The sequence below is a fragment of the Amblyomma maculatum genome, chromosome 7 (assembly GCF_055883805.1).
Source record: "Amblyomma maculatum isolate TAMU_Amacu chromosome 7, ASM5588380v1, whole genome shotgun sequence".
Lineage (NCBI taxonomy): Eukaryota > Metazoa > Arthropoda > Arachnida > Ixodida > Ixodidae > Amblyomma > Amblyomma maculatum.
In genome coordinates this window covers 128,849,007-129,425,722 of record NC_139350.1, presented here as the reverse complement: position 1 = coordinate 129,425,722, position 576,716 = coordinate 128,849,007, and the positions used below count along the sequence as shown (strand labels likewise).

General features: G+C 47.7%; 2 protein-coding genes and 1 pseudogene across 18 annotated transcripts; 2 read left to right on the top strand and 1 right to left on the bottom strand.

The window, feature by feature from the left end:
* Positions 1-17,238: 17,238 nt before the first annotated feature.
* Positions 17,239-30,124, bottom strand: LOC146184721 (uncharacterized; annotated as a pseudogene).
* A 34,221-nt stretch (positions 30,125-64,345) lies between these two features.
* On the top strand, positions 64,346-229,910 carry mask (multiple ankyrin repeats single KH domain). Of its 17 annotated transcripts, XM_084609478.1 has the most exons (31): positions 64,421-64,563; positions 64,652-64,686; positions 90,729-90,897; positions 93,093-93,496; positions 119,736-119,880; positions 120,150-120,383; positions 125,088-125,230; positions 127,788-128,012; positions 131,119-131,275; positions 132,249-132,358; positions 135,067-135,468; positions 139,164-139,251; positions 140,023-140,366; positions 146,474-146,725; positions 149,219-149,447; positions 153,798-154,015; positions 174,904-175,179; positions 176,721-177,077; positions 186,506-186,743; positions 188,220-188,620; positions 192,731-193,016; positions 196,064-196,643; positions 198,957-199,343; positions 206,010-206,199; positions 210,498-212,022; positions 216,478-216,630; positions 216,893-217,080; positions 220,379-220,498; positions 222,282-222,434; positions 227,546-227,680; positions 229,542-229,910. In XM_084609478.1, the coding sequence occupies exons 4-31, from the start codon at positions 93,206-93,208 to the stop codon at positions 229,572-229,574; spliced, it is 7,860 nt and encodes a 2,619-aa protein (XP_084465604.1). In that variant the 5' UTR covers positions 64,421-64,563; positions 64,652-64,686; positions 90,729-90,897; positions 93,093-93,205; the 3' UTR covers positions 229,575-229,910. The 17 variants fall into 17 exon arrangements, with proteins under 17 accessions (XP_084465596.1, XP_084465589.1, XP_084465600.1 ...); XM_084609470.1 differs by lacking the exon at positions 64,652-64,686 and having other exon boundaries at positions 64,346-64,563; XM_084609463.1 differs by having other exon boundaries at positions 64,346-64,686; positions 140,026-140,366.
* A 41,619-nt stretch (positions 229,911-271,529) lies between these two features.
* MCU (mitochondrial calcium uniporter) lies at positions 271,530-541,512 on the top strand. The gene is made up of 7 exons (XM_084609461.1): positions 271,530-271,666; positions 448,348-448,401; positions 529,762-529,840; positions 532,952-533,122; positions 535,645-535,749; positions 537,881-538,245; positions 540,722-541,512. Exons 1-7 carry the CDS (start codon positions 271,574-271,576, stop codon positions 540,938-540,940), a joined length of 1,086 nt encoding a protein of 361 aa, XP_084465587.1. The 5' UTR covers positions 271,530-271,573; the 3' UTR covers positions 540,941-541,512.
* The last annotated feature ends 35,204 nt before the right edge of the window (positions 541,513-576,716 follow it).

The window sequence follows — 576,716 nt, the reverse complement described above, 5'->3', positions numbered from 1 at the left end:
GTGTGCAAAAAAAACTTTGCTTGTGAAGAAACGTAAAATTGACTGCCAGTGACTGACTGCTGAAATCCTGGCTGCTATCAAAGAAAAGGACGCTATCTGGTATCGATGCCGCAGGGCGCCAAAAAATGACAAACTTCGAGCAGAATATCGTTTGTGTCAGAAACAAGGTAACTGCGCTTATTCGCTTATCAAAGAGGAAGTTCTTTGCACAGCAGTTTCACAACACTCGTCGTGACCAACCGCAACCGCACTACAGTTTAAATTGCATGAGTTACAGTGCCTTGCGTTTTAATAATTTCAGAGGCACTGCATTGTTACAGTCACACGCTACAATTTAATGGCATCCGCGATCGAGTGAGTACGAAGAATTTACTCGCGTTCACATGGCAACGTATCTCGACGGCAAAGCCTCAATCGCCTCAACACCGTGCGGAAAGATGCAGTTGCAGAGAAAAATATAAGCTGAGCAAGCGGCGTGAATCAATTCTTTTCAAATAAACACATTTTGATATGCTGAAAAGATGGTGCGGTTTTAAGCATGGCTTGAACCTAGTTATAGGAGCGAAAGCTCTGCAAAGACTGGTGCGAAAAGCGGCGCGTGGAGAGGTATAGCAAGGTTGTACATGGTTTGACGGTTTGAGTTATGGGGTCACTCAAGCTTCACCTTTTTACCTTAGCAGCAGGCACGATAGCGCCTTTAATTAACACCACCTTTCCATTTCACGAGCTTTTTATATTCTTTGTTAGAGTTAATTTATGAGGAGAGGAAGGCGCAGTATCTGTCTTGCTTTTCGGTGGACACCCACACTCAGGTCAAGGTCACGCCTCCTTTTCCTTCCGCAGTTTTTGAACTATTTTTGTTTATCGTGTTTTTTTTTTATCGTGGGTGGAGGGCACAATATTTGTCTTCAGTCAAGTTCATTCGGACTAAATAAGGCGAAACCTGAAGTTACACCCCGAATAATAGAGCTAGCTAGCCCCGTCGCGGTGGCGCAGTGGTGAAGACGCCGGACCCCGTACCGGAGTATTCGGATTCGAACCTGACCGCCGGCGGCAGCGTTTCGATGGAGACAAGAGAGAGAGGCGTCCGCGTTCGGTACGATGTCAGTGTGTCAGTGCACGTTGAAGATCCCCATGTGGTCGAAATTATTCCACAGCCCTCCAATACGGCGCCTCTTTCTCTCTTTCTGCTTTCACTCCCACCTTCCCCCCTTTTTTACGGCGCACTCAAAAAGTGGCCTTTCCTTTCCTGCAAACATATTACTGTTAGTGCTTAAGCTGTAATATAAACGCCTTACGACATTACTCCCTTCCACCTACCTTCCTTCAACCTGCCTCCATGTCCATTACCGATACCACAAAGCCGAGGCCACTATGCATGCCGCGGGCTGCCACTACAGCTTCGAGAGTTGATAGCTGCTTCAGCACGAAGAGCGCAGTATATGGATCTAAATGCATCACCTTTTTCTCAGAAAAGCCCTGACAACAGAGTAGCACGGAAATTTCAAGAGTGCATTAACGATTGATCTCGAGTAGAAAACACACACTAGTTTCTCGACAACGAAAGTCGAAGATCAGCACTGAGCAAACAGGATTGCACCCCAACCCCACTTGCTCCCTCCACGGCTTCATTAAATCTTCCAATTGTCAAAGCGAAACCGAGCCTTCCATCATCACGTAGATAACGTGATGCGCAGCACATCGGGTCACTCGGGTCTCCTCGGATTGCGTCATGTTGTTTATAGAGTGAAAGCAGCGGTTGTAAGTCCCCCTCTCGCATGCTAATCGTTGCTAGGTCGATAGCCGCGTTAGCAGCCGTTTTGCCAACAACTACGCCTGCGCTGTGCTGTGGCTGTAGGAAGAAGAAAAATAAAATGCACGGGCCTGCTACTGCCTCTGTAGCTGAGCCACCTCCGCTGCCTCGTGCGGACAGAAGAAAAAATAGGGAAGAAAGGAAAAAGAAGAGGGAGAGAGAGACGCGCGCCGCAACAACAGCCGTCGTCCACCACCGAAGCAGTGGCGGGGGCAATGACGGCCTACAACAGATAAAATTCAATGGCTGGGTAGCCCCCACCGCAAGCTGCGTTGACCTGCCATGCCAGCCCCGTAGGGCCAGGAACTGCCACCCTTCACCACCGCCTACGCCTGCGCTGGAGAGGCCCTTGTCATTCCCAATGCATTGGAAAAAGTGCGGCGGAAGTGGCGTCGAAATTAAGGGTTAGCCAAGTCGGGCCATTAGCAACGGCATCGCTTTTGCAAGAAAGCTCGGGCACTAGCAACAGTGTTGCTAAGGTCCCGAGGTACGTGAGCGTAGAGCAGAAAGGAAATGCGGGGGGTAAAGGAGGAGGAGAGACATTGCAGCGTCCAGTCGCGGCGCAGCCACGCCGGCTTCAAAAAAGTGACGTCAGGGATGAGTCAGAAAAGCCATCAAACTGGCCGGGCCAAGCCCGTTGGTGATCGTGGGGGACTTTAATGCGGCACACCAGACATGGGGGTACGCAAGGCAAGATCCGAAGGGTAGATTTCTCTTTGAGGAGTCCCAAAACCTCAGACTAACCTTGCAAACCGACCCGTGTGCGCCTAGAGTAGGTGGCAGTGTAAGCAGAGACACCACGCCGCACCTCTCCTCTAGTAAAAATACTGGCAGAATAAAATGGGTAAACACCATGGAAAATCTGGGCAGTGACCACTTCATTGTAGCCACGAAGCTTGGAGAAGGAGTCAAGCTGAGGAAACTCAAACAGGCGAGAATTGTGGAGTGGGACAAATTCCGGGCGATTCGCAGAAGCCACAAAGCTAAGGAAACTGAAGACATAGGAGACTGGGCAAAACAGCTGAGGGAAGATGCCAGGGACGCAGAAGCGGTAGCCGAAGGAGAAGATGCACCAGTGGACAGCAAGCTAATGAGCATGTGGAAGGAGAAGGAAAGGCTCGAGAAGAGACTGAAATCGCAAAAATGGAACAGAAACTTAAGGCGCTTGTTAGCCAGACACATGAAAGAAATGGAAAGGTATGCGATCAAACTGAACGAGCAAAATTGGTACGGCAGGTGCGACGAGAAGGAAAGGAGCATGAGTCTAGCAAAGACGTGGAATGTACTGAGGCATCTCCTCGATCCGAGCAAATCCAAACAGGTAGCGAGCGTCAACCAGATGTAAGCGAGACACGCATTCCAGGGGGCGGACAAACAGCTGATGGGTAAGCTCAGGGACATATACAAAGGGGACGCGATGGCAGAGCGACAGGAAGAATATGGTGGAGCGGAAAATGAAGAGCTGGACGAGGACATTACGATAGCGGAGATCAGAGCAGCTATTGAACTCGCTCGGCCCCTGGCCCGGATAAAATATCCAATGTCATGCTCAGGAACCTAGACGATGACTCGATAGAGGCGATTGCACAATACATGAACAAAGTATGGAAGAAAGGTAAATTGGCGGAGGAATGGAAACAGGCAGAAGTGGTTCTCATCCCCAAGCCGGGGAGGAACCAAAATTGGAAAACCTAAGACCGATCTCGCTGACGCCGTGTGTGGGGAAACTCATGGAGCACGTAGTGCAGACGAGGTTAACGAGATACATGGAAGATGGAAACATGTGGCCGCACGAGATGGTGGGATTTAGACCTAAGCTCAGCAAGCAGGATGTAATGCTCAGACTAAAACATGACATTATAGACAAGAAAGGATTAGATGCCAAGGTGATCCTAGGTCTTGAACTCACGAAGGCCTTCGACAACGTCCGACGCGAGGCGGTGCTCAGAGGTCTGGAGGAAGTAAACATGAGCAAGAGAACATATGAGTATATCAACGACTTCTTCCGAGATAGGAAGGCGGTGATCAAATTCCAGGACGCAGAGTCCCCAGCATAAGGCTGGGCAGCAAAGGTACCCCGCGAGGAGCCATACTGTTTAACATAGCGATGAGAGGTCTCCCGGCTATGCTAAACAAGATCCCTGATATAAAATTCAGCATGTACGCCGACGACATAAACATTTGGATGAATAGCGGAAGCGACGCGGAAATTGAGTGGAATTTGCAAAGGGCAGCAGACGTAGTGGTGAAGTATGCGGCCGAAAGAGGCCTGGTGTGTTCACCGCAAAAGTCAGAGCTTTTTGTATATAATAGCGACGGCAGGAACAAGAGAGAAGTGGAAATTAAAGTAGTGGTGGAAGGCCTGGAAGTGCCCAGGGTCGAGGAAATGAGGATCCTAGGCATGTTTATCAACAAGAAGGGCAACAACACCAACACCATAAAGAAATTAGCCACATATGCAGCCCAAGTAGTAGGCATATTAAGGAGGGTAGAAATTAGCCACATATGCAGACCAAGTAGTAGGCATATTCAGGAGGGTAGCAGTAAAGGAGACCGGACTAAAAGAAAGGAATCTCCTGAAAATGTCACAGGCGTACGTAATACGTCGGATCTGCTACGCGACGCCGTACCTAAACATGAACAAGACAGGAATAGAGAAGATTGAATATTGAGGAAATGCGTCAAGCTAGCTCTGGAACTCCTCATATCCACGTCGACGGAGCGGTTTGAGAAAATGGGAGTTCACAACAGATGGGTTGAGCTGGCAAAGGGGGTGATAATATCCCAATTGGAACACTGCTCAGCCAGTCTGAAACAGGCAGAACAATACTCGAATGGGTAGGAATCCGGCCAGAAAGTAGCACGCACAAGATGGTAAACATCCCGGCAGGAATCAGGGCCAAGATACGCGTCCCACCTATGCCGCGAAACATGCACCCCGAGTACAACAAAGAGAGGCGAGAGCATAGGGCGAAGGCCTGCGAGAGAAAGATGAGGAAGCGACTGACAGACCAGGTGACTTATGTAGAAGCGGGTGCGGACAACACGGAGCGCCTGTATCCACGGTTGTCGACGGGGCAGGAGCATTAATGGTAGCGGCTTCGAGCCGCACGAGAGATGCCAGCGCGGCGGAAGAGCTGGCGATAGCGCTCGCTTGCGTCGGTACCAAGGCCAGGGCAATTTTATGTGACAGCAAAAATGCAGTGAGGAACTTTGGAAAAGGAAGAATCTCGGAAGAGGCCAAACGCGTCCTCGAGGCGAGGTCGATAGAACGTAATATAGAAATAATATGGATTCCAGCGCACGAGTCTATGACAGGAAATGACGGTGCACACGAGCTTGCCCGAGCTCTCTATCACCGGGCGGCCGTAGAGCACCCCATGAAAGATAGCTTGATTTCATACAAGATCACGGAACATTATAAGCAAGCAGGAGGGGCTATCCGCCGCCCGACCGTTCCCTCGGAAACGAGGAGGCAATTGCGTGGAGAAGATTGCAAGGGGGAAATCATATAAGCCCCTTCTGGGTATACGTGACAATTTCTAAAGAGGACAAAGACCAGTATTGCATACCATGCGGGGAGAGGGGCACTCTAGACCACATAATTTGGGAATGTGCTGGCAGCCCGGGCGCCGAGCAAAATATAGACCTTTTTAGTTTCGATGCCTGGGAGCAGCCATCTTAGTTTGATGGTGGCGCCCCGTATGAGCCAAACTGGGAAAGTCCGCTCCGGCTCCTCCTGATGCCATCTTGGCTGTGCTGTTCGGGTGTTGATGCTGCGGTGCGGTAGTGTAAAAGTGCTGTTTCGCGGTGCTCGTGAAAGCTATTCGACACTTTGGTGCTATTTGTGCTTTGTTTGAGCGCACGAGAAAACCGTATACCATCCGTTTGGCATGGCGGCAGCTGTTGGAAACAGCACTAGCAGCCGGGGTGACTGCGAAGGACTGCGCTCCACTTCTGCAGTGAGGTTGTATATGTTGTATCTTTTACGATACATGTATTTTCAATTATATTTTATAATCGAAATGTAACTGTATACACAAACACACAGCAAATGAACCCTACGGGCAGCTACCGAACACGGAATGCAGATATTACGAAAGACGCTTTCCAGTTATCGCCGCATTGATTTAACGTGAAGTGCGACCCATTTCAATATACGATCGAGCTGTCCTGCTTCAACAATATATACTTTCAAGTTAAACCGCGGTTCAATACCCGCAAATAAAAGAAGTAGTCTCTAAAGTACCATACGTCGACGTTTTTATGCAGCCTTGGTATTCGTCCTGCGACGCAACAGCATCGTATACCCCCGTCCCGTACGTCGTAGCAGCATCGTTTGCAGGGCCTATTGTTGAGCAAAACGTCGAAAAACGTGCACTCTCAGCGGCACCATGAACGAAGACGACAAACCCGCAGCACATACAGCAGCGCTAGGAAAGCGGCGCCACCCGCTGGCGCGGCGGACTACCGCACTCTCGTCAAGCGCTACTCTCTAGTCGTCGCTAGGCCTAAATTGTTTCGCATCGAAGGCACATCCGAAGGCGCTTTGTAATTGTTTAGCGCGAGAGTAAATGGTCTCTCAGGGAACTCCTGACTGCCGATCCCAAAGTACCAGTAAAAGAAAGATGTAAATTTCGGTGACGCCTTAGCAGCAGAGCCAGCGTGCAGACGACACGCGCGCCGCACCAGCGGCAATGTGTGGCGTAAATTATTTGTATTGCAATTATCTATAACACGGTATGGGTCAGAAATCCGCAAGAATTTTTTTCTTTTTTGCTGTTGGCTGATTGTTTAAGTGAAGAATAGATTTTAGCACGCTCTTCTTGCGCTGGCGGGAGAGATCCACCGTATCGTTGGCGCGGAGGGCTTGGGGGAGGCACGGCCTGCCCGGCGTGCGTGGTTACTACGGCGGAGGAAGTGAAATGGGCATTATATTCGTGAGTCCGTCATTGGTACTAAGTCTATCTGGCTTACATAAAACGTTCATAGGCGAATTAAATAAGGTTAGACAGGAAAGCGGTGAAGCAGAAACATCACAGCCGAACTCGGACTGTCAATGCATGCTTCCCGCATACGCTCTCGGCAATCATTTTGCGATTTTTTTTATTGTTCGTGCAGTCCGGGATCACGCATTGCTGTCCCGATGACATTATCACTAAAATAGGCGCTAATAAAGGTATTTAAGTCTCTTAAACTACTGTATACCGAGGTGCAAGGCCGCTCTGCTATGCATGAAGCCTGCACAGCCCACTCGGTACTGGAAACAATGGGTCGGCGCAAGGAATCTGGTTAGAGAGTATTTTCCTCCTCTCCTGCTTGCTCTCGGTAAAACGGTCTATAGACCAACACCGTGTTTACAAAACAAAGGGGCCGCTCACGGCGCAGCAGCCGACTGGGGGTGAAAAATAGGGTTAGCGTTAGGAATACATGGAACCGAAATATTCCAAAGCAGTTTTCTCATTTCATGGGGCACCTGTGATGTCGTTATACGGTACGAAGCAAGTATGAACATCCTAGAACAGATAGTCAAAATATGAAATCTCATTATACCGAGGCGAAGTATCTTTAAAATACCGCGAAACATGTGGGGGTGCGAGTTGGGAGGGCGACCCGTAGAAATACATGTAAACACAACTTACCGGAACATTTTTCTCATTTTATAGAGCATCAGAAGTGGGGGCCGGTCGTTAAACGTTGACCAGCGCTTTGAAGAAGTGTGTGATAAATTATGGTGGGTCATTACGGAGGCAGTCTACTTTTAAAACTCCCCGAATAACCGGTGTTATGAATCTGCAGACACCGCTAAAAGGCAAGCTGGGTGTAGCGAATCATGCAGTGTTGCTTACAGTCTGATATACTGCCGCATAGGGTAAATAAGCTTAATAATACTGTCGCTCCAGTGATACGTCCTAGACAGAATTACATTTAAAAAGCAGTTGTCAAACGCCATACGACGATATGGACCGAACGAGATTCGCGCATTGCAGCAGACGACAGCGTAGCTGGCGATACCCACCGCGGCCGCCTCCAGCTCCGAAGCGTCTGCTAGCGACAGCGGGTGGTGCATGGTCGTCTGCAACTGTGCGCGGTTTATAGTGCTGTGAGCGGTCCCGCAAGTCGTTAGACTTGCATTACTTGCAAGAGAATGCAGTGTGTCATGCAACATGACGTCGGGGCGTCATACAAGATGTTCACCAAAAATGAGAAGGGTTCAACGCTGCTGAACCGAGCAAAATGTTGCGGTAAGTTGTGTTTACATGTATTTCTATGGATTGCCCTAAACTCGCACCCCGATCCGTTTCGCAGTGTTTTAAAAATACTTCGCCTCGGTAATGAGTTTTCACACTTCCCCGGTCTATTCGAGGACGTTCATGGTTGCTCTCTACCGAATAACGACATCACAGATGACCCGTGAAATTAGAAAACTGCTTTGGAATATTTCGCTTCCATGTATTTCTATGGGCACTAAGCCTATTTTTCACCCACAGTCGGACCACGCTGGCGATAGAAGCGCCACCGCATCGTGCTTACGTCACAGATCGGTGTTGCACCGACCTGTGACGTATGCACGATGCGGTGGCGCTTCTATCGCCAGCGTGGTCCGACTGTGGGTGAAAAATAGGCTTAGTGCCCATAGAATTTTGCTCGGTTCAGCAGCTTTGAACCCTTCTCATTTTTTGGTGAACGTCTTGTACGACTCCCCGACGTCATGTTGCATGACATTCTCTTGCAAGTAATGCAAGTCTGACGACCTGTGGGACCGCTCACAGCACGATAAACTGACCGCGCACAGTTGCAGACGACCATGCACCACCCGCTGCCGCTAGCAGACGCTCTGGAGCTGGTGGTGAAAACATTTATTATAATACATAGAGGTATATACACTAGGTGGGATGCCTAGACAGGCACTCCATTGGCGTTTGCCGCTGCCCGGGCGCGCTGCGTTAAGACCTTTTGGGCCTCTAGGGTGCAGCAGCCGGACAGGGTCGCCTCCCAGTTCTCTCGGGTAGGGTTGGGGATAGGGGGCAAAGATGGATTTTTCTGGCAGGCCCACACCATGTGGTAGGTGTCAGACACCTCCCCACAGTTCGAGCACAGCCCGTCGAATTGCGGATCAAAATGTTTTAGAGTAGCCGGGCACAACATTGTATTGGTGAGCAGGAGCAGGATCACCTGCGCCTGCTCACCAATACAATGTTGTGCCCGGCTACTCACCGCGCCTGCTCTAAAACGGCCGTGGTGGGTATCGCCAGCTACGCTGTCGTCTGCTGCAATGCGCGAATCTCGTTCGGTTCATATTGTCGTATGGCGTTTGACACCTGCCTTTTAAATGCAATTCTGTCTTGCACGTATCACTGGAGCGATAGTATTATCAAGCTTATTTACCCTATATGCGGCAGCATATCAGACTGTAAGCAAAACTGCGCGATTCGCTACATCCAGCTTGCCTTTTGGTAGTATCTGGATTCATAACACAGGTTATTCGGGGAGTTTTTAAAGTAGACTGCCTCCTTAATGACACAGCATACTTTACCACACTCTTCTTCAAAGCGCTGGTCAACGTTTAATGACCGGCCACCACTTCTGATGCTCTGCGAAATGAGAAAAATGTTCCGGTAAGTTGTGTTTACATGTATTTCTACGGGTCGCTTCCCAAGTCGCACCCCAACATGTTTCGCGGTGTTTTAAAAATACTTCGCCTCGGTAATGAGATTTCATATTTTGACCATCTGTTCTAGGATGTTCATGGTTGCTTTGTACCGAATAACTACATCACAGGTGCCCGTGAAATGAGAAAACGGCTTAGAAATATTTCGGTTCCATGTATTGCTATGGGCGCTAACCCTATTTTTCACCCCCAGTCGGCTGCGACGCCGCAAGCGCCCCCTTTGTAAACACTGTGTTGGTCTATAGACCTCCTTCACTCCGGCTACGTCACGAAAATGCGGTGGCGCTGTTGTCGTTAGTGACTTTCGCGTGGTAGGCAAAACAACGCTTCAGTCGCCTTGCCTCCCGTGATTCTGCGATGGCTTGCTGTTGCCGGGAAATGCAGAGTACCATGCCGACTAATCGCTTCACTATGACATGTGCTGAAAGGCACACAAGAGGAAGTTAAGTAAGCTTGCAAAGGCTTCTTGCCGACAATGGTCGCCGTAAACAGTTGTGGGCCGCCGCGGTGATGCGCCAAGGCTGAATACCGACGCCTCACTCGAGTTTGGCCTTTTTACGACGCGTGATGGGATCTTGGTGTGCGGGCGCGGGTGCGCTGGTAACATACATAGACGAGGCAGTCATATATATGTTGTATTGCGTAGGCCTGTTTCTTTGTTGGAGCATGCATAGATGTTTACCTATGTGAACTGTTCCTCAAGACCGTTTTTTCACTTTGGTAATTGTATGTATGCGCAGTGAGCTGCTACTCGAAAGATCTGTGTTGCACTCCTCGATCCGTGATATATATGTTGCATGGCTAACCTTCGCCACGTTCACGTCAAATTATTTTTATTACTTCCAGATGAAGACTCCCACTTCACGTTAATAGCTAGTGATTTGGATCGGAGCTGCATTTTTTTATTTATGCCGAGCGCTTTTATTTGTATTCACAGCGGCTGATTGTGAATGAGAGTTGTGGGGTTTATCCTACATTACCGCGGCCACAGTGGCGAGACCGAACTGGGCCACCCTAACTACGGAACCACGGGTGAAGGTAAAAACGGCCCCTGAAAAGAGGTCCCCGGAAGATACAGCCACGAAACAAAGGCCCCTGGACTATATGGCCCCGGAAAAAACGTCCAGAAAGGTCCCCTCAGGAAGCGGCCCCTAGGAAAAAATGTCACCGAAGAAATTGACTGAAATCTGTCCGGAACTCATTTCGCAAAAAATTAAACATCTTATGATGCCTTTTTTTTTTTTTAGAATAGATGTAACCATTGTTTGGGTACTGGGTCCTCTGAGTGCTTTACGCGTTTACAGAAACTGGAGAAGACTTAGCATGAAAGCATATCGAAAAAAAAAAAAAGCCCCACCACTACATAATATCAGCGAGTATTATGCGGTGCATAGTTTCCAGTTTCCAAGCTGGGAAATATCGCTCTTTAATATAGGCCTAATCACCCGGGTAATATTACACATTCGAGAGACGTGCTTGTCCTCCACCGCAAAAATTTCGGGGCCATAATGGTTTTACTCTTTTTTTTTTTGAGAACGCACAGCATCAGTACCATGTTTTGCAAATTTCAAGCGGACAGGTAGAAAGAAGCACTGTAGCCTACATTACTGCGGCTAGACTCGAGGAAACTCAGTATAGGCCTTTAGTAAAAGAACTACAGGACGTGAAAAAAAAAACAAAAAAGAACGGCGGGGTTCAAAATATGAATACTGTTCAAGCTAAAACCATAAACACAAATGGCAGATAAAAACAGTTAAAGTTGATTACAATGAGCGAAATTTATCGCTGATAAATCAAGCACCGGGCAAGGCGAAAGCTCGACTTTGTAGTACGTTTAATTGCATCTATTTGGGGACATTTTATCCGAGGCCATTTTTTCGGGGACCACTTTTTCCTGGGACGTTTTTACCGGAACCCACGTAACCACATTGGCCGCTGCAGCTCGTAATTGTAATGCAAGCTAACAGCGTGACTACCCGTGATAAAATTGCTACCATTAACGACGACAGCCGCCCACGAACAGAGCAGATATAACAGACGCGCAGCGTTGTGATTTCAATGAATAACGATATGATACGCAAGTCCGTGCAGTGTTAAGGCTACTGTTGCCATGCTGACCTAAATCACCTTACCCATACAGCCGCTCGACGCTAGCGAGGTGCTTCGTGCTTACCAAGAACACTCATTTGCCGCTCGATGTGAAGAATCATCCGATAACGCAATGATGCTTTGAGCGGACTACATCGTACGCGGTTTGCGGCGCTATAATGAGCGAAAAAAATCTCTGTCAGCGTACTCGACTCAAAGTAGTTGTAAGCATCTGAAGCTTTGTAATTCTCTATGCGTTCCGCGCTTAATTTTCTCGGAGAAAACAGCAAATAGATGTCAACGTCGCTCATTTTTCCTGGCGGCAGCAACGCTTCTCTTGTGCGCCTTGAACCGAATCTCCATCGGTACGGCGTGCGGGTTCGTACGCTGCACGCCGTGTAGGTAGAGTTTTTCAATGTATCGCTTCTGTCCTCACCGCTGAGGGTCACGAATACTAGCACATGGTCATTTCGTCTGCCAAGAAGGCGCCTACAAATCACAATAACACGGCCTTAACAAGCTTGGCCACAGTGCCGCGGCCGCGGTCGTGCTTTTTGCCTACCGTGGGATCGCTGACGATAGCAGCGCCACCTCGATCATCTTGTTTGTTTGCAAACATGAAGGAGGTCTATAAACAGAGAAGCCTGGGAGACCTTGCTGCGGAGCGAGAACCGCGTTCAGCAGCAACAAGCCATCCGCCTGGCGGCTGAGGCCGTGAAGCAACAATATGTCTTCACCAGACCTTAGTCTGCAAGGGTCCTGAGTATGGTTCCCTTAGGCCTGCGTGCGGGGGGTCGAAAAAGGAGTCTCATTTCGGCGGAAATAAAACGTTTTGATGATGATGATGATGATTTTTTTCCTTCCTCTATGCCTGTAGCAGTGGTGGTGCGCGACCATCTCGAAATAACAAAGCGAGTATAACCAGCGGACAAAGGGGGAACAAGACGTCTTATAATGATCGTTATTTTTCGGTTGTTATCCAGACTCGTCGTGGTCACTCGCTATAAATTTACTCACAACTACACCTGACCATGCGTAACAAAATACTAGTCCGGCAACATTCATCTCCTCTGAACGATCTTGAGGGTGAATTGGAAAGGTGTGGCGAGGGTTTTGACTTGTCATACATGGACAGTGGCCGGGTAGTGCAACAGGTCCTACCGGGCCTGCTGTACGCAGATGACATTGTGCTTATGGCGGGCTCAGAGGCAGGACTGCAAAAGTTGCTAGATATCTGCACAGCGCACGCGGAGCAGTTGGGTCTACAGTTCAGCACGAGGAAGAGTGCAGTACTGTGCTGGTCTCTTGTCAGGATGGCTGTGGAACCGAGACTACTGCTACAAGGGCGCGAAATTCCGTACGTGGGCTTCAACCTACAGGTACCTCGGGATAGACCTCATGACACAGCATGCCTACCTGGTAGACTACGAGAGCAGCCTTCGTGCGAAGGCGGTGCGCAGCCAGAATGTCCCCGGAGCCAAGGCGTTGTGGTCGTTCAACATAATGGAGGTCCTACGCACCATATGGAAGGCGGTGATGTTGGCAGCTCTGACATATGCATATGCAGTGTTGTGTACCACGTCCTCGATGCGGGAATTTATGGAACGAAGACAGAGAGAGGTGGGAAGACGGGCACTGCAGGAGCCCATCGTTCATCCCCCAACGAGGCTGTGCAGGGATGTTGGCTGGTCCTCCTTCGAGGCCCAGGAGACAGTAGCCAAGATTAGTTTTGAAATGCGTTCGTGGACTCTGGGTGCGGACCGCTGGGTTCATCAAGTACAACGCTGCGTTTTGTACTGCGGAGTATGCACATGCTGGAAGAGGAGGGTACGTGAACTGAGTACAAAGTATGAGGTACACTGCCAATTGTGACAAACACTAAAGACACCTGCTGGACTACTTCGAAGGTGCGTGAACACGTGGTAGTGGCGGAGACTAGACGGTGGCGAACTGGTGCAGCGACCAAGCCGGCTCTTGGTATGTACTCCACGCACAAGAGGGACGTGACTCAGGAGCTGTTATATAACAACTCCCTGGGGAGCGCCCTGCTTTTTGAGGCCCGTGCGGGAGTGCTGCACACGAAGAAATGGCACGCGCGGATCGAGGGCAAGGACAACGCGGATGTCTTGTGTGTGGGCGGGAGACAGAGACGATCGAACATGTTGTGTTGACTTGACAAGTGCTCATGCCATGCCAGCCTAGCGGGTCAACTTTGCCGCAGGTGCTGGGGTTCACGTCTGGACAGCCGCAAGGAGACGCTGCGGTGGACAGTGATGCGACACAGCGGGATGAGAGAGCTGTGGCTGTGGAGACAACCAAACATGGAGGAAGAACTTCCTCCATGCAACCAAACGACGCCTTGAGAACTGGATAAGGCATACTAGATAAATAGTGTTGGTGGCGTTGCGCCAGCGCGGGACAGACCACTTCCTCCATGGGACAGAGTCCGTCACCGTAGGGAATTGACTTGGCTAGGACCTGTCTGGTCCACCTGATAAAAAAGGGAAGCCTAAGTACCATTCCAACACAATCCAATCCAATGAACACGCGATTATGAATTTCAAAGCGGCATAGCGGCACGGTGGAACAAAGAGTGCTTCAAAGCTTGAAGACATTGGGACGTTGGCTTTTCGAGTAGCGCACGTGTGGTTGGATTGACCGTTTAAATAACGTTTCGTGAGACCGTCCAACTGACGAAGATAAAGGCAAGACCCTGCCTCAGCTGGGAGACCGAGGGACATAGGTTCGATATGGGCGCCATGGCCGCGTTTCGATGGACACAAAACGTAAGCAGTGCAACGTCAGTGTGCGTGAAAGAGCCTGGTGATCGAGGTTATTTGCTGGAGCCTTCCACTGCGGTTCCCTCGATTAGCCTCGGTTACTTTAAGGACAGTCTGTTGTAGGAAATTTGATTTGCCGAGGAAAAAGAAACGAAACTATGTACAATACTTTCTGCCGCTTGCTTATCTTTCGTACTGCAGTTGCTTGGTTGATGCTCCGCGTATTTTTTCTTGTGTTGTCTTTGTTACTGCCGCAAAGCTCTTCCTGCTGGAACACTGCTGCTTGTGCGACCTTCAGGTGAAATGCTTTACTGCAACGTGCTGTGTGGTGCTCTTTATACTATTGCGCGCGCCGATTTCTTTACGCCCTTTTGCTGTTTTATTGCTTCGTACGGGTTTTTTTTTTTTTTTTTTTGGTAAGGTTTGCTCCAGTAGTTAGGCACGCTAAGTGAATGCCGGTTGTTTGGCATTACTACTGTATTATTGCCATCTATTGAAATTTAAGATGCTGGTCAGTATATATACAGATTTATTTAGTTAGCTCTAAATTCTGGCATCTGGTAGTCGCTGTTGCCGCTGTCCCGTGAAGAATAACGACGGGTATCTATCAGAGCAGAGACTCACCGGCCTTGGCCGTCGTGTCGCGCTGTTAAAGAAAATTGCGAATCTCCAAATAGTCCTATGCTTGCTACGCACAAGGTCATTACTTGATTTTTTTTTTTTTTTAGAGGAAGAGCAGCCGTTCGATCACTTCATTCTCCCAACGAATAAATTGAGCGAAATGTTTTTTCCACTCCTAGGCCAATTTTTCTGTAGCACTGGGTCAACTTGAAGCATGCCGCTACGTTCCCAGTACATGTACTTACACGGACGTTTTTTCACTCCATCTGCAGGCTTTTCATCGCTGGCACCTGATCAGCACAACTCTCATTAGTCGCGTGGGCGTTAGGTCGGTCTGTCGTATGGCGGTTTTTGCGCGCAAGATTTTCCGAATTGCCGGCGCCAGCTGTATTTTCATGATATTAGATTTATCTGAATAAGATATTTATTTTTACAAAATGACAGCGAATTTTCTGAGCTCCAGTTCACCTCGATGAGTCCAGTAGTACAGCTAGAAACAATATGAAAGGAACACGAGAGTGCGTGGTCTCCGCGCTTTACAAAGCGCTGCCGCCTGTTCTCGTCTTCTGTTGGTGGAAACGCGTTGCGAAATGCGAAGGCCACGCGCTCCCGTGTTTCCTTTCATATTGCTTCTAGCTGTACCTCTGCGTATCTGTCACAAAGCGAGCGCGAGAATATTGAACCGGTATTTTAGCTTTACGGCGTAGTGCTTTGTGTCGCAAAGGTTTTAACCCAGTGGCGACGTCAGAATTGGCTTGCCGTAGTGGTGCAGTCCGATCAGCCCGACCGCAAGGTGTACTTGCAGTGGCGCAGCCAGAATTATTTTTCGGGGGGTGTTATGCGTCACTAGTAGAAAAAAAAAAAGATGGGCGATATAAAGGCCTTATAAAATGGGAGCGGATGGGTGGGGGGTGTTGATGTAGCACTTGCGTTCGGAAAATTTTAGTGTACGTGGGTTAATCGCAGATCACCCCCGAAAATTTAATCCCTTTTTCCCTGTTTAGGAAATGGACCTTCTGCGGCGGAGGGCGCAGACAACACCAGGAGGTGCTAAGCTGCTTGTGTGGCTGCGCACCGAAGGGCGGCGGTGCTTCGGAACTCTCCGGCCAGTTGTGAGTGCTAGTCGTTGAGTTGAAGTGACATATTGTCCAATTCGATGCCTGACTCGACGGACTGCTGCGATGCTCAATGCCGCTGTAGGCGGATACATAAGCTACTAATACTACTACTACGACTAAAGATTACTTATTATATAAATTATGGCGAGAAATTTCAAATATGGAAAACAGTTCAAAGCACTAGAGCAGTGGAAAAAAAAGGCCTGTCATAAATAAAAAAAAAAAATGAAGTTCACAAAATTTCAACACGTTTGAAGAGCAGCAGTGTTGTTTCCCACAATAAATGGATTAAGAAATAGGCTGTCAATTTTAAGCAGTGTGTGCCTCTTGCAAAAATAATTATTGAGTGTACACTAGAATCTATAGTAACATATATTAGTGTTTGCAAAAAACAAGTTAGCACTACTGCAGTCACAAACCGGACAACTATTTTGCTTAAATTAAGAGACCAAATTGCATCTTACTGTGCTGTCTCAAGGGCTGGAGACATGACTTCATTGTGACTGGCATGCAATGAATATTCTGTGAGAAAACATGTTTATGTCAACCTTGTGCTAAGCAAATTAAAATTTGGTATACGTAGAGTATGATAACCAGGTAGTTAAAAAATGGTCTAGCTGCGGTAAAATCACTTCTATAGGTGAGGGTGACTTTATCTAGCTGTGGTCAAATAGCACACTCAATTTCAAATGGATTGATCTAGAATTGACAGATAGGGTACTAGTTCACTGTGCTTGCCAGGTCACATGTAATTTTGAAATTTGTGTGGTTATTAGGCATTTGCCGAAACTTATGCTTGTCTCACTATCATTGTGACATGTGGAGTTCTGTGGCACTTCAGAGCAAGGACCTGAAATGTTGATTTGCATTCTGTCTTACAAATAATCTTGAAGCAAAAGAGTAATAAAAAGTAATTGTTTTTGTTACTTCAGGTTGAGTTAAAATATGGAGATTACTTTACCAGATTTGAAAACACAGATGTCATAATTACCTATGTTAATGGCGATTTTTAGTTGGCTTGCAACGGTGGCAAAAGTGAATTTGTTGGAATAACTTATCTGAAGGTCAAGTTGAAATGGTGGAGGAGTAATAAATTTTCCGAGTTACTTAGCTGTTCACATTTGAATATTTCATTTACTTTATTCAAGAACAGTGCTGCATAAATTGATCTGCAGCTTGACAGTAAAAGTGTGCACCTTTCTTTAAATCTGGTGCAACTCAGCATCTCTTTAGTTCCTAGTGAGATTCTTCAAACATGAAAATAACAATTTGACCAAGTGTTGCTCATTCTATGCAAGATGTAAATTACTCGACTTTGATGGATGCCACTAACGCTAGTTGTCATTAGTACTTTTGAGTTTATTGTGGTGGTAACTGTTTTAGGAGATGAAGTTTGAACCAAAAGGAATAGGTGTGATAGGTGGTTGTATCCCAAGCCGAATTTATTTCAATAGTTAAAAAAAATTGAAGATATTAGCTGTTCGTTGAGAGCCGCTTTGCAAGGTACATTCACAAATGATTTTGGCTGTTAATCATTTGTTTGTTTCCAGTGTATTCACAGCATTAAACTTTTCCAATGTATTTGCTTCATTTTAAAAGTGGCTTTTTCAGTAGCTTATCTTTGTTTTAATTTGACAGAAAGAATGGCATGACAAGCATTTGTGTAGTTTATAACTTTTCAGGCAAATTTGTAATTGTAATAATCAATACTATGCTAACAGCTGTTATGAATATAGCTATCACAACTTTCAATGTATTCAATGTTAATCCTTGAAGAGCATTGGCAACGAAAGGTTTTGACGCTGCACACGTCTTTATTTAGGCTATAAGAAGCATAGTATCCTATGGCTCTAAGTAGCACTTCTTCCTTTGTTTGAAGAGGACCTTTGAGCATGCTTCCCAGTCAGCTGCAAAGCCAACTGAATGCTAGTGATTGGCTTTGAACACGACTTTTCAGAGCAGCGTGCAAAATATTTAATGGACAGTACAATTTGACAGTATAGGAGTGCATCCATACAAGATATGTCACATAAATCCATAGTACATCTAGTGTTTCTTGCATTTCTTCATTACAGCCAGTAATGAAGGCAAATAACTGGCCACCTCTATGAAAGAAACAGGTTCCATGTGCTTACATAGTCTACAAATAGTGCTTTGTTAACGTGGTTTCAAAACAAATGATAGCCGCTACAAAAATACCAGCTACGCAATAAACAGATCTCTGCCAACACATGTAGGGAGTCCTTGATTGGCATGTAATCCAGTGAATGGGATGTTGACATGAGGTTCCCTGGCCATTAGGACAGGCTGGGTCAAGCCACCATGAGGAGATCAGAACTAGGGGTGCCCATAAGTTTCAGCTGCCTCCTCTACCCAACCGATGAACCTGAGTTGCGAGTCAGGGTCAGGATCGAGCAGCACAGTCTCCCACTGCCCTTTGTTACTAATGATTTGACGCTTGGGGACACGCACTTAGGAAAGGCTCATATGCAATTTACACTTGCTATATGGGAAAAAGCTTGCATTTGTTGCTCTATACTGCAGGGTGGAGGTGTGTCATGCATGTGGGATTGCTGTACATTATTTTGGACTAACTATCAGGTTACCACTTTAACTTTTTGCGGTGCATTTTGTGCCTGAAGGAAGTTGTTTTGTAGAGCCTGAAAGTGTGTAGTGACTGTGCGGTATATAACCGTGTGTTACATAACAAAAATAGGACGTGTCACTAAGGAGGAAGGGAAGAGGGCTGTGCAGATTACGGGCTACTGTCTCACTTCCCAGCAGAAAGACATGAGCTGGCATCCTGACAATGTGGGAGCCTCATGGTTTGGGATTCAACAGAATAGTTAAGCGGGCGAGTTGGTGATACATCATCCAAAAAACAGTGCAAACAAACGGGGACGAAAAGAAGAAACCACAGGAACAAGCGCTCAGAATTTCGGGCCCATCCGAAGAAGGTCTTCACGCGATTTTGGTAGTGGCGTATCACCAAGTACAATCACTTTTCCTGGTTGCGGTGAGGCCCTCTTCCTTGACGGGAGAATCGGTCGAACCCTACTCCACAAGAACTCCGTGCACACGTCAACCGTTTTGCACCAATCACGGTACATACGATGATGGTGATGTAGGCTTCCGCTGTGCTCACAGGCAACTCTCAGGCGGTCCTTGAAAAACCGGCCTTGGTGCCGCCATTTCGAAGACAGGATTTTACACTCGGCGTGCATGTCCTTTGGACGGTTGCAGGAACCCGCAAATCGCTTGACGTTCTGGTGGACACAAACCTTTCTTTGCATACCAGGAAGACACACGAGCTTTGTACACACACACACAGCAACCAACGAGGCCAGGAAAGCCGGGTCATCAGGAAGAGGGTCCCCGTTTGTTCGCGCTGTTTTTTGGATCGTGGTTTGGGGCCAGATGTAAACATTCATTGCGTGAGTACAGAGATGCGACGTATCAGGAAGTTATGTATTGCTGACTTGCGAGTATTTGACTAGGACATATTTGGTGCTGGTGTGAGGGGACGATGCTATGGCCAACACGATAGCTGCCTTCTCTGCCATTTCCGCTAATGACACATGAATTAACGCCCCAGTTTTTATGATGCAGAAGTGATAGACTGCTGCCTGGGTAAAAGGAAGAACCAAATGGGTGGAGTGGCGAAGAGTTTTTTGCTGTTCCCATTTTATCCTAAAAGGTGCTTAATGCACTCACAAGATAAATTTCTCTTAATTGTGCATACATCGAATGTACATGGTAGACGTGTTTCACATGTGCTTCAAAGAGGCCCAAACTAAAAAGCATCTCGATACTCTGTACACAGACACCTCTACCAGTGCGTACAGTGGCACTTGGTCCAGACGGAGAGAGTGCAATTCTGGAAATGCATTTGTCCATTCTTCTTGCCTCGCTGCGGTGGGCACTCCTTACTCCTTGCTTACTCTCCGATGGCAAGGCGATTTACAGCGCCTTGGAAGTGCTGCGTGAGATGCAGTGGTGTAAAACCATGATTAAAGATTTTGCAATGCAAGAACATCAATGGTTCCTGCTGCTACACATTTTTATTTACTGTGCCCCATATGCTTCGGCAACATGTTGCCCAAAGCAGGCAGTCTTAATGCTGGTAATAACATGAGTGCTACCAGTAAACATGAAGAGACATTTCTTCTTTATAAAAGGAGTGCGTGAAAAGCATGAAAATATGAAGAGACATATACTCTTTATAAAAGGAGCGCCACAACTGATGAGGAATGCAGTAGTAATTTTTTGAACTCATGAATTCAGTCATGAGTCCATGACTGCACTAGCTCGATCAAAACCTGATCACCAGTTACAGTATGGCTTAGAAGGTGAAAAATGGCAAATGTAGCATGATGAAAGTGGAGAGCGGATGTTGCACGCTGAGCCATCAATTTTCATTCTCTAATAAGGGAGTAATTACTCATTGACATCTACCCAAGCGCAGCCATGCGGCTGCAAAGGAAAGCTGTACAGCTTTCTCGTAAACTTCGCAGTTAAAGAACAATTCGTTCTGGTCCGAGGATCGAACCCGGGACCACCACATTTCCGGGGCAGTCACTCTACCAACTGAGCTAACCAGGATGGTCAGCAGATCAGATGGTAAGGCGAGAGCGAAATAATAACTTGAAGTAGGAACAGTGTTCGTCAAATTGGTAGGTGTCAATGAGTAACTACTCCCTTATTACAAATCTACGTTGGGGGATTCTCCTTAAATATTTGACCAGATTTTATTTTATGTTTATTATGCGAGCTCATAGCGGCTCCTCCTGTTACGAGACAGCCTGCTCACATGAGTCGACAGTGGTGGAGAGCAGTGTGCAGTGGCCCGGAGCAATCTATATACCTACATTGTGCTTGTATTTGTGACAAATATTACCAGCACCACAAGGTCACAGTGCATGCAGCAATTCGTTGCAATAAAAAGTTCGTAGTTTGCGTGCGCTCAAGCTCTCGATAAATGTGCAAAACCTTTCGAGTGAGCGTCCCAGTCATTAACTTTTTGCGATAAGCGACTCTGTCCATAACAGCAGCGACGTTTGATTTGAGGGGCTTTATGAATTACTTTGCCGCTGCTAAGGATGTGACCGAGGCATAGTCTTCTTTTGTCTCAAATAAAAAGAGGACAACTCTCTAGATGTGACAGAATCGGTGCTGTTAACTTCTTGCACACATTTCTGCGGTACTATGACATTGATGGCCGTCTTTACTTTTACCAGAACGGCCAACTTGCACTTCGGGGAACACCAAACCCCCTCTAGTTTGGTGGTTAATTAGTCCCACCACTGATGAGGCTAGTGGTCTTGATCCGTCCAATCTTGGGCAGGCACTGCACGTTCTCTGTTTTTCTATCACTTTCGCTGCAAAACCGGCGTCGTATGCTACTGCAGCATTTTCTACTGTTGGTCGCTGCACTGAAAAAAAAACAAAAAAGGAAGAACAATATGTTCATATCAGATTACGAATTGAAACATGGAGCTCAAATCTGGACCTGAAAAAGAAATATGCTCAAAATGCTAGTTTAACTGCATGCACAATACATTAACTCCCCCTATTTACAAGTCTGGCACCAGCAAACAGTTGACATCAAATATGAAATTAGCTGGTTCACGAGTTTTAGAAAAGAAAACAGTACAGGAACTATATGATAATAGAAGACCGGCATGACAAATGTGCAAAAGAAGAGAGAAGCAGCACTGGTATAAAAAACTAATTCTTTAAATGAAGCTGGGACTTTTGCATACTTCGGTAGAGCATAACTAGTTGCAGCTGACACACTGCTTCGATCATTCATAATATTAGGTGGTTCAGACAGGCTGAAAACAGAGCAATCCAAAAACTATAAATTGGTTACCACTATATGTGATGTACACAGAGGTCAAAGAGCGAAAGGAAATGTCACTGCTTTTTGAAAAACTGACATTTAACAAAGTGATGCTACAGCAGATGTAGTGCACTACTGGCTGTAGCTAAGCTGTTCTGTTCTGAAGACGCACCGCTGGGCATAGCTGCATTAATTCTTCTCAACAGGATTGGTGTAGAGGCACTGTAATTGCTAGCGAAAAAAAAAAAAATGAATGCAACAGAAATGAGAAGAGAGGGTGAAAATGCCAAGAAAATGTGCTTGCAGGGTCAGCACAGATTAGCATTACCAAACAAGTGAAATTAAGCCACAAGAACTTAACTTACACCCGAAACACTCTTAATTTTGCAGCAAAACTTGTATACTTAACTCATAACACTGACCATTTCTCACATTCACCCCGCTGTTGTAGTGCAGTGGTTAGGCCTAAGGATGCGGGATCGAATTTTGGCCATGGCGGCCGCTTTTCACTGCCAGTGAAAAGCAAGGCACCCATGTGCTGTGCGATGTCAGCGCACATTAAGAACCCCAGGTGATCGAAATTGCCGGAGTCCTCTGCTGCGGCATCTCTCATAGCCTGAGTTGCTTTGGGACGTTAAATCTCACAAAGCAACCTTTTCCCACATTTTATACTTGCAAAGCACTTAGTACACCAGTCTGCAGTAATTTTTCAAAGCAGATGGTTAGAATGCTAGCATCTAGGCAGTCATTGCATACGGCCATTTGATATATCGCTCTGAAGAGGACTTCAACCAGATCACTTGACAGGTTTCTGGTGATGACATAAAAGAATCGAAGTGTCTAAAGGTACGTCCGACGTATCCATTCGATTCTCGTAAAGATACGGCGGACGTCGATATACAGGCTCATGGCTATATGCACGTCGAACGCGGCCACATTCCGCTTGCTACGCGTGAATGATCTTATCCTCTATGATATCAGCTAGCCGGACTCTCGATGAGGTGCTACGAAGAGTGCATCCGTTCTAACATAGAATACGGTCTTCACTTAGGGTCGTGTACGGCAAGCATCGCTGTCACGCACATAGCTGCAGGCGATGCTACGTACTGCACCAGCTCCATCAGCTGGCATCGAGATACGCACATTCACGAGCAGCTTTCGCTTCGCACTAAACTATCACCTCGATCTGCCCGTAATGCGAGCGAGCTATTCCTAGCATTTACGCTGTCTTAGGTCCTGCATCGACCTCCGAAGATCTAGCGCCGGCACAACACACACACTTCGCCGTGAAGAACATTCGGCAGTCCAAAGTATGTATGTGAAATGGCATTATGCTCGTTCCTCACATGCAGACCGAGGAAACAGGATGTTTCTAGCTAAATTCTTCGTTTAAATTCTACCTCAGAGTCGTGGCAGAAGACATGCCGAATCTACTAGAGGCCTGCGCTGCTACTGCGGCGAGCTGCACACATCGACTCGTCGAGGCGAAGACCTACTGCACCGCACCGCAAGAGTGCACAACCGGAAAGACGGAAGCGCGAATGATCCGATTTCCATGTGAACAGCAATGTTCTTTGTGCTTAGCCTGCATCTTTTTCTTGTCGTTGAATTTTGCGTACATGTAGTTTAAACCTCCGCATGCTCGAGGTTAGCGTGACCCGACTGAACGGCCACGCAGCTTTGAAACGATCGGGATCAATATGCATGCATCGCCGGACTTAGGTACGCGGTAGAAAATGTGCGCTGCACATTTTGTTGCAGAAGCTGACTCTTGGAATTTTGCAGAGTGTGCCATGCAAGTGATCGTTGCTACAACCACGCATCCATGTTCCAACGGCTGGCCTACCCCGAGGCGCATAAATGTTCAACCGTGGACGTATCAATGATCGAAGAGAGGACAGATTTTCGCAATATTGGGCGCGAAATCGATAGCTACCAGTGCTCAGTGTTAGAGAAATTCTGCCTTGATCATGCGCAATTCAGTGTTTCAGGTGTGGTCTGTAGCTATAAGTTTGAACAGTTCGCCTGTCAAGTCAGCGGCGCCAGCGATGGACCGGCGGAGCGATTTTCCACGTTACACCGCTGTCTAGCTAGAAAGCCTACCTAGGCGGCGTTTGACATTCAGCTGCTTTTTGTGGGCCCTGTAATTGAAAGCAACGCCTTCAGAAACGCGTTAAATGTTAAAAAATGTATTCTCTTCAACAGTTTCACTCCAGGCTGTCAAAGCAGGCGGACGTTGATAAAACAGTTGAGCACTCCAGTCTTTAGAAATCTGTAGAATCGCCTTCAGTTTGTAGAATTATTGGAATAGGTCACTTTCCGATCGCTGGGACATAGACCCTCATGACAGCGCTGTCACGTGAATAAGGACCACACCAGACCGAAAGCTTGTCTCATATAACATAGCTAACCAAGGTATACCTTACAGCATTGTATTGATTTTTATGGTGCATAAGCAACTAATGCTGCCATGCACCAAGAACAAGGTGTAATGTATTTATTTTGTGTGTAATGACTAAAATGTTCTTTAGGATGTAGCTTGTTTAGGAACATTTTAGGAAACCAAAAATGCAGGAAATTTGCACGTCTTTCCTAGAACCATGCTGGTATGGAAAAGGATCTGTTGCAAAATTGTACAAAATGTTTCCTCTTATTTTCTCGACTCTGGCGCACGTGTAAGATATGGTTTATTGTTAGTTCATCTCCACACTCCTTGCATATTGGTTTGTCCTCTTTCATAAGTATGAAGCTGTGTGTGAGGTGTGGATATGTGTTTTGTGAAGATGACCTAAAATGGCCTCCATGTTGTGTTTTTGATTACTACATGATTTCCATTCCTTAATGACAGGTTTGACAAGTATAGTTTGTAGTTTATTTCATTGTTTCAAAAATCCTGCCATTTCACTCTCACTTTTCTTTGTACAAGCTTCTTGGTATCTTCATGCAGCATATTCACCCTCTGTAATTTAGCATTGCGTCAAGGTAACCTAGTTATTTCTTTTCATCACCTTTCAAGACAACTGTCCCGATTTCATAAAGTGTAGGGTTTCTGACGACAGGAACTCCTTGGAAGTCGTAGAAATAAATGAGATCCACAATCATGAGCTATCTAGGGTGTGCATATACATGTCCATCGCTCAGTGGAATGGTGTCAGTACGCTGTTAGAACAGGTCTTGTGGTAACAACAACCATTGTCTGAGGTGGTCCTTTAATGGGCATTGAAATGCTATGTAACTACAGGTACTGATAGAACTCTTGATCATGTTATGTGATGGTGCGATCCTTGCATGCATATTAGGTATATATTTCAGAATCTGCAGTGCACTTCTTGACCATTTGCCACCAGTTTGTGTGAAAATGTATTTGTCATGCATGTTAACCAGTATTTAACAGATGACCCCTGTGCACAAGCCAAAAGTGCCACGAGCCAAATGTCACGAGGCCACACGACATGGCAGGAGCTGTTAAGTCAAGCTTACAAAGTTATATTTGAAATATGTTCTGCGACGTTTCAGCTCCAATTAAGAAAGGTTGAGGCTTACAGAGGTCTATGCCAGGTTGTCTATCACCTAACAGGGCAGCCTACGACCGTATGCTAATGAGTATATCTGAGATAACAGAGACATGAATTAAGGAATTAGTAATTATGTTTGTAGCAAAGGGCATGTAAATTAACGGGAATCCACAGTGGGATCTGCAGACAAGAACCATTAATGCCGGCACACCATACCCTTAAAGGTGGAGATTACGAGTCTCCCTAATTTTTTTTCTGCTCAACGCTTGTCATTTCCTTCGTTCTTCCAGATGAGGAAGATGTGAAAATGATAGCATCGAAAATTCCAGAGACCATCGTTAACAAGGATGCTGATCCCAACAGCGTAAAAAAGGAATTTCAGAAAAGATGGGTGACTAGTAATGCTGGCAACAGTTGAAACTAAGTGGAAAGGCATGAAATTGAAATGTAACATATGCAGAGATATGTTGCGAGATGACCAGTCTGTGGTGTGCGACATCTGTCTCCGTTAGTTTCATCAAGTGATTGGCCAAAGCAGATGGGGCTTGTGGTTTTGTGATAAGTGCAGTGTAGTAGCATAAATGCAACCTTGCCCATTAATAATTGGAGTGGAGTAAGTGCATTGTTTTGTTTTTGTAAGATGTTCATGGTTTCCATGCAAACATTATGAGAAATTTTTTCCTAGAGAATGTTTGCTGAAATGTGAATATAATTTACTTTTTCTTGTATACATTAGTTCTGTGAAGAAAACCACAGGCTAGAAGGAAATGTAATGGCATGCATTTTGATACTTGGCCCCGTTGTGCTGGCTCAGTAGTTAGAGTGCTTGGCTGCTGAACCCAAAGATGCAGATTTGGTTCCAGCCACAGCAGAGGCATTTCAATAGAGGCGAAACAATAGGCTGTCATGCACCGTGCGGTGTCAGTGCATGTAAAAGAACCCCAGGTGGTCGAAATTATACCGGAGCCCTCAACTATTGTGTTCCTCATAGCCGTAGTTATTTTGGGATGCTAAACCAGATATATATCACATCATACTCTGAGTAAGATGCTATTCATGGTCAGTTAATCATACACTAAATGATCAATTTTTTTCTGCATGGTACAGCAGCTGTTGTACAATTTTACTTTAGCCTTCATGAAGAATATCACACTGGCTCCACATGGCTTTCTGTTGGCCCTTGATATGCGTCACAATCACACACCCGAGCATGTATTTGTCTAAAGGCACCTATGCATGCAAGGAGGGGACCATTACTTTCCACTTGTCAGAACTGAAATGCATGATCCACATCATTTCTGTAATTCAACTGCTTGCTATTTGAACTGTCCAGCATTGATGCAAGTTTCAAAGAACTGCAATTAGAAAATTAATCTAAGCAGCAAACCACGCCAAGAACTACTTCGGTTTCATCTTTAGCAACTGTTTGGGAACTAAAATTAGCCAAATGTTGCAAAACATAGATGAGAGGTTACAAAATCTAAAAAACAATGCAGCCTACCTGTGGCATGTAGGGTTTCACATCCTAAAGTGACATATGTAGCTATGAAGAATACCGTAGTGGAGAGCTCCAGACTAATTTGACTGCCCAGGCTTTGTACTTTGCATTGACATCTTGCAGAAAACAGAAGCATTTGCATTTCACCTGCACCAAAGTGTGACTGCCATCACTGGTATTAAACATCATGACCTTAGGGCAAGTAGCCGAACGTGCCACTAAGATGTCGCAGCGTGTACGTACATGCTATACATGTCAACCTTTCTAGCATTAAAGCTGTCACATGCATGGCAGATATTCATGTTCAGCTTTGGACTGACAAGTTTAAAAGTGTACTATTTGTGTTTTTCTAGCATGAAAAACAAAGGAAATTAAGGAAAAGCGAAAAAAAAAAATGAACATAATATGTTGAAAAAACACTAGTCATTAACACATAAAGCATATTCGTTCCTTTATTAATGATAAAGTGGCCTTCAACAATAGTACAAAGCCTGAAAATTTCGAAAGGTGCTGTGCCAGGCAGCTACTTTATAGAAACCTGAACCATTTCACCTGTAGGAATGCGCATCCCGGCGGTGTGGGCTGGGCACTTATTTTTCGGTCCACTCCAACATGCGACGACTGCATCATGTGCATTCCCACTTTCCGAGTTTTGAGCTCTGTAGTACAGGCTAACAAATTGTCGATGACTTATTTTCGTCTGATTGTTGCACAGCGCGTGTAAATAAATTACTACTGCACCTAATAAACACTGACATGCACGTGCAACATCGCCGATCATAAACGGACACACTGATGTCCGTCCGGGCATCGGCGCACTCATCACAGCACTCTTCGTAGTCTCACACAGCACTCTAGTAGGACGTAATCCGTAATTACAGCATCTCACGGTAAGCACAAACCACACCTCCAGTTGTACAACAAACACGAATGACGCGATGCTTGGGCTAGAGACACGCCGGCGGTGCCCAGCTTTTTCAGCGCCGCTTGTACTACGTAGAACTTGCAGCACCAAACCTCAATGCAAGCAGAAAGCGATGCGTTACGTGACGCATCTCATCACATATGGAAGTGAGGAAACTTTGAAGAATCAAAACTACATAATTACATAACGACCGTCGTAGACGTTAATCCACATGATAACGAGGACCAAATGAGCGGGCGTGCGGGCCGCGGGCTGGCCGTCAACACCGCGATTACATGCGCTTGCGCTCTGGTCGTGCTTGCCACCCTGCCGCGGTCCAACTCACGTAAACCTATCATCATGCCATCACGCAGTATATCACCCATTCTAGGCACTATTCTGGCCACTGTACTATTCTTTGTAATTTCACATTTCACGCATGCAGTATGTATACATACATCTTGCACCTCGTACGTATGTACACCATGCGTACACCTCATACCAACTTCGATTTGGCTACATATGGCTACCATGTTGTTGCTACAACCACATCTGGGGATCTCGGATCCGTCCGGCTTTCCCGACGGATCCCAAGGCCCATATCGGAGAAAAATGCGTTGGGTCCGTCGGAAGAACCCTACCGATCGGGTCCGTCCGCCGTACCTCTGAAAAATATTTCCCGGATCCGTCGGAAGAACCCTACCGATCGGGTCCATCCGCCGTACCTCTGAAAAATATTTCCCGGATCCGTCCGACGGATCCCGAAGAAAAACGCACCGGGTCCGTCGGACGTACCTTTAAGACCACTGATCGGGTCCGTCGGACGTACCTTTAGCCACAGCCTAAAAGAATTCACCCTCCAGCAAGTACTTAATACAAAGAAGGGACTTGCTTGTCATCAGCAGAGCCTCGTGAGTTTAGGTGCTCAGGAATTTTTTTCCACTTGATCTGCAAGCATTGTGGAGACTCGAGGTACTGCTGCAGGAATTCCTCCTCAACCAGTTCAGGCATCTATCTGTTGCGGAGAAGAGATGCATTTGGTCAGACTTGTGCAAGTGCACGAGGGCTCTTTTGTTAGCCACATTACGAATAGCAAACCATTTTTGAATTGCCTTCTTGACTTGCACAGTTGCACCAGCATTTTTGTAGGGTTCAGCTTTCAGGCGATAAGTGAGGAACTTCATAAGATAGGAAACTGCAGCAAACACTTCATCCAAGAAAGGTTGTACTGCCCTCCTAACATTCATTTTTTTTTAAACTGCTCAGCACCACATACTTTTAGGTTGAAAAGCGAACAGCCTTCACAATCCCATTCTTCTGTAGGCCACTGACAATCATTATGAATAGTCCTGTTTTTAGAAGGCTTCCATCAGTCATTTCACCTTTAATAAAAATGTTTTGCTATATTTTATGATGTGACATTGGTCGAAGGACAAAACTAGTAGCCTGCTTTGGTCACTTGGCTAACTGACAGCTGGCTTCAGCAATCCATTTCCAAAATGACGCACCTAGTCACATTAATTTTGTGGCTCTCCGTAACAATTCGTACTACACGAAGACCACACTTTTAGACTTTTTAGTTACATGATTTGTCAATTGGTGCAGTACTTTACCACTTCACTGGTTTGAGAAGAAGAAACTGCAGAAAATTTTGCAAGATGTCAACAGCCCTGAAGCAAGACACCTTATTAACAAGTACAATATTGCTTACACTTTTTTGGCTGATGGTATTAGGATCTGTCGTTTCTTGACCAAAGAAACAGTACATTTTGTGGTCATATATGCATTTTGAGCTTATGGTCATTTTGTCAATAACTAATGAACACATTATTGCTTGCTTCTTTAGCTTCTTAACTTCTTGTATGTGTAAAGAAGAAGACGGTCTAACGCTTGAGCCACCTGGCCATCGTCTTGTGCTCGCGGCTGGCTGCTCTCGCAGATCTCGTCTGCTTGTATGACTGCTTCAGTTCCCAAGCCCTACCACCCTGACACATCTGAGTGCACCACTGTTTCAGAAGCTGCCAAGCATGCCAAAGATTGCTGCCAGATTGCTAATTCCCTCACTACAGATACCCAATGCCTCCAAAAAGCCCGCGACGATGATCCTTCTGCCCCACATTTTTTGCCTGGCTCTCTTGTTTGGCTATGGATAACACCCAGCACACCGGGCCTCTCAAAGAAACTTATCGCCAGATATTAGGGTCCCTATCGTGTCTTGCAGTGGACATCTCCTGTCAGTTACCTTGTTGAGCCAACAACATCTCTGTTGCCATGGCCGCGAGGCTGTAATGTAATCAAGAGTTCGACGAAACATCACCCGGTCAGATGGTGGTATAAAGAAAAATATAGGGTCACTGACCAAGTCAAAGTTTAATGAAAACGTTATGACGTTTCAAAAGCTCTACGGCTTCCTTGTTCACAAAGGGGAAAACAAGCAGAAAGCATGCATTTATCGGACACAAGGGAATCTGCCATCTGATTATGCAAGGTCATTACTATGTGTTTTGAAGAAGCTATAAACATATGCTTTCTGTCTGGTTTCCCCATTGTGAACAAGGAAGCCGTAGGGCTTCCGAAACGTCATTACGTTTTCATTAAACTCTGACTTGGTCAGTGACCCTATATTTTTCTTTTGAGACTGTGAATGTTCAACGCCTCAAGCCCTCCTATGACCTCACAGTCTTGTCCACCCCTTACGTCGCCAGTATGGCTAATCGGCCTGGGGGCCACTGTAAAGAAGAGGACGGGCTAGTGCTTGTGCCACATGACCACCACCTTGTACTCGTGGCTGGCTGCTCTCGCAGGTCTCGCCTGCTTGTCCGCCTGCTTCAGTTCCCAAGCATTTTCAAATAAACCTCCACCTTCCACATTATATGCTGTTCCATCAGTGATGTGGCTCCTCATTGAAGGGAAAGCTTGGAATAAGTAATTAACTGTTTGTTATAAGGGCAGTGTTTAGGCATAGTGACACCTTGCTCACAAGAATGGATACTTCAAGGCATGTGCAGTGTGCCACATCGTGTTATGCATCACGATAGCCTGAGCTGTGTCTCAATCATGTCTCAATCATAACAGAAAACAACATGCATCGTGTAAATCTGGTTTGAAGAAAAACAGCGGCATACCTTGGTTTCCTTGTGCTTTCGTCTAGCTTAGTGCAAAGCAGTCACCAGAGTTATACACATGAACTGTATCGAAATGTGTGCCTCTCAGAGCACGTGCCAGGTTGTGACAATGTTAGCAAGACTTATAGGGTGCCTTGATGCGCTCACCTCATCTTTCAGGGTTGGTCACCTTTTGTATTGCCCTGCGTCGCCATTTTCCCCTCCCGGGGGCATTTTGAGTCTCACGGGACAGTTGTGTGCAGTGGTCAATGCTTGAGGTACGGTCTCTCTCAGGCGTCCAGGAAATTGCAACAGTACAGAACTTGAAAAAGATGGCAGGTATTCTGTTTTCCTCATGGCAGTAATGATCTGGCAGTTTGCAGTCCAGTTTACCTGTAATGAAGACGGTGCAACTGGGATTTAATCAACAAGATATCGGGAGCTGATGTGCTCCTCAGCGCGCTGGCTGCACTGAAAATTGATCACGGCATTTTTTTTTCCATTCATAATGTAGAGCATAATGTTCATTGAATTATGCTACATTCTTTGTATGAACAGTAGTCCTTGTAGTTATAGAGAGTTTTGCGGGCATATATCACTAGCAGGAAAGATGACCTGCAAACAATAACAATTTTTATGCACTTATTATTTTTTTTTCCAATTTCTTTGACAAAGAAATAATAAATACAGTTAACTAGAGGTAGCTTGATAATATGATGCAATGGCATCTGGCTGCTTTGTAAAAGAAGTTATGATACCTGAAGATAAATTTATTCTAAAGGTTATTTTTTGTTTACTACAACCCCCTCTCCAAAGAAGAAAAAATAGGATCAAATCATTAAAGACAATTAAGGGACTAAGGAACCCGTTGAAATTATGCAACCTTCATCATAACCAGCAACTATTGGACCTTCTTGATATCATGCATTTTATGACCAAGAGTTGGAATTTTCAGCTGATGCTATCAAGAGACGATAAAGCAAAGCCAAGCTCGGCTTTTAATATTTGGCTTTAACTTAAAAAGCTCAGTATTCTAGGCATGCAAAGCGTAGCTAGCTGACTTTTAAGTGAGAGTTAACTCGCTGAAACTTGACAATTAACAAACGAAGCCAGAGCTGTTAATCGGTCAAGTAAATTTATCAAATGCATTTAGGACACAGGCACAAAATCACAAATGTGCGCTGCAGAAAATATCAAATTTCTTCTAGAAGCAAGCCCCAAGATCTGTCATGTGCACCTTGTCACTGGTAAATAAGCAGCATACATAAAAAAAAACTAAGTTGAGATAACCTTCGCACCACAGAGGACTGTCACATTAATTTGCAGAAAAAAAAAGCCAGTAATTCATTTCAGCGAGAAAAAGTATTGGAAGTTTTGTTCTACAATAAATACCAAAAAAAGTCAGCCCAATTTCCAACAATAAGATCCGTTAAATCCAGCCCTCCAGTGGAACTGAAAGCATTTCCTCCAAGCTGGTTAGGTAGTACCTCTACTTTATCTCACATGTTCTGGAATTTTACTATTTCCGTGAAGACATACCCTTGGTTTCTGTAAAATAACCCGCTTTCCCAACTAGAATGACTCACACAGAAAGCAAAGTACAAAAAAAGAAAAACGGAAAAGGACGAGGTGACGACAGGACAAGCGCTACGGCAATGTTACTGACTTTATTAGAGTGCTTCATAGTTTTTTTTTGCGCTTTGCTTTCTGGGTGGTGATGAACCAACACACCCAAACATTTTGCCTTCCAGAGTGACTCAGAGGAAAGCTACTCTGAAGCCAAACCCATTTTTGACAGCGAAGAAAATGCGAACACCGATTAACAGTAATTTGTCCCAACGAATCAGGAAAACCCGCGAAGAGAAATGCTTCCTGAGAGCCTGGTGTTCGGGGCATTCGCAAACATACTATCAAAGGAAAAACCTGAAGAAGAAAGGCCACCTTCCTAGCTTCCACTGAGAAACTTGCTTCGGTCGTAAGATTCATCTCTCAAGGAAGTATAGCGCACCTGCGCTGCTGTCAGCAAAAAACAAAAAACAAAAACCCATTTAGTTGTGGTTTAGCTCTGGTTAACCCTAGTTGAATTGAAAAAGCAACGGAGGAAACTTCCTTTGACTGCTACATTATTCTCCTAACACGCCCTATCAGTGTAAGGTGCTACATTATTGGGGACACTTAAGCTCATCCTGTAAAGGTATGACGCGAGAGCGTAAGCTACCGCATATAAATTCGCACTTCCACCAAGCCTTATGGACATGCCTGCGTGTCATAGTTGTAACGAGATTCTGATATCACCCTCCCATGTGAAAGGAGTGACCCAAGTTGGCAGCTTCTGCCTGTGGCATAGAGGTAACGTGAATAGACCTTTCCAGTAATTCTGCCGCGCCACTAAGCAGGTGCTCAAAGCACTCTTTCCGGCGTTCAGGGTCTTTCTTCTCGTGTGCGTTTTTGCTTTTTCCAAGCAAATGTTGCAGTGGATTGCTGTTATGGTCAGCTGCTACTCTTTAATTGTGCAATATATGGTGACGATTTTGTCACTCAACATGTCGGCAAAGAGAGCTCAGGGTGGTGGTCAACTTGTGTGGAGGTCTTTCAGTTGTTTTGTCCACGGGCCTTTTGGAAGGCTTGAAGAAAACGATGGAATATTTTATACAGGTTTCAGTAGTGTCTGGAACATACAGATCAAACTGTGATTCCTATTAGGTATAAGCATTTGATTTATATGAAAGGAATGTATTAAGGTTTTTAGACTCTGAGATTTCTGCTGTGCCAACAGTCAAAACTCTACAAGCGTGTACAAAGGAGGGGGTGGGGGGGTCATCTAAAGGGGGTACCGAGTTGGCCTCATGCATTTATTCTGTTGAACCTGTCCTGCCGTTGTTTCAAATGCAGGGTTTCGGTCATGCAGGTTTTGTGACAGTATTATGGGAAAGTATGCCGCTCAATAACATATTTATTTTCTGCAATTAAATTACATTTAAATATATGCTTTAGTACCCCACTGTGGGGTATGTGGGGGGGGGGGGGGGGGTCATTAGTGAAATGCTGTCACTCCCCCTCCATACATTCAATAGAGAACCCTGCGCACGGCTACTAATGTGCACCAGACAATGACTGAATAGATCCTATGTGCTGTCAAAAAATTTCTAGGCGAATAGAAAATTTTGTCAGGACTTAACTGGCTTTCAGTGCTTATTTTTTTTCTTCGTGATTTCTATCAAACATTATGGAGGAGGCAAGGCAAAAAGCTGTGGACACAGCTTGACTAAGGCCTTACCCCCTCAATGACAAACAGCAGTAACAGAGCAATGACTAGGAGTAAGTAATACCCCTGTCACACGGGCACTTGTAAGGACTTGAGAATTAAGGTTCTTTGCTCCAAAGGCGGTTGACACGCAGCTACACGGCAAAGTCGTGAGCCCTTTGCGATGCCTTACTCACACTGGTTGATGTTACAGGCCGCTGTCACCTGGATGGCCTGCTCTGGGCTTCTAGGAACCGACCTGCTGCCGCCTACCTACCTGCATCCTACTTTGCCGACCACGACTCGCCAGACACCAACTTTGGAAGAAACTTGTTTTTTGGTCTGGAAACCCGGAACTGCATCACTGCATCAGAATTTGAAGCGGTTGGAGCGCAGCTTAAAGGCCACCCACCACCGGGCCACTTCGGGCACGACGCCATGCAAAAGATGCCTTACTCACGCTGGTTGATGTTACAGGTTAGTCATCTGAATAACGCGACTTGTGATAAGAGCAGTAATTACTGTCTTTTTGCGGTGTCATGCCCACTACAGATTAATGATGTGTTGAAGCAAGTGTTAGCGCCTTTGTCTGGTTTTTACTTTGCTTTGTGTGAAATTTTGCTCATGCTCGTGGGTGACGTGGAAGCAAACCCTGGTCCAGTGAATAAAGCTGAAGCTGAAGCACTTGCTGAGGTTCTTGAAACTATTAGTAAACTTGAGGAAGGATATGGTTCACTATTGGATGAATTCAAAATCGTCAAAGAAAAACAAGTAGCTGCAGAAAATGAAGGGCAACTACTGAGTACTAAAGTGGTGGCTTTGGAAGCAACCCTTGCCTCACACACTACTACGGACGATGGGACAAATCTGCGGATGCGGTTGTTGTCTCAGACCAGTTGACAGCCATTTCGTCACGATGTAACGATACTGAAAATAGGATGCGACATTGCAATCTGCTTTTCTTTGGGGTGGAAGACGACCCAAAAGAGGACTGGGCAATGTCTGAACAAAAAGTAATTAACCTCTGCTGGGACAAACTAGGTATCGCCATAACTGGGCAACAATTCGAAAGAGTTCACAGGCTAGGAAAATATCAGTCTGAAAAGCAGCGCCCTATTCAGTCTGAAAAGCAGCGCCCTATAATAGCAAAGTTTACGTATTTTAAAAACAAAGACCGCATTCTGTCTTGTGGTTATAAATTGAAAGGAACAATGTTTGCCATTCGTGAGGATTTTTCACTTGCAACACGGAAGGTCAGGTCAAAGCTGATTGAATTAGCAAAAATGCATGATAAGAAATTCAAGCCATCGGTAGACAAGCTATGCATGGATTCACAAACATACATCTACGACATCACTTCTAACGCTGTCATCCCTTTAGAACAGTATCCACTATCCTGATCTGATTTTCCCAACCATCACAAGCCTAAACCAGCTGTTGTCTCCTCATTTTTGTCTATTTCATTTGCTAACATACTAAGTATTCTATCGAAGTGCACTCTTGTCACATCTTTTCTTGAAGATAACGATTCTGACATTATCGTATTCACCAAAACATGGCTCCACTTCATTCAATATATATAGACGTGATCGACCTCAAAGGCGCGGGGGAGGCATCCTCCTAGGAATAAGAAAAACTTTTACATCATTCTTCATTGACACTGGATCCGATTTAGAAATAATCTGGACAGCTTGCATGATTTCGTCTTCCAAACTTTTAATAGGTAACTGCTACCGCGCACCAGATTCCAACAGCTGTTTTCAAATAAACTTCGTGAAAGCATGACAAAGGCGCTTGAACTCTTCCAGGCCAATATCACTTACTTAGGCCGATATCACTTAACTTTCCGCAGATTGACTGGATAAAGCTATCATCCCCTTGTAATGCCTCAACAAATTTCATAAACGTGACTTTAGATTTTAACCTACTTCAAATAGTTACCAAGCCCACCCATGGTTTCAATATATTGGACCTCATCTTTACAACCGCACCTGAAACAATTAGTAACATAAATTTTTTAGATGGATTCAGTGACCATAATTTGCTTCAGGTGACTGTTAACATTCCGCTACCATTTTGTGGCACTGCACGAAAGCAAATTCATGATTACAATAGAGCTGATTACAATGCTTTCAACACAGAACTTGAGGAGTTTTCAGACAAGTTCCTGCTCCCTGGTTTCTCTGACCAGTCTGTCAATGACAACTTGGTGCTATTTAGAGAGAAGCTGGCAAGCTTGGTGCAAAACCATGTTCCCCTAGTCACTATAACAAATGATAAACCAATCCTTTGGTTTACAAAAAAATCATCATCGAATGAGGAATAAGAAAAAACGGCTGTACAAAAATGCAAACCGCATGAATTCTCCGACTGCTTGGAGTAAGTATAAAAACTACCTGAAAACATACTGCTCTGTTCTTTGTGACATTAAAGATAGATATTTTTCACAAGGCCTTCCTTCTCTGCTAAAAAATAATCAGAGAAAATTATGGAAAAGATAATAGTCAGCGTAGCATGAATAACAACATTTCAATACACGACATCAATAACATTCCCTACTCTGATGTTGACTGTCCAAAAGCATTTAAATCTTTTTTTACATCAGTATTCACTACAGAAGACAGTTCTAATGTTCCCCACGTATCTGGTTCTGACTACCCGTATATGGCTCCGGGTGACATTACATTAGATGGCATAGTTTGATCACTAGCCTTAAAGATCCCCTGAAATGGGTCACTAAGAAAGGTAAACAACGCCATAACACTGATAGATATTGAACCACCCATCATTCTCCCGCAAAAATTTTCGATCTTGCTTCTGCAACACCAGAGATATCGGCGAGTAAAAATGACTCTTCTAATTTTCCCTCGCAACTCGTACGCTGAAGGGAGCCATAAAAAAATAAAGAATACAAGCAAGTTCAAAGCTCCGCCCAGAAATACGTCACTTCGACGAACTGCCGGTTGCCGCGCGCTCGCTCGCTTTATGGCGTACTCGTGTCAACCCGTCCTCGCTCGCTCACGCCTGAGGAGTTCGCCAGTTCGCGCAGCGACGGTTAGTGTAACCGCGAACCCGTGGTTAGCCCATGTTACACGGCGGACCAAAATATGGTTACATCACTAACCGCGGTTATCGCAAACCGAGCTTGACGACCTCGGTTTTCTGTTGACGGAGGCTACTCGCCGGCGCCCGAATGCGCGAAACGTATGAGCGGGTCTGCTTCACAAAGTTATTCATTTGCCCACTGTATCACGTTTAAAGATCGATGTATAGAATATGGTGCCGCCCGACGTCTTCGATTACGGCCGACAGCGCAGCGACTGCGTACTGAATCCGTCTTGCCTGCAGTATCGTTTGAACGGCTTGTTGTTGAGCAGAACGTCAAAAAATGCGCGGCCTTAGCTATGAAAGTACACGAGTTCGCAACGCTTGCAGCACGGGATGCCGCGAGGAGGCTGATGTAAGTACCTTACACAATTAACGCGGGTGTGGGGCGCGCGAGCGCGGCGAACGACGGCGCCGTGCGTGACCGTCCCTAGTCGTCGCTAGGCCTGAATTGTTTCTCTTCGAAGCCGCGGCGGTCGGCGCTTTGGACCTGATCAACGCTGTCGTAAATCGCCTACTTATGAAACTGCCTTATGTGAAGTAAAATAATTATAGGATTAACTCTGGCGACGCATTAATCGCAGAACTAGTACGAGCAGATCGGATGAGCCGAAATGCACCAGCGGCAGCTGGCTTGAGCAGAAACTTGCTCGTATCACGGCTATCGCTCTTACCAGCAATTTGGTGCTGGTCAGCGATCCTCACGAGGGCTTCATACTTGATATTTGGCTCAGTATTCCAAAAGCCAACAAACTTTAGCACGCTTTATTTCGGACATCGGTGCTAACGATCCGCCGTGTCGTTCGCGAACGGTATGCCGGAGGAGGGGCCACAGCGGCGAGGTGCTGCCATCGTGCGGTGCTGACCGTGCTGTTGACGCCTCGTCGGACGACACTCCAGCAGTCCTGAAATCACGTTATATAAATAAGATATTTGTAAATGCAGCTTCGTTCCGCCGATCACTGCGTCGCTTCGGTTGTTGTACTTGATGGGCAATGGCCGCCTAACCGATAAGGGCGGCGAGCTGTGTAACAACAGCCCGCACATAGTTCGAGCAGCGCACGAGCAGACGACTTTCGCAACACCAAACCTCTCGTGGGCGAATCACATAATTAACATTTCAGCTAATGCTTCCCGGTCATTAGGCTTCCTGCGCCGCAACTTACATAGCGCTCCTTCTAATGTGCGTAAACAAGCCTATTTAACATTTGTTAGATCTCAACTAGAATACGCCTCTTCCATTTGGTCTCCCCATCAGAAATACTTAGTCGATATAATAGAACCAATCCAAAACATGGCCAGTCATTTCATTACACGAAATTATAGTTATCATTCAAGCGTAACACTAAAGCAAGGCGCCCGTGTGCTGTGCGATGTCAGTGCACGTTAAAGAACCCCAGGTAGTCGAAATTCCCGGAGTCCTCCACTACGGCGTCTCTCATAGCCTGAGTTGCTTTGAAGACGTTAAACCTCACAAACCAAACCAAAGCTGGAACTTTCGCTCCCTCCGTTAAGACTGCGTCCAGATATTGCCCTTCTATCTCTATTTCACAAATTAATTAATGCCACTCATTCACCGTTATCGCACCTGCAACAATCCTCTTATTGCGTCAACCAGATTTGACACTAACTAGTTTAGCATGCATTTATGGCAGTACTCAGGCTTTTAACTTTTCGGCGCTCCCACGTGTTATACGCCTGTGGAATGACCTTCCAAACCACATCGCCTCTCAGCACAATCATGAAAATTTCCATGATCATCTATTCAAACGTTTTATCGACAATTGTACTTAGGACGTTCCCATCTGTATCAGGAAGTCATGACTTTGCTTCACTTTATTTTTCCCTGCCTTATCACATGGTTGCCATGTTGTTACTATTTTCTATTTCCCCATGTAAAAGATATGCATGTGTTTTTCTACCACACTACTTTTTATGTATGTTTTCTTGTTTAATTATTTTGTTCCTGTTATTTTTTTATTTTGCGTAGTTGTTATATTTGCAATGATTGCTTAATATATTTTTGTATTTAACACTGTTCATTGCTGCGGGTTTTGCTGCTTTTTTAGACACTATTATATGTATGTATATTTCTTCTGTACCCCCTTACACAATGCTTCCCTGGAGGCCTGTAAGGTATTGTAAATAAATAAAAGCCCGTAGCGGGAAAGGCGGTCGTCAGCGGCCTTCAACGCTTCAACTTCGTAAAGGAGCAGCCAGAGCCCGCATCGCGAGCGGCGGAGGTGGGCATCGAGGCACCCTAGAGCAGCCCGAACCTGAACGCCACGGAGCGGACTAAAAAAATGAAAAGAGAGAGAAAAAAAAAAGTTGACACAAATATAATTTTTAACATTATATTTAAGCCTAATTGACGCTACTTAAGGCTGGCCCACATGAGCGATTTTCCCGCGGTAAACCTTGCGAACAGCCGCCCGACGGCCGTTCGCCGCTGATCAAGCCGGCTGCTGCTTGAAGTCGTGTGCGCCAGCGGGGGAAAAAAAAAATAAATAAATAATAAAGTCCCTCAGAAAAAGTGTGCTAAATTTTATGGTTCCCGTAAATAATGAGCCGAATGTCAAAACTGAGTCGTTCTTGACGATCGCTGCATTACAAGCAAGTTTCTGCTCACAGCCGGCTGGAGTAGACCATTTACTGTAGCACGAAGGAATTTCATAGCGCTGTTTCATGTGCCATCGGTGCGAAACAAAACAAGCCTAGCGACGACTAGGGAGCAGCGCACGGCCAGAGCACTTTTAGCACTGTTGTCCGCCGCGCTAGCGGGCGGCACTGCTTTGGTAAGGTCGCGTAATAAGGTGCTGTAAGCATTGCGATTTTGCCTATTTTGATGATGCAGCCGAAGTGGGACCTTTTTCGACGTTTCGCTCAACAACACTCGCTCAAACCCTGCTGCAGAGCGATCGCGCCTGCGGCACGCTGTTGCTGGCGGCGTCGGGCGTACTCGGAGGCTGTATACAAGTGGCTTAGGCACAGTGGCTTAGTACACCGCAAAACTATTGCCAATTCCAACAACAGTCACAAAGATGGCAAGAATTAAAGTTATTTTGCGACATGACAAAGTAAAGTGTATTTACAACAAACCGTATCGAATGTGTGTGAACTTGCACTGTAGTCGGCCCTAATAGTCACGTGACCCCTTGTTTCTTTTTGTTTCAGTTGCGATTAGACGTTCTTTGCATCCTTGGCTATTCACCATTGTTCGTACAAAGCGAAATATTTACGTGGTAATGCACAATCACAATGCAACACAGCAAAATAAAGAAAGCATGCGAAATGAGCGGCAGTGACGTACGGTTACTTCCGGGCGAACGAGCGAAATTTTATATTTCGGCAGATCCGAGCGACGAGCCAAGCGACACATGCATTTCTGTTCGCGCGAAGGCTTAGCGCGACGCGTGCCGCCGTCGCGTTCGCGTGAGTTTTCGCGTGCATGCGATTCAGCCATTACGCTTCAAACCTTCAGAATCTTTCTATATTAATAAGTCAGTTACTTTTCCTCACATAAACAAAACCGGTCTTGTTCACTTATCATTCAAGCTGAAAGATATCGTCTACTTCAATTTTGGTAGCTTTTACTAGCTCCATTTCTAGCGCAGCGGTTGACAGTCGTACGACAGATGGTGCTCACACTGTGTGAGTGATAGAGTCACTGGAAAACTCTAGTGAGTGACACTGCCGGGCTCTCAAAGCGGACGTTGAGGTCTACACGGCAGCATGGCAGCAATACCTCGCCCTCAAACATGAGGTACAGAGGCTAGTACAGGCCAAACTTGCTGCACACCAACCTCCGTCTCATGCAGTCCATACGAGCTGAAGGGCAGACTGCCGCACAGAAATTCTGGAGGTATGTTGGCTCGCTGGACAGACGCCAACCACCACACGTGCAGCTCACGGATAGGCAAACAGGGCAGCCGGTCACCGAGGTCAAGGCATATCTCACACGGTTCCTTGCCCAGATGTACGCCTCGGCGGACACAAATGCCTCCATAAGCCTCTCACCCACGAGTAGCCCCGCAAAAGAGCACACCCATGGCGAGACAAGACCACACTGGGCCGTCTCCTCGCGCACTGTCGATCGGGCCATGGCTCGCATCAGCAATAGAACAGCTAGAGGACCGGACGGCGTGCCAGCTCGTTTACGTAGTCAAATCTCTTGGCGTGGGCTCGAGGGATCAGCTTGCCGAGTTGTTGACCGACATCATCAACGGGGGCCCCCATTCCAGAAGATTGGCACCGCGGATGAGTTGTGCTTATCCTAAAGAGGGGAGGTGCAGCAGATAACCTGCAAGACTACCGCCCGATCACTGTCACGAGCTTGCTCTACCGCCTGTGTGCACGGATAGTGAAAGAGCGGCTAAGTGGATGTGCAGAAGCAAACAGTCTCCTAACAGAGCTCCAGGGAGGGTTTCGCCCCGGGCGCCGGCTCGACGACAACCTCTTCGTCCTGACGCAGTGCGCGGAAATCGCAAGGAGAGAGGGGCGGTCCCTGCTACGTTGCTTCTTGGACGTTGAAAAAGCTTATGATAATGTGCCACATACAGCCCTCTTTGAGCGCCTTGAATATACCTGGCGTGTTGCTGAATACTCTTCGGAGATTGTATGCTAGCAGCACGGTTTGGATCCGTGGAATCGGAGTGCATTAGTATCACCAAAGGCCTTCGACAGGGGTGTCCGCTATCACCGCTTCTGTACATACTCTATGTGGCGGGTCTCGAGCGGGCGCTCATCAGGTCCGGCATTGGCTTCAGCCTGAAGTTCACCACCGAGGGCGTAGATGAAAGCCGCCGCCTGCCAGGTCTAGCATTCGCAGGTGATCTCGTGCTGATGGCGGAGTGTCGGAGGGACCTGCAGGCTTTGCTGGACATTTGCTACGATGAGATCGCCAGCCCTGGTCTCAGGTTCAGCGCCAAAATGTCGTCCGTGGTGCAACTTGCGGGTGAAAGTGCGGGTAACGTGGATTTGACCCTTGAAGGGGAGGGTGTCTGAGCGTGTGTACAGAATACCAATACCTCGGCGGGCTGCTCTGCACACAGCTAGAGATGTATACAGCCTGCACGAACGCAAGCTCCGACAGGCTGCGGTCCGCGCCCAGTGCATCCTCCGGCGCAGGAGCTTGTAGGGTTGTAATCGGTACCACATGGTGCGGGAGTTGTGGAAGCTGGTTCATGTGCCCTCGTTGACGTTCGCAAACGCGGTGATCTGCATCTCGGCTGGCACATGGGACTACTTGGAGCGTCGACAGCGTGAAGTGGGATGTGTCGCGCTCGGATGCCATGGCCGAGTCGCCAACGAGGCTGTGCAAGGAGATATGGGCTGGTCTTGCTTCGATGCCCGAGAGGCCTCTAGCAAACTAACGTATACCACGCCCGTCTCCGCTTCTTGCATCGCGACAGATGGGCACGCCGCGTCGACTACATGGCCGCAGTGTGCATCCGCACCTCCTGGACTCGCCGGATTTACAACCTAGAGCGGAAGTACGGATTCTTCAAAGAGCCTGTTGTAGCAGACACCGCCTCGCGATGGAGAGCTGAGGTGCGGAGTCGAGTAGCGCCAGCTGAGGAAGCCATGTGGTTCTCAGATGCCAAGGAGAAATCCTGCCTCACACAATACGTGCAGCACAAGAAGTCTATTAGCTCCATCGGGTGGCACGATAACACTGTCGGCAGTAGCCTCCTCTTTGAGGTACGAGCAGGTGCTCTCCGGACCCTGGAGTACCGCAGGAAGTACGACCCGTCAGTGCATCGTGTGTTGTGTAGGGTGTGCGGCAAGGAACGCGAAACAATGGCGCACATTGTGCAACAGTGCACGAGCCTCCCGACGGCGCCGCTGGAGACCGCCACGTTACCGCAGTCGCTGGGTTTTTGCCCGCGCTCGGCGCCCAACTTCGCCACTGCAGGAGGTGGTTCAAGTCCAGTGGCAGTGACAAAGAGGCGACTAACTGAGTGGATGACTGTGGCAACGTTAATAGAACTAAGATCAGTTGCCAAACTGAGAGCTGTTTCGCGGCGCCGCCACCGCTGGCTGCTGTGAGTGGCGCTGCAGTTCTACCAGGCTCTCGTCGGCCCGAACGTGGGTTGAACACGTGCAGTGCGGGCAGCATGAGTACAGTGCGTTCCCGACTCGGCTGCTGCAGTGATCGTTTTTTGTGCTACCTGTGCTAGCATGCAAAGTTGAAGGGGCTACAGTAACCATGCCGACGTGCTGCGTGCCGGGCTGTGCGAGCGGTTACAAGAGCGACAACACTGACAACACAGCGAGGTGTTTTTTCTCGGCTCCGCGTGACGCGGATCTCCGTGCGGCATGGGACCGCGCGATTCCGCGTGTTGACAGGAAACTTTCTGACAAATCACGTGTGTGCGATCTTCATTTCTACGATGAAGACATACTGAAGACGTACAGTCATATCATTAATGGCAAGGAAGTAAAAATCGATAGGGACAAATGGAACCTCGCTGATGTGTACCGAAGGTTTTCCCTAACTGAAAAGCGCTCATTTTTCCCTGGAGTGCTCAAGCACCCTTCAAGCTCCCTGACTGAACTGGTGACTGGCATCAAGTCAGTGGTCGAGCGACAAACAAAGACAGAAAAAGTTTTTGGAAATCTGTTCTGGTTGATGGTTGACCTGCTTTTGAGCAGGAAGCTACCCCGAATAGGTTGTAGCCTGCACAGTTCACTGTGCAAGTGGTGAAGTGTTATTTGGTAATGCGGATGCATTTTTTACACACGGTTCCTATCCGAGAGGAGCAATGTGAGTAGTCAGGTTAAAAATGCAAGGAAGAAGTCTCGCCTGCTGTAATTTGTGCATTCTGTAAAGAGTAAAGTGTGAAAACGTGCTGTGAATAAAATGTAAAATTACATTTACTCGTGTGTCTACCTGTAGCCAACTGAGTGAAAGGTCGCAAAAAAAAAAAAAAAAAAGTACTTGCGACGCGGGCGCAGGCCAGTAACGATAAACCCACAGTTGGGAATTCCAAAAAGACTAAATTTTATTGTCTCGAGTTGTTGGCGTCTAACCTCCTATGTAAGCTCTCTTCTCTTGCTGGAAGAAAGAAACCGACAACTCAAGAAGCAGAAGTTCGCTCTTTTCGCGGCACAGATTGCGCGCGGCGCTTGGCTAAAAGTCACATGCATGCTTATTGACGAAATGAATGCAATGCGCAAAATTCGCTTATTCCGTTAAACTGCACCGCAGACAATGCGGCTCTTTGCTAAAAAAGCGCTGGAATTTTTTTTTTTTTTTTTTTGTTAAACATATGCACATGCATGCGGTTGAGCAGAAACTGCAGAAACATACTTCGAACTGACGATGAACCTTGCAATGATCATATCTCTTACATTATTGCATGTTTCTCATATGCCACTTCGGGGAAGGAACTAGCAAAACAACTTTCCTAAAAAAAAAAAAAAAAAAAAAAACGGTAGCGTTGCCTGAGCAGCGCTCACCTGTATCGCTCGAGTTGCTGCAGTGAAGTTTTGCAGCATGCTCGCCACACACGGTTCAGACTTGATTGGTGACTGTAATTAACGATAAGTACGGCATTTAGGACACCAAGTAATTTAACATTCCCGAATGCTACATGCTACGCCGAACGGCCGGGCCCGCAGCGTTTGATTGTGCTTCGACAGCGGCCAAGCAGCGGCTGGATAGAGCCTGTTTCGACGGCAGCGCCACCTCGCGTTAAAACTGACGCGCCGCTTCAGCAGCATGGAGAACCCGGAGAGTTTGGCAACTGACTGTGGTGCGGCGTGGTGTAGGAGTGTAGTGTGGAGCCAGCTACCCCACCCCAAACTCCACCTGGGAGGGTGCGGCATCATCTTGTTCGTGCTTCTCTTCTCCCAGTCCTCTGTCTTTTGTATGTTTGTTCTCTTTCTTCCTTTTACTTTTGGCCTGCGCACCAGTTTTGGTGCCGACCCGTTTCAAAGGGTATGGCCCTGAGCATCATCATCATCATGTCCACTCGATTCAAAGGGCACGGCCACCAGTTCATCATATCATCCTCATTTATCTCCTTTGCACTTTCCGCGTAGCTGCGCCGCTTCTTTTTAGTTTTGCTCCTTTAATGCAATAAAACTCATTTGCAGTAAACACCTTGTAGAAGTGCCGAATGACGAGGAGTAAAAAAAAATAAATCCAGTTTTTAAGTGTACATTACTCAAGCATGTAAAGAAAAAATAAAAAAAAAATGTAAGAAACATTTTTCTCCACTATTCTGCAGACACCAAGCGTGAAGGATAATATCCACATATAACAGAAATATTTTAACTGTTTAATGTCCTTCGTGAAGAAAAAGTAACTTTTATTAGTTATCGCAAAACTACGCAGCATAAAAATTTCTACTGAAAATTGATTTCTGCGCTAGTTCTCAGTTTGAAAGTCCAGGACGTATTACTTGGCTTACGGTAGCATTTTGATCGAGTCATCCTCTCGACAAACGTGTTTGAAGAAAGCGTACGCGCGCATACTATCGCAGCGCTGTGTCGCGCACATCACACGTTCGAGCAGTGGTTGAAGCGTTGGCGGAGACGCAACTCGCACTCTACAAACAGCTACTACTACATTCTGAATGAACGGCAGCAACGTTGCGCGCATATTTTGTTGCTGCTGAAGTGAAAAAAACACTACTGCGAACGACGCGAACGTGCTACCTGACGTCTTGCAAACAGCAGCAACCGCGGCCACGAAATGGAAGTGGTCTTTGGAAATGGAAATAGAACGGAACACCCAACTGTGTCATGCGATGTGAAGAAACACTGACCACAATAGTATCACCAGAAAGCAGCGTGAAACAGCGCGGCGATGACGTCGATAGAAAGGTTTTTAATTCCAAGGACATATCCTGGGCGTCGGCGCTCAGCGTCGGCGCTGTTGGCGTATGCAGAAACCGGTTTGAGCATGTTCACGGTACCAGACGCCAGCAAACTCGAGCGGAGCGCCGAGATCTGTCCGTGCTAGATTTCGGCGTCAGCGTTCACTCAGGCGCCGAGCTGCTCACCCTCTGACTCACGTCTAGGCGCCGTACACCAATGAGAGGACAGGGTGGCCGCGACCTCCGGATTGGGAATTTTCGCTCACGCGGAGTCTTGTCGAACTTTTTTTTTTTTCTTCACTTTTATGTCATCGCTTCCCATCGTCGCACGTGGCCGTGATGGCAAAACCCTTCGCCGCCCATCGGTTGATCTCAGCCGTGGAGGAACAAAACTCAAAGGAATTGTCTCAGCTACGGTCGCGGAAAATGGGACAAATTGATGTTGCGTCGATGGCGTTGCAGATTGTATTGAAAAGCAGAGAAAAATGTGGAAGATGCACGTTTATTTGTGCAGAAGTAGAATGTGTAAACTGTAATTAAGTTCTGTGTCTAAATTACGTCTCTTAACGCTTTAGAAAGCAGAAATCATGCAGTGAATGTTAAAACTGTTTTGGGCAATGTCTGCTTGTTAGGTCTAGCAACAACGCACTAGCGCGAGTACAAGTACAAGCGCCAGCAGTGAGCGCCAACGGCGCCAGCGCCGAGACCCATGGAGATGCGCACCTCTCAGCGTCGGCGCTGGCAGCGCGGACGCTGAGCGCCGACGCCCAGGATATGTCGTGTCGGAGAAACAACGGAGAGACAGACATGAGCGCGCTGTTGCGTTGCGTCTGCTCCAGTAGCGGACCAACGGGTAGCGAAAATCCGAGTCAGACGTCGGGCTGCATGCACTTGAACATTGGGCGGTGGTCACCCAAGCAGAGACTGGCCAGACTGGCCGAGAGTTACAGAGAACTTAACGAAGGTTTATTTACATGGTGAATCTGAGAAAGTACACACCAGAGAGCACTCGGGCTCTCGTTTTTAACAACTTTCTTGTCCCCAAGTACCTAGTTAGGGAATTTTTCTATTTGGTGAAATTCCAAACACATTCGAGTTCCTACATTCGGGAACCGCCCACTAGAAACGTCCTCCCATCGCACGATGGCGACTCCGCCGGGGGAAAACAGGCATGGGGGTCCCAAGGAGGCTTGCTGGCTGTCCAAGGTCGGAACCGCGCGCCACCCACGCGGACCCCTCGCGCGGGAGCACTCCGCGGGAAAGGAATGCGGTGACCACCCTTCTCCACGGGGGGGGGGGAGATGACCCTCTCTCTCTCTCCTCGGTGCTGGCGCCGCGGCGCTGTTTGCAAACACGGGCGCGCCCGCTCTTCCGCGAATTCGTTACCGCCTCTGTGCACAGTCCTCCGGACACAAACTGGGGCAACTGCTGCCGTCGCTGCCGATATGCGACACCGCGTTGCTGCGTCCTGGGTGGTTCTGGTCCGCGAACTCCGAGGTGGTCGCGTGCAGTCTTCTTAGAAAAACGGACGCCCATTTCGACACGTGCACCGTCTCGTTACTCGGGAAGTTCGAAACGTAACAGCGCTGAAGACGGGAGGGAGGACGCGGGAGGCGATCGCTCCGTTCTCCCATCATGCTTTGCGCGGATCCGCCAGGGGATGGCAACATCGAGGCACCTTATGGAAAGGTCTATTTAAATGTGATGGCAGGCTGATTCCACCGAGGCGAAGCGCGCTCTGTCCGCGGACCGAGCCAGCGCTCTGACCGAGTGCAAGGCGAGAGAGGAGAGAGCGAGCGAACATCATCGCGTTGCTGCGGCAACGGCGTTTCCATGGCGACGGCGCGCCATCTGTCAAGCGCGGCGGTGAGGTCAAGCGGCGCGACGGCCCACAGGCAACCGTGAAGAACGGTTCTACCTAGCGTAGTATTGCTTGCGCATAATAATATATATATATATATAAAGAGCACCGGACGCGATATTCGGAGGTCGTGGGTTCGGTCCCCACCATCGGCACGTTGTTTTTTCTTTTACTTTTTTTTTCTTCTACTTTGTGTTTAATTATCTTTCCCCTAAGCAGATTACATTACTCATTTCTGTGATTATCCAGGTAAAAATTTAAAAAAAGACATAAAACATAATCCCCAATGCTTTCCTTGGCCTCACCGACTATTGGCTTCTTTTCTATATATATATATATATATATATATATATATATATATATATATATATATATATATATATATATATATATATATATGTAAAACGTGCCGGCACAAAATTCAAAACATTTCCGACGATGTTTTTGCGAAAGCAACACTATGACAGCCAGCGCGAGACCTCGTAGCTACGCCGTGAAGAGGCGTAGCTACGGTCTCCTCATAAAAAAAACCAGCCTGCCATGACATTTGAATTCACATTACCCCTATGCCACAGGCAGGAGCTGCCAACTCGAGTCGCTCCTTTTATATGGGAGGGTGATATCAGAATCAGCCTGCCAGAACCGTTTGCATTCTCTTACCCCTACGACACGCAGGCACGTCCATGCGGCTTGGTTGAAGCGTGACTTTATATGTGGGCAGTAGCTTACGCTCTCGCGTCGTACCCTTGAAGGATGAGCTTAAGTGTCCCCAATAATGTAGCTGGCAAAAGAAGCTTCCGCCGTTGCTTTCGCAATTCAGCTAGGGTTAACCAGAGCTAAACCACAACTAATTTTTTATTCATTCTGTGGGCACGGCGTCAATACTCCTTTCAAACTCCCACACCCTTTTTCGTCTTTCCTGGTAAATCAGGGAAAGAGTGTCTTTCTTGAGCTGCGAAATAAGTCATCCTGAGTGTCGAAAAAGCATTCGTAATTCCGAGTGCCGAGATTAACAAGTCGCGAAAGGCTCTGCTGTTCTCGTTGCCTGACTGCGCACAGGGGGCCAAGTTTCTTGACACAGGATTCACTTCTGCAGTATTCTCTGGTATTGTTCTGACATTGTAGAGGGCCAAATTTTAGAATTTTGCGCGACAATGGCATTTTTTTCTTCTTCAAAACCGCCCGCCGCCACATTGCGCTCAATGCAGCCGAAAGGAGGAGTGAGACGCGCCGCCGGAAAGAGTAGTGTCGTACGAGTTGATGCTTGCTTTTCTGTCAACCTTAAGCATGCATTTCAGCTGCTGCCGGCGCCTAAAGTTGGACTGGGCTCAGGCGACGAGCCGCGTTCGCGGTAATTAAGGTGATTAGTGCATGGTCTCTACCCTAAAAGCGGCGCTGACCGTGGGAGAATCTCTTGGGAGTCATGCGCGCCGCCACGTGACCCGTCGTATTTCTCGTTTTTGTTTGCTTTTGTTTTGAACTCGCAGCGTCACCTTTTGAAATGGTAGTGCACTATATAAAAAAAAAATTCTTGCGAAGTTTTTTTTTTTTTATTCTATGAAATCCGATCGAACTGGCCTTGACGGCGCGTCGCATTTCCGTCATTTATAACTTAAGCATGCATTTTATAGCTGTTACCGACGGCTGAACTGAGCGCAGGACGAACCATGTTAGCTGTAAGTAGGGAGATTAGGGCATGGGTAGCATGAACATTGGAGTTGCAATGTGCATTTGGAAATGAACATTCGTATGCGGTCTCACCTCTTCCTCATTGCGAGTTTCACTGCCTTCATTCATCCCCTGCAGAATCCAGTGAAAGGGCGAGTGAGCGACTAATCGGGTTTCCTTTTCTTTTGATACTGACCCTCAGCTTGTCCACATGTGCAGTAATGTGAAAAAGTTTTGTGTACACACGACGTTGTGTTCACCAGACGGGCGATTGTGCGCACGACGTTCACGCCAGCCAGCGTAGCGCAAACGATCGCCAATGCGCTCGACGTTCGCGGCACCTATACGTAAGCCTTGAAGCCTCGGCTTGTTTTCGCTAGCACTTTGTTTAGGTTTCGGTATAGGCGCGCAGTTAATACTCGGCAGCGCGCCCATATTCGTAACGCGCCCTACAAGGTAGACGAACGTTTGCTTCAATTCAAGCAGCAGCACTAATCCTGCGTGGGTAATTAAAATTTTCGAACTTAAATTTAGCACGAAGCCTCACTCATTCACCGCTACTCACCACTGCTCGTTCCGACATGAAATATCCGAGCGTGCGCCCAAATACGACGAAGCTGCCAAACCTAGCTCGTGAGGCAACCACCACCGTCTAGCCTTCTGGGCGCGAAGAGGTGCTCGTTGCGCGTATACAGTCCTAAACCAAAAAGAGGTCCTATTCATGTGGCTGCTCCGTCGCTGCTTGTTTTTTCGTCGCGGCCAAGATGCCATAACGATCCTCCCGCCAGCACGTCGTGCTCTTTGCAGTACGTTGCACGCTGTGAATCAACAAGCGATACCGCGTGCCAATTCGTCGCACGCATATCGATGAATGAGAGTTAGGTACCCCGAATGCTCTCTTCGTCCGCTCTGCACGGAAAATGCATCTCTGAAATATTGGAGTATTTACAAGCATATCACTTCAAAAACAAGCCAGATTGGCTCACGCGGACCTTAGACTGCACATTGTCATTTTATTATAAATTCATTAAATACTGCTATACACTTGTCAAAAGGTAAGATACAGTAAGCAGAAGCTTTCATTAATGGCGGTTCAGTAGCCCATGGACATTGCTGTGACAGAGCTATTCGTCTGGAAACGTTTCATTTGACAATTTCGTAGACGAGAGCGGGAATGCAACTCAGTGTCAGTTAGCAGTAAGCTCAAAAGTAACAACACACTGTGCAGGTGTAAGGCTAAAGAAATTAACATGTCGTGGTAGGTGCAACGAGACATGGGAAGCATGCACAGTAGGTCAGGTGGTGGTGGTGAAAAATGTTTAATGTTTCAAAAAGGGTGCAGGTATGCATGAGCCCAAATACTAGGTGGGGTCCCTAGTACGGGACCCCAGTGGCGTCGGCCGCTGCCCGGGCACGCTCGATCAAGGCATTTTGGACCTGCAGATCAGAGCAGCCGAGCAGGGTCGCCTCCCAGTACTCCCGAGTGGGGTTGAGGTGAAGAGGAACAGCTGGGTTGAAGGGGCTTTAGGTTGGATGGGCAAGCCCACACCATGTGGTAGATGTCCGCACAGTGCGGACAACTGCCAGTGAAAGATTAAAATGTTTGGCAATAACTCAATGACATCATAGCCGCAATCACGGTGATCCCAATCAAGAGGAAATCGGCGTAGGCAAGACATGCAATGCGGAGAAGATAACTGATGGTCGCTAAGGGTAGCAAATTGAATTCCGAGGGAAGGAAAGCGTAGCAGGTGGCGGCAGAAAGTTAGGTGGGCGGATGAGGTTAAAAAGATTTCAGGGGTCAAGTGGATGCAGCTGCAGAGGACTGAGTTAATTGGATAAATATGGGAGAGGCCTTCGCCACGCAATGGGTGTAGTCTGGTTGTTGATGATGATGATGATAATATGTTTAGGGAGGGAACGGCGTGATGTTTATAAAAAAAAAACATAGGTGCGGTAACTTTAGCAAAAGCTTGCTGCAAAAGACGCTGGTAAGTTGTAAGTTTTGTTGCATCATATCAATTTTAGGAGTTTTCAATCGTTTTGTCAGTGCACGTTGAAGAACCCCAGTTGGTCGAAATTTCCCGAGTCCTCCACTACGGCGTCTCTCATAGCCTGAGTCGCTTTTGGACGTTAAACCCGACAAACCAGCCAACCAGTTTTCAAACGTTTGACCCATATGCGCGTGTGGCATACGCAACTTCAGCTGCCGAAAGAACACTAGGTTCCCAAAGTTCCACATCATCTTTCACTATGCCACTGCAACTTGGGCACAATTTTATCACAAATCCATCCATTATACAGCAAACCATAAGTCATACCTAATACAGATACTAAGTAGCCAGTTTAACCCTGAACGCCACAGCAGGTGAGGAGGTCCTCAAGGCGCGACACCGTATCCGATTGCACAACAGACCACCACAAGTGATATAACAGACTGGACACTGACCAGTAGTAAAGTCGTCAACATGTCTCTCTAGAGCGCTCGAACGGGCTGTTTTTGGCTGCAAGCGCGACGTCTACCAATAACGCGTGGCTTGACATAAATACTACGGTGAGGCAGACGAAAAGCAAAGAAAAATAAAGTGCCTCTGCCAGTCGGCATTTGAGCATGCGCCGATTTATCGTCGTGCTGGTTTCACTGAGGAGATTGCGAATGACCGCCAGCGAAAGCCCTGCAGGCCGCGAAAACAAAGCCGAGATAACAAGTCTCGGAAAATCTTTGCGTGCTGAAATTTTCGGGACGCGCAGCATTTTCAAACCCACACATGGCCTATAAAGACATTGCTGGCTATCCTAAGCGCGTAGTAATACTACGGCCGCTCGATGGAAGCGCACTAGGTGCGGCCTGCTACGTCGCCCGAAACCGGCGGGAGGCGCCTACTTCCAGTCGCCACCGCCGCGGCGCCACCGTTCGGGGACAGCCGCGCGCGGAGAGCAGCGCCTGGCTGCGCTTTGAGGGAGGCGTCGGCGTGGTAGAAGCCTTTTATTTTAAGGATATAAGAGCTCCGCTTCACACAATTTGGCAACAAGAATTAGTATATACTGTCATGTCTAGTGTGACCATGTCAGCACTTAGCACTTGCTCGGCAAGGATGTATACTGGAGTGTACCCCGAAAAACTTATAGTGACGGTAGTTCAATCGATTGGAGAGCTCGCATTACCATGATGTTGCATTCGGATCCAGTTGTTCGTCACATTAAAATGTGACCCGGTTGTGAACAATTCGAAGCTGTTCAGCTGCCATGGTAGTCTAATGAATAACCACTTAATTAAATATGTCGCTAACTCCGTGTGTCATTTTCATACCATTTACTCATTCCTGCATACAGCTTTTATACACAAATTGACGTCAACCTGTTCTAAGCTGCCAGCGCTATCCAATAAAAAAATGTCCTACTATGAGCAACCTCTGTGAAAATGCGACCTTTATATCTCATTGTGACAAATTTTAGTGGAAATATGAAGATGTTTATTAGATTAAATCTAGATGATAACCTGGGATCTTCGACTCAGTTAGAGACCTTAAACTTTGTACGCCAGAACGCTATCCGTCATGGCTTCCCGTATTTTGCATGACCGGAAAGAAAGCGCGCTTGATAGAGCCGGTCTGCCTCAAGGTGCTACGTATGTGCGCCGAACGTTTTTATTACTATTTTTATTGGCTGCTCGTAAACCCATACAATTTCGCTGGTTCGTAATTTTCAATGGAAGAACGCGCATCGAGTGTCGCTGTTGTGAAACTCTTAGCTGTGATCACAAGAATGTTCACGCGTCAAAGCGCAACTGCAGCCGAAATTCAGTGAGCAGCCGAGTACGCTTATTTAATGGCCACACAAAAAAAGGAAGAAAATTACCAATCGCAGACGGAAAACCTTTCTTGAGAGAGGTTTATGCCATAGCCATAAACATCGCTCCACTGTTGAGTTGACATTTCCAGCCCAGCTCGCTATCAGTGGGGGCAGCAACTTAACGATATCTTGCATAGCGCCTTAGCTTGAGCACGATCATTGGTTTTATGGATTAGCTGCAGGTACTGTGTACAGTGAGAACACAATGATGAAACCAAAAGTTTACACAGCTTGCTACTTCACCGGACCTCTTCAGACTTCATCATCCTGTTAATGAAGGTGCTTGTAAGCTGACAAAGCTTGATTACTTCCTTTGCGGGGTACATCAAGCCTCCATTGTCCTTGGTTTTCATTAACCTGTAACTGGTCCAGTTGACTATATTTCCTGCAACAGGCTCTTGCTCGACTGGCATGTCGCCTCAAAACCATTACCAAATATCGCATAAATTAAGCAACAACCTGGTAGTGATAAACAAAACTTGGGGTTCTTAAGTCTCCTTGAGGAGCCTCGTTAGAGTGCCCGCACTTTGCTACCTGCTTATTCACCGTATCCCGTAATTGCTGCCTCTGTCGCATATCATTAGAATGAAACCTTAAGCCACCGCATTATATGAAATAGCACCCTACACATAGCTATATAAAGCTCCTCTTTACCGAAGCCGTACGAACGTGCCCTATAGTAGTATAGTGTGCCTGACTTGGGATCTAAGGGTCACGCTTTCAATAATTCCCCCTTCACCCTTACATCTTATTGACTCTCTCTGGTTTGGCAGCTCCTGCCACATTCAACATGTCATGTGTTCTCATAGCGCCAAAGGTGTCTGGCTATATCACCAACTAAAGTGCCTCTTACCAGAGAGGTTTTTTTCCGACTTTCCACCGACAGAGTGGGCGCCGGATTTTCTGTGGAACGTGGCTTTTCATTTTATCGCATCGGCTCGAACAGTCTCAACAGTATAAACAAATGTTGTATGCACAGGCTCCTTTACTTGCAAGGCCACTCAGACTAGCGCGGCAAAATTTAGAACAAATTGCATGCTTATATAAAAAAAAACCTTCGTAGCTTTTTCTGATATGTCCTCGCAACATAACCTGCGAGAAAAGCTTCTGGTGCTACCTAATCGTGTTCATCTGCTTCACAACACATCGTTAAACATTCTAGTTCACTGGCCAGCTCCCTGGTAACTAAATAGGTTAAACAACGTGTCGGGAGCACAGGAAAAGAGGACGACACAACTAGCGCAGTTGTGCCGTCTTCTCCTGTGTTCCCGTCACGTTGTTTGCACGGTTAACCGATAATTAATCACCAACAAGTTCAATCTGCTTTCCCTTGTAGCAAATTCAATGGCAGCTGACAGGGCATTATGCTTCAGCATCTGGACTTTTTAACCTCAGCGCCGCTTTCATTTCAGAGGAAGAGTGCTTTCCACTCCTCGCTGCTGTCTTTGCCTGAAGCGAGCTCAGCGGATAAAATTAGAGGGTCTCTTAGATGTCTCTTAAGCGCAGGACGGCGAAAGCCTACCCTTCTCCTATCATTTGCCTCTCATCGTTTGCCACAGTACGTCATTTCAAGACGTCGTTTGATATATTGGTCGTTTCTCAGTCATGATGAGTCTGCCTGCGTAGTCATTGTAGCCCTTATCACTCATAACTAAGCAAGTTACTCATTTAGAATCAGCAGTTGTCATTACATGTCGTCCTTTCACATATTGGTCATTTCGTAGTCATTAACAGTAATGATGAGTCATGCCTAGCTATTATAGTCATTTCCATACATCGCTAAGCACTTTTACTAACTTCAATCAATTGCGGTCATTGTCATTTATAACCATTATTAGTCATTAGCATTAGTCATTACCTCTATCAATGTCTATTTATAACTTTTATTGATTGCCTATCACCATCAATCATATTCATTTTTAATCTCCCTCCCTGCACGTCCGCTTTTGCGACGGGCACACCATTGCACAGATGCGACGCACAGATAACCGGCAAAGCTTCTGCGCATAGATTTTTGCTCCATGAGCCTAGAACGGCTTCCGCCTTAAAAAACAAACGCATCCAGTCTCAACGTTGACGTGCTTGCACACGCGCACACAAAAAAGTTTGCGTTTACCACGCAGACGCGAGGCGAACGCGCCCAGAAAGGAAGCAAACCGCGCGCTCAGATTCGGTGACCCCGGCGGCGACGTGTCCCCGAACAGTGGTGCTCTCAGCAGAAATAGCGGGCGCAACTGTGAACTCCCCAAGGACGCGCTTGCCCATTGACGGCGGCGCGACGCAGCAGGCCGCACCCAGTGCGCTTCCATCGAGCGGCCGTGGTAATACACTGCTCGTCGCTTTAAGCCAGGATGTTATCATGCCTGGTCTTATCACTTGCGCTCACGGAGACGTATTATCTTGACTTTGTTTTCGCGACTTGCAGCGCCTTCACCGTTCGTTGGCGGTTTCGTCTGAAAACAGGAACGGTGATAAGAGTATCAGGCACTGCAATCAGTGTGGCGGCGCTATCTCAAACCAGGCGTTATCGGTAGGCGTCGCGTGCGTAGCCGAAACCAGCCCGTTCGATCGCTCGAGGCAGTCGTGCTGACGGCTGTACAATCAAGCTGATATAACTTATTTGCATGAAAATGACGCGTTTAAAGCCAGGTCAAACATAATTACTCAATATCACGCTGCGAACTTGAACGCACCAAGCTGCACCATGGCAGCACTCGAGCGGCGACGCGGCCGCTCAGTCTGGCGGTGGCAGTACATACATTTGCAGATTTCGAAAAGTATATGAACTGGCGTGCAAGCACTTTTGCGCAGTTTTTCAGTTCATTAAAGGATGGGGTTGTGGGACATGACTGTGTATAATGTCACAACCAGGAAGCACTTGCCTTTGCTTGTGACCACCACATCTCAGCAGTGCTCGATGCGTTGCCACTGGTTAAAGTCCACTAGTTGCTAGTCAGGGGGATCCCCCAGTAAAGCTGCGGTGACCAGGCAGAAAAAAATAATAATAATTGGCCACGTTTAGGTCACATCTGGGCAAAAAGAACCCTGGAAGACACATGGAGGGGTTGGGGAAATTTGGACGCACTGTGATAAGTAGAGCATTGCAACAGCTGCAAATTGGAACTGCAAAGCAGCACAAGAATGGCTCAGTTCTTCCCCCCCCCCCCCCCCCCCCTTGAAAATACGCTATTTCATTTCTTTTTGTACCTTGAATATCCCCACTGGTGGTATTACAGGATTATATGAAGTGAAAAGTAAAGCCTAAGATTAGCAGCAGCAAAGGTAGAATGAAAGGCGATGACTGTGATGCAATGGACTGTCGTTCTAGTTAGCTGTCGTCCTAGGAAAGAATAACACAGAAAACGTGGCGGTATGCGTGTGTCAGCATGGAAATTGGACCGTGTGTCCAGGTGTGCATTTGGAAGTGTGCAGATTAAGCTAGAGTTGTAGGTGAATTAGCAATGAACTTGTGCCCAGCCTGCTGTGGCAGAAAAAGATTACGTGGCACTTTGGAAACTATATCTAGTGAAGCAGCACAACGGTATAAGGCCAGAGGAAGAAAGGGACAAACACAGCGCTGAACTGACAACAAATGTTTATTCCGGATGCTATTAGCATATATATATATATACTTTAGCACAATACAAGAAACAAAAGAAACGGAGAGGAGCAGAAAGATTCAACCCAGTCACTATGCGCATGCAACCGCTTCGCGTGTACAACAATTATACGATATCAAATAGTTATGCTATTTCAACGAGATGGCTATGGAAGGGGTGCTAATACAATTATCACTCAGCTTCATGATTTCAGATGCTTCGATAATCTCTCGTGTAAGTTTATCCTTGTGCTTGGTAACTACTTGGCTGTTTTTGAAAACTGGAAAACACGAACAATCACGACAGTGAATACCTATGTGGCGGGCCGCGTTCTTAACGTTGTTTCCATGCTCCCTAGGTCTGTCATTTACACAACGGCCAGTTTGGCCAATGTATGAACCACCACACGTCAACGGGACTGAAATACACCACGTTTTCTTGGCATGACACATACTTCGTCTTGTGGTTTTTCTTGCATTCATGACCAGATTCTGATCTTTAATCGGGGCCATTAACCTTCGCACACAAGCCACTCAGTCTCACAGGTGCCGAAAAAACATCAACTCCAGCCTTTTTACTTATTCTCTTCAAAATGTGGGATACAGCATGGACATAGGGTATTACTGCCAGATTTCTTTGTTTGGAATGAGGGACAGCGTTGCCCCCTTTAGCTTTTTCAAAATCCCTTCTGCTACTGACGCAAGACGCCTGTGAGACTGAGTGGCTTGTGTGCGAGGCTAAATGGCCAAGATAAAAGATCAGAATCTGGTTATGAATGCAAGAAGAACCACAAGATGAAGTATGTGTCATGCCAAGAAAACGTGGTGTATTCAGTCCCGTTGACGTGTGGTGGTTCATACATTGGCCAAACTGACCGTTGTGTAAATGATAGACTTAGGGAGCATGGAAACAACGTTAAGAACGCGGCCCGCCACATAGGTATTGACTGTCGTGATTGTTCATGTTTTCCAGTTTTCAAAAACAGCCAAGTAGTTACCAAGCACAAGGATAAACTTACACGAGAGATTATCGAAGCATCTGAAATCATGAAGCTGGGTGATAATTGTATCAGCACCCCTTCCATAGCCATCTCGTTGAAAGAAGCATAACTATTTGATATCGTATAATCGTTGTACACGCGAAGCGGTTGCATGCGCATAGTGACTGGGTTGAATCTTTCCGCTCCTCTCTGTTTCTTTTGTTTTTTTCTATTGTGCTAAAGTATATATATGCTAATAGCATCCGGAATAAACATTTGTTGTCAGTTCAGCGCTGTGTTTGTCTCTTTCTTCCTCTGGCCTTGTGCCGTTGCGCTGCTTCACTAGATATGTCAGACCAATTCGCCCACCAGTTCTTATACTTTGGGAACATAGTGTTCGTTTCACAGATGAAGTTGAGTGCTCCACATGCACATGCCGGGTCAAACAAGATTGAAAACACCGAAACATTGATACAATGCAATGAAACTTACACCTTATCAGCATCCTTTGCAGCAAATTTTGCTAAAATTACTGCACTTTTGTTCTTATAAGCATGCAATGCTGTAATGGCGGCTAGTTGGTTTTCTATCATAGGTAGGCGCGCTAAACTTTGACCCAAGACGATTCACTAAAACAAGAAAAGACTTGTCTTGTACCAGTCTTGTCTTGTTTTAGTGAATCGTCTTGGGTCAAGCTTAGCGCGCCTACTTATAAGCATGATTAACATTATGCAGTTCCCTCCCTAAGCAGACATTTAATGCCTAAAAATTTGGCAATTAGCATGACATTACGATTACCATGACATGTTAATCTTATATCAGCAAAATGTCTCGTTTTTTTTAACTTGCTTATAACTGACACTGATTTCCATTCCTGCTCGGACCAGAAAAATCTGAACTGACAAATGCACAGACTAACAACTCTGCTACGGCATTCCAGCATGCTGCATTCTGTGGTGTCTACACTGTCTTCTGCTTACTGTATCTTATATACATTTTGACAAGTATATGCATAGTTGTATTAGTAGCAGTATAAAATATTTACAAGACAATGACGAGATTCAGTGTTAAAATCTGTGTAAACTCAATCTGACCCACTCTGAAGTGATACACTTTTGACCATTGATACGTGGGCTGTCGATAATAAATACAACATTTAAGAGATGCGTTTGCCGTGCAACGCGGAAGAGAACATTCGGATCACCCATGCGTGCAGCCAATCAGCACGCGATATCGCATATTGATTCAGAGCGTGCAGCGTACTGCAAAGCCGATCGAATGAGGTGTTCACAGCACGACATGCTGGCAGGAGCATCGCTGTGGCATCTTGACCACGACGAAAAAATAAGCAGCACAATAGCTCTAACGCTTATGGAATTTCACTTTTTGATTTGGTTTAGTTTTTAGTTTCTGGGGTTTAACGTCCCAAAAGCGACTGAGGCTGTAAGAAACGCCGTAGTGGAGGACTCCGGAAACTTGGACCATCGCGGAATGTTTAACGCGCTCCGACATCGCACGGCACACGTGCCTGATTTGGATTTTCACATCGCTGCACATGTGGCCAAGTTGCTGCGAGGCAAGGAACATCATAACGTCGGTTTCAGATGGAAAGAAAACGCGATTAGTCACACACTCACCGTTTTTCTAGATTCCTGGGGATGAATGAAAACAGCGAGACTGCCCAAATCACCGTAATTGCCGCGAAACATACCTCGTTAATATTGACAGAAAAGCAAGCCCCACCTCATACGACGCACCGTCCGCGTTCATAAAATGAGAAACGAAATAATTCACGGCAAGCTAATTCTTGTCATAGTGCAATGCCATTCTAAGGGATCGCACTGCGCTTTCAAAAGCAAATGAAAAACAAAGTACAGCACCGGCGAAAGGGGTCACGTGGCCAAGCTCCTATCGCCGGCTGGCAGCAAAGTCAGCACAGGGTGCCTCGATGCGCGCTTCCCGCCCGCCGCCGTTGCAGGGTGGAGACAACCGCGTCGTCTGCTCCGCTCCGTTGGCAGCCACGGTGGCGAAAAACATTTAATTAGAAAATGACAGTGTGCAGGCCCAAAAAGGGCCCTTTACATGAGCCAGTCGAGGGGAGTACGCGCATCGAGGTACCCTACCAACGGACTTAGGGCAGCGACATGTAGAGATCGTTGTGATAAACCGTGTGCTGCTTTAACAATATGGCGAGAACACAAAAGTTTCTGATCGGCAGTGCGGAGGCCTCAAATTAATATTCTGTAATCGATGTTCTTAAAGCGCAATTTTCGACTGGACTTCCTGCAGCAGAAAACTACCGAGAAAGTCAGCCGCGTAAAGACCTTAGCAGAACGTTTTGTTGGTGCGAAATACATACACGAGTACTGTCCTCGTTCGTTGTGTCTGTTTCCTGCATTTAACCAAAACGTGCAAAGACAGATTTCCTTCCGGCTGAAAAACAATTTCATTCAACCCCGTGCAGTCGTGAGACGAAAAAAAAAAAAAAAAACTGTCATACCACACCTTACCTTCAAATATTGTTTTCGAATCGGTCATCAGCTAGCCCATTTACTGACTGCTGCAACTCTGACCAGAAAGCAATGACCGTGATAGTAAAATAACTCCTCGATGGGGTATAGTGCGCCGTGTCTGAGTGCTATTCTGGGAGTATTGAATGGTTGTTCCCTGGGTCATGGAAACTGCAATTCATATGGCAGCTTTTTCGCTCGAGGCTGCGTTACTTGCATTGTATGCAGATTTTTAAGCGTTAAAGCTGGTTTCGGATAGCTTATTGGTGGTCTTCAGGTATGAGGCAGGTCGGGCAGGGTTTTATATACTTATGAACTACTTCTGGCATAAAGTAACAGCGCAAAACCGAGACAGAAGCAGGACAAGCGCGGTGAATGCAGCCAGACCAGACCAGTTAGCGCTGGTCCTGGTCTGTCTCATGTGTTTTGTCTCGATTTTGTGCTGTTACTTTGTCCCTCAAATGGCATGTACCATCTAGCCCAAATGAGCGTTTTTTAAGACCATACTTCTGGCATACTTTTGTTTACCTTGAGCATATTGCATGTTTCATTTTATCTTGCATATTACTGTATTTTATGGACGTTTTCTGCTCAGCAAACTATTTCCAGAGCTATTCTGAATTTCATTTTGCTTTCTTGAACTTAGTGCAAAAATGCAGATGGGGTGAACAAATGATTAGTTCTTAACACCTTTCTTTTTCGTTCAACCATGTCACCACCATTAATAATTTTCTGTTGTTAAGCGGCGACGTAGCCATGAAACCCTCGTCACACATCTCTTGTCAGATGTTCAGATAATTCACTGATCATCGAGTTAGGAAAGAAAAGCGAACGCCTAGACAATGCGTGATCACATGGCTCACACCCAATACCCAGCTATGGCTTTTGCACAGTAACAGTGACTACCAATTTACAGCCGCAATATCAGTCATGATCAGTCCTGACATTACATGCGTCATGCTTGGTCATGCGCCTCATCTCATACGTACACAAACACGCACATCGTCCGAGCTGAACAATGGCAAAGAATAAAACGCCGGGAAACTGTTTGAACGCGCTCCGTATGTTAGCGCACGAAAGACAAGCTAAGAACTTAATTTACACTCTACTGCGCCGTGCACGTACTCAGCGCACAAAAACAAATTGCACAAGGTGCCGGTAGCAGAGCGCGCATATCTTTTTAAGAACTAAAAGGATGAAAGACGAGCAAACACGACACGCATGAATGACTAACTTTACGAATGCAGAAATCGCATACGCTGCACACACCAACTGTTCGTGGGTTGCTACTTGTCGCGCTTGATTTTTCCAGCCTCAGAAGTCGTTTTCGTAGTTCTTTCGGAAATCGAAACATATTCCAGTCATATCGTGACTGGTTCGTGTACCGAGGCACGCAATACCCAGGCATTTTGTCCCAGAAAACGCCGTGCCCGCGTCTCTCTCAACAACTCGCGACTTCGCCTTTCAATATATCAGTTTCAAGCGACGGCAGCGTGTTTGACGTTGTCAACGGCGTAAACACATTTTTAACGCCTATCTTTAGAGAAGACGGCCAACAACTCGGTTCAGAGTATGCACACTACACCATGTAACGCTTCGCTCGGTCTATAATGCATGTGTTTCTTCACGCGCCGTGCTTGCATAGTATTTTTTTTTTTGGGGGGGGGGGGGGCTTATTTTACTTATCTAGTTTGCTTCTCGCTATTTTCTTTTTCCCCGTAAATGAGCTTGGTACTAACCAAGTTCGTAGTTGGATAGCTTGGCATGTTTGCTATTCAACGTTTTTATATACGTTCGCCGTGTGTGCGTCGCCTTTTCTTCTTCGACAGGTTTTATTCAAAGCTATGACCCAGATTTTAACTATCCTGTTTTATTTAGCGGTGACTCCTTAAACATCAATATCTCGCATAGACGGCACAATCGTATCGGCGGAGTTGAGCGACAACAGCAGTCACCTGGCTATAGTGCTCTACCCTGGCTAACCAACGATCGCCGAACGTCTACGCCGCCGCAGAGCAACGCGCCCCGAAGCTCCATACCTGTTTTTTATGAGCGTTGGCAGCAGATCCCGGTCCATGTTCTTTTCCTTCGCAGAGAACACGCTCACAGAGCAAACAACGACAGGCGTGACAAGTGCGCGCGCGTCGCAAACGTAGCAGAAGGCTTGCACGACTTCTTGCACTTTAGCATTCGTTTCTATTGGCGCTAGGGTCGCGCTACGCCTGCAAGTCTGAAGTGGCGCTGCACGAGTGTATTATTTGCACGGCACTTGCTCTGCACTGCATGAACTAGTGTAGATCGTGCAGGGTGAATCAAACGGACCCGACTCTGCCCGCCTCCACCCTGCGAGAGAGACCACCGATGCGCTAGCACATGGAGGAAGGAACCCATGCGCTAGCACAACGCTAGCTAGCAAGCACGTCAGCGCCGCTCAGCGGCGCGCAAAGGAACTTCGATGACACCCCTCAATGGGGGTGCGCTCCGAATGGGACGGCCGGAGCAAGCCCGGCCCCCACCGCCGCGCTGATCGAGGCGGCTGAGCTCAGTAGCAGCAGTCATTTGACTATTCCATATTATTTGAATGTACATTTTTCAAAGCACGGTATTCAACTTACGATGGAGAAGTGAGCAGCGGATGTTCCGATTTTCGAAAATACACGGGCAGAAAACAATCCGCTCAAAACATCAGCATCAGGCAGCGCTCGCCTTTGCCCTGTCAAACTTCGTATTCTGCTGCGCCTGCGACCGGTCCTCGGCGCACAGCCGATTTTCTTGGTGCTCGATGGCAACGAAAGCAAGTTGCGCCCCGTTCATCGGATCAGTCAGCGAGTTATCGAGGATATGACTGCTTTGCTCCTCGATCTTCAGGATAGCCTTCTCGCGTTTACACTCGATCGTCGCCAAAAACCGCACAGGGAAAAAACAAAAAACCGACACGTTTGCTCAGCTCTTACCACTTGAAGTCACGCACCTTGGAAGTTCATTGTACCTCCGTGCGCAGTTCTCAGCGCCATTGTCACATGCGCTTGACAGCTGCTGAGAACATCAGCAACAGGCAGCATCGCCTTTGCGACCACACCACTTGTCATGCCAGCCTCCGTCGTCTGCTGCGCGACCGGTTCTCGGCGCACAGCGGATTTTCTCGGCGCTCGATCGGCTCGATGGCGACGACGGCAAAAAAAAGCGCCGCAGCAAGTTGCGCCCCATTCATCGCGGATGATCAGCCAGTGCGAGTTATCGAGGGTGTCACTGCTTTGCGCCTTGACTTGAGGACAGTCTTTTCGCGTTTACACTCGTCACCAAAAACCGCACAGAAAAAGGCAGACACGTTCGCTCGGCTTCACGATTTGAAGCGTTAGGTTCACACACCATGGAAGTTCTTTTTTACCCGGCAGTACAAACCTTCAGTTATCTGCAGCACAGGAAACGGTGAATTTGAACTGTGGCAGTGCACAAAACAAGGCGCGTGAGAAGATTGCAAACTGACGCCCATTGGCAGTACAAATGCGCTGCAATGCTTAGGGAAGGAAACTCGCCGTGCAACTCAAGTTTAAGCGGTTAAAGCAAAGCTACAAGAAAGTGCTACAAGTTAGCTCAGTTTCGTATCACAGTTTACGTAAAAGCCAGTACAAGTACAGTTACAAATAAACGATAAATTGATCAGCTACAAGGCTGTTTCAAAATTAAGCGCTCACGAAAACAGGTGATGTTAAAAATTAAAGTACGAAACTGTTTACATCCGGGATTTGGCGTGGAAATCCTTCAATGCTTTAATGGCGGCCTTTGCTGGCATGTAAATTGTTTGAATTATTGTCTGTAAATTGCGTGGACACCTAGACTGTATTATAAAGTCGCGTATCTCTGGAAGGTTGTAGGACTTGATGTGGCCCAGTCGGATGTAAAAAAAAATGCAGAATGTAGTTCATGGAAATGCGTGCGATGCCGTGAGAGAGGAACCACAGGAGGTTAGTAAAGGACGTACAGGAACTAGCGATAATTTCGAGACGGGCCAGAGGCAAAGCTTGAATTCCCTGCATTCCAATTTTATGGCAGATTTAACCGAGAGTGACGACGACGAGGCATCCGAGGTAACCCTGCATTTTTTTTTTCTGTAGATCCTTGCTCTTTTGATCACTGTGCGTGTGCTTCTCCTGTGTGCCATACGAAACGAGAAAAAAATGCTGCTGCGATCGTTAGGCTTAAGGAGGGCTTTTTCTGTCCCCATCGCGTCGGCCAGCCGCTCGCCCCAGCATTTTTTACCGCGGCGCGGTGAGTAGGGACAGGGTCCCGCCCAGCCGTGCGGCGGTCACTGGATGAGCTCCGTGTGCGAGCCGGCGCGGCTTCGCGAGCACTGGGCTTCCATGTCGGAAACAGAGCCAGTGGTGAGAGCTTGCGGGACAGCACGAGGGTTGCGGTCCTGGCGGCGCCAGCGCGGTGCAGACCCCGCGCTGTTGCTGGCCGTGATCGTGACTCGACGGCGCAGTGCCGCCTATTTGTCAGCATGAATTGCAAAGTTGCCCTGCGTGTGCCGCGCGTGCCCGTCCCGTCGCGAGAGAAAAGCCGCCTCTAGCGGAGGGTCTAGGCCTATCGTCCCCAGACCCCCTCCTTCACGATTTCACCTCGGGATATTGCACCCTTCGGTCGTTTGTCTCGCTTGTGCCGGTAGCCCCGCTCCGGGGCATCTTGGCGTGTTTTTGGACTTCGTGACGTCGCTAGTGCACAAGCAATCGTGTGTGTAGTGAGGACGTGGAGACATTTTAGGACAGAGGAAATGGGCCCATGTCCTTTCACGGGGCCGAATTTTTGGGAGCTCTGACGAATGAGAACCTGGGCCGAGTGCCGGGCGATGGTCCATCGTACGGATAGGACCCCTTGGCAGCCTCCAAAGCCCGGGGGCGCGTCCCAGCGCCCTTTTTATTTTCTGCCGGGTGTGTGCCTTTTCTCCGCGTCACGTTGTGAGTCGTCGAGCCGTGCCCCCGTCGAGTGAATGCCCCGCTGCCAACGGGCGCAGACAGTAGCCCGTGCTCAAGAAGTTTTGACTGCGAGATTTTGCCGTGGTCTCGCTGCGCCGCGCCCGTGAGAAACACGAGGCTTGCACTGTTCTAGGTGAGTCCAGCAGAATATTTACTGGTTTTATTTTTTTGCCAGAACTCCGTCGTTCGCAGCTAGACTGAAAAAAAAAAAAGTGAGGAAGGGGAAAGGCGGTGGGGGAGGGCACTCTGCTGCGCTAGGCCTAAACCTCTGGGCAACGTGTATTGTGCGCTGTTATGTAGCAGCAGGATGGCTGTGAGCAAAGGAAAGACTTCGGTGAGCTGGTCAGGCGAAAAATAAGGGAAGAGAAGACCGTTTACACTTCTTCCTGCGTGGCCGTCGTCTCTAAAAGGTGTGCGATCTGATGCAGTCGCCTCGTGTGTCGTGTTGGACGAGGATCGCTTTTGAATTCGTCCTCTGCCGCCTAGTTACACTGAGTCGGGCTGTCTGTTTGCGAGTGTCTTTGGTGTGATGCCACAAGCGAAATGCTTGATGTGCATGGTGACTAGCCAGTTGTGCGCTGCCTGTTTTGTCCGTCAAAGCTTTCGAGCAGTGCTCGTGCTCGGATCTCGGCAACCGTGCCCTAGCCCTCCGTTGACAATCGCCTCAGGGTGAGTGCGCTATGTCGGGAAGCCATCTGCAGGCTTGACGCTTTCGCATATGCTTCCGTCACTGACCGTCGTCTGCTGACGCGAGCACTCGTCCGAGAGTGCTGCCATGTTGTCTGCCAAGCCAGTCTACTACTGCTGCCATAAGTGGTGTCTAGCTGTAGCGATTGAATTGGCGTTCTCATAGTTAGTGGCGAGAGTTGGAGTTTCGCTTGCCCCGCCTCCTCGTGGGACAAAACTCTGTCCGCTTTGTTTTCTCGTGCACTCGGCTTGACAGGTGGGGCCCCTCAAGTACAAGTTTTACGACGTAACGCGTTAAGTGAGCTCGCGATCCGCACGAGTAGTTGGCGGTGAACAGCTGTGCACGGCCTTGATTCAGTGAGCTCTTGCCACTGTGCTTCTCATTTAACTGCTCAGCTGTGGTCTCTTGTCGTTTGCATGGTAGCTGATAGTATGCTTATTTGAGACGTCATGCGGGTGAGTGCCCTGTATTGCACCATTTTCAAGCCTGCCATTTTTTCTTTTAAATCCTTGTATTCTGGGTGTGCCAGTGTGACATGGTGTTCCTTGCATGTGTCTAACATTGATTTATTCTAACATGAATTTATATTTGCATTTAATGCTGATCTCTCTTTTCATGGTGTTCATTGGTTACTGTCACATTGTAATGCTTGGCCAGCGTTCACTGATCAAACTACCTCTCTCAGAATTTTTCGAACTGAAATCTGAAATGCATAACCTTCTGGATGGTGATGGTGGCTATGCCCTTTGTAGCGGGTCGCCGCTGCCTTGTCGCTCGGCGGAGCCAAAAAAAAAAAAAAAGTAACAGAAGTAAAAAAAAAATGCACAAAAATAAAAGGTGCCACTACTGAGGTTGCTTGTTATGTCAGTCAAACTGTATTTACACGAAAGTGTGTTCACACTGCATAAAACACTCAGTAGGGACCACCTTATTTTTCAGTCTTTGTGTGTACTGCCAACATGACACCCATTTAATTAACTTGCAGTTATTACAAGCAATTTAAAATTTCAATGAGTCTAGAGGGTTGTTATCTTTGAAAGCTAGTAATCGCTGTAGCTGCTCACTGGGTAGAATATATGCACTCTATTGAAGGTCAGGGCATCATTAAATGCCTTGTGCTTCATATAAACAGGCAGTTTTGTGCAGTGTTCATTGGTGTTAGCCAAGCATTTTTCCCATGATGGCCTGGGACATTTTTGTTGTGCCTTCTTTTGTTATAATTGCATTGGTGCATATTAGCACTGCATTCATTGTTTGGGCTATCTGCTGGGTCTGGCAGATCACTGAAAGAAAAGAACCTACCCTGCAGGGGAAAGTGAGCTTTCACTATCTTATCTGTTGCATTGAAGCAGTATGTGCAGTGCTGATGTCAGTGTGCTTCATACTCAGCCTGGTGCATCTGACAGTAGCACAGTCCTTCATGTTGCACAATGACCAGCTACCTCTGTTGACTTACATAGCATGTGCGCCATGGTAGTGCACCATGCATTGCCATTGCCCACAGTAGTGATGGCAGTAAGCCAGCCATATCAATGAGCGACCAGGATAATGACAATGCAAGCTTGGCAACTGTTAGTGGTGAATGGGACCTTGCTTGTGTAGTTGGCAGTTATTATAAAGATTGTATTTTTGACTGAATGACTTAAAGTATGAGTCGAGTTTCAACACCTGTAATGAAGCAATCTCTCTATACATTTTAATCCAGCCACCTTGAGAAGTGTCATTAATTGCCCATCTATTGATGTGCTTGGTAATGCTGTACTGGTGTTGTTGACTGGGCATATTGTTGAAGTGTTACTGATGGAGAAACGCATACATGTATGTATGCTTTTCTTCACAATGTCTTTTACATGATATTTCTTGCTTTTTGACTGTTTGGTTCTGGGGAAGGGTGTGAGAAAAATGGTAGATGCACAGTGTTGAACACTCTGCCTTCTCTGACTGCCTATTAAAGCTGACAAGGTGCCTTGGTGTCAGAGGAAGGTGGTTGAATTTTACGGTGTTGAGTTGCTGTTGATGTATTCTCATGGGATTAAAATGCCTGCCAGGCAAAATGTCTACATTCTTATTGAAAGCACAGAAAGCAAGCAAGTAATGAATGTGTGAATGATGAAATTATGATGGTGAAATTATTAGTGGCATTCAAGCAATGATATGGACCAGACTTTTCAAGTCCATATGAAATTCTGCTTTGTAAATTCCCCAGACCCAAGAGCAAGGTATGCAAAGGTTGATTTAACAAACGCCTCAATATACAAAAATTATCTATGGTGTTCCTCTTTATTGAGTCAAGGTTCAACTTTAGTTGGTGGCAATGATTAACAGCAAGAACAAATGTTCCTGTAAATACCTGGTGCACCAGAAACAGCTGCTAAAATGGTCTTCTTAAAACTACTACTTTCTTTTCTTGCATTTTGTCACTGTGGAAAGGCAGGTGAATGGATCGAGATAGTAATTGGGTGTGAAGACAAGTTTTTGGGTTGGAGTTACTCTGTCCCATGCTGTTATTAGAATTGAATTCTTAGATGTTCATTTCAAGGATAAAGCTGAAGCAGAGCTTTTTGTAGAGTAACTTGTTTTTGGAGCAATGTGGAAGTGCTTGAAGCACCTTGTTCTTTTGAAACTGTGTCAGCATCCCTTTCTGAGTTACACGTTGAGAGGTTATTTTGAAATGTTTTATTCCTGGACTTAGTTTTCTGCTAGGTGCACAATTCTGTGAGTCAGTAATGATCTGTGGAGCAAAAATGGGAGATGTACTAGATAAGTTGAGTATTAATGTTTTTACTGTCCCTTATAACTTTTAGAGAAAATGTTTGTTGCAGTAACTGCACAAATAAAATTTTTCATCTGAAATACATATGGGCAAGAAAAGGGTTGGTTTTTTTTTTTTTCCTTAAAAAAAAAACTATTTTCTTACTGAACTGCTACACTGTACAGTCCGTTTAAAACAAAAGGGTGTTTGAGTATTGCAGGGTATCGGGTAGGCGGAAAAGAATGCCTTCTGCAGAGATTCAAAATTTTATTGCACTGGGCCTTGTTTAATTTTATTAGTTAACAATGCTGTGCCCACATGTAATAAGGTGAAGGATGTGTAGAATTGTAAGCAGCTGTTTTCATGCAAATTGGTTGCCATTTTCATATAGCAGAGGCTGCTTTAATGTGAGAATCTCCTAAATAAGCTTTTGCAATGTGAAAATATGCATTATATTTCGTTTGGTTGGTTTAGATCATTTTTGCACTCTGGTATCTGTTGTGCAACAGTTTGGGTTAGTATTCTGTGTCTATACTCATATTATTTGGAGACTTGCCACATGGCATAGGATGAGATATTTGCAGGGATGAATTTGCAGTGACATGTGCTGATTGGCAGAGTTCCAGTGTATTAAGCAGTGTTGAGTGTTATGCTGAGATGGATTTGATTAGGTGGCTGGCTGGCCCCGCAAGCACATTGTCTATGGTTAATGTCTATGGTTAAGATATGATGCCCCATTGCCCTGTTTTTTACAAAGGATGGGTCAAGAGTTTTGCTGTAAAAATATAACCTTCACCAAGAGTTTGCCCATACATCCACCCCTGCAGTGACCTTAGCTTTGTGCTGTTTGTTGATCATGGCGGTGATGGGCACATTCATGGCGAGGGTGCTAGCTAGCAAACAGGCTCATGTATCAACATAGGCAGTCAATAGTGTCCATTCATGACAGCCTGCACATTGCTTGGAAATTTACATACTGAAGAATTGTGCGTATGTTTCACAAATGTGCGACCTTGATTGTTACTATGGGTAACAGGTCATGAAGCTGCATGTCTGTAGTCATTGCTAGAAGCTTGTTTGGGAATTAATGTGGAGTTGTGTGGTTTAGAAGAGCTCAATACTCTGAGGATGAGTATTATTCAAAGCAGGTGATGTGGTAGTTAGCATGGCAAGGTGTCCAGTGAGGTCACTGTTAAAGTGCCACATGGAAAGGCTCTGCAGAGCGACAGCATGTGTCACTTGTGTCGAGTGAGCATGGGTTGCGTTCACTTGATTTACGTCTGCATTATGCTTGTGTTTTAAAAGAGGTTTGTTGCAGAATTAGTGAATTGAGGAACAAACAAGGCAATCAAATGGTGCCCTAGTGTTCGAGAATCTTTTAAGTGCGACTTGGCAGGATGTGAAACTATTCAAGACTGCTTTTGAAATATGAGGTGTGACACAAAAAAAACAAGACTGGTCCAATATATTATTGTATTTACATAATCTGTTCTCTGTGACATTATCACCTTCAGCATTCATTCATACACTTCTGCATTCGGTGCTGCCACTGCTGGTAAGTTCTGGAACAAGGTTTTTGGAAGGCCCTTCGGGAGATTCTCAGTTTTTGCCTGAACCTTTTCAACTGAGGTAAAATGGGTTCATTTAAAGCAAGATATAACTTTAGGAAATAAAAAATTCGCATGGAGCCAAATCAGGGGAATAAGGAGGATTGCTCCATCACAGTAATGTTCTTGCTGGTCAAAAACTGCTTGACATAGCTAATGTTTTTTTAGGAAGTCTTTTTAGTACTTCAATGTAGTAGTGTTGTTTAACAGTCTGACCACTGAGAGCCCACTCAATTATTACAATTCCTGTTTTTTTGAAGCTACACACTTAGTCTCGTTTCTTTTGTGTCACACCTCATATATTTTGAAACTGAAAGTAGCCCTTGAAAAATTTGGCTGTTAAACTACAAGTGTGCAATGAAGAGGTGTGCAGAGAACAAAATGAATATGACAGTCTATGATGGTTGCTTAAGAACTATAATCATTGGTGTTATGTCATTCAAGCTGTGCATGTTGATTTGTATACTGGGGTAGTTTTTGAACTTGTTTATTTTAAAAACTGAGATACATTAGTGCAGTCTGTAAGGGTGAAATGTACTGCAAGGCAGACATTACGTACTGGATAAAGCCCAATGGTTAGATTATTAGTGAACTAAAAGTTTGAAACTTTTTAGGAATATTGAATGTTAAAAATATGCATTTAAAAGGTTTTTCAGTTGTCTATCCTATGTTGCACATCTTTAAAATGGACTCTCATTTCTGATACCGCAAACAGGATGCCCTTTGTGCATTTTAAGATGTGTGAACAGTTAATAGGATTTTGGCAACAATATTATGCCATCTTTGCACATGAAGGAAAGTGAACTCTGCAACCTTTCAAATGCCCATTTTTGATGTTCGATATTTCAAACCACACTGCTTATTAAGAAAATTTATAAACTGAGCTTGGCTTCAATATCTAGTTATAATCTTGCCCCCAAAATAAAATGAAAAATGGCGAATTCTGTTTAGTTAATCATCTAATTATTAAACTCTGTCACACACATTGTCTACTTTGTTATGTGTAATCCACCTGCACAGACCACACTGATGATTTCACTCAGTTTTCAAAATAATGTGTAAACATTAAAAGGAATCATTCTTTTACAATAAATAATAAAATTATGTTTCTAATGATTGGAATGGTACTTTAATATAATTGTGCAGCCATTTCATGATGCTGTTTGGAATTTTAAGGACTTTGTTATCAGGAAAAAACTGATGGGGAGTAAAAGAAAGGTAGCAGGAGAAACTATACACTGTGGGGCTCATGGTTAGGGTGCTTAAGGGACAGTCTACTGTTGTTTTTAACATTTTTCTTTTGCCTTTTGAAAGCTCAATGCAAAAATTAATGAATACTTGGCTGAGGAGCTGAGAATTTAAAACCTTTTTCGATATGGTACTCTCATTCCTCAAAGCTGTAGGCCCCACCGGGGTGGCGTAGTGGTTAGGGCGCTCAACTACTGTGCCCAAGGATGCGGGATCGAATTCTGGCCTTGGCGGCCGCTTTTCAGTGGAGGCAAAAAGCAAAGTACCGGTGTGCTGTGTGATGTTAGTATACGTTCAAGAACCCCAGGTGGTCAAAATATCTGGAGTCCTCCACTACGGCGTCTCTCATAGCCCGAGTCACTTTGGGACGTTATAAAGCCCCCAACCAACCAGAGCGTCAGCAAACCCTGAAATTGTGGATAAGATGTATGGTTGGTATGGTAACTGTATGCAACTCCACGGACACGACTTCAGCGCTGTCTAGGTCACGCGCTGAGCATGACATTAAATAAGATGCACGGATCTTGTTAAAACAACAAATGAGTATTCAAATTTAATGAAGTAAACTAAATATGCCCAGTGATATCTGCCACAGATACCAACAATTTCCTTCGTAATGCAGGGGATTCAATCTCTTATTGCTATGCAGGCCATATTGAGAAAATTTCATCCCTCGTGGCTAGGAGCCTGAAAATAGCAAAAAGTAACGAGAACAAGTAAATCAATATGAATAGTAGACAAAAATAGCAGTAGAATGCAGAAGCAACCAATATGCCTCGTTCCCAGACCAAACTCCCATTGTTTGTGGAAAAGCAGCATTTTAGTTCGAAAATGAGTTTGGTAGTAAAGCTGAGTCCTGAAGCTGGCAAGTGCCCTCGCCTAAACCGCACTGCCCTCGTTACTGCCACCAAGTGGTGAGCACTACTGAAATGTGCCAATGATTTTTATACTCATCTCGGGCAGTAGACTGTCTCTTTAGGTGCATATCTCAAGGATGTGGGTTTTATCCCAGCAGCGGTGGCTGCTATGGAGACTAAACAAAAGGTGCAAATTGAAGGAGTAGAGACACTAAAATTTGTAAGCCCTTTTGACAGACATTACTCAACGATGCACCTTACTGCATATTTAATGGCTGCATCCTATCTCCCCGTACTTTTATTTATTATTTTATTCTCTGTATCTCTCATTCAGTCTTTCTCTCCCAGGCCCTTTTCCTACGCAGAGTAGCATGTCAGTGAATTCTAAACACCGGCTAAATCATCTTTTTTTTTTTTTTTTCATTAATAGCTTTCTCTCTCTGTCTCTCTCTGCATGCATGTTTTCGTGCTTTCAATTAAATTATGTTAAGTGAGTCACAATGTAAAAGTCACCTATGCCAACTTAATCATTTATAACTGAATTTAACTGATTTTTTTTTTTTTTATGCAGTGCTGGTTTCAACTTCCGAATGTGGCTATGGCATTGCAGAGGGGTTGAGGTCGCGTGAGTTCTGAAAGAAGAGAGAAATTATTGTTGCTTGTTCAGTCTTGCAGTGTGAAGCTGCATTTCATTGTTTAGGGGGTTCTCCTGGGACAAGTCAGGTTGGAGCCTGTCCCAGACTTGCTAGAGTAGGAGTGCACCACCACTCAAGGCACATGTAGACTCTTGTATCTTTTTGACGGGTGGCACGGGAGCAGTTTAAAACAAACTGTGCGGCCTGGCTAAGGTGAGCTGGAGGCTGCGCTATGGGCATTTACTGCTTTTCACTCCACATTGGAAGAGCCAGGGCACCTGTCTCCCTCCAAGATGCCTCAGGGCAGAGCGTTACTGAAGAGTCCTCTTTGAAGCAGGCCGCCAGCACTATGACTACAGGTCTCTCCCCACTGCCTGGAAAGGCAGCAGGGCAGTTAGTGGGGGCTCTCTTGTCAGCTCACACTGAATGATGCGCCAAGCCACTAAACTTAGCTGTACCAATTTTTTTGTGACTTCAGCCTTTTGGTAGGCTTGCATAAGAGTGTATTCTAAGTAAAATGAACATAGCAGTGATCATACTACAGTTTTTGAGTGCCTCACGCAATCTCAGCTCGTCTCTGATGTCACTGGCATTATCCCACGGTTGAAGCCTGAACCGCATGAAAGGAAAAATAGATATGTCCTGCTTTTGCGTGCAATTCGTGCTGTAGTATGATGTGCATCATTCTAACAGAACACACAAATGAGCTTTGCGCCTACTCCTTCAATGAACCCCTGGTCATCAAAATTTCTAGAGCCACTCATATAAACCCTCTTTGGAACATCAAATTTTATAAACTGTAAACCACAAGGAAAACTAATACTGGTTTAGCAGCGTTAACATCGAGGGTTGCTCGAGTAATTCCAAAAGAATGGAAAACTATGATGTAGGATGATACAGCTTACAATAAAAATAAAAAACAGCAGCAGTTTATTATGTGCAGATGTTGTTTACATGGTGTTGGGGACAAACAGTAACAAAAAAACATTTGGTATTTGACTGCTGCAAACAAGTCAGAGGCATCAATGTTCTTGAGCTTATAATTTGGTCTGATGGTTAGCATTGATTAGAGGAGTTGGATCAGACTAGAGAGACTAGATTGTTGTACTTTTATGGCCACAGCTTCTTGAACCAGAGAAATTTGTGACAACTTTGAATGTGTGTGCTGCACACTCCAAGATGCCTTCTATTACCCATCATTGATGAGGGTTAAACATAATGTGAAACAATTAACTTTGGTATGTGTGCCTTAGATATGAATTTCACAAGCAGCACATTTTTTGTTCTGGTGTTGTTGGTTTGAAAAGTAATTTTTATGGTTTACAGGAACAGTAAAAGTAAAGTTGAATTTTTAGCACAGTAGACTACTATTTGGGACCTTTACCAATTTTTTTTTCTACACTAGTGAGACTTTTCATGGCAATATTTATCAGCATCTGGTGCCACCATACCATTTATTGTGAAGTCCAGTTTGACACCAAGGAGCCACCTCATCAGCTACTGTTGCCTCACCGCTTGGAAAGAGATGGAACCCTGAGAGCTTGCACTGGGGTATCGGTTCTCATGTTGCTTTGCACAGTTATTCATGCAAGCTGACTCAGTGACATGCAAAGTGAGCAACACTTTGTGTTTTCAGAAGCACTTGATGCACTATCCTGCTTTAGGTGGCGCTTCAGATCGTAGTGGTGTTTCACATGAAAGCAATCGACCAGTTGTTGGTGGCCGGGAATTCACTTCACTCAGTCTCTTTTATAAAGTGAGAATTGCATGTAGATTGTACCTAACTGCTCAGTCTTGTGTTATGCAAAGTCCTGCTTGTGTCAGGTGGTGGCAATCCAGGTGCTCGCTCACCCTAGTTCTTCGGGTCAGTTTTTGACTCTTGCTGCTTAAGGAAGTGGAGCTAACATATTGAACCAGCGAAAGACACAAGAAAAGAAGTACACGGGACAGTGCGTTTTCTTCTTTTTCTTGTGTTTTTGTCTTTTGCTGGTTCAATATGTTAAGATTTGCACCAACTAACCCAAATGGTCACCATGTTGAATTGGAGCTGTTGAGCAGGAAGCTATGTTTGTCTGGCAGTTTTTGCTTTGTTATGTTTGATTTGCATCCTTTATTCCACTGTGTATGACAGCATTGCAGGGTGGAATAGTTGAGAATTGCCCTATTATTAGAGGCTTAGCTTAACGAACTGGTCCAAGGCTCATTTTCTCTATGGGTTGGGCACTAAATTACATCCCTTCTAAATGACATAGCTGAGAATGTGATTGTGAGAGAAGAAAAAACGAAGTGCTGCACAGAGTGTAGTTGGTTGCAGATTTATGCAAGACCACAGAAGCATTACATAGGTGGCTGAGAAGTGGTCTGAACACGTAGCATTATATGCCGGTGTACGAAATCTTCACCAAAAGGGCAATTTTCAGACCCTTATTATCCAGCGCATAAAGTATACAGGGTGACTTAGATAAGATAGACAGTGACCTTAAAAAAAGCTAAGCATTCTTCCGAATTGAAATCAATCGAATGCTGATAGCTTTTTGAGGTGTAGATGAGTATTTTCCTTGGCAAAGAAACTGCACTGACAAAAAAAACGATGAAATGATGTTTCGTCTTCTGCACAGGAGCCCTTTCATGTGGAAGCCAAAAGTGTCAATGCATCATTTTTTTGGTTGGTGCCATTTATATTTCCTCTTATTCCATCCCAACAAGACATGTTTTCATCAAACTCTTGACTTGAGGCATTTTTTCTTTTTATCCACTTGTATATTTAGTCTACAATCGCTAATTACCTTCATAAATTTGACTTTAAAATAGGTGTAAATAGGACAGTTGTTGAGCACCATGAAAATGATTGCACTGAGGTGGTCGTGACAGGGCAGCCTTCACATGTTTTATTTGACAAAATAAAAAGCGGTGTTTAAAAATACCTAGTGACAGTGTTCCCCACATGTTCAAATGCATTGGATTACAGAGCTGTTGTACGCGACTTCCAGCACTACCAGGTTCACGCCTTCTGTGCTTCCAGCAGAGCTTTGCTTTGCTGCTGGTTCTGAGATAGCAGCTGCAGCTGACGTGCCTGAAAACCGTACCGTCAGCAGTCGCTGATGCCAGCTGCAACGCAAAGCTCCAAAAAGAGTGCAGTGGAGAAGGTGGAAATCTAGCAGTGCCACATACAACAGCTCTGTAGTCCAGTGAATTTGGCCACATAGAGCACGCTGCCATGTGGTTTTTAAACTTCGCGGGCTTTCATTTGTTCAATAAAAGTACTGCACTCGAAACCACTCGGATCGAACCGTTTTCGTGACACTCCGGAACTTTCCTCTTCAAACCTGAATGTTAAATTTAAAGCCATATTTAAAACGTTTGGTCACGATCATATCTTATGCCTGACTACACATGCTCCAGGACAAAGGCCTCTCGTATATCCCTCCAGTAATCCGCGTAATCCCCACAAACTTCCTGCCACCCCATGAAACGCTTGCCTCCATTGGAATGCAGTCAGTTACTCTTAGTGGCCATTGGTTATCTTGGCTTCACATTACATGCCCATGCCCTTATTTCGACTGGAATAGCACTAACTCATTTGTTCTCTGACCCATTCTGCACTCTTCCTGTCTCTCGGAGCTCTCTGCATTGTCCTGAATTTAAGTGGAACCCTTTTCTTCATTTTGTCAGCCTCTAACTTTGTGCCCCATAGGTGAGAGGAAAGATACTTTCTACTTCCCTCTTGAGGGATACTGGTAAGCTGCTAGACGTGATCTGCGAGCACTTGCCAAATGCGCTCCATTCCAGTCTTGTTGCCCTAGTTATTTTCCTTCCAGATCTGTGGTCACTATAGAGACATACCTATCATAAACTGCTGTTCCTTGCTTAACATTACCTTAGTCTTCTGCATATCGATTTTAGGACCACCGTTCTGCTTAGCCTGCCTAGACCATCAACCATTCTTTGTAATTCATTTTCTCATTTATTTAAATTAACCAAGTCATTGTCGTTAGCGAACTGCAGGTCCATCAACCCTAATTTATTTCTCTGAATACTTCCTCTATACTCTATCTCATTAGTTCCTTGCAGTACTACCAAAGCTACGGCGAGTGCACAGGCTGCGGTCTGTCGCTGCGGGGTCTAAGAATAAATTGGCCGTAAAACATATGGGATGACATGCGTTAAATATCGCATTCGTGAAACTCTGTTTCAAGTCGAAGCTTAACGTAAGCTAGAATTCCATACGCTATTTCCAGAGTTCGCGACACTTGCGCTTGCTGAAATTACGTGTTCAGCATGGCGGCGCGTTTCAGAGCGGGCCACCTCGCTTCACATAGCATCCTCAATCACCGCGCTCTGGGTGCGCCAATGGCACCCCGAGAAGGGTCGAGGACAATATGCACCCCGCGGGGGCATGTACGAAGCAGTACCTTTCTTCTGTAGCGCGAATTTGATAGTCTGCTGCAATCTCGCCCAACTCTGTGCTGCACACACACCGTCGTAATAAGCAACAATATCAACGGAGCGAGGCATCATTGAATGGCAGTCTGCGGGAAAACTGAATGAAGTCATGGGGTCTAAGTAATACCCCTGTCGCACGAACAAATTTAATCATTCGAATGTCATTATTCACCTGCTACACGAGAAAATTTCATGTCACTAGGTTCGTACGATATTCTTCATTCGCATTCGATCGTGGACCGAATGTGTACTCTCGACGCCAGATACGCAGCTGAAACAAGCAACGCAACAGAATATTATGCACACAGTGAAAGTTAAACATATTTCTAGAGTTTTGTTTTCAAAACTGTTAATTTAGGTGCAAAATTATTTGCGCTGCAGGCTCTCGTGGAATGCAATTACTCTCGGTCACAGCAATGGTGCAATCATGCCAGCGACTCACGATCATTTTACGTTCTGTGTTCCTTGGTGGCCGCTTCTCCCCGTGCAATTATCTCGGGAATGTTTAAAGTTGTGACTGAGTGCTTAACAGCTTGGAGGTCAATTGCATCTTCTGCATGTCTCCGTACTTCTCTGCACTGTCTATACGCGCTCCGCTGTGTTCAGCCGTATTGTTTGTTTACATTTATCGAATATGTGGGTGACTCGATACTTGGCTTGGATTTTTATGGCTAAAGTGCTACAGCACTGCCAGAAGTAACGTTTTTCGCTTGTGTTATCTAACAGAAATGTTTTAATCAGCCTTAAAATGCTACATAGTGATTTCAAACGCCTTTTATGCGCACTGATGTTCCTTAAGTGCAGTAATTCTTTTATAGCTGTTCGTAATTGTCACCGTTTGCGAATGACATATATTAAGGTCTATTCACACTTGCGACTCACGAAGCAGTCGCATGCGACCAGAGAGCAACCGATGTTCACACATGCGAATGCGACTTGCTTTCCACATCGTGTCTACCTTGACTGTTCACCACATAGAGTAAAGTCGCGCAGCAGTCGCGCGACTGGAAATCGAGCAGTGCCCGAACGGCCCGCGGCAATCGCTTTTCGACCGATGCGACCATTTGCGACTGTCGCTTTTCGACCAAAACGGTTGCGCGACCGCTGCGAGTCGCAAGTGTGAACGGGCCTTTTCTGTGTAGCACCGAAAGAAACCGAATTATATTCAATTCGAATGACATTAAATCTGCTAGTGTGATAGAGATGATATGCTGCTACACGGTCGATTGACATGGGAGTGTACTTTCTGCTATGACACATATGACGGCTTGTTCTCTGCTTTTGTTTGCCGCGTACCATACGTGCGTTAAATGCACGCAATCGTGATTGCTCAAAAACAAGAAATTAAAGGGCGTGTCCTTAAGCCACCTTCTGTAGGTAAGGGCCCCGCTGAGCAAAAAGCACGACTACTCATATAGCCGTGCCGATCACATTGTAGCAGACGTTCCTGCTCGCCCAGAAACGCTTTCGGAAATGCATACAAGTCTCACAATTCACGTACGTTGCAAGCTTGAGGTGTCAAAGGCACTGCCATGCCAAGCAGTTCAGTTCAGTCGTGTCCGACTCTTCGTGACCCTATGGACCATGTCACGCCACGCTTTCCGGTCTCTCACTATCTTCCTAACATCACATAACTTCATCTGCAGCGCCTCGAGGATGCCATCTAACCATCGCGTTCGCTGCCTACCCCTTCTCCGGCGACCCTCAACCTTTCTCAACATCATATCTTTCTCCAGCGACTCCTCTCTTCTCATCAGATGACCAAAGTAGCTGAGCTTTAACTTTAGAATTTGACCCTCCAATGAGCAGTCAGGGTTTATGGTCGACAATATCGACTGATTTCATCTTCTGGCCGTCCAAGGAACTCTCAAGAGTCTTCGCCAGCACCACAATTCAAACGCGTCAATTCTTCGGCGGTCAGCCTTCTTCACAGTCCAACTCTCGCATCCATACATCGCAACTGGAAAGACCATAGCACGAGTTATACGGATCTTGGTTGGCAGTGTAATGTTTCTGCTCTTTACTAGGCGTTTATCAGCCCTTATATCATTTAAATTTTACAATAGTAAGAAAATAAAATGTCTACTTTTTAGAGTTGTTTCCGCGATTAAACCAAAAATATTTGGACCACAATTATGGCGCTACGCGAGTGTAGTTCCTCCTCGCCGCGCTTTACCTCCCTGATCGTTGTTACTGGGTTTTTTTGTTTGTTCATTGGTCATAAATTGTGCATCCGGCGATCATTTGGCCTCATCTCATCTACAGTAAATTCATGAGCCTTAAATTGCTTTTATTTTTTATTTCGAACTGTGATTTTGCTTCTCCCAGGCCTGAAGAAAAAAATCGGTTCGGTGATAAAATGTTTTCTGTTCGGAAAACCGGATTGCCAGGCCGCGCCTTTATTTGCCTACAACTAAAACCAAGGAGTGATGAACAGTATAACGTTACTCTAAAGCCTGTTCTAAAACTTTAGAACGCTTTTTTTTTTTTCTTGGGGGGGGGGGGGGGGGGGGGTTGTACATAGACGGGATCTGTTAACTCTTTCATAAAAACTACATCTGCGTAAGCCGCGGCGCGGAGGAGTTTGCGTAATGATTCCTCGTGATTGGCTGAATACGGCTCCTAACTTCCCCAGTGCTGCAAGCAAGTGATGGGATAAAGTAAGCTGTGAACAGTGCTAGAGAGACTGGGTCTCCTTTCCTTTACGTTCTTACTTTGTGGATTTTAGTATTTTATTGATTACTATTCGATGCTTCTGACACCACTGGTAATGGATTGGTCAGTTTATGTAGATTTTCAGCGTACTGAAGGAGTATAGGTTTTAAAAATCAGTTATCCGCCCCGTTAGAAGCATATCACCAATTCCACCAATCTTTTTACTGCTTTGCACGTAAGGAGAACATTCACAGACGCTGCTAACAAAGATTTGCTGCTACATTTCTGTAGTCTTCAGACATATTCTAACAGGCTGTCCCACCTCAGGTGGAGCATGAAAAAAAAAAAAAATATTCGAGTATGTTGTCAGGATTCATTTAAAGAGCCAGCTAGTTTCTGCCTACTGGAATAGTCTTTTTTTTTTTAAACACGAAGTCAGCCTCTGTACGAGCAAATCCGTTCACCGCGGCTCCCAAACTTGTTTTGGGGGCGAAAATTGCTAGTGCGGGAGGCCTCTATTATGATAATGCTACACCCGTTCCCTACCTCTGCCTCATGCTGCTGTCTGGATTAAAAGCAGCTCTGCCAAGCCACTGCTTCCCAGCAACCATTCACCCTCCCCAGGCTCCAAAGGAATACTCGGCAGCATTGTGCCCGCGCTGGACACATCTGCCCCTACGACGAACCGGGCCGGGCCGCCATAAGTGTCCTTGCTCAGCAGGAAAGCTGACTGTAGGAGTCTTGCAAACGTTCTAAAAGGAAGAAAAAATGTTTTAGCACCATCTAACTGTTGTAAGAGTAATGACTGGTAGTTTAGGTAAATCCTAACATATTCTTACCTTGTCTGGGTCAGCTTGCATAAATTGAGTAGAACAGTGTATGAAGCCTGCACAAATTCAACAATATATCGTGGTTAGCAGTGTGTCTGAGCAGTGATAAATGGGCTCGCGATGCGCAGGTAAAACCCACACTTCTTCACTGCAGTGGAAGGCATAACCTCTAGAGACCCATGCTCCACCTGTGATGTCAGATGAGTTGAATAATGCGAGAATTTTTAAATCGGTGCACAGACTCCCATTTCCCTGTATCCTCCATTGACAGCTGGGTGCAGTACGGAGTGTAAGCAGTCAAATAACTGTCGTTTCAGCTGCACGAATGTAATTTTTAAATCGGTAATGTCATGTGCCTTTGTTGCATTGCATGTAATGCTATTGCGCGTCATATTTGCTAAGACGCAAATACGGATCGCCATGACACAAGGGCTGCAATGTTGTACCACTTGATGCAAAGGTAGCACTACTACTGTCTAACAACGACTTCAGGCGTACTGGACTGAAGGATAATAAACTGTATCGGAGAGCTTTGAAAAAGGATAGCCCTTTAACTAGAGATGAGCTGTTTTGCACTCGGGTAGGAGTGCAGCAGCTGCGCCAACTTGATGCAGTTGCATATTTCTGTGCAAAACTGCGCCGTAAGCACGAAATTTGTTAAAAACGCCGAGCCGAAATTCCCCGAATAGCCGGAAAAAGTTTCCACCGAATTGGGCGAAAAATATCCGCGTCGACTATCTGCAGTCTCGCCGGTGGCCAATCCAATCTAGTCGGGGAGACGCAGCAAAGGAAAAGCCATGTTGACTGCTTGTCTGCGACACTACCGTGGTCCGATCTGTGTCGTCCGTGCCACTCGTGAGTTCGATGGAGACATATTAATGCCATATCTACTGCTAAAGTCGTCGCTCTAATCTTTTGCAAGGCTTCATTTAAAGCGGGAGAGCAGCCAGGCATTGCGCCCTATTTTCCCACTCCAGCGGTGTTTTGAGCGCCGCATGCTTTTAATGCATGTGCTGGTGTATTTTGTGCGGCTCTTCCAAGTCGCCACTATTCTGTTAGGCCATTCAAGATGCGCGAGGTTGTTAATGCTGCCTCGTCGATGGACTCGCGCTCCCGTCGTCAAATAATGTAGCAGGTGCATCCGTTACGGCTTCTGAGGGCGCACGTGTGAATTTTGTTTCAGGCATCGGGAAATGCGCAGCAGTTTTCGATTTTGAACCGGAATTTAAAGTCCGCTTAGTGCGCGAAGTATACAACCTAATGTCCAAGTCATCGCCCACCTCCTCTTGGGCAAAGTATCGACCAAGCCAAAACCACCGCTTTCCCCCATAGATTGCGTAAATCGCTGGCCGAAGACGCGATCGCCATTTTTGATCGCTTACAACTTGGCTCCTTATCTGCTTATGGGCATATGTACCGTCGCCTTTTGGTCGGTGTTTTACGTTCGTTTTTTTTTTTTTTTCTGCGATCGCTTTTTAATCGACATTTTCAAGGGTGGAAGTGCTGCTCCATTTGCTCCGTTCTGCTTTCCCTGCTTCATCATGCTCCAAAGCACAAAATTGCCCCAAAGCTGCTCCTAACCAGCTGGATCGATGTTTTGCCATGAAATTCATCAGAACGCGTGCATTTTCCGCTTAGTGGGATATTGTATTGGCTACTAAAACATACCGTGAGAAGCGCCGCAGGGTTGTTGCATGCTGTGAGTTGCATGTAATCGGTATATGGTCCGCCATAGCTGAAACAGTGGCAGAGGTATAATGCATCTCACACTGGGCTTAACACAAATAACTTTTTATAAACTAGACAAGCATCGAGCATAATAAATTGTTGGCAAGAAAATTTAAGACGAGCCGCAAGCGATCGTGGAGAATAATGAAAAAAATGGCATACTTTAAGGGTATGGAGGGGGGGTAGGGGGGGGGGGGGGACAATGCCACGAAGGTGTCAATTACTAAAAAGGCTCTCAAAAGTGTTGCAAAGTCATACAGGGCCTATTGCCAACGTATTGAAGCAAAAACATGAGGCATCAGTGGCTGAAGTCCGTGAAGTAAAGAATCTGAAGGAGAAAAAGAAAGGTGACCCTTCGGTGCAGTCTATTCTTGAAGGCACTACCGGCCAATGCCCAGCACAGAGGCGTAGGTTAAACAAGGACATGTACAAGATAGAGATACGAATTCCAGTGGTGGTGCTTGATTGCATCAAAGTGGTGCACTCCACATTTGAATCTATCGAGTCAAATTAGTCTGCTGTTTTTTAGCAAAAGTTTACGTTCAGTAATTGCGAAGTTTTGAAGCAAGTATTCTGTTTGCTGGTAGCCTGTTCAAAATAGTTGCTTAAGTCGTCTGTGGTACTTCAAGCATCTGTACACGTTTTGGCCGTTTGTCTTGTCGGGGATGCGTGCGTAGTCATCAAATCATTGAATGCTAAACAAAAAGGAATCAATTCTTTTTTCTTTTTTCGTGTGCCTGTGTGTCGGGAAGAGAAAAATTCAATTAAAATCATTTTATGCCCCAAAATATGATTCGAATGCTCCAAGCTCGCGTTTCATTGCTCCAAAGCTGCTACAAACTCGGCTCTCCGAGCTGCTCCAAAACATTGAACCTGCTTTCATTTCTGCTTTTTGCTTTTCGTATTGTTTTTGTTCGCAGGCTGATCGCAGTCACGGCTGCCTGCAAGCTGACTTACAGGCACATGTTTTCCAACCCGATCATATTTAGAACAGAAAAGGAGGAGATGCCCCTGACCTGCATGCAACCGCACACTAAGTAGTCACTGAATAAGCTTTCCAGCAAATGCAAACTTTGCACTCATCTCACTCACTTGTAGTAGTATTAGTAAGTGGTTTTATTATTATAGAATAAAATAAAAATAATAAAGGAAGGAAACGATTTTTTTGCCTGCCCCGGTATCTGCTATCAGCGGGAATAAAGGGATAGCAAGGAGACAGGTAGGAGAAATCAGAGGTGGGCGACAGGGAGAAAGGACAGTTTAGGTTAAAAGGTAAAGGAGTATAATACAATATTGTACATTCACTCACTTGCCTATAATACTTGCTATAATAAAAATCTTGTAGGGCGGCTGAGGCTTCCCAACTAATGGTCTGCCTTGTGTTCAGGGCAGGGGTGGGACACTGTGAACGGGAAGAGGAAATGAAAGGAAGTATTGTGCCCTTCCAACAATGCCCTTCTGTGTATGTCTTGCATGTCTGGAGTTCAGGTTTACACAGGTTGTGAGAATCCCTCTCTTCTTTTCAAGGAAGAGTAGGACCTGTGAATTGGGACAATAAACCTTGTTTACGATTCTTGCGAGCTAAATAAGACCTTGTTGTCCAACGATGCAAAAAAAAGAAAAAAAAAAGCATATTCTCTAGCCCTCTCCAATTTTTAATTTGACCCCGCATTTCGAAAAGTAACTTCCTTGCCTTTGTGGTTCGTTTTCCATTCATTTTAAGGTTGCATAGGACGGTAAACTAATACACTTGCCACTGCCTTGCATCCTAACATGATAGGCCTCAACAAGCTCCCTTTCCTGCAGAAACGGGAGCTTGTGGCGGCCTATCACATTAGAATGCAAGACAGTGACAGGTTCATTAGTGCACCGTCACTATGCAACCTTAAAATGAACCACCAAGCCTAGGAAGTTAACTTACCGATAAAGAGGTTAGATTGTTAATCAACTGTGTGCGCATGTAGGTAGTAAGCGACATAAGTTTTGCGTGCCTGTGATTGTCCTCGCAATACTATGTTGACTTCGCACTTGTGCTCTTGAAAGCGTTTGACACGCATGTGTCATTTGGGTCCTTGGGCCAGCCGTTTCGTCGGTTCTTCCGATCCAAGGCTGAGCTACATGTACGCGAAAACTAACGCGAACAGAAATTCATGTGTCGCTCGGATCTGCCGAAATAGAAAATTTCGCTTGTTCGCCCGGAAGTGCATGCGCGATCAGCCAATCACGAAGCGTACGCCACTGCCGCTCATTTCGTACGTTGTCGTTTTTGGTTTGGTTTGGTAAAACTATTCCCCACAGTAGGGGTCCTGGAGGACACTCGGCTAGGCGACAGGTGTAGAAGGCAGCTCCCACGTCGTTGTTTTGCAGTGTTGCATTGTGATTGTGCACTGCTGTGTAAATTTTTCGCTTTACGAACGATGGCGAATGACCAAGGATTCGAAGAACGTCTGATCGCAACAAAAAAAAAAAAAAAAAAAAAAGGTCGCATGACTATACTCGTGCAAGTTAACACATGTTAGACGCTTCAAATCGATTTTATTTTGCATGTTATCGCAAAATACTTCAATTTTTGCAATTATTATGACTGTTGTTGCATTTTCCAATATTTTTTGTACTATGCCAACAACGCGGAGCGTCGTCGCCGTTTCGCGTTGCCGTCGGTTCGCGCTGTCGCGTGCATGCATCTTGCACAGTAGGCGACGGAGCGAACCATGATCGCTTTTGCCGCGCCGCCTTGTCGCGTCGCTCACTTTTTCGCTCACATGTAGCTCAGTCTCAAACCTCAGTTTTTAGTCCAGGGCTCTCGTGTACTTCTTTTCTTGTTTCTGTGTCTCGCTGGTTCAATATGTTAGATTCGCTTTAACTAACCCAAATGGTCACCATGTTAAAGTTCTATCTCAGCTGTTGCACCCCCGACTACCGTTTTATGATCGTGGACACACTATAGCAAAATTGATAACTGGATGAATGGACTTCGCACATTCGGCATGCGCAAAGCTCCTCGGCTGCCATTTTCGTTCCGAAAATGGCTGGAGGAGTTTGCGAGTTTGCAGGTTGGATTTTTTTCCTGGAAACGATGTCCCTTGCTTCATTCAAGCAATGGACTGCTGCACAATAATGGACCACTTGCAAAACCTATAAGCAGAAATTCCTGCACAATGGTGGCATAAGAGAGTTTTAAAATAGGGGGACCCTGTCAGGGGAATGGGGTAATAGCCAAGCATGTCCAGAGTGATTATCCCACCCCTCACCTATTCATCCTTTGCACATTCCCCCTCCTCCTCGTACACACTATTACCCTATCCCGTTAAATCCCCTTGGGTCCTCCTATTCTAAAACTCCTTAGTTATGGACATACTTTCCTCACCTCCTAGAGTGTCCATGCACTCCCCTTTATTCCCACATTAAGAATGCCCCAAGACCAACAGCAAAAACTGAGTGGACTGTAGTAGTTGCATGCACAGCACCTAAATTGTCCCCCAGTCTGCCCCCATTGTGCATGAATTTCTACCACACAGGGAAGCTGGCCTGTAGCCTTTGCAACTAGGGTGCAGTGCTAGCATCTTCTAGGCCTTCGGAATGCAGGCATTGCATTGTCTACAGGTGACTCCCCCTGGCTCTTCTCTGCCCAGTCTAGGGGACCCTTAGATCAGCCCTGCACTTTTCTACTGCTTGAAAAATAAGCCCATCCCACTATTGTGAAGAAATTTCTGCCTAGCCATTAAACAGTGCAAAAGAGAGGCACAGCAAGAAACTGCAGGTCAAGGTTATGCCCTGTTCTTTCTTACTGTGGCTTTGTCTTGATTTTTTTTTTTAACGTGAGGGCATCAGGAATGTTTCTTTAGTTTATGTGCTGGTTTAAAACTTTTTTTTTTTTTCATTTAACATTGCACTCATGTTACCAATACAAGTAAATGGTTATTGCTGCTGCAGTTTTGTAACCACACATTTTAATTTGTCCTTAGGGGAGGACATGTGCCAGCCCAGTAGTGGTTCTTTCTTCTTCATTGCAGACAGTGACATGAAGATGTTAGCATAGGCTAAAATGCCAACATTCAACAGTTGACATTTTAACCAAAGAAGTGTCTAGTTGTGCCACTATTACTGGCTGTCCTGGTGCTACTTGTTGCATGTGCAATTGGTTCAGTTTGGTTGCCTGTGAAAATGGCTCCACGGGATATGGTTTCCACAAATGTCCACAGCACAATGTCAGCATGCCATCTGCTACCATATGGATCCTTACTTGAGGTGCTGAGAGGAAACCTTTGTCTGGCACACGTCTTCAGAATAGCAACTTAGTGTTACTAAAGCTCTTCTTCCAGGGCTCAAGATTGCATATTGTAGGAAGGGCTGGTGAATGGTAGTGACCAGCACTTTTCTGTGCCTTGTTTTTTACCTCGTTCTCAATGGAAGCTAATATCCAGAAAGAGCTTGAACTGTTGCTCCAAGTAACCACACTAATGCCCAGGAGGCAGTTTGCTGCAAACAAAACTGGTCAATAAGCATAACGAAAATAAACTTCTCCCTGAGTTCCATTGCAGCATTTCATTATAGACAAATGTTCTTGCTCTGAGATTCTTGATTGGAAGGCACCAGAGGAAGGAATTTGTCATACTGCTTGTCATTACACTAACTCTGCCACCCATTTGCCACTAGTGGTCAGGTTTGATCACTGTGAAAACCACTGTGGCTTTCTGTAGCTCACCCTATGAACAAGGAATGGCAAGCCTTGTCTTGAAGGATGTATACTTGATTCATTGTAAGTAACTGTTGAGGTTTTTGTAGCAACAAATTTTTCCACTGGTGTCAGCAGGCCGGCCAGGTCAGCACATTGAGTTGTAGAATCGCGCATCGCCGACAAGGCTGCATGATCACTTTGCAGAAATTTAATTCAGTGATGTGCTTGTGTCTGGCGGCTTCTAGTCGGAAATCTGAGCAAAACAACCTTCATATAATATCGAGCACAGAAATGCAGTGGTGGAGCTCGGAGGCTAACTACTTGGATTTATTTCTGCTGTTTTTTTGCAACATTTTTGTTTGCAATAAATATATTACTGTTCCTCTTTGTGGGTACCTGGAGCAATGGTTAGATTTTTTTTTTTGTTCTTGGTTGCTCTTGACAGAGAGGCGAGGAAGTGGCCATGAAATTAGCTCGTAGCTGCCGTTTATCAGCCATTTTTCGCTTTTACTTCATGCAGTTGGAGACACCGGACTGTCTTGGTACATGCCAGAAGAGGTTTAGCAGTGTTGAGCTACCGCTCTGAGGCAGCATGTGGCACTAACAGAAATGTTTGATCATTGTGAAATAGATGACTGTTTTCCATCAGTGCTTCAAGCACCGAGTTGAGGCTCCACAAGCTAGCAGACGACGCGCTAGCGGCCCTGCCCATTGCATTCTCTGTGCCGGCACAGATTCCATCCAGCTGCTATGTGCATCGGGCGGAGCAAAGTGCCATGTGGAGCTGTGTTCATGCTGTGCGTTATTGGCCCTGCACTGAATGTTGTGCAGTGGCCTCTTGACAAAGTGGTGAAAGAGGTGATCATATGTGCCTCTCCACAAAGCGCTTGCCATTTGCAACCTGATTCACCATTCTGCTTTGACATTTGACCGTTCCATGCATTTGTGAGATCGCTAAAATATTGGCTAGGTGTGCGCTGGCTATTTGGTTAGGAAAAATGAGCAGCTGTCCTTTGCTATGGCATACCTGAGCTTGAAACATCTTTCATGGAATGGTATCATCTACTTCGTCATAATATATGGCCATTGCTGTGGCAGAGCCATGCACATGTAGCATCCTGCAACAGACAAATACCATGCACTGTACACTGCTGCTTAAGCAAGCGGGGGGAGAGGGGTTGAAAGCACTCACAATGATTTCCACAGTACGCGAAAAACAAGACCATGCACTCCAGTTTAGTTGGCTTGGCTGCACAGCACCACCGGCACGCAGCAGTGGCTGTGCCAGCTAAAGTGCTTCCCCACATTGTAACTGTGTCTTGTGGAAAATGCACCAAGCTGAATGCTGCCGCCGGTTTTTCACCACGGCCATGTCGGCTCACTCGAGCTGGACAGAATTGTTAATGCATAGCTGCAACAGCTCCCACTGCTATGTTTCTCATTGCACATTTGGTGCGTGCTAAGTGAAGACTTGCTATACCGCTACAGTGCTTTGTTTAGAGCACTACAGCACAGCCAACCTCTTGTGCAAGTGCATCAAAGCCCACCACCAGAGCAGGCATTCCTTGCTGCTCAACAGTATATCCATCTTACATCTAAGTGTATTTGGTAAATAAAGTAAAAAGTGCATGTATGTGGAAGGCATTTTTTTTTTTTTTTTTTTCATGAAGAGCAAAAAGTGTTTTGGCACAGCCACATATTTCTTATATCTGTGTGCAATATACAGCCATGCCTCTTTAATATTCCACAAAGTGAGTTGTCCATAATAAGAGATCCCAAAGAAAAATGTAAATAAAAAGTGTGCTATGGCACTATGATGGAGGTCTGCTTATACGTGTAGTGGTGGCCATTAAATCTGAAATTAGACAGTTTTGGGAATTACAAGCTAGTTATCTCGGTCACTGTTATGCTTGAAATAATGCAGTGCAACTTGACATGTCTGCCACTCTATGGTATGCTTGGTGGCTTAACTTCTGCAACTGTTCACATCACCACGTGTCGGCACTTAGTCACCTGAAAACTACTGGCTACAGTTTTCTACATGGTACCAGCTGCAAAGATTTTTCTTTTTTTTTTTTTCACAGCAATTCATGCAGTGTAACAAATGGTAAAGTGCATTGACTGTACCTCTGGCGATGATGATTACTAATGTTTATTGGCACAAAGGAATCTGAGGCCGAAGAGCGGCGGACACTGACATTGGATGGTTACTATGTGAAATGGCAAAAAATCATGAAATGCTGTGAATGTAAAAAAAAAAGAGAAATCCTCTGTAAATAGCTGGAAATGTAATCAGAAATGTAACTATAATAATATATATAACTATATAATAACTATATAATAACATAAATCAATGTGCTTGATACTGCGAGGCCTCAAACCGCAGAAGAAAATGGCCATTCGTACTTTTTACAAGCTACATTTGTCTAATGTTCTGCACTCAAGATGTAGGAAATGAAATGTCTGGTTGGAGCATTACAGACTAATTCTGACCGCTGTCCATTTTAACCAGGAAAAATGTGTGAGGATCAATGATGGGCCTTGTGTATTTTGTTCTGGTTGATCGTCTGCAGAGCGAATTGTCACATTTATGAGATGCGAGTACATTGAAAAAGTTTGTTCCCAGAAAAACTGTCCATGCTTGAAATCCATTTAACAGGGGTTGTGTTAAGCATCACGACTGTATCGAACGCCTTGGCTTCAAATGGAGGCCGTGCTTACCTTTGCTGCTGGTGTACAGTCCATTTTCACTCTAATTCAAAGTGCATCACTTTGCAGCTGCAAAGGAAAATAGTTTCAAAATCAGGCAGGTTATATAGCAATCATTTTAAAGGTGCATATAGCTTGCATACAGTGCTTGACACTAGGCGCTTGTTTGAGTGCGAAGGCAACATAGAGCACCAGATGCTTGATTGAGTGTGAATACATCGAGCGGTGTTTGGTTGCACAGGTGAGCTGCAGTGATGCAAAGGTTGTGCCAGCTCAAGCATTGTTGTGTGTGGTTGGAGAAAACTGTTGTGGCCCCACACAATGCAGGCCGAGTCATTCATCTTGGACCCAGAAGAGCTGGAGGAAGGGCGCGTGCTGGACACGAAGTTCCTGCTAAGCTCATCAGAAGGTGGTGGAGGGGAGAGCCCTGAGCTGCAGGTGGGCACTGTTGACCCTGACACCCAGGCACGCCTTGAGGCCCTGCTTGAAGCCACAGGTGAGTGGCTAAATGATTGAGGTATTAAAGCTTTGCATCATTAGAGGATATGTGGTCGCAGTCCACTGTACTGATGTGAAGCACTCAAGTACTATTGTGGTGAATAAAGAACTGATAGGCATTATATGATGTGATGTCCGACGGTCTTCAGTCTTCAAGTGTCTTGTGTAATTTGTGATATCGGGTAAGCGTGGTGTGCACATAGTGCAGTGGACTGTTTTGAAGTTCTAGTAGCGGTGTGACCTGGGGTGTCCTTTGGAAAGGGACAACTGGATTAAAATTCTGCTTTTTATGAATGGCAGAGACTGCTTATGCTCAGCTTAGATATGTCAAGCGAGTGCCACCCAGATGTTGACAGAATTCATTTACAGATCCTGTGTAAAAGTGCAGAAACATGCAATTATGTGCCATTTTTTTTTGGTTGGAACACTTCATTCTTTGCAAAAATAACAAAATGCCCTCTCTGCGTGTTTGGTCACTGTGTGATGTTCATGTGCATGAGGGCAAGGTTGGGTTGTAACAATATGGAATTGCAAAGGTTGTGCTTAATTTAGTTTGCCCTGTGCTTGGTGCTTTCCAGTGCTGTTATCCCTGTGGCCTAGCCAGGGGCAGGAATCTTTCCTGGAAGCCCACTGTCTCCCGTTTAAGATGCTAGCGCAAATTCATTTCATGGAGGCTGGAGGAAAGCCTAGCGAAGTGTTGTAAAACAAGCTTCTTCTTTGTGCGCTATTCGAACCACCACTGGCAAAAAAGGAGCATACTCCCTGATACTGGTGCCTTGGACAACCCTGCTATCGCTGCATCTTATCCCACCACATGCGTGCACAGGGAGTCATTCCTTTATAAAAATCAATTTCATTCAGTCGCCAGGTGCGTTGCAGTAGTTGAAACTCGCAAGTTTACTGCCCCTGACCTAGCTCTTCTAAGGAAAATTGTCAGTGCACTAGACCTGCTCTATATCTTTACCAGTTGCATGCATCACGTTTGGCTTTCGCATCGCCCTCTGCCAGAGGTCACCTTTTTTCTTGGGCAGTGTCTGGCTGCATGGTCTAGGGGTTTTGCAGCTGTCGAACACCAAGCGGAGTTTTTTGAAAGCTGCAGCTTCACCCTTTGTAGTGCTTCTCAAAGTTGCAGTTACAGTAAATGTGATGAAAAGCCTTGTCACAGTAGCCTTTTTGAGGCACCTGGTTGAAATTGATATTTGCCAGAAGCACCTAGTCTGTCTCACCTACTGCCCATTTTAGAGGTACGTGGCAAATTTTATTGCGCATTCTTTCTGGTGATATGCAAGGATTTACTAAGTGTGATGTGAAGTTTGCCAGCACCAAGTAAATAAATTTCATCCCTCATGTTGTTCAGGTTTCAGCAGTGGAATGCTTTTGAGGCCGTGAGGCATAAAAAAAAAAAACACACACCTATCCTATAGTTGCGTGCTCCACTGCTGTAATTCCAGCTCTTGGAGCTGGCCGGCATAACGGTTTAAGGGAAATAAAATGACACGTGTATAAAATACAAATATGTAAGGTGGCAGTGTACATTGCAGCTATTTTTTGCCCCCCGTTTCCTGGAGTCATCTTTGACATTGCAAATTCCACTAATGCCATGTTCATCACTGCAAGAAAAAGACTGCCCAGCGGTAATTTTTCTATGCTTCTTTACGCCCCATGCTGGCTGAAGATGATCAAGCCCGTCTGTCATCGTAAATAACAACAAAGGTGGCTACGACGTAATCTGTAGATTTAGTTGTGGCTTGTGCGACGTCTCTGATTTAACTGTGAATGCATCCTTGAGCCAGAAGTCAGTTACCCTCGAGCCTGTGGGCTTTCTTTAGGGCCTTGATTAATTGTTATGGTAGAATGCACATCATATGCTTGGTTCACCAAGAATGGGTGCTATCGTATGAATAATAACACTTTTTGTCTGAAATGAAGACCTAGAAATAGCTTTTCACTTTACCTGGGAGATGACAGTAGCCGCTGTCTTACTTGTATTTTGAAGCCACAGGGCATGTACTGATTTTTGAAGTTAACATTGGTAGATTTTGTGCTTCAGTATTTAGTTGGAGTAGTTGGAGTCTCTTGAAACTTTGAAATGTCGTGGTTTATATTTGTAGCTCATTTGCTGGAGTGGAAGATTAATTGGGTAATGGGAATTGGCTATGATGCGAGCACATTGGATGACCTTTGTGGATGCAGGGCTAAGCAAGCTGTCCCTAGAGGGAAAGCAGTTTGCAGACCCAGAGGTTCTTCGGCGGCTGACAACGTCTGTAAGCTGTGCTCTGGATGAGGCGGCGGCTGCGCTTACGCGCATGCGGGCCGAGCACGGCGGGGGTGTCCCCCATCAGCAGCAGCAAGTACAACAGCAGCAGCAACCACAGCAGCAACAGCAGCAGCAACAACAGCAACAGCAACAACAACAAGCATCATCCGGTGTTGTGGCAGCTAGCAGCAGCCGGACCCTGGCGGAGGCGTGCAGTGAGGGGGACGTGCGTGCCGTGCGTCAGCTACTCGACGAGGGCCGCAACGTCAACGAGGTCACTGAGGAGGGCGAGAGCCTGCTCTCCCTTGCCTGTGCCTCGGGATACTGCGAGTTGGCACAGGTGCACTTCTCTCTCGCACTCCCCCCTGAGCTTGACTTAAGGGTGGCTGATGCTTCCTGTGCACCATGCTGCATCTTGCCTTGTGGGGAGACTAAAGCACTGTAAACTATCTGCTTTCCTCCAACGCTTTGTGGTCTCTTGTCACTCTGGCATGTAATAGCTGTTGTGCTATTGCATCCTGTAGGTCAATATGGCTCGCATGTGCACACTTTGGTGGTTTGGTCTAGCTGTCACATATTTCAGGGGCAAAAGAGAACCCTACATGTGCATGCTAAAACTCTCCATGCTAATTTACACACGGCTTGCATATTGCAAACCTCCCCCAGTGTTCAGGTAGTGCACGCAATTCTTTTTAAATAGGGGTTGGTCTTTTCAGTTCAAACCAAAAGGCGCCAATACAAAGTATGCCGAATTCACTTCTTACAATTGTGTCATGGCTAAGCGATTATTCAGTACCGACTGAGCAAGTCGCAGCAAAATTCAGAATGTTGTGGTAACAGTATGATGGCAGACAAAAGTTAGTACTGCGATTGTGGGCTGTGAGGAATTGACATGTAAACTTGCACACAACGTTGTCAGTGCTTAGGTGAGAGTCATCTGCAAGGGTGACCGTCACTTAAGTACTTGTTTTCACTGCTTGTAAGAATGCGGCAACTTTTGAAACCATAACAAGCAGCCATTGGTGTGAAGCCATACATAAATGGCACAAAATTGTGTTGTGGCTTTCCCTACGGTCAAGCAGCAGTTCTCTCACTACCTCGCCATGTGGTGCGCTGTGCTCTTGTCTAACGCAGAGTGCAACCAAAATATGACAACCAAATTTTTAGATAAACTGAACTTTTACTTCCCTTCCCCAGTCATTTACCTTCAGTTCCTTTTATAAAGTAGATAAGTCTTAATGACTATTTAGTGATGTGATAATATTGCGTACACTGCTTGATAAGAAAAAAAAAAACTAAACTATACTGCTTCCAACTCCAAAGAGACATTATATATTTTACCGATAAAAGCTGAAAATTTGTTTGTGAAAAATAATGTGCGTCGAAAAGAAATGGCATTCTGATATAAACACTGACAATAAATAGTCCGCCATGGAATAAAAAACGAAAAATGGAACCTTTAATCATGTACTTATATTAGCACTGTCCTGGGTCGGCTCATTTTTGTTGGTTGGTCAGTCCACGCAGCTGCACCTCTGCTACGCTCTGTCCATGTCTGCCCTGCACACGTGCTGACATTGTGCACTGTTGCATCTGTCCATGAATGTCGAACATTGTGGCCAAGCTAGCACTGTTGCGGGCTTCACTGGGAGCCCACTTTGCCAGTACAGGTCGCAAAGTATGCCTGGATGAAAGGACGATATCCTCAAAAGATAAATGGGCCTCTGCGGAGACAAGTGTGAGACAGTATCTACTGCAGAAAGGAATGCCATACTGCATTTTGTGCAGTAATCCAGGCCAAGCATTTTTTTTTTTTTTTTTTTTGCATGACATTAGGTGAAGGAAATGTTTCCCCAAACCTGTTTTCTGTCATTTCAAGCCATATTCATTTAAAAAATAGGTAAAATATGCCTCAAATGAACTTGGATAACTTGTTTGCAAAGGCAGTCGCCCATTATTTATCTTCTCCTGTGAAGTGCAGTCTTGCCAAAATCAGTTAAGTACACCATAATTGAACTATGTCGTGTTGGAGCCGCGTGATAGGCACCTTGATTATGGAAGTTGGATTTAGAGCTATAGGAGACTAGTTCCAGCTGCTTCAATATTGGAAGTAACTTCTCCCTGTGTGACCCTGAGTCGAGTGCTAGATGTGCTTTGATAGCCTCCCAATGGGAGTGATTCAGTTCCATTCATACCGCCATCTCAGCTTCGGCATGTGCTACTGTGGTCTTGAGGCTAGCTTTTGCAGCTCTAGCTGGTTCCTAGAGGTAAATGAATGCAGCTGCAAGTGAATGGCATATAAAGGGGATCAGAGGTGCAGGCGGTGTTGATATTTAAGTGAGGCATGCATGAAATATATGTGCTTAATTACAACACTTGCAGTTTTAAAGGAAATGACATGGACAGTCAGCTCAGAGCAAATGCTTGAGCTCTCAAAGACCGAGTGAGGTTGTAGGTTCTGGAGTTGGGTGACGCTCACCGACTCAGTGAAACTATGTGAGTAGAATTTCCTAAATTGATGTCAGAAACTGTACTACAATTTTGCGCATTGAACAAGTGACGCCATAGTTGCCCGCTTATAACCTGACAGGTCTTCTGATGGTGCAAAAAATTAAATGGCACATTTGTAATGCAAAGTAATATAGTGCTTAATGCAGCAGTTGTTGAAGGCCCATAATGAAAGTGCACAAGCGTGCAATAGCTTGGCAAAATCGCAAGTGCTCACTCTTCAGAAATTTGGTCAACCTGCAGCAGGCTCAGTCCCCCAACTTGTGTACACTCGTGCTCACCAAACTTATCAACTCACTCCCTTCGACTCTCGACTCATCTGGGCTCACTCACCCATTTCGACTCACGATTCACCTGGGCTGACATACTCAACTAATGACTCAGCTGGACTAATTCATTTGGGCTATCGACTCTTGAGTTACTCGGACTTGTTTACTCAATGAGCTGAGCAACTTCTTTAGTCGTAGTGGCCCTGACCAAGGCAATTATTTTTAGGTAGGAGGCTTGTTTTTGTTTTTTTTGTGCTTTGGTTTAGTTGGTCGTTTCCCTTAATGTGTGTGAAGGGCTATGTGCGAGTTTTACTTCGTTATCAGATGCAATTAATTTAATTGTATAGGTTGTCAGCAGGCATAAACAAAATGTCCTGAAGGACTTGACAAGGCCTCTGTGCACCTTACGTTGCATATCAGTGGCAATATTCCTTGTGTGAAAACTGTGCAAAATAGATCAGGGAACGCACACAAGAAGACATTTCACAGATGTCCCTCTTCTGGTAACCGAGAGACGGTGGCCAAGGTACTGCGCTTCTAAGTGTTCTTTGTCACAGCAGTAAATCTTTCCTTCACTGTCAGTAAACGAGAAAAAAAAAGGTGCACACTGTCGTTATGAAATGATCATGATCTGAACTTAGGTTTGCGGCTCGGATCATAACCTGAATTCGATTTAAGCTCACGGCTCTGATTGTGATCTGTACACGAGTCCTCACTCGCTCATGACTCTGATCATGATTTGGATCTGAGCATGCGTTAGCCCGGGTAAGATACTACCAACCTGGGATACATACAGGTGGTATTTCCATGTGTAGAAGTCTGGAGACAATGAAGTGCATGTTGGTGCTCTGCTGTCTGGTGCTGAGCTGTGTGCCCCTGCAGTGGCATTTTAAAGAAATTTTTCCACTTCCCTACTTGCTTAAACTCAATTTGCTTGATAAATGGACACAAAGGTTCGTCTTAGCAGTAATTGTCATTTATTATTTCAAGTGTATGCTAACATGCCAACTGTGCCAATGGATGCAGGCTGTTTTCTTTAGGTATTTTGGTGGAACTTTTTCACAGGTCTTTGTCCCATGTTCAGTGTTGATTCAACCGTTGGAAGTCTGCACGCTCAAGTTTTTTGTCCTCCTCTCCATCCTCCCCCCCTTCCTCACCGCTTCCATCCCAACCCCAGTAAGTTGAGCAAGCAGGCTGTGCCTCTCCTAGACAGAAATCTAAATACTGCTGGATATTTCTCCCCATGCATGTTTGCATTTTTCTCTGTACATTAATAGGTTGGCTTTCTGACAAAGTTCAGTTGCTTCGTGATCGAGGGGGCCACGGTCTAAAGCCTAACAGTGAAACAACAACAACAAACTCTTGCATTACATTCAAAGCATGGTTCTGAATGTAGTGCGAGGTTTTTGCTAATTTTCAACGACACACGTGCGTACGCAAAGGCATAGGAATGTACTGTGCAAAAATGGTATTCTAGTTACATTCAATAATTTCCTTTATTTGATCTTCATAGCCACTAAAAGCTCGGGACATGACGTTACCATACTATTTCTGAGACTTCCAAGCTACATGAAGGTAGGTGTGGACACGTCTCTCCCCATGTCTGCATCCGTTTTCACAGTTTGGTAGGTCTGACGACGCTACAGCCACAAACCAGCTAAATCCAAGAGGCGTCTTTCCTGAAGCATTACCATGTCTCATGCCCCTTGCAAGTGTCTGGCACACTGTCCTGGCTACTTCTGCTCTCCACAGAGAACAAAACCTGTGAGTTTTCTTTTCTTTTTGCACCCTTGTGCTGTTTCAACGAATGTTACCTCAGCTGCCAACTATTTTGGCAAGCTGCCCTATGGCCGAAGTCCAGCTGCCACCATACAAAGTCATAAGCACATCAACGGTGCCAAGGCTGTCTCATTAACCTCCCCTCCACTCACGCGGCAATAACGGCGCCACACTGGCTTTTTGGTTGCTGCAGTCGAGCCCTGTAAAGAACCATTAGTTGTTAAAGCCCAGAGTAATTATATTAGTGGTGCAGTGCATTCTGTGAGACAGCGTTTGCATGGCGATCTTATGGCATGCGCAGGAGCCGCTTGTCTTGGTACCGTGCAATGTTTAAAACGAGAGTTTCTTTTCCCTTTTGTAGCTTGTTTGGCGTGTGTTTCATAACCGCGTGATGCACGTTGTCTTCACACATGCGGCGCCCGGCAGCGTTCGTCCACCTTCCCTTTCCTTATGTCGAGGTTCAGGTGTCCACAGCAAGAGTGTGACAAATGCTGCATCTTTGCTTTCCCATAAACCAATTTATAATAGGGAACATTCAAAATTATAAGTGCTCTGGCAACACTGGTAGCGGCAGCATGTTTGGGCATAGTCAAATTTTCATTGTTGATTGCTGTGTCTAATGGGGTTGAACATGTGCCGCCTCAGTATTGTGTTAGCTATCATGTAGCAGCCGCGCTCAGTCAATTCTGAAATTGGCAGCGGACCTTATTGGGCTTCCTAAGCTGACTGATGCAAAACTGGTGGCGTTTTGCATGCACAATTATCCATCCAGCAGGCAACAGCGGAATGTCTACCGCTCCCGTTGAGGCTCCTTCTGTGTCAACGTGCACGCCAGAGCAACTGATCTGGGTGGATATATTTCATCAGTGCAACAAAGTGCTCCTAATTTTGGAACCCTGTGTAAACATGAGCCTCATTTGATGCTTCAAAACGGTCCAAAAGGTGGCAGTCCTCGATCTTTCTGCTTAAGCTGCCACTGCAAAATGTGGTTATCATCTTAAAACTTGTAAACTCCAGCTTCTGGCTCTGCTTGCTACAGTTTGTTCCTTGGAATACTGTAGTACAACTTGAGTTGCTCAATTTTTTAGGCGTGTTTCTCTCAGTGCTGACATGTTTGAGGGGGAACTCGGTTCTGTTCGAGATGACAGCTGCTTGTCTAATTTGACATAGGTTTCATTTAGCATTTCTGCTTCATTCTGGTCATTTGCTTCAATTGTAGATACCTGTGGTTGTGCTGAATTTTATGCCTCTTGCGGCTATGTATATTTGTACTCTTGCGGAGCCTTCCTTTTCTTTAATGTTTTACGCATATTCATGTAAACACTGAGGCTACCACTTCACTTGGTACTGAGGAATCGACTTACAATGCAACTGAACGAGCACAGGTATGGCGATATGCATATTACACACGTAGACTGCACAACTCGCTCGGAATTGGAGCGCCCTGTGGAACTGTTTCTCGTTAGAGCACACCATATTTACTCGCAATATACATGAATGCAATTCACTTGTAAATAGAAAGTTACCGATTTTCATCTTGCAAGTTCAAGTCACAGGAGTACTTGCTATGACAGAAATGAGCAGCGCACAAACAAGGCAAAGCGCGACGCATGCATTGTGTCATCTTTCTTTGATTAGTCTGCAGTAATATTGCTTACATTTACTAGAAGGCGACTATGCGAAGTGGGCTCAAACAAGCTGCTTATTGGCACTTGTTATGTGCAACCAGCAGTGGCATGCAAGCGTGCGTATGTGTGAATGAAATGTCTTTCATCAAAGGCAGCGTGAGTCAAACGTAAAATGAGTAGACGTAAACTACGAAGGAATAGCATATGACAGTGACGCACGACAGAAGCAGTAGTGAGCAATGTTGGCACGATCCCAAACAGGCAAGCAGCGCTGTGCGGACTGTTTTCTATCTATCGCATTTACTTTTTAAAGCGTGTCATGTGAAATCGCCTATAACAACTTATTTCTATCTCATTCCCCTACTCGTCTTCATAGCTTCGCTATATACAAAAAAAGCACACTGCATTGTTTGCGGGAGGGAGAGCTTCAAACATTTCACTGAACGGCATGCAGCTGCCACGAATATCGTTTTCGAAGCCCCTGACTAGGTGGTGTGTAGTATGAATTTTTCCTCCTAGATGGCCCGTTTTTGAGTATCTCCTATTTGCTGCGAGATCGACAGAGGTGGTGCCACTGTCGCTCAGAAACGCACGTGGCGTAGGTTTGCTTGCAAATTTACGGCAGGTTTCTTGGCGAATAAAACGTGTATTCTGCAATGCATTAGCGATTTACTATTGAGACTGTTCCAGCATTGCAGGAAAAATCCGATTTCGCCAGTGCAGCAGCAAAAGCACGGATTTAGAAAACACAAGGCAGGCAACCACCCGTCTAAGATTTACTGGCGTCGTTTTGCATGCTTTTTGCTGATATATATATATATATATATATATATGTATGTTGTGCGCGCATCGCTTGCCTCATGACAGCTTTGTTTTTCTTATCACCTTTTCAACAGTGTGTGCGTGTCTTACGAGAGTGTCAGACAGGCAAATTTAGTATCAAGCCCACGCAGATGCATGGTCTTCAGTGCTTTACAATGAATACACACCCCGATTCATTGTATCGTACTTGACTCCAGAATTAAGCTTGATAAATGTAGAACTGATAGTGTATTGCTCGGCGGGTCACCGTAGACTGAGTTCACATCAACTGTGGATAGACAGCCACCGCAGGCACAAATATATTCCCCAAAAACCTCACCGCACAGGAAAGCTGACTATTCAAGTGTAGAGCGCTGAGTGGATTGAGTTTGCCGAGCTCACGAGGTGAATGCTTCTTGCGGCCAATGTCAGAGAATCTGATATTGTAGCACGGAGCCAGTTATATGCATTTCTGATGTGTGTGATGCTGATGAATGGTAAATTAGTTTTGTAAATAGTTTTTACAGCGTCAATAAACTTCCACATAAATTTTACACACTTGACAAAATTTAGAACTATCGGCGATAAATTTTCAATAATGTTAACGTGCAAGCTACGTATCAGCCGCGGCGAAGACATCGTAAAAAACTGCTTCATGGGCGCTTCATGTTCTGGCAAGGAATTTTGAGAAGCTAAAGATCTCTCTGTCACTGTAATTATGGAGCAGTGACCCAATCTTATGCGAAACAAAATATTAGTGTTCCTTGCAAAACAAGTGCCGAATATAAAACTATCCCGAAAGAAATGAAGTTCATCTTATCATGCGACTATAAAAATGTATTTCCGATTTAAGCACAATAGATAAGCCTGTATACGAGGCTATTTTACTCCCCTTGTCAGAAACGAGTTTGCTCGGGAGACAGCACTTAAAAGGGAATGGGCTACCAGCAAAGCAAATTGGTCTAGGTGCATTGTGTTGTGTTTAGTGCAAGAATTAGGTGCTGGGAAGATATGTTTTTCAAACGTTCAAGCACTTCTCTGAAGCAAAATTTGCTCACTGCCACGAATGTGCAGAAGCCTTCAACAGCAAAAACAAAAAAAAATGCATATGGGGTTTAACGCACCAAAGCGACGTTTGTTACGACGAATGATGTAGTGGCGGGCTGTGCTGCTGACCACCAAGGGTTGTTTAACATGCAAATTCCACGGCAAAGGAGCGCCTTGCCTGTGATTGAACCCCATTGTCGAACTCGGCAGTCGAGTGCCTTACCACTGAGACACCGCGATTGAGGCTTTGCAAAAAAAAATAATTGAGCACTGCAAATCGGCATTGCAGTTATGCGAAAGCATGGATGCTGCTGTTGGTTGCTTGTAGTTGCTTAATTTGTTTCTTGTTTACCCCTTTTAGCCTTTGGTACTTTCAAATTGCGTGCCAATCACTTCCTATGCCCTTTTTCGGCTCTACTTCCGGTTGCGTGACTTCACGTTAATTCACTTGTTTACCCATTTTAGTCTGGTATTTTCAAATTGTGCACCAATCCCTTCCTATGCCCTTCTTCGGCTCTACTTCCGGTTGCGTGATGTCACATCCTCGGGAAGGAACAGCAGTTTACATTAGGTAGCGAAATACTGGAAGTAGTAGGCGAATATGTCTACATAGGACAGGTAGTAACCGCAGATCCGGACCACGAAAAGGAAATAACAAGAAGAATACGATTGGGATGTAGCGCATTTGGCAAGCACTCGCAGATTATGACTAGCAGCTTACCGGTATCGCTCAAGAGGAAAGTATACAACAGTTGCATCTTGCCTGTACTCACCTATGGGGCTGAAACGTGGAGGCTAACCAAGAGAGTTCTACTTGAGTTGAGGACAACACAGAGGGCTATGGAACGAAAAATGGTAGGGGTAACATTAAGAGATAGAAAGCGTGCAGAGTGGGTCAGAGAAATAACTCCAGTTACCGACATTCTAGTAGAAATTAAGAAGAAGAAATGGACATGGGCAGGACATGTAGTGCGCAGAGAGGATAACCGATGGTCGCTGAGGGTAACAAACTGGATTCCAAGGGAAGGAAAGCGTAGCAGGGGGCGGCAGAAAGTTAGGTGGGCGGATGAGATTAAGAAGGTCGCAGGGGTCAAGTGGATGCAGCTAGCACAGAACCAGGTTAAGTGGAGAAATATGGGAGAGGTGCAGTGGGTATAATCAGGCTGATGATGATGATGATGACATCCTTGACATCACCCTAATTGACTGAATTAACTATTTTCTATTTTAGTCTTTGGTGCTTTCCAATTGTGTGCCAATCCCTTCCTATACCCTTCCTTGGCTCGACTTCAGGTTGCGTGACATCACCTTGACTGATTTAACTATTTAGTGTGATGCATCTTGACGTCACTCTATTTTAGTATTTGATACATTCAAATGTGGCGTCAAGCCGTTAATGGTGCCTTTCCTTTTACATTGTTTGCCTCTAATTAATTACCTAAAAACTTATTGGCCTAATTATTTTTTTGGACACAACATTACGTCCCCTATCGATTGACACCACTCATTAACCTCTACAACTTCTCAATTACTCACAATTGCTGCGGACACGATTTTGCTGCAGTGGCCTGCGGACGCTGTCTCTAGACAGAAATCTGCGAACATAGCGAAGTAATGCTTTCAGATTAAAAAAAAAAAAAAAAAGTACTCACTACTCGATTGTGCATACAGAAGGCACAGAGTGGCCTGTTCAAAGTGCATTCTGTCATGTGGCAGTCTGTGGTCGAATGCTTCAGTAGCTGCGGTATTCCAACCGCGTTTGCATTAAGTTGTATTGACGAGAGCGACCTGTTTTGCTTTGACGCGGCGCCTAACGACGGCACCGCTTTGTTTGAGACTCCACGCATCAAAGAATCTCAAGAGCCAAAGACAGACTGATGATGTCCTTATATCCATTCTGACATACTCGATATGGACAAGTATTTTTTTTTTAATCGAGCGTGGGATGATAGCCTGTTCACATTTCTTTTGCAAGAGGCAGACAGACAAGCAAAAACGCGCAAGAACCGCGGAAAAAGACAAAACGCTTACACGCTTCGTGCCCGCGCGTAAATCACTGGGTACTTTCGATCATCAGTCTCGGACTGTCCGGGACTACTTGCTAACAGCTGTACGGCGACAGCCCAGAAGCCCCTCCCACAAGTAAAGCTTCTGAGCCGGCGGTACCTCTGTCACACGAACACTTCCGATCCTCATTGAACTCCATCTGTACTGAGGCCTTCAAGAAGAATTGAAGCATCCGGTGCTACATGGGTGTTTTCAATGAGCATTGAGAAATTTCCTTCGTGTGTGCTAAATAACGCCAAATGTTCCGACGACAGCTAAAGCACGGTGGCTTGTCTGCTGTCGTCTACCGCCAGTCGCAAAGTCTCAAAAAGAAACGCGAGATTGGGTAATGATTGCGCGATTTCAGCGTACACATCAGCATTTCGCTTTTGGCGTCTCGGGTCACCTAATCTACCCAGTAGTCGATGAGTGCTGCAGTTTCTCTTTCGCTCCACAGTTTCCGCGCCGACGCAGTCGAGGGGGACGCCATCTTACAAGCAGTGGACCGTGGTATCGAGAATATAAAATTAGCTCAATATAAACAAGCTTAATGCTCTACGAATGTTCTAACAATGTTTTAAACAAGACTGACTGAAGTAGACTTGCACAGTAAACAGGGTCCTATGGGACCGCGTGCGCCAACTTTTGTTACCTTTCTCGCCGTTAAGGGCGCTCGGTTAACATGTTCGTCTGCCATTATCATCATCATTAAATTATAAAACTTTTAAGCAAATTGTAATTAAATTCTAAAAAAAAACTGTCCGAACTATACTTAAAAAAAGTATTTTAGCGGAGAGTGTTTATTTTTGCTTTTCTCTCGCCAGAGGACATACCGCGGTTCCGCTTTGTGCGGTTGTACATTGACCTTGGTTATAATTTCTTACTCTTGCCTAGAGGGAAAGCTGTGCTGCCGTCTATGGGAGTTTACATGGAGTTTCCAGACGGCCAGTTCAGCCCCCATGGGCGCTCAAAGCATCATGGGCCGGAGAGCTACCGAGTGCAGAACTACAACTTTTGGCCAAAACAAATGCAAAGATAAACGTTGTTCTACCGTAAATAATGTCCTAAGATTGAATAGTGTGACTATAAATTGCAAAAAGAGAGAGAAACAGCATGTCAGTGTGAAATTTAACCAATATAAGCAATGGCTCTTTATCCTATTGGCTTAGTTTTGAGCAGCACAAATACCAATATTTCGCACTTAATAGGCAAACTTTGAAATAAAAAAAACGTTATGAAAATATTTATGGTTGTGCAATCACTGAAGGAAGTTTTTAGTGGCATTTCGGGAAACAAACCATTTATTGGCGACGTCTGCTTTTGCGCCTTCGCTACTATGTCTTTCGCGGTCTATGTACGCACCTTCAGATGATGATGAGGAAAAAGAAACATCGCAGTAACGCCACTCCATGTACCTGAAAAAAACAGACTGTCCCGCAACAAGTAGCACACCGGCCCATGATTCTTAGCGCGCCCATGGTGGCTGAAGTGCAGCGCCCTCAGCTTTCCCTCTAGTTAGTGTAAGGAACTCTATGACTGCAGTTACCCGCTGCGCATGCGCTGGACAGGTGGTTGTGCATTACAGCGTGGACAGATAATTAAACTATAAAGGCGAATAAAAATGACAGAACTAATAGACCTTTCTTATCAACAGGTTTACAGTAGCGCCAGGCTGCCCGTAGTTTCTTTCCCTAGCGGCGAAGGCTATGAACTAGAAGGTGCGCGCTGGAGGTCTATATTTCAGTCGGTCTTGGTTTTAAAAATGTTCTATTATGCATTAATATATTTGTATGTTATTATTTCATTTATTTGTTTTCAAATTTTAGAGCTCGCTGATGACGAGAATGTTGACGACCACTTTTGAGTGTTCTTGAAATCTCAAGAGCGGTTGAGGAAGCAGCTTGAGGTCAAGCAGGCTCGAGCTCGACTGCACTTGAAAGTTGCCGTGTGACAATCTCGATCTGCATTGAGTCGAATGCAGATCGAGTTCAATGAGGATCGAAAGTGTTCGTGTGACAGGGTATTAGACTGCGAGCGCATTCTGAGTACTTTTCGTGTTCCTGCAGACAATATCGTGCGCTAAATAATGCCACAGCTCCAGCGTTGCATCTTCGCTTTCATGTCTTATTTTATCTACAGCTGGAAGCGTCTTGAGCCCCGAACACTGATTTTGTTCGTGCTGTCATGTTCTTCACCTGTTTCGTAGGTCTGAAAGCGTCGCGAGTGAACCTCTGTGTACTAAAGCAGCTAACGCTTATTGTAAATGTCTTTTCAAACGCTTTCGTTAGCTTTCAAATGCAGTGAAACAGGGTCCTTAGAGGAACGTCACTAGTGGCAACGGCAAACCAACCTTGCTGCCGGTGAAACGCTTCGCATTCAGGCATGTCACGCTCCGTTTGCAAAAATCACCTATTGACTGGCGCAGCTGTTGTCTATTTTTAGTGTTACACACACGCCAAAAGATAAACGTGCGTGCTGCATTACTGCGAAAGAACTGAGTGGTGGTGACATGAAGATTGGAACCGTCGGCTGAAAGTAGACGATGGAAAGAGGTTGCAAGGTTATGTGACCATCACGGTGCTCCCTGTCAGAGCGGAAGCCGAGACCTGTCAGCAAGTAGTCCGAGACTGGAAAATCGAATGTACCCACTGCTGGCTGGCAGGCGAAGCGAACACATATCCACACTCAGTAGGGTTCGCCGCGATGTGGCGACTCCTGCTCGATCTCGATAGGGTGCCTCGATGCCCGCGCCTCCGCGGGGGCGCGCGCATCGAGGCACCCTAGATCTCGAGGCCAGTTTACCTTCGAAAATGTGGTGCGACCATGTGTAGGTGTCTACCATTCTAACAAGCGTCAGCCCGTGACGTCAGCGGAGATGCGGCGGCGCTGGCGACAGTAGTGACTTCGTGGTGTAGGCAATAGCGCGGGCCGTCTGCATTGGACGCACGGCGATTGCTGTGTTTTCGGGCATAATTCCCAGTATTTCTGCGAGCTGTGGTGCGGTTGATTGCGCCTTGAGGCACGAAAAGCAAAATGGCACTTGTTTTAACATGTTTCTTGCGGTAGGAAAAAGAGAAGTGCGAAGGGCAGCAGCGTTGAGCGCGACAAGTAGACTCCTCGGTGACGGATTGCCTTCGCGGCTAACGTGCGTTGCAGTTCTTCACCGAAACTAGATCAGTTCGTTTGCAACCCTTAATTGTCATGATTGCTTTTCGGCGGCACGACGAATAGCGCAAGAACGCCTGCAGCTCGTGCCCGTTTTGGTATGCTATCAAGTCATAGGAAGTTCAGACGCGATATAGGGGGTATTCACGTAACGTCACAGCTTGACGTCAGCACGCAGCCGACGCCATCTTTGCGTCCTGTTCTGACTAGTACTAGTACGGGGCGGCGGTTAGCTTAGCTGTTCGCGCCCGTTTGCTCTGTCACTCTGCCTCATGCCAGCACCGTTGTGAAAACTCAATCGGTATCATGAGTGACATTTCGATTTATCGGCAAAGTGTGCGCGATGCGGACAGATACCTGTTCGAAACAAAACTTTAGTACCGACCCGTGTGCAGTCGATATACGCAATTGTACGGTAAGCGTCGGCCTGTGCCCACGCATAAATATATGCGACATTCATGAATTTTTTGTCTTAAGGACGAGCTCCGTCACAATTAGAAACCAATCGCAAGCCTACTGACCACTCGAAGAAAGCAACTGCGTTACAAGCGGCTGTGTTAAGAGCCGCGGTTGAAGCAGACGAACTCGCTCTTTGTGCAATTACGTGCGTGTCGTCCAACGTTTATACCAACTAACCCGCTGAGTTTTTGTAGCTGATATTCTGCATAGAAATGGCGTTTGGTAGTCAGTATCTTTTATACAAAACTTATTTGGTGTACTTGCCTCAGTCGATCAGAAGAAGTCGGATGTTTGCATCGTCTGTGGCGGTAAGGAAGCAAAAGAAACCGCTGCCACAGAGCACAGCGATGAAACCGGTGGCGCCACCTCGTTGTCTTTTGGGCTCGAAATAACTTTTTGAAATACTCTTGAAATACAGCGCAGTTTTGGCCAAGCTAAACTTGATTTGTTATTAGAGATAAATAAATTTATAAAGGTCTTCAAACCTTCTGCAAAACAACTCTGCCCGCCAACGTTCCTTCGCCGAATCTGCATGCGGTCTGCTTTGATTAGCAGCCGACACAGACGATGCGAACATCCGACTTCTTCTGATCGAATGAGGCAAGTACGGCAAACACAGTTTAGCGAGCCCTCTTTGAAGGATTTTATTGCAGCAAAACACGACGAGGAGGTGTTGGCGGTGCGCTGCATGCATGCGCATGACTGGAAGCGATACATTGCCACGCTGCTCTTTTACCGGGAATGTGTCTTCCGAGCGCGTGAAGAACAGTCGTGCACGGATAGTGACAAGAGCTGGCTGCTAGGGCACATCTGGAAGATTCCAGTCCAGCCCATTTTGACATACATTTCTCATATTCCATGATACTTGTGCGGTTGAGCCGTGCCAGCCATACGTGACGTCGCATCTCGGTGAGGTGTCTCGTTCGAGTGGAGTTGTTCGTGTGTACTTCTGGAACCTTAAAATGCCGAGGTCGCTCGCGCAGCTCTTCAGCTTCCGTTGTCTATACTGTGCACGCGTCTATTACAGTCTACGATAGCTCAATAAACAACATATAGCTGCGGATGCCACTGCTTGTAGAACCGCACGACAGCACTTGATACGTACGTTCGCCCTGTTCGTTCCGTGGACACAAAAATGGCCGACTGCGCCTCAATTACCCACAATGCACCACGCGTCAGTGAATACCCCCTATATTCCGTGTGCGTATGATCCCGCAGGGAAGCTGCACTGCGAGTTCCATTCACTTGCAGTACTGCCCTTGCATATGTTCACACAGAAAGGACACAAAAGCTGTTGCGATGGTAATTGCAATTACTTTAGGCGGTTACTCCAGTGCGACATTGCCGGCAATAACAGGCCCGGACTTATAAAGTAGCTTTTCTCTGTTTATACTTTTGCGAGTTTCAACGAGTGACTCTTCATCACTGGTTCTATAGCAAACATCGTTATGATCCGGGCAGTCTCACAGCGTTATTTCTCATATTTTGTAATTTTATTTTTGGAGGTCATAAGATCCTTACGAACGAATTAAATATCCGCGTACAACCTAGCTCTGATCGAGCAGGATATTTAAGTATATATGGTACATGGAGTTTAATGTCCTGAAGTGTAATCGACTATGGGGGGGGGGGGGGGGGGGGCAAAATAAGCAGAATAAGAGGACGAATAAAAAATATCGAAGTATATTAAAAAAGCTCAGCAGATCGCGCAAATTTCGCTGCAAGCGATCGTGCGATCTGCACTCATGCGTCTCTCTTATAGAGCAAAGAGAATAAAATGAGAAATTTCTTACTGGCCTTTATGTACATATTAACCTGTCTATGACCTTGCTACATCTGTAAGATGAGACGGACGTCGAGCGTCTTTTTTATCGAGCAGGCGAAAACAAGTTGGCAGCGCACTTTGCGAACATGTTACAATGAACTAAAGGATTGATTTCTTATTAGATACGAAATTTTATTGCTTAAGTTGCCGGTAAAGTGGACTAGAAATGTGATTTCTAGTTTACTATATATAGTAGCATAATATTGTTCTTTAGAGTGAGTGCTTGAAGCAGCAGAAAGCCAGTCAATAGAGTTGTCATATGAAAAATACTTCCAGCCATTCATGTTGTCGTCCTACTTGCATGCGCTAGGAATATGCCCGAGAGTTGAACAAAGTTGACTATTAGTCTTTCTTATAAATTGCTCTTTTTCGTTTTTATTTCACTTAATCACTCCTGCAGTCGCCTACGTACCGTATAGCCGCGCGCTGTTGAGGCCACGGAGAAGGAAGCCAATTCAGCGCTCTTCGCCAAGTAATTACAGCTTTAATCGGCTGATAACGTGCGGAAATACTCTCCAGGCATAAACCAAGCTATTTCTACGCATAAGCGAAGCTTACGTTTCATAATATTCGCACGCGCGAACTGGTTTCGAATTCAGCGTCGCTTTGCGCAGTGTAGGCACGCTGCGCTTTTGCCTACACCCCACGTCGCTGCCGATCGCAGCGCCACCATTGTTTACAAACATGACGGTTATCAACGAAGTATCAAAAAGTCACCTTTTACTGCTTCAGTGATTGTTTTTGTATGAAAAAAAAAAATTTGCCGTCAGAGCATAAACTGCATGGGGGAATGCTAAAGCATTAACGCTGTCGCGATGTTTAATTCTTACTTTCGTTCATTTTTATTTCACATTAATTCATTTTTATTATTTTTATTGGAGCGTGATTTTATTATTTCTATGTACCACTATCATAATTTTATCAGTATTATGAATTACCATGCTGAGTGGTTGATTGAATCGCCCCATCCCCTATTGACCTTCGAAAATGTGGTGCGACCATGACCTGATTAAGTGTGACCACCATTCTGTGATGTCCACCCAAATGTATACTGCGTCTTGCTTTCTCCAAAGCCTAACAAAATATCAAAACGTCACTTTTTCCTTCTTCAGTGATATTGCTTCTGCTAAAAAAAAATAGGGGTCAGCGCAGAAACTGCACTAGATTGCTAAAGTATATTAGCGCTGCCGCGATGTTTTCGTAATTTTTTGCTTTTGTTCATTTTTATTTTATCCCACTTTATTGATTTGTTTTGTTATTTTATTTATTGCGCTTGATTTGATTTTATTTTTTATGTATCACTATCATTACATCATTTCATTACTATCGTGAATTACCATCATGACTAATCATCAATGTTGGTGCTTTCGCTTAAAAAAAAAAAAAAAAAAAACTAACCGAGTTGCATCAGCTAGTCGTTGACCCGAGACGAGTCCTGGATTTTCCGTTAGCATAGCGCCGAATGGTTAATTTACGCCGGCAATGCTATTAAATCATCAAATTCTTACGGCACTGAACTTTTGTCGATAACGAGCGGTAGCCTTAGCAACGGGCACGCTAACGGTGCCAACCGTGGTAGTGCGTGCAGGGTCCGTTTTCCGAGTTTGCGTCGTTTTCAATATATCGTCCGTCTTCAGTCTTGATGGGTGAAAACGCCGTAACTGCAAGTGGTGGCAACTGAACTGACGTCCAGTGTTTTTCCACCTATCAGATGACTTGAGGTCAGGGAGAAAGCGCTTCTGAAAACGACGCAAACTCGGAAAACGAACCCGACCACGGCGGCTGCGATTCGATGGAGGCGAAACTAAGTGGCGTCCGTGTGCTGTGCAATGTCAGCGCACGCTGAAGATCCCCAGGTGGTCGAAATTACTCCGTAGCCCTCCACTACGACTCTCCTCTCTCTCTTTCCACTTTCACGCCCACCTTCCTCCCTTCCCTTACGGCGCGGTTCAGGTGTCCACAAAGCAAGTGTGACAGATACTGCGCCTTTCCCTTCCCATGAACCAATTATTATTATTATTATTATTATTGCTAACCAAGTGCACAACGGAACGCCGTAGTGGAGGGCCCCGGGCAATTTCAAGTTGCTTGTGTTCACTTTTGTCCGTTTCTTCGACAGCCTCTAAATAAAGTGAAGAGTATAAATCTCTTAGATGCCTTCTGCTACCATTTGCCTCTCATCGGCTTTCGTTGCAGTGCTGCATGTAATTGGTTTACAGGAAAGGAAAGGCGCAGTATCTTCACACTTTCTCCGAAAAGTGCGAGTTTGGACACCATCGCTTCTGTCGCGTGGCGTTCCTTGGCGCGCGTTCAAGTGTGGCATTGCAGACGGCACGAACGCTAGATAAGAATTAATATCGTGAAATCTCGCGGAATATGACAGACCTCGCGCACGGGATTTCGTTCCATGAGCCGAGAAAGACCTTCGCCTTAATAAATAAAATCACATGCGGTACGCGGACGCCCTGTTTCCTCTCCATCGAAACACGATGGCTTTGAACCCGGTTCTACCGTGCATGGGTCCGCCGGTTCATTGTCGAACGCGAAACCACTGAGTGGCGCGGCGGCGGGGCTTACATGCGGAGGGGCCTACGTCCTCGCGATCGTCAGTTGATCCCAACGGCAAAGGGACGCGTAATATCCAGTCTCGGCTTATTAGCTATTACGGCTAGAGAAATATTTTGCCCGCGGAACAGCACAAATGGAGATCAAAGCACTTGCCAGTTCCTGGTTCGGTGTCGACGCAGTCGGTGTTCGACGCTTTCGAATCGTGAGGTGGCAGCTATCGCGGAACGACGCCAATGGCTTCCAGAGGTTCTTCTTCTTCTGCCTTGATATTTGGCACATATCCTCGAAGGGGGATTGGCCAGGGTTCAGTGTGGACTGCCAAATGTCCTACACAAACTGAATTAGTGTATTAAAGTAATTGTCAACTAATTTCGGCGGTGGAGCACAGACACGAGGAGGGATCCTGATTGCTTCTTCTTCTCCCTCGTTACAATGGCATCCTAATTACGATTAGCTCTCTACGTGTCTTCTTCCTTCAAGATCGCTTCTCAAGGCCACGATGCGCGCGGGGCGAGCTAGTCGTGACCCCGTGCCTGGTGCGAGGTCGCGTGCTTTCGTGCGCCCGGCGGTTCAGCGCGTGGGGAACGACAGCCGTCGGGGTTCCAGCTCATCGCGTCCACGGTAAGGGCCAAGACCGCGCAGCTTTTTTGTTGTTGCAGCTGGGTCCGTGGTCGATACGTGCTCAGGTATCTTGCCATAGCCTTGACGTGCTGTCCTCCGTATTCGTTCGTGCCAGGCGGCCTAGGTCCAGCTGCAGCCCTAACCAACGTTCTTAGGCAACCATAGGACCAACAAAGCCACATAACGTCGGCGTCAGTGTTAATTTATTTACTGTTATCGTCGCTAGGTTGCGCCTGCGGCTCCTCACGCTTAAGGCTCCTCTGCTCACGCGTAACGTGAAGTCATACCACCAGGTTTCTCGAGTTGGCGGTTGTACGTGGCATGCATGGAGTAAAAAAAAAAAAAAACGAAAAAAGAAAACCGTTATTTTTTTTTTTTTCTCCATGGTTGCATGGCTGTTAGTTCAGTGTAGTCGCCTTCTCATTTTGACGAGCGACGTTAGCGGAGCATTAATGCTGGGCGGAGATGGCAGCTGCATGCAGCCCTGTAAAATGTAGAACAGCGATCGTCGGAACGCCGACGTCAGAACTAGATTCCAATCGTCCTCGGGTTGCGCGTGCGGGCGCTCACGTGCGATCAAACCACCGAAGTATTCGATTCCGCGCTCGTGGCTCAGTGCTATGACAAAAAGAGAGTTCTATCATCGCTTCGCCTTTGTTCACTTTGTGCAATTCACTGAGCGACGTTTAGAGAACATACAGACTAGGCGGAGATCGCCGTGAATTTTGCTATGCGTCCCCGAGGTTCGTTCTCCAATTCTTCGGTGAAATACTTGGCCGCGAAGACGGGCGCGCCGCTACTTACCCGTGCCTCAAAATTTCACCGCTGCCTTGCCGAAATCTCGCTTCACTCGGGGCATCAGACTCCACGCTTAAAAGTACAAATTGTTCACAGGCCTGCTCATCGCAGACACCCACTGGAGCCATAATTAAGTCACACTGACACCTCTTCTGCACTAGAAAGGCTATTGATTTCCCAGTGAAATTGAATTGGGTTTTAGCTACTTGGTCCTTTGCTGGCTAATGGCCAGGCTAAAGGGGAGAGAGTCCTCTTTAGCCCGGCCATGGCTGGCTCTACCATTGTTTGCATTAAGCTGGTTCGAATTCTGAAAAATGTGGAAGGTGCTCATAAGCTGCTTCAAAAATTTTTTTTTTGTATGTAGCTAATTTTCCCGCAGCTAAGTTATTCCAAATTACAATTTTTTTTTTTCTAAACTAAAAGATTGCATACATTTGCTATGATGCGTCTCGTGCCCCCCCCCCCCCCCTTTTTTTTTTCTTTTTTCAACATTCAAGTGTGCTTCCTACGTTTAAGTCTAGACAGACCTTTTGTGGCGTAGAGCGGCCACTGATGTTTCTTGTAAAAAGATTGACTGCTGCACCTTTCCTGTTTGTCTGTGGTCTTGCTGGCTGTAAAATTGAACGTGATTGAAAAAATCCACTGTGCTAAAAAAGACGACGACGAAACATTTACAGAACTGGACAAGCACATGTCTAATTACCAGCTCGCCCAACTTTTTACCTTACTGTAAAATTGAAACTACAGGCACATGGCAATAGTTTGTTTAATCATGATCATGCGAGTATTTTTTTCTCCTCTGAGACTGTGCTCTTATGCGGTATGAGCATTATTGTTTCCAGCAAGCTACATCTGCAGTTGTTTATTCACGCTGACCCACAGATCAAGTCCTTTGCACAATACCCACACTATATCAGAAGTAACCCTTCACATTTCAACATTGTAAAAAACCTTTTCTCCTTTAGTTTGTGCTGGTGGAGATCTGAATGGTCAGTTCACTGTTAGTTTCTCAGCTACCCTTGCACAGCACCTCGACAACAAAATTCGACTGCATCTAGGTTTTAAAGACTCTGAAATGATCAAGATGGTGGTCATATTATAGTGCAATACATCTGTGGAGGTGGTCTTTGTGAGTATTAGTAAAATTTAAAAGGTGTGGATCATACCATTTTACTTGAGAACTCCTTGCAAATGATTAGAGCAACACCTTAGTGTGTTTTTCGCTGCTCCTGTTTCAACGTAAAGCGGGGGATCTGGGCGAGCCTTCTCACTGGATGTACCTTAGTGATGCTGGGGGGGGGAGGGATGGTGCAACATGATGAACAGTCGAGACTCGTTTTTTTTGCATCAATGTGTGATGGGTTCAGGGGCGAGTGAAGGAGTATCATTTTTTATCGCTGATACATTTGGTGGCACAGGACCAGGTTAATAAGAAGGATAAGGGGGGATCCTTTGCCCTGCAGTGAGCATGGTCAGGGTAGTGATGATGACGATTGGCTTCGGCATTAATGGAGCTAACTTCAAAGTTTCTTCCGAGGTCCAATGGAGTGGAGGAGCAGAGGCAAGAAGGGAGGTACCTTGACTACAGTTGGCTCACTCCTCTTCCCTACTTAAGTAGGAAGGCTATGTTAGAAGCAGAATGCGATACCAGTTACGCATTCCATTCATATCGCATTCTAAACACTAGCACGGCAAGCAGCTTCTCTTCTGTTCTACGCTGCCCCCTAGCAGCCTTCACAAGCAACCTCGCCGCAGTGGTGCAGTGGTTTGGTTTGGTTTTCAAGGTTTAACGTAACACAGCTCCCCCCTTAAAGCAACTCAGGCCATAAGAGTTGCTGTAGTGGAGGGCTTTGGAATTTTCGACCACCTAGGGTTTTTAATGTGCACTGACATCGCACAGCACATGGGCGTTTTGCTTTTTGCCTCCATCAAAAAGTGGCTGCCACGGCCGAGATTTGATCTCGCATCCTTGGGCACAGCAATCGAGCAGCCCAACCACTGCTTACAGAATGGAAGTGCGCAGAAAAAAGGCCTGGACAAAAGAGCACAAGGTCCTTGCACTCTTCTTGTCTGGGTTATTTTTTTTTTGCACATTTCCGTTCTTTAAGCATGTGTGACCGACTTGCCCAACAACGTGCACACATAAACCCTGACCACTGCACCATTATGGTGGGTGCAGGGTTAGGGCGAAAAGCATGGCGCCCGTGTGCTCTGATTTCAGTGCACGTTAACGAACTGCAGGTAGGCAAAATTACCAGAGCCCTTCACTACGGCGTCTCTCATAGCTTGAGCTGCTTTGGGACGTTACACCTCATAAACAAAACCGAACTTTCACCAGCAGTTTCACTGATAAGCACCCAGGCGTTTGGATTGCCCGTGGAGTATTGAAGTGCTACTACTCTTTTCATTTTCTCAAAGAAGATATGTACGGGTGGCCGTGCAGCAAGCTCTGCTGTTCTCAAAGGTGTAGCAAATCATAGTGTTCATTTCGCTGTGATCAATGTTTGTATTTTTAGCATAATGATAGTTCCTTGTTTGCATGCTCGTAATTACTTATGAACAAATAAGTATGCATCTCTAAGACAATTCACCAGGTTACAGGCCACTGTGCATTTGCTAGATCTGCCTTTATTTAGCTCCAAATCAGCATGTCCATCTCTCAGGTCCTGGGTTTTGAATCCCACCACAGTCCACCTTAAGCCAATTTTTTCAGCTCAGTTCAATTATTTTCCTCTTTTCTTGCAAGAACATCGCTTGGAATTTTGGCGCCAATGGGAAGATTGTTTGACATGCTCATGAATTTTATTATATTCTCTGCTTTTTTTGAGATTCTACGCTCTCGGCCATCAGTGCCAACACTGGTGGCAACAAAGCCAGCTTTTCTGCGACAGAATCTTTAGCATTATGATGTTCAAAAACTTCTGTGGTGCAGAGAGGAGTGGTATAACATCGATGGTGTACTCTTTTTTTAGCTCTAGTAAATGTAATTTCACGATCTCTTTAACATGTACTGAAAACTTCCTGCTTCACATGCATGACACTATAGTGTTTAAACAGCATGACGACTGCCCCGATTCCAGAACTTAGCTGCAGCAGCAAACCGAGAATGCAGGTTCAGTCCCGGCTGGGGTGCCCACTTTTCTATGGAGGGGAAAAGGTACCTCGTACTGTGCGATAATATTGCACGTTAAAGGAACCCCAGGTGATTTAAATTTCCGGTGCCCCCCACTGTGGCATCCCTTGTAGTCTGAGTTGCTTTGGGATGTCAAACTTAAAAACCAAACCAAGAAGAAAAGTGTAGTGGCTTAACTGCTTTATTTGGGTCGCCAAACAGTAGAGAAAATATATCATGTGCCTGCAAGATGTACAAAATACCATCAGATGCGTTTTGTCATTGTGGTACTTGTAATGGGTGCTACTTTAAATGCACCCAGCATGGGATTGATATTCAGCACAAGTGATGTTTAGCAGTTTCACCAGCTTTAGTTGTAGCTTGTGACTTAAGGATTATGTAGTGCATTTTATTCACCTGTCTGACAAAGGTGTGGTGGCTGTGCGCACCCTCGCGCATGGCTCTGCACTCCGCTGCTTGTTAAAAAATTTACGCTTTCTTAGATTTGAATGCTTTAATTTCTTTTTTTGTCGGAACCTTTTTCTCTTGATGCATGTGCTTCATTAACATGATAAACTAAGCCCAGCAATTTAACTTTCACAAGATGGTCTAGTGCTTGACTTCAACCCATTCAGGCAGTCTCTCACAATGCACATCCCTTTGGCCTCTCCACAGCCATTCCCTAGGATTGCAGCTAATTATTCGAACGTTTCTAAGGTATTTGCTCTTTTGTGCTTCGCTCAGGCTGCCAGCACGTCCACTGTGTTGCATGCTTCTGAAGCGTTGGCAAAGATTAAGGCAAGATGCAAAACACATATTAGGTTGCTCATCATAAGGCATTAACAGGTACTGTTGGTTGTGGCATCTGCAGAAGCAACAGTGAACATGTCATGTGCCCTGCCAGTTGCATAGTAATCTTTGCAGATGGTCTTATTCATGGATGGTTCTGGCCACCAGCATGTGTGAGCATGGAGCTAGTGCAGTTTTTCCTGACGAGGTTAATGGGCGGCATGCACCAGTGTTGCAGTGGTCACAATGTTTAAGGCTGACATTTTTACAGAAGTCTGCACGTTATTCTCATTCACTTGCCATCTGCTTTGACTCTTCACTGTGGACGCTGTACACAGTCATTGTGTTGGTTGGTGATAACATGTGCAATCTGCCCACCTTGTAATCTTGTTAGTTTGCTGTATTGCTGTTGCCTTTATGCTTGGCAGTGGGTAGAATAATTTGAGCTTTTTCTTTGATATTTATTTAGTTTTAGTGTGGTGCTCACCTTGCAGCGCTAGCATTTCAACGGCTGTGTTAGCGTCATAGCTGACTTCGTGCAGCATTCTTCAATTCAAATTAATGCAATTCAGGGGAAAGTTATGCCTTAGATTGGCCTTAAATGGGTACTGGGGGGTGTTCTGAAAAATTTAGTTTTCGATTTTAATTTGTTGATTGGGTTTTCATGAATATTGTGTGCGACGACATACCGTGACGCCACCTCTCAGAAGCGCCTGCATGACGAAGTATGTGGGACAACACACGTTAAATGGCTGCTGCAGGATGCTTTCCTAGGTAGTTCAGCTGCGCGCTAGCATTGCATTTCATTCATTTATTTATTTAATATACACCTCGGTCTGGGCCTATATAAGTTTAGTTTGAGGTATGAGACCCAGTCATTCGGCAAAAAAAAACACTTCACTGAATCGGAGTTATCGAAGTTGGCGAGCTTTACTGCTACGACGACGCGCACCAGTTGCAGCATTTCTGCTGTTAAGAAAAAATAAAAAATAAAACTGAAGCTACCACACAACCAGTCAGATGTAAGTAGTCAGTGCACAGGGATTCCCGTGCAAGAGTAGAGGACTGGCAGGAGCCCGACAGATGTTGAGCGCCTTCGCATAGAAGCAGCACCATTCGCCTGCTCCCTTGAACATAGTAAAGCAAGCAAGTTTCACTGCGAGGATGACATGGAATGAATTTTTTAAAAAGTGGTAAGACGTGTGTTCCACGCAGCGAATTCTTGCGCACTGACTACAGTCATTGGCACTCTTGGTTAGAGCGGATATTTGTTTTTCCCGCGCACAGCATGTGCTTTTTTTTACGCATATCTCGACCAGCACATCACAGCATGCATGCAATGCTCTATATTTCGTTTATTCACGGACTCTGTCATTTGAAATTACTACAGTATTGGAGACGCTGCCTGAGACAACTCACCATGCATACCGCTGCACAAAGTGGCAGAATCTTCTAATGTGTTCATTTAGGATAATTTGAGACCTTCTGGCCTTTGCACGATCTCTCCTTTCTTTGGGAGGGTACTGCTCCACGAAGACGCCCGCATCTTTTCCATCCTCCCAGCAATAGTATCGTTAGAATTCACAAGTGATAAGTGCAAATTATAACATGCGTGCCGTTTCCTCTGTTGCTCACCAAACCTTTAGCGCCAACTTTAGGACAAAATCTTGCTTGCTGAAATGTCTGCAGCGCACATCATGAAAATGATCACTCACTGATTTGCCCATTCAAATTTTAATTAAGGAAGGATAATTCTGGGAGCTTATGTTTCGGGTAGCGATGGCAGCTCGTGCTGGGTTCCCTCGTTTACGTCCGGGTGCAGAGCAGTAACGGGCCGTAGCAACAGCTTAAAAAACTTCAGCAGCCTCAGTTACAATGCAAAATGAAAAAGTGCAAGGCTGGCCACTATAGTAACCCAAACTTCAGGAATAAATGTGACTATTATCTTTTAAAATGCACAAATTCAATCGAGCGTCTGCTTCAGCAGCAGTAAGAGGAGTCACTTTCTTGCTTAGGTCGACACTAGCGCTATTCGCTCCAATGGGGGCGCTCGTGCCCAATAGGCAGACATCATAGCCACAATAATTAGGTCCACAGAAATAAAAATACACGTGCACTGTTTGCTTTTGTGAGACTACACCTCGTCAGACTGTGGTGGTCAATGAAAAATACTATAAACCATGAAGACACCCAAAGTAATCTTTATAAATGTTTTTCGAAGTGTTGAAAAAATATTTTGATAAAACCAACACTTATCTGTGGTTCGGAGAATATGTCACTGAAACAACTAGCCTAAAGCAAGCGAACTACGTTTTCAAAGATTACTCTGCATATTGCTCCGCCGACTTGCCGCCACGCAGTTTCCTGAAAGCTACTCCGTACATTGGAAAAAAAAAGGGGCGGATTGCTGGCTAGCACATTTAATCTGATTTTAAAAGGGAAATTGACCATATAGGACATCGGACAATAATTCAAAGCTTATACATATGCTCAGGACGTGTAGATTATGTGTCCGTGATAGAGACAAGCTTCAATTCTCTTTAGTGCACCTTAAGGTTATCAATTGAATGCACGGTCCAGAGGTTTCCAAAGAATTTTGCTTTTCTGTTGAAACTTCCTCCTCCTTGCGTCTCCAAAGGTGGCAAAAAAGTGTCAAACTAGCATAGGCAGTAGTGGTCTTAGTCATGTACATTTGAAATGTTCCCTGCATTCTGGAAATGGCCACTATATGGACATTAAATGTGTGTGGCTAAGGCTCATTCTTTGTTCCAAAAGTGACAGTCTGATCATATAAGTTGTTCAGCTTTTTGTAATCTGTAGCCACCTGCAGTATATGTTTTTGTAATATTCACTTTCGCCTTATGCTTACTGATGCCACGGCAAGTGCATTTTGGTCAAGATAACTGCAAAAACATTGGGTCTCATTGCACAGCAGTCTACATTTGGGGCTCATTATACACTTCCAGATTATGTGCCCTGATCTTTTGCAATATCTTGCTCTCTAACGATTGAGGCTACAATTAGGGATTGCATTTGTTGACTTGTTTGAACAGCATTGAAACCACCAAAGTGATGTACCTGCAGCGTCTCACACCGTAGTATCAACCCACTGCAAATACAATAGTGCTTCAAGAGGCTTAAGCAGTGTTGTGCTCAACTTGCAGTTGCTGCTGGCAATGCGTGCCAACGTGGAGGACCGAGGCCTCAAGGATATGACCCCGCTGATGGAGGCGGCCACTGCGGGCCATGTTGACATCGTTCGGCTACTCATAGAGCACGGAGCTGATGTCAATGCGCAGACAGCACAAGGTGTGAATTTTCTTTGTCTGGTGTGGGTGCCTTGTGAGTGTCAAGAGCTGTCAATCTGCAGCTTCAAGGTAGTGGAGGGTGGCACAGGAGGTATCGCTCATGTTGTGCAGACCACACTGTGGGCACTTGAACCCAGGTCCTTTAAGTGTTCACCGCTTGCTGCAAGACTCTTGGTCAGCGATAACTGTTTTGAGCTGCATTTGTACAAGCCATGCTAGGGTCGAAATTTTGTTCTTGGAAGTTGAGGTGTTGTGTGTGTGTTGGTGCAGGGCACACGCCACTGATGTTTGCCTGCCTGGGGGGCCACGAGGCTGCGGCTCGAGCCCTGGTGGAGGCAGGGGCCAACCTCGAGGAGCACAATGAGAATGGCCACACACCCCTCATGGAGGCTGCTTCTGCTGGCCACGTGTCCACAGCCCGTGTTCTTGTAGCTGCTGGCGCCTCCATCAACACCCACTCCAATGAGTTTAAGGAGTCTGCGCTCACTCTCGCCTGCTACAAGGGTACGCCCATCAGCTCTCTGGTCTCACTTTTGCAGTGTAGTGAATGCCAGGGACCTAGCTAGCGGCAGTGAGAGCCAACCTGTGAAGGGTCTGCTAGCTCCATGATCTGGAAAGAACAGCTGCGTTGGTAATAGATAACTTAGGCTGTAGTTGAACTTAACATGGCATTAATATTTTTAATGTGAGATTGAATACTGCTATAATGGTTGCTATGCGCTGTCAAATAATGCTTCTTCTCTGTTTAAAGCAACACGTACACCTGTTTTGAAGCCACGCATATTTAAGCATGGCCACTTAGTAGATTAGAAAGTGACCTTGGGTATGTTCTGGAGTTTGTCTTGCAGATTACAGCTGTGCCACACAACTAGCTTGTTGAGACTTGGAATGGCTGTGGAAATGTGTTTGCTAAGGAAAGACGCTGGATTGGAAGGAAACCCAATGGTGCTTTCTTGTGAGCACTTATGCTTAGATAATAATTTCTGTGGGTCCATGCAGTGAAGGTCGCGCAGCCAAAAGCGCCCTGGTTTACTCTGCATGTTCCATATTTACTCGCATATAGCCCGCACTCCAAACTTCATACCTTTTGAAATGAAAAGAAGAAATTACCCTTTTGTATAATCTATGCACTTGCTTAATAGAAGTATGACTAGGTGGTTGCTACTATGCAAACTGGCCATTTTGTTTTCAAAACATTTATTGCAAAAGGATCGTCTGAGCACTGCCACTGCTGTCCAATTCTGGTAACCAATCTGTTGTCATCCAGGGGCTTCACTACTGCTCTCAAAGGTGTGCATAAAACCTCATTAATTTGGCTACTGTTAATTTGGACTGCCGCCAGACTCCCACCAAATGCCCATGCAAGTCAGTGGCATCAAAGCTTGCACATTGACAAGGTGTGGCCATGGTGTGTGACCATGGCATCTGACAAGGTGTGATCTGCTTGACAAATGATTACCCAAATATTCATCCTTGTGCTTGAGTGCCCCCCATCTCATGTACACACAACAGCAAGCATGTCGACAATCTACAGGCTGGCAGTGTCTCCGGTCACAGATGAGCTTTTTGGCCTTTGCTGCCAGCCTGTTGCGATGATGGCTGCACTTTTTAGCCCGCCTAATGTGTCCTTAGCCACATGCCATTTCGACCAATAATTGCCTAGTCTTTTATCTTGCTCTTAAAAGCATCATGCCGCAACGACACCAAAACACACTTCCCCTACTTACATCAGTCTGCACAGCATCTGTTTTTCCACCTCGCTGAAACTGCCTGTCACATGCTGTTCACAGTTTGTGTGGTGAAGCCCACCTCACAAAAATGTGGGGGTGAACATGGCCAATGTGTGTTCTTTTAAAATAAAGACTATGGATGGGGATTTGGCTATTGTTGGCCTCTTATCGGCTTGACAAGCATAGATGACGGGGGTAGCAGACTGTGCGGGAGGCCGCACATTGCTGTGAAGCCAACATCCTCCCCATCTGCCATAAAAAAAATTTGATGCTTCAGATTCATTTACTTCTGCCTTGCAAAGTTACCAACAGCAGAGGCGTAGAAAATGTTTGCTGTCAGATACACATTGACAAGGCTGCAGTTCCCTTTTGCTTGGCAGTGGCTTGCATATAGGGTTCCAAAACAAAGGCAATCGCAACACGTAATAAATAGTTCTAGAATAGTGAACAGGTGCAAAAGAAAATGAAGCATACAAAATGCAGTATCATGAGCGAATGCAGGCGCTGGCAGCAAAACAAAAAGAAAAAATCACTAGAGACAGGAAGAAATTCTACATATCAATGTACATAGCACGCAAATACTTGTTCGCAGCTAATCTGCACCTTCACTTTTTAAATGCGCTTTATCCTTTTTTGTGTGGGTTATGTGCGAGAAAATATGGTAGCCCCTTCGAAAATTTTGTGGATCTTGCTTCGTGAACACTATATCACACCAAGGTAATATTACAATAATAGTCAGTACTGCTTAAACATAATAGGCCGTGCTGGTACTGCTGATGATGATGAGTCTGTGGTTATTCCCTTCGCATTGGGAGATGAACGGGGTCCTCCGGATCAGACCAAGAAGTGGTGAAAAAAAGAAAAAAAAAATGTTCGCATTTTAAACACACACACACACATTGTGGCACAAACATGGCACAAACACAAACTTGCTTTGGCTTGGTTTGGTTTGTGCAGGGTGTCTAGTAACCGGGAAAACCGGTAATTGTCAGGGAAATTTTATGCACCGGGAAAAATCTGGGAAATGTCACAGAAACCATCAAACATTTCTCCAAGTCGGGGAAAATGGCACGATATATTCCGCAGTGCTTTTTTATTATAAGCTGGTGCACAGCAAGTATGTTATTCATGCAATTTTTATTGTTTTTTGTTGTTTCTTTTTTTTTTTTTTTCTTTCGCTGACCCACTGCGGCTGCGCCGCAAGGCGAGGCGCAATATATTACTTTGACGCCAGCGCATGGCTGAGCTGCCACAATAGAAGAACCAATACGCACGTGAGTTGGGCACTCAATAAAATACGTGCAAGCTCCGCGTGAGATTAGTATGCGACAAAAAGCAGGAATAATGCCAGCGCGAAAGCGATCGGCGAGCTGAGCTACATCTGAGGTCTGTTCTGACACTACAGCGGGTGACCGCTCACGTCTTCGCGATCTCGCCGCAGGTTCCGCGCTTCGCGTGCCCGATAAAATTGCTTAACACTTTCATGTCCATAATCACGAACTCTGTACCTGCATCACATTCTGCGCTAACACCGAGGTGAAACCTGCGTTTGGTCGCGGACTTTCCTGAGAGAACGGCAGTGCACCGGCTGCGCCGTAGTAGTAAGCGGCGGCGGCGTCAACGCAGTGTACTGTGATCCAGGATGCAATTCGCGCTGTTATTTCAACCCGCGGTGTCGTCATCGGCTAGCGTGGTTGATGTTCCCTACACCTCTAACAAGTTGCACTGGCTCTAACTCTACTGTCCCGACGGCATGCTTGTGGCCGATGTCTTCTGGCTTTTGATCCTTGCCTGTTTCTTACGGCTTCCAAGTGCTCAAAGCGTGCATGGTTACAATCTACTGTTTTCCGGCATCTCGACTGCAAGGAAACAATCTGCACAAAGCGGTGCATCGAGAAACACGAGCGCAAACAGAGACTCACACGGCCACAGCCACGAACGGAGCGAAACGAAGGCCACAGCAGCGAACGTAAAACAGCAAGAAAAAAAAAATGACGCGCTGATTACGCCAGCCTATGGGAGACTCGGAATGGCGCGCTTTTCAAACGTGCCACGTGAAACCTAATCAGAGACCATAAACGGCCTTCGGAAAACCGGCACGTGCAGTCAGTTTGAGATAGTGCAAATTGCGCACAAAAAAACAGCCCAAGATGGCAGCGATCGGCCAGCTGCAACGCACGCGGGAATTTCGAACAAAATTTCTCTTTTTCGGAGGGCATTTCGTGAATGCTGTAACGTTTTGAAAGCCGATTTTGTCGAATTTCCTGGCCGAATTCAGCGTTAATAATTTCAGTGCAGATGCTCTAAAGGATAAACGTTCCAAAAATGAGTTTGTCTCAGAATCGATTTTTTAACATTTTTCGACCGTTCTAAGACACGTGTCTCCCCTTAACTCTATGGCTGTTAACTTTAAGAGTTTTCGCTAGCGCGCTCTCCCTCGAGATCGACCGTGACCTAAGGTGCCTCGCATCGAAGCACCCTTATATACACCCGAATTTTGACCAACTAGAACTGCTGTTTTTGATACATGGCGCCTATAGGAAATTTCGCAACTGGTAGTATTAAAGAGCTCTGCTGGGGCTGGTATCAGTGCGCTTTTAATTTTCAGTAAACTTGCTATGTTTTTCCCGCCATTAACACTAATAACAGCCTTTTGCCATTGTAAATTGGAGAATATGATTAATAAATAGCTTTTTATTGGGAATTATTCGTCCATGCTCATCATCAGCAGCTACATTCTTGAGCCTCTTCACTCGTCAGGGAATTTGTCCTGAAATAATCAGGGAAAACTTGGAAAAGTCAGGGATTGTGAAAATAGTGGCTTGCTAGAGACCCTCTTGTGGGTTTTAACGTCCCAAAGCGACTCGGGCTATGAGAGATGCCGAAGTGGAGGGCTCCGGAAAATTCGACCACCTGGGGTGCTTTAACATGCACCGACATAGTACAGCACACGGGTGCCTTGCTTTTCGCCTCCATCGAAAAGTGGCTGCCGAGGCCGGGATTCGATCCCGCATCCTTGGGAACAGTAGTCCAGCGCCGTAACCACTGCGCCACCCCGGCGGGGTGCAAACACAAACTTGCAAAAGTGGAAACACATCCACTGCCATAAACCACAGTACAAACACACACCCACTGTGGCAGACACCGAGTGCGACGCTAGATTGTTTGGCAGTCATCGCAGAGTTCTCCCACCACTGCTGTAGCTGAGCCTGCATGATAGTGGCTATGCCCCGTCAGCAATTCCGCAAAGTGTAGGCGAGATAGCACATCTTCTCACTGGCTCCTTTGTGTTTTTGCCCTAGATCTGGCTCTCTGGCTATGCGGTGCACTTGCAGACATAAGTCTCTGTCCTAGCTCTCCTTGTTTGGACGAGCCTCGTTAGTGGGTATGGAGTGAACTTTGACGCCTTTGAAGCTGAACTTAGTTTGCTTTGGTGGCATGAATGAGTGCTAATGGTTGCTCTGTTTTCTCTGTGCAGGGCACCTAGAAATGGTGCGGTTCCTACTTGAAGCTGGCGCCGACCAGGAGCATAAGACTGACGAGATGCATACGGCTCTCATGGAGGCTTCCATGGACGGCCATGTGGAGGTGGCCCGGCTGCTGCTTGATTCAGGTGCTCAGGTGAGGACAGGTGGCGCTGGGGCTGGACTGGGTGCTGCTACGGCTGGTGCCCACAAAGGCATTCATTTTATATATGCAGTGGTGGCCTGCATGGCATGCTACCTGGTATGATATTAAGTGCAAGTTTTGTCTGTTACTTATAGTAGGATTGAGTGTGTGAATTTTTTAGCCCCGCTTAAAGGAGGGGCGTGGCTCTTTGCGGCCAAACATCGGGACAAAAAAAAAAATCTGTATTTAATCTCATTTTTCGCGACCCTGATATGCTTCTGCAGCTATCCGCGTTAATGTGTTCTGAAGTCGCAAGTCTCTGCACTTGGCTCTTTCAATTGAGGTCAAATCGTGCTTAGCTTTGATTGCACGTAGTTGGAGGAATAGTTCTTACTGTAGGCATACATCTCTAAGTGACCTGCTAAAAAGGCAGTCTTTGGATACCCGAAAAGCTATGCAGTCTTTATGGCACATCCATACCTGATTTTTCACAGTAACCTTGGAATTAACGGTGAAACCTATATACAGGCCATTACTAGGAGGCAAACACTTTCTTACCATTCCAAAAAGTTGACAAGCAGTTATCCTTCCTCTGTACAGTTAATGAAAAGAACAGACTTAGACAGTGGAATCCAGCATGCAGCAACACGGACGATTGCTTACACGGCTCACCAAACGCAGGTACCCATGTAAGGTTGAGTCTGTCCAATGCCTCCATTGATGCTAAATGATGATAAGCTTCCACGTGAAGAAATGCAACGCGCACACCTACCATTCTACTGAAGAGCAGCTTTGTGAATGCCACATAGTTTGTGAGCTAGTTTGCCACAGCCATTGGGCAGTTTGCTTCTATAGTCAAAAGCAGCGTCTGAACTGTTCATCTGCATGTCGATCCCGTCCCGTCAGTCGTGGCCATTGCCGTCCTGCAGGAGCCACCATGAACAACAACGCCATCTTTTATTCCACACAGACGAGGCTACAGTGACTAACAGAGCTCTTTGAAGAGATTCCGACAAAAAAGCACGACAAAAGGCACATCTCATGATCATAATTAGAGCGTGAACATAATTCTGAAGCAGCCCCCCTCCCGTTCTTTTTCCTTTCTTGTGATGCCCTGCAACACACCTCATTATGTACATCTTGAAATTTTTGGCCGGTTAATTGAAGAGGGTAATGGCATGGAATCGTTCACCGATAAAATAGAATAGAAATTATTCCACCCCTGCAGTCCGCAAAGAAGTGGTGGCGCTCCCCGATGGCCCGATAAATTGTATTTCCGGTGGTGCTTAAGCACATCAGTGAGAGCGTGCACATTTTCAGGGCGATTTCTGCTGCGTACAGGCTACATTATCATGTTGGGCAGATAAGAAAGGGGTACCAAAGCAGCTTGCACGGACACGACTGATTGAGCCTTCCAGCAAATGTCGAAGTCTGTACCCTTACAAGACCGCACCTGGCGCTTGCTTCCTTCCATATGACAATGCAAGGAGCGGTGCAAGCGGTAGCGGTGGTCTCGAAACCGCGACATTTGGATTCGGAAGTCTTGAATAAATAAGTGTCTGAATGTTATGCGGTGCCACTAATCACTTTTGGGGGGGTGAAGTGGTTAGGGGATGCAGGACTGAATGTCGGCTTGGCAGCCGCTTTTCGATAGAGGTAAAGAGCAAGGTGCCCGTGTGCTGTGCACGTTAAAGAATCCCAGGTGTTCGAAATTTCCGGACTCCTCCACTGCGACGGCTCTCATAGCCTGAGTCACTTCGGGACATTAAACCCCATAAACCAAAGTTGTACTGACTGTCGCATGCCGCAACTTTGGTGCCAACTTAATGGCGGTCGCGATGCGAAGACGTTAGTCTCTGGTAGCAGCCTCCAGACCATGCAGTCCGTTTGCCAGCAATGTCCTTATTTTAAGGACATTTATGTCTGTGTGAGATGGTGCGTCCACACTGGAAACCGTTAGTGTCGGTATTTCAGACAATAAGCCAAACATTTTTTTCCCGATTTTTCAGGCCTGCATTTTTTATATTTAGTATTTTGGAGGAGGGATGTCTCCTGATCATCAGCTCGTGCTATTATTACTATCTTTTTTTTTTTTTTTTTTTTTGCAGGAAAAAGAAAACGCAGGAGCTCCGGAGTGATGCCTATGTCAAGCTAGTGCATCTTAGATAATTATGAAAATAAACTGTTGTCACCAAAATGAGCCTTTTCTTTGTGAAATTTGACAAGCTGTTAACTTTTGCCCAAGTCATTGGAGAATGAGCATTTATGCCTTGCTGCAGGCCTTCCGTGACCATGGGTCATCTAAAAAAATAGAATGTTCACTAACCAAGCATCCTGCAAACAAAAGACCTGCTTTTCTCGACAAATTTAAAACTCCCTGCTGCATATAAAAAATATTGGCAGGTTTGGAATCTGCACCAACAGAATGCACAAACAGTGAAAGATGTAGTGCAACTCTGTCCATAAATAAAAAATTGGTCGGTTAGTGTTGCAGTAATAGCACAGATGGGTTGCTTTGCAGCACATTTGAAATATGTGGCATTTCACGTGATGCAACCATTTGCTGCAGGTGAACATGCCAACGGACAGCTTTGAGTCTCCACTTACGTTGGCAGCGTGTGGGGGCCATGTTGAGCTGGCTATGCTGCTGTTGGAGCGGGGTGCAAACATCGAGGAAGTGAATGACGAGGGCTACACACCACTTATGGAGGCTGCCCGTGAGGGCCACGAAGAAATGGTGGCCCTGCTGCTTTCGCAAGGGGCCGACATCAATGCCCAGACCGAAGAAACACAGGTGAAACTCTGTTTGCATTTTGCATGAGAGATTGGGAGGTGTGCAGTGCAGCCTTGGCTGTGTCAAATACTTTTGCACTTTGCCTGGTCCATGGTGTGCTGTGTAGGGTTACAAGGGGACGGCATTACACCCCGCTCCCACTCCGCGGATGCAGAGTTCTCGCTAGCAACCTGCAGGGTGAACAAAGGGGACATGGTCGGGAATGACACATCATTAATACTCGAAAGCTGTTCATTGCACTCGCAAATAATACAGAGCATGCCGGCCAGCTATACATCAATAAGGATTTTCTTTGGAAGGGCAAGGCTACGTAAGAAGGACTTAATTCTGACTCACTGGCTGGGGAATGGGGGTGCGACTTCAGCGGCGGACATTTGCATGCGCTGTGAATATGGTTGCTGTGATCTTCTGTGCGCACCGCATACTTTGGGCGTCTGCTGCGGGAGGCGGCGAGAGCGTACGGTATTTATCGGTCGCTTCGCTGTTGGGAACCAGAAGACAGGCGGTCGTGCACGACGAGTCCTCCCGTGTGCACCGCATTCTCCGTGCTCACTATTCCTTGGTATTTTCCGGAAAAGGCAGCAAGAGACGACCGCTCGCGTTGCCGGCTGGATCCAGAAACTGTCTTCTCGCAGGAGGGTTCAAAAGGGTGGCTTTTTGGGCTTGTTGGTGCGTGAACATAGCGAGACTGTAGCGCAAAGCAGACAGGACACACGAGAAGAACGAACAACACGAGCGCTAACAGCGCTCGTGTTGTTCGTTCTTCTCGTGTGTCCTGTCTGCTTTGCGCTACAGTCTCGCTATGTTCTCGCAGGAATCCGCGTAGACGTCTTGGTAGCATACTCATCGCTGGTTCTTCCCTCAAGGGGAGGTATTTACCTCCCCTCTCAGCTGGCACTGCCATGACGCTCGCTGAGGTGGTGATCGGTCGCTGCGAAGTGGGAGGCAACCGATTTTCCATATCCCTCCCTCCTTAAATGTTCACCATGTGGTTGTCGAGAACTGCTTCTTGAATGCCATCCGTGAGGCACACATGAGGCTTGCAATGACGACTGCAGGCCAACTCGCACAGGCAAGATGCCCTTGTGATCCAAACGTTGGTGCCTTTTGACGAACAGCAAAGTGAACGGGCCTCCGCTGTCCATCGGCAGGTCCCAGAAGCCAGCATGACGGGAGGGTGTTGTTCCCACTGGCGCGCCTTTGTTGGCAGGCAGGGGTTGGCCTCCTCTCCCATTGAGCTGGACTGGTTCCATGAGACTCTGCAACATGGTGACTCACGGCCGCAGGGCAGCCGGCAGGAACGTAGACAATGGCAGTAGGCCCAGGCGGCTTCACTGATCTCTGCATAACCCTCCGGATCTCCAAAAGGTTGAATAAATTGCTCAAAATGGCCATTTGGTCAAATGCAGGCCAATGCGAGCGCGCAACAAGTTTATTTGGTACCGCGCTGAGTTCCGTCAATCCGAACGAAGCACGGTCATCCGTGGTTCATTTGCCGGCATAAAAATCTGGTTCCGCGAAATTTCCGATTCGCCTTCTCCGCCCCAAAAATAATACCAAGTTCATTTGAATGAAGTTAACTTTCTCTAGTTAGATGTTTTGGCCACAGCGATGTCAATATCAAACAAGCAAAACTCATTTGAGCATCCTGTATACCACGGTTAGACTGTCCTCCGATGTGCGACAGGCAGCTCCCAAGAGCCTTCATCAGCCTCATCGCTTTAGGACTAAGGACAATGTCTAGAACACAATGCCGCGGCGAGGATGTGCGTCTCTGCCAAGGAACCCAGGGTGGCCCTACTCGCTCGCTGCCATCCAAAGGCAACCTCTGAGCAAACTGCACCCACCGCGTCCAACGGTGTTTGAGCGCCCCGGTGCTTCCCAGCAATCATGGCTGCAATACCAGTCAGCAGATTGCGGCATCCGGCTCCCAAAGCCAAAGAGACGGAAGAGAAAGTATTTACAACTATATACAAGTAAAGTAGGGCCACAGTCCTGGCTGAGGTACTCACTCTCTTCCGGCTTGCTGTTCTCCGTGGACGGCTCGGTCTTGCTCTCTATGTGCGGACCTCGTGGCTGCACCTCTCAAAGGTCTTGGCACACACACACAAAAAAAATAAAAATGCTCCACATACACAAAAAGAATACTTGCTCGTCCATTTGTTCTCGCTGCTACTCCTCTCACCTCGTTGTCAAGAAAGCACATTAGCCTTGCTAGCACTCCGATGTCAGGTCCAGCCTAATGTGAAAGTCCGGGCACGTACTCTACACCACGAATAGTCCTTTGTCCCTAGGGTTTGCCATGCGTTGGGCTGCCATTGTGGCGGTATGAGTGAGTAGCTCAAGTGCTTCTGCATGAGAGAACCACGTTGGAGCACCAATTGTGGGGTTACGAGGGGGCCGCATTATACCCCGCTCCCACTCCACACCGCGGACGCAGCGTTCTTGCTAGCGACCCGAGAGGTGAACAAAAGGGACATGGATGGGAACGACACTTCATTAATACTCTAATGCTATTTATTGCACTTGCAATACAATACAGAGCGTGCCGGCCAGCTAGACATCAAAAAGGGTTTCCTTGGACGGGCAAGGCTATGTAAGAAGGACTTATAGGGAGTGCGACTTCGGCGGCGGACATTTGCACGCGCCATGAATATGGCGGCCGGGATCTCCCGTGCGCGCCTCATTCTTTGGACAAAGCCATTCCACGGTGTCTGCCGCAGGGGCGGCGGGTGGGTATGGTATTTATTGGTCGCTTTGCTGTTGGGAACCAGTAGCCGGGCAGTCGTTCACGACTGGTCCTCCCGTGTGTGCCGTGTACTCCGTGCCTGCTATCCCCCTGCATTTGCTGGGAGAGGCGGCGAGAGACGACCGCTCGCGTTGCCGGCTGGATCCAGAAACTGTCTTTCGTCTTCTCGCAAGAATCCACGTAGACGTCTTGGTGGCGCACCCATCGCTGGTTCTCCTTCCCCCTGGAGGTATTTACCTCTTCTCCCATCCGGCGCTGCCACGACGCTCGCTGGGGTGGTGGTGATCGGTCTTGGCAAAGGGGGAGGCAACTGGTTTTCCACAGCTGAACGTGCATTTATTTGGGATTGACTTGCAGGAGACGGCCTTGACGCTTGCTTGCTGTGGGGGCTTCCTGGAGGTTGCCGATTTTTTGCTAAAGGCCGGTGCCCAGCTGGAGCTGGGTGCCAGCACACCACTCATGGAGGCTGCCCAGGAAGGCCACCTGGAACTTCTTCGATACCTCATCAATGCTGGTAAGTATACAGTGAGGCCAGCCTGTGAAACCGTGAGCAAGCGTCCATATTTTGTGAGTGCCTCCAGTTTGGTGTCATCTGGAATAGTATTACCTCACTACAGCGAAGATAACTTTCAGAAAATGTTTCAACAAAGCTAGATTTTTTTCCCTTAATATTTTAGATGCCACACAAAACGCAGAGTTGACGATAGGTAACCTCCTTATAGCCATGGGCTTTGGCTTCTCTAGAAGCAAGTCCCAATTTAAAGCCAGACACTGCTCTGAGCTGAAGGTGCGAAAAAGAAGCCAGGCTGTTAGATGAGCTCGGCATTGGGTGTGTGGGCTGGCTTCAAGCCTGGTGCTTGTATGCTTTTTTCTTGTCCTCTATAGCATAAGGTATGCTGCACTTGGTTTTCAAATGGCAATAATTCAGAGCAAACGCCGCCATGAAACAAGTTAGCCTTCTTGCGCACACTCTTATCAGAGTGATAGCGAATATGTTGCTTAATAAACCTTGCCCTCAAAACTGATCTGTTTTTCTTGAATAAAAAAGTGGGTTCGTTGCACGCGTAAATACGGTATTTGCATACCACTAGCGCACTTTTAGGCTGTTGGATGTTCTGTTTTTGGCACTCCTGTGTTTGTTACACCACCATGCAATGTAGGAAGATGGCTTTTTATTGTAGAGTTTTTGCATGCGGCGGTGCATAAGAGCAAACTTTAATTGGTAATAGTTTTTGCCCGTCCATATTCGTGTAACTTTGACGTGATAGTAGCATCAATTCAAAGTGGGCATTTTCCAGTAAATGCATTTGGTTTGGTTACGTGTAGCAAGTGTGCCATTTGTGTAGGTGGGTTCATATCTTTTTGCTCTAACGATTTATTTGGATGGTGTGCAGTTTCTGTCATACCTTGAAATTGGCTGTGTTGCTTGTATGAGCCTTGTGGTCTGGGCATCATCCACCAGCCTCATAGAAGATGTGTGCGCACAGGGGCGAGTGTGAATGCCAAGACTGCCACGGGGGATACGGCTCTGACGTACGCTTGTGAAAATGGCCACACTGATGTTGCTGACCTACTGCTTCAAGCCAGCGCTGACCTGGTGAGTGTGGCTGTGCTCCTGGTTGTGGGTGCGTTCAAACCTAGTAGTAATAAAACGAAAAAGCTGCTAATTTTTCGTTGCATCTAGGTTTTCATTATATGCAGATTTTGTGTAAAAGCTTGAAAGGGCAATGCAGAACGGAAACCAAAATAAGGAATGCGTGCAGGTGAAACTGTCATGAAAGTACAATAAACTCCATTACTTAAGTTCATAAATGCAGAGAAATGTGTCATGATTGCACGGATAGATAGACTGTGGCAGCAACTGTCACCACCTCTACTGTATCTCGCACAGCACAGATACCATTGGACATTTGGAAGAATCACGCCGCTGTTGGAGCTTTCCAGCCACGGAGGTGCCGAGTCTTCATGAATATTTACGCTTTCTATGTGTCTGCTAACATTGCCCTAGGAAACAATCTCGCTATCTCACATCGTCAGCACTATCCACTGTCCCCGTTCTTGACGCCAGGCAGCTATTGGTGCCGGAATCGGGCGAGTAACTATGTGGTGGCGATCGTCATGCACTTCTTTCAGTTTCTGGTCTTGCCGAATTTCCGGTAACTCTACATTAGCCAACAGTATAGGTATAGTTCATTACTATCAATGTCAACTGCCGAGCACATTCATCGCATGGAGCTTTCATATACACATTTTTTTATTGGCGAAGGCATTGGGGAATTAAGAAACTTAGTAATATTGAAGAATTCACTGTACAGGGGTTCGTTACATCCAGGTTTACCTGCATTGACTTGGTACATTGCAGCGGCTTGTTGTGCTGTCTGCAAAACGGAATAGTTTTGAATATACAGTAGAACCCCGCTATATTAAGCTCGGACATAATAAAAACTCTGGTATAGTAAAGTAAAACTGAAGTCCTAGTTCATCTTCCATAGACAACCGCACATGTTTCCCCCTTTATAGTAAAGACGTTTTTGGTAAAAATCGGTTATAGTAAAGTAGTGCGCCTGGCTGCGGTGAAGATTCCCACGCTATGACATCGCCGCCCGCATACTACTTAGAATAGCGAGGCAAAGATTTTTGTATTCGAAAACAGAATAACACCGAGTGTTTAGGTGGCTTTACCACCAGGCCTAGCAGCATTCAGGAGAAGCCTACTTTACGGAGGCCTTGAAACCGTGAGGGCAAGCATGCAGCACGTAGGAAAAAAAAAGTAAAGCTGTCTACAAACATGAAAGGGGGCGGCTTGGTCCGTTCAGAAAGTAAAGGATAGTAAAAGTGCAGCAAGAAATGGGTGAACATTGACTGCACTGTGCAGCTAGAAGCATGAGGCAGCGGAGGCAAAAAGTGGAGGTGTGGCGAGTGCGGTCTTACAGCACTTACGCGCATTTATCATTTATTAATGCAAAAGCATTACTTTGCTATGTTCTGTCTGCAAAATCATGTCCACAGCAGTTTAATTAAGAAGTGGTAGAGGTTCATGAGTGGTGTCAATCGATAGTGGGCGACATAATGTTGTGTCCAAAAAATTAATTAGGCCAATAAGTTAATTAGGTAATTATATGGAAAAAATGTAAAAGTAAAGCCGAAAATGGTCTCATTAGCCAATGCTTTGGCGCCACATTTGAAGGTATCAAATACTAAAATAGTTAAGTCAGTCAATTAAGGTGACATCAAGGACGTGATGTCACGCAACCGGAAGTAGAGTCAAAAAAAGGGCATAGGAAGGGATTGGCACGCAATTTGAAAGTACCAGAGACTAAAGCGGGTAAACAAGTGAATTTAAAAACTAGAAGCAACCAACAGCAGCATCCATGCTTTCGCATTACTCTTAATGCAGACTTTGCAGTGCTCTTTAATTTTTGCCTTTCAAAAGACAGAAACTGCAAAAAGTGATACCATGCTCATGCAAGGCTTTGGTTTTCACCTAGGTTTTGTAAAGCCTTCAAGTCTGCGTATGCAGGACATCAAGCATGGCTCTAAGTGTAGAAATAAATTGAGGTTGAGCTGGTTGCATTTGTAGCCACGTTGTCCTCATGCTTAAGAGCTACTGCTACAAGATGTAAAAAATTTCTATAGCAAAAAAATTGCACGAAGAGCTGATAAAAGTGAAATGGAAGATATTCAGTTTTTTTTTTTTTTTTTTTTTTTTTTTTTTCATTAAGCAGCAAGGCATGTTCAGCAAGGGCCTATTTAACTACCAGACAGCATCTTCGGGACCTCGTCATCACCAACAACTGATATAGTAAAGATCCTGGTATTGTAAATATTTTTGCTGGTCCCAGTGACTTTACTATAAAGGGGTTCTATTGTAGAAGTAGCACACCTAGGTTTTGTAAAGCCTTCAAGTCTGCGTATGCAGGACATCAAGCATGGCTCTAAGTGTAGAAATAAATTGAGGTTGAGCTGTTGGAGGCTGTGTATAACGGCGTGTTGGGAGATACACACCTTGAATGCATTATCACTGGGCTTCACTAATTGAATGTGATATGCTGGCCACAGAGTTAAGTGGAGGGTGCCTCCCCGTGTACTTTGGGCTGTATAGTAAATGATATGGTATTGTGAGTTCCTCAGAGAATTCAGTGTGCCTTAGTTGCTTAGAATGGAATGAGGGTAGTAATACACGTGGGAACTTTGGTTCTAAGTTCTCCCCAAGCAGCCCATGACTTGGTCTTGCTGTGCATTGCATATGGAAGAAGGTTGGTTGTGTGGAGGTTTCCCAGCATGAATTTCTCTATGCCTCGGCAGGAGCACGAGTCCGAAGGTGGACGGACGCCGCTGATGAAGGCCTGCCGGGCCGGTCACCTGTGCACGGTTCAGTTCCTGCTGGGTCGGGGTGCTGACCCCAACCGGCCAACTAGCACCAATGACCACACCCCCCTCTCGCTGGCCTGTGCGGGCGGCCACCTGTCGGTGGTCGAGCTGCTGCTGGCCCACGGGGCGGACCCCAGCCACCGGCTCAAGGACAACTCCACCATGCTCATCGAGGCCTCCAAGGGGGGCCACACGGCGGTAGTGCAGCTCCTGCTTGACTACCCCAACCTGGGGACGGCTGCCGCGGCGGCAGCAGCAGCAGCAGCAGCTGCGGCCGCAGCTGTGACCTCAACAGCATCGGCAACCACTGCAGCAGCTCCTTCTCCCGCGGTCGAGGTGAGTGCCATCTGTGGGCAAAGTGTAGAAAAGGCTCCTTGGATTACAAGTGGTGCTGGCTGCCTCTCCTTGGAAATGGCAAAAGTCTTGCCTTTGGGGCAACTTTTAAATTGCCATGAGGGGGCTTCAGGGTGTCAGTAAACTGCCTTGCTGCAAACCTTTGTTTTAAATACTTTGTTACAGTGGCCTTCACAATGCAGCACACTGTTGTGCGTATTGCACATGGGCATCATGCAAGATCATAATAAATATTCTTGGTGACCTACTCAAAGTTGGTATTGCCGGTAGCTGCAAATGCTAACCAAAGGCACATGTGGCCTCTCCGCAATGGCTCAGCAGTCAGGCCCTCTAGCGCTTTTCTCAAAGACATGGATTTGATCCAAGTCCCATTTTAATGGAGGCAGAAAGCAAAGAGCCTGTTTACTATGCAGAGTAAAGAACCCTTGGAAGACCTCCATCATGGTGTCCCTCGCAGCCTAATCGGAGCTTGAGTTGCTTAGGAACATTTGTTGTAACAGTTTTCATTGACTGTTTTACGAGGACAGCTCTTGCGGAAACATTGGCACAGACAAAACGTGTACATATTTTTGCTGCAAAATAAAAAATTCTGCTAGAAAGGAGATGCTGGCCCATTTCTTTTCTAGAAAAAATAGGATTAATCACCAATATTGTCAGTAATGTAAAACTAAACTCATTAACAGTTCCAAAGACAAAAGGCAGCATGAGAGAGAAAACTAACATTTTGCTTTCTTGCAGTCCTTGTGCAGATGCTTTTATGAAAGATTTCCTATGCCCTTGTTCTCTGCATGTGAAACAGACTGTATTTGATGTGCACTGTGTTAAGGTTTTGCAGAGCTGAGCCGTTAGAAACATACCTTAAGAGGAGACGTGGGTAAAAAAAACGGTGACCTTCATTTTAAAAACTCATCACTGTTTGAGCAACATTAATCCTTTCTCCATCACAAAGCCAGAAATGACGGGGAAGTAATTGAAAAACTCTGTCAAAGTATGCGAGGTGGCACATGCTACATCACATACTACATATTTGACCGTACTCTCCCAAAACAAGCCTATAATACAAGAAAAATGCATTTGACCAGTAACTTGTGCCATGTTGCGGCCGTGATGATATGAATTGCATCGAGCACAGCTTTGACCTTCCGTTCTTCCACATATACTACTTATTTGACCATACCCTCCTAAAACAGTCAAACCTCATTGCCTCACAGAAGTAAAAAGACTGTAAAATAGTTCATTACAGCCAAAATTTGTAATTAAAATTTTCGAAGGAACGCATGCAAAAGCAGCACAGTTTAGTCAGTGTGAAGGGATGGAAACTTGTGCAATCATTACTAGAGAAATGGGAAGACCATTTCCCCAGGTTACGTAAGGACATGTGCGATGTCTACCACATTGGCAACGTTGGCAGGGAAGGTAATTCCTGCTTCAGCATGCCTTCTCTTGCCTTGTCACAAAAAAAAGCTTGCCATGCGAGGAATCATTTTAAAATTTTTTTGATGGTTAATCGAATGTGCGCATGTGGCACCGAACTTCATTTATGTACCTTCTGTTGTAGTAAAATTTAAAATGGTGTTTAGAGTTTGTCCTTTCTTCTATTTCTTCGTCCCTGTCCTATGTGCTAGTCTTCTTCAATAATCTTTTCACAAGTTAATGTCATGATGTTCAAAGATGCTCATAGCAGTTCCAGAGACCACAAAAAACAGTGCAAGATAGTTTGGCCTCTACACAACCCTGCTAGCTCGCAACTTCTGGCATGTTGCAGCCAATCAGCAGCCTGGAAACGGCTTTTGGAAAACCTACGAGGGCAGTCGTTCTGCTTGAGTGATGCTATTTTGAGATGCCGCAAAATGTGCACAAAGAAGCTCATTCTGCCAACTGCTTTGCCAGTTCATGGCTCCTATCGTGCTTTGGAAGCCAACATTTTACAAATTTAGAGTTAATATTTGGAGGGAAGGTGCTGAGCATACGAACAATATACAAATTGCGTTTTTCTCAAAATGATTTTTCCTGTTTAGTTTTGCCATTCTAATACCTCAGTCACGCGGCACTTCTCCAAGGTCTTTACTGCAAAGGAGGTTCACTGCATTAAAGGAGCAAAATCAAAAGGAGAAGCGGCGCAGCTACATGGCAAGTGCAAAGGAGAAAAATGATGATGATAATTCAGACATTCTTCTTGAGCGCCATCTGTCGAGCGGCAGTCAACGGCTGTCAACCGCTGCGCTTGAATTGGCGCTAGTAACAGGTACCAAAATTAAAGTAGGCAATATCTTTCAGCTTAAGTGATAAGTCAACAAGACTGTCCTTGTTTATGCTAGTAAAAGTAACCAACTCATTAATAAAAAGAATTCTGGAGGTTTGAAGTGGGTGTTTAGCAACAAAATTTTTTTTTCCTTTTCATTCTGGCCAGTCTTCTATAAACACTCGAGATTTTTAAACCTCATTTAAATGTAGTTACCGCCTAGTAGAATCAACTAGGCTTAAATATTTTATTAAGAAATTGTATTTGTGTCAACTTTTTTTTAGCCTGCTCGATGGCGCTCAGTTTTGGGCTGCTCCTTTACGCAGTTGAATAATGCCGCTAACAATCGCCTTTCCCACAACGGGACTTTGCCGTGTAGCTGCGCGTCAACTACCTTTGGAGCAAAGAACCTTAATTCTCAAAGCCTTACAAGTGCCCGTGTGACAGGGGTATAAGACCTGCGTTGCGGAGATACTAGTCTCAAAGCAAATTTTTATTAGAGATATTGTAACAAAATTCGGCCTGTATATCTTCCTTCCTGCTCTTTTCAAAAATATAATTTGTTTCACTATATCTCTATTACTTCTCATACATAGAAAAATAACTGATATCTAATTAGGTAATTTCTTACGGGTCATTAAGACACTTTCCCTCAATAGTATTTGGTTCCGATTAAAATGTAGCCATAGCCAAGGACCTGCAATGTGGGGCTATTTATATTTTCATTGAAATGCATTGTCATATGAAATGTTCAATTATGCTGATGCACCATAATATTAAAATATAATTAGCTAACATTACTTTCCCTAAAATTTGATATGTTCAACCTAGCAACATAAAATTTGTGGCTGCCGTGATATTTTGAAAGCAAATTTTATTGCATTTCTAATTTGAGTGCAGGTGCTTGCAAAGATAAACATTCTGAAAATGAGTTTTTCTAAAATAGATTTTTTGACCATTTTCGATCGTTCTAAAACCCACGTCTCCCTTTACATAAAACAAAATTTGTCAATAATGTTTACTAGGGAAGAATAAAACAAACTGTTTGCATTGTGAGTGTTTGAAAAGAGTGGTCAACCATCTTGTTTTCATCATGTGATGTGGTTTTCTTTTTTCTTTATACTTTAAACTGTATTATTGAATAATTTGCCTAGATACTATATATAGTTTTGCCATGGTCGGATTAATAAACGTGGGCACAGGTTTTGACCACCTCTTCAGTATTAATTTCTCTAATCAAAGATGAAGTAAACAATTGCTTGTTACTGGTTTGATGGTGTCTGCATATTGGCTTACAGCAAGTACCAGTGCCAAAGCAAATGATTCATTTGCTTTGGCACTGGTTTTCAGGGGTGCTTCCTTACTGAACAAATGCATTTATCTTGGAATGAGTGCACTAGCATTGCGCAGTCTGAGAGCTGGGTTGGCCCCGCAGGTTGTTCCCATGACTGAAGAGCAACGGGTGGCAGCGCTGGCAGCGGCAGTTGCAGCTGGACATCCTTACCTGCCTCAGGTGGCCGGAGGTGAGTGTACATAGGCCATTGAAAGCTTTGAACACCTGCGATTAAAAAAAAAAAGTGTTTTAAGTGCACCTGAAACTCCTTAGATGTTAAAAAGCCTAAAAAGCCTACAAGGCAGCATGGAGCGCCCGTCGAAAGGAACAGTATGGACGACAAGAGAAGGGACAGGTGAAACTCTAAGTTCCAGCCTGGCTGGCTTGAACAAGTGGATTACAGCGGGTGGGTTAGAGTGGGCTTAAGCCCTCTGCAGAAAACTGCGTTCATGTTCTGCCAGAAAACAGATGATGGGGTGACAATGGGTGAAATCACTTGAAATACTTGGAGTACATCGCTATTTGAGCATGTCTATGGCATTGGAAATTTCACGTGTACTGGCCAAGAGTCACCTGGAATAACTGCCCACGGATAGATCAGTGAATGATAAAGCAGTAAATTCAGAATGCTAGAGGTGCAGGTCGAGGAGTATTAAAAAAAAAAAGAAAGGTGCGAGAAAAAGTGTTTAAATTTTTTTGCTGAGTTTGCAGATGTAGTAGTTTCATTGACGATGCTCACATTAGTTAGGACTGACCTAACATTCCTTATCAAATAACTTCCGCCGAAAGGCAGAGAAGGAAAAGAATAAAAAATGATGGTCATGGAGAGAAATCAGAGCTAAGCGAGAGCCGAAGAATTGTTAATCTTGGGGATCCAAAAAGATTCCCCTTGTAGTCTTGGAAATAGTGGAATCCTTTTTGAAATTCGTACCGTAACTCGATTGCCCTCCTCTTTGGCCAGCAGTGACGCCTCGTGTCTCCGTGGCAGCAGCGTCTTCCTCCTCTGCGGCTGCTGTCCCTTCGGCGGAGGTCACCTGGACACCCAGTGGCCCTTCGACCAGTGGCAAGCGCAAGGCCAGCGGGGATTCCTCGTCCCTTGTGTCGTCGTGCGGAGCAGCGCGGGGTGGGACGACGGACCAGGTGGGCAAGCCGGGGCAGCCGGGTCTGCGGCCCAGTGAGCGGCTCGAGGCCTGCATCAGCAGTATGATGCGGTCAGCTGAGCTGAACCACCCAAGCCGTGAGGAGCAGATCATGCAGAAGCAGCAGATCCTTGAGGAACTGCAGAGGGTCGAGCGGGAGTTGCAGGTGGGTCGGGATGGCGAACCAGTGGCATGCACCACAGTCTTGCATGTCCCTGGACGCTCTGCTGCTTGGATGCCCGCTTGTGGACTGCACCGTGTGACGCATGGCAGCTCCAAGGTGGTGCAAAGAAGGTGGTGGGTTTGCAGCCTCTGCACAGCTTCATTGGCTTGGGCACTGCACACTGCTCTTGCAGCTTCTGTCATCAAAGCCTACGTAGGCATGCACTGCATTGCTTTGTATTACCCTCAGGTATATGAAACGCCGCTCTCACTGCTTGGGTGGCTCGTTGGGCTACGTTGCAGGCTGTGCTTCGCAGCACTTGCAAATTTGGAGTAATCTTTCTAATATGAAAGGATGTCTCATGTGCCTTTGGATGACAAAGGAACAGCACTATAGTAGCAGCAGCAGGACTAGTATCAGTTCTCTTACGAAATGTATTGCATTGCAAGTCTTGGGTCCTTTGAAGGGTGTTGTTCTCTTCCCTGGGCTTAGTAGCTTTAGGGCGAATGCAGTGCATTAGCTAGTGGGTTAACTTTTGCGCTTGAAGCACTTCTGGATGCTGATCAGCAGGGACCTGGAGTAGTCGGTGGTAAGGATGCTTTCAATGCTTTGACCATGAGGCACAAGACACTCGGTGTCAGACAGGTCAACGTTGTGTGACAAAAGGCCAGAAGAAAGTTGCTGGCTTATTCTGCCAATATGACAGGGGATCTATGTAAGGCCCAAAAAATTAGTTTTAGGAAGATAATTCAGCCAAACAATAAATTTCCATTGCAAAAGCAGTTTGGCAATGTGGGTCCGACGACCTCTGGCACTGCATAGTATACACAAAAATACACTACACACACAAGAGAATTAAACCAACACGTTAACACAGATGATGTGCTCGCAACCAACTGCCTGTTTTTGTGGTACGAAGAAGAAAGCTTCACAAAAAACATGGGGTTCTTCTTCTTCGTACCACAAAAACAGGCAGTTGATAGTGAGCGCATCATCTGTGTTAACGTCTTAATTTAATTCTCTTGTGTGTGTAGTGTTTTTGTGTGTATACCATGCAGCGCCGAACGTTGTCGGAGCCGTGTAGCCAACTAGCCCGCTCGCAAGTACTACTGAGGCAATGTGGGGCCTGGAATTTATAGTGGCTCCTTTTAGTTTGGACTACCCTTCGTCTAAATAGCCGCTGACCTGTGTGAAAATTTGATCACCAAGAACCAAGATTCCTCTGTATAGTGAAATTTGCTTGGTTGTTGGTGACAGTGCTGCCAGAAGTGGGAATGAAGTCTGGGAAAATTGAGCACTTTGTTGCAATGCCTCCAAATTTTTATTTGTGAGTACCATGGTAAATGCAGAAATATGCCTGTAAAATTTAGGCATGGAAAAAAATGGTTGGTTACTTAAGTGCAACTAAGTGCAGGTTAACACCACCTTTGTGCCACAGTTATTGTTGAGGTTTTGAACTTGAATGTTGATGTCAGAGGCCATGTTGAACGCCCGTGCTAGTTGTGGAAAATTTGCCCAGTTTTTATATCGTATTTTCCTGAGCTATTCGTTTCATTGGTTCTTGACTGCTGTTAATGCAAAACAAAAGCTCTTTTTAGAGAGGGGCTTTCTCTCTGTGCACCTCATCGTTGGAGGTATAGTATTCAGTGTGTTCATCATTGCTACTGCACCGGATTTTCTGCGGCCTCGTCTGGAGTTGAAGCATTGAAAAATAAAACAAATAGATATGGTGCCTGCCTTGTCCTTAACAGCATCAAGGTTAATGAATGGTACCTGTAATTGGGGACATTGTTATAAAGTTCATCTATATGAGTACAGTACTTATGACAATATTGATAAAATGAGGAAGTCTTATCATTATAACCGATTATCGTGGTATCTGGACCGGCAAAAGAAAAAGGCGATTGTCATCCATGTAGGCTTACCTACTACCATCGATGAGCAAATCTGGTTGAACAATCCAATGCATCGTAAAGAACACCGAGCATTTTGTCAGTGAACACATAGTTACAAATTTAACTTTAGCATGCCTAAAGAAGTTGGAAATTCACACTTGCTTCAGCGGCAGGTGGGATTGACAGTCGCTGTGTGCATCACTTCCAGTTTTTACATGTGCACTGGTGGAAGTCCTTTCGCGTGCATGAAAGCGGTCAACGACTGAATGGACTGCAGGACATCTTCAGCCATGATGAGCATCGAAATTGACGTCTGCGAGCGCTCGTATGTTTTCTTGAAACCCTGACGAAATTCCCGATGAATCTGCTGTTTAACCTCCAGAAATTGTGCTTGATTATCACCATCGCATGATTGGGCGATGGCAACACTGGCGCACCCTTAGCGTGGTGGGGGCCAAGCAAGCGCTCCCCCTTCTCCCACTAGCAATTATAGCAGTCACTTCCTAAGGCCATACACAAACCCCACTTTCAGATTTCTCCACGCCGGTCTGGTTTTGGCACCTATGCAGAGTTTTCGCTTCATTCTCATCATAGTATTTTAATTTTTATCAAACATTGACAAATTTTTGTGGTAAACATATTCAGGCGTCTATAAAGCTATTGTTGTGTCCGATATGTTGCTGATAGTTGTATCGTTGGATATGGTTTATTTTTACGCAGGGACAACGAGAAAACTGACAAATCTCAAGAATTTTATTGTTATAAGCAATATATCATTACAACTAGCAATTATTTTTTTTTTGTTGTTGTTGTTGTTGTTAAATATTAAGGTTGGCATGAGCTGTTGGTGAGCTTTATTCATTCGCTTAGTGGCCATTTCGTGTTACGTACAGTCTTTGTCGAAGTATACAGTTCGAGGGTTTTGTTTCTAAGGTGGCGAGAAATCTCCTCACCCTTCACACACTCAGGTATTGTTATACGAAATGAGAATCGCAATGGTAGTAAATAACATTATACAGAACAATTACCCGTTTTCAATTAATATTTTTGTGTTACTTAACAGGAGCACCATAAATGCATGCAATATTAATTTTAATTACCCTGTGACCCTAAACACCTATGGTCAGCGCCTAATTCGATATTGCGGGGCGAAAGTATGGAATAGTGTACCACTTGAAATTAAAATGGCTAACAATTTCCTGTTTTCAGTTAAGCGCTTCTACTTTTCGAAGATTGAGGGTTATGTTTGTTAATCTTTTTATGTCTGCTTTTGAGTGTTGCTCGCTATTACTTCGTTCACGGATCATTTATAATTGAGTTTCATGTTGGTATCTTCTGTTGCTGTTCTAGCAAATGTGTACATTGGGCCTATACTAGCTTCGGCTATTGACCTAGCAGTTTTTGCAAACGTTTTGTAACTCTGATGTGAAAATAAAGAAAAGAAAAAAAAGAAAAGAAAAGAAAGGTGTCCCAGGAGCCCCGTCAGACCATTTAGAAGCAAAACCCTCTGGCTGTATAACTTTGACAGAGAGTGTGCAAACAATACTAACTAGATGTACAGTACCTGTAATGTTTTGCGGGAGTGGTCTACTGTGGATATAGAGGGTCACGTGCCTGATTTTACTCTGCCTCTTCATGACGTGATTGCTTTTTGAGTGGTGCACAGTGGAGTCTGATCTACTCAACAGGTTGCACATGGGCAAAGGAATAATGTGCTGCTCTCCCTGTACCACAGTTGTTTGGGTGGCGACTTGTGCATGCATGTGTGGCATGCTTTTGAGGGGTCCGGAATAGACAGGATAGTGGGGCATTTCTAACTGCATTTCACTTGCATTCTGTAATTGTCATTTGGGAGCCAGCTAGTCTTCAATGGCTGTCTGTCTGCGAGTGCAAAAAGCACTGGTCTGGTATTGATTTCGCTCTGATCTGTGTCTCACTGCAATGCTCCTTGGGTTTGACACCCGGTGCCTCTTGCATGTGCATGCTAATGGCATACAGCATTCGACTGGTGTGTGCCCACAAGTGTCTGTGGGCACACAAGTGTCTGTGCGCCATTTCATTCCTTTGTTTAGCTCACGGTGAGGGTAGGCTGCTGTCCTTTTTGTAGCTGCAGTCCTGGTGGGTGCCCGACAGTCTGTGACAGTTTTTTCAGTCTGGCAGAGAAAATTGTGCTTTTGTGTAATTTTGTCTGTGGTAGACAGTAATCTGTGCTTCCGCAAACTCTATGCTGGGTGGCTATGTTCTCTTCCAATCTTGTTTTCACTATCCCAAGTGTCCAGTTCTACTTGCACCTGTGCAGAAGATTCATTGATGGAGAACCTTTTTTTTATTTTTTTTTAATGTTTCATCATCAGGAATTGCTATGGCTTGCCGATTTAAAGTGACCTGGTGACCTGAAGACTGACCTGATTTAGTTCACCAGCTCACCACTTGGCTTTTGAATCATGCATGCTGGTGATAGCCACTGTCCAGAAAACTCTTTGCAACAAGCAGGCATGTAGAGAACTCTGTTAGCTGATACTGGAACCTTGTTGGGGGACATGGAGATAGGCTCATTTTTCTTTCCAGTGCATTGGTCTCTAATAACTTTTCTGTTTTGGCTGTACGCCCAGCTTGCACATTCACTTCTTAAAAAGGTGCTGAGCAATCCAACCTTTTGTTGATTTTGGGCTCGTAAGGGAAACACTGTCATATTGGAATATTCAAGTTTTTAGACTTGGTTCTCAACTCTAAGCTTTCCTATGCGAGAAGTGGAGCAGTAAGAAGTCTTCCGTGCTTGCCATCATGTCAAGGGGTCACTGGAAGAGGCAGGCATTTTCCAGCGGTCTCGATAAGTGAAGACTAACTTCTCTCCTAAAATACTGTTTGTGGCTAGGAAGGCTTTTATTTCATCTTGTTAAATTAATTTAGGTTACTTTTAAGCCATGAAACCTGCTGTAGTGCACTGCTGGTCTAAATTCCTCGTTATTTACTTAACAGTGTTAGCATCTCATCTTGTTCAAAAGGGCACAAGACAGTGGGGCCAGCTTGGTCTCGATAAGTGAAGACTAACTTCTCTCCTAAAATACTGTTTGTGGCTAGGAAAGCTTTTATTTCATCTTGTTAAATTAATTTAGGTTACTTTTAAGCCATGAAACCTGCTGTAGTGCACTGCTGGTCTAAATTCCTCGTTATTTACTTAACAGTGTTAGCGTCTCATCTTGTTCAAAAGGGCACAAGACAGTGGGGCCAGCTTGGCTATTGTAGCAGTCGGACGTGCTTGGAAGGACTCTTGTAAATATTTTGTTGGTATCCTGTGGATGTTCTGGCACTGTAGAAAGTATTGTTCGCAGCTCTTCAGGAGTATTTGTTTGGCAGTGGGAAATTTACTTGATATATTGCCTTGGGACCAGTGACCATGTTAATTTCAATTGTGGTTTCTTATTATTACTGCATGGCATATTGGATGTTTGCTTTAACTTCTGGAAGTATGAATGAGGTGAAACTACCGGTGTCGGCTATAACTGAAGATTATATAGCAGTGCAGTTTGCCAAGCGCTCTGCTGAATAAAAGTAATATTTGAAATCCTTCAGTATGTCAGAACTGAGGAGAGGACAAGGAAGCGTGATTAGTGGCAATTGCTGTTACTTTGAAAGAAACTTGGAGGCTTCAGGAAAAACAAGAGCAGCAAAGTTTTTTTGTTGGATCTAGTAGCAGCGGGAGAAGTCCCTATAAATCAGACTTAACTACCTTGGTTACCTCACGCACTGACTGTTTATTGGTACTGGCCATGAAAAAATCTGAATTGTCAAATCTAAAATATTGGTCAACGGTCTTATTGTTTGGCTGAAGTAGAATTGCACTGTTTTGTCGTCTGTTGGGAAAATTTGTGTACTGTTGAGACCATTGTCATGCCTTGTGTGTGGAGCATGACGAGTGCTGAGTCGGGCTGGTTGGTTGGTTCATAATGACTGAAACGACTGAACAGCACTGTCAGGTGAATGGGAGACACATTTGCGGTGCTGCCAACCAGGTTGCTGGTCAGCGCAAATGTCCCTTCCCATTCGATAAATGGGTTCAGTCGTTTCCGACGGGACGTACAGCATGCATGCCTTTGCCTGCACAGCTAGCTGCTAGGCTCGTATTGGGTTGGTGTTCTGCTAAAATATATTAATGGGGGGTAAGAGGCAGACGGCAGGCTGCATGTCTGTTGTCTACGTGGGCTGTGCGTGCAGGAAAAGGCTCATGCCCAGATCGTGCTGTCTGCTCAACACCACCAGCACCTGGCCGCGGCTGCCTCGACCGAGGACGTGGTGGAAGAGCTGAATCTGCGAAATGCTGCCCTCTCCTCCTCTTCCGTGGTTGCCCCTCCCTCCACCGGAGCAGCTGCCGAGATCACTGCCCTGTCTCCATCACCCCTACCTTCTTCCTCCACTGCCACACCCTCAACGCTCCTGCCTGCTGCTGCCAAGAGGCATCTGGACAAGGCAAGTTGAAAGTGATTGGTCACTGTACCAACACCAGGGTGCATGTTTGTCAAACACGCTCGATTTGGTTACTTTGACTCTTGCTGTGTGGGTTCAGACAACTGATTGACGATTGGGAATTTAAGCAGCCTGAAAATTGCACAGTTTAGCAGCTGGCTTAAAAGCATCTCTGCAAGGTTCCTTCTTTTGCTAAGTAGCAAAAATATTTTTCTCAACATTTTTTGATTAGACATATTGGTTTTGTGTTTGAATGTGTTGAGTCTTTTAGTTCGAAAGCAGGTTCATGCAGCTGGGACAAAGATGCGGCTACAAGTTGGAAGGTGCAGATAGTTAAGTAGGGTGTGCCAATATTCGAAAAATTAGAAGAGCAACTCACATATCCTCTTATTCAATTATTGGAACGAAGCAAGTAATGCTTCTTCAAAATTTTTTGAAATGAGTCAAATTTGTTCTGAACTTTCCCAATACCCTTTGAATAAGGCATTGTTTCGAAAACGGAGCTGACACGAAGACACTGCGTAATGTCCTGCTATTGGTAGCATAAAGTGAAAAATCCAGTGCTGTGATGCAGTCGATTGGTGGGGCGGTATTATATTATTATGATCATATGCAGACGATTCAGAGGGGCTTAGGCAAATTCAGCAATCCCTTCCTTCATGCCCAGTCGGAGACGTAGCGGCCACCAGTCTTATATCCTGAGCTGTAGCTCTAGTACTAAATTCTCTTCCATCATAACAAGCAAAAGGTAACTTTCCTACACATGTAACTAGATGGTGATCAGGGTGTCTGCAACCTGGGAAACCTGGTATTATCGGGGGAAAGTACCTGGAACACTTAAAGAGCTATCGGGTTATACTATCAGATATTTGACCAAGTCAAGGAAAAGGACGAATGTGATTTGTCCCAGCCCATGCCACTGAGCATAACAGGCTAGGGAAAAGAACAGACTGACATTAACACAATGGTCTGCCATGAATTTTGACATTACCATGAGTTCCCAGCATTGCTAGCACATGGTTGATTGTTGACGCTAGCATGACATCTTTTCTCTTTGGTTGTGTGTAATACATTGCATTCTGTCAGTTTGAGCTGTCTCTCTTGTTGTTGCTGTCCATCAAGTAAGTACGGTATCGGTACTGGTTGCCACAAATAGCTGTGTAAAAGTACTTTTTGTGAAATAAGCTGTAATCAGTGACGTATAGAACTTGTGGAGTTTCATGCAGGGTACCAGGTTGCCCTGGCATGGTACCAGAATCCATCTTAAAAGCCTGCTGTCGAGTCACCCAGGTCTAATTTTATTGCAGCATTTGCAGTTTCAATAGATAGATTTGTTTTCTTTTGACAGGGTCATGTAAACACTGTTCATTATCGTCGGGCACTGCTTTCCCTCTTCTTCAGTGGGAGTTTTGACTGATGTAGTCGAGGAAAATGTGAAGTCGGGGTCTTTGAAAAGAATAGCTTACCAGACAATCTGGTAATAGAGTTGATATATACTTCCTTCATGTTTCGACCCTTTTATTGTAGCTGATATTGTCATTGAACAGCTGCAGCTCTACATTAGAGCTTCACACCCACTGGTGCTTCTGTCATTTGTACAGCTGCTTGTTTTGTTCCAATATTCATATAGGCATTGAGTATTAGTAGAAATATCACTTAGTTTTAAGCTACACCATTCATGTTTGATTCAGTGTGGAAAAAGTACTTAACTAAGATATGTGTTCCGTTGCGTAACAGGCAACTGGCCCAGTGGTTTATGGCTCTGCCCGACTGTGATGAGAGGCCACTTGGCTGCAGTTGTCTCATCTTTAGACTTCATAATTCTTGTAGGCTTGTTTGGAAGGATGCACAGCTTGGCTCAAGCTGCAGTCACTGTTACAGCAGCAATGAAAAGTGCAGTTTCACCGTACGCACTCGTTTTCACTTGCTACAGAAAGCCATATGAATTGTTGAGGTTATGCGAATTACATTTTTTAAAATGAAAGTTAACACACTCAAAGCATTTACTGATGTGAAACAAGCTTCTTGGTCACAGTTTCTGACTGCAGCTTCACAAAAGTATGGGCGAAAGGCAAAAACGTAGGACAGTCACGCTCACGACTGTCCTTCTTTTTAATTTTTAGCTGACTTCTTCGCATTGTGAATCACCAACTAGACCGGCAACTTGCTTCCCTGAGCTTGTAGGCAACTGGAGCATTTTCTTGGTGCCCAAGTGCCTTGTGCATTTCCAAAACTGGCATGTCTCTGAGGTTGCTAGTTGCTGTGCCCAGTGTTGAATGCCATCACAGTAATAGTTAATCCTGTGATATTGCTTGTTGTATCACAACTGTTATGCTGCTTCAGCCTATCATGGCGTGTTTTCAGGAATTAGCACCACCTCTTGGGGGGGCATTGGCACTTGGGCACTGGTGCAGGTAGTGAGCTCATCATTGGACATTATTCAGTACATCCTCGAAAATGCAGCCTGACATCTGCTTTGTACGGTGTGGTTCCCAGGTGAAGGCTAGCAGTGGCAAGCAACAGAGCCCAGCTGCTGGCGCAGCTGTTACCGTCCCAACTACCAAGGATGCCAGCACTAGCATGGCGTGTCCGCCCGGAGTGGCTGGCAGCTGCAGCGGAGCCTCTTTGCTGGGCTCATTCGGAGCAGCACCCTCACAAGCGGAGGGGCTTATGGTGGCCGCACCTGCACGCACACTTCACGAGGCCCTGGGCGAAATCGTCACCGGTAAGTGCTTTGCTTTGGCAGCATCTTTCCCGAAAACTTTCTTGGACCGTTGAGGCTGTTCATGTCAGTTTTTCAAAACTGCATTTTTCCCACCTGTTGGCACTGGCCACGTGTGCAGTATACGCAAAGGGGTGCATGCCAGTGTTGGTCCTCCTCATGGAGCAGCAGGTACTGGCTGGTTTCTCTGCGTCTGGTGGTCAGGTCTTTTCTGACTTGGATGCTGGCATATTTTTCAGCTGCTCGCTACATCAGCTGCTCTGCTTGGATGACAAGGTTGTTTGTGCCAGCTGTTGAGATGAATGCGTAACATGTCAGGCTGCAGCAGTGGCCATTTGTCAGCCACATATGTGAAGGAAAAGATATTCCCTGCAGTACTAAGTTTGGATGGAGTGCTGTGTGCCAAGTCATAGATGCTGCTAAATGGGACAGCACTGGACAGTTTGCATTGCTCATTTGCTGCTGAGGGATGGACGTTAACGGACTACTATCAATTTGCCATTCACCCTAAGGTGCAGTTCATTCCGACCACGTATATGCACTCTCCTTTTGTCCTCCCGACCAAAAGTTGGTCATTTTCAATTGCTGCTGTGGCAACCATGCAGCGACAACCGTGTTCTGAAAATGAGCGAAACTGGGGGCATGTTTGTTTATGAGGCCCATCTTCTCGGTGAACACCCTCATAATGGCTAATGCCTGAGCAGCTTCTGGCACGTCGTTCATATACAGTCGAGCCTCGCTATAACGAACACGGATACAGTCGAAACCCGCAATAACGAAATCGCCGGGGACAGAAAAAATTCGCTTTCAGGAGAGTTTTGTTGCCGCGAAAACAAGGCGGGAAACAAAACAGAACAACTGCGCGAAGGAAATGGGACAAGAAGGCACGAATACACACACACAAAGCGCCTTTGTGTATGTGTATTCGTGCCTTGTTGTCCCGTTTCCTTCGCGCAGTTCTGTTTTGTTATAACCATGAACCGACTAGCCCAACATCACGTCTTACTGCAAGACGGGAAAGATAGAAAACAGCCCGCAAGAAGAAAATTTATTGCCAAATGTCAGTTAGCTTGGTTTGCCGAGCCTTGCCTTGCAACTACTTCACAGTTCTACTTTCACATTGCAAGCCACAATATCGTGACTGGATTTAAAGCGGCTCAGCCAGCCAGCGCTTGCTCTGAATTGTTCATGCCCGAGCATGCAGGCAAAGCCCAGAGACTTCTGTTGCAGCACTTTGCCAGATAAGAGGCACTTTGTTCGCACGCTGTTCACAAAGCCAGGCAAACACGCCTTGTCGACGTCCGGGAACGCCACAGCCATCACTGTTTTGTGTTGTGCTCGAGCACCATTTTCAAGCGCACCGAGAATAGCTGCCTTACATTTCAAAATTGTGGATAGGGAGCTGCATGCAATCCCGTACTTGGCGGCGGTATCCATTTGTTTCTTGCCATTTTCTACTTAGCAATGATGGCAGCCTTCTCTTGCAGCGACAAAAGTTTTTTTGGCTGGTGGACATCTTTCAAAACGCAAACATGCCGACTGCTGCTCATACACACACCCACACATACCACCACCACCGTACACAACGAACGCACGTGCACCACTACGGCAGGCCTAAAAGTGTAGCGCCGATGATAATTCTAGTGGCACCCCCCGATGATGGCTATGGATGATGGTATGATGGCTAGTGCCGGCTAACGGTGGCTAAAGTCGCACTGGCTGCAAGGTTGCCAGGCGCCAACACCGTCGCTGCAGCCACGCAAGCGCGCTGTGGCAGTTTACTCAATTTGAGCGTTTTTGGCGCTGTTATTGATAATATGGGAGACACAGACTGGCGTTGCAGCAAATTTTGTTACCGTGAAATCGCGGTACGAAAATGTTTCGTTATCGAGAGATACGAAATACATCGGGGGCCTCTATGGGCATTTGCCGGGGATCCGGAAATTTTTCGTCGCGGCGAGAATTTCGTATTCTCGAGATTTCGTTATCGCGGGTTTCGACTGTATAGCGAATTATCAGTTGAAAGGAACTAAAATAAAAGTTTGGTTAGTCTACACTTTATTCCTATGGAAGTCTATCGGTATAACGAAATGAAAAATTCGAAATTTGATGCTAGATCAGTTATAACAAAGCAGTTTGTTTTTCATTAAAGTGGCAAAAAGTGCTTAAAGAAGCCAGGAAAACATCAAACGCAATTTTCAATCGATTGTAGCACCCGTCCCAGGAGTGTGTAAAATCGCCTGTGCTTTCGCGTGCCACGTCGTCTAGCGGTCGGAGATCACAATTCTGTGTGTGGGGATCTCGGAGGTCATGAACGGCCATGGCTGGACTCGAGTGACGCCACCGAAGAGTGTTTAAATTGCTCACGCATTCACGTGCCGCATCATCTAGCGGCAGTGACAAAAACTAGCGCTAATGGCCCATAACCTCAGAGATCACACCTCCGCGCAAAATTACCTCGGAGGTCATGAACGGCCGTGGCCGGGCTCTAGCATCGCCACTGCCGCTGCTCGAGTCCGGCCATGCAATGGTTGACAGGCATGTGATTGACATGTCATCACCATTGCCTCGTCATGCTGTGAGCCCCTGCCGTGCCTCTGCCACTGTGACCGATCCGTGCGCGCGCGCTGCACTCCCAAAGTCTGTTGGCTCCATTGCGAAAATTGTGTGCGGAACCAACATCCATTCTTGATATTCATTTTTGCTCTGCAACACCAAACGAAAGGCGAGATTTCATGTTTATACCAAGCTTTTAATGAGAAAACTGAGCATTTTCACACTTTTGTGTTGTCTACATTATTGAACATTTTGTTTTGTTTGTTTTATTAGCAGACTTGTTTACAAAAATTTGGGCGTGCACCTTTATAACAAATATTGGATATAACGAACAAATTTTCGCGCCTCGTACTACTTCGTTATAACGAGGTTCGACTGTATTTCATACTAACTGTAACCATATGTAGTGCGTATTAACCAGTAGGAATTGTTTTAACCGCAACTACTTGATAAGCAGGTGCAGGGTTGTCCACTTCTAACTATAACAAGGTCACTGCTTTGAAAGCGCCATTGTATCCAACCCGGTCATGCAAAGCACGGCCTCCGTGCCCCTCGGTGCTTGTATCACTTTGCCTCTATATACGCCTGCGTTAAAGGCAATGTTGCTTTGACAGCAGTAACCATGTTAAAGCTAGAAGTGGATGGCCCTGTACATACTAATGGGGCTTTACTGTACCCACTACGAATGGCAAACATCTGAAAATAAGCAAATCATGTTAAATAGTGAGCTTGTTAATTTTTAAGTTATTCTTTAGCTGTTGCACACAGGCAGCTTATTTCAGTTAGATATTTGTACCTGGACATTAGTAATAATGATATTGAGTCATATTTTATTTTTGAAAATTGTAACGGTGCCCACCGCGTCACACTGTTTCATGGTACAAATGGCCATCTGACCTTCCCTCTCTCGCCAGCTCTGAAGAAGTGAGCAGCAGTGGGCACCATGCGTGGGTGGGAGAAAGAAGGTCACGAGCCATGTGACCTTCACTTGAATGCCGCTGAACAGGTTTTTAATTTGAGACTTTCCAGACCGTGTAAATAATCGAATGAAGTCTGGCGAAGAAATGTGAAGAATCAAATTCTGCGAGCATTTGTGTCGGGACTGCCCATTCAGGAGTCATTCCTGGTGTTGGCAAGGCACACTGGTGCTTAATAATGCTGTAGGTGGTGTTTGTCACCCAACTCCAAACTCTCTTGAGGAGATTGCTGTGGGAGCTGCGTGTAGTTATTAGGAAGACAACTGGGAAAACTACCCTAGTAGCTAACCTCTTGCAGTGCAGTGAAGAATTTCAAGGAAAAGAAGAGGGATTGAGGAAGAGAAGCTATTTTTGCATACCTAATGCTCTAAGGCATTATAACTACGGATCACTGAGTTCCACATCTTCCCAGCTATTCTGCTAGGAAGACTGTGGAACTCATTGGGCCCTAGTTTTAATGATGACATGATAGGCTTGAGTAATAAAAGTCAATCTTGTGCTTCAGCAAGGCAGCCATTGGATACAAGTTTTCACGGCATTTATGGAATGCAGTGGCAGATATTATGGGTAAAATGACTGCCACATCAATCTGCTGATCTTTCATAACTGTAATTGGTGCTGGTTTTGGAAATGTTTGAGAACTCATTGGATCGCAACACTCGGTCGCAGAAGCTGCTTAGCAGGACCCCTTTGATGATACTGCCTAAAACTTGGACAGGGCTTCAAGAAGCTGTTGTTGTTAGGCCCGCAATGGAGCTCGTGGCTCATCTTTGTTATGTGTCTAAATGAATGCTCTTTAAAATGGCAATGGGGTCTGCAGGGCCCACGGCAACTGGAACACAGTGTGGTGGTGGGAGTGGTGCCCAGGTGTCTATAACGGCGCAGCAGGCAGTGACAGTGTGCCCGGATCACCACCACCACCAACATCACCACCACCATCACCACCATGGTGGTAGCACACTACCGGCTTCCTCCAACATAGCCCAGCAGCCACCTACCCTTGCCTTCCACCCTGCTGCCTTCCCAATTCACGCCCAGGTGAGCTGTAGAATGATTCAGTTAATCTGTGTTCAAGACAAAAAAAAAGGGGAGGGGTTACTACAATTTACACCTTCACAGGCACTGAGCATGACATAGAATACTAGCGAGACAGATGGGTGTCAGCAAGAAGGATAGAAAATAACACTAGTACAATCAGCAATGGCTGGACAAACTTCACAATGCAGTGAAAATCTTGTACATTATAGGAACCTCTAAGACAGGCAGTCTGATATCAGCAGCTAGAAGGAACTGCTTTAGAGAACCCCAGGTGCTTGAAATTACAGGAGCCTTTCACTGCAGCATCCCATATTCTCCATTATGGGCGATTCCCCTGAACGTTGCACTGTTACTTTGTATTTGTTGTGCCCCGCATTAGAAACACCCTACACTAGTTAACTCTTTCGCTACCACGGGAAAAAGGGCAGTTTTTACTAGGTGGAAGGAAATATTTTTTGGCGACCAGACACTAATGCCTTATTTACATTGTTTGGTATCAAAATGTAGCTAAAAGAGTGTTCTGTTCAATAATATAAATGTTACATATATATTTATTAGACGAATTAGTAAAAAAAGAAATTATATAATTTAAAAATTTGTACAGTGAGGACATAATTCTTATTGAAAAAAGAGCAAAACTTTAAAAATACCAAGCGTGGAAAAATTTCAAGACATACATTCTGTAGCTAATTTTATCATAAAGAGATGACACAATTTTCAGAGGGTATTGCCAAAACTGTTCTTTCAGCAAAAAGAAAAAGTGCCACCAACTTCGACTCCCTGGTTTCATTTAGGAAAATACTGCATGTGCTTCACAGCTGCTGGCAAGGAATGATGTCCGTATGACGTTGTGACATTGAAAACAAATAATATAGCTGTGAGCACATGCTCCACAGCTCATAACTATTTATTAGTAATCGAAATATGCACCGCACATAGAGCGACACACCCGCTGGATGTTCCGGCTCGACTTTGACGCATCCTCCTCATGGGTGCCTAAATCTGACATTTCCACGGCTCGCCACTGCTGTCAGCATCGCAAAATCAGCTCCTGAAGCGCTCGATTGATGAGAAACTGATCTCTTCTAGAAGCGTCTGCTCGCGACACCATGCTCGATGCGCTCGCTCGGCAATCTGAAACGGCGCCGGGAGAAGCGCCGAAAAGCAAAGAACCAATAAAACATGTCGAATCACGCGATGTTTTTCACTTTCTAACCTAGATGGCGCTAGGGGCCCGCAAACTGCTTGCGCGCGAGAGAATTTGAATCGTCGATCAGATTGATCGATTTGAATAGGCACGGTAGCAAAAGAGTTAATACACGTAAAAGGCACTGTACCAGGGGCATGGTTGTACAAATATGGCCAGTGTCGTAAGATGTTATGCACACTGTGATCCAGAACTAGCTTACATTGACTCAGTTAAAAAAAGAAACTACCACACAAACACATCCTGCAGGAATTTAAGAAAAAAATCAAGTTACACTGATTTTTGCAGCAGCTCGAGCAGCAAGGCATGTCAGGAATGCAACGAAAATAGAGGGAAATAGTAACACTTCACTGTGCATCTGTTTCCACTGCCAAGTGTTGCACACTTCGTGTGGCTATAGGAAAAATGAGAACATTGAGAACAGCATCTTTTGCACAAGTCTTGGCATACTCACAGCACTTATCCCTAGAAATGCACCAGGGTGATTAATCAGTAACATCATGCATAACAAAAGAGCGCAAGTGGTACGAGCACGAAACAAAATATTGCAGAGTCCAGAGGCATGTCGGAGGAATTAGTGGAAATAAGGGAGGGAGCTTCTTATACAAGAGATTTAGAAAACAATGCCAAAATAAATGAAAAACTGAAGTAGATAAGTTGCACTAAGTATACAGTCGACTACCGATTTTTCGGAATCTCAACGGTACGATACATGCAGTGCTATAGTTTGTCGGACGCTTCTGCGTCTGCGTCTCTATTGCCGCGCGTATGTGCACCTGGGCTGATATCGTCAGCACATGAATGATGTGATATTAGGGATAGAGTACAGAAACTTCTTTAAGGTGGCTATGGGGAAACGACTGCGAAAATGTCCGAAAAAACAAATGTGCACCAAAAAAGCTCTCAATCTATTACCTATTACAGTCGAGCCCTGATATATCGAACTCGAAGGGGATCGCGAAATAGTTCGATGTATCGATAATTCGATATACAGAAATCGGCTTGAGACGCCACTTGCAATCGTGAAAAATGATACGGTATTTGTCGCGTAGTCAACCCACTCGCATGATGGACTCACTCTCCATTTTCGCCCCCAAGAATTCGAAAAAAAAAAAAAAAAAGCGTTCGGTTGCACCTTTCTCTGTTTCGACGGTCACACCACAGCTCATTTATTGGCAGCGCGCCAAGATGCTGCGCAGCGATAACGTCATAGATCCTGCGGTTGCAGGGAGCGAACTTGGCAGAGTGCCCACGTGACGGCTTGATTGCACAAGCCTGGTTCGATTTATCGCGCCGCACATGGAGTGGGGTGGGCATAGTCCACTGCTACAAAATCCTTGGTAAGCGTGATAGCTGCAAATGCCATTTGAAGCGAACAATGCTAAAAGCCGGTGTCATGATTGCAGCCGACCGCGTGCTTTCGTTGATTCATAGATGCAAGAATAAACGACTCTCGCAGAAAACAAAAAATCTGCCGCTTCTTAACGTCCGCAGCTGCCATAGCTTACGCTGCGCCACACGTTCAGCCCGACAAGAACAACTCTCGCAAAAGAAAAGAAGAATTGCTGCTTCTTAACCTCCACAGCCTCCATAGCATATGCTCAGCACGATGGCAAGAATAAACGACTCTAGCAAAAAAATTTTTGAAAATGAAAATCTGTCGCTTCTTGGCGTCCGCGGCCGCCGTAGCTAACGCGCATTCAGCACGACACGAGACGCATGAATCGCACGCAGCTGCCGCGCGCAGAGCGTTCACAACACACACTGGAGAAGTGTCTGCTACGGGCTGAGCTGGCTTGTCTACGCATGCGTAGTGTGTGCTGCTGCAAACGAAGACCGGGGAAGAGAGAGGTAAAGCTCAGGAGAAGAGTGGGCACACTCTTGCGCTTCGCTCTATCGCGTTTTTCCCCTCTCCCGAACACCACGGACGGCTGCATTGGTTCCCTCTTGTTCCTTCACGCACATGACTTGCAAACGTCACGTGCCATCGCCAAACTGTGCCCTCTCATTCCTTCCGCGCGTGGCTTGAAAACCTCACGCGGCAAACGACCGAGGTGATGTGATGGGGAAGGCGCACCGTCCAATGCGTGTTGCGGAGTTCGATATATTGAACGACCAGTAAAATTGAGTTCAATATATGACGCAGCTTTCCTATACTTTTACATGGGATTTTCAAAAGGATACTCTGTAAGTTCGATATAACCAAAATTCAAATTATCCGGGTTCGATATACCCTGTTTCTACTGTATTAACCTTGAGGCCACTCTCCGCTTCCGAGCTAGCAGGTCCACCTGAATTTCGGCGAGAGTCGTAGTGTCGCCGTAAGCCGACGAAAGGGTTGCGACCGCTGGAAACAGCTTCTTGAAACAGCTTCTGAAGCACTGAAGCCGATTCAATTAAATGCGAGCCACAGTAGCGACAGAACGTAGTGAAGAACAGGCAGCCGATCAAGTTAAAAAAAAAAAACTCCGGCAACGAGCAGCAATGTTCCGAAAACAGAAGCTGCCAGGCAAATAATATAGCCTCGACGCCAGCGTCAGTTTAGCTGAGGAGCGGCACGCAAGGCCGGCACTGGTTTCGAGGCTATCGAAGGAAAAAGTAAACAAACAAGATGACTGTGACACCGCTCAAAATGTGTGGCAGTGGGCCTGGCTGATGCCTGGAATGTCCAAAAAACGAATAGCCCTCCCTAGAGTGTTCGAAATATTGAGCCGCGTAATACACTGACTTTATAAGGTATGTCCTGGGGCCGGGAAAAAGTCTGAATAATCAAGCATGTCCAAAAAATTAGTTGACTGTAAAGCCTGTTGTAGGAGAACAGAAGTCATGCACCAAAAACGGCATATTGAAGTCATTTTATGGTTCCTCGGCTTTGAACACACATTCACCTTGCGCACTATTTGTGTGGAGAATTGGTCACCGTAAACACCATGTCTTATGTCCATGCAAAAAGCTTTAAAACATTCCATTCCACCCTAGCTTACTCGCAGGAGAAAATTCATTCATTGAGGTGACATCTGTTGTTTCACTCTTCTAAACGAGTGATAGAGTTTTAAAAAAACCTTTTATCTGCCTCCCCACATACTGAACACTATGTTTAGTGCATGATGTCCAACTAAGCCTATGTGGCATAAAACCCAGCACAACCAAGGTGTCTAGCAAACCACTATTTTCAAAATCCCTGACTTTTCCAGGTTTTCTCTGATTATTTCAGGTCAAATTCCCTAACGAGTGAAGAGGCTCAAGAATGTAGCTGCTGATGATTATGAGCATAGACAAATAATTCCCAACAAAATCATATTCTGCAGTTTATAATAGTGAAAGGCTGTTATTAGTGTTAATGGCGGGTAGAAACGTCACAAGTTTACTGAAAATAAAAGCGCACTGATGCCAGCCTCAGCAGAGCTCTTTGATGCTACCAGTTGCAAAATTTCCTATAGGCGCCATGTATCAAAAACGGCGGTTTTGATTGGTCAAAATTCGGGTGTATATAGAGTGCCTCGATGCGAGGCACCCTAGGTCACGGCCGGTCTCGAGGAAGAGCACACTTCTCTCAGCGCGCTGTTAGCGAAAATTCTTAAGATAACAGCCGTAGAGTTAATTACGGGGAGACACGAGTCTTAGAATGGTCGAAAATGGTCAAAAATCGATTTTGAGAAAAACTCATTTTTCGGAAGGCTTATCATTTCGAGTACCTGCATTCAAATTATTAACTCTGAATTCGGTCAGGAAATGTGAAATCTGCTTTCAAAACATCACGGCAGCCACGAAATGCTTCCCGAAAAGAGGAATTGTGTTCAAAATTCTCGCAAAATTGCAGCCCGCCGATCACCGCCATCTTGGCTTAGATTAAAGCTGCTTTCTGTGTGCACAATTTGCACTATCTTAAAGGGCCACTGTCCAGGGAAGGCCCTTTTAAGCAAAGGAGTCCAGTGTTTCGATCAGGTACCGGGGATAGTCTGTGCAAAATGCTACAGTGACACGCGCGCCGAAAAGCATCGAAAATACAATTCAAAGCTATCTCATGCTCTCCTCCGGGAAGCCAGATTCCCCGTTTCCTGCGCTGGCTCGACGGGCCACGATAATGACGTACGTACCGGGAACGAAGTCAATTGGTCCGTCTCGCTGACTGACGGGAGAAGGATGGGTGTCTACCGCTCGCAGCGCGCTTTTCCCTCGCCACGGCCAGGCTGAATCCAGCGGCGCGCGCTCCCTCGACCGTTTCTTTTTTTTTTTTTTTCGCGCTCACGGAGAGCCACACCCCACCTCCCGCCAAACGCGGAGGAGGAAGGGGAATTTGTATTGCGGAGGCTAGACGACCTCGGGCAGGAGAGTGAAAAACCTTTGCGAGGGAATGGAAGGAGAGAGGCATGACAGAATCGGGTGATTGCGGTGGCTGTAACTGCGTTATTAGTTACTCTTTTCAAAAACATTTTGCGGCCTTGCGTTCTAGGGGCGAAGTCTCACAGTCACCGGGGAAGAAAATATTTTCGACCGGAGGGTGGACAGTGGGCCCTTAAAATGGCTTCACTCAAGTGGACTGCCTGCGTGCGCCGGTTTTCCGAACGCCGTTTATGGTCTCGGATTAGCTCTCAAGCAGCGCACTTCAAAAGCACGCCATTCCGCGTCTCCCATTGGCTGGCATGATCGGCGCATCATTTGTTTTTCTTGCTGTTTTTGATGGTTGCCCTGATTTTTCCGGGTGCATGAAATTTCCCTGACAATTCCCAGTTGCTACACTGTGACAACATGCTAGCTTACTCACTAGTTTGTGCTGTTTCATCAAATAGTATACACCTGCTCTGTGATAAGTTCTTTCAGTGTCCTCCAAAGGTACGCTTTGTTGCACTACGACTGCAAGCAAAAGACAAGCATGCAAAGCAGTGTGGCCTTTCAGAAGCTTTTCTCAGGCAGAAACTTTTTCAGTACTGCTTGTGCATCATGCTTGTTTGCCCTATAACGCCCACTACCTCATGTAATGTCTCACAGCAGACCTTTGAGGAATAAATAAATAAAATATATATTAGAGGACCATGTGAACGTCCACACATGTAATGCACTAGCTAGCAAAAGGATGCATTAAGTGGCACGCAAGAAAGTTGTCTAGTGCTTCTGATGCAAACTCTAATCATCAAAAGCAATACATCCTGGGAAGTCTGACCGTGTTTGTGTACTGTATCTACAACAGTCAGCGACCGATTTTTCGAACCTCTAGGGAACGTAAAAACGTCCGAAAAGTCAGGTAGTCCGAAAAAATGAATGCATGCAAAAAACACACCATTTTACTGATATTTCTGCAATCGAGAGGGTCAAGGGTGAAGTATCAGGCTTCCAAAACTGTGCCAAAGCATCAGTGAGGTGGTTCTGAAAAAAGCCGTTCGAAAACTCTGTATGCAACCGGCAACCAGTTTATTATGTGTGTGTTGTCAGGGCAGCCGGTGTTATTGTTACAGTGTCTTGAAGAACTTGTCGATTGTTGTTTGAACGGTGTTCTGCTTGCACGCGATCATATCCGCCTCTATCTGAGCACGAGTCATGTCAGCACTGTACACAGATGAAAGCGTGACCAATGCTCGCCGAACTCCTTGCCCATGTCAGCCTGCAATCAGCCACTCATGACTAGCTTAATAATGGCAGCTTTCTTCTCCATCGGTAACTGACTGTACTGTTTTCCATGCTTCGATGCCATCGGCGAGGACGACGAAGACTAGTGGGGGCAAGTGAAAGCCTCACATTGCAAACAGTGGAGTTTGCTGACGACCGTCGAAGCACCTAGGCCTAGCATCTCAGAGCACACTTGACATAATACGTAGCACAACCACGCCAGACACCATGTGGTCTGCACAAATGAAATGGCGCCGTGATGCGAACGGTGCCTCCTGAAACTCTGGACGAGGCCCTGGTGAACATAGCCGCACGGCCAGAGCAAATCTGTGTGTGACGGCTACATTCGGCTAGTTGTGGTTCAGAGCGATGATACACTCCTGCTGCAAGTCACTTTCCTTTGCAGACTGGGAGATAGCCAAAATGGAGGCTTTGTATGACTCAGTTCTGTTTTTTCAACAAGTCCGGAAAATTAGACGATGGGGAATTTGAGCGTCCGAAATTTCAGATGTCCTCAAAACATTGATTCTGCTCGTGGCGAGTGCCACGCAGATGTCCGAAATACTGGGCATGTCTGAAAATTCGGTCGTTGACTGTATTCCCTTTATTATGGTTGTGTGATTATTGGCAAAGTTTGTCAATGGCAGTTGCTGTGCAATTTGATTCGCACCGTGCCTTTCCTACTTTAAGGGGAGACACTGGTCTTAAAACATAATTTTTTATTATTAGAGGTATCGTAACAAAATTCTGCATTTACAGTCGTGCCTCGTTAATATGGACACTTTGGTTCCCGACCAAAACTGTCCATAAAGCGAGTCATCCATAATAACGAGTCGTGAATAAAAACAAAAAGGATTTTATTGAGAAAAGAGAATTGTAATTAATGACTGCTTTTGTACATAACAGTGTGCACTGGACTCAAAATTTCACAGAACACCGGCACATTTGAGTGCATTATCCTTGTCGTTGTTATCATCGAAAAATTGTAGTGCAGCCTGAAGCGACTCGCTTACCATGACACCCGTGATGTTGGGCTTTGTGTTGGTCGAACTTTCGGGCACGAACTCCCCACTGGGCGATAAATCAGCGTCTGATTCTCTACTCACTGCCACTTCCAAAATGTGCTCTTCACTGAGCTAAGTAGCCGCTAAGTAGCTGCTTGAGATTCTCCCGAGGCGAGGAAACAGCTGAGCTGTCGATACTAGTCCCTCGCAGCTTGGATTGACTGAGATGGCTTTTGCCGCTTGTATTCACAGATTTCTTCGCGCCTACGTTCAGCTCTGTTCTTTTGCGTTTAATTCCCACCATGCCAAAAGCCAGACTCAAGTTCAGGGCTACAGACTCCTGATGCTGTGCACTTTTTTGCCTAGTTAACCTTTCTGCCTTTTCGTTTTTCTGATTCTTTCTTTTTTTGCCTTGTACTGTTTCTGTAAGAAAGCGAAGGAGTCAAGCTGGCAAGCTGCTATGCAGAGGGCTATCGAACATCACATCTTCTTGGCGCCGTTTTTATGTGTTCCCATAAAACAAACACTGCAAGCTGAAGTACAGTTTAGAGCGACGGCTAGCCGACTACTAAGAGCTCAGACCTTGTCAAGGCCACATCGTTGACTCAAAGCGGAGCCGGCATACGGACCGCCTAGTGTGCAAAGTTTGGCCGTTCGACAGCGCAACAAGGACGAAAACCAGGAGCATGAGAGGGAAGCGCGTCCAGGACGGGACGCCCGGTCCGAGTTGCGTGTTCGTACGTCGCCTCTTTTGTCGCTGTACTTTGTGAGTGTGTCTTAACTCTCACCGAAAAGCGCTAACGGCTTCATGGAACACACATTGCGCTTTGGGAAAGAAAACTTCAGTTCCCACCGCCACTGTAGGCACTTGTCTTTCTTCCCGTCATTTCTTTTTTACGCTTTTACCGGCCTCTCTGTTCACATTCAGCAGAATTTATTGCAACCACATGTTGCTGTTTTCCCGACTGCGGCGGCACTTCCGCTGCACCCAGAAGCCTCCTGGTTCCCCCTTTCGGGGTCTTTCTTACGCTGGCCCTCGGTTTGCTGTGTACACTCCTCTCCGCTCTTGCGCTCCCCTCCTACCCCCCCCCCCCCCCCCCCCCCCCTTCTTTAAAACGGCGACACGGCGGCTTTGGTTCTTTCCAACCCCACAGGACTCGTTCAGGCATCCCGCCGTATCGGCTGTCGCATAGGTTCGCGGGCGGCGCGCCCTTTAACTTGCGTTCGGACTACTCTGCTTTTTTTCAAGCACTGTCCATATTAACGAGACAAAAATACATGGGCCCAAGTGGGGCGCGTGCATTCTTCCCCTGTCCATTGTCCGGACAGCGAGTTTCCATATTAACGAGGCATAAATACATTGAAAAGGTTTCGTCCCCAGTAAAACTGTCCATTTATTCGGGTCGTCCATATTAACGGGGGTCATATTAACGGGGCACGACTATATGTATTTCTTCCTGCTGTTTTCAAAGATATTTGTTTCACTATACCTCGATTAGTCCTCATACTATGGAAGACACATAACTGATGCTTAATTAGGTCATTTCTTATGGGTCATTAAGACACTTTCTCTCAATATTGTTTGGTTTCCATTAAAATGTTGCTGTAGCCAGAGAGGTGCCATTTGGAGCTTGGTATCTATATTGTCATTAAGATGCATCATCATATAAAAATGTCCAATTATTCCAATGCCCAGTAATTTTGAAATACAGTCGAACTCGGATATATTGAACTTGAAAGGGATCTCGAAATAGTTCGATATACAGAAATCAGCTTGAGATGCCGCTTGTGATTGTGAAAAATGATACCGTATTTGTTGCGTAATCAACCCACTCGCATAATGAACCCACCCTCCATTTTTGCTTCCGAGAATCTTTAAAAAAAAGAAAGAAAAGCGTTAAGGCCCGTTCACATGCAAGCGATTGAGTGAACTCGGCGATGAGCGGCAGCGACCGAAAAATTTCCAACTTCAACTGCGTCGCTCAAGAACGGGTTTTTGGTTCGCCGTGGCAGAAATCGTGAGAGTTTTCGCCTGCATGTTAAACAGCTTATGAGGCACGTCCCTCTGTTTTTGGCTGTCATCGCATCCACAGCTCATTTATTGGCAGCGCGCCAAGATGCTGCTCAGCGATAATTTTAGCGACTCTCCGCTAAAATACAAAAAGGCAAAATTTTTTAAGTATAACTAGGACAAAGATTTTTTTTTTTAGAATTTGGTTACAGTTTGTTTAAATTAGATTATGGTTTGATGATGATGGTAATGGCAGATGAGCAGGTCAACCGAGCGTCAACGGCGAGAGAGGTAACGAAAGTTGGCACACGCGGTCCCATAGGACCCCACTATCTGTGCAGGTTTTTATTTCAGTCTGTCTTGCTTCTGTCTACCACGGGCTGAGGTGGCTTGTCAGCGCATGCATAGTGCGTGCTGCTGCGAATGAAGACCGGGAAAGAGAGAGGAAGGAAAGAGAAAGCTCGGCAGAAGAATGGGCACACCCTTGCGCTTCGCTCTATCGCGTTTATCGCCTCTTCCAAACACCACGGCTGCATTGGCTGCGTCTACTCCGTACCGGCAGTCAAGCACATAGCTTGCAAATGTCACATGCTTGCGCGTGGCAAGCTGACGAGAACCGGCATGTTCACCATGGTATGGCCGATATCACCGCAGATGCGCGCACCTTTGGAGAAAGAGCACAGCACTGCCCTAGACCAGCCGTCGCCAACCTGTTCCCGCTCATTCTTTCCGCGCGTGGCTTGAAAACGTCGCGTGGCAAACAGCCGAGGGGGATGAGATCGTTTTGGGGAAGGCGTACCTTCTATAGACAAGCGTCAGCCTGTGACGTCAGTGGAGATGCGGCGGCGCTGGCGAGAGCAGTGACTTTCATGGCGTAGGCAAAAGCATGGGCCGTCTACATTAGATGTGCGGCGCTTGCTACGTTTTCAAGCATAATTGCCGATATTCACGCACGCTGTGGTGCGATTGGTTGTGCCACAAGGCACAGGAAAGAAAATGCTACCTGTTTTCACTTGTTTCTTGTGGTCAGATAAAGATGAGAGCGAATGACAGAGGCGTTGAGCGCGACAATTGTAGACACTTCGTCGACGGAATGATAACGTGTGTTGCACTTCTGCACTGAAACGTGATCAGTTCGTTTGCAACTCTTAATTGTCGTGATTGCTTTTTGACCACACGACGAATAGTGCAATAACAAACGCCTGCAGTTCGTGCACGTTTTGGTGTATATACTACCAGGCCATAAGAAGTTTGGAGGTGATATTCCGTGTGCGTATGATCTCAATCGAACGCTACTAGGAAACTGCGCTGTGAGTTCCATTCATCTGCAGTACTGCCCCTGCATATTTTCTTACAGAAAAGGACGCAAAAGCTGCTGCGAAGGTAACTACTGTTACCTTGAGTGGTCACTCCCGCGCGATATTGCCGAAATAGGCCCAGAATTGTGAAGTAGCTTTTCTGTTTTCACTTTCTCGAATTTCACCGAGTGACCCTTCATCAACGGTCCTAGAAATCGAGTTAACGTCAGTAGGATCCGGACAAAGTTAAGCAGCGCTATTTCTTGGAGTAAAAAATTTTCTTTTTGAAGGTTAAGATCATAATGAATGAATTAACCACATACACCCAGCTATGATCGAGCAAGATATTTAATTATAGTATGTACAGTACATTGAGTTTAATGTAACGAAGTGGAATTGGCTATGTGGGCACACAGGTGTCCACAGAAACAAGTGTGACAGATACTGCACCTTTCCCTTCCTGTGAACCAACCAACCAACCAACAGGAGGGATGAAAAAAGCAGAATAAGATAACATGCATTTGAATAAAAATTTTCTCAATATATTAAATAATGCTCAGCAGATCGCGCAAATTTGCTGCAAGCGATTGTGGACGTAGTGGAGAACATTTCATTTGCGCTAATAGTAAAAAAAACAAACAGAACAACAACAAAATTAGACCATTCTTACGGGCCTTTATGTATATATTAACCTGTGAATAACCCTGGCTACGTCTGTGCAATTAAACAGACGTCAAACGCCTTTTTATCGAGCAGGATAAAATAAGTTGGCAGCGCACACTAGGCGAATGTTAGAAAGAATTAGAAGATTGTGTTGTTCTTATTCAGTGAAATTCTATGACTTAAGTTGCAGGTACAGTGAGCTAAAAATATAATTTCTAGTTCAGTATAGTTGCTGGTAATATTGTTCTTTAGAGTGAAGGTGCTTGGAGCAGCAGAAAACGTACCTATCAAAATAGTTATCATACGAAAAGCACACTTCCGATAATTCATATCATCGTCCTTGCATGCGCTAACAATAGGCCCGGAAGTTGGACAGTGTTGACTATATATTAGTTTTTCTACAGTCGCTACAGTCGGCAACCGTAGCCGCGCGCCGTTGAGGCCACAGAGAAGGAAGCCAATGCAGCGCTTTTCGCCAGGTAATACCAGCAGTAATCGGCTAGTAAAGTGCTGAACTACTCTCCAGACATAGACCAAACTGTTTCTACGCACAAGCAAAGCTTACGGTTCAGAATATTTTCGAAAGCGGCGTCGCTTTTGCCTACACCCCATGTCGCTGCCGACCGCAGCGCCACCTTTGTTTACAAACATGACACAAGCGTGGTGTGGAGTTCGATATATCGAACTCCTCACTATATTGAAATTGGAGTGGTTGGAAATTGGAACTATATTGAAATTGGAGTTCGATATACGACGCAGCTTTCCTATACTTTCACATGGGATTTTCTAGGGGATATTCCATGACTTCGATATGACAAATTCGAATTATTCGGGTTCGACTGTATAATTAGCTGACATTAGCTCTCCCCAAAATTTGACGTGTTCAATTTAGCAACATAAAAATAGCATACCTCCAAAGTTCAAATCTTCCTGAATTCAATTGTATAATGCTTATTAAAATTGTGCCACAAGAACATAAATGAAAAGTTCCGTAAGTTGAGAAAATCTCATTTGAAGTTGTGACACCGACTGCAAAAAATTTTCGGAGGAATATTGAACTACAGATTTTATTTGAATGTTCCCTATCTGTCTGCGTGAAAAACAAAACAAAAAGTGTCTTATTCCGCCGAAGGAAACATTTTCTAAAAATGTTGAAAATGTGTGCATGTTGAAATTGTAGAAGATATTTTCGTGGAGTTATGGATTGACTGTTTTTTAGCCAACAAGAGCACGAGTCTAGGGTGTCCAGCTCCAAGGACAGTATTTTGAGCCCTGAAAATGGTTCCTTGGGGGAACTTAAGGCTGATTCTCACGTCACTGCTGTGTGAGGCACGCTATCAGCCCGGTCCTGCCCCCTTCAGGATAATGCCATACCTGCCAAGTTTTATGATTTTATCGTAAAGTGCCCGATTTTCAATGCTTTCTTATGAGTATCGTAGTACCCACTCTCATTTTACGATTTTTATGGATTTGTGTGCTGACTAAACAAAAGGTAGCAGGGTTAGACCGAGTAGACGTACGAAAACGTGAACCTAGCTGGTTTTGTGCCGCGTGTGCAGTCTCATGGTGGGCTGTGTACTCCGCGGCGTATCTTATTTGTTTGCCACATCTCTTGTCGCCACCTCTACTCCAATCAGATCATGCCCATTCAATAAAGTATGGCTACATCATCATCGCAATCGACTTTTCGGCTAGCCGAGACTGTCCAGCTGTTAGTTAGGCTTACTGTGTTGGCAGCGTAGCTGCTGCGGGTGCGATTGTGGGGTGTCTACAAGAAGTACTTTCAAGTGCTCGTGCCCAAATATTCAACAGAAAAATATAGCAAAGGTGAAAGGTACGCTTTCTGCACCTACTGCCGCTTGATGTGAATATTGCACCTGCCGGTCGTCGGGAAATTCTGCTCCATCTCGGTACAAAGAATAAGGATTTAGCAAGTATTGTTGACACCAACAAGAAGATTAGTGGGTATTTTAATTCTGATGTGGACCAAGCCACTATTCAAGCAGAGTGTCTCTTCACGGCTTTTCTGATCGAGTGGAAGTAACCATTCAGGAGTGCACAGACGAGCAGGGCACTCTGTTGCCAGTCTCAAATGTTATGTTAAGCATTCTCACTCTCTCATGCAGTAATGCAGAGTGTGAAAGTGTTTAGCAAAGTAAAGAAGATGTGCACCAGGTTTTGCTCCTCCATGTCAAAAAGGGGCCTAGAACAACTGTTAATTGTCAAATAAAAGGAGTCTGGAGTTTGTCACAATCAGGTGTTAACAAAGACTTCCTTCGGAAGGCAAAAGCAGTAACCTCTTTAGTACTGTCCCAGTCTTTCACTTCAAATACGTCTTTCTGAAGTTATGTTTATGTCCCAACTCTAGTTTAAACTGCTATGTTTTTCATCATTCAAGAGACTTTGAGTAATAAAACGTATTTTTTGCATTCTCTATAGGAAGTAGATTGAGTACTGTGCGGTTGGCAGGTCTGTAATGCTCTGTGCTCTTGTGTGCCGATTGCCCCCGCGCACTACAATAGGTAATTGTGCTCCTACTGTCGCCCCCACCAATTCGGGGAGCGTATAATAGCACGATTACGATCTTCCTTATGGGGCCCAGGCGTCCCAGCCTTCTCTGCCTTTAGCAGTACTGCAAGCAGCGCCTCGGCCCCGTCAGAATGATGCGCACTGTAATAGGTAATCAATAGGTAATCGTGCCTCCCGCGCCTCTCACGCCCCGAACTGGTAGGGCGACAGTGGGTGCACAATTACCTATTGTAGTGCGCCGGGACGATCGACACGCAAGGGCACAATTATAGTGCGCATTACCCTGAGGGGGGCAGGACCCGGGCCGACAGCGAACACGTAATACGCAGTCCGCGGGCCGACGGTATGTCGTGTGAATCGGCGGTCCGGAGCAGAGGAGGCCGGAGCCCCACCGGCCCTGAAAGTACGTTGCGACGCTCGAGCAGCTGACCGCTCACGTATTCGCCATCTCGCCGCGATGTACCGCGCTTCGTGTGCGCGATAATGTTGTTTAACCCTTTCATGTCCACAATCACGAACTCAATACCGGCATCGCATTCCGCGCTGAAGCCGATGTGAAACTCGCGTTGGGTTGTTGACTTTCCCAACAGAACGGACTTGGCGCTGGCCGCTCAACACAGTGAGCCGGCTCCGCCGTGGAGTAGTACGCGGCGGCGGCATCAACACAAAGTGTACCGTGATCCGGAATGCAGTTCGCGCTGCAAACGACTGACTTTTACAGCCGCGAAGCGAGCACGCACGGTCGTCATACTTTCTGTATCCTGATCATCTTAGTCCGATGCTTGTATTGCGCGCAGCGATTTCTGTTACCCACAATCACGTAAAAAGATAGCAGGAGCTCATTATTACCGCGAAGTAGTCTTTTCTGTTTTGGAGTCGAACTGGTCTATAATTTAAAGCCATGTTTTTGCCTTCATTCGCAGTACATGGTTTTCACAGAAATTACAGTGACAGACTCTTGCAGCTGCGCGACACCAAATGCGTGAGTTTTGTGGCTGCACAGAGCAGTCGCTTGAATCTATCGCTTTCCTCAAGCGTTTTAGCACGCTTACAGTTACGCGCTTGAATCTATTTATCGCTTTCCTCAAGCGTTTTAGCACGCTTACAGTTACGCTATATAAGCTTCGGCATTTGACACGTACCGGGCGCATAGGGGCAGCAGTCCGAATGGTCGTCTTCCAAGGGTTGAAAGCAGCATGTTCATGCAGCTCTCATAGAGTAAGCACGATCGCTTGCACTGCAGTATATCACATCGAGCGGAACAGTCACCACAACAATACTTTGGCAAAACGGCGCAGCAGCAGCAGTTGCAGGCCGCCACAACCGCTCGTTCACCCCCCACTGTCCATAATGTAGGCATGTAGGCTACCCTCGAATGTCAACAGCGCGCCCGCACGAGGCGATGAGGCCGACGTCACGTGGCCAACCTTCGCAAGCTGTCAGTGCCGATGAAGCCGTTCCCTTCCCCGTTTTTTTGCTCTCCTAGTCAGACCAAATTAAGTGAACTAGAAAAAATGTTTTGATGTCGGTGTGTTTTAGTGCGCGCGTCTGCCATAGCGCGGGTACAGTGAACTAGAAGTATTCACTGTAGCGCGGGCGCGCGGCTGTGGGGGGTAACATCCATGGGGCTGTGGGGGTTGCGAGCGCGGCGCCTATTCGCGCATGCGCGCGCAGCCGCAGTAGATATCACCGCACACTATCACGTGGTTTAACCACCGTCTAACACGTAGGGGCCGACTCGCTCCCTTTTATTTTTTATGACTAGGGGCTAGGCTTCACGGATATTGCCGCGCGCTCCCTCCTAGTTTTTTCTTCCTCTATGCCCTGCGGCCCACTTTTGGGTTTTAGCACACAGCGGAGTCGGCGAAGCATGTCGGAGCGGGCGCTTTGAAATACCAAATATCGGAGGCCGCAATGTTACTTTCGGTTTCGGTTTTTCGTATGCGTCTCGTAGTTTGGTACATAGGAACTTGCGCGAAGCAATACCTGAAGCAATACAGAACGATGTTGCTCGTCATCAACCCACTCTCGCGCCCGTTTTTTATAGGGAACGACAGGTACGCAAAAGTTGTTCGTTCGGGGGCTCGGGCATATGGGGCTACGGATAAAGCAGAACCAGAACCCTTTGAATCTGGAGGTTGCGGTGCATGCCACCTAGCCGTGACAGTTAATACTATTTGCACTTAATCTTGCCTTAACTTTTAGTAACCAAATAATCTATATTCCGTTACTTCGACCTGTTTTAATTAATATTTAATTACATACAGTCCTGAAGCTATAACTTTTTTTTGTTGGTAGGTGCAACGCTGTCTGGCGGAGTAATGGAGCCTTGAGCCATATCTCTACGTGCTATAAACGTTACCTTGAGCTGGGCATTAAATGGCGTCGAGTGTCCGCTCTATTTACATTTGCTTTTTTTTTTTTTTGTTTTGTTTTTTCTTGGTACTTTCCTGATGGGGCTGGGACAGGTGGCGCTTGCGGCGGGGGCTAGCTAAAACCCCTCAATAAACTAAAAGTAGCGCCAACATGTGAAGTTTGCCGCCCGCCTCCTCTCCTGCGCTCTCCTTCGTCTTTCGACCCTCTCATTGTCCGAGCGCCGTCACGTGCGCGCGCGCGCTTTTTTTTTTTTTTTTGCTGGGCGTGCAGCTTCCTCCTTTCCAGCGGGGCGGGCGGCGCGCGCGCGGCACATATCGCCGTGTGTTTTGCTGCCACGCGGACTGCTACTAAATCGTTCCCGCTGGCTATTTAATTTTTTTTTTTCAAGCATGTTGCGCTCTTTGGCCGGCGGTTGATAGAAGCACGGTGGTGAAGGCGAGTTCAACCAACGCAGACATCGCGTACAAATGGTGTCACGCACTGACAGTTGAAAACGGAACCGTTTCAGCGCAAAGTATAAAACAAACTGCTACCACGCTTCTCAAGTTTCACGTAGCTTACAATTCAGTCCAACCTGCAAAGAAACCACACAGACTGCAGCTTCCGCAGCCTAGTTAATTTTTTTTCAAGCATGTTGCGCGCTTTTGTCAACGGCTGACGGACTCAAGGAGGTGAAGGCAGCTGGCAGCTGAACACGGCACTGTCTCAACGCCAAATATAAAAAAATAACTGCTACCTCCCTCCCCAAGTTTACCGGTAGCTCACAATTGTCAATCAAAGCTGCAAAGACTCCACACAGACTGCAGCTTCCGCCGCCTATAGTTAATTTGATCTGCAGCTGAAGTTGAAAATACATGGAAGACAGCTGCTGCCACACTTCTTAAGTTTACCGGCAGCTCGCAATGCAGTCAACGCTGCGAAGAAACCTTACACAGACTGTTCCAAAATTGTTCCTGTCCGCCGCCTAGTTACAAATTTTATAAAGCATGCCGCTGAGTGGCCAAATGTGACGAACTACAGACACACGGAGATGACGGCGAGTTGAACCAACGCCGAAATCGCGTATATGTGGTGATGACACTCACAGCTGAAACTATTCTGGCGGGAAATCCCTGTCAACATTCGGTAATTATGTTTCAGCAGTGAGTAATATTTTAACCTGAACACATTGCGGCAAAATGCAAGGCTCTGGTGAGACCCGGCGCACGGCCGCCTCGATCGGCTCGCGCGCGGCGCTGATCGAGACGGCCGTGACCAGCGCCTGCTCCGGAGAGCGCGCGCTAGTCGCGCACCCCGTAGGTGGAGCCACGGTCGAAATGCGAGAGGAGGAGCGGCGCCGCCGGAGGAGGAGAGAGGAGATGGCGCTACTTTTAGTTTATTGAGGGGCTTTAGGGCTAGCTGGGCTAGCCTGCCACCGAATTTTTATCTGTTGTAGGCCGTCATTGCTCGACGGCTGTTGTTGAGGCGCGCGTCTTTTTCTCCCTCTTCCTTTTCTTTCTTCTGCAGAGGCAGCGGAGGTAGCTCAGCTACAGAGCTAGTAGCAGGCCCGTGCATTTTCTTTTCCTTCTTCCGAAACGGCAGCCACGGCGGCGGATGCAAAAAAAAAAAAATAATAAAATGCCGTGTGCCGCTCATGCTAGCCAATGAGAGACGCGGAACAGCGCGCTTGTGCGCCATTCAGAGACCGCAAACGGCCTTCGGAAAGCCGGCGCTCGCAGGCGCTCTAAAGTACACTAGAATATGGGTGGTGGGCTGACTGAGCGCCGTCCAGAGTCGCAGTTTGTCTCACCCGTGAGGTGGCGCCACTACCATCTTCAGTGTAAGCGGCCGCTTCAGATTTGTTTTTGGCTGCGCGAAAAGTAGGCAGTCGCCGTTTAATTTGTGCAATGCTCGTTTCTCAGTCTATTTTTTTTTTCTCGTTATGTGGGAAGACTTTCTTTCTTTGCCACTCTGGTAATGCAGGTTAGGTTTCGCTCATCTTGCGCCCGTTATCGGTGGAAATTAGCCAGCTTGGCATTTAAGGAAAAAACTCTCCTTAAGCGTAAATTAAAGCTCTCGTAATGTTTCTGCATTCAGCGGGTATATTTACACGGGTGTAATTCAAAAATAGCCCAACGTGTTTATAATAGATCGCCTAATTACCTCATTACCTCATTTTATTCAACAGACTCTGTGCGCAGCCCTGCCTAAGCACATACATTACGGCATTTAGGCACGTTTACTAATACATTTGCCTTAAAGCTACAAATTTCATACTCTGGCTGTGCATCGCATGGAAGAAAAAAGAGAAGGGGAATGTGAAGGGAAGTTTAAGGTGCATACATTAAGTTGGGCAGAAATCTCGAAAATAAAGGTTTGGTTCAGTTTATGGGGTTCAACCCAAAGCGGCTCGGGCTACGAGCGAGAGACGCCGTAGTGGAGGGCTCCGGAAATTTAGACCACCTGGAGTTCTTTTACGTTCGCTGACATTGCACAGCACATAGGCGCCTTGCTTTTCGCCTCCATCGAAAAGCTGCCGTCGCGGCCGCGGGATTCGATTCCGCAACCTTGGGTTAAGCAATCGAGGGCAATAACCGTGCTGAGCCACAGCGGCGGGACGTTGGAGGTAAACTAAGCAGTTTAAGGACACCAACTTACCACATCTGTGCCAGAAATCATGTGCCTGCATAAATGGTTGCTCAGTCTGATAGATAATACTCCAATGTAAAATGCTGTTAATTCTCTGGCACTACGACGTTTTTTTTTTTTTTGTTTTTTTTGAGCAGTACAATGGAACAAAGAGACTTCACAAACAGCAAGACTCTCTTCCACTGCTGTCTGTCAGATATGCTGGTAGGTTTGGGAGAAGTCTGAACATCGGCACTTCTAACTAGTACTTCAGGTGTGGGATTCGCACTTTTTTACCATCAACAATGTATGCAGAGCTGCGAATTATGTAGCGCAGCTCATAGTGTAGCTCGCAAACGACACTTGTGTCTTCGAGGGGCTTAACTGCTCGATCTAAGTTCTTCTCCCAGAGTCTTAGAAGTGCTTCATCCTTTGGCATGCTGAACAAGATTGCTTAATTTGGCATACCTTTCATATGAACGCCGCCCGTTTTGCATCCGGGCCCAAAACAGGGATACAAGCAGTGCGGTGCCATTTCACACACAGCAGCAAAAAGCGTGATTTACTTCCTACAAAACTATTACTTTTTCTATAATTGTAAAATGTGAATCGTATAGAAACCACAGCTGAGCGCAAAGCCTGCACACCATCGGCAGAGGCTTCCATAGACGACGATGGCAGCGCCTCAGCGCGGGCGCTTTTGAAAACTAAAAAATTTTTGCCGTTTTTGGAGACACAGCAACGCACGTCGTTGGTGGAGAGTGAACTCACTACCCAGTATTTTAGTTCACTTTAGCCACTCCGCTCAAGTGACGCTATTTTGAGATAGCGCAAAGAAAACCCAAGATGGAGGCGATCAGCCGGCTGCTCCTTGGCCGACTGCGATTCCCGTGCCACCCACAGGAATTTCGAAATTTCCTCTGTTCGGTGAGCATTTCATGGCTTCCGTGATGTTTTAAAAGCAAATTTTATCGCATTTTCTATAATTTGCATGCAGATGCTCGGAAGGATAAACGTTCCGGAAGTGAGGTTTTCTCAAAATCGATTTTCTGACCATTTTCAACCCTTCTAAGACCCTCATCTTTCCCTAATCTTATTTCAGGCATTCCATGGTTGCTTTAAGGGAGGGGCAGTTATGCAGTAGCAGTGGTAGTAACAATTTTGTTCAGTGAAGAGCGTTTAATGTAACAATTTGACTCAGTGGTTACATAGCAGAGGAGGTTGGTGATTGCTACTGTAATGCACTTCATATGGCCATATACTTCGAATGCATGATTGTAAAGTGCTGAATGTGCAACATTGTTCGAAATGGCGGCATTCACGGTGGCTTGTCGCCCACTTGGCACTTGCGTGTTGGTTTCGCCATACCACAAGCTCCACAGTGGGCGCAAGCAAGTGTCACAAACCGAAAATGTGGAAACAAGGCCCCACAGTGCGGTTTCCGTTGTTTCATTTGCCCTGTGTGTAAAAGGCGTAAGCTGTGCCCCTAACCCCTCCCCATCTGTAGCGGTGTTCATCATCAATTGGCGGGCATTCATTGGCGGGAGGTGTAAATTAGTTGTGGTAGCTGACTGCTTACTGATGCTCAGGTTGACCTCAACTGGCAGACGGAGAGCAACCATGACACCGCCCTGACCCTGGCGTGTGCGGGGGGCCATGAGGATTTGGTGAGCCTCCTCCTGAACCGGGGAGCCCACCTGGAGCACCGCGACAAGAAGGGCTTCACACCACTTATGCTGGCTGCCACAGCAGGCCATGCGGGTGTCGTCGACATTCTCCTTTCTCATGGTGCCGACCTTGAGGCACAGTCAGAGCGCACAAAGGACACTGCGCTTTCGCTCGCTTGTTCTGGGGGACGTTATGAGGTAAGCCTCTGGTGTGCTTGGGGAAAACTGTTGTTGGGGACTGCTGAGTGGCTTGCTTTGCATGCTCGTCTCTGGGCTTTTCAAGCTGTCTATCACAGTCGACACTAGTCTGTGGTCTGCGCATCATATGCTCGGGGAGCATTTAGCGGTGCAACCTGCCTATCGTTAGCTCCACAGTTGCATGTCAGCTGAGGTCAATGTTACTAGATATAGACAGCTGGAAAACTGTGCTGGCATGCCGCACTGCGGAGTGCGCTCAATCGCCGGTGCGGCGTGAGCTGATCACAAAGCGACCGCAGCGCCCCTCTCCCCCTCTGCGGTAAATGGTTGAGGCCATCCAGTTAATACAAGGCGGAAATTTTAAAATACTACTAACCCTCTTCTTGCAGCAATCCAACAGAAAATAAAATTGATTTTGCATTTTCAAACACACTTTTGTATGCATATGACAGCCAACACTCCTACTGACTAGCCTGAAGCAAGGAGGTTGCAGATGCGGCCCAAGCGTGTCATCTGCCTGCTTGCTTGAGATACGTTTGCAAATGAGGTGGCATTTCATGCGTACAAAGATGTGTTTAACAAACACAAATACAATTTTTTTTTTTGTTGCATTGCTGAAAGAAGAGGGTTAGCAGTATTTTTAAATTTCTGCCTGTGTATTAGCTAAATGGCCTCGCCCATCTACCGCATCAGGAAAAATGGGTGCTGTGGTCGCTTTGCGATCAGCTCATGCCAGACCAGCGATCGTTTTGGCCCACTTAGCATCGCGCAGTTTTCCAACTGTCTCTATCGGCGAACGCTGGCTGAGGTGTTTGTGAAATTGCCCACAATTCGAACCAGGCATTTCGCCACCTTAGGCACTGCAGCAACAGAATGACATCAGACATTTATCACTCTGCTGCACAGCTGTAGCTTGCAATGATGAATAAAGAAAGGGTTCTTAAAGCTGCGTTTATACCTACACAGTACCGGGAATCCTGACGTAGCGATGTACAGAGGTGGTCAACATCATGAGGTTGCCCACCTCTGCTTGTCATGTTGTATATAGAGAAAGCAGCTTGGAGCGGCGCACAGCTTCTACGTACGAATGTTGTTGTTTTGTTTTGTTTTTGCGGGTTTTTTTTTTTCTTTTTTTCGTGAAGCAAGCCTGGTGAGAGCCGCTAATCGCTCTCTGCCAGCCAGATTAGCTTCACCACATAACCAGCGTTGTACTAAACGGTGGCTTCCCCACTTGGCAGAAATGCTGTGGTGGAAATGGTACTGCCAATTTCGTGCTGCATTTCTCGTTTTATGGCATCTTTTGCATGGCTAGCACAGCCACTATTATGCATCTTGGGCTGCTTTTTTTTTTCCTCCGGTGTATTGCTGCATTCAATATATCAGTGGAATACTTCCTGCATTTCCTTTGTGCATGTGCGCATTGTTTCAGCTTTCGAACAGTAGGCAACTTAGCTAAGAGCAACCTGAGGCAGTGTGTTTTGCTTGAAAGGGGGATATTTTCCTGCTCGTCACTGACAAAGCCACTGCTCTGTGTCACTCAGGTGGTGGAGATCCTGCTGGCTCGTGGCGCCAACAAAGAGCATCGCAATGTATCAGACTACACGCCCCTAAGTCTCGCTGCCTCAGGGGGCTATGTGAATATCATCAAGCTGCTACTGCAGCACGGTGCTGAAATCAATTCTCGCACTGGCAGCAAGCTGGGCATCTCCCCCTTGATGCTGGCTGCCATGAACGGCCATGTGGCAGCTGTGCGCCTTCTCCTAGACAATGGCAGTGACATCAACGCACAAATAGAGACCAACAAGAACACCGCTCTTACCCTGGCCTGCTTCCAAGGTCGTCAGGAGGTGGTTGCATTGCTGGTAGACCGCAAGGCCAACGTGGAGCACCGGGCCAAGGTATGTCCTCCGTTACAAAGGTCAAGATCATTGGCAGTTGTGCGCCAGAAATGGTCACACCTACTCACACAATAAAATATAGCAGGCTGCCGGTGTAGGTGCATGGATTCTGCATTCACAAAATGACTGAATGCGCTGTCAATGCACCTGCAGCATATATGCGCTGACACTATGAAGGGACACTACACGAATCTAATATATATATATATATATATATATATATATATATATATATATATAGGCAAGTTTACATCAAGTTTTTACCTGTCATGTACTTTCATATGCTGATTCCAATAATTTTCCCCCTGTATCAGGTAGTCTTAAATATATAGAGGAAAGTTGTTTGGAGGAAACGTGGCTCTGCTCATTCCCGTTGAGCAAGCCTGGTTTTCACTATGTTCGCTTTATCACGCAGCGATTGGGGTGGCTGCCGTCCGCTGCCACAAAATCATTGGAACGTGTGATAGCAGCAAGCGCCTTTTGAAGCCAACGATGCTAAAAACTGGCGTCATGATTACGGCTGACCGCGTGCTTTCTTTTACGACTGATGGTTGGGACGGACGACCTGTGAAAAAAAAAAAAAAAAAAAAAGCGATCTCAACTTTTCCCGAAGTGAGCAGCCTGGCGGCAGATAGCACGAGGTACTGGTGCGGCCGATGGATCTGAAAGAAAGCTGATAAGACGAGCTATCCAAGGATCCCGTTGTTGCTCGCCGGCCATGTTGCTCAAGGGATGTGTCAACGAAGAGCATTCGACGCAGAAGCAGCAGGCGCTGGGAGGTGGTAGGGGAGAGCGGGACAAGGTGTCGGCGGCATTGTGTTTTCGACCAAAGCGATAGATGACACGAATATAGTACTCTTGGAGACTGAGGGCTTATAGGGCTAGCCGACCTGTAGGGTCTTTCAAGGAGGACAACCAACACAAGCAATGGTGGACCGTGACAATGTCGAAAGGGCAGCTGTATATGTAAGGGTGAAACTTGGAGATCGCCCAAACGAGGGCTAAGCACGCCTTTTCTGTGATGGGGTAATTAGATTCTGGTTTGGTCAACGAACGGCTCGTGTAGGCAGTGACGTATTCTTCAAAACTGAGTTTGCATTGTGTAAGAACAGTGCTGAGGCCAATGCCACTGGCATCGGTATGAATTTCAGTGGGAGCAGTTGGATCAAAGTGCCGTAAAATAGGAGGTGAGACTAAAAGACGGCCCAAGGTTTGAACGCAGTGTCGCAGGCATTTGACCCAGGGATGTGAAACTTCTTATGCCTCCCAGCTGCCATGAATTACAGACGCTAGCGCCAATCTCGCCCTTATAGCGGGAGGGGGCGCGTAAAAAATGGACTTAACGGGGGAGGCCGTATAGCGGAGTGGTCCAAGAAAATGGCGCGCTCAAGAGGGTGTCGGTAGGTTGTTAAGCAGCGTGAGTCGCGTGCTCGCGTGCGCCCGCACCTGTGGATTTTCTACCGCATCATCGTTCTGCCGCGGCGCGACCTGCTCGCGACAGGAACAGTGTGATGGAAAGAAAAACCACAAGCATAGCGTTCTCGAGGGCGCAGGCGCTCGTGAGCAAGCGTACCCAACCGCAGCAAGAAATAGCACAGAGAACAGCAGATATCGTTTCCTTTCTTTATTAACTGCACGTGAAATAGAAAATGAAAAGATGCGATGAGGTATCCCTCACACACGCACGCACGCACGCATGCATGCACACTTTACATAACCAAAAGTTTACAGTAGTGTTCTGTGTTCTGTGCTAACGTTGTAATATTGCATGCTTGCTTTATCACTACAAAAAAACCCAGTTTGCCGGCACTGCTTCTGTCAGCATGTGTACAGTTGATATGAAACTAAATAAATGATGCACATATTCATTCTACGCATTCCATACCATCAAAGCAATGTAGAAACATGGAGCAAATACATGCGTTCTAGTTACCTAGTGGTTGGTATTTGATGCAAGTAATCGCATGTCACTGTGCTATACATAACGAAAATGCATGATTAAAATTTTACACTACCGTTCCTGGAAGAACCGTCATTTTCGAAACGCACTTACGTCTCTCCACAGCACATGAAGGTAACAAGTTCAACAACACGAACCACAGCGGATATCGCCGACTGTAATGGCCATCACAATCAGCAGAAGAGATGGGTCCATGGAACTGGAGCTGCACGCAGACAAGTCTCTCGTCTCACGAAGGGGCGGAGAGCCAGCAGAAATGAGACGCACAAAGTAAAAAAACCGTGACGAAAAATCGCGACTTTGGCTGATAAGTTAACATGCAGAGAATTCCCAGTGCTAGGCTGCGCAGATGACGGTTCTAATTCAAAACGAGCGGAGTCGTAACTGTTGCAGCGGTTCACGCTAGGACGAAGCAAGCCACGCAGTGGAGTCGGCGGCGCCGTCAGTGCAAGGGAGAAGTCCTCCTCCCAGATTTTTCTTTCCTTTTTTCGCCCCCGCGTGTAAGAAGGTTGGGCGAATTAGGCGGGACGGAAGTGCCGCTGACTTTCCGCGGCCTGTTTGACCAACTGCTGAGGTGGTCGCCGCGCAGGAGGTTCGTCAGAGGTGCAGTAATAGTGGTGAAATTTTGGATAAAACGTCAGAAATAGGAGCATAGGTAGTGAAAGATGTGCAGTTCCTTGATAGTTGACGGCTTCGGGAACTCTGCGACGGTGTGAAGTTTGGCAGGATCAGAAAGTACACCGTTCTTGGAGATGACGTGGCCTAAAATCATGAATTCGCTAGCCCCCAAAGCGACACTTCTTCAGGTTAAGCTGAAGCCCGGCTTGGATTAAACAGTTCAATACACACTCCAAGCGGAGAAGGTGGCTCTCAAAATCAGAAGATAAGAAGACAATGCCATCTAAATAGCAGAGTCAAGTTTTCCACTTTAGGCCATGGAGAATCGAATACATCATGCGCTCAAAAGTGGCCGGTACATTACAAAGTAGTTCGAAGGGCATGACATTAAATTCGTATTGGCCGTCAGGTGTTACAAAAGCGGTCTTGGCGCATGCGGCATCCGCCAGAAGGACTTGCCAATATCCTGATCGCAAGTCTAAAGATGAAAACAATTGTGCTTCTTGTAAGCTGTCAATGGCATCAATTCGAGGCAGCGGATAGACGTCTTTGCGGGTGATGTTGTTAAGGCACCGATAATCGACGCAAAACCGTATGGTGCTATCCTTTTCTTTTACAAGGACGACAGGCGAAGCCCACAGACTACTGGAAGGTTGAATGACACTCCGCTGAAGCATGTTGTCCACTTGGCCTTCAATAATTTGCTGTCAGCCACCGAGACCCGGTATGGGCGTTGACGCAGCAGCTTGTGGGTACCAGTATCAATCACATGGGTGACGGTAGACGTGCAGCCGAGTTGGCTTTTGGAAATATCAAATGAAGACCGATACTTGTCCAAAAGCTGGGCACGCTGTGGTGGGGCGAGGCTGGTGTCAACAGAATCTGGAAAGACTTCAGCTGCAACGGATGCAGTAGACTCGGGTAAAGTAAGAGAGTGGGCTGAAGGGGGGAGGAGTCGGTGCAACGATCCGGGATGATCAAGGCATCGATGAGCTGGATATGACCAAGGCACTCACCAAGGAAAGAAGAACAGGGTCTCAGTAAAGGGTTAGAGACCTGAATTAGGCTGCAGCCATCTTGGACAGTGAGCACAGTGGAGGGTAGAAGCAGGGCGTGACTAGATGTGAAGCTGTCAGACGGGGTGAAAAACGACAGTGCCGTCAGGTGCAGAGAAACAGAAAACGGGAAGGGTGACAGATGAGTGTGAAGGGACCTCGATGTCGGCAGCCACAGTCAGCTTGCTGAGAGCATGAAACAAATTGGTATCCGAAGGGGCGCTGCACGGGACAAGTTCGAGTTCGGTGCAGATAAAGTCCCAGCCTAAAATGAGGTCATGTGAGCACGACGACTGAACAACGAATTCTGTGGTACATAATGAGCCGTGAATGATAACCCTGGCTGTGCAGGCCGCCAAAGGCAAGACAAGCTGTGCATTAGCGGTGAGAAGCGAAAGGTCAGATAAAGGCGTCATCACTTCTCATAGGTTGGGGTACAGTTTTTTACTGACGCAGCAGTGCCAGTATCCACAAGGGCCAAGACAGTCACACCCTCCACAACTTCAAGCACATTCGCAGGGATACGACGAGGTTTTATATTGGTTGATATACTCGCAGTTCTTGCCTCAGGAACTGTGCTAACTATTTTTTTTGAGGTGCATTGTATCGACGTAGCGGTGAAACAGAGCACCTCAGTGATGGAGAACGGCGGCTAGCAGGCAGTAGGTCTGCAGAGAAATCGGTGTCGGTGGAAGAGGAGGGACGTGGCGTGGGTTCAGGAGGCACATAGGGTCGTGAGTAACCTGCAGGCGGCACGATGCGGCGACGGTAGTAACGTATGCGTCCGGGGACACCACACTCGTAACAGATCGGTTGATTGTCTCGTGTGCGCCAAGGGTTTGCACGAAGGGTCGGCCGCAGGGGATTGAAAGTGGCTGGCGGCGGTGGAGGGCGATGCAGGATATTCGAGTCGGCGCGAGGGAGGATGTCGGCATATGTGGGAGGCACTGCGGCAGGAGCCTGCTGAGGAACAGTTGGTAGCACCTTAGCCACTTGCTCATGAATCACAGCCTGAATCATTGGGGCCGGGTTAGATAGAGTGCCCTGGATGCTATGAAGAAGGGACAGTTGTCATGGTGACCTCCTTGTGCATAGTTCTTAATCTGGTCAAGCAGCGAGCTACTGGTCGTTGACATAGCCAGGCTGGAGAGCGAATCAGGCTGCATAGATGGTGCTTGTGCTAGGATGCGCTGTTTGCGAAGCTCATCATAGGCCTGGCAAAGCGTGAAGATCTCGGCAACGGTGATGGGGTTTCGAGCGACAAGCATCTGGAATGTGTCTGCCTCAATACCTTTTAATATTTTTGATGTGATCCGCTTCCGGCATAGATGCATCTACACGGGTGCACAGGCTCGCAACATCTTTGTAACTTGTAAAGGATTCACTGTGCAGCTGGGTTCGAGATCGGGAGGGGGGGCATGGGTCTTAAGGATATTTTTTTTTTAACCAGCTGTAATAAAATTATGGAGCCTTGTGCAATTTTTGTAGTGATTTGAAATATATGCCATTTTTTTTTCCTTGTAGCCCATATATGTAATAGTCATCTTCCATTGTTTGAGGCCTAAATTCAGAAGCAATAGGTTGTTAAAAACTTGAAATTTAAGTCATAGTTAGGTAGCCAGGAGAGTGAAGAGTGGAATTTTGATAGTGGTTTTTGATGTGTTCATTAGTAGTCGTTTTATAGCCTTGTGAATTTCAGTATACAGACTATGTACCAAGTGGCAGTGAACTCAAGTGAATGTTAACTTTCAAAAACAAAAAATCTGCTCCTAACACTTCACACAGCATGCATTCAGCTTCCCATAGCAAAAAAATGTTTGTTCTTTGCTTCGAGTGCAGATATTGAGGCTGCAAAGCTGCAAGTAGTCTACATGTTGTAATAAAAAAGTAAAAAACAAACTGGACAATTTAACGGGTATTTGCTGGTGCAATGCATATACAATCGTGCCTCGTTAATATGGTCACTTCAGTTTTCCACCGAAACTTTCTATAAAGCGAGTCATCCATAATAACGAGTCATCAATAAAAACAAAGTATTTTATAAAGAAAGAAATTTGTAATTAACGACTGCTTTTGTAAGTAAATTTGTAATTAAAAACAGCCAAGCTATCGATGCTACCTCCTTCTCCGTGAATCCGTCGATTCGAAATGCCATGTCTTCAGCTACTCAAGAGGATGACTGACAAGGTTTAAGAACTAAACCTTTTCAGCCATCCTCTTGAGTAGCTGAAGTCAGTAATGGCTGAAATCAGTAATGCTTAGACAGAGCGTAGAATAATTTTTCTCAATAAACATCACCCTATTTTACTGAACAAAACAATACGTAAGTCATCACAGCTAAAACCTATCAAGACGGAGGAGAAGGAACGGTACGTACCCATAATGTTGCCGAGGCAGGGAGCTTCGTTGAGCCATTTACCTTAGTCCTGTAGTATCGATGTTACCATCGGCCTGGCGATGCTGAGGCCTAGTTTAACTGGAGCCCATGGGCCCAGTCCCTCACGGCTTGGATTGACTGAGATGGCTTTTGCTGCTTGTATTCAAAGATTTCCCGCTTCGCGCCTATGTTCAGCTTCATTCTTTTGCGTTTAATTCCCGCCATGCCAAAAGTCAGACTAAAGTTGAGAGTTGCAGGCTCCTGATTCTTTGCACTTTTTTTTTGGCCTAGTTAACCTTTCTGCCTTCCCATTCTTCTGATTCTCTCTTTTTTGCCTTGTACTGTTTCCGTAAGGAAGTGAGGGAGCCGAGTTGACAGAGGCTATCGAACAGCCCCTTCCTGGTGCCGTTTGTATGTGTTCCTGTGAAACAAACACTGCAAGCTGAAGTACAGTTTAGAACGACGGGTAGCAGACTGTGAAGAGCTCAGACCTTGTCAAGGCCCCATCGTTGACTCAAAGCTAACCTGACATGCGGACCGCCTGGGGTGCAAAATGGGGCAGTTCGGCAGCGCAACAGTGACGAAAACCAAGAGCATGAGAAGGAATGGCATCCAGGACGGGACGTACAATCCCAGTTGCATGCTCGTTGCCTTTTTGTTGCTGTAGTACTTTGTGAGTGTGTCTTTACTCTGACCGAAAAGGATTAATGGCTTCATGGAACATAAGAGAAAAAAAAAACTTCAGTTCCCGCCGCCACTTGAGGTGCTTGTCTTTCTTCCTGTTATTTTCTTACGCTTTTACCGGCCTCCCTGTTCACGTCCAGCAGAATTTATTGCAACCACATGTTGCTGTTCCCCCCCTCCTAAATCAACGACACGCTCACTTTGTTTCTTTCAAACCCCACAGGCATCCGGCCGTATCGGCTATCATGTAGGTTCATGGCCGCTGCGCGCCCTTCTTTACCTTACGTTCGGACTCCTCTGCTTTTTTCAAACGCTGTTCATATTAAAGAGACAAAAATACATGGGCCCAAGTGGGCCATGTGCATTCTTCCCCTGTGTATTGTCCAGACAGCGAGGTTCCATATTAACAAGGCATAAATACATTGAAAATGTTTCATCCCCAGAAAAACTGTCCATAATTATGGTCGTCCATATTAACGGGGGTCATATTAATGGGGCAAGACTGTATTTACAATTCTCCTTCACGACCGGGCCACTGGGCTTAAGTGTCACGGATTTGTTTGTCCGCTCTGCAGCACCCGATGCCTAGAAATGCCCAGGGATGTAGTCCCTTTGCTTACCAACATCCTAGTCTGTCCTCTTGAGTGCACTTTGAACAATGGCATCATTCACAGTCCATTTCAATTGGGACTTCTTAGGCTGCACTGCACGAGTCATATGGAGACCATGGTAAGAAATGTTCATTGTGGAAAAACATGTCATTTGGAGCCGTTTGCTGGTTGCCATGTTCTGCATTTCACGGGCAGCAAGCACTTCCACTATGAGTGGATTTATCCTCCAGTCAGCTCACATGCTCGACAATTTAGCAGTTTAACAGTTATTCCTAGTTCACACTTGTGTTTTAACGCAAATATCTCCGCCGCATGTTACACACTCTGAGTTGACAGTAAATTCGCTTCAAGTGGAATGTCTGCTGTGGCATCACGAAAACTGTCAGACTTTTGCTCAGTTACTTTTCTCTGGTCTGTGTCTCGCTGCATATCTGAGGGCTGCAGCATCACAGCTGCCGCTGTCAGCAGTGCTGGGGAAAGCACTAAGCCTACTTTGGCATCTGCTGGTTCGGTAGTTCTGTGCAAAACTTTCATTGCTCGTAGCACACGCAGCTGGGGCAGGGCATCTCTTGAGATTGGCGATCAACAATTTTTTCTCTTTTTGCTACTTTTGAATGCCTAATTTGTCATGATTGCACCTTGCGCACTGAACCAGGCATCGTGAGTCTCTCACTGTTCGGAACAAAGCGTTGCCACCGACTCGCTGGCTGCACGTCTCTCGCAACTCAGGTGTGCCGAACAGACGCTGCTGGCCAGCTCCACCAATACGATGATGCCCCGCTGTTGCCCCGATGATGCCCCCCCCCTCTTATGAAACAGATTTATTTAAAAATGTGCAGTCTTGGCCAATGTCGATGGCCTGTACACTGTTTAGAGATTACTCTTCTCTTTCCGGTTTGCTGTCTCATCTTCTGCTGTCACTTCTTCTGGTTTGCTGTCACTACTTGCATCATCTGCTGGATCAGCTGATCGAAATTTTCTTGGTCGATTAGTTCAGGCAGCACGGCTGCACCGTCAAGTTGTCATCAGCCGTGATGAAGTCCTCGAACCTAACATTCGGAAGTGCCAGCTGACGTGATGACAAGGTCCACTTAAGATCATTCTTCATGGCGCCTATGAGTTGGTTGTCTTCAATCTTCTGCCTTGCATACAAGAATATCGATACAGTGCTAGGTGCAGCACCGAAGTCCGTGGCAACATCCTTTTTCTGCGCTTGCTCGACCATCCTCAAGGTCTATACTTTTTTTTTTCTCAAGCAAAACTGCTTTGTGCTCCTGCATTGCCATTTTGCGCGCCTGAGGACTCTGAGTGCACTGCGCTTGCGTGGATTATTTGTATGGTGGCAAGAGTGCATGGCAGTATAAGGTGAGGCATTGGCCAATGGTATGATGACTGCAGTCACTTCTTGCGATTGTATCGTTCCCCTCATGTCAGTTTGTGTGTTATTGTCATCAGAGTTCTAGTAATTCAGCACCAGCTAAGAGGTAGTTGGTGTAGAGAATTCGTTGTTTGAAAAGCAACTGCCGCAACAGGTTGATTAAATGGAGGAGTTTTCAAATGCACGTGCTTCCAATGGAGGCTGCATTCAGGAATTGCAAAACGTAATATTGAGGCGCTTGCTACATGGAGGTTCATTACATCGACATTTAATTGTACAGGTTACAAGGAACCTCCCTTTGCACACACTGTGGCAGCCCCTTGACCGATCCCTGCCACTGCACGTAACGCAGCGGGTATTCAGTATTCGATAAAGAGGTATATGTCCGTGCTAGTTCATTGGCTCTGCGCTAAAAGCCTTTATTGCTAAAGTCCCGGGGTGGTATGTCGGATGCTGTTGACCTTGCATTCACCACCATAGTAAATGTTTCAGGTGGTAGCTAGGGTGTTTATCAGTTAGTTTATGTATTGTTTTACTTGCAAATCTACTATAATAAATTATTGCCAAATTTTACTGTAGCTCACACTGACTGCTTGTACATCAAAGGGCACAGAGCTGGAGAAGGGAAGCGGTGAGGCAGGTGCCTCAGTTAGTGTACAGGCTCTGTTAGTTCATGCTGGCATGTGGGCAAGGAAGTTGAGCTTTGGTGGACCCTCTCACCATGCGTGAATGTGTCCCATTTCAGACTGGGCTTACTCCCCTCATGGAGGCGGCATCTGGTGGCTACGTGGAGGTGGGCCGCGTGCTGCTGGACAAGGGGGCTGACGTGAACGCACCCCCCGTACCCTCCTCACGTGACACAGCGCTCACCATTGCTGCTGACAAGGGCCACTACGCCTTTGTTGAGCTGCTCATCAAGCGGGGTGCTGCCATTGACGTCAAGAACAAGAAGGGCAGCTCCCCCCTGTGGCTCGCATGCAATGGCAAGTGTTTTTTTTTTTTTTCATTCTCTGCTGTGGCACAGTTGCAAAAACCGCTAGTGGTGCGCCCATTGCAGGTCACAGCCTTCATATACGTTTTATGCACGGTTTGGTGCATTAGAAGGCAGTCGCTCTTGCACTCTCTTCTTGGCCTACTATTGGCTGCAGGTCAAGCTCTGCAAACATTACAGCTGGCAGACATTTCCTGCAGTTACCATATTATTTCCTCCGCCACTACACTGTCCTCGTAACACTCTTCTGGAAAGAGCGAGCGACCATGTCGTGAGGCAGGCTATACCAAGCAGCGGACCCAGTCGACGACCTGCGATACGCACGATTGCTTCAAGATGTCAGGGCCAGATCCTCATGAATCCAATTGCTATAAAGCTTGTGCGCCCTGTCCTCGAACAGTTTATTTAGACAGACATCTAGTGGCTGCAGTACAGATGTCATCCTACCGGGATAACAAGGTGGGTTTCCTTGCCCTCAAGCTCGTTCACCTCAGGAGTAAGGTGTCCACGAAAAGGATCCAACACCAGGATCGACGCAGGATGAACAAGCACACCTGGTCGACAGTACCACAAGGTTTTGATCTAGTTAACTGTGATACTTCCATTTACTCATTCTTCCTGGCAGTAGACGATCACAATTTTGGGGACATTTCCTTTGGTACCGTCCTGCGCAAAATTAATACATGAGCACCGTGCTGCGCACAATGTGTTGCCATCATGTGAACTGTGCTAACAACTGAAGCAGCTGCACTGACCCACTGCTAACGATGCAACTTGTGAACTAGCGGAGATAACTTTAATAATGAGGTTGCAAGCCAATGAGCACAAAAGTGCAACATTTTGATGTTTGGTGGACTTGGCTGATTTGGCTTGCCTGGTACCTATGTTGCTAACATAGCATCGTAAAACTGGAAATCAAAACAGGGTGACAGTGGTTTGAAAATGACTCCACCATGGCATGATTTTATGACTCAAGGCTAGACATTGAAAGACAAAAAACAAAGTCTCGATACATTCAAGTAGATAGGGTAACTTTTTGATAGGTTATGTAAACACTAGTAAAGGTCACCTGAGCTCCCTTCGCTGTATAAATTGGGCTGCTCTTCAGTATGTTTTTACAAAACATCATACTTAGACTTCTATTAATTTGACATTTTGGATTATTTGAACTGGTTCAGTTTGTGGGGTTTAACGTCCCAAAGCGACTCAGGCGGCTGGGGCTATCCTGGCCAGCTCAGGCGCAAGTCTGGTAGGGGTCGCCAAAAAAACTGACTCTCGAGCCGCATACAGCTCTTTGCAGGCCGAAGTATGGCTTATATGCGTCTGACTTACCTGTTGGCAGTGAGAGCGGTTATTGCATGAATATGGTGTAAACAACAGCTATTTAAATTTTGGGGAAGTTGGTGTGTGAGTGACTCTCATTGGTTGCTGTGGCTTATCATTGACCATGGGGCACTTCCTCCTGCAGGTGGGTATCTGGATGTGGTGCAGCTTCTGGTGGCAGCGCAGGCAGACATTGACAGCATGGACAACAGGCGGGTGTCGTGCCTGATGGCCGCTTTCCGGCGGGGCCACGTCAAGGCCGCCAAGTGGCTTGTTAAGCAAGTGGCCCAATTTCCATCGGACCAGGAGATGGCTCGCTTCATGGCCACTCTGGGGCCGGACTCTAGAGACCTGCTGCGCAAGTGCCACCAATGCACGGAGGTTATTCATGCGGCCAAGGAGCGCCAGGCGGCCGAGGCCAACAAGTGTGCCTCTTCTCTCCTCGAGGAGCTTGACCTGGAGCGCACGCGGGAGGAGAGCCGGCGAGCGGCTGCAGCTCGACGGCGAGAACGCAAGCGCCGCAAGAAGAAAGAGAAGCAGGAGCAGGTGGGTATTTATTGTTTGCCTGTTCTTGGCTGATATACAGTAAACTCCATTCGAGAGACCAGGAGAAAAAAATGTTAGAATTAACCGAGATTTGAAATTCCCAAATGGGCCTGAAAAAAGCTGCCAGAAACCGTTTACATCACTGTAATATTATCCACTGAACATCTGTATGATGCCTGTGTGCATTTGAGATGAAACCAAAGTGAGAATGAGTTTTTTCAGTTGCGTCAAGTGCTTTTCTTTGTTTCTCTGTTTCGAACGCTGAAAAAGAGCACCAGTCATAAAGGTCTCCACTATCCTTTTCGCAGTGCGGCGCAGTAGCAGTGATGCCTCTTTACAACACATCCCCATCGCGCGCTGGTCATGTGCAGTTTCAGCGTGTGAATGCACGCGAAGGATGGGGGCACAGATGTTAGGAAAGTGTGTGACGCCATCCCTAAATAAAAAATACAAGAGGGGCGCACCAAGCAGCATACAAAATGAAAAAAACTGACCGATACAGACGCCTGGTTCCAGCCACGCCACGGGATGGCGTCAAGTTACGGAAAGTGTAACTGAAACTATGCAACTGAGCTTTATCTCAAATGGGAAACTTCCAATCATCGTCGTGCCTGCCATAACGCACACTAATCCGGCTTTTTCACAATATGTGTGGTGCCTTCTGGGGAGTGGTTGAAAATTTCCTTGGGAGGCACTTGCGAAATGACAATGTGTGCACTTGACAGCTACCACCATGTTGCATACGGCTGTCACGAATATGAATTGTGCATGACCCCCGAGATCAGCTCTGAATGCCAAAAGTGCGCATGCGCAGCTGGGACTGGCGGTACATTTTCAACCAGAGGAGGGCCACGCATGCTCAGAAGCGGCCTTGTGAAAAAGGTGGATTGCACCACTGTTCTGCGCAGCTCAGGCTTGGCGAGGCCTATTTCTGTACATAGCCAAGCCCACTCATAGCAGTATTGAAGTGCCATGAAATGTCATTGTTATAAATGGTAATTGTTATAACTGGGTTTGACCGAAAAAACAAAACAAAACAAAAAGAACATTGTAAACTACACATTTAATGAGGACAAGGTAGTTTGGGGTTTTACTTCATAGCAAGAAGAAACCCGTAATCTGTAAGCCTTGTCTGTTTCACGGCAATCAGGCCGGCATCTTTCTGCAGGGCATCCAACTGCTGAGCATAATACAATGGAAGATTTTTAGCAAACACAAAGTCCCGCATGGAGTCGATCATTCTCAAAGCCTCCTGTTGAGACACAACCTGCATAGGTTCCGATTCTTCATCGTTGCTACTGTCACTGTCCTCCGTGCCAGTGACTACTGTGACGGTGGCCTCGTCTGTCAGCTCTTTATCCGTCGTGACTATCATTGGCATGTAAAAATTTCGCAAGTCCCGACGCATCGTCGTCACCACCCCTCACTGCGGACTAAAGTTCGGTCATCGATGTGACGGCAGGAGCCTTGCGACCTTCCGCGTTGCCAGCATCCCCAGCGAAGCCCGTTTTCCGGAAGCAGTTTATGATGGTAGAGGAGCTTACTTCTTGCTCCAAAAACGAGTCTAGCGCTGGTTGGTGTTCGCTGACATAAATGTTGAGGTTCAGCGCAAGCTTGCTCAAAACATGTCAGCAGTACAGTGCCTTGAAGCAAGCAATCACACCTGTACCCGTAGGCTGCAAGCCTTTAGTGGTGTTAGGTGGGAGGAAAAAAACTTCCACATGCGAGAGCTTCAGAGCTGTTTGGTGCGCAGTCAAACTGCTGAGCACTAATGCCACCTTCTTGCCCTGGCACTGCATCTGCTGATCAAACACGACTAGCCACTCGCGGAAAAGTTTGCGCATCATACATGCTTTCCCATTATGATGATAGCGAACTGGGATCCTCAAGACATCACGAAAACAGTGGGGACTAAAGCAGGGCACTTGTCGCTGCTGCTGTTGCTTTGCTTTCCGTCCTTACAGGGATCGCCTTTAACAGCGTGTGTCTTTGATGGTAGCATCTGGAAAAACAGCCCAGTCTCGTTCCCACTGTACAAGTCCCGGTCCGCGTATTCTTCACAGATGCAGGGCAATGTTTCCTCAAGCCACTTCTGCCTAGCATCAACATCGAGCAATCCTGCCTCGCCCATGACTGCCTTGTAGACGATTCCATGTCTCTCCTTGAACCGTTGAATCCAACCACCACCAGGCTGGAAATCTGTGTTGCGCAGGAGGTGTGCGAAGTGCTTCTCCTTCTCCACTAAAATCGAGCCACTAATCAGCAGGTTTGCTGCACTGGTGTTCAAGAACCACCGGTACTACGTCTTTGTAGGCCCTGTGTCGAACCCTTTTTGGGCCATCGTCCATTGCATGGGCAGCACTGGCATCACCTTTGTTCTCAACCTTAAGCGTGTTGCGAATGAGAACGATTGTCGATACTGTCGGTTGTGTCAGGCCATGCTTGCACACCAAGTTGCACACTTACACCGTCCTTGTGCTCACATACAATGTTCCGCTTAACTTCTAGCGGTATTGCCGTTTGCTTCCTCTTCTGCACCGGTTGTGTCACACTTCCTGAAAGAGGATCCTCGATTGCTGTTCACAGATAATCCAGGGCCAGCAAAATCGTGGCAATGATAATGGCACGCTAGGAGAACCACGCTAGAAAGACACGTGCACGAACACTGCTGCATGCCTGCTACAAAGCATGCAACTGCGAAGCAGGGGCCTGGACAGAGCAGATAGGAGAGGTTAGTGCAGCGCACCCCGGTCAGCGCGCCCTCAGAATGGACTGCTCCACAGTACAGAGGCAGAAAGGATGCGAGTTGAGCACTCAAAGCTCTCCCTCAGAATGGTTGTGCATAGCAGCGCCTTACGCCCTCTCTCCTCCTCCGCGTGAAGAAGCACCCCGTCCTCCCCCGCGTCTCCACGGCGTGCAAGCTTCCCCAGTGCACTCAATCTGTCCAGATTTGTTTTGTTTTTTTATTGTCGCTGCATCAGTGTTGTTGGCATCTCCGCGTATGCTCACGCTTTTGTGGTTGTTCTGTTTCCACATTTTTGTTGAATTTCAGTGACCATATTTGATTTTTAGAACCGATAATATATGACATCATGACGTGATAGACTTACACGAACGTTAACAGGGCCAGGTTTTGAGGTTTAATTATCTGAATTTCTAAATTCACAGATCAAGGGAACGAGACTTTACAGTATATTACGCCTGCGAAAGGAAAAATGACTTTAGTGGGTTCTTTCGCCAGTTATGCAGATTCTTTGTAGTTGGTGCTTTAGTCACAAACTACCATTTATTCAGGGTTCGTAAATTCAATCGAATTTCTAATTTCCTATGAGTTCAAGTGGTGTTTTGCCTTTGTATGATGCAAGCTTGTTGGCTTTCAGTAGAGTGGGGGGTTCTGATTAAGCCGTTCAGAACAATGAAGTTTGCACTGATGTTCAGTGTTCAAAATATGGCCATATTCACAGCTCGGTTAGCTGGTGTTGTTGACTGCTAGCAGCTTCCTGCTGTTTTTGAGGTTCTCTTTGAGGCCATGCCACATTTGAGAACTTTCACCAAGTTCGATGTACAAAAAAATTTTCATCTGTGCATTGTTAAAAACGCAGGTACAGTGCATTCTTTTTAGGAGGAAAACTGAAAGGAATAAGGCATAGCAGTGGGCTGAATTGTGCATATCACATTTTTTGCCAGGGCAGAGCAAGAGTTAGAACTGAGTCACAGGTAAGAGCATTGGAACATGGCTGTAAAGTCAGCGGTGCATTGCAGGTGGCCAAAATTTACATATTGAAGTTTTGTGGTGCAGGCTTTTTATTCCTTCACATTCCTAGTATTGCCCCGCCGGGGCAGAGCAGTGGTTACGCCACTAGACTACTGTTCTCAAGGATGCGGGATCGAATCTGGGCCTTGGCGGCTGCTTTTCGATGGAGGTGAAAAGAAAGGCGCCCGTGTGCTGTGCGATGTCAGTGCACATTAAAGAACCCCAAATGGTCGAAATTTCCGGAGTCCTCCACTACGGCGTCTCTCATAGCCTGAGTAGCTTTGGGACGTTAAACCCCACAAACCAAACCAAACCATTCCTAGTATTCGTTAATTTTATATTGTGCACTTTTGCAGATGAGGTTGGCAAAACTTGAGGCAGAAGGTGGGGACAAGGCAGTTTCATCGGGTGCAAATAATGGCAAGGACTCTGACAAGGACTCCAAGGGCGAGGGTGACAAGCATGCAACTAGCTCCCAGTCTGAGGAAGATGATGACGATGACGACGAGGAAGAAGAAGAAGACAACCGAACCATAGTTGCCTGTGCCGGCAGCAACAGAAACAGTCGTCTGGCAGAACTGGATGAGCGGCTACCCAATCCTGGCGGGGGTGGTGGGAACCATGTGGCTACCATTACTACAGGTGAGCTTGTTAAGAGGTGCTTTCTTGCTATAGAAACTGCTTTGTTGCTTTTGTGCTCAAGTTAGCACAGCTTTCTTTTGAATGTGTCTGCATAATGTCTCTACTGCAGATTTCATGATGCAACAAACTTTTTTTTTTTTTTTTTTCCAGTTTCTTGCTTCCATTGAAATGCATCTTTTCCCTCGATTTAACTGTGTAGTTTTGCGCTGCAGTTTCGATACAAAGTTTTTGCAAGTGCAGAAAGCAAATTTGGGCAAATTCGGCTATACCTATAAAGCAAAGAAACTTTAGTTGTTGTAAAAATGTGAACGGTGTTCTTGCAGGCATTGAAGTGAAAAAAAGAATTTCCCTCATGGTGCTTTGGGCAGTACAGATGTTCACATATTAAAGCTGTGTTGTCTAGAGCATTGATTTCATTCTTTATGACAAAAAAACACACTGAGGCAGTCATTAGTCAGTTTTAGAATAAGGTGATCCTGTCAATTGGGGCTGTAGGTGTGGGATTCAAATGGGCACACGCTGAATGCTATGCAGAAGAGCAAGAGATGTGGCTTGGTGTGAGTGTTTAATGTTCCCCTATTTACTGCGACCGTTATTCTAAATCAGCCCATGAAACCATGCGACAAGCCACAGGCCGGTTGACACCATTGTTGGTCTTCCACAGCGCTGTTTGGTTTCATATTCAGTGAAAGCACCTGCTTTGTGGCAGTTGTTGCCAGGTCACTGCATGAAAACATGAAAAGCTCATAATTTTTGCTGATGGCATTACAGTCGAACCTGGATATATTGAACTCGAAGGGAATCACGAAATAGTTCAATATATCAATAATTCGATATGCACAAATCGGCTTGAGACGCTGCTTGCGATCGTGAAAAATGATACTACCATATTTGTCGCGTAATCAACCCACTCTCATAAGAAATACAGTATTGCTGCTGACGAATTGAAAAAAAATAAAGAAAGAAATAGCGTTAGTCAGTGGCGCGTCCCTCCGTTTTGGCCGTCTCATCCACAGTTCATTTATTGGCAGCGCGCCAAGATGTTTTGACTATGTTAGCTCCTGCAGTGACTGGGAGCGAACTTGGCAGAGTGCCTAGGATGGCTTGATTGCACAATCAAGCCATCCCAGATATAAGGTGCACCTTCCAGTGCGCGGTGCGGAGTTCAGTATATCGAACGACCGGTGAAATTGGAGTTCGATATACGATGCAGCTTTCTTGTACTTGTACATGGGATATTTTGTGAGTTCAATATAGCTAAAATCCAAATTGTTTGAGTTCAATATATCCGGGTCAGACTGTATACCTCCAGCCATATATCAAGATGGCTGGAGGATGGGCGATGTTTACAGTTTGGCTCCGCAAAAAATTTGACTGAAATGATATTTTGAAATCTGCAGTTTTTGTTAATGGAGATTTACTGTAATACTCTTATTGCTCGTTTTGCTTGTAACTTCTAAAATTGCTTGATAGCAATTCAGCACGCAGGAAAATTTAACTGAACGGATATTTTGAAATATGCTATTTTAAGTTAATGGACCTTTACTGCAATATTCTTCGTTTTGTTTTTTTGTAATCTCTAAAATTGCTTGAACGCAGTAGGAAAGAAGCCAACAGTCGGCGAGGCCAAGGAAAGCATTGGGGATTGTATTTTGTCTCTTTTTTTATTTTTACTTCGATAATCGCATAAATTAGCAATGCAATCTGTTTAGAGGAAAGATGATTAAACACAAAGTAGAAGAAAAAACAATGTGCCGATTGTGGGAACCGAACCCACGACCTCCGAATATCGCGTCCGGTGCTCTTCCAACTGAGCTACATCGGCCGCTGTCCCTCCTGCTACTTTCTTGGGTATTAATGTTGTCTGTATACGAACCTTGATTGTGTTCACCAGCGCCACCCTCAACCTTAGCGGCGGACGTGGAACGTCCTGTGTTACCGCCAGCGTCACGTAGAATGTGATCAAGAGCGAGGGCAAAAGCTGTGCTAGAACCCTCTTACGCTACCTATGGCTTCAAGACTGCCAGAACCAAGACCGATGGTGGCGCTGGTGAACACACTCAAGGTTCGTATACAGACAACATTAATACCCAAGAAAGTAGCAGGAGGGACAGCGGCCGATGTAGCTCAGTTGAAAGAGCACCGGACGCGATATTCGGGTTCCCACTATTGGCACATTGTTTTTTCTTCTATTCTGTGTTTAATCATCTTTCCCCTAAACAGAATGCATTGCTAAGTTATGCGATTATCGAAGTAAAAATTAAAAAAAAAGACAAAAGTACAATCCCCAATGCTTTCCTTGGCCTCGCCGACTGTTGACTTCTTTCCTTCATGAATTATAACGAGCACCCTCATTTCCCCTTCATTTATCTGCTTGAACGCAGTAGATAAAATAAAGTGGAACTGGAAGGTTTTAGGAATGCTTTGTGCCACTGAAAGGCAAAAACCTCAACGCAATAAAATTTGCAGTACAGTAAAACCTCAATAATTCGAAATGTTTCTACTGTCCCGTAATTTCTAATGTAAATTTGACAGTATAGTTTGAAGCGGCCGCCTGCGGTAGCCCTTTTAACTCTGAAGGTTTTCAGTGGTTTGCTGGAATGCTGCAACTTTGGAAACTTTGCTGCAAACCAATCAACTGATGGCACCTTCGAGCCCCGAATTGGTGCCGCAAAGTGATGCTTATGCTTGATATGCCATAGCACTCCAACCCTGGAGTTCCCAGCACAAAAAACCACTCTGTAGTAGAGCTTGTCGACCGCCAAAGCGCGCCGCTGTAGAAGTGGAGATGTGCTTCACTGCAACTTGCCCTGACAGCGCGCAACATCCACCTATGCTATTTATTTTAATGGTACACCATGGCTAGAGGGTTAACGGGCACCTTGATTACTGTATCTACTTATGTAATGGACCCACTCTCAAAGTGAGCCTACCCTGCACTTATGGTACTGAGAATTTGAAATAAAAAGAAAGTTTGTTGTTAGTGCGTTTCTCCGTTTAGTCGCCATCGTTGCGGTCCACAGCACATTTCTTGTGGGTTTGTGCAGGCTCCTCTGACCGCGTTAGCGGCCAACCCAATGCGCCTGGCCGACCCAAGGCCAATGGTGCCTCTTCCTCTTCCACGCCCAGCAAAGTACGCTTAAAAGAAGAAGATCCACCTCCCAGCCATGAGTCATCGAGCAGCCCTTCCTCCTCTCCCCCCAAGGTCCCCTTGTCTGCGCCCACTGAAAGCAAGAACACACGCAAGAAAAAGCAGCAAGCTGCAGCTTGCTCCACTGCTGCAGAGCGTGCTGCCGACCCAGCCGCACCCCGGTTAAACCACACAGTGTCCCCTTTGCCCGTTGCCAAAGGTGGCAACAGTGGGAGCAAGCAGGGAAAGGCACCGCTAGCAAACCAGGCTGCCCAGCAGCAGCCAGTGTCAGCGGCCACTCGGTCACCTCTGACTGTTACACAGGCTTCGACGACAGTGCACCGTCAAGTAGCTCAGGTGGCCAAACGCACCACTGAGGTTATGGTCAATGGGCTCGCCGACAGTGAAGACTTCTCGACTGTGGTGAAGGGGACCAAGCACCGGGGGCAGGGGCAGGCTCACCATGTGGCCACTGATGCCTCCTCCAAGACCAGCACGTGAGTTTGCACAATTTTTGTACTGTAAAACTTTGTTCATGTATTTTCATTTTTAAATGCTAGAAAAAGGTATCCAGGAAAAAAAGTATGGTCTTGTCTCGTATGATTTTGATTGTATTGAAAGAAGTATGAAGGCATTTGCTGAAACTTTCACTTACAGGATGTCGGTCAGCATTTCTTGGCGTGAGGTACAGAGGTCATTTTCTCATTGTTCGAAGAATTCCGTCTACATCCGCTTTGTCCTTAGTGTGGAAGAGGTTCTCAAACATGCGATTTGTTGGCAGCAGTAATAGACCGGGACTTCTAGATGCGTGACAGAGCGCCAAGACACGATGTAGGACTGCCCGGCTGCACCAGTTGGCTTCTTCGATTATGCACTTCTGGCTGCTTGCAGGTTGTCAGAATACAGATGGGTCCATAAGTCTGCATGTTTCCGTCGCCTAATTTACAGTGTAGATATTATTTAGCATCCTTTACAAAAGCCAGCCTGACCCCTTGCTTGTCCTGATTATATTGACAATTACCTAAATATAGTAAAATTTTTATAGTAAATATACTAATTTACTATGCTATTTACTATTTAGAAAATTTACTATAGTAAATTTACTATAGTAAATATAGTAAAATCTAATTCTGTCGCGTTGGTCGCTAATTAATTCGGACATAGATGTGTGAGCCTGGCTCTGGTTAATTAGGACGAGTGAGCGCAACGAGGTACAATGCGTGCAGCCAGTAATCACCGAAATAGACCTCCCCGAATGTCAGTTGCATGGAACAGCTGTCGTTTCATTATTTCAGTTGACGAGTCGGTTGTTCTGTATTTGTTAAATATGAACCTAACCGCCTTCCTTTGTACTGCTTCAATTTTATTTGTCTTGATTGGTGAAAGGAAACCAGACAGCATTAGCATATTCTAGGACAGAGCGAATCAGTGCATTATAAGCTAGTAATTTAGTTTTATAAGGAATATTTTGAGGCGCCGCCTGATAAAAGATAGTCATTTTAGTGTAGTTGAGGTCATTGTGGGCGTTCCATCTGAGGTCACAGGTTATTAAGAGGCCTAAGTATTTATGTTCACAAACTGCAGCGATAGGGGTGCCGTTTGTAGCTTTGGTAGCTCTGCCAATTCTGTCCTGTCTGTTTTGTTGAAGGCTTTCATGCTTTGGCATTATATGATCCAATTGTTTGTCTCCTCGGATAGTTTACTAGTATCCTGTCTATCATTGCGCCTACTTCTGCTGCACATTCAGTGCGATATCTCTGAAATTATTTTTAATTGCTTCTACACTAAGGTTGTCTTGTTTGGCTAAAGCTAAATGCCTGTTCTGCAGCAAGGATTTGCACTACTCTTCTTCTTGTCACTAATTCATTGGTGGGCTCCTTGCTTACTAGTTTCTTCCATGCCCTCTTCCTTACCATTGTATAGTCACTCCACTGTGCTTTTCAAACTAACTCTACATTCTGCAGAATGCAAGGGTTAGAGCACAATATGAAATTCATTTAGGTTTTAATCTCCCCATTCTGGTGTTCTGCTGTTTGCTGAAGAAGGTATTCATGATTTGTAGGTTACTTCCTGCTATTTGGGGAGCCTATGCCATAGTCGCCAACTTCCTGATCTCCCGCCTGCTGCTTGCCTCCCTTGCATTGAACAGCACAGAAACCACCAAAGACCACACACTTGCGCAACCTGCTATTTGCTAGCAGTCTGCAAGAACACTCGATTAATACTTGGTGTAGTTTCTTTTGCACTCAAGTAGCATATGTGTACAAGTGTACAACAACAGTTCTCAAATTGGGTTTCTTTTATTTTAGAGCATTATAGCTCTTCGCATTCTAGCTGATTCATCAGTTTCGCAGTGTCCGTTTGGACGCTGTCTGCAGCCGCAGACCTTGGCAGCGTGCCAAGACATTGGTCAAATTTAATCCCATCCACACACAGATTTTGCAGAACGGATTTACAACTAACAGACCCAAACTAACCCATGGTTTGACTCTGAACACACTAAGCATTTCTAAAGTTTGAAGCACCACCCTTTTTTGTTATACGAGAGCAAAGAGCTCTACAAGCCCAAGCTCCAAGTCAACCTTTTTTCTATTCACCTCTTTGTGGGTCCACAGCGTACCAAGACATTGGTAAAAATAATTTGACTTCATATGCAGTTGAAGTAAATCACATTGCCTGTCACTAGCATGCAGTAAGTGATGTTTGAGCAATTAGTGGTGGGTGTTTGCTTGTTCATGTTTTGTCAGCTGGTTGGTGGAGCGCACATAGTAGCTGCCATGGTGGCATCATTGTGTTGGCATCGTCTGCAGGCTAGGCGAGCTTGCCCTGGACGTGATGGACTCCTGTGGTGGGCCCCGTAGCCCGGGCAGTGGGGCGAGTCGTCCCTCCCCCGGCGTGGCCTCCTCTCCCAAGAAGAGCAGCACAACCATCCTGAGCACTTCGTCTTCCACCAGCATGACTATGTCTTCGACTGCTGCTGCTGGTGCAGCCACAGGCACCGCCAAGAGTCACCATCGAGGCGAGGAGGGCTGGAAAGAAGTGGTGCGGCGCTCTAAGAAGGTGACAGTGCCTTCGACAGCCATCAGCCGGGTGATTGGGCGCTGCGGCTGCAACATCAACGCCATCCGTGAAGCCTCGGGTGCCCACATTGAGGTGGAGAAGCACAAGGGCCAGGGAGAGCGCACCATTCTCATCCGGTGGGTTGTTGGTTATTCATGCCACCGCATGAAGAACACTTCTTTATATACAGTTTTCAGAAGTGACTGCAAGATTACCATTTGGAGCATAGTGAGCGCTGCAAAATGCTGTGTGGTGCATTTGCTTTGACTGTTGGTTTATAGTTGTGGTACATTCTAGGGGGAATAATATAACAATGCCTCATTAATTCAGCCTTCTAAGAGCCTCAAAAAATGTCCAAATTAAGCAAAAAAATCAAATGATCAAATGTCCCTAATGAACTTCTGAATATCATTTTCATAACTGTAATTTTATCTAATGAACACCTGGAATATGGTGGTTGCCTGTACATCAGAGATGAAAACAATGCTAGAATGACAAGAACTGTTCCAAATTCGTAAGTGCTGAATCCGCGTACTTTTTCACAGTGTGGCACAGTAGCAGAAGTGTATTTTCACAAACAGCCCTATTGTATTTTGAGGATGCTTCACCACAGACTCACTGCTGAGACTCTGCTGTGAAGCATCTTCAAACGTCATGGCTCACCATACTTAAAGAGCAAAGGAAGCGTGTGGATGCAGTGCAGAGAGGGATGTGTAGGCATTAGAATGGCATGTGATCGTAAAATGAGATTAAAATACTAGTGGTGTGCAGATCAATGTCCAGAACGACTTGATTGGCCAATGCACGCGCTCGTTAGCAGCAGCGGGGTTGTGAAACCGAAACCTTGATGTTGAGCTGCATGTCGGCAGTCGAAGAGCACTGCTGGTTTATGCAATTCAGGTTTGGGAATTCTGTTTGGAAAATCATTCTCTTTGCGGATCGTACCTTCATGCGACCCCTTGTCCGAATTAACCACTGTGAGCTTGCCCATGTCGAATTTACTAGCACCCAAGGCCACAGACTTAAATGGGCTGACTAGGACTGCATTCCTAGATCAAATTGTCCAAATTTCTGAAATACAGTCAAACCCACTTATAACAATATTGAAGTGCCTTGAAAATACCATTGTTATGACTAGGTTAAGCCAAAAAAACTAAACATCACAAACTAGGGAAAGTTTAATGAGGGAAAAGTAGCTCACACTTTCTACTTATTCCCAGGCGAAACCTGTAATCATTGATCTTTAACTGCCTCACGGCAATCTTGTTGACATCTCTCTGCAAGGCGTCCAACTGTTGCAAGTATTCGAGTGAAAGATTTTGGCACAAATGAAGTCTCAGTATGAACTTCATCATTCTTGGTGCTTCCTGATGTAGTTTGGCCAGCGCGGTCACAGTATAGTAAAACTTTCGTCAATTCGAAATTATTGGAACCCAAAAAAATGTTCGAATTAGCCGAATTTTCAGATTAACCGAACACCGCAAAAACATCTGGCCCAGGCAAAAAATTTCATTGCGAGAACACAAGCACTCAGCTGCAATCATGACACCGCCTTTTTAGTGTCGTTCGCTCAAAAAGGCATTTGCTACTTTCACGCGTTTAAATGATTTTTGACAGTGGACGCACCCGCCCCTGTCACGGCGGGATAAATGAACCTACTGAAAACCAACAGGCTTGTGTAACCGGGCGAGCAGAGCAAGGCGCTGGCGGCCCTCCTCTCAGGGACGCTGGCACTCGGCCAAGTCTGGCCTCACCGGAGCGGCGCAGTGGTTACAGCACTTGACTAGTGTTTTCAAGGATGCAGGATTGAATCCTGGCCTCGGCGGCAGTTTTTTGGTGCAGGCGAAAAGCAAGGCGCCTCTGTGCTGTGCAATGTCAGTGCACGTTAAAGTACCCCAGGTGGTCGAAATTTCAGAGTTCTCACGGCGACTCTCATAGTCTGAGTTGCTGTGGAATGTTAAATCCACAAACCAAACCATCATCCAAGTCCGCACCCTCCTCCCCCGCCTTCCACTAACACATTGTATCCACCGCAGGGGCTAACACCAAAAAGGTAAACACACTTTGATGTCATCACTGGGCAGCATCTTGGCACCCTACCAAGAAATAAGCTGCAACCAAGGTTATGGCAGCGTGAAACGGAGAAATGTGCTGCACCAACAATTTTTTCCCAAAATTTTTAGCAGCATAGGTGTGGCTGAATTTACGTTAAAAATTACAGGACTGCAGAAATTATTTTAATTATCTGGGATTTCGAATTATCAAGGTTTTACTGTATTTCCCAGACAACCATATCAGATCCAGGAGATGTCCATAAAATTCACCCCTCAAAATATTTAATATTCAGAGGATCTCCATAAATACCCACAATTGGTCCAGTGGATATTCCAGAGATGTCTCTATTGCCTCACAGTGGACGTCCACATGGACATTCATTATGATGTCTAGAGGACATTGCCAAATCAGTCTCTGGACATTGCATGGACATTGCCAAGATGTACAAGCATGCACTTTTAGCAGAGCTAGGGATAGCTGTTGGGCAAAACACATAGCGTGAATTATAGTTTTATTCACAAAAAGACTGCCAGCTTTCAAACACCTTGGCCCTCCTCTGGGTTTCAGTTTGCATCCGTGCTTGTGCCTCCTGGAAAATATGAAAGATGAAGTGAACAATAAAGTGAGGCATTAAGAAATTGACAGGTAACAGAAAATAAATAGTCACAAAAAAAGCCCGCATGCACAAAACAATCTTGTCTGAAAGTTGGCAACAGAACTTACAGCTATATAACATTGAAAAAAAAAAAAAAAATGGATGTAAAACCTTTACGTGCTAAGGAAGGCCGCTAACGACCGCCTTTCCCGCTACGGGCCTTTATCGCAAAGGGCCCACAACTTTGCCGTGTAGCTGCGTGTCAACCGCCTTTGGAGCAAAGAACCTTAATTCTCAAGGCCTTACAAGTGCCCATGTGACAGGGGTATAAGCCTATTAACATGCCCGTAGTTAAAGGAATGTAAAAATTTCACAACCTGTTGTCTCTGTAACAAGGATAGTTAACAATTTGTGTGTGCACTTCTTTTTCAGTTAAGGTTGGAAGTTGTTTTAAAGTGTAAGCTGCACTATTAGGCTGCAACTTCAGATTTCACCTCGCTGGGCCTGAATGACTTCAACCTAATTAAGCATAGGTGTCCACTAAAAAGTGAGACATACTGTGCCTTTCCCCAAAAACCAACTAAAAAAAATTTAAAAAATAGCGGAATGAAAAGGTGGTGTTAAGGCACTCTCGCATCTACTTTTAATGAGAAGCTTGAGCACCCCCCTAATTCAAACCGTGTGCAGCCTTGGTAAACTATGCAAAATCACGCTTGAGCTTTCGCTCATTTAAATTTGTTCAAGCCATGCTTAGACAGGCATCTAACTGGTATGTACACACACAGTTGTGTACAAAATAGTGGCTAAACTTTCATACCTTGTTTTGCAGGCCTTTCCTGTTGCTGTTTATGACGGCATGGAGCATGTTGGAGCCATTTCTTTATAACTGCTTGCACATCATCCACTGTTGCAACATACTGCATGTTTGACCTTGCAGCCACTGAAACAAACACAGCACAAATACAGCAGTATAGTAGCTGTGGTTCATTATTAAAATACCAAAAAGAAGGAAAAATTGTTGCCAGCCGCTGCAATTGCTATTTAATAACTTAAGCACTTGAGTACTGAGCTTCAGCCAGTGGAAATAAAGGAACAGGGAGAGGAAAACAAGGACAAGTAGAGCGTAATGACAGCAAGAAAGGAAAAGAGAGTTTCATAAATTCTTCATAATATCCAGAAAAATATACAGTGCGAACAAGCTAGCACCGCACGCATGGCAAGACAACAATCTTATTCTCTGAAGTGAGCTAATAAGAGCCAGCCTAGCTTTCCTCAAAAAAAAACTTGAACAAAAAATGACAAAGCAGCAACCCATTTTGCGATGAAGGCATGCAAAAAGTGTTGTTAAAAAAAAATTTATTTAGCTTCAAAGAACCAATTGCTTCACTGCAGTAGCGTGCTGCCCATGTCCGAAGCTGCTGCCCGAAGACATAAGCAGCATGCTGCGCGTGTTGCCCATCATGTCTTCGCTCTTGCTTTAGGCATAGCAGAAAAAGTCATGCTCTTAGGTGATGCTGAAACGTATGTACCTTTGAAGAAACGTACTTCACGAACAAGGCAATGCACAGGGCGATTAACAACTTGAAATGATTGCTGCTGTCAACTTCGTCAGCGAAGATGTGGCCATATGTGACGCGCGTGCGACGATATGCGGCTGCCAGCAACTCGGGGAGCGGTTGAGGCGATGTGAGCTTGTGTCAGCTATGCAACATATGCATGCCAGGCACAATGACACTTCCGGCTTCCGGGGATCGCTTCCGGTTGTACAGGAAACAGGAATGTACTGGTAGGGTAAAGAACTATTACACCAAGCGCGAGCTGCAATACTCGGAAGCGCCAAGATTAGCAGACGTTCCCAAAATACGACGACGCCACTCGACCGCTGAGTGTATTGAAATAGGCATGTACTACGGCATGAGTCATCAGTGGACACACGTCCGCGTTGCACTTAAATTGACCGCGTCTTCTCGCTTGCAGGGACAACACGTGCATTGTTATTTGGTGGCTGCGCAGCGGAGGCAGGGAAGGGAACGAGACGAACGCCGCGGACGCCATGAAAGAAAAAAATAAAGGCGTGTTACTCCGCGCTAATTTTGTGGTAGAGTTGCGAAGATCTCATGAAAGTGACAGCGCGTCGCCCAATAAATGCATTATTTATGTTCATAACAAATTTGTCATACAACAAGCCTGCAGGCAAAGCATTTAATATGTTTCGCTCGCCACAAAGAATGCACTATTTCTTGATCGCGAATGTAGGCAGCGAGTCTCTCCAACGTCCTCCTCAACCTCTCCGGCACGAGCAACGAGCTGCCCACATTTTTATCATGCACTACGGCATGAGTCATCTGCGGACCGCATCTTCTCGCTCGCGGGGGGGGGGGCTATGCTGAGGAGGCAGAGAAGGGACAACAGGGTCTTGAAGATGAAATTGAGGGGCTTTACTTGAAGACACTGTCTGCCTTTCCACTTACCTCTATCCGGCCCCCGCACAACGAGCTACCCCCACGTTTTTCTCCCATAGCCTGGAGACAATGAACCACGTCAAATCGGTCAAATTTCCAGGAAGCTCGACTCACGGGCACGTGCTCACGCGCAGTACGCTACGCAAACACGATCCAACACCACGCCGCGAAAAATAAACTGCATTAAACGCAATTAAATTACTGGATATTTCGATTACCTATTTAATTTCTTACGGCAATTTAAATTTAGCACCTTGTGACATTTTTGCAATAGCATATATTCATGTATTCGACAATTTGAATATGCCAATCAAATCTACATGGTATTTACCAGCGGAATTCGGTAGCTAAAGAAAAAAAAAAGTTTAGTAGGCCGGCGTGGTAACATTCACGTTTGGCTAGAGCACGCTGCCTAAAATTGCGGCGAACCGCTAGAAACACAATCTAGATGTGCCAGCAAAACAGATGTTTCATTAATCCGAATCAAAATTTAAAGTAAAAATCTGCTACATGTCCACTGAAAGTCACATTATGACATCGAAGTTGTGTACACTGTGTGATATCTTCACGACCAAACAAAGGTAAGGTCATGAGGATATCCACTAAAAGATGATCTTTTAATAATGGACGCATGGACATCTCATGGGTGTACAAAAATGACGTTTGATATTGAGACCTTTGTGAAGATCCTATGGATATTGCTGGTTGTGTGGGTTATGAGTCCTTTTTTCTATTAGGGTTGGTGCTCAGTGACCTGGTTTAATTGTTATAACCAATAATCTACCATGAGAGCATCGCTGTATGTGGTTATTTTACCATACATTACACAATAAAGTTGATGGTGCCGTGGTTGTTCATTGTTATATGCAATACATTGTTCAAAGCAGTATTGTTATAAGTGGGTTTGACTGCAACAACATTTAATTGTACCTTGTTTGCATAGTCCCTTGGAAAGGCACAACTATAATGTGTTGATAAACGAGCCGTTTCCTTCCTAAAGATTTTTGTGCTTGATGTGAACTGTACCCACTACTACACACGTGCCCGTGTTCACAAACGCGCTTAGAGTTGACCGTCCACCTCCACTCTGTGGAGTGGAGAAAACGGCCTCTCCTTAACTCAAGGCCGATTTGGCCGCACCCGTAAAATGATAACATGCCAGAAGTTCCAGGTTGCTGTCACTCAGCCAATGCTTAAGAAAATGTTCTATGCATCCTCATTGTATTTGTTTTCGTGACAAGCTTTGTATACCAGTAGAACGAATTCCACACAGCAAGCAAACAATGAGACGTCCGCCATTTTTAGAAGTAAAGTGGCTGTTGAGGAGGTGCCCAAGGTAGCGTCGTAGGTTGCTTTTCTGAAACGAAAAACAGGCCTCAGGGGCCGCTTTGAGTGGAAGTTCGAGTTAAGGCATGTTTGTGAATATGGGGGACAGACCGAGAATCTTGAGTCATCAATTTTTGAGAGTATAGAGTTAAGAGGCTACCACTCCACCCAAAGGTTCATGTAGTACCCCCACCTTTAGGAATGCTTTTAGAAAACCTATTGCAGGAAATTTTTAGAGTGCGTCTTGTATGGCATGGCAAAGTACAATCCCTGAACAAACCACTTGACGTTGCCCGGAGGCTTCCCAAGTAGTGCTGGCACTGATTGGGGAAAAAAAGAAAAAAACTGCCCGTCTCTTTGTGCAGGGGCTCTGCGGAGGCGACCAAGCAGGCGCAGCTCCTGATCCAGGGCCTGGTCCAGGAGCCCGACCGGGACCTCTCGGACATCATGGCCCAGCATGGTGTTGTTGCCCCGTCCTCTGCCAAGGCACCGGCATCTTCCTTGGACCATCGGACCACAACCGTCTCGTCCTCCTCTACGACGACCAACCACACGGTGAGGCACCATGCTCATGCTAGATGGGGATGGTTGAGAGCACGTGAACGCATTGAACTATGCTTTCTCTACCTCCTTTGCAAAGAGTGGCGTAGGTGAGGCTTAATTCAGAGGGGGGGACAGTCATTCCTGGAACATCACTGATCTGTGCACACCTGTTTCTGTCACAGTTAGCCATTGTGCTGTGCTTGGTCATCTGGTAGAAATGGCAGCAGCTGTGTGGTTGCAGTCATACCTGCCGATAACAATCAGTTTTTAAAAAAGTATAGCCTCATTACAAGGAAGTCGAGTTTTGAGTGAAAATTAGTTTGTTTTAAATCTGATGGGTCTCGAAATTATGCAGGCTAATTCCTGCAAAGAAATACAGTCGACGACCGATTTTTCGGACTCTCAACCGACCACGAAAATGTTCGAAAAAACAAATGTGCACCAAAAAAGCTCTATTTATTGCCTATTCTTCATTTTGAGGCCTGAAAAAGTCATGAATGCTTTTCTGCAGCACACTCCGCTTCCGTGCTAACAGGTCCGCCTGAATTACACTTGCATCAGCTCAGCTTGTGTCGGCAGCGCACAGTTCCAACTCGTGGCCCAAGTCTGTGAACTCTCAAAACGAGACGGCCGATGGAATTTTGACACCAGCAGTGCGAAGGTCGTGAATGAGCTGCTCACTGCCTGACAGCTGCTCGACGACGCTGTCCTCGTCCAAGGCAGCCGACTTTGCCATTCAGCACAAATCCCGCGTGGCGGAAGCAGTTGTGCAGCGTTGTGGGTGCCATCGACTTCCACGCATCAGCGAGCATACTAAGTGCTCCAAGCAAATCGACAGAGGTTTTCCCACTGTCGAGGCACACCACCACCACTACCAACCACTCTGTTGAGTGCCTTCTTGCTGCTGCGTTGCACGCAAAGGAAAAAAACTCCTTATAAAATCCGGGAACAGCTTCTTGAAGAACTGAAGCCGATTCAATTAAATGCAAGCCACAGTAGCGACGGAACGTAGTTCTCGCATCAGCACGACCACGGCTTGGCTTACTCGCTACGCTTGGCAAACACGCAGAGGAACAGGATTAACTCTATGGGAACAGGCAGTCCAAAGCGATCACGCTAAAAGAAAAAAAAAAGCACTGCGGTGGTGTGGTGGCATGGAGGAAGAAAAACCATGTATGGTGGCGAGCAGCGACGTCCCGGAAACGGAAGCTGCTAGGCAAATAATATAGCCTCGATCCAGCGTCAGTTTAGCTGAGGAGCGGCATGCAAAGCCGACACTGGTTTCGAGGCTATCGAAGAAAAAAGTAAACAAACAAGATGGCGGCGACACCGCTCAAAATGTGTGGCGGTTGGCCCGGCTGACACTTGGAATGTCCAAAAAATCGAATAGCCCTCCTTAGAGTGTGCGAAATTTTGAGCAGCATAATACATTGACTTCTGCTTGAAGTCGAAACTCTATGTAAACATGTGAAATGACTCCTTTCACACACAAATTGGGATGCTGGCCCCACACTCAGATCTGTTATCGAAGGCCCTCGAACTGACTGCCTATCGACTCGAAGGCCTTCGAAAGCTGCCAGATGGGCATTTTCAATGACCATTGAGTCGATAGTCTATCGAGTCAGCGGAGCAGCTCAGAACTCTCGAGATCTCGAAGGCCCTCGAACGTCCGCAAGGTTGCTAGCGCTAACCCAAGGAGCGTCACGCACACACGTGCACAGCGCGTTTACGATACAAAAACGTGAACAAGTGTTTTTTTATATCTTTAATTTACGCGGTAAAATATTAATATCCGTAATAATTTTAAAAAGCAATAATTTATGCACTCTCTACCCCTATAACTTGCACCACCGAGAAATGCAAACACAGTGAAAAGCACAGACGTGTAAACGCTAGCGAGCTAAAAAAAAAAAAATCAAAGTTGTCTGCATAACAACTAAACACCTGCAGTTACTAAAAAAAAGGTAAGTTACATTTTATTTTGCATTTATAGAGAAATTTTAGTTCTTTAAGTTTGGCGCCAAACACCATAACTATTTCAACAGCCTTCGTGTTTTGCCGTGTAGCAGCGGCTCAACTCCATCGAGTTCGATCAGGATTGAAAATCTCGAAGGCTATTAGTGGCACTTGATTCGAGGTAGCCCTTCTCGACACTTCTAGCGGCACTTCTCTAGGTAGCCTGTCTGTCTCCTGGCGATGCCAGTGGGTGGCCTCTGCACTATTTAGACTATTTCATCTTCCGGTTCACATTCTGTCGTCACCATGTACGTCATCTGCAGAAATCAGCTGATCGGTGATTTTTCAGTCTGTGCTCTTCAATCTTGTGATCAAGATCTGTGTAGCACCCAACTCTGCAGCAGCATCTTTTCGTTGGTGTACACTTCTGCATTTCCGTTTTGCACGGCAATTCACGAGCGCAGTAGCAGATCAGCGAGAAATGTTGACAGGATCGCGCAGTATGTCGAGGCAATATTTGAATCACATGCCACCCTCATGCCTGTCTGCCGTTGATGCTGGTTTCTGCCACTGAGTGCTCTAAAACGTGGAAATGCTGTGACCATGCCAGCCAAACCACACTTCATAAGAAAAAACATGCGCATATAGTATGTGGTACAGTGAAACCGAAAAGAGCACATGACCATGCGCACGGTCGCATTGGTAAAACATACATACTGCAGGAGGAGACAGAAAGGCAGACGCATTCCTTTTTGTGAAAAAGAGAAAGGAGAGGAGGGAGTCACTTCCTTCGGTGCTGTGCACAACACGGCAGTCCACCCATAGCTAACTCGGAAGGGCTTGAGTGTATGTTCTGCCCTATTCTCTGCTATTTTCACTAATTTGGTCGTGTCACCATCTTTACAGGTTGCATGTGTTCTGTGGGCAGGCATGTTAATTACTGCATTACTGCACATACTTTGCCAGCGCGATTGTTCTCGTCTGCTGTCGCCACGTTGCCTCAGTATTGTTGTTCTGCAGCCCCACTGGATTTTTTCTTTTGTTTTTTGACGAACAGTGATGGAAGACCTTCCCCCAGGAGGAGGGGAATGGCAGTTCCTTTGGAAGTTTAATGTAGCACTGTGAAAAGTGTGTGCAAGTTGGTTTGCTAGTATGGCCTGTCACAGTTAATGGTCATCCACAATGCACTCAAGCTGGCAGAAAACTAGGTTCCTGAAGTGAGCCTGCCAATTAGTGGCTGGAAATGCTTCTGTCAAACATGCGCTGCCAAGGGCAATCCCTGTGAAGTCTGCAGTCATGGCAAATTGCAGGTGACTCTCTGTGCCAGTATGGATGGCAGTAAGAAGTGCCTCGCCTTCGTTACTGCCCTACCCTTTCAGTGGTGCTGGGATACTGGTTTGCTCCCGACACAGCAGCAAAATATGGATGACACGTTAACTTATGCTGGTTGAGTTCGATCAGTGGCTGCACTTCACACCAAACAGCCTCTTGCATGTGTTTTCCTGCCTCCAAACACGGCTGCAGCCAATGAATGCAGGCTTGATTGCATCAGCAGCGTGTCTCGAGCAAGCGTGCAGTAAATCTGCTGTGCAAGAATGCCACCCTGCACCAGGCTGTAGTAGGGTTCAGCTGAACAGTACATTTTGTGGGGCATGGGCAGAAGTCTGCTCCTCCACCATCGAAAGCTGATTCCAGAGAATTACGATATACTCCTGCCAAAGTGAGCGGTAGTGGCAGGGTGTCATTGGGACTTCTTGCATGCTGATGAGGCAATAGTCACTGAGGTCACCGGCACGGAAGACAATTATAGCAGCGACAATAAACTGGAACCTGTGCAAGTTGTGTCATACCAGCAGGCCATAAGAATGATTGAATCCCTGAAGGACTTTTTTTGTGCCAAAAGTCTCTCAGCTGTGTGCAGCAGTGACACTGCATGCAGAAAGATGTCAAGAGTGCCATGAAGCAGTCTAAGCTGACATGATTTGGGTTTCTTCCTCCAAAAGTAGTGATAAATTCAAGCTGCTTTCCCGGCATTAAATGTGCTCTAGTTTGTAATGTTTTTATTCCCATGTTTTCATTTTCCCTGGCACTTCAATGTTGTCGTAGGTCATTTTGACCGTAATGTTGCAGCTGGGGCTGGTTGCAGTGACGTGGTTGCTGCGTCAATTGGGCCAAACTGTCCTAAAAGGCCAACCCTAATATAGCTGAAGCTACATTCATACTTGTCTCCTAGTATGCTAAGAATCCTTCAGAGCATGTTGCGAATCACTACTATTGGGAAACACTTGTATTTACAGTGAAAGTGGTCCTTTGCTGCTGCATGGAGCAGGCATGATTTTTTTGTTCTGCTGCAGGGCCCTTCTTCTGTGCTAGTCTCCGGCAGTAGCAGCACCACCAAGCTCAGTCGGCAGGGCAGCTCGACCAAGGTGGTAGGTGTCAAGGCTACATCAGCCCCTGCACCCTCCCTGCCACCTTTTGGCCAAACCCGCCCAGCCCCACGACCAGGCATCCCTACACACTCTGGCGGAAGCAGTGGAAGCTCTGCATCTGTGACATCGTCTTCAGCACCCCCCTTTGCCTCTGGTCCTGCTGGCTGGGGCAATCTGGCTTCTTCCTCTTTGGCTTCAACCAAGCCTGCTGCCACTTCAGCTACTCCTGTGACGTCTGCATGTGCAGTTGTCACTACAGCGCCACTGGTGTCCACCAGCTCGGCAGCCGTAAATGGAACGACAACGACATCAGCATCTTACACTCAGGCTGTCATCTCACCTGCCAAGAGCTCAAGCCGTGCAGCCTCTGCAGACCCACGTCCCAGTTCAACGCCCAGCTCTGGTGGAGGCAGTCCTTCACCGACACTGAGTAACACTGGCAGCATGGCAATGTCATCGACTGCAGCAACCATCAGCAACACCAGTGCAGCATCTTTGGTGTCCACATCTTTGACCAGCACTGCTCCAGCCATCAGCATTCCGCAGACCTTCTCGCCATTCAACAACGTATTCAGCAAGGAAACACAGCCGAGTGTCTGGGGCCAGCGGGAAGCTTCCAAGCCTAACTTTGCCTCTGTGGCCGCCTCGGGTGTGTGCGGCGTGCCTAGCTCCAGTGGCGGTAGCGTTGGAAGTGTGTCGGCTTCCTCAGAGCCTCTAGTGGACGCAGCCAAGGCTCCAGGTTATCGTGGCAACCTTCATGTGTCACCACCCAATTTTGGCCCCATTGGCAGTGGACCTCGCAGTGCTCCCTGCACGCCTCCCATTGGGGGTGGGGCACCACCTTCTCCACCTTCCCAGCCACAGCCGGCACCCCAGCCGCAGGAGTTCTACGAGAATGCCTCCGCACCAGCCGCAGCAGTGGCCCAGTCAGTCCAGGCCACCCCACAGCCCTCGTCATCGCGCCTGGTGTTTGGTCCACCCCACTATGCAGCGACGGCACCTGAACTGGCACCACCACCCCAGCAGCAGCAGCAGCAGCAGCCACCACCGCAGCAACAACAGACAATTCAGAGCACTCTGAACCCCAATGCACCGGATTTCTCCAGCCGATCGGCCCCGCCAGTGATGCTGACTGCCCCATTCCCTCAAGTGGGCACGGGTCATCACCACCAACATCACCATCCCGCTACTACACCGGGTCACCATGGGATGCGGGTGCCATTTGCCCCACAGGAATTTCTGCACCCTGTGCAGAGTGGGAGCCATCTGGGACACCACCACCACCACCACCACCACCACCATCAGGGAGCAGCGGGAGCGCTGGGACACCCTGGTGTGTTCCCAATGCAGATGATGTCTCATCTCCAGCAGCAGTACTCGGGTCTGGTGGCCCCTGTGGGACAGATGCCCAAGGGTGCCGACCGCGCACCGCTTGGGGTGCGGCTTACGGGTGAGTATCTGGCATCACACTCGTGACCCCAACCTCTCATCTGTTCCATGTTATAATTGGAAGCCTTCTCTGGTTAGGGCCTTAGGAGGGTGAAGAGGCTCCTAAATATTTTTGATTGATGATGGCACACCTATGCAGTCTTCGTTGGGTGTGCATTTTTGCGTACTGGTCCCAGATCCATGAAACTGCAAACACACAGTGCTGCAGCGCTGCTAACTCGTCTTTTGGGCTCTGCATTTGCACCTCCAAAAAGGACAAAATGTTCTGCTGCTGTGTCCAGTGTCATTAGGCCTAATGTGCTTCACATTGTAGCCACAGGGAAAGTGCTTTAAATCCACTCACAGTTAGTCATACAATGTCTAACCTTATAACTAGTTCACCAGGAGACAATAACCATGCATTAAAATGAACATATATGTGTATATATAAGGAACATATATAATGCCTTCAGCAGCAAATATCCCCAGCAAAGGCCATCTCTCACTGTTGACCACAGATCACGTGTGTGGAGCATCGCTCCAAATTGGCCAAGCAGTCACGAAAGCGGAACCTGAGGAGGGTCTTAACTTGAGATCACATGCTGTTTGTCAGTAAAATAATACAGTGATCAAGCAATCGCCAGCAACCCGTTCCAGCTTGCGGTTGAAGCTCTCCAACCATCGGGTGCACATTGTATCATATATTTTCACTTCATTTTGTATTTGAAGGAATTGTAGGGGCTACATAAATTCGTCATAACAATGTGTGTCACTGCATATAAGAATGCATAATCAAAACTTCATTGTGGTGTGAAAATTTTAACAGAAGAATTCTGTCCTGTAAAATTGCCATACCTCCATCATAACCACAAAGAAAAAAAGCAGCTGTTACATGAGTACAGCGTGCCCCGCCGGGGTGACGCAGTGGTTACTGTGCTCGACTGCTGTTCCCAAGGACGCGGGATCGAATTCCGGCCTCGGCGGCCGCTTTTCGATGGAGGCGAAAAGCAAGGCGCCCGTGTGCTGTGCGTTGTCAGTGCACGTTAAAGAACCCCGGGTGGTCGAAATTTCCAGAGTCCTCCACTACGGCGTCTCTCATAGCTTGAGTCACTTTGGGACGTTAAACCCCACAAACTAACATGAATACAGCAAAAGCTGTACTAATGTTTTTACTGTACTCTTGTAACGGTAATGTAATACTACTCATGTATCAGTAATTCAAATTTTCAGACAACCTGAACTGTATGCCGACCTTCATGGAAGCTTCATTTGAACACGAGTCTGTTCCACTATAGATGATTCAAACTATGCACACTCGCACCTGAGCAGCCTGGCGCATGTCACGCCCATGTGGTAGGGAGGCATAGCTGCGAGGCAGATGAAAATGGGGAGTGAAGGTTAAACCAGGTGAGGACTTGCAGCTACGCAATAAAAGCTTATTATTTTGGCCCCCTTTAACTGTTGACATCCAAAGAATTTGAACTGTCAGCATGAGCCTGTGGTTTTTTACATGCATATAGATGGCTATAGCCCATAGTCACTTAATTCGAATACTACAGGTCTGTAAAAAATATGGGATTGGAAAAATTAACAAAAATATGCGAATTATCCAAATTCGTAAATTTTTGTATATTTTCCCAATCTCTTGAAATTAATTCTTTAAGCTTTAAATTCTTTAAAATTTAGCTTTTACTGTATATTCAGCATGGCAATAAATTTTGCGTAATAAGTCTTTGTGCACTTATGTTATGAAACTTATTGACTAGAAGTTAAAGAAATTTTGCAGCAGGAAACTTGCTGAAATGTGTGCCTTTATTCTTTCCTGAGATCAGAGTATGCAATAAGGACGAAAAAGAAAAGGTTGTAGGGCACTTGCGGGCATGACACTACAGCTCTAATGGCTGCTGTCTCTGGCTCCTCTTGTGGATCCTCGTCCACTGATAGTTTCATTTGTGTCTCAACTATCTTGCACATATTCATTAGCATAAATGCCCTTTGACCTATCAATGCCCAGCCATGCCTCAGTGCCCAGCCTACTGCATCCCTGGGCATTGCATGCTTGTGATATTTTGCTCAACACCGATGTCTGGTTTTCTGCGCAATGGGACCCTTAACACTCTTGTGTTAATTACCAATTAGCCTATCACGGATGTTGATTTATGGGCTTTTGTAGATGCTTTAGGGACATAAATGCAAATCTTTCTTTTCATTTTTAAAATGGCAACTTCTATAACTCAACTTCTGTAGTGGGCAGGATAATATTTTCGCCCTTATTGCCTACTTTGATGTCAAGAAAAATGAATGGCATGCATTCTTGGTTGCAATATTGGTCTAGCCAAATAAGTCACGGTCGAAAGTTACTTAGCACATTACTAAGTGCACAGGGACTTGGTTTGTGTAAAATTAAATGACATGTTTGGAATCTGCATGCAAAATATATGTGTTTCTACGGTTTCGTTAATGACTTTTTTTTTTTCAAGGTCGTCTCTCTTAAAGCTTTGCTGTCTACTTGCAAGGTATTGACCTCCTGCATTCAAAGTTTGAGCATTATGAGGTTGCTGGTGATGTCAGTGCAAAACGCTTTAAGGTTTGCTTTGAACATAGTTTTCAGCTTGTGTTACTATAGAACATAGTTTTCAGCTTGTGTTACTATAAATCTTGGGCAGCTTTTGTTCTTTGCAAGTTAGAGGGGCACAGGGAACGGCAACTCCATTTAATTGTTCCCAGTAAAATTTGATTCTTTGGCTCTTTCTAGGTGTGGAAACATTTTTCTGACAGCAAGAGATGCCTTTATTACCAGGAAAAATGTAACAAGCTTACTGCCAGCCACTTCAGACGAGTGATGTCCCTACACAAGTGGACAGAGGTTGCCATGGATTGAAATGAATGCTGGTGTAGTGTAGTCAGTTACTGGCAGCACTTATTTTTTTCCTGTTATCTGATAAGACTGCAATCTTCAATAGAATGCAATACCCTATCAATACAGGCCAACTTCTGTTTGTCCTCGGTATCAGTTCAAGTGCTCATGGACTTTATTTACTAGCTTCAGGTGTAAATTTGGTACGGTATGTTCAGAAGTCCCATGTCTAAGGCCATTACAGTTGAGTTACCCTGCAGTATGGGAAATTTGGTACTCGTTGATATATGTGTTCATTTAATCAGTTTGCTAAACTCTGCAAGTGGTGCACAGGTGTGTGTGCATGTATGTGTGTGAGAGAGAGAGAGAGAGAGAGAGGGAGGGAGGGAGTGAGTGAGTGAACAGCAAGCGTCCTGCAGCTCGGGCGCTCTCATAGCAGCTGTGCTGATGAGCCTGCACTCCCTTGCTGTCCCAGTGATAATACTGCAGCACTTGGACGAGTGGCCATGAAAAGTATGACACTCACTGTCAGCCAAGAAACGTAGTAGTTGCAGTCTTTTTTTTTTTCTTCTTTTTTTTTTTTTTTTGTAGCTGCAGTGAAGTGATTGCTGCGCCATTTGGGACAAACTGCTGAAAGACAAAGCTTGCTACATGCTGCTGTATTACGACAATAGTACAAGTAATCTGCACCAAGCCTGGGCCACAACTCCATACTATTTCATCAAGAACAAAGTTGTCGAGTGCAGTGTGTGACCTACTGCTGCATTTAGTGTCGCTTTTCCAAAAATAGTGCTATCAGTCCTCAGTTATATACTTGTACAGGCGGGCATCATTCTGACCTTTTGTCAGCCCGCATGATGAAAGCAAACTAAACAGGCGTGCAGCATTCAGGGATTTACTCTGGTGTTCGTTGGGGTAGATATAGGACACGCTGAAAATGCGCATGGCATAACAAAAGGTGGCCATGTGAAACATATGGAAACTTGGTTCCAAAGATTGGTGACCTGTCGATGGCCTATTAGAATCTGTTATGCATGCCTGAAATATGTCATTGTTTCTTGCATCTGTCAGCTTTTGTGCATTAGGAACTGCGGAAGTTGGGAACTAATAATTTTTTTTTCTGACGAGTGCTATGCTGAAGGGCTCAATCTCATTGGTGGTGTTCTGTCGGCTCCTTGCTTGGGATCTGGCACGTTGGTACCCAGCTCTGTTGCTTTTCCAACCGCTGCACTCACACTGCATGCGCAGGCTCTTAATGTGGGCTACTGTTGGATAGGTCTTACTTTGGTGGTGAGCCCATCTTGACTTGTTGGACTTGGTTTCATTGTGGCCAAGCCTTGGGATGGCTGCATTGGTCGAAGCTAATTTATCTTGCTTTATATGCTATGTCATGCATTTACTTGCTTCAAGATCAGTCAACTGGCTGATGTGTGCTGCTAACTGCAGCTCTGCTGCTTGGTCATTAACATCTTTCTGAGAACAGTAACCGCATGCTCAGACCTGTGTCTAGTGAGATCTGGTGGACATGGGTGTGTGACGTGGCCAGCTCAAGATTGGTCATTGGGTCCAGACACTTGGCGAGGCCCTGAACAACCCATATCCCCCTGCTTGCATGCGCAGACGAGGGTTCCCCGTCGGCGGTGTCCCCCCAGGGGGGCCTGTCTCCCGGTGGGGGCCTGGACGACCGCAAGCTGCCACGCCCCATCGGGACGGAGCGGGCCCAGAAAAAAGGGGCGCATGCCACCTTCCCGGGCATCTGGTCCTACTCCAACAGTGAGCTTCATCGCTATCCTCTTTTTCCTGGCAGTTTGTTGTCTCGGGCCCCTCAAAGTATCCTGGAGGGTTTGTCCTTGAGCAGCAGCTTTTCATGCTATATGTACTTCTTCCCAGCCTGGTGTTTGCACAATAATTTTGGCACCTTTTCCACATGCTATTTCATTCTAAGAAAGGAGCCCACATATTTAGTTGCCTGAGGACTATGTCCAAGTGGGAGAGCACATGTGCTTATAGGTAGCACCTTCTACACTTGTCACAGGCAGCAGCGGAGGTGGGAGTAGCCTCGCTCCTGACCTGAGTTCCATGCAGACCTGGGTTCAGTACCAACATGGTACAGGGCCCCAGGGTGACAACCTGGCTCCTCTGCTGCAGCACAATCGCTTTGCAGCTGCTGCTGAGGCTTCTGCCGCAGAACAGCAGGTCCTTGAGCAGCACACCTACCACCATGTGAGTGCCTCTCTCCTTTCTTGGCTCATGGGTGGCATCCTCACACATTGTCATCACAAAGTGTGTGTTAGAGATAGCGATGTAGGTACAATAATATGTATATATAGAGGCTGATAATGATGATAGTAGTGGTAATGACAATGTAGCCTTTTGACTCATTTTGTGCAGTGCATTACAGTAGAACATTAACTCTTTCACTACCACACGAAAAAGGGCAGTCTTTTTTTTTTTTTTTTGGCTAGCCACAAAAAAAATGGCCTTATTTACATTGTTTGGTATCAAAATGTAGCTAAATGAATTTTCTGTTCAATAACATAAATGTTGGATATATATATTTACTACACAAATTAATAAAAAAAATGATTGTATTGTGAAAATTTGTACAGTTAGGATATCATTTTGCTTGAAAAAGAGCACAACTTTAAAAATATCAAGAGAAAAAATTTGAAGATATACATTCTGTAGCTTATTACGTCATTAAAAAAATGACACAATCAGCTCTGCGGTGAAGAGTTAAAAGACATCAACAGCCCGCACTAAGTCCCATGCATTACTTCGGACTGCGCCACCAACTTCGACTCCCATTTTTCGTTGAGGAAAAAACTATGCGCTTCACATCTGCTGGCAAGGAATCAAGTCTGTAGGACATTGAGACTCTAAAAATAAATAATATAGCTGTGAGTACTATGGGTGTTACTCTTGAGGATAATGCGTCAAAGGGGGCTTGACGTTACAGTGGCTTTCTAGGCTCGGCGTGCAAGAAGTCGCCACTGCGGCAGGTTCGGGCCAGAAGAGACATACACAGAGTTATGCACTCGTAAAGGCTTTAATTTGTCCGCCATGGCAAACAAATCAACAGCACTCAGCTACAACTGCCGTAGCGAGCGAACGTCCCGCTCGCGTACGGGGGTGAAATAACCCGCCAAAAGGGAAAGCACACAGAAGGAGGCCAGCGCAGCATTCTGCTCACCTGGCGCGGCTTCGTGCTCACGGACCGTTGCAGTAGGTGCATATGGTGACCGGGCGACTTGGTGACAGCGGCGGTCTCCCCGGCAAAAATTACGAGCCACGTGCGTGCGCATTCAACCGCCGAAAAGCCCAAGAAACTCGCGAGAGACGCGCTTGGCTCGGGCTGTAGAGAGAATGTCTTAGTGTTAGTTGGGAGGAAAGCCCGTGGCAGTGTCGCCACGGGAGACTAGGAGGCGGTGGGGGTGTGGCCAGTGTACCCTCTCCTCCTCCAACCTCCCTAACAACGCACGCAACTCGCGTTATAATTACGTGCTGCCGTTATAATGGGGCAGGGGATTGTGAATCCTCACAGTACATGCTTTTCCGCCCATTCGGGGCACGCGGGGAGAAGTGCCGCGAAGCAAAAGAACCTACAAAATATGACTGATCACGTTGTATGTTTTCCACTTTCTAACATAGAATAGAAGGCGCTAGGCGCCCATGAAGTGCGTGAGAATTTGAACTGGAAATGCGTCGATCAAGTTGATCAATTTGAATAGGCACGATAGTGAAAGAGTTAAACAGTACCGTAAATTTTTATTAGTTGTTGGTCATGGCACATGACTCTTATTATGCCATATGGTAACTAATTTCCTACCTACTTAACACAAGCAAGCAAGCATCGGCTTGTTAAAAAAAAACTCTCAGGAATACCTTCTGTTCTTCGCTTAGCATCCCTTCATGTGGTGACTATCCTTGGTTGTTGCATTCTGCTGTCACGCTTGTAATATTGTTTACGTTTTGTGGGAGTACCACATTTATACAATGGCAATTAGAGTTTATTTCATGTAGAAACAAAAGCTTTGCCAGATTGCAGTATCATCTTTCAAGGTTTCAGTGCCATCTAGGAGGCAGTAGTAAAGAAAGGCATGACGAAATTGAGTGCAGCAGAATTGCCCATGCAATGCTGTCTGCAGCTCCACTTCTTGCCACCACTTTTTCCCTTCCCTACTTTTCTCTGCACATTTACTGTCTGTTTTTTTCAGTGGTCTGTACAGCCTTCTTAGTACATCTATAGCCAGCTTCAATCTTTTTTTTTTTTCCTCGTGGCCCCGAGGCATTGAAAAAGTTGGCTTCTCACTGCTCACAAAAGCCTGGTGGCGCTAAGCCTTCTTAAAGTGCCATCTTATCGTCGTTGAAATCCATTTGTCTTTGAACATCGGCTTCGCTATCGGTGTGTGTATGTGTGTGTGCGTGCGTGCGTGCGCGCACCCGCAGTGTCACTATTTTGCGGCAGGCCTGTCACCATGGCTAGACACTTCTCACTGTAGCTGTTTTTCGTTGATTTTTCATTGAGGATATCTTTATATATGTTCTCTCTGTTAAGACCTTGATTTGTACAATAAGCAATCTAAATTATTTTTATTGGGAGGGCCTTGTTTGAGATGATATTGCCTTTATAGTGTACTAGTAACAGATTCGGCCTCTGACAATTGGCTGTGGATCCTCGCAAAGCACCGTCCGCTGCAGTTTCCAAGAGAAGGGAATTGGGCCTAGCAGACACACTGCAAACGGAGGGCTGCCATCAAGTTACAGTGTTTCATATTACGGAACTAGTTCGCTACCCTCTTCGAGTTTGATAAATTTGGAATAGACTTCATAGGGGTACGTGAACTTGTGCAACACTGTCTAGAACTGAAGGACACCCACATTTTAAGTTAGGAGAAATTATAGCTTAAGAAATTAGTTTGGTCCAGCATGGCTCTACGTGCTTTTAAAGGTGATTGGGCGGAAGTTCATTCAGGCGAGTTCACGTGCACGGATCAAGCGATAAAAATTTTCGCTGTGTTGGCCGTGTGAAAAAAAAAGTACATCTGCCCGAACGTGTTATGAACTGGCAGCTTCAAGGCACCTTCCAAGGAGTGTGCGCTTGTTTTGAAGTAATAGCTCAGAGCTGTGGACAAGCACTGCCACAGCTAGCTTGTGCAAGAAGCTCACGATACGGCCTTGTCTTTGTTCTTCACTGCATGGTAATTATCCACGCTAGAATAAGTCTTTTCTACTGACAATGCAGCACACACTACAACTGCAGTGCCATGCAGGCTCCTTAAATTTTTTTTTAGTAACTGAGATCGGTGCTCCTGCAGGAAAGCATGTGCATTGTTTCATTCCAACTTGTAGGCTCTGTGGGATATTTTAGGCAAAAGCGCTTGGCCAGAACAACCCCATGTCCCTTTGGAACGAAAGATGAATCCAAATATTGGGTCATCTCATTTTGGCATTCCTAAAAGTATGCTTTCATCACACAGCTAGCATATTTATTGGAATATTGGTCGGCCTTTTTTTACAGAAATATTGTCCCAAACAAGGGGGGTCGGCCTATAATCGTGACCAAAGAAGGTATGCCTGCAGCAGTGACCAAACACTACCTGGCTTACCAACTCGCCTCGCCATCCCAAATTTCAACACGGTCAGTGTCAGGCCGTTATCAAGTTCTTTGCATCTTCTTTCACAAAAGTCAGAGGATTTAAGTGCAATGCACTGCCTAAACTAATCTTCAAAATTTTTTAATACTTTAAATAGCGTGCTTTTAATGTGATTTGGAGAGGTCGATGTGCATTCGTCTGTGGTATTTTCACACACGCATTTGCAAGTGTGAAATTCAATATTATGTTAGCCTTGAAAACAAAGCCACAGCCCTCTAAATTTTGGGCATTCTGGGCAAATTGTAGAATTTCTGTTAATTGTGTTAGCTACTATATACTGTACTGGTGCCATTTTGACCACATCTAAATGCTAGTGTTTATGGCTCCCCCCCCCTCCCTCTTTTTTTTTTTTTCTTGGGAGGAAATGGCAATTGGCAAGGAAAACTATAAAAATTATGCAACAGAACAGCAGCTTTTGGTTGGCATATGGTGCTTTTGTCGCATCACCGGGTTCCAAGTGCCAACGAGCTTCAGCTTGGTCCTAAAAGGGCTTCCAGCATGCCTGTTAGCAGCTTTACATTGCTGCAGCCTTTCATTAACTGGCAGCCAGTGATCGTATAATTACTTATAATTAATGGTTGATGGTGCTTTGGGGGATAGCGAAGGAAGTTGACCCTGGCTGCAGGCTCATGTGGAAACTGTGAAAGCATGCACAGGAAAGGGATGAGAGCTCAGTGGAATTTCTGTGGAAATGCCTATGCTGCAACGGTCACATCTGTCTGAAAACTTCTTGTTCTTTGTATTATTTTGCAGCTGGGCATAAATGGTTTTTCAGCATTTTTGGGTTGGAATACGTGTCATTTGACTAGAAACACTAATGCTGGAAAGCTTTGTTTTGATTGAGACAGTATGCTAGAGGCCCCTGTGTACTGTGCAATGTCAGTCTATATTAAAGAACCCCAGGGTGGCCTTAATTAATCCGGAGCCCTCCACTACACTGTTTTTCGTAGCTTCTGTGTCACTTCAGAACGTTAAACCCTACAATGTACCATTTTTCCTCTGCCTTTGGTGCGGCAGAAGGTGCTCCCCTTTTGTCCAGTTTGAAATTATGGGGCTGGGTTTTGTGCTGCTATTGCAAGGTCAGCCAGCATTTTTTTTTTTTTTAATCAAAAGAAGGAAACCGGGCAGCATGATTACCACTCCTTGATGTGGATTTCAGCAACAGCTGTTGGGCTGGCAATTTGCCCGTCACATAATTTAGACATATTTTCTGGTCCTTTCAAGTCTATTTCGTGATACACCAGTGGTCTGTCCACTCTCTCCCTTCAACAAATTTAAATTAATGAGGTTTTACTGATATGCTGTTTCGTGAATTTCATTTTTTCACTCATTTTGACTATTTTAATGCCTGCAAAACACATTTTTAGAGAATACGTAGCTTTTAATTTTACGTGGAAGTTCACTGCCTTTGATCCCATTGATGAGTGGTGATTGTTTCTTTGCGAAGAACTACAAATGGCCCTTGCTTGCCTCGTGCAGGGAGCTTGTATTATGTAAATAATCGAGTACATTGCAGATATCCATCAGTCAGCTGATAATGTTCGTGTTTGCCACATGAGCACCAGATGGCCATTGCCAGTTGCAAAATGGTATCTAAAAGGCTGCTTGAGTGCGTGTTGCATGTAGTGCTTGCATTAAATGGTTGAGGGGAAATTGAGAACTAGAGAAATGTGGTTGAGGTCTGTAGAGCTGTAGAAAAGTATGCAGTGAACCTGCTGTGCCCCATTGAGTTGAGAACTGATGTGTGCTTCTTCTCTGGCACCACAGCAGCCCCAGCAACCTACGCTGAATGCGGGGGGCCTGGGCAACTGCCCTCCTTTCCTCAACGGCTTCCCAGGCGGAGCAGCTGGTGCCATGCTGGGAGGAGCTGGGCAGCTTTTCTCTACCAGGGTGGCCGCCGAGGCACCCCACCAGCCACAGGTGATCATTGTTGCTTTTAAGCATAGTAAAGGGGCTTTGGCCACTGAAAGCACTTTGGTTTTGCAAAACACAATTGGTTCATCACCGCAAGTCCTGCGGTGGGTGCTATGGAATGCTGTCGTAAGCCAGAAACAAAAATGAAGCCATGCTGCAGGAAAAGGCACAGGTCATACAATATGTAGTTATGCAGACTAAATTTCAAGACGTTTCTTCTCTTTTTTTTTTCTTGCAGCATGCTTTTTTGGCAGATGCCTGGCTGGTGCAACTTTACCGTTGTAATAGCTAAAAATTCTGTGGGATGAAGCGAAGTACAGGATTGGTAGCATTCTGCAATTTCACTGTTTTTTTTTTTTAGACAATTTGTACAGTAAAGCAGTGTCACATGTCACTTTTTTATGTCTTAAAACAGCTCGTTATGAAGAGCAAAATGCAGTTGTTGTCTCTTCTACTTTTAATGGGGCACATTAGTCAAAAATCACAAATCTGAGCCACAAATAGCTAGGGGAGTCACAGAATGTTTACACATTTAAAGCATTTGCAATGGCTGTGAGAGATGCGTGTGTGAAACATCAAATCATGCATTGCCCACAATCAGGCTTGTACAAGCAAGTATGCTTTTTTCTCTTCATAGCTGCCTTTGCCACTTCATTCTCCTAGGAATTACCTTATAAACGCGTGTAAGGGCCGCACTTTTTGTCCAGATTCAAGGGCCAGTTTTCAGGGTGCTGCCTGTACACGCAATGTGCAAGAAAAAAATTTATTCTCCAAGTAAAAATAGACCGTTCAATAAATGTGCACTGTTTATTTACCATTCAATAGTCACTCACGGAGTCTTCCAACTCCGAGCACCCCACAAGTCGTCATCTTCAGTCCCATCTAAACTGTTTTAAATCCCGGTTACCTCCACGCGAACAAAATCGAGCCAAGCAGAGTCACGAGCAGTGCCCTCTTGAGCCACTGGTCGGCATCTTGTCGTGATTGCCGCTTGCCATCCATTCTGAGTACTGCCTTCGGAATTCAACCATAAAAGGCCAATTGATGCTGACGTTCAGTGGTTGCAGATGCCGGAATTAACGGCCTTGTCTGTACACTACCACTACTCTCGTGCCTTTGACAGTCAAAAAACGGCCGGGCTGGCCGCGGCTGGCAATACCGATGCCAATATGCATTGCGGAAGCTCGCCGCAGAAGAAAAATAGGATAATGGTGATGACCCGCGACTTTGGGTGCCATCCGTGGGCGGCGTTTGGAAGCTCCTGTGCATGTGCATTTTGAAGGCTATTGCCGCGTGGATCGCAGAAAGTTTGGGGTCGGCCCTTACACACACTTATACGGTATTAACAAATCCTATTTTTTGCCAAATCCAAGCCCTTTCACTAGACATAACTTTCAATTCTCTCTCTAAGCTTCTTACTTCGGGTACATTATATATTCATTGTACTCTTGTCAGTACCAAAAAGTAGTGGTGTGTGATGTTCAATATTTTGAATAGGTAATCGAATATCTTTTTGGTATTTCAAATGAGTGAAATAGCTTGTGTTGAAAATTATTTGAAAGGAATCACATATGTTATGAACTTCTCAAATTTTTGAAGTTCAAATTCTTGAGGCTTGAATTAATCGGGTCCGGCATAGTTTTATATATATATATATATATATATAATATGTGTGTAGTTTAAAAAAAAAGGCCCAAACAGATTCCATCCTGCAGCGATTAGCATGAATAAAATAAAGGATTCAGAGCAGCATTCATAATGCCCATCGTTGGCTCCTAAGGCTGTGTGATGCAGCAAGGCTAAGGCAAGTTCTACAAACCTTGCCTAAATGTCCATTCTCGAAGTCCATGGCTCATACGTGCTCTCACTCGTCTCATGTCCTGGGTTTATGCTTTTCATCATCAGTAACGAAAAAACATTTTTATTCATGTGGAGCTTGACTGTGAGTCTTATATTAGCTATAGCCTTAACTCCAAAAGTTATACAGTAAAAGGTTGTAAATTCAAACTTCATGAAACCGACATATAAGTTTGAATCGTGCAAAATTTCCAAATGGCTTCGAAATAATTTATAACGACTTGCATTATGGTGAACTTATTTCTCGAAAGATAGGGTTGTGGTTGCCTGCTTTGTAGACAAGGACTATACAATGAGTACTTTTCATATTTCCATCAGTGCTTTTGTTCACACTGTCAGGAGCATCAAAGCAGAGATGCTTAAAACTTGCTGAACAGCCTTTGACGAGTGTACGCAGTGAAAGAAGATAGAAAGGTGCAGTATCTCCAGTGAGCGTCCGAAATGCTACACTCTGTTGGCTGGCTGATACACGGCTGAAAGCTGCCGTCACTGCAGTCTGGCCACACGAATCTGAAACCAGCTAATAAAATTATCCGTGCATTAACAGGCCTTTTTTATACATAGGCATATATTTCTATGGAACTTGGTTGTACAGAATAGCAGAGTTTGAATTGTCCAGAAGTTCAAATTCTTGAGGCTTGAATTAATGAGCTTTCAGTGTCTTGCACTCTTGCTCGTTGTTTTATATCAGTGTTTGCAGAAATACTGAATATTAGCACAAATATATTGTTTTCGATTTGGTGCTACCACTATAGGTTCATATCTGATTCAGTTTCGACAAACTACTATTTGCGCACCTCTACCAAAAAATGTTTGCAGAATCGCCTATCAAGGTGTAAAATCAGCCACTGGAACACCGGGTACAAAATTTTCTCGGAATGGTGCATGCAAAGAGAATTACATCAATTTGCTCAATTGCTCCAAGTGTGGAGTGTGAAAATAAATGAGGAAAACTTGCGCTCTGCTGTCACGCTTGTTGCATGTCCAAAAGCTGCACAAGCATGCAAACAGAATTGGTAAAAGGAGACCAAACTATGATTGTCAGTCACCTAGCATATTACCGAGAAAGAAGGCTTTCGAGGAGCATTTCCCCTTAAAGAATCAAAGCTCCTAAGCATGTCATAATGGTTTTAAAATATTTTTATTCTGTTGAACAAAATACAGTTGTCCTTGCATTTGGCACATGATTGTGGTTAATTTCAGTCAGGTTTCTGCACAGCAAGTTTTGATTTGGCAACAGGAGCCACTTTTTCCATCACATCATTTAGCACTTCTCCTTGTACAGCTGGATCAGCATACATGAAATGAGACAGCAAGTTTATCAGTTTAATGCATTTGAGCAAAAACTGAATCTAGAGGTGAGGTGTACGGTAGACTCTTGCTAAGACAGATGTCTGATAAGACAATTTTTCTGGCTCTTTGAAGTTTGTATTAGAAGTGAGCCAAATATATGTTACATGAAAACAATAATTAAAATAGCCTTCCAGAAAGAAAATAATTGCAGAGAGCATTTACTGCACTGTGCATAAAGTAAGCTGAAGACTGAGCATGAAACCAGTTGATGTCATCCTACTTGAAAATGGACTGGTTTAGTTTTCTTTTTTCACTGTCTCACCTCTCTGACTACATCCCACAGTAGCTGTTGTTTTCATGTTTTCTAAATTTTGTTTTAAAGATCCTGCTATCCAAAGATAGCTGGCAGTTTAGCAGTGTGTGTGTCTCTCTCTGTTGTCTCGCTCCTTCTGCAGCATAGCTGTTTTTCATTTTGTAAGTAGGTACCCCGTGCACCTGTGCATATACTGCAGGCAATCAGCGTAGCACCGATATCTTGTCACCTCTGCACCACGATAATTGTATGTTACGATGGTGCATCAGTTGAAAATGCAGGTCTGATTAGAGTTGATAAGCCTCAAGCAAGTGAGTGGGTGTACTTTCAGTCGAAACCAGGTCATATCATCCTACTTGAAAACGGACTGGTCTAGTTTTCTTTTTTCACTATCCCACAGCAGCTGTTGTTTTCGTGTTTTCTAAATTTTGTTTTGAGTCCTGTCCAAGCACTTCAAAGATAGCTGGCAGTTTAGCTGTGTGTGTGTCTCTCTCTGTTGTCTCGCTCCTTCTGCAGCATAGCTGTTTTTCATTCCGTAAGTAGGTACTTCGTGCACCTGTGCATATACTGCAGGCAATCAGCGTAGCACCGATATCTTATCACCTCTGCACCATGATAATTGTATGTTATGATGGTGCATCAGTTGAAAATGCAGACCTGATTAGAGTTGATAAGCCTCAAGCCAGTGAGTGGGTGTACTTTCAGTCGAAACCAGGTCATATCATCCTACTTGAAAACGGACTGGCCTAGTTTTCTTTTTTCACTGTCTCACCTCTCTGACTGTATCCCACAGCGGCTGTTGTTTTCGTGTTCTCTAAATTTTGTTTTGAGACCTGCTCCAAGCACTTCAAAGATAGTTGGCAGTTTAGCTGTGTCTGTGTCTCTCTGTTGTCTCGCTCCATCTGCAGCATAGCTGTTTTTCATTTCGTAAGCAGGTACTTAGTGCACCTGTGCATATACTGCAGGCAATCAGTGTAGCACCGATATCATGTCACCTCTGCACCATGATAATTGTATGTTAGGATGGTGCATCAGTTTAAAATGCAGGCCTGATTAGAGTTGATAAGCCTGAAGCCAGTGAGTGGGTGTACTTTGTACGTGCACACTTTTTAGTCACATGATGCCGAGATCACCACCAGCACAGATGCGATGGGGGCCCTACGTTCTCCATGATGGTGCTCACAAGTCATCTCGAGAGGGTGCACTTCATAAGCATGCATTACACATCTTTGCTTTTGTTTTGAGTCCTGTCCAAGCACTTCAAAGATAGCTGGCAGTTTAGCTGTGTGTGTGTCTCTCTCTGTTGTCTCACTCCTTCTGCAGCATAGCTGTTTTTCATTCCGTAAGTAGGTACTTCGTGCACCTGTGCATATACTGCAAGCAATCCTTTGCTTTCCTTTACAATGCTCTTCAGGCGTCCCGTAGATGCTGCTGTGCAGGATTGCCGTGGTTCACTGACACTGTGGAAGTTCATGTGAACTGAAGGATACATGAGACAAGTAGTTTTAATTAAGCATTTCTCTTTCTACATTGAATCTTGTGGGAAACCATCCATATCTGAGGATTCATGCAAGCAACCGTTGTGCGTGTTACATTGCGATAAGCAGCAGTGAGGCCTTCAGGTGCAGTAATTGCTGCCTTTTATGCGCTGCAGGAGGCCACGCCTTGGTCCCCGCACAAGCTAATGGGCAATGCGCCTGGTGATTCCTTGCACCATCATGCTGGCCACCACCCCCACCACCCACAGCAGCAGCCACCGCACCACGCCCATGTGGCCACCGCCAAGCTGGTGAGTCCTGTTGCTCCTCTGTCATTTTATGAAGCGTCGAATTCCCCTATGTGAGCATCGGTTATATTGGCTTTGCACTTCATGCCCTACTTGTGCCCATTTCTTCTTGATCTAAAATGTCAGTAACTCATGTTTATTTCCTGGCCCAGTCTGCCACACTCTTAATTAAGGATAGCAAACGGTGTGGTGGGGTGCATTTTATACCGTCAGAGGCATGGCAGACGTTCACTGTGATTATTGTAGGTTGCCAGAACCCTGGTTGTGGTGGTTTTGGTGTTCACATGTGTTGTTCATGCACCTCCTCTATTAGCCTAATGAATTAACCAGAATAAAGCCATAGCTGTACACATCCAGCAGCTCACCAGCCTGAACTACCTTGTAGCTTCTCATAGCCATTCTTCTCACCGGTGTGGCGGCGACGGTGAGAAAAACCGCTCAACGGTCAGAGCATCGCGATGGTCAAACAGAAAGAGACGTGGGACACTGACAAACCAGCTCGGGCGGAGCCTCGCTGCTCAAAGACGAAAAAAGTAGCGGTGGTGGGGACTGTATCCGTGGCAACAATGGAAGTCACATGCTGCGCCTTTTTTTTTTTTTCGTTCTTTTTTTTTTTAATTGACACTGTCTCGCGAGCTCTAGCAAGCATCTGGAGTTGGAATGCGTTTTGCTCAAATCTTTGCGTATTTGACGCAAAGCTCTCTCAGAGATTATGTTTAGTCCGGACACCAGGTGTATCGAAAAATGAATTAAAATCAGCATTTGTTGTCAGTTGGCAATGGGTGGTTTTTGAGGCACTAGACAGGCGCGTAGTATATTTTTTTTGTCCTTCATGCTCTCACATTGCCGTATGCAAGCAGACTCGTGCTGTCATAACTCCGCTTGCAGCTGCCACAATGACGCGTCCCACTGGCTATCTCGCTCGCAGCTACACTCAAGCCGTGATATATGGGCACGTGATAGAAGCACGCTCACACTTACTGGCCTGTCCTCCGTGTGGCAGAGCTCCGTCGGCGCCTGTCAACGGAATCGTAGAGGAGGGGTCACACAGCGCAGGCCACTCGGTTTCAAGCAGTAACAGGTCCTAACTCCCCGCGGCTAGCGGTGCCTGCTGTGAAGAGTGTAGCGGTTATGCAGGATGCATGTAATGTGGGTTCGGGGTTGCAGAATGGCAGCAATGTTGTGGCAATGTTTCATAGCTTTGACCTGCAATCGAAAGAAAGAGGCTGTAAAGTCAAATGAGTGAAGTTTAAAATGTTCGAAATTTTGGTTGGTGTTGTACATTAACTCCACGGAGCGCGTGACAGGGCCATGGCAGAGTCCAAATAATCGGGCGTCGGAAAAATCTGTGTTATTATTTTTTTTTTAAGCTCTTGCTTTTGGTTCATAAAACGGGGCATCTTGTGACCTCTCCTCTCTATATGGTGATATCGAAATGGTTGTGCTCTCTCATCGAAAATATTTGGAATTTGCTGTGTGACACGACCATCAGAAGCATGATTCACTGGTAAATTTTGCCAGCCACACAAAAAAAATGGCATTTTCTAAATTTTTACTACATGTTTCAATAATTTGTCATTGTGGCACATGTTCGAGGATTGTGAAAAGAGAAATAATTTAAAAAATTAAAATTCGCCAAATTGGTCATATTGTGAATGGCATGTTGAGTGTGCTACTGTAGAGGACGCTGGTGGAAATGTACCTCAAATGATTGTATGCATCCCTTCGATGCTGTGGAGTGTGGCCATCATTGTTTGTCTTCTGTTTTACTTTACTGTGTGGCAGATTTGGTTTTTGTTCGGTTCAAAGTGTGCACACCTGTGGTGTGAGTGACAGTAACAATGTGTGTTGCCCTGCTTTGCAGCCTTGGCAGAGCTGGACGCACCACCAGACGTGATTCGGTCCCCCGATCCCTTCCATTGAGTAGCCGTCACCATCCCGACGACATGAGGCGGGCATGTCCAGTCTGTCCCCTGGACAGGGGAAGGGAAACAGAAGGCGGAAACCGTTTATATATATTATAAATATATATATACACACACAGATACACAGACGCCAGACACACACAATTTTGACAGACAAACAAACGCACACACATGGAGAAAACACTAGCGAGAGATTAGAAAAAAAAAAAACTGCCGGACAACCCACCGGTGCGGGAGGAGCTAAACTTTGGGCGGGCAGGCTGCAGCGCTGTTAATAAAAGAAAAAAATAAAAGCAGGTTCAAAAAAACGTTTGTGTCATGCTGTGCTTGCCAAGTGTGGTGGCAGGTTTGGGGATGAGTGCCCACACTGTCCTTTGACCTGTGAAGAGGAGTCTGGTGCTACAGTATGCATAGCTGTCTCTCGGTTTATTTGCTGATAAACTGTATGACTTGCATTCACAGTGTGCTTAAAGAACTGTTGCCATAAGTAGTGCAATGTATGTATGTAGTAATGTGCACATCAGCGAAACATGTAGTGCTATGCTTAAATGTGGTGTAACAAATAGTTAATAGATATGCCTAGTCCGTTGCACCCTTCTCTCTCGTATCACTCTTCTGGCTCGGTGGTCAGCGCTGCTTGGCCTTGCCTACGTCCATGTCGAAGTCTCGCGAGCGCGACGAGTTCCCTCCGCATCAACAGTAGCACTATGGCACAGCAGTGGTTTTGCCATCCGCGAGCGCTGGTTTTAGTGCTAATGCACTATTTCACGAGATCTAACCGGGCCTTCAGGATGTGCGCCACAGATACTGAGCCTTACCTTTCCTGTAAGTCAATTACTAATGAAAGCATTAGTAGGGTATGTAAAAATGATAGTGATGATAGTAGATCATAACAAAACAAGAATAAAAAACTAAATATAACAAAAAAAAATATCTTGCTGCCCGCCATGGTTGCCTGCAGCAAGAGGCAAAAAGGATAATGGAGAAAGCATGGGAGAAAACCGTTAAATAGTGGCTCATACGACTGCAGTAGCCATAACTGCAGGGGCCCTATTCTCGACACACACACGGCCACCGTTAGGCGCCATTTTGTTTCTCCATTTCGGTGTGTCAAAATGGCTTTTTGCAGTGACTTAAAAATGACGTGAGTGAAAATGGATTTTTAGCAGCGGTATTCGTGATGTATTTGTAAGTAATTATGGAGGGAAAACGGAGGTATATATGGTAGAAAGGGAAGCACTTATGCTTGCATTATGGATGGGCTGAAATGAACTGCCCACCTGACTCCTGAAATCTGATTGGCTGACGTTTGGCGCCGCATTTTGAACCACTTGAGGCGGCCGCAAAAAACACATGGCGAATTCGACATGCAGTGCAGGCGACTGTTAGCTCACCACAGTTTGGTAGACAGTTTGGTGGGTGGTAAAGTAAGCTGACACATCTTGTTTTAATTCCATAAAGCACTGAAACGACATAAGGGAACTTTTCAGCTGCATCATCTTTTAGAGGATTAATATTGAAGACTCAGATTTACAGCCGCACGAGGACCGTACCTACCCTCCCGTAGCAAATGCTTTGCTCTCATAGAGAAACCATCGATCCGCGCCGTCATTGCCAAGCGCAGCAATGCGGCCCGCTAACTCAAGCGGTTGATCTGCTTGAGTTAGCGAGACAGCTTGAGACAGCAATAGAAGGGGAAGTTGGGCGAGTTTTAGGTTGTTCATGATGGTTTTGTGGGCGCTCTTTCACAGAGACAAAGAAGAAATAAAAGTGCCAGTCCCATGTTTTCTTCTCATCGTATTTGTGTTAAACCGCACCCACCAAACCATCATGAATTTCAGAGAGCACCGCGATGCTTTCTAATTATCTGTCTGGTCGGTTCATGAGTACAACCCGAGGAATTTCGCGCGACAGGCAGCGAAGGATCACCAATGACTGCCTTAAACGTCAGCCCTAAACACTGCCTTTTTTGCCTTGCACTATGCACTCACTGCAATGTTAATGAATTGAGCAGCCTTTCTACAATGGGAAAAGAAAGCAAGGATGCTCACAGCTTCTATTTTAAAACAGGAATGTATGTTCCATGTACATGGCACATGTTTGCATGCCACATGTGATGTGTTTCATATACTTAAGTTTTGGTTAATATGCATGCAGGCTCACTATTTCCTTATTCTTAAGAAAAAAAGTGCTCCGGGGCACATTATGACGGTGTGCTCTAATCATATGATGTATTTGAGTGACATTTTATGTTGTTTGCTTTTTTTTTAATACAGCCAAAAAATATCCCTTTTTAATTTGCATTTTATCATTTCGACAGTAAGGAGTACGCACGGGCGCCGCCGTCGCTGCCCTAGCTTCATACCACAATTTCTTGTCATCTTTCGTTTTCTTTCCTTATTTTCCGTTTATCCCCCTCTGCACGTGTACAGCAGCCTGAGCATCGCCTAATTAACCTTCCTGCTATTCCGTTGTTCTGTTTCTTTCTCTTTCTCAGATGTCTTTTGCGTTTCGCAAGAGCCTTTCGCATGCCAGCACATGAAAATTTAACCGACTAGTTGTAAGGCCCAGCGTATGCCTTCCACTTCGTGTCTGTGTGGAAGACTCTCTCTCTCTCTGTCTCCCTCCCGCTCTCTCTCTCTCTGCTCTGCTTTCTGCGCTCTAAAAACTTATGCCGACACAATATGTTAGAAACTTAAGCAGACTTGGTAGCCTGACGGTAGCTGGTCATAACGCAGCTTTTCAAAAAAGGTGGGTAGCACAGCCAGTGCCTAACAGTATTTGATACTTTGAGACTGCGAGCGTTGTCCTCAGACATGGACAATGCCGGCTGCGCCGGCGCCTCTTCGTCAGTGCTGGAGCTACGTTGGAAATCTGTCAATTCCTTCTGTTTACGACTCAGTTCTTAAACGTTTTAGTTCCTGCATTTAAAAGCCGCTGATAAGTGAACGTGAGAGATAATCGATGCTTATGAAAAGCAATGCTACTTTCCGCTCCCATTCTGCACCACTACGAATATTCCGTTGCCATTCTTGCTCTTCAGCAGAAACTCACGCAGACTTTTTGTGCGTAGCTGATGACGAATGTTCAACCGCGAGTATGTCATGACACACTGATACCGCAATGCCACAACATACTTCACTCGCCTCACTGCAATCCGAGGCTTCCGAATCGCGGAATGCACCGCGATGTATCGGTTCCTGCAGGAGCATCGTTGTTTTTCATACTTGGCGCCAATATATAGTAGCGGACGACAGCGCACTTTTTCTGTAAGTTTGTCTTTTTCTTAAAAATGCATAACCCGATTGTGTGCTTACGTAACCTGGCACCGTCCTACAGCACACGTCACGCGTACGTCACGATTTGAACAAAATGGCAAATTGTCGAGAATAGGGTCGTGCTGGTTTTTTTCACTCAAAGACCGCGTGGTGGTGCTAGCATTATGCGTGCGCTAAAGTCCATCAAGGGGCTTTAGCGCGCGCTAGGGAGCCTACATGGGGAAAAATTTGTCCATGCGCTCTGACGTATACACTCCGTGCCAGTTTAATTTTCTTTTGAGCAGGTGTTTCAGTTATCATATTGTACATGTAAACGGCTGAAAACATGAACGCTTTTCTTTATCGGCATGTGTGTGTGCGTGTGTGTGTGTAAACCACGCTTGAACTCCTAAAGGGCGGCCGCACAAGCATAGTCTTACCTCCGGGCTCGACACGCTGCTGCGAGTTGCCTTCAACGAAGAAAAAATAAAATGCATTCATATTAATTGCTCTCCGAGGTGGTTGTTCCCGTCTCAGTGCGTGGGTGTGATAGCCAGGTGATGTCCGTGTCAGCGTTGTTCACATCACATGAGTAATGTATCGAAGGAAACGGCATAATGATGCTCAAAAGCATAGCACGTATACATATCAGCACTGTCATCATGTGCATACATATATATATATACTTTAAGCATTATTATTGGCTAATAATATTGCTTAAATTTGTTTTATTACCATTGCAGTAGGTCTAGCAGTTTTACATGCACGTCTGTTAGCAAACGTTAGAAAACGCGCAGAAGTTGCCTGCAATTCGGCTGTTTCCCTAGCACGAAAAGCATCTGCTAGAGTATAAATTCGCGGGGTGGCCGCGAGGCTGCGCAACGCTTATGCCCTATTGGGAAAGGGAAATAGAGCAAAACCCCCAACGCTACAGGCACGAGAAGTCTCATACTTTGCAAGACTCCGCGGGATACCGCGAGATTGTGACGTCATCGGCCAGTCTACCATGAGGAAGATTGTTAAAAATAAATCAAACCTACCTCCACCGTGAATCGAACCTCATTCCTTGGATCCCCAGCCGAGTGCTTTAACCAACTGCACCACGCCCGGGATCGTGAAATGCGTATAATTTTCCTTATCTACCATGAGGATGATAGTAGCGATGGCAATGACACTGCAATTAGTGATAATGACAATGGTGACATTGGCAATGATAATTAGAGTGCATTACTTGATAATGATAGCAAACGTAATGCACTGTGTACACCAGCAACACTTAGGCTTTCGCATTTCTGCAGTGTAGATCCCACAGTGGTCTCAGAATTTTTATTTCGTGTCTTCCCTTCTCCTTTTCTTGACAGAGTCCCACCATTTCCTCCCCTGCTTATAGCATCAGTCTTTCTTCTCTTAATATTTCGTTTCTGGCTGCTTTGATCCCTGGCCTTGGATGGACCTCATCCACACGACGGCTGGGGGTGTGCTCCATGTAACAGCACATGCCATATTAAATTAATGCAAACTGCAGCACACACCGAGAAAAAATGCTAGTCTTCAATGTACGCAATTGCATATGAAGCGTCGTAAAGGGTTAATGTTTGCCAACACTTCCATTCGCATTCTCTTATCATATAAGCACAAATTTATTGAAAGCACTGATAGTACAAACGTTCTATCAGCAATGAAATGGAGCTTAATAAACCGAATATGGGTGTGCGAATAGTACAATTTTCTTCGAATCGAATACGAATAGTTTAATATAGGGGATAAGTCCCTGGAGCACGCGAACGGCAACTAGAGGATGGCCATACTTGTGGATCGGCAGCATCAAAGCGAAGCCGCATCCTCTAGCTCTTGAGACCGTCGCTTGAAGGTGAGAGTGGAATGGGTACAGGGACACAGGGATGATGTCGGCAACGAGGCTGCGCATGTCACTCCAAATGATCCCGATCCGATCGCGCGTGTCAGCGCGGCCCGACAAGACGGCTTGCCCTCGAGGTGCTGACTCCTGCTAATCCTAACCCCATATCACTGGGGATTCGGCGCGGTACCCAAGTTCTCGTACATAGGACTCGCACAGGCTACGCACTCACCGCAGATGTTATTGCCAAATGGTTGTGCAATAAGAAGCCCAGGCACCATGGCCCCGCAGCTCAGCCAGACGATTAACAAGAATACGACGACGAGCATGTGGTCAGGGTTAGATACAGAAAATGCAACATGGACGCCCGCCCAACGGTGCAACACATTGTGAGACTGCCCTCGTTACCACGACATCCGAAGAAGATACCTTCCAGGCCATATCGCCACATTCAGGGCTTGGACCATCGAGCAACGACGACGCTCAGGCCCGATCCATGCTGCTATACCCTCTAGGAGTTTGCACGTGAAGCAGGCATTGACATTAACATGTGATCTTGTCCGGACTCTCTCCTGAGAAGAGGTCTTCGTGCCAGCTTCATTTAATAAAATTACTCACTCGCTTGTTGATGCGAAAGTTACGAAGTTCTGACACACACAGTCTTTGTTAAATGTAACGAGGCTGCAGGGTCTGCTTCTCAGTAATAGAGAATTCATGCCACTTCTGAAAACGTTAATCTCTGCAGAGTAAATGCGAGCCCCTGTCCCCATTTCTTGAGACGTTACGGTGTTCTGGAAATCCTTATTATTTTTACAATACGAGTAAAGACCAAATCATGCAGCCTGGTTACTTTTGGAAAAGACAGTAAGTATGCTAGAGGCGAATATTCCTTTACATATGGTGCTTCTAGCTTGTATTCGCCAGATGAGATTTTGTCCCTGACCTTTGCTACCGGATCGAATACGAATAGTGCAGCTTTCCCTACCTGACCGGATATAGTCATATAGTGATAGCATCGAATCATAAAAAATGAGTGGCAGCGGTCTGATGCTGACTTGTGTATTTAAAGTTATCAAATATGCAACGTATGTTATCTCCACTGGCGGCTTCAATACGAATTCAGTATATAAACTTTATAAGAGTCAAGCTATACATGCAAAAAAAAAAAAAATCCTTTTTTTATTGATGACGAAACCCTTGGGATATAAAACAGGCGATAGAAGTTATGAGCCATGACTATAGCCATGACCTTCGAGACGAAGCATCAAACCGAAGCTGCTAGACTCGCCCTTTGCCGCTCCAGATGTCCAGTTTTGCATCATTTACATGTCATGTGCGAGCATTATGAATGCTGCCGCATGAAATGACCGCGTAGAAGCATTGAACCATTCATCTAACGCATGCCGATGGCTGCAGGATGGTGCGCAGCATCGAAGCGGGCCCTGTGTTTTGCACAGTTGGAGAACACTGCGCGCCTAATTCGAACTTCGTGCCAAATATCCGAAAAGTGTTCGAAATTTTTATAGTATATCCAGTTCGGTTCAAATAATTTTCGAAATGAACCTATTCTTTCTTCCTGTCACTCACCTCTTTGAATTCCTCTACCGCTTCCTTACTATCCCTTTATTTCCACCACCCCAGTTCAGGTGCTTCAGATATTAGCAGATGCCAGGGCTGGCAAATGTCTTTTCTGCCTGTCTTTTTTTTATATTTCGTTAATAAATAACCATTAACTACTATTCTGCTGCTGCTGCCGCTACTACTATTACTACTACTACTACTATTATTTGATTGGTTTGAACAATCGAACTCAGGAATATCCCATTCGACATTTTCGATGATTTTAGGTTTTATATTTATGCAATGGGATATCATCTATAGGGCTCAGTGAGGTGAGGAGGCCAAATGAGGCATATACTGTACTGAAGGGCGAGCATGTACTGTGTCATCGGGGTTTACCGGAGAGACAAGAACTATAGTAGCAGGTTTCCTTATCAATAAGGATATAGCCGGTAATATAGATGAATTCTATATCAGTAATGAGAGGGTATAGCTGGCATCGTAATTAAGCTAAATAAGCGACATAAGCTGAAGGTTGTACAAGCATACGCATCTACATTAGTCATGATGACCAGGCAGTACAAATTCTTCTATGAAGATCTAGAATCGGCTATGGGGAAAGTGAAAACACATTACACTGTACAAATACAAATGGGCGATGTCAATGAGGTAGGTAGAGAGCAAGCTGGAGACCGTGCATTGGGCAACTATGGCATTGGGTTAAGAAATAGCGAGGGGGGGGGGGAGTTACTAGCTAGTTGAGTTTGCAACGCAGAAACTCCTTCAGCAAACGGAAGAACCTGAAGTGGATATGGAAAAGCATTAACGGGGAGACGGAAAGATGCGATGCAGTGACCGCAGGATGGGTCTCGAATTAATGTGTATTTGAGGAGCGAGCGGAACAGATTACTGAGGAAGAAGTCTATCAAGGAATCAGCGGTAGGGGGAAAGTAGAAGAATTCAGGCTCTCGCTGCAAAATAGATACTCGGTGCTAACCGAGGAAGCCGACCTTAGTCTAGAAGCAGTGAACAATAATTTCAGATATCATTACTGAGTGCGCGGTAGATACAGGCGGTAGAATTGTTAGTGAGGATACCGGTAAATTGAGAATGCTCTAAAGAACGGTCCGGTCGTAGCCTGAAAGTGGTAAAGAGGAAATTATGCATAGGCAAAAATAAGATGTATGCACTGAGGGACAAGGCGGGCAATGTCATTGCTAACATGGATAAGATAATCAAGGTAGCCGAGGAGTTCTATGCGGACCTCTACAGTAACCATAGTAATCTGGACAAGAATGAAATTTGCTGTAATGAAGAGCAATCAGACGTTGCGCCAGTAAGGAAGGACTAAGTTAAGAATTAGCCTTAGAAGCTATGAAAAGGGCGAAAACAGCTGGGAAGGATCAGGCGCAGGACGTGCGCGCCCGCGCAGAAGCGACGGCGGAATGCCCAATCCCCCAGAGTGTGTGGGGAGGGGTCGAATAGAGGCCCATATGTGAATCTCAGTGATGCAAGCCGAGAAAAATAAGTGTATGTGGGTACCTACACTGAGAAGTGAAAAGCTGCCATGATCGCCGGGCATTCTCCACTCCCTCCCCCTCACAAGTCCTTATCTAAAATCGAACAGTATACGTGGCGCCATTTACAGGCCCACACTTTCCTCTCCCCTGCACGCCTTGCCCTTATTCACCCCGGTGCCTTCTCGCCCCATGGCACGCTTTGCAGCTCTCCCCGAGCAGACTATGCTCGCATTCTTTACTCTTGTCTGGCGCACTTTCCCGGCCGTCTCCTGGCAAATAAACAGCCCGCAGCTGTGGGAGGCTGCTTTGGCCAGCTCGGAACCGCATATTCAACAGTGGCTTACGACCTGGGCAGCGGAAGTCGCCGCCAGGCGTGACCTGGAGGCCACGACCAGCAGCGCGGAAACTAGGCCACCCACGGAACGGCGGCATCATAATTTTATTTATTTTTTTTTTGCCTTCACTGAATAAAGGTACCACCACCACCACGACCAAAGGTCTTGGGATAAGCCAGAACCAAGACAGCTTTAGTACGAGTGGGGGTGTGCATCAATTGAAGCCTGTAATCGGGTGGAGAGACGTGGATGAACCCGTCGGATTGTTCAGTGGTTAATTATGCTCGTCTGCTGAACCGGAGTTCCCAGGTTCGAACCCGACCGCGGCGGCCGCGTTTCGATGGAAGCGAAACACAAATGCATCCGTATATGCTGTGCGATGTGTGCATCTTAAAGATCCCTAGGGGGTCGAAGTTACTCCGGAGTCCTCCCTACGGCATCTCTTCTCTTTGCCCCGCCTTCCTCCCTTGTCTTGTGGTGCTGTTCAGGTGTCCATCGAGAACTGCGACATTCCTTTCCTATAAACCAATTTACAATTTAGAGACGTGGTGTGCATGCTGTGCGGTACTGGTTGGGTTCGTTCCTGCATATGTGGAGGAAGTTTCCCTGGGAACGATGCAAGTGATGTGGGGCGAAGGTTCGATATAGTGAAGGGTTTGGCTTGGGGATGAAGATAATTTTGGCATGGCGCTGCAGTAATGTCGGAGGTTGTTATAATCGGGCTTCCAGTCGAGGTTCGCGCGGTTCCTGCAGCGGTCGACGACTGGAGCCGAGCGGATGCCGGTGAGCGCCTGACGCCCCCTGACAAGCCCTGGTGCTGTGCCGCATGACAGTAGCGCACTGAGGGGAAGCCTCGACTTGAGACAAGCCAAAACATGCCCTAGACTGACAAGCGCCTCTATCCGGCGACAGCGCTCCCTCCTCTCCTTTTTGCTCTGCGGCAGATTCGAAGTGGGAAATCAGCGCGCTCGATATTGGACCTCTTTGGCCGCTGCCAGCTGCTACCTCCGGATGGGACGGTTAGCAGGGGCGCTGCAGCTCGGAAGAGAGATCGTCCAGAGCGTCCGTCGAGTGCAGTGCTTCTCGCCTGGAGGGGACGCGGCGGAATCTCCCTGGCCGTCGCTGTGCACGCGCGTAGCCTCTAGTTTTGGCCCCCATGCCGTTCTGTTATTTGTACCATCCCAGGTGAAAATGTCCTTATGGGATTCTTTATGGTCCCAGTTCTTATGGTTTATTGGCCCATTCCCTGTAGCTGCTGGCACCATAAAGCTTGTGGGACCATAAAGCTTATGGGACCATAAGGCGTCAGGGACCAGTAGCTTCCGGTCCCAGAGAGCAGGATGCGGGACTGAAAGGGCAATGAAACATGTTTTGTTTACATTTTCCGATGTTTATTCACATTTCAACTTCTGTTTTGCCTTAAGGGCACCAAGCATCTTTTCGCTCAGCACTCTGTTGATGTTCTTGAATGTGGGGGTGACATCCTCGGTTTTCATTTTGCCCCAGTGTTTCAAGGTCTCTGCAAGAGAAAATGCGGGTGATAGCACAAATTAAAAAGAACACAATTTGCCATGGCTACCCTGACTTGACATACCTGCAACATATGTCCTCACTTTAAATTTCTCATGAGACATAAGTAAATATAGCACTTGTTGGGGTGGTGCGGTATAGGACCCTCGACTACTGTGCCCAAGGATGTGGGATCGAATATCCCGGCCTCGGCAGCCCCTTTTCGATGGCGCCGAAAAGCTAGGCGCCCATGTGCTGTGTGATGTCAGTGCACATTAAACCCCAGGTGGTCTAAATTTTTAGAGCCTTCCTCTCAGTGTCTCTCATAGCCTGAGTCGCTTTGAGATGTTAAATCCTAAAACGAAACCATAATTAAGCTTCTTATATACTTAAGTTAAAACTGTGGCAACTGCGGTTTAAAAAGGTGCCTTAATATAGCCTTGGCAAAAAAATCTGGTCAAGGATAGCAGTGCATAACATCCCTAGATGTGCCAACCTGCAAAATGGAATGGTTGCAAGGGTGTGGGCCAGGCCACCTGTCACATTGCTCATTAGGTGATTGCTTGACTTTATCCACTGTATAGCTATTGGCATGAATAGAAGCTCCTTGAAAGATCAAAGCATAGCAAAAATTTAAGTAATGAAAAGGGCTTCATTGTGACTCTAGCACTGAAAAATGTTCTAGGAATATGTCGTATCTGGAAATGCTACCCTTTTTTTTGCAAAATATACTGAAAGTGGCCATGTACTATATTATGCAGGAAAGGAAGAGATAGCACATTCAGACTTTGTAGCTTCAACTTCATTACAAAAAAAGTCAACATTTCAATGATGTAAGCTGTACAGGCCAGAATAACAAACGTGCACCACTGAAAAAAAAGGCCCATGAAACAGTGACGGACATAGCTCTAGCACTGTGGAATATCTAATACTTAGAATCTAATCCAAATTGAATGTGTGAACGGGTGGCTCACCAGAGCTTTTGTGTTTTGGGGTTAGCACATCACAAATGCTCCTTGTGGCAAGGATTTCATCCCCCCATATGGCCCATGCAGTGACCTTCACAAGTGTGGGCTTCTTGTTCTGCAGTATTTTAGCTGCCTGCATACCTTTTGCCTTTACACCATTCACAAGGTGAAATTGCAGAAAACAGTACATAAGAGATCTCTTATTAATATGCATAAATTTCTTTCAAATGACTAACTAGGTCAAGATAAATATAGAAGTAATCAGTGTGCGTGCATGATGTGCGACATTTGCTATAAGCACTAACTACACGGGGCGGTGGGCTGAGGGCTGCCAAAGCATTGCCGCTAGTATCCGCTAGTCGCAGTCTCTCAGGTTCTGGGTTTGTAGAAAATTTTGCATGTCGCCCGGAAGCAGCTCCCGAGGCAGCCAATCGCAGAAGGCTTTGGGGTACACAAATTTCATTGTATTTTGTTGCTTTTTTTTTTTTTTTTTTGCGAGAGAAGTTTCAAGGTCAATGTACAACTGGTCGCGCAACTTGGAAGAAAATGCGTGCAGCTGCCTACTGCCAGCGGCATCAACTCGATGATGAGGGCTCCTGCGAACTGTGAGGCAAATTACTAGCGCACAGAAAATATGATCTGCCAGAACTCCAAAGAACTAGAAAGTAAACACAATATTCGCGCCCAGGAATGAATGCAGTTTTTGTTTCTTGCGTAAGAAAAGCGTGTCACATTTTTAATAATTTTTTAACTTGTTTCTAACGGCCTCTCTCGGACACTTATTATCCGCTGCGTAGTTGCCCAAAGCGCAGAAGCTCAGAGGCTCAAGCTCAAGCTCAAATATGGCTCAGACCAAAGCTTTTTTCATCCGCGGGATGGGTGCGTCATCGGCCCCGGTTCAACGTTCATCGTTGCGTGCTGCGTACAGAGTGGGTTATCTGTAACAAACAGTCGGTATTTCATTCTGCTGGTTGTGGTAGAGCTTTACAGCAAGGCGAAGACTGTCTGTGCTCGATGAGAAACTGATTGCCGCTGCATGTGCGCATTTCCGGACGATGGGACAATGCTGCGTCACAGCTCGGCGGCTCGGCTCGGCCTCCCAGGCACGTCGCAAAAGTGGTGGCTTGTTTTACGGATACACGTCTGCATGAGCGGCGTATCGCTGCATGTTTTAATTGAGCGGTGAAGGTGAGATTTTATTGCCCCCAAGACGCGTGTCGCATTGCTCAAAGCCTTCCGTTCCGCTCCCTTTGCTGCGTGTTTCGCTTACTGCGTCGTATTACCGCACCAACGTTCGCTGAACGTGCTTTAGCTGTTATTACAGTGATGTTCCTATTGTCAATGGGATACATTTGTAACCTCACATTGACTCCTTTCAGTGGCAAATGAAGTGTGAGTAAAATATGGGAATCATGAACAGGGCGAGATTTATTGGAGCGAAACTATATCGTAGATATTTTCACTTTTCAGACGCATTAACTTCTAAATACTAGCAATCCCAATTTGAATTGCTTACCTAAGCTCTTACAGGTTGGCGTTCTAGCGCCAGCGTTAGTTATTCCGTTCGTTTGTTTTTGTTGTTCTTTGACACTGATATGTACTTTGTTAGCAAGATATTTTACCCTTTTATAATCTCACCGCGTCTCGTTTGGAGACCTACGCTGAGGTCATTTTGTTATCACGAGGATTTCATGAAGACCGTGACGAATGAGCGGTGGTCGCTTTCCTACACTTAAAGATTTCATTGTCGTGAAGCGTCTATGTAAGTAATCGTGAATTAATAAAGCCTGGCTTTATATGCAGCACAGCTTCACTCATTTATGGCCTTAGTGAAATGCCTCAAGCCATGGTGATTCTATCCATGTGCTTGCCGAATTCACTTGAAGGCCCTTGTTCACAAACGTGCCCGAAGAAATAGCCCCAGAATGCGTTTACATGACGCGCGACGAAAGACTAGGCTAACGACGACGGAGGCAGAACGATGCTATGATAAGGTGGTTAAAGATGCCGTAACATTTCAGTTACCGTAGAACTTGACAGTAGAAATCCATGTCAAGTAAAGTTGGCTGAACAGTTACGGTGTCCATTTTTCTGCCTTATCCGAGCATCGTTCTGTCTCCGTCGTCGTTGGCCTTGTTTTTCGTTCATAAGTAAAAAGACAATCAAATTCCCCGCCTAAAGTACGTCACTGTGACGTCACAAGCAACGTCACGTGTTTGTTGTGCCTCACAGTTCGCAGGGGGCGCCGGGAAACTAAAGCCTCGCTCAGAGTCGACACGCAGGCTTCTATGGGAGTTACACCACCATTTGTTCGAAGTTTTTCCTAGTTCGGTTTCAGCAAGGAGGGTTTGAGTGAAGAACCTGCAGACGCTAGTTCGTTTGATCCGTGCATATATAAGCGCATCGAGACAATTAAGTAAAAGCTTGGTAGGGTAGTAAACGAAAAAAAAAAAAAAAAAAGGCTAGTATGGCTAGCTATTTCTAATTTTCGAAAGGAGCGGGGGCCCGATCCTCGACATTCGCCTTTTCGGCCATGTTGTGACGTACCCGTGACGTGAAAATTGGGGCGGTGCTAAAACGCGTGTACACAGAAATTGATGACGAAATTTAAAAAACCGGGAAAAAAGTTACAAAAAATTAACGCCGTCGTCTGCTACTTGGCGCCGATTACAAAAATGCCAACGCTGCGATGCCGAGAAGCTGAAGGGTCGGTGCGAACCGTGTTTACGCTGCAGGGTAAGGCTGAGGAGATAGTGAGATACTTACGTATACATTGCGGCTGTACTGTACTCTTAGTTACGGTCGTTGCGACCGCAGTGAATCATAGTACACACGCTGTCGGACGTCCAGCAGCAGCTAGGCTGAGCGAACGGCGGTACTCGACGCAAACCCCACAAACAGCCGGTCGTCAAGTGTGAGCGATGCCTTACTTGAGATGCGTAGTGCATGTGGTTAGCTGTGCGTAAGTTTCATTTATGGACTTAGTCGCGCAGAGAAATCGGCGAGTATCAGGATTAAAGAATTTGTTCGCGATCTACTGAGAATTGGAAGCGCCCAACAGATTTTCGGGCTGCAGTTGCCACTAGAGAAGAGACACACCTGTCCGACAACAACGCTGGCCTTCTCAGGGTATCACTGCCGTTGGAAACTGCCTGCGGCAGCCAACCGTTTCCATGATGTTAGCAAGTCTGCTACGGCCGGGTATACGTGTCGGCTTCTGTGGCGTAGCGTGCGGATATCGGCCCGGTGGAGCGGCGTAGTGAAAACACGCATAGTGGACAGCTCGATTAGGCCGTATATCTGGCGATCTTAGCATGCGCTGACATCGGACCACCTTTAGCGTGTTAATTCCATCGAAATGCGATCATCGTAGCTGGGCTCCGCACATATTGAGGGTCAGAGAGCCGAGCGTCTATAATCATTACTGAGCCATCGCGGTGGGGACGTTTTCACGCAGCCGCAAAAATAAGCAGATAAGATTTTCTGGCAGCAATTAAAATGCAATAAAAAGTGTATCCAGATGCCCACTGGCAGCAGCAGGTTAGCTTTAACGCTAATGGCATTTAATGTGCCCTGAATTAGACATAGCACGCTGTATGCACATTTCAGAGTGTCACTGTGTTGTGGCAGATGTATTTACCTCGTTAAAATTAAAAAAAAAAAAAAAAAAACTGTCGGTATTATTCTGCTTGGTTTCTGAGCATGTTGCATAAAAACATTTTATAAAAGTAGCAACACTGCTCGTCTGATGCAGGTGCACATCACACCACAATGTCACAAGAGAAACAAAATTTGTCAGGTACAGCCTAGTTCCTTTGCTACTGTTAACCAGTTTTGCACTTCCAATATCATCCGGCACTTTCTTTCAGTGCAGCAAGATTCCTCAGAGGAGAGAAGGGTAATGAGGTCGGCTAGAGAAATGCCTTCACATATACTATTTGACGCTCAGGAAGTGAAGGAACAGACATGAAGAGTGAATATGATATATATGATGCCTAATTACAATGAGCTAGATGCAGTATGGAAACCATTTTCTTGAAGCAATTGTCATTGAATGTAGCATTCATGCACATATTAACCAATACACATGCTACACAAAGCCCGACCTGTCTCTGAGTGAAGCAAGGGAGCCAAAGGGGAAAACAAGCGTGACTTTAAGGACACCGTAAGTAAAAAGTAACAGCAACAAAAAAGGAAAACAGAAGTATGCACAGGGACAATATTAGACAAAAAGGGGCATGAATTGCAAGGCTGATGTGGCCTGCAGTACATTATTTTTAGGAGACAGCAATGCAATCGGGTGGTGTTCTGGATTTTTTGGCAAAGGGTCATTAATGCCAGGAGATAATACTGTATTATTTGTATTGGCTTTGCCATCCCCCGTGTGCTCTTCCAGCAATGCATAATGTCCAACGTGCAACTGTCTAACATCCACTCTCTACACTCTGACTCAAAAACATGCTCAAATGAACCTCACCTGAATACGGGCATAAATATGGGAATAAAGCATGGAATTTACTTTTTCGATATTCTCATTGCATATCATTGGAAAATTAAACGTGATGGCTTGTTTAAATGAGCGTATGATTTGCAGCTAATGTGTCTTGTATGCATGGTTTTTCCAACAGGTTGCAGTATAGCTTCTGTCCTTTATTTTGGCAAAACATGCACACTTTAAGAGACCTGCTACTCACGCAACACATTCCCTGTAGCTTTAAACAGCTCGTCGTTGACTAACAATTGGTGTATCATTTGCTTTCGGTACTTTTTGGCATTTTTTTTACATGCACCTGACATGAAGCCTTGCTTATAAGAAAACTGAAAATTGCAATATACAAAACAATACAAAATTTATTTACAGCACTCCACACTCTACAATACACAGCCTAAAAAATGAAAGGCTGTCACACATTCAAGTAATTACAATATTGTACTTGTACAGCTCATCGCCATATCTGAAAGGTGGCACGACCTTGGAGACCAAAGAAGAGAAATTAGTTATACAAAGCAAGGGAACACAAGATAGGGTCAAAAACCCATTCTCCAAGTGTTTGGCCCAAGATAACCCCAGCACCAGCAAAGCAAGCGCCCACTGTATTACCAAAGAGTACCCAACACCACTGAGGATTGATCCCCAAATGCTCAAACCACTAGGCTGCAACTACAGTCAAGGGATGCTATGCGTTCCGCAGTATTACCAGTATCAAAGATTATGGAACTTGTCATTTAAATGGTAGTCGGCAGCTGCGACAGAGAAAGTATTCCCTGATTCTGATATGGACAGGGCAAAGGTAGTTATAGTGTGTGTAAGAATGATTTTACCTGTGCATAAATACCTGCCACACCTAGAATGCTCCCTTTATGCATTCTACCAAAAAGCAGAAATGTTTGTCTCAGGAAGACAAGCCTTAAGCATTATTTCAGCAAGTCACTCAATGTGACGGCTATCAGGCAAACCAGCACAGCACTTGAAAACTTCATGCTCTAAAAACAATTGTGGGGACACGCAAGCCCGGCATTTACCGCTATGACACAACTGCTTTTATGGCTCCTGTCTGCAGACTCTCATTCGTGTGAATCGACTTTGCTACTGCTAACACCTAGTATTTATTCTATGATACATATCAGTAGCGTATACCTGTAAGTTATCCAATTATGTGGAAGACCACTTGTCTAGATACCTATAAAGCCCACTGTAACCAAGCTGTACGGATGCGTTTCCATGGCCTAAGGGTTGCCTGTCTTATTACCCAAAGATCCTGCAAGGTTTATCACCTCACACATTCATCTCAAAGGTGAAGCCAGAGACATCACATTGAGTACTCGGCCATGTCACCTGTCTGAAATGTGCCCAAGATTTTCCCCTCACAAGTCACATTTTGTGCAGAAAAGAGGCTTTAACGTTGCTGCATCAAAAAAAAAAGCAAGAAGCCAATAGCTGAACATCTACGCTACATTAGGCTCTGCTGGCTCGCAAGACATTTGACCACGGTGCCAACAGCCAAGTTATAGATGAAGCTGTGGCAGAGGCTGTACCACAGAAACAACAGACGAATGTGGTCAAGATAAAATGAAATCGCTTTGTTCACAAATTCTTCAATACATCATGAAAAAGAATGGCTCACTTATGGATAGTATGACGTCTACTGTGTTCAATAGGATTGTACCTTCAGGAAGTTATCTTTTGAATGCAATCTTAAGAATATATTGTGGTGTTCAATTTAGGCTGTACACATAGCAGACGTGCAAAATATGGAAACCATTCTGAGGGTTAAATGCAGAGAGGATTGCTGAAGCTGATATAATAGGAAAGCATAGGGATACTAGATAACGCAGAAAACAAATGTGACAATAGGATAGGTGTAAGTGAAACTAGTGCAGCTGTCACTTATGAGAGCAAAAAGTTATACAACTCAGTACTAGCACAATGGTACAAAATGTTGAAAAGTGATGATGAAACAAAAGTGTCCTTGAAAGTGCTTCCACACAAATGAGATGAAAGTGATTGGCATAAAATGTATGCCCCTTCCTTAAAATTCTCAATTTAAAGCTCACAAAGAACAATGAAGATAAGGCTACAAAAGCAACTAACAGAAAAAAAATAATGAAGCAGTTATACACAGCTGCAATCATTCGATAAACATCTCGAGTGATGAAGCCATGCTCCAGTGGCTTAGAGCACGAATATGTGAGCTTTACCAACCCTCTTTTAACATATGTGAGTGCCGGAGGGCATGTGGCAGCAGCAAGAATGTGTCAAGAAGCAACTGGCCCAGATAGCAGCCTCATAATAGGGGTATGGAAGGTCTACACACAACGCTATCATGGAGGGAGATATTTTATGGAACAAGATATGTAGCAATGTACAAAAGGAGCAAAGCATTTTGTAGAGCTGCAGTAAAAAATTTATGAAGGACAATCTTATCAAAAAGTTTTTATTTCATTCCTGCGCTTGTGCATCATTATTGTGACCATGGGTTATATAGTGTAACATGAAATGTCAAGCAATTTATCTCGTACACAAATGAATGCATTCTTTCCCCTGCGAAGCCACCTTCAAGAACTTTTGCCAGTGGGTGCACATGCACATCAATATCACCTAGTTACACAACAGAGAAGTCAATAGTTGCCTTTGTAAAAAAAATGAATACAAAAATGTTCATTGATAGCCGAGCCACACAAATGATGCAGAGGTTAAACAGGTTATCTGGGATCTTGATTAACATGACTAAAAAGCATCTGTAATTGCAGTGCAAAGTGAAAATGGCAAATTTTGCAAAAGTGGAATCTAAAATTGCCAAAATGGGTTGACAAGTTGGCGGGGCCCTCATTTTTCGTGCATACAACAATGAAAGACAATGACCACCAAATAGATGCACAAATTATCCTTGGGAAAACTAGTTGATTGCTGTTCATCTACATTCAGCATATGAAGGAAGCAATAGAAAACAAGCATAAAGGCAACCAAATACAAAGAAGCACAGCTCGCTTCACTCTGCAGTTTGTGGAAAAACACAGTGGGCACCTCACGTTTCACCCTAGTAGCACACAAGATAGGTGTAACGAAATGGACTCTGCTATGGAAAACGACTGCAGACACATCCACCAGGGTACACGTATGTCAAATATTCTCACTGAAGTAGTATGTCGCAGACTGCTTGCTTGCCACAAACACCAAAGTGAATTGTGAACTATATGTGCACGCACGTCCTACTCAGAATGGCACTTCTGGAGGTAGAAGGAGAACGTTTTTGTACCTTCCTGCGTTTCATTGACATGAAGCACTTAATAAAATGCACACTGAGTTTAAGCAGAACACAAAAAAAGCAAAGTATACAACAAAGAATGACAGCTCTCAGCGAGGGCCACAGCACTTGTAGAATACACTCAGTATGTCTACAGATGGTAGACAAAAAATTATAGCACCAAAGAAAGGTTTGGTTTGGTTTGTGGGGTTTAACGTCCCAAAGCGACTCAGGCTATGAGAGACGCCGTAGTGGAGGGCTCCGGAAATTTCGACCACCTGGGGTTCTTTAACGTGCATTAACATCGCACAGCACACGGGCGCTTTGCTTCTCGCCTCCATCAAAAAGCAGCCGCCGAGGCCGGGATTCGATCCCGCGTTTTTGGGAACAGTAGTCGAGGCGGTAACCACTGCGCCAACCCAAAGCTGAACTTGGTTCTTGCACATCCTATCAACAAAATGTACACCAAAGAGATGGTTATCTCCCAAAACCACAGCAAAAATTAAGACTTGGACGGCTTTTCAGCAGTATGCTATCGAACATGAAGCAGTAAGAATGTGCACATTGATCACTTGTGGCATATGTCAAAATCATGACAGCGAGTGAAAATCTCAAATGCAGGTGATCAAGTTGTTCCTGTCCGAGTTAATATAAATGTTGCATGTCCTCTTCTTTGTACTTGTTGATGTTCCTGCTGCGATTACCATTTGCAGGTGGCGTCAATGTCATGTGATCTGCACACCCTACAAGCTGTAACGATCTTCAAAAAGAGCTGTCCATCTGCATAGCACTTCACATCTGATGTGGCCGTCCAGGGACAAGGCGTGGCCTCCCAGATTATACAAGCCTAGCAAAGAGGTTAACGATGTTGAATATGGCCCCAGGACTTCTCGCCCACATGATGACTCGGATCGGAAGTGCTGCAACGGCTGCACAAGGTCCACACGATCACCTGCAAATGTTTAGTGCCTAAATTATATGCAAATAAAATATCAAACACGCATGGCACAGGAACATTCAAAATCATCAATGCTGCAAGCTAAGCTGCGGTAAAGTGTAATCTATGAATGCAAGAAATGGTCAGTGCAATACCTGAGTGAACCATTTCCGTTCACTTAGTGCGAAGGCTAACTTTTTCTATTTTGCAACTAAAGGAACGACTTATATCAGGCGATTTCACATGTCTTTCCTTTCTCGGTCGTCGAAACCATTAGCCAAGAAATCTTGACAACTACGAGCACACTCAGGTTTTTTTTTTTTTTTTTTTTTTTTTTTTTTTTTTTTTTTTTAGTTCGTGCAGTGTAGAGAAGTTGAAGAAAATTATAATGCGTCGTAGAAATAGGCAGCTAAAAGCAACGCAAAGTGCTGATTAAAAATATCGGATTCGCCGCATGCGTCCTGTAAGTATTCCTTTAATCTTCAGTCATTTCCCGCCTGTGTACAACTTGAATGCGAATGACGCTGTATGAACAGTCACCTTTGCAGGTTTTCCTATTGCGCTTACCTCTGTGATGCTCGACGTGCTGCAGCATTTCCAGCAGATTGACTGCGTTGCCTTGCTGGTCGACACCCATCGAGAAGCCCGACACATTCCAGGAGCTCGTTGCTCGGCCGAACGAATACATTTCGTGCCATCCTACATCAGAGGCGTTCACCACTGCCGATTCCACCCGAAACACCAGTAGCTCAACAGTTCAACACTCCGAGCGCAGGGCAATTCTCGCCTCGGAGCTTGCAAAGCCGCCACACTACACTCCTCAGATCTGACTGTACTGACGAGCTATCTTTCAAGACAATTTGACAGCATTGCTGTGCTGCAGCAAATCCTCGATCACTACTTGCAGACGACGAACGGCACAAAGACCACTCGTAAGCGTACCTCCCTCCATGGCCGCCGCCATTGCTGGGTTATTATAACCGCGCAGACCAATAATTTCTTACCATGGGAAGAAAGGGTTTGAAATAAGAAAGCAGTTAGCGCCGTCACACGGCCGCACGCTTCTGCCCCCATTAGAGATTGTCTTAAACGTCCTTTATTTCATACGCGCTCATAATTTGCCTTCCTATTCCGTTTAAAAAGCCATACAAGGTGTATATAAAGTTATCCTTTTACTTTTAATAACAAGCTAAGAAACTACGGTAGGCTAACGGCTGCATAAATCAGCTTGCCTGTCGCCATAGCCTCATTAGCATAATTCGGGCACCTCGCCACTCGGCGAAATTATGGCGGCCAAACGTCAGCATTTTCGGTAATGGCGGCACGTCAGTTACGTCATGACGCGTCAATTTGACGTAATCTAAATATGCTTGCGTATCACGTGTTTCACGTGACATAGCTCCAGCCAATCAAATTTGAGCATCCGCTCCTTCCCAGTATGCCATTATTTTCATCACATTGGTTAATCGAGCGTAAGTTTTCTCCAAACCACCATCAGTAACTTTGCTTCCACTCCAAAATCATTCGTATTTGTCATCCAGGCAACAAGGATAGCTCCGGTTGAAATCAATTTTCACGGCTACGTCATTTTGACGTAACCGCTAAAAGTGCTTGCCTCAACTGATGGTTTCGCGCCACAAGTTTGAAGCACGTGACTCTTTTCTGATCCAATCAGAAAGACAATATGGCGCCGCCAGGGGAAGGCGAATATCGAGGATCGGGCCCCAGGAGAAAGTCACTGCTTGCAATGCAGATCTGCATTGCAGTGTAGTTAGTGTAGTAGCGCACCGCTGTGCAGTGACAATTTTTTTTTTTTTAAACACGATGCGTTACAACAACTTTCATTAGTGTTTTATCGTATTTAATGCTGTTTACTGTTAGAAACAGGATATAGCGTAACTGTACTCCCTCTGACCGAACGGCGAGGCGGCGGTAACAAAGCAACGCTGAAAACGCACCTCTCTGTCGCCAAATCTCGTCTCCGTGATCACCGGCATGCGGTGACAAATCCGAGGCAGCAACAATCAGGCAACGGAGATAAGCTTTTACGGGCAGCATAGAAAGCCAAACATGCCTAACAATAATAAGGCCCATTTCAAACTTCGGGACAACAAACGTGACCTCATTTAGATATTTCGCTAATTTTGATTAGCGGCGGTCATCACTGCCGATTTCCACAGGCAGCCGTAGTGCCCGCTTGCTTAACGGTTCGTCTTTGTATGTGGTGCTGGATTTCAGCCCAATCTTACCACACCTTCCACAACTGAAGGAGCATAAAAGAAACGAAAAACATTTTTTTACTTACCCAACAATTTCACCGGTCCTAGGCCTTGTAGAAATCTCTTCACATTTTTGAGTCTTGCCAGAAGTTGTCAAACCGCCAGGTCCGTTCAGATTTCCCTAGACGCTTCGGAAGTAATGCCTTGAAATCATTCATACTAACGACGATGCTTAAATCGTGTTAAATCCGCAAGATATGAGCCGCGTACCGCGTTCACAAAAACATATCGCCGCCATGAACCGAACCGCCGCCAAGTCTCGGGTCCATGCTCGGGTCTAGACCTCTAGACTTCGAAACGGTTCGTAGAGGCTCGAGCCGAGAGGAAGAAAACAGCGGAAACGATGAGGTCGTAGGGTCGTAGCGCTAAAAACCTGCATCTGTCAAATTTCAGAGTAAGGCACATGCGAAGTAATCCAAATTACTGATAATCTTCTTACACACAACTGTATTCGTCTCGCTTCGAGCGTTGTAGCCGATCGAATGAAGACGCGTCATTGGCGTCGTCTGCCCCATGCTAGCAGACAGCAGATGAAGGAAAGTCTTGGACCCTATGCTGCCTATGCGCCTATGCTGTGACAAAAAAAAAAAAAAGTTTCTACGCGTCCGTGACGCTTCCAATATCTCATAACAGCAGTTAGCTCACTGTGGCCACTACTTGAAAAATACTTAGCTTGTTTAAAACTATTTTGATGAAATGACTAGAATCAAATTGGAGTAAAAATTGATCATCTAAATGCAAAACAAAATTACAAGAAACTTTAGCGACAGAGTAGTGAAAGGCGAGAGCCGGAGTGCCGCATTCTGCTACGCAACTGGCACTAATAAGTTTTAATGAAGTGATTAGGTAGATAACGATTTATTGGATTACTTAATTAGTCATTGATTAGTGATTCATTATTTCATGATTAGTCATTTATTAGTAATTGACCGTTGATTAACATATGGCCATAAAAGCACGCATTCCGCATACTGTGGTGGTGCTCTGTGATTGGACGAGACCTCTATGACGCCTCTTTATGCACAATACCATAGGTTACCCAACCGGGACTAGTAGCGCGACTGGTCCCTGTAAACAACATGCTGAAAACATGTAGTTACTACTGGTTTTCTCCTGGAAACTATATCACCAGCAGAAAACCATTAGGATGTCTGCTGGGACCAGCGCCCTAGTTATTGGTCCCAGTAGTACGCGATGGTTAGATGGCATCCTCGAGGCACTGCAGATGAAGTTATGTGATGTTAGGAAGATAGTGAGAGACCGGAAAGCGTGGCGTGACATGGTCTATAGGGTCACGAAGGGTCGGACACGACTGAACGACTGAACTGAACTGAGCTACTGGTGACTTGCCTGTAAATAACGTATAAAGTCTGCACCCGGACCCGAACCGCGATAGCTGGTTGCCAGCGCTGGGATGGTCTGCGTGGTGTTCTCGCTCCGGTTTAGTGAGTGTATCGCCTTCTCTTCTTGAGTTTTGTCAGGCTTAACGTAAGGTATTGCGATAAGGAAAGTTGGTTGCAGAAGTCTGTTCGAATTTGAAACTTGCTTTTCACTAACGTACTTTTGAGAGACTTGCGGTCACAAATAGGGCAGTCATGGACTGGCGAAAGCTGCGAATAACGGACCCTATCTCGATACGGGAAGAATTAGGGCTTGATTGTGGGGAACTTGGGGAAAAAGCAGCAGGTTGTCAAAGCGATCGAAAGCGACAGCTTTTAAGATGAGGATATTTTGGAATGCTAGGAAGAGATAAAGTGGGAAACTGGGGAGGAGGAGCGGAAAAAGAAGAAATGGAGGAACGACTAGAAAGCAAGGGATTGGAAGCTAGCGGAAGCGCAGGCAGAATTGGCCAAAACGAACGGGGCTGCGGTGACGAGCCCTCAGACATCCAAGCCGCCTAAAATGAAATACCCACTGTCACCTTTCGCGATAGGGGAGGATATCGGGCTCTGGTCAGTTTTGAGCGTGTAGGTGAGAAAAATGAAATTACAGATGAAAGAAATAAAAATGAAACATCCCCAAATGGTCGAAATTTCTCGTAGCCCTCCGCTACGGCTCTTTCTGCTTTCACTGCCACCTTCATCCCTTCCCTTAATTCAAGCGTGGTTCAGATGTCCACAGATAGAGTGTGACAGATACAGAGCAGTTCCTTTCCTGTCAACCAATTATTAAGAGCTCTACTGTCCGTTCGGTCACACTATAGCTTTCAGTCATCCTGACAGCTACGTCGGGTACGGTAGAAACGTATCTTATGAGTTCTCCTTGTCTAGCGTCATGCCAGCGTGGTTGCCATGAAGACTGTCACCGCTAGTTAGTGGTAGATAGGGACCGATAATTATAGTTAATGGTAGTTAGTGACAGTGACAGTGATGAAGAGAATGACAGAGATGACTGACTATGACTTCATCACTTGTGACGTCATGACAAGTCAATCGACCTCATCATGACGCAACATCCGACCATGCATAATTAACGGAACTGGCGTCATGATGACGCTACATCCGGTCCTGACGTCACCAAGCGATTCACACGCATACGATGCTGACCCCGCTTCCGATCCAGGCGTTCGTCCGGCGCCTTTCATTTGGTGCTTCCTCGAATGCCGCCCACCATGCCGAGCCACCCTGACACTAATATCTGACGCGCTTCTCTACTCACCACTTACATACTCCAGCACATACCGACTCCAAAGGTGCACATATCCTCCCGCACACCGCGATCTAACAAGACGCGAGGCCGTCCAATGGCGCAAACTACAAACTGGCAGCTTCCCACACCCCCTCTTATACAGCAGGATCTTTCCGGATCAGATAGCCCCCATGTGTAAACACTGCTCAACTCCGGCCACACTCATACACATGGTGCGGACTTGTACACATTACAACATAGACAACACAAACACCCCAGAGACGTGGGAGTCTCTCCTGTGTACTTCCGAGCCAGCAGACCAACGCTGGCTTATCCAGCGCGTGGTGGAGGCCGCGGCATCCCAAAGGATCCCCGCCGACCTCCTCTAAGTCAGCGCAACCAGTCCTTTGACTGGTCCCCTGTTTTTGGGCGCAATAAAAGAGTTCACCACCACCACCCACCATGCACAGCATTTAGAAGAAGACGCAGTACAGCAGGCATCAGAGGCATCAGCGGCGTTTCAAATTAGTTTACAGGAATGAAAAGGCGCAGTATCTGTCACAATTCTCCGCGGACACCTTAACAGAGCCGTAAGGAAACGGAGGAAGTTGGGATTGAAAAAAGAGAGAAAGCGGTAGTGAAGGACTTCGGACCATCGCACATAGAGGCTTTCGCCTGATCGCACTTCAGGGGCCCAAAGTGCCCCCTAGAATTATTATTATTATTATTATTATTATTATTATTATTATTATTATTATTATTATTATTATTATTATTATTATTATTATTATTATTATTATTATTATTATTATTCCATCTGGCCCCAGCTCCTCATGACAGTTTCATCTTGCGAAGAGGCCGACCTGCTTGCTCGGCTTACTATAATCAGGAGGCGGACGATCGCCTCTCGGCGTCGATGGTTCAGGAAAGTACGAAAACGGCCTGCTGAGTTTTTTCCGGAGTTTGCTTACGACCTGAAAGCAAATTTTATCGAATGCCTCAAGGCTGCCGAGGTGTGTGGACCGGGACAAAGTTCTAGACGAAATCTGTTTACAGCAGTTTTACAACAGTCTGAATGAGGAAATGCGGTTGTGGGTGCAAGACACGCCTGAGAAGAAAAGCTTGGAGCGCGCCGCCAAGCCCGCAGAAGAGTTTCAAGTCCGACGCGACGCAGGAAAATAGAGCACGCGGGCACGTACAGCACCACAGCGATTACATGAAGCGCCCATCGCGGAGTGAGAACCGAGTGCCCGCCACGTGTGCAGAGAAAGTAACGCTAGGGGGATCGCGAAAACGGCACAACCATAAAAAACGATCTTGATTAAAAGAGAGAGAAGGATCGTGCTGAAGCCTTTGAGAAGAGGAAAATGGCAGTCTGTGTTAACGAACCCGGGCACATCGCGAACGGCTGTCAAAGGGAGAATGTATAGTTTTTCGCTCACCACCTTCGACGTGGAAGACGTGAGCTGCTGGAGCCGTACATTCGGGAAATGAAAAACAGTGTCATGTTTTGCGCGACTCTGCCGCCACGGTGGATGTGGTGCACCCTACACCTGTTTCACTTCAGGATTTCACTAGCTAGTGTTTGTGGATCAGACGGCTGGCGCAGGAGGACAGCGTTTGTCTCTCGGCCACTCGCGTCACAATTGAGGGTTCGCTTGGCGTACTGCATACAAAGGCGGCTGTGTTGGTCACCTGGACCTCTTCTCTTTTCTAACCGTTCAGAGGGTCAGCTGGACAAAAGGGGACTGAGCTACAGGAACTGTTCCGTGCACGCACTTACGCGTTCTGAAGCCCACGAAGTCGCCGACCAGTTGAAATATTCAGTTGAAGCTGAAGAGCATGCTTCCTGCGAATAAATGCTCGCGTAGACCCAGCGACAACTTCTTTCGACAACGAGACGCCTTCTGTAGCGCCTATAGTGAACTGAGCGAAGTATTTGAAACCTCTCTATCGCCTTCCCAATCAGACGGCTTCCCCGATGTGCCGAGTGTAGACAAAGATACGATAGCAACTGAACAAGCGAGCGAGGGCTCTCCAAGCCTTTGAGGTGTCATGTCAGTCAAGGATTGGCAAGAGACTGATTTTTTTTTTTTTTTTTTTTTTTGCTATGTTGCGGAATAATGCAGGAGGAAGCTATATACTTTGTCATAATTTGCAGCCTAGTTTAAGGGTGGCCCGGCATAGCTCAGGAGGAGGCGTTGTTCTTGCCTTGCCCGAGGGGGGGGGGGGGGGTTATACAGACCTCATCACTGATGTCCTACATTGAACCTTCGGCCTGCAGACATCTCGCTTCTGGACAGCACCGGGGAACGGAGACCAGCCCACCTGGTACGGCCTCAATTCAGAGGACGCCGAGGAAGTGTGACCCCTTTCGAGACCTCTTCGGGTCGCGGACAAGCTGTTATGATCGGGCTTCCAGCCGAGGTTTGCGCGTCTCCTGCAGCGGTCGACAACTGGAACCAAGCGGGTGCCGGCGAGCGAGCGACGCCCCTTGACAAGCCACGATGCTGCTGCGTATGACAACGGTGCGGTGCCTGGAGGGGACGCCACGGCGGAACCTCCCTGCCCGTCGCTTTGCGAAGACAGTCGCGTATAGCCAGTATATTTCGATGCCCGTGCCGATGTTGTTCTGGTTTGCGCCATGATTGCAAACAATGTATAAAGTCACATTTCGTTCAGCTTATATTGTGGACACGTGACCGGACCCGAATCACAACATTGTCTTCTCTCTCCAGATTTTGCTTTTTAAGTGCTCTGTAATCTTTGCAACTGACTGATCTCCAGATCGCCTGTCTTTTCTTGGTGCAGAACTTGTGCATTTTTGTTTTTCTGGGGAGCATGGGAACTTCTTGCTCCGTGATGTCACAGGGCGCCGTGTAGGGCGGGAAATGGGATGAGGCGCCGGGCGCCTTGCGTGCGCTCCGAAGTTGGTCCATGTGGGTGTCCGGTGGAAGCTTGGAGTTATGGATGACGTGTGTACTATGGTGTTTGATGCTGTGCGTGAGTGTGTGGTGTAGATGAGGTGCGGTGGGATAAAGAGAGGGCGCTGGCAGTGCGGATGCACCAAAGCCCCTCCCCTGACCTCAGGTAGAGCGGCTTATCTATGCGGCGTGTGCAGAACGCAGCTGTCCGACGTTTTAGCGTTGTGTTGGGTTTCTGGCGTTTTCATCGGTCCGTGATGCTCCCAGAGGTGGTCTACACGAGTGTCTCTGTGAGGTGATGTCGGCTGACGTGGTGATGTGCTGCTTGTGTGCTTCTGCCTTTCAGCCCTAATCAATGTCCTTTACCCAAGCGTCTGGGAATTCTCGGCGTGCGGACCGGATTGGGTCCCGTTTAGTAAGTCTATGGAAAGGGTCGGAGGCTGTGTTGTGTGTGGGGCATCTGGATGGCATGGCGATAAGTGAAACACATGAAACGACAACCGCGACCGCCCAAACGCCTGTTCACGCAAACTGTATAACTTGGCTATTGCCTAGTTTAGTCTTTTTTCGTTTTCCTCAGTATCCTTCACATTGCGAACAGTGTGCTTTTCTACGTCAACCAGCGAACGCAGCAAATAATATTTCTCAGCGCCGTTAGTTCCAGCGACGCCCACGGTGACCACCCTTGTGGGCGCAGGAAGCTGGGAAGCTGTATAGGAGGTATGCGCGTGACGTCATCCGCTAGGGGCGCTAGCGGCCAGCGCAGAATTCGCCATACGCGTGGTCGTGTGTGTGGGCGTCGCACCCAGCCGCAGTATGCAACTCGTTCTGATCCGTGGGGTAAGCCTTTCGCGCCTTTGCAGAATTTCTGCGTGCGCCAGCGAGAAGCCCTTAGCGATCATAAATTAGTTATTCTCCGCTTGGCTCACGGTTCGGTAGTTCCTCGCGGCAAGGGACCATGGCGTCTCAACCCGCGATTATTACTAGATCAGGAGGTAGCGGATGACATTAAGTCTATTTTAAGCTCCGATTTGAATAATTATCTCGATGGTGCGGGTTGGGATAGAGTGAAGGCTAGTGTGCGTGATTGCTGCCGGTTCTGGGGAATGCGGAGGGCACGTGAGGAGCGCGAGGAGATAAAAATAGTCTCTGATGCGATCCTCCTGGCTTCCTCGCCTCTCTCCGGGGGACCGGGGTGACCCCTGCACTGCAGTCACTTCGAAAAGAATATCGCGCTCTCCTCCAGCGCAGATGGAATCGCTTGAGGGCCACACTGCGCGCTGAAGAGTGGGAAAGGGAGTCGTGGTGCAGTAGGCATCTGCTCCGACGCCACTTAGCACGCACAGAGTCCACCCTTTCTGCTGTAATTGACCCCAATACAGGTTTCATTGAAAAAGCCCCTGAGGGCATTTTGAAATTGGCAAGGCAGTTCTACGTTAATTTGTATACAGCTCCTCCTCCACCAACGACCTCTTTTCCTTTTAAGAGGCCGTCTAAAATGGTAGATGTCCCAGGTGGTTCTTTAGAGGCAGAGGAAATCCTAGCAGTCATTAATGCTTCCAATCGGAATCGTAGTCCAGGGACAGACGGCCTCCCCGTTGAGTTTTACGTCAAATTTTGGGGGAAACTGGGGGGTCCTTTCACCTCATTAGTGAATAGGCTCCTTAGTGAGGGGGCTTTGTCAAACACTCAAAGGGAGGGGCTGATCACTTTCCTGTGTAAGGACAAGTCGAGACGCACTGACCTGAGAGCCTGGCGTCCCATCACGCTCCTGAACTGCGACTACAAGCTCATCTCGAGATGCCTGTCCAGACGGTTAACTTCGCTCCTTAGCGGTCTATTAAGTCCTTATCAGGCTTGTCTTCCAGGCCGCTCCACCCAGCTCCACGGTTTCGCCCTTAGAGATCTCTTTCTTTGGGCGCAGGCGCGTAAAGTATCAGGCATTCTTTGTTCTTTCGACCAGGAAAAGGCATTTGACATTATTAGTCATGCCTACTTGTTCAGACCCCTGCGAACTTCTTAATCTCATCCGCCCACCTAACTTTCTGCCGCCCCCTGCTACGCTTTCCTTCCCTTGGAATCCAGTTTGTTACCCTCAGCGACCATCGGTTATCCTCTCTTCGCACTACATGTCCTGCCCATGTCCATTTCTTCTTCTTAATTTCTACTAGAATGTCGGTAACTTGAGTTATTTCTCTGACCCACTCTGCACGCTTTCTATCTCTTAATGTTACCCCTACCATTTTTCGTTCCATAGCCCTCTGGGTTGTCCTCAACTTAAGTAGAACTCTCTTGGTTAGCCTCCACGTTTCAGCCCCATAGGTGAGTACAGGCAAGATGCAACTGTTGTATACTTTCCTCTTGAGCGATACCGGTAAGCTGCTAGTCATAATCTGTCTGCTAGTCATAATTGCGCGCTATTACAGTATAAATAGCCTCCGGACAAGGGAGGCATTGGCCTCCCCGACCTGGGCATAGTAACCGCAGTGCTCAGCTGGACCCAGACAGCCCTGAATTCAGACATATCCCTGACTCGAAGCTTGACCTCGTTCTTCCTAAGCACCGCCTTCGTCTTTTTTCGCAAAGTACGTTTTCCCACTGTGTTCCCCGTACTGGCTCTCCCTCGGCCTTCTATGCACAAGCAGCTAACTGCTCGGAGCGACTGAGAGGCCTCCAGGCCGAGATAGATATTCTGGCAGTGCCGTTAAAAGATCTAGCCAATATTTTGACGTCGAAGCTCTCCCCTAGGTATATTCAAACATATCTGTCTTATACGCGTGCAAGCTGGAATCTGATACTGGCAAACTTTTTGGATGCAAGCAGAGCAACGTTCATGTATCGCTTTGCGCACGGACGTCTCCCCATCCGCAACAGAGCGTTCACACGAGCGAGCTTGCATCCAGTTTGCCCGTTCTGTGGTGGTCGTGAAGACATATGGCGCACATCTTTTCACAATGTCTTCTCCCAGCAGCCCTCCTTCGACGAGTGGCTTACTTGTTCAGTATTCCAGGAGGGCCGTATCAAACTGTCAGGTATCTCAAACCGTTACCCAGGCATGCTGTGAAACAGTTTGTGCTCTTGCTCGTTGAGTGCATGTACCAAGTCTGGTCTGCCAGGTGCGCCGCTGCATTTGGACGCAGTGTTCCGGGCCTTCACGAGGTGCTCGCACGAGTCCGCAGGGAGGTCTGGTTTCACCTAAGCCGTGAGCAGCGTCACCTCAGCGAGCAAGAGTTCATAGACATGTGAAGCAGGCCACAGATTATTTGCACGGTTTCTAGGCGTACCGTAACCGTGTCAATATGAAGCACTTTAGGGTTACAGTTGTCCTTCAGGACATCCGAGGTCCAAAGAAGGTCCGCGGTCTCCCTGTGTTCGGCCTGCTGTCACAGCGAGGACCCTAAACACAGTTGGCATAGTGTTCAGTGACTGCTGTGTGCGTGTCACCACACGACTGCCCCCTTGGCCGTCATCCCGAAACAAAATCCTCCGCCCCCCGGACATCCGGGAGGAGGGGGAGGTACCGTGGATGATGTATGAATGATGACAGGCAGGTAGGTTATGTGATACCTTGAGGTGCGGCGCCTTCTGGAGCCAAACCTCCTCCCATCTGACAACGGTACCATACGAGCGAGTGGATACACCCGTGGATTTCGTGGAACAAGAAAAACAACTGTCTGGACAAAATGTTTGACTGTGAAAACACCGGCTCTTACGACCGCGGTAACTTCATCGAGGTGTGTCGTGCACTACAAGACCACTGCTTCGCGTTGAATTCCCTGACATCGGTGTCTGCCATGTGAAGTGCGGTCTTAAGTTTTGTGACAGGTGAAGAAATTAAAACGTACTAAGCCACGAATGTGTTTTAATTTTTAGCATGAAAGCGAGGCCAAGAGCCACATGTGCGTGAGGGTGCATATCGATGACCGGCGTGCCGTTTTTAGAGGTGAGCACATTGTGACGTGTCTGTTCGCTTAGCTAACGCTGTCACCTCCTCCAACTTGCAAGTGACATGTTACAACTTTATCCAGCGTTATCGCTGCACATCGCGTTGTTGCGAACCTAGGTTCCATGGGTTATGTGCATTTCAAGCAGAGCTACGTAGCCGATACTAAATTTGTAAAATATGCTTTTTGGGTGTGCCATGCCAGCTTTGGAATTGGGGAATTTAATGCGCTCGCTGTCTTTTCAAAATGTGTTCTGCCTCAGTGGCAGCTAACAACGGGTTTAACGAGCTGCAAGTCGTTTTTCGCGAAATGGGTAACCGGCCACTTTTGCTGTCGAGCTGTTGCACGGGTGATGCCTAGGTGCAACACTGAATAGCGTGTTATGTCCCGGAGCATGAAAATATCGCTGCAGACTCCATGCGCATAAAGGGCTCAACAAAGAAAAGTGGATGTGGACGTATTTACCAGCTTGATAAAACTTTACGGATCACTTCCAATATACGGCGGGCACCTGACAGCGAACCTGAAACTGCGCGAGCCGATCGACGCGCGCGCCGATGCCAGACATGACGGACGAGGCGGGACGATGCTCGCGCCATCTGGTAGTACGACCTCAGTGAATACCTCTTCGCGCATATAGAACACGCGCTCGCTCCCCACCCCGCGCGAATCAGTTGCAACAAGCAGGTCGCGATATCTCACCTCTGTGATTTGTTTTTCTTTTTTTTTTTTTAACGAAGACAGCGTGATCAGCGTTGAAGGTTCGCCACCTAAGACTTTCAAAACAGCAGGTCCTAATCCACGCGCTCAACTTCAGTCTTACAAGAGCTTTCAGGCGTGGTTGTAGTTGTCCCTTCCTTGTGTCGCCTGTATGAGTCCGCCGTGGCGTCTTAGCTGTTACAGCACTCGGCTGCTGAGGCCGACGGCGCTAGTTCGAGTCTGGCAGCGGAGCCCGCCTTTCGGTGGGGGCGAAACGCAAAAGACGCTGTTGTGCTGGTGCAGTGTCAGTACATTTTAAAATTACACAGGTGGTCGGAGTCATCCCCGAAGCTCTCCAATACGGCGCATTTTCTTTAAACTCCCTCCATCATCCCTCCCCTCACGGTGCGGTTGAGAAGTCTATAGAGAGCGCATCTTTACTCAAAACCGACCGAATATTTTTTTCGCCTAGGATGCGACTTCGTTTCTGCATATAAACACACTACCACTGCAGAGACATGCACTGCCAAAAGCACCGAGCGGGAGGTATACGAGCACTCGTCGCCTGCCAGGAATCTAATAACGATTCCCAAGGGGCCGAATTTTATCCAGTCGCGAACGCATCAACTATACGCTCTATACCGTAAACAGTTCGCCGGCAGCGAGCGTCTCGGCATGGAACTCATGACCACGCTGCATCGCGTTTTCTGTTCCCTCTTTTAAGTAGAAATATCGTTCTTATCTCAAAATAACTTAATTCGCTGAATTCTCATTCGTCATTTCTTCGGGTTATTCGCTAGAGAAATGTTTCTTGAGAGTTATGTCATTCGCGAAGGAAACGTCAACATTTGCTGTCCCCGAAAATTAGGCTAATTCTGACATTTTGATAAGACTTGCCAAAACGCTTATTATAGACTGGAAAATTTAGTTAGGAACGTCATTCCGTGTCAAGAAAACCGAAATTTTCTTGCAATAAACACTCTGAGTGGTGAAGGCAGCCAGTGCAGTATAATTATTTCTCCAGTATTTCTACAGCCTCCTGCGCCAAACAAAATATTCCTTCCCAAAATCTAACGGAGTTTTATTAGGCTCACAGAAATGAAGTGCCACGTGACTTAGCTAGCGATTAAAAAGAAAGAAAATAAGATTAGTATATGGCCCTCTCAGCTACCTGCTTCATGATAATCTGAGCACTTACTGTACAAAAATACAGAAAATAATGCCTTATAATTAGTTTGAGGACGTGCTCAGGTTAAATATAAGTTATATTTAACCTGAGCACGTCCTCGAACTAATGATGTTAATTATATTATATTATATTATATTATATTATATTATATTATATTATATTATATTATATTATATTATATTATATTATATTATATTATATTATATTATATTATATTATATTATGTAAGTAATTATATTATAGAACCAAAGATTAAAAAAGCTGCTATTAATGGTCGCTTAAATTACTTACTGGGTTCCATTTCTGAAGTTGTAGCATTTCTACGTGTCAGCCTCTTTCAGTGCCCGCACGCGAAACATGCATTGCTTGCTTCTGAATACATTTGTCTGAGATAAGCATTCCGCTTGAGGAAGTTTACGTAGGTACGTTTGCGGGGCGATAACTAATAGGGACCGAAACCTGAAACCAATGAATTTTCCTATTCTATTCCCTCGTACTAGCCAAATTTACTCAGTAATTGTTAGCGTGATATGGGCTATGTATCTATGCAAGGAGTAGGTCAAAATACCACCCTTCTGCTTTAAGGACCGCAACAAATGCTGTATCGTTCATTCATTAGGCGAATGAAAGTGATTCGTCGTTCTGGTGGTTCCAACGGAATGCGTGTTACAAAGACTTTGTACACGTGTGGGCTACTTTGACGACACGCAGATAAGGTACCTTTTTTTTTTTTTCCTTTAATTTCGGCGTACCTATTTTTTTTTTCTTTAATTTCGGCGATGCATTCACCACGAAATCAGTGGGCGAAAGGGTGAAACCAGGCGAATACCCCCTGCCGCCGCAAAAGCAAGCGCGTAGAGTGAATGGGTGGAAGGATGGATGGAATATAGGAGCGTCCCCTTTGAAACGAGGTGGTAGCAGTAGCTATCATACTCATTTTTCTCCCTATATTTTAATTATTGATTTAGATTGGTTAACTAAACCATTATTCTATTTATTAAATTTTTGTTTCTACATAACTAACATTTTGTCACTCTGCTTTTAAGCCACCAATCTTCCAGTCGTTTTTTGCTAGTTTCCACCGCCGGTTTATTCACCCGGCCATTGGTATCTTTAAACCCCAGAGCTTCAGGAACAATGACTGCGCCTGCATCAACTTCCGGATGGATACCATTACATTCGAGTATAATATGGTAGCGTAGGAAAGCGTAGCAGGGGGCGGCAGAAAGTTAGGTGGGCGGATGAGATTAAGAAGTTCGCAGGGGTCAAGTCGATGCAGCTAGCGCAGAACCGGGCTAAGTGGAGAAATATGGGAGAGGCCTTCGCCCTGCAGTGGGTATAATCAGGCTGATGATGATGATGATGATGATGACGACGACGATGATGATGATGATGATGATGATGATGATGATATGGTCAATTGTTTCACTGGAGTTACCACATACAGCACATACGTCATCTTCATTGTTAAATTTCTTTTTGTAGCTGCGTGTTCTAAGGCACCCTGATCTAGCTTCAAAAAGTAGGGCACTGCCTCTTGAGTTATCAAAGAAAGCTTCCTTCCTGGTCTGCATTTTCCACTTTTGGTATAATTCCACACTTTGTTTCTTTTCCATCGAATTTATCAAATTTTTACCTTCTGTGTTTTTCACCTGTTGCTTAATGTTCTTTATTTCTCTGTCCTTGTGACTAGCATACTTACTAGTTAGTTTCCTAGTTCTTTTCCTACATTGTGAGTCAACGCTTTTTAATACAGATATTTAAATACTTTAGCTGCCCATCTGTTACTGTCCAATTTCCTCAGGCGTTCCTCATATAATATTTCACTCTGAGCTTCCCGTACTTCGAAATATACCCAGCCCATATCTCCCTGTACCGCTTCATACGTGTTCTTGCCGTGGGCACCTAGTGCTAATCGTCCGACGGCTCTCTGATGTATTTCTAATGTCGACTGTACCTCTGATTTTAGGCACAAAACCGCATTTCCGAAAGTACGTCCGGGCACCATAATTCCCTTCCAAATACCCCTCAAAACCTCATGCATATTGTATCCCCACAATGCCTTATGCTTCATTATCCCGGCATTTTTTCGCCCTTTGGCCTTAAGTGATTGCTCATGCTTTCCAATGTATGCCAATCCTTCGTTTACCCATACCCCCAGATATTTATATTCTCCTACTCTGGGTATTTCATGGCCTTGTATTTTAAGACCCTGATCAGTTGAGCAGTTGAAAATCATCAGACCCGACTTAACTGCGCTAAAACTGAAGCCTAGAGCGTCCCCTTCGTCTCCGCAATATAGAGTTTGCAATTCTTCCAGACTCAGCTAGCAGCGCATGCAATATCATCTGCATACATCAAACCGGGGAGGCGCTGCTCTACCGCCTTTCCACCTAATCTATATGACAGGTTAAAACCTAGGTTACTGTCTTGTATCCTCCGTTCCAGGTTTATCATATAAAGCATGAACAGCAACGGTGATAGAGGATAGCCTTTTCTTAATCCTTTGCATACTTTGACATCTTCCGTACATCTTATTCCTTCCCATGTAATTTCTACTTTGTTATCCTGGTATATTTCCTGTAGGAACTCTATTATCTCGTAACCGATACCTTCTTCTTTTAATATGTTCCACAGGACTTCCTTGTTTACGTTGTCGTACGCCCCGTTTATGTCCAAGAAGGCCAAATATAAAGGTCTATTTTCCACTCTAGATATTTCGATGCATTGGAATTTGGGTAAGCACGAACAGGCTATCATCTAAGCTAAAGCCGTTCGGAAGTTCTCAGAGTATCTTGTTACTTTCTACCCATGCTTGCACCTTTAATTTCACCGCCTGCATGGCCAACCTGTACACAACAGATGTTATGGTAATCGGCCTGTAGGATTTTATGTGCATCCTTTTTCCTATCCCTTTATAAATCAAATTAATTTTACTCTGCCGCCAGATGTCCTGAATTTGCTTAGTCGTTATGACTGTTTCCAGAGCTTTTAACAACGTTTCCTTACTTTTTTGGACCAAGTTCATTAATCAGCTTGATCGGAATTCCATCTATTTCTGTAGATGTGTTTTTAGGCGTATTATTTTCTGCCTTTTTCCAGTTTAGATTGGTCAGTTACAAGCTGCTTTATATTCTGCTATCTTGTGTTGCTTCCTGATTTGTAGAGATTACCCTATCATCGCTCTTAAATGACTCGGCTACAAATGATGTAATGTAGTTCACTGCGTTGTCTCCCTTTAAACAATATCCCTTGTTATCTTGAATCTGTTCCTGCTTTCTTTGATTCTTTTTAGCTAGCCAGCTTATATGGTTCCAGAATTTTCTTGCTCCGCCTCTAGAGGCATCGTGTATGTCAGCCACCCGCAGTGATCGGTGAACTGCCTTATTTTACTTTAGACGAGGGCCTGTACCTCAAGTTTCTTTTGTCGATATGATTCCCAATTTTGGTCGATTTCTTCCTAAGATACCTGTGCTTTCTTTGCCACTCGGTGTTCCCTTGAAGCAGACCGTCGTTGTTCAATAGCTTCCATGATTTCCTTATTCCACCAGCTCCGTGGCTTCCTCTTTCCATTCCAGCGGTTTGCTACTTTAACCTCCTTAATTTTCCTCCTTAGGAGCAGTTCTACCTGTTCTCATAATCCCAGTCTTCCATGGGGCTTTTCTATATTGCTTCCTCTATGTCTGCTGCTATCTTCGCTATTTGATCGTCGTTTAATTTGGCGTTAACTTTTTGTCTAAGTTCCATTTCTCTTTTCATCAAGGGCCCCATCTGCAGACTAATACGTTTATGATCACTTCCCAGACTACACTCCCCTTCTTCGTCTGTTTCCATTTTTGTGACCTTGCTATAAATTTCCTGCGACATTGGACAGTAGTCAATGGTCGTCTGCCTGTTGCGGAATTCCCACGTGATTTGGCCTTCACATTTTGTTTCTCTATTTACTATAACTAGATCGTGTCGCTCATAGAAATCTAGCATTAGCTTCCCGTTACAATCCGTGTATCCATCCAGATCGTGATGTGGCCATTCATGTCCCCCAGCAGAATAATATTGGCCCCGTCTCCAAACTGGCTTATATCGTCACTGAAACATTCAACAAGATCTTTGTTTTCTTGCCTGCATTGGTGTCCTGTTTCTAAATAAACTGCCCCTAGCCATGTCCTTATGCCGGCAATTGTTCCTGATACCCAGATATGTTCTTTACAAGATGATTTAACTCTTTGCCAATTTGTTCCCTGGTGTATCAACATACCTACCCCTCCACCTTTTTTTTTTTTTTTTTTCGTTCTCGTTCTGTTGCACCCTTCCCAGATGTAGCCTTCTATAAACGGCGGATCTTCTAGATCCCTGAGATGAGTCTCGCAAAGAGCGTACACACCTATTTTGTCATCTTTCAACTGCTGTTCTATCTCTAGCCATTTCGCTCTTTTTCTACCTCCTTGCATGTTTATGTAGCTGATCCTTGTTAAATTTCCTTTTTGTACTTTTCTTTCTCGACCTCCGCCTTGCCATTTTTTGGGGCTCAGCCTCCGTTATTACACTTTCTTCTGCTTCACTTCTAACTACCTCTGTGCACGGAGTCCTCGCGGACCCCCTAATAAAGCTACAGCCCTGCCTGCTAGTCGCCAGCCAATCTCTGCTGCCACCCTTCTGTTAAAATGAATGCCATCTCGCTGAAAAGTCTTACCAAAACCTGCTTTATGCACCTCCCTGTTTACCTCAACCACTTCGAAACGCTTCTCCAGGCTTAACTTTCTTATGTCCTGATTAACTGTCACCACGTTCTTTTCCAGCTTTCCGTTCAATCCTAGCACCTCCGGTACTGTGCATACAACTATCTGCGCTTGCTATGCTATCTCCTTTATATCCTCAACTCCCTAAGCTAAACTTTCCACCACTCCTGCAGCGTCACCATTTAGGACATCGTTTAGCCCCGTGGCTACTATCACCATACTGCACTCTGCGGAATTTTTCAACAGCCTATTTTTACTCTCTTCCAGCACTGCCCTCATTGTCCTCCCTGGGAAGGCTCCAACTAACACTCGCTTATCACCCTTTACACGTTCCAAGATATATCGCTTGCACCTGCTCATGTTAGAATCTCCGGCGATAAGCACCTGGGCCTTCTCTCTCCCTCTCCCAACGTGGGCTCCTGCTTTCGGTTATATGTGTCCTTCTCTTTGGGATTTTCATTCTTCCTTACTTCTTCCTTTTTTTCCGGCTTCTTAGTAGCTGCTTCTAAATAACTCTGTCGATTCGGATCCGCCTGACCTACTTTGTTATGCCTTCCATGCCAGTGCTGGTCCCAGCCATGTTGCCCGCGCTGGAATGTTCGTCCTCCTTGTTTCTAAGGGCGAAATCCTCCTGACCTACTTTACTTACGCCCTCCATGCCAGTGCTGGTCGCAGCCACGTGGCCCGCACTGGAATGTTCGTCCTCGTTGGTTCCAAGGATAAAGTCGGCCATTTTTTTTTTTCCATTTGAGGAAGCTGTCCAAGCAGTTTCTGATTTTCTGCCCTTAACAAACGTACTTCATTTTCTAAATCATCCACACGAGCCACTAAACTGCCCCTTTCTTGATCAAATCTATCTAGGCGCGCGCTCAGCACGCAACACCGACACAAAACGTCGATTCCTTCCGCTTCATCTACAGTCAAAACGCGTTTCCTTGAGATTAACCTGCGCCTCACACTGAGTATACTTTACCTTCTTTTGATTGCACATCTTAAGCATGTATCGACTGAACTATATCTATTACGAATTCTCAGAATATACAAACTGCCAAAAGAAAACACAAGAAACGACTAGCAAACACGCCTTAAAATCAATTTTGAGAACGCCAATAGCCTAGAAAAGAAGTATTTATCTAAACAAAATAGTTAAAGGATGAACGCCAAGAAAACCTAGCTGCCGGCACGAAAAACCAGGCCGCTAGGACAAAGAGCTAAAATCTATTCTTTAGGCTGCACCTAACCTAACTAGCTGAAAACAAAATAAAGTTAATAAAAGAAAGAACTAATCTATTTGACGCTTCGGAAGCTCCCGCTGTCGCCGGTCCGTCCGTTTCCGGTAGCCACGTGCAATCGGAGGAGCGATGGAACACGCGTCCGCACCACACGGTTGTAGCAGGCAGTAGGGTGCCTCGACGCTGGTATCGAGGCACCCTAGTAGGTAGCGGGCTCATCGCGCCCCCAGCGGCGGCACAGGGCGTAACTCCAGGAGAAAAACTCCCGTTGCTTCCGCGGCTATTGTGAATGCCCTAGTGAACAGCCCGCACTCCTCTCAAGACCAGCCGTGCACAGGTTCAGCATAGTAATGTATGATATTCGTGCGCTATAAAACTAAAACGACTTATCTCTCCTCCACTCGTTGTGATGCTGTTGTGGGAAGCGTAAAAATGAAAATGCGAACTTGGAAAGTGTTTTGCTGCGTTCAATTTTATTCGCATTCTAGCTGGAAATACTCGAAAATTCATAGTTTAATTTTGTATTTTACCGAGGGAGGCAGACGATGCACCCAGGAAAATATTATCCATAAAAGAAAAAACCTGCAAAAAGAAACGTGACTGTGACCGCAGTCGTTAGTTCAAAAAATGCGTGCACTGTCATTGACAAAGCGACTTGAATAAATGCTGCGCACAGGGGTGCACCTCTCAGAAAAGCCAGTGCACAGGTGTCCCAAAGTAGTCTGGTGTGTCTCGCGCTGCGATGCGGTCGTCGCTCTCTCTGCGCCCATGAGCTGCACAAGGTGGCCATTTTGGCGGTGTCATCAGTGTGGTTATTCAGTCCGATCAGACACAAATGGCTGGCTAATATGTAATCCGCTCGCGTTCGAGAAAGCACCGTGATTTTACACTGTACATCCTATAAATCCAAGCACAGCACCGAGCGAAAGCCCCGCTGCTAACTCGGATGGGTTCAGTATTGCCAGACACGTAACTTTTTCCGAAGTTGTGACTAGAAGCGCAGCAAATGCGGTCGTAGTCGGCTGCCAATATCGTGACAAACTGAGCATGCCGGTTCTTGAAATGAATGCCGTCGCGCAGCAGAGTCCACTTTCTACACTTTCCTTTATATTTCTTTTTTATGTGATGCACAGCCACAGCATGCGTTTTTCAATTACGAAAAATGAAACTCCCCGCCGGCAGAAGGATGCGGCCGGAAGAAATTAACCGCAGCTGCGAAGGATAAACAATGACTGACAGACTGAGGACAACTCGTCGCATATCCGCATTTTACGCATAGCGTGAGGCGAAACGTTGCGCCTCCCAGATGTAAGAATCTGCTCACTGTGTTCCCGAATACACATAGGTCTGATTTTTTTGCGACTCCTGGGGTTTTCGGGGTTTAAAAGAGCTCCGAAGAGCGAGAAAACGCACAGAAAGAAAGGTGCCACACGAAGAAAGAGAGAGAGAAAACAAAAAGCTCTTGAGAATAACGGCACACCTCGAGAAAATGTTGTGCAGTTCCAAGAGGTTGTGCTCTTTAGGCGCAGACGAAGAATGCTCTTTCTTTAACATTTGCTTTCCGTAAAACGGCTGCACAGGTCGATTAAACCGTAAGATTCTGCCTGGATGCCAGGAGCACTCCCAGAAGCAGAGGAAAAGCCCTACATCACAGGAGCAGGAAAAAAAAAAGCAAGCATGACAAAATATATTCGGGTCGCAGCGGTCCAGCAGATAAATCAAGGTAACGGTGAGAGAATTATCTCTCACTAAAGAACACGTCATGCGTACGTCCGAACCTGCCAAACTCCCGCGCCACACACACACACACACACACACACACACACACACACACACACACACACACACACACACACACACACACACACACACACACACACACACACACACGCACACACACGCACACACACGCACACACACGCACACACACACACGCACACACACGCACACACACACACACACACGCACACACGCACACACGCACACACGCACACACGCACACACACACACACACACACACGCACACACGCACACACGCACACACACACACACACACACACACACACACACACACACACACACACACACACACACACACACACACACACACACACACACACACACACGCACACACACACACACACACATATATATATATATAGGAAAACGTTCCCCCTATGACTTCCTCGTCTTCGTTCGGTGTAGTTGGCTTCTTCATGTTTAATGAGCCCCTCATTTCCATACATTTGACTATTTAATGGCCACAGTAAGGTGATCTGAATAACACGTTTTTAATCGAACTAGTGAAACGTAACGGTGAGCAGAAACCAATCGTTCGAGGCTCTGAAATTTTCCTTGTTGAAAGCGTTGCCGCCTCTTCGATGTTCAAACCGTTGTAGCTCAAATTTCGCGGGCAGCAGTGCTCTCTTGTCGTGACTTTTAGCTTCAGATAGAACATATTGTTTTTATGAATGTAATTTTTATAACAATTATTTTAACTTTATAATAATAAATATTGGATTACAACAATATTATGCTAATGTTTATGAAAAGAAAGAAAGATGCACAAAGTTGGCTTCCGGTTTTTGCTTGGTGTCGAGAGTTTGCTGCTCACGTCGCGCCATCTAGGGAATGAGAGTGCCATTCATAACATGGCGTTTTGGAGGGTGACGGTTTCGAACTGTGGACTATTGCTATCGCATTTGCCCCGCCGGAACAGGACAAAGTCGAGGAAATACCTCCAGGTAAGTAAGAACAAACAGTTTTCTTTTTGCATCTCGCGAAAACCGGGGCGGCCGCGAAAGCTGGGTGCTTCCGCGGCCGCAATCGGAATCGCGCTTCAACCGAGAAGCCGCTGCAGACGACGTTCGCCGTTAGCGTCGAAGCAGCCGTTTGTTTGTGTGTGGCGCGTATGTAGTACTTTCTACGCTACCGCACACGCCGGCGGTAGCTGTCACTGCTTGCTGACGCGGGGCTGCCAAGGTGTGATGCATGTCGTCGCGTGTCACTGTGCCGGTCGCCGCCCCGGCCTTTGGCGCAGCGATCATGCGAAATTGCGCGCCCAGACTCGGAACCGCTCAGCACAAAGGGCGCGGTTCACGATGGTCAGTTCGCCTTCGTGCGAGCTGCGCGATTCCGCTTCTCCGAGATCAGAAAAATGCCGTGCGCGCCGTCGGCTTCGGCTCAACACGGCGCTAGCTCGCCGTGCTGTGCTAGTTAGCCAGGGCTGCTGCATGTTTACGTTTTCGGCGGAGGCGTCGTTTCGAGCGTGCTGTGTTTCGTAACGGCTGGGAGCGGCGGCTGGCTCGTGCGTCGCTTTGGCAAGCCGCACGCGTCCGCGATGTTGTCCGCTTTCGTGCTGGAAAAGGGAGGGTCGTCGCGTGCCGATGCGCTCTATGCTGCCGGTCCGGGATCGGCGTGCATGCTTTTGCACACAGTGATGTTATCTTTACGCGGCCTCGAAGCTTCTCTGATATGTGTGCACCTCCGGCTCATTCACATCCCATTTAACGGCAGGATGTTGCGCTGTGTATGCAGGTTTCAGCCGGTGCTGTGTCAGTTTCGTCTTTTTTCTTCGTACAGCCGCGTACAGCTCTCTCTCTCTCTCTCTGACACTCACACAAACACACCGGCCGTCGGGGCCGGCGTCGTAAAAAACGCACACATTCCTTGTTTCGGATGGCGCGTCGCTCGGTACTGGCAGAACTGCAGGGTGCAGGTGCATGATGCGGGCAGGTCAAGCAGAGAGAAAACTGACAGGATGAAATTAAACTTTAATTGAAAAGCAAAAAAACTTGCGAAGCAGCCGATACAGCTTTGCTGCATTAAGAGGAAACTCAAAGCAATCATTTTGCTACTTGTACTTGCTGCGCTATGTGCGATGCTTGTCGTTGGAGCATTGCCACATATATGGCTTTCAGGCTGCGAGAACTATGTCACATGGTGGAAACTCAGCAGAGTGACCAACTAATTACCTATGTCAAATTGCCTGCATGTGTTGGCCTGCTAATGATGTTTTATTTGACGGGTAGACCATTCCGTAATTAAGTGCATGAGTTTTGGCAGTGTTGAGCGCCAGTCCACCGCTCAACTATCAACTCCACGTCAGAATCATTAGTGGTTGTGTAAAGTTAATTGGGTCATGCAATACCAAGAGAACGAAAAGAAACCCTTAGTCTAAAATAAAAGACTTTACCTTTCAAGAATATTTGTTGACACCGGAAGTATATATATATATATATATATATATATATATATATATATATATATAGGACAGTGTGCATCGGGACATATTTCTGAATCCTAACTATAGGTGGTGTATGTGAAGAGAAGGCGTCACATCGTGTGCCGTCAGTTGTCATTACATGCTGAACTCGGGATCTGCGCACGCCATGCTAGCTGGGTGTGGCAGGCACGCTTTCAAACAAGACTTTTATGAGCTTCGCTGGTTCCTCCTTTCCCATTGTTCCCGGGCCGCGTGGTAATCTGCAAGAAAAGCGTAGCGGATGTGTAGCACGCTTCAAAACTCTTAAAGAGGGAGGAGGAAAATGACCCTCCCACTTGAGATGATGCTGCAAGGACGCCGTCCTACATGGGCAGCCTAAAGTCGAACCCAGTGGCATTGCAACTTTCGGAGAGGATATTTCGCCGGCAGATGAGCGCGCGTTGTTTACGCATACCCTTGCCCTTGGCTGGTCGTGGAAGGAAGGCGTGGGGCGAAGAGCGTCAGAGTCTGGCCTAGGCGCGCTCCGACTCCCACGCTGTTCTCCCGCGGCCAAAGGGAGCGATGATGAACGGGTGAATCAGCTCCGCGGGGTTGACAACGCGCGCTCCTTGCGTCGCGTGTGGAAATCTTTTCTGCTCGTGATGGACGAACCGTTTTCAGGACCTCTGGCTGAATATTGTTTTCGTCTTTAATTATTGCTAACCGAGCATCGTTAGTGACGGCCGCATCGAGGATATTGAAAGTGACGTCGCTTGCTTAATTGGCTTTGGTAATTCGAGTTGAGTTGTTAACGCAAAGCGGCGCAGGAGATGGAGGCAGAGCAGAAATAGCGCGCTCCCTACTGCACGTGCATAGCATAGGCTTCGGAAGCCTCTCGAAACGGAACGCTTGGCCTCAGATTGCATTTCATTGCGAGTTCTAGATCCGTAGCCCTTTTGAAAGAAAACGAGGACTAAATAATCATCACGGTGGCCTTTCGTTATGGTGCCCGCGTGCTCACCCGGCCTGGCGCAGAGTGTTAACCGCCGTGTTCGCATTGAGGCTGCCGACTTTCCTTGTCTTGACAATCTTTCCGCTTAGCAGTGATGCTCCTCAGGATTACTCATGGCAGCGTGCTTCGGCTACCGCAGATAGCCAAGAACGGGAACTCGAAGGCTTCTTACGCTCATGGCTACGGCGATGCACTTTGCACCATTACCGGTATCCATCATCCAACTCCTGGCTTCTGCCCGTATAAGAAGTTTACTTTCTGCATTTTTAACAGCCTGGTTATGTGTGTCGCAGTGGTGGTGCCCTGCGCTAGAGAGAAATGCCACAAGGAGGAATAATCATTAAAAAACCACTAGTTTCGCTGATTGAGGAACGCAGTAACTTCTGCAATACACCGAGCACCTTAGCACATATAACAATATCTATTCTTGAATTACTAAAGGTGATGTGCTTAATAGCAGTGTGTGTTTGCCTTTCATTGATGATCACCGCCCTTGACTTTTTAGTATTTTTTATGTCGACAACCAGAGCCTTATAACGGGCAGTCAGAACCAAGAGTATTATAATGCCATCACTGGATAACAGCTGCAGCGCAACGGCTGGATGATTGTTGTGGCGTTTTGGCTCGTGAGCACGACATCGTGGATTCCATCCGTAGTGTGTTGCAATGAAATGCCCCTTGTGCAAGATATTTCGGCGCTTTTGGAGCGCCGTCGAAATTTGCCAAAAGCGGTCTATTACAACGCGTCTCATCGCCGCTGCTTCTGCATTTTTTTTTCTCGTAAGAATCGATCAGTTATATTAGCTACATGAGAATATAAACGCCATTACGCATACGACTGGTAGCCTCCGCTATCCATCGGGAGAGAACGTTTGTCCGGTCAGCTCACGGTGAGGTGGGTGTACGAAACGGGGACCACTTTGGACGTGACACATGTATGCGGCGCGAACCATTTCACTGCCTCAGAAATCGTGCGTAGATGTGCGCGCGACAGCAGGCCTTCTGTGCTAGCATGTCCTTCACTTGCCAACCGAAACGGCGCTATGGGGCAGCTCGGTGCAACCTTGTCAAGGTTGCGAAGCGGCTGCTCTGCGCGCCTGATTGCGCCGGCAAACTCGCATTTCGCTGGAAAGTGGGAATGGTGAATTGTTATAAATGGCGCGGGGGAAAAAAATGTTCTGCCCAAACCACTCAGCTCGCCTTCTTAAGGTTTTTTTTTTTTTCTTTTTTTTTTACGATTTCTTTCCATCTTAGAATCCTTTGTCAGAAGCCACACTGCAGCATTGTCATCCTATGCTTCTCAGGAGGCCGCGCGCGGCCCGCATATTCGACAGGCGTATCGTGTACGATATCGTGCATAGTCAGCGTTCGCTGCTAGCGCGATCGAGGTGGGAGGTGTTCCGCGGCCGTGCAGTCATCGCGCAGCGGCAGCAGCAGATCGGGCTTTCGGGGAAGCGGTTCTTGCGCATGCATGCTGCGGCGGCGAGTTGCGTTTGATACGAGCATCCGTCTTTTAATGGACCCGGAAATCGATCTGTACCCTCCCAGCTTGGTCTGGGATGCGTGTGGTCTGACAGCACAGTGGATTGGCGTCACAGCGAGCGGAGCCAGGCCATGCAGTGCCGACGGAAGTGTAGCGCATGCATGTACTTACACTCGCCCTCGGAATGAGCGCGATGTCTGCTTGGGCTTCGGGCGGCACTCGCTGAGCGTGCCCCAGCCGTCATTTCGAGCGTCGTGTGCGCCGTATTCTGTCTGCTCGCGATATTTGCTCAGCTGGGGTGGACATATCTGCCGTCTTTTCTCGGGGAAAAAAAAAAAAATGGGAGGAGGGCCGAGATAGATTCTGAAATTTGCTGCCCTTATAGACACGCGTTTCTTGACCAACCTATCACCGATGATGCAGAGGGGCTTACGGTAGATGGGTAAAAGAGGGGGCGGAGGAGGGCTGGGCTTGATTGTTCACGATCGGTATTTTCAATCTCAGAATGCCATTTCGCGTATGCCTGGAAGGCATGCTGGCTCGTGGGAGTTGTGGTATTGACTGGCAATTCCAGCTTCCACGCGCACGCACGATTGTACCCAGACGCTGCTAGCTGCCGCGCGAGAGGGAGAGAGAGATAGCGATAGTAGCATGCGTGCAGACAAACATTTGCACGGCGCCGAGTGGAAGAGTATTATTGTGCTAACATTTGCATGGTTATCACCGCCATCTTTTAATGCATGGAAGCACCAACGTGGGCGTGAGGCACGTTTTCAGGGGGACATCCGGGGGAGGAAGATGACGGGCAGACTGGCGTTTGTACAACGCGACCGAATGGGAGGGGAGTCGTTTTCATCGTGTTTAATTTGCGCCCCGTCCACTTTGCTGCGTGGCAAGTGTAGCACTTGCGCATACACCGTGCCAGTTTGTGTATACGATGCTCATAAAATGAACGCTGTCGATTTTCTTCGATGCTAGGGAGGGTGGTAAATGCGCCCGTCAGCTTACATAAAGCCAGCGAACGCTTGCTAGGCGTAACGCTTTGCGGACCTCGCGCTGGAGGTCAGCGAGTCGCTCATTATGGGCCGCAGCGTGATGGTCCCGAGACAGCTATGACAACACGAAGGCATATATTTACCAGCGCCACGTTGCAAGCGCTTTGGGTGCTCGCTTTATATCCAGAGTCGGGCATCGAAACTGAGAACGGCAAGGAATTGCGGAACATATCTAAAAAAAAAAAAAAAAAAAAAACGCTCTTTTTAAAACGCTGTACGTAAGTCACCATCAGCCGGCCAGAACAGAATATTTCTGCACCGGCATCATAGCGTAAGCTTTGAAAGCAGTAAATGGAAAATTAATTTCCCGTTTTGTTTTGTATACCGCAGTTTGGACTTTTCGATTTAAATGAGAGAATAAAACGGTATAAGTACACCGGGCTCAGTTTTAGACATTCGGTTTTAACAGAAAAGGGCAGCATGCGTCGTATATAGCTTAGCTGTAGGGTTCGACTTGGACACTCAGAGTGCAAGAAAAATCAGTATTGAAGCCAGGAAAGGGATGAAACATGGGGGTGTATTATACTGGGCAGTCTGCAAACATGTTAGATTTGAGATGGCGAATCGCTTGTACGTTTTTTTTTTTTTTTTTTTTTTCCAGTGATTTGTTTTTCTGTGAGCTACCAATTCATATCGCCTGTGTCGTCTTTGTCCCTGCTTCGTTGCGCTGGAACATGCATCACGAACTAAACCGACTCGCCCACTAGAGCGTATACTGTTGCTTCGTTGGCTTACACTCCTTTGCAGACTGCCGAAAAGCACCTCCTCGCCGCCTGCTGTAGCTGAGCGTTTGTTCAGTCATTACCTGCTTGGCGCACTTATTTGCTCAAGTATGTTTATCACCTGCATATAGGACAATGGTATGAAACGGTACAGGTATACCACGGAAAAGTGTCATTCGATCCTTGGCTCGCACGCCGGTTGATTGGCTGTTCCATTCGCTGCCGTCAACACACGCACGACGCGATGCGCTGCCCTCTCGCGCAACATAACGTAACAACTCAGCTGTAACATGTCAACTTAGTCCTTAGAATTATATTTCAGTTCGAGTTTTGTATATTGTCCATATTATTTAACTTGCGTTACCTTTTAGAGAACGATTACGACTCGTACAAGCACAGCTCCCAGTACGAACGCTTGTACTTCAGTGGCTTGTGAATAAACACTTCATGCCGTCAAAAACGCAGATATACACTAGTGAGTTTTTAACCACATCGGGTCACTACCTTAAATCACGGCAAAATAATGCTTTCGTTTAAAATAATGACCACCGTAAAAAAATAATGTAGAAAATTGCTCTCTGGAATAGATGCCGAAAGATAATGTCCGCCGCATTTTCTAAAATGCGAAACAAAAAATTGGCCGGCGTTATATACGTTGAACCAATTGTATAGTGTGAAAATACGGGCAACTGCAGTTTCAGCTGTACATGTGGCTATCTCGGAGCCGCCGCGTCCAATGGCGGAGATTTAACCCTATTTAAACCTGGTCATAACAGTTATCCGCCGCGGTGGCCCAGTGGCTATAGGACGCTCGGCTGTTGAGCCCGAATACCCGCCTTCGAGCCCGGCCGGTTCGAATCCACGCATATGCTTTTGTGTGTGTGTGTGTGAAGGGGGGGGGGGGGGGGGAAGCAGTGGCACTAACAAGCAAAAAAAAGATTGCGCAATATTCTTGGTCGGTGGTGCTTAGCGTGTTAGTGCTTTCGCACAAAAAATTCCAACTGCCTTTTTATAGCTTAACTCACAGACGGTTTCTTGCTGCTCTAATATTCGCCCACCTGAATACACGCACTGTGAAGGTGAAAATATCCCACTCCTCCTCGTTTTTTTTTTTCTTTTTTTTTTTCCCCCAATTCTTAATCCTATTCTCGTTCGAGGATACCACGCTGTGCTCCCGCTTCTTGAAGTAATTTACATGCAACGCGCGCCTTGTTGGTCTGATGGCTCGCTTGCCGCTCCCCTTGAGCTTTTGCTTTCCGCGAGCCTTCGCGTGTCCGACGCTTTCTTGAGCTGCGCTGTTGAGCCACCGCACCGAAGCTTTCTTCCTAAACGGCAAAGTTCAAACCGTGTGAACCGAGGGCGTAGTTTACATGACGAAAAAAGGTAGCATGAATTCGGCTCCCGCGCCTGCGCTTTCGTTTGTCGCCTGCACACGCACGCACGGAGGTTTATGCCAGCACTGCTGCGCTTATCGGCGCGCTGCCCGATCTGGTTAGCGGCCGACACAGCGTTGTAGTCATAAAGGCTGCACCTCCCTTGCGTTAAAGCTTCTGCGGAGGGAGAGCGCGCCTGGTTCGTGCCTGCTCCACGCTCAATAAAGAACTTGCCGGCGCAGAGGACAATTAAACGAACGAAAATATCAACCGTCCTTTCTCAGGGTGGCTGATCGCGCGCGGCCCATGGTCCAGTGCGCCTGGCATGCCGCCAATTTCAGAGGCCCTTTTCGGCGTAGTATGCCTCGCTGGCTCGAAATGCAGCTCGACTGGTAGCGATTTTTCGTGTCAGGTGCTTTAACGCTTTCTACCAGATTACGCCATTTTTTTTTTTCTGCCCGTTTACCTGTCAACTGTCTGTATCGATTTTCCTTTCAGCTCCGCCAAAGTATGCCCAACGGCGGAAACTCGTCTGTGCCTTCATGCCCGCTTAAAATCGTCGCTTCAATTTCCGATGCGCGAGGGGCCGCATCACGTTTGACATCCATTTCAGTCGCAAAATAATGTTGAACCGGTAGACAGTTCATCACGCGAGTAGATCACGTGCGTTAGGCAGCCATTTGATACTCTCACGCCGGGCTTATGAAATGACCTCTCTTGTCCGCGTAGGCGAACGTAGAAGCGCAAAATAGTGCATGTTCTGGTTCATACGCAGATCTGAAGGGGGGATTTAGTTTGTGGTAATAGCGCGCACGCTTGTGAACAGGTTGAGGGTACTTACTGCATGTGAGGAGGTGTCCCTTGACTCTAAGGCTGCAGACGCGCGAATTACAGCCGAGTCCTGCCAAAACCGCGGGAACGCTGTGATGAACGGCGCCACGGACTGTGTCATAACCGATATAGCTTCCGCGTTCAGCTGCTCTCTAGTCATAGAGGTTGACTTCCGGCGTGTTCGTTTGGGTCTGCTCAAAGCCAGGGGCTTTAAAAGGGTGGCTCCTTGCAATGCACACCGCGCAATTTTATGGGCTTGCGAGGTGCTTCAAGTGGTGATCAGTTGGAGAAATGTTTCTCGTCATCGTCGTTAACGTGGAAATGAACTTTATGACAAGGGGAGCGTCAGCGTCGTCATTCATTCCAAGCGCATTGCGTAATGGTAACGATATAAAGTGTTCACCCACTGCTACTGTGCATTTCCTGCTTCTCTGCGGCTTCGACAGAGCGAGGATGCTCGTGAGCTGTTGGTGACACAGACTTCTAGACGTCTGCCGGCCCTCACCGCCCGCCAGGGGCTGGTCCCGGCAGTCAGTGTGAGCGAACGTATATGCGTCGTCACCGGGGACGTTGCGCATACAGTTCTCTTTCCCCCCCCCCCCCCCCCCCCCCCCCCCCCAAAAAAAAAAAAAAAAAAAAAGCTTTGTTGAAGGCGTTTTAGTGCTTTGTCAGGCCCCGGATTGAAAGAAAACTCCTGGGCTGCCATTTTTAAGGTCTTCGTGAGAGCCAGACTTCACGGTTTCGCTTCCCATACGTATACCACGTGCTCTGAACCTTGTGAACAGTTGTCTGGGACCTCAAAATTCAATTTCTGTAGAATCGTTGCTTTTGACTGGTTCGCAGGTCGCGCTCTGTTTTTGAGCAGACTCTTCGTTTCAGTGTTTTGCGCCCGTCTCCGCTGAGCATTCGTTCCGTTTCGGTGATGTTTCGGCAAGATGGCCCCGAGCGGGGCATCAAAAGGAGCGCGGGCACGCGCTCGCCGAGGATATCGCGCGGCGGGCACACGCATCGCCAGTCATGCGTTGTTTTGTTCTCTTCGAGGCCGCGGTTGATTCCCAGCGGGCGCATCTGTGGAGGATGCTGGCCCGTCTCGGCCGCCTGCGGTTGTTGGCGAGCGCTTTGATCTATGGCGATCGCGACTCACTTTCTTCCCAATGTCCCTGCTTGCTGGCATGGGCCACAGCTCTCGGAGAATACCTGGGTCTGATGACGCCTTATTTCGGCATCATCACGATAGTTTTCTGTTTGAAACACTATCGACGCCAACATTTGTACGCCTACAACTGTGGCGGGCTTTTCAAGAGGGCAAGCTTCTTGCGCAGGAGCCGCTTTCTGCATCGGGGCGGTACTTCTGACTGACGAGGTAGAATGAAGTGCCAGTTGATCGGGTATACCTTCGGGCATCGTTCTATAGGCAACCTGCAGTGGCCAGGCGGCGCTAGTGGAGCGCAGCGTTCAGCGCCGCCAACGGCGGCGCCGAGTAATCTGAGTAGGCTGGCGCGGTCGGGTTGCGTTCGCGTTGTACGGCTAGAAGCATCTCGGCTCTCATTTTCTGCAGTTTTAAGGCAATCGAATGTCTTGAGAGCTACTTCCGAAAACCAATACTGACGAAAGGACACCGCCTGTTCGAGAATGCTCATGTTTAAAACGTGAACGGTGTCGACGTCACCGCGAAGTGCGCGCAGCTCGCGACGGAACACCCGCGCGCACAGCTTTGAATGTCGCGTGAGTAGACGGAATTTTTTTTAACGAAATTTATTCTCTCAGGGCATTAGTCGGATATGTGATGATGAATTAAGAAATAATTAAATGAATGAAAAATGTTGTAAACGTAGCTTTTCATTCACCTATTGCGTTCACACCTCATACCCAAACATTGAAAGTGCAGAGAGAACCTGAGAAGAGATTGATCGCCGTTTCTTCTTTTTTTTTTTTTTGTTCTTGCTGTTTGATTACAGCAGCATAATAATTTCCTCGCGGTTTTGCTTTAAAGTTTAATACCATGACGAACACTTTTGTTCGTGGTGCACCTTTCGACAGTGCCGCGGAAGTTACAGGAGGCATGGTGCGGTACCCGCTACGGATGTCGTGGCGATTGCAAGCACTGTGCGGTTGTAGCGTGCGTCATCAACGAAAACTGTGCGTGCCGGGGGCGGGGAGTAGGGGGCCTCCTACACCGTTGGAAAAATAAAGCCCTTAACAACAACAATAACTGGCATGCATTTTGTATCTCCGTACCTCAAGCTTGGGGAAAGCCGGCGGGAAATGCTGGCACTCAACGGCAAAGCTTTCGTAACGGAGGTCGTTAAGAGTTAGAATTTTTTACTGTTGTTACTAATGATGAAATATTCTATCGTCTGAGACAAGAGACTCTTGAGTAGCTTGAGCAGTCGGTGAAAGAAATATTTGGCGCGGAACAATAGAACGAAGTTCCATTCTCAGCGTACACTGTATCACGGGCCTCTATACACTCCGCCACTTCAACTTTTTCAGCACCTTAAGAACTAATTTACAGATAAATATGCTTACTGAAATCTGTAATTGGAAGTTTTGAAGATATTTTGGCTTCGTGGTTCCGAATAGACACCGCATTAGAAATCCGGTTCACAGATCCACGAACATTTTTTTTTTTTATTTCGCCTCCGTTGTAATGCGGCTGGAATACGATGCTGCGGCTGCACGGCTTTGTTGATTTTCGGGACGTATGCCACTCGATCTTGCACAGCATATACCAGTACACGCCAAATTTTACAGCGCGTACTGAGTAGTGTGCCCCAACCAGCGTGCGACTCCCCGAGTCAGAAGTTTATACCGTTTCCTCCGCTCACGGGCAATCGTCTTATTTTAGCTTCTTGGCGTCTGTACGCCAATGGCCCCATAACAAAACAAATTTCAGTTACATTACTCTCTCGCAGCCAATATTTCCTTCTCTCATCATTCTCCCAGCAAGCGGTACGCTTAGGTCTCCTTCGTGATTGTGGTAGTCTTTCTCGCCGCCCTTGCTCTTATTTTTATTCTTGTTCACATCCGTAGTAGTCGAAGCATCGCACGAGACCACTGAAGTCACTAAATGAGTAAATCACACTCACTGGGATAACAAAACGCGAACGCAGAAGGAACACAGCGGCCGCAACATATACGGCGTCAGCTTCTGCGCCGACTCAGTATTAGCTCCCGTCGGCCGCCAGGTGGCGCCACATGTCTCAGCAAACTCCATTGCAGGTTGCCTATAGGACACTTTTGAAAACAGCGCTCGTCCCATTGCACTGTGCTGACCACTAAGCCCGTCAGTATGAAACCACGTAAGGTTCCTCTCTTCCAGAAGTTGTCAATGATAACAGAGTTGTTGTTCTTGTTGTTGTTGTTGTTGCGACTGTAGAAAGAAAAGAAAATGCACGGCCCTGCTACTGGCTCGCTGAGCCACCTCCGCTGCCTCGTACGGACAGAAGAGAAAATAGAGAAGAAAGAAAAAGAAGAGGGAGAGAAAGACGCGCGTCGGCAACGGCCGTCGTCGTCCACCGAAGCGATGGCGGGACCAATGACTGCCTACAACAGATCCGGTGGCAGGCTAGCCCACGCCGCAAGCGGCTAGGGCCAGGAACAGCCACCCCGTCCCCAACAGAGTTGCCTTTCCTGTGTCCGTTTGGTCTGCGGGATAAATGCGATGAGGTGGTGGAATCTTGTTCGCGTGAAAGTCGCTTAATTGCTTTTTTTTTTCTTTAACGAGTGTACTCCAGTGTTCGTTGTTTTTAAAACTGGACGTTTTGTTTCTCAGACTGATAGTGCACTTGGCTAGAGCCGTACACACGCGGAGCTTGGTGCGCACTTAGGTGCGTAGCCTCATTCACACCACCGGACAGTCGAGGACTTCGCGTGACCGATTTCTAACGATTCGCGGTGGTCATTCGATAGCTCGGTGCGTGACTGGTGCCTAGTTTTTGGCCTCTTGATGACTTAGCAAAGAGTGCCTCGGCAGCGGAACTCGGCGCGGAGAAACAAATCGTCGAAAAAGGTGTTGCTGCCGCTGGCCGATCAGTGTCTTGAAAAGTTTTGCAGAAAGAGGTATACGCGAAATACCTCCCCCAATGTAACTGTGAGCAGCGTCATTTCCTTGTTCAACTTTCTTTGGCATTCTTTCTCCACACAGCGAACTGGTTTACCTTGGGCGACCACTGCCTTCAAGAGCGCAACTTCTAGCGGTGAAAAGAACATGGCTGCCTATTTTAGCTTAGCTGGCTAAATATGCGCTAGCACATCACGCCATTCCTTCGGTGGCCGCCGCTGCATGCCGGCGCCACGGTAATACTAGAAACTGCAGGCCACGCAAACTGGCGGACAATGGCTTTTCGGTGGAGTGGTGCTAGCCCTTGACATTCAAATGTAAGCTCGCAACAATACGAGGACGAAGGACAGGAGGCAGACGAGTGCTGACGTCCACTCGTGTGTCACCGATCTGTAATGAGTGTCAGTTCAGTTCAGTCGTGTCCGACTCTTCGTGACCCTACGGAGCATATCACGCCACGCTTTCCGGTCTCTCACTATCTTCCTAACATCACATAACTTCATCTACAGCGCCTCGAGGACGCCATCTAACCATCGCGTTCGCTGCCTACCCCTTCTCCGGTGACCCTCAACCTTTCTCAACATCATATCTTTCTCCAGCGACTCCTCTCTTCTCATCAGATGACCAAAGTAGCTGAGCTTTAACTTTAGAATTTGACCCTCCAATGAGCAGTCAGGGTTTATGGTCGACAATATCGACTGATTTCATCTTCTGGCCGTCCAAGGAACTCTCAAGAGTCTCCACCAGCACCACAATTCAAACGCGTCAATTCTTCGGCGGTCAGCCTTCTTCACAGTCCAACTCTCGCATCCATACATCACAACTGGAAAGACCATAGCACGAGTTATACGGATCTTGGTTGGCAGTGTATTGTCTCTGCTTTTTACTAGGCGGTCAAGGCTAACCATGGCTCTCTTTCCCAAAAGCAAGCGTCTCTTAATTTCATGGCTGCAGTCACCATGAGTGTACCAGGTAATAATAATAATAATAATAATAATAATAATAATAATAATAATAATAATAATAATAATAATAAAAAACAGGTGGCAACTGACGCGCGAAATGATCGATGCAGAAATGGATTAGATCATTCCCATGTGTCGAAGCCGTTTATCGCACTTTCTAGAAAAGAACTGGAATATTTACGATTTGATTGAACCATTTGCCCGCCGCGCTTGCCTGATTTCAGGCCGCAACTTGCCTTTATATTCTGCTTTGGGCTTCAAAATGAATTGTTGCGAGTATATATGGCGCTCACGTGTCTCTCGTCACCCTTCCCTCTGTATCGGCCGTATGCTTATCTCCCCGAACGGCGCAGCTGGCGGTGACCACGCACGCAAAGCCATGCTTAGAGGCTCGCTGAATGCTAGCGCATTAAACGAGTGGTTTAGTCGTTCCCAGGGGTGCCGTCGAGGCGCTGGATCGTGAGGTCATTCACCACTCTGTACGCCCAGACGTGCTTTCGCCGCTGTGTGGGACGTTCGCGCGATTGCTTTTATAATGGGCTCGAGTTAGCACCGTGTATTGTGTGGAGTACGAACAACTTCTCGGTCTGCGTCGGCTTTTCGCAGGCCGGTGCAGAGGTTCAAGAAGATAAGATTATGTAATTCCCACCCCCTCTGTATAATGCCCGCGGGTACTGAGGGTAAATAAATAAATAAATTATGAGTCGCGGTGGGTGCTACATTCGGGCTTTCTTCAGGAGCGATTCCGGAAAATGCGTTACGCCGTGAGCGCTTGACCTGACGCAGAAACACTGTTCTGCGAGTCGAGCTCAAGCTGAGCTCCTCCGAGGCGCCCTTGGGCCAGCTGTCTCTGCTGAGCAAAGGAACGAACGAGGATGGCTGATGATTACTGCCGGAGGAGGCACTGCGCGCAGTCGGGGTCTTCCCTCCCCATCTCGTCCATCTGCTTGATGGACGCCGCTCTCGCTGCGTTATAAATAAACGCTGCGCCAGCGGAAGCCGGAGCTGTGCGCGGAGTAGGAGAGACGTCCCGTGTGTCTGCCATTTCCTGTTTTTCTCTCTCTTTCTGCGGGTTCCGCGAACGCCGCTTGCCATTGTTCTTGCGAGGAATGTAGGACAGACACATCGTTGGCTTGATGCGTTTCTACCGTCTCGGCGAAGCACCTGGCTGCGATTAATTCGGCGTTTGCCAGAACAACGGCGACCTCGTTTAGCGGAGTTACAGCCCTGCACTGTACGCCTGTATTAGTTATGCCACTGACGGTATGGCGAGTGACCTGAACGGAGCACTGGCCCATGAATTGAAGGGAACGTCCCGTGCCGTTCATCATTCATCTAACCGGAATTAATGGTTGTTGTGGATGGCAGTGCATTCTGTGCGCTCCGTCAAAGCTGGTTCAGTTCATTACGAATGCTTTCCTTATAGTTTTGTTCTGCGTGGCCTTACTATTAGCAGATGTCGGAATGTGATCATTATCCAGTCACTTCATCAGTTCCGGTCGCATTGTCGCTTATCCTTTCGTCGCGGCCAGTGCGCCAGTTCGAATAGACGTGTATCGCAAGGATGGACGGACGTCACATTGTGCCAAGCTGCTTGGAAGGCTTTTTTTTTTTTTTTTTGCCCTCTTTCGTACTTCTGCAGGCGGGTAGGGTCTCTTTCTTCGTTGTCACATGCGCTGTTTTTGTTTCCACCTCATTTCTGCCTGCAGAGCACGTGCTGAGACTAGTCGCCGTCCAGCAGCCTATACTTCTCCGAATTTTTTAGCCTTTTACCTGCTTCTTTGTCCTTCTCCCCCGGCAGGGACTCTGGCTGAACACATGTGTGTGACGGCGTATTCTACGTGCATTATTAGTGTTCCAAATAAAGCTTGCGCTTTCGATAGAGAACTTGCTGTTGGCCTGTCTTCATCGCCAGCCCGAATTTTATCGCGGCAAGTGACGTGCAGGCTTTGCAACAGAATATGCAGCTGATAATCTTTCTTCTCAGTCACGGGGTGGAGCTTTCAGACGAGCCTGTAATATGCAGCCATGCACGGAGGGAGTCAACAAGGCAGGAGTTGCGTCTTTGCCCCGCTTTTTTTTTTTTTCGTTATTTCGGAATGCAGCAGTGCCCTTGTGCACGAGCGTTCTTTTTTTTTTACCTTCGCTGTATTTCAAACGCTGACGGTGCCGAATAAGTTACACTCAATGTATTGCGGAGATGCCAACAGGCTGGGCCCCTCCTTTTTGCTCATTCGCATTATAAGCTATTTTCTGCTTTTTGACCTGCTCGCATGCATTCGGCGCGTGCAGCCACCGACGCGATCCAAATAAAGATCTCATGCCGAGCTCCGGACGTGGAGCGAAATGATGGCACTGCATCTCGAGGATTAGGGCGATAGGCCGACGCGTGACTCCTCCGGCGGAGGCGTTCCCATTCAGCATGGCTGCCGGTGTTGAAGTCACTTCATCCGACCGGCGTCTGATGAGGATTTAAACGCTCTGGAAGTTCGGGATCGTTTGTCAAACGTGCAGGAGCAGCGTTCGATGACTTAGTGCTGCGCTGTTCGATGCTGTGCGCGGAATGGATCGTTCCGTACATAAACGCACTCAGTGTGCTGTAGTCAACTGTATACCGATGCAGACCTTCTGTGGCCAAGTTGGAGGCTAGTTTCCGATTCGAACCGAATCGGGAACTACCAAATCGAACGAATCGGTTCGAAATCGAACAGACGCCACGGTGGCCACCGAGATGCGAGACAGATACTGCGCCTTTTATTTTCCCTAAACCCGAATCATCGACAGATGTTTAACACTTTGCCAAATTCTGTGGCAGTTTCTCAATGCTAAACCGGCAAGAAAAACCATGCCAAACAGTGCTTTCGCAAGTCTTAATCGGTTTAAGCGAAATTAACCCTCTGCTAATTTTATTTTGACTGCGCGTGTGCAGTACCTCTGGATCGCTCCAGGGTGTGTTTCTAATTCAGCGAATGCCTGCAGCACGTGCCGTGTCGCAGTCTCACACGAGCGTGCACGCAGCTTCGCTTCCGTCGGTAACCGCGTTCAGGGAGCCCCGCGAAGTGGAACTTGTGTGGCGTGCCTATTTCCAGCCGTGAAATCCATATCGTATCCGCCCAAAGAAAAATAAAACGAAAAGCATTTTTTTTTTTCTTTCTCATTCGGGTTCGAAAGAGCACTGACAGCCGCTGCGCTTGTCCGCCCAGACGCCAGCTTCGAGGCGCGGCAGTCGTTTCTCCTCCGCCAGACGGGTTGCGCAATCCAGGCAGCGGTGGGACGGTGGCCGATCATCGTTCGAGCCATCTGTCTGTCTCCTGTTCGAGCTGTCGCGACAAACGGGCGTCGTCTGTCCATGAAATGCAGTGCTGTCTCCCCTTATCCCCTTCGCCGAATGTGAAGAGGCGTGCGACGAAAGGCAGGGCTGTCCAAACGGAGCCGAAACCCAGCTCTGCAGGAATGCGGCGGCAACTTGTCGCCCGTTTCGCTGACAGAAGGGGACACCGCTCTGCGACTAGACAGATGCCTGCGAAGGGCACTTCATTCGTGGGATGCCCGGTGCGCTCTTTTGGCCGGTCTGTGCCGCCAACATGTTCTATGCGCTTCTCCTCCTGCCGCGCCCCCCTTGTGTGTCCTCCTCCCGCCCTTGAAAGCCGGAGACGTGGGCGGAACGTCTCGCGAAGCGAAAGCGCAGGAGATCTGGAGGCCGTTGCCCTGCTTGTGGAGCTTATGGGAAGGCGTGACAGGGAAATTCAGCGTCTCCGTTGTCCTCTTCTCAAAGAGACTACTTGCACGAAAAGAATCCAAATGATTTTGGTCCAGGGTCACTATTTGCTGCGGCAAACGTCGATAGGCACAGTTGTTTTTTTTTTTTTTTTTTTCCACTCCGCTTTCTCCGCAGCACCTTTTTTTTTTTTCCTTTTTTTTTTTTTCACCTCAATTTTTCGCAGTAAGCTTGATCGTTCTAGGGTGTTATGGACGCCAGCTACAGGAGCCGAGCCGTACTTGTGGTCTCCCGGCGCCGTCTTGTAAATCCGTTTGATCAGTGTGTTTATCTTTGTCCTCTCAGGGACCTGCCAGTTGAGGTAGGCCGCAACGTAGGCGACGTGACTGATCACGAACTACTGGATATTTTATTATATATCCAAAAGGAAGGAAAAGGTGTTTGCCAGCCCCCGTATCTTCTATCTGATATCTGAAGTACCCGAACTGGGGCGGCGAAAATAAAGGGACAGTGAGAAAGCGGTAGACGAAATCAAAGAGGTGAGCGATAGGGAGAAAGGGCAGGGTAGGTAAAGATAAAAATAGAGATAAATGTATACACTGTGGCACACTGTATAGTAGTTTGCTAGAGGCCCGCCCGCAGATGTCTTAGGTCACTGAGCACTCGCCACATCGGGCGGGCCTCCGCAATAGCTCCAAATTCAGAGGCACAAGGGTCCATGTACAGAGGCACGATCCGCGCGCATGCTGTGTCTATCGCGGCACACTGTACAAAACTGACTGCCGGCGTGGGGCGATCGGCCGTTATCGTCCGAGATAGCATACGCGGAGCGTTCGGGTCACAGCGCGCACTATCTGGCGAGGTGAAACAGGCGGTGCACCAAGCTCGCCTGTTCGATGTGTCCACACAGGCTCACATGTGTTCGCTCGCGGACGCGCACACTGTCCGGCGGCCATACGAGCACAGCTACGCTGTCCGGGAGTACCGCCTGCACTCTGTAAGCTGCCAGCAACTCGCGGCTTGGTTCGGCTAGCGCGGCGCAGTGCAGTAGAAAATGTTCGAGAGTTTCTACCGCGCCACAGCCGTCACGCACGTCACTGGTGGAGAGTCCGTGCACATCCGTCGGTCCCCAGGCCACACACATCCAATGCGCGCACGGAGGATCATTGCGCGCTGCAGCCTGGTCAGCGATCGGCCGCTGACACTGTGAATGCGCTCACCTCTTGCGATGCGTGGGTCAGGGTGCTGCGTCCGGAGGTGGTCGTCGATTACCGCACGCACGTCCTCCAAAGCGAGGGGCTCGTCGCTCGAAGGGAGTATGTAGTACATGTGCTGCGGTCGCGAGGTCGTCGGCGCGTTCCACTGAGCAGAGCTTTTTCTCTGCCGAGCTACGGCAGCTAGGAGAAATGTTTGACTGCGTAGGCAATATTTAGCATTGCATATAAACATTGGGCTATAGTCCAAAATAAGGTAAAAAAAAAAAAGGCGTCGTTGCCCCGGTATGAATGGAAGGATGATTACTGCCTCTTTGGAAACAGGCGATTCCAGATTCTTGCATGTTACTAGACAACGAACAACTCTGACATTATCGGCGTCATCCAGTCTTGCCGTTGTGTTGTGATAGAACTGTTAATGTTAGTCGCTAGTTGCACTCATTGAAAATAGCTAAGGATCTTGTCGCTTCGTAAAATAACATGTATTTTTGGTCAGTGGTGAACAGCTATGACAGCGGAGCGTGTAATACTGACGGCGGAGTGGAGAACACGGTGCTGCATCCTTACCGCTGTCCCGTTAGCAGCCGCGCTGTTAATTATATGGGTGGTCATGTCTAGCGACTCCGGCGCGAAGAAGTTGACTCGCATAAGCCGTTTCTCCGCTGTTGTTTTTAATCATGTGATAGATGTTTGGCATTGGAGTGACGATACGTTATTTCTGGCCAATGGAACAGCCGCAACTCCTCTGTCACAGCAATCAACTGATTCTTCGGCTGGATGAACTTGAACGGACAGGTAGCGAGGCAAAACGCCCTGTGGTTTGGCGTGTGTTTCAGAGCCCTCCCTTTCCGACCAGCCGAGGTTTGGTCGGATTAACGGATGTCTATGCGTTGAACCGAAGGGACTGGCTGTGCGCCCTCTCCGGCCGGCTCCTTCCCCATTCGCTTTCCCCCGTGCATGCCGCCGCTCGTTGGGGAAAGCTGGGGTCCCAGATGCGGGATCGGCCAACGCTGAGGCGGGTAAGGAGTAGCGTCGATCGAGCAGCCCGTATGTCCTCCATCGTTGCACTTGCCTCCGCACGGACGCGTGGGCCGCCCAGCGTCGATAGTCGTCTAGCGCGCCAAAATGAGCTCCATCGTTGGAGGTTAGAGATGTATATATAGCTAAGCAACTACTGCTAGGAACGCAGGCTTGTGTCAGGGACGGGGGCACCGCGCTTTCGCCATCGGTATAGGTAGCAAACAGTTGCGCGTGGAACCTTCCGCCAAGCGCCAGCGCGGCCGGTCGATTTTGTTGCCTTGGAGAGAGAGAGAAAAAAAGCTGCCTCCTCAACGTGCCGCCGCACTCGGGCGCTTTCGTTCGCTTTGCGAGCCAGCTGCTGTCATTTTCGTGTGCGTACACTCTCTAGTTGCCGCTGCCTTGCGTGGCCCGCGGGCTTCCCTAATTACTCGGTTCATTTCCTGAAGCTCCCTTTTATGGACCGGTTTGCTCGCTCCCTTCCGCCACGGGGTTCCTCCCTCCTTGGCAATTCGATGTATCGGAAGGGAGAGGGAGAGAGTACGCAACCCGTACGGCATAAAGCGATATAACGCGGTCGATGCCGGGTGTGTTGGACAGGCGGGTGTGCACTTGAACGCATCAGGTGGCAGTGCTACGCGCAGTGATGATGCAATATTTGCTGAGGCGGGTAGGCACGCAAAGATCTTTAAGCAGGTACGCGATAATAGGTATTTGCTGCTACGGCGGGCATCATCAGGGATGCTGTCCGAAGTGGTACCGTTGCAGCCGAATCTTGAGGGCGACGGTACACTAGGCCTGTCACGCTTCCACGTGATTCCCAGTAATGCGCGCCTGGTCCTGTGAGCGCCAGTGCAACCGAGATGTGCTTGAGGAGGACAGAACAACAAATGCGAAGAAAGGCACCTTAGCCTTCTTTCTGTCTTTCTCCTTTTCATCGAGTCCTTCACGAGCAATCCTTGAACACTATTACCCTGACTGCGAATGGAGGGCGCTCGTGGAAAGCGAGAAGAGAACCGCCCTGCAGGATAAGCCAGCCTGTTGGAAGTGAGCTAGTTGTGCAGTGCGCATCAGGGTCATAGCAAGGGAAAACATTGACACGGAAGGGAGGAGGTTTAAGAGGTACGTAGGAATGGCGGGACGCTTGTCCAGCTGCGTCCACAGCTTCTTGTTCTCCCTCTCTTTGAAGGGAAAATAAACTTTAAAATCGTGTTGAGATGAGTGCGGTTAATGAACTGGGAGTATTGCGACGTATAATACGAATAGTGTGCGTAATTTTCAGAGACGTCACATGCAGTGGCTCCAGGGATACATGCGCTGCCATCTTCAGATGTTAAAAGCGGGCCAGCGGAAGCTGAGTAGAAGGGTGGTGGTTGGACGTATAGACGCATGTATGGGACCGTTCGTAGCTGTTTCCGCGTGGCGTGCTCGTGCCTATGTGTGGCTGCGCACACAGGACAAATCTGCAGCACAAAATACGAACACCGAGCCGCCGTGCATTGCTTTCCTAGACAACGCCCATGTATGCGGCCGGTACTTTAAATCAGGTCAGGAAAAGTAAACCGTATTGGTTGACATCACCATACAGTCGTTCTCTGAAATGTTTACCTCCGTTTGCAGCTGATACGTGCCTCACAGTCACACACAGTGTTTTCGTAGCGAAAAGTCCAGCTGTGCAACGTTGCATATATTGCAGGATCACGCCTTTAAATTTGCCACGAAACCTCCTATATGTAGTCGGATACAGGTCAAGAAAAAAGCGGCAAACAGCCCTCAAAGGACCCCCTCCAGCCAGTGGCATCGCTCCAAATGTGTGACATCGTGGCATTCACGGGAAAAAAGAAAGAAAAAAAAAAACACACGAAAAGCACACGCACATGTCTCGCGGACTTTACCAAAATGGCCGCCTCCGGTTATCGCGTCCGTCCGTCGGTGTCGCCAGCGGTATCACCTCGTAGGGCTCCATGCGGATGCCATATGAGGGCACCGCTGATGCTGTGAATCGCAGAACAACAAAGCGGTTTCGTGAAAACTCGACAGTGTTGAAATTCACCATCAGAATTCATCGTTTTACCTGTTGCACTCTGATGAGCAAACGACTATCGATCGAATTGAGTGAATGCATCCAACCAGGCAAAAGGCACAAGCGCTAAGAGGAGCCCAGAAGGCACGCCAGTATTGGCGGGCAGCTTGAAAGTGTATTTGAAAGCAACTTACAACAGAAGGACGCATAAACGTTCCCCTATGGCATGACGTGCGGAATTTTTCCCGAGTATACGAACTTCTCTTCAGACATGCCTTCGTGGCCTGAAGGCGTTAATTGTCACATCGTGTTAACTGATTTGGTGGGACGAAGTCGTTCTCGCGGGCCGCGGCTTCTTTGAATACCACCCCATGAGCCGTTTGCTTGCTCCCCGTTTTCGCTTAATTTTTATCGTTTCTTGCGAAGCGTTTGCCTTCGTATTGGTAGTATTACACCTACGCCAGATAAGCACAGATACGCTCATCACCTTATTTTCTCAGTGAGCTCCCCGCCTTACCCTACACGCGACAGCGTGCCTTATAAAGAAATGTGGCGTGTGCGGCTTTAACGGTCTAAAGTAGTGTTTCTCAAATTGTCCGTAAACACACACACACACACACACACACACACACACACACACACACACACACACACACACACACACACACACACACACACACACACACACACACACACACACACACACACACACACACACACACACACACACACACACACACACACACACACACACACACACACACACACACACACACACACACACACACACACACACACACACACACACACACACACACACACACACACACACACACACACACACACACACACACACACACACACACACACACACACACACACACACACACACACACACACACACACACACACACACACACACACACACACACACACACACACACACACACACACACACACACACACACACACACACACACACACACACACACACACACACACACACACACAGAGATAGAGAGAGAAAGGTCGCATGATAGCTCTGTCCTGGCTAGACACAATTTTACAGGATTAAAAGCACGAAGGTTCAAAGCCAACTTTAATTTATCAAAGCGAAAAAGAAAAATAAAAACGCAAGGAGTGCGGAAATGGAGAGCGCGCGAGAGAGAGACGGAGATAGAGCGTCTACGGAGTTTCTTGATGCTGGCGTCGGCGAAACTCGAGGTCCGGCTACACTGCTGGACGAGGCTGCAATATATATTATGCGCGGTTTCTGGCGTTCAAATAAAGACTATATAACAAATTGTGTGGAGGTGCCCGAAACTCCAGCCGGCCTTCCCAGACGGAAAAGCGACAGATCTGGAGAGAGCGCTGGTATTTGCCGCGGAAGGTGAATAAATAGACTAGAAATAAGTTAGTGCAACAAAGGTGCGGTTCGGAGATTAATGGAGTAGGTCATGGGAAATTGTGACACGACCTGCTGTTTCTTAAGAAAGGTGGAAAAGGGGGATTATAGGCTAGCGGCGCAAGCTGCCGCCCGATACGAAAGGTACGGCCAGCAGATTCCATCCATCCATGGCAAAGCGTCTCGGATGCCCGACGAGCGAGCGAGACATGAATACCGGCGCCGACGCGTCGCCTTTTTCTCACGTCCTTTGCAGGCCTTATCAAGTGCGCGCTTTTTGAAGGCCGGTGTAGCTTTCTGCTTGCGTTTCCTCTTTTTTTTTTTTCAAGTGCTCCCCATCTCAAGTCATCCACGACTGAGGACCGCTAGTCTAAAAAATAGCAGGGGCTCGCACGCACTGAAGGCTTTCCTCTCTTGCTCTTGTGACGTGCCAATAACACTTGCGCCTCTTTTCCACCCGCGTCGCACCTCTCGTTCGCTCTTCATGGCTCGACACCGGTTGGTCGCAAGTCAGCTCATGAGCGTATACCTTCGCACCCCTTTCACTATACGTCCAAGGCGGCGGGGGAGTCGGAAGTGGTCATAGCTGGCTGCCACTCCCATCTGCCCTTCCCTCCCCTTCCTCTAATGCTGGCACACATGGAAGTTGTCAAGGTGAGATGAGTCACCCCACGACAGGGATTCCTCTTCTCGACAGGGCTAATGCGGGCTCGCAGCTTCCTGCAGGCTGACCGCTCGGTTATCGGTGGCCTGCTGCCGTTGCATATCGATCGTGCGGCGGCCCTGACTATCAGGCTGTACGCGGCAGCGTGTGCAAATGAGCGGCCGCGTTCGGGCAGCCCGCTCCGTATTTCGCATGCGTGGCCGCGCAGGGCCCCACTCTTCGGCGACGACCGCGTGTGTGCCCCCGTGGCTTGCCTCGCAGCAGCTGCCAATTACTGGCGAAGGACGTGACCCATTACGGGGGCTGCTATCGCCGGTCGCACACGGTGATGTAGGTTTTTATTAAGGAAGCAGTTAGTCGCTATGCGATCCGTCTCATGCCACGATGCCATGCGGCTACGTACGAATGTCGCGCAGCAACATTCTAAGAAACTCCGCTGTCGGAAAATTTGTCCCATTCCGGGGCACCAGTACCGGAGGATGTTGTATATGCGGTCGTATATGGTCGGTGGTGAGTGATTACTCCCCGAAAAGATGCCGGTCCGTGCTCGAACTGCTTTCCTGTATAGCTTTCATAGCAACTTTGCTCAAGCTGCCGGTGTGAAGCCATCGCGTCACCTTGGACGCAGTGTTGCAGAAATCGTAGCCGCCATTTCTCGAATGGACCCTGCACGCACTCCAGTCCGAGCGTATTTTTTATCCTCGCTTTTTTCTCCCCACACTTTCGTGCACGCGAGGCGCACATTTAACCCCGCGGCTGGAGCTGTTTGGTCTTCGTTGCCGTCCCGCTAGAAAATCCAAAGCTATCATCGTTCTGAAGACCTTCGGCGCTGCATAGTTACTCACAAACACAACGCACAAAATTACAGCAAGACGTTCACACCGATGCTGATGATGCTTATCATCGTCCATCGAGTGCCGGCAGCAGTAAACGAGATGTGGGAGAGGCAGGACAACGAAGATTGGGCGTAGGGAGGTACAAAAAGAAAGGTCCCGATTGTAGATTCGTACATAGATCAACCGGCGAAAATGTGCGCCGTGCTTTGAAAACTTTTTTCACGCACCGTCTCATCTCGGCGAGTGTGATGGTCATTAGTGCTTATAGGGGCGATTATCGTGAAAGGAGGTGTATAGTAAGAGCCTGAGGCCGGGGTCAGCGTGTGCCGAGCCGTCCATTTTTTTTCTCGTACCTAGCCGAAGACAGACCGGGAAGCTGACCGAAGGGAGAAAGCGTGAAAGAGGCGCTGGCACGGCATTAAGGGTTCCGGCGCTAGTAATAACGCTTCCCGCTGCGGCGCCGCGGGCGGTTCGCGCTAAAGTTCGCACGGCCGCTGGAGTGGACTGCACCCCCTCGTTTCCACAGCCCTGATTAATAGACGGCGGTCGGCCGGAGCCCCTTCCTCATCCCGGCAGCTGGCATAAAGAGCGAGCGGAAAGCGATGAAGAGAGCAGCGCGTAACGCTAATCGCCCCCCCCCCCCCCCCCCCCCTCTTCCCTTCCCCCTCTTTCGTCTGAGGAAGGGTCGCGACCTCGGGCTTCTTAGGCCTCCGTTAAGACGGTGTGGACAGAAAAGCTTACTACGGCGTTTCTTGGCTTTTGTAGCACACTTCGCGAGAGGCAGGGAACGTATAGGAGAACTGTTAGACGTTTTTCGCGTTGCAGCCTTGTTAAAACTATTAGTTGCAATTTATGCATTCTCGTTCTGGGGAAAATATCCATTCGTTATGTTTGTTTTTTCTCTGAACCTGTGCACTTTTTCTTTCTGTCCAATTCACCGTATAGGAGAGTTTGATGTGGGGGCTGTGGCATAGCTTTTAACTTTCGCTAGTTGCTGTGTTTCGTTTTTCGCGCTGAGCATGTCTGAGGCATTAATCGTATGGCGCAATCAAAATGAAAAGTATATTTCCTGCATGTGTCGAGTCGCAAGGCCATGTGTCGAGTTGCAAGAGTTGCAAGTGTGTGTGTGTGCGTGCGGGAAACGGGGTCGTTAAACCTTGTGTGCTAATGACTGTCTAGTGATGGGAACAGGGCGCTACTCAAGCTCCGCCTTTATCTCAAGGATTTGACGCTACAGCGTTGACGTCTGCTGCACCTTTTGGAGATTCCCATTCGTGCGCTTTGCTACTGGCTTAATCACCGACGGCCTTTTTGTGCCTCTCACACGTAGTCATTAGCGCGCAGTCGTTAGCTACCACTTAAAGCCCCAAGGGTTCCCGGGGGACTCGATTCCCATCTCGAACGAGCTGGCCGTGTTGTCAGCTCCTACCAATGCGGATGTGCCACGTGGTCTCATGACGTCACACCACCTGCCGGCCATTCAGTGCCTGGCCATGTCAGCTGCCAACTGCCGCCTGCCAGATGCATGCTCCAGAATTTATTTATTTTTTTTTCTGGAGAACGGGGCGTTAAACTCTGTCGCGCTTCAAGACTACGAAACTGCGAGACGTGGTGCGGGGCGAGTATTCATGAGCACCTATTCGTGGCCACGAATAAGAAGGTTTTTCTTGCGCTCGTGCATCAAGTAGATAATTAGTGGGCTGCGTTGTTGGAGAATAGTTATGAGAGTATATGATGTTTTTAATATATCGATATAATTGATCTAAGCTTCTGATGAACCTGAGTTGAATTGAGTTGAAGGTACCTTATTGACTAGGAAGGCTCGTGGCCATGGATGGGAGTAACGGCCGGGGAATAGGCAGAATCTTCAGTGTTTGCGCAGGTCGTCAGTCATCTCATATTGCTAAGCGAGCCATACCTGGCAAATATCATGTCTGTTAGAGTCAATTGCTAGAAGGGAACGATATAGTTCAGGTGGTAGGGTTCGATCTCGAAGCGTCTAGTAGAAAAAGCAGGGCAATCCCAAAGGAGATACGCCGCCGCGCGTTAGAGTCGTGCAGAGGGGGTACGTAATCATTCCTTCTGTGTACTGACGCCAGCGGGCCATAATACGTTAATACGTGGCGTGCAAGCCGTATGGGCGAGGAGCTTATTCAAGAAGAATTCCGGACATTGGGTGAGATGGGCCTTACGCGTGAAAGGCGGGCAGCCAAAAGTGCTCTAGTTCGACGAAGACGGAAGCGGCGGTGGTGTGCGCGCCCTTCTGTGTGGTCTCTGGAAGCAGCTGATCCCGAAATCGTCTCATGCCCGAGCGTCGAGCACATGACAAAGAATATGAATGGAAACGCGAATTAGTAGGCTTCATTCTCTCAGTGATCTTTGGCATGTGTGCCCAACAGCTGCGTGCGCAGCAAACCTTTGCCACGCGCGCATGCACTCTTGAATTTTCCAGTCCAGGCAGAAGCACCGCGGATTGGCTGAGGAGTTCTGCGACTTGAAGCCGGGCCGCAAGAAATCGGTCAGCGAGCGACTCCCTCAAACTAGTCGCTGGCGACTCGTTCGGGTCTCGCTCTCCGTTACAAATCGCTGCGTTTGATAGAGTCGCTCGCTGATCGATTTCTTGCGGTGCAAGGCACTCCCGACAAGGCTCCCCAGATCGCGTGGAGATCAGCATGAAAAGGGGTACCTTTAGGTAGATGAAGTTATACGCACCTTTTTTCCCATATACCAGCCTGACGCCTTCACTAGCAGTTTCCGCTTACCCAGTGTTGGAAGTGGAGGGGGGTCGAGCCGCTTCAGGATCCCACCGCTGCCACCATTTGTTAGATGTCGGGTGCCGGTGCCGCTGGAACAATCTTTGGCCAAGACGACGACGGACCAAACCAGGGCAGGATTGCCACTGAGTGAAGCAGTTTGAAGGAAGCAGAAGACTGTATTTTACATATTTACAACTTCGATGGAGGTGATCTACTGATCAGGTAGCGTTCGTTGCCGAGTTTTGTAGTGCTCCGGTTCCCCAAAGTCCCTAGAAGGAGGCTGGGCAGCCGAGGGGGTAGCAGCTTGACCACATTACGCTCTCACATACGCACACACACACACGCACGCACGCTGACAAGCCTCCGGCAAACCATGCTTGTAGGAGAGGAGGTCGCCGTCAGAATACGCGGAGACAGCCACTTTTTTCCCCATTGTGGGAATGCTCTGGGTCAATGTGAAAGGGACAAGGAGGCCTCGCTGGACGTCGCTCGTCCTCCAATCGTTACCCTGAGGTGATTGCACCAAAGGTCAGCCAGCTCAACTTGGGCTGACTGTGTCAGCGACACACTGACACCCCAACCACGGCGACAGCCACGCTGCTTTCCGCGAAATGGGAAGTCGGTGGCCTTTTCCCAGCACGTGTTGTGGGGTTTGAAGGGGGAACGGTCTTCCGCCCCGCTCCTACTCCGCAGGTGCAGCGTCCTCGCTAGCGACCCGCGGAGGGGAACAAAGGGACAAAGGACGGGGACGACACATAGTTAATACTCGAATGCTATTTATTGCACTTGCAAATAATACAGAGCATGCCGGCTAGCTATACATCAACAAGGTTTTCCTTGGAAGGGCAAGGCTACGTAAGAAGGGCTTTTGACTCACCGGCTGGGGAATGGGGGTGCGATTTCGGCGGCGGACATTTGAACGCGCCGTGAATATGGCGGCCGGGATCTCCCGTGCGCGCCGCATTCTTCGGACGAAGCCGTACCACGGCGTTTGCCGCGGGAGGCGGCGAGAGCGTGCGGTATTTACCGGTCGCTTCGCCGTTGGGAACCAGAAGATGGGCGGTCGTGCACGACGGGTCCTCCCGTGTGCGCTGCGTACTCCGTGCCCGCTATCCCTCGGCATTTGCCGGGAGAGGCGGCGGGAGACGACCGTTCTCGTTGCCGGCTGGATCCAGAAGCTCTCTCTCGTCTTCTCGCGGGAACCCGCGTAGACGTCTTGGCGGCGCACCCATCGCTGGTCTCCTTCCCCCAAGGGGAGGTATTTACCTCCTCTCCCAACCGGCGCTGCCATGGAGCTCGTTGGGGTGGTGGTGGTCGGACGCGGCGAAGAGGGAGGAACTGGGTTTCCACATCCCTCCCTCCTTAAATGTTCACCTAAGCTGCTCCCTGGATGCCATCCGCGGGGTCCACACCAGGCTTGCAATGACGACCGCAGGGCAGCTCGCACAGGCAAGACACTAGTGCAACCCAAACGTTGGTGTCATCCGACGAGCAGCAAGGTGAAGGGGCCCCGGCTGTCCATCGGCAGGTCCCAGAAGCCAGCGTGACGGAAGGGTGTTGTTCCCGCTGGCGCGCCTTTGTTGGCAGGTAGGGGTTGGCCTCCTCTCCCGTCAAGCCGGACTGGTTCCGTGAGACTCCGAGCTTCGGTGATTCACGGCCGCAGGGCAGCAGGCAGGAACGTAAACAATGGCAGCAGGTCCAGGCGGCTTCACTCGATATCTGCACAACCCTCCGGATCTCCAAAAAGGTTGAATAAATTGAGCAAAATGACCATTTGGTAAAATGCGGGCCAATGTGAGTGCCAAACAATTTTATCCGGCACCGCACTGCGTTCCGTTAATCCGAACGAAGCACGGGCATCCGCGGTTCGTTTGCCGGCATAATAATCTGGTTCCACAAAATTTAAGATTCTCCTTCTCAGCCCAAAAATACCAAGTTCATTTGAACGAAGTTAGCTTTCTCTAATCCAGCGAGATGTTCGGCTACAGCGAGGTCAATATAAAACAAGCAAAACGCATTTGCGCATGCTGTATGCCACGGTTAGACTGTCCTCCTATGTGCGACAGGCAGCTCCCAAAAAGAGCCTTAAGCCTACTCGCTCTAGCGCTAAGGACAGTAGCTAGAACGCAACGCCGCGAGGACGTGCGTCTCCGCCAAAGAGCCCAGGGTGGCCCTGCTCGCTCGCTGCCATCCAAAGGCAACTTCTGAGCGAACGGCGCCCACCGCGTCCAGCGGTGTCGGAGCGCCCCGGTGCTTTCCGGCAATCACGGCTGCAATACCAGTCAGCCGATTGCGGCACCTGGCTCCCAGAGCCAAAGAGACAGAAGAGGGAATATTTACAAGTTACAACTATATACAAGAAAAGCAGGGTCACCGTCCCGGCTGAGGCACTCACTCGCTTCCGGCGTGCTGTTCTCCGTGGACGGCTCGGTCTCGCGCTCCATGTACGGACCTCGTGGCTACACCTCTCGAAGGTATCGGCACACATAAACACATACACACACACACACGAATACAAATGCTCCACACACACACAAATACATGCACGACCATTTGTTCTCGCTGCAACTCCTCCCACCTCGCCGTCAAGAAAGCATATTAGCCTTGCTAGCATAGCGATGTCGGGTCAGGCCTAATTTTAAAAGTCCGGGCAGGCACTCCACGCCGCGAACTGACTATCGCCCTTTGTCCCTAGGGAGGGGTAACTAGCTCAAGTGCTTCTGCACGAGAGAACCACGTTGAGGCGCCATTGTGGTAATATGAGGGGGACGGTCTTCCGCCCCGCTCCTAACTCCGCAGGTGCTGCGTCCTCGCTGGCGACCCGCGGAGGGAACAAAGGGACAAAGGACGGGGACGACACATAGTTAATACTCGAATGCTATTTATTGCACTTGCAAATAATACAGAGCATGCCGGCTAGCTATACATCAACAAGGTTTTCCTTGGAAGGGCAAGGCTATGTAAGAAGGGCTTTTTAACTCACCGGCTGGGGAATGGGGGTGCGATTTCGGCGGCGGACATTTGAACGCGCCGTGAATATGGCGGCCGGGATCTCCCGTGCGCGCCGCATTCTTCGGACGAAGCCGTACCACGGCGTTTGCCGCGGGAGGCGGCGAGAGCGTGCGGTATTTACCGGTCGCTTCGCCGTTGGGAACCAGAAGATGGGCGGTCGTGCACGACGGGTCCTCCCGTGTGCGCTGCGTACTCCGTGCCCGCTATCCCTCGGCATTTGCCGGGAGAGGCGGCGGGAGACGACCGTTCTCGTTGCCGGCTGGATCCAGAAGCTCTCTCTCGTCTTCTCGCGGGAACCCGCGTAGACGTCTTGGCGGCGCACCCATCGCTGGTCTCCTTCCCCCAAGGGGAGGTATTTACCTCCTCTCCCAACCGGCTCTGCCATGAAGCTCGTTGGGGTGGTGGTGGTCGGACGCGGCGAAGAGGGAGGAAACTGGGTTTCCACAGTGTTCAGCTGTCGCTATGTTCATATCTTCCAGAAACCAAGATTCGTCATCTCCAAGGTTCCAGGTGCTTTGACTAGACCTGTTTACATGGACACGACAGCGGAGGGTCGAGTTGGGGAGTTTAGTTGAGTGGACTGGACCCTACCGGGTTTACATGAGCCCGACCCAATGATTGCGGAACTGGCTCTGGACGAGCGGTGATTATGGCGGTACTTCGCGTCGAGGCGAATAACTAGTAGACTGCACCCGATTCCGGTTTTCCCCACACATCTGTAGCGTTTTCCGTACTGTTCTCCTCTCCCACTGTGTCCCGTTTCAACCCGACAGCGTTTACCAGCTTCCTGCAGCGGGGTAGAGTCCAGTCAACCCACCCCCTCCAGTCAACCCACCCCCTGCGCGGGAGTTGACTGGACTCGACCCGTCGTCTTTTCGACCAGAACCGACGGGATTTACATGAACCCGGTAGCCGGTTTTCGACTCGACAACTCAACCCGCTTCTGTCGAATCCATGTAAACGCCGCTTCGCCGATATTAATACCAGTCAGAGACCCTGATCCGGATCCATCTGAATTTTGTTCTTAGGCGCTCACAACGATAACTAAGACCGCCGTGGAAAACCAGTGGTTTTTCAAAGATAAATAACAAAAAGAAATACAAGACTGCCGTGGGAGGATCTCCAGTTATATTGATTATTTTTGTGGAGTTGGGAAATATGTGTAATAATAACGCTCAAAAACCATTTCGCCGGATTAATATTAAAAAATTGCGAGCGCGCTTCTTTGTGGGCCAAACGCGTCACCGCAGTGTCAAGGCGCTCACGATGTGCCGCGCGACAGCAGCTCGTACATGGTACAATTCAGGTCTGTGTTTTGCTCTCTGAAAGGTACGTTAGCAGTACCCCGATCGTAACGGAGATTTGGGGGAGCAGCGCTTCCTCCCGGTCAGAAGCGAGTTGACAGCCCCGCCGAGGTTGCAACGTTCAGGAGGCACCGTGGCAATGATGGCGTGAGGCTTACAAATCGAAAATGGCAGTTAGCAAAGTAAAACAATGTGCGGAAACGCTCACCGCGGCCTTTTGGCGCCCACGTCGGTACCCCTCTTTTTTTCTTTTTTTTTTTTTTTTCGGACATCATATCGATGCTGTCCGCGATGCTCCACTTGAGGCACGCGGAGGCAAAAATAAAGCAACAAGAGCAGTAACCGTGCCATGCTATCTGTGTACCGAGGCGCGCGCCCGCGGGTACGCGCCGCGCCTCCCCATGACCGCATTTGCATTATTATTGCGCGGCGAAATCACTTCGCGGGAACGTTTCTCACGTTCGACGCAACGCGGGTGCGCGTGAAGCGACTGGCGAAGTTGGTTCCCAGTACGTGTCTCGCCTCCGCGGTCCGAGTCCCGCTCTGCCGGAACGGGGGCATCGCTCGATAAAGAGAAAAGAATAAATCCGGCTAGTAGCAACGCAAGAGGGGTGCCAAACGAGGCGGACTGTCATGCGTCGTTTCCGTCACCCCGTTCAGCTCCTCCCCTGGCATTTAACCCATCCGCGTCGCTCGGCTCGTCCCATTGTTTCTTTTCTGCACTATCTGATACGCCGGACCCGCGCGCCTCGGAGGGCACTGACCCGTCCGCCGTGCCATTGCGTCAGAGGGTGGAGGAGTGCGCCTGTGTGTGCGTCGGAGCGGGCATCCGACGCGGCTCGTTCTTGCGAAAGCATTTCGCTGTTAATGCCTCCCCCCGCGTTGCCCCTTCGGTCCTCGGCGTCTCTGGCTGTTTACCTTCTCCTGGCTGCCCAGCTGGGACGCCTTTGTTTTTCGTCTGAGGGGACAGTTTGGAAGGAAGTGTGCGTGATGGCGCCTCGCCTCCATCAAAAGTTCGTTGGCGCGCGCGAGGAACCACCAGAAAGCGGAGATGGACGGGTGCTCGCGGGGCCAGCGGCGTCCCAGCGGGCGCCTCGGGCCGGAGCGATTCTTTTGACGCCAAGCGTTCCATCTTCGTCGGCGTTCGCATCGGCACTGTGTCCTTTCCTTTATTTGCGATGTGTCTCGTCATTATCTCTTTGATTTTTGCTGTTTATTATTCTTTTTTTTTAGATCGGGAAGAGTTAGGTGGGAAATGTCAGGCCGTTGTTTTTGTTTCCGATGTTTAACGTCCCAAGACGACTCGGGATATGAAGGACTCCACTGTGGAGGTAAATTTCGACCACCTGGCGTCGTTTAACACGCGCTGACAGTATACTTGGGGTTCGAAGTACCGGCGTAGCGCGCTTAACGAACTTAGGGCCAATATAACTAGTGCGAGCCAATTGGGCCACAGTGCTTGAAATAGCTGACGCACAATACTTGAAATAATAGTTCTTCCGGCCTCAAGTTTCTACTGGCGTGTACGTGTCTGTTCGGGCGCGCCGGAAGCCGACTCGGCGTTGTTGCGCAATATTGCGAACGGAGAATTTGCGAAAGGCTCGTACCCAGTTGCGTTATAAATTACTTTTACTCCACTCCGTGACCCCCTCCTTTTCCCTCGTCCGAAGATCCCGCCTTAGAATTACCTCCGTGAACGGACAGCCCCGATGGTGAACGCGTCGCACGCGCAAGCAAAGGGTGTGTGTGTTGGGGGGAGAGGGGATGCAGAGGAAGCGGGGAAAGAAAGAAGAATTTGGCGACGTTTTCAATTGATCTTGCTATTTATGTCATCGCCGCTGTTGTTTTTTTACCTAATGCTCTTCTAATGTTAGTCTCGTCGAGAAGTTCTGTTTGCGCCTGATATTATCTGTGGCGCGTCGTGCGTCACCAAATGAGGAGGTAAAAAAAAAAAAAGAAACAAAACATCTCGCGCAGATCTAATGCGACGAGCAGAAAAGCACTGGGAATATCATTCATCCTGCGCCTTCCCTTGGGAGGGTGCAGCTTCTCCGGAATAAAATAGATTGTATGTGGCTGTCCAAAAGTTTTGCATATAGGGAGTACGCATGGACGTCATTTTGTTGCGCATGGAGCGTGGCAAAATGCTCCGCCCATACTATCACCTGACCCGGCCTGCAGCCATTATAGCTCGCGGCCTGACACCGCATAAATTATGGCAGTCAATTACAAATAATACCGAGATCGGCGTACAAGTGATTTACTCTTTTTTTTTTTTTTCATCGCGATTTCCGTCGCCCCCCCTAGAAGGAATTTTCTCGTTGCTGCACGGGGGGGCAGCGTTGTCAAGCAATGCACTCTACATATTGGGAGAAGAACGTGCAGAAGAACGGAGCTCGCCGCGGTTAGGCTGTCGGTGTTGCACAAAGAGGGTTCTGATATCGCTATTGCGAACCGCCTCGACGAGGTGCATCGACGGGGCCGAAAGAGTTTGTTCGAGCAAGCCTATTCCAACTGCGGTTGGAAGGGGAGGGGGGATAATTCGGGGCCGGCGCCGCCGCTGATTTGATTGACCGCATGGGGAGTGTCGGGCAGTCCTTGCACGGCAGCCGGCCGCAGCTGCGAATGGCCTTTGCTGCTGTCGGGTCCACTGCGATCAGCGTGCTCCGATGGACGCTACGGATCTGACCGCGTCCGCAATCGGATTACGGCGCGTGCCGCCATCTGCTCCCCTTCACCCCCGCCCCCTTCGAACGTGATCCGCCGCCATGCACCGTGTTGTACTCCGGCACGCAGTGGTCTCGAGGGCGCCTTCGTATGCGGCGCTGGGCTGCGTTATTTAACGGGCCGGCGCTCTGGAAATGCCCTCCGGGGCTCCACGTCCGCACCTGGGAAGTTCTCTGACTGCAGCCTGTGGTATACAACTGCGGGCGGTGAGCTGGTCTTTGGTAAGTCGCCGAAAGACGCGGTCTGAAGGCCACATCACGAAGCCAATCAAAAGAAGCCCATTGATCGTCTGACAAATGTTTTCTTTTTTTTTTTTCTCTCTTTACGAAATAAAGTTTTCACCACCACCGCCTGACTGGAGCTCGTCCCGGTAGCTTTGCTAGCGGCACACCGGCATTATGCCGCTGAGCTGTTGTGAGCAGGGGTGCGGTGCGTATCATCGGAGTGGCCCGCCCGGCTCTTTCGCTGGGCACGCGAAATTCACTATTCGCTTTCCTTGATTTTTGTGGCTCGGTGCCTAACCTGCCTCACGTTTCAAATTGCTGCTTATGATGGGTGTGCGTTATTGGTGCAGTTTGTGTATCTGGGCGTTGCAGGCACTTACTGTAGTTCCGTTAGTCGGACAGACCCGTTTCAGCGAGCGCGTCGATGAGGAAATCATCGTTTTCTGTGGATATTCTCGTTCGCATTTGCTCTTCCCCAGTGTACCTTCGCGAACGATGGGCGTGCGTGTTCTCAATTTTACTTGTTCTTTGACGTCCGTCCTTCCCACGAAGACAATGCCGAGACAGTGTTGCTCTTTTTCGTGCACGTATTGCCAGCATCTCCCGTTGTGTCCGCATTATCACGGATGCGGCTCGCGACCCTCTCGTGTACAGCTTATCACTCGGAAAGATTGGTTTGAAGCCCCTGGGAAAGAAATTTTGTTGAGGCCCTTCGTCCTAGCGCAGTGTTCCGCGCTATCGCGTGCAGAACAAGTGGCGTCAGTGACCGATGACGCACAAGCGCTCAGTATCTGTCGCAGGCAATTGCGGCGCTCGCACTGATTGCGAAAAAGGCATTTATACCTCACGAGATTGGAACGTTTTGCAGGTCATGTAAGATGACAAGTGTTGTTTGGGCGTCGATTGCTTTCTCCGAAATGGAATGCTAATCAAGCCTTGCGTTATGGAGTCGCAGCAGAGCAGGCGTCGAAGCTGGCAACAGACGCCGCATGCTGGCATGTGCAGTATAGCGGAACAGAACGCAAGTGGCACAAACGGACATTTCAGAGTCTCCTGGCTGAGAGAAAAAGCCTTCAAAGTGGCCGTTCGGCCCACTCTGTCAAAAAATGATCGGAACTTGGGCAAACGATGGAGCCAGCGTCGGGCCGACCGATATCGACATAATTAAGTGAAATGTGACTACGATTAGTGTGTAACCTAGTAATACATGATGCAAATAGGCAGTACCATATAGCGGTGGCTGCGATGACAGTGAAGAGAGCGATGCAGGGTACTCTCAGTGTGCTCTTAACTTCAGCTGACTGGGTTCTAACGATCGGCTGAGGCAGGGGTCTGAAACGCTCAACCCACGGGGCTGTGTGATGCGCCCGCCGGCTGAAAAAATTCCAGCCTTTGTTCCGAAAGCGCGTGTCAGTTTCACGAGCCAGCTCTACTGCCAGGCTCGTTTTTCAAATAAGATAAACTGGAAAGCCTCGTCCCCAGACGGTACGCGTACTCTTTATGGAAGTGAAAAAGACGTTAGATGACTTTAAAAATGAAATATAACGAGCCGACCGACAGCTTGCTCTCTCTCGTGTCTGCAAATATAGATTTTTTCTTTTCATAATTAGTGCATTCACGTGATGTCACACTTTGTACCGCTTCAGTAGCCCTCTTGAAACATCCTAGAATGGCGACTGTCCGTCTTTCAGGTGGACGGCAGCACGCGTCGCTCCTTATTATTATTATTATTATTATTTTTTTTGCGAAGAAGTTGTGGTCTGGGAACGAGAAACTTGGGTTTATTTTATTTATTTATGGTTAGGTATTGAATTACTTTTCCTATTGTTTGTTTTGTGTTGTTACTACTATTCTGCTCGAATCCTGGCCCGCGAGGGAAAATTGTTTTCTCAGTGCGGCTCGGGTAGCAATACGAGTTTGAGACCTCTGTACTAAGGTCCGGACATCTGGAAGCTAGCGAAGGTAGTCATTTCTTAACGACTGCTTGAAGTTCTGTGTTAGTTGCACTGTATTTTGTGAATAAACCGATCATGTTTACGCTCACTTTACCGTTGAAACATCTACTACTTGAAGTCCCCACGATACGTCCCCAGCTTAATGTAACCTGAGCGAAAGTTGCTTTTACGAATTATTATTTTATAGGTTATTTGATGCGGATAAATTTGTATATTTCGAGAAGGGGCTGTTGTTCACATAGGCATATTCACACGTGATGTCGGTAGCAAACGTGTTCCGGATGCATGTTGTGGACGAGTCATTGCTGATAAGTTGACGACGAATTCAGTGTCGTTACCATCGGATGGACGATGCAAGTTCTGTCATATCTTCATAAATTTCAGGCGCGACTGCGCCGAAATTTTTTTTTCGCGGATCCCGTAAACTCTTGCTGCCAATGGTACGTTGCTCTCGGAGCCGAGCTCGGAGCCCTTCTCGCCCAACAAAATGTCCATAGCGCACACGACGACGGCGCGGATAGGGCGCAGTCTTTTCAGTTGATTCTTTAAATCCAAAGGCGCCGCTCGTCTTGGTCCGATGGAACACATTGCAACTGGTGAAACAGCTTGCATCCATATCATGACTGATGATGTAGTTCTCATAGATGCTGCGCTGCTTAGTTGTACACGGACAAAGGAACTGGACAAGGATGTAGCTCTCACGGTTCTGCAGCCAATTCTTCGGCTTTTCGAGAGCAGTTACTGCAGCCGATCGCAACACAGTGGCTGCCGTATGGTTTGGCTTCCGGTTGATGGAATAGTCGTATACCTTTTTACCAGTGGCCTCGCGCACACGTGCCCTAACATAGGTAGGGCAGGACACGGCCAGTGCCCGTGTGTCATCACGTCTCCGCTATAGCTCACAAGTTTATTTTGGCGCGCAAAAGAATGTGTAGCGGACACGTATCTGGGTGATATATATGCCGTGGCGCGCCTCAATCTGCCGCGCATACCAGCGAGGGGGAGGGGCGCAGCGCGCGCCCTGTCAGAGGCTGTTATCTTCTCCCGAGCCTTTCTTTCCTAATGGTATCATCGCTGAAGTCACCCGTGATCTCACTTTCCGCTTCGGCATGTTGTAGTTGCGCAGTGGCGGCTCGATGTGATGACGTGGCGGAAGGTGCACGGCGACCTCTCATAGATAATGGCGTGGCTGCAGTTTTGTGGCGGTTGTGAAGAGCGTCATCTTACTGGTGGGGTCCGAATAGAGGTGTGCACGAACTGAATTCCTGAGCCTGGCCTATGTGGTAATATCGACTCAAACGGTCTTGTTGCCCGTCGACCAGTCATCACGTGATGTTCTTCTCCCCCGCCCGATAGCAACATTAGAGAGGGGCGCGGCCTAGTATACCGTTATCCGGGATCCGCCACCGTGATCTACCGCGCGCGGCGGTGCGCATGCGCTGGTGGGTCCCGATGCGGCAGACTTCCGGTATGTGGCGCCATCTATCGGTGTTAATGAGATTTTGGCATGCGCGGTCATGGCCTCCGAGATCACTCCCGCGCGCGCGTGCGCGCGGTGGTGATCTCGGAGGCTATGGCGCGGTGGACGGGCGGTGGTAGATCACGGTAACGGATCGCGGTACACTAAAACTCTCTAATTGCCGTCACGGCGCGAACCTCGCGGAGCGGAAATGGGACGTCGCGTGACGCCTCGTTCGCGGTTGTCAGCGGACCTGTCGTGCAGACCAGGCTCGACACTGATAGCGACTGGCCCTGCCCTTTGAAGGCGACCGGACCTGCATTAATCGTAGTTAAAGCGACGAGACTGAAAGCAATTTCATTGTGATCGGTTTATTTTCGACGCCCAAATGTTGAGCTTTTACGTTTAGGGTGGCAAATTCGTGGAATATATAGATGCATATCGCATACATAAAATCATTATTCTAAGTATTATGACAAAAAAAAAAAAGACAGTTATGCGTTGGCTTGAAGCATGTCTAGCGCTCCCGCATTATGAATCCAGCAGCAGTGAAGTTTATTTTACTGGTGGTTGGAATGACTAATACTTTCTTAGTGAGCAGAGCACGTTTTCGCTACGCGGCTTGTTTGCTTCTCCAAACTGCGCCAGCGCTAACTCTGAGCAAGAGGTTTATTTTGTGGCTAAGTACTGAGCGCGTGCTTTTCAAATGTGCTTTCACGTGTGCCTCTCACGGCGCCGGTGCTGCATAGCCTAGGCCGAGAGACGAGAGGCAACTCGATCACCGCAGATGCTTTGACTGGGCGCTGTTTGCTTTCACCAAGGCGAGGAGCAAGCCACGACAGAAACGCGCTAGAGCCGACGGTGCAGCGCTGAGCCCGAAACGGATACGAAAACATCTGCGCTGGTGTTAGCGGAACGGAGACTCGGAAATCGAAACTCAGTTGCCCACAAGCAGCCTTTCTGCTCGCCCACTGACGACTAGCAGAGATCCATCCGTCCACGGCAAGGGCGTATGGAAGAAAAGAGGGGGGGGGGGGGGGGGGGTTCGACGGACGATCGCGCTCGGAAACGTTTCCTGCTGTGCATTCAGAGACACCTCACTATGGCTATATTCGCGCTTTTGCAAAAGTTGTGTCTGCTAGTATTGGGTAGCCCGGTCCAGCCCGCCCGAGACAAATGCACCCTGGCCCGGGCTTGGCGCGATTCAGACAGCTTTCGAGCGGCCCATCCCTCGGGCCGAAACGCTATACTGTTGTGTACCACGTGGCGCCGCCTACGGTCACCTTTAGTACATGTTATTTGTCCGGCATTTGACTTCGACCGAGTGTGTGCGTATGAGGCTCCCCGAGGGTCTCTCACCGCCGGCGTAAACCGACGACTCACCGGGGAGCGATAGCTGCGGGACACATAGCTCGGCGGACTCCTCTGAGCCTGGGTGGCAGAGGCGCATATTTTCTGGTGCTCGACGAATCTGCCGCTAGCACGTACAGAGTCTACATCATGCGTTTTCTGATTTGGAAGGACAGCTTTTCGCACCTGAACTGCACCATTGAAGGCGCCGCCGTCTATGTGACATGATACGCAAGTTCATGCCACACATTTCTAGGTCAGAGAGATGGAGGATAACTAGCAGGTATGTTCAGTCTGTTAGGGTTTGTTTTTGACGGAGTACGCTTCGGTGTTTTCTTCTTTTCTTTTTAATACAGCAATTCGTTCTTCGCCTACACCTCGCACTTTTAGCGTTCGCGTCCGGATTCTGAGCTTCGCAGCCAGTTCTTTTCTACTGGCCCTAGAGAACGGGAGGAGGATGGGAGGAGTGGCGTCTCAGGAAGAGTGAGTCGAAACTGTCGGACAAACGTCAGGAAAGCACCTAAGCAATTGAAATCGCGCGGCAAGTGTCACGCTTCTAGCACGTCACATAGTTGACATGTGCCCTTCCAGGCTTTGGCTTTAGACGATGATGCGGCGTACGTTGTTACCTTGACAACAAAACAAAACCATGAGCCGAGTGGTGCACAGGAAACTTACGCTGTGCAGGGCGAAGTTTCGAGGCGAAATCCTTCTATGGCTCATTAGGAACTATATCCGGTGTGTTTGGCGCTATCATAGTATGGTACCAAACACGGGGCTGTGGCGTCATCACCGCCGAGGCCAAGCAGCAAGCGGCGCTAAATTCGAAAGTGCTTCTAGGCCCACGCGACGCCACAGGTCAGTAAAAGGCAGAATAGTTTTGCGATTGATGCCTCATTTCTCCGGGGGCATCTATACAACAGAAGAAGATAATTTGGCAGGAAAGAAAATTCGGTTAATGTGGACAGAGTGGGCATCGAGCCTGGGGCTACGAATTGCGAAGCGGGCACGGTACCCGCAGGCCACGAAAGCTGCTGCGTTCCGGCACGCATAAATGTGGACTGTGGCGAATACGCGCGGTGCAGTCGGAGAAAAGCAAACCCTGAAATGTCATAAAAATAAAAGGAAACAAGTATCACGATGACACGTTCGTATACTTTCGCCTTCACAGCGCGTAAGCAGTCTTAAATGCTCCCCGTGTCCTTTCGGGGAAGGTATAGTATTTGCGAACACCCTCATATGGAGTGGCGACAGTCGCTCCAGTAGCGTGACGGTGCGCGGCTGCCGTCATTTCTTTCTCGGCGGCGTGTCCACCCCTGCTGGGCCCTAACAAGGCGATACGTGTGAGCGGTATAGCTCCCACGTGTTGGGCTATCAGCAGTTGCTTTCGTGCGTAGCTGCCGCTGTTCATGGCCATGGAATTACCATACAGGGTCACTGCTACATCACGATAAATGGTGCAACGGGATTAGTCGTGCCAAGTGTCGGATGCCATTTTGCTGGTGGGCCTCATTTGCATATCACCTACCGTTTCCTTCTTGGGGTGTATCTGCATCGTCGCTCTGCAGCTGGTGTGGTTCTACGAGATCGACAGCCCCCCCTCCCCCGACCCCCCCCCCCCCCCAAAAAAAAAAAAAAAAAAAAGCCACGTTAACTGCGCGTCCAAGCGCTACTTGGATGCTCTGACACTCAGAGTTAACCTACGGGGAGTTCCACATAAGACTGTCAGTATTTTTTAGTAGTAGAGAAAAAATACTAACATTCTACTACTGAGATTCTGGGCCCTTGGGCGACACCTTGATCAGGAAGGAAAGCAGTGAAGGCGCTGCTTAAGTTTTTAAAGGACTTGGGGTTCTAGACTTAGAGTGTACGCTCTGTACCCCATTTTACTATAGATATCTGGACACGGGACAAATTCCTTTCCTTGGTGCTCTTCCTTTCCCTTTTCTCCCTTTGTTCCCCTCCCCACGTGTAGGGTATCCTACTGGGCATCGCCTAGTTAACCCCCCTGCCTTTCTATTCTCTCTCTTCTCTCATTTCTCTTTTTTTTCTTGTTTTTTTTTCTTTTTTTTTTCTTTTTTTTTTTTTTTAAGCAATAGGCGCTGTGAGCTAAGATAGCACTTTCTTCTGTATGGGTCGTTGCGTTTCAAATTCAGAGGGCAGCAAAGTAGTGACGACATGGTGTTTCGGGGTATCTAATGTCCGAAAAGCTAATTGTGCTGTGAGAGACGTAGACGACTGGCCGACTGGTTAAACCTAATAGACTTTGTAACTATTACAGTTAGTTAGATTCGCAGCCTGCTGTATGCATATATCCGTATCGTAAGGCCTCAAAAACGCGATTTTTGTAGCCTCTGCAGCGGAAGGAATTACGGGCCCGCACGAAAGTGGAACCGAAACTGTGCAGCTAGATGGACGAAACGTTGCTAGAAACGAATTCGTTGCGATGGACCACGCGTTCAAGCGTGCTTCGCCCAGCGGCGCTCATGTCACGTTGTCGTCTCTCCCAGCTCATTGTTTCCGCCCGACCGCCGCGCCAAGAGCACGCGAGAAGCACGGATGCGATAAAAATGGTCCAAAAATTTTGCATTTCCTGTAAGTTTGATGGTTAAAAAAAAACGACCAAGTCTTCGACGACGAAATCGAAGTTTCGGAGTGTCTGCTATATGGGCGAGCGAGTGCGCTCGAGTGTCCTTACCTAAAGCCCCAGGCCTTTCAATTTATCTAACAGCTCGCACATCGATATGTTCGGAAACGAAGCGTATGCAGAACTGCTACAGTTCATTCATTACAATTACTGCCATTGTAAACGAAAACTTGACAATTTTGCAATCTGCGTCGTAAGTGCCACGCCGGGAATTGAAAGGTCATTAAGTTAAGTTAAATTGGTTCACAGGAAGGGAAAGGCGCAGTAACTGTCACACTTGCTCTGTGGACACCCGAACCACGCCGTGAGGGAAGGGAGGAAGGTGGGAATGAAAGTGGAAAGAGAGAAAGGGGAGCCGTAGTGGAGGGCTACGGAGTAATTTCGACCACCTGGGGATCTTTAACGTGCGCTGACATCGCACAGCACACGGACGCCACTTCGTTTCGCCTCCATCGAAAAAAAGGTCATTGCTGATCCTGTCCCTTCACTGTTGGCGAAGAGGGCCGGATAAGTCGTCGAAGCAGCTTACGAATCTGCTCTCGGGAAAAGCCGCTCGTTACCTCTCGTAAGCGCGACCTCATTCGCGCTGTGCAAGGCTCGCGTCGCGGCGTCGACAAACAAATCCTGTGCGCTGTGCGTGACGGGCAAGGATCGGCGGACGCTTTTCCTCGCAGTGCGTCGCTGCTCGCATCCACTCCGTGGAAGCGGCAACGTGCTGCTCTGAGAACGCTTTTGCCTTGGTACCGCGTTCCGGGAAGGTTTGCTCTATTTGCATATTGCAGCTTCACTCGGGGTTTGGCGCGAAATCACTCGTGCGGTCGTCAGAGCCGAGCAAAAACTTGCTTGTGCTTCACTGGTTGTCATGGCAACCGTGACGCCAGCAGTTGTCGAGCCGCCGACGCGACGAGAAGAACGGCGGAAGTTACCCAGTGGCAGGGCCTCCTCCCGCGGTCACGTGACTTTAGGGGAATCATGACGTCATACACGGTGGATCAGGTGATGAACTCCATTGTATGGGTGGTCACGTGGTAGCTGAAGACAAAGACTTGCGTGTTTCTAATCAGCAGCCGCCCGTTATGTGTGAAAAACCAGGATTCAAGGTATCTAAATTCAGATATCAACACGAATTCATATTCAAATTACGAACAAGCGAAACAGGAAACAAGCGATGAAATGTTTCTGCTCGCCATTAACGAAAAACTGCCGCATTTTGCGAGGTGCGTTTTTACGTTAGGCGTGTAACATTGCAAGTGACTTTGTGAGTGAAAGACACCCATTTCATTGTGCCCATGAACTTTGCAAAGTTGCAGAGTTGAATGTAGAGTCGCAAAAATGCGACCGCCGAGAGGAGAGGCTCCGTTTTCTTAGGGAGAAGTCTAAATACAGAATGAACGGAGCGTTCTCAACGTGGCAAACAATGGACTGAGGTAAAGTACGCTTAAGACGTGTACAGAGTGCCATATAGATTTCATCGTGTATGAATAATTACCGTGCGGGGAAAGTGATTACGCGGCGGAAGTAATTGATTGAGTATAGCAGCGCCGCAGGACCTGCATGCGTCGTTGCTCCGATGCTCGGCGGGCCTTGGCCACGCTGGATATGGAGCTCGATCCATGGCGTCGGGCCACGCGGCGCGCGAACCCCCGCGGCGAATCGAGGCTCGGGGCAGCGTGCGCAAACAATGCGTTCATTGTTAGGTCGCGACGGAGCTCACGCGAAGGGGCTGTTGTTCACATAGCGATTTTCACACGTGATGTCGGTAGCAAACGTGTTCCGGATGCATGTTGTGGACGAGTCATTGCTGATAAGTTGACGACGAATTAAGTGTCGTTACCATCGGATGGACGATGCAAGTTCTGTCATATCTTCATAAATTTCAGGTGCGACTGCGCCGAAATATTTTTTTTTTTTTCGCGGATCCCGTAAACTCTTGCTGCCAATGGTACGTTGCGCTCGGAGCCGAGCTCGGAGCCCTTCTCGCCCAACAAAATGTCCAGAGCGCACACGACGACGGCGCGGATAGGGCGCAGTCTTTTCAGTCGATTCTTTAAATCCAAAGGCGCCGCTTGTCTTGGTCCGATGGAAGACATTGCAACTGGTGAAACAGCTTGCATCCATATCATGACTGATGATGTAGTTCTTCTCATAGATGCTGCGCTGCTTAGTTGTACACGGACAAAGGAACTGGACAAGGATGTAGCTCTCACGGTTCTGCAGCCAATTCTTCGGCTTTTCGAGAGCAGTTACTGCAGCCGATCGCAACACAGTGGCTGCCGTATGGTTTGGCTTCCGGCTGATGGAATAGTCGTATACCTTTTTACCAGTGGCCTCGCGCACACGTGCCCTAACATAGGTAGGGCAGGACACGGCCAGTGCCCGTGTGTCATCACGTCTCCGCTATAGCTCACAAGTTTATTTTGGCGCGCAAAAGAATGTGTAGCGGACACGTATCTGGGTGATATATATGCCGTGGCGCGCCTCAATCTGCCGCGCATACCAGCGAGGGGGAGGGGCGCAGCGCGCGCCCTGTCAGAGGCTGTTATCTTCTCCCGAGCCTTTCTTTCCTAATGGTATCATCGCTGAAGTCACCCGTGATCTCACTTTCCGCTTCGGCATGTTGTAGTTGCGCAATGGCCGCTCGAGGTGGTGACGTGGCGGAAGGCGCACTGCGACCTCTCATAGATAATGGCGTGGCTGCAGTTTTGTGGCGGTTGTGAAGAGCGTCATCTTACTGATGGGGTCCGAATAGAGGTGTGCACGAACTGAAATCCCGAGCCTGGCCCATGTGTTAATATTGACTCAAACGGTCTTGTTGCCCGTCGACCAGTCATCACGTGACGTTCTTCTTCTCCCCAGCCCTTTCTGATTGTCGCCACTCCTCTCACCTTCGCCTTCACAGTTGACGATAGTAAGATTAGAGAGGGGCGCGGCCTAGTATACCGCTATCCGGGATCCGCCACCGTGATCTACCGCGTGCGGCGGTGCGCATGCGCTGATGGGTCTCGATGCGGCAGACTTCCGCTACGTGGCGCCATCTATTGGCGTTAATGAGATTTTGGCATGCGCGGTCATGGCCTCCGAGATCACTCCCGCGCGCGCGTGCGCGCGGAGGTGATCTCGGAGGCCATGGCGGGGTGGACGGGCGGTGGCAGATCACGGTAACGGATCGCGGTACACTAAAACTCTAACTGCGGTCACGGCGCGAACCTCGCGGAGCGGAAATGGGACGTCGCGTGACGCCTCGTTCGCGGTTGTCAGCGGACCTGTCGTGCAGACCAGGCTCGACACTGATAGCGACTGGTCCTGGCCTTTGAAGGCGACTGGACCTGCAATAATCGCAGTTGAAGCGACGAGACTGAAAGCAATAATTTCATTGTGATCGGTTTATTCTGGACGCCCAAATGTTGAGCTTTTACGTTTAGGGTGGCAAATTCGTGGAATATATAGATGCATATCGCATACATAAAATCATTATTCTAAGTATTATGACAAAAAAAAAAAAAAGACAGTTATGCATTGGCTTGAAGCATGTGTAACGCTCCTGCATTATGCATCCGGCAGCAGTGAAGTTTCTTTTACTGGTGGTTGGAATGACTAATACTTTCTTAGTGAGCAGAGCACGTTTTCGCTACGCGGCTTCTTTGCTTCTCCAAACTGCGCCAGCGCTAACTCTGAGCAAGAGGTTTATTTTGTGACAAAGTACTGAGCGTGTGCTTTTCAAATGTGCTTTCACGAGTGCCTCTCACGGCGCCGGTGCTGCATTGCCTAGGCCGAGAGGCAACTCGATCACCGCGGATGCTTTGACTGGGCGCTATGTTTGCTTCCACCGAGGCCAGGAGCAAGCCACTACAGTAACGCGCTAGAGCCGACGGTGCAGCGCTAAGCCCGTAACGGATACCAAAACATCTGCACTGGTGTTAGCGAAACGGAGACTCGGAAATCGAAACTCAGTTGCCTACAAGCAGCCTTTCTGCTCGCCCACTGACGACTAGCAGAGAGCCGTCCACGGCAAGGGCGTATGGAAGAAGAGAGAGAGGAGGGGGGGGGGGGGGGGAGGGGGTTCGACGGACGATCACTCTCGAAAACGTTTTCCTGCTGTGCATTCCGCGACACCTATATTCGCGCTTTTGCAGAAGTTTCGTCTGCTAGTGTTTGGTAGCCCGGTCCAGCTCGCCCGAGACAAATACACCCGGGCTCGGCGCGATTCAGACGGCTTCCGAGCGGCCCATCCCTCGGGCCGAAACGCTATACTGTTGTGCACCACGCGGCGCCGCCTACGGTCACCTTTAGTAGATGTTATTTGTCCAGCATTTGGCTTCGACCGAGTGCGTGCGTATGAGGCTTCCCGAGGGATGCGTTTTTCTCATCGCCGGCGTCAACCGACGGCTCACTGGGGAGCGATAGCTGTGGGACACAAAGCTCGGCGGACTCCTCTGGGCCTGGGTGTCAGAGACGCATATTTTCTGGTGCTCGACGAATCTGCCGCTAGCACGTACAGAGTCTACATCATGCGTTTTCTGATTTGGAAGGACAGCTTTTCGCACCTGAACTGCATCATTGAAGGCGCCGCCGTCTATGTGACATGATACGCAAGGTCATGCGACACATTTCTCGGTTAGAGAGATGAAGGATAACTAGCAGGTGTGTTCAGTCTGTTATGGTCTGTTTTTGATGGAGTACACTTCGGTGTTTTTTTTTTTTTTTTTTTTTTAAATGCAGAAATTCGTTCTTCGCCTACACCTCGCACTTTTAGCGTTCGCGTCCGGATTCTGAGCTTCGCAGCCAGTTCTTTTCTACTGGCCCTAGAGAACGGGAGGAGGATGGGAGGAGGGGCGTCTCGGGAAGAGTGAGTCGAAACTGTCGGACAAACGTCAGGAAAGCACCTAAGCAATTGAAATCGCGCGGCAAGTGTCACGCTCCCAGCACGTCACATAGTTGACATGTGCCCTTCCAGGCTTTGGCTTTAGACGATGATGCGGCGTACGTTGTTACCTTGACAACAAAACAAAACCATGAGCCGAGTGGTGCACAGGAAACTTACGCTGTGCAGGGCGAAGTTTCGAGGCGAAATCCTTCTATGGCTCATTAGGAACTATATCCGGTGTGTTTGGCGCTATCATAGTATGGTACCAAACACGGGGCTGTGGCGTCATCACCGCCGAGGCCAAGCAGCAAGCGGCGCTAAATTCGAAAGTGCTTCTAGGCCCACGCGACGCCACAGGTCAGTAAAAGGCAGAATAGTTTTGCGATTGATGCCTCATTTCTCCGGGGGCATCTATACAACAGAAGAAGATAATTTGGCAGGAAAGAAAATTCGGTTAATGTGGACAGAGTGGGCATCGAGCCTGGGGCTACGAATTGCGAAGCGGGCACGGTACCCGCAGGCCACGAAAGCTGCTGCGTTCCGGCACGCATAAATGTGGACTGTGGCGAATACGCGCGGTGCAGTCGGAGAAAAGCAAACCCTGAAGTGTCATAAAAATAAAAGGAAACAAGTATCACGATGACACGTTCGTATACTTTCGCCTTCACAGCGCGTAAGCAGTCTTAAATGCGCCCCGTGTCCTTTCGGGGAAGGTATAGTATTTGCGAACACCCTCATATGGAGTGGCGACAGTCGCTCCAGTAGCGTGACGGTGCGTGATTGCCGTCATTTCTTTCTCGGCGGCGTGTCCACCCCTGCTGGGCGCTAACAAGGCGATACGTGTGAGCGGTATAGCTCCCACGTGTTGGGCTATCAGCAGTTGCTTTCGTGCGTAGCTGCCGCTGTTCATGGCCATGGAATTACCATACAGGGTCACTGCTACATCACGATAAATGGTGCAACGGGATTAGTCGTGCCAAGTGTCGGATGCTATTTTGCTGGTGGGCCTCATTTGCATATCACCTACCGTTTCCTTCTTGGGGTGTATCTGCATCGTCGCTCTGCTGCTGGTGTGGTTCTGCGAGATCGACAGACCGAAAAAAAAAAAAAAAAAGGCCACGTTAACTGCGCGTCCAAGCGCTACTTGGATGCTCTGACACTCAGAGTTAACCCACGGGAGTTCCACATAAGACTGTCAGTATTTTTTAGTAGTAGAGAAAAATACTAACATTCTGCTACTGAGATTCTGGGCCCCTGGGCGACACCTTGATCAGGAAGGAAAGCAGTGAAGGCGCTGCTTAAGTTTTTAAAGTACTTAGGGTTCTAGACTTAGAGTGTACGCTCTGTACCCCATTTTACTATAGATATCTGGACACGTGACAAATTCCTTCCTTGGTGCTCTTCCTTTCCCTTTTTTCCCTTTGTTCCCCTCCCACGTGTAGGGTATCCTACTGGGCATCGCCTAGTTAACCCCCCTGCCTTTCTATTCTCTCTCTCTCTCTTCTCTCATTTCTCTTTTTTTTTTTCTTTTTAAGCAATAGGCTCTGTGAGCTAGATAGCACTTTCTTCTGTATGGGTCGTTGCGTTTCAAATTCAGAGGGCAGCAAAGTAGTGACGACATGGTGTTTCGGGGTATCTAATGTCCGAAAAGCTAATTGTGCTGTGAGAGACGTAGACGACTGGCCGACTGGTTAAACCTAATAGACTTTGTAACTATTACAGTTAGTTAGAGATTCGCAGCCTGCTGTATGCATATATCCGTATCGTAAGGCCTCAAAAACGCGATTTTTGTAGCCTCTGCAGCGGAAGGAATTACGGGCCCGCACGAAGTGGAACCGAAACTCTGCAGCTAGATGGACGAAACGTTGCTAGAAACGAATCGTTGCGATGGACCACGCGTTCAAGCGTGCTTCGCCCAGCGGCGCTCATGTCACGTTGTCGTCTCTCCCAGCTCATTGTTTCCGCCCGACCGCCGCGCCAAGAGCACGCGAGAAGCACGGATGCGATAAAAATCGTCCAAAATTTTGCATTTCCTGTAAGTTTGATGGTTAAAAAAAAAAACGACCAAGTCTTCGACGACGAAATCGAAGTTTCGGAGTGTCTGCTATATGGGCGAGCGAGTGCGCTCGAGTGTCCTTACCTAAAGCCCCAGGCCTTTCAATTTATCTAACAGCTCGCACATCGATATGTTCGGAAACGAAGCGTATGCAGAACTGCTACAGTCCATTCATTACAATTACTGCCATTGTAAACGAAAACTTGACAATTTTGCAATCTGCGTCGTAAGTGCCACGCCGGGAATTGAAAGGTCATTAAGTTAAGTTAAATTGGTTCACAGGAGGGAAAGGCGCAGTAACTGTCACACTTGCTCTGTGGACACCTGAACCGCGCCGTAAGGGAAGGGAGGAGGGTGAGAGAGAAAGGGGATAGAGAGAAAGAGGAGCCGTAGTGGAGGGCTACGGAGTAATTTCGACCACCTGGGGATCTTTAACGTGCGCTGACATCGCACACCACACGGACGCCACTTCGTTTCGCCTCCATCGAAAAAAAGGTCATTGCTGATCCTGTTCCTTCACTGTTGGCGAAGAGGGCCGGATAAGTCGTCGAAGCAGCTTACGAATCTGCTCTCGGGAAAAGCCGCTCGTTACCTCTCGTAAGCGCGACCTCATTCGCGCTGTGCAAGGCTCGCGTCGCGGCGTCGACAAACAAATCCTGTGCGCTGTGCGTGACGGGCAAGGATCGGCGGACGCTTTTCCTCGCAGTGCGTCGCTGCTCGCATCCACTCCGTGGAAGCGGCAACGTGCTGCTCTGAGAACGCTTTTGCCTTGGTACCGCGTTCCGGGAAGGTTTGCTCTATTTGCATATTGCAGCTTCACTCGGGGTTTGGCGCGAAATCACTCGTGCGGTCGTCAGAGCCGAGCAAAACTTGCTTGTGCTTCACTGGTTGTCATGGCAACCGTGACTCCAGCAGTTGTCGAGCCGCCGACGCGACTAGAAGAACGGCGGAAGTTACCCAGTGGCAGGGCCTCCTCCCGCGGTCACGTGACTTTAGGGGAATCATGACGTCATACACGGTGGATCAGGTGATGAACTCCATTGTATGGGTGGTCACGTGGTAGCTAAAGACAAAGGCTTGCGTGTTTCAAATCAGCAGCCGCCCGCTATGTGTGAAAAACCAGGATTCGAGGTATCTAAATTCAGATATCAACACGAATTCATATTTAAATTACGAACAAGCGAAACAGGAAACAAGCGAGGAGAACAAGCGATGAGGAAACTGCGAAGGTCTTGTAAAAGATCGCAGTATAAATAAATAAATAAATAAATAAATAAATAAATAAATAAATAAATAAATAAATAAATAAATAAATAAATAAAATGTTAACGAAAAACTGTCGCATTTTGCGAGGTGCGTTTTTATGTTAGGCGTGTAATATTGCAAGTGGCTTTGTGAGTGAAAGACACCCATTTTCATTGTGCCCATAAACTTTGCAAAGTTGCAGAGTTGAATGCAGAGTCGCAAAAATGCGACTGCCGAGAGGAGAGGCTCCGTTTTCTTAGGGAGAAGTCTAAATACAGAATGAACGGAGCGTTCTCAACGTGGCAAACAATGGACTGAGGTAAAATACGCTTAAGACGTGTACAGAGTGCCATATAGATTTCATCGTGTATGAATAATTACCGTGCGGGGAAAGTGATTACGCGGCGGAAGTAATTGATTGAGTATAGCAGCGCCGCAGGACCTGCATGCGTCGTTGCTCCGATGCTCGGCGGGCCTCGGCCATGCTGGAGGCAGCTCGATCCACGGCGTCGGGCCACGCTGCGCGCGAACCCCCGCGGCGAATCGAGGCTCGGGGCAGCGTGCGCAAACAATGCGTTCATTGTTAGGTCATGACGGAGCTCACGCCGATGGCTGTTTCTTCGGCAGCGCCGGCCACGCCTGGTTTTGCTTGGCGCGCGTATGCGCTCAGCCGACCTACGAGAACAACGCTCGAGTGCATGCGCGTTTGGCCGGATGTTTCTATTTCTTGGCTGAAACAGGGCGTAAACTCTGCGTGTGCTAGGCTCTGGAAGCGATTCCGGGCAGCCGCTCCGTCGAACGCCTGCGACTGAACTCGCGACCGTTAGCTTCGTATAGTAGGCACTGCGCTGGCCCCAAAAACAGACCCTGTCACCTGTGCGTCAAAGACCTGCGGCGTGTGTTTCTCTCTCTCTCTCTCTCTCTCTCTCTCTCTCTCTCTCTCTCTCTCTCTCTCTCTCTCTCTCTTTCTCTCTCTCTCTCTCTCTCTCTCTCTCTCTCTCTCATTATTATTATTATTATTATTATTATTATTATTATTATTATTATTATTATTATTATTATTATTATTATTTTCAACGACGTGGCGTCCACACTGTGCCTAAGAAGACTCGATCGCTTACGTTTGTTGACTTTGTTCTCGCTATGCCTTTCCATAGGAGCTGTGCATCGACTCCTTTTCCGCCAAGCGCTAACACATTTCTGCTTTCCCCCTGTCGTGCAGTAGAGACATATTTCTTGTGAGCGTTTTACCGTGGCTGCGCCACAAATGAAGACGGTTAGCGATTTTCTCGCACCTTAACGTTCTCACGGCCAGAACGACCGGCAGTCCTGCGACGACTTTTATCCAGTCTTTCTTGAACCTTCGTGAAGCTGGTTATACTCGCGAGAGAGCAACGCTTGGGCGAAACACACGCGCATACATTGGAATGAACATCCTCGCGCACTACATACTTCCGCATTCCACAGTTCGCGGATGCTAGAGTTCCTTTTGTGATGGAGATGCAGCTCACCGGTGAAGGAGGAAAAAAAAAAAAAAAAAAAAGACCGATGAAAGGAAACGAAGCAGCGTGTTTTCAGAAAAAAAAAAAAAAAAAAAAAACGTAAGAAAAGCAAGAAGGAGAGCATGGCGCGAGTTTCATCTCGCTCGCGGGCTATTTCTGGCGGCGACCGCGCTGCGTGCACGAAGGGCTCCTCCCTTCCTCCATAAGGCTTCAGTCGGCGCAGGCGCTACCATACTGCTTGACAGTTCTAGGCGCGCGCTGGGGCGTCGCACTTGTGGCCGTCCAGGTGAAAGTGCACATCCAGTGGTGGTAACTCACTGTGGCGCTTGGGACGGAGCAAACGCGACGCTTCCCGCGGCAGAAGTCGCCGAAATGTGTAGGTCACGAAAATTGCGAGATTGATCGTTCGCGTCAAAAGGAGACGCCACGTACACACCTGCCGAGTCTGGCGAAAATGACCCGCAGTAAAACTTTTATTACTGCGGCTTTTACTGGAATTGAGGTCGTCGACCGATCGTCACTCGATCCGTGGCGCTTCCTTGTGGCTTCCTTCTTAGCCCGTATGGATGTGGGAAAAAAAAAAAAAAATGCCTGATGATTTTTTTTTTCCTCACATAAGACGGAACGCTAGCGAAGTTCATCATCCACCACGCATACAGATTGTTCCATGTAACGAGCTAAGATTTTAAATGATGCAAGGCGCTTCGACCGCGAATTAAACAGCGGGCATAATGTCGACACTATAGCTTATAGTAATTCACCTTATTTATTTTCTCCCTAAGTGACTGGTTAATTAAGTTTAGTTCCTAAACTCGGCCAGCAGCATTCCTTCGCGCCGTCATGCGACATTCATTCATTCATTCATTCATTCATTCATTCATTCATTCATTCATTCATTCATTCATTCATTCATTCATCTACTTTATTGATTGCTACAATTTTCAAACATACATAGTTTAGCGGATCCATAGTCGAAGGCTATTGTCGAATCCATGTTCATAAGTATGACTGAGTGAGGCGGTAGACTGCACTCACGAGTGCGAAAAAAAAATTACACGCTTCATGACATTATCACACTTACACAAAAATAAATTGCTACATCTTCATATTATAGAAACATTGCATTATTTGCATTTTTATAGAAAAGGAATATGATGAGTCATACAAAGTACACTTATCAACATCAAAACAAAAAAGAACTACATCACGCATATCTTGATCGACCTATAAGGACATAATCAGCTTCGCTTCGCTGTGACCGCCATTCTTTACCGCCGCAGTGGGCCAGGGCGCTCGACTACTGTGCCAAGGATACGGGTCGACCTTTTGGAGATGACGAGGAGTGCTGCCTGGTCGTCCCATGGGGTGCGCCGTTCAGCTGTATTTTCTTCCACAGTGCGCCACTGCTCCAGGGCCACATTATGCCGCCTTCGGTAGTGGCGTTTTGGGGGACATGCCCATATGTGATTGCTGAAAATTGTTAGGATTGGGGTGTCGCCGCACCGTGTGCATTTGTCTTCGCAGGGTGCTGGGTTTAAGGCAATGTAAAAGTGGTTTGTAGGGCATGTAGTGCGAAGAGAGGATAACCGATGGTCGCTGAGGGTAACAAACTGGATTCCAAGGGAAGGAAAGCGTAGCAGGGGGCGGCAGAAAGTTAGGTGGGCGGATGAGATTAAGAAGTTCGCAGGGGTCAAGTGGATGCAGCTAGCACAGAACCGGGTTAAGTGGAGAAATATGGGAGAGGCATTCGCCCTGCAGTGGGTAGAGTCAGGCTGATGATGATGATGATGGTTATAACGATGAAAAGTGGTTTAGATTGAGGTAGGGGTTTGTCTGAAGACGCCTAATTAGGAGACAGGAGTCTTCAGAAGAGATGGAGGGATGAGGGAGAGGGTAGATGCGTCTATTGAGACGTTGGATTTCAAGCCAGGCCGAGGTTGGGAGGTATGGGGGTATATGGCAGGAGGGAATTGGGGAATATGCGAGCACCGGCCGTTGTAGCGGGCGTGGCTCATTTCGATGGCGATCGGCTCAGCGGCGGATGAGTGTGGGGCTCGTGAAAAGGCTGCCAAAAGTGGACTGTTCGTGCTGTCAATTTTAATAAGTGGTTTCTGAATGTGCTCTACAACTTTGCTCAGCTCACTTGGAGTCTGCAACCGATATTAAAAAAAAAAAAATCTAGAATTAAACCTTAGTAATTGTTTAGTTAAGCAGAGAAAGTAAAAAAAAAAATTGCCAGAGTTACTCTAGGAGTGTCAGCATCGTGCATGGGTTGCAGTTGTTCGAAGTGCTTTTAATTTCTTAAACACTGCATCAAGTTACATCGGAGAGCCCGTATCTGAGTTTTATACCCAGTTCCGTCGGTAAGGGATTCAGAACCGCTGAAGCGGGCACACTTGCGTTGAATCAGCGCTACAAAGGTAAAAAAAAAAAGAAAAAGAAATGTCCGATGAAGATTTCCTTGCGCGAGTGAGCGCAATGCGGACAGCCACACATTCTCCCAAGAAAAAGAAGTCCACCACGCGAGGGCGCGTCTGAACAATTTCGGCGATTTCTGTTGTGGCTTCGAACGACTGTGTCATAAACGCAGCTGTAATTCGCACGTCGGTTGGAGCCATACGGTTGTTTCTAGACAACCAGAATATGTCCTTGCATGCACGCTCATCTGCGTGTTGCGGTACGTGGGCGTATGCAGCATACTGATATCGGCTTTTCAGTAGCCGATATTAGGCTGCCCTGCAGCGACTCTGTATATCTTTGTATATGTAATCACGCTATAAGCCGCATCGCGCGCGTGTGGCGTGAGTTGAGCCGAGAGAGCTGGGGAAGCGCCTGCATCATTGAATTGGGGCGTGCATATAGTGTGCACCTTCACACAGGCGGCACACTAGGCCCCATGTGAGCTCGAAGCCATATCGCGAAAACATATATATATATATATATATATATATATATATATATATATATATATATATATATATATATATATATATATATATATAATATAGTTTTTACAGACACTCTCCTAAAAACTGTTTTAGTTGCAGGGCGTGCTTTTTTATACTGTGCTGAATTTCCTGGCGGAGTTTCGTCCATCGCACTCTGATGGGAATACTGTAGACGTTTTTCAAAAGTTGCGCTATAAGCTGTCTTTTTGTACACTCCTTGAGGTATTACTGCGAAATAGTTTTGTGTGCACCCATTTTGTTGCAACGTATCAAGTCCGAATCCCCTGTGAGTTTTTAGTGAGTTAATGTTAACGGCTAATGTTATGACCTTGTTCACGGAAGCGAAAATTCCTGCTGAAATGTGGGATGATCCAGCACCCTGCAATATTGGAACGGCTGCAAGAAAAAAAAAAAAAGAAAGAGGAGGGAGGGGTGGGGGGGGGGGGGGGGGGGTGGATATGTCTTGCATAGGTTGCCACCTTGCATGGGTTAAGCTTCTCAAGAAATATGCGGAGCCTCGCATGGCGTTTCCTGCAGCCGCGCACGATACCCGACGCATTCGAGGAGAACGTGTGAATTACTCCACGAACGCAGCGTGCTGCGAGGAAGTCATAATCATAATCATCATCATCATTATCAGCCTGACTATACCAACTGCAGGGCGAAGGCCTCATCCATATGTCTCCAATTAAACCGGTTCTGTGCTAGCTGCATCCACTTGACCCCTGCGAACTTCTTAACCTCATCCGCCCACCTAACTTTCTGCCGCCCCCTGCTACGCTTTCCTTCCCATGGAATCCAGTTTGTTACCATAAGCGACCACCGGTTATCCTCTCTTCGCACTACATGTCCTGCCCATTCGCATTTCTTCTTCCTGATTCCCACTAGAATGTCAGTAACTTGAGTTATTTCTCTAACCCACTCTGCACGCTTCCTATCTCTTAGGTTACCCCTACGATTTTTCTTTCCATAACCCTCTGCGTTGTCCTCAGCTTAAGCAGAACTCTCTTGGTTAGCCTCCACGTTTCAGCCCCATAGGTGAGTACAGGTAAGATGCAACTGTTCTATACTTTCCTCTTGAGCAATACTGGTAAGCTGGTCATAATCTGCGAGTGCTTGCCAAATGCGCTCCATTCCAATCTTATTCTTCTTATTTCCTTTTCATGGTCCGGATCTGCGGTTACTACCTGTCTTAAGTGTCTATTCCCCTACTACTTCCAGTTCTTCGCTACCTAACGTAAACTGCTGTTCCTTCCCGAGGCTGTTGAACATTACCTTAGTCTTCTGCATATTGATTTTCAATCCTACTTTTCTACCTTTCCTGTCTAGATCACCAACCATTCTTTGCAGTTCATCTCCTGAGTTACTAGCAAGGCAATGTCATCAGCAAATCGCAGATTACTGAGGTATTCTCGATCTACCCTTATCCCTAACTGCTCCCATTCCAAGTCTGAATACTTCCTCTAAGCAAGCTGTGAATAGTACTGGGGAGATTGTGTCTCCTTGCCTTACACCTTTCTTTACAGGAATTTTGTTACTTTCTTTATGCGGAACTAGGGTCGCTGTGCAGCCACTATATATATATCTTCCAGAACTTTCACGTATGGCTCGTCTACCCCTTGATTTCGCAATACCTGCATCACCGCCGAGGTTTCAACTGAGTCAAACGCTTTTTCGTAATCAATGAATGCTATGTATAAGGGCTGGTTATATTCCGAGAATTTTTCTATTACCTGGTTGATGGTATCGATATGATCGATAGTAGAGTACCGTTTCCGAAAACCTGCCTCATCCTTTGCTTGATTACAGTCTAAGGTTGTCCTGATTCTATTAGCGATTACCTTAGTAAATGTCTTATACGGAACAGACAGTGAGCTGATTGGTCTGTAATTTTTAAGGTCCTTAGCGTCCCCTTTCTTATGAATGAGGATCATTTTTGCGTTCTTCCATTGTTCCGGTACCGTCGATGACTCCAGGCACTGCGTATACAGGGTGGCCAGTTTTTCTAGCACGATATCCCCCCCGTCCTTCAACAAATTTGTAGTTATCTGATCCTCTCCAGCTGCTTTCCCCCTTTTCGTAGTTTCTATTGCTTTCTTAACCTCGTCCTTCCTCACTGGTGGAATGCCTGACTGTTTTTTCCCTGCTGCCAATCTCATTACGCTGCTGACTACTTTGGCTACTGTAGAGATCAGTATAGAATTCCTCGGCTACTTTGACTATCTTGTCCATATTCGTGATGGCGTTGCCCGCCTTGTCCTTACAATTAATGTAACTTGTAACTACAATTAATGCATTAAAAACATGCAGTGGTTTCGGTGTTGCCTCCAACCCTCGACCGAATCTGAATAGCGCGGTGCGTGTTCATTGATCGTTTTCCTGATTCTGATTTTGTACTAAAACACCGAGGAGGGCAAAAGGGGTCACTCGATGCATGCTACTGGCGGCGTTGGCCGGAACAAAGGTTATTTGTGAACAGCGCGCGCGCGTTTACTAGCACACCAGTGAGTTTCCGGCGGAAGTACTTAATCACGTGAACGCAGCGTATACTCGGAGGATTGACTGGTCGGGGTTCCGTCTCAGCACACTGGACGGGAAGTGGTGATTGCCAGCCTGTCGCAGGACGCACTTGCTTGTGTTATCTGTATTAAGGAGGCCTGGTGATCGGGCTGATAGTCGGGAGCTCGTGAAGAGCCTGCTCAAAGATGCTTGAAGCCTTCTTCTGAAAAGTGTAGAAAAATTGCCGAAACTCATTAGGCGAAACTTCGAAGGGAACGCCGTATGAACAGCGAAGCCTCGAAGCATGAGAACGCTGTCCACAGACAGGGACTGTTCGCACACGCCACTAGCCAAGAAGGCATTGCAGAGCAAGCGTGGCAGTGCGCAATTCGCATTGTACTTACATCTCGGAATGAGTGACGGACGTGGCGTTCAATAGCGAGATGCAGAATTTGTGTCTATTTCGCTTTATAGCGTACAGGCGAAAAACAGTGCATCACACCTGATCACACCGCTCCTTCCTCTGTGTGGAAGAAGCGCTCGCTGCTCACTGCAGAAGAGGTTGCTCCGTGAGACCCGGGGCCTTCGCTGTCTCCCGTGGCGGGCCAAACGACGCACGCGGGAAGGCGGCTAGACCGGGCTATTTTCACTCTTCGGCCGCCTATGGAGGATGGTGCCTTATAGGGTTCGTGATGTCCGCCCGCTACTCGCAACGCCGCTCGCTTTGTTGCGCGACTAAAGTGCCCGCCCTGTTCGAAGATTTATTCCGACTCTTCCGCGGTGGGCGCCGTAATGGGGGCAGCGACGGTCGCTGTAACTCTTTTACAGCGTCCGGCCTTCCCTGACGGTGGGCGCCTGCGGCATGTCCGCTTTTGCAGCCAGGTGCTCACTTTCGGCACCGCTGTCCTCGGCTCTTCGGGAGGCTCGCACTCTATGACCAAGCGCTTACACGCGAGGCACGGGGCCTCAGGGTGCCTGGGTGATAAGTCACCGGCGCTACCTTATTCTTGCGTGCCTCGATCCGGTAGTAGTGTTGGGGTTGTACAGAAGCTCCGATGGGCAGTGCTGCGAGACATCACCGAGCTTTGCGTATATATATATAATATCGACGGGAAAAACGACCACTTAGCGATGTAGCTCGATGGCGATTCTAGCCGACATTTTGTTTGTCAGCGCTGTGAGGGCGGCTTGTCGATTGGCGCTGCCTAAGCGAAAAAGGGTAATTCGGACTAAGCGGCGTACTCTTTACGAACGCGCTTCGCGGGGTTTTGCTGTCTTGTTTATTATTACGCGTCTCGCGTGTTAAAGGAATAGCCATCCCCGCTCTTCTTTGTACGCTGTGATCTCCCCTTGCACGGTTTTTCCTCCACGTGGCGACGTGTTTCAAGCCTCTCTCCCTCCATCTGCGGTGTCGTCTGTGCTCTGAGAGAACTCCGTGCGACCTCCTCCTACCACCACCCACGCTTTCCGTGTAATGCTGCCTTGCAAGGGTGGCGGTGTTCCTTCGGCGCCGTTTCATCCCCGGGCACGTATATACCTTCACTGCTGACAGCGTTCGCAGGTTTATTGCCCCCCGCAAGCTGGCTGACACTGCCCCTCACCGTCTAATCCCTCGCCGCGCACTTTCCTCGGATGCATCGATTCGGCGGCGGGGTGGGCGACCTGTTGCTGTTGCCGGGTGTGCATGGCCTTGCTTTCCTTTTCGCCTTCGCGTTTTGCATCCCCCCCTTGCGCACGCGCCACACTGGCGCCCAAAGTGGATTGGATATGCGCATCGTGTTTTTGCACGCCTTGTCGCATATGCATCGCGACACTGTGCTTCGTCTGCCGTTGTTGTTCGCGTGCGCCTCCCCGATTAGTGTATACCCTGCCGGCTGTGTGCGGTAGGCGGCTGGCTGCTTTTGTATTATTTTTGTTTTATTTTTGTATCTTACGTCGTCGTCGCCGTCTTTTAGTGCGCGAGCTGGCGAACACATGCGGTGTTCCTTCGTTGTGTTTTAAGGCTAAAAAAAAAAAAATCGTGTCGGAAACTATTAAACAGTGTCGTGGAATCCTGAGAGTGCATCGTCGAAGGGACTTGGTATGGACGCGTTCGTTGTTGAATCGAGTTCGAAATGGAGTCTCTGTACATCACATGTATTGCTGCTTGCATATGCTGCATTCATGAAAGTGAATAATGTTTGACGAGCCGCAGTCGGAGTTGTCATTTATTGAAGGTTGGAACTCTGATCCCGTACTTTCTGCGGAACACGTGGTATCGTTGTGCCTGCAAACCTTGCAACGACCTTTTCCACAGGGGGAACAACCACGTTAAGGTTGTTGTGAGCTTTGGAACAGACTAGGTAGTTGTAGCTGCTTTTGGCGTGTCTGTATACCACGCGGGTTGCGGATAGGGATACGCTTTACAGTCGGGTTCTTTGTTGGAGAATATTTAAATGCTTAATAAGGATTTTTTTTTTTGTGTGTGGTTTACCCGTGAATGTAGGAATAAGATTTGTTGAGCAATCAATTTGGTTGTCTTTTAGGTGACTCTGGAGTAGTTAATTAAAGTTAAGGCTTTGTAGGTCTTCCATTAGCATCATCACAGATGGAGGGTGGGTAGCGCGGTACGTTGCACATCTGTTCACTGTTGACATGCATTTATGGCTCATTAGAGCTGATTCTTCGGAACGATGGGCCAAAATATAGATAATGCTGGTTTTGAAAGGACTGGACGCCAACTTCGGAAGTGTAGGTGTTTTCTGGGCGTCGCCGATAGCGACGCTATAGGGCGACGCCAGTTCGAGCTGCATGCACTCTTATGCCACGTCAACGACAGGTGCCGTCAGTATACGACTGCGTGGAAAATTTTTAATTGTTTTGAATTTGTAGTGGGATGGCCTAGGCTTATCGTTTCACGGTGCAATTCGCGTAACGACAATTAGTCTGCGTATATGTATTTAAGGATGTACTAAGCGAGAGCGATGAAATTATTTTTTTCGCTAGTATTGCTGGATCAGTTCTTTTTTAGGTTAACGTCCTCAAGCGACATCGTGAGCACACCGTAGTGGAGGGCTACGGAGTAATTTCGACCACGTGGGGTTCTTCGTTAACGTGCACTGACATCGCATAGCACACGGGCGCATTGCTTCGCGTCTCCGTCGGCATGCGGCCGCCGTGGCTGGAATCGATCCCGCATCCTCAGGCTCAGCAGTGAGGCGCCCAAACCACTGAACCGCAGCGGCGGAGCACTAATATTGCTTTCCATTTACTTTTGACGGCACCTGCACATTGTTTCGCTTCACCGCTTGGTGCATCAAACAGAGCAATCATTGCTGACTGAGTGGTATTTATTTTTTTAGTGAGACAGAAAAAAAAAAAAAAGAAAGAAAACTCCATTACGCGGCGGCACACTGGAGCAGGCAGTTCGAATTTGGTGTCGTAGTCACTGTCGCACGTTATTAGCGGACGTCGCGTCTCCGAGTTTCCAGTATCGTAGGTTCTGTTTCTCCCTTTTTTTTTTTTTTTTTTCTTAGCGGGAACGATCACCGGATTTCTTCGTGGTGTACATATGCTTACAAAATGTATTTTTCTTTGTTTCAAAAAGTGATGTAGAATCTTCTTGTTCACGTTTCGAACTCATCACTGACATTAGCTACCAAATAGCGTTAATCAAAATCGGCGAGTGTTGGTAAATAAGCTATATAGTTAGGTGAGCTCTTGCAGTAAATTACGCCCGCAACGGCTGCAAATATTTTTTTATTTTTAGAACACCCTGTTCTTATGAATTTTTGACATTGTTCGCATGATATGCAACACCTCGTATACTCCGGTTATCCAGGTGCGCTTACACGTGTGGGCTCCCACTGGAGCGTGTTTCACGATTCTCGACATCCACGCACTGGGGTTCGTGTGGGAAGGGCCAGGGAATCTTGCAGGCATCGAGATGTTTCATAGATGTGATTTTGGGTTGTCTCCGCATTGCCACACACGCCTCATATGATTTTTTTTTTTCTGAGAAAGAAAACATTACGAGGGACTTTAGCGACTAAAGTAGTGAAAGGCAAAAGCCTTAGTGCCGCATTCTGTTACGCAAATGATACTAAGTAGTAATTAATTATTAATCAGGCATTAGTTGAATAATTAGGCCTTAATGAGGGAATTAATTAATATATAATTAATTTTGTATTAATTAGTAATTCATCGTTGATTGACATATGACCATATAAGGCACGCATTCGCGCATACTGTGGGGGTGCTCTGCGATTGGTCGAGACCTCTATGACGTCATCCCGCCTCGGCCAATCAGAGCCGTCGCAAAAGCGGGACACATTTTGTCCACGACAGCATGAGCCATTAAAGGCTTTCGTCTTAATACAGACCAACGTGCGAAACAGGCAGAAAGGAACTCACCGTGAACCATGCCTTATTCTCATGCACAAGACTTGCCACACTAATACGAAAGCATTTTACTTGATTTTACAGTGAACACAATGGCTTGAGACGAAAATGGGCTCGTCGATTTGTCATGCGTCTTGAGTTTTTAAGGGAAGCAAATGTCCTAACCAACTAACAATTCTTACAAAAGTCGTAATACGGATGAAGGCGGTATGAGGCAGCTAGGCGGTTGAAGCGAAGGCGTGATGCCGAGGTACGAACGTCGGAAGCGGAAGGCAAGCGCCGGAAGTGTGCGGATGAAGCCGAGCTGGAACGTCAGAAAGCTGTCGAAGATTGTAAACGGTCCTTAAAGCCAAAGATGCTCAGCTAGAACTTCAACGTCGTTTACTGATAGGCAAAGAAGCGGGTGTGATCAATGTGATCAAAATATATAGCATCAAAGTATAGTCCAAATAAGGCAGCGAGCGCGCACGCTATCGCTTCTGCCTCTAAGACTAGCTCGTCCTATACGTATGTTTTTTTCTTCTTTGCGCTTTGTAAACTAATATTTTAGGAACTACGAGAGATACGAGCATCATGATGCTTGATAGAGGTGATGTATATGTGAATAAGTAGCTAAATGATTTAATTAGCTTGTTATTTTTCATTTTAAAGAGCAATATTATATTGCGAAAAATAGGGCCGTCAACATAAAAGGTTAGCCTCGTTTTTGAAATTTCTTATCGACAGTGCGGTTCAAAATACTAGGGCAAAAAATACGCATTTCAAAGCTTGTGGAATGGTTTTTCCGCGTTGCATAAGTTTATAGCGACGCTGTTACGCGTGGTAATGTCGCCACAATCGTGTTAACTTTTCCTACATCAGCAAAAACAGAAACGGTGTCCGCAGTTGATGCATGAGAAATGCTATGGACGCCATTTTCTGAATGGGCAATGCCGGAAAGACAACTCAACGGGTTGTCAATAAACGCTTGTTTTTGGTGTTCGACATTTAGAGCCGCACTGCTGGTTAAGTAAAATTTAAAACGGGATTCACCTTTGATGCTGACGGCCTTTGATTTCGCAATATAATATCGCATCTTTGAAGTTAAAAATATAAAAGCTGATAGTCAATTATTACGTATAGTAATTGTCTAACCATAAGGCTCCATCAGCTACATGATGTCCGCCTTGCTCTTGAACGTTGTTGCACAGACCGAGCATATACGTATCTGTTGTAGTTTCTGTGTAGCACTAATATGTGCAAACGGTTAAAAAAAAAAAAAAAAACATCTCCTCGTATAGCATCGTGCCTGCACTGAGTGGCCCTTTGTTCTCGGCCGATCATCTTCTACGTGCTTTGTGACTGTGATTCCGTCGTGATATACCGTTCAGTGGTATCAAATTCCCTTCCCTTTTTCGCCGTAGCATCGCGTGCTTCTTCCAGCATTGTTCTGGCGGACTGCTCGCACGTGACGGCGCCCGCCTGGCGCAACTCGACCAGCCTTGATGCGACTTCGCGAGTATCCACAGTCATTCTCAAATAAATCGATCACATATGCCAGCCGTTCCTACAGTGATTGCGCAGTTCGCGTCCATCTTTCGGCGTTCATCATCATCATCATCAGCATCATCATCAGCCTGATTATACCCACTGCAGGGCGAAGGCCTCTCCCATATTTCTCCACTTAACCCGGTTCTGAGCTAGCTGCATCCACTTGACCCCTGCGAACTTCTTAATCTCATCCGCTGTTACGACCAAGCATCCGCATTTGCGCGCTCTATTGTTCGCTCTGGGCCCTGGGTAAACGGCTCATCCAGTCGCTTCTCGCTAAGAACTCTTAACGCTAGTCATTTTGCTGATGTACCCTTCTTTTTCATGTAAATATTCTTGTAAATACGTTTTCTCAAAGTGCCAGTAAACCTGCTTGTACATATTTTACCAACTACGAAGATTCAGTCCTTCTTCAACCCCGAGTCTCTGCACGCTACCAAGTGAAGGCCGGGTCGACGTAGCCCCAGCAGCACGACAACTGGTGATCAGCGATAGGATCTGAATCTACAAGCCCCAACACTGGTGACCAGCGTTGGGATCTGAATCTACAAGCCACAACATCTGATGACTGGAGGTGGGATCTGGATCTACAGGCTACAACATCTGGTGATTCGAGGTGGATCTGAAGCTACAAGCCACAACATCTTGTGATCGGAGGTGGCATCTCAAGCAACAAGCAGGAGCAACAATCGGCCAACAAGAAGGCAGCTCGGAACATCGATCGCATGTGTGGGTGAGTGCTTGGCTTTTCTTCTGATGTGGACCAGGTTCTAGAACAGGGTTAGATTTTAGAACTGGTAAAAAGTGTTGAAACGCCTTTAGGTTTGGTAGTTTGCACTGTTGTTTTGGAAGTAGCCGACACTCGGAGCGATCATGGACCTACAAAAGCTGCAGAAACCGGAACTGTTGCAATTGTGTGAGGAATTGGGAATTGATACAAGTGGTTTGGCACGAAAACCTTTGATTATAAAGGCAATCACAGATTTGGGAACCGATGATGAGGAGCTCAGTGAAGCATGGAACCTCATCGGTCAAAAAAAGGAGCAGCTCAGACAGCAGAAAGAGCGGGAAAAAGAGGAAAAGGAGCGGGAAAAAGAGGAAAAGGAGCGCGAACGTGAGTGGGAAAAAGAGGAAAAGAAGCTAGACATTGAGCTCCGGAAATTAGAACTAGAGTTGAGCAAGAGGTCGGGCGATTGTCCCCAGCTAGCGGTACCTCTTCTCAACAAGGAGACAGATTTCAAGATGTCAAAGTACATGCAGCCATATGTGATATCAGGGGATATCGGTCTGTATCTGGCTAACTTTGAGCGAACTTGCGAAAAACTGTCCTTCCAGCGAGACACTTGGTCTCAGAGATTATTGACGGTTCTGCCCTGCGAGGCAGCGGAGGTTGTCGCGCGGCTAAGCAAGGAGGACGCGGACAACTACGAGAAGGTCAAAGCTTGCCTTTTGAGAAAGTATAGGCTTAGCGCCGAGGCGTTCAGACAACGTTTTCGGAACGCTACTAAGTCCAGGGACGAGAGTTACCCTGAATTCCTGTACAATTTAAGAGTAAATTTGGGCGAGTGGCTAAAGAGCACTGATTCCTACAGTGATAGGGACGCTGTAGTCGAGCGAATTCTTTTGGAGCAGTTTTATAGCTGCCTCCCAGAAAAAGAAAGAAATTGGTTACAGGACCGAGGCGACATTAAGTCGGCAACTGAAGCTGCCGAAGTCATTGAGGAGTACGCTTCGCGCCGACAATTCAGCAACCCAGCAGTGGATAGGCTCCGCAATCCCAAGTTGAGTGTGAATAACCGTCAGAAAAGGCACTTTGCTAGATTTTCAAACGAAGAAAGGAAGGCTTCTTCAGGCAAACGCCCTAGAAAGGACGGCAGTGAGAAAAGTGGGGAAGTGACCAACGCGAGGAACACAAAGAACAAGCTTGGGGCGAGGAAGCCGCTCACATGCTTTAGGTGTAATGAGCAGGGTCACATTGCCGTCAACTGCCGGAAAGAAAAGATTGCTTTCTCGTATGTCAGTGACTGCGATGAAAATATGCAGCTTTTGGAACCTTACATGCATGACCTAGTAGTAAACGGGAAGCCTTGCAAGGTACTGCGCGATTCGGCCGCAACGATGGATGTTGTCCATCCGGCGTATGTGTCGCCTTCCGACTATACAGGACAGTGTGCATGGATCCGCCAGGTAGTGGAGGAACAGAGTGTGTGCTTGCCAATCGCGAACGTGGTCATCGAGGGCCCTTTCGGCAAGTTAACAACCGAGGCTGCCGTTTCAGGAAAGCTTCCTAAGTGCTATCCGTATTTGTTCTCCAACAAATCGGACATGCTACTGCGAAAGAGGGGCATCCTTTTCGGAGACAGAGTTGTGCAAGCCTTAACACGTTCAAAGGCGCGAGAACTAGCTACACTGCTCATTCCAGAAGAATCCACAGCGGAGGAAACGGCAGTTAAAACAGTGGTAAATGCGGAAGATAGCAGGTCAGAAAACTTTGAGAGCGAGGCATCTCAGATATGTCAACTTGAAAGTGAGCTTGATGAGACGCGGAATGAGGACGTTCTTGAGAGTAACCTCTTGCCGCCAGTGTCTAGTAATCTCACGAGACTTTTAAGTGGAACTCGAGAGGACTTAGCTATGGAGCAAGCCAATGATCCCAAGATACAGGAGATAAGAGAGCGCCACCGCGCCACTAAGACAGCAAACAATATTTCTTTCGAGATGAGAAAGGGAGTGCTGTATCGCTTATTCAAGGATAAGCGCGGAGTAGAGCGGGACCAATTAGTTGTTCCCCAAAAGTACCGCGGAGACTTACTGCGGCTTTCCCATGGCAGCTCGTGGTCATGTCACCTTGGAATAAAGAAAACAAAGCAGAGGCTGTTGCAAGAATACTATTGGCCTGGATGTTTTAAGGACACGGAAAATTTTGTACGGTCATGCGACACGTGCCAGCGGGTTGGAAAGGCGCAAGATAAGTGGAAAGCGCCGATGGTGTTAGTACCAATCATTACCGAGCCGTTTCACCGGTTAGTAATAGATGTAGTTGGGCCACTTCCTGTGACAGAGTCAGGGTACCGTTATATCCTCACTATGTTATGCCCAGCCACAAAGTTTCCAGAGGCTGTTCCGCTGCGCGAGGTGACGTCCGAGAGTGTAGTGGATTCGCTGCTGTCAGTGTTTGCACGAGTTGGATTCCCTTCCGAGGTCCAAAGTGATCAGGGTAGCGTTTTCACGAGTGTCCTCACCACCTCATTTCTCGAGCGATGCGGCATTAAGGTAGTGCATAGCTCGATCCATCATCCGCAGAGCAACAGCGTAGAAAGATGGCACTCTGTTCTCAAACGAGTCCTGAGGGGACTGTGCTATGAAAACAAGCGCGAATGGGATACCTGCCTGCCTGCAGCGCTTTTCGCTTTGCGGTCAGTGCCGCACGAATCCACTGGATTTAGCCCAGCCGAGTTGGTGTACGGAAGGTCACTGCGCTCACCTTTGCGAATGGTGCGCGAAGCCTGGGAGGGGCGCGGAGAAGACCCAACAGTAGTAGAATTCATTCTGAACCTCTTGAATCGCTTACATAACACTAAGGAACTCGTTGAGGCCAGCATGAAGTCAGCCCAGGCTCGTTCCAAGGTGTACTATGATAAGACAGCCCGTCAAAGGACGTTTTGTATCGGGGACCAGGTGATGTTGCTGAGAAGTTCAAGGCAGAATAAGCTCGAAGTACAGTGGGAAGGACCGGCTGAAGTCGTTGCAAAACTTTCTAACACTAACTACGCAGTGAAAATTCCCGGTAGGCGTAAAGAAGTGCGCATTTATCATTGCAATCTTATGAAGCCTTATGTGCAGAGGGAAGCCGTGGTAAATCTAACGTTAAACCTTCCCGAGGAGATGGGGGACAACTTGATTTGCCTCAGCGGAAAAGGAAGCAACGCTCAGGAGCTTCTCAAAAAGACGGAGCAGAGAGGAGAACTAAAGAAATCCCAGCTGTCCGATCTGGGCGAAATAATAACAGAGTTTGAGGCCTGCTTCGTGGACAGGCCAGGCAGGACTGATTTGACTGAGCACGATATTGAGCTGACTTCAGACGTGCCAGTGCGATCAAGGTGCTACCGATTTTCTCCAAGGCAAAGAGAAATTCTGGATAGGGAAGTAACTCGCATGCTGGAATTGGGAGTAATAAAACCTTCGGAAAGCGATTATGCTTCGCCTATGATCTTAGTAGAAGCTCCAGGTAAAGACCCTAGGCCTGTGGTAGACTACCGAAAGCTAAATTCTCTCACCAGGGATCAAGTGTATCCTATTCCGAATATTGAGGAGAGAGTAGAACAGGTCAGTAGAGCGGCATATGTGACTACGCTGGACCTTACTCGAGGATACTGGCAAGTACCGCTCACTGAACGCGCCAGCAGATACGCGGCTTTCGTCACTCCGACGGGCAGCTACCAGCCAACAATGATGAGTTTCGGGCTCAAAAATGCTCCATTTTGTTTTTCCCGACTCATAGATAGGGTTTTAAAGGGGTGTGAAACATTCGCGGTGCCTTATTTAGATGACATTGCGGTTTTTTCCGACTCATGGGCGGACCATATGGTACATCTAAGAGCTGTACTGAGCCTTTTGCGTCAAGCTGGACTAACCGTAAAGGCCGAGAAATGTTGCCTGGCAAGGGCGACCGTGGACTACTTGGGTCACAATGTAGGTCAAGGTTTCAGGAAACCCAGCGAGATTAAGATTTCTGCGGTAGCAGACTACCCGCGGCCGAGCACGAAGACGGAAATTCGGGCATTCTTGGGTCTGACGGGATACTACAATCACTACATCCCTAACTATTCAGCTTTGGCTAGCCCTCTGACCGACGCTCTCCGCAAGACAGAACCGACAAATGTAGTCTGGGACGAACAAAAGGAAGCCTCCTTCGTAAACCTGAAGGCTGTGCTGATTAGTCGTCCGGTATTGCGAGCTCCAGACTATGCCCGAGAATTCACGGTCCAGTGTGATGCCAGTGATCGAGGGCTAGGTGCTGTTCTCTGCCAGAGAGATGACGACGGTAATGAGCACCCCGTGCTCTACCTGAGCAGAAAACTGAGTTCTAGAGAGAGAGCTTATTGCGCGTCAGAGAAAGAATGCGCTTGCATTGTATGGGCCATTCAAAAATTGCAGTGCTATCTTGGAGGGGCCAAATTCACCGTAGAGACGGACCATTGTCCCCTGGCTTGGCTGCAAACTGCGACATCAAAGAACAGTCGCCTTCTTAGGTGGAGCTTGATTTTACAGCAGTACAATTTTGAAATAAGATACAAAAAGGGGAAGTTAAATGGGAATGCGGACGCGCTTAGCCGCTCTTTCTAAGCGGTCCGAGATGTTCCTCACCATGTATCCAAATTGATAATCAGGTTTTTTTTTTTTTTTTTTTTTTTTTTTTTTTTTTTTTTTTTCGTGCGCTTGAATATATGTGACTATGTAAAGCAGCACGTTTGGTTTTCGAGGCATACGTGGGTCCTGAACGTCTTGAGAGTGGGCTTTTCTCGAACAACAATGGCAGTTTTCTTTTAACCTGGTCTCTTCAGACGGGAGCCGAGTGCTTGCTTCGACATGTGGTTGAGTTTCAGACAGCTCGAGCAATTTGGCCTACAACAATCAAGACAACGCGACAAGCAACAGCGAGCTTCAAGCGTTCACGTGCAGGCCATTAAGTCGTCTCTTCATGCAGCAGCTGGGACTGCTGCCCTCCGAGACTCTTCTGGCGGGGGAGGAGGCTGTTACGACCAAGCATCCGCATTTGCGCGCTCTATTGTTCGCTCTGGGCCCTGGGTAAACGGCTCATCCAGTCGCTTCTCGCTAAGAACTCTTAACGCTAGTCATTTTGCTGATGTACCCTTCTTTTTCATGTAAATATTCTTGTAAATACGTTTTCTCAAAGTGCCAGTAAACCTGCTTGTACATATTTTACCAACTACGAAGATTCAGTCCTTCTTCAACCCCGAGTCTCTGCACGCTACCAAGTGAAGGCCGGGTCGACGTAGCCCCAGCAGCACGACATCCGCCCACCTAACTTTCTGCCAACCCCCGGCTACGCTTTCCTTCCCTTTCGGCGTTGGATCTTGCCCAAAGCGGGAGCGCGTCTTGTGTACTGTGTGCCCGGACGGCGAAGCTTCGTCCAGCATGACCTTCTCCTCGTTGGCTTGCCCCTTAACGCGACAGAGTTACGTTCCTATTGAGCACTCCGCCGGGGTGGCGCAGTGGTTACGGCGCTCGACTACTGTTCCCAAGCGCGCGGGATCGAATCCCGGCCTCGGCGGCAGCTTTTCCATGGAGGCGAAAAGCAACGGGCACGTGTGCTGTGCGATGTCAGTGCACGTTATAGAACCCCAGGTGGTCGAAATTTCCGGAGTCCTCCGCTACGGCGTCTCTCATAGCCTGAGTCGCTTTGGGACGTTAAACCCCACCAACCCATCCTATTGGGCGAATAATCTATAGTAATGCCACTGCATCGAGATAATGTGGATTGGTCGAAGACATTTTAATTGAGAAATCGTTGCGCTGAAAATTTGTGGAGGGTGGGATCAAAACCGGGACCCTTGGATGCCATGTTGGACGCAGGCACGTCGGTACGGCTCGTTTAAATCGGGGCTTGCTACCAAATCGCTAAATTGCGAGAGATTTGAAATAATATTGGTGCGCGTGGAAGTGCCGTCTCGCAAGCATGCAGAAAAATACAGCACGGCGGGTGGTTTAAACTCAAAACTTCAGTTATCACTGATATGCACGGAAGCGTGGCGCAGCTCGATGCATTACTTACGAGAGTTATTAAATCGCTTCCCTTAAAGGCGCGGAGCTTAATTAGCGAAACGTACACAGCTCGTTAGGTCTAAAAGGCGTCGCCGTAACCCAGATTTGAGAACGAACATGTCAGAAAAAAAAAAAAAAAGTTGGGACGCATTCATTCTTTGCGCAGCGTTCAGGGTGGTGTCGTACCATTTCGGTTCCCATTTAGCGTCCAGCTGGTTGGAGGCTAGTTTCCGGCAGGGATTCGAACCGACGACATATGTGTGCCTCCAACGGTGTTTCGTTCATTGTAAGTGTAGGTGCTGTTACGACCAAGCATCCGCATTTGCGCGCTCTATTGTTCGCCTGTGGGCATGGAAAAGTATTGTGAATATGTGGTGATGGTCCAATGGCTCTAAGTGAGCCTGTTTCCAGGAATCCTGTTTTGTAAGCCTGTTTTGCTTTGTGGACAACCTGCAAATGCCAAATTGACCCTGTCAAGAGAACGTCTGGAAAAACACAAAGAAACGTCCCCCTGCGGGAAATAGCAGGAAGTGCTTTCTTTCTTTTGTTCACCCTTCCAGTCGAGAAGTGCTATCCTCCAGTGATGAATGCCTCCTATCCAAAGGAGACGACAGAGTGACATGTCCGCTGACGTGCAGGACAAGAAAGGAGCATGACTCATACGGCCATTAAGTGATTTCCCGGGAATGCAGGAAAGATTTGCAATTGTCGAAAAGGGACCATGTTGGGAGCCCTATGCGGCGCCACGTGCACTCGGGTTTCTGAGAAGTAAAACCCCTTGTCAGAACCAGCCTGTGGTTTCTTTGCTGAAGAATAGAAATGTACCTCCTCTCCTCGCCGTTCCCAAGCTTTTCCCGCCAACAAGTGATCACGCCCAACGAATGAATGCCGGACCAGTCAGTGCTTCAGACCATCAGTGCAGTGATGTGTTCGATTGGATGCCGATACCTGAGGGGCGTGCCCTGGATTTGGTTGGTCAGCATCTTCAGAGAGGGGCTGGACATAGGGGGTTTTTAAGGACGCTGCAGAGCACGAAATGTCGCTCTGGGCCCTGGGTAAACGGCTCATCCAGTCGCTTCTCGCTATGAACTCTTAACGCTTGTCATTTTGCTGATGTACCCTTCTTTTTCATGTAAATATTCTTGTAAATACGTTTTCTCAAAGTGCCAGTAAACCTGCTTGTATATATTTTACCAACTTCGAAGATTCAGTCCTTCTTCAACCCCGAGTCTCTGCACGCTACCAAGTGAAGGCCGGGTCGACGTAGCCCCAGCGTCACGACAGTGCCCACCGGTAAGTTAGTCAAAGACATGAAGTATCTTTGCTGTTCCCAAAAAGCAAACCAACTAAATACGTTACTTTGCCCATTGCCGGGCGAGTCTCTCACTGCCAAACCATTCCCGAGCTGAAAAGACTGTGTTAGATGCTATCACTTTTTTTTTTTTTTTTGCTTTCAAGGAGCCATTTTCAGTATTTTTCTTCGGTCTTCAGTCTTTTCGAAGGGCGTGCTTTCGTCGCATTGCTGCCGCCTCCCACGCCGCCGTTCCAGGTCTCATGTGAGTTTGGCACGAACGCTTCGCCTCTCGTTCAGAAGGGCGAGCACTTTCATTGCGCACTGATGCGGCCTCCCTCGGTCGGGCCAGCCGGGCGCCATCCGCGTTGCTGCAAGGCTCTATAGAAAGTGTGCCAGATGGATACTCATTTTCCACTGCGCCGTTGCTCATCGTGCATGCTCCTAATGTGTAAGCGCGTCTAAAGACTGAGCTGGCCGACCCAAAATGCGGGCGAAAAAATCATCTTCAACCGCCTTGTCGCGCGATTGTACGCTCCCTCATTTGGCCGCGCTTATTCCGTAGTGGTCGTTACGTTGCGGGAACAGATCCGCCGCGCTATACGGGCCGGGTGGGATTCGCCGTCTCCTCAGCTGATTGAGTGGCTTCACGGACAGGAGGGTGGCTTCCAGCCGGTTTGCTTACCCCCATGTGTGTCGAGATAAATAGCCCCTCGAGGCAGCACCGCCGTCGTTGTGTGTATTTCTCTCTCCAGCTGGAATTATCCTAACGTCCCAGCTATAATGGGCCATTCGGCGCGCCCCCGCGTTCCCGCAGATGTGTATACTAAACGCACCCGCAGGAGTGCGGAGCGCCGCTCATGTGGCTGACTGCGCCTCGTATCGCACCGCTTGAGGGTAACACAACGTGTTGTGTAAGGGTCCGCCCCCTGTTCTCTACGTCGCTGGCGTCGCATTAAGTCAAACGATATACGCTTCATTGCCTCTGTGGCGGGTTTTATTCGCGGCATTATGCGAGCGCTCCTTCCCTGAGCTCATGCAGTCTGTATCCGGTGGTGCGCGTACTTAATTATGGCTCACTTTTTCTGGCCTTTCGTGGCGATTATGAGAGCGTAATCGACCCACGCCGATGGGACCCAGGGCGCGCCTTTTAATTTCCGAAACCCATGACGTACTTATCGAGCGCACCGAACGTGTGACCGTTCTTTTTTTCTTTCTTTTTTTTTTTTTTTCTTTCCGTGTGCCTCGCCGGTGTGTCGCTTCCTTTTGTGCTGCATGCACGGCTATACCTCGACAAAATTGAGGCGGCGATTGTTTTCGGACTCTTTCGAGGTCTCGTCGAGTGCGTACACTCGTGAGGCACTTTCCTCTGTCCTTTCTCTAACATGGCACTATGCGTAGCAGTAGCGCGAGCCAACGCGTATACTACTGGTTCACCTCATCGGCCCGATGCTGCCGCTGTAGCACGCGTGTCACAGCTTACACGCTGTGCCACAGTTGCGTTTCGGAGTTTGGAGCTGCTCGCGTACAGGCGTCCTAACTTCAACACGCCCCTCTAAAACCCTTATCGTTGAGTTTACCTTGTCGCGGCGGCCACATTTTGCAGTAGATGAAGTGAAGCGCAAAAGCGCCCCCGTGTACGAGGTGCGACACAAATGAAACGAGGCTAAGTGCGTAGCTTCAAAAGACAGTGGAATTGTGATGATTGAGTGGGTTCCCAGTGGTCAAAATGTTAATCAACGCTACTACATTGAAGTGCTAAAGAGGCTTTGCGAAAAAAAAAAAAAAAAAACATTACGAAAAAAAGGTCACAGGTGTGGAGTGATGGATGGCTGTTGCATCAGGATAATGCACCTGCTTCCACGGCCCTATCTGTCAAGCAGTTTCTGACCAGCAAAAACACTGCTGTGATGGAGCATCCTCTTTGTTCACCTAATTTGGCTCCATGAGACATTTTTTTTATTTCCTTAAGGTAAATCTTGCTTAAAGGAAGCCCATTTTACCTCAGTCAAAGAGGTTCAGGCAAGAACGGAGAATCTCCTGAAAGGCCTTCCAAAAACCTCGTTCCAGAACTGTTACCAGAAGTGGCAGCGCCGAATGCAGAAGTGTGTGAATGCTGAAGACGACTACTTTGAAGGTGATAATGTCACAGAGAACAGATTCTCTAAATACAATAATTGACCGGACCAGTCTAGATTTTTTGTGTGTGTGTGTGTGTGTGTGCGTCACGCCTCGTATACTCGATGTTAGCGTGCGTTAGGAAACCAAATGGTCTAAATGAATCCGGAGTCCTCCAGTACGGCGTCCATGTGCGTCGCTTCAAGGCCATAAATCCCCGCCGATTCGTCTGTAGATCAGTTCTCTCTCCGGTCTCGATGGTGCCACACTGTCTGGAGCGGAAAGCTTTGCTGCTTGCTAAAGGATAATAATAATAATAATAATAATAATAATAATAATAATAATAATAATAATAATAATAATAATAATAATAATAATAATAATAAACAGCAGTCATGGTAAACAGAAATATCGATGGATAAACACGCCTCATGACGTCGTTACGCGTTCTTTTATAACTATTTGCAAATATACAGGGTGCAGCAAGTAAAAATAACCAAACTTTTCAAAACTCTCTGGTTGTCCTATGTGAAGGGAAACCGACCGAATGCTGTTGAGAGTCGCGCAACCTTGCGTGTAGTATTTCTTTCGGTCTCTAAAATCGCTAAAAACAAACTATTTTACTTTTTTTTTTTGAATTTTAGCCTCGAGCATAAAGCGTGAATTCAGAAGGTTTAGATCTCCTTATAAAATACCCGACTGAAATGTTTGCGCTGAAGTGCTTTATTTGCCGGCCTCCAAAGGAAGCATTTGAAATACGAAGGCAGCCCGTGACATCTGGCACTGTCTTGGATGGACGGTGGCTGCGCGGAAAAGCGGATTTTGTGTGCGATGCGTGTTGTTACGCCGCAGTAACAATACAGTGGGCGCTTTCAAGATGCTTTGTGGACTTAATTTTAAGGTAGGTTCGAAAACTGCGTGCCCGGTACCGTGATGCGGACAGGCAGCTACTTTTCGAGGGAATCTACAACTTCCGCATTGACCCTTTATTTCTTGCATCGTATATTAAAAAAAAAAAAAAATGTTAGCTAATCAGTAAAAAATAAACACTGCTGACTCGGTCATATGCGACTTGATTAGGGTGCACTCACTATGGGGCACTCCGTATATAATTGAAAACTTTGGTTACTTTCAGCGTGGAATAGCCGGTATGAAAGAACTACGAGTGACCGTTTTCTCGAACGGTGGCCTGATTGGAAGATAGGGTTGTTCTCAATCCTCGGTTGCAGCATACATATCAATGCGGTGAAGGTTCTTTCTAGGTTAGGCTTCTTTTCAGAACTGACGACGTGCGTGTTTCCTTGAAGGATGCGCTACTTATGTGGCATTTTTTTTTTTTTCGATAACCCGTAAGTGCATGTTGTAACGAACGTGAGAGCGGTGGCGTCACACGTCTAAAGGCTGCGCAGCTGCTTGGTTACGTTAGACGATTTGTGTTCAGTGGCTTAGTCGGTGCGAATAAGCGGTACATAATTAGTCGTTGAAAGCTAGCTTAATTTTAACCCCTTGCCAACGCTGTTTTCACGCACACCACCGCGGGCGCTAAAAGCAGTTTGAACTTCTAAAGCAGCGTTCCAGATAACCGCAGAGGAGATGCGAGGGAGAGGAATGCCTATCGCAGACCGGCGCGCGAAAACATCCAAGGGCCGCTCATTTATGCAGGCGGAGTGCGCCGGACCTGTTCCCGCCGCTGCGCGCACCTTTCGCCCCGTTCGGGTTCACTGCGCGCCGCTGCGGCGACGTGCGCGCTTCTCCGGCACAGGATGCGCGAAGCGGCGTATCAGCGATTCCGGTCGCGTTCTCTCCTCCGCGATGCCTCGTGTAATTCGCGGCGGAGGCGACTGACCCGCTTCTTTCCCGCGCGCACGTCACGGGATGTCCCATCGAAACACTGGCCGGAGATGCATTTTTTTTTTTTTTTACTTTTATCTTTAGCGCGAAAAATGTTTTGTCCTATGCGGAGGACAAACGACAGTTTCCTAGTTGACGTTGAAAGCGGAAGACTGAAAAGGAACACAAAAAAGTGTGTGTGTGTGTGTGGGGGGGGGGGGGGGGGGGTGCTGCAATAACGGATAAAAGCGGCGCCAGAAAGTATTGCTGATCGTACGCTCCGGCTCTCTAGTGGCCGCTGCGTCGATATATGCTTTCTAGACTCGTCCGCAGTACGGCGCCTGTGTTGCCGGCCACCTTGACCGTTAGGAGATTACATGAAGGAAGGAAACAACTAAGGAGAGGCCCTTGCCGTTCCCAATGCATTGGAGAAAGTGTGGCGGAAGTGACGTCAAAATTTAGGGTTGGCCAAGTCGGGCCATTAGCAACGGCATTGCTGTTGCTATGAAAACTCGGGCCACTAGCAACAGCGTTGCTAAGGGCCCGAGGTTCGTGAGCGTCGCGGAGAAAGAAAAGGTGGAGGGTAAGGGTGGAGGAGAGAGGTTGCAGCGTCCGGTCGCGGCGCGGCTGTGCCGGCTTCAAAAAAGTGGCGTCAGGGCCTCTCCTAAGTTCTTTCCTTCCTCCATGGGAGATTACAAATCTGCTCGCGGTGGCGACCTTGCGCTGCGCATGCTCTTGAATCAGGCCCTGATCTGTGAGCGCAGCTCTTCGTCGGGGCTTCAGATGCACGTACACTGCGGGGGTGCCTGGGTGCTGGAGGGCAGGGCGGCGAGTTGGTTGCATGCATTCATTGATCGATCTGTCGTCAAACTCGTCCGATTGTGGCTCTGCCGCGGTCCTTTCGGGGACGTGGCATGAGCGGGCACAGCGAACTGTACTTGTGATTCGCTCTCCGTTTGGTTTGGGCAGGCCACTAAAGAGTAAAAGTGGAGTGGAAAATCGAGCAAGGAACATGAACTTGCGAACCCCAACTCCTTGCATCTCAGTCCAGACTTGCGGGTACAGATTTTCCGAAGCAACCTACCGCCGATGAAGCTAGGAAAGAATTCGACCAAAAGAATCTTTCTGAACCTTCAGCTCCCAAGCAGTTCCCTGTTCTCCGAGTCTCGGTAACGCGCACTCATTGCGCGCTTCCTCGTGGTCTGCTCTTACTCTGGCAGAGTGAACTCGGATTTTGACCATACTGCAACCGGCTGTCTCAAATACGGGTTTGTTTTACTTGTGCGGCTTTGCCTGCTTGTGTGCTGCCGATGCCTCCGGAACCCGCAGCGGCTTCTTAAGAAGTAAGCCGGAAAGTGCTTTGGAATGTAGGCTTAGACGCTGCACAGCCTGCCACCCTGCAAAAGGCACGGGGAGGAACAGGTCGTTTAAAAAATGCCCTCCCCGTTTTCCTTTTTTTTTTCCCCCGGGGCGCCATTGTTTCATGTGAACTTGGTTGCTTTTCTAACGCCCATTAAGTGCTGACCGGCACATGGCTACCACCGTACAGTGTCATTCGAGCGTGACAGCGAGAGCGCCGTGCTATTGTTTTTTGTACGCGGCAGCATTCCCGCTCTTGTCACGGTGGCAATGGGCTCCACGCTTTCGGCAAATTCTGTTCATATAATTTGTGGACAGATCTGCCTTTAAATAAAAACCTTCACACAGATATCGTTAGCAGCGTGTAGCTATCAATCCACGCGATCAGTGGAATGACGCTGCGTTGCCTAGGGGTATATAGAACGCCGGATCGGGATCCAAGGGCACCGGTGGGTTCGATTCCTATTTCGAAGCAGCACCTGCGCTGTATCGTGACGTAACGTAACCGGCCGACCAATCAATGTCCTTCCGTGTCACCTGCCAGAGCCAAGTTGTTGGTTTTTCGCTCACAACGCCGGATTTTCCGGAAAATAGGCCTTTAACGATGTCGCGTCGAAATCGGCTTTGCCCTTATCAAATATGTGGATGAGAGGAAAAAGGGTTCAATGAAGCGATGTTACAGTGCGTGGGCTAGCTTGCTCGAACCCCACGGCTGTGTTCTCGGCGCCCGAAGCGGGCCCTTTGGGCGGAGGTGCGCAGGCCTGTGGACGCTGGCGGTCGAACGCGGACGTTTTACGGCCCCGGCGTAATGACTTTCGTGAGCCGTCGAGCTCGTTACGCGGGTTTGCTTTCTTCCCGCCGTTCAGCCGGGTTCAATCAGGGGCGCGCGTGAGCTTTGCGGCTGAGCCAGCTGAGCTGCGCGCCCAGGCAGACCACGTTCGCGACCACGTGACCTCAAGAAGCTCTTTCCGGCGCCACGTAACAGGGTGCGCTAGCTGGCAGGTGGCCGAGGGCGCACTACCGCGGGACGCCCTGCATAATGCATCGAGCGGGGCCTAATGGCCGAGCTGATCCGCGCGCTCTCCTCGCGCGGCCTTCGGCCAGCCAGCGTACCGGAGGGTCGCCTTGCGCGCGCGTATCGCCCATGTCAGTCGCTGCTCGCGCGCGTCTCCGATGGGGATGCCGGAAACCGGACGTCGCGTGTCATCCTGTCGGAAGGACAAACCTCGGTCGGAGGAGCCGTTGAAACTGACTTCGTGCCAGTAGAGCTTACTGCCGACTACCGCGCTGGGTGCGGGTTTTGGGAAGCCGATTGCCGGCGGTTCAGTGGTTAGAGAGCTTGATTGCTGAGCCCTAGGTCGCGGGTTAGACTCCGACCGCGGCGGCTGCGTTTTGATGGAGGTGGAACGCAAAGCGCCGTGTACGTTGCAATGTTAGCGCATGTTAAAGAACCCCAGGTGGCCGAAATTTTCCGGAGCCCTTCACTACGACGTCCTGCATAGCCGATGTCGCTGTGGGGTGTTCAAACCGCTTATATACCATATGCTATGCCGATCCTTTTTCAAAGTAGCCCAGGTAGCGCGAGGGGACGGAAAGCGCGCGCAGCGAAGCGCAACTCCGAGATTGGACTCTGCGTGTTGGTCGCAGGTGTATCAATTTTTCCTTTACGCTCACTTTACGTGCTTTAACGGTCCATTAGCATTACGACCGAAATAATTGATTGGCCGACGCAGCATTTTCTGATATATTGTGGGTGGTCACGCTCCGATTGTGGCAGTCTTTTTGATTTCATTTATTTATTCATCATGAAAGTCTATGATGAGTTGCAGAGGATATGGGCACAGTTCGTAAACAAAAAAACAACAACCAAAGAGAAAAGGGGGGGGGGGGGGGGTGTTACGAGGATGCCAAAGGCAGAAAATATAAAACTACAGGACAGACACGCGTAGAAGACACTGCAAGGAATTCAAAAACGCGTTCATGATACAAACAAGAAAGAAGATCCTTTGGTCTAATCTATGCCACGCTTAGATTGCCACACTACAGGTGTGCGTACGTGCTTTTAACTGCTTTGGTCGCATATATACATTTCTAACAACACAACGAAAGTAGTCTCTAAACATCTTCGTCACTTCTAAACATCAGGCGATGAAGTTTCGTGTGCGACATAACGTCGCCTGTTGTCCCGAAGCAAGCATTTATTTTTCATTTATTCTCAGATTGCGTTACAGGTAAAGTGTGCCTGGCAAGCAATGAGGAGGACGGTAGCGTTGGCACATATTTATAGCCATATATTCGCGCGACGAGGCAAACATATCCTCCCGCTAGAAAAAACTACAGAAAAGCGGAAGCATGTGCGAGGGAGGCAGCGAACTTTTTCTCCAACACAACGACGGACGCATTAAAAAGGACGGCACCTTCCCAGAAGCATAGAATGCTGCAACGTTTTCAATGTTTCGGTTATCGGCCGAGACTAATGAGCATTCCTAGTTACGTCAAGTTACCTGTACACGTCGTTACGTGCAACGCCATGCGAACCCTCTTTCGCCCAGTCACGCCAACGCCGGGATTTCTCCTGAACTGGGCCTTTGACGCAGTCGCATTAATAGTTAGTTATATGGTGTTTGATGGGGGGGCGCAAAAGCAACTGGTTATCCATGCAGTCGCATTAGTATAGACTTTTACATTGCAGAGACGTATTATAGCGCAGGCATGTACCAACTTACGCACAAAACAGGTGTGATAGAAAGGGCGAACGTTTATTTTTACCTTTGTATGTGCACGTACCTCTTTTCACTGCCATGTCTGCAATGGATCAAAATTAAGTAGATCAGCAGTGAGTGACGTTAGACCCAGTGGTGCGTGTGGGAGGTCGCGTGGACATTTATTCATGCTACAATGTCTGGACGGAGGGCGGATGCTTGGGCTCCGTGCTTCCCTCTCGCCTCCTTTCCCTGAAGTAAGCGGCTGCGTGTGAAGTTTACTGCATGTGCCGGCCGAGTCCGAAGGGACGGGAAAGACCGGCGAGTAGCGCGCGCCTAGGGAAATCACAATGACGCCCTTCTTGCGGCCGCTGGTGTTGCAACGCACGACTATGTGTAGTCCTGCCCTTCTCGTGCCGTGTTTACTTTTTCACTCGTCATTTCGTTTATGCGGTTTTGTTCCTGAGTGAGGGTGGTTTGGGAGGAGTGGTTAACAGCATGACTTTTGCCCCTTTTTTAGCTTCTGCCTCCATAGTTATCTTAGTTTAGTCCATAATAGCGCTATCGTATATACGCTTCTTGCACAGCACGTTTCTTTGTCAGTGCGGCCGGCGTCATTAAAGGGTAAGATTAGTTGAATGTGCTTTCAGAATGTGGTGCTGCTTGAGATGAGCATTGGAGTAAGTCTAAAAAAGCGCTCTCCTCTTCTACCGGTGTTTACCTCCTAATGCGAATGTTCTTATGGGCGTCACATGTCTCGGGAGAAGCGACGACGTCTAAGGGATTCAGTTATCGAATGTTTGAGTGGTTTCGGAGAGGGCAGCTGACGACGCTCACAGTCTCACTTCTGCTCGCTTCTTATATATACACTCGGGATGCTCGGGAAGCCGTGGGCTTACTATAATTACTGATCGGAATTATATAATGCGATCATAAGCGTGCTACCATTTCGCTATCCGTAATATCTGTTTTCGAATTTGCTTCCAGTTCCCATCCACGGTGACACATGCGGCTGTTTATATAAGATCGATCAGCTTTTGCCAACGTGGTCTTGTCTTTCTTACGAAAGCAGGCCCGGTCGTCATTTCGTCGCCTGTCTTCTTTTCATATTCCATGGTCCACGTGTCGGTCTGTATTGGCCTTACAGTTCGATTACTTGATACTGGCATTTAAATGAACAACATACAACAACAAAAAAAAAAAAAAAAGGAAAGGCCATGCTAGTCGTGTTCATTTCTCAGTTTCACCTTCAACATTAGACATGGCTACTACTCTTCTTTGAAGGTGTCGAGTGCGGCTGCGCGAATGAAAAAAAAAAAAAAAAGCCGCAATAGTCGGCGATTCTATGTCGGTTCCGAGAGCCTTCCTGTGCGAGACACAGAGCCTCGCCCCTCAAACGCGCGTACGCGCGCTGGCGAAGTTAGTGCTGGAAAACGGCGGGCTCAAAACAGTGTGACTAGCTCTGTAGAATGGCATAGAGGACGCTTATGTGGCGTCTTGCAGTAGATCGGCATAGTTTGGTACCTCGCCTCAAAACGTGGGACAACCACTATACTATATAGCTCGCAGAATGGTGCGCCCGCGGAAACCCGCAGTCTGAAGAGAGGCCCGCGTAATGCATGCACACCTTCGGACGATGCTGACCAAACCTGATGACTCTAACCTGTTGGCCGCCGGTAAGCATAATGAAGTAATGTGGAGGCACTAATTCGACGCGTCAAGCAGTGGATTTCATCCGTCCCTTGAGGAACACGGGAAGAGCGCGCGAGGCGGCGCAGAAAGCGGTTCAGGACTGCTTAATATCACCAACGCCGACGGGCCTTTCACCGGACACTCGGGAGGCTCATGAAATAACCCGTTCGGTCACGCTACTACCTGGAGGTCTAATTGGCTGCCCCTGTGACGCAGCAGTCGGCCACCGCCGGCGCCGTAGTGTTTGAAACATGCCCGCGCGGCTGGTCGGAGAGAAATCATGATGCCCCCCCCCCCCCCCCCCCCTTCCCCTATCCGCACAAGGTATCTATAAAGGTTTTCGCTTACACATATATATATATATATATATATATATATATTGTAATAGGGCGTTTATTGACGCTCAGATGGAGAGCTGTGAGGACAGGACCTTGCAACGGCGAGCCCAGCGCACTTCTTCTTTGTCTTCGTCGCACAACGCACAGGTGCATGTCGATGGCTGAAGTGCTATCACAGTACATTTTCCCCCCGGGTAAAAAAAAGGAGCCATCCTGGCGACTTATGGCGCGGAAAGCACAGCGGGGTCATAGAATGGCTTCAATCGGTTCACGTGAACTGTTTCACGACCGCGGCGACGCAAGTCCGCAGAGGGCGTGACGGGCTCAACTACGTAGTTGACTGCAGATGTTTGCTGGAGGCAGGGATGACGGGAGGTGGCTTAATCATCATTAATAAAAAGACTAGCACATATAACGCAGACAGATAAACCAGAAACCAGGCAGGTCTCGGATGAAAGCCGAAACGTCGTGTATGCAGATGCTTATGTACGTTAACGATGACCAGCTGACGTGAATAAAATGTTTCTTGTGCAAAAACTGACCGTGACAGAAACGCCGAATTATGAAATACTTTTTTGAAAGCAAACCAAAACCTAAAGCTAATTGTTCCTCACCGTTTAGGAGAAATCGAGTAAATTTTTAGTTTGTAAAATAACCCTATAAAACCCGAATTTCGGAGTGTTCCCACGAAAAACTCGATTTCTCCCCTATCATCAAGTCGAAAAATAACGCCCGATTTTTACTTCCTAAATTTAAAAAAATATATAAAACCCGAAAACGAATAAGCCTATAATATATTCTAGGAGGTCCTCGGCACGTACCGTGCATTTTTAAAATTTGCAGGCGGCGAAGCGTGTGTCCCGAATGGTTGTCCTGCTAGCGTCGCAGTTCCGAGTGAGGCTGCGTCCGTAAACGTTTTGGTTAGGCAGTTACCTCTTCGCGACGCGAAGGTCGCGGACGGAGGCGGAAGGCACTGTTGGGGAGCTGTTCCGGTGACATACTGTGCGGCCGTGGTGTTTGAGAATGCGCGACTAGTGGCAGAATTGCTGTGAACACACTTTCTTCTAGCAAGGCATTGCATTACATGGAGTATTATTACGCCTGAACGTAACTATACCAATTTAGAGCTGTTCTTCTTTTTTTTTTTTTTTAAGAATTTCAAATTACTTCAGAAAAGCTCCGAAATCACTTCACAGTTTGGCTATCCGTGCGGGTAATGGTGCAGGCATAAAGGAGAGGTGTGCTAGAAGCATGCCTTATTCTTGTTGTTCGTAAAAGGCGTCACAAGAGCAGTTTAATGCAACTTAAAAGGAACTCTTCTTAGAAAGCCTGTTTTCTTTTGCTGTAAGTTTTTTTTTTTTTCCTTTCTTGAAGCCTTCCGCATTTGTTTGCGTAGTGCGCATTGGTATGACATAGTCGCGAAGCTTAACCTCGCTTTGCAATTAAAATAGTAGCGTAGCTAATAAGTTTATTAATAATGTAGCATTGCAGTAGTAGTTCAGGAGTGTTGTGTAGTGTCGCATTTGTTTACAGTATAGGCATCTCATTGCATGGTTAGACTGCTCGAGTGCTGAACCCAGGACGCTGGTTCGAATCCCGGCCTCGGTGGCCGCTTTTCGATGGAGGCGGAAAGCGAGGCTGCCGTTTCATGTGCGATGTCAGTGCACGTTAAAGAACCCCAGGTGGTCGAAATTTCTGGAGCCCTCCACTACGTCGTCTCTCATAGCCTGAGTCGATTTGGGACGTTAAACCCCACAAACGTTCAAACCATTATTCGTGCATTTCACAGTCCATTACAAATTAGTCGCTAATTTGTTTCGTCGTTGTTTATCCCAGCCAGTAATTATCTGGGAACGAAGGCGCGCATTCGCCGTGTGGTCGATGTGGGGCGGGGTGCCGCTCGGCTGGCGCACACGGGCGGGGTTCCATGGCAGCTCACGCTCTCGCCGGCTGGGGTCCCGCGCTTTTGCGGCCACGGAGCATTTTTCACAGCGTTTTCGCGTTTTCCCTGAAGATAGGAAAAAGAAGGTGGAACTAATTAGAAAGAAAAATGCGTTTGTCTCTTGCGGTGTGCGTTACTATAGAAATTACTTTTCAGATGAGTGGACCGATCGAGAAAAGGGAATGTATAACAAGATATATATATATATATATATATATATATATATATATATATATATATATATATATATATATATATATATATATATATATATATATATATATATATATACAGTCGTGCCTCGTTAATATGGACACTTTGGTTCCCGACCAAAACTGTCCATAAAGCGAGTCATCCATAATAACGAGTCATGAATAAAAACAAAAAAGATTTTATTGAGAAAAGAGAATTGTAATTAATGACTGCTTTTGTACATAACGGTGTGCACTGGACTCAAAATTTCACAGAACACCGGCACATTTGAGTGCATTATCCTTGTCATTGTTGTCTTCGAAAAATTGTAGTGCAGCCTGAAGCGACTCGCTTACTATGACACCCGTGATGTTGGGCTTTGTGTTGGTCGAACTTTCGAGCACGAACTCCCCACTGGGCGATGAATCAGCGTCTGATTCTCTACTCACCGCCACTTCCAAAATGTGCTCTTCACTGAGCTAAGTAGCTGCTTGAGATTCTCCTGAGGCGAGGAAACAGCTGAGCTGTCGATACTAGTCCCTCGCAGCTTGGATTGACTGAGATGGCTTTTGCCGCTTGTATTCACAGATTTCTTCGCGCCTACGTTCAGCTCTGTTCTTTTGCGTTTAACTCCCGCCATGCCAAAAGCCAGACTTAAGTTCAGGGCTACAGGCTCCTGATGCTGTGCACTTTTTTGCCTAGTTAACCTTTCTGCCTTTCCGTTCTTCTGATTCTTTCTTTTTTTGCCTTGTACTGTTTCTGTAAGAAAGCGAAGGAGTCAAGCTGGCAAGCTGCTATGCAGAGGGCTATCGAACATCCCATCTTCTTGGCGCCGTTTTTATGTGTTCCCATAAAACAAACACTGCAAGCTGAAGTATAGTTTAGAAGGACGGCTAGCCGACTACGAAGAGCTCAGACCTTGTCAAGGCCGCATCGTTGACTCAAAGCGAAGCCGACATACGGACCGCCTAGTGTGCATAGTTTGACAGTTCGGCAGCGCAACAGGGACGAAAACCAGGAGCATGAGAGGGAAGCGCATCCAGGACGGGACGCCCGGTCCCAGTTACGTGTTCGTACGTCGCCTCTTTTGCCGCTGTACTTTGTGAGCGTGTCTTAACTCTCACCGAAAAGCGTTAACGGCTTCATGGAACACACATTGCGCTTTGGGAAGGAAAACTTCAGTTCCCACCGCCACTGTAGGCACTTGTCTTTCTTCCTGTCATTTCTTTTTTACGCTTTTACCGGCCTCTCTGTTCACGTTCAGCAAAATTAATTGCAACCACATGTTGCTGTTTTCCCGACTGCGGCGGCACTTCCGCTGCACCCAGAAGCCTCCTGGTTCCCCCTTTCGGGGTCTTTCTTACGCTGGCCCTCGGTTTGCTGTGTACGCTCCTCTCCGCTCTTGCGCTCCCCTCCCGCCCCCCCCCCCCCCCCCCCCCCCCTCCCCCCTTCCTTAAAACGGCGACACGCCGGCTTTGGTTCTTTCCAACCCCACAGGACTCGTTCAGGCATCCCGCCGTATCGGCTGTCGCGTAGGTTCGCGCGCGGCGCGCCTTTCTTTAACTTGCGTTCGGACTACTCTTTTTTTCAAGCATGTCCATATTAACGAGACAAAAATACATGAGCCCAAGTGGGGCGCGTGCATTCTTCCCCTGTCCATTTTCCGGACAGCGAGTTTCCATATTAACGAGGCATAAATACATTGAAAAGGTTTCGTCCCCAGAAAAATTGTCCATAATTCGGGTCGTCCATATTAACGGGGGTCATATTAACGGGGCACGACTGTATATATATAATATTTTACACTTGCCTGTTTGCGTGACGGCGCTTCTCGGTAAACTGCTGCACTGTCAATCTCGGTCAACACGGGGAGTTTGTCGGGTCGGAACCGGCGCTGCGGACAAGAACAATCATGACAAAAATGACGCATATTACATTCTCAGTACGTTAAAGTCTTATATTGGTCGTGAATATTGTGTTAAGCGTTGCGAAAATTATTTTAGCTACAATATGTAGTTCTTGAGCTTTTGTTGGTTAGAGTAACCTGTCGTCATGAAAACGCCGCTCACGTCGGTCTGGCAGTCACCCCACCCCTTATTTTTGTTTTGTTTTTTTTTTCTTTTTTTTTTGTTGTTTTTGTGACCTCCGGCTCTAGTAGCTATGTGCTGGAATCCAACGCCGTCGCCGAGACGAACATTTCGTTTCAACGCCATACGTATATATAGAAGCAGCCATCTTATCGATGCGGCCGAGAACATCAATCGGGAAGGCAAGTCGAGCAGAAGTACTGTCTTTGTTTGTGCACTGCGGTTTTTGCGCAGTCTACTCGCGTGGCCATTAGTTGTTGTGTAAGAAAGCACCCTGCTGAAACGTAAGCACATTTTTCTTACTAATTAGTCGAAGCTTGTTTTTCTGCCTTAGGCGGAAAGAGCCGCAGCAAACTCTGAAAAATGGCCAGTGATCGCGCAAACGTGGTGGGTGAACGTGTAGCCTGAAAGTGCTGCCTCCTTCCGAACCGGTGAAAATATCCGCGCAAACAAGACTTCTCGCGCTGCGCTGTCTTCGAAGGAGCCGAGTACTCGCCAAAGGCTATATAGACATAGGGCTGTGCCTTCGCCTTTGCTGCGGCGTGCTTCGGGAGGCGATCGATGCTAGCCACTGCGCTCTAGCCCGGCGCTCAACCGGGGGTGCGTGCGTTACGAGCGGCGCGAAGTTTGTGTTCCGCGTGCGGCGGCGACGGTCGCTGCATACACGCGGCCTTGTAACTGAGCGACGTTTGTTCAATTCGATTATTGGGTCCCAGGAGCGTCTCCCCGATCTGTGTGCGTGCGCATCCCTGACACTTTTGACTCGATGGGGCGTTTGCTCGCCGCTCGATCTCGAAGCTCGACAAATGGGTCTGCCTTTATCTCCTGCAGTCGCAAGGGGATGTGGGTGCGTGCACGTGTGTGTGAGAGAGAGAGAGAGAGAGAGAGAGAGAGAGAGAGCGAGCGAGAGAGAGAGAGAGAGAGAGAGAGAGAGAGACGTTCCGCGATCTTTCTCTCTCCGCGTTGTTTATGGTGAATTCCAATCGCAGAACCAGAGCGGGCTCGCACACTCCGCGACACAGCGCCCGAATCCGGCGGAGAGTAGAGTCATAGCGGAGAGCATGCGCTCCGACTCTGCGTTTGGAACACTCGTGCTCCGGCCGGAGCAAGTAGGTGGCGCTCACGAACTGACGGAGGAAAAACCCGTCATTCCTCGCGCTTCATGTACGGGCCGTGTCATCTGTTTTCAAACCTGTAATGTATATAGAGTTACTCCCGTTGGTTCTTGAGATGTTAACATCGACAATCTACGCGATAATTTCATTCATGGTCGCACAGTCAAACGCGCGCACACGGTAAAAGTTCCTCGGCAGTTTCTGGAATAAGACAGTCGCGGTGCGCCCAAAGCATGACAGTAATTGAATGGCTTGGAGTTTACGAAATTGGAGCACATACAGACAGTTGTGCTGTCGTCCTTTGAGTGGAGGCTGCTCTCCAACCCGCTGTTCGCGACGGGCATTTGCATAGAAAGCGGCGGCAAGTACTGATCGTCCGCTAAAAAGCACAGAGGGCGAAGCCTGCGCGGCCGAGGCGACAAGCGAGCGGAAATGGAGAACGCCGCTGAAGGAGTACGTCAAGCAAACTTCCGGCTGGTTCCGCCGATTTCGGCGGATCACGTTTGACTGCTCCACGGAGCGACTTTGGCTTTACGATTGCTCCCCATCTGCGTTTAGAAGACGCGATCCGTGTTCCAGAACTGCGTTTGAAATACTGTTGCTCCGAAAAGAGCACAAAACGTTGCTCCGGAAGTGCTCTAGCCCTGCAATTGGAATTCACCATAATAGCGAGTAACGTAATCGCGGTTTAGTCTGTGTCGTGGAATTCCGCTAGAGACAGTGCAGCCTTCCCTTCGCATCGTATTCCGTGCTCTTTTTTCTTTTCCTATTCCGACTCAAACACGATGTATTATTAGTTGGTAATTATTCTCCTCTGCGTCCTTGGACGTTTTTGATCGTCTCGTAGCCTGCAATTCTAAGGACGGTCTTTTAGAAACCTCGTGATGCGCGGTGTATAATCTTCACGGACACAATTCAGCGGTGGCGGAGACGTTGCGGCGCAGAGTATACGTTGTTTTGGTTCTCACGAGTCCACAGAGGCGAAATGCGGTCTTTCTGTGAAAGCAGGGGGAAAAAAATGGGCCAACTGTATCCAGTGTTTTCCTTTACGCAGTATCGGGCGAAATAAGTGCGATGCACGGGTCACAGTTGCGTTGTGCGCGTTGCTACTACAACAGAAGGACCCGAGAAAAGCTCCGAGATGAGTCTTGTTGTCAAACACGTTCTATTTTATATAGAAGCAGACTTGCGTGAAAATGGCATGTCTGTGCCCGTACACAAAACTCTCTTCAGCGCAGGAAAAAAGAAAATCGTAGCTGCACCTAATTACACTATGTATATGAACGTGACAGCGTTGCAAGCTGTTGATGCACTTACATCGAGTTTTACATCATTCTATCACGTTTGGGGGACCCCTACATATCTGTCTGCGCAGAACCAGGCATGTTTGCTCGAACGTGTCCACAGGTGGGGACGCGGACGCAGTAAATTTAACCGTGAAGTTTTTATTTCTGGTCTGGTGACTGACTTTCGGTATAGTTACGTGGCTTATATACCTCCAGGCAGTGACATAACTTTACAACCAGCGACGTACTTTTTCACCTGATAAGTTTTTTTAATGTTATAGTGTATTAAAAAGTTGAAAATAATAAGTATGAGCGAACCGCTAGTACAGCGAGGGAAGATAAGACACGATAGCTCTAAATAGCTCTTTCCAGTTGCGCAGTTTGATTAGAAATCAGGGCTTCTAATATTTTGCTTTCTTCCCAAATTCCCCTTTCCGGGTAGGCAGTGCCGGGTCACTTTTCTTCCCCAGACTCAGTGCACGTCGGCTCCGCTTTAGATCGCGGCCTCCCATCTTTCTTGGTTTTGAGCGTTCATTTTTCGGAAGCGGGAGGGCGTGCGACAGCAAATGGAAAATTCAAGGCGCAGGAGGAGCCGCGTTTGTGCGCCCCTCTTTACCGAGGCGCTATCGCCGGAGCTGATGCGCGCGCGTTTTCGGGGCGTTCTGCGAATACAAGGCTCGGAGAGAGGTGGGTGCTCGGGCATATCTGGCGCGAGCTTGGCGGACGCAGTGCAGCTGGCGGAGATGCCTGCGTTGCGCACTCTGCGATTTCTCTTCGCTCTGTCGACAGACTGGAAACAGGCTCTTTGCTTGCGTTGAATACGGATGGGAACTGTTTCCCCGGCGGGAGTGCATATTTATTTGCGCCTCCTGCGGCGATTCGCGCACTCTTTTATTTTCGACTCGTGACCCGGTAGTAGGTGTATATACGATTGACGCACAAAAAGGGGCCGGTGGATAGCAAGGCCGAGGCACCGAAGGGGTGACTCAGCTTAGAAAGCAGCAGCGATGTAAATTCCTGCGAATTGTAGGCGCACGTGAAAAAAAGAGGCTTATGGGATATTTACGGGATATTTGGGATATTTGTAGGATATTTATTGGATATTTAGGGGGGTTTATGGGATATTTTGGTCGTACCGGACTTGCGACCTGTGGCAGAATGAACGCATCCCTACTTTGTGTGCGAACAAGTTCGTAGGCATGCGTTAGTTTGAAAAGAAACCTCTCTAATGCATGCAAGCATAAGCTGTGACGTCATTTTTTAACGTTCGACGAAGGCGTCCGCCTGATCAGCTGTAGCTCCAAACTTCAAAAGCAGTTGAGAAACTAGAAAGCAGGAGCGAACGCGTCGCCTCGCCTCGCGTGCTTCGCGTCGTGACGCCCCCCCCCCCCCCCCCCCCCCCTTTTATTTTTGTTGGCGTAATTGCACCCGATACTTTGTAACTCGTGCCATTTAGGCGTCTTTTAACGAGTCTGCGCTGGGACGAACGCTGATAAATAGGCCGGGTCGCCCTTAAATCGCAACCTCTCTCGAGTGGCAAGAAGCATGTTTTATGCGAAACTAGCTGTCGCGTTGAAAAGGGCACACGCAGCACGGTTAGCGCCGTGAACAGAGAGGATTCACTCAATTAACAAAATAGCCGAGCTGTAACATGCCTCGCTACGAGCGTAGTGGCGGGTACGAAGAAGGGCTTTTGGGATCTCTGTGCGCGTTTAATTATATATATATATATATATATATATATATATATATATATATATATATATATATATATATATATATATATATATATATATATATATATATATTAGTGCGGATTATACGTGCTGGTACCTTCGTTTGATTAATGGCTTGCTCGTTTCCAGCTACGAGTTAAAAACATGATATCCGCAGATGCGTGCAGACTACTTTACCAGCGTCCCTGTAATCCAATTTATGTACAAAGTGAAACGCGCAGCTAAGCTCGCGAAATACGTGCTAGAGCGTTACCGCCTATTACCCTCGTCACTATTTTCGGGATTTCGGTATAATCTCTAACCACCCCCAATCTCCTTCTTCATTTAGGCCCAATAGCCACCTCCTCCAAATAAACCTACATCCACTCACTCAACAACGCCCCTCCACGGTATATGTGAAATGTACCGCCTAGCCAAGGTCGCAGAGTGCATGCCAGGGTACTAATCCTCATGATCCGCCTCACCCTTTTCCTAGCTTATCAGGAAAATTGAAGGAAGGTTTCCTTTTGTACAGAACCGTATGATTTTCCTTTTTTTTTTTTCTGCCGCCTGCCCTTAAACGAGTCTGCGTCCATTAGGAGCGCCGAAAAAAGAGATCGTGACTTTTTTCAACACGTGCGAAGTAACTGTTGCAATTCGCCTGCAAAAAAAAAAAAAAAAAAAAAAACAAGCAAACAAAAAAAAAAAGAAGAAAATTGATTGAGCAAGGAGAGGCGCCGTTTGTCGCGCCGCCTCTTCGCTTGCGTGAGCTGAAGCGTTTACTTTCTACGGCCGCAGTGCCTGTCCTCCACCGTGGCCACTCCTTTCCATTTCGCGCAGCTTGCGAGATGAATCCCCTGCTGTGCGGCGTTTCTCAAGACGCGGCGCCTGGCGCGTCTCCTCCTCAGCCTCCCACGCATCCCGAGCAACGTCGATCGTCGTCTCGCCGTGTTCCTTTCACGTGGGGCTTGCATCTAGGCCGCGTTGTGCCTCGCGCACAGCTTAAGACTCAGACGGCGCCGAGGTGCATTGCTTCATTTTGTTTTTCGTCATGTCCCCACTGCCTGTCTCAATGGCGTAAGGTTGGCGCAAGGTTCACCGCATTAGCGGATAACGTGCTCGCGGTTAGTTAAAGCGCCTCGTATACGCATATATGCGTCGCTGCTGGCGTCCTTTCGTCGTGCGTCTCCCTTTGATGGAGCTTCTCGTTCGATATATGCTTTCTGCGCATGCTGATGTGCAGCGCCAAATTTAGGGCTGCACAAGAGGCCGGCGAAGGGCTTCTGCCGTCGTGAGAGTATTTCACTAATTGGACGCCGTGCGGTGCTATCTTCGCCTGAAGAATGTCGGCCCGTCTTTTGAAGGGGTCAATGTGTGTGGTTTGTCCGAACCGACGCCGCGGTACAATATGTGCGAGTGCGCGGGTATAATTAGGGACTAATTACTTGACATTCACTCCAGCTGAGCGTTACAGCTTCAGATGAAAGCTGCAAACCTCTCTCGGAAACTTTCCTTGTCGGAGAATAATTGGTGCTCGTGACCGCGTGATTGCGAGGCCTTGTGATGCGTGCTTCCACAGTGCGTGACGCGTGTCCGTGTGAGCAGCAAAACTTCTGATTTGGGCATCTGACTTTGATGACGCGGAGGCTCTCGACGGAGGAGAGTTGAAGAGAAATCAAAAGAGGAGACGCGCATCAAAGCAGCCGTCGTCCTCAGCCTAGCGGTGAGCGCGACGGCGGCATGCACAATCCATATATCCCATTAGCGAAAAGTTAGTTCTAACCAAGGTGGTACGCCTAGATAACGGCTACCTCCGGCAGAGGTCAGCTTTTGTACCGGTTGAAAGTGGTCGGATTAGCTGCGTGGTTCATTTGTGTAGTCTCTCGTGCCTTCCGGCTTTTGTTTCCCATTCAGGCTTTTGTCGTTCTATTAGCGCGACATTCAAACAAAGTGAACACTGTATACGCGTATACGTTGGTTCGGCTCATACTTTGGCAAAAATTAAAACGAGCATAAGATTAGTTGGCTTCACTTTTCAAACAGGAGGGCTTCGGCTGGTATAGGTGGTAACATAACGACGGGTAGTTCGAAAAAAAAAAAAAACTGTTTGGATTCGGCGCAGAAAACGTCCTGGCCAGGTGCTGACTTGTTTTCCGAGTAGTTCCTTGCTGCCGCGTGTGTGCTTGAAACAGAAATGAGAGAACAAAATAACGCATTGCACCACTGCGGCAGCGTGCTGCCGTGACATTTGTTTTTGTACGTCTTCTTTCGCCCGCCTATCCTTTTCGACACCTGGAATGCATTCTTCTTGGCCATTTCACGGAATAAGAAAGAAAAAGAAGCCATTTTTTTTTTTTTAATTCGGAACACAACTGGAGGAGGACGATTCCGGTGAACCGTTTATTCTAATGTCTCTCCTCCGATTTTGTTGTTCGGCACGAGGACACAACTGGAGGGCGGCGAACAGAAAAGAGGGTAGGGAAGGGGAAGCCTCGCGTCGCTTTTTCTTGGCCATTTGTGTTCACCGAAGCCATATGGCTCTCTGTACGACGCGCTCGTTGCCGTCCGGTGTTTCTATGACTTATCTCGCAGAATGCAGCGGCGCGCGCCCATCCATCAAATATACGGCTGTTTGGCGAGATTCCTGCCCTGTTCCTTCCCCGGGGAGAAAAAGGGGCCGGAAGTGGTAGCTTGGCCGAGCTGTGTGGCGTACGTATGTCTCGGGTGCTGCATTTGCTGCCGGCGGATAGGCTCGGGCTCCCGGCTCGTAATCGGTAGGGGGCCCATGGCCGGAGGAGGCTGGGCGATAAAATTTCCGCCCGAGGCACGGTTCAGTGCTTGTGCAGGAATCCACACGCCTTGCCTCTGGGGCCCCTTGTTGTATATCGCGGTCTTCTTCTACCGATCGCTGATTGAAATTTACGCCGGTTGCTTCGAAGTCCCGATCTTGGCCATCTAGCCGTGCCTTCCGTCAGCTTCGTGTGAAAACGTCAGTCAGTGTCCTTCTTGTGGCGCTGGCCAGCCTCGCAACTGAACGAAAACGAACATAATAACCAATCTGTTTGCTGCTGTTTTCAATCGTGAAGATAAAAGAAAAATAATGGCACATTATCGAGCTTATTTTGGGAAAGTCCTGTTGCAGTCTCGGAAGTGCGTTGCAACGACTAGAGTCATCCATATGGCTTCAAGTGTTCTCTTGAGTCTTTTCTTATGCGCGGTGTTCCTCAAGGCTGTGCTGAAAGGGAGAGAGAGAGAGAGAAAAGAAAAGAATTTGCATTATCATGCACGTTCTTTGGCTAAGGTAGGCTTGAAATGTAAGCATCGACATGTGCGCTTGGTGTGAACGTATACCTTTCTTTGCGCTAGCGTTAGTTCATGTTTAGTTTTAGAGATGTCGGAACCTTTATTATTCATGCTCTTCAGTCGGTGACTAAATTGAAGTGGCTTTTCATAGCGGCGGCCACTGTAATGTCATTCGTCCGCGCACGAGACTCTCGATGAGCAGCCGCCTAGCGGCTGTTGTTGCACACGCTACTATATATATATATATATATATATATATATATATATATATATATATATATATATATATATATATATATATATATATATATATATATATTAATATACGCTGCCACAAGACGTGCATGAATAAGCCTGGAAAGTGTCAAAGTGTCACTCGTGAGGGCCACCGCGGAACTAGGCAGATAAACGTTCAAATGTATAGCGCAGCTATCACGAGTGTTGTCAGCAGTGGCAAGTTTCCCGTCTTCGTCGCCGTTGATCGATGCACTGCGGTTGAGAAGCCGTCGTCTCTGCTCACCATTACTCCATCATCATCATCGACCCGCGTATAACGACATTCTGCTCTGTTGGTCTTCTTCGCACCCCATCAGCCATGCGGTCGCCGCGCAGTTTCGGAGGAAAACTCTCTCTCTCTCTCTCTCTCTCTCTCTCTCAAAAAAGAGAAAAAAATGCAGCGCCTCACGATGAACCGCCCTTGTTGAAGTATACGACAATAAAAAAAAAAAAAAGGAACAACGAAGCTTTTCGTGCAGATTTCCTGTGATGACAAGTTCTGCTTGCTAAAACTTGTTACACCCTCGCCCCGATATCCTTGTCATCGGTCCGACAGCCTAACGACGTCGGGAGCCGCACTCCTTTTAAAGTGGCAGTCACATTTACGTACGGGAGCACCGGGATCGGAGCATGCATATGAAGTAGGCAGGAGTAGCGTCGCCATCTATAGCCATCTATCCGCGTCGTGGTGACATCTGGCTAGCATTAGCCCCTTACGCATGGCCTTTGAAGGTTGAGAAGATTTTTTGTTGTTGCGAAGGGCTCAGAGTTCCGAAAAAGGTGGACTTGCGGTTTATGTTTCGGGGGTTGCTGAGCTGTGCCGCACTTCTAGGGTGCTTTTTACTTTCACGTGGTATATGGGCATTTCCTTGATCCCCTATAATCTAGCCTCCACATGTGCTGCTCCGGCATGTCAGCAGCTGTTTCTGTGGAGTTTTTCCCGATGAACCAGGTATGTTTGGCCATGAACAAAGCGTGCCATGAAGCGTTATCGGATGTTATAACTTAACGGCGATTTGTCGAGGCCTTGCTAGATGCAGCCGATTCTCTAATGACCCGCCCAGTTTTGGAGTTCAAAGCTTCAGCCTCGGCTGACTATATAGAGGCGGCCGCACTTCGCAAAGGTCGGGTAAACGGCTCGCTAATAGCCTACTTCGTCGCTGCCTTACTCTCAGTGTTATCGGGATAGGCCAGTGCACTGACAGGGCAGTGCGTAAAATCGTTCGTATTGCTTTCGCCTGTCCGCACACGCGCGCGGGTGAAGGCCAGATTTTGTTTTAATGAATTCATATTTTACCGTCTTGCCGGACTCGTGCAGTGCTATATCATAGCTAAGTATGTTAACGAAGAAGCTTTACACTTTTCACTGGTGTCCTTCGCTATATCAGTGCTTAAACCAGCGGTAAATCGACCATTCCTTACTCATGCGCCCGCGCTCCGCATTTAATGTCTCTTTCACGATTTTTTTTTTTTCATTCTCGCATCAGCGCCTACTGATAAAATACTTTGTCGCTGGATCGCTGAGAAAGAAGCCACCCGAGACAATTCCAGAGTAGATGGGCGAACTCGGCCGCACTAGCTTAATGGCTAGTCTTCGACGAAGCATGCGCGCTCTCTCTTCGCGTCGCCACATCTGTCAATAATTCCTGTCTTCAGCCGGAAGCTGGTTTGGCTGCTTGTCATTTTTGAGCGCAGTGTGCCATCATACAGTAATATCGACTGTTTGTCTTGTTTTTCCCTGCTTGCATGTGGCGCCTTTCGTTACCGTACTTTATTGCCATGATTACCTCTCATCACTTAATTGGACGCGGAACAATTACTGTTATTATTTCACCTCCCTTACTATGCCAACCTTATTTACTCGTCGTCATCCAGTGAGTGTGGGGTGTCAACTGATTCAATCTCTTATTAGCCCCCCCCCCCCCCCCCCCCCCTTTTTTTTTTTACAGTGTATCTAATTTGTTTCTTGTTATGGGTCGCCGTTAGTGACGTTGGCGTCATTTTAACGCTATAGCTTTGAACGGGACGTTGCGGCGAAACTCCGGCGTGGGTGTCGGCGTTGTCGACGAAGAAATTATGCAAAGTTTTAACCTTGCCAAACCTAAGTAATCATAGCGAAAGCGGCGGTACATTTCGCTCCACCCGCCTCTCCGTCTCTGTGCGACAGCCTCTCGGCGAGCTACGTCTACTGGATGATCGGACTCGGCTTGTCGTCTTCGCAACCTCTGAGACGTAAGCATTGCACGAGGCGTTTTGCCTGGATCATCCATGACGACTGTCGAGAACTGTTACGATCCGTTGCCACCGGCTGTGAGGCAGCGGAGGCCATCTAGACAGAGCGAGCGCCGTCACGGCTCCAGCGTAGCTGCTGTTCAGTGACGTCATGGTTCTCACGTGACTATACTCCGTTTCATACATCAGGTGCAGCGCAGCGAAAGCTAAGCAAGTAGGCCGCAAAAAAAAAAAAAAAAAAAAAAAAAAAGAGGCGTATCACTACGCGCTCGTTTCGTGGCCGAGTGGTTTCTGCGGAAACGGGCTCTCTTCCGAGCACACACGTTTGCAATAACTTGCTTCGCGTGCCTAGACGTCTTCGCAGTGCGGATCTTATATAAGAAATCCGCTCCGAAGAGGCATTCGAGATGGCTGCGTAGAGGGCACCGCTGGCAGGGTTGCGGGGCAGCGAAAACGCGACACGAACGAAAACGACAAACAAAACATACAAACTCACCGAATGCGATATTTTCTCCTTCAAAATGTGTGAAGGCTACGGTCAATTCCAATTCATGCCAAGCCCTTTTTCGCTAGCGTTTAAATTCACGACGTAGTCGCCAAATAAAACTATTTCCGCATTCAGGCTTCTCCGCAGTACACGGTGATAAGTGAGGATGGATGGATGGATGACTACTTTTATTGTCCACCTCAAATAGAGGCCCCTTACTCCCCACCCTTGGTATGCAGGCCCAGCGATGACGTCAACTCTAGAGATGATGCATTTCCAACGCGGAAACGTTTGCTCCGAGGAAGAAGACCAGCGCCAACGAAGGTAAAGGTCGCGAGGCGTCGTTTGGCGGCATCGGGTGACTCGCAGAAAGAATTGGAAGAAAGATGTTGAAACTCTAGATGTCACCCATAATTACGTCATTGTCTAGTTTCACCACACTGCTACAAGCTGTGAGAAGAAGCCTGAGAATTGTCGCAAATTTCATAGGAGATTACGTCATAACTTTATATGTTAGCGCGAAACCATTTCATGTGCTTAATCAACAACTTTCATATATTCTAATGTGCGCATCTCGGGAAATTGTCAAAAAATTATTTCAGCTTCCCTTTAAAGCGGGGCTTTATGTTTCGAGATTGCCGAGGAGGATTTAGCTTTGCCATGACTTTGTCGGCGCTGTAAAAGAGGAACTAGTTGGTATATCGGAAAAAAGTATGGTATCATAGGATAGAGCGTCAAGGAAAGGTGTGCAAGTGACAAAATGGTTCATGTGGATTAATTAGGTAAATAATTAAAGGCAATAACAATAATAATTGGTTCACAGAAAAGGAAAGGCTCCATGTCGGTCACACCTATTCTGTGGACACCTTAACCATGCGCCCCGCCGGGGTGGCGCAGTGGTTACGGCGCTCGACTACTGTTTCCAAGGACGCGGAATCGAATCCCGGCTTCGGCGGCTGCTTTTCGATGGGGGCGGAAAGCATGGGGGCACGTGTGCTGTGCGATGTCAGTGCACGTTAAAGAACCCCAGGTGGTCGAAATTTTCGGAGTCCTCCACTACGGCGTCTCTCAAAGCCTGAGTCGTTTTGGGACGTTAAACCCCACAAACCAACCTAACCAACCTTAACCATGCCGAAAAGGAAGGGAGGAAGGTGGAAGTGAAAGCTGAAAGAGTGAAAGGCGTGCCGTATTGGAGAGCTCCTTAGTAGTTTTGACCACATGGGGATTTTTAGCGTGCAATGACATCGCACGCAATGACATCGCACAACACACGGACGCCTCTTCGTTTCGCCTTCATCGAAACTTAGAGCCAGGAAAGCAAAGGCCCAGTATCTGTCACTCGCGGAAGAGGAACTAGTTGGTATGGAATATGTATGAAAAATACAAAACTTATCTGTACTTGTAAATACGTCTTGCTCAAAATCTTTGCCTCAGTCTATCGAAAAGCTGAAACAGCTGATGAGCTACGCTCAAATTTCGCATGAGGGAGTAACATAATCGTCGGCAATTTGTTTTCATTGCGACATTATTTTTTTCTTCTTCTGCCGTTGTCCTGTCTATTTCACTGAAAAAGTTGCTGCTTACTAGGAGAAAGCTTCGTCAGTGACAGCACAAAAAGCCTAGAAGGGAAAAGCTTCTGGCCAACGCGCTGAGTAAGACCGCGAAATGCATTGGTTACCGTGGTTTCCGCGGTGGTTGTGCGCTTCAAGCTTATTCTGGATGTGGCATAGCGAGTGTTTACTGCTGTTTTACTCCCCTTACAAAGTCGCACCGCGCACGTCCCATTTAATGAGAAGAGTTGCGGCGACCACCATCTTCTGGGAACAATGTCGTGCCGTGCTTACTCTTCTCTCGGCGTCTTGTTCCGTGCCATTCGCGAAGTGTTCGCACCGGAAGGGTTGTAATTTTTTTTTTCTGTCCCGCGGCGTCGGATCCCGGAAGCGCCGGCCGGCTCGAAAACTCGCAACGGGTTCTCACTGTACCGGACAACGAGGTTTGTGTCGAGCCAGGGCTTCCGCTCCTGCGAAGCAGCGTGGCCAATGCGCACGCTCTTTCGGATATTACTTATTTATTATCTTATTTCCAGCTCAGCCGTTCCCAATCAAAAAGCAGAAATACACCCTCCCTCACCTTCTACGTCCGAAAGGACACCACTGCCGTCTAGCCGCCGGGTCGTCGGTGGCGCCTTATCGTGCACGGCACGAGAATCCAATTTGAGGCGCACTCCTTCCACCGTTGTTCTGTTGCAGTAGGCGCGCTTTTTCTCTAGCTTTTGAGACGTGCGGGGAAGCACGCTTCGGCGGAGACAGTTGCGTTGGTCTGAGGCGGGTAGTGGAGCGCAGGCAGCGCCGAAAGTCCAAACGTGGTGCCCTCTCCCAGTTTGGGTTAAAGAAATTCAGTCTTGTCCAATGGCCAGATGTGGAGCGTTTCCTTCGTTCTCTGACAAACGGCATGTGATCCACTTGTGGCAGGAACTTCTTGGACACCCTGCGAGGATTCGAGGGCCAGATTTCCGGCTCGGCGATTTCCCTTCCTCCGTTTGCCGACCGCTCGCAGTTTTTGAGGGACACTTTACGACAGTTGCCCTTGAAAGCTGGTTTTCATGTAAACTGCTCGCACGTGGGGGCGCGTTTTTGTCGAGATAGCATTTCGGGCTGTCGCGTTTTTTGTGCGCCTTTACGTAGATAAATGAGGTTCAGCCGCGGTGGCTCAGCGGTTAGGGAGTGCGACTGCTGATCCCCAGGACGCGGGATCGATATCGGCCGCAGTGGCGGCATTTTAGCGGAGGTGAAACGCAAGCTTCCCGTGTACTGTGCGTTGCCAGTGCGCGTTTACGAACCCGAATCGTAGAGATTTCCAAACCCCTACACTACGGCGTTCCTCAGTACCTGAATTGTTTTAGGACGTTAAACTATATGAACCAAACCAGACATATTGCGACGTTCTCTCGCTCACATGACTAACTGCGCGTAACGCAGCTGTGAACGTAGCTTACCTAGCCGTCGCGGTGTTCGAGAATGCAGCAGGGGAACACAAAAGCTGCATTGCCATTGTATTCTTCGGACGTCGGTATACCGGCGTTACCGGGTCACGGGCGAAGATAACCAAAGCGCGCAGTTGGGCTTCATGAGGTAAGACAAGGAATCAAGTATTTATACTGCGCGCAGAAGGAATCCATTTTTCGCTCTCGTTTGGCCTCTCGCTTTACTTCCGCTCTCGGCTGCGCGGTATTGCACTCTGTGTTGCCGCGAAAGCGAAGAGGTGAACGCTGCTACGAAGCATAAAAAGGCGAACAAGAGCAGGATGCGTGGTGACCCCTTTCGAGTGCGCGTGGCCATAAAAGCGTAAAGCGCGGCGCGCAGAACGGCGCTAGAGGAACAATGCACCGCTCCCGGCGGCGTCTGCGCTGCGGATCCGAAGGCTAGGCTCCCTGCAGACCCTCAGGCTTCCATCCTGCTGAGAGTGCGAGAAGGAAAAGGGGGAAGGGTGGCTACGTGCGAGTTACCCGCGGTGATTAAGGCAGCGCGGCTGTGAAGCGAGATGCCTCTGGCGAAATGCCGCTGCAGGATAAAAAGAATCGCCTGTATTCAAGATTGGCAGTGAGAAGGGAAGCTCTGGTTGAAGCGTCCTATCGGTGCTTCCGTTTTTGTTCTTTGGTACTTCTCGCGCTTCTTCATTTCTTTATGAACTGAGAGAATGATGAAAAGAGTGAGAATGAGCCAGAGGTCAGCTTTTTTTTCTTTTTTGTACGTATGTATGCGTTTATTGTGGCTGTTTGGTCCGTTGTTATGGCTCTAATCATTCTTTAACGAATACTGTTTTTTTTTCTCCTTAGTGTTTGCGCCGTTGGAGAAGTCGATAGTGAGGTTGACGCGCTAGCATCATGAAAAAATAACAAAACATGAACAACGACAACGAGCAATCCTTTCTTTTCGGTTGGAAAATTCGGCGACAGTGGTGGCATGTCCTGTACTTTTTTCTATTATTCGCAGCGCCGGCAAAGCAAGTCTGTACGCGTCAGGTAACATTCATCTAACGCACACGAACACGCCAACTTAAAGAGAAGAGAAAGTATGCGGCCTAGAAACACAGGATAATGTATCCGTTCTTGAGCGAAAAAACGAATAAACGTTCTTGCCACGCTGGCTGTCTGCCTTTGCGTGTACTCCAAATGGCGTACCCGTGTTCTTTAGGCTCTTTCTTCTATAGTGTTGCTCAGCCTAGGACTGTCATGTCGGACAGCGCCTAGGTTTTCTTATTCGAAATAGCGAGCTTTGCTGCGGAACAGCAAGTTCCGTGCAGTGCACGCTACATATGTCGCTTGGATACCTTGGAAGTTAATTATGCTTGGCCTCGAGGAATACATTTCATTCTACATATCTGGCAGGAAGTAATGACTGACGCATTTATTTCACGTGATATTTCTCCTGCCATTCTTTTTTTTTTTTTTTTTTGTGACGGCGCGCTAGAGCATGTTTTCTTTCAGAGACTAAACGAAAAAAAATTAAGACGTGATGTTGGGCTAGTCGGTTCATGGTTATAACAAAACAGAACTGCGCGAAGGCAACGTGACAAGAAGGCACGAATACACACACACAAAGCGCAGTGTGTGTGTGCGCTTTGTGTGTGTGTATTCGTGCCTTCTTGTCCCGTTGCCTTCGCGCAGTTCTGTTTTGTTATAACGAAAAAAAAAGAAATTAAACGAGTGATCAACAGTCTCTGAAGGGGAATGTGTATGGTTAGAAGTTTTTAGTCACGTTCGTGTTGAACTAGACTGTATTGTGGAATGCTTGCTGCACGGACCGATCGTTTTCTTCTCCCATCAAAGCCCACGTGCTCCGCGAACGTGACCGATCACCTCGCATTTCCTCTGACCCTCTCCTTCCCATTGGAATTCCCATATTTAGGAACCATGTGTATACTTACAGACACAGCTTCTCCCTTTATTGTGGTGGTTCAACTTGCGCTCACGATGAAGAGTGTCTTTGCAAGCGTGCACTACTTGTATTCAGCCAGGTATAGGATAGATTATTGATGATATCTAGGAAACGTTGCATGGACAGCCAGAGAATACATTAAGCGGCAGGATGCATTTCTGAGGCAAGACGGAGTGCCTCGAGAGTAACGGGAAGCAAGATGCAGCGCCTCTTAGGCTAGCCTTTTTAGCTGCCCTTTCGCGTCTTCGTTTATGCTCACCTTTGAGTGTTTGCTCTGGAAATATTGCTCATGGTTCGAGTGCCGGAATTATACCGTCGGGAGGCTGCTCTCCAGTCTGTGCCGCCATTACCACAACTGTCCGACATCGAGACGTTAGTTTCGCGGCGAGTCGACAACTCGGAGGTCTTGTGTCATGGCTGCGTGTTCCCGGTGTCCGAGGCGGCTGACTAGTCACAGACTCGAGCAGAGTGTACTCGGCTCATTTTCGGTAAGCGGACTCCTGGTGTTTCGAGGGAAAGGGGTGCTGAATACGGATAATACTTTCTACGGCGTATTTTGACGCACACCAAGCAAACATTTTCATCGGCCCGATGAGGTAATGAACCTGCAAGTGTATTCTTTCGGGGCCTGGGCTTCCGACAGGCGCCGCTACCAAAAGTAGCCCCTTCGCCTCAGCCCTTCGCTTTGAGCGCGTCCAGAACCGAGCAGCTCATGCGATGGAGCGCGAGTCGGCGGCACAAAGGGGCTCTCGTGTTCGGAGGGCTTCGACCCGCGTCCGCGCCGGGATGCTAGCAGGCGGCCCGGCGCGATCTCGCGAGATTCACCGGAGCGTGCTGGTGAGCGCGATCGTATCGGTAGCGGCCGACAAAGGACCCCTTGTGCGCGCAGCTTCGCTCCGGCGAGGAGGTTCCTCTCTCGGCTCGGAGAGCGCACTGCCAATGACTGGGGCCAAACGATAGAGCAGGAACGTTGGGCGAAGCGGGCGAGTTGCTAAAAGGGACGCTAAGGAAAGCACCGTCCAGTTATACTTCTTGGCAAAACAAAAAATAAAGAAGATTATCTTGTTCTTTCTTTCTACGTTGACGTTTTTCGGCCAGAAAAAGGAGCGTTTAGCGGCAATAAAATTGGATTTACAAATCGTCCCGCTCCGTCGAATCACATTCTAGTCCCGACGTCCTTGCCCTTTATTGTAAACTCTCAAGATGACAAAAAAAAAAAAAAAAAAAAAAAAAAAACTAAATAGATATGAGAGAAGGCCCGCACCCAACCAGAGGTTATCTCAGGCAAAAACCAATTGAAAATAAAAGAAAATAGGAAACTCCCAAGAGAAAATTTAAAGAAAACCAGTCAGAAGAAAAAGAAAACTGGCACAAATGTAGACCGGCCAAAGTGGCTTTCAGAGCAGAAATGCCCAGCGACAAATTGACACAAAAACAAGGCTGGATTCAGCTTGCCAAAAAACTTCCGGTGTGCTCGCAAGTGGCCACGATGAAGGAAGGTGCGGGGAACTGTGGGAAAGAAGAGAAGTCAAGAAAAGAAGTCGAGGGAATGAAAGAGAGAAAGAGAGAGAGAGGGGGGGGGGGGGGGGGCAGCTCAGTGGGGTAAAGAATGCAGGTCCCAAGAACAGGTAAGAACAAGGGAACTGATGTGTAACTAGTGAAAAAAGAAATGAAAGAAAAGGGTTCAGCTAACAGTCATTACGGAAGAAATCTATGTATTAATACAGATAAAAGTAAACGAGGACACTCAGGGCAAGCAAACAGGAAGCCACATGTCCACATGTGGCTTCCTTGCCCACAAGACGCCATTGGAGCCACCATTCTTGGACCCGTTGAAGAAAAAAAAAAAAAAAAGAAATGAAAATATCGGTTGCTTTCAACAGACGCTTCTTAATTGCGAAAAGTGTTTGCGATTGGCAACATCTCTGTTTCATGCTTTGGTCTTTCAGAAACTCCGCTTGTGGCGCGAGTGGTCTCCTCGTGTTTGAAACGCCGTAGTCTATCGCCGGAGGCTAACTTAACTTTCTCCGCAGTGCTCGTTTTAAGTGAGTGATGGCGCAGGCTGTTTGATTTTCCTCCGTCGTCGGGCATTACCAGTAAGCCAGTAAAACGTGCTCACCTTAACCACTGGAGACGGCGTGGTCTTCGCCGCCACCAGCGGTAGCCGGCGCTGTCGCTTTGACGGGTGCAGTTGCTGCGACTCTAGTATTTAAAGAAAAGAAGAATGGCAGTTATCATAGCTAGGGCATTTTAGCACCATGCATTTCAGTTCGCTTTATCCAAAGCTATATAGTGCTTCGGTACTTGTCGCGTGAGGATGCTGTACAGCCGCCTTGAGTTTTAATAGTATAGCGCGCGCGTCGACCAAACTGGTGGTCAGCGCCTTACAACGGCGATAAGCGTGCAACACGGCGAGAGTTCGCGCACGCGCAAGAAGGTAGGACGTCGTCTAGTAAGCTGTTTCGATCACGGCGACACACGCCCTGCCACAATATCTCTTCGCAAAAGAAAATAAAACAGAAAAAAACAAAAGAAATCGGCGTGCAGTAGAGCAGTCCACCACACAGAGGGCTGCTGTATTTAATTTCCTTCTTTATTTTTCCTTACCTCTGCTTCTCCAGGGCAGCCGCTCGTAATAGAAAAAGGAAGGAAGTCTCGTGTCACATGTTATTCGTGTGCATGTGCTCTACTGCCCTTCGGATTTTCGCTAACAGATAATATGGCAGGGCGTCTGTCCTCATGATCGGAACAGCGTAGCAGACGACGCTCTACTTTTGTACGCGTGCACAAACTTTAGCCGTGTTGCACGCTTATCGCCGTTATAAGGCGCTGACCAGCAGTTTGGTCGACGCTCGCGCTATATTATTAAAAATCAGGGCAGCTGTGCACAATGTTTTCCGCTTTATTATTACTAATGTTGTTATCGTAATATTTATAAAGCTACAGATCATGCTCTTCGTAGGTAGTGACATAAATTTATGAGAACGCTTTTTTACCCGTCACAGAATTCATGACAGGTTTTCAGGAAATCCGGACAAGAGTAAATCCATATTAGCCACGACTGGCATGTTTTTATAAACCGTTCCGAACCATCATTACAGAAATACCCGTTTATCTTCATTCCATCCAGTGCTTGTCTCGCGTATACCCTCCTGTTAGGTAGGAGCTTCCGGCGCCTAACAGCTTGCTGGTCGCTCCGGCTCCCCGTCCTCCCCTTGCTCGCTGACGTGGTCCCCCTCTGTTGTGTGCGTCCGGCGGGGCACCCCGCGGTGAAACAATGGCCATCGCCGGAGCACTGAGTCTTTTGTGTCGAGGTGGGCGGCGGGGACAGGCCATACGGTCTTGCGAGCCCTTCTGTTTAGGAGAGGTGAAGCGTATATGGCATTTCAAAGATGCGCGGCGCGGAGATGCCCCAGAGATGGGGACGGCCGTTGCCTCTTAAAGTCACTTTTATTGCCCCTCGGACCGCACGTGTGGCTCCCGCTCCGCGCTGCTATTGTTCGTTAAGTGTTTTTTCGTGTCTGTCCGCGGGGCTGTAGCCATGTGTTTAGATGCTCGACGGTTTCGATGAGACGCGTGGTGCGGGAAAGTAAAAACAACTTCGTTAGCTCGGACACGCCATTGGCCCATTTAAGTTGGTCTAAAATTCTCGGATTGGCTACCAGAAGTGGGTCTGTGGCTGATGCGTGGGCGGTGCCCCAAAAACCTGGGAAAACAGACTTAAGGGGATGTTTTGGCGCGGAATGGGGAGAGCGCGCCGGGTCTCGGCCGCCTCTGGATTGTCATCGTTTTAACCACCTTTATTCATCTACCCTGTACGTCTGTCTTTGGCTGTCTGAAATAAACGGCCTTTATATTAAAGAGTTCTCCAATTTGCAACGTGTCAACGGACGAGCGGACGAAGGAGCTTGGCGCCCTATACGATCACCAATGTCATATTGATCACTTCGACAGTCATCACCCCGTTCGCAATTTAACTCCTCCTATTGAAGACACCGATTCTGTAAAATCCCAAAGAACATCGCTGGGAAGAAGACGGAACGCGAGAAGACGTACCGACAAAAAGTTCCTAATGAACATGATAAAATGTATCGCCTACAGTTCGAATCCACATCTGCCCAAGAGTACGTTATTTAAGTGCCTATAAAGAAGCGTCTAGAATTTGACACTCTTTTTTCCCCTCTGTTATTGTTTCCAAATACGTTTGGAAGAACGGTGACTTCCGCCAGAGACACACTGATACGACTTAAAGGATCTAACACCTTCAGTAAGAACGCGTTGTGGAAAAAGTACTCTACGTATACTGTTTACGTACTATGTTACGTACTGCATTTCCTATTTCCTAAAACAGTGTAACACGAACCGTATAAGAAGAGCTCATTTGTAATTCAACAATAAGTGCTGCATAGTGGTTTATTTGAGCAGGTGCCTTATATACTGTTTATAGCATCCGATACACTTGCTTTCCCCACTGTGTGTATATGCTACTCGTTGTTTAATGTGGTCAGTGTGTTTCTCCGCCCCCCCTCGTGTTAATTTCATTGAAAGCATTTGTGTATCCGTGAACCGTTATTTCTTAACTATGCCTCGTGAAATAGTGTGTTTCAGCTTCCGCTCTTTCTTTTAATGTTTGTTTACAAATTTTTTGCGTATTGAGAAAATGGATACTTTTGTTTTATAACTCTGTTTCTGCACCGCTGCTGGGTTCTGCCATACAACCTAGGTAGGGGCATAGGCAGCCCCGACAAAATGTCATATCTATTTTGTAAATACCAATAAAGTATTATTATTATTATTATTATTATTATTATTATTATTATTATTATTATTATTATTATTATTATTATTATTATTATTATTATTATTATTATTATTATTATATTTGACCTTGTAAAGGAGCAAATCGATTCGAATTTGGTGATATCAGGTCAGTCGTCCTGGCTGCGAGGTTGGCGACTCCGATCCATTCCACTGGGGCCTTCACAATCGACCGCACGACGGCCGCGCGGCTCTCCCTCGTTTCCGGCGTCGTGTGGGCACTCGACGTGCGCCCTGCTTGCGTCCCATGTCGCCGCCAACTTCGCCCGTTGTGTGGGCTTGGGAAGCGCTGAGATGAGAGCGAGGGTTCAACAATGTCGAGCCGAGTGGTGGCTTGTTCGCGCTCTACGAGAGAGTGTTTGCTCTCTTTTCTTGGGCTTAGGGCCCAAATGTCGGCCTTTAGCGCTCGGCTTCCCGCTCCTTTCAGAAATATAGAAGGCTTGACCTGCCAAAGACAGAATAATAATAAAAAAGAAGAAATAAGGGGTTTGTATGCCCCGAGTTATTCCTCTTCGTCATTTTTGTTCTTTTTTTTTTTCCCTTTCGGAAACCGCCGATGCGCGTCGCTGGCTGAAAAACAAAAAGCAAAAAAAGCACACATGACCGCGGGTCGCCGAATTTGCGCAGTCTGGCTTGCGCGAGGCGGATATAAAGACGTAAAACCAAGCAATTCAGGAACGCGGTTTTCAGATCATGGTGGTACGCGCTATACAGTGACAAGGAAGATGTTACATTACTACGACGCCGTGTCTTGTCGGTGTTCGCCTCGAACGCTTCTCCTCCCGTCTTTGTCACGTGTTCCTGCTTTGCTGTTCGTTGCGTCCCTTTGTCGGCTTTCCTTTCTTCCCCTGCTGCTCCGCAAGGGTCGAAACGAAGTTTTATTTCTTGCGGTTCGTTTTTGGCTGGGCTCCTTGGAGAAGGGCGGGCGGGGCCTGCCCAGAATTTTACGAGGGATCTTGGGTTTTGGGGTACTCAGGTGGTGCTGCGTCTTGGGGTCGTTGTCGGGGAAGGGGAAGAATGCGAGGGGAACGGAGAGTGTATGTAGAGCGTTTCGTGACCTGCAAGTAGACGCGAGGTGGAGAGCTTGCCATACGTTTTCCTTTCTTCTATGGTCACATAACACTCACGAGTCTGTGGCAGGAACGAGAGGCGAAAGAACAAGTTATAGAAATTGTCGCGTCGTAAACGGCGAGGTTTACGAGAAGCAAAATTGAGCGAAAACCGGAGAATTCTCGCTTCGTGCGTGCAAGACTTGCCGTGAGGAAGGGGTGCAGTCGTCAGAAGGTTGTTTCGCGAATTTGATCCATCGTTGGCCTTCGGCGGTGACGTCACGAGCAGCGACGTTGAGTTGGGCTGAAGCGATGACATCGATCGGGACATCCGTTCGCCTAGCGTTCAGCGGACGCAAGACTTCTGAGCCGAAACATGTCGGTTTGCTCACGCCGCAAAGAGACGGGGATTCCTTTCGTGTTCCACCTCCGGGGGTATGCATCCCATCGGCCTGAGCCATGCAGCATACACCCCGCCACTTCCCTCAGTAGTGGTGGTGGGGCGATGTTTTTTTTTTTTTTTTTCTGCCTGAAGCTTGGAAGGGGACGACCGTATGATGCGATTTCGGGGCTGCCACGTTCGGCGGTGGCTGATATGGGTCAGACGTGCGCTGGGGCGGAAGGGGGCGCGCGCAAGCCATCTCTGCGGACCGGGGGGGAGGGGGGGGGGGAGGCAGGGTCTTCGACTCGGACCCAACGCGCCTCTGCCGTCGTCGCGTAGCTAGTGTAGCGAGCGCCGGCTTCTACGCGCCCGGAGGAGGGACGACGCGTGCACTTGCGCCGAGACTCGATCAGCGAGGATAACCGGGCAGCTTTTGATCGAGCGGCCTGCGCGCGCTCGCAAGCGGCCCGTGGCGCCGAGTTTGCAAAGGAGCTGGGTTGCTGCAGGAACGTCCTCTTTTGCTTCACTTGTGCTTGCATGTGCGCGCTGGAAAGGGAGGAGCTTAGATCGGAGTATTTTTATTCTTTTTCTCCAGTCATTTCCGTTTGTCAAGACCGCATAAAAAGGGACGCCGGTGTCTATGCGTAGGTTTATTTATTTTTTTGTTCTTTGCATGTTTTGAGAATAAAAGTGGAGTCACTTTCATTTCTGGCCTGGTTTCGTTTGGAAGCATTTTACTGTGTAATTACAGAGCTTTCACGCCGCTGTTGTAGTTGTTACTTGACCCGTGAGAGCGCCTAGCAGAATAATGTAGCGTGTTTAGATGCCCGTCACTCTCCACTACGATTAATTCGGCAGTGGTCGGCCACATACGACGAGCGTATCCGTCTCCATCTTTTGTATGTATGGTGTGGCTCCTGCAATGATGAATGGGGAGAAACACTGCACATTTTAATGCTTCGCAAGCAGCTATGTGTCATTTTTCTTGTTCATGAAACTGGAGGCGTCCTGCTCGCTCACATTTCACGCAGGGACGGCGTTTAATGGACTGTTTTTGTAAGCTGACAGCGTGGTTTGTGAACAGCGCTAACTGGACATCGAGACGCACAGCTTCACACGGGGATCGTAATGTGCTCCAGGGGTCTCATCTAACCACACCGGTTGATTTTACTGCGTGAGCCGTCGCCGTCGCGTGGCTGATGTCCGTCCAAGGGAACAAGAATGAGAGGAACAGGTAGAGGGAGGAAATGGAGGGACGCTGTCACTGACAGAGACTGAAGATAAAAGCAAAGCGGAAACCCTAGCGTAGCAGCTTCCTCTTGTCAGTCACCCCTTCGCTAACGGCGCCGCGTCGGGCTTGAGAGAAATATCGCTGACGCAAATACCACGATATTGTAATTGCCCTCGTGCCTTGCTATCTAGCTCCCAGCTTCGTGTCTTAATCTCTTCAGCACCCAGGTGAGTGCTCGGCGAGAATAAGCGTAGCCAACATCTTGCCTGGTTTAGCATTCTTTTTAACCGTCTGCATATCATTATACTAATGCGAAAGCATTTTTTGGGTAATGGGTGGTATCGACAGAACATTTGAACAAAATGTACGGCCACGAAATGTGCGCAGGAGATAGCGACGATGAGGACGACGGTAACTAGTTAATTAACAGTAGATCATTAGATAATGAGAAGTCATACCAAGGCGACGTACAGATTACTCATAATGAGAAGAATAATAAGACTGATAACATAACATAATGATATAACTTAACCCCGCCGGGGTGGCACAGTGGTTAAGGCGCTCGACTACTGCTCCCAAGGATGCGGGATCGAATCCCGGCCTCGGTGGCCGCTTTTCGATGTAGGCGAAAAGCTAGGCGCCCGTGTGCTGTGCGATGTCAGTGCAGGTTAAAGAACCCCAGGTGGTCGAAATTTCCGGATTCCTCCACTACGGCGTCTCTCATAGTTTGAGTCGCTTTGGGACGTTAAACCCCACAAACCACAATGATATAACTTAATGGGAATTTCGGTCAACGTTATCGTTAATCATATGACGTCATCAGATTAGATAGACAGGTTCTGGTAAGATAGTAATAGCTTATGATGGCCATTGTTATTTGTATGATATACATAAAATTGATAACATAACTCAATTTGGGAATTTAGGTCAACACTAGCGGTAACAATATGACCATCAGATTAGATGGATAGTTCCTGATAAGGTCGCGATATTTGATTGTGAGATTTAGTGATAGGTAATGGTAGGATAATGATGATGAGATCAGGTAGTAGGACGGTTAACGTAACTCAATAGAATTTAAGTCAGCGCTAACGGTAACTACATGACGTCATCAGATCAGATAAGTTACTCAATATTACTGATAAGATAGAGGTAGTTAATGATTTCGATGACGTCATCAACTGATCATACGATGCAAACACGTCTAGACAGGAAGTTATAGACGTCGGACTAGCATTGCACGCTTGAAACGCAGAACAAGCTCATAATGGCACTGACTGCGGAACTTGCAATCTTTTCGTGTTTTCGCGTATAAACAGAGAGTCAAGTGCACCTCTGTAATTTTTAAAACGTGTGACAGGTGCGTCGGTGCGGTCTGTGCAAGTGGATTGTGCAGCAAGATGAATAGAAGTCCGTGGTTATGATCGAACGATTAATAAGGAACGTTTAAATGTTTTGTGGTAAATATTGCGAAATTAAAGGAAGTCAGTATCGAAGTTGAGCCCAGTTTTATAACTTTCTTAATTGGCACTGGAGTTCGAAGTATTGGAACACTAAAGATGCGGTCTTTAAAGTTGTAAAATGACGTCGCTGCGCTTGGTATTGTCACAAGAATAATGTTTACCTGTTCTGCAACATCAAATACGCGAACTATGCCTTTATCTTGTGGGTAAGAAATACATCCGGCACACACACACACGCACACACACATATGTATATATATGCGCACACAGACCGCCGGGGTGGCGATTGATTGATTGAAAACTTTATTGAGTGCATGGGAAAGTTGTGGGTGATCAGCCTATTCCGGCATCCCAGTGGCCTGCGCCGCAGCGTGGGCCCTACGAACCAGTCCTCGTTGTTGGTCGGAGTCCTCGCTGTGCAGAATGGCCTCCCACTGCTCCAAATTGGGATTAGGAAGTTTATCGATAAAGGTATTTAAATGGCACGCCCACACCATGCGAAAAGCCGTAGCTATTTCTCCACAGTGTGGGCACTCTGGTGTGTAAAGTGAGGGGTGGAGTGTAAATGGTGTAACGAGAGTGTCTCTTTGTAGCCGATGGAGGGTGTGTTCTTCCGCCTTGTCTAGAGTTTTGTGAGGTGTGGGGTATGTCTGTCTGGCCTGTCTGTAGGCTTGCAGGTGTTCAGCAAAGGTGGAATCCCGCCAAGGGGGAATCCCGGTGTAAGAGAGTTCCGGCGTGCCGGTGGGCGGCGTCATTCCCTCCCGTGTGTTCCGTGTGTCCTGGAAACCATATGATTGAGGCCTGATTATAGGAGGGTGTTTTGCTAATAGTATCGGATATAATTGATCGATTAATCCGCTGGTAATATTCCTGCATGAATTCTGAGACTCTGGGAGTACAATAGCGTTTGGGCTGGTTGCTAGCGCTAGTGCAATGGCTGCCTCCTCTGCATGAGTGGGCTTGGATGTTCGGAATGATGCGCAGTTGATTAATTTGCCCCGGGGATTCGTTATGGCGATGGTCATCCGCCCTTGCATTAGACCGGCTGCATTCACGTAGAGTGTGTCCGGGTGGCCATCCCATTTCTTGCGAAGGCTTTCGGCTCTGGCGTTTCGTCGCTCCGAGTTGGTTAGGGAGCTCGGTTACTGTGTCCAAGGATGCGGGATTGAATTTCTGCCGCGGCGTCCGCTTTTCGATGGAGGCGAAAAGCTATGGGCTTCCGTGTGCTGCGCGTTGTCAGAAACGTTAAAGAACCACATGTGGTCGAAATTTCCGCAGCCCTCCACTACGGCGTCTCTCGCAGACTGAGTAGCTTTGGGACGTTAAACCACACAAACCAAACCATCACTCTGCGAGATTTTAAATTCGTATATTTGGCGTTCGGTAGTTCAAACCACATTCCGATTAAGAAAATTAAAAGGAAGTGGGAGAAGGTGACTTACCTTCTCTGTTGAGGACCTTCGATTTCGCAATATCGGACTACACAATCGAAAATAAAAAAATTCGGAGAGCACTGCAGAGTCTGCAGTGGAAAAATGCGAAACCCTGAACGTTGCTGCTGTACACAGTACATCGCGCTCCCCTTTTCGAACACTCGCGGAATACCACTGACATATTTCGCGGACAACACAGCAACGCTGAGGCATACGTATTTCTCGATTCTGCAGTGCTCTCGGAAGTTTTTTGTTTTGATTAATTGATACTCATTACACGCTTATCATCGTCAGGCATTTATTTGGCTCAATAAGTCAGTAACACATCCACTTCTGGTTGGCGTGACGTCACATTACTTGGACGTCGACATTAGTCGTATGGCTATTTCGACGTCTGAATGGTTTTACTTTTACATTTTTGGCTGTAATTAGTTAACTCATCATCCTATTGACATAACTTGTTTTCTGCAGAATCCTCACATCATCTGTTGATCACAACTGTACATTAGATCCTAACTGTTCTGAGAACGACTAAACGGCTGCGGACACGTTCTATATGCACATTCTGTACATGCGACCTTGCCGATCATAGTAATGATTTCGCATTAAAAATATGTTCATTCTTTTCTGTTACCATTCTTTACCTATCGTGCACGTGTTGTCTGCCTTTGTGTACAATCATCCTGCAAAAGCCGTACCAATGTACTTATCATGGGTTTTAAAACAAAAGTCTGTAAGTGGTCAAACAAAAAACAACAAGAAAAAAAAAACTGTTATAAGATGTAGCGCAGACGTAGAAGCGGTGGAGCGTGCGCCAGCCAACCAGAGGCGCCACTTGCAATGCCGTTGTTCTTATTGGTAGATTTGATTGCGCAGAATTTTTCAAAGCTTGGTTGGTTACAGTTGTGCGGGCCCAATCGAGAAATGCGTCTGAATACTTGGCGCGCACAAGCACGTCGCACGGCAAATAAGGTGGCAATGAAAATGAACTGCTAATATGCCCCGGAGCAATGTCATTTGACTGCTACAGGTTTACGCTGCTTGTCTTCTCATTCGCTGAACAAGTAGTGCCTCAAGGGCGTAAAAATAAACTGGCATAGCTGCACCCAACCTGCGCGCTTGATGACATGAACTACATGAGAGGAGAGAGCAGCCAACAGTCTCTTGTATCTCGTAACGAAGCCCCTCATCTTCCCTGCATTTTTTTTTTCGCTGGTTAAGTGCATAAGGCAGTTAGTTTTAATGACTTTTGTGTGTGTAATGTACGGTAGCGCACTGACGTTAATCCAAGCGCCACGAACAGTCTAATGGTATTGCCCCTTTGGCGACCAAACCTGTGATCTCGCCCCACTTGCTTGCTGAGGACGACTGTGTAACGTAATCACAAACCAGTTCCTATCAGGAAGCAAGCTGTTCTACATTGTTCAGTTAGACATTCCGTTTTCTTTTCCACTGTCGGTATACTTGTGATTGAGACTGGATGGCTTGTGTACTAGCGCGTGGGCCCTCGGCCCGCTTTTTCGACTTGCCAGCCCAAAACAGCGTCGTTTTCACCGGCACTATTGTGTCTCGTTTCACTCGAATAGTATATATATATATATATATATATATATATATATATATATATATATATATATATATATATATATATATATATATATATATATATATATATATATATATCGATCGCAGTTTTGTGTTTATCCAGCGCTGCGCACGAGCGAAATTTGTTACCTGGATTTCAGTTGTGGTCATTATCATTGTATGCTCGGATGTTACAGCACCGGCTGCACATCAGCACACTTCAAGCATTGAGCGATTCCTCGCAGGACTCGGGTCGCGAACTACTAACTCGTGTGCCGACACCACTGTATACTGTACGCTTGGTTAGCCCCGTGAACGTTGGCATACTCAGTGCCTTCGTACCTGTGTCAACGCTGTCTGTCTGGCTCCCTGGGTGTGCCCACTACCGCTTTGCAGTGGGCACACCCAGGTACTTTTCCCATGGTATATGGGTCAGTGCGAGCAGAATAAGAAGAGGCACGTTGCTGCCGTATTACATCCGGTCCCTCCCTCGGATGCGTGCAGTTCTCCTTCCGTCGTGGCACTGCTTTTGTTAGTCACTTGCCTCCCTCGCCTGCCGACCAGATGGCACGTAGTCCGGGGACGGATATTTTATCTCGCAACCAATGTGGCTGGTTGGAGCGACATCTAGTGGACGGAGCAAACAGGCCGACTGGAGTATTCACCTCTGCGCGGTCGCCAGGCAGAGGACTATTTCAGTTTAACTTGCAGGACGCAAGTGAAACGGCTGCCGGCTATAGAATTCTTTTCGGGGGTGGAGAGTAGGAATCCCACACGAAATAGGGCCAGTAACATATTTAATCAGAGCCCCCGCTCACCCGACGGTCTAGAGGTTGCGTCTGGACGCCACTGCTATGATCCGGTGCTTGAGGTGGGAGATGATGGCCATAGCTGCAGGCAGGGCTGATGGTGACGGTGTACACGGCGAGCCTTTGCAACGAGGGCCTCCTGGGCGTCACCATGTTGTTCGCTGGGCTGTTGTGTCCGTATGACATCAACACGGTGCAGGCGATAGCGGAACCGGTTTGCAACAGTCCAGAGAGGAGGCGTTTCGACAACCTCCTCGCCAGATGCAAAGGTCTATAGGCGCGCCGCCAGGACTAGCTGTTAAAAAACGGATCTAGGGACTTTAGGACTAGCGAGCCGTTTTCGTATCTTCAGCCAGTCGTCCCTCGGGAGACGAGGCTGGGTGCTCTAGAGCGTCTCGTTCCTCTCTGCCCCACCGTCCTTCTGTTGCTTTCCTTGTCACCTCGGGTCATTTGTTCCTGTTCCCGAAACCCCCGCCATCCCCGCAACAGCGCACGTGTAGCCTCCATTAGCGCGTCTTTCCCGCAATCCAGCGTCTCGTTCAACGACCCTTCTCGTATCCGGTTTTCGGACAAAAGGCGACACGAGCAGGCAAAATTGTGGAGAGGTCGGTGGTTCCCGGAACACTCGCGAAACCAGATCCTAAGTTCCAGCACAGGCAATTTAACCATCACAAGGCGTTGTCAGCAGAGGTGTCACGCTTTCGAGAGCGAGAGTTACGAATAAATTAATAAACCCTGTCTCCACCCGGAATCGAACCTCCATCCCTTGGACCACCAGCCCAGCGAATTACCAATTGCTCCACACCCCGGCTCGTGAAACGTTCTTCATAATTCCCCTTGTCTACCGTGAGGATGGTAGCGGGATTCCACGAGTGGCGGATACTGGGCCTTTCCTTTCCTGTAGACGAATTATAGAACGCCGGTAAACTTTAATGCGTTCAATGAAATGCTGGTTGTGCTCGACAAGGGGCGCGCGATGTACCGTCACGGCAGGTCATGATGTCACCAGGTGACTCATGCACAGACGAAGCTGACCCCGCCGGGCGTCCGATCCAGATGTCCATGCGACGCCTTTCATTTGCCGCTTTCTCAAACGCCGCACCACACAGCAAACAGACCCAGATGTCTAGGATGCGTCAGTACAACAGGCATCAGCGGCGTTTGAAATTGATTTACTGGATATAAAAGGCGCACTATATACCTGTCACAATTCTCCGCGCACACATGTACCACACCGTAAAGGAAGGGAGGAAGGTGGGAGTGACAGAAGAGAGGGAGATAGAGGTACCGTAGTGGAGGGCTACGATCCATCGCGCTATAATGGCTTTCGCCTCATCGCACTTTAGTGGTCCAAAGTGTCCTCTGTAATTTTTGTGTTTTCTGTTGCTACCGCACTCTGAGTATTCAGGTCGGATGGAAGCTAGTGTCTTCCATTGAGCCGACTTGGTTTGCAAGCCCGACTTCCTAGCAGGACGCTCGCGCGCCAGTATGACCCACCACTTTCACAAACGATATGTTTATTTTGACCAACGTTTTGGCCGCGGCGATCAGTGCAAGCGGACTGGGTCACTATTCGACAAGTATGAGCAAGAGCAGGTTACATCTAATCAGTGTAGGTTTTTTAAGGTGGTGTACAGTTAACAGGATTCGCGGGTTCTCGATGAAAATGATTATTATAGCATCGCCTGGTGTCATCACCAGGTGATGGAGACTGCCTCGTCCCTTAAGACAGTTCGGATCCTTGAATTGCGTGGCTGCATCGAAATAAATTTTGCCCACTCCTGTATTCTGTAGCACTTTGCTGCCGTATCTCTGTTCATCAGTCAGCTGTTTAAAGTTGGGGAGTGTAAGGTCGGTGCTAAGAACGCGGGCCTCGTGTGCGGCAGTCGACTCGGGTCGTGCGCCGCCGAAGTGAAGGGCGCGCCTCTCTGCGTGACCGTCTATTTTGGGCCTCGGCACTGACCTTCGTGCCTTGACACCGTTTCGCGACGCCCACTGCGCCCTTGCTGCTGTTGCCCAAAATCCTTCCTTCTCCCCGCTTATCGCGCGCCATCTTTGCTGGTTTCGTCCCGCCGTTTTTCCCCCTTTTGGTGACGGTACTTCGCCTTGTCCTCAACTTAAGTAGAACCCTCTTGGTTAGCCTCCACGTTTCAGCCCCATAGAGAAGTACAGGTAAGATGCAACTGTTGTATACTTTCCTCTTGAGCGATACCGGTAAGATGCTAGTCATAATCTGCGAGTGCTTGCCAAATGCGCTCCATCCCAATCTTATTCTTCTTGTTATGTCCTTTTCATGGTCCGGATCTGCGGTTACTACCTGTCCTAAGCAGACATATTCGCCTACTACTTCCAGTGCTTCGCTACTTAACGTAAACTACTGTTCCTTCCCGAGGCTCTTGAACATTACCTTAGTCTTCTGCATATTGATTTTCAATCCTACCTTTCTACTTTTCCTGTCTAGGCCATCAATCATTATTTGCTGTTCATCCCCCGAGTTACTTAGCAAGGCAATGTCATCAGCAAATCGCAGATTACTGAGGTATTCTCCATCTACCCTTATACCTAACTGCTCCCATTCCAAGTCTCTGAATACTTCCTCTAAGCAAGCTGTGAATAGTACTGGGGAGATCGTGTCTCCTTGCCTAACACCTTTATTTATGGGAATTTTGTTACTTTCTTTATGCAGAACTATGGTTGCTGTGCCGCCAGTACATATATCTTCCAGCACTTTCACGTCCGGCTCGTCTACCCCCTGATTTCGCAATGCCTGCATCACCGCCGAGGTTTCAACTGAGTCAAATGCTTTTTCGTAATCAATGAATGCTATGTATAAGGGCTGGTTATATTCCGAGCATTTTTCTATCGCCTGGTTGATGGTATGGATATGATCGATAGTAGAGTACCGTTTTCGAAAACCTGCTTCATCCTTCGCTTGATTGCAGTCTAAGGTTGTCCTGGTTCTATTAGCGATTACCTTAGTAAATACCTTATACTTATAGAATCCTTAGTAAATACCCAGAGGGCTATGGAACGAAAAATGGTAGGGGTAACATTACGAGATAGGAAACGTGCAGAGTGGGTGAGAGAAATAAATCAAGTTACTGACATTCTAGTGGAAATTAAGAAGAAGAAATGGACATGGGCAGGACATGTAGTGCGAAGAGAGGATAACCGATGGTCGCTTAGGGTAACAAACTGGATTCCAAGGGAAGGAAAGCAGAAAGTTAGGTGGGCGGATGATGTTAAGAATTTCGCAGGGGTCAAGTGGATGCAGCTAGCACAGAACCGGGTTAATTGGAGAAATATGGGAGAGGCCTTCGCCCTGCAGTGGGTATAGTCAGGCTGGCGATGATGATGATGACGACTTCGCCTTGGTCGGTCACTTCGGATCTCTTTTCCACGCCGCGAAGGCTGCTTCGAGTTGTCTCTTCTCTTCCTAATTTTCGTTATTTATCTCCACGTCGGGATTTGACTCTGGCTTTGCGGAGGAAGGGGAGGGGGTAGGGAGCTGCTTGTGAGTTTGGCGACGTGCTTGGCGACGTGCTTAGTACCGAACGCTGCTGCATTTCTGCTGAAGGCGCCAAGTGCAACGGTTGCAACCGCCCCATTAGTTGCTTGCCCTCTCATGCAACGCTAACAACGCTAGGGGGACGTGTCCCCCTTGGCTGTGCTTAAGACTGGCGCTGCGGTTCACGGCTACGGCCTTTGAACGGCTGTGTCGCATTACATCCATGCAATCCTGGCTGACCTCGGCACACATTCCTGGATGGAGGGAATGTGCACGTACATGGGCGTGCATCGCCTCCATCGCGTGCCTGCCCCTCTGCGGGAGGCGAGCAAAAGGGTGCGCAGTTGGAAGGAGCCTGTGTTTGCTCGTACAAGGCGAGACGAGGGGATGTGTGTTTGCGTGACCCGTGTGCTGGCGTTTCGGTGTGCTCTGGACCGTCGGGCGCTGCTGGCCGGTAAGCGAAGCGCGGGTTACAACAGCGTGGCCGAGATCAATGCTGGGCGCAGCCACGCGCTCCGTTGTCGAAACAATGCCGCCGCCCCAATGCATTATCCAGGGTGAGTCGAGCGTCCGCCAAGCATCAGCGCTGTTGCTGCTCGCCGCACTTCTACGCTGTGCATTCCGCTGATCTTTGTCCAGTGACTACTGTGGGCGGCTGCCAGACGCATTCTTTCTACGCAGGCTATACATTGCGCCTGTCAACTGTTACCTGACAGCGGTTTTGGACCCCTCTTAAGACTGGCGCTGCTGAGCGAAGAGTCTGGTGCGGATACTCTCGAGGTAGCGGTGTTCGCTCGTCCGATGGCTTGCGACGCACAACCGCACGTTGATGAGTATGCATGGCTACCTTTTATCAGCTTGATGGAGCGCCGGTATCAGTAGTCTCCTTATCCGTCTACTTTTTTCTTCCGATGCCACAACTGCAAAGTTTCAGTCGTCGCTATGGTTGCAACGGAGAGAGTCAGAAACGCGTACCGCTCATCCCGAGGCGTGGCGTCACCGTTGCGCGCGTTCGACTGTCGGCGCTAACTAACCTAGTCTTATGTGGCGTTGGAGCTGATCTTGTGACGGCGGATGTAAGATGAGAACGGCGCATCGTTTCGCGTCTGGCGAACTAGAGGAGTGTAAAATTTGTCACAAAAGCGAATAACAACCGCGAAATAGCGAAGCATCGATGCTCGGTGAAAGTTCGGCGTTTTATTTATTTATTTATTTATTTTTTGCCCCAGAGAAACGCGAAAGGCTGTGTACATAAATCCCCGCAAAGTCGGATTTCTGGAAGACTCTCGGAATGGAGCGGGGTCTGCTGGGGCAGAATTGTTTTTGCGATATCAAATTTTTCATGTTTATTCGTCACAAAAAATACGGGCGCCAATGTGGTTTTTCCGTGTGGAACGTTTGGCTCATGGGGGCGGGGCGCTTGCAAATACCGAGCCTTTTGGTGTGACGCGTTTTCAAGAATACCACTCCTTGGGTCGCGTATGTTTTTCTTTTTTTTTCTTTTTTTTAAACTTGCATTCGTGCTTTTCATTGTGCTGCTGTGCGTGGGAGGACTAACAGCACTCTTAGTTTACACGAAAAGCACATTGTGTCACGAAGTGATGGTTACGTTCGGTGGACCCCTTCGAAAAGCGTCGCCTTTCGTTCATCTTGGTCTGCATGACCGACAGTATGTGGCAGTGGTACACTGCCAAGACACCGGTGCGTCGCTGTTCCTTCATGGTCTTGCTGGACTCTCAAGAACACCCTCTCATAGCCGATACTGAGCTCTTTCTGGCGAACGGCGCGCGTCGCCGCCCCAGCCCCGAGTGACTCCTCCTCTTTCGAGTGTATTGTAGTCCGATACGGTCTCGAGCGATGTAAGCCGTGCAAAGTTGATCACAAGTCCCTAGGTTAGTGGACCTTTATTTGAGGCCTGTATAGTTAAGGGTGCGTTTGGGATTTTCCCGTATCTCTTAATCTGTTGAGGGTGAGGATCAGCTCCATCCTCATCTCGGAGGAGCTTACTAGCTTGGAAACCGCCGCAAATCTGCTGTGTTGGAACTAAACTTGCGTACTGAATATGTATACAGGTGCGACTGTTCGGTGTACGCGTGAAAGCTGGCTGGGCTATGAGGCGCGACGTTGTTGCCAGGTTTTTCAGATACGTGTGTGCTTGTCGCGAACAGTGTATATACGCTCTGCGAGCGGCCGTTTTCAGCCTCTACGGAATGCGGCCGCTGGCGCCTCGACGCCGTGCTCGCGGCAGCGGAACGCCGTAGCAGCGGGACCAGCGAAAACCGAATCTGTGCACCGCGTGTCCCGAGTGTTTTCTGTCCCGGACGGAAGACAGATCACGCCGCTGCAGTGCGCACGTTTCCGTCTCTGCTCTGATTACAGACGCGCGCTGTCCGCGCGGGTGGGTCGCTCTGGGCCGTGCATGCGGCAGCGACGCTTTTTGTTTTTATGCTTTCTCCGGTGACACCGTCTCGTCTCATTACGCGCGGTGCTGGTGCATGCCGTGTCCGCCGTCGGTGAACTCGTGTGCCCCGTGCCCGCTTCCGGTCCGTGGGTCATGCGGGATGTCACGTATGCCTTCACCTGCCACCGATGTGTACCGTGGTCGAAGGAGCCATGAGGTCCCCTACACAAACGCTCTTCTTGGTCGGACCATGTGTTTGTGTCACTCGTTCGCCACCTTCCGTATCTCACTTTGTGTCACTGAGATGAAGCGCCTCCGCAGTGGAGAGCGCGTCCACAGGCTCATCCTCCAATAAAAGTTCAGTGTCTTCGGCGAGCCCCAAGTAGGATGCGTAGCTCAGCGTCAAGCGTTAGGCATCAGCGCAACTTTTTGAGAGACCGCCTATATATATATATATATATATATATATATATATATATATATATATATATATATATATATATATATATATATATATATATATCCGGTCTCAATTTATTCTGTTGCTCTTTGAAACCTTGAATGTAATCTGCTCACGTGCTACCGTGGTGCGTACTACCCTCGCGCCATGCGATGAGGGGTCGAATCGCGAAAGCGTCTCGCATCATTGCTGACAGTCTATATTACAGTTCCTGGCTGGCACTACAGGCGTCGACCAATCACGGAGCTCGTACAGGCGGCTCTTTCAGCACTGCTCCGGATTTGTTGGCACCGAGGGGCGAACAGAACCGTACCCGGAGGTCATGAAATGACAGACACGAAGCCAAGCTCACACGGACGAAACGTGTCGAGTATGGGGCCAATGCTGGGTTTGTATGCCACAAACTCGAGGTTAACTTCGCGTCTGTTCATATAAACCGAGCATTGGTCCCACGCAGTTCCGATGAAACCTGAAGATTTGAAGACCCGCCAAAGACCAAGCAATGTCGTCTTCTTTCTGAGCGTGTTTAGCAAGCGAGCTTTGTTGCGGGATTTTTTTTTTTTTTTTTTTTTGCTTCCTGTATCGCTGTTGTTGCTGCTTGCAGCGTTCCCAAGTGCCGTCGTTGCGAAGCTTTGCTGCATTCGTCGCCCGTCCTGCCGCTGCTTTTATCGCGGCATTTGTCGGCCATCGTAGCGCATGTTCGCGATAAGCGCGCGTGGTTGTAAACCGAATTTAACTGCCTGTTCTGTAGCCCGCAATACGTAGCAGTCTTTCGTACACAGGTTCCCCGCTTTTGCCGTGCTTTCTTGCGATTGTGCAACACTTTTGGTGCAGGCTCACGTTCTCGTGATTGGGCTCCAAACTGCGCATTCCTCGGCGCTCCATCGTTTCCCCCTCCACTTGCTCACTTCTCCATCTTGATTGTTACCCTGCTCTCGTGACCCCCGCTGTGCACTCAAACAATAGGGTTCGCTGCGCGAGGTCGTGTGGGGCCGCAGGGCCACACGTGACTCCGGTCTTCCGCGGGACTGCGCTGCGCGACACGTCGCATGCGTCCGGCCGGCGTGTCGAGGACTGGCTGAGGGGCGTGCCTTTGAACACGCGTGGCCTCGCGGATGAAAGCGCTTCCTTTTTTTTATTTTTTTTTTTTTTTGCGCCACGTATGTTTCGGATTAGGGGCGTGAGCGCGCATTTATAGGAGGCCTGTGCCAACACAACACTGGCGCGCACGTTTCCCGAAATGTCAGAGACAGCCCACTCCCGTCGACGCTGCGCGGAGGAGTCCGCTGCTTAATGCGAGAGAACTCTAACGAGCTCAGTCGTCTTCGCTAATGGGCCCAACTATGAGGAGCTCTTTTGGCCCGTACCCGAAGGGCGATGAACATTCCCCTGTATTCGGAGACCACGGGAAAGATTCTTGAGAGGTATCTCCCTCTACCGAAGCTGCACTATATTTCAGTCTCTCAGAGTAAGGGGAGGTTGGCGCAAACGGAATAATAGAACGTGGGTGCTAGCAGACTAGTAGTACACGACCAAGAACGCCCATACAAGCCAGGGTAGAACTTGGGAGGCTTGACGGCACGTCGCGTGCTGCGCTCCTTGCAGGTGAGAGCGGAAGTCTCTCCTGCAGCGCCAGCGGGACGCCGCTGCGGCGTCTTTTCTTGCTTCAAAACGCGACGAAACTAGAGCGGAGATGTAAGCAGAGATGTGACGTCAAAGCATGCTAATTAAATGGGGCAAAGAAAGAAGACTGCAGCAGCGTCATTTGTGAATGCAACTGAAACGACCGCGCGATCGGCAAAAAGCAGAGATTATCGCTTTCCCAGACACCGCCTTGTTTGTGGACTGGCTCTGGTGGGCGCGCTGCGCCTGAGCACGACTGCTGCTTTCGAGTGCGGCTGTTGGCTATTATCGCTATAGTTGCATGTTGCTCCGTCGCCTTAGAAAAACAAGCTCTGTACGTTGCGATGCTGAACCGATGCTGAACCACCACCAGCACCTTTGTTGATGTAAGGCACTTGGCTGATTTTATTATTTATTTTATTGATTTCTTTCACGCTCTAACGATTGCGAACAGAGCCTTGTGATCACTGTAGCAAACTGCCGTGGTTTTTTTATGTTAATTATTACAAATAAATTGGTCTAGAAGTAAGGAAATATCTGTCACATTTCTGGGTGGACTCCTTAACCGCGCCGTAATGGAAGGGAGGAAGAAGGCATTGAAAGAAGAGGGAAAGGGCTGCCATAGTGGAGGACACTGGAAAATTGTGGCGGCGCGCTAAATTTAGCAGCCGCTGTCCGCAAAATGTGGCTGGCCCACCAAACCCGGCGCCAGCTCGAGTTGGCACCACCCTAAAAACGGCTTTCGTGTGGAGTCTTCCTTGTTCGAACGCGGGTGCCTATTATGTGATGTCAGTGCAGGTTAAAGATCCCTAGGTGATCGAATTATTCCGGAGCCTTCCACTATGGCTGCTCTTTCTTTCTTTCCACTTTTTTATATCTCACCTTCCTCCCTTCTCTTGTGGCACGGTTCAGGTGTCCACCAAGAAGTGTGACACATACTGCGCCTTTTCTTTGCACCACACTAAGAACGGCGTTCGAATGGGGGTTCCCTAAACAACCCTCTCCACACTTCATCTCCACGGGCGGCGTACGTAACTAGCAACACCTTCAGCTCTTAGAGGTAAAATTCCAGGGCGACATGGCTTTGAGGATTGTGCACAAGAGGCGTATAGCTATTGCTCTAAAAAATATCTTGATCATTCCAAATTCACTTCCCGGTACCGCCGGACAAGCACGACTGAAACAATTCCTAGCCACGGGGTTTCGCGATAAGCCCATAAGCTATATCGAGTTTCAGCAAGAATGGGCGCACCGGTTATGCACACTTTCTCTCCTGCGCTTCTCAACGGGTGCTGCTGGCCAGTTTAAGATAGCTATGTGGAAAAGAAAGAAACAAAAAAATCTTTTTTTTTTTTTTTTTTTAATGCGGTGTTGTGCTTCAACGCTCGGCTATGCCTATAGGGTGTGCACGTGTAGTCTTCTTGGGCGCGAGTTTAACCTTGGGCTGGCTGCACGAAACTAAAGCTATGCTGGGACAGGTAGACGAATTGAAACTAATTCCTTCCAGCCCGTAGGCTGCCGGAAACAGGGCAGTGTCCTTGTCGAGTTTTTCCTTTTTTCCTCTGTAAGCGTCGTTCGCTGTCTGGCTATGAGCTGACTTGGTGCTGCCGACCATGCCTCAGACCTGCAGGTTACAATTTCAGTCGATACACAGACGGCAGGAATGCAGGTCGGGCATACGCTAGTGTGTCTTATCTTGTCTGGCGTACGTCGTTTTCCTTTCTGGTGGAAGTTTATGCATACCTTTCCACGAACACGCTGAGGGCCGCCTTCAACATTGCCTTTGCAAGCAACCGGGAGTATAGCTGCTATCCATGGGTCGAGACTGCTTTTGAAAAGCCCAATGTGTATCCGAAATGTTCAGCCACCAATTAGCTGAACAAAAGCTTTAGCAGACCCCTTTCCCCATACCACCTGGAATCCGTGCCTGCGAGTCACGTACGGCAAATCGTCCAGAGTTTGCTTGCTCGTGTTCACCAATCACGAGAGGGTGCGTTTCTCCATTCAGTTGCAGTCCACGGTCGAAGCCCAGTGCGAGCACCGCATCGATTGCTGCGCTGTTGTGCACGACGCGGTATATTCACTGTACTATACAGCCGCGCGCGAAGTCGCTGTCCGCGTTTTTCTCTCTCCACTATTTGGATTGCGGAGATTTGCTTTGTACCATGCATCGTGTGCGTACTGCATGGCTCATGCCTGCATTTATAGTGCGTCAGTTGGGTGACTGAACGGAGCGCGGTACGTGATATCGAATGGCAGGGAAAACCTCCTAAACCCTGCGTTACTGCGTGCGCTTGGATTTCTTTGGCCATGTTCAGTTTAATTTTGACTCCATGCGCGCCTTTGTCCCAAGTGTGTGCATGGTCTCCCTCCGGGCCATGCGTTGCCAGGTTCCAAGCCTCTCGATAGCAAAATGAACTCCACCGCTCACCCCTCTGAAAGTGAGGACTTCCGCCCACTGCGCAGGCTAATCCAATGATCGTTTATTTGTTACCAAAGGTTGTACGCGGGAAGGGATTTGCGCGCGTGCAGGGATTTGATTATGTCACTTTGCTGGCTGTCTCAGGCGCGTGCGAAGTTCGATATGCCGGTGTGTCAGTTTGGTGGAAGATTGGGCGATATAATTACCGCGTATCGTATCACGTTAGGTGGCTAGTTTGTACGCACTCAGGAGCCGCGGTGAAAGCTGCGCGTGCTGTATACTGCGTGACCGAAAGCAGAGAAGCCGATTCGCGCTCGCTTCGTCGAATCTGCGCTAAATTGACGACCAGCGGCCCCATGTTTTTATCGCTAATTGCTCCGCCGGCAATTGCGCGTGGCTCTCTTCTTTCCCCGGGGATTTCACCCCCAATTACGGTCTGCGCCCTCGGCAGCTTCCCTCCGTGTTCTATGAGCGTGGTTGTGCGTTGTGCATGACCAATCACGGGTAATGAAAGCCACCCGAGGTCATCAGTTCGCACAAAATTACACGCAGCCGCTGAAAATCGTCGTCTCACTGTTTTCTTTTTTTTTTTTTTTTCATACTCTAATTCAATATTTTTCTTCTTCTTTGAGCTTTCTTTTTATTTTAAGCTGCGAGAGAATGCAAGGGCATAACGAAAATTCCTGATGCTCGAACGGCTGCGATAGTTTGTCTAGATCGGCGGGCACTCTCCGTCTGTCTCAGAATGGGCTTCCTTCAGTTTATAAAGAGGCGAAAAATTAATAATAATTAAATGAAGTGAATGAAGGGGGGCTCACCCGCCGCGGTGGTGCAGTGGTTACGGCGCTGGACTGCTGTGCCCAAGGATGCGGGATCGAATTCCAGCTGCGGCGGCCGCTTTTCGATGTAGGCGAAAAGCAAGGGGGCTCGTGTGCTGTGCGATGTCAATGCACGTTAAAGAACCCCCAGGTGGTCGAAATTTCTGGAGTCCTCCACTACGGCGTCTCTCATAGCCTTAATCGCGTTGGGACGTTAAACCCTGTAAACCAAAACAAGCGAAGGTTGGGCTCGTGCGGTTATCCTCTTCCGCCCCTGGCCGAAAGTGAGGCCCTCGTTAATTCCGTTCTCTCTTTTCGCCGTGTATTGACGAGCTTTCGCGTCTCCCGCCACTCGTCGCATCCGGCCGCATAGAAGTGCGGGCCTGCGCTATATTCTGCGGCGATATTTCTTTTTTTTTTTTTGCTATTTAGTTGCTATTTAGTTGCCTCGCGCTTCGCTCTAAATCCGCTCGTGCGACAGAGCATCGAATAATTGCCACCAAGGTCGGCTGCAGCTAGTGCTCGCTCTGGCGCCGCGGCTCGTCGGTTTGAACAGCCCCTCCTCTTTGTCGAGCTAGCGCGCACGTGTGTCCGGCGGCGCCCTCGCATCGCGGTTCGCGCCCCTGGCAGCGGCAAGTTAGCGCGGCTGCTGCTGAGGCGCGCCTCTTGATCATCGGTGCGAGACCCACGCTCGCGTGTAATAACGAAGCTGAGCTCGGTTCTGGAGCACGTGACTCTCGCTCCGGTTAGCACCCCCCGGGCCAGAGCTTCGCCCTCCTCGCTGCGTCTCATTAGGAAAGTGGTTGTGCAGCTGTCATTTTGGGACAAGTTTTTCACGTTTCAGGAGCACTTGTTCAGCTCAACTCCTGCACGCATTGTTTTGCTTGCGAGTTCTCGCACACTGCGATGATACGTCTTTTCAACAGCCATTGCAATGGTGATTGGCTCCAAGGGAACACGCTGTGAGCACAGCTTTCACGGCTTGCTAGTCAAGCCAGCCAATGAGCAGCTTTGACGGAGGTGAGTGACGTCTCGGAAAGGCAGACAGGAGTGAGTAAAAAACAACAGCATATGAAATGTCGTAGTGTGCATTGTACAGAATGAGTTGAGTTTAAAGCCCTTTATTGAATAGGAAGGTCCATATCCATGGATGAGGGTAACGGGGAGTAGGCAGAATCTTCAGTGTTTAAACAGGTCGTCGCTCAAATCACATTGCTCTGACCAGGCCACTAAGGGAGCCGTACTTGGCAAATATCATTTGTATACTAGCATCAGTTCCTAGAAGGGAACGGTAGTTCAGGCGGTAGGGTTCGATCTCGGAGCGTCCAGTAGAAAAAGCAGGGCAATCCCAGAGAAGATGACATATGCCGCCGCATGTTAGAGTCGTGCAGTCAGAGGAGCACGTAATCATTTCCTCTGTGCCAGCGGGCCATAATACGTTTTTCAATAATGGACGAAGCGCTAACAACACATTCACATGAAAGAAGACACGGACAAGCGCTCCAACTGGCCCAACAAAAAGTCCTTCTTGAATGCCATAATACGTGGCGTGTATGCCGCATGGCATACACGCCACGTATTAAATATGCGGGTGATACCACTTTAATGACAGAAAGTGAAGTGGAACTCAAGAGACTTCTGATGCGCGTACAAGAAGGGAGGGAGGTGTGTGGGCTTAAACTGAACATTAAAAAGACAAAGATCATGGCGTCTTGCCCTATCAAGTCCTGAAGCATCAAGGGACAAGAACTGGAAGCTGTGACAGATTTTCTCTTCTTGGGCTCCAAGATTACCCCGGAAGGAGACTGCAGCCACGAAATTAGGAGAAGCCTGGGGAAAGAGAGTCATGGCTAGCCTTGACCGCCTAGTAAAAAGCAGAGACAATACACTGCCAACCAAGATCCGTATAACTCGTGCTATGGTCTTTCCAGTTGTGATGTATGGATTCGAGAGTTGGACTGTGAAGAAAGCTGACCGCCGAAGAATTGACGCGTTTGAATTATGGTGCTGGCGGAGACTCTTGAGAGTTTCTTGGACGGCCAGAAGATCAAATCAGTCGATATTGTCGACCATAAACCCTGACTGCTCATTGGAGGGTCAAATTTTAAAGTTAAAGCTCAGCTACTTTGGTCGTCTGATGAGAAGAGAGGAGTCGCTGGAGAAAGATTTGATGTTGGGAAAGGTTGAGGGTCACCGGAGAAGGGGTAGGCAGCGAACGCGATGGTTAGATGGCATCCTCGAGGCGCTGCAGATGAAGTTATGTGACGTTGGAAAGATAGAGACCGGAAAGCGTGGCGTGATATGGTCCATAGGGTCACGAGGAGTCGGACACGACTGAACGACTGAACTGAACTGATGCCGCATGGGCGATGAACTTATTCAAGAAGACTTCTTGACATCGGATCAGATGGGTCTTACGCGTAAAAGGTTGGTCTGGTGTGGCCACCTGTATGCGATGCTCACTGAGGCTACGAAGACTGGTGTGTGTATATTATACTTAAGGGCAAGAGAAGGGATGTGTTGCCCGCCCAAGGTCGAGTAAGGTTAAAGCAAGAGATGTGGGGAAGTAAATGTGGACGTCCCACCTGCCAAGGCAGGCACGGCGTGAGCCGCCGCATTGCCCCCTGATTCTCCCGTGTGACCTGGGGTCCACTGAATGACGACAGTTCTGGTCGCGAGTTGGGGGCATTTAAGGAGGCACTGTATGGCCGTAGCAGTCGCATCTTGCGAACCCGGAGTTGCGATCTGCTTGTAGGCTTCATATGAATAAGTAACGATACGCATTGAATCAGTTCCGGTGTAAGACACCCCTGACAAGGCTCCCCAAATCGCGAGGAGTTCAACATAGAGAGGGGTACCTTAAGGTAGGTAACAGCATAAGCTCCTGAAAGGGAAGAGTTGCAATCTCATACCCAGTCCGTAGAGGCAAATTCGTTAGTAATTGAAGCGTCAGTGTATATGTCAGTCGTATCAGGGATTCGCTCTTGGCGGTGATGGGCAGCGAGGAGCTCCCGGGGAATGACAGAATCGCGGTGTATAGGTCGGCGATGGAGGCATGTAACCACTAGCATCTCTCAAGGGGGATGATATGGTGCTGGTGTGTTGTCGTTGTGCTGTTGATCCCAGGCCAGCAGGCGACGCTCTTGGACAGTGTTCTCTGGTCGTATTCGATGACGCGTCTGTGACTCGGAAACGATCGTAGAGAGCGGTGGAAGAGAGTGTGCTTAGGTAGACCGGTAATAGTGCGTAGTGTGGCGTGATGAAGGCGTTCGACCTTAGCGAAGTCAGTCTTCGACAGTTGGAGGACGGGTGTGCCATAGAGGATTCTTCCGATCGCCGCTGCTCGGGCCAGCGCATGACAGGCATGTTGCCGTGGACCGTCGTACCGGTTGGATAGGCGACGAATAGTGTGAAGTAGTGCTATCCAAAGGCTCTGTAGCTGATGGACCCATTTTTGGGGACTGTTGCAGCTCGCGATGGGCAGGCCAAGGATGCGGATTTGCCCATTTGAGGAGGTGATGGTGTTGCCTCCGATGTGTCGATGGATCAACATAGGGGGTTTGGTTTTGTTTTTTTTCGTTGATACTAATCAGTTCGGTTTCATATGGAGCAAGTTCAAGGCCAATTTTGGTTAAAGTATCTTCAAACAAAGAAGGGACGCCTGAAGTTCAGTCTGCATAGAATATTTGTTTGCGTAATCCGCTGCCTCAGTCCACACAGTAATATCATAGGCATATATAGCGAATCTTGCACTTGTGCTGAGTTCCAGATTCTCGGCGACGCGTGTCATGGCTAAGTTGAACAATATTGGTCCAAGAATGGAGCTCTGGGGTACACCGCTATCCAAGTAATAGGTTTTGGGCACCCATCCCGAAGCTTTGCCATGTAACTGAATGGGTCTAGATGCCAAAAAATTGGGGATCCAAATTTGGGCGTGAGTAAAGCGTTTGGCGAGTTCCTCCAGCATAACCTCATGGCGAACATTGTCAAAGGTCTTGTGTATATTGACAGCCGAGAGATAGTCAGGCGTAGAGCCTTACGATGAGCTCTATTCAGAACTCTTCGCAAAAGCCAATGACAGTCATGAGTCCCAAGGTTACGGCGGAAGCCGGCTTGGGCTAGATGAAATCCAGGACTGGCGTATTCAATGTAGGGACTAATTCGGGTATGCAGCAGGCGCTCGATGAGTTTACAGAAATGTGAAGTCAGGGCGATTGCACGCAGATTACTGGGAAGGCGAGGGTTATTATGCCAGGTTTAGGGATAGGGGGAATAAGAGAAAGCTCGAGATCATCCGGTCCCGTTCCGGCCTCCCAGTAAGAATTAATGATGCCGAGAAGGACATCCTGGGCTGCCGCGTCGAGATTACGAAGTTCCTGCCAACTGACTCGGTCATGCCCAGGTATGGCGAGAGTTCGGCCTTTCGAGAGCTGCTTGCAGTTCTCCCTTAGAGAATGGGTGATCGAGGTCTGGATCAGGGTGTTTCTGATGGGATAAAAGTGGAAACTACTGGTGGAATATGCTATATGCTTAAGCTGGTATATGGCAGAGCCATCTGCACACAATGTTTTACGAGTTCCAACGTATACCACGCTTACAGACGATAGTAAGCGCCGTAAATCTGTGCCACCTTCATGAGTACCCTGAACAGAATACCATTCATTTTATCAGCGCAGAATTTACGCTAGCTTGAAGTAAGAAAAAAATGGAGACATTATATTCTCAGCGCAATCACATAAATACGATTTGCATATATAGGCAGGGACAGCAAATAAGAAAAAAAAAAAAGATTTCCGCCGCTGGAAAAACTAGTTTAATCTTTACTGTTTTGGTTAAGCGGACTTGAAGGCGTGCGGTAGGAACGAGACAAATATGAAAGTGCGCTTTTCCACGGTCTTGCGTTTCGTCGAGTTGAGACATTGCAGCTATGTTACTGGGGTGCGTTTTCTTTCGCGTGGTGTGTAGAGTTTCGCTTACTGGGAAGAAGACCATGCTATGTTGCCGTGAACCATCAAATCTTTATTTACTCTTTTTCGACAGGCGCCGGCATGCGGTCTTATCATTGTGAATTTAGCGCGCGGATCACTTCTGTATTCTTTCTTCATGCTCGTTGTCGCGAGACGCGGCCTTGTAATTTTCTTTGTTATGGCAGATGATTCGAGATGTATCTGGAAGGATTCTAGCCACGCGCTTGTATTTCTACGATGTTCCCGGTTATGCTAGTCGCTGCTCGCGGTTTCATTGAGATCTTTCTACGCCGCTTTTAAATTGAGCGCTGAAGACTGAAACGGGCATTCGTAGATCGACGACTGGTGAGGCGATTGTTGCTATCGCCGCCACCGATTGCTTAGTTCTTTTGCGGGCGCCAGTAAGCCTAATAATGAGTTGATTCCTGCGAGGATAGTCTCTTCATTTTTTGCCAAAGGTATTGTCACCACCACGTTACAATATCAATTTAGACCACAAGGCTCGAGAAGCGCCGACCTCAGACCAAGGCCTCGGTGGCCGTGCACTGGTCGGGGTGCGTAAGGCCACTGCAGAAGCGCACAGGCCTTTTGTTTAAGGCACTGCCTCAGCTCACGTGTGACCCGCGCGTGTTTTTCGGTCCAGCGTACTCTGAGGAGCCAGCTGCGACCGTGTGGTAGTACTTTAGACGATACGCTGCTGCAGTCACCTCTCACACACCTTTCGTATTCATTTATATTATTCTGAATATGGCTTCCTAAATACGCAAATGGAAGTATGTACATAGACCAGTTTCATGCAGGAAAGGCATTCCTTCGTTCAGATCTCATTTGATGTATGAAATGGTTACAAATGAAGACGCTTTCAAGCTTTGATAGTGGACTCAGCAGTGGAAGGGTATCTGCTGTCGTTTGCCTCGAATGACGGCGTCATTTTCGGAGTTCTTCTTTCTTCCAAAGTTTTTGTTCGTCGCTATGTATAAGGCTTTCTCGCTCTCCCTCTGGCCACGAACACGTCCCCCCGCATTAACCTAGCTGCTCTCTCGGAGCTTCGGATGTCCCGCCTCCGCGCACCCAATTAGCGGCGCCAAGCTGGGCGTCCGGTGATGCACTCATTAGCATGCTCGCCGGGCAGAATTAACACGCGAGCGATGAGACGGCGTCCCCGAGCTTGCTCACGCGCCTACCGCGTTTTGTGGTTTGGCTGTTCGGAAATTAATTACGGCGCGATTTGTTTGCCCCGCCTCCTTTTTCTGCTTGCCGTCAGGCGCGTTCGCGAATTCCGCCTTATTATGTACCTCCGAAAACGAGTTTACTGCCATACGTGTTCGCTCTGTTCTTTTCTTTTTTTTTTTTTTTTTTTTTTTTTTTTTTTTTTTTTTTTTTTCCAGGACCGCGGGTTGGTGAGCGCGTCGCCGAGCTACAGAACGGCTTTAACTAGGCCGAGCTAGTGTTCCATGCTCGGCGTGTTGCGGCTGTACACCCTGCTCTTCGTGGTGCCGTCCAGAGAGCATTGGCGCTGATGCTCCGCGAGATTGCCTTGCCGAGGGCGCTCGTCACTCTCCTTTCTGGACGAGGCCTACTTGGCTAGATTGAGTTGCTGAGGCCTCATCGGCGCCTGTAATGCGACTGCGAGTGCGGCGCGCTGTCTTGTTCTTTAGCACTTTCTGACTACGGACCTGTAGTGGAGCTTCCGTCAGGAGGTTTGCGTTCTTCGTTCGCGCTTGGGAAGTCGTTGGAGCTGTTTATGCTGTTCTGTATTCATAGCTTTCCTCCCGGCCAGTGCGTAGCAAACGCCATATAGTAGAGCACAGGACCAGTTTAGGTTATCTATAGTATATTCGGTGGTGCGCAGAATTTGTAGTTTGCGGTTGTTTTTGCGCTTAGCCACGGCCGAAGTCCAGCCGTGTCTTGACCCCCTGACCGCTCGTCAGCCAAACTACGACGGTGGGGTGAAAAGGGTGGGGCGAAAAGTATTCGTAAAGCCGTTATTAATGCATGGATAAAATGACACATGGCATCAGGGCTTGTCAGAATACTGATAACATAGGAGGAAAAGAAAAAAAGAACCTAAGGTAAGGAGGAGGGCACTGACCTTTGCAGCGTCAGCTGCATCTCTTAAAGCTTAAGGGGGCTCTTCAGGGGAAACCATTGATGCTTACGCGAGATTTGCCGAAGCGCAAATTTATGGTCTGCGCATGCGCGAAGGTATAGTGCATGCGCAGAGCGAGAGGTCGCGCGCCGGCGAATTCCTGGTATGAAGACTCGACGCACTGAAGCCACTTAGCCGTCGTCGAAGTGTAAAGTCATTCACCGTGTGATGGGTGCATAATAAATAAAACAAATAAATAGCACACAGTGGCGAACGTCACACGAACACACAGCAAAGCGGGTGGTCAGCTTCGCTGGCCGCTGAATGAAAAAAAGTAAGATGTCGCCAACAATGCTAACACAGTGAAAAGTTGGGTGATCATAGAGGGGATTTACGCGCTACTTGCTAGACAGGGGACAGGTGAAGGACAACACGCGACACACGCGCAACTACTGTAGTCGTGTGTTGTCCGTCACCTGTCCCCTGTCTCGCAAGTAGCGCACAAATCCCCATTAAGGTGTCGCCGCAGTTTGACATCAGCCACTTTCGTGCTCCGTGCATCGCCGTCTTGAACTTCCATTCGTGAGCAGGTCAGTCTCAAAGGAAGACCTTGCACATGGAAGCTTAAATTTGAACCTGTGGCCGCTTCACACACAAAAATCCGCCTTGTGCCCATTGTCATATGCTTTAGGGGAATCCACCAGGGATAGCAGATTTGTAATAACGACTCATTACCATCTGCACGAAGGAAGCTTTATGGCGACAAGCAAATATATGTGCAGCTTTAACTTTCTGGTAAAGCTACATATCGCTTTCCTTTTAGCTGTATAGCTAGGGTCTGGTGTATGTTTATGAGTAATTAATCCCTTATTCAGGGGAGGGGACGGTCGAGTCCGTAACCCGCCCCGCTTGGGCAGTCGCGTTGTGCCGCAGCACTTTTCGGACTGCTCTACGTCGTTGTGTGGGAAAGAGCAGGGACCCTGCACTCCCTGTTTGATTTCGGAGCTTTGTCATTCCACACCTGTCCCCTACACTCAGCTTACGCTGATTGCCTCACCGTGGTAGCGCAGTGGCTGGGATGCTCGACTACTGTGCCGAAGGATGCGGGATCGAATCCCGGCCGCGGCGGCCGCTTTTCGACGGAGGCGAAAAGCAAGGCGCCCGCCTACGGTGCAATGTCAGTGCACATTAAGGTACCACAGGGGATCGACATTTCCGAAGCCCTCCTGTCATAAGCTGTCTCACCTACACAGCGGAAGTTGCGGGACATTCTACCTCAGATATAGAGCGAAACTCACGGTATCTCGCTGCTCCTCTGAGCAGGCTTCAACACGCCGATGGCGCAGCGACCGCGTGTCATTGACGCGGGCACTGCGTAGACAGCCGAGAGCATAAAAACGCATACAGCAGCACGCCCGCGCCAGTGCGCTCTGGGAATAGTCAGTCTTCCGGGCCTCTCTCGCGGCCGCTCCGGAAAAGCGTATTGTGTTTCATTAGGCCCGCGATAGACGCATCGTTCTCCTCACCTGTATGGCTGCCGCTACCGATCAACTCAGCCTTCGACGCCTCAACTAACAAGAAAGCCGTGAGAATTCATTTTGCCACAGACTGTTTAATCCAACATCATTTTCGCTTTTGTTAACCTTTACCGGACTTGGTAATATTTTACGCTGTGTTTTCTATGTGACTTTTGCCCATACTTATGCCTAGAATATTTGCTTTGTTATCTTATAGCCTTCTTTTTATCGCAGCGTTTTGTTCATTGTCAGGTTTTTTTCCTCTTGTGGTTTATCAATATCGTGTCGTGGCGTTTTATTTTTTTTATTGTACTCTATTATTATGCAGTGTATAGTTTGGACTACTATTTATAAACATTCAATTGTTTGTAAAAGAAAGTGAACTATTGAACTTATTCCTCACTCGCACACCGACGCGCGTACTTCACGGGTTGATCGGCCTAACTTTTAAATGTGTTCTCAAACGTCGTAGAGGGACGACGGGTAATCGTAAAGGGGATCCCGCGCCTCTTTTGACCGTAAAGGCGGGGGTTTGTGACACCTCCACTACGGCGCATCTCATAGCCTGAATCGCTTTGGGACGTTGAACGCATTAAACCAAAACAAACCAGTTAGCGATTGTTTCTTTTCTGAACTGTAAGCCCGGTCTCGTGTGGTTGACCATTGCAGTGGATGTCACAGCGCTTCTTTGCTTTTTGCTAGCCACGCCGTACCGTTAAATAAGCGGCACATGCATGCTGCACTTGGTGGCCGGTGCTTGCTTCTTCAATCGCATGAAAATATTACACGAAAATGTGAGCGCAGTTGAAAGGCGTTCTTCTCATTAATAAGCGTTGAAAACTGATAAGGGACTTTTCATAAAGCGGAGGCAAGCAAAACGTCCGGAGGGACAGAAATTGAACACAGTGGGTCAGAGAACAAACTCGAGTTAGTACGTCCTATAGGAACCGGGCGCCCGTTGTATGGCGCCACCGTCGCCTCGGCGGAACAGCGCCGCCCGCGGCGGAGTGCCGAAGCAGCGGAGTGCCGAGGCAGCTGAGCAGCGCAGTCGTTTCTGTTCTGCGAGGCGTACTCGAGCATGTCCCTACCCGTCGTTTTGCAGTGCGGCTTTGAGCTACTTTGAGTAATCGCAAGGAGTATTTTTCTACCGGAAAATTTTGAAAATGGAAAGGGCCGTCCTCGACAGGGCGTGTATGTTTTTTTTTGTGTGTGTGTGGAAGCACTCGGCGCATGTTACTTCTGTTATAACTCGAAAACTCCGCGCGAGAGATTTCACCATGCGCTAGAAACGCCTTCGTTAGGTACTTGTGAAGACGACTTCTGAAACGGAATCTACGCCTGCACTGCACGTTCATCTTATTTGTGTTCTTGTCGAAATCCGCCAGAAGATCAAATACCGCCGAGCCGTGTAGCCATGTGGCCGTAGTAGTGGTAGTTGTAATGGTCAGCGTTCATGTTGAATGAAAAAGATGCTGCGTCTGTCTTTTTTGGTAATCGGCTCAAACGATTCAGAGTAGAATAATAGCAGATGACATTCCACCTTCAACCTTCCAACGAGAGCTGGAAAGGGAGAAAAATAAGCAAGCAAGGTAAAAGTAGGATTATCTTTATGGTAGGAAAAGCAAACAAACATACTTCCAGGACTTCCTGCAAAATTACCCTACAATAGGTCACTGAACTCTGCCTTAGACTATCGAACTTAATCATAATATAAGCCAAGTGAGTAATACCACCTCAGCATCATTTTTACATATACGACAATGCTCTGGTTGAACATGTAGGAGCTGCTGCAGATAATTGACTTAGAAAATGTTATGCTATAAATACGTTTCTATCGACATGCTGCAGAGGCCGCGAAAAGAAAAACAAAATAATAAATTCCCTGCTATGAGCGGCCCTATTTTTTCGCACACCTGCTAGGAAAGAGGGAACTCGGGAGTATTTGGCTTTTGCTTATTTAGGCGTTCTCCCTGCGCAGGAAGTTCAATGCGATCGACCGCAGTTGCCTTGAGCATTTGAAGGCAGTAGTCCAATACTGCCAAACTGTTCAATCCAATCTAAAAAAAAAAGAAAATCAGACAGTGTGGTGCTTTGTAAGATAAGCCACCGACAACTAAGAGGGTGTTCTATTGTTAAAGGAACCCCTCTGATGGCTCATTAGTAAAGGTGTCCTACTTTCTCAGCGTACCACGAACTTTCGGGGCCGATACCTGACCGCATACCTGATGAGTGTGAGGGGATACGACCATATGAGTAGTTTTCTATTTGCACGTCAAGGAATCCGGATAACCGAAAGCCATTCCTTTTACAAGTCACTGCAGCTTGCCGGACGGCCGCTATATCGGTTTACAGCATTGGCCATATAAGAAATTTCTGAGAGCTAAAACGGTTTTGCCTTACTGCGCCATCATCAAGAAATCTCAGGCGGGCCAGGAAATGGGCTCTGCTGAGAAAATACGTAAACCCGTGTCAAGTACAACGTGAATGCGAAATTAAAATATATATATATATATATATATATATATATATATATATATATATATATATATATATATATATATATATATACGCTACTTGAGAAGAAATATGTGCGCAACCTATTAACACTCTAAACTGCAATCTCCGTGCCTTCTAAATTAAAAAAAAAAAAAAAACTACGTTCATGCTCATTTCCAACAATTAAAAGGTATTTTTGTTCTCGTTCCTCTTTTATATGAAGCCGATGGCAGATTTTGTGACCATGTAGTATCGAATGAGCTCTGAAATAAGTGATTTTATTAGGCAAGACGGACATGCCTCAAACAAATGTTAACAAATTTTAAGAGTATCAAAGCACAGCTCTCAGCGCATTTTCATTGGTTGACAAACGAAGAGAGGAAAAAGGACGAGATCATGGTAATAGGAATTGTTCATGTCTTGATCCTATGTGCTCTTTCTATTAAGAGAAAAAAGAATTCTCTGTAACTATGTCAGCGAAAGTAGCTGCACAAATATTGTCTCTGCCCATCACTGAAGTCGTAACGCGGCAAGAAAGACGATGGTGGCTGCCTTTTCCTTTTCCGTGCTGGGGTTTCCTTGAATATAGGCGAGGAAATGCTAGCGTTGTAACTTACGCTGTTGGGTTACCTCGATTTCCAATTGTCAATAAAGTGACTAGAGATGAAGGAGTGGGACTTCGTCTCTGAGACTCTCGTGCCGTCACTCCTGGGGAAGGATTTAAAAATTCCGGCACCTTCCACGACCACACAGTAACCAAATACATAGATGCGTGCCTATGTCTTTCAAAGAACCGTGCTTTGTCACCCGCCAATCATGCTTGTGTGGAAACCCGTAGAAATGAATCGACTTAAAAGCGTCCGACGAGTTTGCGTAGCTGCCAGTGCAGCCAACAACGCACCACGTTTCGCCAGCCTTGTTTGACCAGTCTTCGTTTTATCGGACATATTCAAACAACTAGCCAAACGTTCTGCACTCCTGAATATATATTCACGCACAACACCATCTAAACATTAGCATTTCCAATTTCCACGCAAACCAACGACAAACAGTGTGCCCCAATGCGCCGGCTAGGGCCGGCGCATGCCAGGAATGACCGCTGCGCCGAGAGGCGGCGCCACCCGTTCAGCTGTCCGGTCCCTTACAACTTAAAAACAAAAACGGCAGCTATCCATCAGAGGAATACCCTTCAGCTGGTGGCGGAATACCCTTAAGCATAGTAGGTGAAGAGCGTTTCTAAGAAAAATGACGAAGAAAAATGAGAAAAATGAGCGTTTCTAGAAGCTTCGGGCGGGTGTGCCGAATCTCTCCAGGTTATAGGTATATTTCTGACTATACTGAAGATGACAGCCTAAAATTAGAGACGGGAATCGTTCCTGAGTCGCGGAAGCTGCCGAAGGTATCTGTTGTACAAAGGCCTTTGAGATATCTCGGATATGTGCTGCCCTTGTGGCTTGACTGCGAACCGAGAGGGGAGAGAAAAAGAACGGCAAAGCGCCTGTGGCGGCCTGACAAAGCGTCGTGAAAAATAGGCTACCCACGCCTGGGGACCAGTGATGGATGAACTTGACATCCGAATGGCCCAGCCGGCATTGTCGTCAACTAGGCTTCGTTTTCTGAATGGACAGCAGTTCTTGATCGTTTTGGCTACGGTGCCTGGGTTTGGCACCACGTGTGACTTCCTATTCGCCTAGACCGGAAAGCTTTTAGAGGGTGCCTTGCCTTTAAATAAAATAAGGTAAAGTAAGCCAGAACAGTTAGCTTATAAAACCGCTGTATTCAGCTCTGTCGAAGTGAAGACCGCGCTGAGAAATGTTCAAGTTGCAAATGGTATATGTAGGTATTCGCTTTTTGATTATTGTACAAGTTCCCTCATTTCCGTAGCAGATGCCCGAAAACCTGAATTAATCCCAGCATTATCCAGGAAGTCTCCCACCGCTTTCGTTGGATTATGGCATATGTATATCCTATCCAATAGTCTTTTCCAGACCCCGAGGACCCCCGCTCCTTTTTGTTTCAAGCAAGACAGCTGAAAGTTGAACAATTATTTGGGAGCAGGCAAAGCACTTCTGGAACGGCGCGAAAAAAGATTGAAAATACCTATAGCGAGCAGCATGTAGCATCCGGCGGTCTCTTCGCTCGATTTTTGACGGGGATGGACGCTCCGTCCTATACGCCGTGATGAGGAGTTTAGTACTTCTGCTCTTTGCTGTTTTGTTTTTTTAATCTCTTTTTTAGGATGCGGTGCTGTCTGATGAAGCAGCCAATAGAAGAATGCCTTTATGATGTCGTCATCTCCTAATTGCTTTTTGTTGCGTACGTTTCTTACCATGTTTTGCTCGCGGAGCCACGTCGACTTTATTGCGTCCAAGCGGATTACCGTTAATTTCTAGCACGGCGAAGCGGCATCGATTGAACGTTCGCGTATGGAAAGCGCGGCGTATTCCATCTTTCCGACATTCTGTCTTTCTCGTTGCGTCAAAATTTTCCCCTCATTTCTTCTCGGTCTTCCTGCCAGCCTCTTCCTTCCTGCCAAATGGCCAGCCCGCGGTTCCCTGGCCTTCAATTTATCATCATGCGCCCAGCTTTACGCGTGCCTCTTTGCCGAAGTTAGGGCGCCTACCGCACTCCACTTCGCACCGCCAGTCCTTTGCGAGCCGTGGAAAACGGAAAAAAAAAAAGAAAAAAAAAAGAAAAAAAAAAGCGGCATCTGCGTCGGGAGAAAATGTGAAGGTTTGATTAAGGGAAGGAACGAACGATAAGCCAGTAGTCGCTAACTCTAGACGGCTAACCCGGGAGAAGGTATTTTCTCCTATGACGTGATTAAATTACGGCCCAGAAGCGTCGCTAATTACAATTAGGAGCAATAATTACTGAAGATTAGCGATGTTTTCCTGACTTCTTCTGTATGGCGCTTAAGAAAAATAAGAGGCTTCAAAAGGTTTCTCCTCTCTCTCTCTCTCTGCAGTATGTCTAGTAAAGGGATTTACAATTACTTCGATGAACGTGGCAACAGCAGATGAGGTGAACGACTATATCACATTTTTCCTCGGCCAGGTATAAGGCACCGTGTAAATTTTGTCTCGGGCAGTAGAGTGGCGGAGGAATGCAGACCACAACGAAATAACGTGGGTAGAATACTGCTTTTCATATGCAGAGCATTTAGAAAACCGGCGTCTTGTTTTCGGGGCGTACTTTGTTTTCTTTTTTTTTCTTCTCCTGCACCATGCTGTGATCAGAGCAGAGGACACATCAGCCAATTTTAGTTATGAGTGAAATGATCTCTTTCCGGCTGCTTGGACATTGTCCAGGCCACGAAACGCGGATTTACTGCTGAGAGAACTGCATTTGAAAAGTTCGCCGACACTTCTTTTGAAACTCGTGATGGTTACATTGAAGAGGACTCCGTGATCACAGTTTTGGAGTGAGTGGCGGTTTATAAGCCTTGCCTCTCAGATCCACACCCGAGATACATTCGATCTGTAGATAGTTTGCACGTGACCTTACGGGCGCCATCTTTGGGCACTGCGGCCTGCTTCCCGTGCTCGCGGGAGCTGGTTGGCGATAAACGGGTCGTAGAACAATAAGGCTAGTTTGCCTGGTCTTTCGCTGCGCTTTATGGTCGCCAAGATGGCGCTTGTTACGGCGTCGGTGCAAGCGAGATTTATCCCGTGGACGCGAGTAACGCCTTCAGTCGATGGCACGTTGCCACCTAGCCATTCAGCGTGACCGCATTCGTCGGTTCCGGTCTCCTTCATTGAGTGTCTCGCTGCCTGCTACTTCGTCCTGAGATTTCTCGCCGTGGCTCGACTCAAGAGGAGAGTTTACGAGTATAGTCGCCTTAATCAAGAATAAGACGACTGCAAGAGGTTGGAATGTCGGCTACGAGGGTGCAAGACCTGCACTTGTGGCTAATGAACGACATTATAAGAGCCGGAACTTGCTTCAGTTTCTTGAATAATCATACACGACTTACTTTAAGTAAAGGCAGCCTCATTCTATGCCACACGGCGAATCTTCGAATAAGAAAAGAGAGTGAGGAAGTGACCAGCTGCAGCTTTGAAGGTCAGTGGTGAGAGGAAGAGGAACGGAGTAATATACTTGTGGTCTTACTACACTTAGCAGTTTCGTTGACCAATACTAAGGTACTACAAAGGTTCGATCGCCCGCCGAAGATTCCACCACCTCCCACCTTTTTTCGTTTTATTTCATTTTCTCGTTCAGCTTCGTCGAAGACTGCTGGAAGTTGTCTCCTTTATGGTCCCGTATATCCCAGCCGTGCAGTCCCGGTAGACGTGCCCGGGTAAAAAAAAAATTTGTTTTTAGAAATGAGCGGAACACAGACACCGAAACTAAGTCGAATTTTGCTGCAATTACAAGCACATATAGTATATTTTTGCTCTAAAAAGAATGCTGATGGTGAAACCCGCCCCGAAACGCCTAAAAAACCTGCGCGCAAATCTTGTGTGAGAAAACTTCGCAGTCACTGCAGAAACTGCATTGAGAGAATGCAAAAGCATTAGCGCTTCCGCGACGTCACTAATTGTTGTTATTAATTATATTGTCACAAATTATGTTATCACTAATTATCTTAATCGCTGCCTATAACTGATTACCTTATCACTAACTACCATAACGAATTATCTTTATCACTGTTAATTGTTATCGCTAGTAATAGTTAAAATTTTATCATTATATTTTTATTATTTCTGTTAATGACCAGTGACTCGATGTGACATCGTTATGCCGTCACATCCGGCGGCGCATTTTGATGGCAGGCTTTGCGGACACAACATAACCTGATAAGTTTTTCGCCTTAAAAAGTGAGCCGAATTTACTCGCGATTTCCTATTGCGCCTCGGACTGCTTCGAGCGTGGTTTAATTATTTCCTTCCCTGCTTTAGGATCCGCGGCATAGAATATGAAGAGATCAGGGAAAGATGCGAACCGAGATTGTGACGATAACGAACGGATCATTACACTCGTCACCAAGGACGCAAGCATGTGCCACTGCTGCACTGACCTTTAAAATATTTAGTTGGACTAGTTGAGCTTCCTAAATTACTCGCAACGAAGTGGCAGGCGCCGATAGGAAACTACAGGACAACGGTTGTCGTTTTTTGATACTGTCTGCGCCTGTCTTATAGGTGCGACTCATTTTGAAACGGGGTAAGTTCGAGGTCCCATACATTCTGTCTCGTTAACTTTTCTGCTGCCGAATGTTTATTAGATAACGAATTCGGCGCGTCTACTCTTGTGACAGAAGGAGCCTGCCATTCACATTTTCGAGCTTGTGTTGGTGAAAAACCGGAGCGCGTCTTATTGTGCGCATGGAGTGTTCTAATCGCTTTTGTGCTTACTTCACAAAATTCTCATCTTTAAGCATTAGTCTCATGAATAGCGCTCGAGTTAATGCCGCGGAAATAACGTTTTCATTACCAAATCGGGTCACGTTTAAAGTTTTCGCATCGAAAAGAGCCATATTTAAAGTTTTCATCCCGATACTGACCAAAATATTTGGATAAAGTTTCTGTACGGGGTAGTGTAGAGTTGCTATAAGATACGCGAAGAGGACATCACATAATGGCACGGACAGCGGTGCGGTTTGTGTTAATAATAAACTTTCGCGTTTTTCTCATTTACTTTTTTTTTTGTGTGGATTTGGCTCATTTAAAAACGCAATCACTTTACGTGGCGGAAGAAGGGCGAATTAAGAGGCGAGGCCTCCGCGTCGCCAGCCGGTAACAATGGGAAGGATGAAACCCTTTCAGAGGGCTTTTGCACGTCCCAAATCTTTTGCTGGGATTTTGAAGAACTCTGTTATTACCTTTTTCTTTTTCTTTTTCTTGTGCTGCTTACCGGCTTCTATAGGACGTCCCTCTTTGTTATGAGCCCTTATAGACCGTTCGATGCGTGAAAAGTTCGTTGCGTACACTTGGTCCGTGTGAAATGCGAGAGGGAAATAAAAAAAAAAAAAAAAAAAAACGTTGGTGTCGAATTTGCTGGAGCGCGGTACTAATCTGTTTCGTGTTTGCTCGCTCTGCGTTTGCTATTAGTCCTTGCTGCTTCACTGTTTATTTTTATTCATTAAAATCCCCTGCGGGGCTTAGAAGGGCGTTTAGTGAGGGGGACAAAAAAATTAGAAGAGGTCAACGCTGCTGAACCGAATATTGAGCGAAAGCAATGGCTGCGGGTGACCGAGCATTCTTCTAATCTTCTTCTTCTTCTTCTTCTTCTTCTTCTTCTTCTTCTTCTTCTTCTTCTTCTTCTTCTTCTTCTTCTTCTTCTTATTATTATTATTATTATTATTATTATTATTATTATTATTATTATTATTATTATTATTATTATTATTATTAATATTATTATTATTATTATTATTATTAATATTATTATTCCTATTATTCTTATTCTTATTATTATTCTCATTATTCTTCTTCTTCTTATTCTTCTTCAGCCCACACATAAAGCCCCTCTCTAACCAAGCCGTATGAACGTGCCTTAGTGGCCTATAGGGGTAACGTGAATGCAAGGGTGCTAGCAGGCTGATTCTGACATAGCCGTCCCATGTGAAACGAGAGACCCAAGTTGGCAACTCCTGCCAGCTTGGGGTCGTCTACGGGGGTCGTCTAAAGGTCAAAGGTCGATGGTGGTCACCGCCGTTCCACGCTGAAGGCTCAAACTGCGAGCAGTATTATTTATTTATTTATGGCGCTGAGTTTGCCACACGGCATAAAAGGTGGTGGTATAGAGTCACAGGAATGTGTGGAGTGCAGCCATGTGCAAGAAGTCGCACAAACTGCGTGCATAGATGTTGTTTGTTGTCCATAAGTGGAAATGAGAGTCATTACCCGGTGAAAGTCCAGCTTTTTGTAAAATGGTCTTTCGTATATGCGAAGTTCCTGGGCATGTCCATATTAGATGCCGGACAGTGGTGTCGCGAGCGGGTTCTTCGCAGTGTGGGCATTTGTCGGGAACTGGAATAGTAGTACTTTGCCACTGGTGTCGAACGGCGGGCGTAAGGGCCACTCCGACTCTCAGCCGTCTCAGAGATACCTCCTCCACCCTTGTTAGATTGGGGGGAAGGGGGTAGGTACACGGGGGAATTAGAGCAGTATTGCTTTCGCAATAAAAAGACACAAGTATAAGAAGTGCAAGTTAATAAAACACAACGTGAGATATTAAACAAGAATGCAAAATATTTTACGAGGCAAAGCTCAGAGCCAAAAATACACATACGTGCAATGTACGTACGGAGTTATAACATAAGAATTAGCATGATCGAATACAACACATATATGGTAAATACACATCTAAGTAAAAAGCAGTGGTCATACCAGAAACGTGATCGTTAAACCATTCACGGGAAGCCATAGCATAACACAGTAGAAACGAGGAAATTAAGAGTTTTGCCTTCATCTCATTACGGTTTTTTTTTATTTCCTTGTTTCTACTGTGTTATGCTATGGCTTCCCGTGAATGGTTTAACGATTCACGTTTCTGGTATGACCACTGCTTTTTACTTAGATGTGTACTACCATGTACTACCAGAAAGTCAAGAAGTCGTTTGAGAAAGTGCTTGCGCAAGTGATGATGGAATACTAGAAATGTGAGTTGTTGAGCAGTGCGCAAGAAATCAAACCATAACGCGCAGTAGCGACTAGAAAAGAAACGGAAAACATCATGAGACAGAAGCAAAAGGTCTAAAATAAAGTAACGGAATCGTTTGAGAAAATGCTTGCGCAGGTGATCACGGAGTGGCTGGCGGTCGGAGGTGGACTCGATAATATCGGGAAGATCGTTCCAGATAGAAGTGCGGATAAAACGAGAGCTTGAGGCTTGAGTACTTCCGTGGATGCGCTTGATGCTATACTGATTATGCAGGTGGCGTGAAATGCGAGGAATGTGCTTCGAGAGGTAAGGGAGATGGCCTGCACGATGCTGCAACGATATTTATGCAATATAAGCGTAAGAAGACGGGCGTCGATTATGTAGTGGCTCGAGAGTCGAGAGGGATATATCAGGTTTGATCATCGTTTTGCTGGAATGGTGGCTACATAGTTGCTTGTAATGAAACGTGTGGCTCCATTAACGAGTCGTTCACTTTTCCAGCCTATTGCTCTGCTTGGACGCTGTGCTTCTGACATCGGGTCGAGAAAGACGACAGATTTGACCATCGTTATCCCACTAACGATTGATGGATGGAATTTCAGGCGCTTCCGCTCCGTTCTTGAACATACTGCGTAATGTGACTGGACGCTAGAAAACTGCTGTTTGCTTTTTTCCCTTGTATTTTTTTTTTCTTCTTGGCGGTGACATTTGATCCGCCTGTGAAAACAGCCGAGAGCAGAAGTTGAGAGTTGGAGACACCTTCGCCTGCATGGCAGATGCCCCAAAAACGGCGAATTCCGTGATTGCGGCTACTTCCAGGGTTGATTTTATCGACGATCCAGGCAGCAATGGCTGTGATCACGCTGATTCATCATACGCCTTCAGTTCATTGGGTGAACAATGCCCGAGGAAATATAGCCCAAGGCGTCGGTAGTATAGAGCCTCGGTTAGTTTTTCGTTCGGGTCCTTTTTTGTCGACCTAGCGTAAGTTCTGAAAAGTGTTTTGACGTTAATGTCGTTATTTGGTTTCCATGTGACTTCAGCAGCATTTGATAGCGCTTGCGCTGCGCAGGATTCGCTAGACTGTTCCGCTCATGCAGAGCCGTGGCTAGCTATAGTGTCTAAAAGTCATATCTGGGAAACTGCACGAAGCTGTAACTGATTTGTTTTTTTTTGTTTTTTTTTTTCAATGCAGTTGCTGTTGGATATGCCGTATTTCGTATTTTCCGAAGTTTCTGGAAAACTTTGGTTTCAGTATGCAGGCGTACTTTTGCAAGTTTTTTTTTTTTTTTTTTTTGAAATTTCATCAAAAACGCTTCATTTAGGATATGAAATCTGGATATTATGAATGAAATCTCTCGGAAATTAAATACTATTAAAAAGTGGATTTAACTGGCTCGCATTGGATGCTGTGCTTTAAGATTTATGTCTCATTGTTCTTGGGTGAAAATAATTTAATGACAACTACCAAAGCACGACCATTTTTCTCCCCGTACGAAAATAGTTAAGCGCTCACTTATAGCGTTCACATTACAGCGGCATGAATTTTGGCACCTCCGCTTGTTTCGCAGCAAGCCGTCCTTTTGCAAGTCTCGTTTGTAAGTGCGATTGTATTTTGTTTTCCTCCTTGCAATCTTTTTGTTACGGCGCGTTGTAGTCAAACAAAGGTGCTTATTTGCTGCATTTGTCGAGACCCAGAGGTCATGCAATGCGGCTCGTTTTGTATCGCCAGCTTTCTAAGACTGTCTAAGAGGAGTGACGTTTAGTTTAGCGCTACCGCTTACCGCTACCGTCTACCGCCACCGCGCGAGCATCAGTACGCATGCGCAGGTCAGCCCGAGGGCGACAGATGGCGCCACGTTTCTGTCAAATTCCAGCGGACTCCGCACGCTGGGACCAATCAGCGCGTGCTGTGCTGACGACGTGCGGTAGCAGTAGACTGCCGCGGTAAGCGGCAGCGGTAAACTAAAAGTGAGTTCCAGTGGGCTAGGGATCCCGAATACACGGCTTCGAGGCAAAATCCTTGGGCTCAGGCAAAGGCTGTTCAAATATCCACACATATACTTAAGGGAGCCCGACGCCGCCAGCGTAGGCTAGGCGGGCTCTGTCAAAGCCACCTAGACAACTTTTCTTCTGGGTGGCTTTGGCTCTGTTTGCTGCACCAATGCTATATGACTGTGCGTTTGCTCCTGGTATATGCCGTGACAAATGTGACAGAGAACCGGGCCGACTTCCGTAATTTCTCGCATAATGACACGTTCTGGGACTGGGTACAATGCTTATATTTTGTAAATATACCATGTGGCAGCGAACGCGATCACCAGACGGAACCTATAGTGCCTCCTGGAAAGCAGTGTGGCCACGTGACCATCGATCGATTATTATAGTTGCAATGTCAAGCCCGTTATAAGCTCACCTCGTGAAATTGCATCGCGTACAGCATTGTCTTCCGAGCGTATAGTTTGGCGTATAACTAACATTGAGTAGTCATATTCGTCGCCACATGTTTTGGGCCGCGGTATGCGGCGACGAATCACTGCGCGTTACCTCCGCAGCGGCGGGTCGACTTTGGTGTATGCCTAGCTGCAGCTCAAGTACAGTATACGCCAAGCTGCGCTCCGGGCTATTTCTATGCCTCTGAGTTTTGAAGGTTAATTTATGCACGCAGACTTACAAAACCCAAGCAGCGTTTCGCAGGCTCAGCAGCGGCAGGATATTTGAAGCGCTTTTCAGCGAGCGAGCAATAAACCTCGATCCATCAGACCTCTCATACTCCGTTTTGAAGAGCAGTGCCGGGAACTCAACTTGCTGGATGCACTTCCTGATAATGCACGGAGACCTGACCCATTGCCACCTTGGTACAACTTCACTGCTGTGTGTGACTTCACATTAACTCAATTTCGCAAATCACAAACACCGCATGAACACATTATACAAGAGTTCTTGGCATTAAATGAGAAATACAGTGATCACAAGGCATTTTATACAGATGGTTCAAAGACAATATTTCATGTAGGCAGTGCAGTAATAGAAGACAAACAGGAAAAAACAGTAAGGTTGCCACAGTGTGCCTCAATATTTACTGCCGAATGCTACGCCTTATCCCTAGCAATAGATAAAATAGTCAGCAAAAACATCAAAAACAGTATCATCTATACAGACTCTCTGAGCGTACTCGCATCACATCAAAAAAATGCTACAGAACCTTTAATAGGGGACATAGTCCATTATGTAGTGATAGCAGAAACACAAGGACTTAATATCAAATTTTGCTGGTTGCCAAGCCACGTAGGAATCATCGGTAATGAGAGGGCTGAATCATGTGCCGCGGCCGCCTCCATTGCTCAAGTACACAAGGTGAAAATTCCACATAATGATGCCATAAAATTCATACAAAGAACACTGAGACAAAAGTGGCAGGCTGCATGGGATAACGAAGTTAATAACAAGCTACACCTAGTAAAACCAGTTATAAAAGAATGGAAATCATGCAGCCATCAAGAACGTTTTATTGAAGTAATCTTATGCCGTCTTCGTATCGGACACACCCACTTGACTCATAACTTCATCCTAGCAAAGAAAGACAAACCCATTTGCGAACACTGCGGAGAGGTGGTCACCACAAACCACATTCTAATATCCTGTATAACACTCGATCAACTTAGAAAAAAGCATTTCCCACAGTTCTATGACAACTACATTCCCCTACATCCTAGCTTACTCTCAGGAGAAAATTCACTGGTTAAAACGTCTTCTCTCATTGATTTCTTAAAAGATGCCAACATCCTAAACCTACTCTAGTATATTAAAATAATCGCTCGCTTCCTTTCAACAAACAGATACGCAAACCCCGAGTTTGGCGCATGATGGCCTTAGCTGCCTATGTGCCACAAAACACAACACAACACAGCGCTTTTCAGCGAGCCGACTGTAGTGAAACACTTGCGCCGATGCAATCGTTACGGATCGTTTCGGCTTCCTAGAGTGAATTGAGGCGATATTGGTAGCCACTAATCGACGAGGCACCTCTCCCGCACCCACCTCTTGTTTAATTCTCATCTCTTACCATTTTGCATCGTGATTGTAAACATGTTTTTTTTTTGTTTTTTTTTTTCCCATATTCTGTCTCACTCGTGATTACGCAGTCCCCGTCCCATTGCTGCCTATGTGCAACAGTATCGAACACGTTTCGTTCCTTTGCCTCACACGCTGTGTGGTTGGGTGTGGCGAGAGATGACGAGAGTCGGCGAGCTGCGAGGAACCCTGGGAGGAGCGCGCCTGATTGTCCGCGTTGCCGTGCGCAGTGAGCGAACAGCTTGTTAGTCGATCGTCGCCCGACGCGTCCCCTCAAAATTACATCGATCGCTCCGCCGGCTTTGAGCCCGTGCATCACAGTGCGTGTGCGCGGTTCGGCGTACGGGGCTATGGGACTGCGGCTGCCTCCTGCCCAAATCGCGAGCCACCGTCTGGTCTTTTCTGCGGTTGTTTTCGTGTCAGCTCAGTACTGTTTCGGTCTGTCCTAATGACACACGTTTAGTTTCCATGCTTCCGGGTGCACTTTAATGTCGCCGGACGGCGTCAATGTTTCATGAACGTTTACTATACAGCTGCACGAGTGTGTTATTTAATGGATAAGGATTTCTTTTACTTGCGTAGTGGCCAGTGTGGACGCCGCAGTTTAGGTAGGTGTACAGTACGATGGGAAAAGGGGCCGAACTGTAGAGGAGGAGGTGGGCAGTTGATATTCACGCTTATAAGAGTGCCTTTGCTGCTCCTACAGTGCTACTTTATGCGTAGTGATTCTAGGGAGTGGATATTCCTGTATTCAAAAGAAAAAGCAATTAATCGGTCCCGTTCCAGCGCGATCAAAGAGAAATGAAATTGCATTTAAAGAGGAGACGTTGTAAAGTGCAGTCACCAGCCGTCTCGTGTTTCCTTCGTCGAAGACGTCTTTTACAAGTGTGCGCCTCGGACAAATGCCCGCAATTCGCGTTGTCGCATGCGCGTAGGATGAGCACGTGTCATATTCGGGAAGCGTTTCTGACTTCTGTTCCGCTTACAAAATCTTCGCCTCTGCAGTTTCGCCACATCTCGTTTCGCATCAGTGCCCTAATGGAGCGTCACTGCTTCCGCGCGCTTTGGGTGCCGTTATGTGCATTCTAATTGGCGCTGATATAAAAGCGCGCGCTCGAAATTTGGACGCGCGCGGCAGGCTCGCCAGCATTGCTGGCGTTCTTTCGCGCGTTCCTGGCCGCGAAATCTCGCTTCCTTACGCAGCTGTTCAGTCGTTTTCGGGTTGTTTTTTTTTTTTTTTCTCCCTTCTCTTTCAGCCCTGGCGCCTCGTCAGCGGGGCACGCCGGAGTGCGTGGCGAGCGAAGCTACACTTCTCGGGCAAATAAGCGAACGCGAGCAGACTTTGCGTTCGCCTTTTGTGCGCGCGTCATAAACGAAGATCGAGGAGGTAGCGGACCTCTTCCTCTCCTCCTCCCCACTTACACGATTCCTTTTTTTTTTTTCTATTGCCATTTCTGCGGCGTTTTCCGCGCCTGCGCCATTTCTGCGACGTCGCCATGACGTCGCGCAGAGAAAAAGTTATTTTCTTTCTTTCTCTTTCCCTCCCTCCCCCCTCTTGGCGAATGCCAAGAAGCTAGTGATGCCTGCGTCTTCCCATTTTACCTCCTCGACGCGTGAGCGCCGTTTGTCTTCCGTCTGACTGTTATTTTTATCATTTCTCTCTGCAGAGAGCAGTGTAGTTGCAATCGGTATGAGAGAGAGGACGGTTTGATTATAGAGCTGTAGGCGAGGGCCTGGCTGGCTCCTCGCCGATGGGAGAGATGACTAGGCTAGCATTCCAGGGGTTCTCAGGCGATCGCGTGCCAAACGTTTACACTGTGTCTGATTTAACCCGTCTTGGAATCTCGACGGAAAGACCTCGGAGCGCTCACTGCGCGCTCCTTGCTTCAGGTCATTTTGTCTTATTCCTTGTCTTCATTTTTTTTTTTAAATTCAATTACTGTCATTTGTGGGCGGCGTTCGTCTCCGTTTGACTTCCAGAGTCCGATATTCGCCCCGTAACCCCCCCCCCCCCCCCCCCCTCCCTCTCTCGCTCTCTCTTCTTTTCCCGTTAGTGAATATCCGCGTAGCACACGCAACTCCAGAAATAGATTCCCGGCCGACTGACTCGCGGAGGAATTTGTCTCTGGCCGGCGTCTACAACCGGACTGACGCTCGTCGCCGGCGTTGTTTTTGGCATCTCGCCGGCGGGCCTGCGTCCTGAGAAGCCGGCTGCCTTGTGCCGGAGGCTGCGCGGTAGTTTGTCGGCGAGGCCTTCGTCATGAGATGAGCGGGCCTGCTTCTTTTTCTGCTCTCCCACGATGCAGTGCGAGTCTAGCGTGTGCCCGAAACGGGATGGGGCTCGAAGCGTCCGCAGAGGCACGGAGCGAAGGTTGCGTGCATGTGTTTATGCTGTTGTCTTGTATCTTTTCTGTCAATGTTCTATTCCTATTATTCACTTGATGTATTATTTTAATTTTTTCCCAACTTTTTTCCAATTGTGTTGCAAAAACTAAATAAATGTTCTGCTTGGCTCTGGCACTCTCACGATCTTTGCGAGCCCCCGCGAGAAATCATAAATATCCAATGCCCCGCCGGATTGGCGCAGTGGTTACTGCGCTCGACTACTGTTTCCAAGGATGCGGGATCGAATCCCGGCCTCGGCGGCCGCTTTTCGATAAAGGCGAAAAGCAAGGCGTCCGTGTGCTGTGCGATGTCAGTGCACGCTAAAGAACTCCCAGGTGGTCGAAATTTCCGTAGTCCTCCACTACGTCGTCTCTCATAGCCTGAGTCGCTTTGGGACGTTAAACCCCTCAAACCAAACCGTAACTAGCCAATGAAGGAATTGGTTAATTTGAATGTGTTTCAGCCCTTGCTACAAAACGCATCCACGTGGTGGACTGTGTAGTCTTCCTGCCTTTCCGGCCTCTCGAGCTCAGTGGCTATCTATAGCGCACGCTTAACACATGTACGCCCGTGTCACAAATTCGTACTCTAGGCAAAGAGGGCGTACTCGAGGCTGCAAGCAAGACTTTGCGAAAAGTACCAGTGCCGAAGCGTATACCTGCGGCTCCGGTCGAGGTCATTGTAGTGTGGCCCTACTCGCCAAGTTAGTAGTGGCTGTTTTCGGTGCCGTCCTACTGCCTGACTTGCCGGAAACGGTGGCCTGCTTTCTCCCGAGGCCGTGCACAGAGCGAGGAGACGGTGCCGTCGAGAGTGATCGATCCCGGGCAGCACGTGTTGTGTTTCACGCTCATGCTTCGGTGGCCAAGGGCCGCACAACATGGTTTGACCGCTGTAAAGCAGCCCATCAGTACGCGCACCAACCTGCGGCGCGAGGGGAGTACACTCGCCGCCATGTGCTCAGTCGCTCCCAGCAGAGGCAGCCGACAGCAATCACATCTTGACGCTTCCTTCGTGCCGCATGGCTTGCGTGGAAATGAATGCTTGTCGCAAAGGTGCCGCTTCGCATTAGCGTCAGTGTAGCGCATTCGTGCGCGGCAAGAGAGCCGACCGACGAAAACTCCTGGGCAGTTTTGTTCCCGAATGTTGCTGCGCAGTGCGGGAAGTCAGTCGCCTGTGGTTTGCTTCCCACTTGAAAGCCTTTGGCGTGTATGTGGCCTTCGAAGATGGACCTTGCGTCTAGCTTTTTTTTTTTTTTTTCCTTCTATGAGGTTAGCGAGGCGATTAATGACTCCCCTGCGGTATTTCTAATGCGCCCATTCGGCGCAGAAGCCGCAGACGGTGGCCCGCTGCCGATGGCAAGCCAGTGGTTGGCTAGCATGTCACTCGCCCGAGTAATGTAGACAGGAACCGCGGCGGCAGCAACTGAAGCGCGCAGACTTGTTACGTGCATGGGCAACTTCAGGAGCTCTGGGGATTGGACATTGTGTTTCCGCAGCGTGTTTCTCGAACCTTCATTGGCAGGAAAATATTAATTCCTCTGTCGCTATTGCCTCGTAGACAGTTTGGGAGGCGGCATTAGCAATGACACCATTTAGGAAATTATCTTTGGTAGCGCTGCTCATGTCAACGGCTAACGCGGGGCGGAAATCGGCCCAGCCTGTTATCCGAGGTGAATTTTGTCTGACAGGGCACTGCCGTCCTGACATCACGAACGAACTAAACGAAGACGAACAAAAAAAAAAAATGCGATGAATGTCCTGCACTTAATATATTGCAAGCGGTAACCTATCTCCTACGGGTTAGATTCGATGTTGCCATTTGGGGCACACCCATACGAATCGTGTCATCATCAGTTCAGTTCAGTCGTTCAGTCGTGTCCGACTCTTCGTGACCCTATGGACCATGTCACGCCACGCTTTCCGGTCTCTCACTATCTTCCTAACATCACATAACTTCATCTGCAGTGCCTCGAGGATGCCATCTAACCATCGCGTTCGCTGCCTACCCCTTCTTCGGTGACCCCCAACCTTTCCCAACATCAAATTTTTCTCCAGCGACTCCTCTCTTCTCATCAGATGACCAAAGTAGCTGAGCTTTAACTTTAGAATTTGACCCTCCAATGAGCAGTCAGGGTTTATGGTCGACAATATCGACTGATTTGATCTTCTGGCCGTCCAAGGAACTCTCAAGAGTCTTCGCCAGCACCACAATTCAAACGCGTCAATTCTTCGGCGGTCAGCCTTCTTCACCGTCCAACTCTCGCATCCATACATCACAACTGGAAAGACCATAGCACGAGTTATACGGATCTTGGTTGGCAGACTAATGTCTCTGCTCTTTACTAGGCGGTCAAGGCTAGCCATGGCTCTCTTTCCCAGAAGCAGGCGTCTCCTTATTTCATGGCTGCAGTCTCCTTCCGGGGTAATCTTGGAGCCCAAGAAGAGAAAATCTGTCACAGCTTCCACTTCTTGTCCCTTGATGCTGTCCAGGACTTGATAGGGCAAGACGCCATGTTCTTCGTCTTTTTAATGTTCAGTTTAAGCCCAAACTTCTCTCTCTTCTTGTACGCGCATCAGAAGTCTCTTGAGTTCCATTCCACTTTCTGCCATTAAAGTGGTATCATCCGCATATCTAAGGTTGTTGATACGTTTTCCAGCAATCTTCACTCCAGCTGAAGACTCGTCCAGACCGACCTTCCTTATGATACACTCTGCATATAGGTTAAATAGTCAGGACGACAGTATGCAGCCTTGTATCACTCCTTTCTCAATCGGAAACGAATCAGTAAGACCATGCCCAGTTCTGACTGTGGCCTCTTGCCCTTCATACAGATTCCTGAGGAGACAGATAAGGTGAATTGGAACTCCCATCTCTTGGAGAGCTTGCCAAAATCTGCTGTGTTCTAGGCAGTCAAACGCTTTCGCATAATCAATAAAGCAGAAGTACGCCCTTTATCCTCTTTCCGGCTTGACGGCGAAGTGAACACCGGGCATCCTTTGCTTCTAATATCAGCTGACACACATCGCTGGACTGGCGTCTGTATATGTACGCGCGAAAATATCGGTGATGGCGGAAAATATCGGAGGCGGTCGCGCGCCCCAGCCACTTCGCTCCGGCCGCGTGGAACTCTGGACAGGAGATGGTCCTGGCACGCTCGCGAGCGTGCACTCCTGTCTTGATTTTTCACTCATTATTGGCCCTGCAGCCTCCGCGCGGTGTCCTCCTGGGAGCGAAAATGGTCGAGTATGTGTTCTGTACGGAAGAAGAAAAATTACAGAGCAAACGTGATCTCCATTTTCCGCACTATTTTTTTCCTCGGAGGAGGTAACTGATCATATTGCTATTTCTTAATTAATAAAATATATTATTTAAGATACCGCGAGCGCCCTGCGGATGAGCGCTTTACGAGAGGAGTGGGCTTTAAAAATGGTGTTAATCAATAATGAACCAGGCCTTGCCGATGGCAGCGCATGTGGGAAGATTGTTCCGGTCCCAGGCTCTTTTGATACAAAAAAAGAAAAAAAGAAAGTAACAACCTAAGAGCGGGTCGGGGTGCGAGCTCAAGGTGCATGTAGGTGGAAACATAATAACATGTACGTGCCGCAAAACGATGATTGGTTTTTATAGAACTATGAAGGAAAGCGTGACGTATTTTATGGTAACGACACACTGGCACTTATGGCGTTTCTGATAATTGGGAAAGCTGGCTTTATATATGCTCATGGAGCACCAGCATAATGATCTGATGAACCCAAAGACAGCGTGTTTAACGAGCTCTATCGAATTAGGCTAACTTGAGCGGGTTCCCACTTAGCAGATGCATATTATAAGTTTTATCGGATGAGCGTTTTGCTACTGAGTTTATTTGAAAGACGAGCTATATGTTTAAGTTGCAGCGGAGGTAGCGAGCACGGTTAGCGTTGTTAACTATCTGCGCATGATTAGACAAATTTAGATAATGAGAATTGCCAATATACCTAAATACCTCAGGCAGTTCGGAGATAAAACATTCGTATCACTTGGAACATGTTTTGTAGTCTGGCATGTCTGAAAGGCAGCGAGCGTTGCCTCGTTCATTTTTATATTAGCGGCCGTCTGCAACACCAGCCGTCTAGTTAATTAGTCTTAACTACATGCACACACGCATACATACATACATACATACATACATACGTACATACATACGTACATACATACATACATACATACATACATACATACATACATACATACATACATACATACATACATACATACATACATACATACATACATACATACATACATACATACATACATACATACATACATACATACATACATACATACATACATACATACATACATACATACATACATACATACATACATACATACATACATACATACATACATACATACATACATACATAGGGCTGTAAATGACTCAAGCTTGGCGAATAATTGACCATTTGATGCTGTATTATCTGGCGAGTCATTAATAAAAATCAAATGGAGAAGACCGAGCAACGTGGCATGTGGCACGCCAAAGGAGACACTATATAGAAATGGAGGAACACTATCTTGGAAGTGTTTCCTGTTTTAGAGATCATCTGAGTTATGGTTTAGCGTGAAAGCTTGAAAGGCAGTCGTTATGGGCGGTGACTTCGTCAGTTGTTTTTTCGAAGTTGGTTAAGAGGGCGTAGGTGCCTAGGTACTTTAATACCAACACTGGTGATTAAATCCTGAAGAAACCCTAAATTTATTTTTTTAAAATATATATCGATGAGGCGCGTGAGCGAAATTTCTTCAGTGTATCCAGCCTGAAATTGACTCGCCACCTGGCAAGGGATTTGTATGAATAGGAAATTGGGCAACCGTGCTTTTCACACACTCTCTCTCTCTCTTTCTCTTCAACTTGCAGGTCGTACACCATTGAGCTACACAGTAGGATGGAGAGAGGGGGTGGTAGAGGCGATAGGTCATAGCGAGGCTTGCTCAGATGCAGGATCTTTGTTTCTTTTTTCCTTTTTTTTATTGCACGTAGTCGTGGAAAGCATCGGGGGAATGAGGCCGGAAAAGCGCCTCTATTTGTCGCTGTCACATTCACTGTGGGCAGTGACATTTAACCCACAGACCTTTCTTTTCCGCCATAATTTTTTTTTTCGCGCTGCGGTAGGCAACTTTATCTAGGATCGGGTTGCATTTCATCGCGTCTCAGTCTGACTCTTTCAAAATGGCAATTTTCCATGCATCGGATGTGCCAGTGACATTGGCACCTTTGTCCTCTTTGTTATCACAGCGTGCACCCCCCCCCCCCCCCCCCCCTCTTCTTAATTTCAAACATGGCACGCATGGCCCGAAGCACTTCCCTTTTTCGTAGGATCCTCTACAACTCGCGGCTGCCCATCTGCCCCCCCCCCCCTCCCCTTTTTATTTTAGAGCGCCCTCTGTTGCGTTGAGAAGTCAGAACCATCCAACTGCGTTACCGTCGCGAGGCACTAAACCGGCCTTTTGCGTATCCGCTACTAAAACGCAATCGTGCACTTACGGTAGCCCCGGATCGGGTGTGTGTGTCGACACTAGGTGACGTGAGAGGCATTATGGAGCTGTGCTAATATCAATTTCCTTAATTAGAGCAGTTATGTGCCTCATGACGAGTAAGCTTTAGGCAAATACGTGCGCCGCACTGTGTAAACAGATTGCTGGCTTCACTATACCGGCGCGGGACTCGGTCAGTATAGTAGAGTACTACCACTGCACTGCGATCAAACATGAGCTGTTTGTGCGCTTTTTCAGTCAAATCGGCTACGGACTCTGCTGAACGGTCAGGTGGGAACCGTGAGAGTGGTCGGAAATTGAGCCTGCTGGCATGGTTTTGTAAGGCATCACCGTTTTGTCGACTCTTTCTGGCCGTGAGCGCAGTCCGCACCTCAGTGTTTGGTGCCAGAGAGTAAAGAGAGCTGAAAAGAGAAAAGCCCGCCGCCTTGTTTCTATTCCGACAGCGGAGCAGGTAACCGGGCACGCTCAGCTGGACCGCAGGGATCGCGGTTCTCTCGGAGCCCCACAAACGGTATGCGCAGCTTCCGCCGTGCGCAGCCTAACCACCTGCGTGCCGAGGTTGCCTTCTCGTCGGGTCTCTGCGGCGCTATTCGCGAATCGGTCGTTCGCAGGCGCTCACAAATTGACACACGCGGTGCTGCTCGAAACGAGACGGACGTGCATTGCGCTTGTGACGCGTACCTCTCGCTTTCTTCTTTTCGGTGGGCCGCCGCCGCATCCTAATAGTCGAGCGTTTCCATCGCTGCATGGTCTTTTATTGAACGCGAAGAGGGCATTATGTAGCGAGCCGGCAGATAGCGCGATCCCCCCTCCTTTTTTTCTTTACCTGGCGCGGCCTTGTCCAAGGCCCCGTAGTACGTGCAGCCGCGGCGCCTGGTCGGATCGATGCGTCGTCCCGCTCCGGATGTGCGCGGCATCGCGCATCTGCCAGCCCCGAGGGAAACTGGCCTCGCTCGTCTTCTTATTGTCCGCCGGCACCTGTGCGTCCGCGCCCCGGCCGCATTGGGCGCCAAGCGGCAATCACAGCCAAACAGCCCTTCCACGATGCCTGCCTGATGGTTCGGATGCCGTAAGCGGCGATAGGGTGCAATACGCTACGACCAAAGGTGCGCCGAACTAGAGTATCGGTGGGGTAGAAGAAAAGAAGAGAGTCGAATAGTCGTTCGGTTTACGTCCTATAGGCCTCGAGGTGTGTAGCCGATTGCCCGAAATCGGCTCGCTAAACTGGATCAAAGTGTTCGCACTATATCCCCCTTTGTTTTCGGATAGGAATGAAGATTCTTGAGCGCCAAGTCTGTCTGATCGGCCAACCGTCATGATGGTTGTGCGCGAATGAGATGGGAAGAAGCGTTATTCGGCGTTGCAATTCTCGCAGCTTATTTCAGAACCGAAATAACGGGACGGTTATGTTCAGCTCGGTATTTGTTTGTTGATTTTTTTTTTTTCGCCTTTCACTATTTGCTCTATAGAGACGCCGTGACTCCATTACCTCTTGTGCGGGGCTGCTCTAGAGCCAGTAATTACGACTATGGGCGAGAAGTACAAAGCACTCGTTTTATTGCCCACGCCGCGAACGCTTCGTTTCTGCCAGCGTGGCTCCTAATCAGTCGAATGACAGAGAGAGGGGAAAGGACTAATCAGAACGACGACCCATGGAGATGAGCTGGGGTGCGAAACGGTTTTACGGTCTCGCGCTCAGTCCCCGATAGCGCTCACGCTACTACCCTGTGCAGCGCAACTGTAACGTCGTATATTTGCATCTTTGGACGTGTACCGTTTTTATCGTTCGTAATCTGCCGCAGCGGCCTGTACGCTGGCGGCTGCCATAGCGCACCTTCGCGAGCCTACCTGCCTCGGCGCCCATCCATCGCGTAACTTGACCTGTCCCAGGACTTCTGTTCCAGCTGACGCGAGAACGTTAGAGGCCCGTTCTGCGTCGGCATGGTCGGCGTTGTGTCGGCCACTCATTGGTCGGGTTGTGTGACTTCACGAGACTACATGACACGGCCGAGCTGGCGCAGATGAGAATCGAACCCAGAAACCTAGGATCGCGATTCAGACGAGCTGCCCCTAGTCCTCGCCGGCTCGTTCGTACGGTTTCGTTAACTAAGTTAATGGCGGTTGCGGCTTTTCATTTTAGCGTAGGTGCGTCGTTCCTGTCTCGTGCGCTGATGCTCCGGTGTCTTCGCAGTGCGCCTTGCAACGATGGTCACCGCCAGCAGCGCCTTGCCGTCTGCTGCAGTTCCGAAGCTCTGAGAATTGCGTCACGCGCCGAGTGTTACTGGGCGCCGCCTTTTCCCGGATGCCCACCCTGCCACATTTGATCACTCCATTTCTGGCGGTCGTTCGCGTCAGCACGCCTAAGCGGCTCGTGCGTTTTCGAAGCTTGTCGGCTATTCCACTGCCCGAGGGAGACACAAGACGCTCACGCAGCGGGCCGTGAAAGAAACATCTTTATCTCCCAGAGGGCAGGCAGGTCCGTCCAGGCAGATCCGGGGGGTCGTCGGGAGACCAGCCAGAGAGCGGGCAGCAGGAACCAGAAGAGAGAGCGAGGCGCCGAGGCACCTCGTTTTATGGGGTCCGAGCTGGGATCGAATACCCCTCGGCGGTAAAGGGAAAGGGGTGCCGGGAAGCGGCGCGCCCTTCAAATGTGGCTGGCGCACTGCGCTGCCTCGTACGTGGAGCTCGACAAGCTTTGCATGACTGACGTGGGCGCAGCGCGTGTTGTATTTATTTTTTTTTGTAATTGTTCCCGTCACAGTGATTCAGAGGTCATTGCTGCTGTTCTGCCCAATGTCGCAGGATCGAACCCCGGCCGCAGCGACCTCATTTCGACGGAGACGAAATATGTAAAGGCGTTGGTCTGCAGTGCTTCGTCAGTGCATGTTGAAGAACCGCCAGGTGGTCGGAATTCGATCTGGAGCCCTCCATTACGGCATCCCTCGCAGGCGATGTTGCTTTGGAACGCTAAACCCCGTATAACACGCCACACCACATACCGCACCACGCATTACACACCACCACACCGCTGCGCACCGTATTTTATTTCTTTATAAGCGTGGAAGGGAAATGCGTTTGGGGAGCGCGGCGCTAGCTATACTTGTGTAGAACGGGATGCGGGCAATGACAAAGAAGTCTTGTGCGACGAAATGAGAGAGAGAGAGAGAGAGAGAGAGAGAGAGAGAGAGAGAGAGAGAGAGAGAGAGAGAGAGAGAGAGAGAGACATGGGTGGGGGGTGCCTGCATCCAATCACACGCCTTCGTTTTCGCACTTGTAGTTGCAGTCCAGATACCCGTAATTACATTTTTTTTTCTGCTGTCGCACAACGCGTGCTATTTCTTTTCTTTTTGTGCTCACTCGCCTATTCCCTCCCGCCATTTCCTGGACACCGTTCCCGTGTCCCCCCATTTTCACCCGCGCTGCCCGTTTCTTCATTAGGCGTCGGCACGTACGCACCTCTCCTCACTATCATTTTACACACCTCCCGTTTCTCGCGTCTCAAGACCTGCACGCACCAGATCGGTCATTCGTTCCGCGGCGGCGCCGCCTCATTACTCCTCGCAACCCGCACCGTTTCAGCTTCCCCGTGCAATATGCGGAGTTCCAACTGGAACAGCTTTCGACCCGGTCGCTGTGCCTCCCTCCCCCCTCCATTTCAGGCGTAGCTCTGCCTTCACGTGTCTTTTGCTCGCCTCGTTAGGGTCCTGTACTCGTGATCGGAGCTCCTGCTTTCTCTGGTTTCACCCGCTTCCGAAATGGTGCTACTTTGCCGCTGCAGTCGTGTGATTCGGTGATCCTATAGTTTCCCGAATTTACCGGACGGTTGTAAGCCGAGTCTCACTCAATCGCTACACCGAGCTGCCTTGAGTCGCGCATGCATATGCAGTACTGTCTGTGCACCTGTCGTGGCCCTGTTCTGCTGTACGCTCGTCGTGACTGCCCTGGAGTTTCGTCATCAGCAGTACCGTTTGTTTGTCACTTCAAATCACTTGCCCCCGATTAAAAGTGGCATCCCGTCGTTCAGCCGCGTTGTTTTTCGTCTTGCCGCTTTTCTCCGCGAGTGTAAGCGTACCGGTGCCCCGCGTTCCATAACTTAATTTCATGGTTTAATCCGTATTTTTACCCGCGGCACCTAGTTTTCGGTTCCGTCACTTTGTAGTCCGCTTCTAAATTTTCCCGACTCCTTTCTCTTTTGTGTGTGCACGTGTCATTACGTTCGTTAACTATTTTTCTCTATATAAGTTATCTCTTTACGCCGTTCCCGCTTCCTAATGGCATGCGCGTATCTCTGAACCCTCGCCCCCATTTCTGCTCTAGTTTCCTCGTCTCTGGTGTGCCGCGCTCGTCCGATAAAAATTTTACACCTGCATAGAAACTTGCTCGCAATAAAAGACAAAACTTTCAAAGAGTATTAACGGTGATTAGTGGTCGGGGCAGCGATCGAAATTTCTCTAGCTGCCGCGAAGCGCCCAGATGCTGATGGCCTAGAAGCGCAGCTTCACGACTCGCGCGTCACTAATGCGTAGTCCGTTATCATCCGGCCTTAATCCCCTTCTGGCGTTTTCATCCCTCTTTCTCCCCTCCTTCATTTCCTCGTCGGCCGCCCTTTTCCCTTCGATGCGAAACTGGACCACCAACTTCCTTCGCCGGCCTCATATAGGGCGCGGGAGTCCCAAAGTGAAAGCGCTGTATACCTATCCGGGAACCCCACCTTACTTTTCGCGCCGCCTAACGTTGGTTCGCGCTTAATTTTGAGACAACAGTTTTCTCATGCCCGGCAGCGCCGTTTTGTTTTGCCATAATGTTGAATCATTTCGCAGTTTCCAACGCCATACAGTATATAACTGCATTTCTCTTTTCACGGACCTCACTTCTCGTAAGAGTTGCCGAGAACATTATTTGCCACTGAGCCGCTCCGATTACATCAGTTCAGTTTTAGATGTATGTACTATACATCTCACACCCATCGATGGCATCCTTATACGAAATGACTGTGCTGGAGGCAACGTGAGTGTGGAACGTTTTCTCCTTTGGGAACTTTTTGGCGGATGAATTATGATGAAAATGGAGGAGCGGCGGAATTCGTCGTACGTATATCATTTTGGTTATCCAGCAAACATCGTCCTGCCGTGGTGGCGCAGTGGTTAGGGCGCTCGACTACTGCGCCCAAGGGTGCAGGATCGTGTTCCGGCCTCGGCGGCCGCTTTTCGATGGAGGCGAAAAGCAAGGCGTCCGTGTGCTGTGCGATGTCAGTGCACGTTAATGAATCCCAGGTGGTCGAAATTTCTGGAGTCCTCCACTACGGCGTCTCTCATAGCCTGAATCGCTTTGGGACGTTAAACATCACAAACCAAACCAACCAACTTTCAGGTGTTCCTCCCGCGAGCGTTGTGGCGAGAGCTCGACATGGAGCTCTGCTTGCGTGCCTTTTTGTACGTCAACGAGATGGAGACAACAGAAGGCCTCTTTCCATTGCTTTCACACTGCCAGAAGCCCAAATAGAGGGCTGCTTTTGGTGCAGGAGCTTCTTCAAGTGGATTGGCAAGCGAGTCACAGCGCCGGTGTTCCTGTGTTCTCGGCATTTTCGAGCTTTTTGTGCAAGTCGAGGACTCTGTGCCGTTATAGCTGTGTTGTCTTTTGAACGACTAGGGGGATAATCGTGGCTGGTCGTTGTAATTGCGACCGCGGTGTAACCGCAACGCTCGCAAATCTGTATACCCCGTTCTACAACCCAGGATGAAGTTAAAGCTCCACGGTTTTATACTTTCGCATCGGTGCTTCTATATTCTAAGCACCCGTGTTCCCCGGTTCACAAAATAGCACCTCAAAGTGGCGCGCGAGAAGGAAAAAAAAAAGTCGTGTGAGGCAGGTTGTGCTAACTCATGGGCTACACCCGATCGCTAAATTCCACTTGACCCGTTTCACGAGCCTCGGAGGGCGCGCTCGACTCGTTGGTATAATATCGAGCGGCGTAGCGTGCATATATGTGAATGTGAGCACGCTTGTCTCGAATCGCTCGAATAGTCGTCTGCATGACAGACGAAGCGAAAGTTTACAGCGACATTGTGACCGCTTACGCTGAAGCGAAGTAAACACAGGGAACGATCGCATTGCGAGTTATAAGTTCCGCAGCACACTACTCCAGCGTTCTGAACACATTTGCTCACGAATGCACTGTTTGCAGCTGAAGTTTGCGGCAAACTAGTATGCAGAAAATAACTTTAGCCTCATCGCTGAAGAGAACAGCCTGAAGTATCTGCAGGTGAAAATGACATCTGTTATCCATACGCCGATAACAATACTAAGCTACTATAGGGCGCGAGGCAATGCCAGAATAAAATATTTTCCGAGAACGCGAATCTCCGTAACGTTTGCTGCCGATAATACATGCAAGGACGTTGCTTGCTCAATCGTCCTGCGCGTAAATGTACTGGGGCTCAGCTTGCTGAATTGAAATCCAAGCACACGACGGTCGAAACAGAAACCATCGCTAAACATTTTAGCTTTCAGCGTCGTGCAGTGGTTTTGCAAAGCCCTGCTTGCATTTAACAATGCAGCATTAAACATGAGACGCGCTCGCGTATTTATGACTTTCCCGGTGCGCAGGAACGATTCAGCGCTTGCAATCTGCACGTCATGACGTCTTGGAGGCGGGAGACGATCATGTGCATGGTTGCGCTTGTAGGCCAAACGTTTGCAGACACTGGCCGACGACCTTCGTTTCGTCATCGTTTTTTTTTTTTGCACACACCATTACCCAGGGAGAAATATGGGAGAGGCCTTCGCCACGTATAGTGATGCTGATGATGATGACCAGGCTAGTTGGTGCACAGTTGGGGGATCTTTAGCGCATGAAGACAGGGGACATTCTGGCATAGCCATCTGTCGCAGCGTGCACCTCACAAACAGGCTACATGCCGCAAATGCCAGTATACGTCGCATTTGCGCTGATTTTTAGATGCCTCTTGGTTTCAGCAGGGCAGAAGAAAGATCATTCGAGCGGGAGACACGAATAAGTTTCGTGTTTTAGAACCGTCGCTGGTGTTAGACATTGTTGTTATAATTAAGCAACGCTACTAGCCACGAAACTTTTGCTTGATTAGTCAATGTTGTTTGTCATAACAGAACCGGAATGCCACGCTGGCGACGGTGTAAAAAAAAAAAAATACAACGCTTCTTCATAGCTCCAGCCCGGTTTATCTAAGGCTAATTCCTTTTTGTGCCCTGCAAAAAGAAATAAATTCAGAGAGCACTGCAGAATCTGCAGTGGAGAAGTGCGAAAGCCTGAGCATTGCTGCTGCATACGGTACATCGCGCCCCCCTTGTCGAACACAACCAGCGCTTCGCTGAACGCGTCAAAGTTCAATTGGTTTACAGGAAAGGAAAGGCGCGGTATCTGTCACTCCCGGAATCTTGCTGACATCTCGTGGACAAATCTCGCCGACGCGAAATTTTCACCATGAGCCTACAAAGGCTTTCGCCCTAATAATTAGATCACATGAAGGGAAAGTCGCATTATCTGTCGCACTTGTTTCTGTGGACACCTGAAGTCGTTTCGGGGTACCATCGAGTCGACACGCCGGCGACCGGATTTAAGCGTAGTGAAGATTTGGCTTTGAAACGGAATCACCGTGGGAATTAGCGCAAATGCGAGGTTGTGAAGTCCTGGCTGCGACAGATTTTTGCGGACACCATTCGTAGGTAAAATATATTGCGTACTGAAAGGAAATGTTAATACATGACATGTTGTTGGGCGCGCAATATCAAATTGGAAAAGTCACAACAGCAGTATTTTTGTATACGAAGGTATACTTACCCGAACCATTCGCTCCATTGTCACTGCCATCGCGGGATGCGCAGAACAGTCTTGCCGTGAGGCTGAAATTCAAATGCACTTTCGACGATTTTACGAGCGGCGAGTCGCGAAAACTTAAAAAAAAAAAAAGTGAAAGTGCAAGCGCTGCGTATACGTCGCCTCGTTTAGCAGTCCAAAGCCGTCGTTTTTCTGCCCCACCTATAGATGGCGCCACAGTGCAATGAAAATTGCGGTGTTCAATTTACCCACAGAGTTCCGGTCACGGTGGTTCCGGTCTGTATTCGTATCGCCACTCATATAAGCAGACGTCCATCACCTTTCTTAAAAAAAAAAAAAAAAAAAAAGCCGCAACAAGAAATAAAATCTCAATAATCAACCGGGGTTTAACCGATTAAGCTGTGCGAAGGACTGTTTGGCATGGTTTCGCTTGGCGGTTTAGCATTGAAAAATTCACACAGCGATGCCAATGCACGCATAGAGTCCCTGGAGGGGTGTAAATTAGTCGGTAGCCCTGCACTACGGTACCTCTTTCGTTCACTCCCACCTTCCTCCTTTCTCATACGGCGCGCGGCTGGTGTGTTTGCCGAGAAGTGGAGCAGATACTGCGCCTTTCCTTTCCTATACGTCAGTTTGCAATTGATGGAAGCTTTGCAAGGCTGCCCGTGCGTGCGATGCCAGTGCGCGTTAAAGAATCCCATGGGGTCGAAATTTCCGGAGCACTCCACTACGGAGTGTCTCATGAGTTGTTTGGGACGTTGCAGTATACCTTATAAGCTGAACTAACTAAACTAAATGCATTTAGCTGATTTGTTTTGGGGGAAAACAAAAGCACAGTATCTGCCTCATGCCTCGGGGGACGCCTAGACGAAGTGGACATACAAGATTTAAGACGATTTTGCTATGCTCTGAACCTCCGGATTACTGATTTCGCACTAAAATCTCACGAAGTACACATACGCATTGACAGTCGCGAAACATAGAACGCATCAAGCGTAAGTTGAAGTAAAAGGCATTTGCTTCATGCGAAACAGCGATATATGACGCTCTCAAATGCATCCAAGTTTTCTGTCAATATCCAAGTTTTTCTTTCACTTGGACACAAGGGCGCACCAAGACAGTCTAATCGAATTGCTTTGTCGCTTTTACAGTGCTTTCTTTCAATAATGGCAACCTACTTCTCTCAGTAAGCATCTGCGGGTGCTGCACCGCTCCAGCGCACGGGGTGCCGCTTACTTATAGTGACGCGACTGATCAGGAGACATGTAGAGCATGACAGACGGGTCCGTTTAGTGTACCCAGCCTTGTAGGTACGCGCTTTGTGACTAATGTTGTGCTCATATATCTTCAAAATAGGCTAGACGTGGTAGCTGCTGAAAACAAACGCAGTCAACGTCTGCGGTTCGTGCGGCGTGCGTGTGTGCCACTGCTGCTTCATATTAAACGTTTCGCACGTTGTTGTGATAATGCATCGTAGGCCTACTTCAACCGGGACCACCTTTGTTATTTAATGGATCCCTCGCTGTGCTAATGTTTCGTGAAGTACGTCGAGACAAGCGCCTGATGGGGATATTTAACGGTGAGCGCTCTGCCACAATTTCCATGCTAAGTCGTTCGCAGTCCCGTCTAAAAAACTGGCCGACACAGTTCGAAGGTTCTCGCCTCGAACTTCACGCGTGTAACGTCGTAGGTTTGCTGCAGACAATTTTCTTTTTTTTTTTTGCATTAAAAATACCCGTGATTCGTTTCGGAACAGGCCAATGGGCATCGGCCTAACCCGAAAAGCATTCCATGTAATTGAGTGGTTAGTCGGTATATGTTCAGGACCCACTTTGATTGTTATTTTATTTTTATTCGCTTTAGCGCACTCTGTTTCTTAGTCTAGTGATAAGAAACTCGTCAAAAAAAAGGTCTGCATTGTAGAAGAACGGCTGATTGGGCGAGTTGGTGAACCATGATGGACATTAATATAGGTGCGCAACAAAGACGAGACAAAGAGGAGAAGTGGACTACAACGGCGCTGGTCTGGATTAACTTCCTTGCCCCGTTCCTTTTTTTCCACCTTTCCGTGCCCTCATCTGCTCCCATCCCCACAAAATGCTGCTTGTCACATCGAGAGCGCGCGCGTCTCCCGTCATTGTTTTTCCAGTATTACTGGCCCGAGCGCTGTAGATGGTTGCGACGGCCATTGGCGAGCCGTCACCGTTGCTCAGTATGCGGCCGCCGTGCAGCCGAAGGCGTCACGACCGAGAGCGGGAGGAAGGCGCCGGGCGCAATGAATACCGAGCGGGAAAACTCATTGTTTTGTTCATTGTCTCGGGGAGCACGTCGCGGCTGCGCGCTCGACAGCTTGACTTCGATCCCTTTGTTTCGCATTAGGGATTATATAAACGGCCACCGATTTCAAATTTGGCGGAAAGGGTGAATCGTTACGAGGAGCTACGCGGCGCTGCCGCCGGCTATAGCGCGGAGCTTTCGTCCAATATGGCCTTTCTGAATCGCATTTCTTGCTCCAAGCGAGAGCTGCCGAATGTCTCCGCCGCTGGGGAGAGTTGTTTCGCTTCGCTCATCCCTTTGCAAGACTTGTGGTGACTGTCCGTTGTGATACTTTTCATATTACCTTGTGGTTTGTAACAAAATACGCAGAAGCGAAGAAAGCGGGGAAGTAAATGACAAAAAAAAAAAAGTAAGGGCGAACGAAACGAAGGGATGAGGCAAGCGTGTGAAGAAATGCCGGGCTCCGAGTGCATTGCGTTCTACGAGGCGGATACGCTGCGTCGCCTGAGCAGTGTGCGCGCGCGCTGTCTCGACGATGCGGGACTAAATTGATTGGCGTTAGAAACAGATAAGAAACTGTACTTTGCGGCTGAAGAAAAGGAAAGAAAAAAAAAAAAGCCTGCTTCTGGTATTTCAGACATTTATGGCACGCGTGCGCGCCGGAATCTCTGGGCTGCGGTCCCTCGCAGCGGTGCCGGTCTTGCCTTTTCTGTAGTGGAAAGCGAGGAACGCGGGTGAAACAATGCCTGCGGACGAGAAAGTTGAGGGGCGCTTCGGCTGATAGGCGTTCCCAAATTACGACTATAGTATACATGCCAAAACGTTTCATTGTTTTCACGGGCAGCGCGGAACGCCGTTAACAAAAGCAAAAAGTATGTTTACACATGTGCGCTTGGCTCACTTGTTATCTTTTTTTTTCCCCTTCTGATGGACCATTTCTTGTCCTCGCTGCTGTGCCGTCCCGACGATAAGCCGTCCTCCATCCATCTTCCGCTTTCCATTAGCCTGGATGGCAGGGAATTGAAATCACCGCGGCGGGTGTTTTGTTCGAAGCGGGCCCAGGGTTTGATTCTTGCCAGCTTAGGTAAACGCTGCGCTTGGCTGGTTCCGGTGAGAGGAAAGAGCGCTGGCTGTAGCCAAGGCGTTAATGTCGCCGGCTCTGCAGCGCTGTGGTAATAATTTATTCGGGTAATTTATACACGAGCATCCGCACAAACCAGTTTCGCTTAAGCCACCAGAGTGGCTTGTCGCGTGAAACCCGACTGTCAGCAGCAAGATTAAGCTCAAACTTGGACCGCATATAAAGAAAAAAAGTTAAAATTCTTCGATGCAAACGGTAAAGTGCAAGGCCCACCGCAAATTATAAACTACAGGGAAATCTTCCGGTGAAAGCACGAACCCGGAATTAGTCCATGCATACATATTTTGAGTTTTTTACGAATTTGACCTAACGACGTACACAGGAACTAATTTTCGACGAAAAATAAAAATAGGGTTGGATATATCGGCAACATAATACGATCGTGTGTGTTTACCGAATTAAGGAGTTTGGAGGATAGAAAAATTTGTTTTGTGTCGTGAAGTTTCTGTCGGCAATTTAATTTACCCAGTGTGAGTAAATAGATGAGCCGCTTTTTTAAATTTATTTTTTTGGCTGGGCGAACTGCTGCCGTTTTTAAGTCAGCAGGAAAACTGCCGCTTTTAATATTGTAGCTTAAGACATCCGATAAGACCTCCTTCATAATACCGGTTTTTCAATAAAGGTAATGTGTCCAAAATTCGCCTAATCCTGGGGATTTTCGCCTACTCAAGCTCCCCCGCAGATAAATGGTGGAGTGGAACGTGGAGACTCGGTTATCGAATCGATCGTATAGTGCTGTATAGGTGCAACGCAAGTACAAGACGTGTCCTAATGCCTTCGCAAGCTGCGGATGTTAGCATTAACAGTAAACGACGAATAGTGACAGCAAATAGTAATAATAAGAAAATTAATAATGCCGCTAACGAAAGTTTCATTCACTTTGAAGCCATCGGTTGTTAATGGTCATCACCCAAGTAGCACACATTACGTGGCCCACCTGGGGCCCATATGGGCAAGTTGGGCTTGGGTAACCACAATAACACCCATGAGGGCCCCCTTTAGGGATCAAGCGGGCAAGCCCAAATTGGGCTTGCCCCTGCTTTTTCCATCTGGGCATCGTATAGGCGCGGAAAGGGCTAACTGATTACATATTCCCATATCTGGCCCTCAAGGGTCCCGCTTGGGAAATTTTAGGGCCGATGCAAACAAAATTTGGGCTCTGTGTAGGAAAAGCCTGGGCTAATCTAAATGGGGCTGCCCACTCAAAAGCCGAATAGGTCCGGCATGGGCCGCGGCGGGGCTAAATACGGGTATGCCCGCAGATTGCCTACATGCGACCCTTGAGGGGTACTTGAGGGAAGGTCAGGCGAAAATGTGGAAGTCATGCAGAAAATTCCTGGGCTGCCCACCAAAAACCTATATAATTTCCGCATGGCCGTTAGCGGGGCAGGCAAGTGCTCCTTCCCACTTCTGCCCGCATCGGTCTCTTGCGGGGCAATTTAGGGCAGATGCGATGCAAATGTGGGCCTAAAGCAAATAGATGACGGGCTGGTCCGATTGGGGCTGCCCACGCAAAAACCGAATAGGTCCCGCATGGTTTGCGGCCGAGCTGAAAAGCAAGTACACACCCACGCTGCCCACACGGGTATTTCTTGGGGTACTTGCGGGAAAATGCAACATATATTCGTAGTCCATGCGGTAAAAATAAGGTCAGCCCAATCGGGGCGGCCCATGAAAGGCCGCAGTGGGCCCCATATTGGCCGTAGGCGGGCATGCCGCTCTGAAACGTCTCCACCCTATCTTTAAGGCACCATTTTATTAATGTAAATCATGTTATACCGGCCACTAATTGCCTCTTCTGGAGGTTTCACATAACTGTCCTAACCATATCTATGCAATGAATAAAGACTATCTATCTTTACTCTACAAACTACGTTAATTATGAAGTATCGACAGAATATATGCAACAGTAACTGTTCCGCTTTACGAGTATGTACTGAACGACCTCCAAATGTTTCCTACGGCATTACTGTTCTGCACGCAGCACCGAAATAAATATTCAGACCAACAAGTTAGGGTGATGTGGGCCAGCCCACATTATTGTAGTGTTGGGAATAAATTTCTCTCATGTTACTGAGTGTCGGATACAAGCAAAAAAAAATAGTGCTTAATGTTTCACACTAAATTATTGGAACTTAGGCTGCCCTGAAAATGCCAGATTCAACCCATGAGGGCAGCACGTGGGTCAGCCCGAAACGGACTGGAGTTCGCAAATCCCGCGCCTGTACAATTCAGGTATTGGAGGGATTAATCGACTTAAAAATTAAAACCTTGATCAATGGGATGTCACTGCCTGCACAAACGTGGGACCTATTAATGGTTCTCGTGCTCTGCCCACATTCGTCAACCTGGGCTGAGCCGGGCAGCCCTATTTGGGCTGCCCACACGGATACAGTTTGGGACCGATCGCGGCGAAATTGGGCAGCCCATGCGGGGCCCCTCTGGGTACGTGTTGCAAATCCCGCATGGGGCCCGTATGGGCTGCCCTCACGGGCCCAACGCGGGCCCCCACGTCATAGCCCACTTTGTGCTGGCGAATGCTCTCTAGGCCACCGCTTCCTTCTGATACACTTATCCGCCTCGAATTCGGGAGGTACCACCAGGTTCGATCCCTGGTTCCACCGGGTACCCACAGGATTTCAATGGGTACAAGATTTCCCCCGGCCTGGTGCTCGGCTCTTCTAATGAAGGGGGGGGGGGATGATGTTGGGCCAAACTCGATCTTCCCCCAATAGAGAACCTATCTGCCGGGAAGGGAAATCCGCCATGAGCGACAAAATGCGTTGTAGTCCTTTTCCTCAAGGTGGGATCGAAGACCCACTTTCCAAGCAGTGCACCCCATATAAGCGGAGCACCAGACCAGAGGAAAGCTTGTGCCCATTATATCACCGCTTGGTACCCGTATGGATCGAACCCCGCACCTCCAGCACGTGAGGCAGATGCTGTGGCCTGGTGGTATGCGTCGATTCGGGACGATAACTAGCCTGAGTTACTTAGGGACGTCGGCTGCATAAATCAAACCAGTCTAAACCAAGCCTAACCAAACCGCTGTACGTGGACACTTGTGATCAGGCTGGCCCACTAAAGCGGTGAAACAAAAAAAAAAATCTCACTACATGTCAATAACCTGTGGCATTATGGTTGTGCTTGTTTCTTGAATAAGCATCTGAATTTGTAACGCATATTCAGGGTGAAAGGAACGACAGCTGAGGACCTTTTTCCGCTCATTATTACGAACCGTTCGTTATAAGCAGGACTCGTTAGTTCTAATAGCTTTGGGCAAGTTGGTGGTTTTTTTCGCGTTTACTATAGCGAGGCTGCTTCGTAGTGATTTATTCGTAGCGATAGTGCATCATGCTTTGTGAACTGGAATTTTTCTGTGTGAGCAGTGGCCCGGCTGTAATACGATCTGCACACGCTCCTGTCGAGGTGGAAATTTCGGAGGCGTGCATGAGGGCTCCCGTGTTTCGCTGTCGGCCAGATGGGAACTCCGTATATTCCCCCCCCCCCCTCTTGCTTTCACGGTAACACCGCACGCGATGCAGGCCGTGGAGAAAGACAAAAATGAATAGAATCGGGGGCCTGTGTCGAATACGGCCTTTAATTTGAGTCTGCAGGGAAAAGGCGTTCCCCGCGTTCCTCGGGAGTAACTTGGCGTGAAAACAGCGTTTTCATTATCGGTTCCCCTGAACCATCTGGCTCACCCGCAGGTGCGCGAATTAGTACAAAAAGAAAAAAAAAAACACTACGAGAGCAGGGAAGGAAAAGCGAAAATTGAAGACGTTAGCAAGAGAGGCTCACTTTCTTCGACTGCCCACCTAAACTAAACGGCGCGCGCGAACGAATCGATGAGCCGTGTGACTTGGCCCTTTTGCGGATATTTTCCTTGGCTGCCTTGTCTCATTTCCCGGCGACCTGCCTTCGCTATACTGTTTTCGAGGGACTCTACCTGCGTAGCGCCGGAGGGCATCGCGCGGCTTGCTCTCCGTCTCGCATCGATCCTCGCCCACTTGGTCTTCCTTCCTGGAGGGCTTGCCTCTTTCCGGCTGTAAACGCCGCTGTCTTCGGCGCGAGACGCAGCGGCCGGCTGCCGAGAGCACAATTGTCAGCCCCTCATTGCCGTGTTCCTCTCATTGTCTTCATCGCCTCTCTTACCCCGCTGCTTGGCGCCGTCGTTTCGAGTGCTCGCTGACCAGGCGCTTGTGGTTTTCGCCCTGTGCGCCGCCTTTCACTGTGCATTGCCGAAGATGCGGAGCCGTCGCCATTTGGCGTCTCCTTCAGGCTTGGCCTTGCATGAATAATACCTCCGCTCCCTGTAGTAGTAGTCGCAGTACCTTCCACGCCGATGTCATTAATCAGATAATTGATCGACGATTTACGTTTCGCGTATTAATGACACAAACTGTTGTGGTTCGTGCGCAGTCGTAAATAATTCTGCGCGGTAGGCCACAGCATAGCCAACCGTTGGACGCTTTCGCTGACGGCTGCCCTTCATTAACGGGCTTCGAAATTTCGGCGCGCTGAGGTGGCAGGGGGCTGATCAGACACCTTTCGGCATTGCAGCCCTGACCGCCGGCTGTCGGAAGCTGGAGTGTGACGCCAGCATTTCGTGTGCCGCAGACACCAAGGCGCGAATGAAAGCTTCAGATAGATTGGCGGTTCTGTTTGGGTGGGCAGCTTGAACACTGAGACGAAGGGTTGCGTAGACAATAAAACGTTCGCTTTCAACTTTGATGAAGATGGTCGCGTGAAAACGGGCGGAGCGTAGGCAGTGTTGAAGGGACACTGTGCGCATGAGAGAAAACTGTGAAACGGGAGCCACGATCGGGAAGCGTTGATTGCGCAGAACCCGAAGAAACAATAAATAAAAGAGTGAATCTGCTATCATATACATTTTCGCTAATAAAATATGAGTCTTCCCTGATTGATTGATTGATTGATTGATTGGACACCAGTGTCCATGAGAGAACCGCTAACGGAAGCAGAGCGCGACTGTCCCGTTCAGCAGAAAACCCGGCGTAGTAGTCGGCGTTGTTGTGCCGAGTGAACCCGGATTGGTCAGGAGTCTTGTGCGGTAACAAGGGATTGAATGTTAATGAAAACTTCGGATAGATTGTGAATATGTATGCCCCGCCGCGGTGGTGCAGTGGTGAGGACGCTCGATACTTGTGCTCAAGGATGCGGAATCGAATCCCGGCCGCGGCGGCCGCTTTTTGATGGAGGCGGAGAGCTAGGCGCCCGTGCTCTGTGCGATGTTAGTGGACGTTAATGAACCCCAGGTGGTCGAAACTTCCGGGACCCTCCACTACGGCATCTCTCTCATAGTCTGAGTCGCTTTGGGACGTTAAAACCTCATAAATGAAACCAAGTTGTGAATATAAGATTGCAGCATGCCTCAAACGTCATTACGGTAAGTTAGAATGCGAAGTAAAGTATTTGTGCTCAAAATAAATTTGAAGTAATTAGATGGAAATCGGACTTATGACCGCTGGGTTACTAGTCAGACACGCTGCCCCTATATATACCACCCAGGCACGTTTGTTCAAAATGAGACCCTGTGCGTGCGCGCGCGCGCGCGTGTGTGTGTGTGTGTGTGTGTGTGTGCGTGTGTGCGTGTGTGCGTGCGTGCGTGCGTGCGTGCGTGTGTGTGTGTGTGTGTGTGTGTGTGTGTGTGTGTGTGTGTGTGTGTGTGTGTGTGTGTGTGTGTGTGTGTTCTGGTGAATAAAAATATAGCGACAAAAACAAGAAAAGTGTCTGTGTCTGTCAAGTGGTATTTGCAGCTATGTTTTGTAGCATAAAGCTACACTACGCGGGTCAGAGCAGAGTTTCGCATGAATGTGCGTTGCCCGTTGTGCGCATGCGCGATAGTCGCGTGACGTCACGAGAGGCGCAGGTGCATCGCCTCCGCGCTCCTCGCCGCCGCGCTGCCCCTGTCTCTGTTACCTCGCCACCCGGACCCTTCTCATCGCATTATTTCCCTCTTTCCCCCACTCGGCGCAACGGCGGTGATTCTCCTCTACCACGAGGAGAGAGTTGAACGCGCCGAGTCCCCCCTTTCTGCATCATCACCAAGAACGACATCCCCGCCGCCGGCGTGTAGGGTGCCTCGATGCGCGCGCGCTCTCCGACGCGTGACCACGACAGTTGCGCGGCGCGCTACTGCGCATGCTTTACGCTACGTATATCCAAGCATAGCAGAGCTAAGCCACTGCCAATTTTTGTAACTGAAGCGTATCCCTAACTGATGCGCACTTATCGCACCTTTTGAGATCTTTAGATAGCCGTTCATGGAAATCTGGATGTTGCCCAGAATAATTGTTGAATCATGCGTATAAGTACAGCAGGCGCGAATATGCCGGCATGCACCTGTGACCTGAGCACAGTGTTGGTTGCGCGATGCCAATGTTCGTGACACACGCAGTTTCATTGAGGCTTTGACGACCCCAGGTGGGGTACACGAGAAGGACGTCCAGTCTTCGGTTTCCAGTCTAGCGGCTGACGCCGGGTGGTGCTAGGATCGCTTTTAGCGGCGAGTGCGTTATGCTTATTCCCGACAGCTGCGGCTTTGCGGCGTTCGCCTCGCCGATTGTGATGGATTTCGACATCGCTAGCAGCTAGGACTCGAGCGTTTCCGGCGATTCTGCAGTGATGTGAGAATTAATTTCGGCAGAGGGCTTTTGAGCTCGAGGTTTTCCATATTTGCCGGGGCGTCTTTCCACCTTTCGAGACGCAAGAGAGATCGGTTTGTCGCAGGCCGTCAGCTGTTTCTAGTGGCGTGTCCATTGCCGCCTGTAAGCCCCATGAGAAGCTGGACGGTAGAAAGGAGAAGTATTTAAACAATCCAGAACGCCATTCTGCACGGATGAATAAATCTCAAAGCAGAATGCACAATTGATTTCACCGTATTCAGTCTTTCCGCGTACGTTAGAAGGGAGCAAAATAATAATAATAATAATAATAATAATAATAATAATAATAATAATAATAATAATAATAATAATAATAATAATAATAATAATAAACTTTACTAGACAGTTTTAACCAGCATTACATCATTGGCCTGCCAAAGCCGCAGTGGGCTGGAAGGGAGGGCCGACAGACAGCGGTAACAAACTATAATATCTGAAAACCGCAGTATACGTTGAAATAAGTAGGAACGCGCAAGAAGAGAACTGACAGTAATGAAGAGATAAAAAAAGAGATAACAAGCCACGTAAAGCTAAAATGAAATTTGAAGTCGCTTTACAAAAGGCAGCTTTACATCTGTTAATGTTTGCTTTTATTTGCGGCACTTGAGTGATTCTGGCAGCCGGAGTGCCGCCAGTCTTGCCTTGAGACGTTGCGGCTTGAGGAGGCGCCCTGTCGTCGCCGAAAAAAGTACACGGAGTCAGAATTTTTCCCTGCTCAAGTTTCGCCCTGCGGTAAGCGGCGTTAATCAGCCTACCTCTGGCCACTAAGTGCTCCAACTCGCGCGGAAAATTTCATCGTGGCCCGCGCCGCCGTCTTTTTTACGTAATCCAAGTGGGGCAATCGCGTGTTTCGCCACGCGTGTGCTGCGCCAAGGAACCGCTTGGCGGCCGAAAAATATTCATTCGCCTCAAGCGCCCTTCGCGAAAGCTGTCATCGTGAAATTACGCCGCGCCGTTCCGCAAACTCGGCGGCCGCGCGCGTGGCAATGCCCCATTTGCGCTGGGATGCGCGCCGGGCTTGTGTTTCGTCTTTGAGCTCGCTTTTTCCTTTGCTCATCTCTGCTTTCTGCCGGCCGCCGCGTAGTCAGGAACAGTGCGGGGAGTGAGAAAAAAAAAATGCGCGGGAAAGGAAAAGAGAAACGGGGCTCTTGTACGTGCGCGCATTCTGACCAGAACACCCTGTCTTTTCCCAACAATGGCGGGCGCTACGTGTTCAGTAAAAAATAAAATAACTAAATATGGAAAAGAGTGGCCTGTCTGCGGAGTGGCGGTCTGCAACCGCTGCGACTGCGACACCGGGCGCCTGCAGCTATCTCTCTGTGCCTACACCGTGTGAACTGCTTGGTGGGGTGTCAGTCGCTTTGTCTACCTGCTTACGCCTGGCGGCCTGGCTTTCGGCTGTTTTCACGGCTAGTGAGGCATTTCACTCTCTCGGTATGTGCCCTGCGTGGCATATTGTTTTTTTTTTTTTCTTGGAGTCTGGTAGTCCTTTCTTTTCTTCGGTGCGTTTTCTTTATTGTTCTTTTGTTTTGCCGCGCGTCGGTGAGAGCGCTCACTCATTTTTATTGGCTCGCTTTTTCGACATCTCATCCAGCGAGGCGCTATCGATAGTTGATAGCCTAGTTTTTCACCTTCAGTCCTGGCGGGATCGGCTGCCGCTGTTGGAAAATACTACGCGTTATTGTTATTTTTGTTCAGTTCAGTCGTTCAGTCGTGTCCGACTCTTCGTGACCCTATTGACCATGTCACGCCACGCTTTCCGGTCTCTCACTATCTTCCTAACATCACATAACTTCATCTGCAGTGCCTCGAGGATGCCATCTAACCACCGCGTTCGCTGCCTACCCCTTCTCCGGCGACCCTCAACCTTTCCCAACATCAAATCTTTCTCCAGCGACTCCTCTCTTCTCATCAGATGACCAAAGTAGCTGAGCTTTAACTTTAGAATTTGACCCTCCAATGAGCAGTCAGGGTTTATGGTCGACAATATTGACTGATTTGATCTTCTGGCAGTCCAAGGAACTCTTAAGAGTCTTCGCCAGCACCACAATTCAAACGCGTCAATTCTTCGGCGGTCAGCCTTTTTCACAGTCCAACTCTCGCATCCATACATCACAACTGGAAAGACCATAGCACGAGTTATACGGATCTTGGTTGGCAGACTAATGTCTCTGCTCTTTACTAGGCGGTCAAGGCTAACCATTGCTCTCTTTCCCAGAAGCAGGCGTCTCCTAATTTCATGGCTGCAGTCTCCTTCCGAGGTAATCTTGGAGCCCAAGAAGAGAAAATCTGTCACAGCTTCCACTTCTTGTCCCTTGATGCTCCAGGACTTGATAGGGCAAGACGCCATGATCTTTGTCTTTTTAATGTTACGGGCATGTAAAGCTCCGGCACTTAGAAAAAAAGGTGGGGGCTTGGCACTGTCGCTGCCACTTGTTCGTCTTGTTGGAGAATGGAAAGCATGCGAGCTTTTCAAATGCAGCGATTACAACCGTTGTTCTGCACTTTGCACTACACTGCATGCGGTATCTTTTCCGGTTTGTCCGCATTGATCCCACTATAACCGCTATCACGGCTATTGATGAATGCACTAATTGACAGTTGATGAACGAGCGAGTTGATAAATGCAATGAGAGGATAAATGGTAAGCCCAAGTGAGAGGAAAATGGAATTTTGGAATGATGAATAAAATCCCCATTGCTACATTCGCTTCTTTTTGGATGTCTAGTACTTATTTGCTATTTAGTAGCCCCTCCCCCCCCCCCCCCACACACACACACGCACACACTTTTTATCGTGCGTTACGTCGTGTGCGGCTATGGTTGGGGCGTCCAACCGGCGCGGGCAGGACTCTCAAGTTTTCGGCCCCTGCCCTCGTTGGCTTCACGATGGCCGAAGAGCGTACATATTTTATGGCTGTCCCCTTTCACGAATGATAGGCAACATAGATTTTCCGAAAAAAAAAAATTACATTCCTGGAAAAATATATAAAGCTATATATTAAACCCAACAAGAGTCTTGTCCTCGTTCATAGCATCGAAATCCTTGACGGATGCTTTGGGTTCCGGTTAAAAGGTTACAAAAATGACCTGTGCGGTGATTTGCTGCTGGAATTGAGATCGTGCGCAGGATTCGAAAAGACCCAAGTGTCGTTTTCATTGGGAAAATCCGAGTTTCCATCACTGCTCTCAGATTCCTAATCCGCATCGCAGTCTCTGGAAAGGATTTTCCCCGTCATTCAGAGAAAGCAACGCAACAAGGGTTCGCGGGCCAAGAAGTGATGGAAGTTCATCGAACCAAGATCTAGATAGATATAGCAGGAAAATACCTACCAACATTCAACTCCAGCGCATTGTCTGAGCCAGTAGAGCATAAAAAATGATGTACGCACGTGCACACCAAACCCGCATAAATATTTCACATGTCAGAAACACATTCATGGCTCACTTAGCTGCTGCAATCGCCGAACTTGCATTATTAGTGCTTCCAGGGAACATTTCAGGCAACTGTGCAAACTGCAAGGCACCACTCGGCATACTTCAGGTTGTGTCCCTCTTGGAAGAAATATAACGGTAATAATAATAATAATAATAATAATAATAATAATAATAATAATAATAATAATAATAATAATAATAATAATAATAATCAAACCTTCATTGCACAAGGCTGGCGTTTTGGCTAAGTGGGATGTTGGATGTGATAGAGTGCCGGAAGGCAATCACTTGCTAGAACGAAGAGCTCCACCAGAGCTTCTTTCGCGTTCGCTTGGGGCTTTCGGGGTATAGATGGCGGGACTTCTCAAGGTCAGAGCAGTCCCAGAGTGGTCGTACAAAGGGACGAACATCGGTTCTGCAGGACGGCCAAGTCAGGTCAAGAGGCAGTGACTCTGGCCCCTTAGTGATGTGGGCGTAGTTTACGAAGGTTGTTGCCTTCGATTTTGAAATTTATAGGGTCATCGCGTATGGGTGCGACCGGGGAGGTAACGTCCCCTAACGGCACCTGTAGCGATTGCTAATACTTTGCTGTTGTGTCGTAATCGCGCCTCATTGTGGCCTGGTGCTAACCGTGGCTCGTTCTTCTCTCCTCCTAGTTGTGCCTGTGCCCCTTTTCGAATGCGGCCTGGAACCACAAGTGCCGAAATACGGTGAGTGGACGGCTGCTTTTACTCATCTCCCACGGCCTTCTTTTGCGAGCTCACTCTGCGCCAGTGTGGTACCGCTGGCAGTTTTAATCGACCAGCTTGACAATTACAATGCAGTAGCCCTGGCGCGCGCGGACCCTCGCTGCGCTGGTGTAATGTCCAAGGTACAGCTAAAAAAAAAAAAGAAAAAAAAAGCGATTTTCTACGTCGGCGGTCAGCAAAGGAACAGCCTGTGGGTATAACCATTGAAACTGCAATCAATGCTCACATTGGAAGCTACCTGAACGCTGTGACTGTTACGGCGCGAACGCCGTTTTCTGCCGTTTTCTCGACGCGTATTCTCTTTCGAGTTTTCCGAGCAAAAGTGCTCAGTATTCGGGGGTCGCAACAAGACTCCTACGCGGTCCGGTTTCGGTGAAACGTGCGTCGTGACGTCATATCCATTCGTGTATCGCCGGAGCACTCTCTTGCGGGCATCAACCCGACTTTGTTGTCGAAAATACCAGGAGTTAGGCTGTGAGCGTTTTGTTACCGAACGACATGCTTCTGCGCCTGAAGACCATGCTTTTATCTCAGAGAGCCATCAGTTACAGAAACCCACAGTCCCGTTCTGCCATCAGATCTTGTTCTGCCCCTTTCGTAATCGCACCGCTGAGCGGCTTGTCCGGCGTTTCGACCACGTACTGGTGGCAGTGGGACATAAGCGAAAAGTGCGGCTAACGATAAAAGAGCGGCACGATAGAGAGGCATGGCGGAGCCGCTGAGAACACGATCCGTCGTTCTTTTCTGCCTGCTTTGTGTGTGAATACATTTTTTTTTTTTTCATTTGGGCGAAATGGCGTCCTCTTTTGTTTCGCACCCGAGTCCTGCGTGCTTTCCCGTCTGAACTCAGTCTTTGTGTGCGTGTGTGGACTCTCGGCGGTGGTGCCCCATTCCTTTTTTCCGCTAGATAGAAAGGAAACAGCCGGCTTCGTCTTACTTTGTGACGGGACTCCATTACTGCACTTTACTCTAATTGAGTCTCTCCGCATCGCTTCGGCGGTTTTACTTACTTGAGTCTCCATTATATTTATTTTGTATTTTTCGGCGTCTTCGGCGGCGAAAACATTTTGCTATATACCTCATCAATTCTTTCTGTCGCTTAATTGTATTTTTGTTTCTATACTGTAAGTTCTACCGCGAAGTCGAAATTTGAGTCGAATGCTTTTGGAGCAATGTCTGAAAAGACGCGACCTCGGCCCCGCTGCTACGTTGAGCAAAATTACCTTCCCGGCAGCTCAGGGGCGGTCGTCATTTAATCTTTTGCTGACGTAGTTACTCCAGACGCTCTGCCCTCCATCGGAACGGCAACTATGGTTTTTCAGTGCTCTCCCGCTCGTAATGAATGGTTGAAAGGCAGCGCGGGGGCTGCGTCTCGAAAGAGCGAAGATCTCATCGGGGCTGCTCTCCGAACATGCGCCGCAAGAATGAACCGAAAGTCGAGGGCATAGAAAAATCTAGGATTGCTTCGTTGATGCGTAACGAGCTCGCCAATTTGCGGGAGAAAAAAAAAAATATTAATGCGGATATTTAAAAGGTACAGCAAAATGTAGAGCATTAAAACTGCGTTCCAGTGGGCGGAATTGGAGCGAGAGGAATGGGAACCGCTTTGGTACTCCCGGGTCGCCGAAAAAAATTTGGGTAAGCATCTGTGTTTGTGATCAAGCTTGTAAGTGAAATGTCGACTTCCAAGGGCTCGAAACCACTTTCACTTGGTTGGCCCAACTTAAGGCGAATGGAACAAACTCCTTCACCTTTGGCGAACAGCCACGAAGGATCGCACGGAGAGGACGATCGGAAGTCAGAGACTGAGCAGCGCTGGTACGAAACCGCAGGCTTCGTTTTTGAGCTCTGAAAACGAACCACTTTTCATCCCCCCTCCCCTCTTTCTGTATTTTTTTTTCTCAGCTTAATAACAGTAGTGAAGCGTCGTACTAATCATAATGGCGCGCGACAAGAGAAAAAAAGAAAGGAGAATGATTAAGGCGGAAAGAGGATGGTGAGAACGAAAAATAATCTTTTCTTTTATGGTATTTGACCTTGGGAGGAGAGTGAGGGGGAACGTGGAGAGTTAAAAGGGACCAATGCGTTGATAAGTGCAAGACATGTAAGCAGAGGGTGCTTACGACGCTGATATTGAAATGAATAGTAGAAAATGGCTGGTATTTCTTCAGCTGTGCTGGTAATAACTGGGAAGTATCATGTCACGAGGTATAAGTTATGTTGATGCTATATAGTTTCTTCCATTTTTTGGGGTTTTATTTTCACGTTTTAAATTTTAGGGGGTCGCTAAAGAGTGTGCTATGGTTTCTGACCTTAGCGTTGCCGATTTTTTTTTTTCTATGTCTTTTTCCAAGCAAGCCTATTTATCGTGAAAGGGGTTTAAGGACGTTCCTATGCATTCGTGATATCAAGGTACGGACAAGCCACACCGCTTGTTAGTGTGTGTGTGTGTGTGTGTGTGTGTGTGTGTGTGTGTGTGTGTGTGCGGGGGGGGGGGGGTACAGCGTAGAAGGGATCATACGTTATGCAAAATTAATTGCCTGCTCGCTGCACTGTTGTAAGTAAAGATGGGGTTGGCAAACGCTGTCGACGTGAGCGCAGTCATATACCTTTCCGGTATATATTTTTTTTTTTTTTTTTGTAAATGGGGTCGAAGCGAAAACTGCTGCTGAGAACTCAATGAAGCATGCGAATGAAAGTGTTTAAAATTTCAATCCTTGAGGCTTTTGGCGAGCAGGATAAAAAGCATCAAAAGCTTTCGAACAGACGAGTCCGTAGAATGAAATTCCATCCTGCTGTAGCTTCGCACCTGTTATAACTTCTCGTCGTTTCTTTATTTCTTCAATGATACGCACGTTTAGGGAAACTCATTCTGTTGAGGATCTATAGAACAGCTATTTCGACACACTTTCTTGGCCAAAATTCCCAGTGATATTCAATATTTTTGTTTTTCTCGCAAAATGTTTTCAAAGCGTAGCCGTACCACAAAAGACAACGTTCACACTCGCAGGGGCATCTTCAGATTTACCTAATGTGAATTGGCGGTTCTTTCCACGTGTGTCACTCTTCGGCCTTTGTAGACTCACATGTTACGTAAAAACTGTAGAACACTCGATATTCCAGAAATATTGTGGTGTTTGCCTTTTGAGGGGGGGGGGGGGGGGGGGGGGGGGTACACTGCCTTTCAACTTTGATCATTTTATAATTTTTTCGTGGATGGTCGAGTGTTACAAAACCTTGCAAACTTCAATATAGCATGTAAATCACCGCCTTATTATTATTATTTTTTTTTCATATCCGCAAAGGAGGTAAAATTTTCGGTTTCGCTAATTCAGAGAAAAATACTTGATGTATCTCTGCACTTTCGGCGCACAGTTTAACTTTTCAGATTCGCCGTGTTTTATTTTTACGTTTTTTTTTTTTTTTTTTTTTTTTTGATTCACTGTTTCTGGCTCGATGCGTAGCTGTAGAAAAAATGCGCCTCACTGCATCTGCACTTGGCTTGCATTTCTTCCCTTCCACTTCCGCTTTTCGCTTTAATTGAGTGCCGTGGCGAAATGGTGAAAATACTCACACTCGCCACGCGGGCGGATCAAATTTGACACACTTTTGCAAGTATAGCATATTCGACTCTTAGCTGGTACCTTGTACCGTTTCAGCTACCCTCACTAAAGCGTCTCCGGGAGTGTGTGCCGGTCGGGCCATCGGGCCGTCGAGGAAAAATGTAAACGAATAAAAGCAGAGCCAGCGAGGAATGCTCGTCATGCAGACCGCGTTACATTCACAAGAAAGGCGGGCTAAAATAAAAATCGCAGAAGCAGGAGGTAAAAAAAAAAAAAAAAAGAAGAAGCAGAAACTCAATAGCATTTGCTTTCGCCCATGTCTGTCGTTTTTCACGTTTTTTTTTCCCCCGGCTCGTTTTTCTGTTTTTTTTTCTGTCGTCTTTGTTACTGTCTGGGCCGAATAAGCAGTTCGTGTGAGCGCAGAGCCAGCCGAGGATGCGTGCCTAGTGCGAAAACAAGCAGCGCGCGCCGAGCGGCGGCCCTCTGCGCGTGCAAATTGATGGATGGCGGGCATCGAGCACTGATTTAAGTACGTCAGCGCTGGTACGCAGCCGCCTGTGACAACGCCCGCCGAGGCTCACTGATGCTCGCGTTTGACGTATAGGGGATGCGTTAATCGTGGAGAAGAAGCGAGTGTTATAGGGAGGGCCCAGCTGTGTTTCTTTGTGCTTGCTCGTCCCGTCGCGTAAATGTCTCCTCCTTATCTTTTGCCACTGCGTAGCGTATGCGTTTCCCAGCGTCCTGCTCCGGCTCTCTCCCAAAGAGGGCACGCTGCGAGCCATTAGCATATTGATGAGCCTCCTAGCTATGCGTTGACGCCTGCACGCCTGTTTTTTTTTTTTTTTTTTTTTTGTGTGTGTGTGTGTGTGTGTGTGTGTGTGTGTGTGTGTGTGTGTGTGTGTGTGTGTGTGTGTGTGTGTGTGTGTGTGTGTGTGTGTGTGTGTGTGTGTGTGTGTGTGTGTGTGTGTGTGTGTGTGTGTGTGTGTGTGTGTGTGTGTGTGTGTGTGTGTGTGTGTACTGCGGGGACCAGAGTGGGGATGCTGCGGATACTTCGGCTGCGAATGTCTTCGCCAGTAAATAGGTCGTAAAGGAGGGCGGCGGCACGCGCTACCTTTCTTGGTTGCAGCGACATTAGCGTGAAATGTCGATCCGTGGACCGGCTTTCTAAACAGTGCGCCCAATGGTATAGATTGGCTTTCTATACGATGCAGTGTTTCACTGAGCGATAGGCTTTCTCGAATTTCGACGTCTTGTAGGCTCGGGTGCCTTTTGGTGCTTAAATAGCTTACGGACCATTCTTATATTACCTGGCAACCACAGTTGTCGAAATTCCATACTATGAAAGTTAATCCCACGAGTAAGAAAACCAAATTTTCTCTACGTCCGCGATTTGTACATACTAAAGGTGCGCAAATCGCACACGTAGCGAAAAAATTGGCTTTTTCTTTGACACAATTAAGCAATTCGCACAGAAAGCAAACTTGATATATGACACATCAAGAATATTTGCACATGCTGTTACTACGTAACCGCCAACACTGAGCGAGCTCGATGTTGGTTGATGAAGAAGTCTGGCGCCAGCGTACACTGAACGAGTTCGATGTCACGAAAGAATCGATTCCTTCTCATTCTAGCTTGCCTCGTATGTTTCTCTGCTGCTGGCCTATCATGTATATACACCGTGGTAATAAGGCTCGTTTCGTGTTCTTTATTATATATATATATTTTTCACAGTTGTCTAGAGGTGCGTTATTCTATTGTTACCTCTTTCAACGCTTTCTCAAGCGGCGCTTTTCTCGTCAAAGGCCCCGTTCTCTATAAAATCCGGCATCGGCGTTTGCGTTGCGAGTGAAAAATCACCGACATGCCCCTGGCAGGCGGCTTTGACATGGCATAACACTGTTTGCTTGTAAGGTTGCGGACATTGCGAGACCACAGGACGTGGCCACCTTGCCAGGAGATGCCAACTCGGGCCTCTTTTCGATGGAAGGCTCCAGGGAATCGGAACTATAGGACCCTTGCATCCCGAGCTCGTAGGGCACGTTTCGCACGGCTTTGTTAAGATACGCGGGGTGGTCTTTGACATAACGTCGCAGCTTACCAATGTATATGCTCAAGAATATTTGTTAAATAACGTATAGGCACTAATTACGCGATTAGTCATTAAACGAGTAGGGAATTATTGCATGTATGCGAAAGACGAACCGCAAGGGGGAGCTGCGGACGAGAGCCGTTAACGATGTCGCGTCATTCTTTAACTGCGAAGCTAGAGTGTCCACTATTTTGTTTTTTTGTTTTTTCAATCACTCTGTACCACCCTGTCGATTTTAGTACGGGATGCGAACATGGCCAAGCCGTTACGTGCGGTGTTTATCTTCGACCGCCGCTAACGTGTACTTTGAAACTTGTTTGAAAAAAAGAAAAAAAAAGAAAACAGACGGGAATTTCACCCCTTCTCAGGCCAGGGACGCTGAGCAGTTTAAACGGTGCAGCGTTAAGGCCCTGTTCTCGGGGAAATGCGCTGTTGTCGGCGCTGTGTCTCTGGCACTGATTGGTCGGCGGGCTGTGTGGCGTCACAGGATGGCCGACTTGGTACCTACTCGGGCAACTTCTTTAAGATGGGAGGGTGCACAACCCTCGCATTTCCGATTCAGATTTGCTACCCCAGGGCCACTCAGGCACTTTCACGCGGCCTAGTTGATGCGGGGCTTTATCACATAATGTGGTAGCTGTCGTCTGCATGCCATATATTGTGTGAGATAGTAGAGGTTAAGGAATTAGTGCTTAAGCGAGTGGCAAAGTGCATCGCGAACAAGAAATCCGCACGCGAGCCTCAGGTGGGAACGTGCGTAAGCCCAGAACCTTTGGGGTGATTCATGTGAGCTCCTGCAGAGGCGGTGCCAAAGTGTTCTAACAGGGATATATGCAACGACAGTTTTAAATTTGAGGCTATGATAAATAGATTGAATGTTTAATCAACGTGGGACACTGCACGCTTCTATGTTTTCTGCCATGCCTTTTCGCATCGTACTCTGGGTGAGATAAAGCCCTCAATAAACTATTCAGGGGCTTTAGGGTGAGACAGTATTTAGCGCCATCTTGCGGAGTGTATCGCCATCGTGCGTGAACACAGCAGGCAGGGGGAAATGCGGGAAACGGCGATGACGTCGCATGGCGCACCATATACATATTGTCTACCCGCGTGAATTTGACTTGCACCGCAAAGGGCGTTAGTCGGGTGAGTCAGCTTCCGCGCGCGTTGAACGCAAAAGGGAGAGGCAGCGGCTTTAATTGGCTCGCACGCGCCCGGTTCCGCCTAAACCTTCGGAAATTGGACGCGGCCCTTTTCAAGCTTAGCGACGCGTGGCCGCCGCTTCACCGGGCCCGGGGCGCTCCTGCAGATGGATCTGTATGATCCACCTGCATCATATAGAAACATACTTACGTAAAGAGCGGACACTTCCATAGGGCCCTGCGGCCGAGCTACTGCACTGCCGCCAGCGCCCCGAGCGGCTGGTCAGACCGCTAATTACGTCCTCCGAGATCTTAGGCAGGTGCTTTTCCTCTGTTTCGGTTTTGGTTTCGATAGCAATGCTTTCGATTCTCGTTTACCTTTGGCTGTTAAAAAGGTACAACTACAACGTCTATAGTGGAGCGTAAGGTCTTTAATGATGCCATGCATACAGAGGTAATAAAGTCGCGGATCACAGCCTTTTTACTGGAAATACCGCCAAGGCCCTCGAAGAACCTAAGCGCAGCTTACTTTGTTCATGCAGGTTGGAAAAATACGATAGAAGCGGTTCTTATTGCTTTTTTTTTAATGTCACTTAGCCGTTTTTCTCAGATGAACACATGGGAGTCATGGGTTCCGCGCAAAAAGTTTATTTCTCTTGTTTTTATTTCGAATTGACGAAACGAATACCGGATCACACACTTTATAAAATGCAAAAAAATCACAAAAACTAATAGGAAGGAAGGCATGGCAATAAAGCACGCTGCACAGTGTCACGAAGAAAATAAATAATTGTGTACCCGCTGCGTGTTTTTCCTCCAAAACATCCCCCCTTAGAGCACAAAAGCAGTTGTGAAGGGCTAGACACAAGTAAGGAGGAAGAAATGCAGATAGAGCCCGCGCGGAATTTCTATACTTCAGCCTTGAGCAATATATATTGTTAAAACATTTAAACACAACATACTGAATACATAATAGTATCACAATAACACGGTTCACTCCTGATCGCGATCAAAACTGCCCTTTGCGCGTATGTGAAAGGCATTACAGGGAGCCCACTGTACGCGGTTAATAGCAGTAGATGTCCTCAAAAATGCAGGCCACGAACAGGCAGCAGCGCTTTTCAGACCACACGAGAATGCTTTAGCCATGTCATGTAAAAATGGTGCTTACGAACCGGCAAAAGCGCAGGCATTATGCAAATGCAGCGAAGTAAACATCATTCACAAGACGATCTCAAATGCGCAATACAGTGTTCTTGTAGTGCAAAATAAATGTTTGTGCTATGATACATGTCAGCCACCGATAAACTCTGTGTTATAAACCGTAGGTGTTACGCTTTACTTTAGAAAATTACGCAGTGGAAGGCAGCTGATGTTCTTCAGAAAAACACGATCCAAAAACAAACAGTAACTACACACTGAATGGGCGTCATGGCTCGTATTGTATGTCACGTGAGGAAAATAAGCTCACGCAGCGCAACAAACGACTTACTCAAAGCATTCGTTCCTTAAAGGGCCACTGTCCAGGGAAGGCCATTTTAAGCAAAGGAGCCCAGTTTTTCGATCAGGTACCGGAGATAGTCTGTGCAAAATGCTACAGTGACACGCGCACCGCAAAGCATCGAAAATACAATTCAAAGCTCTCTCATGTTCTCCTCTGGGAAGCCAGCTTCCCCGTTTCCTGCGCTGGCCCGACGGGCCACAGCAATGACGTACGTACCGGGAACGATGTCCATTGGTCCGTCTCGCTGACTGACGGGAGAAGGATGGGTGTCTACCGCTCGCAGCGCGCTTTTCCCTCGCCACGACCAGACAGTCCAGCGGCGCGCGCTCCCTCGACCGTTTTTTTTTTTTTTTTTCGCGCTCGCGGAGAGCCACGCCCCACCTCCCGCCAAACGCGGAGGAGGAAGGGGAATTTGTATTGCGGAGGCTAGACGACCTCGGGCAGGAGAGTGAAAAACCTTTGCGAGGGAACGGAAGGAGAGAGGCAGGATAGAATCGGGTGATTGCGGTGGCTGTAAATGCGTTATAGTTACTCTTTTCAAAAACATTTTGCGGCCTTGCGTTCTAGGGGCGAAGTCTCACATTCACCGGGGAAGAAAATATTTTCGACCGGAGGGTGGACAGTGGGCCTTTAAGAAGCACCAAAATAATTCTGCAGGCAAAAGGAATCATGTTACCGGCAAAACGAGGCGACGCATTGAAAAGCGCGGTGAAGTGGGCGTACCCGACGGCACATGACCGACGCAGCATCAACGTTTATATGGAAAGGGCAAGAAAAGGGGAAGTTTTTTTGCAATGCGGTGTATGTATGATAAGCTGTCTACCTTTGAGCTGAAGTGGAAGCCAACATCGCTACGCCGCCTCGCATCTGGTCAGACCCTTACTCGCTCGGCCGCGAAACGGCTCGAGTGTCCGCTCTTTACGTAGTTTCTCTATGCCTGCATATGACTATGCGGAATCGGAACACGGCCGCGGCGGCTTCTTTTCGATGGAGGGGAAGAGCAAGGCGCCCGCATGCTCTGCGTTGTCAGTGCACGTTCAAGAAGTCCCTCAGCTCTGCGACGTGCGCGACTCTGCCCGAGTGCGTGCACGCTCTGGGCGCTCGTGCGCAGCGGGGCTGGCTCGGATTGCGCGGGGCATTTGGGGCCTCATTGAGCGCCGCGCATACCCGACATACCTTCGCTGTGCCGTTTCCTTCGCTGCGCCCTTCTCCCCGTGCCCAATATCGGTGTGCTTTTCTCATTTCGGCGGCCTACCGCCATCGATCTCCCCCGGTCTTTGCGCGCAGGAGGCGCTGCCGGCTCATTTCGCGGCTGTCTCGCATTGCCTGATGAGACCGCACTCACCTGTGGCCAAAGATGGCGCCCATTATTCTATGCACGACTCGTTCTAAATTTACAGACCATCCAGCGCTGTTCTCGGCGTTCGATCGTGTGCAGTGCGGTTACGTGGAAACGCAGACGCGACGAGGAGATTTTGAGAGTTCGCGTGGCCAAGAGGCGGTTGCGAGGCACTGCGTAAAGTCTGGGGCTCCGGACCAGTTTTTATCGACTGGGGTTCTTCTAATGTGCGCCGACCGCGTGAGCAATCTTTCATTTCGCCAGCGATCGCGGCGTCAACGATCCGCTACGTCGATCATAGCCACTGTCAACTGAGGCTCGGCGGAGCCAACGTTCGCAGTAGACTTCTGCTTGTAGCCCTTCACTATTTACATATATTTTACCGGATCCAGCATGTTCTTACTTGAAACTGATACATATATAAGGCCAGTGTTTCATGAAAGCAGTTCGGGTTGATTCCGCTTATCACTATATCCACGTCATATTCTAATTCGAGTTCTATTCCAAGTCTGTCCATTTTGCTCGCTTCACCCGATTTGTTCTCAGAACAAATGAACAAATGGACCAAGAACTCGAAGAGGGTGGTGGTGTTTAAAGCTTATAGGAAAGACCACCAAGCTGGAGTAGACTTGTAATAAGGGAGTAATCGCTTAACATTAATTAAAGCAATCGCTCTCGAGAAGCTACCGGCATACGCAGTCGGAGCGTACCACTCGTGATACCGCACGCAGTGTGTTTCTTCTTTTTTTAACTTTGGTTATTTCAAACCCTGAGAGAGATACGTCAGTGCAGTGTGGGCAGCTGCAGTCATTAACTAATGAACTTTTTATTTTTGGTTTTAGGGGCCAACATTATATTCAGAAAATGAAGGCCGTCAGCATAAAAGCCGTGTACAGTTTTTAAATTTTCATTATCGGCAATGCAGTTCAAAGTGTTGATCGTCAAAATATGCATTTTTTTATATATCGTAAAGCTGGCTTACTTCAAGATACATTTTGTAAATGGCTTCGCGTTGTAGATTGTATGTCATAGAAGCTGTGAGCGTTATTTCCACGGCAGTAATACGCCCGGAAACACATTTTTATAAATGTGTATTGCTGGAAGCCACCTCTACGCCCTAAGATATGCGTATTTTTGATTGCCGACAAGGAAAATTTAAAATCTTGATTTAGCTTTGATATTAACGGCATTGATTTTCTTGATTTAATGTTGGTTTCTAAGTAAAAAAAAATAAGGTTTAGTTAATTTTAGTTAGTAATTATTTAATTACTGAGGTCTATTACGTACATATATAATGTCGGCCTCGTTGTACAGTCCACTTGCGCAGACCGCTATGACGTATCTCTGACATGCAGGGTTCAAATATAACGACCTGTATACAGTTAAAAAAGAAAAAAAAGCACCCTGCATGTATATATAGCATTACCGATGCGCGTACTCTCTCCCTCTCCCGATTTGCGCTCTGCTTCGCCGCTGCATCTGACAATCGGCGCTCGGGCGATATTAATAATATCGGGAAAGGAGCGCTAACATTCACGGAGTTCCGAACAGCTGTCCTTAAAGAGCTGATTCGTGCTTTCAAAACGCATGATTCGTGGAAAAAATACACGACTCTCGCTTCGGTCTGCTTACTTTCGCGCGGCAGGCTCAATAGGGAGCGTATACGCAAAACGCCCGATTTTACCATCGGTGGCGCCTCCATATCAGTGCACGAGGGCAGCCCAGTTCGATTATTCGTGCCACGAGCGGGTTCAGCACGGAAGAACATGTCTTCTGGTGTAGCCTGGTGACGCGGAAAAGCTCATGGAGTCATTATAAGAAATGCATGGCCCTCCGTCCATACGCTGCACTACGTTAGGGCGCTGCGATCGACATGGTAGAAGTCCTCTGGCGCCCCTCTCTTTTCTGCGCTTTACGCGCAATGTGTGGCTCAGCTGCCAAATCCAAGGCCACGGAATCGTACCCTCGCCACCGGGATGGCGGCGACCTGCCGCGGTGGCTCGGCCGGTGCTAAAGGCGCTGCTGATATCATAAGGGTGTGGGATCGAATTCTGGCCGCGGCGGCCGCTTTGCGGTGGAGGCTAAAAGCAAGGCGCCCGTGTGCTGTGCGATGTCAGTGCACGTTAAAGAACCCCAGGTGGTAGAAATTTTCGGATTCCTCCAGTACGGCGTCTCTCATAATCCCAATCTCTTTGCGACGTTAAAACTGCTGCAAGCCGAACCATCGATGGCTGCTAAATGCAAATGTGGGCTATGCGATGTCAGTGCACGCTAAGTTGTTCCAGATGGTCGCAGTTTTATCTGGAGCGCTAAGCTGCACGGCGTCTCCTAGGCTTTGCTCATGTACAGCGTGAGGCCCTTAAGTCACACCTTTTCTGCGTATGCGGTACGGTTTCGTTCGTGTGAATACACAGTCGAGGGCGCTCCCAGTAAAACGTATTTCATGCGGGTATCACTGCATCGTCATCGCGCCTTTCCTTTGCCCTGTAGGTATCGATTGATTGTGAAGAGGACGGGCGCAGCCGCTGGACGTTTTTTATTTTATTTTATTTTTTTTGCCTATTTACTGGACATCGGGCTTCTGGACGAACTTCATAGCTTTGTCATCTCGCTTCGAACTTTTTTCGCCCTATTTGTTTATGGTCGCTGATTATTGCATATTTTATCATTCCTTTAATCTATATTTACCCGCAGTCCCGCACTCTTATCGTGTCGGCGCTCTTTGCATTTTGGATAAAATCGATCCTTTCATCAAAGCGTTTATGATCTCCATTCACCAAGCAGTTAAACGTGCATTTTCGCGTCTTTGCATTATCGGGAGTGGTTTGACGATTGCGCGCGCCTCACCGTCTTTCAGTGCCGAGCATGGTGTTGTTGCAATCGCGTCTGTCAAACGAGAATCCGGGTTTTAATTGTTCGAGCGTCCCTATAGTCTCTGGGCTACCGCGGCTGGCCTAGAGTATGTTTCGGTACAGCGAGTGCGATATTTATTTTAGAGGAAAAATAAACCAGTAAAGGCAACTTAGCCGGGTTTTTGTGCTCCTACCAAAAATATGTCTTCGGAGATTATGGCGAGCATCTGCACCTTCCACATGCTGAAAGCCACATTTAGGAGTGAGAATTAAGTCGCCCGAACACGAAACCCGTTTCTCTGAAATTATGTTATGCAACTTGCGGTTTGACCACAGACACACCTCGCGCGCGACTTCATTTCGGAAAAGAAAAAGTCACGGCCCAGTACAGCGGGAGCTCAACATGGCGAAACATGGAGATCTAAGACGAATGGGCTTTTCGAAGTTTTACTAAGAACGCGCACCTCTTGATCTATTTCTTGGAGAATCGGAGATCCCCACGCTGTTTGTGGTTTTAAATGTCGCCGACATTTAAAACAATATTACCCCAGTCACACGGCACTTCTCCAAGGTCTTTACTGCAACGGAGCTGTATTGCATTAAAGGAGCAAAACTAAAAAGGAGAAGCAGCGCAGCTAAACGGCAAGTGCAAATGAGATAGATGGCGATGATGATGATAATTCAAGTATTCTCCGTGAGCGTCATCTGTCGAGCGGCAATCACAACGGCTATGAACCGCTGCACTTGACTCATTAATATAAAAAGATTCTGAAGGTTTGATGAAGGTTTGAAGCGGATGTTTAGTGGCAAGATTTTCTGTTTTCCTTTCCATTCTGACCACGGTAGACACGCACTCGTCGTTCGGCCTGGTTCCGCGTGCTCGCGTGCGAAGCATGCTTTACTTGTGCGAATTTCGAATAAATTTTTATAGGGTGTGTTCGATCAACGTAATCAACGTGCGTGTTACAACCATGAGCGACGAGACCCAGGACGTGAAAGCAAAATGCGAAATCACAAGGAGACATCATATGTCGATGCGGTTGCTGAAACGTTCGAACTCTTCTATCAACACTCGGATATTTTTAAAGTTCATTGAAATGCGAAGTTACCGCCTAAAAGGCCACACCATGGAGCGAATTTTGCGAACTTTTATGCGGTGCGGCGGACCGTTGACGCACCGTCGCCGTGCCGTACTACATGCAGCGAAAAACTGGCGGCGTCGGCGCCCGAGCGAGAAAACGCACGAGCTGGTCCGCTTCAACAACGCACTTTTCACACTAAATGACATTTCAAGAGCAACACATAAAATATAATAGGCAGCGTGTAAAATGGCGCTCGACAGCGCTTGCATACAGCCTTCGAGTACGCCCGACGCCGCAACAACAGCGTACTGCAGGCGCGTCGCTCTGCAGCAGAGTTTGAGCGAGTGTTGTTGAGCTGAACGTCGCAAAAGGTCCCGCTTCGTCTCCATCATCAGATAAGGCAATATCGCAACGCTTACAGCACCTTATGACGCGACCTTACCAAAGCGGTGCAGGCCGCTAGCGCGGCGGACAACAGTGCTCTGGCCGTGCGCTGCTCCCTAGTCGTCGCTAGGCCTGTTTTGTTTCGCATCGATGGCACATGAAACAGCGCTATGAAATTCCTTCGTGCTATAGTAAATGGTCTACTCATAGAACTGCCTAACTCTCAGTCCCATTCTCTAGTAATAAAAGCAAATTATGATTAATTTCGGCTTAATTTTTAACGGAGCTGGCGTGCAGGCGGGCCGCAGCAGCCGCGCCGCAACGGTGGCAGCCGGCTGTGAGCAGAAACGTGCTTGCAAGGCTCAGTGATCCTCAAGGACTCAGTTTTGACATTCGACTTATTATTTATGGCAACAACAAAATTTAGCACACTTTTTATGAGTTTTTTCGTATCGCCGGCGCGCATGACTCCGAGCAGTAGCCTGCTTGGTCAACAGCGAACGGCCGCCGGGCGGCTGTTCGCGAGGTTTGCCGCGGGAAAATCGCTCCATGTGGGTCAGCTTTAAGTAGCGTCAATTAGGCTAAATATATAGTAATAAAAGTTATATTTGTGTCAGCTTTTTTCTTTTTAGTCCGCTCCGTGGCGTTCATGTTCCGGCTGCTCCTTTACGAAGCTGAAGGCCGCTAACGACCGCCTTTCCCGCTACGGGCCTTTATCGCAAAGGGCCCACGACTTTGCCGTGTAGCTGCGCGTCAGCCGCCTTTGTAGCAAAGAACCTTAATTCTCAAGGCCTTACAAGTGCCCGCGTGACAGGGGTATAAAAACGTTTACGCATGCACTTAGCCAGAATCTGCTTGTGTGCATGCGCGAATGCTAAAAAGAAAAAAAAAAAAACAATTGGGGCTGGCTACGTGGCTGCGCTGAGCATTTCCAAACCAAAACAACCACTTTTCAGCACTGCTTGTGTCGCGTGGTGGCCTCCGTTGCTTATAGTCGCAACAGAAACAACATAGCGTCCACTCCGGCACCGAGCGTCAAATGGTGGAGTCCAACACTATGATGGAACACTTGGGAAGGCACGTATAATCGTCTGACCGGTGCGTGCGCAGCTGGGCGGATCGTTTCCGAGGTAGAGGGTAGGAAGGATGTCGTTGCAAACTGCGTGATTTATAGTCGCTTCGAAAACATAAAGTTAAGTGGTGTGAGATAGAAAGCATGATTTAAATGGCCGGGTAACGTAGAGAGGCACTGCGGAAGAAACTTGGGGACATTGTAGCGTGTTCCTTTCTTTCATCCTTGCAAACTTGCTTTTTCGCCTGCCTCTGCCGTCTTTCTTTCGTCTCTCCTCTTTAGGGAAGCCATGCGTGTGCCTCCCTCTGCGCTCAGGAGTGCGGTTCGCCAGGAACGGCTGCCTCACGCCACCGCAGACAAATCCCCCGCAGCCGCAAATTGCTCTCGTTCCCAGGTGTGCGTGTCGGGCTGCCAGCCGTTTGTCTTGCCTCGCCGCTGGATTCTGTTCGACGCGTATAATTTCTCTCGCGCTCGTTCACTGGACCGTACTGGACTGTTCTGCACGCCGCCTCGGAGAGAACCGGCGAAAGGCATCGGCGAAGCACGCAACAGTGGCAGTAAGGCGAAGCTGAGAGTCTGTCATCATTGCCTCGTTGTTCTGAGCTCCGGTACGTGTGTAGCAGCGGTCGAGGTTGGGAAAGGAGGGTATAAATATTTCTGGTCACTAAACTGCGCGCTCGTGTGCATCGGGGCGGTACCGGACGTTTCGCCACTTTGTGTGAGCTCGCAGTACGTGTTCTAAGCGGCTTTGGCGACGTGCTGGTAACGGTGTTAATGGGCACGATGCCAGCCGGAGGTAGAAGCGAGAGAATAAAAGAGAGAGCCATCCTTTTCTCGTTTAGTTAACAGCCCCCTTTTTCTTCCTCAACTTTCTGTATGCCTTGAGGCAACAAACAGCGCTATTAGAGAGAGAAAGAGAGAGAGAGAGAGAGAGAGAGAGATCGAAGGAGAAAAAATGAGAGACGGGGAGTTTAACAAAGATGATGTTCTGGTTGGCTACCCTGTACATTATAGGGAACATGAATGAGGGGGATGGAAAAAAGAAGGGAAGGGGTCAAGATCTTGGTCACAGTTTAATTGTCCAGAGGCGAAAACGCTCATGCGTACTATTCCAATAACACCGGTAGCGGCTCGGCTGTAGATACAGTGTAGTGCTTCAGTGTAGTGCTTCGGTTGGAGCCCGTGGTGTTATTTCAGTTCACGCGGTTTGAATGGCGTACGGTCGCAATACAGCTGGCCACCAATTGTAATCATACTGGACTTCTGTGATGAAAAAAAGAAGCAACGGTTCTCACTGGTCGTATTTCGCTTAATCTTATGACTGTACTTGTCTCAGATACAAGCACCTCAGCTTTCATTCTAGTCGCGGGCCAAATGCCTCTCATTGAGCATCGCACGCGGCCGCTTGTTCGGACATGTGGGTGGTTGATCTTGCAGAGACCGTTATTGCTCGCACCCGATGACTCGCCTGTCGGGGCTTGTGTTGCTTACGCGGTGTTGACGAGGTTGCTCGGTTTCGCGCGGTCCAAAGGTGCCCACTGTCTGGACGATTCCGCACTTTCTCGATCACTGTCCTTTCAGCGGACGGCGACGAGTGCATTGTCGTGTTCTTACATTAAGAACCAATGGATAGGCGACAGTGTACCTTTATGCTAGAGCTTGACAAGCTGCCGTAGCCTTCTACGTATACCTCGTTCGACAATTCTGTGTTCGTAGAAGAGACATGGTTTGAAAACGTTCCGATAAGATGCGACAGAGCGGGGTTCCTTGCAGGCCCTCCTTGGAGGTCTAAGCAGCGAAATCCGAGCTCTCGCGATCGCACACAACGAGCGGAAAAGTGGTCGTACGAAATACGACACAACAGAACGGGACTTTTGCCCGGGATCAGATGCTTATTGGGTGCTTCCCACAAAAACTGCTGGCAACGATCTCGATGAAGGCCCTACCCTTTTGAACGGGGTCTGACGGGCCAAGATGGCGACAACAAAAAAAAAAAAAAGGAAAGCGGGAGGGTGTTTATCTTGCGTTCTCTCGCTGTCTGGGCTCGCAGTCGTCTCTCCTCCTCGGCAGTAGCTGTTTCCCGCTAGTCTGAGCGCATCTTGCGCATAGTCCTTTTTCGATCGACGAGCGTCTCTTCTGCGACGCCTAGCGGTGAGGTCCTGCGCATAGCGAGGGAAGAGGGAAACGCAGCGTGCTCTCTAGCAGCCATTTTTGGGTTATCCTCGGAGGAATACTTTTGTGCCCTTTGTTTTTCCGCAATCGCTACAACAGGTTCGGTGTGATTCGTTGCGCGGTCATACTGTCCTCACCATAGCGTCGCAGGTCGAGCATGAATACAAGCATGCGGAACGGTGCGGCAGTCTGGCTGTATTCATACACGTTTTTTTTTTTTTTTTTTTTTTAAATGACACTGTGGGTCCGTGCGCCACCAGTTCAGGCTCACCGAAGCGCGCGTAATGCGCCGCTTGTTAAGGCCGAGGGCCAATCCTGCTGGTGTTCTTCAGCCGAGGGAGTGGCAGTAAACTTCTTTCCTTTTTTCTGGTAGCTTACGTGCTGTCGACAGCAGTATAGTGACGCATAACACCAGAGCTCCGGCTAGAGTTTGCTCTACTTTCCAGCAGCGTCTACTCTGTCGCTGCAGGTGGACGGAGAGGCGACTGTTTCCACCAGAGAGGCATGCAACTTCGCGATCCTTTCGACACGTGGCGCTCCAGCTTGGCGTAAATGCCGAATTGCGCCACGAGAGCAAAGCGTAATGCAGTCGCCAGCAGCGTTGTAACCGTCAGTACGGAACGTGTTTGCTGCGTTAGAGAGAGAGAGAAACAATGCAAGATTGACGCGGAGTACGTGCTGTTAATTTCTGGGCCTTTTGCGCTCTTGTTAACGCAGAAAGTACACGCTGCCGCTGTTGGCAGTGGTTCGGGTAGAAGAAAAGTGACCGTGTACTAACGACAGCTGCTTCTCGACTTCTAGTTGAGCGAGACCAACGAGTCCGTGACTTCCGCTCGATTGTGGCTCACTCCTTCAAGGAGACAAAGTGTATAGTGTTCCGACTACTCGCTGTCATTCAATTCGCGAAGTCCCGACTCTCTCTGCGATTTCCGCTTAGCCTCGGCATGCCGAGGGCCGCCACCTCATTACACGAGTGTGATCCTGCGCTGATCCGGGAAGGACAGTCGGCCCGTTTCCGCCACGCTTTTCTTTTTACTTCGTTCCCCCTCCCACTGTCCAGCACGGCGCCTTTCCCGTGCTGCCTCCAGCGTGAATTATTACCGGTTGGCTCCCTGCCCGTCAACCCCGTTCTGTTGTGTTTCTCTTTCGCGGTGAAGGTTTCTATTTCAGGCCTTGGCTTTGTTCTCTTCGCGGACCTATTAGTCGCGTTTCAGCGAAACTGCTACTTAACTAGTGACAGCAGGAAGTTGCGCGCAGCGAGCGAAGCTCGCAGCAAGATGAATGCGTTTGAGGCTTGCTTGGTTCACTTGGTAGTATAGCCTAAAACTGAACAAAGCAAAAAAAAAAAAAAGCAGTATGCCTGATTTCACAGCACTGTTAGGTTAGCTCTGCTTAGCCTCCTTCTTTCGCGCCGCTGTTATCTGCCTCGACGCCAGTGAGCAATTGAGACGACGGCTCGCCGCTGAAATGCAAGTTATTTGTTGTGTGTGTGTGTGTGTGTGTGTGTGTGTGTGTGTGTGTGTGTGTGTGTGTGTGTGTGTGTGTGTGTGTGTGTGTGTGCGTGTGTGTGTGTGTGTGAGAGAGAGAGAGAGAGAGAGAGAGAGAGAGAGAGAGAGAGAGAGAGAGAGAGAGAGAGAGAGAGAGAGAGAGAGAGGTGCTCACTTTTGGACTCGCCGCGCGCTATGGGTAGGGTGGCTATATCCACCCTACTATGGGAGAACGATTAGGAAGGGAACAAGTGGCACTGTAGTGACATCGCACAAGCACAGCACTCGGGCGTCTGCAGCATTTCTCTTCCATCTAAATGCGGCCGTCGCAGCCAGGATTTGCATCCTTGTGCTTACGAGCCGAACGCCATAAGGAGCCTCCGCGGCGGGTGGCCTCGCTGCTCCCCAAACTACCCTTCTCTCTGGGGCCGCTTTTGCCACCGGGAAAATTTGATGAACATTAAATGAACTATTACAGTATTGTGCTGGTACGTTAAAATTTGCGGCCGTACAGCAGGCCGACGCAAACTTCGAAAGTTCTGGCAAACTACACGCCCCAGCGAACGTGTACAGCGCGGCGATAACATCGCGTTTTCAATTTTGGTGGACACTGGGATTACAATGTCTCAGGATGTCGGCCACGGGCACTTTTAGTGCGACTCGTAACACTTTAAATAGGGGACCGTGCACTGGAACAAGCCCCCAAACATCGGAGAATCGCCCTGTCGTAGTCGGGATCCTCCGCAAACGATCTAGTCGCTTGTACGCAAGATAGCGCAGCCAATGTGGCGAACAGTGTGCTGGGGTTTCGAGCTGACGACGATAAGCGGGGCCAGTGATGTAACAGAGCTTCGCTGGCGGTTAAAAAAAAAAAAAAAAAAAAAAAAGAAAACACCGCAGAAAATTCTGTGTTCCCCCTTTCACGCATTGCGTTTTCTTTTTTGTTCGCGCTGCCTCTTTGCATTGCATATGGGCATGAATGTCGCAGCCCGCGACGTGGTTCCCGGGTTGCGGCTAGTTTACGCAAAGGTTGCTCCCTTTCTCACTCTCGCATTCTCTATAGCTTCGCCTCGCGCCTGGAAATAATGGCGTCCCACTCCGTCCAGCCTATAGCTTGGGTGGAGTTTCAGGCTAGTAAAAGTATTCGCTCGAGTGCGTGGAACGGCTGGGCGTCATTGTGTGTCTTTACATTTTTTTTTTTTTTTCACTTGACTCGCTTTTTCGTGATTTTTCTCCCTGTCAGTCGGGTTATCGCCGCAGAGCGCACGCCCGCCTGGCGGTGCAGCGTGCAGCGCGCGTATCGCCGGAGGCGTTCGCCCGAGCGCTCTAATAAGGAGCGCCACGAATGAATGGAGTCATTCTGAAGACGCCCGCTGGCGCCACGGGGAGGTAAGCAGGAGTGTCTAGTGGCGTGCACCTAGCACGCCCTCCATCCTCTTGAACGCCCGCCGGAACAGTGTTTGGAGAAATCCCGTTGCTTGTGGGATAAAAAGAACGAGAGAGGGAGAGATAAAAGAGAAACGAGGGGTTCAGGAGGCGCGGGGTCTTGGCGTTCGAGGAAGCCGATGTTGCCCCCGGGCTCATTCCCAAGTCAAACATGTCCTCGTTCACACCCCCGCGCTTCCTCTTTTTTCCCCTTGCGCCCTTTTTCCCTTCTTTCTGCTTCTGCCGATTCCCCCCTTGTTCTTGTCATTCCCTTTGTACCATGTTTGCCCGAGATGGTGTCTTGTGGCGGGGGAATGTATCCCTGCTTCTTGCTTCGCCTGAATCCTTGCTGCGCCACAGTGGGCTCGCGAGCGGCTGCTGTGTACACGGATGATTTGTCTCCTCTTTCCTGGACGCGGGCTCTGTTCGCTTTTGCTGCCTACGGTGCGTCCGCCCTTTGACGGCCGGCGTTCGGCGCAACCGCAGACGCAACCGGCTTGTCGTGATCGCTGCGCTCTGCTTGGGCGCTTCTCTGAAGCTGTCGAACGAAAAGAGGGACCTCGCATCTCTGCAACTATAACGCACGGGCGGGACGCAGCGTGTCTGCATGGGGCTCGTGCTTCTGGACGCGCGGTCTACCTTATTTCCAATTCAAATCAGACCGCCATCCTTGGACAGCGTGGTTGTATCGACAACCAAAAAGCATTCACGCATCGTATGCGCGTGTCTAACGGGGGCAGGAGCAACCGTAATGAAACAACCATGACGCTGGGGGGTCACGCTCGAGACAGTGGTGCCAAGTCCGCAGAATGCATCCAAACCGGTAATTTTACGAGGCTGGACGCAGCAAAACCGTTGTTCTGTCAGTGGCGGACTGAGTGTGCAAGTATTGAGTGTACTCGCTAACTGTGTGCCTTGTATTACTGGAGGGGTGGACTACGTAATACACGAGCAGAATTCAAGTAAATGTTTGTGAAGTAAAAAGGAAACGTATCAGCTATTTCACTCTCGGTGGTCACAGAGCCGCGGCGCTAGGCGAAAGGAAGATTAGGTGGGAAATTTGGCAGACATATTGACTCGCTGCTTCGTTCCTTCCCCATGGTGCGGTCGAGGGGATCGCCAGGAACGAGGCATATCTACTCTGTCCTTGCTTCTGTGTATCTTATGGGCGCCAATGTGTTGCTTTCGTGTTTCGAGAACCGGGAGTTGATGACCCCGTATTTGCGCTGTCTGACGCGTGGGCGGCCGGCGGTCGATAGGCGGCCGATGAGAATTCACAACGCAGAAGATTACTATATCTGTCGTGAGCTTTCGCTTGCGCTGTGCATATGCTTCCTCTGCGAGTCGATTATTTGTGTTTTTTTTTCTTTTTTTTTGTATGTACAGAAGGATGTTTATTGAGAGCGTGATCTTCTCTGCTGTTCATTTTTTGATAAAACCACTTCTGCACATTGAAACTCTGAGCACCTATAAATTACAATAAGCTCTTTGAGAGTCCGCACGCGTCCTGTGTTTACGCAGCGCCGTCCGTCGCTTTCCTCTGTGTTTTATTTTTTCTCGCCCTCTTTCTTGCAGAAGCGAACGCCAACCGTTGACCCGGGTTTCCCGTGTTGGTCATTGAAAACTGTGCGCGTTGCGAAGCAGTGCGCAGCTGCGCACTGCGCACTGCAGATGCGCAAGCTGCAGCTTCCAAGAGATTCCAGTGACGAAACGCCTCTTTGCAGCAACGGCCGGATCATTGTATGACTCGGCGATCCTCCTCAGAGCACGTGGCTGGAGGTGCATTCTAATAGGCAGTTGTTAGTTTAATTGTTTGACCAGTCCTCGCAGCGATGGCCTACCGCCACGCATGCGCCAGGTGCGGGGTTCGATCCCCAGCGCTCTCGGGTATACTCACCGGTGATGCAGCGGACACCGAGATTTGCTCTGGCCTGGAATTCTGGACTATCCTGGGGTGCACTGCCTGTAAAGAGGGTATTAATGTGCAGGAAGCTCAACTAATGTTCAGCAGTCTTGAAAAGGAACAGCAGTTTGTCTTGAGGCGCAGGAGGTGCATGGTAACTAAATACGTCTACTTAAAGCAGGAAGATACCGCAGGTCCTGGCCACGAGAGGAAAATAACTGGAAGAGCGAGATTCAGATCGACCGCATTTGGCAGGCAGTTTATCCCTGAAGAGAAGAAGTACAGGTATAGCACCTGTGCCTTACCGGTATACTCACCAATGGGGCAGAAGCGTGAGGCCGACGAAAAGGTTTAGCTTAAAATGAGGACAGCGAATGGAGGCTTGGAGATGAACGCGATGGGCGTAAAGTTAAGGAGCAGGATGCATGTAGAGTTGTTCAGGGACGAACTATAGAATTATGACATTCCTGCTCGAATCACGTGGGAGAAACGAGCTTAGACAGATCATGTAATGCGATGACGAGATGAACCGGTGGTAAATGATGGTTTCCAATGGAATGCAAGCGTAGCAGGGAGGGGGATACAGATAGGCGGATGATATTACGAAGTTTGGGGAATGCTCAACAGTAGGATGAAATCTGCTTGACGTCTTCTTGATGGGGCACCGAATCGCGCCCACTTACCACAGGTTCGCTCGTTAGTTTAGTGAAAAAAAAAAAAAAAAAAAAGAAGATAAATAAGAGGTTTGAGAACGCGCATGCATTGCCGTTGTCAGCAGCAGCAGGATTACGCTTCAGGTGATGCGCGCTGTGCGCTGGGAGAAAGCGCATCTTTTTCCGAGCGGCACTGCTTAATCCGCAGCTATACTGGCGCGCGGAGACAGGCGGCGGGCTGGCAGCGGTCGTGACGCAAATAACTCTCGACAGCTCGGGACCTGCACGCGCTCAGCCGAACTGTCTCGAGGGAGGCGGCGCGAACGGACGACGGCGTAAGCTGGTTCCACCGTGGGCCCAGCAACGCTGAATTTCGGCCTTTGTACTCATCGGAAGCTTTCGCAAACCGCACACGTATACTGCTGCGCAATGCACGCGCACGCTTTTGAATGGCGAAAATGGGGCACTCGCTCGAATCGAGCGCAATGCTTGTGGACTTGTGGGGTGGCAACGAAAGGCAGCGAAATAATCGAAAAGAAAGAAAAGCTTCGGGCCAGTGCAAGGTAAACACAGAACGCGTTCTGAACTGTTTATTGTAATCCGTAATCTATTGGAGCTCTTAGTTTCTGTTCGCCGAAATTCCTGTACCGGAAAAGAAAGATAAAATGGAAGCCACGTTCTCGCAAAGCCTGCTCCTACTGCTCTAGACGTTGCGTTCTGCAGGTATAAACGCAACTGCGAACGCTCTTGGCGCATGCGAGTACGGGAGGCTGCCGGAGTTGCGACGACTCTCGAACCGATCGACCTGATCGACCTGAGCAGCGCCGGCTGGCAGGACAGCGCGGGTTCTCGCGAGACAATTTGTGCGGACGTAACGAGATTTCTCCTCTCACCCTGAGGTGCCATATCTGCTACTATAGATTTCGAGTTGCCTCCGAAGCGAGGGCACGCGGCGCTGCCTTTGGCAACGAGGTCATCCCCGAAGTTCGCGTATTCCATTTCGAAAGAACGCACTGCGACCCGTTTCTCGGGCCATAAACTTATGCACCCGTGCGCATCGTTCTTTCTAGCTGGCAAACGGATTCCAGCTCCCATGTCGGAAAAGCAGAAATAAAATGGAACTAAACTTGCGGTGTGCCGGCGCGGGACCCGCTGCGCGCACCACGCGACGGCGTTCCCGGGGTTTTCATTTAGGCCTGAACCGTCTCCGAACTAACTCTCCACACTACGCTTGGGAATTCTGGGGCGCTGCACGCCATAATATAACGGATGCAGCGTTGGGACTGCTCTGCATATTTACGGCTGGCACTTGGCTGCCCGTACAACTTGGAACTGGAGTGCGGCACAGAGTTCATTGGGCGGAAGGAAGTCGAGGACAACCCGGCGGAACGTCTTGCACGCCCGTACTCGGTCGCGTCTTGGCGCCGGCGGCCCGCCACGCAGCACCCAACTGTGAACGAGCGGCGTTAAATCCGCAGCACACTCGCTCATTTCGGGAGCACTCCCTAACGGGGGTGCTGCGGCAGCGCGCCGTGTTTCGCGCACTATTGAGCAGCGCATTCCATATGGGGCCAGCGTAATCTCCGCCGCAAGCGGCCGAGCTTCCATGGGGCCGGTCCGCTTACTTCATGCCGCTCCGCCGGACCGCTTAATTCGGACTTTTGAGAGCCGTTTAGGCGAATACCGGTGGCGAATGAATTAGGGCGCGGTGCTTGGTCATTTGGACGTTTGCTGCGCGCAGACTCCTTTGTTCCCTCCGCTGCGGCGCAGTGTATAGTCGTTCGTACTGGGAGGCCCTCTGTTTTCGCGCACGCTTGGTTTTGATGTCGTTATTGCGCTCCCTCGTTTTCTCATTAGCCGTTTCATTTGCCCTCAGTTCACCTGCTTCGGGCCAGCCCGCGTGAACGTACGCCGTGTACGTTTTTGGAGCGGAAATGCTAATCCTGGGAAGGTTATTTGCAAATGGAAGAATTTCTATCGCTTTTAGGAAATTCATTTGAACAAATTGGGGTTTTTCAGTAAGCGGCAAAGTGCTGCGCGGAATGGTTACAGCGGCAAAGATGTGTTTCCCGCTGCAGTGGCGCAGTGGTTAAGATGTCCAACTATACTTTGCCGGAGTACCCGGGTTCGAAACCAACCGCCGGCGGCGGCGTTTCGGTGGAGGTGAAACGGGGAGGCGTCTGTGTGCTGTGCGATGTCAGTACACGTTACCCCATGTGGTCGAAATTACTCCGTAGCCCTCCACTACTGCGCCTCTTTCACTCTTTTCGCTTTAACTCCCACCTTCCACCATATCCTTATGGCGCGGTTTAGGTGTCCACAGGAAAGAAAAGTGTGACAGATACTGCGTGTTTCCTTTCCAGTAAACAAATTTTTTATTATTTATAAGATGCGCCGCAGCAATTGGCGCAGGCTAGCGACGGCATAATGCGAAGGCGTCCGAGCGACGAATTGGTCCACAGCGGAGATAATTAAGTACTTCGGCTGCTGCACCCTAGCTTACCCTCGGAATAAGTGCGTCTAGCCGAGTGCAAGTCTTTTTTTAGGACTGCTGTTGTTGGTTGTAGACTGGTTCACGTTTCCGGCATTTCCTATGCAACTTGGCAAGCGTCCAATTCTCCTTTTTCGTCTAGGGTTATGTATATACGCCTGCTCTATGCCAGCTCGAATGTCGTCGCAGCAGACCGCTACCTCGAAACTACAGCCTCGGCCTGAATAACTAACACGGAACATTCAGCATCACTCTTCTCGCGCGCTACTCTGTCGAGCCATATTGGGCACTGAAGGTTTCTCTCCGTGGCAGATTCAAAGCGCAGCTTTCTCGCGTAACCGTTTCACGACACTGAGATTGGCGGCATTGGCTATTATTTTATGTAAAATATTCCTTACCTTTGATTTTGTGCGGGAAAGACATTGGACGAACCACCCGCCGCGGTGGCGCAGGGGTTGGGGCGCTCGAATGCTGTACCCAATTGGATATGGCATCGAATTTCTGCCGCGGATGCTGCTTTTCTATGGAGGTAAATAGCAAGGCGCGCCCGTGTGCTGTGCGATGTCAGTGCACGTTAAACAACCCCTGGTGGTCGCGGCGTCACTCATAGCCTGAGTCTCTTTAGGTCGTTAAACCACAAACAAAAGAAGACTAAGCATTGGACAATTTTCTTCCGGAGTAAGTGTGAATTGCGTTGGTACAGCTCAGCACACTCAAGAGATAAGCCGTGTCAAAAGGGAACGGGACCTGACTCTACACCACCTGACTGTGCTGTCGTCGAAAGCATTGGAAATGAGAGGGCTTGGGCTATTTGGTATTACATGTAGTGTCAAACGAGGCCCGTACACAGGAGTGCTCTGGCCGCTTCTTCCAGCCTGGCCCGCTCGACCAGTCGCATCTGGTCGTCGGGCTGTGTGTCCAGAAGAGCGGCCTCCCAGAAGGGAGGCGCGAATGGGGGTACGGATGAGAGACGATAGGAGGGAATGTGGGCATTTTGTGGCAGGTATATAGTGTGCGAGGTAGTGTTGCAAGGGGTGCAGTGGAGCGGAAAGAGTGTCGGGCGAAAACCATGGGCGTTATAGTCTGTCAGCTAAATCACACGACGTCTCCCATCACTTGATCTCTGAACTTTGTTCTACGTGCTTTGATTCCGCTTGTACAGAGTCGTTCATTTCTACCTACAACACGGTCACAGCTTTCAAAGCAGCATTACGTCCAACGCGGGCGCGTATCGAAGCAAAGCAATACAAACACAAAGGGACACAGAGGTGGGGCTTCGCAAGGACAGCTCGGACGCAATGACGCTTTGAAATAAGGGACCTAGCTAGAAGTGGACGACCCTGTCCACCTGGAACAGTATCAGGCTTCCTGAAGTCGGCGTTGTCCAGCATCCACATGCGTGTGTTCGTTTATAACCCCTCTGTCACGCAGCACACTTTACGGCCTATAGGTGTTTTCTTCCACGTTTAAAGAGTATACGTCATATAACTCCTTTTGGTGCCTTCCGACGAAGCAGTTTGCATACATTTCTTGCGTGCTTCATTCCTCACCCGCTCTCAGCTAGCGCTGGCTTCCTTTCTGATGCACTGGTGGTGATATGAATATGCCTACACTGTAAAAAAAATTCTGGTAACTGTGTTGCCAGAAATTTTCTGTTTTGCTATGTTTTCGGTTTTTAATTTTTCTGTGATTTTACAAACATTTTCTGTTACACGGCGCTTTCTGTTTTCTGTTTTTAGTTTTATTTCAGTTGCAGTTAAAGTAAAGATGCAAATACCTTTTTTTACTCGTCTTTCATTTCACATGATTTTCTGCCTCTAACAACAACAAAATTGCCTTAAGCGGCAATTTCTTCAATCTAATTACTCATTTCAGGGATATCTCTCGGCGCTGCTAATACTCAATTGCACCCATAAAGTTGGCCGCGCATTTGCCATTGGCTGGCCACCGAAAAAAAGGAAAGCGGAGAAATGCATAACAGATGCCGCTGTAGCAGGGAGCCAACCAAAAACGGACCTCAATGTGGCGCCACTAGTAATCTTCTTTCGAATCAAAATTGTTACGCAACCGATCGTCAGACAGCGCGTTCGGGGTTGTCATACCGTTTCCCTTTCTGTTCAACATTTACCTGCTATTCAAGCAAAAATCAGTTTGCGGTGGAATATAGAGCAGACGACAAACATATATCGAATTGTTTGCCTTCCGATCAAGGTTTTGGCTGGAAAATAGAAAATTATTGTTTTTTTTTTTTCGTGAACGTATTTCCGTCAATGAAGTGGAACAGGTATTCTCTATACGAGGACAGAAAATTTCTTTCAAAATACCTGTGATTTCACACACGTTTTTTACAGTGTACCCGAACTTTTCTGGCTGTGTATATTGTACTGATAAATCTGAAATAACGATCCAGTGTATGGTATGAGAGTACAGCAATGCCAATAGCTGTACTGACTTCATCGTTTCTCTCGTTCCTAAAGGGCCCGCTCGATCCCAGGCCTCGTCAGGATCTTTTTTCTTCTTCCTTTTTGCTCGTGAATGCGTTCTTTTCCGGAAACAACTGACAGTGACAGGCGCGTCATTCAAACTGGACTTAAAACATTTGAACACTGTATGCAGTACTCTAGATAGCAATATCAAAGCTGAAACTGTTTTCGCTGTAAAATTTAGTAGAGGTAAGCTTACCGACTAAGCGCATTATTAAGCGAAAGCTGATCGGCATTAGCTGCCGAGAGCTCTGGATTGACGGGGCCTTTCGCGGTTGTCTGTCCGGCTGGGCGCCTAACAGACCTGTTTTGGCTTTTCTGACGCTTTCATCTCTACGAGTAAGGTTAGTTTGCGACGTTGCTCGTTAAAGTCGAAATTTACGCGCATTTCTTACCCACGTATGCTGTTAGTTGCGTATAAGCATCTACGCATTTTCATCACCTCTGCCCCATGTCGGTGGCTTAGTTATCGGGCAGTCTACTGCTTTAAGGACGCAGGTTCGATCCCCGTCGCGGCCGACGCTGTTTGACGGCGGCGAATAACAATGCGACCGTCTATCTGCGCGACGTCAGTGCACATTAAAGAACCCTAGAAGGACGATAATTCCAGAGTCCTTTATACAACGGCGTCTCTGTCCTGCCGCGGTGCAACAGCGATTAGTGATTACTGCGCTTGACTTCTGTACCCAAGGATGCGGGATCTAATCCGAGGGAGGCTAAAAGAAAGGCGTCTATGTGCTGTGCGATGTCAGTGCACGTTAAATGACCCCAGGTGGTCGAAATTTCCGGAGCCCTCCACTACGGCGTTTTCCATAGCCCGTTTCGCTTTGGGATGTTAAACAAAATTAAACTACTGAGCGTCTGTTATAGCCTAAGTCGTTTGGGGCGTTAAAGCCTCTAAAGGAAACCAAACCATGGTTATTACCTCTAAGCTTTAACTGGAACGGGCAACTCCAGTATACCACAAGGCTAATCGCACGCTCGGAAGCCTGTAACAATTATCTTTTGACGCGGCCCCCACTAATATCAAAATTATTGTTTTATACCACGCATGGTGCGCTCATAAGATAATAGTAAGCAGTACATGAGAGCAGTGTTGATGAAATTCTTTTTAACCGATCGTCCGAAATTAGTCGGCACACTTTATTTACTTTAAAAGAACTTGTAGACGGGCTAGACGGTTTTCAGCTTTCAGACGGCGTTCTTAGCGCAGAAAAACACACACGCACACGAGAGAAAAGGAAGGAAACGGGACCTTTCCTGCGTAAGAACTCTGTGAAAAAAAAAAAAAAAAAAAAAAAAAAAAAACCGGTGAAATCGAACGGTGTGACATTTGAAATACGCATTGTCCCTTTGTCCTTCCTTTTCTCTCGTGTGCGTGTGTGTTTTTCTGCGCTGAGTGTGCCGTCTGAAACTTTATTTACTGTGTATATATTGTCTTATCGATAACAGAACAGAGAAGATCCTTGATTGTAATTAGAACTTTTTGCTTGCATTTTGTCTTTTGTTCCATATAACTCTTTTTGTTTTGTTTTGTTTTCAATTTTATTTTATATCTTGCGAACTTTTCGAGGCAAATGCGAATGTCTGCGCTGTTCTCTGCTGTTAGTGTGTGTTCAGGTTTCGCTGATGGGCAGTCTACGCTTGCTCGTCGTGCCAGGTGGTCTGTTGGGATGTATGTGTGCATTTGTAAACATCTCCCGCTGTGCGTTTTTTGTGCACAAAAATGTTATTTTTTTTCTCCTTTTTTTTTTTTCTTTTTTTGCACGAGGTAGCAGGTATACGCTATCAGCGAGTGAAGATCGCTGGCGGAGAGCACGGCATCGGCAGGCAAGCCATTCCGCTGGGCGGCTGCTGGAACGAAAAAAGCACTTAGACGATTTAAAAGAAAGCCTTACCTACAGCTGCTTCACCAGGGATCGATACAAAAACTATCATGTGTTTTCGTATCAATACTGTGAAGCAGCCGTCTTTGTGCAGCGCTCAGGGTGTTGCCATATTTTTCTTTTTTTTTTTTTATTTTGAGATAAGGATCCTAACCAACGACATGGGTTCCTCCAGTTGTATGCCGCTCATTGTAAGTGTAGGTGTCCACCGATAATTAAATGAGGCAGATGCTGCACCTTGATTTTACTCAAAAGCCGACCGATTTGCACTTCGGACAAGGCAAACACTGTTCCAATCTCTCAGTTCTAAACCGACAAGCAAAACCATGCCAAACGATGTGAAACGATGCCTTTTGCTCATCTTAGTCTTTCTTCTTTTTTTTTTTTTTTCTGCAGCCCTCCGCATTACGGCTTCTTACACAGCCTGAGTCGATTTGAGACGTTAAACCCCATAAACGAAAACCAACGGATGTCACGCGTTGTTACCCACTCCTAAAGAGAGCAGTTCTTGCTCGTCGAAGCCCGGCGAGAGCCTACGTTTATTCCCAACGAGCGCAGTTCCGTCTACGAGGCTGTAAGTGACGAACCGGCTGCCGCGCATGGGCAAAGAGGCCACATTCCAAATGTGAAGCAAAGATAGACACTCGTGCGCATCGATAATTGAGTGAATAAAAAAAGGATGTAACGTCGCACGGGCCAACTTTTTTCTCCCGCGCATTACCTGGTTCCTCTCGCATGGACGCGCTCTGCAGCTGTCGCCAAAATCCCGGGTCGGCGATACAGGGAACACCGCTGCCCGAGCCACTCCCGTAATACCTTTAACAGTGGAGTGGCGCTGCACTACTTGGAGCCCCTCTTGCTGTGCTTAGGTGAAGACACGCGGGATCAGAAACAGAGTGTAGGCGAACCTCTTCGCTTTCCGGAGTTAATACATTGCCCGTTTCCTCTCTTCGTCTCGTTTCACCATTTTCCCGTTCCTTTCCTTTCCTCTGTAGCCGTGGTCTTGGGCTTATTCTTTGCCGGCGTTCATTTCGACAGAGGGATGAAGTGGATGGAGGGGTGAAATAAGAGATTGAGCTTCTGTACGCCGGTGCTCCAGTCAAAGGGTCCCAGTCTAAGCGAGGGAGGAGCTCACCGTCTGTGCACGCAGAGAATTCATTGCTAGCACGCGTCTTCATCCCGCTTCCTGACTTGGCCATTCTCTTTGGCTCAGTTCGGTCTCACCTACGTTGCGAGGGAACAAAAAAAAAAAAAAAGAAAATGCGTCGTCGCGTTCGTCATACGTCATCTTTCGCGCCTGCTTACAGCAGATTGCCAAATCTGAAACTGGCTAGACAAAAGAACTGCACGGTGCTCACTGGGTAAGAACTGTGTGAAAAACAAAAATAAAAAAAAAAACGGCTAAATCGAATGGTTTGACTTTTGAAATACGCATTGGGGATGTTTATTATTTATTTGTGTTTGCCTGCTAGCATTCAGGCCTTTGGCCATCAAATGAGGCCATTCGTTCGGTTCCTATATGGTCGTATACAGGTCAAGAAAAAAGCGGCAAACAGCCCTCAAAGTCAAAGGACCCTCCTCCAGCCAGTGGCATCGCTCCAAGTGTGTGACGTCGCGGCACACATGGGAAAATAAAAAAAAACAAACAGAAAAACGTGTTATTCCGCGTTCACGGGCTCGCGGACTTTTACCGAAACGCTGCTTCCGGTTGTCGCGTCCGTCCGTCGGTTGGTCGCTGTCGTCAGCGGGGTCACCTCATTAGGGCTCCATGGCGGAAAAGAGATGCAGTGGAGCGCAGAAAAACGAAGCGGTTTGGTGAAGACTCGACAGTGCTGAACTTCACCACCAGAATTCGTCGTTTTACCTTTTGTACTCTGATGGGTAAACGACTGTCGGTCGAATTGAGTAAAGGTACGTATTTTTGCTGGAACTCACGAACAATTTAGGAACTATTTGCCAGCACGGATTCACTCGAAGAAACCACGTTCTAAGCGCTACTATAGTAGGTGCAGGGCGGCCGGCTCGGCAGCTATTGGCTGAAGGGAGGGTCCTTTTATAGCTGGATGCCGCTTTTTTCTTCGAACTGTATTCGACTATAGTGCACAATCTCGGAGGCCAGAAAGAGGGTTATTGTTGCCCTCCCGGAATTCATCTCACAGGCTAGTTGCGCGATCGGATCGGGTAAAATTCAGGCGTTTATATCGTGTGCCGTGTTGCTGAAGGTCACCCCAACGCGACGGCTGAACAGTGGCAAGGAGCACAGAAGGAGCGCACTACAAAACGTTGTACCGTGATCGCGGCACGCTGGTCCTGTCTCGTAGGTATACAAGGCCACCGGTACAGAAACGGTCACCTTTTCTCCTCTCCCCTCCCCACTATTGTAGTGGATAGCATTTAAACGCACCTTGCTAAGCTGGTCGTGCTTTAGCGGTGAGCCAATCCGCTCCGTCTACCGCAGCGATGGTCCAGTGATATGATCGTCCTCCTAGCACGCGGTGGTTTTGAGTTTGATCCCTGCCTCCAGGCGCCCACTGGTTAAACAAAGGTTAAACATACTATCCTGGCATGCTGCTCTGCTTCTCCGGGGTGCAATGCTACCTAGAGTAGACGAAAATATCTCATCCCATGACGCGCCTTGCCGCGTACGTGGCTCCAACGCAAGGACGCGCGATCGAATCCTGGCCGCGGCGACCACTTTTCGATGGAGGCGAAAAGCGAGGAGCCCGAACCCCGGGTGGTGGAAATTTCCGGAGCCCTCCACGACGGCGCACCTCATAGTCCGAGTTGCTTTGGGACGCTAAACCATCTAAATCTATATAAACCTTAACCTTATCGCATGACGCTGTTTGGCCGAAGTTATCGTCAATAACCTCTTCGCTATACTATAGCGTCCATATAGCGGACACTAATTTATATGCGCCGTACGGTTCAGGTTCTCATTAATAACTATTTAAATTTTACGCGTTGGAAGAATAAGGTGCAGTTGACCTTCTGCGCAAGGCATGCCGACTTTTCTAAAATGAAACAATTGAAACAGCAGTTAAACACAGTTTTTTTTTCTCTCTCTCTCTCTCTTTCGCATCCCGATTCCACCGGACCACTTATTGACATTTATTTACATATTGTGCAAAATTTGCCAGCACAGCTAACACAGGAACGGGTTAATTGGAGGAATATGGGAGAGGCCTTCGCGCTGCATTGGGAATAATCCGGCTGAAGAAGAAGAAGAAGAAGAAGAAGAAGAAGAAGAAGAAGAAGAAGAAGAAGAAGAAGAAGAAGAAGAAGAAGAAGAAGAAGAAGAAGAAGAAGAAGAAGAAGAAGAAGAAGAAGAAGAAGAAGAAGAAGAAGAATTTTGGCTGTACTTCTTCAGAGTGCGACCGCCCTGATCGGCACCTAGCTCGCATTTCTCGGTTCCTTGTTTTCCGAGTCTATCCTCCTCTTTCCTCCTCTCGTGGTCCTCCTTGCAGCTGCCCGTGTCCGATGTTTTCAGCGCTTCTCTGGCGAAGAAGCCCCGCTCGATTCTTGGAAGACGCGCGGCCGTTCCAGGGATCCGCCGTCGCGCCCAGGTGCGGACCGCGGCCAGCGACGATGCCACCCCAAGGGGTCGCGCGCCCGCGTTCGCCTCGGCTCTGCGCTGCCCTCGAGACGCCGGTCTTACGCTTGGGTGGCCTTCGCTCGTGGTCGCAGGCACGAAACACTGACACGAGCAGTCCCCGAGTCCGTTCATGGACCTCGTTTCGGGGAATCCATCCGTGACAACAGCCAAATGTCAGCTTCCTAGCTGTTCATGTTGGCCGGAACGACGGAGGGGTTACCGATATTTTACTGTGCAAGCTCCACAATCCGGGCTGCGACTCCCGAGTTCGCCAGGTGTCGGCGAATAACCTTCTCGGCCTCTCAAGGTCAAACCAAGGCTTAGCCGTTTTTGTGCGGATTTATAGCTATACTGGTATGACCAGCAATGAGCAAGCAGTGCCATTGTGGTATTTGATCGTTGACATTGACTTTGTGTTGGGGTGAGAGACTGCAGGTAAGGTTTGGTTTGGTTTATGCGGTTTCACGTCCCAAAGGTACTGAGGCTATGAGAGACGCCGTGGAGGTTTCCGGAAATTTCGACCATTTGCGGTTTTTTAAAACGTGCACTGGCATCGTACAGCACACGGGCGCGTAGCTTTTAGCCTCCATCGAAAAGCGACCGCCGCGGTCGGGATTCGATCCCACATCCTTGGGCACAGTAGTCGAGCGCCCTAACCACTGCACCACCGCGGCGGGGCAGGTAAGATGTTATTATACTTTCCGTTTTGTGGTAAGAAGATTGAACGAGAGGCTGTGGCATGCAGAGCTTCCGCTCATATAACATATATGTGTAACCATAAAAAGGCTCATATTTTTTTTTTCGTTGCTGCAGACTCTTATAATGAATTTAGACAAAGTTGGCCCCAGGGAGTAGTTTGATTAGGCTTTCCATCTGGGAACACTGCTTTCGTTAATTTTACTGCGTTCACAATCACAACTAATGAATGACCGCATATGTGGGCGCGTTTTTCTTTTTCCTGCGTGCTTTCAAGTGTGTAATTTTCTGCTCGACCTTTTAACGCGAGAACATTATGCGAAATTCCGTCGGCGTTATGATTGTTCTTGGGACCGAGAAAGATGGTCCCATAAAGATGACGTCATGACGCTGTCGTCGGGCACAGCACAGCGACAGCGCAGCTAGGTAGCGTGGTGCATGTGGCCGATCAAACGTTGCGCCAAAGCAAGCGTAGAAAGCAAGATAAGTAGATCAACGGCGTCGCGTCTGGGCAATACCACCGCAACAACCCTTCAACACCACTGCACTGCATGCGTCGATGAGAGCCCATGGCGAGAGGTTGTCGCCGCCCAGACAATTTCGGCAGCCCTCCTCGCAAACGCTAGCGAGGCACGCAAAGATGAAGCTCATCTTGCGAAGAGAGCGGCGTTTTGGTGCTCGGCGAACATGTGCCGGCCTTTGAGGGGAACAATCCACGCGGGCGAAGCTATCACGCACAAATATCGTTAATGAAAGAAACTCCGCCGCTCAGGATCCCACGCTCAAGCAGTCTTCAGTGTCTCCGCCGTTGTTTTCCCTTTTTTTTTTTTTTTAGTGTGTAGTATTCGTGGGGTCTGTAAATAAATTTAGCAGGCATTTGCTCCTTTTCTCGCCCCCATCTTAGTCCGGTATATAGTGAAGATGATCAAAGTCACCTCCACTCCAGTGTGAGAGCGGGCCAGCTATCTCAGCGCTTTTTGTCAGACGAGAAGGAAAATTTCATTCCGGAAGTCTGCTCGAATCTCTTGTCCAATGTAAGCACCTGAATTCCAGCGCGCTTCCTTAGTTGTGCCGATGCACGTATACCTACTTTGCCCTAGCGTCTATCAGAGTATGTTTTCTAGAGGAGAAATCGGCTGCAAAACAACGGGGCAGAACACATCAAAATGTACGACCTCCGAACAAGATCTCTCGGCGCGAGCTAGAGCCGACCGAATTTTCTGAAACTCGCCTTCGAGCCGCGCTCTCCGCGTGTTTGCTAATATATAGGTCCGGCGCGATACTTTCTAATCCGTCGTAAGCGTGTAGAAAACTTGTCTCTGCTGTTGTTGTTTTTTCCTCTGTCGCGCGCCGTATTCCCCCCCCCCCCCCCCCTTGCCCCCTCGCTCTTTTATGGCCGCTCGGGAAGTGGTTCGACGTTGCATATATGTAATACGTGGGAGATCGATGGCGAGGCCGGGTGCTCTGCGTTGTAATAATGAAGGGCTGTGTCCCGCTCGTTGTGTTGCACTCTGTGAACATATTGAAGCGATGCAGGTGATGAGCTCAGCCTACATTGTTCTCTCACGCGCAGGCGGCAAAGTACACCGATGAATTACTTTATTTCGTTGTAGAGCAGTTTACGGACCAGCACCAGAATGGCTACTTGGACCGCGAAGAAGCTTCGAGATGGGAAAGTGGGCGGGAAGTAGTATATGCACAACCCACAATTTAACGAACGGCCGCCTGTTAGGACTAGATGGCTGCAAAGCTATTATTATTATTATTATTATTATTATTATTATTATTGTTATTATTATCATCATCATCATCATGACTGAAAGGTCCGTTCCACTCTCTCCTTCGGTACCAGCGACGTCGTACGCTTCGCAGGATGGAGCCCCTTTGAACGCCACTCTTGGTTTAAGTTCAGTCTTCTTGGACAGCATCACTCCTAAATGTGAGACGACTGCAGAATATCATAAGGTTTGGTTTGGTTTGTGGGGTTTAACGTACCAAAGCGACTCAGGTTATGAGAGATGCCGTAGTGGAGGACTCCGGAAATTTCGACCACCTGGGGTTCTTTAAAGTGCACTGGCATCGCACAGCACACGGGCGCCTTACTTTTCGCCTCCATCGAAGAGCGGCCGCCGAGGCCGGGATTCGATCCCGCATCCTTGAGAACACTAATCGAGCGCCGTAACTACTTCCCCACCCCGGCGGGGCTGAATATCATAAGGTACCGGTATGAACATATTCATAAAAATGGTATAATATTCCCGTGCGTCTAGCAAAATCTTGCTTTCAAAGTCTGTCCTGCGCCCGCTTTTATAGCTTTGCGACAAGGAATCATGACACAAGAAAAAAGGTCACATAAAAAACGATACCTATAGGGTGTGTTGCGGCCCCTGCCTCACGAAGTGAAAAAAAGGTTTCTTCGCCCATTTTTCGCCGTATGCCTCTAGTTGCGCTTCTGCCCTCTCGCCACCCGCGTGGAACAGCCGCATATGTTATAACGAATGGGAGGGCAGAGGGAAGGCTGCGGGGGAGGGCTTGATTTGCCGGATCCGGCTATTTTGCTGGGGTTTAAATCGTTGACCCTCAATGGTTTCACAGAGAACCATGTAGCTGTTGGGCAGAGGCAAGTTACTGTTGCACTTCTGATAGGTTGCATGGTTAGGTGACCACGTTGGGGGTGGCGGAATATAGCTCAGACAGCAATTGAATTGTATTAATTATTAGTTATTACTTTTCCCCCAAAGTACATAATAAGCTGATTCGAAATCGCGCTGAGGTAAAAACAGTTTAATTGAAATGATAGCTATTGGATTGTCCTTCGGAAAGTGTCGAAACTACCTTGAAATCACGTTTCAGCTTAGAGAGCGTTAATTGGTCATTCATGTTACTGGAATACATTAATCACCATTATCATCATCAGCCGGACTATATCTCCTGGAGGGCGAAGGCCTCTCCCATATTCCTCCAATTAACCCGGTCCTATGCTAGCTGCGTCCACTTGACACCTGGGAACTTCTTAACCCTATCCGCCCACCTAACTTTCTGAGGGTCCCCGACGTCGTTTTCCATTTCCTTGGAATCCAATATGTTATCCTAAGTTACCATCGGTTATCCTCGCTTCGCACTACATACCCTATGTCCATTTCTTCTTCTTGATTTCCACTAGGATGTCATTAACACGAGTTATTTCTCTGACCCACTCTGCGCGCTTCCTATCTCTTAACGTTACGCCTACTATTTTTCGTTCCATAGCCCTCTGCGTTGTCCTGAACTTAAGTAGAACCCATAGAACCACATACTAATGATAATTCTAATCAGTAGTTTAATTCCTGCGATCGCAGGATTGTTATAACTGCGACGCCATTGCCAAAGCATGGGTCGACTCTGAGACGACGTTTGCAGCGCGAAGATCATGCGCGCGACGGGAGCGAACATCGTTGGGCTCTTTCGTCCAGAGACGAGTGCAAGTCATCAAACTTGCAAGTGATAGGAGAAAACAACTCGACGACTGCGCAGCTGCGCCAGGACGGAGCTCTTTGATCGAAGCAGTGCGTGGAAAGCGAACTTCGTTTCTATCCAGTAGGCAGGGCGGGGGGTTGAGGCAAGGAAGGGCAGTAGAGCTAGTTGCGTTGTAGCGCAGAGCCTTATATGGCTGGAACTCGCTTCTTGAATCGTGTAGTCTGCGGGGCTTCTCGCACGAATGGACATAAATGACAGGCGCGCCCCACTGCGTCGTCTGTCGGGTCAGTGAGCTTAGTTGCATTTGCGTTTCGGACGAGTTGGGGCCTATATTTATGTTTGCTCGTTCCGACTTCTCGACCCCGGGAGAAACCGGTTTGACTGGGCTGTGAAGCAGGCGGGGGGAGGGGGGGGGGGAGATTCCTCAGCTTTTTCCTGTGTTATGAACACAGCTTAGTCTCCAATATGGCAGCGCCCTTTGACCAATTTTGTAAAGGCGCTACTTGCGCGTCGCCATATTGCTCGCTGTACTGTTTTGTACACCTGCGCTAGCATGGCATAAGTGGTAGCGCCAGCTTTGTGCACCTGTTCGCAGCAGTCCTAAGAGCAGGTGCTTTGACGTGTCCAGCCGACGGAGATGTCTTCCCCGTCCACCACCACCAACCGCCGCCACTGCGCATGCGCGTGTGGCCACCATGTGGCAGGTGCACCCGCATCTGACCGACGCCCCGTCGGCACTATCTGTGCGAGTACGCTCTAATGGTCCCGGCAGGCGGCGTCAGTAGACGATATAAATTGACAGTGTGTCCCACCTAATGTCTGCCAGGCGCTGGAGAGAGAAAAAAAAAAAAATCGGGGTGTTATTTTGTGCGCAGCTCTTCTCGGAGCTTGTTTAGCGGCTGCGTCTGACTCACTCATCGCCGGTGGAAGCCCGGATGTAGTGTACGCGCGGTTTTGCATTCTATTATATGGCCTCCACCGTCCAGTTAGGGGAACCCGTGGCCGGCCATCCTTCTCCACGTGACCGCTGTCTCGTTAGCTTGTCTCAAACGAGGCCAATACGCACGGAAGACAACATCCACGTTATCCTCGCATCCTCGAGTGTTCATTCATCGAGCTATCAAAAGCAGCATATTGGCGTGGCGCTGCCAATATTTTTTTCTGTGCTCGCGCGCGTGTGTGTGTGTGTGTGTGTGTGTGTGTGTGTGTGTGTGTGTGTGTGTGTGTGTGTGTGTGTGTGTGTGTGTGTGTGTGTGTGTGTGTGTGTGTGTGTGTGTGTGTGTGTGTGTGTGCGTGCGTGCGTGCGTGCGTGCGCTTGCCAGTCCACTCCAGAGGTTCACTCCTACTTCTCGAACGCCACAGTCCTTTCGGCAGGGACCTCTTTTGCGTTTCTAAATCGTGCGGAGGGAAATCCTTTGACGAAAAAACTTTCCGCAAAAAAAAAAAAAAAACATATTCGCTCCACTGCGTTCTCCGCGTATTTGTCCCGATTTTGCCCACTTCAGTTGGCGCGTTCTCAACATCTCTCGTCTGTTTTTTTTTTTCTTCTTCTTTTTAGTGCAGCGTTGCATCTCGTCTTATGCTAAACATGCCATCGTTGGGCGGAGGAACTTTTGTCAATTCGTTTTTCCTTATACTTCTTTCTCTCTTTTGTTGACGCTCACGCTGCCGTGCAGTGCGACACTTTTGTCGTTTAAGCGAAATTGCATCTGCTGTCGCAACACCGAAACGATGTCTGGACGTTTTAACGCATCCCATGGAAGCGCTGGAAACTTATCGAGCGCGCTTTCAGTGTTGCGAGAATACAGTCGCGTGCACAGCAGGCGTGTCTGCGCGCTGCCATTTACAGGGAAGCTTATTCTCGTGTTTTAAACGCATTCGCGATATAGCGCTCAAGTTAGTAGAGCTGCGGAAGTTGTACAATTTTGAGCCGCTCAGCTCATGCATATTTAATCTTCGCCAACTACACGAGGGCACGCGTAAAGGGTATTCGACGCATCAAGCTACTTTGTGCAACGATGAAGCTCGGATCCGACGCCTCTGAATTCCTGACCAGAAACGTTAGTTACCGTCGAAAGTTGTACTGATCTTTGGGTCACATTTTGCCAGACGCATACTAAAATGAGCGGAAAGGGAAACAGTGTAGCACGGTTGCTATGCTCAGTGACAAATTTGCTCGCGTAGTTTACTGACTGCATGCACAGTGCGTGCTGCAGGTGCATGAATTTTGTGCATGCGTTAATCTGGAAGAATGCAGGGTGGCTGTGTCATTTTGGCCTCTGTACTTGAGGCAGCCCTGTGTTTTCGGCTGTGACTGCAGCCTTGACGGGCCTATTCCGCTTGTTTGATTGACACTTGTATGCGAATACAAAGGCCAAGCGGGATGAAGGGGAGAGTGCTTAACCGTGGAAGAATTTTTCCTCAAAGGCTTTCGCATAGAAAAGCATCTGTTTCTCGCCGTCCTACAGCGGGGTCAGGGCCAGGACAGCACGTTTGCATTTCTGTTTCTATTTTGTTTTCGTTCTTTTTCGTTTTATAAAATGACATACTCTCCTTCGATTTCGTTATACCGACCCAACCTGCGATAGCAGTGCGCCGTATCGGGTTCAACGCGTGACGGAGATGGGGGTAAAATTGAATCGCAATTCATAAGGGTCTCGAAGCGATGAGAAGACGCCGTAGCGGAGGGCATTTCAACCACCTGGGCTCATTTAATGTGTCGCGCAGCAGACGAATGCCTTGTGCACAAAGTGTGCGTCCAGCTCTATTTCTTGGCCACGTACCGTCTTTGCCAAAAGTAACCAGGCTGCGTGTTCAGCTTCTCAGTCGGGTAGCAGAGAACTGGTACCCTTTCTAACGCTGCAAATATGTGCAAAATAAAGTTAAACTCTTGACCTCAATTCTCAATAAGTTGTGATCCTCTGGGAATTCATGTTGTCTTTAGAATTCTAGCAATAAGCAAAACACGCAGCCTGGTTACTTTTGGCAAAGACGGTACGTTTACTGTCCTTGCTAGAGCAGCTGTCTGCGATCCGCATGCGTGCGGCGGTGGCTGCGTCGGTCCCCTCATTTATCGCGCGAAGAATACGCGTCACGATGCGTCGCGCTAGGCTTCATTCTGAGCGTAAAATGCTGCAATATTTTGGATCCCTTGCGTAAAATGCTGCAATATACGTTTGTCTGCAGAGCTCCGCACGAGCAGTTCGAGACAAGCTTCACCACGTCTGCATTTTCTCACGAGAACTCGGGCTGCCTAGACGTGTAATTCACTCTTGTCGGGAGGGGAAGGGGCATCCAAATTATAATCGTGCGAAAGTAAAATTTACACGTGGGGCCTATAGTGTGTAAACTTACCCTTCACCCCCGAGACATCTCCACCTGCCTTGCCGCTTTCTTTGTTTTGTTTTTTTTTTTTTTCGTTAGCTCCGGCTTTTTCGAACTTCGGTCGTGTATCACCGCGCCGGTCTCTTGATTTTGACGTTTTATTTTTCAGGCTGTGAAACACGAGTGCATAGAATCAACAAGCACCGGTGCGAAATATAGAATGCGGAGAAAAAAAAAAAAAAAAAAAAAGGTGCTTCAAATTTAGCTCTGGTTACGAGGGGGCACAAATTTGCGAACGTTACGATCGCATCGAGGCTGCAATTAAATCTACCGGAAATCAAAAAGGAAACGAAGCTATAATAGCACCGAATCGACATCTGGTTAAAAGGAGGTCGCCACATGTGAAAATGCTGCGAACACACGACCATCGACGCTGTGACTGGCTTGCCAACCCCAAATGAAGTTTCTGCCCCGAAATGTCTACCTTCTCCCCGAGCTTCTGGCTGCAGTGTGAAAGCAGTGGAAAGATGGCTGCAGGCTTTTGAAGCGAAAGCTTCACTACGCCAGGCAGTTCGATCCTTCAGCGTGGGGCTGCTTTTCACCTTCAAGTGACCATGACAGATAATGCGCGCCTTTCCTTTCTTATCAACCAATTTACAATGGAAGCGAAACCTAGCATAGCAGGTCTTCATCTCACACTAAATTTCTCCTTGTAATGGGCTTGACCTAATTATGTGTGGGTGTCCAAATGTATACTGCACCTTCCTTTCCCCAAAACCTGTAGCTTAAGCGGAGAGGTTGCCCTGGGTTGTGCGATGTCACCTTGAACAACCTTGAAGGTCGAAGACAGATGCTGCCCTTTTCTTATAAACCAATGTATAATATACGAGAAAAAAATGTGAAAACATGATCTTGACCTGGTTAGGTGTAGATGTCCACAATTCCATGGCGTCCACTCAAAAGTAAAGGCTTATAAATTACTGTGCAATATGCAAGAAAATATATGAAAACATCTTAACTTGGTTACGTTTAGGCGCCCACAATTCCGTGGTGTATGCTCAAAAGTATAAGGCTCCTTCCTTTCCCCAAAACCTAACTTAAATAAAAATTATGAGAAAGGCGCGGATTGAAAAGCGGGTGTTAAGGAGGCTATCGCTGCAACACTCACAGCTTTCGCTCTATCACTAGGTTCAAGCTATGCTTAAATGCCCACAATTATGTTTTTTCTCATCTCGTTGACGTACAAAACGACGCGCGCGGCCATCCTGCCGAGCGTTCATCTTGCCACGGGAGGAAATTCGAAAGTTCTGGCTATGCAGTACCAGCAGCACAAGCGCGAATTTGCCGATCGAACTCTACATCGATGGCATCGCTGCGCCAACTCAACTTGGTTCGCTGGCTTGAAACCTGCTAGCATTTTTACTGGAAAATTATAGCAACGACGCCTCGATGCGCCTAGGAAGCACTCGGAAAGAAGGAAGCAAACGCTTCCGCACGCTGCCGATACTTGTTATACTAGTTCTCGGAGCCAGGCGTCGATGTTGTGAAAATTGCCAATACTTCGTTTGACCGGTTGTTCGCAGCACTATACGAAATGCAAGGGCGACTTGAGCCATTCAGAATGGTGCGTGTACTGTAGGACTGTACATGCCCTCCTGTGCCCCACTGTAATGCGCCAATCAGTTCAGAGGCTATGACGAGCGCGAAGGGATATGCAGTCGCAAGGTGGTGTGCCACGAGAATTATTTGCAAGGTTGGAAGAATGCATGCAACCCGAAGGTGTATACTTCCACGGCAGAATGTGCTCCTGTACTGCTAAACCAAAATTCACGAGGACGTTCGTTGCTTATGCTGTAAGCCCGTGATTCCAGGTCTGCTAATGCTTTGCTGTTATTCTCAGTGCGCAAACCTCGCCTCTCAAACCCAGCTTCACGGAGGTCGGCCCGAATGAATGCTCCAGCCTCTGCGCTCAACGGCGATGCCCCGGCCATTACGTAGGGCGTCGTTACACTTATCGGCACTTTTCGCTCTGCGGACAATGAAACTCGCTGTGGGCCTGCGGGTTAAACTTCATATTCGCATAATGCTCGCCCCGTGTTTTCCGAAAGCAGCTACGGCCTCTTTCGTTTCCCCTTGTGCATTTGAGTGCGAGCCGTGCATCGCTAGCTGCCTGCCAGGCACAGGATCGGCACGCGGTTCCGCGTAGTTAGAAAACCGTTGCGAGCTTCCTTACCTCGCACAGATGACGGGAAATGGAATACTGAAATCGGGTCTGGGAAACGGATTCAGAGCCAGGTTATTATAGAGCCCCGTATTTTGCGGCGCCCACTCGCCGGGCACAACCCCAGGCCACAGAGAACAGCGGAATGAGCTGCTTCCAACTTTTACTTTCCCTTCTTCTTATCTCTTATTGACTGCGCAGCGCACGAACAACACCCGGCCGTGCCACGCGGTACTGAATCGCGCATTGTTTGGCAGTCTTTTTAGTCCTAAATGAGTTACGTTTTCTCCTGCGCGTGGCGTCCGGCCTTCTCTGCGATAACACGATTAATGTTTGGAAAGAAAACGTTTATACAATGGATGGAAGGTATAGGGGTCCGGTCTGGGAGCTCATTTGTCACTTGTTTCGGGGCGGCCGGTTTGCTTGCTTATTTTGGACCTTGGTTGATGAATCCAGTTTCATTTTTCGGCGCGACTTACTTCGCTGAAATACAGGGCTGTCGTCTTCGTGGTCTTCGTTTCATTCTTTTTTTTTTTTTTTTGCCTCCTAGAGAAGGCCGCTACTACCTTAGGCGAGGGATATATGGAGAAGCGTTCCCTTCGGCGACGCTGCGGTCGCGTGCGATTCTTTGGGAGGCTTCTTACCTTGTGGGTGCTTTCGCGATGTCGTTTGGTGTGAGCGCATTATTCGCCATAAGCCAAGGGCTGTACGCACACGCTGTGACTGCACCTTGTACTCTACTCTTGTGGCGTATTTAAAGAGATCTGCTAATAACGCCTGAATAAATCCATGGGGCATGTCGGGGGTATTGCATACTTCCTCAGGTGCTGTCACCGGCAGTCTCAACCACTGTCGCGCTTGTACCAATTCCGACGCGCCAGCGCGTGGTCGCAACGCTTCCCGGACGCATATGGTGATGCCAACAAACGAAGAGGAAAAGGTTATGCCAGCATGGCAATAACGATCTGCCTCCCCCGAATTGTGAACCCGTTCTCGAGCTTGTACAGGTGGTGGTGCTGGCGGTAGTGGTTTATATCTTAAGCACCACCAAAGAAAAGAGGCAGGGCGATGATAGCGAGGAAAAGTACAGAGGGGAGTGATAACAATAAAGGGCACTGGGGGATCCTTGTAAATTATATAATGAACACAGCTAACGTATAGTTGTGGGCGTCTTTGTTCGCCCCAGTCATATTATCCGGTCACGCTGGTCCTTGGCTGTGTTTACAAGACAAAGGAAGAGGCTTTGCATCATTTTTTGCTTCCGCGCATTGCACTCTTGCTGAAACTGCATGGATCTGTGCTCATGTTCGCTGGTGAGACTGTGATGGACGCTGCTGAAGTTTCGGCAAAACGGGGGCGTTTGGCGCAACGCCGATTGTTCGCTACAGCTCTTGCTTTCGATGTGTGCTGCGTACATGGAGTGTGGGCCTTGAGCGATTCTGCTTAATTTAGGCTGTGTGCATGAAGCTGAAAGCTTCGTTAAAATTCTTTCTCGGATTCTCGAAAGTGGACGCATAAGAACGATTGAACCTTTCCCTAGGGCCGTATTCTCACCGCCAAATTGCCGAACGGCAAACGCGTGCCGTGAACCTCATCGTGCAAGCATGCAGACAGGAAGATTGCACCTGTCCCGTATGACCATTGACCATCGCCCGTTAGCAACTAGTTTTCCGTAGCCGAGGATGAACTTTTGCGTGCAAACCCGTTCGGCGCCTGGCGGTAGTGACGCTTCCAGGTGCAAAAAGCAGACGATGAAGGGGATGCAGCTTATTGTCCGAATGGTAGAGTAGTCTGTGGCCTCCTCTCCCTCGCAGACCAGAAGCAGTACGCGTACAGTAGGCAGCAATAGTTTGCGGGAATCTCACCCAGAAAGAAGCCGATTGTAGCTGTGTCTCGAAACCCTCGAATTAAGGCTCATTGGCGTACTGCTATCTGGGGACCCTCGAAGTATACACGTCGCCTCCCGCGTACAGGTATCACAAAAGATTAACTTGCGTGATTGCGCCGGATTAATTTATTTCCGTCGTCCCGTAATATTTTGCTGCGGGGTGTGCGAGCACAAAATTAGACTCGTGTAGAGAAAGCGAAGCAAAGAAACGGCGTGAAAAAATAGCAGTCGCTCGCTTAAAAGGAAAATAGCGTACAACAGCCAACGTGGTGGTTTGATAGTTATACTGCAGAGCGACTCGTTCAGTATACCCGTCCGCACCAGCAGGTGGAAAATACCCATGTGCGTGCGCGGGAGCCCCTTCTACGGCAGGAGGCTGTTCTCCACGGAGAATTAGCTAATGGCGAATTCTAATCGTAGGTCAGGAACGATCCGCCTGCTGCGTCCAATCTCCCCTCGGAACACTCCCTCGAGCTCGGGTTGGATTTAGGGAGGGGTCGTGGACTGACGGAGAAAGTACCCGGCTGACTTCGGCGAAGCTGAATGCACTCTGTGACTGCTCCCAGTGTGCTGTCAGAACGCCCGATCCGCAATATGGACGTGCCATTAGCGTACACTCGCTCCGAAAAGTGCAGAGCAACAAAAGTGTGTCCGCCGGGAGCGCTGCAATTTTGTCATTGAAATTCACCACTGTTCAGTTTTGGCCCGTGAACGCGCTTCGATTTTTGCCGCTTACTGGGGTTGGCTGTTTGTTCGACGCTCCAAGTGTGTTTAGTAGACGAAAACAATGCGAAAACATGATGCGTCCACGCTAGCGGGTAAATTGCGTGACAGCGAACACTTTCATTTCGCCCGTCATGCTCAAGATATAATCGCAATACTTCCTTTTTTTTTTTGTTTGTTTTGGATACAGCGATGTAGATTACCCGCGTTGACGTTCGTGTGTATGTCAACGCAGTACGAGCGTTAAATCGCTGTTCCTAGCTCTCGTTTCACCACGTCATCTTCTACCCCGCCGGGGTGGCGCAGTGGTTACGGCGCTCGAGTACTGTTCCCAAGGATGCGGGATCGAATCCCGGCCTCGGCGGCTGCTTTTCGATGGAGGCGAAAAGCAAGGTGCCCGTGTGCTGTGCGATGTCAGTGCACGTTAAAGAACCCCAGGTGGTCGAAATTTCCGGAGTCCTCCACTACGGCGTCTCTCATAGCCTGAGTCGCTTTGGGACGTTAAACCCCACAAACCAACCAAAAAACCACGTCATCATCTACGAAGGTTCAGAAGTAAGAACAGCTCGAAGAGATCACGCGGGAATGAAGCTCCAAGTAGTCTATCTCGTCGTGCTCTAAGGGGCAGCAGATCCATTTCCCGTACTTTTTTCTTCAGCACATTTGAGAGCAGAATAAGCATTCCAGTATAGTCGAGGGACGTATGGCACTCGTGTTCGCTGTCTCCAATAGACAGTCTGCTGCGCCCTCTCAGGGCCATACCCACGTTTTGGGGCGTAACGTGGACCGAACATTCCTCCGCCCATCGCCCAGGCGTGTGTCCCGGTGAGCTTGAGGAACGGCTTACTTGGGTGTCTCCTGAGGAAGTTGTTGCCACTTTAGGGGCTGGTGGCGACGTGTGCATTGATGCTGCTCTATGCTGTGGCGTAAAGGAGATATACTTCTTGACTGCTGCGCTGTTCATGAGCCTATCTTATTGGTTCTCTCTCTCTCTCTCTCTCTCTCTCTCTCTCTCTTTGTTCTTCTTATTTCTTTTTCTTCTGCTTTCTCTTCTTCTTTTCCTTCTTCTTTCTCTTTCTTTCTTCTTCTTTTTCTCCTTCTTGGCGTTGCTGGGGGCGCTCGTCGTCAGGCGAAGACTGGTATGGTAGCAGGTGGTCAAGGGGGACGTTCCTGGGACTTCCTGCATTGCATATGTAGAGTTTCGCGCGATTTTAACGTAGAATGTTTTTCACTTTTCGGCCCGCTTGAGGCAGCCACCGAGAGCGTTGAATCACCCAAGTTTTCCCATGAGGCTTTAGCAGCCGCTACGATACAGTTAACCTTTGCCGAATATGGGATCAGGGAATGACGGATATGTACAGCCGCTCTTATTATTATTTTTTTTTGTGGTCTGTCTACATCAGGGTGTTATTGGAAGAAAACAAAATGGAGGGAAATTTGGGGGGGGGGGGGGGTGCTCGGTTTGAAGGACCCGGATGCAGAGTAAATCACCACTCGCACAATTAATTCCTTGCCATTCTCTACGTGTTTTCGCACTGCCAGCTTCGACCCTGCAATTCGGCGCAGGGACATGCGCTTAACCGTAATCCCAGGATATTGCTCGTAGAGGAACCGCGTCAAGCTGATCCAGCCTGACCGCCGCCGCCAGAGTGCTTCCGAGTGGAGCTGTGCGTGGAAAGAATACCGTTGTCACCGGCTGGTGTTTTCCCTTCTCGTGTAAACGTCGAGCACCACCCCGGCGGAACAAGAAAAGACGACTGGCCGACGCTTTATCCGGCCTACATTGCTGCGACCTTGCCGAATGTGATCCATGGCGAGACCCATGCACTTTGATCATAACATGACAGAAGTGCGGACTAAGAGGACGATTGGCCGAGCTGTAAGCACAAAGGAAGCGTGCCCCGCAACCGCCTAGAAAAAGTTTCAATAGACAGGCTGTTCGCTGTCTATTAAAACTTTTGTGTGGTTGTGGCCCGCCACGGGAGTACAGCTAGGAGCAATACGAGAGGGAACACGGGAGCGCGTAGCCTCCACGCTTTGCAAAGCGCTCCACCGATATGTGATAAGAATCAACGGTAAAGTTGCGTGCAAAGCAAGCTTGGTCGGCCGCTCTTTCCGACCATGCGCTTGGCGCCAGCTATTCTCGTCTTCTGTTGATAGCAGCGCTTTGCGAAATGCGAAGTCCACGCGCTCCCGTGTTCCCTCTCATATTGCCTCTGTTCGTATACGTCCCGGCAGGCTGTATGATATCAGGTTTTAAATGAAGACGCAGGCTTTCTGATGTCCACGTCTTTCATAAAGTTTTCTCAACTGCGGCCAAAGTGGGCGTCTTACGAAGCTTAGAGGCTTCTCGCATGGTCCGAATACTTCACCAGACGTCAAGTTCCGGAGTAAGACTACAAAAAGATGCTTCTGTTGGAACCTTTCTTCTTTTCGCTTCTTTCCCCTGCCTTTTCTTTTCGCTGCTTTAAATCTGGGCATGCTTGAGCACTTCAATTCGTGAAAACAGGCGTACTCTGCGAAAGAGCCGAAGATGCCGTTTCACTCTCGAAGATGCCAGTAGCAGCTTTGTTTAGTCTTTCCGTGAGCAGCGCAGCGCGCCAGGCAGCCGGCTTCGGTTCTCACGTGCAGTTTCCTTCTTTCCCGGCTCTTGTGTTGACTTCGCCGTTGCCGACAGCTTGTATTTCCGCAGCGAAGCGCCTCTTCGAGGGCGCCTGTCGCTGCCACGCAGAGACAAAAAGGTGGTCGCACTCGGTGTGTCGGGAGCCGGGAGCAAGGGAAAGTGAGCTGGGACCGGTAGTCGGCTGTGCGGCTTCAACGCGCCGCCCATGCCCTCAGAGCTGTGGTGGCAGTGCCGGAACGCAGCGCGCTGCAGAGCACTTCGTGCTCCCGGGGCCGCTGTCCGCAACAGCTGCCCGGAAGCGATTGCGCGGCGGGCCTGTCACCTCCTAGGCCCACTGTTCTTTTTCTTTTTTTTGCCTTTGTCGTTTTTTTTTAATTTTTCGCGATATAATGTTTGCTTCTCTGTCGTAATGTCGTTGTGTAAAAATAAATTACAAATAACCTTTAAAAAAAGCCGGAGAAGGATATTCGCTATTTTCTCTTGTGGCAGGTCGAGCAGTCCTCCCGCCAATCGGAAAGGGAGTGGTGGTGGGGGGGTTCTTGTACACTCGTGTCAGGCAATGGAACCGATCGAGGGCTGGAGAAAGCAAGTGTACGCGTCGCGTATCACTCGCCCGGCTGTCGTCCTTAACTCTTTGTTTTTATTTGACGACCGCGGGGTGTCTGTGCATGTGTGCATTAACAAATTTCTTTGACCTGCATCGCGCACAAGGCTTAATTTCAGCATTTCGCCACGTTCGAAATACCGTTTTCGTGGTCGAAAATATGATGCGCGACCTCATGCGAAGCAGTGGATTTTTTCGCACCATAGTTTAATGCACGAGACGATGAAGAGTGGGCTGCTCCTTCTCGCAGAGTTACGCGCGTGCCATTTAATGCGCGTGCCATTTAATACCCGTGTTACACGGGCGGTTTCAACTGCCGTTTAGTTAAACGGCAGTTCAGCTATAGTACCGCGATACTCCCAAACAGCGGTTCACCGAGCGCGCTTTGGTGGATAGTTAAAGAACGCCAGCCAAAGTTTTCGTGTACGCTTTGTTTTCATCGTCTTTGCCAGTCTAAAACTGAGCTTGCTTACAGGAGTAGAGACACGAAAAATCTTGATGCTCGTTTTCTTCGCAGCGGTGCACAAGACAACAGGGCCCACGAATCACGACGCGAAATTCTCCTACAACGAAAATAATGTGTATTTTAAATTTTTCCCATCCAGTTCCGGTTTCAAACGCCGAACGACAGTTGAGCCATCATCGATGCGTTTTGGTCACATAAGACCTGAAAAGACTAATCGATATAATCGCTGCTTATTCTTTTCTTATGATTTTCGTGTGATGGTGAGGATTATTGCGAAATAATGTTAATAAAATAGCGAATATCCTGCGATATCTTGTATGCCTTACGTGACCTCAGCAAGTCTATAACATATCACAGCCGTCGTTCGGCGTTCGAGAGCGACACTTTTCGCTAGGCTTCTCTTTATTTACTGTGCACTTCCCAAACAACGAAACGGGCTGCAGTCTGACCTTCTAACTCTGTACCGTGTCTCCTGGTCTTCACCTGCTTTTGGTTCCGTGCTCTTTTTTATTATTTTTTTTTTCAGCTTCTAACTTTCGCGTGCGTGTGCGTTTGCGCAGAAAGAGGGTAGTATATACATCTTGCTCAGCATCTCGGTAGTTAAATGGTACGGGATTTTAGCCGGCGCAGCTTACTGTCGACCTCCTCCCACCATATTTTTTATTTTTTGTTCGCTAAGCCTGTACTGCGACGTTTCAAAAGAAACCCACGTGGTGCTACTTTTTTCCTCCGCATTTACAGCTATGCCCACTTTAATCCTCCCTTGAAAAAAAAAAAAGAAAAATGCCGTCGAATTTATGGTTATGACGGACGATACCAGTAGTCCGCTTATCAGCGGTATAGAGTTCGCGCTTGCGATCCCTTCGGAAATGCAATATATCGCATCTGTAAAGCCGGCGGTGCAGCATCGGCACTTTAGAACGAAAGAGGCTGGTCGTGACGATTTCTGTAATGAATGCGCGAGATGTACGAGAGGGAGAAAAATAAAAGAGATGACCATCTGAATCTTTTCGTGGCGTTAAACTTTCGCCGTTACTCGTTATTCTTGTCAGTTGGGCGACATGCTTCGCCCGCCCGATGTGCGAAATGATGCGCGTGAATAATGCATGAAGCCTACACAATTGCCACACGGGAGGTTGAGCTAGCTGTATAGTTAGGCGTCATATCGTGGATCGTCACTGTTTATCCCTGCTGCGCCACTGTGCGCACGCCGCGGACGCCCAAGAGCGGGGTGCGCTTATAAATAATGCATGGACTCTGCGGCCGAATACATGGGCGCCCTTTGAAGAGAGCTTGTTGCAAGCGTGCATAAAAGAAAGAAAAAAAAAAAAAGCTGCTTTCTGGCAATCTGGCGCTAACGACACCCCTGAGAATGGAGCGCGTCTTGGGTGGATTGAAATGCGCTAATGGTTCTTTGTGGTAGTTAAACCCCTTCTATAATACAGGTACGTACAGGTGGTAAATCCGCTTTCCGCCAGCGCCTTTGCACAAGGATACCCGAGAGGGTGTGCCTCCTTCTGAAACAAAAAATAAAATATATATAAATGATGGCCGTGCTGGTGAGCAAACCGAAATAACTAAAATAAAAAAAAATTAAAAAATAAAACGAGAAGGTTTCTTAATTGCGACATTCGGAGTAATGAGACGTGATTCTCAGCGCTGTTATCAATTTACTACATAGTTACAAAAATGAGTTCTGCATCCAGTATGTTTACCACATATATGCTCCCATCTGCCAGCGCATATGAGGCAGCCCGCCGGGGTGGCGCAGTGGTTACGACTGCTCTTTCCGAGGATGCGGGATTGAATCCCGACTTCGGTGGCCGCTTTTTTTGCGGAGGCGGAAAGCAGGGCTCCCGTGTGCTGTGCGATGCCAGTGCATGTGAAAGAACTCCAGGTGGTCGTAATTTCCGGAGCCTTCCACTACGGAGTCCCTCTATAGCCCGAGTCGCTTTGGGACGCTAAACCCCACAAACCATCACCGCAAACTACCGCATACAGGCTATGTTGCGTGAGCAACGCTTCTTTGAGCGGTGGTATTCCTTGGCCGGAACGACGCCGGCCGACTTCGTAAGGCGACTTGAGAGTCTACTTCGAATGAAGCTGATGCGAAGGTTGGTAGAGGCCCGGGTGCCGCATATGTAGCGAAGAGAATGTTTTGTCCTGCTGCGTCGTGCACTGGCTGTGTAGTGTACAGCCGTCAGGACGCTCAACCCGAATGTTCAGCGTAGTCTGGACTGATGCTGTGCCGCGAATCGTTGGCGGCTGGAGTTAGCTGCAGCGCAGTTTGACTTGTCTTTCCCCGCCGCCGTGTCAGCCCGTCACCACCGAGATTTTAACGAGGCCTTTGAATGACCGCCTCCCCCATCAGCGAACGTCACGACGAGCGGATGAGAGATAAAGGACGGGCTTGGGTGAAGTGGCGAGAGAGCACCACGTGACTCGACTCAGATCCGCGCTCGCACCTTCATTTATCGTTATCGTGACGTTGCCTGCTGGCGTGTGCTGGCCTTGTCAAGATCTCGGTGGTGACCTGCGGCCTCGTTGCGCTCGTAAGTCAGACACGCGCACAGCAACGGTGCAGTTTGCTTGTCTCGGTAACCGGACATGGCGTGCGGCTGCTCGCGCGTGTCGCGTCTGTTATATGAGAGAGAAATACTGGAGGTAGTCAAACAAGGTCTGTCTAAACTTTAAAAGAAGAATATATGTATTTTCTTTTTTGACGGGGCTTTTCATAGTACAGGATCTTAATTACTCGTTGTGAGCGCGTGAAGCAAAATTTTGATACGCATGGGAATCTTACAATGTGTTTTTTTAAATGTATCTGACAATATTGCGCAGTTGCCTCACAATTGTTTAAAAACTAGTCGCGCTGGTTTTCATGTCCTAATTACTCGCTGTGAGCACAGGACAAACTTCAGAAGAAAGTTGTTGCACATTGGCAGCTTACGCAATTTTTATCAGTATGTTCATAAAAAGCCAGGCAGGTTGAAGCATGGTAAACCAGTGGTCATGCTTGTCAGCGCTGTGTTTGTGTCCTTCTATCTCAGCGCTGTGTTTGTGTCCTTCTATCTTCGTCCTCGTCCTTCGCGCTGTTATTCCAAAATGCGAATGTCCCTCTTGAACAGCGCGTTTCGCATGCTTTCGATGACGGTAAGCCTCCAGCTTCGCAGTCCGTTCTTCGGCTGTTACAGCAGCTCGCACATTCTTCTCTCTCTCTCAATTAAGTTATCGATGCCGTCCATTGGTGATCCGGTACGAGAAAACTGCGCGATTGAGAACAGAAATGACGGGGCTTTGGTGGCTCTGTACAGTTGCTGATATCTTAGTTGGCGAGGCGGTTGGCGCCGCGGTTGTTATAGCAACGGCTCCGCCGGCCGAGCGCCGATCACACTCGAGACGACCTTTAGGAGATGTATGGTTGGATGCGTGCTTCGCACTAAAATATATCTTATAGTATTCAACGGTTGCCTCACAGTTATTTGCTGGAAGGCCCATTAGTTTCCTACGGCAGATTTAACCACTCGCTGCGAGTGTATAGGAAAAGAATTTAAGAACAAATTTTTGCTGCGCTTCGGAAGCTTGGACCATTCCCACCAACACGTGCACGACAGACCTTATATTGTCCCGAAGTTAACTGCCTGGTAATCAAAATGGCGTCCCTGAAGGCCGGACTGACTTGGACCGCAAAAGGGCATTGGACGCTGTCGGCGGTGCATTGAAAGGTGTTGACAACAAGAGCTATAGCTTGCAGAGGCCGTACCATGACGGGAATATATCTCAAGAAAATGGATTGAACTGGAGCCAGAAATGTTGAAAATATGAGCCGCGAGAGGATGAATTTTACAGGCCAGGGCCAGAAATGTTATAATGCAATCTCCGCTCCAAGTTCCAAAGTAGAGAGAAAAAAAAGCAGGACTAGCTGGCTTTGAAATTTGTCAGTAGTAATTTTAGCCATATGAACGCGACATTTCACCCACTTCGGACCAGCTACGATCGCAACACTTCATGCTGAAACCACATAGTGCTCAAGCAGTGAAGAAATTCGTGTAAAAGACATGGGCACGTATATTTAGTATTTCGGGGACCTTACTGCGTATTACACTAAGCATTCAAGCGCTGATAGGTTCAACACCAGTGGATGAGAAAACTGGGAGTATGCAGTAGGCAAGTAGGCAAAAAAAAAAAAAAAAATCCAGTTTGCAGGCGTTAATCGGCCGCTGTAAGGATCCGTAAAGCCTTTGAAGCACGTTATTGGTTCTGTGAAGTGAGAGAGAAGCAGTGTCTGTGTGATTGTTCGGCTTCTATGCCACGCAGCATTAGCGAAATTGACCGCTACGACCACTGTAAAACGCTCGCACCGATGTCGTATTGACTTGCCTGAACGCCCGAACCCCCAAAATGAGATGTGGCGACCTGACAAAAATATGCCGCTTGCAGTATATTTGCATGCACTGGTGTGAAACGACAGAATACGTTCCCTTCGTAAAGAGCCAGAGTGCATATTCGTGCTATTATAGGCAGTGACACATATACACTGCTCCAAAGTTTTGCCAATATGTTAAGTGTTGCATTGCTAAATGCAGCGTGTAAAATCCTTCCTGGAAAGCAAACTAGCGCACTTCAAAACAAAGACACAGGAAGAGAACGACAGCGCTGTGTTGTCGTTCTCTTCCTGTGTCTTTGTTTTGAAGTGCGCTAGTTTGCTTTCCAAGATGATTTACCAACTAGCCCGTTCTTCCACCCTTAAAATCCTTCCCTCGGGTACACAGCTTGAAAAACCATGATGTAATTTAGCGCATGAAGGGACACTTCATGGTCCATTTTCTCTATAATAATGTGCTACTTGCCGGGTTCAATCAGAAAAAAAAAAAAAATTCTTATCGTCATCTGCGACATAAAGCCAAGCAAGGAGCATACACTGCAATGCTTCTTGAGGCGCATCATATCCTCAGTGAAGTTACCCGTGCAGAAGAAGCAAAAAAGGAAACCTTAACACCGTATTTCATGGCTACAGGTAGCCATGAAATACGGCTTTAAGGTTGCTTTTTCTGCACCCACAAAACTGTCCTCACTTTGTTCCCGTATCTCTAAAAATATCAGCACGAAACAGCAATGTACCGTCAAGCACCAGAGCATGTTCACTAAATGCACAACCGATTGGTGTTGTGCACTCGCTACCACTTTGTTGTGGAAAGACCTACATATAGGTCAAACTGGTCAGTGCATTAACTAGCGTATAAGGCAGCACCGCACTTCGCTCCAGCCAGGCAACACAGCGAGTCTGCCAAAACATTGCAACCACTTTAAGGACTGCACCCCTCTGTTCCGTAATGTCAGAATAATCGGCCGCGGGAAAACGCCGATAGAAAGAAAAATCTTGGCAGCTTTTAAAATCAAGAAGTTGGGCACTGAGTGCGCCAGGGACAACTCTGTCATGTTCACGGCAAAAGAGTACGGGTTCATGAATGGGACATAGTTGGCAATATGTTATCTTCTCCCGCTCAGTCAATATTTTTGTTCTTGATATTTTTCTCCACGTTTTGGTAGTGTTCGTGGTTGCTCTCTCGCATGTGCGCCCTGTTCTGTTGTTTGTAGTTCACCAAGTGAAGAAAATTTCAGTTCTGTTTCCAGCGCAGTCCTGTCTACTTCTCTTGTGAACGCGTCTTTTCCGCTGTTTTTTTTTTCTTTCTTTTTTTTTTCCCCCGTACCATGCACCAACTGGCTCAACAAGCTACGCTTCTTCAATACCTTTCAGTGAAGGCACAGTTCGGCAATCCCTGCCGGTGTGACTGGCCTTAGATTGCAACAGATTTTTCCTCCTCTCAAACGAAATTTACTCACATAAAATATTCAGGACTAACACCTAAGGCGTTGATACTTATAATGAGCTACTTCAAGTACTTATATCTCGAGGGCCTTAATTTCTGATTTAGTTGTGAATTGTGCGCATTGTAAAGAACGAATAAAGCGCGGAAGAGTCCTACATTCTTCAATAATGGAGAGACGTAAAAGAACAACGCAAGCGAAATACTCAAATGTAAGTTTTGCCAAATTGTATCTTTTTTCAAAATTCATTAAAAAAAATGTTGACTTTAACCAATTTTGCTTCTTCTTGGAAATTTCCAGGAGTGCTAATGTGGAGGAATTTTTCTTTCAAGAGAATCTGCGGTGGTCGATTGGGAGGGGGGAGGGGAATGACCCTATTTATTACAGTTATCATCATTCCTTTACTGTAATGGGCGTGTGTCATCTCCATGTAATATGCACTATCCCGATATGACGTAATAAGGAGTCATTGTCATATCTTATTTAATTCATTACATAGCAGTTTTTATTTTTCTTGCCGTTTTAGTGGCCTGTGCTCCGTTTCACCGCCTGTTGGAAGCACTACGAAATGCAAGGGCGACCTATAATCAGGGTGATGCGCACTACGTGATTGTGTCCACGTCAACACAGGAGGTTACGAGCATTGTCTTGTAGAGCGCTCCATCCTGCTTGGCACAGGTCTCCCTTGCCTTTCGTCGCACGCTGCGAACAGGCGGTGAAACGGAGCACAGTGACATGAGCAGCCTCCCCGTTTGCTGCCGGTAGGTGCGAGGTTCGACTCTCACAGAGTGCTCACCGTATAAACGTTGTGTGGTGTTCGGCTGATGTGGGGTGAAATGCTTCTCAAATAGCTATCTGAACCCACCTTGGGTAGAGAAAAGAACTGGCGGTGGCTTAGCTCTGCTATGCCTGCATATACGTAGCGTAAAGCATTGCCGTATTGCCAGTGATCACAGAGAACTCTTCCTTCTTTCTCCTCACTACATTGATCATCTGCAAGCAAGAATGTCCGAGATTCTGTGTATTTATGCGCGGTGTTAATTCACTTTGGGTTTAACATCGGGACGATGCTTCTTTTCGAAGGGAGGCAGTGTAGCCGAAGAAGAGGAAGCGCGAACGTTTTTGAAGAAAGAAGACGCTATAGTGCGAGCGCTCTCGCGCATGCGCGTAACGGGCGGCGCACACTCGCGCGAAACTCTGCTCTGACCCGCGTAGTGTAGCTTTACGCCGCAAAAAGGAACCTCTTTGGTAGAATCTACGCTTGCGCCGCAAAAGGTCATCATCTTTCTTGATATTTTTTTTTTTTTTTTTTGCGCTGGGGGGATGTGGGGTGATTATTAGTTTCCTCGCGTTTAACTCGTTGTTTATATTGGTCAAGCCCCTGCAAGACACGTACCCCCGTACCAGCGCGGATAAACAAACATTCGCGCACAGAGTTGGCCAGCTAGGCAGCCACGATGCTAAGTACACAAATAAACGCAAGAGTAAGGAGGCCCACGCGAAACCTAACCATACGCGTGCGCTGGTCCCTAAGTGACCGGGCTCATGGTCGATCGGTACTTTATTAAATCTCTGTCCTCCTCCGACAGACGACGTCGCATCTCCTTTCTATTCTCTCCCCACGCACGGCCGCAGCCACAAAATTAGTATCTCCGGCAGACGTTTTTGCTGCGGTCGTCGGGCCTGTCGTCTCGGGCCAGCTCTTCCAGGGGACCTATATACGTCCCAGGAGCGAGCGGCTAACGCTAGCCCTGTAAGTTCGCTCTTCCTTCTACCCCCTGCTTTGGGTTTAGGTGGTCGCTCTTTCCTTTCTCACGGTTTTGCATTTCCCCCTGCGCTCTCCTTTGTTTGCGGAGGGAATTAAAGAAACATGGGACAAGGGCGTCGATGCGGAAACGCAACTCCATTCGGAGACGTTTTTCATGGAAGGGGCCTCTCGTCGCGGTCGCTTCTTTGGTGGTGTATGAATTACCCCGCGCATTCATTCTGAACAAGGAACGGCAGAAGTAACGTAATAGATAGGAAGAAACGGCGGCTTTCTTCAATCCCTTAGCTTTGCGGAGCGGGAATGGAAGTTGCCAATAGTACTCTATGCTGCAAACGAAATACCTACCTTCAGGCTTCCGTTGTCCACATCCCAATCGGCGAAGGAAATACGAAAGTCGACAGATTCTGCGCTGCTTCACATTTTCTGTTTCTTTCCCTTCATTCTCACGTGTCTGCCCGCCAGGCACTTATAATGAGAGAGGTTTACGATAGGGTTTAGCTTGCCTGCTTGCCGCGGATTGGACAGCGCAATGAGAGACCCGCTCGGTTGCTCGGGGCGTAAGTAGGCGCATAGTGTTTACGTCACCATGCCTTATGGAGATGCGTTCCGACATGTGTCTTCTTTCCAAGTGCGCGCTGTCGGTCATTTGGAGGGGAGCAGGCCTTCCCGCAAGGGCTCCATGCGTCTCGGCCTCGAACACTGGCAAATCGTGTGCGCGCTGTCGTAATTTTCCAGACAGGCACTGCGTTAAATTAGCAGGTTTCTCGGAAATAGGCATTTCAAGACAGCACGCCCCACCCGAGGCTGGTTGAAGCGGTATATCGAGTGTTCACCTGTCACGGCGAGCGTCTGTCGCCAACTGATCCAAAAACTCTGTGCTTTGCGTCAGGAGTCCAGCTACAGCGACGACAGCTCGGTCCACGCAGCTTCGTGGCCGGCCAGGAGATGGGGAGGGGAGAGGACAAGGTTTTCGTCTGACTGAGTTTGACGGAAGCATTTCCCATTATGTTTCCCATAGAGGCCGCACGCTGTCACTCCGTGGCTATGGATCGGCTCGGCTCTGCTCCGCGCGTTTGCGCTCGCTGGCCTCTGTGGGCTGTTGTGTCCACGCCGAGGGCCTGAGCTCTGGCTTCCTTTGCCGCCTGCACGAGAGAAAAGCAAGCTCCGAGGAACGCTGCCAGCTCCGTTGCGTAACGGCGCTCATAACCTGCCAGCCTAATATCGCCGACGTCCGTCGACATCTGGCGGCTGTCTCATCAGGCTTTGAACGCTTCTGCTTGACAGCCGCCGATATAAAAAGAAAAGAAAAAAAAAAACAGACGAAAGGGTTGCGTCTGCTCTTCGTGCTTTGATGATCATATCGCGCCTCTTTGCGTTCCACGTAACCCTTTTTTTTTTTTTTTGCCTCGTCTTTCTTTAGCATTTGCAGCGTACGCGTTTTGACTGTTATTACTGCTGCTTTGAGCACTGCACGGGCCCAGGCTTACCCGAAAGTCCGGGCCTGGACATGCCCACGGACCGAGCCGGGTTGGGTAAACCGATTTTTAGCTGGTCCAGCTGGGCCATGCGCCCTTAGGTCCTATGCCAAAGGCAGGCTTGAAGCCGCCGGCCGGGCTGGGCATGGAGCCGCCCACTGATTTGCATAGGTAGAGCCTTCTAGCATGAGTGGGGGTTTCGCATATATCCAAGGTGTTATATCCAAAGCTGCAGTCAGAAATCGCAAGCAGTAAATTTTTGTTACCTAAGAAAAAATAAAACAGACTGAAATTTTCTTTAACTGAATCCTGTTCTGGAATCTTGCAGCAAATTTACGCAAAGTTATTGGCTGAGTTTCCCTTCACCACAAATAAAACTGACTTTCCGGTTCGACCCGCCGCGGAGGAGCAGTGGAATTTGGGCGCTCGACTGCGTAACCCAATGATGCGGGATCGAATATTCCGGCCGCGGCGGCCGCTTTTCGATGGAGGCGAAAATCAGAGCGTCCGTGTGCTGTGCCATGTCAGTACACGTTCAAGAAATTCCACTGGGTGCAAATTTCCGGAGCCCTGCGCTACGGCGTCCCTCATAGCCTGAGTCGTTTTGAGACCCATAAACCGAGCCAAACCAAACCAGTTTTCCGGTTCTCGGTGTTTGCTCGGTGCCGCGGTTCTTTTCTGGAGGATTCTTATGCCTCCTTTCATCCGAATTGAGCTTCTGTCAAAGCGGCCATGTCAGTGGTAGCGTGACGTCGCGCAACGCTATAGAGCAGCAGTCAGTGCTCGGCCATGTCAACTGCCCCAACTTTTCGCTCACGACGCCGATACCGGAGTTTTGGGAGACCTTTAACGTTACCAATTTAAAACGGCGCTGCATGCAACACGCACACACTTGTCTCTCATCCTTCTGTCGTCCAGCGCTGCCTCTGGTTTGGTTTGTGGGGTCCCAAAGCAACTCGGCCTATGAGAGACGCCGTAATGGAGGACTCCGGAAATTTCGACCACCTGGGGTTCTTTAACGTGCACTGACATCGCACAGCACACGTGTCCCCTTGCTGTTCGCCTCCATCGAAAAGCGGCCGCCGAGGCCGGGATAAGGGTCCAAACTCGCTCGTTTAATAAAGTTTTTTCCTCCTCCTCCTCCTCGATCCCACGTCCTTGGGCCCAGCTAGTAGTCGAGCACCGTAACCACTGCACCACCCCGGCGAGGCAACTGCTGTTTCGAATTACATAATAGTGTGATGCCGTTGCCGGCCGGCAGAACCCTCTCCTCGGCGTCCCCGCGGGCAGCGTAGTGCGAGCCCGCCGGGGTGGTGCAGTGGTAAGACGCCCGACCACTGTGCCGGAGTACCCGGTGTTACATTTGGGGTGCGTGCGCCTGAGCAGCGTACCGCTGCCAGCAGTTATTACGTGCGGTGCGCGGCCCCTCGGTAGCGTTGGCTTGGCGGCTCCGTGGACGGCATCAAAGGTGCCAGCAAAGACGAGGCGTCTTTTAACGAAACAACCTTTACTGTAACATCAGGAAGAAACGGGCAGTGAAGCTGACCCGGAGAGATTACAGACACTCTCACACAGCTGGTGTCTAGCGTCGTGCCAACGGCGCGTCAAAGTAGTCTCTAACTCAGCGGACTCAGCCGCTGCTTTTTATAGGTTTTCCCGTTCACAGGGAAAGGGTAAACCCTCACAGGAAATGGAGCGCCCAACGTGTCTGGGCAAGATGGGATGACTCAATCGCAAGTGTCCGAACGCATCTCCTCCACCTCCTGCAGACAGGCGAGGGCGACGCTCTCTCCCTCGAGCTCCAGGCTTGGCCGGCGTTTGCACACACACGCACGCACACACATTTGGCGCGTGGCAGGATCACGTTGAGACTTGTCGGCGGGAGGAAGCGTTGCGCGGCCGATGAACGGCGTCGAAATGGCCGATCCGCTCGCGGTTCTGCCTATTGCTATGCGGTGCCGCGTCAGCTGTCCCACTTCTCGGTGGAGAAACGTAACAGACTGCCCCGCCGGGGAAGGGAGATCCCGAAGGGCAGGGGACTGCATCCACTGTCCGGAGGGATCGGGATGTCGCTGCTAGCCGGGATCATCCGACTCTGTTTCTCTTGAGCCAGTCAGCCTGAAGAATTCCTTGGCAAGTCCGGGTTTCCAAGGCACTCTGCAACTTGTCTTCAGGAGAGATTTCTGACAACCCACAACGTCACAACCACGCTAAAAACTCAACCGGTCAGCCAGCAAGCACGGCACAAACTTCACTAAGTTTTGCCAGACTATTTCCCTCTTATGCCCCCATCTACATTAAAGGGCAGCTTAGCAGCACTTGGAACGCGTCCACAAATTTGAAAATCGCATTTTCAAAACAGCACTTCAAACAAAGATAATACAATACAAATGTTCAAAATGCTATGCCAGGAAGAAAAACACCAACTAGTGAATACAGGCTTCTTCTCACGTTAGGGGCTCCGACTTAAGCCATCGGCGTTACCGTTGAGATCACCTTTTTCAATAAAGCTTCGGCTGTCCGTTTCACGGAACAACCTTACCTTCCTGTTTCTGTGCGAAGAAACACATGAGCATGAATCACTCACTTTTATGAACAACCTATCCCTCTCCTTACGTGTGGCGCACCAATCACGCATTTTCTGGGCACGGGCGCATTTGTGCCTTTGGGATAGTCGCTTTCTTTTTCGCGATAGCTTCAGCTTGTTCCATTCTTTCTCGCGCCTGCCTTTCCGCTTTTTTCTGCGGCAGCACTGGAACACAGGCGTTTTGCTTTCTTTTCGCAATCGTTTGAATGTCCTCTCCTTACGATGGCAGCATTCTTTATCGCGCCTGCCCTTTCGCGTTTTTCGTCGGCAGCACAGGAATACTAGCCTTCTGCTTTCTTTCTGCAATCGTTTGCCCTCCTTACGATGGCAGCATTCTTTCTCGCGCCTGCCTTTCCGCGTTTTTCGGTGGCAGCACCTGAATACTCTAGTCCTACTTTCTTTCGGCGCGAGCTCTGGCAAGCTAGCGGTCAACATTCTAGCGGTAACCGGAGCTAGTAGGGCATGGTTGTCGTCGAAGTGGTCAAAGTGCGGTGACGCGTATGCATCGCGGCCAGCAGCGCATGACTCACCTTCAGACAAGTCCGAACAACTGCTCACGCCAGCCCCCCAAGCTAGGCATTTCTGCGGCTGCATCGCATGACTCACTTTCAGTCAAGTTCGAACAACAACCGGTCATGCCAGCCCTCAAGCTATTCATTTCCTCTGGCGGCTCGCCACTCACGTCACACGGGTCCTCCGATGAGCCGCATCGCTCAGCGCTAACCGGCGCACGATCAAGCTCATTCGACAGCTGGGGCGCTTCGGATAGCGTGAGGGTCATGTGTGCCACGTCCGCGTTCGCACTGGGGTTGCTTTCGCGAATACAACCTAGCGTGGTATAGGGGCACGAACGATTCTGACTCTGCTCTGGTCGCTCGCTGTCGCCTTCGCAAGTCTCGCTCTCTACAGCGGACGCGCACTCCTCGTCGGTCTGCCCTGGCTGATCACAACTCGCGGGCTGCGCTGTATCCCTGATCGGCACTTCGTTTTTCTGCGTGCCCTGCTCTACGACACAGCTGATTTCGGAAACCGCAATTTTGTCATTTCCTAGCTGGTTTCCTTCTCCGCCACGCTCTACACAAGCTTCTGCATTGAGAGGTGGTTCTGTTATTACCAGTTCCCCACACTCATTTGATGGAACTGTATCTCCTACAGCTACTTGGGTCGGCGTGCAGTTCACCTCGCTTAAAGGGAAGCTGAAGCACTTTTCGAAAAAATTGAGTTTTCGGCAGCATTTAGTTGTTTTTGGTCCACTGAACAAGAATATCGCATTAAAAAACGGCTTAAATAAACGCAAAAGGCTGTTTTTTAGAAGAAAACGCTCGCCAGCGCCTCAGGGCGCCGAGCGAACGCCACTGTCGCCTGTGAGTGGTCGGGACCGTCGTGACGTCATCTACGGGTGTCCCGCGGTTCTCCGGCCTGCACCGACGGCGTTGCTGCGTAGTGCGTTGCTAGCGCGTTGCTTCAGTTGGCTGGAAGCCTAGTCTTGAAAATTATGGATAGTGCGGGCAGTAGTGAACAGTTTGGACTCTCGCCATATATGTTCGAGCCATCAGCCGCTGCAGAAAACGGCGGAACCAACGACGCCGCGGAGTGCTCCGATGGAGAAAATGACGCCGCGACATTTTCACGGGTTGGAAATCTCCTCTGGTACATATGTTTTGCGTAGGTGCTTGTTTTTACATATCTTTGCGAGGTAGATGTGCAAGTGGTAATAAAGTAAATCACGTCGAAACGCTGTTGCTTACTGGCTACTGCATAACAGCCGAAACACCAGACACCTGTAATATCGAATTCAAAACGCCGGCATGTTTACACGAGTCACGCGAGGTAAAGCATTTGTTTTTCATTTATTTAGAGCACGGTGCCTACTTACATCCGAAAGCCTTTTATTACTACTTTTATTATTGCACTCTGTTCTTTTGCATTGTGAAAGATGTAGTTGCAAGATTCTGTTCAAGAGAAGTCAGATTTATACTGATTAACAGCACAAGCGTGAGTGCAACTTTACTAACGAGCACAGAAAACTACTGCCACTGCACCAATATGGTGCATTTTGACAGATATATGTTCAGAGGGTGAATGAGATAGAATCCGAAAGTTAAACTCCGACCAAAGGTCTCAGTTTTATGCTGTACAGATATACCCCCGCGTACTACAACGCTGATAGCACGCAATCAAAAAAAAAAAAAAGATACTGTCCCACCGCGGTAGCTCAGTGGTTGTTTTGACGAATGTCGTCGAAAGGAAACAGACGGGTTGCCGAGTCACACCTTATTAACTGGTGGGCCTCGTGCCGCCGACTGGTCGCTGCGGCGCACAGGATATGTTCACACGATCCACTATACAGTTATGGCCCTCGGGTGCCGATTGCTAGGACGCTGATTTCGAGGCAGAGGGATTTGGCCCCGCCACAGCAGCCGCAATCCAGTTTTGGGAGATGCAAGGCGCCTGTGTAATATCCGATGTATGGAGATTTGGGCAGGAGAAATATTTCCCGAGCCCTTCGCCACTATGTCCTTCACATAGCTATAGTTAGTTCGCGGAACGTTGAACCACACAAGCAAACCACGGAAAGGCACAAGCGTACCTTAAACACTAACCTCCCTCCGCTTTCTTTTGGCGAAGGCCGCTCTTGGAGGTGGCGAGGCGTTATTGTTGTGCGGGAACACTGACGGAACGACTCCGGGCATGAGTCGCGCTGATTTAATTGGAATTCCGAGTGCCCGCATCGTTCCCAAGCTCCGATAATAATCACTGTCACGGAAATGGTTCGAGCTCAACACAGTTGATTTCGTAGGTACGAAATTTTTCCTCTTCACGGCAGATACCCACCGCGCTGAAAGTTTCTTGTCCTTTGGAAACGTGTGAAACACCACATCGTCCCGGCCGCCAGTGTTCGCGCAGCCGAATGCTGCGCAGAACGACGGCATGACGGCCACTTGTCGCTACACCCACTCCACACAGAACGCTCGAACTAGAAAAAATAAACGACACTAGCAAAGGATTACGTTGAATCGTCGTTCGCCACGCCAAAGCGCGAGACGCAGCGGAGCAAGCAATGCGGGACGTGCAGGACGGCCCCCCGGCTCCCCGTGAATGGCGTCACTTCCGCCAGCTCTCCAATTTTGTCATCCCCCAACCCGGCGCTTCCGGAGGCGACGGGGGCGTGTCCGCGGCGGGTTTTTAAAAGGCGATTGCGGTTGTTCTAACGGACAGAATCGAGAAAACATTTACACATATGATTTTCGAGGTCTTTTCTTCCCAACCACAGCATTTCATGCAATTTGAAAACCGCTTCAGCTTCCCTTTAACGGCGTCACTTCGGACTTCTCACCGATTAAGCATGTGCTAACCGTATCAGCTAGTGGCTCGACCAAGGTAACAGGATACTCTTCTGTTCGAGGCTCGGTCGGCTCGCTACTGCGGTCACATTGCTCGGCAGCTTCCCCAAGCTGTTTCTCACACTCCGGTGCAAGTTCGATTTGCTCCGGACCTTCCGCACTGTCTAGCCATTCGCTTACAGCGGCTTTCAACTGATAGGCCAAATCAAAGTATGCCTCGTCACAATGTTTCTCGCTCTCATATCTCTTCCGAAGATCCTGAGGCGTTATCTGATATCGTATCAGCAATGACTCTTTTAGTTCATCGTAATTTTTCAAGCGGTCGCCAACCAATCGCTTTATTTCTTCCGACGCTTCAGCGGAAAGAAGAGCTACCAACTTCTGCGCCCAACTATCTCGCTCGAAGCGTTTACTTCTCCAGACATTCTCAAAGTCTGCCAAATAATCTGCCATATCCTCGGCGATGAGGAACGGTGGTAAACCATCTCGCGGTATTGAACCGTTACACCGCATGGCATTGTTAATGGCATTGCAAAGCTTTTCCGCGCTCATTCCATGTGCTGACGCCTGCAGCTGTATCAGTTTCATTACGCGGGCAGACTGCTTTTCTCTCTCCTCGCGACGTTTCCTAAGTTCACGTTCCTCTTCCTCGTGACGTTCGTCAATGATCTCAAGGGATTCCGAAAGCTCGTCATCTTCAGCTTCCAACGCAAGAATAGCCTTTAACACTTCTGGTTTTTTGAGTTTGCCTGACAAATTCAGACCCAACTCCTTCGCAAGCTCCAACAATTTCGGTTTGCGCAACGACTCCAAATCCAAATTCATGGCTGTTCCGAGTGCTGCCTTCTCTACTGCCCACTATTGCCTTGCTGCAATTAACCCAGCAACAACGACAACACAATTACCAGCTCTGTTCTCTACTTAACAAAAGCCTGGCAGAACTCAGTAGAAGAAAGTCCCGCACTCACCAAACCTCGCAGCCAAGAATCCAACGCAGTCGTTCCGCTGCAGGCAACCAGTCATCACACAGGGCTCGTTGCACTGCTCCCGCCTTTCCGCTGAGCTGCTTTGATTCACGAGTCACGCCTCGGACATCTCCGCTCTTCCCACCAGATGTTGCACCTCGGTCAGGCCTGGCTCGTTTCACCGACCACGGTCACTGCTTGGTCGTCCTCGTCTCTCCGCTGTTCACCAGTTGTTGGACGACGGTATTGCCTGGCTCGTCCCTCCAACCACGGTTACGGCTTGGTCGTCGTCGTCCCACCGCTGTTCACCAATTGTTACATTTTGGGTCGCGTGCTCAGCCCACCGCTGACACCAATTGTTAGGTTTGGGGTCGCGAGCGCCTGGGTAGCGTACCGCTGCGGCGTCCGGCCCCTCGGTAGCGTTGGCCTAGCGGCTCCGTGGACGGCGGACGGCATCAAAGGTGCCAGCAAAGACGAGGCGTCTTTTAACGAAACAACCTTTACTGTAACATCAGGAAGAAACGGGCAGTGAAGCTGACCCGGAGAGATTACAGACACTCTCACACAGCTGGTGTCTAGCGTCGTGCCAACGGCGCGTCAAAGTAGTCTCTAACTCAGCGGACTCAGCCGCTGCTTTTTATAGGTTTTCCCGTTCACAGGGAAAGGGTAAACCCTCACAGGAAATGGAGCGCCCAACGTGTCTGGGCAAGATGGGATGAACGCATCTCCTCCACCTCCTGCAGATAGGCGAGGGCGACGCTCTCTCCCTCGAGCTCCAGGCTTGGCCGGCGTTTGCACACACACGCACGCACACACATTTGGCGCGTGGCAGGATCACGTTGAGACTTGTCGGCGGGAGGAAGCGTTGCGCGGCCGATGAACGGCGTCGAAATGGCCGATCCGCTCGCGGTTCTACCTGTTGCTATGCGGTGGCCGCGTCAGCTGTCCCACTTCTCGGTGGAGAAACGTAACACCGGGTTCGAGCCCGACCTCGGCGGCTGCGTTTCGATGGAGGCGAAACGAAGAGGCGTCCGTGTGCTGTGCGATGTCAGCGCACGTTAAAGATCCCCAGGTGGTCGAAATTACTCCGTAGCCCTCCACTACGGCTCCTCCCTCTCTCTTTCCACTTTCACTCCCACCTTCCTCCCTTCCCTTACGGCGCGGTTGCGGTGTCCACAGAAAACAAGTGACAGTTACCGTGCCTTTCCCTTCCTATAAATAAATCAAATCAGGGGTGTCACTGTTGCCAGACGGCAGAGGTTCGGTGCATGGACAAGGTGTGTTCCTCGCCCCCTTGTCAGCAGTCGCTTTACAGCCGGGTTCGTTTGCGGTGCGTTTCCGCTTTCTTGATGGGCTAAAACCGTTCACAGCGAGCGCGGTAGCCGAAGACGCACTTGACCTGGGAGGCGCGCGCTCGTAGGACAAAGACGAGACATCCGGTATCGACAGCCATGTGTGCGCTTGGGCAGTCGCACAGGTGGCGCAGTCGGCGCTGTTGGGGAACCTGCGTACAGACAAGTCCTGCATTCGTGTTTCCCACCTCTCCCTTCTTTTCGCCCCACACTGTTGTCTCCAAGTTTGTTCCGTTGTACTCAGCCCAACCAACACCCGAAAGCAGCCGTTACTTTAGAGTCATTGAAAAGTGAACAAATGATGCTTCAGAAAGTAGTGTCGTGACGCTAAGTCGACCCGGCCTTCACTTGGTAGCGTGCAGAGACTCCGGGTTGAAGTAGGATTGAATCTTCGAAGTTGGTAAAATATATACAAGCAGGTTTAATGGCACTTTGAGAAAACTTATTTACATGATTATTTACATGAAAAAGAAGGGTATATTAACAAAATGGCAAGCGTAAAGAGTTCATAGCGAGAAGCGTCTTGGATGAGCCGTTTACCCAGGGCTCAGAGCGTCATTTAGTGCTCTGCAATGTCCTTAAAACCCCCTATGTCCAGCCCCTCTCTGAAGATGCTGACCAACCAGTTCCAGGGCACGCCCCTCAGATATCGGCATCCAATCGAACACATCACTGCACTGATGGTCTGATGCACTGACCGGTCCGGCATTGTTTCGTTGGGCGTGGTCACTTGTTGGCGGGAAGAGCTTGGAAACGGCGAGGAGGTACATTTCTATTCTTCAGCAAAGATTCGATATGCTGGTTCCGGTAAGTGGATTTCCTTCGCAGAAACCCAAGTGCACGTGCGCGCCGCATACTGCTCCCAGCATTGTCCCTTTCCAGCAATTGCAAATCTTTCCTGCATTCCCGGGAAATCCTCTAATGGCCGTAATCACCTTGCTCCTTTCTTGTCCTGTACGTCAGCGGACGTGTCACTCTGTCGTCTCCTTTGGACAGTAGGCATTCCTCACTAAGGCTCCTCTATTTTTTTAAAGGTAGCGACAACTACCCGAGCGCCCTCTCGAGGGGTCCAGGGGCAGCGCTAGCAGACGACGCGTGGCACTCTTTCGAGCGTATACCGCGTACTCATGAAGCCGCGCTCGGTGCATACATAAACCGATCAATTCAACAGATTTGTGTCCTCTGCTGCTCAAGCAACTGCAAAAGACAGGAATAATAACTAAAACATGCGTGTGCAGCATAAACGTTAAAAAAAAAAAAGAAACGCGTGCGTTAACAAGCCAGCTCATTCTTCTGAACCATTCTCGACTCAGTAAAGCGGCTAGGAAACTGTTAAATAATTATGCTTTGAAATTAGTAGCAAACTTTAGGTAGAAACGACATTTCAGTAAACTTATTGGGCTCATTTCCTTACCAAAAAATTAGTAGACATCGAGTTTGCAACTTTTGGGAACGTCGTTGCGCACAGAGCTCTGATGAAATGAGGGCTTCATTGCGTTTGTAACTCTTCGGGTATACTCCGTTGTACACACTTTTTTGGCTCGAGTTTATTTCGTTTACAGTATTCCAATAGCTTTATTTTGGAGAAAAAGTCAGTTTCTTTGCAGCTGTGCATTACCAAGGCATGTATATCTTACAACAAATACAAAAAAAAAAGTCGGGTATGATGTGATACAAAGCTCGCGGATAATGTTTTCTGACTTTCTATTCTTTATTTGCTTTATATTCTTTTCCTTATAGCCTGTCGAGCAATAATGTCACCAGTAAGCTTGGATGCCGCCTCGTGAAACTTGACGAGTCCCTGCGCGCGTTCAGCTGAACATGTTTGCGTTCGATGCAACGCCGCGAGACTCATCCGTTAAAACAATGGCTCTATAGCGTTTCACACTCACGGTTGTTTTTCCACTTTTTATGGTACAAAGTTTTGTTTTTATTTTTTAATTTTATACACTAATATTTAGCATAGGCAAATTTTGACGTTCCATTTCGATCACTTTGACACATTCGCATCCTGCTTTTTTTCCCAATGTTTCATTTTTCATTTATATCAATTAACTGATCAATAGTACGGACTAAATTTTCGTAATAAGCATAATCAAGCATTGGCTTTTCATTCTGAGCATTTTGGCAGCATTGATTCCACGCGTAATATTGCAGTCCTGATATGTTCGGGAAAGTAAGGGGGCTCGAAACGGCAGTGACTTTTCACTAGACATCCACAGTACAAGCAATGACTACATAGTCATAGCGTTCTTGATATTTTGCTCATGAAATAGCATATGCCCAAACAAAGGCCATCCTGGTTAAGCGAACGGCTTTTTAAGCAGACAGAAATCCCTTCGCATAGTCGGGTGTTTTCCGTGGCCATGAAAATTTTACGCCCGATTTCATGAGGCCATAGCTTTCTTCTGTTGCTATTATCGTCGAATGTTTTTTGCGTCTTCCGCACTGTTCCGGCAGCCGAAAGCACAGCAGCCCGACGCAGCCGCATGTCACGCTCACTCTTCAAGATTTGAGTTCAGTGATGTAATTCTTGCCTCCGCTTAAACATTAAGTACTGCACATACACTCCTAAAGATGCAATAGACGCATATGAAGCACTTTTTGCTTAACTAATCGGCTAATATCACGCTGGCAAGCGCAGACCACCATGCATTTCAGCGGCGCAGCGAGCTCCGCTGGACCCTTTGGGCGGAGCTTGGCGGCGAAGAGGTCACGTGCAGCCAACCGGCCTATCGGAGGGAGGGGCGGCTGGATCAAGACCTGTCGCTACCTTTAAAAAATAGAGGAGCCTTATTCCTCACTGGACGATAGCGCTTCTCGACGGGAAGGGTGAACAATTGAACGAAAGCACTTCCGGCTATTTCCCGCAGGGGGACATTTCTTTGTATTTTTCTAGACGTTCCCTCGACAGGACCAATTTGGCATTTGCAGGGTCTCCACAGAGCAAAACAGGCTTACACAAAAGGATTCATGGAAACAGGCTCACTTAGCGCCCTTTGCACCAGCAGCACATATCCTCAGCACATATCCATGCCCACAGGCGAACAATAGAGCGCGCCAGTGCGAACGATGCAAGGTCATAACAGTAGCTAGCTCGAAACTTAAGGGTTTAGGACAACGCGTTCGTAATTCCTTGATTTAATTTCTATGCGGTATCACTTCAGCGCGAGCACAGACCGTGAAAGCCAGCACGTGCTGTAAGGTTTGCAGGGCGCTGCTCGAGTGCGCTGCGACGGGAACTCGATGAGGCGTGTATACTCGCAGGCGCGACAGAGCGCGAGTAGCAGTCGCGGGCTTCTCTTCCTGCTTTCTCCTGCCTATAATCCGATTTCTGGGCTTGAAGCGGGTGAAGTGCACTTTACCCGTGGGGTCTAGTGTGTAAACTTACCCTCCGCCACCGAGACCCTGCACCTGCCTTGTCGCTTTATCTTTTTTTTTCTCGCTCGCTGGCTCTTACTTTGCCAAATCCGATCGTCCCTTGCGGTCTCTTCCCTTCCATGCTTTACGGCTCTTATTGCGCATAATATTAGTGGCCGAGACTTTCCTTGGGCATTTTGATGTCGGATATGAGTTTTACGGTATTAATTGACTCTAAAAAACTAAGCAGCAGTAGCAATCACTGATAATGGACATTTCGCCTCCATGTAGAGTACACCCCATTAACGGTTTCAGAGCGCTATACTAAAACTCTATTTGGGGATAAGGTGCACTCGACACGCTAACGTAATTTCTTTTATTTTTGCTATCCCGTTAACGCTGTATTAAATCTCTCTGTTATGGCAAGAACGTCGGAGTAAGTCGATAAAAAAACTTGCGAAGGAGCCATCAAATGATTCCGCGCGCTGCCAATCCTTCCTAGACTAGTTTTAGGCACCACTGCAGAGTGGCTGCGATTTTGTGGTAATTGACGTAGTGCAACGTGGCGATGGAACGTGGCGATGGGACATTTACTTCCACGTCATATTTGCGGTGTAGTTCCTTGAGCCAGCGGAAATACTACATACCTGACTTTTTTTTTTTTTCGATTTTAGTTTCCGCTGGCGTATAGTGATCCTGTTCCAACTCTTGCTATTGTGAGTTTCTTTTCTTCCTCCGTCGTAATTGCCTACAGCGCCATTACGTCAGCCTCGTCGCCGGAATGCTGTCCGGCACAACGAGCACGGGCGAAATTGAATGGGATGAATGGAGCTCATAAATTATGCACCTGCTTCGCATATTACTGCAGCGTGATGAGAGAGTTACGTCATAGGCCGATCCGGGATCCGCCACCGTGGCGCGCTACCGAGCACCGCCATTGCTGGGGTGTTGATTAGTGCCGACGCAGCATGGCCTGCGTGCCGTTGTTCAGCATGTGACACCATCTGGTGCTATGCAGGCTTTCTGGGCACGCGCAGTGGAACGCGCGGTGGCGGATCACGGTAAGGGATCGCGGATCGCGCTATGCTATAACTTTTTCACCTAATGTATCGAGGATGGACTAAAATGCACCGAGATGGCGCAGAGGTGGGCAACCTCATGAGGTTTCGACTTCATGAGGTCAACCTCAACCTCAAAATGACCTCAACCTCACGCAGTCAGGTGAGGTTGAGGTGAGGTCGGCCACACCTGAAATATTTTTGAGTGAGGTCAGCAAATGAAACCTCAACCTCATGCGTGAGTTTGAGGTTGAGTGAGGTCGTAACTTAGTGAGGTCGGTTTGTGAGGTCGAAATTATTGTTTCCCACAGAGATAAAATAGCCAGCAAAACACCTTTCATAATACCTGTCGTGTGTACACTCTTTTGGCTCTACCAACGCGCACGTAACGAACGGTTTGCGTCTGTGCGTTTGTGTTCGACACGAAAAAAAAAAAAAGGGGGGGGGGGGGGGGGGGCGTAAAGTGCAGCGCGGCAAACAAGTGGGGTCGGACGACGGTTGCAAACTCGAAAGAAAGTGAAACAAGATCCCGCCACCATTCCGAGCGAGTTTGGGAAGTAAAGAAAGTCTGCGCAAACTCGAAGGCTTTCCAGGCCTACGTGGGTGTGCGACTTCTGGAAAAAAAAAAAAAAATAGAAAAACTAGAATAGTAGAAAAGAGGGAAGCGCAAGATCTAGCAACCAAGGAATTGCTTGGGGAGGACGGCCCGAGAGAGGAGGTTTCACAGAGGCATATGGAAAGAACGAGGATGCAGAAGGAACGAGAGATGAATATCTTGACGATAAGTCGCCCCACGAATTAGTAAATAAAATCTGCTTTTGCTATTGTGTATTGTACGAGTTAACGTGAAAGACAGCAATAGGACTGGTTTTATCTGCAATCCACTCTTTCATTATTATTATTAATATTATTTTATTATTATTTCTGTCACTAGACATTAAACTAACCCTCACATAAAAAGCTGAATTTTATGTGCCCTTCTCGAAAAATCATTGAATAACCGTTATAGTTCACAATTGAATGTGCTATTTTGTTTGTTCTATGCACTGAAGTTGATCATCTGTATATTTATCTGCTTTATTTTCATTGGTGTATATTCTAAACGTTGTTTTGTAGGTTGTACTTTTATACTAATTACTTGTTACACTGCTTCCCATTTTCGCTTAACATTTCTACCTCACTTGCTTTGTTCTGGGAGATCCCCCCGATAGTCTTTACTACGGGACCTCCTTCTGTACAACTCTTACTGTATTATTTTTTTTGTATGTATGTATGTATGATATAAATTTGAAACTTGAAACAAACAGGTGACTGAAGACTGCCTGCAGTCATCCCTTTCTCATACCCTATGTGAGCTAGCACCTTTTTCATTTACATGTTTGTTTATCGAGGGCCTCCCCTCCGTTTTACAGCTTGGAGCCAAACTGGCGGGCGCCTTTTGTTCGTAAGCTGGCTTGTGTTCTTTCGGCTCCGCAGCCAGTGTCCTATCTCAACTAGCAGACGAAGCGCGGACCCGGGAACCCCTCGGCATTTCTTGGAAAGTAAGCCACTGCACATACGCGCGCCTAAAGGTCTATTCACACTTGCGACTAGATGAGGTCGCGCGACTACCAGTCGCGCGACTAGAGGAGAGGAGCTATGTTCACACTTGCGACTGTTGCCTTCACGAAAAACGAGTTGGGAGTAGGAAAGCTGCAGGGCGCTGACAGCGAACGTCGGTAGCAGCCGCTTGCCAGACACTTCAGCTTTTTCAGGCGAGAACGCCGACGATGAATAGACGGTGTCGATATAAAATGTTGCGCCTGCGTGAAAAACCCATTTCTCAAAAGTTCATAGTACCGGATAGTCCGAATATCTCTCCAATCTCCTCCCAGGCCATATCCTTCTCCCTGCCTTTGAATTCCGGATGCCGTTTGTTGAAAAGGAAGGGGTATTCTTTAATTGCATCGAGAAGGTGCTCGATCGAGTACTCCGGGACCTCGCTGATTGGTGAAATGGTTTGCGACTAGTAGTCGCGCGACTAGAAATTCGAGCAGTGCCCGATCGGCCCGCGGCAGTCGCTTTTCGACCGATGCGACCATTTGCGACTGTCGCTTTTCGACCAAAACGGTCGCGCGACCGCTGCTAGTCGCAAGTGTGAACGGGCCTTCAGCCTCTGTTTTGGGGTTCCTTCTGTGAGTTTGTGAGCTTTAGGCATTTTTAAGTGGGTTTCTGTCAACGGGGTTGAGAGTTACAAGGACAGTGGCAGTGTGGGCGAGAGAGCGAGATGCGTGCGCGGTGCTCGAGCGTGTGAATGCGCGAGTGAAGATCTGCGTCTCCCCTTCTCTTTAGTTTTCCAGTACACTTGCACACCCCTATTTTTCCTCCTTTCCTATTTTCGTTTTGTGTGGTCACTTACCAGTGCCCCCTCTCGCGTTCATGCACCCGTTTACTCACAACCAGCCGCTTTTCTGCGGTACGGCCGATTGTAACCCCCCCTCCCTCCTCCCCCTAAGAAAAAAAAAGGAAGAAAAAGAAAACGATTCTTTCTCTCGCAACATTCTTTTTTTTTGTTTTTTACTTATTTGGCTTTTTGCTGTGCGCTACCTCCGACTGGCGTATTCCTGTTGGTCTAAATAAATATAACGACAGGCCCTTCTCGCTTCTCGGAACGCCGCGGCGGCTGCACGGACTTCTGTCTCTTGTCGACCATGCAGCCATCTCATCGTTTCGCAGGGGGGACACGCCAGTCAGTGTTCAAACTCTGCTCTTCCTCGTAGACTCGTCGCCACCCTGCTCACCACCCGCTGGCTTTCATCTCTTGACTGGTGTTATGCAGTCGAAGAAAAACGAAACAACTCCCGTAACATGGGTTAAGTGTTCGCGCTTCATCCTTCCAGTGGGCGTGCTTCTCTCGCCGCGACTAGAAGCTGGTGTCTCAGCCCATAGCAAAGGAGGCTACCCCACGTTCTCATCGACACGAATCGTTCCTAGAACGTCTGCTTGGAAGTCACCCCCAAACGGCGTCGGTTAGCCGCCCGAAATTGGCAAAAAAAAAAAAAAGGCAGCATCTAAACAACATGCTATGTTCTTCGCCATTTACCGTGGCCGTCTTTTTCAAGCGAAGAGACGCAGCCATGGCCGTGGTCGGCGACTTGCTGTAATTTATGACGGAAATTTCCGCCCTTTCCAGCTGAGGTCTGCCCCTCTTCTTCGAGGTCTATCGCATTGTTGCGTTCGGCGTCGAGGGTGCATGACATGGTTGCGGTTATGGCAGGTGGGGTTATGGCAGATATAGCAAAAAAATCTAAATATACCGACGATGATGTGTGCGCGCGCAGTTGTCGAATTGACAAAGACATCGAAGGCCATTTCCGTTACAATAGCCACGCAAAAGAAACGAAAAGCACTGTAAACTTGGAATGCATTCACTGCGACATGAAGCTGTGTGGACAAGGAAACCAGCAGTTGAGCTTCTCTCAGCATCTCAAGGTAATATGCAAATTATCTCTCTTTAATTTACATGAATGAAAAAAGGACTGTTTTGGGGCTGCATATTCACCGTTAGTAATTATATGTAGAAGAGGGGGTAATCTTTCCAATAATTTGTCACGGCGTTTGTTCCATGCAGCACAACCCACTCGTCAGGATTATCGAAAGTAGCGCAAAGTCAAAAGTCAAGCACGCTTTACCTTTTCCTGAAAGCCGCGTTCAGATTACGTGCACAACGTCTCTGCATATGGCAACATTTTGTTCCGTCCGCGTCTTGTGATCAGTCCAACGTGAAAAGTCAATTTGATAAAAGAATGTCAATACGCTTTAAAACGCGAGATTACTAATAACACGTCTTTTTTTTTTTTTTCATAAACTGACTAACTCTGAACTCAGCTACAAAGTCTACGAAACGAGAAACTTCGATAAGTGGCATATTAAAACATACAGAACAACATACGGCTGTCAAACACTGGAAAATACGCTGCCACGTCTCCTGAATTCCCTTCATTTCAATAATATCCCACTAGAATATACCTACCTCATACAAAAAACTGCTTGAATATTTCCTACTGAACGACACTCCATTATGAAAGTAAAAATTCTACATGGTGATTTTATTTTGCATGTGAATAATTATGTATGTGGTTTTATTTTTGTTTTTGTGACGAATACTTGTCAAGTGTTTATGTAGTTTTCTGTGATTGTCGTTTTCTAAATATGGTGTACTACTTTTGCTGCCAAAGTAAACGGCTGGGTGCCTGTGGCCTTGTCAAGCTGCCCAAGAGGCAGCTTTTACTGTAGGCATCCTGCCACCATGTACTTTGTGGTGGTGAAATAAAGTTGTTATTATTATTATTATAAAAGAACGTTATGCTACTATAACTTCCGTATACACGTAAGTGGTCGATCTATTTTTTTTTTTGTAACAGAGACGTAACACTGAAGAAACATTACATTGCTTGTGATTTTGTCATCCGATTCGATTTCAAATCGCAGAAAAATGTCTTCACCAAGAAATTATTACTTGCTTGTCATAGAGGAAACACTGTTTGACAGTCACAGATATGTGCGGCGTTTCACTGTAGACCTTCGGGTGTTCGCATTCAGCAGCGCCAAGGACACAGAAGCATTACAGCGGGAATTAGGTCAAAAGTCACCATATCAAAACAAATTATAAAAATAAAATTTAAAGAGTTGAAACTGAGCAATTATGCTGCCGTTATTAAGTCAGCCTGCTATAAATCAGTAGCCCCGCCGGCAAATGATCATTTCAATTTTTTTTTTACTTTACGAGTAAGCCTCATCATATTCAATGTTATTTAAAATTTCTGTCATCATTCTGGCGTGTCACTGCACAGAACTTGTGCCCTGACATTTTATAGTTAATGTTGTCAAGGGAAAAATCTTTTCTATTTTTTTTTTGAGGTCGCGCAACCGACCTCAAACTCACACTTTGAGTTTGAGGTGAGGTTGAGTGAGGTCGGTGGTGGCATCAGAAAAATTGAGGTGAGGTCACCTGGTCAAACCTCAACCTCAAAGCATGAGGTTGAGGTTGAGTGAGGTCAGGAAATTTTTATTGAGGTTGAGGTGAGGTTGCACCTTTTGAGGTCAAATGCCCATCTCTGAGATGGCGTGGCAGAGGCATATTTCTCACTCTCGTGGAGCCGCCATGCAGCCGGTTAAACGATGTATTCGTCGCCTGCAGTGCTCCCTATCCGGACGTATGTCGCTCTTTTTTATTTTATTTATTTTTTGTGCCAGTGTCTAAATGAGGAGAGCCTGTAAACGGCGAAATTCTTTGACAGTTTCGCTGTACGACGGTCTGTGTGTCCATCTGTCTCTGTAAGAGTATAGTAGCGGAGTATGCCCGAGCCGAGCGATTCAGGCAGACTGGAACCACTGCGTGAAGCAGGAAGTGCACTTTGCCAAAGACCCACGGCGCAGTGGAATGCACTCGCAGAAGCGCATTGTGATCGGAGTGCGTTCACGGTAAAGATCGCCGGCAGCTGTTTCAAAAGCACCGAGCGAAATGCATTAAAAAAAAAAAAAGCACGCCCAAGTTTTTTTTTTCTCGACCCATATTGTAGCACCTTTTTTCTTCTTCTTTTTTTTTTTTTGTCATAGCAACAAGAAACCAGATCCGTTGTAAGCTGCTCACCACACTGCATATTTTCTTGTGAGAATTCAGGATAGGCTAGCAACTAATCTTGGTCGGTATATTTGTCTTACAATTCTTTGATAATTTTGAGTAACACTGTATTTAACTTTGCACCTGTGTACCGCGACAGACAGTTAATTTTTCATAGTTCTATTTCACTGGCGCTTAGGGATACACTCACCGTGCTTAATCTGAAAGCAAGCACTTAATGGCCAATGGCACGCTTCGAAGCGAACAGAGCAGCTTCGCCGACTATTGCATTAGACGCCGTCCCTGGAGCCGAGCATCGCGCGGGCGTGCCGTCATCTTCATTAACTTGCGTCCGTGCGCTTTGCCTTGAAAACCGATTCACTGTACGAAGCAAAAGCCGTAGTGTTTGCGCATATAATTAGCACTAACCGTGCGATCCGTCGTTTCCTCGCCTACTTTTTTAAAAATCTCGTTTGTTGTCTGCGGATATTCTTGTTAGGAGTGCGCGCGCTCTGCTTCGCCTCATTTAGAATCCCGTAGCCTATAAAGTAGCTTACTGAGTGATACCCGTCTCAAGAAACGTATATAAGTGCCGTATCTCCGACGCTATCTAAAGATAACGAAAAACCTTGAAAAAAAAAAAAATGAATCGAGACAGTGTGCTTTGGAGGTATGAGAAGGTGAATGAACGGGATGGCACCAGTATTTAAAAGGGGTCTGAGACCCCTGCACTTCAACGTATAAGGACTGCATGAGTACGAAGCAGGCTGTTATTTTTTATATTTGTCAGTGGTTTTCGGATCATTTATTCTCTATTGTTTCCGCAATTTCGCTATGAGTTTTAATAAGAACCATTGACATATTTTCTAAAACCCAAAACAGAACAATAATTTCTCCCCTTTGTAAGAAGCGATATAAGAAGCAGACTGCCAGTCGCTTTCTCTCTTTCCCTCTCTATTTTCATTTCCACCTGTGCTCGAATCACTATGGAGACCCCCCTCCAATGGGGCCAGACATTAAGCACTGCTGATACCCGTCTCAAGAAACGTGTATAAGTGCCGTATTTTCGAAGCTGTCTAAAAATAACGATAAGCCTTTAAAAAGATTATTTCAGCCAGTGTGCTTTGGAGGTATAGGAGAGTGAATGAACGGGATAAAGTATAAACTGTTGCCTAGGTCCAAAGGCATGTCGAGTGACAAAATAGGATTCTTCTACCAGAGGCGTATAGCTGAAGGTTGTCTGTTCATCTGTAGGGATGAGGATGTGAGATCACTGGGAATAACATATACCGGTTGTTCCAAACTATACGATACTGGTATGGTTTTTCGAAACCGTACGACATATTTCAGTGAAGTATTATAGAGCTTAATTATCGGGCAATTCATCAACTAGAATTAACTAGACATTTTCTGCTGTTTAATGAGTAATATTTTATTGCTAAATTTAAGGCCGTGAACATGAAAAGTGCGTACTCGTCCTAAATTTTCCTAATTGGCAACGTGGCTCGAAATATCGGAACGTCAAAAATACCATAAATCTGTGTAAGCTTGGCCTCATGCATTGCACATTTATGAAATGGCCTCTTTTGCCTTTTTTTATGCATTAAATACGGTCTATTGGACTGTTTAGAATAATTTAACATTACTTGAGAAAGAATTCCACCCGCAGTACCATTTTATCAATGTGTAATGCGTGATAGCCAACTTATGCTTTAATGTGCGTATCGTTTGATATTTTGACCCACATTGTCGATTACGAAAATTTTGAAAATAGACGCACCTTGGATGGCGAAAGACTTCAATTTCGCTGTGTAATATCGTGCCTCAAAATAAAATATAAATAAAAAAAAAACCGGTTTGGTAATTTTGATTGATTCTTCGTCTTATCATTGATCTCTACAATGTATATAATGTGCGTCTTGCCGTGCAATCCACCTGAACAGACCCCACCGGCGTATCTTTCCTCGTTTTTGGATAGAGAGAGGCAGAATTCAGAGCAGGCGTGAAATATTCACCCTAGGTGGGCAGCCTGCTCAGTCCAGAAAGCCGTGGACCCCAGCCATCTTGAATAATTTGAAACGCTCTGTGTATTGTCGCGGCGGCTTCTTCTCTTGCACTGGGCTCATCGTGGATCAGTGTGAGGTACCCTTGTTACACAGCGGACAAAGCCTGTGGTTGCTGAAGATAACAGCGATGAAGGAACTGAAGATGCGTTCTCAATAACATTCGTTATTTAATATAATGTTTTTTTTTTTTTTCTTGTCCAGCCTCAGTAGCTGCCCAGCCGTCGACGCTCAAATGGCTGCACCGATTTCTGGACTACCAGTGCAGTCCACTGGCACCGTATGCGTTATACTGGAATACGCGTGTTGTAGTGCACAGCCGCAACATATACACTTCTTCGGACCTGGATTATTTCTGACCGAAATAATATTAATAATAATGATAATAATAATACTTTATTTTTCCTTTACTACAAGGAAAGGAAAGGAGCAGCCGCTAAAAAGCTGCTTCGAAGAGCAGCTTGACGGGGCGGCTGCCCCTGTATATGACGGCATTTCCTGAGACAGCTATATATGGAGTGTCAGCGGGCAGTCGCGGATGTGTGGCGCTTTTATTTGACACGGCTAGCCGTTGGCAAATGACGTTCGTTAATTTGTCCGGAGCTACTCATGTGCGAAGAATGTGAAAACTGGGCATCTCCGGGCGGCTGCATGCACGTGTGCCATATACGTGTGCCAGGGCCCGAGTTTCGTGCGCGGTGTTTGGTAAAGTAATGCGTAAGAGCATCGTAGCATCCGATGCGGGGCTGCATGGTTTAAAACTCTCCTCCTCGGATGTCTGCACAGTTCTGAGGGCTACGCCTGTGCAACGTTATACCTCGCCACGTTTTCGGTGTAGCCTGTCTTGTATGCTTCGCCCAGAACTTCAGTGTGAGCCCCGAATAATTGATGGTTTTCGATATCGAACCCGCTGTCCCCGGTTCGGTTTAATCTTATACATGTCTCGGGGCTACTTTTTCTCCTCCTTTCTTCTTTTTACTGGCTCGCGTATCGCGCCAACAGCCTCTCTGGACTGCAGTTCAAATGCGGCGGAACCGTCGGCGGATTAAAAATGTTTCCGTTTCCTCTTTTGTAATACTAAGGTACGCTCGGCCAGTTTCGTCAGTGCTCGCTTGCCACCTTTCAAGCGAGACAAAAAAAAAAAAAAAAAATGGAGGGCGGATGGAAAAGGAAGCAGGACTTTTCGCTCTCGCTGCATTCTCGTAACTATTCGCGTGCGCCAGCGGCGGCGCTGAGGCGGAGCGATCGGAGAAACGTTTTTTCTCGTGCGCTGGCCAGTCTGCACGTACTCCTGTGATATCTTTGGCCTGTGTATGTGGACGTGTTTGAGTGACAAAGAGAGAGCGAGGTGTTCTCACCACCCCATCTTCCATGTGGCTGAGAAACAATGTTCGATGAGGTTTCTCGCAAACCCTCTATCGATGCAGTATATGGCATGCGACTGATAGCTCCTGCGGGGGTCCTTACGACTACACAACGGCACTTGGAGAAACGCTGCGCAGCGGCTCGCCCTATGCGCCGTGACTGCAACGACCACAAGGCCACGGGACGAAACGCGATGTGCCTCCTCTTCCGGGACACACAGACACTCGACCGAATGGCGCCGAAGCGGCGATTCTCCAAGGACGTGGCTTACGGCGGGTACTGCTGCTGAGGCGGCCTTGCGCATCCCACGCCTTCTCTTTAGTCGTCGGGAAGGGACGCGAGATGCGCCGGTATTTGTGCCACGCGTGCTGCTTCGTCACACACGCAGCGATAATTCGTGCGAGCTTCTGCACATAGCCAGCAAGCACTTGGTTATTCAGTCGACTCTGCGTTTTCGTTCCCGAACTAACGATTGCGCAGGCTGGATACTTGAGCCTGTAGTTAGATAGTGGGGTTTCGGTACTTTCCGCCCACTAGTAGGTCAGCCTTACGCACGTTGAATACACGTTACTTGCGAGTACGCAGTGATCACCGAGCCGTCATGAACCCGGCTCCCATGCCTAACCGCTCCATCTCAGAAGGCGCATATAAGAATATACTCACTGGGAGACAACTCGTAGAAGGCCCCAGGAGAAGAAGGAACCGATAGCGCCTCGTTCTTCTTTGTTACCTCCTTTTTGAACCCCGCACGTGAACAACTCGCGACGTAGTTTGGCGACTGCTGGTATCACTGGTTTACGTTTACATGGATAGCTCTTTTTCTTCGGCATCCCGAAGTCACAGTCGCAGGATGGATGCCTAGCTCTTGATGCGCGAAATATCTGGTGACTCGGCCCGGCCTTCTAAGCTTACCCAGCGCGCGTCTTGACAACAGTGCGTTGTCTGCATTTGGCGCCCGTTTCGCTAAAGGATAAATCCTCAAGTGGCAAAAGGCTCTCACAACTCTATGCCGGGAAGTGAGCTTTATTTATTTTTTGTTTTAATCTCAGAACACTGTAGCTATACTATTGGGTGTGCTGTAAAGCGTGCTGTCGGTACGTATGTAACTAGGTGCGTGTTTTCTTAGTTTCCAGTGAGCGTTTTGTGGAATCTGGAGTACCCCAAATTATTCGCCAATGTCCCGGTTGTGCGCTTCATCCTTGTTTTCTAAGTTCTAAGCGGTCGATGAAACTACTGTGCCGCAAGGAGTGATGAGGAGCCGCACATGTTTTTATAGACTAAAGTATAACCAATTGCACGTTTTGTTTGACGCATCCGATTCGATTGCGTGATCGCAGCAACGCTATGGTTGGCAACGCGGTGTTCCACTTTAAGGCGCTATGTATATATATGCCGCCTGTGACAACGAGTGCGTCTCTCCTGCGCAGGAATGGAGCCTGCAGCCCTGGCACTGCCTACCAGCGTGCGGCATCCACAGTTCGAGCCTACCCTCCCCCATCACCGGAGGTGAGCGACTCGAAGCTGCCAATTGGCACCGCAAATCTCCTTCGAATGCTGTCCCGCAGTGTACCTTCGCGCGTTGGCTTCATCTGTACGCAGGCAAATTTAAATTTGCACCTGGACTTTTGTCGGTTTCTATTTTCGCGAATATAATTTCGCGCTATTGAAGTACCCGTTTTTATTCTTTGGAGTGCTGTCATCATTTACTCGTGGTTAACGTGGCGTTTTCTTTAGGACGACCAATCGATTTACCAGTAATTAACTCGCAAATGACTGCACATTCAGGTATTCTTGTAGGCTGTGTCATTAAAGGAGGCACGGAAGACGGACGATGGAACAAACGAATGTGCCAGTTAAGGTTTGATTCTATACACGCAGGGTTATTATGTTAGGTTAGGCAAGGAGTTTTTAAAGATAACTGCTGGAGCGGAGGGGACGCCCTGAGCTGAAGCCGCGCGCCGCCATCTTTCCATGGAAAAAAAAAAAAAAAAAAAACGCGTCGTACGTCCGCCGTGGTGCGTAGTTGGCGCGGTGGCTTCTGGATGTTGCAGTGAAAAATGGTTGCTTCGTGCGTTGCGTACGGCTGTACAAATAGAGCGAAAAAGGGTTCCGGGATAACGTTTCACTTGAAAGTACCAATTTTTGGGCATATTGAACACGTATCTATCTGTCGCGGCGCATGCTGACAGCTCGTAGTCTGCCTCGGCTTTCATATCTGACGGTCAAAACTTTTTTCTAAACAGTTTTCCCAAGGACCCAAATGTGCGAAGTATGTGGGAGCGGGCAGTCCGGCGGGAAGGCTGGCAGCCAAAAGACGGGGACCATTTATGTTCAACGCACTTCACAGTGGATTGCTTCGACCGGTCATTGTAGTCGATCATTGTAGTCATTACGACTCATCGCTAAGCACTTTTACTCATTTCCAATCAATCGCGGTCATTCCAAGTCGTCGTTTGACATATTGGTCGTTTCGTCGTCATTAGAAGTCATGATGAGTCAAAGTTATTATTTGAATTAATTACTTCTGAAGTGTCTATTATAACCTCTATCAATCATTAACTACCACGAAATATCACCATAACAATTAAAAACCACGATGGGGCAAGGCATCAAGCCCGGCGGGCGAGATGCGGCTCCCGTTTCTTGCCCATGGCAACATAATCGCGCTGCTTCACCTACGGTTGGTATAGGCGACCTCCTCTCCAGCAGTTTTTGTTTAAAACCTCCTTGGAGTTAGGCTGTTGCACTGGGTAAGCGAGAGTGCAGCATGGTGCCGTCTGCATGTTGTCTTTTGTCGATAGCAGCGGTGTGTACGCCCTGAACCCGTTCGCGCCTACCATCTGCGCGTGCTGTCGGATTATACAACTTAAAAAAAAAAAAAAAAGACAGAAAAAAAAACAGCAGTTGCTAACTGTGGGCAGTAGTTTGTGGAGTATGTATTACTCCGTTGTACATTAAAGATAATCAGTTTTTGGTATTTCACAGTACTCAACAAGCCAGAGGCATCAAAATCTTTGAGCTTATAGCTTGCCGATGCTTACTTTTTTTATTTATAGGTAACCGGAAAAACAGGGGACTACTTTCAGTGACGGAGGAAATGGGGGGAGGTTATTGCACACTTGAATTGTATCCGACCATAGGAGCGGGGTAGTCCTTTCCCATTTAGGTTGTCTTCATTCATGTAGGTGCCCCTTAATGTAGCAGTAAAATCGCTGTTAAGACAGTAAAATCAATATCCGCTGGCGGTCATCTGGTTGATTACTGCAAAAGGCGGCCCAGCAAATCTTCAAAACCTTTCTTTCTGAGTACACGTGTACTAACCACAATAAGCATGCAATCTTCTAGAACGAGAAATTTTCGTAGCCATGTGCATAAAAAAAAAGAAACTGATCGTGTCAGTTCATGTTGTATACCTATCAAAAAAAAAAAAAAAAAGTTACCTCACACATGGCATGCTCAAATACCGCGCATGATGAATGATTGCAGCATGGTGATTAATACTGCGATTATACCTTGTTGTCAAATAAATAACAGCTGAAGACCAGCGCTGTCTTCTGCTTATGTGTTCCTCGTCTCTTAAAAAAAAAAAAAAAAGAACGCTAGCCAGTTTGAATTTTTCATGGTTAACCTGCATCGCATCGAGGCGCGGGGGATGGTTGTTAGACATCTGCCCACATGCAAGATGTTTGCTACTATAACCACTGTACTATGAATGCAATAATCTCACTCGAAAAGAATTGCACAGTTGGCTTCCGCAACGCCAAACACGTCAGGCTGATGCCGCCACAAGTGTTTAGTTACGTTGGTTTCAGCGCAGGCAGCGACGTAACGGAGAATATGTGTGCAAAAGATAGAAGATTACCATCAAGCATAGCCGACGTCCACTGCGTGACGTGCTCACAGCGCCGCAAGAAGTGATCGAAGAGCTCAGTCAGGAAATGCGCCACTTACAAGTGCGCGGCGCGCTGTTCGATATATCGTACTACAGGCGATATTTGAGTTCTATATAGTGCGTGACTAATACTACGCGGGCTATTCAAGGTATGTTTGTTATATCGAATAATTCTGTGTACGTTTGATATATCTAGTAATTTGAAATATCAGAGTTCGATATGTCCGGGCTCGACTGTATCGCTTGTTTTAGCTCGCAATTTATCCGCCCGACGGTTATAGCTTATGCTGTGCTTCACCATCCGCGTCTGTTTCGCTGGTTATATGCTGCCAAATGTCACCTTATCACTGCGCTTTGTATCAGCCCTCTGGGAAAAGCTGCGCGCAAATAACTGCTGGCAGTTACTTGTGCACAGTTTGTTTCCTTATCCACGTATACGACGCGGCAGTCATATTAATTCTGGTCCGTTGAGACCGCCGCATTTAGTTTCGCAACTGGTCTTTGGTGCTCGGCGCTACTGCACCAACACTATCCGTAGCGCATTGTCTTCAGCTCAGAAAAGAGTAGAAAGGAGCGTGTGGCGGATAACAAAGCGAGCTTTCGGCAGCGAACTGCGTGGTTCTACGTAGTAAATTGACGCGTGCAGTCTCTCGCCAGGAAGGGTGCAGTGCTGTGCGGGGAAGAGCGTTTCTGCTTTCAGCTGCTGAGCTGGTGCGCGTGCGCAGAGGTAACGGTGGTGTACAAGGACGGCCTCCCCGAGATCACGTTGCCGCTGCCTTCCCGCCGTGACCGGTGTCGCTTCACGCTCAGGCCACTGGGCAGCACGGTGGGCGACTTCATGCGGAGCATCTGCGTCGAGGACAGGGGTGTTGACCACGTCAGCGTCACCTCCACCGGTGAGTGGCGGAGCCCTCTCTGAGAGGGCGTCAACTCGGCATTCTGTTACGGGAAGCGTATACAGCTCGTTCGGTCGAAAACGCGTCGCAGCCTTTGCAGCATAGAATTGACAACTGTGTCGCGAAAAAAAATTAAAAAATGCAAGCGATTTTGTACCAAAATTGTGACGCGGCCGTTCTGTGTGCAGTGTTCAGGGTGTCATATACTATTTGGCTTCCTGCTTACCGTCCATATGCTAGCCGAGTTGGAGGCAAGTTCGGGACAGGGATTCTAACCAACGACGTATGTATCTCCGATTGTGTGCTGTTCCATTTTTTTATTTATTTTTTTTTAGGTGTGGGTGTCCAACGATTCAAGGGAAGGAAAGCATAGAGGAGGCGGTAGAAAATTAGATGGGCGGATGAGGTTAAGAAGTCCGCAGGTGTCATGTGGATGCACCTAGCGCAGGACCAGGTTACTTGGAGTAACATGGGAAAGGCTCTCGCCTGCAGTGGATATAGTCGGACTGATGATGATGATGATGTCCAACAAGAAATGAGGCAGATGTTGAGACTTCGTTTCCCCAGAAGTCAAGCCAACTAAAGAGGTTTAGCACTTTGCCCCTTTTGTGCCAGTCTCTCGGTTCTTTGGCGGGATGAAGACGGCGCTGTTGAAGGCGCTATCGGGTCGTTCTTGAGGCGAAGCTTGACCGTCTCCGTAATTTATGAGTAGGCGCGATGCTTCCAATGAACCAGAGCACGATGCACGGGAGTGAAGCAGGCATACGTACCGCGGGCCAGCCCAGTTCCAATGCGTGCTCTAGCCTTTGGTGACCGCGCTCGAATTTTCTTGAATGGTGCACGAATCGCCCCTCCGAGCAGTTGTACTGCTCAGCCAAGGACATATGGCGCTGCCTGGTGGCGCTAGCGGGAATCGATTCGTTTTGCCGCGGCTTCTGAACGCACGAAGCCTGGCTTTGGTTATAATTTGGTTACTGGTAGCTGTTCTGAGATGTGATCACTCTTTGATTTGGCTTTCTCCTTTTCCGCGTTGGGGCGAGGGGGGTGTAGTCGTGAACGCGATGAAAGTTTGAGTTATATTTTCCTTGTCTCTATCTTCCTCACCTCTATCTCGTCTCTGCTCTAAATAGTACAGCCAAACCTTTGCGACGAAGGCTGTGAAGGTGTGTATGTGAGGTGGGGGGGGGGGGGGGGGGGGGGGAGGTTAAAGCCCGCGACAGCATCATCGTGCGCCTTACGCATTTTACTGTTCGCTTAACCACTAATCGCCTAATTTCTGCTTCTGTTATCTTACACGTATTCATTACCGTACAGTTTAAGCTACTCCATTAGGGCTTGGCTCTTTAACCATGCGAGCCTTACGGAACATGGCCTATGTGCCTGACTCGGGATCCTAGGGTCCCATGGGTTCTCACCTCACCCTTCTATCTTTGAGGCCCGAGTTGGCAAAGCCTGCCAACTGGGTTCTGCTACGATGCTCAATTCCTTCGACGCCCCTATATTTGAGCGAACCATTGTAATCTTTACTTGTTGCTGCCAAAGGCCGCTGTCGTGCGGTCTTATCACTTTGCTTATAGCGCGCAGAACGATCTCGTGCTCTTTGTTCACGCTCAGTGTAACCGAACCGCAGCTTTATCACTTTCTCTGTGTCGCATGCTGAGCCGAGGGTTATGCAAAATGTAATGATTGAAGCCAAGCCGACTGCCTCCACATTGTTCCATACTGTTCCTTTAGGCAGTAAAGTTGGATATTTCTGTGCCGACTTTCAACTTCAGCGCCGCCAAATGCAGCTGGCATTCGTAATTCTATGGCCAGCAGTCACGTATGCTGCTATCGCTGCCGCCGAGATGCTTAATCCTTTTCTATTGGGAAGTCAAATCAATAAAGAGCTTATTTCGCTGCAACCTCACCCTCTTCGTTTGCTGCCTTCAGCACTGTCACCGCCACGTCACAATGTAGTACTGTGCCCAAAAACAAACACAATAAGGCGTAGTTACTAATAGTTAAGTTATAGCTTCTTAGCTAACTATCACCACGGATTAAACACGCACCACGCCACTCAGTTCGTTCGTACAGAGCCCAGTGTCGTATCATTGTCGTTTCTTTTTAAGGAAAAACTTGTAGAGATTAATACTAAACGCCGGGTAGATTGGGCTGGTCGCACAAGTTCATTTTCGCCCGTGTATAAGTTGTACCCAGCTAATCAAATATGGATGAAAAATAACGTGACGTTAGTCGATGACTTCTCTGCTGTTGTTCAGTCACCTTTCATGAGGCTGTAATTGACCATTGAAAGTGCTTCCATTTCAGGTAAGTAATTGTAGTTTTGATCGGTCATTTCTGTTCCGTGACGCATGCAATACTGACCTCACGAAATAAACGGGAAAATAAAATCGGGAGGGGGGCACAAAGCAGAACATCGCGTGCAGAAGCTGAGGAGGACGCTCGACTGCAGCCTTGTGCGACGTCCTCGTCGGCTCCCGTTGCCCGTGAGTTGAAATGTCGCATGTTCTTCTTTACAGACGGTGTGCGCATCGCCTCAACGTCGTCCATAGAATCGCTCCTGCGAGAAAACTTCGTTCTTACTCTCAACAACCAGGTCTACCTCGTTGAACCGCCATCTATAGGTGAGCTGCGCAACAGTGGTCTGTACCGGCACTTTTCCTTTTTCTTTTCATTTATTTACGTTAGTCTGTGTGGTTATTGTATTTTCTACTTTTGATGACTACCTGTATCAACTCACTTCAAACACCTTATTCTTTCTTTTTTCCTTGGGAAGGGTGGAGGGGGATTTAATTAAATATTTTAGTAGTTGATACATTATAATGTGGCGCCAAACAATTGGCTGATGAGACCATTTTCGCGTTTATATTTACGTTTTAGCCTCTCATTAATTACCGAATTAGGGGGATTCATGAGAGCCCAGAGCTGAATTGAGCTGAATAGGGCTACAAACTATTCACCTGACTTGCTATCCGAAACATTGTTCGGTAGCAACCAATTGCACATCTGTGCCTTTTTATGCAAACTTAGCTAATACGTCTAAATAGCAACATTCCTTTGTGTATCAGAAGTTGTCGAGGTTATTTATGTTCGTATTGTTTCACTCCTTTTCTTATTTTCCTTAACTTACGTGGTCACCTCTGATATGACTACACGCCCTCGAGGGCAGAATTAGCCGGTTTGATTAAAAATAGTCCGAGATCGCTGCAGAATCTGCACTGGAGAAATGCGTAAGCCTGAGCGCGTTGCTGTGTTGTCCGCGAAATGTGTCAGCGGTATTCCGCGAGTGACAGATACTGCACCTTTCCATTCTTGCACGGTGCAAGGAATTTTGCACCGTGCTTTCTTGTAAACCGATTATACATCGCCGGTGAACTTTAGTGCGTTCGGCGGAACGCTAGTTATATTGGACAAGGGGCACGCGATGTACCGTATGTAGCAGCAACGGTCAGGCATTCGCATTTCTCCTCTGCAGACTCTGCAGCGCTCTAGGCATTTTTCGGACTGCATTTCACTGATTACTTCTCTCTGCACACTTTCTAGCCATTCCCACCATTTGTGCACGCAAATCACGCCCTTTCCCACTCATTCGCGTTCAAACATTTCTAATTTCCCGCCACCGAAAGTCAGGCCTACGTCACCGGAAGTCGAGTACCACGGGACACAATTTGGACGTCGTCATTACACCTCGGCTATTACGACGTCTTAATGACTTAATTAGCTTTAATTATTTGCTTAATGAACCAACATGCAGCAAATTTTTTCCCCAACGAGGTTTTTTCATCCTTTATCTAATGCCGCCATTCTTTGTCTTATAACTCGTTTCGTTCGAACGTAATCGCGATGACAAATTGTGGTGACACGAAACTGTCTAGATAGCCGTTAATGCTTACGCATTAATATATAATTCGTGTGGTTCATAAATTGGGAGCAATCGCTGAGTTGTCTTGAAGGGCGGTATTCTTTTGCTGTTGCCTTTCCGGGCACCACCCGCGGGAGCACCTTGATGTCTTCAAAATGTGTGACTAAAGATAACTGCGACGTGTAAGTCCAGTTTTCAACAACACCGTTTAATTCTAAGGCAACCGAAAATTATTGAAAGAATGCAGACGTTGATGGGAATTGTCTATGCTTCCGATGCTCCGCAAAAACTTGTTTTCAAATTTTTCTTAGATACCGAGTAGTTAAAACTGTCACGGAAAACAAGGGCACATATTTAAAAAAAAATGTTATTCAACTCCGCAATATTTAGGCCACATATTTGGGATCGTATTGACCTAAATGGTCGTGGCTTCCGATGCGTCCCAAAAGTTTGCTTCTAAAGTTGTCTTGCGCTCGCTGCGAGTTGATGCTACCATAGAAAACCAGTGGGGGCACGTTTGAAAAGAAGTAGCAAAAACCTACAAACGCCTGCCGAGGGGAGATCTGAAGATTTGTTGACTGTTTTGGGTGCGTTTATACAGTATACGAAAAAAGTATCTCCAAAAGCGCTGTCTTACAAGTTCTCCGAAATTTTTGAGCATGGAGTAAGGAGGTCGCCGAGATATTGCAGATGCACTTCATATGATTAAAAACTCAGTTCGCTTTTTCCACGGGCTTTTTACTCAAGTTAAAGTCTAAATGAAGGAAAGAGAACGAAAAAAGAAAAGGAGAAATGGACATTTGCGGAGCTGACGCTGGGCCTTCCATTTCTCTTCCACTCGCTACGGCAAGTTTGCTCCTTCGTCCCGTAACGGCTCTGTTCCCGTGCCGCAGAGCGTCTGACGAGCGAGGAGACGCAGACGCTGTCCGACCTGAAGATGCTGGTGGCCCGGCTGTACGAGAGCCTGACCGTGAGCGAGCACCAGCTGGAGCAGGAGCGCAAGCTGCTGGACCGCCTGCACCGTGTGAAAGAGCAGCTGGGACCCCTGGAGGAGAAGAAGAACGAGCTGATGACGCTGTCTCAGCGGCGTACCACGCTGCTGTCGTGGCTGGGCCTGGGCCTGATGGGCGTGCAGTTCGGCATCCTGGCCAGGCTCACCTGGTGGGAGTACTCCTGGGACATCATGGAGCCCGTCACCTATTTCATCACTTACGGCACCACCATGGCCATGTACGCCTACTTCGTTGTCACCCGCCAGGTACGCTTTCTGTACGCACTCTTTCGACAGGTATACCGCCACGTGTCTCTCGTTGCCTATACTTACCCGTTTGGCCTCGAAGACTAGCCCTTTGTCGACGGACGTTGACAACTCGGTGAAATTTTCCGCTGGACGGACTGAACCCTCACGCTAGCAATGTCTGCTTTCACGAATGTGTCGTCTGCATGCAGCGGTCATGAGCAAAACATCTTCGAGGCCCGAATGCAGCCTCTTGGAACTTTTCTCGTTCTGTGCACTCCCTGGGAAAGAATCCGCAGCGCGTGTTATTATTTTTTGTTCTTGCAGCAAATGCTGAGTTAATGACATCGCCGTCTGGTCGCGCGAGTAATAATGCAATTTAATAATGCTATCCAAGCGGGCAGAGCAGGAACGCTTTTGATGGTGTTCGTGATTTCACGTGACCCTGGCTGGCTTGGCAGCGGGAGAAGGACGCGTCACAGCTGCAACCTCTGCGTGCGAAGGAGGGCAGAAAGTCCGGGTTAATCCACTGGCCGCCAGTTGGGCATTTCGGGACACAACTGCCTAGTCACAGCCGCACACGCGGGCGTCTTAAGCCAGCTGCAGCCTGCACTAAACATCGCCACATCCGCAGTGCGGTTGCAATTCCCCTCTCATTTTTGACGTCATCGCTGTTGCATTGTGTTTGGCTGTTTTCATTGCCTCATGAAGATGGACAGCAACACTAAGAGCAAAGAAAGCACCACTGGGACCGGTGATGCAGTCCCATTCTTTACCGCATCCGAGATGCTGGATGACGATGAAGGCGTATCATCTAGTGAAACCAATTGAAATCCCGTGTATGATGTGCACCACGACCTCGATGCTTTGGAAGCACGGAAACTTGTTACTATCACGCTATTTAGTTAGAAAGCTGGTGTTAAGAAGTTAGGGCACAAAGTTATTGACCGTATGGGTTATCCCTTCTTATAGGATTAACTGCTGAAACAGTTTGAGAAGCCTTAGACTTCAGTAGAGCACAGCAACAGGCGGGTTTTAGAATGGATACTAGATAGATTGTATACGCATCATAAAAAATGTTATTGAGAAATATTACCGATACAGTTACTTAAACAGTAATAAAGGAATAATGTCTCGTTAGCAATATGCATTCACCCAAACGTGTATAGTCATGCGACTACAATGTAAGCTGTACAGCTTTTATATTTACTTAGTAGGTAAAGAAAGTTAGTTTAGTTTGTGAAGTAACTGCTACGGATAGGCGATGGTCTCGAGTTAGAGCTGCGGGTCAGGGCGAATTTTTCTTTATAACGTTTCTGTGAAAGCTGCTTAGTTTTTGTTTGCCGCCATATGACTGCGCTTGGGTGGACTTATGATGATGAGTAATCGGATCCTCATTAAACTCTGTTCCATCGTGGGGGATTACTCTAAGTATTGGTATAGTCCCTTACACTGCACCCACAGGCTACAGAAAACAAACATCGCAGCCTGCTTCCTCGTCGGGTGTAGACGTAAGCATGAAATGCACTGTGGGAAGAGCGCTTCTCAAAGGTAGGTGCCCGAATTCATACAACTGCATTAGTCAGGTCCTTCCATGGCTGGCTGCTGAACGTGACCTTCGCCCGCTTCTGGTCACCCTTGGTTGCTTTCGTGTGTACAGGAGCTTCCACAACTCTTCACAACGGCACAGTGTGCTAGACTTCCTTTGACGCTTTTCTTGCTCTACTTGCCACCGCGTGGACCTATTTTGTTTGTATAGTGTCTGGAAGAGCGCTAAGCGTCTCCGCCAGCTCTGCCTTGGCTCACTAACTCAAATTAAGGTTCATCCGATCTTACGAGGCCTTCCAAAACGAACTAACAAAAGGTGACTTAGATGGTGAAGGCACAGAACGAAGAGCTTTCGGGTGGAACACATAGCTCGACAGGCTGCGTAGATGCTCAAGTGGTGAAGGTATCGGGAATTGGAGTCCTCCGTTTACGGCTAGGATAGTTCGAATAAAACTCGGGTCTGTAGTATGACAACTTTTCCCATCGAACGTAGAGCTGTTGTACGGTGTATGCCTCCATACCGTAACCCGTCAACGCCTGATCACGTGAATGGATACTGACGGTCACGTGACCACTCTAAGGCAATGAATCATCCTACGGCCAGTGCCGTCCGCGTGATCATGCGTCAGTCACAGGACCGTATGCCCGTTGCGACCGTTGTATTGACCTTGGTTGCCTCGCAGCTCAATAGGTCTTAGCCATTACCAAAAGATAAGCCGTAGCACAGCGACAGGTTTCACTTGATACGTAAAGAGGGCCTAGATGAGTTGCATACTCATGGCGGAAGCCATGTTGGTCGCGACCGAGACGATAACTTTCAACACTTAATGATGTGATAAATTTATGGCAGGTGCTGTACAAATTGCCGTCTGCGAGCTTTTTGTAAAGTTCACAGGCGGGACCACTGTTTTCTAAGCCCCGCCGCTCCTTACCGTGTGGGCCCTCGCAGGACTACGTGCTACCGGAGGTGCGGGACCGGCAGTTCCTCATCTCCTTCTACAAGTTCGCCCGGCGCCAAGGCATGGACGTGTCCCGCTACAACGACCTGCGCCAGGAGCTGACCCAGATCGAGGAAGAACTGCGACGCCTGCGGGACCCGCTGCAGAAGCACTTGCCCGTGCGGGAACTCGGCTCGCCCTGCGACGAGGACGAGGAGCGCAGCAGCTAGCTCCCCGCGTCAACCCCTTCCTAGCCGCCTCCGGAGGCATCGCCACCCGCGCATTCTCTTGGCTTTATTATTTTTCGTCTTATTTGTGTACTTGGGCCACGGGCTTAAATTTACTTCAATGGTCGCACCCCATATCCTGCAGCCGTGGCCGACCGGACTGAACCAAAGGCGCTTGCCGCAACCTTATAGTCCTCGAAGCACCGCGGCTTGGCGACACCTTAAATGCACCGCCTTGAATGTCGGTGTCGTTGAACCTTCTTGGAAGGTAACAGTGATGGAAGTAGCGATGCTTTCGTCCAGCGCATTTCTCGGCAACATCGTGTCGCTGATGGCGCTTATATCTACCGGTGGCGGAGGCATTTTCGCGTACTCACAAGCACGCTGCTTTTCTTTGCGGAGTCCCAGTCGTCGTCTGTCCACCGTGTCATAACGGCGGTTGTGTGGCCACTGGGTTTCGCATATAACTGGTTCAGCAGGAGTTTCGGTTTGGAACGCCTGGAAAGTGAAACCTTTGCTCTTCCATCAGCGAAACCTCGTGAACGAATTGCCCGAACGAATTATAGGGACAGATCGCGGGGTGGAGGGGGGGGGGGGGTAAATGTGCCGCCGCTGGTTTACTCAGAACGGCCGCAATATTGGTCTGTGGCTGCCACAGGGCCGAACCAAGATTTCGTCGTTGCCTCCTCCGAGCGACCTCTCCGTTGGCTTCTAGGAAGAGCTCGTGCGGGTGGCGTTGCTTCAGCGGGATTCCAGCCATGCGCAGTTCGCAGGTCCCTGTACTTATGGAAATACCAGCACGAGATAAAGCGTTGCCTGCACTGTCGAACCAACACTCGGGACGATTGCAGGCCGTGTGGACATCTTGCACATTCGTACGCTAAGACGAAAAAGTGCGGTTACAGACCGTTACCTAACACGAAAAGGGAAAAGCAAAAAAAAAATATATATATATATAGGCGACCATGGATTTATAGCGCGATTTCTGTATGCGGGCGTTTCAGCTATTCGAAATTTCTTGCTACCGTCAACGTATTTATCCTTCCGGAGTATTTTACGTTTGTCGCCGTGGGACGTCAATGAAAGTGCGTCAGCGCCGCGGATTGTCCATTCTCTGTCTGCAGTGGCCCCGACCTGCGCGCAGCCTGATGACAAAGTGTTCACTGCCTTGAGACTTTGCTGTGCGCCATTGCGTTCTGCTTTTGGCGCATTGTGAGAAAGCTGTGTTGTGATTTTGTCTCTGTGGAAACAAGCAAACAAAAAAGATTCAGACGAGCATTGAAAAGTACTTCCCTTCGCGTCTTCGGAGTTTTCGCCTGACGCCCTTGTAAGGACGTCACTACTTTCTGTCGGGACCCTTCGAGATTACTTGCTTTTTATCTGTTTATTTGCACCATGCCATTGAAGGCTGTCAACTGTCGGCTCACGTAAAGTCAGGTGCGTGCGCTTCGAATTTATCATTTATTTTTCTGTGTCTGCCTGCTCGCGAGTTGAAAGTTGTTTGCCTGCAAGCGATGTACAGCTAGAATCAATATGAAAGGGAACACGGGAGCTCGTGGCCTCCACGCTTTCAAATGCGCTGCCACTCACAGGTGATAAGAATCAGTGGTAAAGGCGCACCCAAAGTAAGCTTGGTCGGCTGCTCTTTCCCAGCATGCCTATAGGTGCTACCCATTCTCGTCTCGTACCCCGCCGGGGTGGCGCAGTGGTTATGGCGCTCGACTACTGTTCCCAAAGACGCGGGATCGAATCCCGGCCTCGGCGGCAGCTTTTCGATGGAGGCGAAAGGCAAGGCGCCCGTGTGCTGTGCGATGTCAGTGCACGTTAAAGAACCCCAGGTGGTCGAAATTTCCGGAGTCCTCCACTACGGCGTCTCTCGTAGCCTGAGTCGCTTTGGGACGTTAAACCCCACAAACCAACCAACCAACCATTCTCGTCTTGTGTTGGTGGCAGCGCTTTACAAAGCGCGGAAGCCACGCGCTCCCGTGTTGCCTTTCATTTTGCTTCGAGCTGTACATAACTGAGGCTGTTTGGCGGGCATCCTCGCACCGTCTACATACCTTGCTCTTCGCGCGAGGTGGCAAACTTCCGCCGCGTCCCGTTCATTCCTCTTCCACATCGAAAGCCCCCTGTCAAGTTATGAGCAGCGTTCTTGGATGGGGACTTTTCCCCAGCCCCATCCAGTTGTGATTACGGAGTGAAGATGTGCAGCGAAAGCAAATCCTCGGCACCAGCGCAGGGCGCGCTGACATCACGCGGGAACAAAAAATGATAGGGTGGGGAAGGGGGGGGGGGGGGGGGGCGCTAGCGCAAGGCGCCGGGGTGCATGTGCTAGCGACAGCCAATCACGCCGAACGTGTGTCAGCGTCGCGATCTGCGCTATAGTGGTCACGAACTGTTGCGTTTTTGGGCGCCGCATGCTGCCAGCGTAAAAGCAGCACCGGGCGGCTCGAAGCGTTTCGGTCGACGCTCTATGCTGTCGTGCTGCTACGCGGTTGAGGACAGTTTTCGCATCGGCACGTATTCCTGCTTCGTAGTTTCGATAGTTAAGTACGTCGCTGGTAATACTTGAATCCGCCGGCGTAGAAAGCGAACAAAGAAAACTACGGATGCTTCGTACCAGCAACAGAGGTCGGGGACCACTCCGTGTGTGATCTAATGAATAAAAAGTGAAAGAGAGCGAGCAGCCATGCTTTCTCTGCACGGTAGACTACTGTTCCCAAAATGAATTAACGACGCGTTTGAAAATGCGACTAGTTTGGTGCGGCTAAAATCTGTATGTGGCTCGCGTTTTCTGTTTTTTTCGAATTGTAACTTTTTTTTTGTCATTTCGTCGTGCTCTGCGATTTTTTTTTTTTTTTTAGGCATAGCTCTGCCGAATTCCTTCATGCTGTAGTGCATAACTTATTAATTTCAATATGTTTTGAACACCAGCAATTTCACATTGCGTCTCGTTTACTCTGCGCGCGTTTGCTTTCTGGAATCTCCTATATGCAGGCATTGCGAACGCTGCCGTGCAAGGTTTTGCTACCGGGCAGATTTCATGCTCTTTCCGGGAGGTTAGGCTTTGTTTTTTTTTCTCTCTCTCTCTACTTTCGTAATGGCATTGATTTATGCGGCAATTTCGCCTTCGATGTCCCGTAAATGTCACGACGAAACAGAGTCCCGGATGGCCGGATGTGATAATAGCAGGGGGCGTAGAGAGCCCGAGGAGTGAAGCAGCAGGCCTGGCTAAAGTGAAACGGCCAGGCTGTCTCTCTACCGCCCTCAGTGCATGTAGGCTGACGTCTTTCTAGCTGAGCTTTGCTCACAGTGGCGCTGCCCGTCTGGCAAGTAACCCGATTGCCGCCGACGCTTCCCTCTGCGCGCCATCAGCGGAGCGGTGCACTCTATTCTTTTTTGGAAGCCATGCCGAAGTAATCCAGCCGAGGCACCCTTTCACTTACTCCGACACGGCCGCATGTATGCTCTCGCCGACAGGCAGGCTGCGGGCACCAGGAGACGCGAACAACTTTTTTTTTTTTTTTTACAAACGCTTCGGGAAAGACAGCTGATGCTGATGGCTGTTGAGATGATTCACGTGCCAAAAGGGTGATACCTGTTCGCGGGGAGTGGTTTCGACGTTTATTTCCGTTACGAGCAATATCCCCGCCGCACTGTGTTGTTTTTATCGCGGGGTGGCGTGGTTATTAGGAAGGAAGCACGGGGAAGGGGGGGTCACTCTAGTCACGAAATGCCTCTTTGACCCTACCGCCAAAACGAAAACTTCTCTTGGATGGCTGCCGCGAAACTGACAGCTTCCATAAAGTCTTGAACCTGCCTTGCTCGGGCTTCTGGTCTAGTTACAAGTAAATCGGGAGGAAACGTGAGCACTGCATTCATTGGACTTTTTTTTTTTTTTTTTTTTTTTTTTTTAATGCAGAGGCGCCGTGGGAGTGTGCTTATTTCGTCGCAAAGGCAGTTCACCGTGCGCGTGCTCTGGTCTTTTGCGTGGCATTCTTTTTTTACTGGCAAATGGGTTGTTTGCGTTAAATCCTCTGCTTTCACGCTTTATTACGGCCTTTGCCTTTTCTTTTCTCCTTTCAGTGTTTGTTGTTGTTGTTGACGATGATGCGCGATTGTTGACTTTCCTTTCCGTTGCATTCAAGTGTGATTCACACGGGTAAGGCTCCGGTGGGCGCGCACCCGACAGAGTTCGCGCCACGGCTCTATACTTACAGGCAGAGAAATCAAGATGCCAGTCCTCAGAGTACTTAAACACACGCCTTTCACCGCGATCGCAGCAGATGCATGCATGCATGTTTGATAGAGCCGTAGCGTGCCAGTTTAAAACTGGCATGCGCGCTTACGATGCTCCTCTTTCTCTCTCCCATTTTTAACCTTCTCCTGCAAAGCTATACCGACTCTTTTCCAATATACGCTAATATACACACGATAGCTGATTTGCCAATTGCGCAAACGTAAAAAAAAAAAAAAAGAAAGTTTAACTTACCATATAGCTGCTCTCTCGCGATGAAAGGTCCAGTTATATACATAGGGTATAATAGAATCATTTTGTAGGCAAGCGAGAAAGTCTGCACTTTCCGCGCAGGCGGACTGGCGCGGCCTGTGCCCTTGCGGCGCGCGACCTTCTTAGAGGACGTACTTGTTTTTACATTTCTTGTACATAGTTTACACTGTGTGCTCTATACCAGTGATGAGGCTGATCTATCAATCTACACTTCCCTAATGATTATATACATATATATATTCATACATATACATGCTACACATACCAACAGAAATCCCCCTCAGAGTTTTGCCTTCTTATTCGTTTGCGTAGCCCCAAGCATGGGCTTGCTTTGGCTTGATTCCCCCTTTTTTTTTCTCGCCCGCTTCGGCGCAGTTGTCTTCACTAACGGACAGCAGAAGGCCTCAGCGATGGGTCGATGGAAGCCCCCCTCACTTTTACGTCGCTGTAACCAAAGTTTATAGATATGCTGGCTGTAGTAGCCACGCAAAAGAGTGCCGTGTGAAGATGCCTTGGGCACAGTGACATGCGGCGAAAAGCGCGCGAATGTGACATTCTTTATGTGTTCGATGCGGACTAGTGCGCGTTGCGTCAGGCTTCACCCAGAAAGGCTGCACTGCGACAGCCGTGGCCACAGTGCCCGTCCGATGCGTCCTGGTAATTTCGATTTGAGAAAAAAAAAAAAAAAAAGCTGGTAGCACCACGCTTGGTCGGGCTCTTTCTGTACGACACAGCGGCGCTGAGACGGGCGGCTTTGTTTTGTCGAAAGTGCAGCTGTTCGGTTGACAGCATGACTTTCGAGCGTAGGAGCGTTTCTGTTCTGTCTTTCCTCAATTGTGTAGCGTGTGTGTACGTTACACGGCTTGTGCTGTTGGTGCTCTGTATGCGCGCAGAGTTGACGCTACGCGGCTGTGTTTTGTTAAGCCCTGTTAAGCACTTGTTGTTCGACATACGGAGAGAAAATACAAAGAGCTTATATGATACCTTCTCCTTCCAGACTCGTAGTCCTATGACAGTACAGGTTATCTTGTTGCAGTGCATTTTTTCCTCCTGCCCACTTTTTTTTTCTTTTTTGAAAGTCGAAATGAGAATAAAAATGATTGACTACCAAGAAATGTATTCTGCTTCTTTTCGCGGGCGAGCATGTCATATACTCGCTCTTCAGCTTTCGGTGGTGCGATTGGTGGGGGTGTGAAAGGCTAGTGCAGTCTACTCCGTCCATGATGCCGCTCATTTCTTGGGCATTCAGGCTTTCCTTCACCCTCGGGGCACATTAGATGTAGCAAGGGCAGTGCAAATGGTGTTAACCACTCAAGTGTAATCGTCCATCTATTTTTTATTATTATTATTTTTTTTTTTTTTTGCCGTACACTGAGGATTGTGGTTCCAAATGTTTCGAATGGAGACACCAGCCAGTCATAGCAGTTTTTCTACAAGAACTATATACTTTGTGCGTCATGAGTGACTGTGCGCTTTAAAACTGGCGAAGAGATGGAGCGAATGAAAGTGCCATACAGGAAACCTGGCAACGCTGGCATGGGGGGCTTTTGATTGCAGTACAAATTAATAACTTTTACTTTTATAATGTACATATTCTCATCCAGCTCGCATAAGCTTCCAATCCTACTTCTTAAATACGCTTACTGCCTGGCTTACCACTGGCAAGCCTGCTTCTGTCTTTTTTGTTTATGCGCCCCCGTCACACTTAATATTTTGTGAACCATGGTCCACAGCTGGATGTGCGCCTGCTGTGACAAAGCAAACCCGCTAGCTATCCTTGGGGGAGATTGGCGACTTGTTCAGGTGGCTGCCCAGTTTTGTCTGCACAGCCCAAATCTTGTGCCCATAATAATACTAAGCACGTCTAGGCGATAAAAACTTTACACACCAAAATATGATACAAATGAAAACACACCAATACTAATAGAACGAGGTTAACATAAGGGCAATGTAGAGTCTCAACAAGGGAAACTTTATTAACAAATACCGAGGCTTCACGAGAAAGTTAGAACAATTAAACACCAACTTGGTTCACCGGGCACTGTCACAGACCGACGTCTGGAGAGATGCTGTGGCCATCAGCTCCCTCGCAAGTAAGTCGGCTTGCCGAACAGCGGGTTCATGCCGGTAGCCGAGCAGCAGCGCTGCATGTCTCGCTGCAACACTCGCTAGCTTGCCGAAACGACGCGACCTCGATATATAGGACGCTCCGCGTCTGTCTTTGACACACACCAAGGCAGGCGCGCACATACACATAACTTTTACTGCACAAGCGCCCTCTCCCTCCCACCGAGACACACGTTGTCATTGGTCAGCTCCGGCGGCACTTCGTGGAGGCCATCAGCTGTTTCTCCACCGGGTAAGTCATCGTCGCCGCCGAGTGACGATGAGGGGGTGACGCCGATGCGCGCAAGCCATGGAGGAAGGAAAGAACATGGCGCAAGCCTACGAGCTCTCCACGAACGGAAAAGGAGAGATTTCGCCAAGAGATTTCGAAACCTCTACGCGACGCCACTCGCGCGCTTCTTTCGCGCCGCGCTGACCTAACGAAAATGTGCGCCGATTTCGTGACAACATACAGTGCGCCGCCAACACCTTCCCATTGTGTTCTGCGGCAATCGAATCCTTGATAGGAGGGCTCGACAAACACTGAGGATTATTGACTTGCGTGTGCAATAAAATTAATTAGCACTGGCTTTAGCTGATCCATGCATAACGCTCGTGCTTCTCTGAACTGCCGAATCCTTTTAACTCAAATTTCGTGCAGGAATGGCACCTGGTAGTCAAAACGTTTTTATACTAAATCGTTGAAGATACTTTCCTCATTCGATCAGAAGACGTCTCGTCTATGTCAGCGGCGAGGCAAAGCAGGCCGCTGTCTCAGCGATGGCACCTGAGGCGCCATCTTATGCTGTTTACAGGAAGAACATAAAAACATTCGGCGAAAAAACGTAGACGGGCATGAGTCGTTTTGCAGAAGGTTTGAAGATGTTTATAGACTCCAGTAAATTTGAAAAGCTTTGTTTGTGCGTCGCAAAAAAATATCGAGCCCGCAACGCATTGAGATGGCGCCACAGGTGTCATCGCTAACCCTACTTTTCACCCCCAGTGGGGTGAAAAGTAGGGTTAGCGCCCATAGGAATACATGGAACCGAAAGATTTCAAAGCAGTTTTCACGGGGCATCTACGATGTCATTATTCTACACTGAGCAACCATGAACACCCTAGAACAGATAGCGAAAATATAAAACCTCATCGGTTCTGGTATAGACCAACACCGATCTGTGACGTAAGCACGATGCGGTGGCGCTTCTACCGCCAGCGTTGGCCGACTGGGGGTGAAAAATAGGCCTAGCGCCCTTAGGAATACATTGAAGCGAAATATTCCAAAGCAGTTTTTTAATTTCACGGGTCATCTGAGATGTCGTTATTCGGTACACAGCAACCATGAACGCCTTGGAATAGATCGTGGAAGTGTGAAATCTCATTACCGAGGCGAAGTATTTTTAAAACACCGCGAAACGTATGAGGGTGAGAGTTGAAAGGGCAATCCCATAGAAACACATGTAAACACAACTTACCCCAACATTTTTGTCGGTTCAGCAGCGTTGAACCCTTCTCATTTTTTGGTGAACGTCTTGTACCACGCCCCGACGTCATATTGCATAGGACACTACATTCTCTTGCAAGTAATGCAAGTCTGACGACTTGCGGCACCGCTCACAACACGGTAAACTGACCGCGCGCTGTTGCAGACGACCATGCACCACCCGCTGTCGTTAGCAGACGCTCCGGAGCTGGAGGCGGCCGCGGTGGATATACCGCCAGCTACGCTGTCGTCTGCTGCAATGCGCGAATCTTGTTTGGTCCATATTGTCGTATGGCGTTTGACAACTGCTTTTTAAATGTAATTCTGTCTAGGACGTTATCATTGGAGCGACAGTATATTACCAAGCTTATTTACCCAAAGCGGCAGCATATCAGACTGTAAGCAAAACTGCGCGATTCGCTACACCCAGCTTGCCTTTTGGCGGTGTCTGGATTCATAACACAGGTTATTCGGGGAGTTTTAAAAGTAGACTGCCTCCGTAATGACGCACCATACTTTATCACACACTTCTTCACAGCGCTGGTCACCGTTTAACGACCGGCCACCACTTATGATGCTCTACGAAATGAGAAAAATGTTCCGGTAAGTTGTGTTTACATGTATTTCTACAGGTCGCCCTCCTAACTCGCACCCCCACATGTTTCGCGGTATTTTAAAAATGTGCTGTGATTTTGAAATGTATACTGGGAGAGTGATTTCACGGAGTGGGAATAAAAGGTATAAAATGTTTAACGCAACGTCCAACCAGGTTTTTGCCTTCACAGTCTTAGAAGGTTCTAAACACCATCCGTAAAATTTCTCCTCCAGTCCTGCAATGCTTCTTCTTGCACCTATACATGGAGACGAAAAAGGTTGCGACTTTTGTTAACGGTCAACAGGAACTAAACGAAAAACAAAATTGGATTTAAAACGCGACGCAATGCAAGGAAGAAAGTACAGCTTTCTGAGCTTTTTATTTCCGTGCGCCTAGAGTACAAAAAGTTTTGTCAATAGCCCAAACTTCGTCTCTGCACTTGCTAGCTTTCTTTAAAAAGGAGATGACACACTGCACCCTGTGTCGAGTGGCTTGATTGGTATTGGCAAAGTGTAGTGTGATTAATAAACTTTTCTTTGTGTAATATTGTTGAATGCCACAAAAAAGGATTTGCTACGGGTCTGGCCGACGCTCATTGTGTGCGGCTAGCGCTTATCAGCCGTCGTACGATGTGTTATGGAGAGGAAAGCGCGGGTTACTTCCGTCCCGGCCAATTCGAGGAACCTCCTTTCACCTGTAGGTACAAAAAGGAAACATCTCGTTTTTCTATCCATCTCTTCTGTGTATGCCTTTTGAATTTTAGAGACCGTTGGACTGCATTCCGCACGTCGTTGACGTCATTTGAATGGATTGCTTGTTTCGAGGGTTTCGAGAGCTCCGCCATCCGCGTTGCCTTGGGCGTGCAGACTCGCGGATCTGGTCGCTTTGTCGCGTTATTCCTTCTCGAGCTGGCAATCAAGTCATTGCAACCAAGTTATGGCAATGTTTCGTTTTCTGCTCTTGACCTTCGAAATCCGTACCTATCTGGTGACGCCGCCCTAGTTCGGTTTCGCTTGCGGCAACCGTCTAGCGCCGTGAATCCTTTGTCTGTTAGCTCATTGCAGTCGCGATGGCGATTAATTTTTCTTTTTTTTTACTTATGACTTTCGTGTGCGATGGCGCTCGATCACCAGCCGTATGCGCCTTTAAAATTGTTATGCAGATGTCACCGAACAGCAGAGAAAAGTGGGATCATAGGCACTGGCCTGTAATTGGCGACAATATTCATGGAAATATTTTTAAGAATCACAACCACCTTAGCTTTCTTCATTGCCGTCGGAAAAAAATCTCCAGAACTTGTCGAGATTGAGTATGTAAGATAGGACGTCGCGTACTAGAAGAACAAGGTTTACTTTCATACCAAATGTATATTCACTCTTAGTCTCTTTTAAAAGACCTAAAAACTGAGAGTACTTCTTCATCACAAGAGGTCACGAAAATACTATTTACACTAAAGCCAGAAATGTTTTCGATTGCTGTGGGATCATGCGCACTGTCTACAAGTGTAACAAAGGACTCATTGAATTTATCCGCTATTTCTCTCCCGGAATACATGACCCCATCAACCGACAAAGCCTCAAGCGCATTCTGTGGTGCGCGATTCAAAATTTTGTTCGGTTTATTCCATGCCTTGTACTGGTCGGTATCGCCATCGAACATCATCATCATCAGCCTGACTATACCCACTGCAGGGTGAAGGCCTCTCCCATATTTCTCCAATTAATCCGGTTCTGTGCTAGCTGCATCCACTTGACCCCTGCGAACTTCTTAACCTCATCCGCCCACCTAACTTTCTGCCGCCCCCTGCTACGCTTTCCTTTCCTTGGAATCCAGCTTGTTACCCTAAGCGACCATTGGTTATCCTCTCTTCGCACTACATGTCCTGCCCATGCCCATTTCTTCTTCTTAATTTCACTAGAGTGTCGGTAACTTGAGTTATTTCTCTCACGCACTCGGCACGCTTCCTATCTCTTAATGTTACCCCTACCATTTTTCGTTCTATAGCCCTCTGGGTTGTCCTCAACTTAAGTAGAACTCTCTTGGTTAGCCTTCACGTTTCAGCCCCATAGGTGAGTACAGGTAAGATGCAACTGTTGTATACTTTCCTCTTGAGCGATACCGGTAAGCTGGTAATCATAATCTGCCAGTGCTTGCCAATTGCGCTCCATCCCAATCTTATTCTTCTTGTTATTTCCTTTTCATGGTCCGGATCTGCGGTTACTATACCTGTCCTAAGTAGACATATTCGCCTACTGCTTCCAGTGTTTCGCTACCTAACGTAAACTGCTGTTCCTTCCCGAGGCTGTTGAGCATTACCTTAGTCTTCTGCATATTGATTTTTGAGCCTACCTTTCTACTTTTCCTGTCTAGGTCATCAATCATTATTTGCATTTCATCCCCCGAGTTACCTGGCAAGGCAATGTCATCAGCAGATCGCAGATTACTTAGGTATTCTCATTCTACCCTTATCCCTAACTGCTCCCATTCTAAGTCTCTGAATACTTCCTCTAAGCAAGCTGTGAATAGTACTGGGGAGATTGTGTCTCCTTGTCTAATACCTTTCTTTATAGGAATTTTGTTACTTCCTTTATGCAGAACTATGGTTGCTGTGCAGCCACTATATATATATTCCAGCACTTTCACGTACGGCTCGTCTACCCCCTGATTTCGCAATGCCTGCATCACCGTCGAGGTTTCTACTGAGTCAAATGCTTTTTCGTAATCAATAAATGTATGTATAAAGGCTGGTTATATTCCGAGCATTTTTCTATCACCTGGTTGATGGTATGGATATGATCGATAGTAGAGTACCGTTTCCAAAAAGCTGCTTGATCCTTTGCTTGATTGCAGACCACGTTGCAGACTAAGATTGTTCTGATTCTATTAGCGATTACCTTAGTAAATACCTTATACGTAACAGACAGTAAGCTGATTGGTTTGTAATGTTTAATGTCCTTAGAGTCCCCTTTCTAATGAATGAGGATAATATTTGCATTCTTCCATGAATACGGTACAGTCGATGACACCAGGCACTGCGTATACAGGGTGCCCAGGTTTTTTTAGCATGATATCCCCACGTCCTTCAACAAATCTGTAGTTATCTTCTGCAGCTGATTTCCCCTTTTTCATTTATTTCTAATGCTTTCTTGACCTCGTCCATCGTCACTAGTGGAACGTCTGACTGTTTTTCCCTACCGCCAATCTAATTACGGTCCTGACTACTTTGGCTACTGCAGAGATCTGCATAGAACTCCTCGGCTCTTTGACTATCTTGTCTATATTCGTGATGACGCTGCCCGCCTTGTCCCTTATCGCATACATCTGGTTTTTGCCTATGCCAAATTTCTTCTTTACCGCTTTAATGCTTCCCCCGTTCTTTACATCATGCTCAATTTTCATGTTATACTTCCTTATGTCAGCCACCTTACGCTTATTGATTAGCTTTGATATCTCGGCCAATTCTATCTGGTCTATTGGATTGGAAGCTTTCATACTCTGGCGTTTCTTAATCAAATCTTTCGTCTCCTTAGACAGCTTACCGGCATCCTCTCTAACTATCCTACCGCCTACTTCTACAGCTCACTCAGTAATGATATCTCTGAAATTATTGTTCATTGCTTATAGGGTAATGTTGCCATCCTCCGTTAGAGCTGAATATCTATTCTGTAGTGAGATCCTGAACTCTTCTGCCCTCCCCCTCACCGCTAATTCGTTGATGGGTTTCTTTCTTACTAATCTGTTGCATCCCTTCTTCAGATTTAGGCTAATTCGGGACCTCACCATCCTGTGATCACTGCATCGCACTTTCCCGATTACCTCTACATCTTGCATAATGAGGGGGGGGGGGGGGGGGGATTCAACACATGTATGAAGTGAATTTCATTTTTAGTCTCCCCGTTAGGACTTTTCCATGTACATTTCCGGTTCTTCCGTTTGATGAAGAAGGTATTCATGATTCTTAACTTATTACGCTCTGCATGCTCAACTAATAACTCCCCCCTGCTATTCCTGCTATAGAACCAATGCCATAGTCACTTACTGCCTGGTCTCCTGCCTGCTTTTTCCTTACCTTAGCATTGAAGTCGCCCATTAGAACAGTATACTGCGTCTTTACTTTTCGTATTGCCGATTCATCTTCGTAGAAGCTTTCAACTGCCTGATCATCATAACTACATGTAGGTGCATAGGCCTGTACAACCTTCAGTTTATACCGCTTATTAAGCCTAATTACGATGGCTACCACCCTCTCATTAATACTATAGAATTCATCTATATTACTCGCTATATACTTATTGATAAGGAAACCTACTCCTAGTTCTCGCCTCTCCGGTAGCCTCGATAACACAGTACCTGCCCATCCTTCTGTACAGTGTATGCCTCATTCTACCTCCTAACCTCACTACGCCCTATGACATCCCATTTCATGCCCTCTAGTTCCTCTAACAGCGCTGCTAAACTAGCTTCACTAGCTAGGGTTCTAGCAATAAACGTTGTCAGGGTCAGTTTCCAATGGCGGCCTGTCCAGCGGAGCCAGGAATTCTTAGCACCCCCTGCTGCGTCACAGTTCTGACCGCCGCCGTGATCAGTTGTTCCGCAGCCGCTGGTGACTGAGGGCCGTGGTTTTATGGAACTAATCATGAGAGGTTGCGGCCAGATACTGCACCAGGGTGGTCAACTCCTGTTCTGGTGAAGGCGTGCGTTGCCGGAGGTGTTCACTGGCATCAGGTCGCACCCCAATCCTGTTTATGCAATTCCATCGACACGCGGATTTTTTTTTTTTTATCCGGTGGAGAATTGCGCGGCACCGGGACTTGAGCCCCGGTCCTCTTCCGCTACGCCACCGCTGCCATCGCACATACTAATGTAATAATTACTCCTGGCCTTTCTAAGGTTAAAATTTACTTTATTGCGCTTAGCTTTTAAGACAGAAAGAATGTCTAGACCATGGGTTTCTTGGAATTCTTCAGGCAACCTGTTTTTTATTTAGAAATTATATTCAAAATAGCTGGTGTGAACCAATGTTTTCAAGGCTTCTTAGGTGGTTTTACATCCCTATATAAAAAATTGCGCTTTTAAATGCACGCAGATATGCACAAAAACAATTAAATGCTCTATCCCCACTACTGCTTGCAACAACTGGCTCTCAGGTTCCAGACCAGATTTGTGTTCGAAATGAATTTATTCTGTGGAAAAATACACACAATAGAGTGGCGTTTACGTTTTTTGTGGTGAGTAGACTGTTGTGTCCGAGCTAATTTATTGCTCAGAAGGCGTCGGTGTGTCTGCGTGCGCTCCACGGGCATCTCAGCAAGCTTCGTCTGCAGATGCCCACCCGGTCTGCACGCACGCCTCAACAGCCGCTGTCCTCACCCATGGCCACTTCGAAGCGCCGATTTGGTCGCTTTGTGAAGAAACGGCCTGACTTCCCAAGAAGAGCCTGGCCTGTTAATGACCTACAGAGGGGCGGCGGCGGAGCAAGCGACCGTCGTCGGAGCCGCGCGGTGTCGGGTTACGGTACTGGACGTCGGACAAAAGCGGAGGGAGAAGCCATCGTCGGCTTCGCGCGAGGTCTGGCCTGCTGGCTGAAGTGTTTGCTGCTGAGGGGGAGACCCACAAGGCGCCGGACCGAACGAACAAAAACAGAGGCAAGCCGTGAGGATGGAACGATGGGGGGTCGCTTGTGAACTGGCGATGTGTTTGTTAAAGTGTAGTGGCACACGTTCAAGAATGTGCGGGGCGGGGCTCAGTGATGCAGTGCGCAAACTGTCACCTCGCCCTTTGCGATTGGCCCGTGCCAAAGATGAACTAATTCCCTGCCTAGGGATCTAGGGAGACCCAAGAGAAGAAAACCTGGTGTCCAACATCGGGAGAGGGCTTCCTTCTGAAATCTCCAGCGTGTAAACATGTAAATAAACTACTTGTACTCAGCTCTAATGAAAGCTCCACGTCTCCGCGGTTCCTCGGCGCTTCGCCGGTCAACGCTACCCTCGGCTCCGGTCCTGTGCGTCCGGCGTCGCGACAACTGGTGGCAGCGGTGGGATCGAACCTGGCTGACTGATGGAGAAGAGCACACCGAGATCACGGAGACTGGCAGTTGCGGACTGGTGAGTGCTGGCATTGCTTTTGAGTTCCCAGGGTAATAAGATAGAGGTGTAATCTTATTTCTGGGGAGGCCAGCCGCAGAAGCGTAAATTAAAGTACTTCTGGGTGGAGGCCAGGGCATTGTCACACTGCTGTCATGGATTTGAAAAAACTGCTCAAGTCTCAACTCGTGAGTCTGGGGGAGGAGCTAGGCATCAAGGTTGGCCCTGAAATGACAAAAAATGAGGTCATGGTGGCAATAGAAAATTCGGATGCCGAGAGTGAGCAAGTAGAAGAGACATGGTTGGAGATTCAGAGAGCCCAGGCGGAAAAGAAAAAGCAATTAGAGCTTGAAGTAGAGAAACTCCGCCTGCTAGTTGAACTCAGAAAGACGAGCGTTGTTCAAGGAGTAGAGGTAGCGGTCCGACAAGATCTTTATGATCTATCAAAGTTATTGCAACCATTCAAGGTTGGGCAGGACATAGGCCTCTATCTTGTGAATTTCGAGAGAACGTGCGAAAAGGCACAGTTTGGTCGCAGCTCTTGGCCGCGGCGTTTATTAAGTTTGTTGCCTTGCGAGGCAGCGGATGTAATTGCTCGACTCTCTGCGGAGGACTCTGACGACTACGATAAAGTTAAGGAGAGCCTTCTCAAGAGATTTCGTCTGTCGTCAGAGGCTTTCAGGCAGAGATTTCGGAGCATTACAAAGAGGCAAGGTGCTAGCGATGGAGAGTTTGCCTATGAGTTGAAGGCAAACCTGACGGAGTGGATGGTAGGCGCCAAAGCCAATAATGAGTACCTCAAGGCCTTAGAAATCATTGCTATCGAGCAGTTTCTTTCTAAACTTCCTGAGGCGATGAGAATTTGGATTCAGGACAAGGCGACTGTCAGCTCGGTGCAGGCAGCGGCAGAACTTGCGGACGAATACGTCTCCCGCCGAGGGGTGCGAGAAGAGCTTTCTTCCGCTATGCCGACTGATAAGGGAAATAGCGTGACAGGGTCAGGACTGAAAAACCGGCAGTGGAGTTCAGGATCTAAGCTGGGAAATGTGACAACGGACACTACGAAAACGCTTAGTGTTGAAAAGTCGGAAAGTGAGCCTCAAGGAAGGGGGACGAATGATTGGTCACAGAAGAGTTTTGAAGCGCGCAAACCGCCAGTTTGCTATAACTGCCAAGAATCTGGGCACATTGCCGCGGGATGTCGAAAACCAAAAGTTACGTTCGCATACACTTGCGATTTGATGAAGAATGAGGAACTACTAAATCCTTATTTGTTTGATTTGACTGTCAACGGAAAAAAATGCCGAGTGCTCAGGGACAGTGGGGCAACAATTGACCTTGTACATCCTGATTACGTGGAAGAAAAGCAGTTCAGCGGGAAATGTGCGTGGATAAAGCCGATTCTGGAGGTATCTAGTGTTTGCCTTCCAGTAGCGGAAGTCGTGATCACTGGACCTTTCGGTGAAGTTCGTACGGAGGCTGCAGTTTCAAACAAGCTGCCACCGCAGTACCCCTACTTGTTTTCCAACCGAACGGACCAGCTTCTGAGAGCTGAAGGGAAAAGCTTGACAGAGGGAGTCGTTCAGGCGCTCACAAGAGCTGAGGCGCGTTCCCTTGCTGCCAAGCTAGAGAGGAATGAGGCTGACTCAGGGCAGGAGGAGAGAGATGTCGCGGGTGCACAGTCTTCGACATCGCAGAAGAGCGATGAACACGGGAGCAGTGAGGGGGTGCCACACAGGCAGTTCAATGAAATGGAAAACAAGCATGCCCCATCACACTTCGATGACAGAGAAACGGGAGACAATTCAGACAATACAGGACAATCGGAAAGTGAGGGAAGCGATTGTAAGGGGTTGTCTGTGCTTCCGTCGATAGTGTCGCTCGATCGAGGACTCGGAAAGGTGAACAGAGAAACGCTCATTAAGAAGCAGCAAGATGCCGAAAGTCTAAAAGATGTGTGGGGCGCAGCCAACATGGAGGAGGCACAGACTAGGGCGGAAAGTTACTACGAACGAAATGCAAAGTTGCAGTCGTATCAAGAAGGCGATCAAGTCCTTGTCCTGCGCCCATCGCGAGCGAATAAGCTCAAAGATCAATGGGAAGGGCCGTTCCGAGTGGTTAAAAACCTTTCAGAGACGAACTACGAAATCGAGCGGAAGCGAAGGCGCCTAGATGTCACGATCTATCACCACCACCTCATGAAGCGAGATGAGGGCGAGATTCAGGCAGCCACCATGGATTTGAACTTACGTGAGGAATTAACCACCGAGATTCCTCAGCTGGGCAGCTGTAAAGAAGAGAGGAGGCCTACAACGCATGCAAAAAAGAAAGTGGTTGCCTGGTTTGGGCATCCCAAAAATTGGCATGCTACCTCTACGGAACACCGTTCGTCTTTGTGACGGCTCTAGCAGATGTAGGGGAAAAATCTCGACTATTGAGAGGGAGCCTTGCGCTCCATGATTCGTGCTTCAGTGTGCGATACAAAAAGGAAAATACAAATGTACCTTTACTGTTCTAAGTGTTTAAGTTAGGTATTGTTGCACTGAATGTTTCTTAGCAGTTTTCATAAGTGAGTGAATTTGTAGCTCTTTTTATGAACAGAAGAGAGGGAGTAAGGCCGAAAACGGATGGCAGTTGTGTGACAGGGCCCGCAAATATGATACTGGGCAGAGATTTTTGTTTATCATGCAATAGCCTGGGAGCTTGAGAGCTTTTGCTAGCGCTTGCTTGGTTTGTGGCGCCAGTCTTTGCGATTTAGGAGTGGCCCAACCACCGTACGAAGAAGCTGATCTCTAACGTCGAGCAGCGGAAACTCCTCGCCGTCCGAGATCTTCCCGTCGGCGGAGGAGCTGTTGTGCCCGAGCTAATTTATTGCTCAGAAGGCGTCGGTGTGTCTGCGTGCGCTCCACGGGCATCTCAGCAAGCTTCGTCTGCAGATGCCCACCCGGTCTGCACGCACGCCTCAACAGCCGCTGTCCTCACCCATGGCCACTTCGAAGCGCCGATTTGGTCGCTTTGTGAAGAAACGGCCTGACTTCCCAAGAAGAGCCTGGCCTGTTAATGACCTACAGAGGGGCGGCGGCGGAGCAAGCGACCGTCGTCGGAGCCGCGCGGTGTCGGGTTACGGTACTGGACGCCGGACAAAAGCGGAGGGAGAAGCCATCGTCGGCTTCGCGCGAGGTCTGGCCTGCTGGCTGAAGTGTTTGCTGCTGAGGGGGAGACCCACAAGGCGCCGGACCGAACGAACAAAAACAGAGGCAAGCCGTGAGGATGGAACGATGGGGGGTCGCTTGTGAACTGGCGATGTGTTTGTTAAAGTGTAGTGGCACACGTTCAAGAATGTGCGGGGCGGGGCTCAGTGATGCAGTGCGCAAACTGTCACCTCGCGCTTTGCGATTGGCCCGTGCCAAAGATGAACTAATTCCCTGCCTAGGGATCTAGGGAGACCCAAGAGAAGAAAACCTGGTGTCCAACATCGGGAGAGGGCTTCCTTCTGAAATCTCCAGCGTGTAAACATGTAAATAAACTACTTGTACTCAGCTCTAATGAAAGCTCCACGTCTCCGCGGTTCCTCGGCGCTTCGCCGGTCAACGCTACCCTCGGCTCCGGTCCTGTGCGTCCGGCGTCGCGACAAGACGTAAAATTCATATTGCAGGTTACATAAACCGGAGGGTGAACCCTTAGCAGCGTACTCATATAACTCCTGCAAATAATGATTGAGAAGAAACGTTAGTTATAATCAAGTCCAGGACTGAAGCAGAATATGATGACTCGAGTTACTTAAAGGGGTCCTGGGTCCACAGTGGGTATGAGGAGATGGAGGCAAAGGTTCGGGATATAGTTTTTAATATATTCAATTAAAATAACTGGCTCAGTTTCGCTTACGGCTCGCCGTCACTGGGCTGCGTCGGCGTGGTGCGGCATGAGCTCCGAAGAAGGGTTGGAATGCCGAATGGTACTGCTCGCCGTCACTGGGCTGCGCGCTGCGTCGGCGTGGTGCTGCACGGGCTCCGAAGAAGGGCTGTGTTCGTCACGGCCAGACGATGGAATGCCGAGGGCTGCCGCTGCTTCTTTCGTTTCCATCTGGCTGTAGGATGAGCTGCCAGGCGTGGTGGCAGGATGACAGGGGCCGAACATGAACGGCGGCAAGACCCCGGGCTCCCAGGTCGTGGCGCAGCCCCAGACTTCTGCGTCTTCTGTTTGACCGTCTCGTACGCTGCCTGCGATCGCTCTCCCCTGCTCTCCCGTTCGCCTCTTTTTAGGCCCTTTCGCTCCACTGTTGCGCCTCCTCTTCACGGGTTTACCGGTTTCCGTTCAAATGCGCTGTAGCAATCAACGCTCAGGTGTTTCGTCCTGGAGTTATGTCATCCGCGAAATAAACGTGTTCCTTCATAGTCCCAGCGTCTTCTGTCTCTAGGAAACGAAGTGGACAGCGCAGTGCAGTATTAATTAAGCTGCGCACTCGTTGGTACCACGTACTGCCGTAATGTGAACCACACTGCGACGCTGGCGATGCGCTACAGAAAACATATGAGTGCAGAATTTTGACCCGACACTTTTCTTGCTCATTTATGTTGAATACAGTGCTTATAGGCGCTCGACAATGCAGTTCACGTGAGAGAAAGAACGGCGATAATGGCGATAGCCCGTCTATTTGGAGCTGTCGCGGGATGCGATTTTGGGAGGCTCATCGGGTCGTCGTAGTCATCGGCCGACAGGGAAGGTCAGGTTCATACGTTGAGGGCCTCCGGGTGCGGGCGAGGCAGAACAGTTTCCTCTTGGGGTTTTATCCCGCTAGGTATATCATACCGAGAAGTAATCGGTTGCTTCTCGGGACCGACAACGAGAAGCAGTTAGTTCCTCCTCGCGTTTGGATTGTACTGAGTTACCAGCACAATGCTTTCGCGTCGCAGCATTGTATGGGGAGCCAGGGAAACGCTAAGTGCCTCCTCCGTCACCCTCTCCCGGCTAGGGCGTCGTCTCGAGACTCGGCCGTGCTCGTCGCTGTTAGGAAGGACAGTGGATATACGTGTAACCCCAGAGCACGTGTGGGTAGAGTGTACACTGCTGTAATGCGGAGCACACGGCGACACTGGCGCTGCACTACGGCGAACATACAAGTACAGAATTTTGACTGAACCTGAACACTTTTTTTTGCTCATTTTTGTTGAATTCAGTGCTTATGCGCTCGACCATGCAGTTCACGTGAAAAAAAAAAAAGACGGCGATAGCGCCCTCTCATACAACAGGATCTTTCCGGAACAGATAGCCCCCATGTGTAAACACTGCCCAACTCCGGCCACTCTCGTACACATGGCGTGGACTTGTACACACTACAACACAGACAACTCAAAAACCCTAGAGAGGTGGGAGTCTCGCCTGCGTACTTCCGAGCCATGAGACCAACGTTGGCTTATCCAGCGCACGTAGGAGGCCGCGACATCCTAAGGGATCCCCGCTGACCTCCTTTAAGCCAGCGCAAACGCTCATTTGACTGGTCCCCTGTTTTGGGGCGCAATGAAAGAGTTCATCACCACTAGCGGCGATAACGCGTCTGTTTGGAGCTATCGTGGTCTCCTGCCCTCAGATACAGAGCTGCAGTTATTTCATCCGCGAAATAAACGTGTTCTTTCATCGTCCCAGCGTCTTCTGCCTCTAGGAAACGAAGCGAACAGCCCAGTGCAGTGTAAATTAAGCTCTCCACACGTGTGTACCACTACCTTATTGTGAACCACACGGCGACGTTGGCGCAGCTAGCACGGTCTCCTGTCCTCGACTTCGTTGTTCTGCCTAGCCGGCTTTGTTTCTAAACGCTGAAACACCAAATAATAGTTTGTTGCACCTCAACTTTGTACGGGTGTTCATATACACAGAGAGAAAGCCAGCCCTAGTGGAAACGTTGCTGTCGCTTTCCCACGTCAAACAAGCATCGCACAATTATGTCTTTATTGAAGGAACTATGACATCAGACGCAATAACAAATATTCTTGTGAAGTGGTAGGTTTTGCCAATTTTCGAAGTCGCCGAAAGTGGACAGTGCGACAGGGTCAACTGGAAGGCCATTTTTTTGCGCAGGGAAGAGCACTACACGGGGTGCAGATGACCCATAACAGTCCCCGATGTCTGGCAATGCTCTGTGCCTTCCATGATGCCTCCTCCAGGGCCGATCAGGAAATCAATGTTCCCGATCCACATTCGCACAAATAACTTATTCTTGATGCACGCACCACGGACACCGTGCGCTTGGCCAAGGCATCCACCCGATACGTAGACGAGGTACAGAGCCTTCAGCTTCGCAGCAGGGAGTGTGTCGATGCTTTTGGCGCGTCCGGAGTTGCCAGTCTTCGAGGTGGTCGTGCGGAGAAGGTATGTGACGTAGCTCACCGCTGAGCGTCGGGCAGCCATTCGTGGACGACGCCTGCTGCTCCTAATGTAGTCCGTGGGAGCCTTCTTCCAGGTGGTGCTGTTTGTCCTCCACGACGCCCTTAGCAACGGCAGATCGAGCCCCGAAGTTCTTCGTGGGAGCCTTGGATCCACGTTCGAATACTCCTGAAACCATACCCCGGAGGCACCAGGGAAGGACCAGTTGGCTGTGGCGCCCAGCCGGGACTCAGAACAGCTGGAGATGGCCTGCGCTGCGCTACTGCATGGGTGACAGGTGGGGCTCATTGTGGAGCGCCAGAAGCCAGGCATTACTGTAGGCGAGAGTCGAGACAGCTGACGTGTGCGGCAAGCAGCGGGTGGAAACAAGGGAGCTTGTACCATGAACAAGCTTGCTGGAATGTTTCTTCTTCGTGCCTCTGTGCATGCGCTTGTATTCCTCCCTCAAAGCGGCACTTCTTCTTCTTCTTGGCTTCCTCATGGGGGGATTGTCAGCCTTCCTTCTATTTCTTATCAGTAAAAAACTTCCTTTCCTGGCATGCTGGAATCGGTAAAAACTTGGAAATTCGCCTTTGGACGTGGGCACGAGTCGTGCAGTAGGTTCGACATGCAAAAAGTGTATTGTTCGTTTTTTGTTCTGGCAACAATGAAAAATTGGCAGAAACGCTCCTTTGAAGTGCTCAAGTGGAGACAAAAGGGCAGGAAGCTATTGGGGGGAGTTGCTGCCTGTGTTTAACAGAATGGCTATTTTTCATTGTCAAGATGGTATTAAGGTAGCTCGAAAGTTATTCCCGCCCGGCATATGCCGCCACATGGAGGCCGGATGTGCGGCTCAGGCTTGTTGCCGGGTAAAATTCAATTGTAGAGTTCAGTGCGCGATTACGTTCCAGAGGCACGCCAGGCGACCCCATATTGCGCAGCCCGATCGAGCGGTTTTCCACCTGGGCTGCGGGACCATACTTACAGAGATTCATATTTATAAACATGGGTGTGTAAAAGCGCCTTTTCGATGCAATAAGAATCAGTTGAAAGTATGCACTTCGTCTGTATGAAGTTCATATACATGCAGTGCATTTTCTGCATCCGTTACGTCACCACTATCATACCACGTGTCTCGGTAAACATTGCCAAGATTCCAAAGATGACAGGGGTCATAGTTGGGTGAAGCTGAGTGCTAATAAAAGTCATGATGCCTAGTCAGGAGTAACTCTTTGTTTTGAAACGTTACTAGGGTTCAGTATAATTTGCCTCCAGCTTTGTATCAGATAACTACAGATTTGTTAAAGGACGGGGGGATATCGTGCTAGAAAAAATTTCCACCCTTTATACGCAGTGCCTGGTGTCATCGACGGTACCTGAACCATGTAAGAATGCAAACGTTATTGTCATTCATAAGAAAGGGGACGCCAAGGACCTCAAAAATTACAGACGAATCAGCTTACTGTCTGTTACGTATAATGTATTTACTAAGGTAATCTCTAATAGAATTAGGACAAGCTTAGACAGCGATCAAGCAAAGGACCAACCACGTTTTCGCAAACGGTACTCTACTATCGATCATATCCATACCATCAACCAGGTGATAGAAAATGCTCGGAATAAGTCCAGCCCTTATACATAGCATTCATTGATTACGAATAAGCATTCGACTCAGTAGAAACCTCGGCGGTGATGCAGGCATTGCGAAATCAGGGGGTAGACGAGCCGTACGTGAAAGTGCTGGAAGAAACATATAGTGGCTGCACAGCAACCATAGTTCTGCATAAAGAAAGTAACAAAATTCCCATAAAGAAAGGTGTTAGGCAAGGAGACACGATCTCCCCAGTACTATTCACAACTTGCTTAGAGGAAGCTGGTTTTTTGGTTTGTGGGGTTTAACGTCCCAAAGCGACTAAGGCTATGAGAGACGCCGTACTGCAGAACTCCAGAAATCTCGACCACCTGGGGTCTTTAACGTGCACTGACATCGCACAGCACACGGACGCCTTGGTTTTCGCCTAGATGGAAAAGCGGCCGCCGAGGCCGGGATTCGATCCCGCATCCTTGGAAACAGTAGTCAAGCGCCGTAACCACTTCGCCACCCCGGCGGGGCGCTTAGAGGAAGTATTCAGAGACTTGGAATGGAAGCAGTTAGGAGTAAGGGTAGATGGAGAATATCTTAGTAATCTGCGATTTGGTAATCACATTTGCCTTGCTAAGTAACTCGGGGGATTAACTGCAAATAATGATTGATGACCTAGACAGGAAAAGTAGAAAGGTAGGCGTGAAAATCAATATGCAGAAGACTAAGGTAATGTCTAAGGATAGTCGCTTAGGGTAACAAACTGGATTCGAAGGGAAGGAAATCGTACAGGGGGCGACAGAAAGTTAGGTGGGCGGATGAGGTTAAGAAGTTCGCAGGGGTCATGTGGATGCAGCTAGTACAGAACCGGGTTAATTGGAGAAATATGGGAGAGGCCTTCGCCCTGCAGTGGGTATAGTCAGGTTGATGATGATGATGAAGGTAATGTTCAACAGCCTCCGGAAGGAACAACAGTTTACGTTAGGTAGCGAAGCACTGGAAATAGTAGGCGAATGTGTGTACTTAGGACAGGTAGTAACCGCAGATCCGGACCATGAAAAGGAAATAACAAGAAGAATAAGATTGGGATGGAGCGCATTTGGTAAGCACTCGCAGGTTATGACTAGCAGCTTACCGGGATCGCTCAAGAGGAAAGTGTACAACGGTTGCATCTTACCTGTACTCACCTATGGGGCTGAAACGTGGAGTCCAACCAAGAAGGTTCTACTTATGTTGAGGAGAACGCAGAGGGCTATGGAACGAAAAAGGTAGGGGTAACTTTAAAGGGACACTAAAGAGAAAACTGAAGTGGACTTGCATCGATAGAATGCCAATTCCTGAATACAAAAATCCACTCTTACTGAAAACAGAGCTTTTATAAGGTAGTAAACAGCAAGAACAGAAACACAGGTATCGCTGCCTCAGCCGAAACTCGCAACTACAAATCACGTGACACGCTAGGGATCCCGGAGGCTGACAAATGCGAATTACGTTGCCCGTTTGAATGCTGTCGTAGGTTTAGTCTCGAATACAATAACACGCTTTTATCATACGTAAACGACGGCGAAAAGAGAACGTAAACGTTGCAAGACAAATACAAAAATATACTTGGAGGCGCCACAGGCGCCCACTGCAGTTTCGGCTATGTTCCGGCTCAGGCACTTCGTGCACACTCGGATAGTTTCAAGTTTGGAGCTGCAGCGCCTGAATTACGAGCTTGGAGCAGCATATTCGCCTGGCTCGTTCCCATTTGAGCATTCGGAGGCGCCTAGCGAGCGAAATCCGCTGCCGCCGACACTCTCCTTCGTTCACACTTCTGCGCCAACATATCGCCGTCGTCGCCGCTTCGACTGCGAGCTCTCGTTAACCCTGACTGCAGCTACGTGCACTACGAAAAGCATACATATGCTAAGTACCGAAGGAAGAACGCATTATCATTAAATTGTTCACTAAATCATGGCCCCACAGCCGAAAACCTAATAGCCTTTAAGCGTGCAAAGGCAAATGGCAGGTGTATTCGACGCATCTCCAAGCGAGAAAGCTGGTCACCATTCCTTTCTTCTGTCAACTCTTATTGCGATGCACACAAAGTACACAACAGGATAAGAGCACTCAAAGGATATAGCACAATCCCAACGCCCCTTGTCAGCACCAGTGGTGACTCTCTTGAACATCAAGCAGACACACTAGGGCAACGCTTTGAATATACATATTCAGCTCAGCACACTATACAGATTCTTTTTTGCGGCACAAGGCAAGAAAAAGACCATCCTCAGGAGGATACAATTGCCCATTCACCATGCAGGAGCTGAAGATTGCACTAGAAACATGTGGTAACACAGCACCAGGTCCTGACAGGATCACATACGGAATGCTCAAGCATCTGCATGGGAACACTCTTGAAACCCTACTTTGCCTGTATAATAAAATATGGGCCACAGGACACTTTCCTAAAGCATGGAAGGAAGCGATCATTATCCCGATATTAAAACCCGGAAAAGAACCCACTCTTGCTGCCAGTAATCGGCCTATTCCTCTAACCAGCTGGTTACGCGAGCTTTTTGAAAAAAAAAAATGGTAAATCGCCGCCTTCTACATTTCCTTGAATACAATGGTCTTCTTCATCCAAACCAAGCTGGTTTTAGAGCTGAGCGGTCAACATCTGATCAGCTCATTGCATTCGAGTCTTATGCAAGGGATGCTTTTGTACATAAACAACATTGTTTATCTGTCTTTTTCGATCTTGAAAAAGCATATGATACCACTTGGCGCTATGGTATCATCCGCGACCTCTTCTCTCTTGGCATCACAGGGAACATGTGGAATACAATTCAAAGTTACTTGTCTGAACGGACCTTCAAAGTTTGTGTTGGCAATGCATATTCAAAGCAGTACATTCAGGAAAATGGTGTCCCTCAAGGTGGTGTTCTCAGTTGCACACTTTTCGTAGTCAAAATGAACTCTTTAAAAAGCGTGCTGCCAAAAACTATTTCTTGTTTTGTATATGTTGATGACGTCCAGATAAGCTTCAAATCTTGCAACGTGGCCATCTGTGAACGACAGATTCAGCTAGGTGTAAACAAATTGTCCAAGTGGGCTGATGACAATGGGTTTAAATTTAACTCTGAAAAGAGTGTTTGTGTACTTTTCTCTAAGCAGCTTGGCATCAGGCCTGACCCCAACATTACACTGAATGGTCAGAGCTTTGCCTTTAAAAAAGAACATAAATTTCTTGGCGTAGCTGTTGACGAAAAACTTTCCTTCATTCCCCACATAAAACAGTTGCGACTGAAGTGTCTCAAAGCAATGAATTTGCTAAAAATTCTCTCTCACCGGTCATGGGGCACAGACCGCGACTGCCTTCTGAACCTTCTGAGTAGTGTAGTTCTATCACGCATTGACTATTGCTCAATGGTCTATGGGTCGGCATCATACTCTGCGCTAAAATTGCTCGATCCCGTGCACCACCTCGGCCTTCGCCTCGCTACGGGCGCTTTTCGAACTAGCCCAATTGTTAGCCTCTATGTCGAGGCGAACCGATGGTCACTGCAACGAAGGAGACAATTTACTTCTCTAACTTATGCTATGAAGGTACTATGCCAACTGGATCATCCATGTCGTCGGCTCCTGCTTGAAAAAACTGGCACAGCACTTTTCTCAAAAAAAAAAAAAAAAAAACCATCTCTACCACCACCATATCCAATCAGAGTTGCCACGCATATTGAATATCTGGATGTTCCGGTTACCAATCTTCATACAACTTCCATAAAAGATCTAATTGCTCCTTGGGAAATGCACGTTGTTAATTGTGACCTGTCGTTTCTTGAAGTGGGGAAGCACGCATCCCCTATTGCCATACAGCAGCACTTCATGTCACTTCAGGCGAAGTACACTTGTGATAAATACTACAGCGATGCTTCAAAGTCTGCTCAAGTGTCCTGTGCAGCACATAGATCGCACTTTTCACTTTCAAAAACACTGAACAGACACACAAGTATATTTACAGCTGAATGCCATGGAATCCTACTATCTGTGCGACATATTATAGAAAATAAAATACAGACATCGATCATCTATACAGACTCCCTCAGTGTTTTAACGTCCCTATCCTTTTGGAAGTGGCACAATACAGACCGAGTCCTGAATTCTCTCTATGCCACCCTTATTTCTGCCCATAAACTAGAACTTAAAGTTACATTGTGTTGGGTGCCAGGCCACCGCTGTATATCAGGTAACGAGGCAGCTGATAGGCTTGCTGCATCAGCTGCCCTTCGATACACTACAGACATTGATAACATATCATATCAGGACCTCAAGCCACACATCAAAAACATGATTCGACAACAATGGCAAGAGGAATGGGATGCAGCAACAGAAAATAAACTACACATAATAAAGCCAAGGATAGGAAGGTACACCACAGAAAAACAAGACAAACTTAAAGAAGTAGCCCTGTGCAGGCTGAGAATTGGTCACACATAACACATATCTTTTAACCAACTCTCCTGCACCACACTGCTCGAGATGTGGTGATCGGCTTACTGTCATTCATGTTTTAATCATATGTGCACAACTGGAACAAGAAAGGAGACGTCATTTTCCCTCCTTGTTCACTCATCAAATACCTGCACACCCATTCATTTTTATTGGCGACAACCCAATGTTTAATTTAAAACAGGTGCTTAAATTTTTATCACATGTAGTCTTTTTACATGGAATTTCTTATCGACGTGGGTCTCAGCCCCTTCCTTCTTGAGAGGACGGATGAGATATTTTAAAGCATCTACATATGCATCGCACATCCATTATATATCGCAAATGAATTTTAGGCCCTATACACCAATGTTTTCAGCGATATTACAGAGCGAATACATTTTTAGGCCCTATACACCACTGTTTTTTATCCCTTCATGAAACATCACAACTATCTCATGACATAAACTTGAGTACACCACTAACCTTGAGTTTGGCGCTCTTTGGCCTGAGTCGCCCTTGCGCCATTAAAATCCATCATCATCATCAAATGAATAATGCAAATAATGATTGATGACCTAGACAGGAAAAGTAGAAAGGTAGGCTTGAAAATCAATATGCAGAAGACTAAGGTAATGTTCAACAGCCTCGGGAAGGAACAGCAGTTTACATTAGGTAACGAAATACTAGAAGTAGTAGGCGAATATGTCTACTTAGGACAGGTAGTAACCGCAGATCCGGACCACGAAAAGGAAATAAAAAGAAGAATACGATTGGGATGGAGCGCATTTGGCAAGCACTGGCAGATTATGACTAGCAGCTTACCGGTATCGCTCAAGAGGAAAGTATACAACAGTTGCATCTTGCCTGTACTCACCTATGGGGCTGAAACGTGGAGACTAACCAAGAGAGTTCTACTTAAGTTGAGGACAACCCAGAGGGCTATGGAACGAAAAATGGTAGGGGTAACATTAAGAGATAGAAAGCGTGCAGAGTGGGTCAGAGAAATAACTCAAGTTAACGACATTCTAGTGGAAATTAAGAAGAAGAAATGGACATGGGCAGGACATGTAGTGCGAAGAGAGGATAACCGATGGTCGCTGAGGGTAACAAACTGGATTCCAAGGGAAGGAAAGCGTAGCAGGGGGGGAGGCAGAAAGTTAGGTGGGCGGATGAGATTAAGAAGTTCGCAGGGGTCAAGTGGATGCAGCTAGCACAGAACCGGGTTAAGTGGAGAAATATGGGAGAGGCCTTCGCCCTGCAGTGGGTATAATCAGGCTGATGATGATGATCATCATCAAATTATGGCACATCTGACCCACATACTGTGGCAACAAGACCTTCAACGTGCTATTTGCAGGCATCGTAAACAAAAGGGGCATACTCGCGCGGCGAAAACAAGGGCCTCGGATAAAAAGTAGAAACTAAAAATAACGAACCACCACAAATACATTACAAAAGGTAGAAAAAAAATGGATTTGTCGAAAAACAAAAAACCGCCAGTAGCGGTGAGAATCGAACTCACCACTGCTCGCTCCGAAACGTTCGGCGCAAACCGCTCGGCTACGCCGATTTCTTTTTTTTACTGCCTGACTTTTGCAAGACAAAACAAACACACACAAGACATTGATATAATAAGCCTGCCAGGGCCTGGCTTTTCTAAAATTCCTTAAGACCTATCAAAGGTTCTACCTTTGGCAACCACTCAGGATTATCATAGTCAAACTTCACAATCTCGATAAACCCTTGCAGAGCCTCGCGGAAAAAAATTCGTGCAGGACGCGCATCAGGATCACAGTGATATCCTGCCATGCGTGAACGCCATATACTGTGGAGGCCCATTAGCATGACTGAATCATATGGAACCCCCTCCTCATTTTGCGTGGGTAAGTTCCGTATTGCGTAAGGATTATTAGGTAAATCTTTCTTTGTGGTTCTTTGAAGTACGTCCCAAAAATAAACCCCTTCCCAACAGTGAAGAAATACATGATCTATCGTTCTTGGCTGGTTACAAATTAAGCAATGTGCACCCCACGGAAGAAATAACCCTTTTTCTTGCAAAAACACTTTTACTGGCAAAGTTCCAGTATGCAACTTAAAAAAGAAAGTTTTAGCCACTACCGGCACTTTCATTCTCTCTACCCTCTTCAGTACATTCCTGCCAGGGCCTCCCCTGTATATGGCCCTATAGATGGGCTCCGGAAGAATAACGTCGCACAAATCTTTGTACAACTTTTTCTTTTTCACAGTTGATAAATATTCTTTTGAAAATCTTGCAGAAAGAAATCGCACACTTCAAAGAACTTCTCTAAAGTAACCAAAAATACCTCCCGTGTAATATTCGGTTGGAACAACAAAATCTGGCAGTGCACGTCCAAGCCTAATTTGGCAGACAGTGAACAAAAATGGATCATGAACGTCACGCAGGAACAGAAATCTGCTGACAATCTGCCGCAAAAAAAAAGATGCTACCAAGCATCACACATAAATGTGTTGAACAACAACAACCACAGGAACCTCGAAAATATTTCTGCACTTTGCGTCATGGCCGCATTTATAATATATGCTTCTGCTGCCGATCTAAAAATTACAACTTCTAGACCATCGGAGCATGCTGCCTGCTCTCACGACTTGCAACTAATGTTCTGGATGCCTATGCGCACTATATTGTGCACTGGATCCATTTTAACATGTGGAATTTCACAGCGCTGGCAAATTTAGCGGCGCCGGCTCTTAGGTCATGCTCTGCTACAGTCGACGTAATTTTCGCTGAACACGGACCTGTAGCACAAACCTTGAATGAAAAAAGTGCGACTAAAATTCAAAACTGGCAAGCGCAGCAGCGAGGACACTATTTTACTGGTAACTAAATCTTATTTGTATGTAAATATTTCGGGAAGCGTTGCGATGACCGAGAGCTCTGTTTGTTTATACGCAGTGCAAGTAGGAGCGCAAAAGCTTGAGAAACATGTAAAGCTTTGTGCATTACAAACGTTCTGTTTTTTTTTTCTTCCTTTATGGGTACATCGCTCGGTAAATTACTCTCTTCATCGTTTTATTTATTTCGGCTGTGGCCGTCATTGCGAGTACGCTGCTGCCATGTTGGCCCCTGAAAAATGCTAACCGGCCGACGCCGTGGGCCGCGCCGGCTCGCTAGCAATCACAGAGTCTCCGCTTACGTCATAGTGTGCGTCACTACTCCGACTACGTAGTCGGAGGGAACAGTTTGAGTTCGACCGGCGGGAACAAGACAAAAACCTCAACTTCTTATCGCAATATCTAAGCAATTATTCGTTTTTTTTGCTGCCGGATATGCGGCGACAGTGTCACCAAATGTAGTTTATAAGATTTTTAAAGCATCTTTGGATGTCTTTAGTGTCCCTTTAAGGGACAGGAAGCGTGCAGGGTGGGTCAGAGAAATAACTCAAGTTACTGATATTCTAGCAGAAATCAAGAAGAAATGGGCATGGACATGACATGTAGTGCGAAGAGAGGATAACCGATGGTCGCTTAGGGTAACAAACTGGATTCCAAGGGAAGGAAAGCGTAGCAGGGGGCGGCAGAAAGTTAGGTGGGTGGATGAGATTCAGAAGTTCGCAGGGGTAAAGTGGATGCAGCTAGCACAGAACCGGGTTAATTGGAGAAATATGGGAGAGGCCTTCGCCCTGCAGTGGGTATAGTCAGGCTGAGGAGGAGGTGATGATGAATTATTATCGCTATTTAGCTATGCAGCCATGTCTAATTAACTAGTTATTACTTACTAATTATCGTTAACTAATGTTCATACACTTACTACACTTCATTGCTTGATTAACTATCAGTACTGATACCATCCTAATTGTTGTGAAGATGATTGACAACTGCCACGGACGCACGCACGGGCACGCCGAGGAGTCATGACCCGTAAAAGGCTTTCGCCGTAACAAAGAGTAACAAAGCTCTAGAACACTTCAAAAAGAGAGAGTGCCGCTACGATTCAAAGTCGGTCTGTTCATACATCTCCCTCAGTTGGACAATCATTTGGGAGAAATGAGAACAACTGATTCACAGTGCCCATCCATCATTCTAGTTTTCGATAAGAGCTGTATTCCTATTATAAAATAAAAACAGATTAAGAGGTGTATTGCGGTGAGGAATCGAATGGGAGTCGTCAAGTTAGTTAAATTCGTTTTTCTTTTTCAAGCCTATATCCAAACGGGCGAGTTGGTGAAATAGGTGGAATGGAAACAGTGTGTCATAAAACTCCGCCTTTACGGCCAACAGAGGCTCGGGATCCCCTGTACGGTTACCCGCCATATCTTTATAAGGTTTGAGAACACAGTAAAAAATTAGGCCGGTCAACCCGTGAAGTACGTGGTCGGTGTGTGATTGAGGAATAAGTTCAAGAAAGTCACTTTTTTACAAACAATTGGATATTTATAGCTAGTAGTACAAATTACACTGCCTGATAATCGAACACACACACACACACACACACACACACACACACACACACACACACACACACACACACACACACACACACACACACACACACACACACACACACACACACACACACACACACACACACACACACACACACACACACACACACACACACACACACACACACACACACACACACACACACACACACACACACACACACACACACACACACACACGCACGCACGCACGCACGCACGCACGCACACACACACACACACACACACACACACAAAAAACGGCACCACACGGTAGCAATAAAAGACGACTCGGTAAATGACAAGAGGGAAAAAACGACAATGAACAACACTGCGATAAAGGAAGATTATTAAGATAACGAAGCAAGTATTCCAAATATGGTAGGGAGGAGAGTTACACTGAAAACACAGCGTAAAATACTAAGCCAGATCAAGGGTTAAACAAAGGCGAAAACAATATTCAATCAGCCAGCAGTCTGTAGCAAATAGGAATTCTCACGGCTTTCTTGTTCGATGAGGTGTCGTAGTCGCAGAGTTGATCGCAAGAGGCGGCCGTTGAAGAGAAACGATGTGTTGATCGCGGGCTCGGTGAAAAACAAAATACCATACCCCGGAGCAAGCGCCCGCGAGAGTTGGTCGAGAGACTACATGTCCCCAGAGCGCACTGCCGCGGGCCTGCTGCGGTCTGCCTTTTTTACTCGCGGCTGGTTGCGCTGCGGCCCGAGGCGCGCTGGTCGGTCACTGCCCCGGAGAGTCATGTCGAAACATAGTCGGAGGAGCAGGTAGATCCCATAACTTTCGCTCTATATGTGAGGCAGCTTGTAAGACTGCCCTCCGCCCCCCCCCCCCCCCCCCCCCCCGAGGAATATAGTCTCGGCATATTCTAGACATCCGCAAGCGCCGAATCTTGGTGAACGACGTTATTGCGCTCCGCAGAGGGTTGCAGTAGATTGGGTCCATCTGATGCACTGAAGATGATTCACCACTCACTATGGTCCATGACATGCACCATATATGTACTTCTCAGGACCCGCACACCACAACACTCTAGTTCGGCAGTCGTGCCCTGAGCACGCTACACAAGTCACTGATAATCGATGACAATCAAGCAAGTATAAATATACAGGCACATCATGTACGATTTCATTACGCAAATTAAAACACAATGCAACTAGGCAGTAGTGCAAACTGAAGAACTATTCCAGCCGGCTCATGTAACCTGCTGCCACATTCTTGCTGCCTTTAATATATTCGACGCGGAAGTCGTATTCCTGTAGCTTAATACTACAGCGGAGAATGCGGCTATTCGCAGATTTTGTTCCTTTTATATAAAAAACTTCGAAGACTGGTGGTCTGTTTGAACGAGAGACCTTCTCCCGTAAAAAAGGACGATTTTCTTGTTTCCCAAAACGAGTGCTAGAGCTCCTTTCTCAACGATTGGATAAGCTACCTCTCGAGGGAGCAACTTGCGGCTCGCATAGGCAACTGAGTGCAGGATTTCGTCGTGCGATTGAAGCAGAATAGCCGGAATACCCCTATCAGAAGCATCCGTTCGCAGGACGGATTCGCTCTGAAAAACGGGAAGTTTCAGAATCGGTGCCTCAGCCAGTTTTCCCCCAAGTTCTAGAAAGCCCGTTCTTGCTCGGGGCCGCAGCTCACGACGGAAGGTTGGCCTTTCCATGTTAGATCTGATAGATGCGCTGGTCAGGTCAGCATAGTTCGGAATGAAATCTCGATAGTAACCCGTGAGTTCCAATAAGGATTGGGCCATCTTCTTTGCTGCCGAAAATGAAGATTCTTGTATTTTCCGTAGGGTATTGGTGAGGGGTGACATCTCCCCGGACGCAATTTGGTGGACCAGGAAGGCGACGGTTTCCATTCCGATCTCGCATTTGAGCGGTTTGTTGGTGAGACCAGCCGCCTTAACTCAGGTAAAGACCTCGTACAATGTTTGGCGATGCTGTTTTCATTTCAAACTTGCAATGAGTACATCGTCGAAGACGCCACGTCGGGAATACTGGCCAAGATGCTCCACGTCAGTTTAGTAAAATGGTTGGCGCAGTCTTAATAGCGAAGGGCATAAATCGAAATTGAAAGCGCCCCGTGCCAACCGTGAAAGCAGTCATCGCCTTTGAATCAGTTGACAACGGTACGTGCCAATATTCCTTAGATAAGTCCAGCTTGGAAAAGAATTTCTTGCGGTCTACCGAGGCGGTAAGGTTGTCGGCACGGGATAAGGGCGGCGTCGTCTGCGATGACTTCGTTTAGTTTCGGGAGTCAATGCATAGCCGATCCGTCTTGTCAGGCTTGCGTACGGCTATCACAGGGAAGTTGTAGGGTGACTCCGATGGCTCAGTGATATCTAGTCGGAGCAAGTCGTCCACTTCTGATGCAATTGCCTGCCTCAAAGCGTACGGTAGTGGATATTGCTTTAAATTACCGGCCTGTCACTCTGTAACTTCAGTTGGCACTCGATCAGCATGGTCTTTCCCGGAAGGTTCGAAAATATATCTTCGCTCCTTTGCAGATGTTACTTTGATTCGTTCTGCTCTAGGCTGGTCAATCTCTCGGACATGTGTAAATCCTCGACAGATTGTGTCTGGGAGGGCTTAGGAAGCTCTATCTCTCCTGCGTCTGAGTCTTCCCTACTGAAAAAACTGTAAGGGGCAATAACCTCACATTTTCTCACACAATCTCACTCAATTCACATAAGAAATCACGTACAAGTCGCATAAAATTGCATAAGTTCTCATAGTTTCTTGTATATTATCATACATTATGTACGACATTTTATGATAATGATGTGCACCGTATGAGACTCTATGCGATTAAATGAGATTTTATGAGGTTATTGCCCCGTAGAACTTTTGGTTTTTCAGTAGGGTTCTGCAGAAATTACTGCGCCGATGACTGCCACGATGGTGTCTTTTCTTTGCTGGTATTTCTTTAGCATGTTGATATGAAATAGCTTGCTTAGAGGAAGTATTCAGAGACTTGGAATGGGAGCAGTTAGGGATAAGGGTAGATGGAGAATACCTCAGTAATCTGCGATTTGCTGATGACATTGCCTTGCTAAGCAACTCGGGGGAAAAACTGCAAATATTGATTGGTGACCTAGACAGGAAACGTAGAAAGGTAGGCTTGAAAATCAATATGCAGAAGACTAAGGTAATGTTCAACAACCTCAGAAAAGAACAGCAGTTTACAATAGGTAGCGAAGTACTGGAAGTAGTAGGCGAATATGTCTACTTAGGACAGGTAGTAACCGCAAATCTGGAGCATGAAAAGGAAATAACAAGAAGAATAAGTTTGGGATGGAGCGCATTTGGCAAGCACTCACAGATTATGACTAGCAGCTTACCGGTATCGCTAAAGAGGAAAGTATACAACAGTTGCATCTTGCCTGTACTCACCTATGGGGCTGAAACGTGGAGGCTAACCAAGAGAGTTCTGCTTAAGTTGACGACAACCCAGAGGGCTATGGAACGAAAAATGGTAAGGGTAACATTAAGAGATAGGAAGCGTGCAGAGTGGGTCAGAGAAATAACTCAGGTTACCGACATACTAGTGGAAATTAAGAAATGGGCATGGGCAGGACATGTAGTGCGAAAAGAGGATAACCGATGGTCGCTTAGGGTAACAAACTGGATTCCAAGGGAAGGAAAGCGTAGCAGGGGGCGGCAGAAAGTTAGGCGGGCGGATGAGGTTAAGTTCGCAGCTAGCACAGAACAGGGTTAAGTGGAGAAATATGGGAAAGGCCTTCTCCCTGCAGTGGGTATAGTCAGGCTGCTGCTGCTGCTGCTGATGATGATGATATGAAATATTTTTGTGAAATTGCCTAAATCCACTTCATAGTTGACATCGCCCCTGCGGCTGATGACTGAAAAAGACCCCTTCCATTACATGAGCAGCTCATTGTGCTCTATGGGAAGAAGAATAAGAACATGCTGCCCCGGTTTGAGTGAGAGTTTGAGGCTCTTGATGTCGTAGTAGCGACTGTAACGCTCTCGTGCGCGCACCAGCTCTTCGGGGGCAAATTTACAGGTATTCTCCAGTCTGTCCCGTAGATCGAGGATGTACTCCTACGTAGTTCGCAACTCGTCAGGGGAGGTTGCATAAGT

Coding starts and splice junctions, on each gene's coding strand:
- mask (XM_084609462.1), top strand. CDS start 64,507: ATGCAGAATGTAGTTCATGGAAATGCGTGCGATGCCGTGAGAGAGGAA. Junction 128,013..131,118: donor CCCAGACCGAAGAAACACAG/GTGAAACTCTGT, acceptor ATTGACTTGCAG/GAGACGGCCTTGACGCTTGC. Junction 146,726..149,218: donor CCAAGAGGCATCTGGACAAG/GCAAGTTGAAAG, acceptor TGTGGTTCCCAG/GTGAAGGCTAGCAGTGGCAA.
- MCU (XM_084609461.1), top strand. CDS start 271,574: ATGGCGTTTTGGAGGGTGACGGTTTCGAACTGTGGACTATTGCTATCG. Junction 271,667..448,347: donor AGTCGAGGAAATACCTCCAG/GTAAGTAAGAAC, acceptor CTCTCCTCCTAG/TTGTGCCTGTGCCCCTTTTC. Junction 538,246..540,721: donor ACTTCGTTGTCACCCGCCAG/GTACGCTTTCTG, acceptor GGGCCCTCGCAG/GACTACGTGCTACCGGAGGT.